The 576,716-nt window shown below is 45.5% G+C and overlaps 1 protein-coding gene and 4 long non-coding RNA genes across 36 annotated transcripts; 3 read left to right on the plus strand and 2 right to left on the minus strand.

Annotated features, from left to right (window-relative positions):
• Window positions 1-9,023: 9,023 nt before the first annotated feature.
• On the plus strand, window positions 9,024-318,093 carry TNS3 (tensin 3). 32 transcript variants are annotated; one of them, XM_005549633.4, is made up of 31 exons: window positions 9,024-9,218; window positions 67,835-67,946; window positions 88,990-89,027; window positions 114,268-114,306; window positions 154,389-154,441; window positions 156,827-156,998; window positions 159,114-159,164; window positions 161,015-161,137; window positions 167,675-167,739; window positions 171,867-171,950; window positions 180,801-180,913; window positions 181,998-182,058; window positions 184,509-184,584; window positions 196,352-196,481; window positions 196,807-196,872; window positions 200,354-200,458; window positions 228,477-229,733; window positions 251,786-251,955; window positions 253,092-253,206; window positions 253,290-253,373; window positions 289,312-289,483; window positions 290,706-291,340; window positions 292,018-292,104; window positions 297,046-297,177; window positions 300,483-300,578; window positions 301,389-301,466; window positions 302,239-302,316; window positions 310,711-310,879; window positions 314,119-314,187; window positions 314,288-314,314; window positions 315,066-318,093. In XM_005549633.4, exons 1-31 carry the CDS (start codon window positions 9,174-9,176, stop codon window positions 315,208-315,210), a joined length of 4,647 nt encoding a protein of 1,548 aa, XP_005549690.3. In that variant the 5' UTR covers window positions 9,024-9,173; the 3' UTR covers window positions 315,211-318,093. The 32 variants fall into 32 exon arrangements, with proteins under 32 accessions (XP_005549690.3, XP_065398054.1, XP_073891142.1 ...); XM_065541982.2 differs by having other exon boundaries at window positions 9,024-9,123; XM_005549638.4 differs by lacking the exon at window positions 9,024-9,218 and adding an exon at window positions 9,540-9,600.
• On the minus strand, window positions 121,716-123,304 carry LOC135970151 (uncharacterized). Its single transcript, XR_010585671.2, has 2 exons — window positions 122,723-123,304; window positions 121,716-122,502 (listed from the first exon to the last, which is right to left on the minus strand). It is a non-coding gene; the product is annotated as an uncharacterized lncRNA (long non-coding RNA).
• LOC141409859 (uncharacterized) lies at window positions 264,633-270,436 on the minus strand. The gene is made up of 2 exons (XR_012432471.1): window positions 270,259-270,436; window positions 264,633-268,743 (listed from the first exon to the last, which is right to left on the minus strand). It is a non-coding gene; the product is annotated as an uncharacterized lncRNA (long non-coding RNA).
• Window positions 318,094-428,452: 110,359 nt separating the features above from the next.
• Window positions 428,453-429,033, plus strand: LOC107129157 (uncharacterized). Its single transcript, XR_001489339.4, has 2 exons — window positions 428,453-428,536; window positions 428,717-429,033. It is a non-coding gene; the product is annotated as an uncharacterized lncRNA (long non-coding RNA).
• Window positions 429,034-437,176: 8,143 nt separating this feature from the next.
• On the plus strand, window positions 437,177-480,609 carry LOC107129196 (uncharacterized). Its single transcript, XR_001489421.4, has 4 exons — window positions 437,177-437,702; window positions 437,815-437,939; window positions 453,738-453,789; window positions 480,477-480,609. It is a non-coding gene; the product is annotated as an uncharacterized lncRNA (long non-coding RNA).
• The last annotated feature ends 96,107 nt before the right edge of the window (window positions 480,610-576,716 follow it).

A 576,716-nucleotide genomic window follows, 5' to 3' on the forward strand; every position in this document is an offset into this window, starting at 1 on the left:
CGAACTCCCGACCTCAGGTGATCTGCTCACCTCAACCTTCCAAAGTGCTGGGATTACAGGCGTGAGCCACCGTGACCAGCCGGGATTATTTTCTTAATATCATGACTGAGGCCTTTGGCTCAGAGGGGAATGGGGTCTCCATCTCACTGCCAGTGACAACTGGGCTCCAACGTGAATCTCTCTCCACCAAGGGCTAGGTGGTGAGAGACACCAGACAAGGGTGGCATCCCTTAAGACCACAGCCTGTAATCCCAGCACTTTGGGAGGCCGAGGCGGGCGGATCACAAGGTCGGGAGATCGAGACCACAGTGAAACCCCGTCTCTACTAAAAATACAAAAAATTAGCCGGGCGCGGTGGCGGGCGCCTGTAGTCCCAGCTACTCAGGAGGCTGAGGCAGGAGAATGGCGGGAACCCGGGAGGCGGAGCTTGCAGTGAGCCGAGATCGCGCCACTGCACTCCAGCCTGGGCAACAGCGTGAGACTCCGTCTCAAAAAAAAAAAAAAAAAAAGACCCCAAACATGATGGCTCACTGTGTCCTCTGAGAAGTAATTCCTTTTTTTTTTTGAGTTGGAGTCTCGCTTTATCCCCCATGCTGCAGTGCAGTGGTGTGACCTTGGGTCACTGCAACCTCTGCCTCCCGGGTTCAAGCGATTCTCCTGCCTCAGCCTCCTAAGTAGCTGGGACAACAGGTGCGCACCACCATGCCTGGCTAATTTTTTTGTTTTTTTAATAGAGATGGGGTTTCACCATGTTGGCCAGGCTGATCTTGAACTCCTGACCTCAGGTGATCCGCCCGCCTTGGCCTCCCAAAGTGCTGGGATTACAGGTATAAGCCACTGTGCCCGGCCCCAAGAAATAATTCTTTTTCTTTTTTTTTTTGAGACAGAGTCTTGCTCTGTTGCCCAGGCCGGAGTGCAGTGGCGTGATCTCTGCTCACTGCAACCTCTGCCTCCCAGGTTCAAGCGATTCTCCTGCCTCAGCCTCCTGAGTAGGTGGGATTACAGGCATGCACCACCAGGCCCAGCTAATGTTTGTGTTTTCAGTAGAGACAGGATTTCACCATGTTGGTCAGGCAGGTCTTGAAATCCTGACCTCGTGATCCACCTGCTTTGGCCTCCCGAAGTGCTAGGATTACAGATGTGAGCCACTGCGCTCAGCCCTGAAAAATAGTTCTTACAATTTTCATCCAGTTTTCATCTGAGTCCTATTGTCCTTTGGATATGTGTCCTAAGAGAGAGAAAGAAGAAGAGGGATTGAGGGAGGGGGAGAGACAGTGAGGGGCAAGGTGAGAGAGGGAGAAAGGAGAGAGAGGAAGAGAGAGAAAGGGGAGAGAGAAAATTATGCCACCGTCGTCTAAAGAGAGAGGAAGAGAGTGAGAGAGAGATGAGAGAGGGAACGGGGGAGAAGAAGGGAAGACAGAGGAAAGATAGAAGTGAGAGAGAGAGAGAACATGAGAGAGAGAGAGAAGAGAAAAGAAAAGGAGAAAAAGAGAAGGAGAGGGAGAAAGGAAGAAAAGGCAGGGTCGGGGAATAAAAGAAGGGGAGAGAAGAGGAGAGAGAGGGGGGAGGAAGGAGGGAGGAAGGGAGGGAGAGGGAGCGTCTGGTCACACAGGTGTCTGGCATCACCTCCACTCTGGCTGTCTTCCTGCTGTCAGATTCCTACCTGCTCATTGCCCCCACACAGGCTGTGCCAGCAATGTCCCAGGCCCACGTATGGGAGTGAGCAGGATGCCCACCTAAGAACATTGCCACAGAGCTTTCTTCTCCAAGTCTAGACACCGCAGAGAAGGTTCTGGAATCCTACCCAGGAAACTAGAAGCGGAGTCTTGAGTCTTGCTAATTTTTTTTTTTTTGAGATGTAGTCTTACTCTGTCACCCAGGCTGGAATGCAGTGTCACCATCTCCGGTCACTGCAACCTCCGTCTCCCAGGTTCAAGTGATTCTTCTGCCTCAATCTCCCAAGTAGCTAGGATTACAGGCATGAGCCACCACGCCAGGCTAATTTTTGTATTTTTAGTAGAGACAGGGTTTTACCATATTGGTCAGGCTGTTCTCAAATTCCTGACCTCGGGCGATCCACCCGCTTTGGCCTCCCAAAGTGCTGGGATTACACGTGTGAGCCACTGTGCCCGGCATGGGTCTTGGTAGTTTCTTTTTTTCCTCTTTTTCTTTTCTTTTCTTTTTTTTTTTTTTTTGAGATGGAGTCTTGCTCTGTCACCCAGGCAGGAGTGCAGTGGCACATTTTGGCTCACTGCAACCGCCACCTCCTGGGTTCAAGCTATTCTCCTCTCTCAGCCTCCTCAGTAGCTGGAACTACAGGTGCGCGCCACCACTCCCAGCTAATTTGTATATTTTTAGTAGAGACGGGGTTTCCCCATACTGGCCAGGCTGGTCTCGAACTCTTGACCTCAGGAGATCGACCTTCTTCAGCCTCCCAAATTGCTGGGATTACAGGCGTGAGCCACCGCACCCAGCCACTAGTTTCTTTTGATGGTACTTGGGGAATAAAATCTGGGTAAATCTAAGTGATAATGCTTACTTTGATTCAAGGAGTGTTTTTTAGTTCCTGGTGAGTATGAGGAAAACTGACACAACGGCAGCACTGAGGGAAGTTTAGTTAATGACTGTGGTGCCTGCGGTGGCATCCGAAGAGGACCTGAGCACATGGGGCTGGGCACTGTGGAGACTTGTGCATGCATGGGGATGGGTGGGCAGTCGCAGCTTTCCGCTCCTAGGGTTCATTTCCTTTTAGAAAATAACATCGTTTTCCAGAAAACTAGACAACTGTAGTCTAATTTTTAGAAACTAGTATGTTGTGCAAAGGACACACAGCATGAAAGGTAGGAAGGGGTGTTGTAGAGATGAAAACCATTCCCAAAAATTTGTGCGGCTCTGAGTCAGAGACGTCTAGACCAGAAGATTACACTCCAATCATGTGATGCGGGGCAGCCTGGCAAGCTCCTAGCAGAAACCTGGTGGATGACCTGGAGGTTTTATTTTCTTTTTTGAGACAGAGTTTCGCTCTTGTTGCCCAGGCTGGAGTGCAATGGCACGATCTCGGCTCACTGCAACCTCCGCCTCCCGGGCTTAAGTGATTTTTCTGTCTCAGCCTCCCGAGTAGCTGGGATTATAGGCGCCTGCCACCATGCCCAGCTAAATTTTTTGAATTTTCAGTAGAGACGGGGTCTCACCATGTTGGCCAGGCTGGTCTTGAATTCCTGACCTCAGGTGATCCACCTGCCTTGGCCTCCCGAAGTGCTGGGATTACAGTCATGAGCCACCACGCCCGGCCAAGTTGAAAGTTTTCTAGAATAAGCGGAAAGAGGCTCTTCCAGGCAAAGCAACAAAGGGAGCCAGCAGAACCCGCTTTTCCCTTCTGTGGGACTCCCAGCCGCCAGTCAGGTAGCTGCAAAGAGCTTTAGGGTTTCCAGGGGATCGCTGCCAAGTGGACATAAAACATTTGAATAGACATTCCCTTCTCTATTTCATAATTGTATGTATGTATGTATGTATGTATGTATGTATGTATTGTTTTATGTGAGGCAGAATCTCACTCCGTTGCCCAGGCTGGAGTGCAGTGGTAAGATCTCAGCTCAATACAACCACTGCCCCCTGGGTTCAAGCGATTCTCATGCCTCAGCCTCCTGAGTAGCTGGAATTACAGGCGTTCACCACCATGCCCAGTTAATTTTTGTGTTTTTAGTAGAGGCAGGGTTTCACCATGTTGGCCAGACTGGTCTCGAACTCCTGACCTCAAGTGATCCTCCTGCCTCAGCCTCCCAAAGTGCTGGGATTACAGGCATGAGCCACCACACCTGGCCCACAAAGCAAAACCACAGAGCCCCAAGCCAATGATCTAGCTGCTTTGGTCTGTATTTCTGTGAGTACCCCTAAGGCACCAGACCCTGTGGGGCCAGTGGTCACTCTCAGGCCAGGGCACTTCTCAAGGCTGGTTGCGCTCATTCCCCTCTCCATCCAATCTCCAAGGCCTGCCCAGGCAGACCGCCCCTCCCAAACAGCTGCTGCGGAGCCGTGGTTTGCCAAGTTCTCCTTGTGCCTCAGGCACTGTGCTAAGAGCTTCAGGAAGGCAATCTCGCCCAGTTCTCATAAAGTCCATGTGGCTTTAGGTTTAATACCTTCATTTTACAGGTTAGAAAACTGAGGCTCGCAGAGGTGTTTGTGATGCAGCTCCAGAATTCCTACTATAATCTACTTGAATTTAAAAGGATCCGAGTTTAGCCCTTCCACCATCTGGCCCCCTCCTGCATGTTTCTCCAGCCTAGGCTCTCGGCAGCCTCCTTTGGGCTCTCTCTCACTGCCTGTCTTCGTCCCCTCTGGCCACCTCCTCGCATTGCCTGGCACAGGCTCGAGCACTGCCCCCTCACACCGACACCAAGCTCTTACAGGGCTTCCTGCTTTGCACCTGCAGCCTGCCCCTCCTCCACTCACATGGTTCCAGAAAGGTCTGCCCGGCAGACTCCTGATTCTCAGGCAGTCCCTGCAGAGAGCCCTCCCCAGCCACCCTCTCCTGTTCCCTTATAGACATTGGGAGATATCTGTCATGATGTCATCAGATTATCACTGCTCTCCAAGAAAAGCCTTCCTACTGGGCAAAGAATGGGCTGATTTCTACCAAGCTGGGTGATCCCCATCACTGGAATCAGTCAAGCACGTGTCAGGGGTAGTGAAGGTTCTTGCAGTCGGAAAAATCTGGAATCTCAGATCCAACCAGGGTAACCAATGTTGACTTCATTCAGGCTCTGATTTTTTACTGCAGTGATTCTAGAAGCAGAGGGTCATGGGGCTGGCACAGGGCAAGAAGTCCCTATAGGTGTGTTAAGAAGAAGAGCCTGTGCTGGGTGTGGTGGCTCATGCCTGTAATCCCAACACTTTGGGAGGTGGAGGCGGGCAGATCATCTGAGGTTGGGAATTCGAGACCAGTCTGACCAACATGGAGAAACCTGTCTCTACTGAAAATACAAAAATTAGCTGGACATGGTGGTGCATGCCTGTAATCCCAGCTACTCAGGAGGCTGAGGCAGGAGAATTGCTTGAACCTGGGAGGTGGAGATTGTGGTGAGCCGAGATTGCGCCATTGCACTCCAGCCTGGGCAACAAGAGAGAAACTCTGTCGAAGAAGAAGCAGCAGCAGAAGAAGGGGAGGAGGAAGGGGAGGAGAAGGAGGAAGAGGAAGAAGAAGAGGAAGAAGAAGAGGAAGAGGAAGAAGAGAAAGAGGAAGAAGAAGAAGAAAACCTGAATCTGCATCCATGCAGTGGGCATCCACGAAGTGGGGTCCCAGGGCCCATGTTTGTAGAAGTTGGTGTGCAGGTGCAGTTTTTGGAAACAAGGTGCTGTATTAGGGTTCTCCAGAGAAACAGAACCAATAGGGCATATGCAGATATAAAGAAGAAATTTATTTATTTTATTTTTGAGATGGAGTCTTGCTCTGTTGCCCAGGCTGGAATGCAGTGGCGCATTCTTGGCTCACTGCAAGCTCTGCCTCCTGGGTTCACGCCATTCTCCTGCCTCAGCTTCCCGAGTAGCTGGGACTACAGGCGCCTGCCACCACGCCCGGCTAATTTTTTATTTTTTAGTAGAGATGGGGTTTCACCATGTTAGCCAGGATTGTCTCGATCTCCTGACCTCGTGATCTGCCCGCCTCTGCCTCCCAAAGTGCTGGGATTACAGGCGTGAGCCACTGCGCCCAGCTTAGAAGAAATTTATTGTAGGAATTGGCTCACACAATTATGGCAGCTAAGTCCTACGTCTGCAAACTGGAGACGCAGGAAAGCTTGTGGTGTAATTGCCAGTTTCAGTCCAAAGGCCTGAAAACCAGGAGCACTGATATTTCAGGGCAAGAGAAAATGAATGTTCCAGCTCAAGGAGGAAGAGGAAGAATTCACCCTTTTTCTGCCTTTTTGTTCTACTTGGGCCCCTGAAGGACTGGATGGTGCCCACCCAAATTGGTGAGGATGGATTTGCTTTAGTCAGTCTACCCATTCAAATGCTAAGCTTTTCCAGAAACGTCCCACCCACACACCCAGAAATCACATTTTACCAGCTATCTGGGCAACCCTTAGCCCAGTCAAGTTGACATCTGACATGAACCATCACAAACACCAAGGTTACATAAATTCCGAAAAGGTTCTAAGACATGGAAAAGCTGAGGTGCCTCTAGCCAGGCCTGCCAAGTGTAAAGCCCACTTTGTTGAGTTGTAGGTGAGGATTCGTGTGTTTGGGAAGAGAAAAAGGAAGAGAGGAAAGGGCCAGGTGTTCCAGTAAGAGTCTCAAGGGACTTAGTATCTTTTTTTTCTTTCTTTTTTCTTTTGAGACAGAGTCTTGCTCTGTCACCTAGGCTGGAGTGCAGTGGTGTGATCTCAGCTCACTGCAACCTCCACCTCCTGGGTTCAAGTGATTCTCCTATCTCCCCACTTCACTCTGCCTCCAGAGTAGCTTGAACTACAGGTGCGTGCCACCACTCCCAGCTAATTTTTGTATTTTTAGTAGAGACGGGGTTTCACCATATTGGCCAGGATGGTCTTGATTTCTTGACCTCATGATCCGCCCTCCTCGGCCTCCCAAAGTGCTGGGATTATAGGTGTGAGCCACCATGCCCAGCTGAGACTCAGTATCTTAAGGCAAAACACAGGCATTTGCTCATGCTTCAACTTCACAGTTCTCTGAACACCCTGTAGAGCTTTGTAACTCCATCCTGTGTAATGTTTCCTGCTTCTCTTTCAGTTGGTCTTTGGGAAATACTAACTTCAGTGACAGAAAATAAGAAATAAGGAAAAATATCCAAGTCCTTGCTCATATACCTCCCTTGATCTAGGGATACAAATTATCAGATTTTTGCGGCAGCAAAGACAATCTTCATTGCAATGACAAGCTTCCAACACATCTTCTAAAACTCCTACAGGGGAGGAGCAAGAATGAGTCTGCAGAGAAGGGCTCAGGGAGGAAGGAGATTGGTGGCGGGAGGTTCTTGCCCAGACTCCCCTGCCCTCTGCTTGGCATACTAGGAGGAAGAGGCCACTCTTGGCATATTACTGCTTTTTTCTTTTCTTTTCTTTTCTTTTTTTCAGCTAAATGTTGGAGACTTTTGCTTTCAAATTTGAGATTTTTTTTGGATGGCTAAGGATGGAAAAAAATGCACATTCCCTTTTTCAGATACTTGTTCATGCCCTGTTTTTGTCTAATTTCTTGGAAACTCGCAGTTGCAGCCTGGGAAGTGGGGAGGCCCTGGGCTGGGGAAGCGAAGCTCTGGAAGGGGCCCAGGTGCTGACTGGGGATCCAGAGAGGCTTCCCTTCATGTGCCTCTGGACGAGGTGTGGGGAACCTGGGGAGCAGCCGCCCCAGCCAAAACACAGTGCATGGGGATACTGGAGCCCGGTTTTTCTTCTCCTTTCTTGAGACACTGCCAGGGAATATAACCACAGACACTGCATGAATGAGCACCCAAATCAATTTTTCCGAAACAAAGGTGTGGCTGGGGCATCCCCTTCCATTGCTACCCCAACAAAGGCAGTGTGGCCGGTGGGGCCATCTGGCTTTGGTGTGAGTAGCAGTTTGGAGAGACTTTAGGAGAGGCTCCCTGACAAAGGGCCAGAGAATCCCAGCACTGCACTGAGTTTTCCTGACTGTGAGCTCTCAGGCAAACAACAGTGTCACCTCCTGTAAATGGGTGCCCTAACACCGCACCCATTTGACGCAAATTCATGTTGTCATTTGGCCAACAGGGTTTTTGGCATTATGATGGACAGAATAGCACGTAATTGGCTCTGGGTGTGAAGGTCACCGAAGTCTAATGTAAGAGAGGGTTGAGCAAAGTGATGATTTGGTCCAGTTGCACAGAGTGGATGGTGTGGTCAGGCAGCTGGGAAGAAGTTAAGAGTAGCCTCAAGGCCAGATAGTCCTGAGTCCCTCCCACGTCCTTTGCCTGACCAGGTGGGTGACCTTGAACAAGTTGCCTAGAATGTCAGATCCTGTTTCCTTAACAGGACAAAGGGGATCGTAACAGTACCAGCCTCACCTCCCATTCCTAACTCAGCTGGCTGTGACCTCCTCCCCACCTTCCCCTATGGCATCTTCCCTGGCACCCCCGACTCATCTCATTGACTCTTGGCTTGGTGTCTCCTATAGGGCAGGAAAAATGCCTGCCTCATCTCTGAGGGTTGGGGCTTGGTGCTCATGAAGTCTTTGCCTGGGAATAAGTACCCAGATCAGTCTGGGGATGAGAAAGGACACTACCTTCCAGAGCACAGCAGGGGTTGTTCAAGTCGTCCAGAAAAGCAGCTCTTGCTTCTCCTTGTGTGGTGGGAGTGGAGTCAGAGCGTGGCTCAGGCCCCACATTCTCAGCTGTTTGGATCTGGAGCCTCGAAGTTTCTGTTGGTTGCTTCTGAGAGTCTTTTCCAGGATAATTATTCTTGCTCAGTTTCTCTGCCATCTCTGATAAGCTGTTTTCCCTGCTTCCCCCTCTGCCCTGAAGGGGCCAGAGGAGCAGGGCAGGACCCCAGGGCTGCGGATGGGTTAGGCAGTTCTGTTCCCGAATCCAAAGCAGTTCTTGGTGACTGTCCTCCAAAACTTGCCCTGGGCCCTGCTCCGAGTGGGATGATGAGACCGCCTGCTCCACGTGGCAGATGAAATCTAGGTCTCTCTTCTGTGGGAGGCTGGCGGGGAAGATGTTTTCCTGCAAAGGACCACAGGACGAACCGCTGATGAAATTTCTCTTGTGACCTCCCTGGAGGAAGAGCACTTCTGAGTTCTCCAGAATTTTTCTATTCCTCCGATCTCACAAATGGGGAAACTGAGGCTAAGAGACTGAATTCAGGGTCATCTGAATCTCAGGGATAGACAGTCAGGATGGACAATCTATAGGCCTTTTCTCCTCTGAGAATCTCTCTGCTCGGGATCGTTTTTCTGGTTTCCGCCTGGCTTGCCTAAATTCTGCTCATTCGTCCCGGCGCATTTTAAGAAGTCATGTGACTTCTAAAGACTTCCCTGACCTCCTCCCTTCATTAGCTGGGTCTTTCAGGGGCTTCTACGGCACCCTAGGCTTTCCGGAGCGGCTGTGCTCCTTTATGTATGCGTGACCCCACTAGACTGTGAGCCACAGGAGGGAGGGTAGGTCTTGCTCCCGGAGAGCACCTTAATTACAAGCGCTGAATTAAAGAATGAACTGGTTGTGCAAGAACCAGGATCCGAACCCACCTCCCCAGGTACTCTGACATAGGCCCGGCGGAACCTGCAAGTCTCCAGACCGCTTGGAGCCTGGGCTGCTCAATGGGTCCGATAATCCCGGGTCCCCTCCGCGGCCAGCGAAGGGAGGTCCCAGGGCACAGCTCGGCAGGGCTGGGGGCCCGGGTGACCCGCGCCTGGAGGCGCGCCGTATTGTTAGGGTGATGAGGCCAGGTGACCCGCCAGGCTCGGGGCGCGGGCGCGGGCGCGGGGGCCGGCCGTGGCGATTGCCCGCGCCGCCTCGAGGGGGCCCTGCCGCTGGCGCCGGCCGCCAGCCAGGAGGACGGGCCCGCCCGCGCGCTACTCGGAGCCCAGCCTCGCTGCGGCCATCGCCCCGCCGGACCGCGCCGCAGGCTCCCCCAGGTACTGGGGCCGGGGAAAGAGGAAACGCGGCCACGCGCCGCCGCCCTCTTTGTTTCGGGCCCGGCGCGGGCTTTCGCTGTACGGGCACAGGAATGACGCTTGGGGAGCGCAGGGATCTGGAGCTGGGGCGCGGGGATGGAGTTCAGTGAACGCGGAGGACGGGAGCTCAGGGCGCGGGGATGGGCTCTCGGGGGAACCCAGGTTAGGGACCGCTGGGACCCGGCTGGGGGCGCACGGGCAAGGGGTTTCGTGCGCGCGGGTACGGGGTTTGGGGCTCGTGGCGGGCGGCGGCTCGGCAGGAGTCCCAGGACAGGGGCTGGGGCGCGCGGGCCAGCTCCGCCGGAGTCCGGGGACGGGGGCACTGACTGCCTGGGTTTGGGGACAGGGCTGGGGCGCAGGACCACTCGAGTGGGACCCGTGGCGCCCGGGCGCCCTGGACTGAGACTGCGGGCAGAGACTGGAGCAGCTCTGTCGCAGTCGCTGTCGGGACCGAGCAGACTTTGTACCCTAGGACTCCGTCTCGAGACTCCGGGTGGAGAGCGCAGCTAGGGGCTTCAATGGGCAGGCTCGAAACCCTTCTACTTTTTCTAGGCAAACTCTCAGTGCGTCTCTTTCCCTTTCCCTTTGATGGGTGGGAGGTAGGGGGTCCTTTCGCGCTTCCTTTTTTTCCCCGAAGGACGGGACCTCGGGGCGGGGTGATGTTCCGGGGTGGGGTGGGGGGCTGTCCTAGGCTGGGGGCCGGCTATGTGGCATGTGCTTCCTGGCACTCGGGAGCTGTCGCTGACAAGCAGCAGGAAGGAGGGTCCCTGACGTCCCAGGGGTCTCTATGTCGGTGCTGCGCAGCTGTCTGACATGTGAGTCCGGGGTCCTTTGCTTGGAGTGATTTGAGTGTCTGTGGCGGGAAGAAACTTAGGCGCTCCTCTGGCATTCTCCAGACAGTGTCAGCAGGTGACCCGGACTCCAGCGTGGTTGAAAAACTCAAAGCGCCATCAGGGTGTGGGGCCAGCAGAGAGCACTATTGAGGGTGGTCACAACGCCCTGGGAAGCCCCCAGGCTTCCTTGGGGCCCATTCACACACTTTGATCTTCCGAGATGGCTTCTCCCCCATTTTTTTCACTACGTGAATGCATGATCATGGAGGACTCTGAAAATATACTGAAAAGTATGAATGCAGAACTCATTGTATTAATAGTGCATAGCCCTTCAGAACTAACCAACCTTTTGATATTTTGGTAGATTTTCTTGAGGCTTTGGTCTGTGCATATTACTTTTTTAAAGTGCTTTCATGCTTTCCCTTTTGAATGAGGTTTGCTTGTTCTGGTGATTCTGGTTCTTCCCTCTTTGGGGCCTGTGAGGTTATATTTGCAAATCAATCAACAAGTATTAAGAAAGGCTTTTCTGTGCTGAGGCCTTGAGGGCCAGGGAGGGGGTGGGGAGTCGCTGCAGCTGGAGGGTGGAGGGGCAAGGCCATTACCCAGAGATGGAGGTGCTCTGGGTCCTGGTGGGGGTGTGGCAGCACAGGGGGTGGGGGTTGTGTACACAGGGAGCTGACAGGAGGAACTGGCAGCAAGCCAGACTCCTGACCTTAGGAATAGTAATGGTGACCCCGAAGACAAAGTAACAGGAATGCTGATTGAGTGTTTGCTTGTGCTAAATGCTTTGCAGGCATTCATTTCGTTTCACCCAAATTACAGTCCTTGGAGGAAGTTGGGATTATGATTACCCCATTTTACAGACGAGTAAACTGAGGCAAAGGAAGGCTAAGTAACTTGGCCGAGATGAAATGAAACATGGCAGTAGCGCAGCCTGGGATTCTGGGACAGGACTGTGGGGTCCCAGAGCCCTGCTCCTGGCTGCTGCTGCATGTCTGACTGTCGCCTGAATTCTAATGCATGTCCAGACAGCAATTCCTCAGCTGAGGCTGCCATAGCTATCAGCAGCTCAGCTGAATTATTTCTTTAAAAATCAGCAAAGATGGAAAAACTAGTAGCCCCGGGGCACTACTTGTTCCTGAATGCAAATTGATTGTTTTGTTTTTTCTTACAAAGTATCTCTTTGGTACCTAGTGGTTTGAAAGCGAGCTGCACTACTTACTCTTGAATGCAAATGGATTTTTTTTTTTTTTTTTTACAAAGTGTCTCTTTGGCACCTAATGTTTTGAAAGCGAGCTGTTTGCAAATGTGACTCTGGAAATAAAAGGCAGGAAAGGGGGTGTCAAAGTATGTTCCTCCACTGCAGGAGGTGTTGCTGAAGGGGCTAGCAGAGACCTGAGGAGGAGGCAGTATGGCAAGAACAGTGAGTGGAAGGGCTGACCTACCATCTGGCAGTCGCAGCTTATATCTGCTTAGCATTCTACACAAGGACCCATTTTACAGATGAGTAAAATACCAGGTAAATTCCTAAAGTCTGGGAACAGTTAGGGATCTGAATGAGCCAGTCCTCTGACTCTTATGTGCCCCACTCCTTTCCTAAGATCAGCCTATTGTAAACCACCCCTGTCCAGGGGAAGCCTCTTATTCCCTCCCTGTGTCCCTGTGTGTGAACTTGCGAGGGGGGAGGAACTTTCCACCTTCCTGAGGGCAGAAAGCGTTGTTTAGATCCCTGCCACTTACTAGGAGGCCAGAGACATTTGCTGAGTGCCTCAGCAGCACACTTAGAATTGAGGCTTCGAGGCTTCCTCACAGCGGCCCCATAGATTTCCCAGGGAGGAGCCTCGTGTCTTGCGGGTGGATCTGGTGGGTTTGCTCCATGCAGCAGGGGCTGCCATGGGAAGGGTGGGTCTGGGCGTCGGAAGCTCTCCAGGAGGTGAGTTGACCCTGGGACCCTCGGGTCCTTCGTGTAGGACTCCAGAAAGCATTGGGGGATCAGCTAACCCCTGCAAGCCGTGCCTGGAATGACCCAGAGCCAGTCCTGTCTATCTAGAATCCTCTGCTGCTATCCTTGTTGATCTAGAATAAGGGATGCTGGTTAGTTGGTTAATTGAGTAGGTGTTTAGTTAACTTAGTTACTCTCTTCCTCACAGTTAGCAAGAGTATTAAAAACCATCATGACACGGAACACAGTTCTTTCGGCTCCACAGTGAAGGGCATGTTGCGTGGCTTCATCTTCACAGGGATTGTGGTTCACAGGTGTGTCATTTCCACACTGCCTCGCTGCTTCTAAGACGCCGAGACAACAAAAATTGCTGCCACCAAAATGCTGCTGAGCAGGGCTAAATTCTCCTAGATTGAGAGGGCGTTTTGAATTTTAGAGTATGTTGAGTCCTGATGCAGGTCCGTGTCCTGCTGCAGGGCTTTTCTGGGGCAGCTCGGGCAGGAACAGTGGTTTCCTTGATGTCTGTCCGTTTCTCGTAAAAGCAGAAAACTAGACTCTCCAAGTTTCTTGAGCTTTCTGTTTGTACTCTGTGACTCAGGAATGTGTTTGGTACACGTCCACCACGGCAATGTGGGATTGTAGTGCTGAGCTTGGGGTCCTTCGGGTGTCTCCATCGTCTGTGTGGCAGCATCTCCTGCCATGCTCAGTGTACTCTAGGAGCACCGTGGCCCTCTAGGCACACCTCTAACCACCCCCCAACCTCCCTGCCCCATGCACCTGGTGCAGCTCCACCTGGTATCCCTCACCTGTTGCCTCCTACCCTCGCTGGGAGCTGCCTCTGCCAAACAGGAGGGAGGAGGCCAGTGAAAATGAGGGTGACTGAGGAGGGGGCCATTAACTTGGGGATGAAGCACTGCACACAATTTAGGGTCTGTCAGAATGCCTCACTGTGTCAGGGAAGGGAGGATTCTTACATGCTGATTTTTTTTTCTTTTTTTTTTTTTTTAAGATGGAGTCTTGCTAGAGTCCAGTCGGGCCATCTCAGCTCACTGCAATCTCTGCCTCCTGGGTTCAAGCAGTTCTGCCTCAGCCTCCCAAGTAGCTGGGATTACAGGCACACACCACCACACCCAGCTAATTTTTGTATTTTTAGTAGAGACGGGGTTTTGCCTTGTTGGCCAGGCTGGTCTCGAACTCCTGACCTCAGGTGATCCACCTGCCTCGGCCTCCCAAAGTGTGGGATTACAGGTGTGAGCCACTGTGCCCGGCTGATTTGATTTTTTTTTTTTTTTTTTTTGGAAGGCAGTAGTCTAGTACTCTTTTGTCTCCTGGGCAAAATGAATGAAAGATTATGGTGAAGGATTCTATGTCTGTGATCTAGAAAATTCCCCCTGGCAGAGGGAGGTGCTCTCAGAGCTAGGGAAGTGCTCCTCAGAGCCACCCCTCAGGGGAGAGACCTCTCTGTCCCTGTCTGTCTCACCCCAGCGCTGGGCAGGAAGCCCTGGGAGCCCTCTGCAAACAGCCCGCCAGCCCTCAGCCTAATAATGCAGCTAACAAGACCCCCTTCCTTTCACTACTCAAGTACCCAAGCTGGCTCTGGCACTTTCTGTTCCTAGTCTGATTGTTGCTAAACCGTGCACGTATGCCATCTTGATGGTCTTCCTTTTCTGGAAGAGAGCGCTGAGACTTAGCGAGCTCAAGTCACTTGTGTGTGTTGTGAGCATACCAAGCCTTGAATCTGAATCCAGGTCCGTCAGCAATGCTTGGAGTTCTTGCCAAGATGAGGGATTTGTGCAGTCTCCATCTGCAGCCCAGCCCCTGCTGAAGTGGCCAGGCCAAGGCTCAGGAGCTGTGGTGGGCCTGCTGTCTACTGCAGCCAGTGCGCCAGTCCCAGCTGCTTCCTCGGCCCCCAAGGCTGGGCCTTTCTTTACTCTTCCTTCCTCCCTCAGCTCTAATTATGGTTCATGTTAGATTGTCTGCCCTTCCTCTTCCTCTTCTCTTTTGGGGAAAGATAATAACACTTAATATGCCCTTTGCAGGCCTGGCTTTGTTTCTAAGATATCAGAAGAATCTTTAGGAATCTTTCTTCCAGTTGCCCAAGTGAGCGGCAACCTGTTGGCACCCAGGAAGGATGAACATGGGTGCCCTGCTAACGATTACAAGTGCCACTCCTAGCCAGGCCATGCTCCTGGGGACACCGGGGGACATCTCCAGGTGGACTCAAGTGTGTCACCTCCTTTCATTGTGTCTTGGCAGCCACAGTGTGACGTGGCATCTCTTGTGTGTAGAGTTTATGAAACTGCTCCTGAAAAGTAGAGACCAATTCGTTGATGCTTTGAATACACTGGGATACACTCGTGGCAATACTGAAAGAAAGAAAGAAAGAAAGAAAGAAAGAAAGTCCTTGGGAAGTGGCCGGCCAAGGCCGTTCAGTGCCGTCTGCAGTTGCTTCTCTTTTTACAGGAGAGCCCGGGCTCTGCTCCAGGCCCTGGGATTATTTCTCGCTGGAGGATTCAGGAATCCGCGCTCTCCTCATCACCCTGGAGCACAGCTGCAGTGTGTAGCATTTCACTCACTTGGAGCCACACAATAAAAGGCACAGGCCCACATCTGGCTGTGCAGGACAGCGGGCAGGAGAGTGGGCCCTGGGGCACACTGGGCCATTAGCAGGGGCATCTGCATCCTGGCCTGTGCACATTCCTCCCTGGAGCGCCGGGCTGGCTCTGCAAACAAAGGGGCCTGGTCCTGGCATTCTTCTCCACCTTGTAATCCATCACCTTTCTTAGAGGTGTCCCTGGGCGCCTTTCATCACTGGCCATTTGGGAGGTAGATCAAAGGTACGCACAGGAGGCTGTGACAGACCAGGCTCTGGCATCCCACGAACCTGGGGTAGAACTGCCCTTTGCCCTGGGAGGTTCTGGGGTTATTGTGACTGTGTGTGTCATTTGTCGCCTGCAGCCTGGGGTTGTCGTTCCTCCACAGGTTCTGGAGCTCAGGGGTGGGAGCCACGTGGGGTTTTGTTTCCTCCTTCTGGTATCCAGGCCCGGTGTACTTTGGTCCTGCTGAATTTCCATGGCCCCAGGGGCCTGAAAAGCACCTTGTGGTCCTTTTGGAGAACCACTTCCTCATTCTTGGAGGTGCTAATCTGATCCCCTGGGAGGGAACTATGTGCTCACTGGTTGACACAGGGGAGGCCAGCGTGATAGAGATGATTTTTTCGCCAAAGATCAGGGACAGATGTTTCCAGTTTGTCTTCTCTGGAAAGATCTGCAGAGCCGGGTGGACAGGGCTGGAGGAGAGGGGGCCTGTGTGCATGTCTTGGGTAGGTGCTAAGGGAGATGGGAGGGCTCTGCGTGGGTGAAGAATGCATTTCTGTCTTGTCCTGCACGCCGGAGGGAAGCACGCTTGTTATCTGTATTACTCTGAGAGTAGCAGAAGACTCTCAAGTAATGAACATATCTTTGCTTCTTAATTTGCTTTTTTTTTTTTTTTTTTTGAGACGGAGTCTCGCTCTGCCGCCCAGGCTGGAGTGCAGTGGCCAGATCTCGGCTCACTGCAAGCTCTGCCTCCCGGGTTCACGCCATTCTCCTGCCTCAACCTCCTGAGTAGCTGGGACTACAGGCGCCCGCCACCTCGCCCGGCTAGTTTTTTTTTTTGTATTTTTTTAGTAGAGATGGGGTTTCACCGTGTCAGCCAGGATGGTCTCGATCTCCTGACCTCGTGATCCGCCCGTCTCGGCCTCCCAAAGTGCTGGGATTACAGGCTTGAGCCACCGCGCCCGGCCCTTAATTTGCTTTTTGACTACTTTTCTACAAAATAGTTTTCTTGTAATGTGTGCTCATTGTCGACTTGGAAAAGATAGAGAAATGCTAAGGAAAAAGGAAAAATTTCCTTCTAATATCACCTCCACAGAGGTTCATATTTTAGCCTGCTTGTGTGCCATATGTTTTCTGTGCTTTTTTAATTTACCAAGCTGAGATCATAGCATATGTATTTTTTTGTATCCTGCATTTTAAAATCAATGTGGCAGTATAAGCATTTCCCAATCCAGAAATAGCTCTGTGTAAATATGACTGCTGATAACAGTATAGTACTTGAGTATGTGGATGTACCACAATATTTCGACTTCACTATTTGTTCGTCGATCATTTACATCCTGTGTTATGCTTGCACATAGGTCTTTGGGCAGATTGTAGCTAGTCATGTTCTTAAAAGGATTTCTAGCAGACTCTTTGACATCAGAGAATACAAACTTTTTTTTTTTAAACTGTGGTAAAACATGCATAACATGAACTTTGTCGTTTTAATCATGTTTAGCTGTGCAGTTATGCGACATTAAGTACCCTCACATTGTTGTGCAGCCATCACCCACCTCGAGCTCCAGAACTCTTTCCATTTTGCAGAACTGAAACTCGGTGTCCCTTAAGCACTAACTCCCCACGTTCCCCTCCCCCCAGTCCCTGGCAACCACCATTCTACTTTCTGTCCCTATGAAACGGACTACATCGGGTGCCTCATACAAGTGGAATCATATAGTATTTGTATTTTTTGTGATTTGTTTATTTCCCTTAGCATACTGTCCTCAAGGTTTCATCCACGTGGTAGTATGTGTCACAATTTCTATCTTTTTAAGGCTGAATAATACCGTGTGTGTGTGTGTGTGTATGTGTGTGTATGAATAGCACATTTTGTTTATCCATTCATCTGTTGATACACTTACAGTTACTTCTACACTTCGGCTGTTGTGAATAATGCTGCTATGGACATGGGTGTGTAAGTCCCTTATTTCCATTTTTTTTGGTGAACACAAGCTTTTTGGAGTTCCTTGGTGTATATGGTCAAATTGCAGTTGAGACATAGGGTGCTGGCTGGATTCTCACGGTGTCCACCCGCTGTCCTTAAACATGGCCAGGTTGTCACCCCCAGGGTAAAAACCAGGCCTGCAGGAAAAGGAAGAGGGAGACTTCTTACCGAGCTATTTTGACAGATTGTGTAAACTCTGTGATTAATGGGATGAGAAAGCAGGAAGAATGTCTTTCATTAAAAAAAAAAAAAAAAAAAGCCTTCGGGGTTGCTTGGTTTTATTTTCAATTAAAAGGGTCTGATTTTGTTTCTGGAGAATGGTTTTAATTTGGATAAATGGTTCAGTCTGGGAACCGCATGCCAGAGCCTATGATCTATGAGTGCAATTACTCAGGGTTTCCTCGGCTGCTTTTCTGAGGGAACAGTCCAGAATTGGGCTCGCTCTGGTTTGGCTCTGTTAAACGTCGATGCAGGCCCCTGGGCACTTGGAGTGAGGTAGTTTTTGTGATCAGTCCTTGAAGTGCAGCCATAATGCCCTCCCCCTAATGCCTTCCCCAACTGACGGTGGTTAATTTTTACCCTCTAAGAATGTGTTCACAATTCCAAGTCAGGAATGTCAACAGCAGGCTGTCGTTTCCCCCTCCTTGGAACATGTTGAACCAGAATTACTGGCATCTTTTCCAACGTGGGCATTTGCAGAATTGGTGAGATTTGGGGGCTCACGGAGGAGGCAGACTCATCCTAATGTTCCTCCTCCGGATTACTTGAGGTCCCTGGCTAGGCGGGACTGCAGGCCCAGAGACAGGGCTGTGGTGGGTTGTTCTATCTGGGGTCAACTGGTGTTTCTTTCCAAGGGGATGCTGGACTGGGGGAGGTGAGGGACTAAATCCTGGGTGGCTTTGAGGAAGGACCTGTCGCGATGGAGGGGCAACGTGGGCAGAGGCCGTGGGCAGGGCCGCCTGCTGTGTTGTGGAGTAGCAAAGGGGATTTGCAGAAGGCAAAGAAGAATACAAAGACACAAGGTAAGGTGTTGCACCCTTTAGGAGAACTGTGGCAAAGCCCTGGGCAACTTTCCATGGTGCTTGCAGATTTGAGACCAATGCCCGACCAACCTAGTGGGCTGGTGGGAGGCAGCGTGGAGGGTGGCAGGGTGTTCCCAGGGTGGGAGGTGGAGACAGTCTGCACTGAAATTTAATTTCCAAGAGCACAGCCCACAAAGGAAGAATAGTCTTGCTCGTGATGTGGGTGAAGGCATTGCCCTGCTGGCTTGTGTCAGGGCATTGGCTCCTGGACCCTCAACAAAGGGCATATTAGCATAATGAATAGTTAAGTCGCCTGGTTGGGCTCCAGTCCTTGGGGCCATGGCCTCTTTCTGAAGGGAGGACTGGTGGGTGGGCCCCACCTCTGGAGATCCAGCCTGCATTGGGACCACACAGTTTGAGAAATGTTTTCCCAAGCCTGGGCCACACGTGCCCCTTGATTTCTGGGGCAGCCCTGGTGGCAATTCCCCATGTATCCTTGTGAGACCTTTCTCATTTTCCACTGACAAGGATACAGGTGTAACCAGATTATTCTGATGAAAAATTTGAGTGAGACAGGTAACCCACAACACAGAGAGTTGGTATGTGTTGCTGTTTTTTTTTTTTGAGACAGAGTCTCATTCTGTCGCCCAGGCTGGAGTGCAGTGGCACGATCTTGGCTTACTGCAACCTCTGCCTCTCGGGTTCAAGTGACTCTTCTGCCTCAGCCTCCATAGCTGGGACTACAGACGTGTGCCACCATAACTCCGCTAATTTTTGTATTTTTAAAAGTAGAGACAGTGTTTCACCATGTTGGCCAGGCTGGTCTCGAACTCCTGACCTCAGGTAATCTGCCTGCCTTGGCTTCCCAAAGTGCTGGGATTACAGGCATGAGCCACTGCGCCTGGTCATGTGTTGGTCTTTAACTCCCCACCCCTACCTCCATTAAATAGGAATAGTCCAAAACATAGGTCATCGAGAGCATACCGTGCATTTTGCTTGTTTTTTTTTTTTTTTAGATGGAGTCTCGCTCTATTGCCCAGGCTGGAGTGCAGTGGCGATATCTCGGCTCACTGCAAGCTCCGCCTCCCAGGTTCACGCCATTTTCCTGCCTCAGCCTCCTGAGTAGCTGGGACTATAGGCTCACACCACCATGCCCAGCTAATTTTTTTGTATTTTTTGTAGAGATGGGGTTTCACCGTGATAGCCAGGAAGGTCTTGATCTCCTGACCTCATGATCTGCCCGCCTTGGCCTCCCAAGGTGCTGGGATTACAGGCGTGAGCCACTGTGCCTGGCCGGCATTTTGCTTGTTATTAGGGATGATGCGACAACTGGAATGGTGTTCATTCACTTTTAAAAGGCTCACTCTTCTCATGGGATAACAGAACACACTATCATTCGTTTTCCTCTTCCCACGAAGGTGTTTGCAGCGGTGGGCATGAGAAGCATAGTGTGTGTGTGACTATCACGCCAATGGTTCTCCCAAACCTGGATCCCAGCGTAGGCATTGCCAGTCTCTGGGTGTCACCCTCCCATTTGTGACTGTAGTGACTTCTCAGAATGCCCTGGAGGGATGGCCTTACTCCAAATGGTCCCTTGGCTGCTGGGCTGGCTATTTGTGAGTAAAAGATGTTTGTCAATGCTGCTGCTTTTAGAACATGCCCACGCCACATCAGCTACAGCTTGTCGGGTGTCTGGTTGTCTGTCTGTGCAGAGCCCATTGGGAGGTCTGTGCAGCCTCACACCTAGCAGTGAGGTGGCCCCTCTGCATGGTCATGCCCTGCGGAGTTGCATTCCTCTCCCTGATGGCTGGCTGCCAGGACCTGTGGGCCCCAGCGAGAGGGGTGGGGGGTGCTGTGACTCCTGCCAAGCTAGCTCTTCACAGGCTGGCTTAGTTCTTCCGAAGCATGGTTTCCTGGGACACCACGCACGGGGCAAGCACAGCTGTGTGGCCAGCGGCATGCTGACAGGGCTAGACACACACTGGGTCACTTAATGCCAACCTTGGCCTGTGAATCTGTGACCAGGACTCTTGGTGAGCGGCCAGCTGGGGGCTGTTGGTGCTGAATTCAGCTCTGTAGCCAAAAACGTTCCAGCTGATTTCCAGACAGACCCGGCTTCCGTTTTCAATGCCAAGATGAGCTGGGCGAATGAGTGGGAGCTGACAGAGACTTTTGGCCGACTGTGATCGCTATTGTCTGGAGTCCCCTTGACCCTCTGGAGGTACTGCCTCTCCTTTCATGTGTGCATACCGGTTTTCTGCATGGTTCCGCCTCTTGTCAGCCAGGCTCTGGGGACACCAGCTTTTCCATTTCCCATACTGCCAGATGGCTTTGAGCAAACAAGAGGAAGGCCCCAGCGTGGGTGCAGCCTGTGGTTGCGTTGTCCTGCCTGTTTACCCTGGGGCTGTAGCGGAAAGGGAGCAGGCTTTGCAGGAACCCAGGTGGCACCCCTTCTCGTCCCTGCCACTTGTTCTCCTTGTGGTCCTGGGATGGTCCCCAAACTTCTCTGAAGTGGTGCTGAAAACTGGGTTGATAGTACGGACCTCACTGAGCTGTTAGGAGTAGCTGTCGACACCCTGTACCCAAGGTTCTCTCCAGTGGAAACCAGGTAACCTTCGATTCCTTTTCTTTCATCTGTGGTTGGTCACCCGGGTGGGACGCTGACCACCAGAGGCCTGGTGCCCTGTCCTGAGGCCCAGTTAGCCATGGCCTTCATCTGCTCACATTCTGTGGATTGGGTTGTGTAATTTTTGTTTGTATCCCTCAGTTCTCCAAGGACAAGAAGGCTGCTGCTAAAAAAAAAAAAAAAAAAAAAAAAAAAAGATAAGAGCTTTGGAGGGGACCGGGCGCGGTGGCTCATGCCTGTAATCCCAGCACTTTGGGAGGCCGAGGCGGGTGGATCACGAGGTCAGGAGATGGAGACCATCCTATCCCGGCTCACACAGTGAAACCCCGTCTCTACTAAAAATACAAAAAACTAGCCGGGTGTGATGGCGGGCGCCTGTAGTCCCAGCTACTCGGGAGGCTGAGGCAGGAGAATGGCGTGAACCCGGGAGGTGGAGCTTGCAGTGAGCCGAGATCCGGACACTGCACTCCAGCCTGGGCGACAGAGCGAGACTCCGTCTCAAAAAAAAAAAAAAAAAAAAAGCTTTGGAAGGAGCTTAGAGTTAGCTACATGTACTTGCCAAGGTGTGACATCACTCAGAGCCTCCATTCCATCCTCTGGACAGCCAGGAAATGGCCTCCCAATCCGCTGCCCACTGGGCACACTTCACAATGGGAGGGAACAGTTACACATCTAGATGGAAACATTCTAGAAGTGATTGCTTACGAGGAGAGAAGGAAATGCTGGCACAGGTTCCCAGGATTTTGTTCATGTTTTTATTAGGGCCACAACTTTTGTTCTTGGAGTTTTGCTTGGTAACTTACTCCTTTAACTTGCAGAAGGGAACCATTTACAACTCATCTTACAGACTTGAGAATCTAGCCTACTGTTATTTCCTTGGAAAATAGCCACATTGCTAGTTGTTTTGTTACTGAAAGTTGATGACAATGCCCCCAGCAGTCCATGCAGGTTCGCTGAGAAGAGTTGCACCTTCAGAGCTGTGACTTCAGAACAAAATAATTTTCTTCTTGGACAGTGTGTTGTGGGGTTTGCTTGCTTCAAATCCGTACTGCCAAATGGCAAGAATCATTTCCTTTTTCTTCCTCTCAAAATGTATTCCAGTCTTGATGCAGACGCATCAGCACTGTGTAATCCCTTGTGTAATATTTATTTATTTGTTTTTTCTTTTTCTTGAGACAGAGTCTTGCTCTTGTCACCCAGGCTGGAGTGCAATGGCGTGATCTTGGCTCACTGCAACCTCTAACTCCTGGGTTCAAGTGATTCTCCTGCCTCAGCCTCCCGAGTAGCTGGGATTATAGGCGCGTGCCACCATGCCCAGCTAATTTTTGTGTTTTTAGTAGAGAGGGGATTTCACCATGTTGGCCAGGCTGGTGGCGAACTCCTGACCTCAGGTGATCTGCCTGCCTCGGCCTCCCAAAGTGCTGGGACTACAGGCGTGAGCCACCGTGCCCAACCTATTTTTTCTTTTTATTGAGATAGAGTCTTGCTCTGTCACCCAGGCTAGAGTACAGTGGCACAATCTCGGCTCACTGTAGCCTCTGCCTCCCGGGTTCAAGTGATTCTCCTGCTTCAGCCTCCCAAGTCGCTGGGATTACAGGCGACCATCACCACGCCCAGCTAATTTTTGTATTTTTAGTAGACGAGGTTTTCCCATGTTGGCCAAGCTGGTCTCGAACTCATGACCTCAGGAGATCCACCCAGCTTGGCCTCCCAAAGTGTTGCGATTATAGACGTGAGCCACCACGCCCGGCCCCTGTGTAGTATGTATGTATGTGTGTATGTATGTATGTACGTATGTATGTTTGTGACTGAATCTCATTCTGTTGCCCAGGCTGGAGTGCAGTGGTGCCATCTTGGCTCACTGGAACCTCCACCTCCCTGGTTCAAGCAATTCTCCTGCCTCAGCCTCCCGAGTAGCTGGGATTACAGGCTCCTATCACCACACCCGGCTAATTTTTTTTGTTTTTAGTAGAGGCGGGATTTCATCATGTTGGCCAGGCTGGTCTGGAACTCCTGACCCCAGGTGATCCACCCTCCTTGGCCTCCCAAAGTGCCGGAATTACAGGTGTGAGCCACTGCGCCTGGACCCTTGTGCAGGTTTTGTTCTTATAAAGATGTTGGGTATCCAGCAGACTGGTCCTGGGAAAATGGCTCCTCTCCCCCTTTCTGCTTTGTGCTGAGACCCCCAGATCATGTTCACAAATTCTGCAGCAGGGACTGAGTGCATGTAAGACATTGGGCAAATTTTGGAGAGATGTTTGGTGGATAATACATAAGCTTCATGTCTGAAGCACATCAATTCTCAGATGAGCAGCTGCTCAGATCCCTGCCCAGAGGAAGACTGGGTGCGGTGATGGTGGCCATGCTGTGAATACTGTGGGCTTTGTTCACAGCCACAGTGAGGAGGAGATAGGGTGTCCCGGTACAAGTTATCGCTCTATCTGCAGATCCATCTGTCCTTCCTCAAAAGGCTGCAGCCCACTTCGGGGCCATTGTGTCAAACAGTTGGCATTTGGCCTTGGCCCTGGGTAAAACACATGGCAGGGTATCACGTGGGTGCTGCTCACGACTCCCCCACATCTGCCGGGGTTTCCATAACGCACTGTTCTGTTTGCAGCTGCGCGAATGCGATATGGCACAGCAGCCGCTCATAGACCTCAGGCTTGTTGCCATGCATAGAAGGTGCACACCACAGAGGGGAGGTGGCGGGCAGGGAAGTGGCTGGCATGAATTATTGACTGTGCGTGAGGCCCTGTGCAGGGAGATTCACTTGTTCCTTCCTTTGTTCATTTATTCATTCACTTACTCATTCCTTTCATGCAGCTAATGTTTAGTGAGTGCCTGCTGTGTCTCAGATACATTTAACCCTCACTCACTCTGTAGAAACTGAGACTCAGAAGGTGAATGCAGGGTGAGGTAGCTTGCCTACCATCTCAGCTTGGACATGGTGGGGCAAGGGGCTTCTGATCACACCCCTCAGACTCACAGTCTGCTTGTCTCCATCCTGCCTGCTCTGGAGCCCCCAGTTCTGCCAGCCACATCTCAAAGGTGAAGGAAGACGACCCCGTGACCCGTTCGGGGCTATGTTCCTGCTGCTATGGCCTGACTGGCCTCTCCCTACCCTCTCCTGCAGGCCCTGGGGCTCTCTGGAGCCCAAGGCTTAGTGTTTTTTTTTTTTTTTTTTTTTTTTTTTTTTTTTGAGACAGAGTCTCGCTGTGTGGCCCAGGCTGGAGTGCAGTGGCCGGATCTCGGCTCACTGCAAGCTCCGCCTCCCGGGTTCACGCCATTCTCCCGCCTCAGACTCCCGAGTAGCTGGGACTACAGGCGCCGCCACCACGCCCGGCTAGTTTTTTGTATTTTTTTTTTTTAGTAGAGACGGGGTTTCACCGTGTTCGCCAGGATGGTCTCGATCTCCTGACCTCGTGATCTGCCCGTCTTGGCCTCCCAAAGTGCTGGGATTACAGGCTTGAGCCACCGCGCCCGGCCAAGGCTTAGTGTTTTGAATCACCGGTCTTTCCTTTGGGGGCTGCCTGTGCCAACTTTTCAAGGGCTTGATTGCAGGGCAGCCTCTCAGAGGGTCTTGGGGGAGCCCCCAGAGTGGAGTTTTGCCAGGGTGCCTGTGGGTACAGACAGCAAGGTGGAGGCAGCTTAGAAATCAGCATGTCACAGCACTGGGCTGGAGAATCAGTTGGATGCCTGAGCCTCTCGTTTTAGGGGGCAGCTGGCAGAGTAAGTCATGTTAGGCCCGGCTTGTTCCTTATCACTGAGTAGTGTTACCTGCGAGGGATGTACCATAGTTTACTTAATCACTCACCTGTTGCAAGACTTCCAGTTTATGAACATGATATATCTTCTCAGTTATTTAGATTATCTTTCATGTCTTTCATTGGCATCTGTGTCGTTTTGGCATACAGGTCCTGTATATGTCTTGTTGAGGTTTACACCCAAGTGTCTCACTTTTTTTTTTTTTTCTTTGAGATGGAGTCTCGCTCTGTCCCCAGGCTGGAGTGCAGTGGCGCCATCTTGGCTCACTGCAAACTCCACCTCCTGGGTTCACTTCATTCTCCTGCCTCAGCCTCCCAAGTAGCTGGGACTACAGGCGCCCCCCCGACCATTCCCGACTAATTTTTTGTATTTTTAGTAGAGACGGGGTTTCACTGTGTTAGCCAGGATGGTCTCAATTTCCTGACCTTGTGATCCGCCTGCCTTGGCCTCCCAAAATGCTGGGATTACAGGTGTGAGCCACCGCGCCGGGCCTCACTTCTTTTTTTTTTTTTTTTTTTTTTTGAGACGGAGTCTTTGTGTTGCCCAGGCTGGAGTGCAGTGGCGCGAACTCGGCTCACTACAAGCTCCGCCTCCTGGGTTTACGCCATTCTCCTGCCTCAGCCTCCCGAGTAGCTGGGACTACAGGCACCCGCCACCTCGCCCGGCTAGTTTTTTGTACTTTTAGTAGAGACGGGGTTTCACCGTGTTAGCCAGGATGGTCTCGATCTCCTGACCTTGTGATCCGCCCGTCTCGGCCTCCCAAAGTGCTGGGATTACAGGCGTGAGCCACCGTGCCCGGCCCGGGCCTCACTTCTTAAAGTGATTGTGGATGGCCTTGTATTTTTAATTTTGTGCCTGTGTGTTCATTACTAGTATATAGAAGTGCAATTAACTTTTGTATGTTTACCTTGTATCCTGCGACCTTGCAAAGTTTTGTTTTGTATATTCCTGGGGATTTCCCATGTAGATAATCATGCCATCTGAAAATAGGGACAATGTTATTTCTTCCTGGACTTTGCCTTTTCAAAGGGCTCAGGCCAGTTTCCTTGTGGATTTTGCGCAGTATGGATTTGTATGGTTCTTCTCTCCTCATTCGATTCAGAATAAGCAGTGTTTGAAAAATGATTACGTATGCGTGAGGTGCCTCTGCTTGCCTCACATTAAGAGATGGAATGTCTCTCTCTCTTTTTTTTTTTTTTTTTTGAGATGGAGTCCCGCTCTGTAGCCCAGGCTGGTGTGCAGTGGTACCATCTCGGCTCACTGTTTCAAGTGATTCTCCTGCCTCCTTGTTTCAAGTGATTCTCCTGCCTCAGCTTCCTGAGTAGCTGGGACTACAGGCACACACCACCACGCCCAGCTGATTTTTTGTATTTTTAGTAGAGATGGGGTTTGACCATGTTGGCCAGGCTGGTCTCGAACTCTTGATCTCAGGTGATCCACCTGCCTTGGTGTCCCTAAGTGCTGGGATTACAGGCATGAGTTACCACGCCCGGCCATGAGATGGAATGTCTTTTTGTCCTGCTGTTGGCCCGCTAAGTCAGATCACTTGGTTGAGACCCTGATTCCCTTCTTACCTTTGAGACTTTAACAACTCCGAACGACTTTCAGGCATTTTAACATCCAAAGATGACCTTTGCCTGAATTAGTTATTCCCTTAGGAGTTGTGCAGTAGTAGTTCTTAACTGTTTTTAAACACTTTAGAAACACTAATTGTCTTGCATATAATCGGACTGTTACTTAGCAATCCCTTTTGCTTGGGGAGCAAGCTCTTCAGAGTAAAAGGGAGAGCAGAACGGAAGAGAATCGTGTTTATTGTGTTGATTCCATAGGCGGTTTGCAAATCAGACAAAACAAAGATGTGTGCCTTTTCTCAAACCCTGACTCTGTATAACAGAGCACCCTGAGTACCTTTGGGCAGCACGCTATATAACTGCAGTGGAGACATCAATGTGGCTGCGATCACTGCCAAATGATAGATGCTTGCCCAGGCTCACCTACCAGGCAGGCGGCTGCTTGGGTGGCTCTGATGAGGAGTCCATGTTTTTGGATGAGTGCTGTCTTAAGTCAGCAGTTCTCACAGTGAGATCCTGACACCAGCATTAGCATCCCCTGGAAACTGTTAGGAATGCCAGTCCTGGGTTCCACCCCAGACAGACCTCCTGCATCAGACACTTTGGGTTGGGGCTTGACAGGGTTTAGAACCACTCATCTGGATTAATCTTTTTTCCAATATGTAGTACTAATCTGAAACCCTAGTGAAGCTGTTAATTGAGATGTCTTTAAAGTTCCACGTGGCTTTGCAGTAATCCACGCATATGCTATCAGACTGTGGCTGGTTGCTCTTCCAAAGCCTCTCAGAGCCTGTGTGAGGAATAAGCTGCATTTACAGTTCTCATACTTAGGATAACTCCTTTCAGCTCCCTAAACCCCCAATGTGAGTTTTTGCCTAAGATTAAGAAATCCAGCAGAGTTCGAAATTGGAAAGTGAGGTTGGTGTTAACTAGTGTAAATTTGTGTGTATTTTCCGCATTTGTTTATATTTAACTTTGTCCCCCACCTACTGGCTTATTACCTTAAGAAATAAAAAGTTGGCCAGACATGGTGACTCATGCCTGTAATCCCAGTAATTTGGGAGGCTGAGGCGGGCTGATCACCCAAGGTCAGAGTTTGAGACCAGCCTGGCCAGCATGGTGAAACCCTGTCTTTACTAAAAATACAAAAAATCAACCGGGCATATGGTGTGCGCCTGTACTCCCAGCTACTCGGGAATCTGAGGCAGGAGAATCACTTGAACCTGAGAGATGGAGGTTGCAGTGAGCTGAGACTGCAGCACTGCACTCTAGCCTGGGAGAAAGAGCGAGCCTCTGTCTCCATGTGGTGGTTCATGCCTGCAATCCCAGCACTTTGGGAGGCCGAGGCGGGCAGATCACGAGGTCGGGAGATTGAGACCATCCTGGCTAACACGGTGAAACCCAGTCTCTACTAAAAATACAAAAAATTATCCAGGCGTGGTGGCGGATGCTTGTAGTCCCAGCTACTCGGGAGGCTGAGGCAGGAGAATGGCGTGAACCTGTGAGGCAGAGCTTGCAGTGAGCTGAGATGGCTCCACTGTACTCCAGCCTAGGAGACACAGCGAGACTCCGTCTCAAAAAAAAAAAAAAAAAAAAATAAATAAATAAAATAAAAAGAAATAAAAAAATCAACATTTCTGGAGGCCAGTGTCTTTATAGCCTGCTCTACTGGTTGAGGATTTTGATTTTTCACCAATGAGATGCAGACTGAGCTGCTTTTGTGTGCAAGTCAGTCTGCTTTTCTTACAACGAGGAGTTGAGTTCCTGTGAACTCAGGAGCAAGTAGGTAGCCAAGCTGTATGTATGCATCTGGACCAAGCTGTGAGAAGGGGACATGTCTGCAGAGGAAAAGAAGGTGCTGTGGAAACTGAGAGGTGAATGGGAATAGGGTAGGGGAGGCAGCCAAGATCTTAGTGGTATTAATCAGTCAGGTTGTCCAGTAAACATAACCAACAGGGCATGTTCATATATATGCATACATATATATGTATATATATATATGAATAAATTTTAGCAGTTCTTGAGCTTGCAGCCTTTTTTTTTTTTTTTTTTTTTGAGACGGAGTCTCGCTCTGTTGCCCAGGCTGGAGTGCAATGGCAGGATCTCGGCTCCTCTGCCTCCTGGGTTTAAGTGATTCTCCTGCCTCAGCTCCTGAATAGCTGGGATTACAGGTGCGCACCACCAGGCCCAGCTAATTTTTGTATTTTTAGTAGAGACGGGGTTTCATCATGTTAGTCAGGCTGGTCTTGAACTCCTGACCTCGTGATCCACCCACCTCGGCCTCCCGAAGTGCTGGGATTATAGGCATGAGCCACCGCGACTGGCAAGGTTGCAGTCTTGAGTCTGAAGGCAGCTTGGAGCAGAATTCAGAATCTCAGTCTTTTAAGGGCTTCAGCTGATTGGATTAGCCCCCACTGACATTATGGACGGTCATTTGCTTTATTCAAAGACCACTGGTTTAAAATTTTTTTTTTTTTTTGAGACAGAATCTCGCTCTGTCACCCAGGCTGGAGTGCAGTGGCTCAGTCTCGGCTCACTGCAAGCTCCGCCTCCCAGGTTCATGCCATTCTCCTGCCTCAGCCTCCCGAGTAGCTAGGACTACAGGCACCCACCACCACACCAGCTAATTTTTTGTATTTTTAGTAGAGACGGGGTTTCACTGTGTAAGCCAGTATGGTCTCGATCTCCTGACCTTGTGATCCGCCCATCTCGGCTTCCCAAAGTGCTGAGATTACAGGCGTGAGCCACTGCGCCCAGCCTTAAATGTTAATCATATGTAAAAAATACTTTCATGCAACATCTAGACTGATATTTGGCTAAATAGTCGGATACCATGGCCTAGCCAAGAGGATGCATAAAATTAATGACCACTGCAAGGAATCAGGACTGTGACAGTGACTGTGGTCTGGGGGAGTGGGAAGATTTACACTGGTTGGCAAGTGGGTGTGGGAAAAGCCACCAAGAGTGTCCTCCTTGCTCAGTGGCCTTAACCCAGGGCTGTCATGAGTAATACACTGCCCATCACTAGGCTTGTGGAACACAAAAGTGAGTCACTTTCTGGAGAACCGGGGCAGGGCTTCTGTAAGTCGGCTTTGAGGACACCCTGGGGGTAAGATTGGATCTCCCCAGGATAGGGTTGGTGTCCTCCAGAGGGAATGAGCATCCTGACATCAGAGGTTGGGCACTCGATCTTGCTAGTGAGTCCTGCCCTATGGTTGACTGGCCCGGGACCCAGGAGGTCATCAGGAGGTCATCACTGGATCCTGAAGCTTTTCTATCGAAACTGGTGAAAAGGCCTTCTTCAAGAGCGCCTTTCAGAGTGAGCACCCAGGAGACGTTTGTGAAAGTGTGAACTCCCCTCAGCTTAGGAGCTGTTCTTACGTATTTATCTCACTGTCCAGCTAGTAGGGCTGTGGACTTTAGATCTTTATCATTGGCCTAGGTTTGAGGGTCCTTGAAGGGGGGCTCCAGGCAGGAGGGGTTCTGTGTTTCTGGCTGGTCCCCATGCAGCTCCTGGCCATGGCCATTCCCATCTGCCTCAGTCACTCTGGGTGATCCTCGTGTGCCCAGGCAGAGGGCCTGGCCTGGGGATGCCCAGGGAGTTTTGCCTAGCTTTGCTGTTAGGGACATGAAGGAGAACGGGCATAGCTAAAGAAGGGTATGGCCAGAGAGGGCTGGGCCTGGAGCTGGAGGTGGGGCCATGTCTTGGCTCCCCACCGGTTGTTGAGTTGAATTATCCCCAGGCACCCATGGAGTTGACTTGTCCTGAAACCCATCTTCTGTGTGCCTCGAATTTATCCATGCTGTTCTTACCCATGTCATCTTCAGAGAGAAAAGTCTTTTTCCCATGCACAGCCAAGAGACTGACTTCACTCGTTTTGTATGTAGTTAAGAATTCCACCAAAAAGAGTTCTGCTGCCATACCATCTCCGAGGATGTCGCATAAACTTGGTTGCAGAGTTTTGTGAAATGTTGCACTCCAGTAGAAGGCAGCAGACTAGGCTGGGCGTGGCGGCTCATGCCTGTAATCCCAGCACTTTGGGAGACCAAGGCGGGCGGATCACCTGAGGTCAGGAGTTTGAGACCAGCCTGACCCATATAATTAAACCCCATCTCTACTAAAATACAAAAATTAGCTGGTGTGGTGGTGGGCACCTGTAATCCCAGCTACTTGGGAGGCTGCGACAGGAGAATTGCTTGAACCTGGGAGGCGGAGGTTGCAGTGAGCCGAGATAGTGCCATTGCACTCCAGCCTGGGCAACAAGAGTGAAACTCCATATTGGGAGGGAAGAAAAACAAGGCAGCGGACGAGACTGAAGGATGTGACCTTTCAAGTGTTTATCCACCTTTGACCAAATAAATCTAATTGCATCTCTTTGAGTCTACTTAAGATAACTATCAATGACAAAGATTTTTTTTTGCAGAACTCTGTTGAGGAAAAATGAGCTGGCTTTTCCATTTCCAAACGATCTCCAGGTCAGAGGCACACACTGGGTCAGTCCCAGGAAGGGAGGCCACTCCTCCCCTGGATGGTCAGGGTGCACAGGGAATTTTTGCCATCATTACTGCAATGGAGAAATGTTTACCTATCAAACTGTATTGCAACTGTGTTTCAATTCCTTGCCACCTTGGACTGTTAGTAAGTATTGACTTCTTGAGATTACCAGTAGACTCAGTGGCTGAACCAGCTATGTACTGTGAAGCAGACCACCCCATAACTTGGTGGTTTAAAGGAAAATAAATTATTTCTTGAGGTCCAGTGGGCTGGCTATGTGGGAGCTGTGCTCAGCAGGTCTTCACAGCCCAGCCTTTCTGTCTTCGTGGTCCTGCTTCTGAGCAGGTTCATCTCAGGTCACCCAAGGGCAAAGGCAGAAGCTGCAGGCAAAACCTCAGGTTCTATTCCATTGACCAAAGCAAGACCAGCTCAGATGCCAGGGATAGGAAATAGATTCCACCTTTTGATGAGTCTTGGGAGAAAAATATTGTGGCCATGTTTTTCATTCTAAAATGTTGCTTGACTCTTCCATTTACTTATTCAGCAAATTTTGTTTTAAAAATTGGCCCCTTGCTGATACCTGCAACCCACCTAAGGAATCACACAGCCTCACACTTCTGAGGTGACTGCATGATTTGGCTATGAGCTTCCTGACAGTCATTGTGATGAGGGAAACAATGGTTTTTGAATTGTTTCTTGGTATCTAAGCAATTAAAAAAAAAAAACCAAACAGTTAAGAAAAACAGACAGTGAACAGAAACATGTTATTCTGGAAAGTAGAGACGTTTCTGAGGCTGAATCCTGAGGTGGGTGGTCCCACAGGGTCCCTGCATAGTCCTCAGTCATACCCTGCACTCACCACAGTAGAGAAGTGGAACACAACAGTTTCTAACACACTCAGTGGTGGCCAAAGGCAGCGTGATAAGATGCAGGCCCCTAAGAATAAGGTTCCAGGAATTTGAGCACCCTGTGCTCCATGTGTCCAACTCTGAGACACAAGGACAAAGCACTAGAATATCGCCCTCAAGCTACAGAAGAATAAACCTAGGTGTGTGGGGCTACAGAGGCATGAGCGTCTGTCCTAGCTTCCCCTCTGAAGGGGATCGCACCACGTCCTAACTATGACCCTGGACAAGGAGGTGACCACACTGTGCCTCAGTTTACTTCTGGTGTTATGGTGATATTTTCGTGAGGTCACACCTGGAAATCCCTGGGGTGAGCAGTCACTGTGACCTGACATCAGAGGCCAGGGGTCTGGCAGTTGTCTATGGGGACACCCCCCTGCCCGACATGGGGTCACATAGAGTTGCTTGGGGATCACAGCCTGTTTTTTTTTTTTAGACGGGGTCTCGCTCAGTTGCCCAGGCTTGAGTGCAGTGGCAGTATCTCAGCTCACTGTGAGCTCCGCCTCCCGGGTTCATGCCATTCTCCTGTCTCAGCCTCCTGAGTAGCTGGGACTACAGGTGCCCGCCACCACGCTTGGCTAATTTTTTTTGTATTTTTAGTAGAGACGGGGTTTCACCATGTTAGCCAGGATGGTCTCGATCTCCCAACCTCGTGATCTGCCCTCCTCAGCCTCCCAAAGTGCTGGGATTACAGACGTGAACCACCGCACCTGGCCGATCACAGCCTGTTTCTATATGGATCTGGTGGTGCATGGGTTCCTCACTGAGGACTTGGAGGCTTCAGGCTCCAGGACAGCCCCAAGTCTCCCAGCCAGGACCTCAGAAAGGACACTGTTCTGAGTGGATTTGGGAGGAGCAAGTTTGGGGTGCTGAGAGGTGGGACTGCCGTTGCCCCTTGAAGAAGGGGGTCAAGTGTGGGCTGATGTCTGTGCTGGGATCCCAGTTCAAGGGTCGCAGGAGCAGCCAGCCAGACCACAGGCAGCGTTGGCCAAGGACTGGGTGCTCCCAACAGTAGCAGAGATGGGGATGAGGGAGTCTGGAGAGAAGGCCACTGGGTGAGAAGTTAGGGCTTTGGTTGGGCAGATTTGTGGAAGACATGAAAACACCAGCATTTCATGGTGAAAACCGGGTTTTGGTTTGGACAGCGTGATATCTTTTTTTTTTTTTTTTTTTGGGACGAAGTCTCGCTCTGTTGCCCAGGCTGGAGTGCAGTGGCCGGATCTCAGCTCACTGCAAGCTCCGCCTCCCAGGTTCATGCCATTCTCCTGCCTCAGCCTCCCGAGTAGCTGGGACTACAGGCGCCCGCCACCTCACCCGGCTAGTTTTTTTGTATTTTTTAGTAGAGACGGGGTTTCACCGTGTTAGCCAGGATGGTCTTGATCTCCTGACCTCGTGATCCGCCCATCTCGGCCTCCCAAAGTGCTGGGACTACAGGCTTGAGCCACCGCGCCGGGCCCAGAGTGATATCTTAATTGGTTTGTGCTGCTGTAACCAGATACTTTAGTTTGGGCAATTTATAGATGTCAGGAATTTATTTCTCACAGTTCTGGAGGCTGGAAGTCCAAGATCAAGGCCCTCGGTGTCTGGTGAGTGCCTGTTTCCTGGTTCACAGACGGTGCCTTTTATGGCCCTAACATGGTAGAGGGGTGAGAGAGCTCCCTGGGGTCATTATTATGAAGCCCTAAGCCCATCCTGAGGCTCCAGCCTCATGACCTAACCACCTTCTTAAGGTCCCAGCTCCTCATACCATCACCTTGGGGTTTAGGGCTTCAACGTAGGAATTGGGGTTAGGGGGCGGGTCACAGACATTCGGACCATGGCAATGATGCATAAAAGCCCAGTTTGGGGTGGGCAGCAAAGGGAGACCGGCAGCCGGCTCTCGCAGTCCCGTGGGGGTGGAGCAGGTGATATAGACCCAGCTTCCTGCCTTGGGGCCCCAGTGACCCTCAGCAGCATCGTGAATCCCTTCAAGCTGGGTGTAGTGTGTGTGGATTGTTCTCAGAGGGTTTGTGGCTTCATCAGATCATCAGGGCTGCTCGACCCCCAGAATGTGAAGGCCAGGGTTTGCGTAAAAGAGCCCATGTCCTATGCTATAGCAGCTCTCTCTGCGTGTCCTGGTCCCCAGGCTGCCCCATCGCCCTGATGAAGATGCACAGTGGAGCTTGTGCCTGGAATGAGGGGAAGTGGAAGGAGGTGAAGTGAGTGCAGAGATGGACAAGGGCCCCAGGGAGACTGGGGCCATAGGATGCTGTGAAGTTTGATGGAGGCCTCAGAGATGTAGAGCAGGAGGGCTGGCGTTTCATAAGATTGGCTCCTGTGGCTCTTGTTTTAGCCCCTTCCAGCCCCTATCCCTGCCTCTTGTTCTCCATTCTCTGCATGGTCCTGGGGTGCGTAAAGATGATGTGACGAGGTCGAGGCACCGCCCTGCACCAGAAAGTTCTTGGAACTCGCCAAGGTCACATTCCTAAGATGGAATGTTGTGAAGCCGCCTCTACTGTTCCTTGGGGAATTCTCCCGCTCCCTTTATTAAAAAGCTGAAAATGTGTCTCGATGTCTGTTTGTTTATTTATTTGTTTTTTTGTGAGATGGAGTTTTGCTTTGTTGCCCAGGTTGGAGTGCAGTGGCGTGATCTTGGCTCACTGCAACCTCCACCTCTCGGGTTCAAGCAATTCTCCTGCCTCAGCCTCCCGAGTAGCTGAGACCACAGGCACACGTCACCATGCCTGGCTAATTTCTGTATTTTTAGTAGAGACGGGATTTCACCATATTGGCCAGACTGGTCTCAAACTCCTGATCTCGTGATCCACCCACCTTGGCTTCCCAAAGCGCTGGGATTACAGGTATGAGCCACCACGCCCTGCCTGTTTGTATATTTAAATATGCATTAAACATGGGATTGGAAGAGTGACATGGGAGGTCCATATATATGGGCGTTGCGAGTTTTGCTTCTGCCTTCCACTGCTTTCCCTTGGACTCCCTCTGGGGAGATTTGGGCTCTGGGAGATTCGCGGCCAGTTTTGCCATTCCCAGGTGAGTGGAAGGGCTCGTGGGGGTCATGCAAAGCTCTCTCCTGCTCACGGTCTTGAGCATAACCAAGGAGGGCTTGGCCTGGGACCCTGAGCAGGATTTTCCTGCAGGTGTACACAGGAATGTCCCATAGGGTGGTTGTGTGGGAGAGTGGGCCCTGGGGAGGCAGAGCTGGGACCCTCTGCTGAGGGGGGAGGCAGTGGAACCTGTCCTTTCCTCATGTGTGGGAAACCTGCCCCGGGAGGCTGCAGTTATTTTGTCTCAGTTTTTCCATCGAGGAAACAGGAGTCGGTGGAAATTTGCAAGTAGGTGATGGGAGAGGTGGACCTGAATCCCAAGTCCTTAGAATGAAAACCTGGGCCTTCCTTGGTCCCTGCAGGTGTGCTCCACTGCCCAGTGGGGAGGTGCTGGGGTCGGCCTCTTTGAAGTCAGGCTGATGGACACATTTGGGGTCGGTGGAGGCACCCACTCTTGCATGGAGGAGGATGTGGGACCCTCTGCCAAGTGTCAAGTTAGCCTGAAATGAGGCACAGACTGGGAGCTTTGCCTTTTGCCCTGGGGTAAGAATAAAAGAAGAAAACAATGCAGGCCAAGGAAGCATTCCTGGGAGGTGGCGCAGCCTCTTTGATCCTCCTCGGCACTGGCTTGCTGTAGCTTGCTCTTATCAGGACGGCAAATTCCCTGTTTCCTTTTATGTTGGGAACCTACAAGAGGCTCTGATGCTAGGAGCAGGCTCCCTCATTGTTGCCTGAAGGAAGCAGTGTCCTGTATACAGGCGTCAGCGCCCACATGGGGGTGGACAGTGGAGGGCCAGCCTGGGCCTGCCTCGGGTGCTCAGGCCTCCTTGGTGGGGGTGGGAGTGGGGGTGGTGCAGAGGTTCTCGTCATTTGCCAGAGGGACAATGGGCAGACAGCAGAGATGTCCCAAGGCCTGCTCACCACGGGCCTTCTACCCAGCCCTCTGGAAAAGAGGCTGTCCTTCCAGTTTGGAGACTTCCTCTGGAGAATTCTATGACACACGTTCTTAAACCGTGAATGTAATCCCGTAAGGTGTGGTTTGTAGCATGTGGGCTGGAATAATTCCTTGTTGGACAGTTTGCTCCAGGAATGGCGTGGACTCCCTGCCTCCTCCCCCTACATGCTAGTGGCCACCCCAGTGGTGGTGATGATTAAAATGTTCTCACATTTCCAAATGTCCCCAGCGCCTCCAATTATTAGTAGGCAGAGAAGTCAGTCGGCACTTAGAAAAACAAACTAGGATGAAAAATCCCAGAGAATATTCTGCCAGTTGCCACGTCATATTCCCGTGAAACCTTCAGTTATTTACCCATATGGGTGCTTTACCTGGTTGTTACTTAAGATAGATTTCTGTATGTGTTGCAAGGAAAGGCATTGCAGAAATGGACAGGGCCATTTTTTTCATTCCACATTGTGACTCTTCCTTTTCTGTATTTGAAAGATTAAAAGATAGCACCCCCTAGATGGGCAAGGGTTGGGTTAAATAGTAGTGTTGGGACAGAAAGGTCCATTTGTGAGCTCGCTGCAGGCAGGGTTGATGGTCCTGGTGGAAGCAGCGTTGGCGGCCGCTGGTTTTCAAAGCCTCTAACAGGCTGTGCATCTCACCTGTGACTGCACCCCTGAGGAAAGAAGAAAAGTCAGCCTCTCCCTTACACAGGACGCTTATGAACTTTCCCAGACACACTGTTGGCCTCAAGGATTGTTCTGACCCTGGACATTTGTAGGACTTTTCCAAGGTGGATCTGAGCCTCCTCCTCATGTGCTCCAGGCAGAGACCAGGATTCGGGTGCATCACCAACTGGTGGAAGATGGGGACTAGGCATCCTGCATGCCCTGCTCAGGTCAGGTTCTATTGCTCCCCACCCTCGCTGCTCCTGGTTATCATTGTCTATGGGGGGCATGGCTTGGTGGCAGGGACTGGAGGACGGAGGGCTGGGAGTAGGGCCTCTTGGCTGCGACCTGCCCTACTGCCCAGCACCCTTGCACTGAGAATCACCAGGTGCTATTCCTTCCTTGCATGCCGTGCTCACTGTACCAAAGATTTGTGGAGTTTTGCCATTTGGCTTTATGGGAGGTTGCACGACCCCCAGACCAGCCAGCGAGAGTAGGCAGGATCTGGCCTGGGGCCCGCACTTTGCAGCCCCTGAAGATCTCAGCCTTCATGCCTCTGCTTTGCTTCCCTCGGTTTGGGAAGCTTCACTCGCCCCTGCCCCCAGAGTGTGACTCAGATGTACCCACTGACCAGAGGAACTTGTGGGGAGGAAGTCACAATTATGGGCTTAGAGAAAGAAAAGTCAAACAACCAACAAAATAGTAATCATGCTCGCCTGTGGATTGGGCCTAAGGGATGTGGGGCCCTCTGTCGTCCTCAGTTCCCTACCTCAGAACTTCAGATGCCTAGACTCAGGCCGGCGGGTCCCTAGAGCCCCAGGACAGGCAGAACACCCACATTCATGGGGGTGCAGAGTTGTCCCCAGACGGCCTGGAGAGACCCTGCTCAGGGGGTCTTGGCTTTTAGTGTGTCTCAGAATGGGGACTCTAAAATCTATCTGGGAGCCTCCTTAGAGTGGCTGAGTTTTGTTTTATTAAAGGTAATTTTTAAAAAATCACATTTTGATTTTAAAATGTCTCCAGGATCTTCTGCAGTTGGTATCATTTTCACTAGAACCTCTTACTGCCCAATCGTCAACAGGGTTATTCTAGAAAAGAGGGCATGTGCGTTCAAGGAGAATCTGAACATTGGATTCACACACTGAACTCCAACTGATTGCCTCCGCCTTTGTGTGTGTTTATATGTGTATGTGTGCATGTAAGCTCACGTTCCTAAATGTATATGTACACACACGTATGTGTGTCCACACGAATACACACGTATACCGTGCATGCATGCATACCTACATGTATGTGTCTGTATGTGCATATAATGTGCATGTGTGTATTATGTGTGTGCAGGCCTACTTTGGAGATACTGCAGTTTGGTGCCAACTGGACCACTGCAATAAAATGAATATGGAGATAAAGCAACTTGTACACATCTTTTAGTTTCCCGGTGCATATAAAAGTTGTTTATACTAAGCTATAGTTTATTAAGTGTGAAAATGGCAGTATGTCTAGAAAAACAACATACATGTCTTCATTTAAAAATGCCTTATTGCTAAAAAATGCTAGCAATCTTTTGAGCCTTCAGCAAGTTAAAATCTTTTTGCTGATGGAAGGTCTTGCCTACAAGTTCATGGCTTTGGACTGATCAGTGGCTGCTGAAGGTTGGAGTGGCTGTGGCAGTTCCTTAAAATAAGACAATCATAGGCCTGGCGTGGTGGCTCACGCCTATAATCCCAGCACTTTGGGAGGCCAAGGCGGACAGATCAGGAGGTCAGGAGATCGAGATCATCCTGGCTAACACAGGGAAACCCCATCTCTACTAAAAATACAAAAAAATTAGCTGGGCGTAGTGGCCGGCGCCTGTAGTTTCAGCTACCCAGGAGGCTGAGGCAGGAGAATGGTGTGAGCCTGGGAGGCAGAGCTTGCAGTGAGCCGAGATGGCGCCACTGCACTCCAGCCTGGGCGACAGAGCGAGACACTGTCTCAAAAAAAAAAAAAAAAAGAAAAGTAATAAAACTGATAAAGTTTGCCACGTCAGTTGACTCTTTTATGAAAGACTTTTCTGTAGCACGTCATGGTGTTTAATAGCATTTGATCCACAGTAGAACTTTTTTCAAAATTGGAATTAACCCTGTTGCTGCTTTATTACATTTACACGATTACATTTTTGTAGCTTTCTTTTTTTTTTTTTTTTTTTTGAGACGAAGTCTCGGCTCTTGTCCCTCAGGCTGGAGTGCCATGGCATGATTTCGGCTCACTGCAACCTCTGCCTCCTGGGTTCAAGCGATTCTCCTGCCTCAGCCCCCCGAATAGCTGGGATTACAGGCGCCTGTCAGCCTGGCTAGTTTTGGTATTTTTAGTAGAGAAGGGGTTTCACCGTGTTGGCCAGGCTGGTCTGGAACCCCCCACCCACCTCAGCCTCCCAAAGTGCTGGGATTACAGGCTTGAGCCACCACACCCGGCCACATTTGTGTAATTTTCTAAATACTTTGTTGTCATTTCAATAATATGTACAGCATCTTCTTTATCAAGGGTAGATTCCATCTTTTTTGTTGTTGTTGTTGTTGAGACGGAGTCTTGCTCTGTTGCCAGGCTGGAGTGCAGTGGCACAATCTCAGCTCACTGCAACCTCCGCCTCCTGGGTTCAAGTGATCCTCCTGCCTCAGCCTCCTGAGTAGCTGGGATTACAGGCACACACTACCATGCCCAGCTACTTTTTGTATTTTTAGTGGAGACGGAGTTTCACCATGTTGGCCAGGATGGTCTCGATCTCTTGACCTTGTGATCCACCTGCCTTGGCCTCCCAAAATGCTGGGATTGCAGGCATGAACCACCATGTCCGGTCCGATTCCATCTTAAGAAACCACTTTCTTTGCTTATGCATAAGAAGCAACTTCTTATCCATTAAAGATTGATCATGAGATTGCAGCAATAGTCACATCTTCAGGCTCCACTTCTAGTTCTAGTGCTCTTGCTGTTCCCAGCACATCTGCGGCTCCTTTTTTCACTGAAGTCTTGAACTTTCAAGATCATTCATAAGGGTTGAAATCAACTTCTTCCAAACTCCTGTTAATATTGACAATTTGACTTCCTCTCATGAATCACAAATGTTCTTAAAGGCATCTGGACTGTTGAATCTTTTCCAGAAGGTTTTCAATAGACTTTGCCCAGATACATCAAAGGAATCACTACTTATCACAGCTATAGCCTTAGAAAATGTTTCTTTCTTTTTTTTCTTTTTTTTTGTGATGGAGCCTTCCTCTGTCACCCAGACTGGAGTGCAGTGGTGCGATCTCAGCTCACTGCAACCTCCGCCTCCTGAGTTAAAGCAGTTCTCCTGTCTCAGCCTCCTAAGTAGCTGGGATTACAGGCACCCGCCATCATGCCAGGCTAATTTTTGTATTTTTAGTAGAGACAGGGTTTCGCCATGTTGGGCAGGCTGGTCTGGAACTCCTGACCTCAGGTGATCCACCTGCCTCGGCCTCCCAAAGTACTGGGATTACAGGCGTGAGCCACAGTGCCCGGCCCAAAATGTATTTCTTTTTTTTTTTTTTTTTTTGAGACGGAGTCTCGCTCTCTCGCCCAGGCTGGAGTGCAGTGGCCAGATCTCAGCTCACTGCAAGCTCCGCCTCCCGGGTTCACGCCATTCTCCTGCCTCAGCCTCCCGAGTAGCTGGGACTACAGGCGCCCACCACCGCGCCCGGCTAATTTTTTGTATTTTTTAGTAGAGACGGGGTTTCACCGTGTTAGCCAGGATGGTCTCGATCTCCTGACCTCGTGATCCGCCCGTCTTGGCCTCCCAAAGTGCTGGGATTACAGGCTTGAGCCACCGCGCCCGGCCCCAAAATGTATTTCTTAAAAAGTAAGACTTGAGGGCCAGGCGCAGTGGCTCACGCTTGTAAACCCAGCACTTTGGGAGGCTGAGGTGGGCGGATCGCCTGAGGTCAGGAGTTCGAGACCAGCCTGGCCAACATGGTGAAAACCCGTCTCTACTAAAAACACAAAAATTAGACGGACTTGGTGGCAGGCGCCTGTAATCCCAGCTACTCGGGAGGCTGAGGCAGGAGAATCACCTGAACCTGGAGGCCGAGGTTGCTGTGAGCTGGAGGCTGCAGTTAGCTGAGATCGCACCATTGCACTCCAGCCTGGGCAACAAGAGCCAGACTTCGTCTCAAAAAGAAAAAAAAAAAAAAAAGAGCTGAAAGTCAAAATTACTCCCTGATCCATGGGCCGTAAAATAGATGTTGTGTTAGTAGGCATGAAAACACCATTTATTTCTTTGTACATCTCTGTCAGAGTTGCTGCATGACCACGTGCATTGTATTTGAAAATAATCTCTTTTTTTCTGAGCAGTAGGTCTCAACAGTGAGCTTAAAGTAGTCACTAAACCATGCTGTATGCAGAAGTTCTGTCATCCAGGCTTTCCTGTTCTATTCACAGAGCACAAGGAGGGTAGATTTAGCATAATTCTTAAGGGCTCTGGAATTTTCGGAACGGTAAATGAGCATTTGCTTCAACTTAGAGTCATTAGTTGCCTTAGTCCCTCACAAGACAGCCTGTGCTTCGAAGTTCTGAAGCCCGACATTGACTTCTCCTCTCTGGCTTTGAAAGTCCTAGATGGCATCTTCTCCCAACAGAAGGCTGATTTTGTCTGCATTGAAATCTGTTGTTTAGTGTAGCCACCTGCATCAATGGTCTTGGCTAGATCTTCTGAATAACTTGCTGCTTCACCTTACTCTGTTATGTTATGGAGATGGCTTTTTTTACTTAAACCTCTTGAGCCAACCTCTGCTAGCTTCAAACTTTTCTCCTGCCACTTCCTCACCTTGCTGAGTCTGCATAGAATTGAAGAGAGAGAGGACCTTGCTCTGGATTAGGCTTTGGCTTAAGGGAATGTGGTGGCTGGTTTGATCTTCTAATCCAGACCACTCAAACTTTCTTTGTATCAGCAAAAAGGCTGTTTTGCTTTCTTATCATTTGTGTGTTTACTGGAGTAACACTTAATTTCCTTCAGGAACTTTTCATTTGCATTTGCACCTTGGCTAACTGTTTGGCACGAGAGGCCTGGCTTTTAGCCTGTCTGAGCACATGCCTTCCCCACTACGCTGACTCATTTCTAGCTTTTAAGAGATGTGACTCTTCCTTTCACTTCAACACTTACTGATTATTAATTGGCCTGATTTCAGTGTTGTTGTGTCTCAGGGAATAGGGAGGTCCGAGGAGAGGGAACAAGCAGTCCAGAGCATCAGAACACACAGAACATTTATCCATTAAGTTCACGGTCTTATATGGATTTGGTTCATGGCACGCCAAAACAATTAAAATAGTAACATCAAATAGCACAGATCATGAATAACCATGAAAGATATAATAATAATGAAAAAGTTTGAAATACGGTGAGAGCTTCCAAAATGTGACACAGAGACCTGAAGTGAGCTCATGTTTTTGGGAGAGAATAGCACTGACGTGGGATCGCCACAAACCTTCAGTTTGTAAAAAAAAAACTCAGTATCTGCAAAGTTCAATAAAGCAAAGCACAACACAATGAGGTGTGTGTCTTTGTGTGTCTTGTTGATATCTGCAACGGAGGCAGAGAGTGATTTTTTGTTGTTATTTTTCTTCTTGTTTCTCCAGGCAAATTGTTTCTCGCCTTCACTCATGTGCCAAGCTCTAGACGACTTCCTGGCTTGGCGAGATTACTGTTAACGCATCCATAAGCATTCCTTTTATTTGTCAAATCCCTGTTATTCTGTCAGAATCCATCTTGCAGCCAAAATAGCCTCAGGAGAAAAATAATGAAAAGAAGAAATGAATTAGGTGTACCAGAAGAATGTGATGGGCGTGGGGAGGTTTATGCAGATAAATATGGTGGGTAACAATGCTGCTCCTTTTCAATGTCTGTTTAAATGTTTCCATTTTCCTTGTAAAAGCACTTTAACACAAGGAGTGCATCTGCAGAGAGGCCAAGGATCCCTCCCCGTGGACATTCGATTTTGTAGCCTCCCTCCATACCCCACCCCTGCCCCGCTCCAGCTGTGCCTTAGCAGACGTCATTCCCTGTTATTTCAGTCTCCGAAAGTGCAAGAATTTAGGGTGATACAGCCATACTTCCATTCCATGAATTTGCACACTTCTTACTCTCCACTCATCTCACACGTGTGCACAGTGTGAACTTTGGTCTGTTGGCTTAACTTTGCCTGTGCTGGGATGATGTTTCTGTCCTGTCTGTGGACACTTCTTGAGTTGAGATTCACAGGTGTGGAATGAGTGGGGTCTGCAGTGCAAAGGTTTTCGTAGTTCTCATTATAGACTGTCTAACGACTTTTCAAAGTGCTCCCCAAGGCATGAATTGTTCCAATGGGGGTCTCCTTCCCTGTAGTTTTGAACCCTGACCCAGCCAAAGGCTCCCCTGCTCCTGGTGGCTATGCTGAACTCTTAACTCCTTCCCTTTGGTCTGAGGTGACCACACCCAGGGCTCCAGCCACATGACGTTTTGTGCCCCCACCCACCTCCTCTGTGGTCTCCTCATTTGCTTTAAGGAAACACCCGGAGCGAGACAGAACCATCCAGTCCATGGCTGGGCCCCACTGGGCCTCCACCTTCAGGACGTGCCCGGGGTCTAGCCACGTGCTCTTACTCGGTTCCCGAGTCCAGCGGCAGGAAGTGGACACCAGACCAGCCTTCTGCCCAGGAGCTCAGGTGCTAAAAGCTTGTCTGTTCTCTGTGCTGCAGGGAGCCCAGTTTGCCCATTTGAGAAAGAAGCAGGGGCACTCTGAGGAGATGCTTCCTGAGGGAACCGGGTGTTTTAGGAAGATCTTCCCGGCGCTTCCGCAGGTCTGGTGAATGGTATTCACCCAAGGCTCCCAAGAGGCTGAGCCCCTCCTCACCCCTTTTCTGAGTGAGCTCATGTTCCTTGGCTGGGTGCAAACTTGGGAGATGTGCTGTCACCCCGCAGTAAAGTTCTGTCTCTTAGGGGTGGCGTGACTCCTCAGGATTGGGGTAAGACTGTTTAGGAATGACCAAAACTTAGGTCCGTTTTGTTTTGTAACTTTCTTTATATCCCATGGGTGTTTTCCATGTCAGTGAATATGGGTGTGATTACTATATTTTAGTGACTTTATAGTATTCAAATTCCATTCTATATTAGTACCATAAAATTACCAGAGCGCAGTTGCTAGCTATTAAAACTGCTTCCAGCTTTTCTTGTTGTGCATAATTCTGTAGCCTGCCTTACCACGTACATCTTTCCAGGCGTGGTCATTGCCTTAGAACACACTCCCTGAAGCAGAATTGACCATTGTGATAAGTGTTTTAAATAAGAACATAGAGATTTTGTTTGCATGTGCCTTGCCCACTGAGACCCTGCTGCAAATGCATCTTTGTGCTTCTCTCTCCTGGTCCTAGCTGTCTTGCTGTGGGACAACTAGGGACAGCATCTTCCTTACATGAGGTTGGTAAGGTGAAGGTCAGAGGGACAGCAAGCCAAGGTTACCGCCTTCCAGGACAGATCCTATGGTGTGGCTGCTCACCCATTTGTTCTACGCGTTTATCTTTTGCAGAGGGCTATGCAGTTCACCAAGCCCTCTCCATACATCAAGGCTTACTGTGGACATTGCTGGCCATGGAACTATGGGGCCGTATTTCTATTACCATTTCCCTTCTTACTTCCTTCATTAATTCAGCAAACAGGCATGGGCCCCTTCTCACATCTGGGCCTTGGATAGGTGAAGGGAAGGGTGAGGGTGCAGGGCTTCTCTGTGATGTAAGAACTTTTGTGGGGCCCTGAGGCCAGGGGCCAGAAGACCTTGCCTGATCCTCCCTGAGAAGGCCTTGCAGGGGAGACCTCAGTGTTGCATTTGGGGACTGGTGCTCAGCTGAGTGGGGATATGGGTGGGAGGGATGGAAGAGGGGAGGGGAGACCAAGGCATGGGGCTGGCACCCCTGTCAAGAACCAAATGAAGTAACTAGGTTGTGGGGATGGAGGTGAGAGGGCAGGGATGTGGGTAGGGTTGATACTGTAGTGTTCTGGTCAGAGCATGAAAAACCTGGAATGGGCCAGTAGGCAGTCTGTGTGCCAGGGCCCATCAGGAGTATCATTCATTCATTCAGCAAATCCTTAGCTGTGTTCTAGGCAGGGGATCTCTGTGAACCGGATAGACAGATGGAGTAGAGTTTATGCCCTCTTAGAGGTGAGTTTTTCATACCTGATGACTATAAGACCGAGATGGATGAACTTTTCCCTAGGGCCTCATGCAGGAGAGGCATAAACTGGGCAGGGATCTGGGGGAAGTGAGTCCCGTGTGCAAGGAACAGCAGGTGCAAATGTCCTGAGGCAGCACCTGGCCGAGGAGGTTGGAGAGCAGGCCAGAGATAGGCAGGGGCTAGATCATGTTGGTCTGTGGGTTCATGAAAAGAACTTTTTTTTTTTTTTTTTTGAGATGGAGTTCAGCTCTGTTGCCAGGCTGGAGTGCAGTGGTGCGAGCTCAGCTCTCTGCAACCTCCGCCTCCTGGGTTCAAGTGATTCTCTTGCCTCAGCCTCCTGAGTAGCTGGGATTATAGGCACCCACCACCACACCCGGCTAAGTTTTTTCTTTTTTTTCTTTTTTGGTATTTTCAGTAGAGACAGGGTTTCACCATGTTGGCCAGGATGGTCTCAATCTCCTGATCTCGTGACCCGACCACCTTGGCCTCCCAAGGTGCTGGGATTACAGGTGTGAACCACCGTGCCTGGCCAAAAGAACTTTTATTTATTTATTTTTTAAGGGTGTAGATTCTAAAAGCTGGAGAGGGTTTTGTGCTACATTGTCATGTCCTGATTCCTGTCTCAAGAAGCTCAATTTGGTTGGCCTGTGGATGCAGAGAGATGGTCAGTGCAGTGGTGGGTGGACCAGGATGGTAGGAGTGGAGACTGGGGAACTGGGCCTTTTTGGGGCTTTATTTTGCAGGGCTTGCTGACAGATTGGCTGTGTACTGTAAGAGAAAGAGAAGGGGCCCCAAGGTTGAGACTAGACGGTGTAGGGAAATGGGTGCTATTTATGCAGACAGGGCAGCAGGGAGGCCATGTTGGGGAGAAAACCAGGAGTCCTCATTTGGAGGGTTGAAGTGAGTGGTGCTTCAGGGATGGCCCAGTGAAGGTGGGAGCAGGTGGTACTCAGGACTCAGCAGGTCAGGGGAGAAGCAGCTTGGAGCGGGTCAGGACCATCAGCCGGCAGACAGGTGGTGGGAAGGGTGACAGTCGGTGTGGGGGTGCATGCACAAAGAGGACTTTCAGGTTGGAGCCCAGGCACCCTGAAACTTAGAAGTACCCAAGGGGATAAGACCCTCCAAAGGAGACAAAGGCAGGACCAGTGAGGTAGGGCATGAGATCACAGTGACCAGGGAAGAAAATGTGTCAGGAGATGGTGTGTTCAAATGCAGCTGGGATTGGAATAAAGTGAGGGGCAAGTGTCCTTTACTGCGTCTGAAAGGCTATGGCTAGGTGGTGACTTATGGAAAGTTCCAGTGAGATGGGTTGAACATGGATTCTGGAGCCCATGAGCCTTGGGGTAAGGGGCGGTGACTATAGTCAGCCCTTTGAGGAAGGTTTCCTATAAAGGGAACAGCAGAGAAATAGGCCAGGTATGGGAAGGCTGGATGGGAATCCAAGGAGGGTTGTGTTTTCAAAGATGGGATGTGTTACAGCAGGCTGTATGCCATGGAAAGTTGGCGCAGGCAAGAAAAACGTGAAGATTAGGAGTTGGGGGGGCGGGGTGGGTGGTGACTCATCCTTATAATCCCAGCACTTTGGGAGGCCAAGGCGGGTAGATCACCTGAGGTCAGGAGTTTGAGACCAGCCTGACCAACATGGTGAAACTTCATCTCTACTAAAAATACAGAATTAGCCAGGTGTGGTGGTGCATGCCTGTAGTCCCAGCTACTTGAGAGACCGAGACAGGAGAATCGCCTGAACCTGGGAGGCAGAGGTTGCAGTGAGCTGAGATTGTGCCACTGCACTCCAGCCTGGGCGACAGTGAGACTCTGTCAGAAGTTGGAGGATGAGAGCCAGGGTGGCTGGGGACAATTCTGGAGCCCACTGTGCATGTGCATCTGGGGTTAGCACCTGGCAGCGCCCGCATGAGCTGGTGAGCCGCAGTTTTCTCCGTGTTCTTCTGGGCTGAGGTTCGTTGGGAGGCTTTGGTTCCTGTGTGTGTTGCTGCACAGAGTAGCTACGCACTGAGGAGTTAGGACTGTGGAGGGGTGGATGGCGGCGTAGACTTGGGGCCATGCTGAGGGCTCCTGGAAGGCGGGGACCTTGGCTTGCTGTCCCTCTGACCTTCACCTTCCCGACCTCATGCAGGGAAGATGCACAAGGTGGACCTGGCCAGCTGATGGAACTGTAGGGTTGTCCCCAGTACCTTGTGCTGGTGACTAGCGGTGGACACCTAGAGGGCTGGGAGGAACAGTTCCTAGAACCCCATTGATAACAAGTGTCTTCGTGTCCAGTGTGTGCCGCTGCCCCCTGCAATTTCAGCAATTTTGACAGAAGCATGCCTGCAAATCTAATGTCCCCAGCGCTCCACTGAGGGCTGATTACTCCTGGAGGTCCCCACCCACGCTTGCCCTCCACTCCCCAACACAGGCCCCTTATCTCTCTTAATTCTTGGTTCAGTTGAAGTCAACACATGTCCAGGAATTGAGGAATCACCCTCAATTCTTTGCTTTGCCCTCCGCCCCACTCCCACCCTTTGCTCCTGAGCCTCTGCCTACCTGTTTTGGGCAACGCCCAGTCTACACTGGAGCCCAACACACACTGCCTGCCTCCCTCTTCACCCTGGAGGGTCCACCGCCTCCTTGGCTTTATCTTCTCTCTGCTGCCTCCTAGGCTATAAGCTTGGGAATGAATGAATGGACAAATGAACCTTGCCGGTATAATTGTAAACCATCTAATCAGAAATTCAAAGGGCAGCAGATAGGAGGCCACAGCCCAGGGTGCTCCAAAGGCCCAGCCCAGGGCGTGACTGAGGGGTGTGGTTGTCAAGAGAGTAACCTTAAAACCTGGCGTCTGTCTTTGTCGATTTAGTCTTTCCATCCGCAGAGCCTGTTGAGCACAGCCGTGTCTTACCAGGCCGGTGCTGAGCGCACACAGTGGGAGACCCACGGTCTTGGCACACGCGTAGTTTATAGTATGAGTGGGGTATACTGCAAGCCTGTGTCTCTTCCCTGCTAGCCTGGGTGGACCGTGATGGCTATCATTGCAGACACAGGATGAGAAGCTCCAGTGGTGAGGTGGGACTTGAACTGCCTTTTTCTTTGCTTGAATAACATTAAATTTTTTTTTTTTTAAATAAGGAGGATAAGAGGATTGTGAGTACTATGTTATAAGTATACTTCAGTGATATTTTAAAAAGTTATAAGAACAATACATTGAATCTTTTAGGAAGCTGAAAACGGATGTGTAGAAATCGCCCACAGGCTCCTAGCCTCACCACCTCAACATCCTGGGCCGCCTGGGGAGGGGTTTTCCTCAGTCTCTTATGCCGTGGATGTGCACAGGGCTGGGATGCAGGAAGACTGTAAGGGAGGAGCTCTCCTCCAGTGACGGCAGGTCCTGGGCGCTCAGTCCAGCTCCGGAACAGCAGTGCTGCTGTGTGGTGACTGCGTGTGAGGCCAGGGGGTGCCGGACGTGGATGCCACGTGAGACAGGTGGCTCAGGTAAGATGCTTAAGGTCTGAGCCTCAGCCCTTGGGCAGTGAAATGAGATCAAGGCTCGGGAGGCTGGGTCCTGGCCAGACACGTGGCTGACAAATAGGGTCTCTGCTCTTCATTTCTGCTCTCTTGAGTGTGGATGGCGATTTTAGTTTTTCCTTTTTTTCTGGATTGGAGCATTGCGGTGTTATCTACTGGAAGCGTGCTTTTCATGTACTGGAAACTTCTTGGGGGTTAAATTTGGGTAAAGTAGGGATTACTTCAAGGCAAGAGCATCACACTCAGTTGGGGACCTGGGAGTACCCTGTGTTTGGAAAGGCAGGGCCACCTCCTACTGAACTTTAAATCAGAGGCATTTAATTATTAGCTCCCTTGGAGCGCTGATGGTGGTGAGACCAGGGCCAGCCTGGAGTTTTTACGAGGGCACATCTTCCACCTGTATGGGAAGATGGAGTGTTGAGGTTAACTCTGTACTAGTGGGGGATGGCCCTCAAGACCCTGCCTTCTGCTGAGCTTCTCTAGAGCAGGCTCTGACTCTCCAGCCCTGCTTGCCTCACTCCACCCAGGGCATAAAAATACCGACTTGTAGTCGCAATAATGACATAAACAACTCTTGCTTTTAAAAAAAACTTCAGTAGTAAGTAGCTAAAATTTGTTAATATTAATAAAAACAGCTCAACTTCTTCAGAAACCATGTATCAGTTTTACACTGTCTGGGAAGAATCTCCCTCCTTACCCTCAAAGCATTAAGGGCTGCAGGAACTCCTCATAGCAGAGGGAAGAGAAGGGATGATTGTGGGTGTGGTACCGGAGCCCCGTCTGTGCACTGTCTGGCATAATCCTCATAAGAAGCTTTTGAAGTCGGTTGCAATTTGATCATCCGCTTTAGCACACGAAGAAACTGTGGCCCAGAATAATTAATAAAAAAACCTCAGGCAGTGAGTAGAGGAGTGGGGTGAGGGTCAGCCGCAGCTCTCTGGCCCACCTCGGTCCAGACCTCTTGGGGGAGGCTCCAGGCTACAGGACAGCAGGGCACCTGCCTCTGTCCCCAAATCCCATGAGTCTGTGCTCCTTAACCCAACTATAGATCAGAACCCCTGGGGAGATGGTGAAGAAATATCACTGCCTAGGGTTCCCCCAAGACTGTGGTGTACTCTGACTGTGATGTAAGTAGTAGGGGTGGAGTTCGTGTGATGTCGGTATGTTTTTAACCAGCTCCTGCAGGGGATTTGAGGAGCAGTGTTGGCTGAGAACTGTCCAGGCTGCTCCCGGGTGGGATCCCCTAGGGCTTCATTACCCACAGTTCCAGATGTGGTCCAGTAGTCATTTTCTGATCTAAGTCAGGGAATGTTGGGGCATTTTCGGTCAGGAAGAAACTGGGGAGGTGTGTCAGGACAGGGCTCAGTTAGAGAGGTTTCCGCAAGGACACTGGTAACTGAGATGGCTATCTGTGGGTGACCTGCCTCCCACTGCCCCAGCCTCTGCGTGGCAGCCCCCCAAGAGAGGGGAGAACCAGGTTGGGTCCTCTTACCCTCAGCACCCTGTTTAAGGGTCTGGCGCAGGTTTTGAAGCTGAGCGGGTTGTTAAACTTCCTAGAGCCTTGGGCGCCTTGTCCACATCAAACAGAGTAACAGAGATTTCTATGGGAGGGGAGTGTAGAAAGCCCTCCCGTTTCGTGGCCAGTGGCATGGGCTACCATCTAGTTCTTCCTCAGTGTTCTAGAAGAGGCCAGGCTGGCCAATATGGTGAAACCCTGTTTCTACTAAAAATACAAAAATTAGCTGGGCATGGTGGCGCACGCCTGTAGTCCCAGCTACTCAGGAGGCTGAGGCAGGAGAATCACTTGAACCTGGGAGGCAGAGGTTGCAGTGAGCCGAGATCGCACCACACTGCACTCCAGGTGACAGAGCGAGACTCCATCTCAAAAAAAAAAAAAAAAAAAGAAAGAAAGAAAATGCCCTCTTACGCATCTCAGTGTATGATCACGGAAGAGTTTAAAAGGCCAGGCACACCACCAACAACTGTGTCCTTTTTCTCCACGCCCCACCCCCGCTGGAGGAAGTGATCATACCTGTTTCTGTTTTTAGTGTTTGAGGTGCTCAAAGTGGCAGAGTACGTCCTGACACTATGGATCTCCAGGCTTTTTGTACAAACTAACTCTGCAGGGTTTCTCCACTTGGAGTCAACTTGATGGTGAAGAAATGCTTGGCTTGGCAAGGAGTGGAAAAGTAAATCGTGATGTCCTCAGCACAGGGCACCTCTTAACTAGACAGTTTCCCGTGTTCTCATTTTCGGTTAGAATAGGTGGAGCAGCTCATTTGACAGGAGGAAACTGACTTGTCGGAAGTGCGGGGATGCTCTGCTCTCCCGTGCTTGGGTTCTGGGACACCCATTGGTAGCAGTAGGTCTGTAAGCTGGACCTGGGGACTTGGGCTTGTGGTTCTTTAGCTCTGCGACCTCAGGCAGTTCTGGAAGCTATCACAGTTGGAGGCTGGAAGTCCAAGATCAAGGCTCTGGCAGATTGTCTGGTGAGGGCTGGCTCCTGGTTCATCAAAGGCACTTTCCATCTGTGTCCTCCCATGGCAGAATGGGCGAAGGGTCTTGTGGGGTCCCTTTTTTAAAGGCCTTACCCCCATTCATGCAGAGTCTCCCCTCATGACCTAAGCACCTCCCAAAGGCCTCACCTCCTAATATCATCACCTCGTGGGTGAGGATTTCAACATATGGATTTTGGAGGCACACAGACAGCCCATAGCTGTGGGGGTTCATTTTACCATGAGAAAGGTGTGCTCCGTGCTTGTTAGGGGTGGAGACAGGTGGGCCCTTATTTATGTCTCAGGCCGGGCACCCCCATCCTCCATCCATGGATAGGTGAAGGAAGGAAGATGCTCCTGTTGGCACCAGCCCCTGATTCTTCCTGTTCCTCTGAAGGGAGGGAAAGGGACGAGATCCTTCCAGGGACTTGGCTGGAGGGGGCTTGGGAGAGCCACCTTAATTTAACACTGTTTTTTTTATTCTCCTGTGCACATTCTGTAATGAAACAGCTACTGTTTTGAGCAGGGAAGAGGGAAGAAGCATCTACTGAAGGGTGATTTTTGTAGGGAAAGCATTTTTTATTTACTTCTCAAAGTCAGGGGGAAGGAACTCCATGACTTCCCACTGTTCCCACTATTCCCCAGAGCAGAGGGAAATGGAGAACAAATGCTGGTTTCTCCAGGGCGGGCAAAAACACCATGCGAAGGATGTCAGAAGTCACCATCTGTTTGTCAGAAGAAGCCCCGAAGTGTGGCAGTTGCAGAATGACACTTCATTGAGAGACTGAGCCTGCATACCCCAGGAGTCTTCCATGGGTGGGGAGAGGCTGTGTGCCCAGAAACTCTGTAGCCAATGGAGACATTTTGGTTAAACTGGTGGAATAAATGCACTCTCCTCTGTGACCAGTGGACTCCCATTCATCACATATCTACTGAGTGTGTGATTTTCGTGAGAAACAGCGTCGTGTAAAGTGCAAAGCAATATTGCTTTTAAGTCCTGCTTCCACCCGACTGGATAACTCCGGCTTTGGACCATCCTGAGGGTCAGGCACTTCACAAATGGCATCTTTGATTATTAACACCACTCTGGGAGGTGGACTCCTTGTTCCCTAGGATGTCACTGGGTCAGTAAGAGCCTGGGTGAATGCCCCCTTACCGCAGGGACTGGAAGCCAGCTCCCCAGCTCTCCAGTCTTTCAGGTGCCCCATGCATATATCCTGAGCCCCAGGACCTCATGTACCCGAAAGTCCTCTGCTGGTCTTCCCCCTCCAGCATGGCCCTGGGGAACAGGTAGGAAGATGTTTGCTGGAAAGGTGAGATGCACGTGTGTCTGAACACTTCCCGAGTGTCCCAGAGGGTGAGTGCCCTGGGAGGCACACTGTCCCTTCTGGATGTGGGATGGAGCACAAGCTAGCTGCACAGGGAAACAGACAGAAGGGAGGTCGTGAGAGGGAGGATTTTCCCAAAGTCTGTGCTTGGGCAGGGCCCAGGTACAAGACTGGACTCTGGAGACAGTGCCTGGGCCTCCCGCTCCCCAGTGACCAGCATTCCTGACTTTGAACAAGGAGGGAGGGCCGGGCTTAATTTCTGCAGATGAGAGCTGGCAACAGCTTGCTGATGTCAGAAATTCCTTAAACTGAAGGCAGTCTTTTTCAGTATCAGAGGCAAAGTGCTTTATTTTTTATTTATTTATTTATTTTTGAGACACCGTCTTGCACTGTTCCCCAGGGTTGGAGTGCAATGGCACGATCTCGGCTCACTGCAACCTCTGCCTCCTGGGTTCATGTGATTCTCCTGCCTCAGCCTCTTGTGTAGATGGGATTACAGGCGCCTACCACCACATCTGGTTAATTTTTTTGTATCTTTAGTAGAGACGGGGTTTCACTATGTTGGCCAGACTCGTCTCGAACTCCTGACCTCGTGATCTGCCTGCCCCTGCCTCCCAAAGTGTTGGGATTACAGGCGTGAGCCACCGCGCTTGGCCGCAAAGTACTTTTAGATGTGCTTTAGGTGGCGCATAGGAACTCCCTCACACTCAAACACCCTCAAGCCATGGAGCAGTGGGACTGGCCACGTCAGATTTCGTGTCGACGGGCATGTAGTGGGTAGAGGAAAGCTGGGAGTCATCTGCTCAGAGTGTCTGGGGGCCCCAGCTGCAGACTAGGAATGGAGAATCAGGGCTGGATCCTGCCAGGGCAGGGGCTCTGTGAGCACACGTCAGAGGGACTAAGGATTTGGACTCTCCACCCCTCCCTTGGGTTGTCTGGCCAAGGTGTGCTGAGGATTTGGTTTAGATGATGCCTCTCTGCAGAAACACCCAGTGGTAATGCGTGTTCTCATCTCTGAATCACAGGTAGTGCCGACCGTGGCTTGTCCCATCCAAGGTCATGGTCATCTTGACTCCTTGATTAGGTGGAGATTGAAACCTTCTCTGTTGTTGACTTACTCTTTTCCCTTTTATAGTAAATAAAGGAAAGTATTTAGAGACTATGCGTTCTCTCTGAAGGTCAACGAGTGACAGCCTGTTAGATTCTGTCTCTCTACCACACGAAACTCCCGAGTCTCCCATCTCACGACGTGTGTAAGCTGAGACCTTTACCCTTCCTAATAACTGGCTCCCAGGCCTCCCATTGCCTCTCTGAGACTGTCTCCTGCTATTCTCCTTCTCCACCAAGTGGGGAGGTACTTTGAGACCACATAGGCTTTCAGCATGTGCGGTCATTTACTTCTATCAGTAGGGACTCAAAGACTCTTGAATTCGTATTGTATTCAAGGGGTCGTAATCCAATATTATCACTATTTTGATGTCCAAGTCATTTATAGTTTGCCTGGTGGGTGGGAGCCTCTACGGGCTGGCCCCTGTGTCTTTTTGTTACATACCCATTGTTCTGTGAGTGCTCTCTTACTTTCTGGCCAAAAAGAAGAGATTTCAGGCTCATTGGGGGTGACTCCAATGACATCTTTGATTATTAACACCACTCTGGGAGGTGGACTCCTTGTCCCCTAGGATGTCGCTGGGTCAGTAAGAGCCTGGGTGAAAGCCCCCTCACCGCAGGGACTGGAAGCCAGCTCCCCCTGCTCCAAGGACAGAGCTGGGAGTATCTCTCTGTGTGTGTGCACTGGTGCGTATATACACATTCACATCTACTTTGATTTCTAGATGTATCTACATCTCTAGATTGGAAACTGTGAGTCACACCAATATCTGATTCCTGTCTTCCAACACAGGGCTTACTATAATGCTCCCCTTTCTAGACTAGCAAGCTCCTCCCCAATGGAAAGGAAGGTGGCTCCCATTTTTCTTCTCACAGATCCTTATGCTCAATCTTCCTGTGCATAACCAATCTTCTGTCACCTCTCCACTGCTATGGCCGTCCTCTCCCCTGTACATTTATCTGTGTTTCTAGGGCTGTTGCCCGAGGCTGAGGTTCTCTTACCTAGAGTTTCCATGGCCACTCCTGCTTTCTCCTGAGTGTCCTCCCAGGGCTGCCAGGGAGTCCTCCAGGATGAACATACACCTGTGATGCTTTTTCCTTTTTGCCAGTTAGAGCCCCCTGTGACCTTGGAGTCCAGCCCAGCTCAGTACCAGGGCCTCCTCCCTTGTCACTGCTTTGTGCAATTCTGCTCACCACCCTGTCTTGCTTCTTGAGCCCTGTCTACCCTCAGCGTCCCAACACAGCTGTGCATTAGCCACCCAGCCTTTGGCCAGTTCACCAACAACACGGTGCCTTACCACCTTTGCCTCTCCTCACCTCTTTTCCTGTTTGGAAAGTGCCTGCTTCTGCTTCAAGTCACAGCCCACTCGTCGAGTTCTTTCCATGATCTGGGGACTCCGTGCCCCCTCTTAATGCTGTGTGTAGATCATCCCTCTGGGAGGGACGGGGTGAGCCAGCTGCTGTATTTCCTCTGACACCAAGCACACACGCTGCTCACATATCTGTGGGTGAATGCATGATCGTGTGTGGGAATGGACGCATAGGAGCAGCCTCCAGTTTCCAATGACAAAACAGGGGCATGAGTGGCCCCTCAGCTCTCTCCCACGGAACCTTGTACTTGGTGTTAAAGTCTGACTCATGGAAGGGCTCATGTCCCCAGTTCCAGCTGGGTTTCCAATCCAGGTTGAGATGTAGCCTCTCTTCCTGATGCCTGGTTTGCTGATGTCTGCCTTAGCTGTCTGGAATCCATCCTCCCAGGGAAGAACCTCGTTTTGTTCCTGGGAACAACCTCGTTTTGTTCCTGGGAACCAGGTGCAGTCAGAAGCTAGGGTGAGACAACCCGGCCAGTAAAAAGCACAGAGGACTGTGGCAAAGCATGAAGAAAATCGGAAGCTGGGTAGCAGCATAGAGCTCACTATGGCCTTAAGATGGAGTGAGGCCAGTCTGCCACCCAAGTTTTGAGGTGAGGGTCTGTGCCTGGAGGAGTTGGCCCCCACCTGCCCTGGCTTCTGAGTCCCTTTGCATCCCCAGACCCTCAGCTACAGCTTACTTCTGGGAGGACTCAGAAGGGTGTGGTCTGAGACAGGCAGTGAACACCAGTGTTGATGCGGTAGAAATACAGCAAAGCAGAATGTTTTCATTCCTGCACCAGTGTTTATTGCTCCTGCTTGGTGCTGTGTGTGGAAAATCCCAGACAAGGTTAGGACTTCCTATTGGAGGCACAAGACTTATGACCACACTAGAGGGTCAGGGCCCCAACCATCCTTGGGTGGCTCAGCCATGGAGGATGATTAACCAGTCTGGGAGGTCAGATGGGAGGCGGATCTTCAACTGAGCCCAGGACAGCGGTTTTCAGCCAGAAAAGAGAATGGGAGAAGCCCCAGGTGAGCCCAAGGGTGCAAAGCAGAAGGACCCTGGAGGGTAAGAGCCTAGATTGCAAGCCTGGCAGGAGGAGGTCAGAGGGGGGCAGGGAGAGGGGCTGGAGAGGTGGCCTGCTGGAGAATTTGGATTGGCCTTAGGATTGAGCAGTTTCTTGCCAGTGAAAAATCAGTTTGTTGTCCTCACTCGGGAGGTTTATCACATGCATGTTATTTGTTACTAGTAATGAAGTATGGGAGTTTTCTGAATGGCTACCCTTTTAAATAAGAGCAGATTCAGGGTATCCCTGTAATAAAAAGCCACCTTCAACTATTTGCCTTCCACTCTGGCTTGCATGGGCAGTGGGCTGGCCTGTGCTCCTGACCATTGTTCCTGGGTGGACCCCAGAGAGTGTGAATCCTGGTACTCAGGTTGGAGGAGTTTTATCCTGCTGGGAGCTATCTGTTCATTGCTGAATTCAGATTTCTTCGGCCGGTTCCCGTGGGCACCGTGGTAAGGGCGGTGGTAGATCCAGCTGACCTCTGGGCGTGTTTGTCTTGGGTAAACCACGACAGCAGCATGTCCTGTTCTTAGCTGTTTGTAGACACTTCTGTGTACCTGGTATTGTGTCAGATGTGAAGGAATCTGGAATGAATATGATACAGATGTGTTCTCAGGGAAAGACATTTGAAAAAACTAAAGTTTGGATACGCTATAGGAAAAAAATGATGAATGAATACAGGAAAATGAAGGAAGGAATGAATATAGAAAAAGGTGAGTAATGATGTCATTTGAAGGACAGGGGGAAATGAGAATGCCTGCTTGTCTGCCAGGTGATGATTTAGTGAGGAATTGGAACCCAGAATGGTGTGTTCTAGGAGGAGGTTTTTTCCTTTGTAGTTGAAAGTTGAAGAGCAGCTTTGCTCTTCTACTGCAGAAACGGAAAGATGGATATTTAGTGCCAGAACTTGAGAGGTTAACGTCGGCCAGTTGAATTGATGGCTGGAATTTGCACATATGTCAGCCATAAAGGCCACGACTTAGCCCACCCATACTGCTCCCCACATCCAAGGCATGTGGAGTTGCACGTGGAGTTGTAGATCCGAAGTTGGAGTGTTGGAGCCACAAAGGCTGAGCTCTGGGACACTACCCCTAGGCTGGGCCTGGAGTGAAGGCCGGTAGTAGGAGTACAGGGTTAGCTGGCCTGAGGCTAGAAGGCCCCCTATCCTACTCTGAGGCAGGGATCTCTTCCCCTGCCCCCCACAGACCACAGGCAGTGGCTTCATCTTGAACATGATCTTTTATTTTCAGTCTTGCCACAAAGCTTCTTGTAGACAGCCAAGATCCACTGCCCCGGGAAGGCTGGTGAAGTCCGACAGGCGTTGAAAGGAGGGATCTGCCTGTGGATCTTGCCCACCTCTCCTCCTGCGTTTCTAAGTGACCCTTCCTTCAGGATCCTGGCTTGTCCATCTTCTTCCATCACCCTGTCATCTTCACCTCCTGAACCTCGGGTTTCTAATTTCCTTCTAAAATCGCAGACCCATAAAGGAAGACGGGACTCGAGATCTGCTGTGAATTTTCCTGATTTGCCAGGAGCAGGACGGCGGGGGGGTTGGGAGGGGCGGTGCGGGGGAGGGATGGGCTGGGAGATAGGGAGGGGGGCAGGGAGGTGCAGCCCAGCCCCCAGGTGTGCAAGGCCCCGGGCGGTCCTGTGCTTTGAGCTTTGCTTGAAATCCTCACCTGGTTAGGCGTGTCCTTTGCAAGGCCAGGCTCCTAGTTTTTCCTAGTTGAAAAGGCAAATTAGAAAAAAAGCCTTTCTGCCTCGGTGTTTCCCTGTTTTCCACTCCAAATGCCCTGTTTGCCAGTGTAGATTACCAGGGTAGTGCAGATTACTGCTCATTACAGATGCAGAGTTGACTGGATAATAGTTAAGATTTAGAAATTCCGAAAGTCGAAGAGCGTGCCCGGTTTTGATTCTTTTAAGCCCCTCGCCAGCGTTCTCGGAGAGGTTTGAAATCCTAGTAAAGCTGAACCCTGCACCAAGCTCCGCGCGTCCGTAATTCCAGTCAGATGGCGGCTGCAATACCCTGCTCCCTCCGCCTGGAAGGCGTTTCTTCACCCACTTTTCCAGTGTTTGGCGGCTCAGCCTGTGCCTCCGCGCTCGCTCGGAGCTGCGGTTGGGGCGGGCGGGGGAGGGAGGGCTAATTCGTGTCAGATGGAGGGACGCCGTGCGGGACCGTGCTCTCGCGCCTGCCTTTTGTTCCCGGCGTCTGACTTCTGACGGACAGGAGTGGCCGTGGAGGCGGCGGCGCGCGGCTGGGACCTGGAGAGCCCTTCGCTCCTCCCGTGTTGGCCATTTGCTGGGACTTGTGTCCGCAGGGAACTCGGGAGGCATCCTCTGCCCCGACCGCCACTGGGGAGGGGTCCTCGCCTGGCCGGGTCGGGCTCCCCGCGGGCGGCAGGGGCGGCCATGCGGCTGCGCGCCCTGACCCCCGGGCCACCGGGAGGGTTCGCGCGCGGAACCCGGGCGCGCCGGCGCCGGCGCCAGGTGAGTGCGGCCCGGAGCTGGGGTGCGGGGCCGGGGGCGCGAGGCACGGGCGCCTTCAGGGCTGCACGCACGTGGGCTGCGCCGGGTGTGCGCTGGTGCCCGTGGACGCTGTGCCGGTGTGTACCCGCCTGTGCTCATGTGTATGCGTGTGCCCTTGTCAGTGCGCGTATGTCGGTGTGTGTTTGTGCACCCCCGTCTGCACGTCCACGCGTGCGTGCTTGTGAGCGCGCGTCTGTGTGTACAGGCATGTGTACGCTGGTCCGTGCCAGAGTCCTGGTGGGTGCGTGTGTACCCTTGTGGGTACGTGTGTACCCTTGTGTGTGTGCGCGCAGGACAAGGAGCGAGAGGGCCAGTGGAGCTTTGCCTAGTGGGAGCGGCTTCTGGTAAGCATGGAAGAGGGTCCAGGCTTAGCTCTTTCCAACCCAACAGCCTCTTGAAAAGGCTTCTTGGTTTCCTTTCCCTGCAATGGAATTGGGATTCTGGCCATTACGCAGACCTGCTGTCTCTCGCGTGTTTCTTGCAAAGGTAAAGGGCATTTTAGCTCTTCAATAATGTGGGGGATGCGCTGGGATGTAGGAATCCTTACAGGTTCCCTGTGGACCGCATGGTTCCAGCGGCGCTCTGCGGTCCACAGGACGGCCCTTCACGGTGTTTGAATTAAACAGACCCGTCCTGGTTGGCTCCCGCTAGGTTCAGCGCCCTTTCCCTAAGTCTAACAATCAGGAATTTATTGCATTTGTTTTTCTGAAACTTTTGTAAGGCTCTGTGGAGTGAAAAACTGTTAAAATTTCAGCTAGTTACTTGAGGTGTACTGCGTTCCCTCTTAAAGTTTAGTGGTCAAACGCTGCTGCCTGGAAGTGTGGGAACAATATGTGCTGGATGTGGAGGGTGTCCCTCTTGCCCCAGATACTGGCTCCCTGTGGGCTGGGAAATATCCCCGAGGCCCGGAAGTGTTCCTGGCTGTTTAATATCAGAGTAAAGTTGGGCTGGGAATGTGTTTTTCATCAGTGCCTGCCTCTCTAGAATGCCTCTGAAGGTTTCCCAGGTGCCTGAATGCCCACCTAAATCCTTTTACTACGGTGGAGCTGAATATTTCCTGAAAGGAAAACATAGCAGGGATTGTGCTGATGCAGCTTTGCACTTTTGCGTGTGTAACCATTTTGCCAGGCGACCTTTAGCCGGGAGAACCTATCCGAGAGGTCCCTGCGGTTTTGCATTTCGGCAGAGTGGAGCATTCATGTGGAGCACCTCCCTGTTCAATTTTGCAGAGATTTTTCTTTCTGAAAAGAGACCTCACAATCAAGACCAGCACTAATTACTGTGTCCCCCTCAGGGAGTCCTTGTGGAACCAGCAGCCTGCTTTCTACCCTTCCAACATTTTGTTCCTAACAATTAAGTGCAATTTAGATTCCTGAACTGAGCCTGCTAAATACTTCAGCATTGCTGCCTCCTCTCCCCCTTTGGGAGAAATGAAAGCACAGTATCAGGTGAAAACAAGGGCAGTCTAATCCCGTCTGGTCTCATTTCACAATAGAGATGTTATGTACAGATGAAGCGTGAGCAGATGTTATTACACTATCTTAAATGAACTCCTCAGGGATCCAGCAATTCAAATGGCTGAGCCCTCGCAGCAGCGCTTCTGCTGTTTCCCTCTTTAAGTTTTCTAGCTGTGGACCAGTGGGCAAGAAAGCTGCAGAAAACAGTGCCTCTTTCTCCCTGGTTGGAATAAAGGTGTTTGTAAGGAATAAAAGGTCACAGTATCTTTCCTTGGCCCACAGACTGTGGCTAATTCATTTGGTCAACAAATATTAATTGAGGGTCCATGGTCCACTGTCTGCCAGGCGCTGGGCAGGGCCCTAAGAGGACAAAGGGGAAAGAGCCTGGTGTCCTGCATCTAGGAAATTGCAATCTAGCACAGGAGAGAAGGCGTATACACAAATAACTGCAGTATGAGTGAAAAGTATGTACCAGCTGCTGCATTGCAATAGAGAGATGTGTTTGTTAAGTGTTTGAATGCTACTCTTGTCTGAGCGTGAGACTGGGGCTTGAGGCATATGGGGCCCGAGTCCCATATGCCACATCCATTGCCTGTGTGGTGCTGCATCTTGGTTTTGCATCTCACCATCGCGGTTTGTAGACTAGTGGTGATTACGGTAATGACACAGAAGCACTTGGCTAGTGTTACCAACTGCATAATTAGCAGCATCATTATCCTTCTTTTGCAGAGCATTGAACACACAACCTCTGTTATCAGAAAGGATGCAATCTCTTTGAAAAAACCAGATACCGACATAGTAACAACTGCATAATAACAGTGCCTTAAATGTATGTAGATACTTATAGAATAGTCTGTCATATACAGTGGTGGTTCTGTCTTGGCCACAAATTGGAATCACGGGATGGAGTTGGGGTTGGGGGGGGTTTGACAGCATTCCAGTGTTCTGATTCAACCTCCAGGTAATCTGATTTAATTGGTCTGGGGTGGAGACTGGGTCAGCTGTTTTAAAAACTGCCCCAGTGATTCCTATGAACTGATAGATGGTATAGCATTTGGTCATTTATAATAGCTGTTCAGAGACAGGAGGGGAGGATATCTTTTCTATTTAAGAGAGGTTGTGACTTGTCCTGGGCCACGGAGCCTGTAGTGTAGGTATCAGAACCTATGTGAAGGTTTCTGCTTTTCAGGTTCAGGACACTGTCCTTTACTTTCCTTTTTTTTTTTTTTTTTTTTTTTTTGAGACAGAGTCTCACTCTGTCAACCCAGGCTGGAATGCAATGGCATAATCTCAGCTCACTGCAGTCCCCGCCTCCCCGGTTCAAGCGATTCTCCTGCCTCAGCCTCCCAAGTAGCTGGGATTACAGGTGCCTGTCACCACGTCTGGCTAATTTTTGTATTTTTAGTAGAGACGGGATTTTGCCGTGTTGGCCAGATTGGTCTTAAACTCCTGAGCTCAGGTGATCCATCCGCCCGCCTCGGCCTCCCAAAGTGCTAGGATTACAGGCATGAGCCACCACACCCGGCCATGAAGTTTTTAATTAGGTGATTGTATTAGTCCATTTTCATGCTGCTAATGAAGACATACCCGAGACTGGGCAATTTATACAGGAAAAAGGGCTTAATGGACTCAGTTCCACGTGCTGGGAAGGCCTCACAATCATTTTGGAAGGTGAAAGGCACATCTCACATGGCAGCAGGCAAAGAGAGAGAGCTTGTGCGGAGAAACTCCCCCTTATAAAACCATCAGATCTCATGAGAATTATTCATTATCAGGAGAACACCACAGGAAAGACCTGCCCCCATGATTCAGTTACCTCCCACTGGGTCCCTCCCACACCACATGGGAATTCAAGATGAGATTTGGGTGGGGACATAGTTAAACCATATCAGTGATTACATGTTTAGGATTGTTAACGTGTTCTTGATGAATCAATCCTTTTATTATTATGAGAGGACTTTCTATATCCTTGGTAATGTTCTTTGATCTGTAGCCTATTTTGTCTAATATAGCCACTCCAACTTCCCTTTGATTAAAGTCAGCAAGGGTACCTCTCTTTTCTAGCCTTGGTCTTAAAAAAAAAAAATGCCCTGGTGTGGGGGCTCACGCCTGTAATCCCAGCACTTTGGGAGGCTGAGGTAGGCGGATCATGAGGTCAGGAGTTTGAGACCAGCCTCACCAACATGGTGAAACCCTGTCTCTACTAAAAATACAAGAATTAGCTGGGCATGGTGGCAGGCACCTGTAATCCCAGCTACTTGGGAGGCTGAGGCGGAGAACTGCTTGAACCTGGGAGGCAGAGGTTGCAGTGAGCCGAGATTGAGCCACTGCACTCCAGCGTGGGCAACAGAGTAAGACTCTGTCTCAAAAAAAAAAAAAAAAAAAAGTGTGTGTATATATATATATATAATCTGACAACTTTTGTTGACTTAAAATTGAGATATTTAGACTATTTACATAAATATGATTACTAATATGGTAATGTTTGAATCTGTCATCCTGCTACTTGTTTTCTGTTTCTCCTACCTATTATTTGTTCTGCTTTTCTTTTATGTCCTTTTGCCATTTGGATTGAATACTTTTTATTATTTCATTTTATCTCTCTTGTTTGCTTATTACCTATAATTCATGATTTTAGTGGTTGCTCTAGGGTTTATACTATACCTCTGTAACATCATAGGCTACCTTCAAGTGATACTATATCCACTTCATGAATACCACGAGAGCCTTATAATAGTGTTATGGGATCTTTGGGGTGTCCATTTTCTGGCTGGAAACCTCTGTGGCCAGTGGCGTCTTTGCCTGAGTTCTTGTCCTGTGTCCAGGAATAATGAGGTATGCAGACAGGGGAAGGGTGAAGAAGATGAAGATAAGTTTTATTAAGTGTTAAACAGCTTAGAGGAGACCCACAGTGTCCTCCTCTCTGTAGGCAGGTCATCCCGGCCTCTGCTGCTCTCAGCAGAGAGGAGGCCCTGGAGAGGGTAGTTCCTCTCTGCAGCTGGAAGTCCCAATATCTCTGCAGATCTCTGAAGCTCTCAGCAGAGAGGTTAGCTTCTCTGTGCAGCTGGTCTCTTGTGGTCTCCCCATTCTCTCTGTCCTCTCTCTTGCTCTGGCTGAACCCGGAAAAGCCCTTGGAGGAGAGGAAGTGCCTGCTGATTGGTCCATGGGTGGCCATGGGCGGGCTGCAAGAGGCACCATGAGTCCCCATTCCAGTCTGTGGGACCTGCAGCCCGTCCCCAGCCTACAGGCCCTCCCTGGCCTGAAGGTGAGGCCTTACTGAGGACCCACCCCCTCTGACCAGGACTTTGCCTCCTGCTGCCATTCAGGGCCCTGGAACTCCTCCCCAATCCCGCTCTGAGATCAGAGGTGGGGGGCCAGGAGAGGAGACAAGCCAGGCAGCCAGAACAGACACTCCTGAGCCAGCAGGGATGGGAGGGGGGCTTCCTATGCCCCCAAGGGTGCAGGCCTTAGAGATGCCTGGGTCCTGTGCCTGGGAGGGTGGCTACAGCTGCCTGCACTCAGGGAGCTCCTGCTTGTCCCTGGTTCCTGCCTGCTTGGTGGAGTGGGAGGCCCAGATCTGCAGCCCTGGATGGCAGCTGCAGCTGTACCCCGGGCGGGGGGCAGATTCTGCCTACTCCTGGCCCCATCCTAGAGCACAGGGAAGCTTGTATCTACAGCTGCAGTTTGGGCTGCTGCAGTGGCACCCAGGGAGTTCCCACGCCAACTCCCATCTCTCTCTCCATGAGAGTGCAGCCCCAGCCACGCCTCCCTGCTGCAGCCAGCGTGATGGTAGCAACCGCTGTCATCAGTAGTATATTTCCTTTTCTTCTTTCCTGAACTTTGTGCCATTTCATCAGAAAATTTACTTTTACGTATGTCATATGTCACATTACACGATTGTTTAAACAGTTAATTATGTTTTGATGAGCTTTAAATAGGAAGAAAAACTCATACATTTACCTGTGTAATTAACATTTCTGGTGCTCTTCATTTGTGGGTGTAAAGCCATAATTCCATCTGCCATGTCCTTTTTGCCCAAGCACTGTCTTTAATATGTCGTATGTGTCAGCTGGCATTTTTTTTTTTTTGGCTTTATTTGTGTATCTTTTTTTTTTTGTTGTTTTTGTTTTTTTTTTACATATTTTAAGAAGTTTTTGGTTCACTTTTATTTTTAAGAGCTATTTTTGTTGGGTACAGAATTCTAGATCGACAGGTTTTCTTTCAGTATTTTGTTTTATTTTATTTTTATTTATTTTTTTAACTTTTAGGTTTAGGGTGCATGTGCGGGTTTATTATATGGGTAAGTTGTGTGTGGGGGTTTGGTGTACAGATTATTTCCTCCCCCAGGTAATAAGCATAGTACTCGATGGAGGTGATTTTTCAGTCTTCACCCTCCTCCCACCCTCCACCCTCAAGTAGGCCTTGGTGTCTATTCTCTTCTTTGTGTCCATCTTTCGGTATTTTCTATTACACTGCTGTCTTCTTACTTACATTTTTTAGAACAAGGAGAAATCTGCTATCCTAATGGTTGGTCCCCTGCATGTAACGTGTCTTTTGGCCCCGTGGTTGTTTTTAAGGTTTTTCTCTTTGTTACTGGGTTTAAGCAATTTGATTATTGTATGCCTTATGCCTTGGGGTAGTTCCTGTCACATTTCTTGTGCTAGACATATATATAGACACACACACATATATATCTATATATATAGACATACATATACATATCTATATATATAGACATACATATATCTCTATATATAGACACACACACATATATATATATTTTTTGAGATACAGTTTTGCTCTTGTTGCCCAGGCTGGAGTGCAGTGGTGCGATCTCGGCTCACTGCAACCTCCACCTCCTGGGTTCAAGCGATTCTCCTGCCTTAGCCTCCCGAGTAGCTGGGATTACAGGTGCCACCACTATGCCCGGCTAACTTTTTGTATTTTTAGTAGACACCATGCCTGGCTGATTTTTTGTATTTTTAGTAGACCGTGTTGGTCAGGCTGGTCTGGAACCCCTGACCTCAGGTGATCCAGCTGCCTCTGCCTCCCAAAGTGCTCGGATTACAGGTGTGAGCCACCGGGCTTGGCCAAGAAATTTCTTGAGTTTCTTGGATCTGTGGGTTTATAATTTTCCTCCTGGTTTGAAAATGTTTCAGCCATTGTTTTTTCAAATATCCCCGCTTCCCTGCCCTTCTCCGTCAAAGTGCCCGTTACACGTATGTTATGTTGTTCAAAGTTCTCTCACAGCTTACTGATGCTTGTTTATTTATTTATTTAGGTTGTCTCATCTCTGTGTGTTTATGTTGGGAGGTTTGTACTGTGATGTCTTCAAGTTCATTCACCTGTGCTTCTGCAGGATCTAATCTGCCAGTAATCTCATCTAGTGTATTTTGCGTCTCATATTCTTACGTTTTCTTTGATTTGGATCTTTTTATGTTTTTCAGGTCTCTACTTAACTTTCTAGCATACAGAATAGTTATAAGAGCCCTTTTAACATCCTTGCCTGCTAATTCCAACATCTCTGTCAGTTCTGGGGCAGTTTCAGTGGATTGATTTTTTTTTTTTTTTTCTTATTGTCAGCCATGTTTTCCTGTCTCTGAGTGCCTGATAATTTTAGACTAGATAGTAGACACTGAGAACCTTCCTTGGGGCTAGGTATTTTTGTGCTGGATATTATTTGTATTCTTGCAGGTATTCTTGAGCTTTGTTCTGGGTTGCAGTTAAATTACTTGGGAAGAGTTTGATTCTTTTTGATAGTAGTTTTCTGATAGGGTGGGTAAGACAGGAGGAGTATTTAGTCTAGAGCTAATTATTTCCCCCAGTCTAGAGTTAATTATTCCTCTCTAGTGGGCAAGATCCTTTGTTTTCTGTGAAATCCTCCGTGAGTTGTGAGGTTTCCTGGTCTATCAAATAGGCACTCTTTCCAGCTCTGTGTGAGCACTGGACACTGTTTCTTCTAATCCTGTCCGGTGGTTCTTTCCCCAGCCTAGTAGCGTACACATACACGCGCACACACACAGACACGTGTGTGTGTTTGGACTCATCAGTACTCAACTGAAGACTTGAAAGGGACCTTCTGCAGGCAGGTGGGTCTTCAGAGCTCCTTGCAGTTCTCTGTTCTGTGGTACTCTGTCTAGCAAACTCTTGCTGCCTGCTTCTCCCTGGACTCTTAGTGCCTTCTCCCCAACCCAGGCAGTACTCTGGGCTCAACCCGGAGTCTCTCCTCCTTAGCCACGTCCTGGAAACTCACTCAGGGCAGCAATCTAGGGGCAGTTGTGGAGTTTGCTTTGTTCTTTCTTGTCTTTGAGGTATCACCATTCTCCATTTTCTGTGTAGTGCCTTAAAGACATCTTTTCATGTATTTTCTACAATTTTTGGTTATTGCAAGTGAGGATAAATCCAGTTCCTGGTGCTACATCAAATCAAAAGAAGAAGTTTGTAGATGGAGTCTCGTTCTATCACCCAGGCTGTAGTGCAGTGGCGCAATCTTGGCTCACTGCAACCTCCGCCTCCCGGAATTCAAGCGATTCTCCTGCCCCAGCCTCCTGAGTAGCTGGGACTACAGGCACGTGCCACCATGACCAGCTAATTTTTGTATTTTTAGTAGAGATGGGGTTTCACCATATTGGCCAGGCTGGTCTCGAACCCCTGACCTCAGGTGATCAACCCGCCTCAGCCTCCCAAAGTGCTGGGGTTACAGGTGTGAGCCACCATGCCCGGCCGTATAGATTTTTTTTTTTTTTTTTTTTTTTAGCTGGAGTCTCACTCTGTCATCCAGGCTGGAGTGCAGTGGTGCGATCTCAGGTCACTACAAGCTCTGCCTCCTGGGTTCACGCCATTCTCCTGCCTCAGCCTCCCAAGTAGCTGGGACTACAGGCGCCCACCACTACACCTGGCTAATTTTTTGTATTTTTAGTAGAGACTGGGTTTGACCGTGTTAGCCAGGATGTTCTAGATCTCCTGACCTCGTGATCTGCCTGCCTCGGCCTCCCAAAGTGCTGGGATTACAGGCCTGAGCCACTGTGCCTGGCTGATATTTTTTTTAAAAAAATAAAAATGCTATCACTAGCTTAACATTATTTTACCATATCTTCAACGCTATATTACTAGCATTTTTCCAGGATTGCGTCTTTATTAACATACATATTTTCAACTTTCTTATAAGTCTTTAGACAGTAAAATGTAAAAATCTTAGGCATGCAGCTTAATGACTTTAAATACGGGTACCCCTGTGTAACCATCACCCAGAGTGGGAATTCAAACACTTTCTCCACCCAGAAAGCCTCCTCATGCCCTTTGTAGACACTACATACACACCTCGAGGTAACCATTATTACTTCTATTAAGGTAGACTCCCTGCTTGTGAACAGTCTGTAAATTGGGTCAATCACTGTGTACTCCTGCACCTGGCGTCTCTCAGTTAGGGTAATGCTTTTGATGTTCATCCATGTTGTTACACTGGTAGTGGTTTGTGCTTGTGTATTCCTGAACAGTATTCCATTGTATGGATATACCATAGTTATTTTTATCTGTTCTTATGATGGGCATTTGGGTTATATAAAGCTGTTATGACCATTCTTTCTCTTGTGGACATAGGCTTTTATTTCTCTTTAGTGTAAATAAGAATGGAATTGCTGAGTCATAGGATAGGTGTATGTTTAAGTTTATAAGAAATTGTCAAACTGTTTTCTAAAGTAGTTGTACCATTTATTCCACATTCTAAATATCATTTTGTCTTTTCAAAGAAATTTAATTATTCCAGTGGGTGAGTAATGGCTTCAGTGAATCCATATGGATATTAGGTTCTGATAGAATACACGGTCACATATCAGCAAATAGGTATGATTGGTGCTTGCCTCTAAAAGCAAATTGAATTCTTATAAGGTTATCATATAGTGGTGAGCCTTGGCTGTATAAACATGAATAGGTAGCTGAGTGGTTAATTTTCCCAAGTGCTAATGCTTGTAATTGTGTTTGAGAAAGAACCACACGTGTGTCACAGGCTGGACTGTCTCTTCTTCTGCAGAAGAGCTCAGAGAGGCTCAACAGCTTCGTAGTGATTCTGGAACACCTTTGAACCAGGAAAGCCAGTTGACTTCCTCATAACATAATTGTGCTGTTTTGCTAATTAATTTTTCCAGAATAAAAAAAAAAGGGTTGAGAGTCTAGAAGTGTGTGTGGATTACTTGGACCCAGAAGTGGGTGGCTCTGTGGCTCAAGTCTGGAAGGGAGTGCATTTTCACGTGGTGATGTTGCTTGATGTACTGTTTCTAGGTACTCCATGTGGGGATGAGTTAGGTGAGAGTGAACATCCGTCTAGGACTCTGGAACTGGGAATGCTAACAGGGTATCCATGGGTCGTCTTGGGACCCGAGACACCGAGATGGTTTCTTGTTCTCTGTTCGCTTGGTGAAGTTCCTGTTTTTGCTCTTTACAAATTCCACTAGATTTATTATCTCCCGAAGGAAAAGAAGAAAGAAACAAACTATGAGATGAAACGTTGACAATGTCTTCCTTTACTTTTTCAGCCAGAAGAATTAACCTCAAGTCTGCACACTTTTAAGAACAAGGCCTTTAAAAAATCCAAAGTTTGTGGAGTTTGCAAACAAATTATTGACGGTCAAGGTATTTCATGCCGAGGTAAGTCTGTGTTTATGATTCTCTTGCTGATTAATCCAAAGCAAAACAAACAAAAAACAAAACCAAAACTTTTTTCCCGGAGTTTCCGAAAGTTAGATCATGGAATTCCCCTTCTTAGCTTATGTATCCCCCTCCCCCCATCCCCTTACTTAGCAGGGGCCAACCGTATTTACACAGATATGTGCTCATGAGGACATTTTTACAAAAAGAGCAGAGTTCCCCGATGGGAGAGGAGGCAGCAGTTTGTAAATTAATAATTTATTCTCGGGTCTGCTCTGAAGTGTCAGTAACTCAGGTTATTTAGTTTGACTTTCAGATCTCTTACTCAAGTTTGCAAATGAAATTTTTCTGTTTTTAGAATTTGGGTTCATTTTGATATGGCCCCTTTCAGATTCTGTCATTAAACTAAGCCACCAGCTTTGGTACTTGATATTTAGACATCAAGTAATGAATGGAACTTGCCAATTCTTTTTTGTGACTGCGCATTCATAAATCTAGTAAGAGACGTGTGACTGTAATGAATGTGAGAATGGTGGGGGGCAGGGACTGCTGGGGGGACCAATGGCGTACACCACACAGAGGGAGTCACTAGGAGGACGAGGCCCTTGGAGAGTGCTGGGGCTGCTCTTTGGGGTCATTTCATCTGCAGGGTTGGAGATTTCCTCTAGAAAATGTGCAGAGTCTCAGCCTGTAGGCTTCTGTGCTGTTGGGACCTCCCCCTCGGTGCCTTCCTCCCTGCAGACCCCCAGCAGGTGGTCCCTGATGACCTTTTTAGAGTAGGGTGCCTTTGGTGGAAAGATGCATGCAGTCAAACTTTAATGGGTTGAGGATGTGACCAGGGGCCTCTAAGGGGCTCTTGGGATTCTTTTACAGTTCAAAGGCCTGAGCCTACGTGAGAAGACTCGGGTGCCCCTCCTATGATTCGGCCCCTTGGAGAAGTCAGTGCTGAAGAATGTGTTGGATGAGTGCTGGGTACCTGCCACCCTGGTATCTAAGTAGAAGCCAAAGACCAGGGAGCCATCTGTGTAATTCATCTAGATCTGCATCCAAGGCAGAGAACAGGAGCTATGGTGTACTCTGAGCTAACTGATATGACATCCTGTGATTCAAAACTTTTTTTTTTTTTTTTTTTTTTTTGAGACAGGGTCTCACTCTGTCATCCAGGTGGGAGTGCAGTGACGTGATCAGGGCTCACTGTAGCCTTGACCTCCTGGGCCCCAGCCATCCTCCCACCTCACCGTCTCCAGTAGCTGGACTGTAGGCGTGCACCACATGCCCAGCTAATTTTCTTACTTTTTTAGAGACAGAGTCTCATTATGTTGTCCAGGCTGGTTTTGAACTCTTGGCCTCGAGTGATTCTCCTGCCTTAGCCTCCCAAAGTGCTGGGATTACAGGTGTGAGCCACTGTGTTTTAAGCCCATATTTGCAAATGGCACTGCACTGGGTGATATCTTGGTCATCTGTGAATGCCATGGCCTGTCACTGGCCATTCCCCTGCGTAACTTGTCCAGTTCAGGAGGGCCATATCAGCTAAATGTGGTGGCCCTTTGTGTTTGGGGCCTGCAGGTGTAAGGGGATGGGAAATTGCACCGGTGCTCTCGGACTAGCGTCCTCCATCAAGCTTGCTCTAAGATGTCTGTGGGCAAATATAGTGGCCTCTCTGTGTCCCACATGTCCTACAGGGTCCAGTAGGGGCTTTGAGCCTTTTCAGGAACACGGCAAAAATAGAAGCCCAAGGAGTCTCTCCATCTTCGAATGTCATTCTCATAGAAATGCTCATATTTTAAAATTTTGGTCTCTAACTTTGACTCCCAAGTGTGAAAAGAAGGAAAAGGAAAGTCGTGGTTGAATTGGAACCATGAAACCAGCAGCCCAGAGAGCCTGGGAATCAGAGCTGTCAGGGCCTGGTGTTGATCCGAGAGCCTTGGTCCTGTGCCCGTGGAGCCACTGGGCGATGTTGGGAAAGCTGTCATGAGCAGCATGGCACCAGCAGGGACACCGTGGGCTTGTTCTCCGCTTCCTCACCCTGTGATGACATCTCTGGCAAAGTTGCACAACCAAAGGTTCCCCATGAACTGACTTCTGCCTGTCAGGTGCTGTGTGGGGACAGGTCTGATTTAGGAGCAAAGGCGGAGGTCAGACAGAGCTGGGTCCTGGTCCTGCCCCTAACAGGGGCAAAGTCTCCTCACTCTGGGTCTAGGACTTAGGGTAAGGGCTGTTGCAAGGGCGGAAGACAGTGCACAGCCAGCGTTGTGGCACTTAGTTTTGTTACTGGTGTTGGGATTGCTCTCAAGGAAACCCACTGTGGGTAGCTTCACGTGGCTGATGCTGCATGTGTGTTTGGTTAGCCTCTGCATCACACATCCTTGAGGTGTAATCCAGTGAGGGAGCTCCTTAGACACAGAGGCCTTTTGCATGACTTACCACAGTGGCTTGGGCTGCATTGCGTTGGTTATACCACTTGAGGAGTAATTTTTCCTTTGTACAAACGAGAACTGAGTTTACTGAGGAGTTATCTCAGACATCCTTTTTAGTACTTCAGTATTCTGTTCCTGCCATTTAAGTAGTATTGACTATTTTCTTTTTTTTTTGAGACGGAGTCTCGCTCTGTCGCCCAGGCTGCAGTGCAGTGGCCGGATCTCAGCTCACTGCAAGCTCCGCCTTCCGGGTTTACGCCATTCTCCTGGCTCAGCCTCCCGAATAGCTGGGACTACAGGCGCCCGCCACCTCGCCCGGCTAGTTTTTTGTACTTTTTTAGTAGAGATGGGGTTTCACCGTGTTAGCCAAGATGGTCTTGATCTCCTTACCTCGTGATCCACCCGTCTCGGCCTCCCAAAGTGCTGGGATTACAGGCTTGAGCCACCGTGCCCGGCCGACTATTTTCAAAGTGAATAGAACCAGTGAAACAGAAGAGCTTGCAGAAAGCACGGCCTCCATCTGTGAAACGCGCAAGTGCGTCTTGGACAGCTGGGAGCCTGTCTTCTTTCTTGATCTTGGAGGATCATCGTCTTGGTGCCTTCCTGGGTTGGGACTTGAGTCTCTTCCTCTGTCCTGCAGTTGCACACGCTCAAAAGGGCCAGGGAAGGACCCCAGATTGATCCTCTGGTTCCAAATGAACTCTGTTTTGTGGCATTTTAAATTTGTGGTGTTTGAAATATTAGGGAGGAGTGAGGAGGCCTGCCAGAAATACTAGGGAGGGGTGAGGAGGCCTGCCAGAGTGGTGTGTATGTGCCTGAGTGTGTGTGAGTATGTGGGTGCAGTGCATGCGTGCATGATTGACTTCATGCATATGAGGACATGCAGTGCACACACCTGTGATCCCACGTGTGTGCATGCGTGCATGCGTTTGCGTGAATGCATTTGCTTGAGCACACAGATAGTCCATGTAGTGAGGGAACATGAGAGCATCCCTCCTGTTCAGACAACTTTGTAGAGTTCAGCTGCTCCATGACGTCCATTATCTTATCTTGAGGGAGATAGAGACAGAGAAAACGTGCATGCGCACAGGAGCTGCTTTTGTTCTTGAAAGAGAAGAGAATAAATAGTGCTCTATCTGGACAAGATGTTCAACAGGCTTATCTTGCTGTGTGTCATCTGGTTGTTAAGGAAGATGCAGTAAGGCATGCTCTCTCCAGATAACGGTTTAAATTTCACAGGCTTTTTGCAACATCCAGGCACGCGTGAGAACAAGGCCCAGTGTGGTGGCCCTGTGACCCATCTATTGGTTTCTGTTGGTATTGATGCTTTCCCACCTCCTCTTGGAACTCTCTGGAGTTCAGCTTCGGTGTAAGGCAGTGAGACACCTAGAGCGTCACCTCCGAGGATTCGAGGCCCACCTTGGCCTGGAGGACCCCGCATGTACTCAACATGGACAAGCAATAGGGCTGCCAGCACCTCGTGCAGCGTTATCTCCTGTCCTGTTTGGCTAATGCTCCTCTACTCCAAGAAACCCAGTGTAGCACTGGTTTTTCTTATTGGTGAAATAGATTCTTGGTCAGTGGAGGTAACAAGGGAAAAAAAAGGCACATACTTTTTTTTATTCCTTGAAGAAAATCACTCATGGACAGCTATGATGTTAGGTGACTTCACCCCTCTTCTCATGCCTGGTTTATCCCTCTCTTCTTCACCTCGTCCTCCCCCACAGCTCACTTTCCACCGCAGGGCCACATTGCTGCTCTCATTGCCTTTTTCAGACTGATTCCTGTCCAGGGGCAGCCAGGATGCAGGCGTTATGGGCACACAGACACCTGCTCTCCCTGTGTCCCTGTCTGTGGCTCTGGGCCCCTCCGCTGGGATGGGATGTCTTGTCTAGAGGCAGTAGAAAGAGATCAGGATGTGGGTTCAGGTTCTGGGTGTGCCACTCACATCCTGGGCAGTTTTGGACATTAGGTTTTTGTGAAGCCCATTTTCTCAACCCTAAAATGGGCATGAAAATGCAGACCCAGTGGTGCAGAGTTGGGAGTCAGGGAGGGTTGTACGTGAAAGAGCCTGGTGTGCCAGGCCAGGGAGGCAGGGCAGGACCACCGCCTCCCCAGCAGACAGCTGCTTCGTGCTGGCAGGTAGCGCTGCACTGCACTGCACCCTGGATGTTCCCCCTTTTCAGAAGGCGCTGGTTCAGCTTCTCCCCAAAGAGTTGCCCTGAGCTTGCTGGCTGTGAGTGCTGGGGGTGGTGTGGTGAGTCGTGCTCACCTTTCCAGCCTGGGTGCATGCAGTGCAGGCATGTGTGTTCTTGTGTGTGTGTGTCTGAATTCCTCCCTCACTCCTTGCTGTCCTCTTATCAGTTCCGTGTGGTGAAACTCTTCTGCCTTGAGCCCTCTGGCCTGGTGGGCTTCAGTAGGGACTGTCCCCATGGTTCCCTGGGTCCTTTCTTTGTGGTTAGTGGTGGCAAGCAGCCATTTGCTTTTTGCAGAGAGAACTGGCAGAAGCTAAGGATGTGGTAGGCTTGGGAAGCTGCATGTCGTGTTGAGTTCATGGCAGGAGGCCCATTATCAGGAGAAGGAACGGGGAGCCGACCCAGATGAAAGAAACCTTCCCCTTCTGGAGGAAGGAAGGCCACCACCCTTCAGGGAGCACTTGCAGGCTCCATCCGCGAGGAGGGACCCCCAGTCAAGGCACTTGATGGAGGCATTGGGAGGAAACAGCAGCCATGGGCACCATTGGAGGCAGAGGCATTCTGACTCAAGGGACGCGCCCATCTCTGGTTTCTGGTGCTGTTGGCTTTAGAACGTGGTGAGTGTTGTGCCCTTGGGCGTGTGTGCACTGAGATGCTGAGGACTTCTCCTGTTAGAGAAGTGTCTGCCTTCGTCTTTCTGTGGGATAGTGTTTTGGAACTGCCCCATGTGTGCCCTGTGTTACGGTCAGGATGTTTGTGTCTCCCCGGAATTCCTATGTTGACATTCTAACCCTCCATGGGATGGTGGCATTAAGAGGTGGGGCCCTGGGGAGGTGATTATGTTATGTGGGTGGAGCCTCATGGGTGGGATTAGGGACCTTATGAAAGGGACCCTAGAAAGCTTCCTCGCCCCTTTGGCTATGTGACGATGCAGTAAGGAGGCGCCATGTACGAACCAGGAAGTGGGTCCTCCCCAGACACCGCATCTGTGGTGCCTTGACCTTAGACTTGCAACCTCTAGAGCTGTGAGAAATAAGCAAGTGTTTATAAGCCACCTAGTTTGGGGTAATTTTTAAATGGTAGCCCAAACTGACAGAGACGTCATGTTTTTGTGCACATAACTCTAGGAATTATATTAATAAACAATAGAAACTCTTTCTAAAAAACATACAGGATTCCATATTTCAGAAGTCTTTTAGACATGATTGTTTTCATTAGCTTTTTCAGTTATGTTAATATGTGTGCTAGAGACCAAGAGGTGTTCGGGGATGCTCCCAAGCCTGAGGTGCCGTGGCCTGTTGAGGCCAAGGTGCCCTGTGGACAGGTGTCATGGTGCAAGCTGAGGCAGCTGAGATAAGCCCCCATCATCAGAGCAGGAGTACTGGGGGATGGAAAGTTACACAGAGGCTGGCCTGGGGGTGTGGGTGGGGCTGACTACCAGTGCAGAGGCTTACGACTCAGAGGCGGGCAGATCTGAAATGTGTTAGGGAGACACACCAGGGAATGTCACCCGTCGAGAGCCCTTGGCCTTCAAAGGCTGCTGATGCACGGAGGGTTTAGTTTTCTAACTTAATCCAAGCAACAAATCTATGATCCTGCTTGCCTCTGAGGAGGCAGGGGGATATGGTGTCCCCATTTTTGGGGGGCAGGCATCCCATCCCTGCTGATACCTGTAACCCAGATCCAATGAATGGGAGAGCCCCTGGCCAGGCTCCGGCTCCCAGCCCTACCTGCTGCTCCGCCCTTGCTGGCCTTCTTCCTGAAGGCTGGGCCCCCATCTCCATTGCCCTGCAAACCTCCCATTCCTCCTTCCTAACCCACCTTCCCTGGATCTGGCCCTTTGTCTGCCAGGCTGGGATGCCTTTGAGATCCACTATCCTGTTTGCCTCTCCGTGCCTTTCCTGTTTGTACTCAGAGAACAGCTCTGGGAAACCGTAAACCATCCAGTGGGAAGAACCTGTGCCTGCATCCTCATGGTGGCCCTTTTGAGGCTGTGCCTTCCTTATTTGGACTCCCCCAGGTGCTTTGAAAGGCCGGCTGCACAGGGCTCATTTTTGACCTTTTGTTGAACGACACTGCTCTGTCTGCTGCCCCTCATCCTTTAGGTTTCAGCTCAAGCGCCAGGTCCTCAGGAAGGTGCCTCCCTGCCCTGTCACTGTGTCCCCTAGCATCTGCCCTTTTCCCTCTGGTACTATCCAAGGCCAGTGACTAGCTAGCCATCCGGATGTTCACTGGGGCAGTGATTCTCTGCCCTCAGCTGGAGCCCAGGAGTCATGAGGGACTGGCTCTGTGTTGTTCACCAGGTGCCCGTGCACAGAGCAGACACCTCCGTCCCAAAGTGGAGTGCTGTCTTGTCTTGCAGGGTGAACCCTCACCAGCACACTTTTACTGAGCAGGTGCGGTGGCTGGTGCATTGCGATGCCCATGGTGATGAAGGCTTCGAAGGCCTCGGAGTCTAGTGGGCTGGAGTTGTGAGCAGCAGCAGGATCCCGTGTGAGGAGTGCTTTATCAGAGATATTTGCAGCCTCCTTGGGGGCACAGAGGAAGGACAGGCAATTCTGGGAAGATCGGTGGGGCAGGGAGTGTGGACATTGTCAGGATCATGGAGGAACTTGCCAAGTCCTGATCATTTGTTTATGAATCTGTATACTCCCCTGGGCTGACTGCCCCTGCTATGATGTGATGCACTGCTGTCTCTTGGGTATCCTGAGTCTCAGCAAAGGGCCTACAACCCAGTAGGTGCACAGGGAATGTAAGCTGCATGACAATCCAGATGAATTTGTGCAGATAAACACCTGGCTCATTGATCAGTTCTTCTGTGGCAAATCCATGTGAAATGGCTGCAGATGTTATTTCCAAAGTTCTTTCCAGAACGATTGGAGGTGGTGAGTCCCTCACCCTGAGGCCAAGCCCAGCCCCACCCTGGGGTTGACCCCCACCCGGGCACTGATCTTAGCCCTCCCATCAGACTTTCCCCATCCGAAGAGGTGGCAACATGATGTAACCTTCCAGAAGCTCCAAAGCGGGAGGAGGCGCCCAGGCCAAATTTCATCTGAATAATTTCTGGTCAATGGTGGTTATCCGATGGGAAGTAGCACTTCCCTGTCTCTAAATTCTGCTCCCCTGTTGCAATGCATCGCCTTTCTCAGCCGCCTCCGCATGGACTTTACTCGTGGATTTTGACTGAAATCCTTCCTGTTTTCTAACTCTGTGGCTGGGAAGACGGCCTGGACCCCTCCCAGATGTTTCTCAATGGTCTGGGTTGTCAGGATTTGAGGTTTCTGCATGCCAGGGATGTCTGGGTTATGTTAGTTGATTGTGCTGGTGGATTTTGATTTTTAAAACTCACTGAGCAGTGTAGTCAAGCTCATAAATCCAAGTATTTGTTTTGCAGTAACTGTGATCTGGAATTTTATGTTAAGTTATGGGGTTGTTTTCTGTTGGTTTATTCAGATGGATGTAATGCTGCTCTCTGGGTGCTCAAGGTCTGCCTGGGCGTGGCAACTTCTGATTCCACGTCATCGAAGCCAGGGACGGGGCAGTGCTGTGCTTCAAGGAGCCAACGCGGGTATCAGCAACCCTGGGACACTGGCAGACCTGAAATGTTAAGAAATGTGAGGAGCTCTGTTCAGAGGATGGGGTCGAAACCTGGCCTCCACGTGACTCAGCCAGGCGGCCCCTAACCTAGGGTGAGCGTGGACAGGCAGGCTCCCATATCACCCTCGCCCCTCCAGCCGGCTCACTGTGGCCAACATGCGTCAGGCGCCTACTGTGTTAGCTGCTGGTCACCCACACACAGGTGGACAACTCCCACCAGGCTGCTGGGCCAGTGAGGGACAAAGAAGTTCTGGACAGTCACAGCCGTGTGTGGGGGGGACCTGGGGTTCTTGGGAGGGTGCTCCTGGTTTACATGGTGATGAGTGGCCCCACTGCTGGGGTCTGCTCACACACCGAGTGAGGTGGGGGACTTGTTTCCTTCCAAACATGTATTTGAAGTAGACAAGTACTTAAGAGGGTTTCCTGAGTTAGACTTCGGATGTTTTTGAGGGATCGGTACTGTCTTCTTTCTTTCCTTTCATTTTGCAGTATTCTATAATATGATCCATTTGAATATCTGATGGAGATGCAGAGACATTTTCCTTTCTACACGTGACTTGTGTTGGGGGGGATATCTTAAATGGCGGGCATATTGACAGCAAGGTAAAGAGACAACAAGGTGTGTCCTTTACACAGATTATGTAAGTAATGTTAGGGATGGGAGCTGCCTCCCCGAGACGAAGCAGCACGACGGGCCCCAGTGGGTCTCGTTGTCTCTGGGCTTGATTCTTCGGACTGTGAAGTGGGCAGTGAGGCCTGGCTGGCCCTGCTCACAGGCTCTTCGGAGGAACGTGTGAGTCAAGGGACGTAAAAGGACTCTGTCAGCTCCTGTATGCTTCATCAACAGTAGTCAGTGCCACAGCCGATTCAGTGTCCTATTCGTGAAGATTAAGGCCACCTTGATTGGTTTCTGAGAGGCTCAGAGGTTAAGCCTGTGATCTCCAGAGCCAGGCTGATGTGAGTTCAGACCTCAGTTCCACTGCCTCCCTGTGCTTCAGTTTGCTGGTCTGCCACATGAGGACAATAACTGAAACTCATCGAGGGGTTGTGTGAGGATCAGATTCATGTCTGAGCATGTGAACCGTGCCCATATGATAAGAATCCCTTGAGGGGGATAACAATGATTGATTGATTGATATTCTTTCTTGTAGAGATGGGGGTCTTACTGTTGCCCAGGCTGTTTTCCAACTCGTAACCTCAAATGAGCCTGCCAACTTCGCCTCCCAAAGTGCTGGGAATTCAGGTGTCGGCCACTGTGCCTGGCCTCAATGATTATTTTTCGAGAAAATAAAATCATATTATGTGGAAAGAATGAGAGAGAAAGAGTAAAACCAATTATCTGGGGATAAAAACTTCAAGAGTTTTAGGGGCTGTTGTCTTGAAGTGTGGTTCAGTGTTCTTGGGCAGATCTGGCGTGGGGAGGTGAGGATCTGTGAAGAGAGTGAGAACAGCAAATAGATAAGAACGTGGAGATGGCCGCCCTGGGACATGGGCGGAGGCACCTTGCGGTGACATCGAATGCTGCCTGTGCCGCGCGGGCACACAGAGAGGGCTGCTCTCGCTCGAATGGGAGCATCTTGAGCCTTATCCCCATTCCTGGGCTGGTGTCCAACAGAGGGTAGTCTGGAGGGTTTGACTTCCCTTTTGGGAGGCACCTGGCTGAGGAAATGGTGCTGTGGGAGGCAGGCTGGGTGCAGCCAAGAGCCTTGGGGTCTCCGCAACCCCAGTCAACCTGCCACAAAGGCCTGTTGTGCAAGTACTGGAGTTTGTGAGAGTGACTATCTTGGTTGACTGATTCTTGATTGATTGATTATTGATTGGTTGATGCCCTCAACAATTAATTTTATAGTGTCTTTTGGGTGCTGGCCTCCCTGAGGCTGTGTGGCCCAGCGCCCTGTCACCTTCTCACCCATCTGCTGCCATTTTTCTTCTTGTCCCTTCAGACTTTTCTTGACCTCCGATACATAAATGAGTGTGGAACCCTCCCTCCACCTTTAGGCTCCCGCTGCACTTTCCTGGAGTTACTTTCCTGTACCTCAGGTCATCCTGATAGAATCCACGGTTCCTGTTGATTTTCCTTTCCTCTTGCACTGCAGTGTACATTCATGAACATTTTCTGTGTTTCCAGTCGTATCCAGGTCCAGATCAGGTTCTGCCCTGTCTTAGGTGTCCAGGACATATTTATAGGCTTACAAAATTTTTCAGTTGTGGGTGTTAATGAATACCAGTGGAATTAAGGAGGGAATAAAAGGTAGAAGTATTTAGTTTGGTGAGTATTAACTTGTGGTTAGCTTTGCAATTTACAAACATCTGGTTTGTCGGAGGTGGTGAAGGTCCCTGTGGGTGAGTTCTTCCCCTTCCCTTTCCCGACGAGACTTATCTGAGGCTTGCCCTGTGGGTAGCCTTCCTGGGTAAAGATTGGTAATGACACCTTTCCTCTAGGTTTCTTTTGTCAAGAGTGGGGCTGCAGGACGCTGTGGCTGGTGGCCCTGGTAAGATGAGTGTGATTTGAAGAGGGGCTTGTGGAGACCATCCAGGAAAACAGCACAGCAGAGTTTCTGTTGCAGGGTTGAGCGCTCTTGTCTTCAGTCAGTGTTGGCCAGGCGCCAGTAGGACCATAGAATTGGCACACCCCATGACACTGTGAAGGAAAAAGAGCCTGTGTAAGTATACCAGGCTGAATTGGGATACAACACATGAGCTAGATTTTTGTTTGTTTGTTTGTTTGTTTTTGAGACGGAGTTTCGCTCTTATTGTCCAGGCTGGAGTGCAATGGTGTGGTCTTGGCTCACTGCAACCTCCGCCTCCTGGATTCAAGTGATTCTCCTGCCTTAGCTTCCCGAGTAGCTGGGATTACAGGCGCACACCACCACGCCCGGCTAATTTTGTATTTTTAGTAGAGATGGGGTTTCACCATGTTGGTCAGGCTGGCCGCGAACTCCTGACCTCAGGTGATCCACCCACCTCAGCCTCCCAAAGTGCTGGGATTGCAGCCGTGAGCCACTGTGCCCGACCCACATGAACTAGATTTTTATTTGTGTGTGTGTGTTTATCTTCACAGGGAATCATTTTAGCCATTGCTCTTGTCAGCGTATTAGGAGGAGTATGGACCTGGCCCAGCTCCTTAACATGCTGCTGCATGTGTAGATGGGGCACTAGCAGGGTAGGGGGTGCTGCTTACTGAGTTGGAGCCGGGAGCTGGTCTGTGGGTGTAACTGGGCCAGAGGCAGGATATGGGGACGCTAAAGCTCATTGAGTTGAGATGGGGTCCTGACAGTCACTGCAGGTGTAGACAGGCAGAGGCAGGATGGGAGGACACTGCTTGAGTTGAGATGGGATCCTGGCAGTCACTGCAAGTGTAGATGGGAGCCCGGCAGAGTCAAGGATGGGCTGCTCCACAGGAAGCTGTGGCCCTGGACAGTTGCACCCTATTTCTGTTCCTCAGTGCTGTGATCTTTACAATTTGTATGTCAGAGTAGTTAATCTCTAGGATTTTCTCTTTCTCAATAGACTATATAGATACCACTCCCCAAATCGACAGTTTCATAGTGTTCTCTACTTATAATTCACGTATGTCATACACATTTGCATTTTGATTCCTTTGTGTACATGTTATCTAGAGACAACAAGGTATGCCCTTTACATAGATTATGTAAGTATCATGCATCACAGTGATGTGGCGTTTTGGTAGAGGTGTTCTTTCTTTGGCTTATTTCTGGGGAAGCAGCAGAGCATGGTGGAGGTGAGGTGGATGGTGGAGACAGCCTGCCCGTGTTCCTGCTCTTCCTCTTTCTGCTTAGAGTCATTGTGAGGAATAGCAGAGTAAATACACATGAAATACAAAGAACACTGGGGAGCTCCAGAAAGTGTTCAATGGTGTTAGTAATGACGATGGTGATGATGATGTTGTTAGTGATGGTGATGAGGGTGACAGTGGTGATGCTGATAATGATGTTGTAATTGATGGTGATGATGGTAACGATGATGGTGATGGTGGATGATGGCGTAATTGATGATGATGGTATATTAGTGACGATGGTGTTGATGGGGATGGTGATGATGATGGTGTGATGTTGGTGAAGATGGTGATGATGATCATGATGGTGATGGTGAGTGGTGATGGTGTAATTGATGGTGATGGTGATGGTGTGGTTGATGGTAACAGTGGCACTGTGATTATGTTGACAGTGGTGATGATGGTGATGGTGACGATGCTGATGAATGGTGACAATGATGGTGATGATGATGGTGATGACAGTAATGATAGTGCTGTGACTGGTGATGGTGATAGTGGTAGGGCAGTTGATGGTGATAGTAACAATGGCAGTGGTGACGACTGTGATGATGATGTTGATCGTGATGATACTGATGGTGATGATAGATGGGGAACAGTTAGGGGCATATTCTGTGATGCAGGCCAGTCTTTTTACCATTCATTTTCTGGCTCATTCTTGGACTTTCAGGTCCTGACTTTCACATTTTAACCTCCTAGTTAAATGCAAATTGCATATGTGGTTAAGTTGGAAGAAAACACTTCATGTTTTAAAAACTGTTATATTAACGTGTAAGGGCCCTATTATCTCTACTCTTGGAACTTTAAGTAAGGGAAAGAAAAGATAGAAATGACATTGAGCAATGGGGTTAAGTGTCCAGTTGTGGTTTTTCTTATACTGCTCAAAACCTGGAACTTTAAGTAAGGGAAAGAAAAGATAGAAATGACATTGAGCAATGGGGTTAAGTGTCCAGTTGTGGTTTTTCTTATACTGCTCAAAACCTTGTTGGTGTGCCCATACCATCAGTTAGGACTCAGAGGCAACCAGTTCTCACTATATGTCACTGAGTTCCCTTGGGTGGCCTAGCATGGTCCAGTTGCCACCAATATCCCAAACTGGTTGTATTTCACAGAGGACAGAGGAAGGTGCTGTTATGGGTGAGTCTTGGCATTCTGGAATTGAGTAGATTGAGCCCCCAAAGTTACAAGTTTTGTGGGACTTGGTCCCTGGAAGAAGGTAGATCCAGGGAGGATCCAAGGTCAGACCATGCGGAAATGCTCCCCATTTGAGAGATGGTTTTCCGGAATCTAATAGTGATCTAATAGAATCAGAGAGACTAGCATGGAATGGGACAGGTTGGCACAGAATAAAGAAGTGCTGCACAAGAGAGACAGCTGTAGGGAAGGCCCAAAGGAGATGAGAGTTGAGAAAGGTAGCAAGGAGAAAGGAGAAAAGAAGCAAGGAGAAAGCTGAGAAAGGAGACCAGAGGGAAAATGGGATGAAGGGAGTTTTGTAAGAAAGGTTTGGTAATGGGTTATTCCACTTGGTTAACCCAACATTATTAAGCACCTGCTAGGAAAGAAAGATGAGAGTTTTGTGTCCTGTTTTTGAGTCCATCACAGTCAGCAATACACTAAGTGATTACAGATAAAAGTTTGGAGATAGACGGGCAGGTTTGTAGGTGTGTGTTTTTTAGCACTTGCTTTGGGCCAGGTGCAGTATTAGGACTCCAGGAGAACACGGTAGTTATTTAAGACTAACAAGGCAACAATGGGGTCACGGGGCCGAGCAGTGAATGTGGGCATTGGGCAGGCCTTGTCTGGCGGTCCCCCGCTGTGGGTCAGTCACTCCCCTCCTGCCTCGTGGAGCCTGTTACTGGGACACAGAGAGGCTGGCAAACTTTTGACAGTTGAAGCGAAGAGAAGGAGAGGGTGACTCACAGGCTTGTTTATAACTTCGTCAATATGTGTGGAGTGTTGTATAAAAGATTCTGACAACCCTGTAAGACAGTGGCCTGGATTCCCAAGGCTCGTGGAGACGTTGTGAAGAATAGCAGTTCCAAGACAACATATAAAAATGTTGGGCGTTTGCAAGCCAGACAGCTCTGGGCTGTAACTGCTGCAGCGGGAGCCAGGATTCTTAAACATGAGTCTGGAAACCTCGTCTGACAAGGGAGCTGATGTGTGATTTGCAGACTGTCAGCTGTGGAGCTGAGTGTTCAGGCAAAGCCATGAGAAGGGGCCTGCCACACACCCGCTCAGATGCCGGAGGGTAAGCTGGGCTGGAGAAGGGACAGGCTCTTCACAGGAAAATGCTTTTGGTGGAGCCTACTTTCATGGCATGTCATCGACTATCTCACTTGAGATTTTTCAGCTTTTCAGTTTTGCAAGTTGATAGATGAAAAGTGATGTCTCCTTTTTATTACGTTTTTCATTCATCTGGTGATTACATGAGATTGAACATCTAAAAAGATACAGAAAAGCTGCCTGCAGCATTTTCTGTTTACTTAGCAAAATAGCCTTTCAAATCCTTTGCTCATTGCTTATTTAAAAATTATATTATTTTAGGGTATGGTGAGGTGGCTTATGCTTATAATCCCCGTATTTTGGGAGGCCGAGGTGGGAGAATCTGTTGAAACTGTGAGTTCGAGACCAGCCTGGGCAACAAAACAAGACCCTATTTCTACAAAAAATTTTAAAGTTGGCCTGCACAGTGGCACGTGCCAGTGGTCCCAGCTACTCTAGAGGCTGAAGCAGGAGGATTGCTTGAGCCTGGGAATTTGAGGCTGCAGTGAGCTATGGTCATGCCACTGTACTCCAGCCTGGGTTACAGAGTGAGACCTCATCTCTAAAAAGAAAAAAAATAAAGAAATAACATTTTGAAAATTAAAAAATTTAAAAATCAGTTTTTTTTTAAATTTCTAAGAATTCACTACATTATGAATACTAAATCTTATATGTGATATTAGGCAGAACTTTGCCAATTTTTAATGACGTTTGTCCTCAGAAAAGGTCAGTTTCTTATCTTTCCGCTTTGTACATTGCAAACATTCCAGTCAGTTGCTTATGTAAGTTTTTTCATGGCCTGTTTGTCACGCAAAAGTTGTAATGTTTGGTTTCTTCCGATCTACTCTTTTCATTTAGTTCATGCTCTTGTTCCTTGTTTTAGAATGCTTGCCCTTCTCCAAGGTCACAAAGATGTTCTCTGATATTTTATTCTAATACTGATTTCAGCTTTTCCAATTCTGAATCAGTTCTATGATTGATGCATCTAAAATTCGTCGTATTTATGTTATTATTTTATGATGTTTTTCATGGAGTAACCAGTTTTCCCAGTTTTATTGTCTGGCTCCTCCTTTCTGTCTGAGTTGTGGTGTCTCTCTCCAGTGTCATGTTCTCTCCTATGGATGAGGCCACCACATATATCTGTCTTTCACAAAGTTTATTTCATGCGTCACAGAGCGCTATATATCTGTTAGCCTTACCTTTTACAAGAACTTTCACATGTGAAATAGTTTGAGATCATAATTTTTCAGTAGCTACCTAATATTTTGTGTGTGTGTGTATATATATATAATTTTATCTTTTTATTGCTTAGGTAAACTTTTTTTTCATGGCAGAGAGGAATCTTGGCTATCACCCTGTTCTACTCCTAATTACAGAAGGGGAAATGGGTGCCAGAGGGGACATGACTGGCGCGGATCCTTGGTGAGGGGCTGGAGTGAGCATCAGACTTTCAGCTCCTGAGGCCCCTGGACATCTGCTCCTGGTCCTGGTGTGTAGCTCATGGTAGATGTTTGCTTTAGTGGGCTCACACATGTGGAGCTCCAGTTCTTGCACCAGGCACAGAAGAGCCTTTGCACACCAGCTCATTGGGTATTCCAGTCCAGCTCTGGGAGGTGGGCTCTGCGCCCGTAGAGCCGGGCTGGCAGCTGGCGTCACTGCTTAACCTGCTCTGCCTCCCAGAGCTGGCAGCCTCTGCTCTGTGCTGCAGTTTGCTGTTCGTACAACGGAGCGAGAATGTGCCTTTCTTCCTGGTCCCTGTGGGGACAGGTGGAACAAGGCGTCTAAAGTACGTGGAGTTTTGTGGAAGGCACGGTGGCAGCCAATAATGGGCTGCGTGGATGGAGCCTCTCCCAGTCAGCAGGGCATGTGTCTTTTGCAGGGGGAGGTGCGGCGGCTAGTGGGCTCCCAGCAGTGTGCCTGGGCTCCAGTTCTGCACCCTGAGTTCTCCAGGTTCCTCCTATGGGTCCAGCTCTGTGCTCAGAGGGTCAAGTTCCAGAGGCTGAGGCATTTTCATTCTCTTGCTTCGTTCATAGGAGTGGGAAGGCCTTCGCCAGAAGCCCGTGGGAGAATTCACTTACCTTTCTATTGGTCAAAATTGGGTCCTTACCCCATTCTGAGAGCCTCAGGCAAGGAGAATGAACGGAGTTGCCCTCGTGCTGCGGGTCTCAGGCACCCACTGTTAGGGTCCCAGAAGACCCTAAAGGGCTCCTGTCGGTGTGGTTTGTATTCATCACGATTTATCCTATTAGAAATAGGAAACTGATGAATATCAAAAATATTTAAGTCATTTAAAAGCAACGGTAATGAACCAATTATATGTTAAAATGAACATAAGCTTAATAAAAAATGACTGTATGTTTCAAAACAACAAAGCGAGAGGAGGAGCATTGTTTTGTGATTCTGTTATGCAGCCTTAATCAAGAGGCTGGTTCCCCTGCATGTAGTCTTTCTGCAATGTTTGGTTTGAAGTGTTGAAGATAATCTAGCCCCATAAACATACCTACTTGGGAAAGGAAGCATTTTAACAGGCTTTTCAGGCCATTGTAGATATTCCATTTTGATTCTACACCAAAACTCAAGTGACAATTGCTTAAAGTTCAGTTTCACTGTGGAATCTGAAAGTGTATTGGTAGAGTTTTTCCTACTCTGTTTTATTAAAATCCACTGGCCTGTCTTGCACACCAAGTGCATCTTTTACCCAGTGTGGAACACCACACACTGGCTATTTGGAAATTATTGGTCTACTGACAGTTACTCAGAACTTTGAAATGTTGACATATTTGTTATACAGTCTCAGGAAAATCCCCACATTTGTTAATATTATTGTTGATTTAACAGAAATGTCCTAGGAGTTGTTAGGCTCTGGTGATGGGTACAAGTCTTTTTTTTCTTTTTTTTGTTTTAGACAGTGTCTCACTCTGTCACCCAGGGCGCGATCTCTGCTCACTGCAACCTCTGCCTTCTGGGTTCAGGCGATTCTTGTGCCTCAGCCTCCCAAGTAGCTGGGATTACAGACATGCATCATCATGCCCAGCTAATTTTTTGTATTTTTAGTAGAGGCGGGGTTTCACTGTATTGGTCAGACTGGTCTCAAACTCCTGACCTCAAGTGATCCGCCCGTCTCGGCTTCCCGAAGTGCTGAGATTACAGGCATGAGCCACCGTGCCTGGCCTGGTACAAGTCTTCTAAAATTCTAATTTTCACTTGAAATCTCAAATTTTGACATGGGTTTATGATGACAGACTCACTTCATTTTTGAGAAAATGACAAGCACTCGAGTCTGAATAACCACATTTTGTCTGCTGGGAGTTCTTTCAAATAAAAATGACATTCCCTGAGAAGGTGGCTAGTTTAGCTGACAGCTCACACAAGTGCTGTTTCAAAAAGGAGATGGGTCCGTGTGGCTGAGGGTCAAAAAGAACACATACATTTTGTCTTCCGGGCCTGTGTGCTTCGGAGATGGATTTTGGTGTGAAATTCTTCCACTGTTTGGAGCCTCCCTTGTGGCCAACACCTTCACAGCCCCGAGTCCCTAAACGGTGATCAGGTAATGAGGTCTCCACAGCGCGTGGACCTACTGGCTATGGGCTTCTGAAAGCAGACCTGGAACAGGTCGGGATTGGGACACAGTTGTCCTGCCCATGAATCCTCAGTCTCATCCACAAACCCCAGTCTCACATTAGTAAACCAGGTGAAGGTAGGTAGCTTCTTTCCAGGGTGTGGTGGAAATTTGCTAATACCATGCAGTTCAAGCTTTTAGGTGCTGAAAGTATCAGCTGCCTGTCACTCCTGTTAGTGCTGCTGTTGTGAGACCCTGGTCATACACAACAGAGACGCTGTCCCTTGATGAGCTTGCAGCCCATTGGGAGAGATGGACACAGGGAAATCATCATGATATGACAAGCCATGATGACCTGCCATGATGGGTCAGTGGCACAGAAGGGTGTGAATTCAGGCACAGAGGCAGCTGAGCTGGGCCCAGGAGGGGAGGTGGGTGCAGGATGGCGTGAATGAGGAGCTGGGGTTGGCACGGGCAAGGTTAGGGCAGACTGGGGTAGGGCAGGCAGGGGGACGTCTCCTGTGGGTGGCAGGATAGGAACCTGGGCCTGGGCACTCTTCTATTCATACTTTGTAATATGTCAGAAAGGCAAGGAGAGTACGGCTGGTGAAAACACTGAACTTGATGTACAGATGGGCTGGAGTCCCATCTTCATGGACCATGGCTGCCGCCTTGACTGAGACATCCTTACAGTTTCTCCCCGAGAGGTGCTTGCGAGGAGCAAGTGCAGTAACATACAGGAAAGTATCTTGTATGCTGCCTGGTGCAGTGCTGACCACAGCTGGGCCACAGATAGATTGACAGTGGACTTGCTACTCTGAGAATTACCCATGCTGCTGGCAATCGAGTATAAAGTCTTAGTCTAAACATTTGTAAAACTTTGAGGGTCATTTGTCTACATACCAGAAACAATGGCCATTCCTCTCAGGATTGCAGTCTTAGCTGATGGGCAGTTTATACGATTTCACTATGATAATTGAATTTAATGATTTTGCCCTACGATGCGGATGGCTGTCTGGTGGCCGAGGTAGGCCACCCACCATGAATGTATCATACCAGTGCCACCCTTGTACTGACCAGGGCCCTTTTTTTGTGTTGAGTTGGCATGTTGCATGACAAATGACCCCCAAAGTTAGTACCTTAGCATAACAGTAAGAATCTGTTATCTCCCACTATGTCAATGATCAGGAATTTGGGACATAGGTGACTGGGCAGTTCTGGTTCAGGGTCTCTGGAGAGGCTGCACCATCTGAAGGCTTGGTTGGGGTTGGAGACCAGCTTCCGAGGTGGCGCACTTCTATGGCTGGGAAGCTGGGGCCAGCTGTTGGTGGGAAGTCTCAGTTCCTCTCCATGGGGGCCTCTCCCGCTTGAGTGTCCTCACAACATGGCACCTGGCTGTCCTCAGAATGAGTGATCCTGGAGACCAGGACAGAAGCCATGATGCCTTTTAGCCACAAAAGTCACACAGCATCCCCTCTGCCAGGTTGCACTGTCACACAGCCCAGCTGATTCACTGTGGGAGGGGGCTACACACCGGCATGGGGGCCATGAGTTGAGGTCACCCGGGCCATCTGGAAGGCTGACTGCTGCGTGATGTCATGGTCCTGTGACATGCTGGTAGACGTGTGTGAGCAGAATTCTTTCCCTGACTCTCAGCCAGAGGCCAGAGGCCTGCCCACCGCCCTTCTCCTTATCTCAGTCCTTCGTGCTGGCCTCTGCCGGGGATGGTTTCTGTCCGGACTTTTACTCTTGTGTGGAAGCCCCTTGTTTCCCAATGGCGAGTCTCTCTTGATTTGAAAATCACTGATCACCTTTGTGTGTTTTGCCCATTAGAAGGTGTAGGATAAATACATGTCTTTGGGAATAATCTCACAAACCTCAGAGGCATAGAAAGACAATTCAGCAATTCAAAAAAATAGATCATACAAAGATAACGACCTAGCTGTAACTACTGGAGTTCTAATAACTGCCAGGCAGTGGGCAAGTGACTTTATCTGTTTCGTCCTCATTCAACCCTACACAAACCTTTTTGACTTTGACACGTCGTAGAAAACAGAGTGCAGGAGGGGGAGTGAGACATTGATTAAATTCACAGGGCTGGGATGTGGGGCCCCTCTCTCTGACTTCCGAGGCCTTGGTCTTCAGGTTCCACGCACTTCTCCCTGTGGACATTACTTTCCAGTTTCAAAGCAAGGTCCCTTGAAGGATTCCATTTGACCCATAATAGCTCCGTGGGAGGAAACAGAGACCCAGCTAGAGGGGCAGAGCCTGAATAGGAGGCTTTGGTCACTGTTCCCCAACCCAAGTGTCTTTCCCTCCTCTCACAGCTATCTCTGTGGGCTGGCAAACGTGAGGGAAGGGAGGTCATGTACCTGACGCTCCTTTGGAGCTGGCACAGGAGGCTGTGCTGGGATTATTCGGTGCTGTTGTTTCTCTTTCCCTGTCTTGCAAGGCCTGCCTGCAGCATGCCTGTGGTGGTCACGGGGAGGTTTATGCCTCATCATCACAGCTGCAGCCCCTGGGCAGGAGGGCCTGTGAAATCTGCATTGGTTCCAGCTCTGCATCGCATTGTTAGGGCCTCCGAAGGGACACAGGACTCGCTTCGTTCACACAATGACCCCTCTGGAAGGATTCTTCTATAGGAATTTAGACATGAATTTATTCTGACAGTCAGTTCTCAGGTTGGCCGGAAGTGGAAGCAGTTCCGAAATCCAGATGCACGACTTTCTCACAAATTTAAAGGCTCTAATCCAGTCTTTCATGGACACTTTAAATTCTGATTCTTAAGGGGCATTTTCCAGTTTCTCTTCTTTTTTCAGGGATCAGCTGTAATTTCTGGGCACACACGAATGCTTTCTGCTGCTGAACTTCACTATTCTTCTTTAGGGATCCAGTTTGGCTGGATGTACATATCCCTTGAAAAACCAATCTGCTCATGACCCTGCTCCCAAGACATTCCCACCTGAGCCACCCGAGCTGTTGCTAACAGACAACAATTGTAACTTGGCTCTTGCACACCATGTCCTCACTGCCTTCTGTCCACACTGCCATGTGTCATATGTAAAAATCTCCCTCATGCCAGAGAGAGGCCACCCGTGGGATCTTCAAGCTAGAGGCTTTGAAGGATTGAGAGGGTTTGGAGATTTAAGAATTCTTGCTAGAGAGACTGCTTGACACACATTCTTTCTCTCTCTCTCTCTTTTTTTTTTTCTTCCAGCCTGCAAGTATTCCTGCCACAAGAAATGTGAAGCCAAGGTAAGCATTCTGTTGCTTTCCCATGGGACTTTTTATAGCTGAGTTGGCCTTCATTGAATGATATGTGTGGGGTGGGGGGGCCTCTTTGGACTGCAGCCACGGGAAGAAAACTCTTTAGGAAAGCCAGGGCTGGGATATGGTATATACCTTTCATCTCAAGAATAAACCAAAGAGCTTTGAAATCCACAGTTTTAATCATAGAAAATAATTCTTAAGAATTTGATTTCAGATAAGAATTCAATAGTTGTCCCCTGGCCACATCAACAGCTCCTTCTCAGTGGTACACGGTACCTGGTTTCTCACTGCCTTGTCATATTGCCTCTCGGAGAGAGGGCAGGAGCAGGGAGGTCCAGGGCATTCCCCTGGCCTGGGGACTTTTCTGCCTCATGATGGAGATAGTTGTGCAAGATGGATTGGGGTTTTCAGCTGCCATGGAAACCTGGGAACCCTGGAGTAAGGTTTAGTGATATTCACTGAGGTTTGTGAGTGCCTGGAGAGGTTAAATTGCCCGATGGCCTCTGTGACCAAAGGAGGCCTGGCTATGTCCTGTAGGGCTTAGGGTTTTGGTGAGTGGGGAAGTGAGGTGGCCTGGAAGAGCCGTGTGGGAAGTGACAGACATCCCAAGGAAGAAGCATGTGGTTTTCTACCTTGTCTTGGTGCCTGAACCTTCAGATCTCCTGGGGATGGTGACTGTACTTACGGAATCCCCAGGTATGATTTGGGTCTGCAGTCGGGGTGGCAGCAGTGTTTTGCCCCATCTACTGTTTGGCCCTGCCTATGGGGGCTCCGTAGGTGTCCTGACAGGTTGTCCTCATGGCTGTAGGTCCAGGGAAGAGGAGTTTTAGAGTCTTGGGATTTTGCTACTGTTACAGACCTCATGGGTCAGCTGTTTTGATCATTTCCAGCCCTGCCTTGGGCTCCAAGTGGAAGGCTATGCTGGAAGCTGACTTCGTGTTACCATGAACTCACTGCACGTGGGTCTATTTTCCATGTGAGGACTAGGGGGGCTGGTTTCCCCGACCCTCCCGATCTCAGGCATACACAAACACACACATGCATAAATATGCACACGTGCACGCACATAAATACACATGCACCCAAACACATTTGTGCTCACACACACACATATGCGTAGGCATGCACACAAATACACGCACACATACACACAAAGTTGGAAGAACTAGACTAGTATAGCCCTATTTCTTTTTCCCCAAGATACTTTTCTTTTTAAAGTCTTTGTTATGGAGAATGCTGAGCACGTGCAGGAGCAGAGAGGATGGCACAGGGGCCTTGCTGCCCACTTCCTGAACCCCAGACCAGCAGCCCCTATGACCTGGCCACACCTCCTTGCTGGCTGCCTCTTCCAGATGTCACGTGGGTGCGCTTCTCGGGCCTCCTGGGGGCTATGTGGAGCCCTTCTGCTCTTGCTTTGCATCCTGCTCTGGAGAGGGCTTCCCCTTTCCCAGAGGAGTAGGCGTTTCTTGTTCACACACTCCTAGGCATAGCTGATTTCCGACCGTGGTTTATTTTGAGGTTTTTTGTCCACAGATAGGCTCCTTTCCCAGGGTACTGTGCACCTTTAGTGGTGTGGGAGCAGTGCTTCTGAATACAGTGGTGGGTGGGGAAGATAGTGCCTTTGGGCAGTCCCCCTAGGAGGACTGGGATGTGTTGTCCCTCACCCCTGTTGTGTGTTGCCTTTGTCCGCATTGCTTGCACCTTGTGTCGACTGCAGAGTAGGATGAGGGGGTGGGCTGCTTGTCCTGACTGTGTTGCGGGCCCAGACACCTCTGAGCCACAGCCGCAGAGATGAGCCTGCCGTTGTTCCTTCCATTTCTTAAATGAGGCCTGTCGCCAGCTGCTTAAGGGATTGAATTCTTTGGTTCAAAGTGTATTCCAAAATCCTTAACTATGACTGAATATGGGATTTCTAACGGCAGCAATTGGCAGTTTGCTGAGGGATGGATAAGCTCTCATTCCTATCAGATCACAGTGCAGGGAAATATATCCGTGTTCATTTTTTTTGATAATACAGCTTTGAACCACAGGGGAGAAAGCCCCTGGCAATAACAAAGCACCTTCTCATTCCAAAAATATAATGCCGTCGTTGTTGGGGATATGAGGGCCATAACTCCTCAGCGGCTCCTGCAGGGCACGCGGCTAAGGGAGCGGCTCAGTCTTCCAGGAACTGAATGTGGCTGTGGCTTCTCCCACATTATTGCACTTGGGTTTTGAGTCCTTGATTACTGTGTTCACGTATATCGCCCGGTGGGCTCCTTAGACGCTGCACTCAGATTCCTCAGGCAAGTATGAAGCCTTGCTTCAGCACATACACTTAGGTCTCGCATCAGACCCGAGACTGGGTGATAGCATGTGCTGTGTTATACCCCCTTGACGGTGTTCCCCTCTCTGTGGGAGCACTTGTGCCTGTGTCCACAGGCTCCACACACACCCTGGAGCATGTGGCTACTGTGTGGTGGTGCTAAAGGCCACAGCTGTTGATCTGCTGCTGTCAGTGACATTGTCACAGGCTCCTCCCGTCCAGGCCCTTGGAGCCTCTTCTGTGGTTCTGACGATGTGGAGGAACCATCCTGCAGAAATGGGGACCAAGACAGCAGCTGGGGGCTCAGGCAGGGAGGCAGAGCCATCGTTGGGACATTTTGAGAAGCCCCAAAAGATTGCTGTCACTCTCTTCTTGAGCCATTGGACAGTAAATCCTCTCAGGTCAGGCCATGCAGCTCAGTGGGTGGATGGAGGCAGAGACCCGGGCTTGGATCCCAGTGGGGCTTTTTGTCTCCCGAAGACTTTCTAGTCCCCCTTGCTGTGGTCTTGATGTTTGTGTCTCCCCCAGATTCCTGTGCTGAAACCTGACCCCCAAGGTGATGGTAGCTGGAAGTGGAGGCCTTTGGGGAGATGATTAGGTCACGAGGGTGGAGTGTCCATGAATGCGATTAGTGCCTTTATAAAAGGGACCTCAGAGAGATCCCTTACCTCTTCTGCCATGTGCATACATGGCAAGAAGGCAACCTCTATGAACCCTGAGAAGGGCCCACACCAGACACTGAATCTGCTGGCACCTTGATCTTGGACTTCCCGGCTCTAGAACCATGAGAAGTATATTTCTGTTGTTTATAAGCCTCCCGGTATTTTGGTATAGCAGCCCACATGGACTTAGATAGGTCCTGAGCCTCACTTTCTTCCTGCAATAAACAGAACAATGACTTTCTCTTAGCTGTTGGTTACAATACTTATTTAAGTTTTAGGGAAGTCAAATAATGTATGTACAATCACTTGAAAGTTTGGGATTTCGGCTGTTTGGCTTCCTGGAATGCAGTGCTTATTCATTTAAGCCACATGAGCCGTGTGGGCATCGTGACTTGCTTTTTTCCTGGCTATCACTTGACTTACTGGCAAGAGTGAAAAAGGAAGTAGGAGAAGTGAAGTAGTTGTAGGAAAGCAGATGTTGGGGAGGGGAGAAGGGGGAGGAAAGGGTGGCAGATGGTGCCCCCGTAAAGGAAATGAAGGGGAGGTTCTGTGGAGCTTAGGCAAGCAGATGGAGGCACCGGCATCCCATCCTTGAAACCTGCAGCCTTGCATCATGGTGAGATGCCTCTTCCGCCTCTGCCCACTTGCAGATGCGTCTGCTCCTTAGAGTTGTGCTTTGTGTAGGGTATTGAGTATCATCTTGAATCATCAGAGGTGAAATGGACCTGCAGATAATTTTTTTGTAAACTTAAGACCCCACGTCGGGACCACACGCAAGAGTTAGCGAGGGGAACATGCACAGGAGTAATGTCGGGGAGACACCCTGCAGGGGGTCCTGATGCGCAGCTACCGCTTTAATCCAGGAAAAACACAGAACCTCCTGCCACCTGGGCTCCAATGCTCTCAGACCCCCTGGCTCATCCTCAGCCTTTGCAGCCTGGCTGCGAAGGTCCAGCTCACCGTTTCTGTCTCTGCACATGCCTTGGTTTGCGCCCTTCTTGGGTATAAAGTACAGGAGTGCTGGTGTTGCTGAGTCTGTAGAAGGAGAATGCAGCAAGAGGAGAGAGGTCCCAGGCTTTGTCCAGCCTCTCAGCTCCTGCAGGTGGCCTTGGCGTCTTCTTCCACTGTCCCGGTGCTCCGTCTGGGCAGTTGCCAAGCCAGGAGCCTTCCTCCGCTCTCCAGCTTGCTGGTTGAGGGAGAGAACTTTGTGATAGACTTGCTGCTCTTTTTAAGCTGAGACTACAGGAGGTCCTGCGGAAGTCAGCGGAACCCCCTGCTGCCCTCATCGCCTGCTGCCCTGGGGGCCTTTGCTGGGCTCTCCCATCAGGGATCCCCATGTCCTGGCTGCGGTTGATGTAGGAGCTTTGTCACTTCCACCAGACAGGCCCAGGGCAAAGACTTGGTCCCCTTCCATGGAAAACACAGGAACTAGAGTTTATGACTTCTTCAGAAACTGTCCCTAGACATTCATGCTGGGCGTCTACAGACACTCAGTGGCCTAACTGATAAGTTTTAACCATTAACTTATGTCTGGCAGTTAACCTTCATCTTCAGATCACTACTCTGCATGCTAAGAGCAGCAGCTGCCGTGCAGTGGGATACGGGACTGCTGGGTCCCAGGGACTGACTTGTCCAGTCCCCTCTCCCCATTGTCTGATGAAAAACCTGGAGACCCCAGGGAGATGAAACAACTTGCCTATTGTCATTTGGCTTCTGAGGCCCAGAATTCATGGGTGTTGCATTTCAAAGCTCTGATTTTTGCTGTTCCATGTGTTCTTTTTGGTGCTTTACCATCTTCACGTATCAGAAATGGAGCTGAGGTTTGTGTGGGTGACTCTAGCCCACCTTGCTCATATGCCTACAGAACCTACTATGCCTCTTGTGAACTCCAGCTCCAGGGCCAACTTCTCTAAAACACGGGTTGAGCGTCTCTCCCGCTTGGCTTGGGGCTCACTTCTCCTGGGCTGCCTCTCTGTTTCTCTCTCACGAAGTGATGCCTGAGAATTCTCTGACTCCCGCATGGCTCAGGCCTCTTCTTCCCCATGAAGGCTCTGCTCATCTTACGTCCGTGGCATCTTGTCCGAGACTCCCAGTCCTCCCACAAGACACTGAGCAGGGACAGTATCTCTCCCCAGTTCCCATAGCTCTTTGCAACCCTGCCGGGGCCTCCGCTGTTGCAGCTGTGTGTGTCTGTTTTGGACCTTCTCACCTGTGCACAAGGAGGGAGGCTGTGGGAGCCGCTGCTTTGCTGATCCTGAGCTCTCGGTTACTGCATTCTCTGAGCCTGTTTCACCTTCCATGTCCAGACCTTACCCTGTCTGTGGCCCCAGAGCCTCCACTCTCCAGCATCCCACCAGCTAGCTCCACTCAGCTCACGGCAGAGGCCTGTTTTTCCTGCCAGCACACAGGCCACAGAGGCTGCAGGCTCTCATCCCCACCTTCAGCAGGGTTGGTGCTCCCTGGGCTCTTGGTGGAGGACTGAATCTGGCGATGCTCATTGCCACAGCTTTTAAGGTTGGGGTGTCAGCTTTGACCTCCCCAAAAGGTGTAAGTAGTGGCCTTTTTTCATATGGTCTTCACTGGGAACGAATGATCTGAATTTGTTAGTAACAAGGACTAATAAATCCTCCCTGCCTCCCTCTCTCCCTCCTTCTTTTCCTTCCTTCCTTCCTTCCCTCCCTCCTTCCCTCCCTCCCTCCTTCCTTCCTTCCTCCCTTTCTTTCCTTCCTCCCTTCCTCCCTTTCTCCTTTTCTCGCTTTCTTTCTCTCTCTCTCTCTTTCTCTTTCTCTCTTTCTCTCTTTCTTTCTTCTTCCCTCCGTCACCCAGACTGGAATGCAGTGGTGTGATCTTTCACTGCAACGTCCACCTCTTGGGTTCAAGGGATTCTTCTGCCTCAGCCTCCCAAGTAGCTGGGGTTATAGGCGTGTGCCACCACGCCTGGCTATTTTTTTTTTTTTTTTTTGTATTTTTAGTAGAGACGGGGTTTCACCATGTTGACCAGGCTGGTCTCAAATGCCTAACATCAAGTGATCCACCCGTCTTGGCCTCCCAGAGTGCTGGGATTACAGTGTGAGCCACTGAGCCTAGCCAGGACCAATACATTTTGCATAACCAAAAGGAAAATCCCTGGCCCTGTGTGTGAAAGCTCTTTTGTTGTTTGTGAGTGTATCTCTTTCCTGCTCCTATTTGTACCCTCTACGATAGCTTCAGGAAGCATGGTTGCTCCCCCTGAACTCAGCTTCTTCATCTGAGCATAGGATTTTTAGGGGTGTCATGAGATACATCTTGCCTTGTTCATCCTGTGCAGAACGAAGACCACTCAGTTAGCGCTGTTGAGGGATCTGCAGGACCCTGCCGAGTGCTTTAGATGTGCTCTGTCATTTACTCGTCACACTTCTCTCTGAGGAGGCTTGTTCTGCTCCCTCTTACAGGTGACAGGGCTGGGACTCAGCAGTTGCACCTCTTGCCAAAGCCTGCGATGGTCCTGCCCCAGCTCACGCGGCCAGCACGGGCTCTGCCTCTCTCTGCCATCTCAGTGAATGTTTACACGGGCATCCCTCCTCCTCCCTCCCCACTTCTTGCTCTAAGGGCGGGGGCAGTTAATTTTTAAGCCAGCCAGCTCAGCAGACATTTCCTGAGTGTAGCTCTCGGCCGTGCACAGAGCTGGACCCAGATGCAGCCTGCTGTCTGCAGGGAGCTTCTGCCTGCAGCCCAACAGGACGAAGTGAGAGTCTGATTCTGCCAGATGATTGCAGGTCTCCACCTGTGTTTGCCGTGTGTGTGTGTGTGTGTGTGTGTGTGTGTGTGTGTGTGTGTGTGTTTGTGTGTGTGTTAATGTTTGACAGCTTTTAAAATGGTTTTTAAAATGAGAAGATGTTATTTTTAGAGCAGTTTCAGATTTGCCGCAAAATTGAGGAGAAAGAACTGAGGGCTCACACACATGTGCTTACGTGTACACACGCATACATATTCACACACACAGACACAGACTCTCCTGCTGTCAGCATCGCCGCACCAGAACAGCGCGTTTGTTAGAATTGGTGAGTCAGTATTGATGAGTCCCCAGTCTACGTTAGGGCTCACTCTGAGTGTTGTGCATTCCATGGGTTTGGACAGGTGCATCATAAGTCACGTCCACCATGACAGTACCGTACGGAGTAGTTTCGCTGCCCTAGAAATCCTCTGTGCTGCGCTTCTCTCCCCTGCACCCCGACAGCCGCTGACCTTTTCACTGTCTTCATAGTGTTGCCTTTTCCAGAATGCCGTAGGGTTGGAATCATACATGTGTAGTCTTTTCAGATGGGCTTCCTTCACTTGATGATATGCATTTAAATTTCTTCCCTGTCATTTCTTGGCTTGATAGCTCATTTCTTTTCAGCTGAACAACACCCCGTCTTCTGGATGTGCCACAGTTTACCCTCCATTCACCTACTGAAGGTGGATGCTGACCGGTGGCTTCCATGTCTGTCTTCTTTTTTGCTAGTTGTCACTACTGTCAGAAGAACCATGAAGCGTCCTTAAATTCTGCTCTTTTTGAGGACACTTTTATTCCTTTTCCTGTAAGATCCCTTTTCTGATAGGCTGTCCTCACCAATCTTCTTTTGAGTCATTTTAATTAGAAAGTCACTTTACACATAACACCTTACTAGAGGCATGTTTATACCTGTGTCTCTTTTTCTACTGGGAACTATTATTCCTGACTCCCAGAGTCTGGGGAGTGGCCCCACTGTGTGGATCCCTCCAGTCAAAGCCACAGCGTGGGCTCTAGGCTCACTCTCAAAGTCAGCAAGCCACATGTGGCTTTTCGTGTCAGCACAGTTACACTTTGTACAAAAGAATTAAGGTTTCTAAATCCCAAATAATCTGAGCCCCAATCGGGGGCATTGATTGTGGACTTCTAGGCCTTTCTTGGACTCGAAGGTGGACAACAGGACCAAGCCACTGTCAACTAAGGAAGTGCGTCAGCCGGGCGACGCCAGCTGCCAGCAGCTCGGGGCCTTGCTCTCTGGGGCTCTGCTGCTTGCACCGTCTCGGCATCTGCGGGGCTTTATGGTGACATTCCACAGGCTGGGAAGTCACTGGGTTCGCCATTTTACACCAGAGGAAGCAGGTCTTTGAAACTGGTGGTGACCTTTGGCCAGGCTGACGGGACCATGTTGGCTGTCTGGTTATGAGTGTAGTTCTTGCCCTGTGATGCCAGGTTTGTTTTTTAGTGCGGCATAAGTGTAAGCTTCTGTTTGTGTAGGAAGTCCTAGCCTTGCCCCAAAAAGAGGCCAAAAGAGGATTATAATCTTTTGAAACAAGATACTTGTTTTAAATAAATAATATAATTTTAAAATGTATCCTGTGTTTTCTCTGAATCACCAGTTTTCATTCCACATTGTGTTGTAACAGATAAAACAACACATACTTGGAATGAATCTGCACCTATTTGCCACATCATTTTAACTATGCGGCCTGTAACCTAATTAGCAGCTTTGCAGCCAGCATCTGTATCTGTCCCCTGGGCAGGAGGCCAGAAGGTGCAGCTGGAGGGAGAATGTGGGTCCCTGCGTCCTGCACGTGGCTCAGGCCAGGCCTGTCTGCCTTGACTCTCGGCATCTGTGAAATGAAGGTAACTTTCCATGGCACTGCAGTTACATGGGAGGGTAGGAGGCTATTGGCAAGGGCACCCCATGGCTGCAAGTGTGTTTTATTGATTAAACTAGGGCTTTTGAGGTGCCCTGGAAATCTTCTTCTGAACCCCACCTCTGTGTCTGTAGACCAGTTCTAACCTGAGAAAGAAGCTCTCCCTACAGACCCTCCATTGCTTGAGAAATAATTTGGGCAAGCGTGCTATTGGTTAAGGTTCATTCCCCACCCCCATCCCGCTGGATGTTGTTGGGTATCTGTTTACTAGGAGTCACAGGGGAGAGAAGGGACCAGCTGACCTCATGCAGCCAGGCTCTGATGACAGAGTGGGACACCCAGAGAAGATGAGGCCCCTGAATTCAAAACAGATGCCACTTTCATGGTGACAATAATGAATGTTTGAGTGACTGCCCTGACTGGGTCAGATAGACCAGGGTGGGGAGCCCAGTCCTGGAGGGAGCCCCATATAGCTCGAGGGGCGGGGGACAGAGCAGCAAGGCCAGGCATCCATGGGCACATGTCACTCCAATGTAAACAAAAACAAAAGAAAAGAGCATGCGGTGAACATTTCCTGCTCTGTGTGCGTGTGCGTGTGTGTGTGTGTGTGTGTGCGTGTGCTCCATACGTGAAGCTCTGTACTAGGCGATTACTTATTTTCTCTTGCCTGGCCTCTTTGGGAGAACAGAAGTACAAAATGGAAATTTGCATGTGTAGCTCTCAGAAGCAGCTTCCGAAACTTTGAGGACTCATAAAAGAGAAGAATGAATAACAGACCTGGGTCTGAATCCTGACTCTGCTTTGTCTTACCCATGTGACCTTAGGCTTCAGTTTCTTCCTCTATAAAACAGGAATTAACCCCAACTAAAAGGACTGTTGAGAACTGAATTCAACAGCTCCGCAAGCACAGGGCCTGGTGGCTTCTGCGGGAGTGCTCTTTTCCCTTTTTAATACCTTAATTTGCATCATTGTGTTAGATGTAGATGTCTACAGTGTCAGTTGCTGGAAACTACTCTTTCTGCAGTTGTGGTACTGACTCTAGCAGATTTATTTCATGAAATGTTGCCTACCGCTAGCATAAATCACTATGCATTTTATTTATTAATTGTTAAATGACAAGAAAGTATATATATTTTCTAAATCTTCTTCTGAGAATGGGATCTGCTCTTTCAAGCAAATGAATTCCATTTAGTGGGCTTAATTAGTGCCTCAGACTTAGCCTGGGCCCACCTGAAAGTGGTTCCATATGGCTAAGGGCAGAGCCGTGGGCTTAATATTTTCTGACACTGGAATCCAAGTGCCTCTTGCTCGATGCTGCCTTGGTTCTGGCCAGCTCTGTGACCTTTCCCCTGACTGGCTGCCCTTATTCCTACTCCCCCCAGCCCCCTGCATTTGCACAGGCTCACCCTGCCTTGGCTCACCCCACGGAGGACTTCCGTAGTCCTGGCCCACATTGCTGCAGCCACGATGTCCGGGCCTAGGGCAGAGCCGGGTGCTGCAGGTGTCTCTGCCTGCTTGGTCTTGGGCTTCTGATGTGATTTCCCACAAGCCCCTGACTAGCAGGTCCAGATGCCTCCCCAGCCCTCCGCCTCCTCTCTCACCTGTGCCTGGCATTCTGTACTGCGTGTGCGTGGACTCTCCCACTCAGCCTCTGTCTGCGGTGGCCACCATCGCTTTTACGCCCGCTTCTCTTGAAACAGGTTCTGGCCGGCGGTGTGCAGATGAGGGTTTATACCCTGCTGGGGGTGCAGTGGGCTGATTGGCAGCCTTTGCTGACTCCCCCGGTGAAAATACCTCCCCTCCCCCCACCTGCTTCCAAGCTACCAGCCTGACATTAATCAGCTTGAAACATTCCTGCAAATGCCCCGTTCAGCTCCAGCACCTCCTGCCCATCAGCTCTGGTCACAGGGGAAATGTCCCTTCTTCTACACATGTGGCCCCAGGCTCTCCTTCTGCTGACTCTGGCTGCCATCTGCAGTAGCCCTTGGCCCCTTTCTAGAAGACCCCAAACTCTGCATTCCCCTGTGTGAGCTCACATCCTGTTCAGTGATTTCCTTTTTCTGACGTGCTTTTCTTACTACCTATTTTTTCAGACAACCATTCAGTTTTTGAACTGCTCAGAGTCTATAATCTATGCTGACCCTGTTATCCCATCACCCCTCCCCCAGGCTCACTGGGGTCCTCCCCGCTCCTCAATCCGGGGCCTCTTCACCTCTGGGCTTCTGGGCTGGACGGCATCGGGGCCTCTCCCCGGCCCTGTGGCACCGTGTGCTCCTTCTGGATCACAGCTCTTCCTCTCTGACGCTGACTCTGGCTCTGCCCAGGCTAGAAATCCGCTTGTTATAATGTGTGTGGTTTCCTCCACTGCTTTTCCGAGTGGTCTCCCCTTACTCTTCCCTCTGCTGAGATGGAGGAGGAAGGTGTGCTGCAGTCGGGGAGCTGTGGAACTGCCTGTTCTCTTTGAATGTTTACACACCATATGCAGTGCATCTTTTTAAAATTTCCACTATGGTCATTCTTCCACATGGATGCCACCTGCCCTGGTATCTAGCAGTGTCATCTCTGCAGAAGCTTATCTCCGGGACTTTCTGGCAGTCCTGGGCCCCGGCTCTGGCTGGGAGACTGCATTCTGGCTCTGAGTGTATGTTCCCAGTGGGATCTTGTTCCTGAGGCATTCTCTCTATGACCCATTCAAACCCAGGTCTTCCAGAGCCTGAGTTCAGGCTGGGAGAGGTGCTGGGAGCCCGCCCCTGCTGGGACATAACCATCGCTGTCAGGCTAGGAGAGACCTCTACAGGCCTTGTCCTCAAGGCGGGGGCCATGGCCCTGTGCCCACCATACTTCCAGACACCCCACTCTGCCTTGTGTAGCCCTTCCCCCAGACACTGCCCCCTCATGTTGTCAGCGTGTGTGTTGGTGAGTCTCAGCCCCCTAGACCACACGACAGGCGCTTAGTTGATGTGCGGCACTGAAGCCTGTGCTCTCTGGCCACCGCACCAGTGTTGCTGTGCGTGTGCCTTCACGCCTCTCATTGAGATGTGGCTTCATGTTCCATGAGGAGAAGAACGTTTTTAATCAAACCGCTGGCTTTATTTTTGTGGGGCTACTTCTGAAGGGTAGATTTCCTAGTAAAGCACCCATTTCTTGTTTTTTTCAACCACATTTTTATCAGCGGAGCCAAAACCCATAACGAAGCATTCAAATCCCCGCCTCCAGATTTTGAATTGTAAAATAAAACTTGTTTTACCATGGATTTCCCCTTCCCCCATTTTGTAAAGCAGTTAATTTTAGGCAGGGATTCAGGAAGTGCCTACTCCCATTTTCCATCAAGCACGGAAATAGCTCGCGGGGCGCCCTCTCTCCGCCTCTTGGGAGCAGCTGGGGGAGTTCATTTTTGTGTGTTTCTAGGCATTTCAACTCCTGCCTTTCTGCGCACTGTGTGTGTCTGTGCACCCTCAACTCCAAATTACCCTGGAACTTTCCGAAGCCCGCAGACTTCACTTCTTTTCTTAATAAAGCTGTGTGCAAAGATCTGGGCTGTTAACCCTCCCTTGTCACTGGATACTGCCCCCTGTTCAGAAGGTCTTTAGAATAATTAACTCACGAGGAGTGGACAGAATGGCTGAATGGTTGCAATACTGTGATGTGAGAAATTCTGCTTTCAGAATCTTCATCTGAAACCTTTTGTTTTTTCAGAAGGTTCTTTACTTATAAAAAGCATTTGGAGGGGAGTCGATTGAACCTTAGGAGGTTGGTTAGAAAACTTAGCTCTGCCCAGCAAGAGCTAGGGTGGCCCAACCTTGAACAGCGGATGGGGTCAGTAGGAAGTAGACTTGTGGGCATTTTAAAGGTAGACCTGTAAGGATTGGCGTACCCACCCGGTGGGTCAGAGGCACGGTTCATGAGTAATTCTTAGGTTTTGAATTGGAGACACTGGGCAGAGAAGAATGCCATTGGCAGGATTTTGTGAACAGGGGTGGAAGTTTAGCTTCAGACCAGCAGGAACCAGTTTAGGTTTCATGGAATATGTTTATGTGGACATTAGAGTTAAATGGAATGCCATTATCAAGATTTTGTGAACAAGGTTAGCAGTTTAGCTTCAGACCAGCAGGAACTAGTTTGGGTTTTGTGGAATATGTTTATGTGGACATTAGACTTAGCCAGTTGGCCATTTGCAGCCCAATGCTTAATTTTAAAAGATTTGATAAGTTGTGAACTCTTAGGGTTTCTCATGTTTTCCTTTCTTGTCAGCTTTCTTTAGATCAAAGGACAGTTGGTAAAACCCAAACTATTCATCATGTTATTCTTAAACACTCTTGTCAAAATGTACTTCAGGGAAAATTTCTTTGGTGCCCCCCTTTGTGGAATTTGCCATTTTCTTCTCTGAATAACTGTTGTGTTTGTACCTTTTCTTCCACTGTAAACTGAATTTCGAAGACAACTACTAATTCTTTCTCATCTCCGAGTGCCCCAAAGTGTGATATTTGACATGCCATTCTGCAATGAATGAATAAGAGGTTGAGACAACTGACCCAAAGTTTGGAGAAGTGACCAGTTCATTTATTTGTGCTATTCCTTTTCTTTATGGATGACCACTGAACATTGACTGTCAGAGCCCTGCGCTTCACTCTGGAGGGCCGTTTTATTTGAGATCCTGCGATCCCCTCCCTAGGGGTGACCACTTCCTCTGCCTTGTCATTAGCAACAGGTCAGTGGAAGCCAGGGCTTGATGTGAAGAGCCTGCTGCTGATTTCATATGGAAACTTCAGATGGCCACAGACCCCCAAGAAGCAGGAGTTAGGGGTGGCATTAGCTGATGTCATCGCCCGAGGCTCTGCTCCCTGTGAGCTCAGTGCCGTCCTGATGACAGAGCCTCGGCTCTCACAGGCAGTGGGACCCCCTCCTGCTCAGGAACCCCGTGACCAGAACCCCGCCTTTCCCAGCAAGAGGCTGGCTTGGTTGAAAATACAGACATCTGCTTGCCTGCTCCCTGGTGGATGTGGCACCCACCCCTCATTTTAAAAGCCTCTGAAAACTGTGCTTTGTTTTAGTGTTTGTTGCTGCCTCCTTGGACCTTTTCCTTTGAAATAAGAAGAGGGTATTACAAAATCACAGGAGCAGAGGGTCATAACATTCCTGTGCTCTTCTCTTGAAGCAGAAATAAAAGCACATCTTGTTTGTATGTCTTCTGAAGAAGGGGCCTTGCCACTGGGCCTTGAAGCACAAGCACCTGCCCAGTAGGAGGTGGGCAGGTGGCTTTCCAGGCAGAGGGAGCAGCCTGGGCTGAGGCTTATGGATGGGAGGTGGGGTTAGGTAAGGGAGTTGAGCCTGGACCACGTTGGCTGCAGATGAGGACAGAGGAGAAGAAGAGATCAGGTGCGAGGAGTCCACAGTGCCAGACCCTGGAATCTACAGTACGGCAGGTGGGGTAGCCTGCCCGCAGGCAGCTGTGTCTTCCATGATGGCCTGCGCATCAGACACATGGGGCCCAAACCCAGCCTTCCTGCCACTGGCCAAACAGAGTGCTGTGGTAAGGGGCTACCTTCACTGTGGGGTTGCCAGAGCCATGACAGAAAGCCAGCGTAGGGTGGATATGAGATGATGACTCCCTGTCATTCATGAGTGGGATTAGGGATCGCTGGCACACAGTTGGAAAGGGGGCCATTTCTGGTGCCAGTAATTAAGGTCCCCATTCAGTAGGCCCATACAGCTTCTTCAGAGTCAAGTATTTTAACTTGTATGTTAAGCATGAATAAATCAAAGCAAAATCAAAAAGCGTTCCTTCATTTGCTTAGACCTCCAGTTCAGTGGTTTCGGATGTTCATGGTGTCAAGCATAGCATTCGGACCCGTCCTTCTAGGAGCCTGTAGGATCGCTCTCAGGAACTGGCTGTGACTGATGGGGCCATGCACACATCAACATGATCCCGGGCCATCTCTGTAGGATGCGACTCTTGGATTTCACTATCCCACTCAGCCCTGTGGTCCCAGGCACTGGTTCTTCCCTGCCTTCCTCCAGGTGAACAGGGCAGGGTGAGGGACATGTCTGTTTTGCCCTGGTTAAGTATTATCACGAATCGGTCTCATTGCTACAGCCTCATCATCAGAAAGTTGTCTCCGGAAATGCCTAGTCTGAACAATATGGAGTTTGTGTGTCAGGAGAGAGGCAAAGTCTGTATGGCTGGCCGAGATGGCCTTTGGTGGCTCTGCTGCTTTGAAAGGCCGTGTGGTCCCCTCTCACCCCATTCCAATCTAATAGTGTATATTTGATATAGTCTCTTTGTCAAGACTTTCCTGTGATCTTGAGGTTCACATCCACCCTGTGATGTAGTATTATCCCCATTTCACAGATGAGGAGGAAAATTGAGTTCACAGAGGACAGTCTCCGTAAATTCATCAGAGCCAGCTGGGAGAAGCAGAGGGCGTGCCCTAATTTCAGTCTCTGGATGCAAAGACAGAGCTTTTTTGGTTCTGTCCAGTCACTCTGGGGCTTGAAACAGTTTATATATGGTTTAAAATATATGTTTGTTTAAAACTGAAGCTCACATTCAACACCACCACATACTGTGCACGTTCAGCCTGATGCGTTTTTCGGTGAATCGCAGCATAGATGGACGAGAGGCTGCCTCTCTGCCTCTCCACCCACTGGCTGGTGTCCTGGGTCATGTCTCCCAGCCTCGTGCTGAAGCTGCAGTTGCTCTCTGCCAGCCTCTTGCCCCCACCATCGGCGGCTGAAATCTCCTCATCTGTGACAGCTCATGGCCTCACTGCTGCTGTTTGCTTTTTCAAGTGCTGATTTCGAGCCCCTTCCCTCCACTTCCCGACACACAGCACTGAAGGATGGCATTCCGGTGCCCGGCACACTCATCTGGGCATGCTGGGGCTGTGTGCATTGCTGGGCACACTATTTCTGTTCCCTGTTGTTGCCTAACAAATCCCCTGTACCCTCAGTGGCTGAAACCAACAAATTGTGATGGATTCGTGAGTTGGCTGGGCAGTGCTTGCTTCATGTGGTGCTATCAGGGGGACAGGGTGGCCAGAAGGTCATAAACGCCCTCATGCCCGTTTCCAACGGTTGGCGCTGGGCACCTTGGTGCCCCCTTGTAGGTGTCTCTGTGCAGCCATTCAGATTTCCCTTCATTATGGGGGCTGGGCCCAAGAATGGGATGCTCCAGGTGAAGGTGGCAACTGCAGCTGCCTAAGGCCAGGCTTCGGAGTTCTGCCATATTCCACTGCTCACAGCAGGCCACAGGGCAAACCCAGGATGAGCCCAGATTCAAGAGGAGCAGGGACAGACTCTACCTCTTGATGGAGGAATGGCAGAATTCCTTTACAGAAGACCTTGTGTGATGCCACCGTCTTTGAAAACACAACCTACTAAACTAATTCAGACTATAGAATGCAGGGATATTATTGTAGAGGTAATCATCAATCTCTTCTAATTAATTAAAATGTAAATTGCTCACAAATGTCAGTGTCAGTACTTTATTACTTTATTATTAATTATAGATGGCTGGTGAGAATTGTAGGCTGATCAGATGTAGCTGGTGAGGAGTGCATGAGTTGGGACCCGGATTTTCCTTGTGGAAATGGATCCAGTAATGTTGATGCAGTGAAATCTTGGCCCTTGATATTATAATGCTCCAATAAAGAGACTGTTCAACAACTCAGTACTACCTTTTAATCTTTCTGCAGTTAAGTTGGATTTATGATTTATGAGTTTTTCTTCCTGTTCTTTTGCAAGCCACTAGCATTTTTTTCAATCACCAGATGTCCTCTTTCTCTTTTTAAAAAGATAAGGCCTAGGACTGTGGTAAGTGTCGGCCTTCGGGGGTCTGTAGACGCTGATTCTGCCTCTGTGGGCCTCTGCTGCACCATGAGATGCTTGGCCTCTCTGCTCAGCCCTGGTCTTGTAAGACAGACTCACTGCAGGAAAGCGTTCAGGCCCCCGAGCGATCCTGTCCTGTGCCCTTTGCTGGGACTTGTGTCTACAGCATGCAAGTGATCCTGAAAGTGTACTTTTCAGCCACTTTGAGAAGCCCCTGGACATTGTTCCAACAATAGGTTCACATTTGATTTCTGATCTGAGACAAATAATGGTGACATAATGGATGCAGGATACTGTGCTTTTGCTTTAAATCTACTATATTCCCTACCAGTGGTAACTTGTTTGCCTGAGGCCAGGGAAGGCCTGGCCCTGCCTTGTGGGCCATGGGCCTCAACTGGGTAAAGGTAGCCAAAGTTAAACAGCTACACGGCCTAAGTAAAGGAATAAAAAACAAGGTTCCGGAAGGTTCAGCTAAGCCCATCTGGGATAGGGGCACAACTCTTTTCTCTAAAAATTATTAGATTCCATAGAGCTGGATTGAAAAGGGAAACTGAGACCCCCAGAGGTGAGGAGAGCCGAGACCAAGCCGAGGCCAAGGACTGGGGAAGACTGGGCCTTTCTTTTTTCTTTTTACTATGCCACAAACATGATCTTCACTAGCTGCCTGTTAACTGTAAGGAAAAATATAATGACCTGATTCCAGGAATTTTCCTTCTCTTTCTCTTCCGCTCCTGTCCGTTCTTAGCCCGCAGGCTGAGAAGGTTTAATTGCGTCTGCTGGGCGGGTGTTTTCTCATGGGGATTAGAGCAGGCCAAATTGGGCTTTAACGCTTAGTGGGATAACAGAGCTTCCTGAGGAATGTGAACCTAATTAGGGATTCCAGGGTCAAGCCTGACAAAGGAGACACAGAAGCAAAGTTAGGGCAAGCTCTTGAAGGAAGGAAAGAAAGTTATTAAAGTCTCGAATGTCCTCATTTTGTACTGCCGTTCTTTGTATAGATACGCTGTTGTTTGCAGGCTTGTGTTGAAAGTCTGACCCTAGGCCTCTCTTCAACCCTCCACGGAGCCCCCTGTCCCCAGGCACCATTGGAAGAGCATCCTTGAATGATGAGTAAGGCCACCTTTGGCTTGTCAGGAGCCCCCGGCCTCACCTGGGGGACCCAGCTCCTGTTGGTGTGCCCAGAACGTTCTGTGTGGACCTGACGTCTCCAGCGGTCCTATCAGACCTTTGATTGTTAGTGCTGGGGGGTTGAATTTTATTCCCCCAAATTCAAATGTTGAAGTCCAAATCCCCAGAACCTCAGAATGTGGCAGGATTTGGAGATAAGGTCTTTAAAGAGGTAATTAGGTTAACATAGGGTCATTAGGGTGGGCCTAATCCAGTATGACTGGTGTCCTTAGAAAGACCAGGACACAGACACACACAAGGAATAGCTATGTGAGGACACGGGAGAAGGTGGCCATCTGCAGGCCCGGGAGAGAGGCCTCAGGAGGAACTACCCTGCCCACATCTTCTCAGCCTCCTAGCCTCCAGGGCTACGGGAGGATAAACGGCTGTGGTGTTAGCTGCGCGTTCTGTGGTATGTTGTTACGGCAGCCGCCCCCCACCCGAGCTAAGACTGTTGGTTATCTAAGCAGATAAAACACTTGGGTCAGTGTCAGCACTGGGAATGAGCAGACTTTCCTTTTGTGATTATTCTCCTCACCCTGCCCTTATAATAGACGATAATAATGGTAATACAAACACATGAACAATGCATCCGTTTTCAATCTTAACTAATGGGTGAATTAAAGATCTTGCTATTTTATTGATCAGTAACATACAATGTAAGAAGTCAAAGCTGTGATATAACAGAAGTACCTCTTCGTAAAAGCTTCACCCTCCTTGCAACCAGGCTGCTACTTGGTGTAGAGATTAGAGAAGAGTCCCAATCCCCAATTATATCATAAGGTCCTGGTGGTCAGCAAATATTTGGCATCCGTATCTGTTTTTCCCTGGCTAGTTCAGGGCCTCAGAGGTAGGTTACCTCTGACTGTTTTTATGACTTAGGAAAGAAAATACTGCCATCTTGGCATCATCATGAAGTGTCTTTAAAAATAGTTGTTTTGGTTAAGATAAAACAAAAGGAAACTTCATTTCTGAGTCTTTGCAACTTAGAGTTAAAATTATTATGATTAAAGTAATTTTATGTGTGATAGAACTTGTGCATAAGGTGATGTCTCTGTATTTGACTTCACTCAGTGTGTTGCTTTCTCCCTTGTCTGCAAGGTTTGGCAAGGTCAGTGGCTGGCCCGTTTGTCTCTACTCAGTTTCCGCTTATTTTGCACCTGGATGCTGGTGGTGTGTGGTGGTGTGCATTTGTGGAACGCGTTTCATTACTGCGTGTTGGTACTGTTGAGCTGATCCTCCCCTCCAGAATCCTGACATGAGCAAGGTTTGCCCAGGCCTGCTTGATACCACAGTAGAGACTTCACCTGTGGACAGAATGACCTAGAGAACAAGCAGGAAGAAACGATTAGAGGAGCCCAAGCCTCCAGGCTTTCCCTGTAGTGGCTGCTTGTGTAAAAGCATACTTGACACTTGAGGGTGCTCGCTTCAGTTCCTTTTTTTTTTTTCGAGACGGAGTCTTGCTCTGTCACTCAGGCTGGATTGCAGTGGCACCATCCCAGCTCACTGCAACCTCCTGGTTCAAGCAATTCTCCTGCCTCGGCCTCCTGAGTAGCTGGGATTACAGGCACGTGCCACCACGCCCTGCTAAGTTTTGTATTTTTAGTAGAGATGGGGTTTCGCCATGTTGGCCAGGCTAGTCTGGAGCTCCTGACCTCAGGTGATCCGCCCACCTCGGCCTCTCAAAGTGCTGGGATTACAGGCTTGAGCCACCGCGCCCGGCGTCTCTTCAGTCCTTACTTCATGTTTCTGTGAGGTTCTGGGAAGCTGATTCACGCGACCCACCATGACTGGAATTTTTGATGATGTGGAACAGATAGAATTAAATTTTACCTTTATTCTCTTTATACAGGATATGTATGTTTATACAGAATATGTAGTGCATCTGTTATACCCACACGGTTTTAGAGAATCTGATGGAAAAATGTCACTTTCTATATGGCTGTTTACAAAATGAAATTTAATAAGAAACAACAATAAAAGCTGAGTTCGGAGTTTTATTGTGTTCATCAAAAGGAAAACAATGTCTATCAAGCACAAGGAGAACTGAGTTGTCCTTCATTTCTCCCAGGACTTAGATCTCCCAGAAGTAAGCAGAGAGGGATTGGTTCAGGTTTGAAGAGTTGATGTCACTCCTTACTGAGGAAAGTCTGCACCTGAGGCCCTGTGTCTGTCAGCACTGAGGGTGATGGTGGTGGGACCGGTGCACCTTGGGTGAAAGCACTTTCTAAGGCAGAATGTGCTTGTTGGCTGAAGTGCTTTCATTCACTTGGGGGATGGAACTGCAGGGCTGAGCTTTGTTGTGTGTGCACACACACAAACACACAGAGATACATACAGATATACACCCACACACAGAGAAACACACAGACACACTCTCACGTCGATACACTCACATGAGGCATAGGTGCACATAGAAACACACAGAGACACACTTACAAAACTCACGGTTTCAAACATGCACATTCATACATTCTCACAAGCACACACGCTCACACCCACCACACTTTTACACTCCCATGCACACAACACTGACTCATCCACTCATACGCAAACTCACAACACTCTCAAACTTACACACAAAATAATACATTTTCAGATATCCACAGTAAAATATGCCTAGTCAAACACAGACACCACCACATGGATACAGTCAGCCACACTCACACACCCACACTCACCCACACTCATACTCACCCACACTCACACATATGCTCACCCACACACTCACATTCCCAAGGACACAGTCATGACGTGGTGGCCAGCCTTTGCCCCTCTGCCCCTCTGTCCTGTGGACCTGCGGGTTTGGAGACAAGGTTATTGATGCCTGTGTACCCAGGCACCCACGTAGCCGGGTGTGGGGCGGGCACAGCAGTGTTTGTTTGTGGTTTCCTTGGGAACAGTTGATTAGGTCCCAGGATAGCCGAAAGCAGGCCATAAAGAGGCTCTCAAACAGGTTTCATAGAGGGGCCCTCGCCACCCACCATGGGAGGGACGGATCCCGGGGATGCCACAGCCCATGGCTTTTGTCCCACAGCCCCACAGCCCATGACCCACTGCCTTCTCTCCAGCCTTCTGTAGCTGCTAACGGGAGCTGCTCTGCCCCCTTCTTTGTCTCACTGTTGTCACCTCTTGTCACCCTAACCCCTGAGGGAGTTGCTCATTATGAGAGGGCGCAGCTCCTATCAGGAGGGGAGTCTGGAGCTGGGGCAGCAGCTGGCGTCGTCTCTGTGAGAGTTCCCGTGGCTGGCACTGGCCATCTCTGAGACGCAGCTTCTCATACACAGAGTGGGGGCTCTCTGGCCTTACTGTGAGGGCTACAGAGAAAGACCTGCAGATGGGGCACTGTTCCATGTTTAGCTGATTTGAGTCCACACATTGGATGAGCCGTGGGCCTCCCCGGGAGTGCGCCTTGACTGCCTGGTTCTTGTCTCATCCTCTCACGCCCCTGCGGCTCACTCAGCATCACGTTACAGAGCAGGCAAAGCGCAAGGCCAGTGGGTGCCCACCTAGACCCTTGGCCATGCCACCGCACACATTCCAGTCATGCTGGCGGTGCACTGATGGGGCCAGGCGCAGCTCAGAGGCTCCTGGTTAACATCTGCAGGACAGTCTCAGGGGATGCAGTGTGCCGGGACCCTCCCAGCCCTGCAGTGTTGGGTGGCTACACTGTCTCTGTATAAGTCAAACTGGCATGTTAAGAACATAAGTGCTAAAGCAGTGTCAGCTTCTTTGTGCCAAGGAAGGCCAAACCCACCTGGAGTTGGCCCCAACCCACAGTGCTTCCCTCTATTCAGTGAAAAGAGTGAAAGAACCCCACAGTGCTGGGGAATGTGTGATCAGAGCTGGAGTTTGAGGTGAGGAGAGCAAGCAGGTGTGCCTCACTCCCTTACCTGGCTCCATCCACAGGAGATACCCTCCTGATGCATGGGAGGCGGGGCAGCCTGTAGATCAGCAGAGCAGGCTCAGTGGAGAGCTGTGTGCGCTCTGGTGGGGATGCAGCTCTGCCCATGGAAGCACTGTGCTTCTGCCTCTGCTAAGGCTGAAGAACAGCAAGTGACACCTGACTGTCCAGCAAAAGCAGCTGATCGCACCGCTGCACAGTCCCCATAGGTTCCTTGGTGCTGAGCAGGCCGGCGTGAGCATCCCCAGCCCGGCCGCCTCGTCCCATGGTTCTGTCTGTGGTCAGCTTACCTGCCTTAGTATAAGAGAGAAAAAGTGTGACGGAAATACAATGTCTCTTCAGGAACTTCCTGTCCTGGAATATGGTTTTAGCCACATTGAAGGAACAAGTGCCCTCCGTGTTCACTTGGTCATGGTTTTTACTAAATTAGATGTTTGCACTTAGAGAAACAATGAGTTTTCTCTTTATTAACAGGTAATTCTTTGCCTCTAGAATGTCCCCCTTCCCTCTGGTTGGTGTTCCATGAGCATTTTTATTTGCAAATCCACTCTCACAAAAGGTCTTTCCTGAGACATTTTTGTCTGTATTTTGTAACAGCACATATGCGAACAGACAGTAGGGCCTGTGACCGATTCTCTTGGAAGAGAGGACTAAGTTCAGTAGGATGCGAATGTGGAGGCTCAGGGCAAGGCTGCCTACCATTTGCTCTGCAGAACCTGGGAGCTGCTCACCCCCCACTGTTCCCCAGCTCACTTTCTTAGAAACGATTCATTTTATGCAGTTTCTATTACGTGAGCCGTAAGCTCTGTGGGGTTGGGGACCAGTCTTCTTCTTTTCCAAGTGAAGTCCTGGCAGGAGAAGACTGTCAGTGAAAATGTGCGGGACAAGTGATGGATGGAGTTCGGGCGTGCCAATTCCAGAGCCCCTTAGCCATGTAAGCCGTGGATGATCTGGGGCGAGATGGGACTCGGGCAGTCCCGCCTTACACAGCTCACCTCTCCTTTTCTGTAGGACATCCTGGGGCCAGGCCAGGTGTTGGGCAGTTATTGCACCCCGTCTGGCCATAGAGGAATGTGGGAACACACAGACCTGGCTTTTGGACGAAATCCTTAAGTTACTGCTGTCTTTAAAACTCAAGTTTCTGACATTGCACAGGGCTTTTCTTTTCATTGTCTCAACAAACGCATGCTTCCATACAATGAATTTTAAAAATGTATTATAGATTCTATTTTTAAGGGAGTTTTAGATTCATACAAAAATTGGACACACTCAGGCCGGGTGCGGTGGCTCACGCCTGTAATCCCAACACTTTGGGAGGCCAAGGCAGGTGGATCACGAGGTCAGGAGATTGAGACCATCCTGGCTAACACAGTGAAACCCCGTCTTTACTAAAAATACAAAAAATTAGCCGGGCATGGTGGCAGGCGCCTGTAGTCCCAGCTACTCGGGAGGCTGAGGCAGGAGAAAGGCGAGAACCTGGGAGGCGGAGCTTGCAGTGAGCTGAGATCACGCCACTGCACTCTAGCCTGGGCAACAGAACAAGACTCCGTCTCAAAAAAAAAAAAAATTGGACACACTCTTCTTCCTCTCCATATGTAAACATCTTCCATTCCTGTGGTACATTTGTTACACTTGATTAGCCAATATTGATACAGTCTTAGTAACCAGAGCCCTTCGTTTACATTAGGATTCTCTCCTCGTGTTGTACATTCTGTGGGTTTAGACAAATGCAGAATGACGTGCATCCATCATTACAGTATCAAGCAGAATAGCTTCATGGCCTTAAAGAGTCTCTGTGCTCTGCCTGTTCCTCTCTCCCTTCTAATCCCTTTCACTGACCTTTTCACTGTCCCACAGTTTTGCCTTTTCCAGAATGTCACAGAGTTGAAATCATACAGTATGTGGCCTTTTCACAGTGGCTTCTTTCACTTAGTAATATGCATTTAAGTTTCCTCTTTGTGTTTTCCTGCCTTCATAGCTCATTTCTTTTTGTCACGCTTGATATGCCATTGCAGGAATGCTGACAGTGAGTTTGAAAGGCAGGGGCCCTGATTCTTTGCACATTTCTTGCCTGCATGTCACATGTGGAGTGAGGCAACAAGATGCATGTGTGCGCTGAGTAGATACCATGCTTGGGGGGAGATAAGTCACACCACTCTGTTAACCATTGGGTCTCCTTGTCTGGCTGTTTCCACCATCCTGTAAGGTTTTGTTTGTGACTCCCTCTGTTTCCAAAGCCGTTTTTGTTTTGTTTTGCTTTACATGTATTTGTTTACTTATTCTCTCATGCATTCATCAAACTTTAATGTACACACATGTAGTTGAGGACACACAAATGGAAAAGGTGTATTCCTGCTGGCCAGCTGCTATGAGTGTGTAGGGGACAGCTAGTTCATGGTGGGGCCAGGGGCCCTGAGAGAGGACCCCTGCCCCAGACATCCGTCTGAGTCAGAGCCCTGGTGGAGTAATCATGTGTCCCAGACACAGGAACGACCATGTGTCACATACTCCCTAAGGACCGGACTGCGTAAGATAAGCAAGAGGCTATAAATAGTTGTCCTGGCAAGAGCCAAGGCCATGCCACCACCCACCCCAAACCACAAGGACAATTAGTCAGATCTCTGAGATTCTCTAAGATTCTCCTTCCATTGCACATTTTCAGAAAACTCTTTGAGAAGGCAGTTGCCGGGGATCTGGAGGGGGCAGTGCCAGGAGAAAGCTAAGGAGTGAGGTCACTCACCAGGAGCCGAATCCTGTTTGCTGGCGCCTGGCTCCTGAGGGGCCCCCCAGAGCAGCATAATGCCAGTCTGGCCCCCTTAGTCCCTGTCCTCAGGGAGAGCTCTGTGCCTGTGAGTGGGGCCCCTGCCCTGTGCCAGCCACTCTTCTGAGCTCCTCACATGCCGTCTCTTAATTCTCACGGTGACCTTGCCCGGAAGGCACTATTGTTACCTGTAGTTTTCAGATGTGGAAACTGAGGCCCGGAGAGATTAAAGGCCAAGGTCCCGTGGCTAGTAAGTGGTGGCGATCCTTCCCAAGGTGGGGTCTTTGCCCTGCAGGACTGGTGGCTCCGTGTGCCTGTAACTAACTGCCTCTCCTGACCTTGTTTGAGCCGCCTCGCCTCCCTTGCTTTCTTTGTCTTTCCCAGGGAGCTCTCGGTCTTCAGAGACTCTGATGGAGTCAAAGTCTCCTCTCCCATCTCTTGTGCCGAATGGAATAACCACGCTGACATTGCCACATTCAGACTCTTTTCAGTTCTACTTGTAGAAATAGTTCTAGAAAAAGTGGCCCCTTGTGTAGAGAATGCATGCCCCTGGGTGAGGATGGGAGGAGTAGGGGCTTGAAGACTGCCAGGGAGAGCCTTCCACCTCCTTCTCTGGGCCCCACTCCCAAGCTCCCCAAACACGGACCGACTCGGAAGTTTCCATCCTCGAGGTCTACCAGTTCTTTGTGCAAGTAGGGGCTAAATTTTGTATCTATGAGTGATTTGCATTTTTCTTGAAGGGGAGGTCCCATGGTTTCCATGACATTAGCAAAAAGGACAGGGACTTTCCAAAAGTGAACAAACCCCTGGACTCTCTTAACTAAATCTTGTCAGTCTTGATCTGCTACAGCTTTGTGGTCGGAGTGAGGTTAGAGACAGTTTCATTCAGCCTTTGGGAGCCTGGCTTGATTATGATGCTAATTTTTTCCCGGAGAATCCGTTTGCTTATCTGTTTCTTCTGTCTTTGAAAGGTGGTGATTCCCTGCGGTGTGCAAGCCGGACTGGAACAGGTAAGCCCTTTGCATTTCTTTGGCTCCATTGTTCTATCCTGTGGGACTAAGTCCTTTCTTGAAGCTGGGCCCTCTTTGGGGATCTTTTGGCTTCCTCTAGGATCCATGCCCTCCCTTTGACCTGTAGCTTTCATTCCCAAGGCTCTCTCTGAGGAGGCTGACCATGCTGCACTGGCCATTTGCATGGTTTTTTAGAGAAGAAGATCCGCTGTGCCTTTGCGGGAGCTGCCTTCTATCAGTAATAGTTACCTTCGGAGCGAATCTCCCCAGGCTGAGTTTCCTTGGCTATAAAGTGAAGACAGCACAAGTCTGTTGTCTTAGTGATAAAAACCTGGAGAGTGAGGGTGCCTGGGTCGCCGGGTGGCAGTGGACAATGTCGTGTAGTGGTTTGTAGACTGACATCCAACTCTGACAAATACTGGGTGTGTGTGTGTGTGTTCAAATCGGATTGATTTGTAAATACAGTAGCCCTTTCTGTTTGGCTTGTGATTAGGCAAATTTAAATTGCTGTCTGCTTTTCAAATGCAGCTCCTTGGAAGGTCGTGGTACCTCCTGGTGTTTTATTTGCCTCCACCCTTTGGAGCTAAGGGGGTGAATCTTTGTTTCTGAGGGCTTATTGCAGGATTCTGAGGGCTTGCAGGATAACTGAAAGGCTCACTGTGCCTAGACAGTAGGACACAGGACCCTCTTCTCTCACTGCAAATCAGAAGCGACTCCCTGGGAGGGAGATGGGAAGCTGCGTCTTGCTGCTGGGGAAGTGTGTGCAGGTTCGGCCTCCCCGGTGGGGTAGGGAAACAGGTGCGCCGTGGTTCCTCGTGGATGTCTGTCAGGTGTGCTGTTGCCCGTACTTCTCAAGCAGGGCAGGGCTTACTGCCCCTGGCTCCCCCTAGCTTCACCATACACAGAATCTGGGGTGTTGTGCTGGAGATTTGGCAGTCTTCTGGGTTGTGAGCCTGGTGACCTCCAGACATGGAAGTGGCTAACTGCCTCTGTCTTGTGGTGCAGTAGGACATCCTTCCCCAGGCTCGGCCAGCGGCGCCTGTGTGGCAGCTTCCCTGCTCTGATGAAGTCGAGATCAGATCCTGGCTGCAGTGACTGGGCTCTGCTCTTGCCCCCTGCCCTCCTGAGCCTTGGTTTCCTCCTTAAGCCATTGGGCATGGGGGCGGCTCTCTAACCTCATCACTTGAGTGGCCGAGCCCTGCCCTCTCCCCCTGCCGACCTGAGCCTCAGTTTTCTCCTTTACGCAGCGGCCATAGGGGTGCTCTCTAACCTAGCTGCGGACGAAAGAAGAGGGACTATGGGCTCAGGCCTGTCACAGAAGCCTGGTCACAGGCAGGGTGCCCTTATTATGCTCCTTTTAATGCTGTCACGTGGTGTGGTCTCTTTGCTTCTGGAAGAGCACAGTATGCATTTGAGGTCATAGGAACATGAAAAAAATCTCACTCAGAAACCTAAAATATTGAGAAACTTTGAAAAACATGTTGCAGCATCAAGAGCTGAGGCCATCCGGGGTGGGCGCCTGCCCGGCCGTCCTTGCTGGCCTCAGCTGTGTCCCCAGGCCTGTGATCCACTCTCACTCCATTCTTCTGTAGCACTCACCGCCGACGGCGGGTAGGGTGGGGCAGCGGGGGGAGTGGGGGGACTTGGGGGAGTGTCTTTGCATTTGGTTTTGACAGGCTGCGGTTTGTGACCGATTTCCTCAGGCTTGTCACAGGCCCCAGGAGCCCGGGGCTGAAGCCCAGGTGGTCCCAGAGCTGTGTGCCTGTCCCAAGGCCCTGGCTGAAGCCTGTTTTCCTGGTGGCAGCTGAGGCTCTCCCACCTTGCAGACAGTTCCTTGCCCTCAGATTTGTTGGAGAGCCCTGGACATCAGAGGCACCAGAGGGCTAAAGCCGTGTGCCGGGTCTAAAGACGCGGGTTGCAGGGCTGTCAACAGCCGGGACAGGCCAGAGCCCCATCCTGGCTGCTTAGATGTTGTCACTGTGCCCCCTGGAGCCCAGGGTCCCAGAGAGGAGTCTTCAGTCTCCTGGAGCACGGCCCTCCCCCTGCATCAGGACACGGCCTCCCTGTTAATCTTTTCACAGGTGTGGTTGCTAAGCGATCTGGCTCTTCTAGCCCAGCCTGGCTCCTGCCCACTCCCCTTGCTGCTCTGTGTGTGTGTGTGTGTGTGTGTGTGTGTGTGTGTGTGTGTGTGTGTATTATGTATGTAATTGTTTTAAGTATATGAATACACACATGCATGCAGTTGTTATATGTATATGAATAGACATGCATGTTATGCATGTAATTATAGGTATACGAACACATGCATGCATGTTATACATGTAATTGTTATATGCACACAAATGAATATGTACGTGTTATACATGTGTCAGCACATGAATACATACATGTGCCATACATACGAGTGTTATGTATGTGAATATATATATATTAGGTATGTAGTCTTTATATGTGAGTGTATATGTGTGTCATGTAATTGTTAATATGAATGTTTCTATGCATATATTATGTATATAAATATTACATATGTGAATGTATGTGTCTTGTATGTAATTGTTATGTGTGTAGGTTTCGAATGTAGTTGTTAATATATCTGAGTGTATATGTATATGTGGATAATGTAATTGTTACCTGTGTGTGAATGTATGGATGTGTGTGTTTATTATGTATGTGAGTTTATGTGTATGTGAATGTGTGTGTGTGTGTGTGTGCATTTCCCTGAGACGAACATGTGTGAGTCCACTCCGTACTAAGCTCTCTGTGGCCTTTTCAAATTGCCTTGACCAGATGGCCTCCAGGTGTGGTCCCTGGACCTGCAGCCTTAGCATTGCCTGGGCACCTATAGAAATGCACATTCTCAGGCCCCAGCCCAGACCTGCTGAATCAGGAACTCGCACTGGAGCCCAGTGATCGGTGCTTTAACAAACCCTCTGGCAAGGTTGATCAGCTCAAGTGTGGGAATCCTGGCTGTGAGCTGAAACTGGGGCAGGGATCAGCCTGTGGGCGTGCAGTCAGGGGTGGCCTTGGCAATGCCTGCCTTTTGGGCTGCTCTCCCCATGTGGTGGTGTGGGGCCATCCGGGGTGGGCGCCTGCCCGGCCATCCTTGCTGGCCTCAGCTGTGTCCCCAGGTCTGTGGTCCACTCTCACTCCATTCTTCTGTGGCACTCACCCCCTACGGGTGGGTGCGGTGGCGGGGGGTGTGGGGGAGCTTGGGGGCGTGTCTTTATGCTTGGTTTTGACAGGCTGCGGTTTGTGACCGATTTCCTCAGGTTTGTCATAGGCCCCGGTGGCCCCAGAGCTGTGTGCCTGTCCCGAGGTCCTAGCTGAAACCTGTTTTCCTGGTGGTAGCTGAGGCTCTCCCACCTCGTAGACAGTCCCTTGCCATCAGATTTGTTGGTGAGCCTTTGATGCCAAGACACCCGGTTCCCTCACATCTTTATTTTGCATGCAGCTTTCTCCCCTGAACAGGGCAGTGCTGTCTTCCTCCTGGCGTGGAGGAGTAAATGGAAGGATGGATGTGGCAGCCCAGCCCGGCCTGAGCACTCTTCTGCCTCCCTGCTGGGTGGCCTTGTAGAAGCAGACCCTCCTATTTAGTGGAGCTCGGGCGGCAGGGTTTCCACCTGCACAGTGTGGCTTCTCAGGGCAGAAAGCACAGAATCTTTTTCTTCTTTCCTGATCCTGTCTGGGCTGAGTCTTCTGGCACTGTGATCCCTGGCATTTTGGATGGGCATGAAATTGCTTTCAGATAATACTGACATCCCTGATGTCACCTGGGGTGTCACTGTGCCCTGTGGGACCTGGCCAGGTCACCTGATAGCTGTTTTTTTTTTTTTTTTTCCTTTGTTACCATTCATTGAGTACCTATTCTGTCTCAGATGCCCTGCCCTCCCTCACCTGCTGGAGCTCAGAAAAGTGAAGAAACTCCCACATCACCCAGACACTAAGTGGCTTCTGTTCTCTGGGGTGTCAGTGCCCCTGCATGGCCCTCTGTGACCTGCCCTCAGACCTGGCTGCCCTTCTGCTCTGTCCTGTGCTGGAGGCCCCTCCCACACCTGGAGTTCACCTGGCACCTGTACCCACCCCCAGCGCCTGCCTTTGCTCTGTAGCTAACCTGAGGGGCGTGACCCCTTTGGAGAGGTTCTAGAATAGCTTCATCCCAGCATGTTTTATCGAGGTGAGCTGCCGGGTCTGTCAAAATTCCTGGAGTTGCACTGGCTGAGGGCATGATTGTTTTGAATCCCTTGGGCCTAATTCCCTGGTGGGGCAGAAAGAAGGCGGTGATGAACCATGCCAGTGGTACTTGCCTGCTGGCTTCCCACGACAGGACTGTAAGGGTGTCTGTCACCTTAATGACATTATACTGTGTGAGGGTCCTTTGTCTGCAGGCATAGGGTGCCTTTGTGGCTCCCCGGGGCATTTAAGACACAACGGAGAAGGAACATTTTCTGTGATGGTGGTGCATTGAACCTGTGGCTATTCACCTGTGATGTTCGTTTTCCTATTCCCGGTAGCAGAATCTTCTGTTTGTTTATTGCAGCAGCTTACAAAAGTGGAATATGAGGTTAGATTAATTCATGGACTCAAAAGCGGCACATAGTGTTGTTGAGAAAGGAGCTGGGAGGCAGACTTCCCTTTGTGAATGTCAACTTAGTGGATGTTACATGGACGGACACAGGGTTGGAGCTTCCTGGGAGCCAGTGTAAAAAGGAAACCACAATGATTGGCATGTGCCTTTCTGGAAGGTGGGAAGAAAATGTGCGATGAGGGAAATTATGAAGGGTGTAGACTGAGGCATCAGGGGCATGCGCCACCTCTCCACGGGTCAAGCGGAATGATTTTGGAGGGATGTCAGAGGCAAGCTATTGGCACTGGCTTTTGGAGGGATGTCGGAGGCAAGCAGAGTCTCATTGGGACCTCTGGCTTTTCGAACTATAAAGGGACAGTTGGTGTCTTACCTTTCCATGGGCTGTGGTCTGCTGGGTCATAGAGAGAATGCTTCACCATTGCTCAGGTAACTGCTGTCCCTAAGGCTGGGAGAGGTGGCCGGGCTCCTTACAGTGGAGTCACAGCCTGTGGTCCAGCTGCTCTGTACGTCTACATGTATGTGTACACGCATGTGCTCACATGCACACACAGGCACAGAATGTAGTAGTAGGTGTGAGCATGGACTAGAGTTGGGCTGAGTCCCATCCCGGCTATGACACTAGTGAGCTGTGTGGCCTTGAATGGAGTTCTTTCAGTTTTCTAGGCTCCACTTTCCTCTTCTGTAAAATGAGGGTGCCACCAGCTCCTCTCGGGGTCACTGCCAGGATCGAATGAAATAGCATGCTTAGATCCTCCGTGCTGGTGTGACACAGGGAAGACACGTGGCGTGTGGGGAAGAGCCTGTTTGGTTGTCCTGTGAAGGTGACTTGGCAGCGCGGTTCTTCTGGTGCCCACAGCCTTTGCTGTGTGCCATTCATTGTTGATCTGGTTCTCCTGACGGAGAGAACCAGTCTGATGAGTTCCAGAGCGTGTCCCCTGCTTCCTGAGGGTGAGGATATCGATGACAGACACTTACAGTAGATGATTCCTGTGATCCCGCATTTGCAGACTTGGAGGCACCACCGTGGTCAGAACAAGGGCACATGAGAGTCTGTCCTTGGTAGGTGCAGGTTTGCAGGATCTTTTCACGATGCTGCAGCCTAACAGTGGTCCAAATGGTGGCCCCACAGCTTTTGATTGAAGTTCAAGGGCAGTGTCCTTGTTTTTTTCCTCCCTGTGTTTACCTTCATACCCTCTGCAAGCAACTGATTCATACCAGCAAATCTTGGTGCCCTCAGGTTCAGGGCAGCCTTCACTAGGACACCCTGAAGCCATGTGTGGGACCCACTCCACGCCTCCCCCCCACCCCACGCCCCGCTCCCCGGCCTCCTGGGCAGCCCACAGCCAGCCTGCTTCCAGGGAGGGCCTGGCCTGCCCCAGGGAAGTGCCGCCTGTTTACAGCGGGGCTACTGTCCTTGAAGGAGGCCGGTGTCCCCGCCTTCTGGTGGCCGCCTCCAGTGTGGGAGGGTTCAGGGCAGTGCCTGATCCAGCTCTGGGCAGGTCCGGAGCCCGCGCCAGCTGCCTGCTCTCACGCTGTGATTGTTCTTGCTTGGCCTTGGCCATTGTGGTCTGTGGCCCCGGAAGAGGGGTTGGGTAAGAATAGTGGCTGAGTCATCAGGGCGGTGCTTCTCTTGGTTCACCTAACCTGAGGCCAGCGGGCTGCTTCCCTCCAAGGTGACCGCAGGGCTCACATTTCAGCCTGAGGCTGGAGCTCACACTCCACCTTTGCACAGCTGTGTGTGCAAGGTGCGTGTGCCTGTGGGCTGTGGCGTGAGGTGTTTTGTGTATGCTGTGTTTGTGTGTTGTGTGATGCAGCGTGTGTGTTGTACGTGAGGTGTGTGTGGTGTGTTTTTTGTGTGTTTGTGAGTTGTCTGTCATGTGTGTTGTGTGAGGTGTGTGTGTTGTGTGTTGAGTGTGAGGTGCTTTGAGTGTTCCAATGTGTGTAGTGTTTTGTGTGTGTTGTGTGTCATGTGTGTTTTGTGTGTGGTATTGTGCGTGAGGTGTTACATGTGTGTGAGGTGTTTTTTGTGTATGTTGCAGTGTGTGTGTGCTGTGTGTGAAGTGTTGTGTGTGAGGTGTTTGTTTTGTGTGTGAGGTGTGTCTGTCGTGTGTTGTGTGTGAGGTGTGTTGTGCTGTGTGTGTTGTGTGTGGTGCTCAGGTGTATTGTGTGTGAGGTGTGTGTGTGTACATGTCTGTGTTGTGTGTGTTGTGTGTATTATGTGTGAGGTGTTTTGTGTGTGTTGCAGTGTGTGTGTTGTGTATGTAGTGTGTGAGATGTGTGTGTTGTGTTTATGTGTTGTGTGAAGTGTTTTGTGTATGTGTTGTGTGTGAAGTGGTTTGTGTGTGTTGTGAGGTGTTTTGTGTGTGTTATGTGTGTTGGGCGAGGTGTGTGTGCTGTGTATGTTCATGTGTTGTGTGTGGTGCTTTGTGTGTTGTGTGTGAAGTGTTTTGTGTATGTGATGTGTGTTGTTTATAAGGTGCTTTGTGTGTGTTGTGTGTAAGGTGTTTTGTGTATGCTGTTTTGTGTGTTGTGTGTGGCATTGTGTGTGTGGTTTTTTGTTTGTGTTGTGTGTGCGTGTGTTGAGACTTTGCTCAGTATGTTTTGCTTGAACTCAGAAAGCCAGACAGAGGAAGTGACCAGAGCAACAAGACCAGCCAACACAAGGACAGGACAGATGTGACTGTCAGGAAGTCTGTGCAGGTCATGTGCTGCCATCCTTGCCTCTGCCCCAGTGGCCGTGATGGAGTCTCATGAAGCTATTGGATTCTTTCAGAAAGAATGCTGACCAAATGGATGAGGAGGAGCTTCAGATAAATGAAATCACTTTAATGATCTCCATTTTATTTTACAGAAAAATTAAGCAAATTTCAAACAAAATACCCACGCTTTCCACATGTAAACTACCGGGTGGGGGGCTTAGTGAGCTGAGCATCCCATGATCTGGGACAGTGGATCCAGGTGACCTATGTGGGTCTGTTCTGCCGGCCCCAGCTTGCAGTGGTCTCTGCATGCATGTTGTCACAGAAGGCTTCCCGCAAGTCTTCTTCTGGTATGTGTTTCTTGTCCTCACGGCCCGTAAGTCCAGGTATTTGATTGGACACTGGTTATTTCCTGCTTATAGATTGTTTCCGCCACTGCGGTAAACTTAAGAAACACAGTCACAGGTCTGTACACCACAGCAGAGTCTCGGCTGAAGATCACCTATGCACGTGGTGTCTGGATCCACCGCTGCCCCTTTCAGATTCTGTGTGTCTCATCAGGAGCCTTCATGCAAACATACTTGACCAGAGTCACAGTGAAATTGAGTTATATTAGGTCAATGGAGATACACAAATGTCCTTGCTCCTTAATCTCTCTGATCTCCAGGAAGCAGAGAGAAAAGTTTCAAGGATCCTGTTGGATCAGCGTCCAGGTGTTCCATTTGGTCAGAAGAGCCAAACTCAACATCTGTGGCTTTGGCAAAGGTCAGGCGAGACCCAGAAATAAAAATACAAACAGGGCCGGGCGCGGTGGCTCACACCTGTAATCCCAGCACTTTGGGAGGCCGAGGCGGGCGGATCATGAGGTCAGGAGATCGAGACCATTCCGGCTATCACGGTGAAACCCCGTCTCTACGAAAAATACAAAAAATTAGCTGGGTGTGTTGGTGGGCGCCTGTAGTCCCAACTGCTTGGGAGGCTGAGGCAGGAGAATGGCGTGAATCCGGGAGGCGGAGGTTGCAGTAAACCGAGATTGCGCCACTGCACTCCAGCCTGGGCAACAGAGCGAGACTCCGTCTCAAATAAACAAACAAACAAACAAAAAACTGATACTGCATTCCCCAGATCTTACCTTGACACTCAGTCATCATAGAGTGGTGTTTAGTTAGCCTGTGCACGCAGCATTCGGGCATTGGCGGGGCACCGTGGAGGACAATGGGTGTGGATGCTGAGCAGTCAAGTGGGAGGAGGGCTGCGTGGGTGATCACACCCAGATTGGGAGGGCTGGATGCGGGTGAGGTCGCTCAGCAGAAGGTGGGGAAGGGGTGGCGCCAGCACTGTGAATCCTTCTCCTTCTCACCCAGTGCCCCTCTGGAGGGTGCATCGTTGTTGGGGGATGAGCCGCAGCCCCATCTCCCAGCTGCTGCGTCCTGAACAGCAATGGCTCAGGGTCCTGCCTCATCACTCCCCATGACCTCAGCCCTGAGAGGGTGTGGATGTGTTGCAGGATGGTTCTCTGTTGCTTTGGAACAAGTGAAGACCAACAGGAGTGTCCGGGATTTACGCTGTGAGAGGGAGTAGGACAGCCTGAAGATGTGCGGAGATGTGGGCTAGGGCTTCCTGTTCCCACGGCACACCTGCGCCTTCTGGTCTAGACGCCTCCAACCTCTAGAGAGTGGCTTAGGCGAATCAACTGTAAGGCCTGTGTAGGGAGCTGCCAGGGAGCAAGTTTAGGGTCACAGTCCTGGACTGCTCTCAGATTTCTGTGCATTTCACCCCTTTGAAAGTGTCTCCCTATTTCCCTGTGCACGTGCCTTTCTCTTGATGGGCACACACAATGGGTACCAGTGAAGAAGGGCAAGCCAGTGGGCTCCTTTCCCAGTGACACTCACACCTAGCCCTGCAGGTAAGGAAAGAGCGTGCAGTGAGAAGAATATTCGACCTGGAACACTAAGCAGGGCATCCCTACTTCTCACAGACCCAGAGAACCATCTGTAGGGGAGATACAGGGGTTGAGTTGTGTTCCCCCGAAATTCATGTCCACCTGAAACCCCTGAATGTGACCTTATTTGGAATGATGACGGAGATGAGGTCATGCTGGGTTAGATTGGGCCTGATTTCCATGACTGGGTTCTTGTAAGAAGAGGAGAGGACGCAGACACGGGGAGAAAGCCAAGTGATGACAGAGGCAGAGGCTGGAGCCACGGGTCTGCAAGCCAAGGAACCCTACCAATTGTGGCAGCCTGAGAAGGTGGAAGAGGCAGGGACAGATCCTCCCCTGGGCTCTCAGAGGGAGAGAGCTCCTGCCGCCTTGGTTTCAGACTTCCAGCCCCTGCATCTGTGAGAGAGAGAACACATGCCTTGTTTGAAGCCTCCCACTTTGTAGTACTTTACAGCAGCCTTAGAAAATTAATACAATGGGATGCATCCCTTCCCTTCTTTCATATTGATTAGTTGTTCCTCAGGCATTTCTGGAACTCCTTTTTGGCCCATGGTGCTCCAGCCTCATCTGGGTGGAGACACGCACTGCGAGGAGCTGGTACCTAGTGGCCACCCGAGAGGGAGGTGGCTCCTGGGAAAGGCTGGCCGAGGCCCCTTCTCCAAACTGCTGCATCCTGCTCAGATGGAACAGACTTTGAGAATGGGCAGAGAAACAGCAGAAGATGTTAGTGGAACTTGTTTAAAAGAGGAGCTTCTGGTGATAAACTGTCATTCGAATTGGGCAGAATTGTGAGGTTTCCATCACCCCAGGACTCTTCCAGGAAAGGCTGACAGGGCCCGCGGGTGCCCTGGAGCTGCCTGCAGGGGTCAGGCCCTAAGTCACTGGGAGCCCAGGTTGGAAGGGAAGACCCCCTTCCACTCCATCCTGAACGACTCCATGGGTGAGTGGGACCCAGGATGGCTGCCCTTCAGAGCTCAGCCCAGTTCCCAGAGACAGAGACGGCGAGATAGTTACCAGGATGGCCCCTGCCCTTGGTCCCGGCCTCTGTTTCCAGCTGCTCCCCACGGCATCTGCACAGTTGCCTGGTGAGGCCTTCATGACCCTGTGGGCACAGACTTCCAGGACTGAGGCCTGTGGGTTGTGGCACCCCCACCCTCACCCTCTCTCCCCACAGGCTAAACTTTGATCCATACTTTTCCTTTGATTTCACCGTCTCCTCCCACACCTAAAATAACATCCAGGCCTTTAGCTATTTCCAAAGGGTTTCTGGGAACTCAGCCCCAGTGAGGAGGCTTCCCGGCAGCCTTGGCCTTCCCTTCAGGCAGACTTCTCATCCACAGCCAGGAGTCCGCAGGTCTCAGTTCACTGACCTGCTGAGAAAGAGGGAAAAACCTTCAACACGTTAAAAAAAACCAAAACCAAAACAACAACAAAAAAACAGCCGTCAATGTGAGCCTCACACAAGCAGGCGCTCTCCCTTTGTAGCTGGAATTTGAAAGTGGTGGGTTGGATACTGTTCCTGAAGCTATTGTCCCGCCTCTGCAGGTGGAGGGAATTGTGAACGGTCAACAGCAGGGAACATATTAACCCCGGTGTCAGCTTACATCCACCCAGGAGCACAAAGCCTTGGCTAATGATTAAAAACCCACCCCGGCTAGGAGGCCTGGGCTGCAGGTGTGTGGCTCACAGGCGCTGGATTCTCACCAGCCCTGACCATTACCTGCATCTGTGGTTCAGGGTTGCTGCATTTCTCTGCGCTGGGGACTCTCCTCCTAAAGTGACAGGTGGGCTGGGTCAGGGGTGGACGCACCAAAGGCACCTTCCGCTGATATACTGTGGTATGGTCCCTGGACGCACCTGTAAGCAATGTTTCGAATGAATGAATGCTGCCAAGTCTGATGGCTGGACGTCTGCTGCGGACAAGAAAAATCAGGTTGAGTGGGATTTCTTTTCTTTTATGGCACAGATTCTAGAGCAGTCACATGTTTTACTTATTCATTTTAAGGTTTTTAAAGTTGTTTAAAAATTTCAGCTTTTATTTTAGATGTAGAGCGTACAAGTGTAGGATTGTTACCCAGGTGTGCTGGACCCAGGTAAGGAGCATAGTACCCAATAGGCGGTTTTTCAACCCACGTCCCTCTCCCACTCTGCTCACTTGGGCACTTCCCAGTGTTTACTGTTCGCATGTTTATGTTCACATGTGGTCAGTGTTGACCTCCCATGTTCTCATGTGAGAACATGTGGTGTTTGGTTTTCTGTTCCTGTGTTAATTTGTCTAGGGTTATGACATCTGTGTCCATCCATGTTGCTGCAAAGGACATGATTTCATTCTTGTTTATGGGTTTGTAGTATTCCATGGTGTATATGCACCACATTTTTTTTGAGACAGAGTTTCACTCTGTTGCCCAGGCTGAAGTGCGGTGGCACGATCTCGGCTCACTGCAACCTCTGCCTCCCGGGTTCAAGCGTTTCTTCTGCCTTAGCCTTCTGAGTAACTGGGATTACATGTGCCTGCCATTATGCCTGGCTAACTTTTATATTTTTGTCAGGGACAGTGTTTCACCATGTTGGTCAGGCTGGTCTCGAACTCCTAACCTCAAGTAATCTGCCATCCCTGGCTGTTCAAAGTGTTGGGATTACAGGCATGAACCACTGCACCCAGCCTGTACCACATTTTCTTTATCCAGCCAACGCTTAATGTCACTTAGATTGATTCTATGTGTTTGCTATTGTGAATAGCATGGTGATGAACATATGAGTGCGTGTGTCTTTTTGCTATAATGATCTATATTTCTTTGGGTATATACCCACAAGGGAATTGCTGGGTTGAATAGTAGTTCTGTTTTAAGTTATTTGAGAAATCTCCACACTGCTTTCCACAGTGGCTGAACTCATTTACTTTTTCACCAGCAGTGTACAAGCATTTCTTTTCTCTGCAACCTAGCCAATGTCTGTTGTTTTTTGACTTTTTAGTAATAGCCATTCTGACTGGTGTGAGATATTCAACCTATGGTGTGGGATATTCAACCTTTGTTGGATGCATAGTTTGTGAATATTTTCATCCATTCTGTAGGATATCTGTTTACTCCGCTGATAGTTTATTTTGTTATGCAGAAGTTCTTTAGTTATTAGCTCCCACTTGTCAATTTTTGTTTTCGTTGCAATTACTTTTGGGGACTTCGCCATAAATTCTTTGCCCAAGGCTGGTGTCGATAAAGGTATTTCTTAAGTTTTTTTCCAGGATTTTTATAGTTTGAGGACTTACATTTAAATCTGTAATCTATCCTGGGTTAGTTTTTATATATGGTGAAAGGTAAGGGTCTAGTTTCATTCTTCTGCATATGGCTAGCCAGTTATCCTAGCACTATTTATTCCATAAGGTGTCCTTTCCCCATTGCTTGTTTTTGTTGGCCTTGTCGAAGATCAGATGGTTGTAAGTGTGCAGCTTTATTTCTGTTTTCTCTTCTGTTCAGTTGGTTTATGTGTCTGTTTCTTTACCAGTACCGTACTGTTTTGCTTACATTAGCGTTGTAGCATAGTTTGAAGTTGAATAATGTGATACCTTTGGCTTTGTTCTTTCTTGCTTAGGATTGCTTTGGCTGTTTTGGCTCTTTTTTGGTTCCGTATGAGTTTTACAATGTATTTTTCTAATTCTGTGAAGAATAATATTGGTAGTTTGATAGGAATAGCATTGAATCTATAAATTGCTTTGGATAGTATGGCCATTTCTTCCAGTTCACGAGCCTGGGATGTTTTCCCATTTGCTTGTGTTTTCTCTGATTTCTTTCAGCAGTAGTCACACATTTTAAATATGGAGGGGCCCTTGAAGGCAGTGGCCATGTGTGATTGGTTCAGGAAATAGCAGTAATTACTGAAGGGGAACATTAAATACTGATTTTTTTTTTTTTTTTTTTGAGACACAGTCTTCCTCTGTCTCCCAGGCTGGAGTACAGTGATGTGATCTCGGTTCACTGCAACCTCCGTCTCCTGGGTTCAAGTGATTCTCATGCCTCAGCCTCCCGAGTAGCTGGCATTATATGCGTGCGCCACCACACCCGGATAATTTTTGTAATTTTAGTAGAGATGGGGTTTCACCATGTTGGCCAGGCTGGTCTTGAACTCCTGACCTCAGGTAATCTGCCTGCCTCAGCCTCCTAAAGTGCTGGGATTACAGGTGTGAGCCACCGTGCCTGGTCTAATTACTGTATTTTTAGTAGAGACGGGGTTTCACTGTGTTGACCGGGCTGGTCTTGAACTCCTGAATCTCAAGTGATCTGCCTGCCTCATCTTACCAAAGTGCTTCTTTTTTTTTTTTTTTTAAATTAATTATTATTTTTTTTGTTTGTTTTTTGAGACAGAGTCTTGCTGTGTCATCCAGGCTGGAGTGCAGTGGCACATCTCCGCTCACTGCAAGCTCTGCCTCCTGGGTTCCCGCCATTCTGCTGCCTCAGCCTCCTGAGTAGCTGGGACTACAGGTGCCCGCCACCATGCCCGGCTAATTTTTTAATACTTTTTTAGTAGAGACAGGGTTTCACCATGTTAACCAGGATGGTCTTGATCTCCTGACTTTGTGATCTGCCTGCCTTGGCCTCCCAAAGTGCTGGGATTACAGGCGTGAGCCACTGTGCCTGGCCTGATTTTTTAAATTTATTTTTATTTTTTTAATGTCTGCAGTTGGAGAGAAGTTGGCATGTGACAAGGAGGCATTACAGATTCCAGGTCAGGGGAGGCATTCGACTGGAGCATTATTTATTTTACCTGAGTGTATTTTACCTGCAAAAGGGATACCTATCTAGAAAACCGCGCACAACAACATCCCCAACCTACATCCACTTGGGGGACAGCCGGCGGGCGCCGTGGGAAGGAGCTGGCTTGGTCCAGGAGCCAGGGCCTAGGCTCAGGCTGCTCCTGTTATACATGGCCTTGTTCTCTAACCTTCTGTTTTCTTATCTTCAAATATGGGGGTTGCAGGGCTATGAATTTGTGGTGTTCTGTGGCTCAATAGTCCTTGTTTAGAGAAGCAGGTGCCATGGCGGTTTCCTCAGGTCTCTGAAGGCATCTTGAGCTTTTTGGGCAGAAACTTCACTCATGCTGTGTGTTGCTGGGGACCCAAGTCTGAGTGTCAGTCTGCCAGCAGCAGGGCAGCTATTGCCCTCAAAATCTGAAACTTCATGGGCTCCTGGTCCTCATAGCTGCTGTGATAATTGTCTCATTCTCCTGGTGCATTTATAACAGGTTTGTTTAAAGTGTGCACTTTCCCGAGGGTATTAGGAAACAATTTTTGTTAAAAATTTAAAAAAAAAAAAAAGTCCTTGCCGGAAACCTTATCCTATTTGGAGGCTCAATTGTAAAGAAAGAATAAGGAGAAACATGTTTAATTGCATGAGTATTTTCTACTTTAGTAGAAAGTTTTCTCTACTTCACTAACACTTCGTTTTCCAGCATGATGACCACCAGCACTCCTCATCCCGTCTTCTCTGGCCCTCAGGCCCTGGGGTAGCCCTGTGGCCTGTCTTTCCAGAAATAATGGAATTTGAAGAGAACCTGGGGTCATGGAAGATGAGGGACTTCACAGGGGCAGGCTGTACTTGCATCCAGGTTGTAATAGCTGTTAGCTTTGTACTTTGGACACAGATGTAATTTTCTAATGTATACAACAGACTTTCAGAAGTACTACTTATACCATCACCACCACCATCATCACCATCACCATTACCACCATCACCACCACAGCAGTCCCTAGGTAAATAAAGAGAAGCAGTCGACCATTTAACCTCTGGGAACTGTTCTTCGGAGTTTCCAAATAAAGGAAGAGGGAAAGTTGTATTGAAAGAGGAATTCCAGCTAATCAACCTTGAAAATGTGATAGGGTTAACACAGTGCCCTTTCCAAACTCCTAATAAATGACTGTCTGGTTCCAGGCTGTGGTCCTCTGTAACCTCCACTATCACAAAAGGGGAGTTAGACCACGGGTCATAGGGTTGTAAGCCTCCTCTCAGGAAGTACACGGCCAAGTCCTAACCCCAGCCGAGTCCTCACCAGAATCAAATCAGAATCAGACCCAGCCTCAACTCCATCTGCAACTGACAGGAAGTCCAGGGGCCAGGACATCTGTGAAGCCACACTGCAGGGCTCAGCGAAATCCAGGGCAGAGGGAATTCTACTGGGTAGAAACAACCCCCGTCTTTTTCAAAAAAATTGCAAAAAGAGGAGAAAGGAAAAGGAACTGGGCTGGGTACTGTGGCTCACGCCTGTAATCTCAGCACTTTGGGAGGCCAAGGCGGGCGGATCATTTGAGGTCAGGAGTTTGAGACCAGCCTGGCCAACAGGGTGAAACCCTGTCTCTCCTAAAAATACAAAAATTAGCCGGTCGTGGTGGTGTGCGCCTGTAATCCCAGCTACTTGGGAGGCTGAGGCAGAAGAATGGCTTGAACCCAGGAGGTGGAGGTTGCAGTGAGCCAAGATTGTATCACTGCACTCCAGCCTGGGCGACAGAGGCTCCCTATCAAAAAAAAAAAAAAAAAAAAAGGAACTGAAGTGACATATTAAATAAACATCGTAAGACTTTATTCAGATCCCAATTCAAACTGTAACTTAGACTGTAAGAAGAAATCCAAACAACCCAAAACACTTATAGCAGAGAAGTTTGAACATGAATTAGATATTTTAAGGAATTATTCTTCACAATACTGGTAATTTGTTCTATGTTTTAAAATGTTCTTGACTTTTAAAGATATATACTGAGATATTTATGAATGAAGTGATGTGATATCTAGGGTTAGCTTTAAATGGCACAGTTGGGGGTGTGTCGGTGTACAGATGCAGTTCATTTGGGGACAGGTTGGTGACTGGAAACCAAGTGGTGGGACCTGGGGCTCCTGATCCATGTGTCTCTACTTCACAGGGGTGTTGTACAGGGCTCAGACGATGTGTTCAGGCACAGAGCTCAGGCTGGCTGGTCACTGTTTTTATTATATGACACACCAGTGTTTCCCAAGCCAGTGTCCTTTCCCCCTCTTGCACAGTTATCTTCCATGACCTAATGGCTTAAGACTTTCCCACAAGTCTACTGTGTGGCATTGAGCCGTTGACATCTGGGTGATATCCCCTCAGCAGTGCTACAATGTGTCTTACCTGATGAAATGTTTCACTGAAAACCCACTGAGTTTGTCAACACATGGCGCAGAGTTCACAGGCTGCTTTGTAAAACAGTAACACTTGCTTCATAAAGCCTTTAAAGAAATCATCCTGAATAAAGGGTTGTTTCACGCTAGCCAGGTATATTTTTACTTTTTTTTCCCCCTGGGAAAATCATACAACTCTCTCACCAGGGAGATCAGCCTTGATAGGTTTTGTGCATGGAAGGAAATAGGGCCGAGGTGCAGGCATTCAGTGAGCACAGATTGTGATTCAAGAGAGCAAAGCACTTTGGAAAATTAGGAGAGTTAAACAGGGGCTTGGACTTGTATGAGGTCCTGAGCTCCCCATCATTGGCACCATTTAAGTGGCTGGAAGTTAATGTTGTAGTGTTCATTGTTAGGGTGATTGGGAGACTGAGTGCAAATGATGGCAGAGGATGCAGTAATGAAGCCCGCGTTGCATGTGGTGATAAGGTTGTTAGTATAAACCACACTGATGCACAAATATTTTAGGTCAGTGGATCTCAGAGTGTTATCTAAGACCAGCAGCATCAGCATAAGTCTGGGAACTTAGAAATACAAACTCTTTGTCCCCCCTCAGACCTGTTGAATCAGAAATTCTGGGATAGGGCCCCTAAATCTCTCTCCTAATACGCCCTCATGGTGGTTCTGATGCAAGCTGAAGTTTGTTCAGCCTATTTTAGGAGATGACTTGCCGGGGTGGGGCTGCCACCCGGGGCCACCTTGAGCAATCCTGGGGGTGTTGAGGGTGCTGGGGGCATAAGGTTACTGAGAACTCGGCAGCCTCTGGGGTTTGGGTGACCTGACATTTATGATTTCTTTCCACCTGAGAAACTCTCATTCTCTGACGCCTTTCTTCTTTCCATCCTGGGCAGATGACTGTTGGCTTCTGTCATACGTGCTGTAGAAAATATTCCGATGCCAGATTCCTCAATGTGTTTGCCTAGAAAATGCTTTAAGCTTCTCAGTGCAAGGCATTGCCAAATCAGTAGAGGTCCTCAGGTAGGGAACATAAATCTGGAAGAGAAGTGCATGTCTTTAGAGGAAGGCGTCCGCAGCATGGACTTGCCACCCTGGAGCTTCCTTGCCAGGAGGAAGGATTCCTCCAAGGCTTTGCTTTCTGTAGCAGCATGAGGCTTCCTAGGAATAAAAAAGTAGAGTCAGGTAGATAAAAATTATGAGTGGACTAGGCCATGATTATGGCCCTTTTAATAATGTTAGAGTGACAGGTGTATTAAGTGGGGACATTAGAATTAGAAACTGGCAAGTTTCTACCAATTTGAAATCTACAAATTTAAAGACTAAATTACAGTTGATTTTCATTATTCGTGGATTCCATACTTGCAAATTAGCCTCCTGGACACAATTTATTTGTAACTCCAAAATCAATACCAAGGACAATTTTGTGATCATTTGAAGACATGAGCAGAAAGACTCAAAATTCGGGTTGCCCACCTGCATGTTCCCATCTAACACTGAACAAAGTAAAGCTCTTCCTTGTTTCAGCTCATACTGCAGACAGGCATCCTTCCCATAGTCTATTTAGTGCTACAATTTCCCCATTTTTGTGCTTCTGTTGTTGATTTTGCTGTTTAAAATGCAAGTGCAGTGCTGATGTGATGTCCAGTGTCCCTCAGCACAAGAAGACTGTGCTGTGCCTGATGGAGAAAGCACATGTGTTAGACAATTCTTCCTTCAGGGGCGAGTTACAGCACCAATGGCTGAGAGTTTCATGTTAATGAATCAACAGTATTTATTAACTTAGGGTCTCTCTTTGTCACCCAGACCGGAGTGCTGTGGCATGATCTTGGTTCACTGCAACCTCTGCCTCCCGGGTTCAGGAGATTCTCATGCCCCAGCCTCCCGAGTAGCCGGGATTACAGGCACCACCACTCCTGACAATTTTTACATTTTTAGTAGAGATGGGGTTTCACCATGTTGGCCAGGCTGGTCTTGAACTCCTGACCTCAGGTGATCCACCCGCCTAGGCCTCTCAAAGTGCTGAGATTACAGGTGTGAGTCACTGCACCCGGGCAAGGTTATGTGATGAATCGGTTGGTGAAAACACTGTAACTAGAGCTCGAAGGACCCTAACCCTGTATTTCTCCTAGAGACAGAAGCTCAGTGTTGGTCAAATCAGTGTTTGCAGCAACTTTATAGAACACGACTACCTCCAATAACGAAAATCAACTGTAATTGATTAGGTATTGATTAGGGTCCATAGTAACACAGCCCCATTGTCAGGTTTTCACTTAATGATTCTTTCCCTGAGCTTACTATCTTGAGAGAACAGATCCCAGCCCACTTTCTGGCTGCCTTCTGTGAACCTATGATGGGCAGTTCTCCTACAAACCGGAGAGGCAGGGAGAAGAGAGGCACACGGGGGAGGAATTGGGGCAGTGGGCTATCTAGTCTTGGCTCTGGAGTTCTAGGGAGGTAGGAAAGTCGATGGTGCCTCATGGTGGAGTGAAAGCTAAGACAGACCTGGCCTGTGTCCTAGCACTCCCCTCACTGCAAATGGGCTCAGGTGGCCAAGCCTGGTCCTGGGTTTGAACTAGATGAAGTGACAAAGTGCGGATGATAAGGGTTCCTTGCTCAGCAGGCTGCTATAAGGATGGAGAGAGAGTACAAGCAAATCATGTTGCATTATGTCAGGAATAGAGCGGATGTGGAATAACTTGCTGTGACAGTGATCGTTACTGGTATTAATGCAGGGGCAACAAGGAGGGTGATTGCTGCTTGCATGTCACTTACTACGCATTTGGCTCCACATCCAGGCAGAACCTGTCATTTAAAGGGATCAGAATTTATAAGTGATTATTGAACTGAAATATCAGTTAACTTGCGGAATCCTGAACCTTTCACTTTAGCATTCCATTGTGTCTGAAAACAGCTAAAAGTAGCCACCTGTCTTTGACGTACCATCCTATCCTGTCTTTGAGTTCTCTCCAGGGTGTGGGGTTCCCTGTCCTGTTTTTACATAATGTACATCTACAATGAGCCATTGAAATTTCGCATTTGGGGTTCCTCATAGTGTACGAAGGCTTAAAGATACTTAGGAATAATCGGAGCATAGAAATCCTCTGGACTCTGCCCCAGCTGCCTTACAGAAACTTAATGAGTTTTACCGTCTGCCTTGTGCAAGGCTCTCAAAGACCTCAGTGTTCACAGCAGTAACAAATCCTTTTTTTGCTCACATTTCATTGATTTCTGCAGTATTTTATTAAACTCTGCAATTATAATAACTGGTACAACCGGCGTTTGGAGGATTGGGAGCAGACACAGTGGCCATTTGGCCAGCTTTTGACAGAAGATTCTACACAGTGCGGGACTGCAGAGCCCAGCCTGCTGGCTCCAGGCATGCGGTGGGCATGCAGTGCCCGGCTCCTCAGTAGTTATAATGATGTTCCTGGATGGGGTGATGAGGAAGGCCCTTGGGCCCCTTCAGTCTTCATCTAGTTCCTACTTTTGCACTGCTAGAGTCTTGGCTGACTAAGCCCCTCAGTGGGAGCAGGGACAGCCAATTCTCCAGTGCTCCTTTGTGGAGCCCAGCCAGCTGGCTCAGGGCATGCATTCCATATTGTCTCACGGAACCAACAGGGAGACAGCGGATCCATGGTTGGTGGGAAGCCTATAGAGGTGGTTTTGGAGTGACCTCATTTATGTGGTTCTTGGAGGGCAAGATGCAGTTTCATTCCAACCAGTAAGCAGAAAAGACTCACACGCGAATGTGGCTTTGCTCAGTCTGGTTCAGCTTCCAGTATACTCATTTCTCGACATACAGCACTTAATGCAGGGCTCACTGTCTTATATTTACGCCTACCCATGTCCCCTCATCTCGCCGTAAGCTTCCCAAAGGCGGGAATATGCTCTTTCCCGTTTTTTTTCAACTCCAGCGTTTTCAGTGAGGCTGGACACATACAAACAGCTGGAAAATAAAATTTGAAGTTAATTGCTCAATAAACTTATTTTCTCATGGTGGGATCTATAGATCTGTAATATTAAGTTATATGATGCACATAAAACCTCTCTGGTTTAGAGCACATCCTCCTTCAGCTTCATTGGAAGTTACTATGTGGAGGAAGAGCTGAAAGTCGTCAGATATTTTGTGTCTCAATGCTCCTGCTGTTTCTCCTCCTTCAGTATTTTGGCATGCCCATCAAATTGTCCAATCTTCCTAGTTACATTAACCAGTTTTACTTACTGGATTGTTTTCCCCGCTGTCCCTCCCTTTTATTTAACATACATTCAGTAGGAGGAGGCAATGTTTCCACGTGTGTCTAGGGGCCATTCCGGCCCCACACCTTATGCCACTCCTTGCTCTGCTGCTGCTGTTCACAGTCAACCTGGCTTCCTGCTGGGAGAGGGTAAAGTGAGGGTAGTGCTGGGCGGCAGGTGAGCATCTCCAGGCCACCTGCCCATCCCAGGAGCTGAAGGTTGCTCCTGGCAGTAACATTTCCCAGACACCCACCAGGCATCTCAGAGCTTTCAGATGGCGTCTTGGTCAGCTCAGGCTGCCAAGACAAAGCACCACCGCTGGGTGGCTGCAGCAATGGGCACTTATCACCCTCGGTCCTGGAGGCTGGAAGGCTGAGATCAGGGTGTCTGCAGGGTTAGATTCACCTGAGGGCTTTCTCATTGGCCTGTAGGCAGCTGTTTTCTCCCTGTGTCCTCACATGGCTGCCCCTCTGTGTGTGTCTGTGTCCTAATCTCCCCTTCTTATAAAGACACCACTTGGCCGGGCGCGGTGGCTCAAGCCTGTAATCCCAGCACTTTGGGAGGCCGAGACGGGCAGATCACGAGGTCAGGAGATCGAGACCATCCTGGCTAATGCGGTGAAACCCCGTCTCTACTAAAAAATACAAAAAACTAGCCGGGCGAGGTGGTGGGTACCTGTAGTCCCAGCTACTCGGGAGGCTGAGGCAGGAGAATGGCATAAACCTGGGAGGCGGAGCTTGCAGTGAGCTGAGATCCGGCCACTGCACCCCAGCCTGGGTGACAGAGCGAGACTCCGTCTCAAAAAAAAAAAAAAAAAAAAAAAAAGACACCACTCATACTGGATTAGGGCCACCCTAATGGTGTCATTTTAACTTAATGACTTCTTTAAAGACACTGTTTCCAAACTGTCACCCTCTGAGGTCCTGAGCACTAGGACTTCAACATATGGATGTTTGTGGGAATGCATTTCAGCCACTAACAGATGGTACCAGGCATTTTGTCAGTCTCCAGTGGGGAGGGGGACGGTGCTGCCTTTGCCAGATATGGTGGGTAATAAATCATAAACTTGAAGTAATGGTCTTGATTATGGAACAGATGAATCCTCTCTTCCACTGCCCTGCCCCTCTTTCGTTAATCATTCAGTTTATAAATATTTATGTCCTGGGCACCTCTGATGCACCAGGCACTGGGCCCTGTGTGGGGATGTGGGGGCCTGCCGTGGTTCTCTTGTGGGGGAATTTACATTCTAGGACACTCTAGTGGCATAGTCCACTTGGTGCCTGAGACTGACCTGGGAGGGGATGAGGGTGCTTTCAGAGACGGTTGGAGGTGCCGTTTCCCCCTCTGCTCTGTTCTCTGGGACATTGGTTTCATAACTATCCAGGCACTTCAAGTCCCTTTACCTTTGACAAGATAGTTTCTTTTTTGGAAAGGGGATAAAATACGCTTAAATAGAAAAAGATGGAATGGGTTTCACGTTTTGTATGTTTCCTCTTCTCTGGGATATGATGCATGTGGTCCTGGAAGTCACAGCACTTTCTAAAGGAAGTCCTAGTGATGTGGACCCCAAAGCATGTGGCATCTCTGAGTGTTTATCCCAAGGCAGCCACTAAGGATGTTCACATTTTAAACTAGAGAATGTTTCTCATAGCATCATTCATAAGAGTGGACAACTGGAGACCAAAAAACATGCCGTTAAAGGGGGATTATGTTCCATCTGGACAATCGGGTACCATGCCACTATTAAAAATTGCGGTGCAGAAGAAACTATAGTGATGTGGACATAAAGCACCATTTGGCTTTTAAATAAGTATGGGTGGAAGAAATTCAGTAGGGGTCCATCCTGTTTGGCTAAAGTTGGTTATCTTGGGGTATGGGAGGGAGGGAGAGGCTGATTCTGTCTGCTTCTTTTTGTGTATGTCTACTTTCTGAATTTTCTATAACAGAGTAACTTTTATCATAAGAATGAAGGTGAGTGGTACTCGTTATTTAAAAAGCTGGGTCTCAGAGCTCGCTTCCCAAGGGCAGTGAGGCCCTGATCTTCACCCACAGGGGTCTACACAGGCTCCTCAGATGGCCTGGGGCCTGCGTGCCTGGGGTCTGACTCCCGAGCTGCACTTGCGGGAGGGGCTGGGGGGACTGCTTGTTCCTCATGCAGAAGCCTTTGTCTGTGGTCGGCTTCTGCTCACGGGAGACGGCTTGAGCAGCCCCGTTTCCCACAGCTCATCCCCGTGCAGACTGATTTGATTTCGTCTTGTTTTATATTACATTTTATTATCATTTTCAGATCCAATTTGTACAGGACATCTAATCTCTCTGAGATAGAAATGAGGGGAAAAAAAGGTTGGGGCATCCAGGAGGTACGGCATTCTAAACTCGAGCCACTGACTCATGAGGCACTTCCAGATGGAAGCCTCAGAGGTTAGAGGACACATCTGTCCCCATGTTTAAAAGGGAAGTGGATGCCCTGTGCTCAGCTAGTGAAGCTGCCCTTTGGCAGAGCCCCAGGTGACTGACGTGTGTGTGGGAGTGGGGAGGAGCTGTGGGCCCTGGCCTAGAGCACTGATCCTGGGCAGATGTGGCCTCAACTGACTAACCAGATGACCTTGGATAGGTCTGTTGGATACCAAGGACATTATTTCCTCATCTGTAAGAAATTGAGTAAGATCGCTCGTGTTTCTGTGTAGTGTAAACGTCATGTATGTGGCATATTGACATTATTTCAGAATGAGACACATTGTCTCAATAGGTTTTAGGATTGACCTGAGCAGACATACTTCCTTTTTTTTGGTGCCTCAGACTATATCCTCTTCCCAGAGTCTCCTGATAGGCTCAGGCTTCTGCTTGTGAGCTGCTAGGAGCAAGTGCGGGGTGCTCCTCAGGACAGCGCTGGGTCCCTGTCATTGTCCCTCTTTTTACACATGAAGACACTGAGGGGACAGGGCTCACTGACTGCCCAGAGTACCCTGTCTGTAGGGCAGAGCTAGGATTTGAGCCGGGCTCCCTGCCTCCAAGTCCTTTCCCATGGTCCTTCAACTGTAATACGCTCTGCCTCTGCAGAAAGGATGAGTGGTGGCGGGTGGGTGGAGGGCACCATAGTGTGTAGTGGTTGGGGGGGACTGATTCGGAGTTCCATAGAAATAGGGAGCATTCTAGGTGCTTGAGTGGCAAGAAACCATGGTGATGATGGGTTTTTGATAGCTTGGGTTTCAGAAGTGGTAACGAAGTTAATTTGGTGGAGAAAGTGGGAAGATGAAATGGAGAGTGATTAGGAGGAGTGGCCTCTTGGAGGCTGTTGATGCTATTTGGAGTGAGAAGGGCCTGTCTCTGAGATAGGTTGCCTATCCATGGCATGTGTGTGGAAGTGGGGAGGAGCTGTGGGCCCTGGCCTACAGCACTGTTCCTGGCCATACGTGGCTTCTGCTGACTAACCAGATGACCTTGGACAGGTCAATTAGATATCAAGGACATCATTTCCACACCTGTAAATAGAGAACATTTCAGTGAGGAATTGAGTAAGATCACTCACACATCCCCACTCCATCTTCAGTGGAATTACCCAGCTAGCTTAGAATGAAGCATGGCAGGAGTATTTACACCACAGGAATGGACAGAGGATACATCGAGGTGGTTGCCTCTCCCCGCCCCTCCCCTATCATCTCCTCTCCTCTACCAGCACACCTCCAGGGAGAATGATATGGGAAGAATTGGGCCCACATTGAATATTTTAAAAGTCTTTTATAAAGGAAGTGAGATTATCATTTTCTTAAAAGAAAGGGGTAAGGTAGGGAGAGAGAAAGTTACTAGGCTACTGAATTGTCCTACACAATGGGAGTCCTTAGAAGACAGTCTCTTTAATGTCATTCACTGATTCTCATAACCTTCGAAAGAACTGAGAAACACCCGAGAAGGAAGAGCTGAAAGCATCCTTGAGGAACCAGGACCCGTTGTTACCCAGCTGGTTCTTACTCTTGGAGCTCCATATGTGGAGGGGGTTGGCTGAGGTGAGCATCAGGCTCTGGGCAGTGAATGTCTGTTGTACGTGTGCTTGCCAGGCCTGGACGTGTACGTGCTGGTCCTTGCACATTCCCTGTTGCTGTCTCAGCATCATTTACTTCCTCATCTTCAGGGTACCTGATTCTGTTGGCTTTGTCTTCCTTCTCCTCACATCCTGAATGGATGCCCTCCTGGCCTCCGTTGACTGCCCCAATAGTAATAATGTAATATACTAGTAAAAGCTGGCACGCGTTGAGCATGTGAGGTATTCCAGGCACGGTATTAAGCATTTTGCATGCTTACCTTACTTGATCTCCCCAGAACTCTGCATTATGTGCCATTTCCACCCCCATTCTCCAGCTGGGGAATCTGAGGCTTCTAGAGGAAGAATATCAGGGGGGATGCTGGTGAATGTTTAACAGAGACTTTCCAGGTAAAAGCTCGGTCAGCAGTGTTTGCTGATTTCTTTGGTATAAATACTTCCCCCACTGCTGATTTCGACCTCCGACCTGATGTCTGGGAAGTGCAGCCTGGGTTCCTGGAGCCCGCTGGAGCCACTCCTGATGCCACTAACAGATGAGGTCCAGGCCAGCAGCTGTCTGCTCTTAGGCCTGACATTTCCACCTATCTCGTTCACTGCCCAGTGTTCCCCTTCCATTAATCTTGCTGCTGCTACCACTAAACCTGGTTAAAAACAATTGGGATTGTGTCACTCCCCTATGCAGAAACTTCTGAAGGACACCTTTCATAGTCATGAATTCATCACCTGGCATTTGGGCTCCATGAGCCCTGGCTTGAGCCTCTTTCTCATGCATCCTGTGAGCATGGCATGTGCCACTCCTGGCTGCCCCACCCACCACACACAGTGTGCCAGATTTCTCTGCCCAGATTCTGTCCCCTGGAGGAATTTGCTCCTTCTACCCCATCTCTGCCACAGGTGCCCACTTCGTATCAGATGCTTTCCAGCCGTCGTGGCCTATCCCAAGAGCTGCCCCGATGGATCCACAAAGTGGCTGGGGTTTCTAGAGCTGGAGATGAGCTCTTCTTCTCCCAGGTGCCCATCACCGCCACCTCTGGCACTGCCTTCTCTCTCCTTTATGGGGTCTTAAATGTGTACTTATCTGGCACCTCCAGGACAGGATTCTCATCCATTCAGTTTTCAGTCCGTGCTGGTCTTTCCCCTCTGTCACACTTGTGTTCTCCCTGCAGTGCCTGAAATGGGCTAGCCCTCCTGCAAATACTTGTTTGCATTCATGGATGTGAAAGGGAAGCAGGGCTGCTCAGAGCCCTCTCTGCTTGTTCTTTCCTGGATTATCCATGTGAATCTGATTACTGCAGGCTAAGCTCCAGGTTAATGCTGCTCTGTTAGTGTTAGTGCAGTTCATCAGCTCTTCATTCTAAAGCAAAAGCCCTACTGTGCCCTTCTGGGTGTGGAGGCCGGTATGGTCCTGGCCTTAGTTGGGGTGATCCTCTCAGCATTCTCTGGGCAGCCCCTTTGCCCATCAGAGCTGGCCAGGCTGGGGTGGGTGAATTAGGCCCTTCCCTCAGCCTTGCAAACATTGAGCTACGGTATGGAACCAGCTGCCTGCAGGACCTATCTCTGTGGCCCATGGTGGCCAGCATCTGTGGGTCTTGCCCCCCTCAGCACCCACGACATCGCATGTGGACAGGACCAGGTGTCTGTATGCTAGGGGTTTGGTGGGACAGTCCGTGGAATGCCTGTGCTGTGCCCTGAGGGGCTGATCTCCAGGCTCTCTGCAGGGGGATCTGTGTGTTTGTGTGGGACATCTAACAGGACAGAACGCAGCGCTGCAGGGCACACTCCAGAGTGAACTCAGCATACATAACCCCTCCCACCTGCCGCAGAGCACTTTCAGACTCCTGAGATGACTGACGTTAACACGAGCTCATTAACAATGTTGTCACCTTCTAGAGAAGGCATTTCCTTCCCAGGCTGCCCTTGCTGACTTGCTGACCTATGACTGGGAGCCCCCTGCCTGGCTCTGCCTGGCTGTCTGCTGCCTGCGGTTGAGGACACTCCCGTTGGGGTGCTTTGGGAGAGCTGGCTCTCTAGGCCTTGGCCTGTTTTCTGTCACCATGAAGTAAGGAATAAACTGGTCTGTCCTCAGGGCGCCACACCCTGCCCAACTGTTGCCCCCCAGAGCAGCCTCTCCCCATGGCCTTTCCTCCATTGTAAAATGCTGGGCGTTGGACTGGAAACAAGCATGCAGCCTCCTCTCTCCCCGAGGGCTGATGATGAGTGCTGATGATGAGTGCTGCTGGCTTGGTCTTGGTGCCTTGTGGCATCTTCTTAGTCCCCACAGAGATCCTGGGAGGCTGGTGATGTTGTCAACTCGTTTCACGGAGGTGGAAACCAATGCTCAGAGGAGTTAAAGTCCTGTTTAGTGTCTCCGGGTCTGATGACTGTGGCCAGTAAAGGGACAGGTGGTCCTATTTTGACCGCTTGCCGTCACTGGTCTGTCTGCCCCTGCCAAATGGTGGGCAGGTGGCAGGAAGCGCAGGCCGCCCTGTGGAGCTGAGCCTGGTCTGAGCAGTGCACCCCTGGCTAGTTATAAACTGGGCCCCCCACTTTGTGTTCAGCCTGGAAGGAGACACCATGTGGTTTCCAGTGGAACGGGTGCCCCCAGAACACCCTGCCCACTGATATGGTTATGCTGGGGGCCCAGTGAGGCCCTCCCCACCTCCCCTCCCTTGGTCCACTTTTCTATGTGAAGAAATGTTTTCATTATGAAATAGCTGATGAAAATAAAAGAATGTAAGTGCACGTAAGATGTTACAAAAAAGCACACACAAATCTCCCTGTCAGTTAAAGGGACTGACCATGTAGTCATGAGATCAGTAAGATCAGTTTAAACAGCTGCCTGGGTGAATCTAACAGCTGAGGACACGATGTGGCCCGGGCTGGCCGCCCTTCCTCTCAGCTCTGAGTGCTAAGTGAGTAATTAAACCCACCTCAGGCAGTTCCGGGGGCCTTTGAAGTCCCTGTGTCACTAAGATCTGCGGTGTATCCAGCCTCCATCTCCCGTTTTGTAACTCAGAACCTGTCTGGGGCCTCATTCCCATAACTGAGGTTTCACTGCATACCTTTCCTTCTCTCTGGCCCGGCCACTCTGTCTTTAACCCTGTTTTTGTGTTGTTTCTTGGTTTGATTTTTATTTTAAAAACTTTATTTAATTATGTCGAATTCATTTGATGAGTCATCTCAAATTCTATTTGGAATGAAGTGGAGCAAAAATGAACTAAGGAAGGAAGTGGTAAAGGAGAGAATGGGGGTGGGGGAGAGGAAGGAAAGAGGGAGGGAGGAAGGCCAGTGGGCATCAGGCATCTGTTATCTGGGATACAGAGGTGAGTAACCCACCCTCCCAGCAACTCGGAAGTAGGTTTTGTTTTCCCTGGGGGAACTTTTGAGAAGCCACTTTTGTGTCCCCCACGTCTAACTCCTAGAGGCGGTTCTCCTTAGTGGCTGGTCCCCAGGAAGGCACAGCCATTCAGCTTCCTGGTCAGAGGGCTCTCCCCGTGAGCGCTGTTTTTGTTCCTGTCCCGCAGGCCCTTGGCAGGCTGGCCCTCAGCCCCAGGCAGACATTGCCCTGTGAGCTCCGTGCCTGCGTGCTCACTCTGGGACCGGGCACACCTGCCCACTGCTCCTGGCTGTGGTCCTGGGGACTCCCACGCTTACCAGGCTTTCCCACCTGGTGGGCTGTTCCAGCTGCCTCCTTTATGCCCAGAGTTGCCGAGACATTAACGTGAAGAGGGGTGTGCTTGACTAAAGCAGGGGAAGGAGCAAAACGTAGGAGGAGCTGTTCCTGGAAGGGAAAAGCAGCCCTGGCCGGTGGCCTCTGCCCAGGCCCAGCAAAGTAAGTTCCCAACTCCCCATGTGCCGCCTCTCAGCCAGGCTGGCACTGGGCACTTTGTCCCTGGCTGCCCTCCTCTGTGGCCTCCGGTACTGGCTACTTTGCAGTGAAGGGGCATTTCCAAGTCATTTTCCCCCTCTCACCTCAATGCTGTAGATGTTCGGTGGGATCTTCTGTCCTGAGGAGCGTCCGCCCCACCTGCCCCTTCTTGGGAAATTTATTTGTGAGAAGAGCAAAGGGGAGCTTCCGACTTCTTTGGAAATGCTCACATCTCTGTGTCTTCCCCGACCGTGGCTTACCTCTCCCTGCTGCCAGTCTTCCTGAGCTGCCTCTTTCCATATGGTTCCAAACCAGCCTGAGCTCCTGGCCAGGGAGGCAGGATCCTGTGACTATTTAGTTACAAATAAATAGAGATCTAATCTTAGCCTGTTGTTTCTCCTAGTTGAACATGAAGGCAAAATGACAAGATGACTTTATTTTAGTTTCCCAGCCTCCATGGGGTGTATTTTCTCCGGCAGTTCCTAACGATTGCTGCTTATGTTTACAAGCATTAAGCAGAAAATCAAGTTGGGCAATCCTGATAATTAATTGGTTTCTGGCATTCTTGTTCTGGAAGGGAAAAAATGTCTTATTAGCGGTGTGGCTTTGGGAAAATCACTTGCCCTCTCTGAGCCTTGTTTCTCCTACTGTCAACTGGGCATTGTGGTCACAGCTGGTTTTGTGATCTAAGGGGGAATCCCAATAACTTGTGGATAAAGTGCATTTCCAGGGCCTCACACAGGCCTGACACAGAAATAAGATGATGGAATAAGTAGCTAATATTTCCTTGGCACTTATTAGTGGCCAGGCACTGTTCTAAGCCCTATGTATATGTTTCCTTATTTAATCATTCCAAGAATGCTGTTTTTATCTCCTTTTTCTAGATGAGGAAACTGAGTCACACAGAGGGCAAGTAAATTCCCAAGGTCAGACAGTTTACTCGAGCAGTGGATCTCGCTGCCTACCCAGGCATTAGTATTCCAAAGGGTGGGTGCTGAACCCCCAACTCATATGTGCTGGGTGGTGGAGGAATCAATGAAGGATGAGCAAATAAATGCCTTGAAATTTGCCAGCTGAATGTTGTTCAGGTTGTTGCTTTTGAAAAAGGTTTTACATTTATTTCTTCTCCATTTGCCTGGAGAAACAAAAACAGAATGTGCAGTGGTGTCTCATCCCAACCTGTTTAATTGTCTCCACCCCGTACATAGCCTGGCAGCTGTGATCTGTGTCTCTCGTCCCCAGGCCCTGCATAGTCCTGCTTCCTTGTGGATTTGTCCATGGCTGTTGTTTCTTTTGATTTATTTATTTGAGATAGAGTCTCACTCTATTGCTTAGGCTGGAGTGCAGTGGCACCATCTCGGCTCACTGCAATCTCTACCTCCTGGGTTGGAGTGATTTTCCTGCCTCAGCCTTCTGAGTAACTGGGACTACAGGCGCGCACCACCATGCCTGGCTAATTTTTTGTATTTTTAGTAGAGACAGGGTTTCTCCATGTTGGCCAGGTTGGTCTCGAACTCCTGGCCTCAAGTGATCCACCTGCCACAACCTCCCAAAGTGCTGGGATTACAGACGTGAGCCACTGCGCCTGGCCTTTTGTTTCTTTTTACAGAGCTGTTTACAGTGCTAGTTTTCAGGCCTGATCAGTCTGCTAGGAGCAGCGCACAGGTCCTGGGGACACCCAGGGGAGCTGATATTCTCACTGCGGGCTTAGGTCTTGCTGGGATTCCTAACATGACATCCATAAAAGGGCTTCTTTTTCTTTTTTTTTTTGTAGACAAAGTCTCAGGCTGGAGTGCAGTGGCACGATCTTAGCTCACTGCAACCTCCGCCTCCCGGGTTCAAACAATCCTCCTGCCTCAGTCTCCCAAGTAGCTGGGATTACAGGCATCTGCCACGACACCCGGCTAATTTTTTTTTTTTTTTTTTTTGAGACAGGGTCTCGCTCTGTCGCCCAGGCTGGAGTGCAGTGGCCGGATCTCAGCTCACTGCAAGCTCTGCCTCCCGGGTTTATACCATTCTCCTGCCTCAGCCTCCCGAGTAGCTGGGACTACAGGTGCCCGCCACCGCGCCAGGCTAATTTTTTGTATTTTTTTGGTAGAGACGGGGTTTCACCATGTTAGCCAGGATGGTCTCGATCTCCTGACCTCGTGATCTGCCCGTCTCGGCCTCCCAAAGTGCTGGGATTACAGGCTTGAGCCACCGCGCCTGGCCGACACCCGGCTAATTTTTGTATTTTTGGTAGAGACGGGGTTTCACCGTGTTGGCCAGGCTCGTCTTGAACTCCTGACCTCGTGATCCCTTGCCTTGGCCTCCCAAAGTGCTGAGATTACAGGTGTGAGCCACCATGCCCTGCCAAGGGCTTCTTTTCTTTCCTGTTCACCAAAAGCCAGTGAGGACAAGGAGAGGCAGGGAGCGGGGTGCCATGTTTAATCTACCCTGGCTCAAGGATCCTGGCACTGCCCTGCCCCCATATTGGCCCCTGGTTAAGCATGAGCAAAGGTCAGTGCTAGTCACTGCTTCTTTGGCCAGCCCGGACTGTAGCTAGAGGCCTGGCAGAGAGTGGAGACCTGCTTTCTGCCAGTGGTCAGAGCCTCCCTGGGAAGAAGGATGCTCACCTCTGCTCCAGGGTCTTGGTCTTAGGGAGGCAGAGATGCTAAGGGGACGGCTTCTTAAAGGGTAGTCTTGGGGAATTACATGCGAAACCACTTAAAAAATGTGTATTACCATTGTCAGTACTTGAGTAGGCACAGGATACTGAGTTCAGCTCAGTGGGTGAGAAAAATCCGTAGTTTATAGACATGTGTATCCTAGCCACACTGTTAGCCTTTACCAAGCTCTCAAGCTGGTACTTGACCACTTTGCTATTCTGTGGGCACTGCCTTCCTAAATAGGCCCCATTTATTCCATGTTATAGCCTTGGGAAGGAGCAGATGTCACTGCTTTTCATCCTACTCTTCTTTTAGATAAGCCTGTTAAAGTCGATGGGTACATTTATTTTTGTTAATCCAAAACTAAAGCTAACTAGCTGTCTGTTACTAAAATCTAACAACAGCATCCTCATGCCTCTTCAGATGGCCGGATGAGTCCGTAGCCACTTTGGGGTTAGTGGTTCATTTCTTCCTTTCCTCATTCTGCAGACTGCTGTGCTGGGCGGCTGCTGTGTGCAGGGTGCGGCCCGAGAGCCTAGACATAGCTCTGGGAGCTGGACTGCCAGAGTCTCTGCTGGATCCACATGGGAGGGGGCTGTAGAGCTCAGACGAGAATTCACAGTTACTTGTTTTTTTGCGGCTGTGGTCAGCACAGTAAAGTAGACCAGTGCTGGGCGTGGTGGCTCACACCTGTAATCCCAACACTTTGGGAGGCCGAGGCGGGCGGATCACCTGAGGTCAGGAGTTCAAGACCAGCCTGGCCAACATGGTGAAATCCTGTCTCTACTAAAAATAGCTGGGTGTGGTGGCGCGTGCCTGTAATCCCAGCTACTAGAGGCTGAGGCAGGAGAATCACTTGAACCCGGGAGGTGGAGGTTGCAGTGAGCCAAGATCACCCCACTGCACTCCAGCCTGGACAACCGAGTGAGACCCCGTCTCAAAATTAAAAAAAAAAAGGAGAGCAAAGTGGAAAGGAACATATTAATGGCATCCTGACTCAGGTCAGGTAGGGAGATCAAATTCTGCTTTGCTGGGAAGTTGCCATCTGAGCCAAGTGCTTGAGAAATCACAGGAGTTAACCAGGTAAAAACTGGGATACATGAATGAGGAGCATTCTAATCTGTCTGTGGTATGTGCAAAGACCCTGGGGCAAGAGGAAGCAGAGTGGGTAAGGTAGGGACAGGAAGTGAGGGAGGCACATGAGGAGGCAGGGACTGGCTCACCCAGGGCTCTGAGGAGCAGGCTGAGCATCTATCTGCCTTTCACCCCATGGCAATGGGACGTCAGTGAAGGATGCTCCATTTGAAATGCCGCACTGGCATTAATTGCACGATATAGTCTTGGTTTGCTGCAGCTGAGCTCTGCTCTTCAGACTGCCTTCCACCTGCAGGATACGCGCTTATGCCAGGCACACAGTATTGAATGTTGAGCAGTGACTTCCCTGGGCAATGGAGATTCTGTACAGTTTAACTGGACGCATTGGCAACATACAGTGCAAGGCTCAGGGACAATCTGCAGTGAGCAAGGCTGGCTTGTTAGTCTCAGGCAGGCATTGGACAGTTTTGTCTTTATTCTATGAACAGCCTCACAAGGGAGACAGCATTGTCCCGTTCCACAGATGGGCCCCCTGAGGCTCATGAGTGCCCTGGCCCAAGATTCTGAAGCTGGCAGGTGGTGGGACTCGCACCCAGGTCTACCTGATGCCAGATTTCATTACTATACTGTGAGGTTTTGGAATCTTTTTTTTTTTTTTTTGAGACGGAGTCTCGCTCTGTTGCCCAGGCTGGAGTGCAGTGGTGTGATCTCAGCTCACTGCAAGCTCCGCCTCCCGGGTTCACACCATTCTCCTGCCTCAGCCTCCCGAGTAGCTGGGACTACAAGCGACTGCCACCACACCAGGCTAACTTTTTTGTGTTTTTAGTAGAGACGGGGTTTCACTGTGATACCGATCTCCTGACCTCTTGATCCACCCACCTCGGCCTCCCAAAGTGCTGGGATTACAGGCGTGAGCCACCGCGCCCGACCCAGGTTTTGGAAACTTTTGATTTGTTCAAACAAGCAGTCAAAGGACATAGGTTAAAAAAAGAACCAAATTCTGGCTGGGCACGGTGGTTCACGCCTGTGATCCCAGCATTGGATGCCGAGGTGGGCGGATCCCCTGGGGTCAGGAGTTCAAGAGCAGCCTGGCCAACATGGTGAAATCCTGTCTCTACTAAAAATACAAAAATTAGCCAGGTGTGATGGTGGGCACTTATAATCCTAGCTACTCGGGAGGCTGAAGCAGGAGAATCGCTTGAACCCAGGAGGCAGAGGTTGCAGTGAGCTGAAATCGTGCCACTCCACTCCAGCCTGGGTGGCAGAGTGAGACTCTGTTTCAAAAAAAAAGAGAATCGAATTCCCACCAGAGTTGGGCTCTTGTCTAGAAGATTACAAGCTTGTCTAGAAATTAACCGGCCTGTCAGATGGGGGGTCCCAGATCCTCACCTGTGGAGAAGAACATCAAACCAGCTGGGATCCCACCCCACCTAAGGAGGATCCCATGTCTCCCTGGGACGTCATGGACTTCCAGGAAGTTTTGTTGCAGAGGGAATGGGGCCTGTGTCCTTCACTCTTCCCTCTTCGCTGTGCTTATCCTCTGCATGCCTCACATGGGTGAGTGCAGAGAAGGCTGTTGGCTGTTCTGGTGGGTATGCTTACTCCTGCCCAGGTGGTGGCCGTAGTGTTGATGTGGCAGCCAATGGAGCGGCTGCAGGGATGGCTGGAAATGTGCTTTGGCATTGACCTTGGGGAATCTCCAGTGGCCCTTTCAGTCCCAGCGGTCCATGGCCTCCCCTCCTTCTGCCAGGGCCCCGGCCTCCTGCTGTCCTCTCTGCCTTCGTTAGATGGATGTGCTTGGCTTTTCCTTGGGTCTTCTCCCAGATGTGCAGAAAGACTCTTTGAAGCTCAGGTCTTCCTTCTGATCAGGCCTGCCCTCCTGAGCAAGAAGCCGCAGGTCATAGTGGAAAGCATGGTTCTCATAGAGGTACTAGAGCGAGCATCACCACGTGTTCTAAAGCTGTCTGCTGGTCTTGGCAAATGGCACGTGGCAGGGTGCGGCGCTGTGGAATGGGATGAGGCTTTAGGGTGGGGTCTTTAGGGTGAAGCCTAGGGTGTGCTAGGATAACGCACTGCAGGATGGAGCCCTGCAGGAGGGCACAGAGGGACTGAGAGCTGTAGGGTCACTGTGGGACCGTGTGCCACAGGGCCACTGTGAAAAGCAGGTTTGCCCTAGTGTGCCATGTGTGGATTGCTAACTCTAAGGTGAGGTCAGGACATGAGCGCACAGTCCTGGAAAGAGGAGGAAGATGAGGCCAAGGCGAGTGGAGGACCTTTCCCAAGGCTGCAGGTGCCAAACTGGGGACCCTGAATTTGGACCCAGAGTGCCTGATGTGGAGCCTACGTGCTTTGCTATAAGGCTAAGCTACTTTCTCCCAAAAGAGGTGTTTTTGCCTTCCTTCCGCTTAGTCTGCTGTCACCCACTGCATGTGACACACTAGGAAGTGCTCTGTCGTGGGCAACAGAGCAAGACTCCTTCTCCAAACAAACAAACAAACATATGTGGTACCAGAGTGACCCTCCAGGCAGTGCATCCAACTCTTTATCTGAGGAATGCCTCGCCTCACTTTTCACTCACTGACTCAGGGAGTCCAGGGCTGGGATGGTCTCCAAGTGTTTGATCCACAGCTGTCATTTTACCAGAAGAGAAAGGGAGGTTCGTGACCTCATTGAGCCCATGGGGCCAGTTTGTCACGTGGCCAGGATGAGCTCCAGGACCTGTAGAAGGCAACGGCTTCTATAGAGCTGTCTGGCCAGGCACAGAAGCACACGCCAGTGATCCCAGCACTCTGGGAGACCGAGGCCAGTGGATTGCTTGAGCGTCAGACCAGCCTGGACAACATGGCGAGACCCCCATCTCTACAAAAACAAAAATAAAAATTAGCGGTATTTGGTGGCACATGCATGTAGTCCCAGCTACTTGGGAGGATGAGGTGGGAGGATCATCTGAGCCTGAGAGGTCACTGAGAGGCTGCAGTCATCCGTGATCACGCCACTGCCTGGGCGACAGTGAGAGCTTGACTCAAAAAAAAAAAAAAAACTGTGATCACGCCACTGCACTCCAGCCTGGGCGACGGTGAGAGCTTGACTTAAAAAAAAAAAAAAAAAAAAAAAGCAGCCTGGAACAGGGCAGTCTTTGCAGGCTTACCTTTTGTAGGTTTAACCTTAACCACAGATTCTACCTGGGCCTCCCTTTTCCCTTTCTCTTATTTGGGTGTTGAAGGCTGTGATAAGTGCATGCCAACAGGGGCACAGGTGAGGGAGGCATGGGCTGGGCAGAGGCTGGGTGGGAGGCTTTGCTGCCTGGATTTTTTCACCCTGGAAAACAAGAGAACAAAAGAAGCAACTTGTGTTTCTATCTCGTGGGAACTCTAATCACGAAGGGCTTGGATTTGATCGCCATCGGCGATGGGACCACAAGGAAAGCACCGGAAGGCTTCTGAGGACGTGAGTGGGCAGTTCTCTTTTCAAAACACCTAGAGAGAGTGAGTTTGCCACACAGATTGGCAGGACTGGTGCCTACAAGTAGAGTTTTCTAAACCTCGTATGAGGTTAGGATTTCTGGTTTCTCAAGAGCCAGGTTTAATAAACCTGTAGCAAGTTAGCTTCTCAGTCATCCTTCAGTCATGAAATGCATTATGGTGCACACAGAGGGTTTAGATGTGTGCAACCCAAGTGTAGGTATATTCTTTACTTTCAGATAAAGACTCATAGGGACATCGTATCCCTGAGTCTCCTGTTGACAAGCACAATATTTCAGAATCTCTTAGCAGCAGTTCCAGTTCAGTATGGGGCTTGGTTCTCCTTTTAGTCTAAGCCAAGGCAGCTGAGGGGGTTCTAGCCCAGTGTGTCAGGGGGACCTGTCATAGGCATGTCCTCTGCTTGGTTCCAGATTTAACCCCTGCATGATTCAGGGGGATTTTAGTGCACATCAGACCTCAGACGCTGACTTGGAAGTGATGGAAGGGCCATAGCTTCTCTCTCCTTTTTGGCACAGGGCTAGAAAAGCTGCCCCAAGCAAGTCTTTTATCCTCACTGACGTTCGTGTGATTCAGGGGGCAGTCTGTGCAGGAGAGGGCATGGACCACCTGAAAGCCAGGAGATGGAAGAAGTGCACACTTTTGGCGTCAGAAAGTGCTACTGCAGCTTAACTGTGGGATTCCAACACATCTGCCCACAAATCCTCGTTTCCTCATCACCATCCCTATGTTACCAACCTGTAACATTTAACATGGAGATGGTGATACCTGCTTACTGGGGTTTCTGCTGGGCTCCATGCAGTGCTTTTCAGGGTTGTGCTATGGAAGCTGCTGAGCACCACATGCCTTGGAGGTGGCCAGGTCTGGCTTTGCACGTCTGGACTGGAGGCATGAGGTGGACAGATGCGGGTCTGGGGCTGGGGATGTGAGTGGGTGTTGAGCTCTCTATGTTCTTGGAGGGTGGCCCTGAGATATGCTGGGTCTCGCCTTGATCTTAAGTGGATGTAGACTTACATAGCAAATTGGGTATGTTGGGGGCGGGCTGAGTTCCTCCTTCCTGCCCCTCTTCCCAATGCAGAGGTTAAGGAAGGAGTGTCTCTGGGCGATGCTGGGGCACTTTACAGGAACCCTGTGTTTCCGAACACTTGATGTAAGCAACTTTGTGCAATTCAACACTCTTTCTGACTTTTCACCAGCTCAGGTGCTGGGGCCTCCCTGTGGTGACAGCACAGATTACAGTTTCCTCCATTGGCCTTGACCTTAGAAATTATGTAACTATTGATTTAAGGCCGGGTGCGGTGGCTCAAGCCTGTAATCCCAGCACTTTGGGAGGCCGAGACGGGCGGATCACGAGTTCAGGAGATCGAGACCATCCTGGCTAACACGGTGAAACCCCGTCTCTACTAAAATACAAAAAAAAAATTAGCCGGGCGAGGTGGCGGGCGCCTGTAGTCCCAGCTACTCGGGAGGCTGAGGCAGGAGAATGGCGTGAACCCGGGAGGCGGGGCTTGCAGTGAGCTGAGATCCAGCCACTGCACTCCAGCCTGGGCGACAGAGCGAGACTCCGTCTCAAAAAAAAAAAAAAAAAAAAAAAGAAATTATGTAACTATTGATTTAAAAGAGTTTCTTTTGGTTTGTTTTTTTGACAGTGGTTACAATTTGTATGGTTTCGGGGTTTGAACACTTAATGCTGAATTGGATTCAGAGATGATTGGATTGAGAAGATCCCGTGGCTCTGTCTGACCTGCCCCTTCTCACTCTGCAGCTGAGGAATAAATGGGCCCTGGGTTCTGTTAGGGACAGCAGAGTCCTCATGCCTTCCGGGACCCCTGTCTCCTTCCCTCCTGCTGTCAGGGCCCCGCCTGAGGGACGGTGACGCTCCTACCCCATCACGTTGGTGCCAGCAGTGAGCAGTTATGTATTTGTGTGGTTGTCATCTTGGAATGATGTGCAATATGAGAGTTAAATAGTTTTGCCAATGAGTTATCATAATGCTGTTTATATGTTAGGTTGCATGCTAGTCTTTTATGGTAAAATGAGTGACATAGGGTCTGAAGTGGCAGCCCACTTGTAGGAACTGGGCCAGTGTACTCCAGCATGGCATTGCGATGGGAGTCACTGTATTTTGGATGTGTGGTCTGGTCAAGATGTGGGACACATATAGTCAGATCCTGGTGGGTTCATGTAAGACCCAGGACCATGGTCGGTCAAACTCCTTACTGTTCTCCCCTGAGATGTTGGCTTATTGAATACTTTTTTGAAGTAGATGGGACCCTGGTTAAGCTGAGTTTCCCCATGATGGGATTGGTTCTATTAGGAGTGCATCTGTTCTGCTTGAATTTGAGTCTTACATGTATAGATTGTATGAATTAACCTAAACGGGTTTTTGATGTATCATTTCCTTACCTTTTCGGAGACTTCATTTTAGTGCATTCGGTTTGACTCTGGGATTGTATTCTATATACTTTTTTTTGGTTTTGTTTATTTGTTTGGGACAGGGTCTTGCTCTGTTGCCCAGGCTGGAGTGCGGTGGCGCAATCTTGGCTCCCTGCAACCTCCACCTCCCGGGTTCAAGTGACTCTTGTGCCTCAGCCTCCCGAGTAGCTAGGATTACAGATGCGTGCCACCACGTCGGCTAATTTTTATATTTTTAGTAGAGATGTGGTTTCATGATGTTGGCCAGGTGGTCTTGAACTCCTGGCCTCAAGTGATCCACCCGCCATGGCCTCCCAAAGGGCTGGGATTACAGGTGTAAGCCACTGTGCCCGGCCTTATTCTAAGTACTCTTTATACACACTGATAAGTTGTCCTCTGAAATCTTGCATCCATTTATATTTCACCAAAACTTTAAAAAATGTTTTCAAAATTTTTATTTTTGCTGCTCTGCTAGGCAAAAGAATGGTCTCCGGTTTTGTAGCTGTCTAGTCTGAGCTATGAAAGGCTTTAGGTTAGGGCTTTGAGAAGATCATAGGAACATGTTTGGAGGCATGTAGGCACAGGGGATGAGCAGGCGGTGCAGCTCAGAAGTCAGGGGTGGGTGGAGTCTGGAGACCACGGGACTTCACTTGACCAGGTCTGTCCAGCATGGGCAGTGGTCATCTGGTGCCCGGCTGGGTTTCAAGCCATTGACAGAATTCCCTCAGTGAATCCCTGGACAGCTCTGTGAGAGTGGCCCTGTCTGTTACTATTCTCACTTCAAAAGGCAGGAGACAAATAAGTGGAGTGGCCAAAGGGCTTGCCCAGGAAAAACAAAGAGGAGGTGGACCCAGGGCAGAGCTCGCTGGCACCTTGGTGTAGAACTGAAGAGCACGCCCCTAGATCCTGCCCCTGTTTTGGGAGGCCGAGATGATGATCTCTGCGGTTTTGGGATTGGCGCTAGGCTTTGCACTGGTGTGATTTCAGGAAAACATCTGTATTGTTGGTCTCCGAAATATCCATAGAATTTGTTTTCTGTTCATTTCTTGCCAAAGGAGTCCAGGTGAGCTGCACCTGCCTGAGTGGGATCCTAGGTGTAATTGGGGGTGTTGATGCCTCTGATGGTGGTGTCTGTGGGCCTGCGTTGATCGGGGAGCAGGAGGAGTGCTGGAGGCTCTGTGTCCCCCCAACTCAGGGGTCTCTGGGCTCCTGTGTGCCGCATTACCTGGCTTGGGGCAGAAAGAACCTTCGAGGGAGCCCTGTAGGGGGTGTCTTGGTTTCCCCACCCACCTCTGCCATCTGACGAGATCGCTTCCCTCTTTAAGCCCCAATTTCCTCACTTCTGAAATATTGGAGAGCCTTCTTACTCATACAGTTGCTGGGCATTTTTCCTGAAATCGTAAATCTCTGTCACCGTAGTATATAACAACCCTTACACGCAAGGAAGGGTTATATAAATGTAAAGTAATTATAACTCGAGTCTTTTATCCCTGTTGAATAGGCTCTTTAAAAAAGAGTAGGTATGACTGAGAATTCCTGAAAGTCACTCATTAATTGGTTCTTTCAAGTAAATAATAGCAGCCATGGTAGTCACGGCGCTGGTGTCCTCGGGCACCTCCCGTATTGGAGGGCAGGGCACTGTTTGCAGGCTGAGAGATGCCTACCTTGCCCTGAGTGGAGGGTGGCCTCGCTGGCTCCTGTGGAAGCCCATCCTGATGCTGGTTAGTGGCATTGCGTCTACACCATGTTGTGTGCTGCAGCTCACCATGGTGTAGACCCTTCCGAGGTGATAAGGTGGGCCAGTAGTTATGATTGACTTGCTGTTGATGATTAAACTGTGGGACAGCTGTCATTGTTCCCTCTCAGTGGTGTCTGTGCCATGTAAACTGGCAAGAAAGGAAACTTCAAAATGATCCTTGTTTTGTTATTTGCAGGCTCCAGGGAGTTCCACGCTGTCCAGTTCTCTGTGCCGTGATAAACCTCTGGGGTGAGTGTCTGTGTGGGTCATGCATTCCTGTGTCTCTGGCCATAGGTCAGCTCTCCACAGAGGAAGCTTGGGCATGGCATCATTTTGTTCTGTAGAAATCATAATTTCTGTTTTGGTTGTAAGCATTGCCAATCAAAGGTGATAACAGGCCAGGTTTTCTATCCGTTTTCTAAATGCTGTGTCAGGGTCAGAAGCCCAGCTGGTAGAAACACCTGTGATTGTCTTTGAATAAATAATTGCACTGCTGAGGCCTGATTGTGGAAGTGTCACTTTTGGGGGAGATTCCAGGGTGTGCTGGCAAGAGCCTCTTTAGAGCAGATGATGGGGGCCCTGAGCCAGCATCTTCTGGAGAGGCCCTCACTGTGGATCCTCGTGACCGCAGGAGGCGCTTTATTTCTGTTCTAACAGTGTTCAAAACATTTGAATTGGAATTAAATCCATGTCTGATAAATAAGGTAGAGAAAACAAAATCCTTGGGAATTGTTTGGATGCTGGTTTGAACAAATCAACCTTAAAAAATAAATGTACGGGCCGGGGTGGGGGTGGGGGGGTGGCTCACGCTTGTAATCCCAGCACTTTGGGAGGCTGAGGCGGGCAGACCACAAGATCCGGAGATCGAGACCATCCTGGCCAACATAGTGAAACCCCGTCTGCTGAAAATACAAAAATTAGTTTGGTGTGGTGGTGTGCGCCTGTAATCCCAGCTACTCGGGAGGCTGAGGCAAGAGAATTGCTTTAACCCAAGAGGCAGAGATTGCAGTAAGCCGAGATTGTGCCACTGCACTCCAGCCTGGCGACAGAGCGAGACTCTGTCTCAAAAAAAATAAAAATAAATGTATGGTATTGGGTGTTTGATGTTATTATTTCTTTTGGAGGTGTGATAATGGCATTGTAGACATTTTAATCAAAAAGTGTCCTTATCTGTTAGAAATCAATACTGTGAGGTTTATAAATGAAATTACATAATATCTGGGATTGCTTTAAAGCCATCAAAGTGGTGGAGGAGATTGCTGGGGGTATTGATGGACAAAGGTTAGCTGTGTGTTGGTGATTTTGAAGTTAGGTGATGGGTACATGGAGGTTTGCAAAACCATCTTATATGGTTTTGAATTTTTCCAAAATTTTACAAAAGAGAGAAACACATAGGAGTAGTAACAATGAAAACCCCAGAGCTGGTGGCAGCGCTTTGGAGGGACTCAAGCAAACGTCCTGTGCGCCCGTGCCTCTGGCTTCACCTTATGTGGGCACTGATTGGGTTCAACCCCATCCCCTCTCCCTGGATCCTTTTCCACCTCCTCCTGGATACCACCCTCAGCCCTAATGTTAGGAGCCCTCCTGGGGAGGGGATCAGGTCTCCCTGGGGCCCACAGGGCTGGTGGAGAAGCTCTGGTCTGTGGGAGGCCCTTGTCTCCAGTCACATTGGGTGCCTGGCTCCCATAATGCCAGTCCTGCCCAAGTCCTCAGCCTGCTGGCCATGACATGGCCATTTCTGCCCTTTTCCCTCTTCCCTCTTCCCTCCTCCACAGTCTTCATCTCACACTTGGGGGTCTGCCCTGGCCACCTGGGTGCCTGCCCTGGCCACCTGGGCACCTGGTTGGGTTGGCCAGCCCCACATTCTACCCTGCATCCACCTGGTCTGTGGTTAGCTGGGTGGGGTCCCAGCGGGGCTGCATGGAGCTCTTAGCTGTCTGATAGGAGTCTGCTGAGCTTCTGCTCAGTAGATGAAAGGCCGCTTTGATTACGCAGCTGCTGAATTCCTCCCCAGCTCGTCCCCTCTCCACATGAGGTCTTGCCTCCTTCTTGGGCCTGCAGGGTCCCCCATGACCATAGCTGGCCACCTCACCAGCCTCATCCTTGGCCGCACCTGCCCCAGGATGCTGCATACAGACACAAGGAGCTGCTTGCTGATATTTGGCTTCTGCTCGCACCATCCCTGCTTCCTCCCGGCCCCCTCCCGGTGCTCCCTCGTGCTGACCTTGACACCTCGGAGTGGGGTTGAGTCTCCCTCTCCAGGAGTCTCGCCTGGGACTCTGTTCTTGCTCTCAGTGAAACCACAAAAAGTCCTTCCCGCCTTCGTGCTTTTGCATCTGAGCCCATGTGTCACTGCTCTGAGTTGCTTTCTCTCTGTGCATTCCCCGACTGCAGCTTGCAATACCCAGTCATGCCCTGCTAGGAAAATTCGATCTTGTGCCCCTCCCCACACCGCCCACCGTTATGGGAACACAGCGCAGAGGCTGTGCACACTGTAAATTCCCGTAGCCGGCCGCCCAGGTGCTGGTGTGAACACCCGGGGGATGAGCGTCCGTCGTCCTCACCTTTTTCCTGGAGGATGAATGTCTGTCGCCTCCTTACTCTGTTTCTGACCTGCCCACTGCTCTCTCACAGGCCTGTCATCCTGAGTCCCATCATGGAGGGGGGCCACGGGCTGGACCTCACCTACATCACGGAGCGCATCATCGCCGTGTCCTTCCCTGCTGGCTGCTCCGAGGAGTCCTACCTGCACAACCTTCAGGAGGTCACACGCATGCTCAAGTCCAAGCATGGGGACAACTACCTGGTGAGTGGTGGGCGGCTCCGGGAGCCTTTGGGCAGGCTCTGCAGCAGGCACTGTGTGGGGACAGGCACCCACAGAACACTGGTTTACACATGAGGGAGAAGCTTAAGGGCCTGGGCTCACACGGCAGTTCATGGCGCCCTCGTCCTCTGTCTCTCTGCTGCCACGCCTGGGGAGGAGCCTTATGTGTCCCTGTAGGTAGCTTTCAGGGACACACGACTGCTGAACACCGGGATGGCTGTTGCCTTGTCCCGCACTCATCAGTGAGGCTGGCTCCCCCAGTGCCTTGGGACACTTCCCTGGCCAGCCACCCCTGCTCTCCCATGCTGCATCCCTGGTATCAAAAGACAAACTTGTGACTCTCCTCCTGAGCCAGAAATTAGGAAGACAGATTAGGTGGGCGCCCAAGAAACCAGGCTGCCCTGGAGACAAGGAGACAGCTTGATTTTCAAAACACACGTGTCGAGTTGATGGTGGAGCCCACATCTGAGGAATAATGTGGAACAGTCTCTCACCATCTCTCACCCTCCGATTGGCCCCTTGTTTTCTGTTCCCATGGTTGCTAACCCAAGTGGAGGCTGACTTCCTTCTGCTGTCAATGGTCACTAATGGGATTGAATGACAGCTCTCTGGAGCCCTTTCTCTACTTGCCTTCTTATCTCTAGTAAGGAGGCCTCCTTATCTGTGGTAAAGCTAATCTGCCCGGCAAGCCTACAGGACGGTCATTTTCTCCCTCGTAGTTCTGCTCCAATGACTAGGGCACCAGTGGCTAGGAGAGGTGGACCCAAGTGGCAGAGTAGGATGTGGCCTCCGTCTGATGCCAAAGCAGCCCTGGCCCAGGTGCTTCCTGTGTCCTGACCCCTCCCCGATCCTTGATTCACTCAGTCTCCTGCCTCTTTCTCCCCTTGAATCCCATCTTGTCTGTGACCTGGCGGTGGGTAGGAAGGGGTGGCCAAGCCCTGTCGGATGGTGGTACCTCTCACCAGGGGCCCTCTCCGCCCCAGGCAGGACCACGGCTCCTTCCTTTGCAAGCCACTCCCAGGCTGGTCAGTGCATCCCGAGTCCCCTCTCTGGCCATCCTTCCCCTTTTCCCCAGTCCACCTTCCCCAAAGAGATCATGCAGAGCGCCTGGAGTCCTGGCCAGCACCTGTCTGTGGGGCTTTATCAGGGCTGGAGCTCCCTGTGCAAAATGGCTATGGCGGGGATCCCTTTCTTGTGCAGGGTTAGAAATGAACTGTGGGTCTCAAAGCAGCGCCCCACCTTGTCATAAACAGGGCTTGCTGGGTGACCTGAACAAGCCCCCACCCTCCACTTTCCTCACATCTCTGACTCTGAAGTGAGAGGAACGTTTAGTTAATTTTTAAGGCTCCTTGCTGCTGGAACATTATTATTAATATTATTTTTCATTTTGTTCTACTTGAGTATTTAGCAAGGTTCCACAAATGGCTGTGATTTTTCAGTGAACTTAGGCCGTGGCTCTTGGCTGGGCATGAACTCGGCCCTTTCCAGGCCTGGGGCCACCAGGCCATAGAGGAGGGACGGCCTTCCCCACCATGTGCTACCCCTCTATTGGGTCAGTTTGTGTTGCCAGGAGCAAGACCCTGGAAGTTATTTTATATATATATGTGTATATATATTTTATAGTATATATTTTATACATATGTGTGTGTGTGCGTATATATATATATCCTGTATGTTGGGATATTTTGTAGCCATGAGAATAAAAAACAATAGTGACACGGTAGATTGCCTGGTTTAATACTAGTTAATGAAGTAGAATATAGACTTTATGTGTAAGGTTCTGTATGCCATCCTTATCTTACTTATTTTATTTGTTTTTTATTCTGTGATCACACACATCTATACTTTTCAATCTTTTCTGATCCTCGGTACCTGGAAGGGAAACATCATGTAAAAATGCAGTATGTTTTCTCCTTAAGTCTCTGACATCAAGGATTTGTCTAAAAACTTTTTTTCCCCCTGATTCTTGAGTGTGAAGATTTTAGGTATTTTTTAAAAAATTGAAGTATTAATTAAAATTAAATAAAAATTAAAGTATTAAATTTTTAAAATATTAAAATCTATTTTATACAAGGCATTTTTTCCTCTCCTTTATAGGTATTAAACCTTTCAGAAAAGAGATATGACCTTACGAAGCTTAACCCAAAGGTATGGAGTTCATCCCTTTATATTCTGCATTTTGTAAAATGTAAACAATGCTTATTTTGTGCAAAAATGATTTGCTACTAGTCTTTATGGAATGTGACTTGATAAGGAGTATTAGGAATTGTTCATAATCAATTTTTTTAATTATTACTTTTTTTTTTTTAGTTTGAAATAGAGATTCATAAGAAGTTGTGAAATAATACAGAGATCTCCTGTACTCCTCACCCAGTCTTTCCAGTGGGAGAATCTGACAACACTAATAGTAAAATATCTAGGTCAGGAAGTTGGTATTGATATAGTCCATGGACCTCACTCGCATATCCTTGGTTTTGCATACATGCGTGTTTCTCAGCATCATGTGTATAGATGATAAATACTACATATATATGTATAGAACAAATCTGTACACATGATGCTTCCTCCTCCCACCTCCTGGGATCTTTCATATATACTGCATATATATATGCATGGAACAAATCTATAACAAAGATATGTATAGAAAAAATAAAAACTGCATCATATGTATAGATTTGTTCAGCCACCACAAACAAGAGACAAAACATTTCCATCAGCATGGGGATCTCTTCTCCTAGTATCTCTTTATGGTCCTAGTACTCCTTTCATGATAATTTTCATTTTTTTTTTTTAATTCTTCTTTTTTTAATTTTACTTTAAGTTCTGGGATACATGTGCAGAACGTGCAGGTTTGTTACACAGATACACATGTGCCATGGTGGTTTGCTGCACCTATCAACCTGTCATCTAGGTTTTAAGCCCCTCATGCTTTAAGTATTTGTCCTAATGCTCTCCTTCCCCTTGCCCATCACCCTCCATGATCATTTTCAATAGCAACATTTGGGAGAATTTTAAGACTGAGTCAACATAAGTTATGGTACATATGGCTGTGTATATTCTATATGTTGAAATATTTTGCAGCCATTAGAGTAACAAAGCAGAAACATGATAAGTTGCTTATTTTAATACTAGTTAATAATAGTATAGAATTTATTTATAATAGTATCTCAATTATGCTAAATGTACATAGAAAAGAGACTAAGGGATTCATGAAAACGTTGTAGTGGTTATCTTTGAGTGGTGGCAGGGATAGTGACTTTTCCTACTTCCTGGCAGTTTTCTGAAATTTCCGACAATTTTACACTATTTCCACGACTTTCATCATAAGATAGAGCTCCTTGTCCTCGCCCACTGACAAAAGGAAATCAAAGGAAAAACAACTCCCCCGTGTGGCCACTGTGGGCCACTGTGGACTTGTGTGAGCCTCGGGAGGCTCAGAGCTGCAGTTCTGCACAGAGTCTCTGTGTCCTTAGCATGGTGGTGATTTTCTTTGTCCAAGCACCAAACTTAATCAGGGTTTTGAAGGTGCTTCCTTCTTAAGTCCTGCCTTTCCAGGAGATTGTCTCTGACGTGTTGTCTGCACAGTGTGTAGGCGATGGCTGGCTGCCGTCTCCAAACTGGGATTTTAACCCCAGTGGGGAGATTTTGGCAGCAGCTTGGGCCTCGGACTCCTGTTTGAGACATCCCTGGACTGCGGCCCTCTTCACACAACCTGCACCATCAGCAACTCAAAGACCTTTCTAGAGTTGTTACCCCAGCTGCGGAAGAGCAGACGAGCCCCTGGAAGAAGCGGCATCACATGGGCAGTATAACGCTTTGTTTTTTCTTCCCAGTGAAGGAAGTGCGGGTCCTCATGCTCACTGAGTTTTAGAAAAGGGTCACCCAGCATGCTCTTTACTCCCAAATGAAATACGTCGATGATGAAAGAAGTCATTGTGAGATGGCCTCAGAAGGTTTCAGGAAATGGAAACTGAGGAAGCTCCCCTCTCTTGTTGCAGATCATGGATGTGGGCTGGCCAGAACTCCACGCACCGCCCCTGGATAAGATGTGCACCATATGCAAGGCGCAGGAGTCTTGGCTGAACAGCGACCCCCAGCATGTGGTCGTCATTCACTGCAGGGTGAGCGCACCCACCTCTCACATTTGGGGGTCTGGCTGGGCTTCAGCCCTTGGAGTTGCGATGGAGAACAGTGCTGCATCGGAGCACATTTCCACTTTGAGCTGGTGTCATGTGCTCCTTATGGGTGTGTTTTTAGGTTTTTCTACTTGCTCTTAGAGAGTGAAACAGAGTTATCACACCTCCCCAAGTTCGGCTTTAGAATTTATAGGATTACGGTCCCTGAATGTGTAGCTGGACATTTGAAACTGTTGACCCCAAATTGACCACGGTTATGAGAGTAAATTGTTTCATTTTTGTTGAATTTTATTTTTCATGGAAAGCTCTCCTTTTTAAAAGAGCTACGCCCTTTTCAGATGGACTGTGTCAGACTTTTCATGCCGTCTGAGTTACGGTAATCAGTTGATGGACTAGATGATGATATGATGCCTTTGCAGTAAACATGTCGACCTTTCCAAGTGGAGCCATTGCAGTGCAGACATGGCCTGTGCATCTTCACAGAGTGGCCAGGACTGTCTGTGTGTCAGCCCCGGCAGGCTTGGTGGGTGCTGGCAGCCTGGGTGCATAACTGACGGGCACTCCTCCTCCTGGCTGCCTCAGGTTCCTTCCATGCTTCCTCCTCCCACCTTCTGGGATCTTTTGTCTTAATTCCCAGTTTTCTCAGCTGCTTTGTACTGCTCCTCAAATGTGATTGGTGTTGAAAGGGGTTGGACTGAAAGCAAACTTACTGAGGGGTAAGTGTGTGAAGCTTAACCCTCCTGCTGGAAACGTACTATTAGAGTAAAGTTCTTATCCCAGTCACACCTTGAGTCAGGGAGGAATTCTCTGGGAAAGGATGTAGCCAGTGGGCTGGGGTAACTGTTCGTTAATGGGCAGCTCCCTATTTTGTGTGTTTGACAAAGCATTCTTAGGACCATCAAAGTATCTAGGAAGGGCTGACGGTTCAAGACAGAAGTGTGTGTGTGTGTGTGTGTGATTTATTCTTCCAGACTCTTTCACACTAAAAAACTGCACAGAAATCCATTGTATTATGGAATTTAGTTTGAAAGAAGCTTCCCTTTGAGTTATATTAGACTCTCATTATATCTTTCCTGCAAAGTCACTAGGTAGGCCGGCTTGTGGGTGATGTTTACAGCTGTAAGGCATTTGATGACCACTCGATGTGCAGGAAACTTCCATCAGGGGAACACAGATGTTATTTGCGTCTCTCTGGTGTTGTCTCTTTCCTCACATCTACCTTGATCATATTTTCCCCCTAAATGGACAGGTACACACTTTAGGACCACCAAATTATCTATGATGACCTGATCTTTTCAAGTATTATGTTAAATTATGGATTCTCCGCCCAAATTGTGTTTTGGTGCAAACTAAGAGAGAGAAGGAGAGAGAGAGAGAGAGACAGACTTTTAAATAAATATAATTCTTGTTAATTAAAACAACCTATGCTTTTCAGGCTTGGTGTGGTGATTTTGACACAGTGAGCCTGATATTGATGGATCATCATTGCCTGGGATCACGTAGTAAGCTGTTCTGAGCAGCATTTCTGACTTACGAGCCTGGGCCCAGCAGCAGCACCTGTGGAAAGTGCAGGTTCTAGGGCGCACCCAGAACGCTGCCAGCTGCATTGTCAGAAGACTCTTGGAGTTGCTGTACTTGAAAAGTGCCACCCTTGGCCATTTATTCCATTTTAATTGTTGTTCACTTCAATTTTTTAATGAAATTGAAAGAAATGATGAGATTATTTAAAACATATAGGTGTCAGTGAGGACTCCCTAGAGCTTTCTAAAATGCATCCTTTCACTAAGCAACTTTGGGCTTTCTGGACAGCTCTTGTTAGTGGAATTCATGGGAACATGTTGAAACTTCTCAGAAGTGATTTGCTAATCACTTGCCCTCTTCTGGTGCCATGTAAACCATTTTTGAAACGCTTAGAAATTGTGCCCTGAGAGATAAGCCCTCTTTTAATTTGAAATTGCTGATGTCGATGTTAACAGAAGTTCATCATCATCACTGCGGGGGTGAAATCGCTGACATGTGCCGAAATCCGCCTGCTTTGCAGAATGCGCGTTTCCTTCCACACATGCCAGGAATTTCTAGCATAGCTGGGCCTGTCTCAGCCTGGGCGGGAACAGAGTAAGGGTCGGTCCTGCTGTGCTTCCCGTTCTGCTGTGTGATGCAGAGGCTTGTGTTTGTGTGGGTGTGTGCAGTCTCCTCCTCACCCCTCCACACCCTGGTTATTGATTGACCAGAAATGGCCTGCAGTTCTTTTGGGAGATTTCATCCATGCCATACCTTTTGTTTCTCAGTCCATGGTGAAGAATACCCACAGAAAATTGTGCAATTAGTGATTCTATGATTTTTACTAAGAATAGTTCCAAGTCCAAAAGAATGGTGCTTGTGCTAAAACATAACAGCCCATGAACCTATCATGCCCTTTTGTGTTTTCTACAACCTGTGAGCTAAGAGCTGTATTTACATGAACATTATATGAAGGTGTTCTACTTCAGTTCCATATGTAAAGTTTGAGTGGAACATGGCCACCTCTTATCTGTTCACGTACATCCATATCTGCTTCCGCCCACACTGCAGGAGTAGATTTCAATAGTGGAAACAAGACCTTGCAGCCTGCAAAGCCTTAAATACTTACTATTGCATTAAGAAAGACCTCATATCAGGGTACTGCTGGCCTTGTAAAATGAGTTTGAAAGTGTTTGCATTTCTTCAGCTTTCTGGCAGAGTTTGCATTAGTCTGTTTTCTGTTACTTATAACAGAATACGTGAAACTGGGTAATTTGTAAAGAAAAGGAATTTATTTCTTAATATTTATAGGGGCTGAGATGTCCGAGCTCAAGGGGTTGCATCTGGTGAGAGCCTTCTTGCTGTTGGGGACTCTGCAGAGTCCTGAGGCTGCATGGGGCATCACATGGCGAGGGCTCCTGTGATAACCCGTTAACCCATTAGTTAATTAATCCACAGCTGTATTAACCCATTCATGAAGGCAAGGTTCCTCATGACCCAGTCATCTCTTAAAGGCCTTACCACTCAATACTGCCGCATTGGAGATTAAATTTTAACATGAGTTTTGGAAGGGGCTGATATTTAAACCATAGCAAAGTTCTCTCTTTTTTTCAGTGATGGAATTCATCAGTTAAGTAACCAGGTCCTGGGCTTTTCTTTGATGGGAAAGTTTATATTACTGATTCAGTCTCCTTACTTGTTACTGTTTTGTTCAGATTTTCTGTTTCTTCATGATTCAGTCTTGGTAGGTTGTATGTGTCTAGGAATTTATGAGGTTATTACAGGTTATCCAATTTATTGCTGCATAATTGTTCATAGTATTTTTGTGTTTCTTGGTGTCTTACATGACATCAGTTATGATGACTGCTCTTTCATTTCTGATTTTGAGTTTTCTCTTTTTATCTTAGTCTAGGTAAAGGTTTGTCAATTTTGTTAGTCTTCAGAAAACGCAACTGTTAGTTTTCTTGATCTTTACTATTGTTTTTCTAGTCTCTCCTTTATTTGTTTCTGCTCCGATCTTTGTTTTATCCTTCCTTTACTAATTTGGGGTTTAGTTTGTTCTTTGCTCCTTTAGGTGCAACATTAGGTTTTTTGTTTTGTTTTGTTTTTTGAGATGGAGTCTCGCTCTGTCACCATGCTGGAGTGCAGTAGTGCAGTGGTGTGATCTCGGCTCACTGCAACCTCTGATTCCCTGGTTCAAGCGATTCTCCTGCCTCAGCCTCCTGAGTAGCTGGGATTACAGGCACATGCCACCACACCCAGCTAATTTTTGTATTTTTAATAGAGACGGGGTTTCACCATGTTGGCCAGGATGGTCTTGATCTTCTGACCTCGTGATCCACCCACCCTGGCCTTCCAAAATGCTGGAATTACAGGTGTGAGCCACCACGCCCAGCCTAACATTAGGTTTTTTTATTTGAGAGTTTTTTCCTCTTTGACATAGGCATTTATTGCCATAAACTTTCCTCTTACAACTGCTTTTGCTGCACCCCATAAGTTTTCGTGTGTTATGTTTCAGTTTTTGTGTTTCTCAAAATATTTCCAAATCTCTCTTTTGATTTTTTTTCTTTAACCCAATAGTTATTTAGGAGTATGTTGTTTAATTTTCATAAACTTGTGAATTTTCCAAGATTCCTCCTGTTATTGATTTCTAGTTTCATGCCACTATGGTCAGAAATGATACTTGAGGCCAGGCGTGGTGGCTCATGCCTATAATCCCAGCACTTTGGGAGGCCAAGGCAGGCAGATCAGTTGAGATCAGGAGTTCGAGACCAGCCTGGCCAACATGACGAAACCCCATCTGTACTAAAAATACAAAAAAATTAGCTGGGTGTGGTGTCAGCACCTGTATTCCCTGCTACTCGGGAAGCTGAGGCACGAGAATCGCTTGAACCCAGGCAGTAGAGATTGCAGTGAGCTGAGATCATGCCACTGTACTCCTGCCTGGATGACAGAGTGAGACTCCATGCCCCCAAAAAATAAAAATTAAAAAAAAAAAGATACTGGATAATTCTTAAATTAAGAATTCTTTTTAAATTCTTTAAGGTTTGTTCTGTGGCCTAATGTGCCATCTATCCTGGAGAACTTTCTGTGTGCACTTGAGAAGAATGGGCATTGTGATGTGATGTTCTGTATATGTCTGTAAGGTCTATTTGGTCTAAAGTACAGGTTGAGTACCCTGTTTTCTTATTGGTTTTCTGTCTAGGTGATCTGTCCATTGTTGAAAATGGGGTACTAAAGTCCCCTATGGTTGTGGTATTTCTATCTGTCCCTTCAGATCTTTTAATATTTGCTCTATAGGCTGGGCGCGGTGGCTCATGCCTGTAATCCCAGCACTTTGGGAGGCCGAGGCGGGCGGATCACCTGATGTCGGGAGTTCGAGATCAGCCTAATCAACGTGGAGCCACCCCGTTTCTATTAAAAATACAAAAAATTAACTGGGCATGGTGATGCATGCCTGTAATTCCAGCTACTCAGGTGGCTGAGGCAGGAGAATTGCTTGAACTCGGGAGGCGAAGGTTGCGGTGAGCCGAGATGGTGCCATTGCACTCCAGCCTGGGCAAGAAGAGTGAAACTCTGTCTCAAAAAAAAAAAACAAAAAAACAAACAAAAAAACCCACTTGCTTTATATATCCATAAATAGTGCCACAAAAGCAATTGATAATGGGGTGAATGTCGCCACCATGTGTGCCTGTTTTGGCTGAGGTGCTGTTTCTTTGTAGGTGAATTGCTGTCAAATATAGTTTTATGCAAGAAGCATACTAGTAGCCATACCGTTAATAACTGCACGTGCCAGGATTCATCTGCAAAGAGTGTGTCAAGTGCCTGCATTGAGTATCTATAAGGCATGCTCTTGACTTTCACTGACAGAGAGAAGGATGCTCCTGGGTGACATTCATGTATGACTGGGCTTATCAGAATTGTGACTTGAATTTGATCAGTAGTTTCTTCTCAAGAAGTTAGGGAGCTACATATTAGAGGCCCTGCCATTTTGGCTTTATGTGATTCCAGATCAGGGATTGGCAAATATTTTTAAAAAGAGCCAGATTGTATTTTACGCTTTGCAGGCCCCATGGTCTTGCTGCAAATACTCAAATCTACCCCTGCAGTGAGGGTGGAAGCAGCCCTGGATGTAGGTAAACAGATGGGAGTGGCCATGTTCTAGTCAGACTTTGTGTGTGGACACTGAAATCTGAACACATTTTCACATGGCATGGAATCTTATCTTTTCAAAATTTTCCCTCAATGGTTTGAAAATGTAAAAATGACTCACAGCTCACAAGTTGTGGGAAAGTAGGTAATGGGCAGAAGTAGCTCCTGGGCTGTGGTTTGCAATCGGCTGTTGTAGGTTGTAAGAGTATGTTCTCGAAGGTGGCGCTCTGTGGCTCTGGATTGGCCTGTCCAGTTTCTGCTTCTCCTGCTGGTGTTGCTGGTTTGTGGGCTGGGCTGTTGGTGTCTGTGGTTATGGTTTGAGTGAGTCCTTTTCAGAACGTCTGCCTGGGACAGTGGTTCCTCTGTGTGTAATGAGGGTGGGCTACAGGGCTATAGCTGGAGCTCAGGTGCTGGCAGTGCTGCCAGTAAGCTGGAATCTATGTTCCACTCATGCTGAGCTGTGTGTGCAGCCCTGATCATTATCAGCCCGTGAGCAGGCAGGCGTTCACTTCTGTCTGACCTGGATAATTAAGTCATGCTAATTGCTGCAGCTCCTGGCACAGTTTCTTCCAGCCTAATTGGGTGAAATGACAGGCAGATGCTATGTTGATCTGCCCTCCTGGGCTTCTACGGCTGCTCCAGTTAGCACCCTCTCTTACTGTTTGCACCCAGCGTGCAGGTTCCCTGTTGCAGAGACTCCAGTTGCCCTGGGTACTGACTCTCCCAGACCGGAAGGCTGCGGGTGATGCTGGCCTAACCTCCAAAGCAAGCTTTCTATTATTTTGTCCACTAGTGAGTCTTTTCCTGTTCTAATTACATCTCTGCTGTGGGATTTCAGAGAAAATCAGCTCATGTTTTTGTCTCCTGCAGGGTGGGAAAGGACGCATAGGAGTGGTCATATCGTCCTACATGCATTTCACCAACGTCTCAGCCAGGTAGGATGAAGATGTCAACTCGCTGTCTTGAGGTGCTAAAAGCGGAGCCTGCATGGGACTGAAGGCTGCTTGGGAGCTGTTCTGGGCACCAAGGGCTCGGCTGACCTGTGTTTCCCATCCCCCAGTGCTGGGGTGGTCAGTGCCTGGAAACCCAGCTTCCAGTTAGGCGTTTACACTTGTGAAAGTGGCATTTTCCAGGTTGGGTGGCTATGTATGATTGATTCTAAGTACTTCCATGGAGGCATTAAAAAAATAAGTGGCCCCACTGTCCCTTATTCTCTAATAGAGAATTCTTTAATAAAGAATAACAGAGGTAAAAGTCACCATTATGAAAATTAAGAACAGAGTGGTCTCACTAAATCAGTTCATACCTTGTATATAATGATGGTGACAGCCACCTCTTTTGCAGGCACTGGGCCTCTGGGAAGTATGCTGAATATTTTCCTTTTCTTCCTGAATTCTCCTAACTAACCCATGAAGCAGTTACTGTCATTCCCATTGCGTGGGTGAGGGAAGCGAGGCTCAGAGGAGCCAGGCAGCTTGCTCATGATCTCACAGCCCAGGAGTGGGGAGCCAGATCTCGGCTGGTTTCCATGAGATGGAACTGTAATCGTGGAGACTTTGGAGGTGCCACCCGGGTCCCCTTAGCCAGGCATGACACAAACATGGTAGGGCCACAAGGACCTCAGTCCTATGCCCATCCTCCTGGCCCTGGGCAGCTGTGGTGTACACTCTGGACCCTTCCCAGAATGCAGATCTTCACTCACGCTGAAATGCAGTGCAGAAAATAACATTATTTGTGGGGTCTGCATTTGCATCTGCCCTGTCTTCTCAATGGCCTCTTTGTAAAGCCTGAGCTTTCCATTCTGAGGAAATAGAAGCTTATTCATATCAGCCAATAAACCTTTTCCTTTCTAGCACCAAGGAGTGAAATTTGACTTTCTGAATGTTTCCTCTGGAAACCAGTTGGGGAGTTGGTGCCTGCCAGGGAGGAAACCAACCCCCAAGTGAAAATCAGCCACCCTCTTGGTGAGAATAATCATCGGTGTGTGTGTGTGCCAGGAAAATCGAGATTCCTGGGCACATCCATCCCTCAGTGATGCCAAAGACATTTGGTAGGTGACCAAACATAGCCTGGCTGGTTCTGGACAGAGACTGCCTCAGCATTTTTTTTTTTTCTTTTTAAGACAGAGTCTTGCTCCATTGCCCAGGTTGGCTCAATCTCGGCTCACTGCAACCTCCGCCTCCCAGGTTCAAGCTATTCTCCTGCCTCAGCCTCCTGAGTAGCTGGGATTATGGGTGCGTCCCACCATGCACAGCTATTTTTTTGTATTTTTAGTAGAGATGGGGTTTCACCATGTTGGCCAGGCTGGTCTTGAACTCCTGACCTCAGGTGGTCATTTACCTCGGCCTGCCAAAGTGCTGGGATTACAGGCGTGAGCCACCGCGCCCAGCCACACCTAAGCATTTCTATCCCCAGCAAAGTCGTATTGCCTGAACCAAAGTTCCATGCACTGTAGATAGTCCTGAATTTTTGGAGAAGGGTAAATGTCTAAGGACTAAAAGCACACCTTTGACACTCTTGCTACAAACTCTGTTTTCTCTTAATAGTCAATATGTATTTCAACTGCATGCATCAGGCAATTTACCTGAATGATCTAAGCCTCAGCATACCTGGAAAATGATGGTAGTCCTACTTCCCAGAATGTTGTGACAGTTCACCATATCATTGCACAAAAAGCACTTAGAACAGCATCGGTACTCGGGTTATTGGCTGTCATTAATGCTGCTGTGATTAGTAGGAGTAATAGTATTAAGTGCCTTTCAACTAAATGCGCTGATACTACATACTTTTTGTGACTTGCTTTTCTACATTAATATCATTTTATACGCATCATTCCCGGACATCATTTCAGTGGCAGCATAGCCCTTTATTCAATGGATATGTTATGTATTTAAGCATTTGCTGATTTTGCCTATCCAAGTTGCTTCCAGTTGTGTGTGTGTGTGTGTGTGTGTGTGTGTGTGTGTGTTTAAGACGGAGTCTCACTCTGTCGCTGGGGCTAGAGTGCAGTGGCGTGATCTTGGCTCACTGTAACCTCCACCTCCCGGGTTCACGTGATTCTCCTGCCTCAGCCTCTCGAGTAGCTGTGATGATAGGTGCCCGCCACTATGCCTAGCTAATTTTTTGTATTTTTAGTAGAGATGTGGTTTCACCATGTTGGCCAGGCTGGTCTTGAACTCCTGACCTTGTGATTCACCTACCTTGGCCTCCCAAGTGTTTTTTTTTTAAATTTAGGTTGCTTCCAGTTGTTTTCTACTGCAAAGCATGCCATGATGAACACATTCTTATACATACATCTGTGATCATCTCTACAATGTTCCCTCTTAGATTATATTCCAGAAGTAGAGTAATCCCAGATAGCACAAGCACACATTTGAGGTCTTTATCAAAAACTGCAAACAGAAGAAAACAGAAACTTCAAGTCACCAGAAAAGAACATTCTTGTATCAACACCATAAAAATAGAGTTACAACGACACAACCAGTACTAATATTATTACTACCAATAATATTACTATGGAAAATAAACCTTGGTCAAAATGTATTCTCAGCATTTAATAAAACAAGGAATTCCAGAAAAAGGAATGCTTAAAAGTCACTGGGAGGCTATGGAGCTGCACTCTCCTGCTCAGTATGTGATGGACTCAGTGCTAAAGTGGGCCCTTCTGTTTGTGACTGCCCTACCAGCACAGTCCCTTGCTAGCAAATGCACATAGCAAGTTGTCCATTTTATAGCATTCTGTGAAAGTCGTATCACACTCAACTTACTTTTGAGTATGTTTCTTTTTCCTCCTGCCTGTCTCTCTAGCTGTATTTTTGTGAAGTCCACAGTGCTTATGTACATCATTTTTCTAGAGGGGCATAGACACATTTTTCTAAGTAAAGGGGCACTTTATCAGGTTTTGTTGTTGTTGTTGTTTTGAGCTGGAGTCTCACTCTGTCACCCAGGCTGGAGTGCAATGGTGCGATCTCTGCTCACTACAATTTCCACCTCCTGGGTTCAAGTGATTCTCCTGCCTCAGCCTCCGGAGTAGCTGGGATTATAAGCACCCACCATCATGCTCGGGTAATTTTTATATTTTTAGTAGAGACTGGATTTCACCCTGTTGGCCAGGCTGGTCTTGAACTCCTGACCTCAGGTGATCCGCACCCCTTGGCCTCCCAAAGTGCTGGCATTACAGGCGTGAGCCACTGCACCTGGCCTATCAGGGTTTTAAGGAAGCATTTGGCCCAAGTGAGTTTGAATTGTTAAGACACCGCACTCATATTCCAGGATTTGTGCTGAAGTCAGATCAGGAAACCCCACGAATGCCCTGCTGTGAGGTTTCTGGAAGTTTCCGTCGGATACTACCTGTCAGCATTGTGGAGCTAGCATTGACGGTCAAATATGTTGTTGGAAGCAGGGTTACTTTCTATGGCAGTCACTTCAAAAACAGTGCTGCAGCCCCGAGGCCCCAGACACTTTTCCAACCCCAGTGCCCTGCGGCCTTCTCAAGCCCAGTCCTGGGAGTGACGTACTGGCGGGGCACAGGCTGGCCCACTTGTGTCCCGAGGGTGCCTCTTGGGACTTCATGGGGGAGTCCATTCCCTCTTGTGCTCTGGGTTGCTCCCTGCATCCTCGTGGTCCTGAGACTTGAGTCTACCTGGTATTCTCTCGCAGAGCCCACTTAAAAAGATCTTTATTTAGGAGGTAGGGTGGCCAAGGGACAGTTTTGGACACCAGCCCTACCACCTGCCTACTGAGAAGCCTCAGTTGGTTCTTCTGTAAGCTGGGTATTCAGCACTTTTAAGTATCCTACCTTTAGATAAGGTGCTGTTATTTCAGATGAGAATTCTGACCCTGCACTATGGCTCCCACTTTGAGCACAGTATATTCCTGAAGAGGAAATGAAATCTAAGAAGAGACAGGTGGATTGGGTATGCACAGGTGCAGCAAAGGGTCAAGCCGCTTGTGGGAGCTGGTCGCTTTGAACAGCCATGAGACACATCCCCCATCACACACCCACGTGGTGTGAGCTCCATTGAGTTGACTCTCTCTTTCTCTCTCTCTCTCTCCCCTCCAGTGCTGACCAGGCCCTTGACAGGTTTGCAATGAAGAAGTTTTATGATGACAAAGTTTCAGCTTTAATGCAGCCTTCCCAGAAACGGTATGTATACATCCCCAAAGCCAGAGTGAAGAGGTGAATGAAATTTTACATATAAAAATGCGAAAGCAGAAGAGGCATCTCCTCTGTCCCAACACCTAAATGGGATTCCTGGGTCCTGCTGAAGACTATGAAGTGGGTGGTGGGGGAGGCTTGTCTCTCCCACAGGTTAAGGACCAAGCCATCCTATGTGTCTGTAGTGAGAGAGCCCCCTATGCTTGCACTGACAGGTAGAGGGAGGACTTGCTCCAGTTGGCATCTTCCTCCCTTGCAGGGAGTGAGTTTTGATTTCCATTATTATGTTGGAACTTGGTTCGTTGGCTAGACCAGGGGTCAGTGAACTCTCTCTGCAACAGACTAGAGAGTGGATATTTTAGGCTTTGCAGGCTGCAGGATCTTTGTCGCAACTGTTCCAACATGAAAGCAGCTCTGGGCAATATGGAAATCAGAGAATGTGTCTACATTCCAGTAAAACTTTACTTACACAAACACATTAGCAGTTGCATTTGGCCAATTCTTGTAGCTGATCAGTTCCCTGAGGCCACGGAGTATTTTTCTGTCATGCTGCCCATCTCTCCCTTCTCTACTCCTGGGCATGGCCCCTGGAAAGTGCTCAGTAAGTGATGGGGAATAGCCATGGGGTGCAGAACTTTCTCCTTTTGCTGCCTGCCCCATCAGGCTGAGGTCAAGAGCCTGAGCAGGGCTGGCTGAGAGGCAGTGAGAAGGACCCACAGCTGGCTCCCCATCCAGGTGCACTTCCTCCACAGATGGTGACACCTAGAGCCATCCAGGTAGCTCCATGGCATATTTCAAAGCCCACAGCAGGAAATTTGTAGGAGAATTGCCAAGGCTATTGCCAAATGGTATTCCTCTTTGGAGACAGGTAGTTGCACACCCGGCCTTGTGTATGCAAGTTTTGATGCCTTGTATCTGTTTTCTCCAGTGCAACTGAGGGCTATGTCAGCGGACATGGGAGTAGACAGGCAGAAAGGGATTTCAAGCATCACCAGAGGCACCTTTTCCTTTGGTCTTGCTATTTCCAATGGCCTGGCTCTGTTTCTCTTGAAACCCGGTGCATGGGCTAGGGTGTGGGACCATGGTCAGCAACAGGCCCACATGCAATGCAAGTTGCGTGCAGAAAACCCAGCATTTTATAAAGTATTTTAGTTAAACAGTCACTTGGGTTTTTTTTTTTTTTAACCATAAAGTGTTATTTCTTTGTTGAACAGTTTCCAAAATCGTGACATTCACGTGACCTCCTGCATGGAAAATGAGGTATAAATAGGGAGTAACCCGTGCAGAATGCTTGGCACACAGGAAGTACAGCTGGCGTCTTTCCTTTTTTTTTTTTTGTTCTTATTTCTTACGGCACCAGCAGCTTCTTTATAACATTAAAAGAATATGGGAAAAGGGGGAAAATATCTCCTCATTTTCTTTTTTTTCTTTTTTCTTTTTTTGAAATAGGGTCTTGCTCTGTCACCTAGGCAGTAGTGCAGTGGTGCAATCTTGGCTCACTGCAGCCTCAATCTCCTGGGCTCAAGCAATTCTCCCACCTCAGCCTCTTGAGTAACTGAGACTATAGGCGCACGTCACCACGCCCAGCTAATTTTAAAATTTTTGTGGAGACAATGTCTCCCAGGTTGTGGTGGGAGGCTGTGTTGCCCAGGCTGGTCTTGAACCCCTGAGTTTGAATCTTCCTTCTGCCGTGGCTTCCCAAAATGCTGGGATTACGGGTGTGAGCCACAGTGCCCTGCTCTTCTCATGTTCCCACGCCCAAGGTTTTCATGAATCCTTCCCATCATTGCACATTTGAAGCCAGAGTATTTGCATTTTTTAATGTTTGCTGGATTTAATTTTACATTCCAAGGTTAATCCCTCTGTTCCTGAGATTAGGGAAATGCCCCTTACTCCTTGCTCTTTTCCTTTTATCTTGACCAGAGCCTGCATGAAAAGATGCTCACCAAATGGTAATCGAGTGTGTAAACAACTGAGTAAATGCATAAGATAAATCTGGAGGAAAGTTTGAGACCAGAAGAACGTGTGATGACAGCTTGTATGGGAATAGGCTCTATGATGGGAGGCTTCTCTGTTGTCCTGAATGGCCTGGGGAGTGGGATGGGTGCTCTGCAGGCTGTTTTAGGACTGAGCTCAAGAAATCATTTTAAAGTCACACTTGTAATAATCACTCTTGAGAATAATTAATTAGCGTGGAATTTGTGGCTGGGGAGCTCAGAAGTCTCAATAGCAACTCCGATGGGAGGTGAATCTTTGTTACCTTGCTTGTTACACTAAAATGCCATGGAGCAGTTGGCCCATGGAGCTGACCCATAAAACTTACATGTGTCCATGTAAGTTTTCTGTTTTTATACCTTCCTTGTCTTCAGCAAACCATGAGAAGCAGCTTGTTGACACCCCGGTGTGGCCTCCTGTTGGTGCTCATTACCACCATTGTGTTACTGAGGCACCCCTGAACTTCCTTACCTAAACTTGGAAGCCTTCCTCTTTGAGAAGTAGTTAAAAAGAAATACTGGGTGCGGCACAGTGACTCTAGCCTGTAATCCCAATTCTTTGGGAGGCTGAGACAGGACAATCCCTGAGTCCAGGAGTTTGACGCCTACCTTAGCAACACGGGAAGACCTCATCTCTATCCAAAAAAAAAAAAAAAAAAAATTAGCTGGATTTGATGGCACACACCTGTAGTCCCAGCTACTCTGGAAGCTGAGATGGGAGGATCCCTTGAACCCATGAGTTGGAGGTTACAGTGAGCTGTAATTGCCCCACTGCATGCCAGCCTGGATGACAGAGCTAGACCCTGTCTCCTCCTACCCCCCAAAAATCCTGGTATAGTTTTGGTTTATCATCAGCATCATGGAAATTAAAATTATTAATGTTTCTGACATCTCTTTTCTTTTCCACCTTTCCTTTCTTTCTGAGAGAGTTGAGACAGCAACACACGTTTCTTGGCCCCATCACTGAGTTAATAGGGAAAGTGACAGGAAGCCAGTTGTTTCTCTCAGGAGCTGAACTCTTCTGAGTGTTGCCTGCCAAGGTGACCCTGGGAGGCCCCAAGTGGGACTCACCTAAGACCATCAGTCATGTTGTCTATGCACATTTGGGTGTCTCTTTGAGGCAAAGGGAAGACAGACTAAACAAATGTCTTGGCATGCAGAAATCAGGATGTCCTAGAAATAATGCTATATAGTGTTACTGGTGGAAGGTATCAGAGTTACCAGCAGTGAATCCGTGAGGGTCTGCAGCAACCTCAGTTCTTGCCTGCTCGGAAGAAAGAATTTGACTGAGAGACATAAGGTAGAAAAAGAGACACAGGCAAGTTTCAGAGCTGGAGTGGAAGTTTATTTTAAAAGGCTTTAGAACAGGAAAGAAAGGAAAGTACGCTTAGAAGAGACTCAAGCGGGCACATGAAGGTCAAGTGCGGTGTTCAACCTTGGTCCTAGACTTTATAGACTGGCCCACTTCCCACGTCTTGTGCCCCTTTCCCATGATTCTTCCCTTAGGGTGGGCTGCCCGCATGCATACTGCCCTCCTTTTGCTTGGGAAGTGAGCACATGCAGTGTGTTTAGGAAGTTGTACGCATCCTATCTAAGGGTTTCTTCCCTTTTCTGGTGATGTGCCCCGAGAAGGTCATACTCTGCCATTTTGTCTGTTAATGCGTGTGCCCGAGAAGTTGTGTTTCCTTGGAGCCTGCGTTCAGTTAACAGTGCAATGGGCGTGAACCATCAGGAAATGACCTCCTCCTGGCACCAGCTGCCAGTGTATCACTTTCAGAGAGGCAATGTGGTAATTGCCGAACCATTACCCAGCATTCCTAGTGGGTGCGGAACGAGCCCTCTCCTGTCCTGCTCGTGCCTGTTTAACTCCCTGTAAAAATGGCACTATTTGGTTTTTGATATTTCTGTCATTTTGGACACAGTACCTCAGGTGCCTGAAGGGATACTTTAAAGATACAAGGGGAGTAGTTTTCCACATTCTCTAGAGGATGCGACTCCTCAGGTAGCCACTGAGAGGCTTCTGTAACCGACAAGTGGGTTCATTATTCAATGCCCAGATAGAGCTGATTTGCCAAGACAGGGGAATTGCAGTAGAAAAAGTTTAATTCATGCAGAGCTGGCTGAACAGGAGAACAGAGTTTTATTACTACCCAAATCAGTCCCCTGGAAAATTTGGAGGCTTGGGCTTTTCAAAGATATTTTGGGGAGAAGGGGATGGCTAGGGAATGGGTGCTGCTGAGTGCTTGGGGGTGCAGTCATAGGGGAAAATGGCCCTCTTGCCTCTGAGTCCGCTTCGGGGTGGGGCCAGAGAACAGTTGGCAGGTCAGGTAGAGCTGTCAGTTGTCAGAAATGCAAAAGCCTGAATAGACACCTCAAAAGGCCAAACTTAGGTTCTACAATGGTGATGTTATCTCTAGGAGTAATTGAGGAAGTTGCAAATCTTGTGATCCTCAGAGTAATCTTTTAAGTCTATACCTTGGCAGAATTCAAGCTGCTTTCATCCTCCCAACGTGGTGGTCTTGCATTAGTTTTACTAAGGTGGTTTAGTTTTGGGCTATTATCATTTAAACTATAAACTTTACTTTCTCCTAAAGTTAGTTTGGTCCAAGTCCAGGAATAGCCAAGGGCAGCTAGGAGGTTAAAGGCAAGATGGAGGTTGGTTACATTAGATCTCCTTCACTGTCATACTTCTCTCACTGTTAAAATTTTTGCAAAGGCCATTTTACTTAATGCCCCTGTGGCTTCACCCTGCACATCCTCCTTGCTGCCCACAGCCTGCGGAAAAAGGGTGACCATTCCTCAGGGAGCTGCACACTTTGCCTGGGCCCAGACATCCCCTCTGAATCACCACCTCTGTGGGCAAAGCCACCTACCCTTTGGAAGCATCCCTCGGGAGAGCAGAGGCTGTGGCAGATATATTGTGGTCTACTCTGAACCTTATGCCCATGCAACTGAGTCATCTTTGCAGCAATTCCAAAGTGTAGGTCTCATTATTCTCCCCATTACACGAGAGGGAAGGGAATGCTCAGCAGAATGTTAAGTAACAGCCCAGGCTTGGCTCACACCAACAGGTGGCCCAGCTCACCTTTCCTGGCCGGTGGGTGCTGCCCCTGCAGGCGTGGCTGCCTCTGTGAGTGCTGGGAATGTAGAATGAGTAAGCTGTTGGGAAAGATGTCCTGTGACGATGGTTCCTGCTGCTCGGAAAATAACATTTGAATGCCGATTTTTATGCACCCACATTTTCAGACAGATTTAAGCTTACGTCTAGTGCAACTCAAATGTTTAGGGAGATTTCTGAAGATTCCAAATGGAAGTTTTTGCTGTTAGAAGTGACTGTGAATAATGCAAGGGGCAACTGAAAATTTCAAGCTACTTTATGTTCGTTTGCTTACAAGTTAAAAGCAATCCTTTAGTTTTTAAAATGTACTGGCTGGTTTGAGAAGAAGCATGGAAAACATCACCTCCAGGGAGTTATTTCCTAAAAAGAAAGAAAATATAGCAATGGGAAAATAATGGAGCTGTTTTTGTAAAGTATCTGGTTTCTAATCTTTCCAGCTCTGAAAACTCTGTTGACTAAGTAGGAACATTTTATTTTGGATAAGGCTGTTGGGATGGTCTTTAGAGGGCATCGGATACCCTACCATTGATTCATTTATATCTACCTTTAATGCCACAGATAAATGCCATGTATACGAAGTTAAAGTTGATCCTTTCCATAGTCGGCTGGATAAACTAATTGTGCAAGTCTGTCTTATTATGTTCGTTTCCCCTTCTTTTCTTTTTTTTCTTCGAGACAGGGTCTTGCTTTGTCACTCAGGCTAGAGTGCAGTGGTGCAATCTAGGCTCACTGCAACCTCTACCTCCTGGGTTCAAGTGATTATCATGCCTCAGCCTCTTGTGTAGCTGGGATTACGGGCGCGTGCCACCATGCCCATCTCATTTTTTAATTAATTAATTAATTTTTTTTTTGTAGAGACAGGATTTCAGCATGTTGGCCAGGCTGGTCTCAAACTCCTGACCTCAGGTGATCCGCCCACCTCAGCCTCCCAAAGTGCTGGGATTATAGGCGTGAGCCACCGCGCCTGGCCTCCCTTATTTTCATCCATACCTGAATGTTCTTTTCTTTGGTACTGATGGTAGTTCTCTAGGAAGTCACTCACAAACTCAGTGCTACTACCTGTGCCTGACTATCTGTCTGCAATCTCACAGCATTCACTACAGCTTATATTTGCAGTGAACTTTGTTGTTTTTATAAGATGTTGCTATTAAAAAAAAAATGTTTTTTAAAGGCTTGCTTTTATTTGGGATTTTGAACAATATATATATATTTTTAATCTTAACTTATTAAGAAAGCATGTGAAGGAATAAAAAGAACTGCATTTACCTTAGCATTTTATGTCTTTAATTTATCTGAGAACATGATGCATAAAAAGTTGATTTCTATAAAGGTCAGATGAGAATTACATTCCAAGAGGTTACTTTTCAATTGGTTAAGCTATCACCTGAGCAGCCCTTTGTAGACGGACCTGGGAAGTGATGACCGTTGAGAGCTGGTTTTGGGGAGAAAACTCTGGAGTCCTGGATCCTAGGCAGTGGCAGCCTCTTCCCTTCCCCCCTGACCACCACTGGGCTTGTGGCCCTGGACTTTGGCCTTCTTTGGGAGCTTGTGGCAAAACAGAGTTCTTCTGCCATCAGCTTGGCCCTCCTCATCTGAAGGAAATACTTCTCGTGCTTCGTCTGGTGGCAGGGGCAACAATTCCAGCCAGGCCACATCAGCAGAAATGAAGCTCTGGGACCACAGTATGGGACAATACCTGTTTCAGGGAGAGGCCGTGGTTTCCCAGAGGACGGCTGTCTGCCTCTCATAGGACCTCGGTGCTAACTCTGGGCTCAGCTACTTGGACGCCTTACGCTGCCGTGACCAGGAGCCCCTCAGGCCCAGCGCTCCAGAGACTTCCATGTTTGCATGAAGTCATAAAACCAACATCGACTTCACCTAGATGCCTGGTCCAGGTGCACATGGGGCACTGAGAACACCCACAGAGAACAGGGTTGTCTCGGCCGCGTGGTCACTGCAGAACCGCCCGAGCACATGGCCAGGCGGTGAGGGACTCAGTGTGCCACTGACAAACCGGACGAGCTGAGGAAGCTGATTTCCCAGTGTCCAGGGCTGCCCCGTGCTGGAGGGAGGGCAGAACTGCCCCAGAGGAGGTGACTCAGGCCCCTCACTTTTACTCAAAACCAGGGAGCCAAAGGACCCATGAAATCCACAATGCGTAAAATGTGCATGATTAAAAATACACGATTCATGCATTCCTCTGCCTACGTACAACTGAGGGTGAGAAGTCTTGTTGCCAGGGTAGAAAGTACCCTGCAGGGGAGGCGTGTGGGAGCCGCCTGGCGGTCTGGTCATCGGCCTCACAGGGTCCCCACGTCTCCAGGCTGATTGTCTGACCTCTGCCAATCTTACGAGGTTTTGCCCTGTTCTGAGAGAGCAGAAGAGAAGTTTGCTGCCAGGAAGATGGAAATACTGACATGCCCTGTTTCTCACTATGAATTGTAACTAAACTGAAGCAAACTCGCTTTTCTGACATTTTCCTAGTGGGTGGACTATAGGTAGGGTTTTCCTTTTTTTGGTAATGTTTAACAGAAATCTTCTCTTGTTTAGTTTGTTTGTATACAAATTTAACCGCTTGAATAAGGGACTGGGTATGGATTGCCAGCGTAAGTGAGAGTTTTTTTTCTTAACACAAATAAGGTCCGTGATGGCCGTTTCTGGCTTAGGGTAGGATGATTGTAGGTGCTGGCAACACAGTCACCTGCCACTTCCTGCCTCAGTCTGCTGTGGCAATAGAGATGCATAGACTGTTAAATATTGTGGGGTTTCTGGTTGGTTGGGTCTTTCTTGCAAAGATTACAGTACTTTGGTGGAGAAAGATGTGGAAACACAGATTCAATGCAAGGTGTTGAGGCTACGGTGGAGGTTGTGTGGGTGCAGTGGCCACGGTGAGGGACCTCAGGGCAGGGGCCACGCCAGGCAGGGCACCAGCAGGCAGGACAGGCCAGGGAAGCGTCAGAGAGCTTGGCAAGCCTCCGACTCATCTTCCTGTCACTGCCGCCACGTCATGCCTCATGAGGACCTCGGCGATCAGATGCTGCTAGTGTAGAAGCTTCCCTCTTGACCACCAAATGCTCATGGAAGTTGTGTGTGGTCAGTGTTGGAAGTATGAAGCTGACGCCTAGAACTCAGGAAGGCTGATGACCCACGTGGCCTTCGCCTTTGGAGCTGGGCCCTGAAGAGAGAGGGACAGCAGGAAGGAGAGCCTCTTATCAGATGTGGCGTGGAAGGCTGTGGGTTAGGAGGGGAGTGTGAACTCCAGCCTTTTCTTAGGGCTCCCGAGTATGAGCAGAAAGCAGCAGGTGCAGTGAGTGGTTCTGGGCCTCGATCACGTGACCCTGCCGTGGATGAGATGCTAGTGACAGAGCACACGCTCACCGGTGTGCCAGGCCTCTGCTTCCTGCTGCTCACCAGTGGGGGTCATGATGATCTGTGGCCTGGCTTTGCCTGGCGATTGGTTCAGTGGACAGGCACAGAGGTCTTTCAGGTGTGGGATGCTCAAGCCGAGAGGCCGGTTGTGCCTCGGTGTCCCTGGTGCCTGCTGCGCGGGTGGGAAGCCATCAGACCTGTCGGCACAGCACCATGCTGAGAACCCCTGGCTGTGAGCAGTGGACCGGTTCTCTCCCAGAGCCCCAGACCCAGCCGGGTTGTATTTCTCCTTGAGTTCCCTTCTCAGCAGGGGCTGAGGACACTTCTGGGAAGTCTAACCCAGCTGTCCTTTCGCAGGTATGTGCAGTTCCTCAGTGGGCTCCTGTCCGGATTGGTGAAAATGAATGCCTCCCCCCTGTTCCTGCATTTTGTCATCCTCCACGGCACCCCCAACTTTGACACAGGTGGAGGTGAGTGTCCTCTATGACGTGGCACCTGCGATTGGCTGGCCCAGTCTTGGGGCTGCTCCTGGGCCTCTCAATTTAGATAAACCTCTGCTTTCTTTCTGAGAGGGTCCCGGATCTGCTCTTCTGCCTCCCTGGCAATTGACTGTGTCCCCCTTCTGTGGTCAGAGCGCCGTGTTTATGTGGTTGGGCCAAGTTATTTAATCAGGGGAGGGACAGGCGGCCAGCAAGGGGGATCAGAAATACCCCTGTGTATATTCAAAGTGACTTGGGCAGACAAGCATTGTTCTGGGCTGCAACCCTGGTGGGTCAGCTGTGTAGTTGGCCTTGAGGTCACAAGCCATGGAAGAAGCCCAGTAAGAGAGGCATGAATGTGACCCTGGTGCATCTCATGAACCCATCTCCTCCTTCTCCTTTAAAATGACCCCACAGGAAAGCACACAGTATGTAGCTGAGAGTGAGGACCCTGAGCCCTCCTCCCTGTCCCACTTAGATAAACACAGCACATGACTGGGGATCAGGGCCCTGTTCCCACATCCCTGGTTACCCAAAGGTGCACAGAGCATATGGCCGAGGATCAGCAGGGCCATATCCCTCCTCCCTAGTCCCATGCAGGAGCACATGGCACATGGCTGAGGGTCAGGTCCCTGTCTTCTCCTTCCCAGTCCCATGCAGGCACACACAGCACATGGTTTGGATTCAAGACCCTGTCCCTCCTCGCCAGTCCCATGTAGGTGCTTGTTCATAGGTTTCTTTTGTCTCTGAAGTACATCTGTGCCTTCAGGTCCCCCTGGTCATCACGACCAGAGTGACCTTGCCAAGCTGCTAGTTGCTTTGGAAGCAGCCTGGCTTCAATTCAGAAGCCTTTGACACCCTTTGGTTAAAGGTCAAACTGTGTTACTCTGCAGGCCTCTAAGACTGGGTCCGGCCTTTTCCTGCAGCAACCCTGTGGCTCCATGCACTGCCTTCCCAAACCTCAAAGGCCACAGGTGCAGTCTCCTGGTCTCCTCGTCCCTTTCTTTCTGTTTACCAAATTCCTGTTCGTTCTGTACCAGTCATGCCTCTACAGACAGTTGTGTCTTTCTTTCAGTGTGCCGGCCCTTTCTGAAGCTCTACCAAGCCATGCAGCCTGTGTACACCTCTGGGATCTAGTGAGTGCTGCTGCTGCTGCTGCTGTGGGATCTGGACGGCTCAGGGAATTGCAGCTGAGCCTCAGCTGCCTGTCCTGCAGGAAGAGGATGGGAGGGTTCAGGTCAGAGAATGCCAAGAAGTCAAAGAAGAGTCCAGAGGGGAAAACACTGGGGTGGCCTGTGCTTCAGCATCATGCCTCTGCCCTCCCTCCTGCCCTGCACTGCTGTCTTTGGGCTGTCACACCAGTTGGCTCCATTAAGGGACATGGGAGCTAGAGGGCCCATTTGCTTTTTGGAGTATGGGGAGAGAGGGCCATTTGCTTTTTGGAGTATGGTGGCCCCTCGGTTTTCAAGGGGAATTGATCCCAGAACCCCTTTTGATTACCCAAATCCGAGGATGTTCAAGTGTGTTTTATAAAACGGCATTGTCTCGAACTCCTGACCTCAAATGATCCACCCGCCTCGGCCTCCCAAAGTGCCAGGATTACAGGTGTGAGCCACTGAGCCCCTGGCCATCATGGTGAAACCCTGTCTCTACTAAAAATAAAAGAATTAGCTAGTCGTGGGGTTGCGCACCTGTAAACCCAACTACTCGAGGTGGAGGCAGGAGAATCACTTGAACCTGGGAGGCGGAGGTTGCAGTGAGCCGAGATCGCACCACTGCAGTCCAGGCTGGGTGACAGAGCAAGAGTCAAAGAAAGAAAGGCCAGGTTTGGTGGCTCATGCCTGTAATTCCAGCACTTGGGGAGGCGGAGGTGGGCAGATCACAAGGTCAAGAGATTGCGGTCATCCTGGCCAACATAGTGAAAGCCTGTCTCTACTAAAAATACAAAAATTAGCCAGGTGTGGTGGCGTGTGCCTGTAGTCCCAGCTGCTTCGGAGGCTGAGGCAGCAGAATTGCTTGAACCTGGGAGGCAGAGGTTGCAGTAAGCTGAGATAGTGCCACTGCTCCCCAGTCTGGTGACAAAGCGAGAATCGGTCTCAAAACAACAACTACAACAATAACAACAAACCCTGGCATTGTATTTTCATATAACCTATGAGTATTCTCCTGTATACTCTAAATCATCTCTAGATTACATACAATACCTAATTCAATGTAAAGGCTGTGAAAATAGTTGTTACAATGTATTGTTTTAAATTTCAATTATTTTTTATGGTTGCATTTTTATTTTTTATTTATTTCCCACAATATTTTCTGTTTTTTTTTTGAAGCGGAGTCTCACTCTGTCGCCCAGGCTGGAGTGCAGTGGCGCGATCTCGGCTCACTGTAAGCTCCACTTCCTGGGTTCACGCCATTCTCCTGCCTCCGCCTCCCGAGTAGCTGGGAGTACAGGTGCCCACCAGCGCACCCGCTAATTTTTTGTATTTTTAGTAGAGACGGGGTTTCACCATGTTAGCCAGGATGGTCTTGATCTCCTGGCCTCGTGATCCGCCCGCCTTGGCCTCCCAAAATGTGGGGATTACAGGCGTGAGCCACCGCACCCAGCCTATTTCCTACAATATTTTCTATCCCGTCAGTTGAGTCTATGAATGTGGAATACAAGAATAGGGAGGGTTAACTGTGAGTGTATTGCAGAGAGTCCTACGATAGGATCTTCACTACTGTGGTTATTCTTTCTCGCTCCTTTCCATTTTGTTTTTTATTTTTATTTATTTATTTTTTTTGAGGCAGCATCTCGCTGTGTTGCCCAGGCTGGAGTGTAATGGCATGATCTCCGCTCACTGCAACCTCCACTTCCCAGGTTCAAGCGATTCTCCCGCCTCAGCCTCCTGAGTAGCTGGGATTACAGGCACCTGCCGTCATGCCTACCTAATTTTTGTATTTTTGTAGAGATGGGGTTTCACTATGTTAGCCAGGCTGGTCTCAAACTCCTGACCTCAAGTGATCCGCCTGCCTTGGATTCCCAAAATGGTGGGATTACAGGCGTGAGCCATGTCTGGCCTCCTTTGCATTTTAAAGAAAAGGTAGCCACACATCCCCCAAATTTGTACACATTTCGGAGCTTTCTTTGTCTTTTTGTATGTGGAGAGGCATTTTATGAAAAGTTAGTAAAGGGAACAAATATTCTGACTACTCACAAAGAGCTGTTGTCACATTTCTGGGTTTGCTCTGGGCCCTGTGTGCAATGATGTCATTCTGGAATTGCACCTGCAGTTTGAAACTGTGGCTGTGCACACCCTGAGCCCCTTCCTCTAAGGCTGCATGGTCATCTCCAAGCTCAGGCCTCTGGGGTTGGACTTTAGTCACTTCAAGTCAGTCACTGACCATGATGATGCTATGAGGACCCTCCACAGCCTGGGAGCGTTCTTTACCTTTTTAGATTCATTTAGATGATCAGGAATTAGATTCTGGGCTGACTGGGCGTTCTGTGTAATTTCTGAGGGTTTGGTTGTGGGGTTACTTTTCTCTACATGTATTCTTCCCACGAAATCATGAAGTTACATAATCTGTCTTCTTCATCCCAAAGCAACGTTGGACCAGAAAATCCCAGCAGGATCTGCATCGTCATCGAGCCGGCCCAGCTTCTGAAGGGAGATGTCATGGTGAGTGCCCGCCGTGGCCGCAGATGTGTCTGTGTCCCCACTCTCCCAGTGGTGATGACTTGAAAACATGATTCTGTGTTAAAACAGTAACCTCACAAAAAAGTACGCTGTAAGAAAAATGAAAAGTAGCTGTTGCCTTAACTCTAGGGTCCCCCACCCCCAGGCTGTGGACCTTATCGGTCCATGGCCTGTCAGGAGCCGGGCCTAGCGAGTGAGCATGACCACCTGAGCTCCGCCTCCCGTCAGATCAGTGGCACCATGAGATTCTCAGAGGAGTGCGAACCCTATTGTGAACTGTGTGTGTGAGCGATCTAGGTTGCACACTCCTTAGAATGATGATCTCAGCTGCAACAGTTTCATCCTGAAACCATCCTCCACCAGTCTGTGGAAAAATTGTCTTCTATGAAACCGGTCCCTGGTGCCGAAAAGATAGGTGACTGCTGCCTTAAGGCATTTAGTTAACTTTCTGAATAAAACTATTTTAATTAAAGGGACAGAACAAATCTTCGTTCTTGATTCTCTTTCATTCTAGAGCCCCTTGAGATATATAACCTGGAAATTAATGTCCTAATTTGGCCACTCACCTCTGAGGATCCCTGTGTTCCTACTATAATTTGCATTCTTCACATGATCACTGGCCTCCCAGAGTGTGGGTGCAGAAATAGAATATTTATGTGTCATTAATAGCCAAAGTGTGAAATACAGCTGGTGCAATTACAGCTTGATTAATGATCAAAACAATGATTTCTCCAGATAATTTTGACTCTTGGGTGTGTTGGTTCTTGGAGGAGATTAGCTATTACATTTTTCCCTTTTATTTTTCTTGAATACAAAAAAATTCATACATTTAAAATAATTTTAGGAAATTTTTTTTTATCTGAAATAAGGTAAGCCTTTAAGGCATATGTATGACTTTTCAGCATGCATAGAATCATAGAATGTAAACATTTCATGGCCTTGGAAGACCCACTTCTATAAGGCAATAGGGTGAATTGAGAATTAGCTTTTCATAGTATTATAAATGCCCTATACAAAGTTTTTGAGGATTTTCATTAATTTCCCCGTAACCCCTAGATTTTAAAATCTTTGCTTAGTGGGTGGTGAACTCCCTACCTTGCTGGTCCTGAATTCTTGGAAAAATCAAATCAGCGAGGCCATCTGGACCCATCCACGCCTGCGGGGTCCCTCTGGGGCCTCCGGGTCTATACTGTTTCACATGCTCACCACCTAATTGAGGGGTTCTATAGGCCTGGAAGGCAGGTCTGGAACAACAGCTGGGCCCAGCCCTTTTCAAGGCATTGAGTAAGCACTTCATAAACATCTTGCCTCCCTTTTCGTAGGCAAGAAAGCTGAGGCTTGGGGTGCGTCATACGTTTTTATAGGCCCGTTTCCTCAGCTGTCTGTTCTACTGAGGAGGAGGACCTGGGCTGGAAGTCTGTCCTCAGGGTGCTGTGCTGCAGTGGTGGTGCGGCATCCCTGTGGTTGGAAGTGAGAGGGAGGACCAGGGGGGAGAGATACATCCACTCTGGTGTTCCCTCACATCCTGTGGTCCAGAAGGCAGCCCTGGGCTTGTTTCCTAGGAGACTTCAACCTGGAGGCTCCTTCTCCCAGGACACTTCCTGGGATCGTTGGACAAACGGCCTGAGCCTTTATTGAGCATGGCCTATGTTCAGTACTTTACTTCTCCAGCCACTCTGGAACTGGGTCCAGTGTTCCAGCTTTAAAGAGGAGGCCAAGCTGGGTGCAGTGGTTCATGCCTGTAATCCCAGCACTTTGGGAGGCTGAGGCGGGCAGATCACGAGGTCAGGAGATTGAGACCATCCTGGCTAACACGGTGAAACCCCGTCTCTACTAAAAATACAAAAAAATTAGCTGAGTGTGGTGGCGGGCACCTGTAGTCCCAGCTACTCAGGAGGCTGAGGCAGGAGAATGGCGTGAACCTGGGAGGTGGAGCTTGCAGTGAGCCGGATGACGCCACTGCACTTCAGCCTGGGCGACAGAGCGAGACTCCGTCTCAAAAACAAACAAACAAACAAAATAATAATAAGAGGAGACCAAGAGGGGCTGGGGGTGATGCTGGTAGGATTTGCATCCGCCCTCATCTTGTTTGCGTAGTGTTCTACCTGCCCTGGGAGGTGACATCTCAAGGGCTGGTGCTCCCTGAACCAGGTCTTCAGTGATGAGTACTTGTGGCCCCATGGCACCATCCCTTTAAGATGACTCATGGGAGGCAGCTGAACAACTCAGTCATGGAGGGTGACCCTCAGGCTAACATGTGGCCTCCCCCCAACACCCACCAAGAGTATGGGACAGCCCTCTCCCCTGGGCTGTTTATGGGCTGGTAGCTGCAGGGTCTTCCTGAGACCAGGCGGGTCCCCGGGGAAGTGCCTGGCTCCTCTCCTCTCTTCCCAGCTACCTTCTCTTCCACCTGCCTCCTCCTGCTTCCTTCTCTTCTCCCCTCTCTTCTCTCCCACCCCGTCTTTACAAACTATTCCCCCTCCTCTTGCCCTTCTTCCTTTTTCTCCTGTCTGCTCCCTCCCTCCTTCCTCCTCATTATTTTCTGTGGCCCCTCCTTCCTACTGTCATTCATCCAGTAGTCTTTTTTTTTTTGTAATGTTTTGTGCTTTTTGAGTCGCTGTGCTTGGCTCTAGGCCCATGAGTGAAGTTTTTGCCCTGGAGGATCCTCGTGGGGACATGGGCTTTCTGGCAGGAGGGAACCTGCTGATACTGTGTGGCCCACAGAGGCCTTGATGAGATGGGGTGGGAGAGGTCACAGAAGGATTCAGATGGACGTGACCTGTGAGTTGGCTCCAGGTTGGAAGGGGTGTTATTATACAAACAGAGACGCAGCATCCCAGGCTTGAGGCACCCACAGAGGCTGATGCTGTTGTTAGGATGTCTGTCTTGCAAGGACAGTCGTCGTCTTGGAAGGTTGAAACCAGATTTTGTAGGGCTTACATATTTGCATATTTTGTTTTGGATGTAGACCTCTGCCCAGTGAAGACCATAGGGTTTGTGAGGATTAAATGTTGAGTCTCCCAGGATGGCGCCTGGCAGAGGATGAAACTGCATCGATGTGACCCTGCGGCATCACCAGGTCACTTTCCTCTATCAGACCAGACTGTGGCTTAGTCTTTGGGGCAGCCAGTGCCTCTTCCCTCTGGAAGAACCCCCAGCACCCTACCTACCCCACAGGCCCTCTCTCCTGGTGCTGCGTCCTATCCTGTCCCACCCTGTAGTGGGCACCACAGCCCAAACGTGTGGTCTGAGTAGACATCACATGCATCCCTGTTGCAGTAGCTGGAATGTGGCTTTGAGCGGGCAGCATGGGTGGGACTTGGAAGGGGTGTGGTGGAGGTGTGGGTTTGGCACTTGATAACTGAGGCAGGCCCAGGAACAGGGTGGGGCAGGGCGGAGAGGGGCCGTGAGTGAGTGAAGGAGGCGGTGGCGTCCTTTCCTCAGCGTCCCACCTGCAGTGTCCCACCTGTAGCCCTTGAAAGTCTTCCCAGTGGCCTCCAGGCCACCCTGAGCTGGCATTCTCCAGCCTGCCATCTCCTCCTGGTCCTCTGTCCCTCACTGGCTCTAACCTGCTTGGCATTCAGACTGTGTGTCCCTTAGGCCACTGGAACCTGCTGGCCGCCTCATGCTGCCCCAGCTGATCCCGCCATTATGTCCCCAAGCCCTGCTGATCCAGCACTGCCCACCCACCCTGGCCCTGACCTTTCAACTCAGGCTTTACCCTGGACAGTGCCCTGCTCCCCATCTCATTGGCTGTGCAGATTTGACACAGAGTCCTGCCTCCAGCCACTGTGATCGTGGCCCCACAAAGGCCCTTCTTTCCCCAGGACACCACTGCCTGTCCTCTGAGCTGCCCACCGCGTGGTGCAGCCTGCAGCTCCTCTCTGGCCATGATTTCTCTCCTGGGGAGGAGGTCCAAGTGCCTGTGCCTGACATATGAGCCCCTCACCCTCCCGCCCCGTGATTCAGCCCCAGGGACCCTGTGCTATTGGTCATACTCGGCATCATTCTCTCGTGTCTCTCTTGTCTTGCTAATGTCACCCACCCATATCAGAGGTTTGGCTCTGAGCTTGTGACTCGTGGGTGTGTGCTGCACTCTCCCTGAAGCTGGGCTCCATGTTCTGGAATCCACACCCCGTCTGCACCTCCAAGGGTGGTGATTCTCTCTAGCCATAGACTCCAGAGTCAGACATCGTGCTCCTCAGAAGGATGCCGATGCTCGGTAGACCTCAGAAACTCACGAGGAGTGGCTGTGGCTCACCACTGCTGAGGGCCCTCAGGGGCCTGCTGCATCATCATCACCACCTTACAGACAGAGGCAGAGAATCAGTGGCTGGCTGAGGCCACATCCCCAGTGAGTCAGCTGAGCCAGAGTCTCTGAAAACCATTAAGACAGCGAGCCTCATACCTGCTGCCGGCTCCTCTGTTGAGTGGGTATGTGGCTGGCTGGAGGAGGCACGTTTCGGGCACGATGCTGTGGTGAAGTGTATCATGCCCTGGTGCACCCACGTCCGAGCAGAAGCCAAACGTCCCTGAAGAATTTGAAAGTGCGAAGGTTTTGGAATTCAGGTATCAGGTTTAGCTGTTGAGTTTCTTGAGGTGAATGTTTTATGCTGTGGGGGCATAAAATATTCCCTGTTTTATGAGTCCATGAGTTAAGAAATGCTGTTAGATAGGAGATTCCAGATTTTTTCACAGGAGATAGTTTGATAAAATAATTTCCTTCCTTCACCTTTGCTCGTTCCTTACATGGAATTTTTCTAGGATTGCATTGTGATTTGATTTATGCTTCCTGTGTTTACGTTTACTTTTTTGTACACTCTGTGCTTATTTTTTGCAGTGTTTTCAGATGGGTGGAAGAAGATGTGGGTGATGGCTGAAAAGTGTACTTTTCCATTGCAGAAGGTTCTTTTTCCTTGCAGTGTTCATAGACGTGATTAGCTAAGAGGTTTTGTTTGGTTATCTATCTCTACGAAGCCTGATATACTTTTCTCCTGTTGTATTTTGCCAGGGCTGCCATCACAAAGCATGGCAGAATGGGCTTTGGTCTCAGCTTAAACAACAGAGGTGATTCCCCCACAGTCCTGGAGGCTGAGAGCCTGAGGTCCAGATATGGGCAGGGTGGTTTCTCCTGAGGCCTCTCTCCTTGACCTGGAGGTAGCCATCTTCTCCCTGTGTCCTCACCTGGGCTTCACTCTGTGTGTCTATGTCCTCATCTCTTCCTCTTCCAAGGGTACCAGTTATCATTCATTTGGTACCAGCCTAGTGACCTCATTTTAATTTATCTTTATGAAGACCCCATCTCCAAATACAGCCCTATGCTGAAGTGCTAAGACCTTCAACCCATGGATTTTGGAGGGACACCATTCGGCCTGTAACAACTCTGTTTATTAAATAAACTCTCTTCTAGAAAGTTTAATAAGATTATTAGTGCAGTCAGGTGCCACTGACTGCCCAGCCCCTGTGGCTGTGGTTTGTCACCAGCCTTTATCCTGGGAACGTTCAGCGTGCGGCCTGCATGAGAGGATGTGGTAGACACACGAGTGGGCAGTGCAGGGCTCCTGCTTCTGGGTGTCTGGGTCCTCCAGGGAGATGAGCATACAGAGAGCTAGGGCAGGTGGAACTGAGTGTGGCAGAAGGGGCACGGAGACAAGAGCTGAAGGTTAGGTGGGAGAGACAATTGCCAGCGTGTCAGAGAAGGAGTGGCTTCGCAGCAGAGCTGACATCTGTGGTCGACCTGGAGAGTAGGAGTCCAGAGTGTCAGTGCCAGCACTCGCATCAGAGTCTGGAGTGGATGTTGTGCCAAAGCCCAGAAATCTCAGTGCTGTTGACTCCCTCTGAAAACGATCTGAGGGAACAACACAGGAAGAAAAAAATGCGGTTGCACATTTCTCATTATTGGCAAAGCATCCTTAGAGAAGAACGGGAGCCATCCCCTCCTCCTGTTCACACTTCTTCTGGGTGTTCTGAGGGTGCGCGGTGCAGGAGTAGCGCCGGATTCCTCCTCTCCAGCCTCTCCCCACCTTCCAGTGACCCACTCTGCTATGCTCAGCACAGGACGCCCACGCCGCCTTTACTTTGCCCTTCCTTCAGTTTTGCCCTGTGACTACTTGACGTGCTCTGCTGCAGGTTCACCGAGCGAACCTTAAGTTGAGAAGGCTCCAGTGGGGGAAGAAGTTACAGGGCCTTTTCTGTGTAAAGTTCAGATACGCAGGTGGTTTTATTTCTTTTGGCAACAGTCATGGCTTGGAGAGGATCCTAAGGAGCAGAAAGCACGTGCATAGATTTACACCCTGAAGACTGCAGATGTCTGGCGCTCTCAGTCTGGGTGTTTTCTGAGGCTGTCTGTGTACTTTTGAAGGCGGAAAGTGGCTTCCCAGGCGGGCTAGCCATCCTTCATCCTTCTCCTTCGAAAGGCCTCTTGTCCTCTTTGAGATTTCCCCTCCGTGGTTCTGGTGTCTCCCTTGCCTGCAGGCACATGTGCCTGGCTTTCCTCATGAGGGCCTCTGCACTGGGACTTACTGGCAAAGATTACAGCGCTCAAGTTCACAGAGAAGGAAGGGCCAGAGTCAAGTCTAACTGCGGGAAGTGACTTGGGAAAACAGAGCCCCACTTGCCACTCCCTGGACTCAGTTTCTAGCAGATGGAGCTGCTGCAGGCAGCAGCACAGCTGACTTTGACCTGCCGTCTGCCTTCGCCTCGACACAGCCAGCCCATCCCTGCTCGGCCCTTCCCAGCTGCACACCTGACCCGTCCCGTCTTTGCAATGTGCCTTTTGCAAAAGGTCAGATTCTTAAGCCTACTCTTTTCAAAAGGGCAGAACCTCAAGAGGTTTAGTAAATATGGCGTTGTCAGGCAGTGCCATGGGGAGGGCAGCCGAGGCATTATGTAACCCTGCTCAGGAATTCACGCGGGCAGCGGGCCCATCAGGAGTCTGGCAGGGCTCCAGGGGCCTGATCCGGCTTGCTGCCTCCCTGGTCTTGTCTGTCAGGTCCGGGGCTTGTAAACACATGCTTTGTCTTGCTGCCCCTGCTCGGGCAAATCCATGGCCACTTGAATTTTGTGTTCATGGTTCCTGGCTCTAGAACCTCGCTCCGGTGACCCGACTTGTAAACAAAGGTGTTGCCTGCTCAAGAAGTTTTCACAAACAAATAGTGCTGTTGCTGGTTGTTTCTTAGCGAGGGCACTTACATAAGGCCAGGGAAAAATGAAAGTGTTCTCCTGAGACTCTGCCCCAGGAGAGGTTTCTACAGATCTCTGCTGGACGCATCACAGCATTATTTTGTGATTGTCTTTTCCCTCTCCCTTTTAGACGGGGCTGTGTCTTAATCCATGCGGTCATCTCAGTGTAGTGGACTTGGTTGTGTTTTCATTTGCAACCAATATTTACCCACCTTTCAATTGCTTTAGGTCATGAATTACAGTATTGTGAACATCTGAAATCATTTTCGGCTCCAAGTGAAGAAATCATGGTTAGTGTTGGCCCTGCCTGACCTAAGTCTTTGACCTATGAGGCTTAGCTATCTAACTTTTTACCCTCCAAATATGTGGTTGTAGCTCATTCTCTGAGCTCACAGATTCCTTGAGGCCTGCGTAGAGAGTTGCCTGGGCCACCAGCAGAGCATTGAGTAAGAATGTTACTTTTTTCTGTTAGGGATGCTTTGAGGGTTTTGCTACTTTGCTTAGTAAATTTAGGGGAAGCAGATCTGAATAGGAGCTGCCTGACAACGGCTGGCATTGTGGGAGGATAGGAACTTGAGGGCTGCCTTCTGAATTGGGGGCTGGCATTCCTGGGGCTGATACCTTAAGCCTTGACTCTCTTGGTCCAAGGTGCTTTTTCTCTTGTTGATGAAGAGTTTGAAATAAAAATACACTTCTGTGGCCTGAAGTTAAGCAAGTCATCAGCTGTCTTTAAACATTGGATTGATGGATAACTTCTTTGAGAATTCCATGTGTCTGCCTTCGACTTGGTGTACTTCAGGAGCAAATGACGTCAAGGCAGGGCTCCGTTCCTGGTCACCAGCAACTTGTGCAGTTCAGTCAAGGTCACAGGCATATTTTTACACCACTATTAGAAAATAAATGTTGGCTGTGGTTTCTGAATTGCCTCATCAAACTAAAAGCAAGGGTGCTTGCAGGCCTTCCCATTGAGATCATCATTCACCCCATGTGTTTTTGCATACCAAGTGCTCTCTCTCTAGAAGCTTATGCCCTTTAAATAATATATTTGTATAAATATAGTATAACATTGTTGGATTTACAAATTATATTAATATGTAGTGCTAATTTAATCTTTATAACAACATAGCCAGGTCAATATCATAATTCTCATTTTGCGGTCAGAGAATGTAAAGTCTAAAGAGGCAGCAACTTTCTCAAGATCTGAGTGCTCCCAGCGATTTGTGATGTCAGCATCACACCCAAGTACTTTTGTGGTTGGCTCTACGATAGCATAGTGACAGGCCATGCGCAGCCTTTGTTGCAGTGCTTGCTATTTCTCATTTCATTTTTCTATACTGCAGAATTGTGACTGCACATCTTTGAATTGTTATTTTAAGTGCAGATACTCTAAAATCTGAAGGCAAAGGATCAACGTATTCTAGAAACACTCTGGGGAGACCCAGGTAAATAAAATTAAAGCCCGAGGGATGAAGGGAAAATTATAGACTTGAATCACTCTAATCTTTACGAAGTGTTTGCATTACTTTTATATCTTAAAGGGAGGCATTTGGGGGCTCTCATACCAAGTGTCATGTTGATTGTTCTTTCTGTTATGTGTTGCAAGCGTAATTCTGATCTCTTGCCATTGGTCTTAAAAAGATTTGTTGATGCATAATTATTGCACACTATGGAGGGCTCCTGGTTGGTGAGTGGATTTTGTCTCGAGATCTGACCTGCTGTGTTGATGGTGGTTGCTGGGAGCTCTGAGGTAGGGAAAATCCTGTAGTTTTCTGTGTCTTTCAGAAGAAGCTGGAGTCAGTTCATGACTTGGTCTGGAGGACTGGAGGGGGTGGTTTTTACCTCCCTTAATCAAGGGGAAAGAGGTTTAATATGAAGCAGGGAGTGTGTATCATGAGGCCGTTAGGATCTCAAGCTAGCAAACAAAGTTAGCCTTAAAATACTCAGAAAAACCTCTGAAGGGAGGACCACGTGATTTCAGGCAGCAGTTGTTCCCTGCCAGTGGGATAGACCACTCTTTCTTTCACTGCGGAGCCTTAGGAGTATTTGAAAGCTTGTGCTATGAAAAATAGGAGAATCATATGGGGCCTGCAGAGGAACCTGTTTGGGACAGGCCGATTCCCATCTCCTGCCCCTCTGTACCTCCTGGGCGCCGTGGCCTGCTTTCTCCTCCCTTCTGGTATGTGGAGGGAGCTGGGAATGCTGCAGGAGGAGCAGTGTGTTTGTGTGTAGCTGCTGTGAGGAGCATTGGGGGAACCTGGGGGAGCATCCTGGATTCCTGGAGAGGGAGGGCGGGACCTGGCCTGGAAGGAGGCCCTGTGCTGGGTGGAGTGGTATTGACGGGAGGGGCACCGTGAGCTGCGGTTGGGGATATTCCACTGTGCCTCTTATGCGGCCCGGCCTGGAGCCCACAGCTCCCTCCGTTTTCACCCGGGACACTCCCCGCCTGCTGGGACTGAGCGCACAGCTGCCTCCTGAGGAGGTTCCTGCCCCCTGCGGGCAGACATTGGCGCCCATGGCAGCACAGGCTGCTTTAACTGCGTGAGCCACCAGCTGACATCGTGTTGTTGTTTTTATTTTTTTAAATCTCTGGTTCCCTTAAATATTTATAAAATTTGAGAGCAAGACTGGCTTGAATTGGGGCTTCTCTTTTCCTTTCCCCTTCCCTAACCACTTTTCACTCCCCATTTGTAAGGCGCCCAGTGGGAAGAAGGCAGATAGGGAGAGATGGGTGCTGTCATCCCTAGCAATGGGTGCGCATGTGTGGATTTACCCCTGGTCAGAAGGACCTCCCTCTGGGGATCTCTATAGTATGCTCCAGGTTGAAGCAGTTGATGGGTGGTCAGCGTAGTGAGTGTGGGGTGTGGGGAGCTCAGAGGAGGGGCCCAGATACTCTCAGAACATCCTGAAAGGATCCCTACAAGGACAGCCTTTGATTGAGTCTTGCTGAGAAATCAGTCTCAGACAGAGGTGGTAGATTTGTGGCCAATGTGCCATTGGCTGTTGGAAAGCAAATTGAGGCAACATTTCTTCACAATTCCAGTTCTCTAGTTACAAATGCCCTGGTTCCTGGGCCCCTGGAGGCGAGGCCTGGGTCTGAGCCCCATGTTTACAGCACCCCTGGCCAGCGCCAGGCCGTGCAAGGGAGACCCAGTCGTGTTTGTCAACAGGGAACATCCTTCCACAGTCTTAATTATATTTTTTGGTTTATTTATCCATCCCTTTCCTTGCAGATAGCACAAAGGTAAATATCTTCTGGTTCTGCCTGGAGTCACAGCTCCCTGCCTCCTGGGCTGGGCTTCTGGGCTTTTTGTTCCTCTGGTGGACGTTTGTCTGCTTAGGGAAGACAGAGCCCTCCCTGCCGCGTTCTCCTGCATGCTGGTCCGGATCATACCTGCTGTGGTGGCTTGTCATTTACTGTTGTGAGGCATGTGATATTGTAAAGCCATCTTTCTCCAAGAAAAATCTCTCTTATGGGAACGTGTCTGTCTCTGGTAGTCACTACCCCACAGCCTGGTGGTGGGGGAGGTGCCCACCTGTGCACGGTTTGGTCTGAGAGCGGAATCCAGCCTGTCCAGGGCCTTCGACCCTCTGGGGATTTGGGAAAGTGCCACTACCTGGTGGTCCTGCCCCTGTTCTGTGAGTGAGGGGTGTCTCTGCCCTGCAGCTCCCCCGTCTGTGGCCTGAGAACCCTCCCAGTGATGCCAGTGCTGTGCACGGTCACAAGAAGCAGGTGGTCCCCAGTTATAAAGGCAGGTCAGGACACGCAGCCTTCTGCTCTGCCCACCGTTCCCCACATGCCAAGCATCTGCAAGGAAGGGCTCTACCCTTTGGCTCATTGGCACAACCATTTAGGATGCTTGAGCTGCACCCTGGGGACCTCGTGAACCCCAGCTTGAGTTCAAATCACATCAGGGTGATTCTGAACACTTGTCTCACACGACCCCCAACGGGACCTCTGGACAGCAGGTGATGGGAAGCTAAATGCCAGCACCGTCTCTGTCTCCCTCTCTCCCTTCCTCTTCCTTTGTGTCTCTGTCTCTAAATTACAGCATGCACATAGTCATTTAGCATAGTACACGCAGTAATGACCGGCTGCTGCTTTTTGGAAAACAAAAAGCTTTAAGTTGCAACATGGAGCGCTGAGATCAAAGAAAAGCTATCACAATCAGTTGTTAAAGTCTAGAAAAAAAGAGACCACGGAATTTCATTTTTCAGATGTGTTCCAAAACAGAGCACATTCTCGTGGTCTGAAAGGGTTTAGGTGTGGCCTCTCTGAGGACTAGCGATGGTGGTGTTCAGGCTGTGGTTCCACAGGAGCAGCACAGGGAACACACTGAAGCCTCCAGGGGAGCCCCGCACCCAGCAGCGGCAGTGTGGTGCCTCTGCCTGCAGCCCAGCTGTCTGCAGGCGCCTGTGCCCAGGGCTGGAGTTGCACTCCAAAGCGTGAACTCCCAGCCAGAGTCCAGAGGGGAGGCCCTGCTGTGCCGGCCTCCGCAGAGTGTGTTCCTTGCTGGGAACGTGTGTCCCCGCTGCAGCTGCTTTGTTTTGTTTTTTCTCTCTAACCCAGGTGAAATGCTACCACAAGAAATACCGCTCGGCCACCCGTGACGTCATTTTCCGCCTGCAGTTTCACACTGGGGCTGTGCAGGGCTACGGGCTGGTGTTTGGGAAGGAGGATCTGGACAATGCCAGCAAAGGTGAGGCACGGAGCTGGCGGCGCTGTGCTTGTGGGCAGCTGTGGTTGAACCTCCTTGGTTGATTCTTTCACTATCCTCTCTACCCCCCTTTCCAAAATTCAGCCTACTGACAAAATTGTTCCCAAATTAGGAGAAAGTGATCATTGATCTCTGGGGGAAAAAATTGTGGATAACCAATGATACTGCCTATACTTTCTGTATCATGGGCCATCTTTATTGCAGATTTGGGAGTGGTGCTGTACTGGTTGGAATAAAGGACAAAGTCAATCCATACTTTTCTGGTTAATCATCTCCACAAATGTGTTAAAATACATTGTTTTTTCAGATGACCGTTTTCCTGACTATGGGAAGGTTGAATTAGTCTTCTCTGCCACGCCTGAGAAGATTCAAGGTGGGTAGCTTGGTGGAACACCGGGAGGTCCTTGTTGACACAGATGGAAGGTGCATGATGGCTATGCTGGGGCTACAGTACTAGTCTCCTGCCTTTGCACATATTTGGAGACTTCTGTAATTAATTTTATTTAAATATAGGATATTGAATAGTGGAACAAGAAGGCCCACTTGTGTCAGTAAGCCCCAGAAGTGGTGTGACTTGCCCACAGCCACTCAGCCAGGAGAGCCTCGGGCGTGACTGGCCATTCTTGCAGGAGTAAGGTGGTATTGCGTTGTGGTTTTAATTTGCATTTCCCTGGTGGTTAGTGATGTTTAGCATTTTTTCATATGTTTGTTGGCTATTTGTATATGTTTTGAAAAATGTCTGTTCATATCATTTGCCCACTTTTTGATGGGATTATTTGTTTTTTTTCCCTTGAGGATTTGTTCGAGTTCCTTGTAGATTTTGGATATTAGTGCTTTGTCAGGTGCATAGTTTGCAAATATTCTCTGTCACTCCGTGGGTTCTGTTTACTCTGATAATTATTTCTTTTGTGGTACAGAAGCTTTTTAGTTTAATTAGGTCCCATTTACTTATTTTTGTTCTATTGCATTTGCTTTTGAGGTCTTAGTCATGAATTATTTGCCTAGGCAAATGTCCAAAAGAGTTTTTCAACTATGTGGTCTTCTAAACTTTTTATGGTTTCAGGTCTTAGATTTAAATCTGGGATCCATCTTGAGTTGATTTTTATAATATAAGGTGAGAAATGGGGATCCAGTCTTACTCTTCTACATGTGGCTAGCCAGTTTTCCCAGCACCATTTGTTAAATAGGGTATTCTTTCCCCAGTTTATGTTTTTGTATGCTTTGTTGAAGATCAATCCGTTGTAGTCAGTTGTGTTTCTGGATTCTCTCTTCTGTTCCATTGATCTGTGTGTCTACTTTTATACCATGATGTTTTGGTAACTATAGCCTTATAGTATAGTTTGAATTCCAATAATGTGATGCCTTCAGATTTTTTTATGTTTTGTTTTTAGGATTGGTTTGGCCATTTGGGCCTCTTTTTGGTTCCATATGAATTTTAGGATTTTTTTTTCTAATTTTGTGAAAAATGATATTAGTATTTTGATAGGAATTGCATTGAATCTGTAGATTGCTTTGGACAGTATGGTCATTTTCAGTATATTGATTCTTCCAATCCATGAGCATGGGGTGTGTTTCCATTTGCTAGTGTCATTTCTGATTTCTTTCAGCAGTGTTTTGTAGTTCTCCTTGAATAGATGTTTCACCTTTTGATTAAGTATATTTCTAGTTTTTTTTTTTTTTTCAGCTGTTGTAAAAAGAATTGAGTTCTTAATTTCATTGTCAGTTTGGTCATTGTTGGTGTATAGCAGTGCTACTGATATGTGTACATTGATTTTGAAACCTCATACTTTACTGAATTTGTTTATCAAATCTAGAAGTCTTTTGGAGGAGTCTTTAGTATTTTCTAGGTATACGATCATATCATTGGCAAATAGCAACAGTTTTAATTCTTCTTTTCCAATTTGGGTACTCTTTATTTCTTTCTCTTAGCTGAGTGCTCTGGCAGTGCTGTTCCAGTACTATGTTGAATAGAAGTGGTGAAAATGGGCATCTTTGTCTTGTTCCACTTCTCAAGGGGAATGCTTTCAACCTTTCCCCATTCAGCATAACATAAGCTGTGGGTTTGTCATACGTGGCTTTTATTATTTCAAGGTAAGTCCCTTCTACGCCTAGTTTGTTGAGTGTTTTTATCATAAAGTGATGCTAGATTTTATCGAATGCCTTTTTTGTATCTACTGAAATGACATATGGTTTTTGTTTTAATTTCTGTTTATGTGGTGCATCACATTTATTGACTTCTATATGTTCTAAATCATCCCTGCTTTCCTGGGATGAAATCCACTTGATCATGGTGTATTATCTTTTTAATGTGCTGTTAGATTCAGTTAGCTAATATTTGTTGAAGATTTTGCATCTATGTTCATCAGGGATGTTGGTCTGTGGTTTTCTTTTTTGTTGTTGTTGTATTATTTCCTGGCTTTGGTATCAGGGTGATACTGGCTTCATAGAATGAGTTAGTTAGGGATGATTCCTCTTTCTCAGTCTTTTGAAATTGTTCAGTAGGATTGGCACCAGTTCTTTGAATGGATGGTAGAATTCAGCTGTGAATCCATCTGGCCCTGGGCTCTTTTTTATTGGCATTAAAAAACATTATTGATTCATTTTCACTGCTTGTTATTAGTCTGTTCAGGGTTTCTATTTCTTCCTGATTTAATCGAGGAGGGTTGTCTGTGTCTAGGAATTGACCACTAGTCTCTCAATTTTCTAGTTTATATACATAAAGGTGCTCATAATAGTCTTGAATGATCTTTCATGCTGGTTGTAATCTTTCCAGTTTCATTTCTAATTGAATTTATTGAATCTTCTCTCTTCTTGGTTAATCTAGCTAATGGTCTATCAGTTTTGTTTATCTTTTCAAAAAACCAGCTTTTTGTTTCATTGATCTTTTGTATTTTGTTTCAATTTCATTTAGTTCTGCACTGATTTTTGTTTTTTTATTTTCTTCTACTAGCTTTGAGTTTCGTTTATTCTTGCTTCTCTAGTTCCTTGAGGCTTGACATTAGGTTGTCAATATGTGATCTTTCAGACTTTTTGATGTAGGCATTTAATGCTATAAACTTTCCTCTTAGCACTGGCTTTGCTGTATCCCGGAGGTTTTGGTAACTTGTGTCACTATTATCATTTGTTTCAAGGAATTTTTAAATTTCCATCATGATTTCATCATTGTCCCCAAAGTAACCAGCATTTTTAAAAGAGAATTAGAAGTACGGTAGGCTGCCAGTATTATATGCAAAACAAATTTATTCCCTAAAAAATATATTTCAAAAGAAACCAGTCCCTTTATCATCAAGGTGAATTGTCCAGATCCATCACCAAGATCCACATGCATGGGAGTTTTGTTTCCCTTTATAATAGCTGTGGAAATATTCATGCTTTTTCTGTGTTCATTGTCATCGATTTAGGCAAAAACCTTTAAATACATGGCTTGTGTGTTAAAAATCCCCTTGGTATTCTTAGAAAGACTTGAAGGGAGGAGTGTGGATCTAGGAGCCTGGAGCCTGGATTCAAATCTGTGGGCTCTGAGGCTCAGAGACAGCTTACCGGGCCTCTGTGTCCTCATCGGTGAGGTGGTCTGAAGACTCCTGTTTTGCAGACGTGTCCAAGCCTGGTACACAGTGGACGAAAGAGCAGTGCTGACTTCCCCCTTCCCCCTAGTGGTTTTAACTACGGTTCTATTTGTGGAAAACCCTCCACATTCTCTGATTAGTGTCGTGGCTCCTGGCGGGAGGGTGGAGAATGGAGAGGCTTCTCTCTCCTGCTCAAGTCAGGCTGCTCACCTGCCCTTGTGGTGGAGTCAGGTGGACGGAGGTGATGGGTTTCACTAGGACTAATGTTACTGCCTGTGCCCTGTGCAGGGTCCGAACACTTGTACAACGACCACGGCGTGATTGTGGACTACAACACGGCAGACCCACTGATACGCTGGGACTCGTACGAGAACCTCAGTGCAGACGGAGAAGGTGCGTGTGGTCATCTTGTGTGCAGTTATGGAGGAGAAGGGCACAGGGAAGACAGCCCATTCAAAGATCTGAAGTATTTTGCAGTCCGCTCAGAAGAGGAAAATCCCTCTCTTTTCTCAGAGATCCAGAATCACACCTTTGTGTGACACAGTTGTGAGTTTTGAGGGTCTTCATGAGAATAAGGCATGGTGAGTTTGGTTCAGGGCTTTTTGTGAAGCTGTAACGGGTGGATGAGCTGTCAGTGAAGTTATATCCAGGAGCTTCTTGGCCTGAACTTGTATGTATGTGTATGTATAATGCCAGGGACCGTTCCCCCTTCTTCCCCTCCCTTCCTGTTTGCATGTGGGGATGCCAAGCGCTGACCACAGCCAAACTAGCTACTGTTGTACGGCCCCACATGCAACAGACATCTTGTTTTAATTTCTGTTTGCTTGTTGGTCTAGTGTTCCTGATTTATGACTGTATCATTTAAATCTCTTTTTCACGAGACAATCTCATCCAAACATGTCCTATGTTCACTTGTGGAATATGCACATTGGGTCACAGCTAGAAGCGTGAAGGAGGAAAGGAAGGAAGAGGCAGCTGTGTGCTGGAATCTCCGCAAGACACAACTGGAGGCTGATTTCAAAGGAGGGGAATTGAGGCTTTTCCTGGCACGTCATGCTGATCTCTTGTCTTTTTCAACCACTGACTGAGAATCAGACTTGCTTTGGGAAAGAAATTAAAACACTTTTTGTCAGATTAGTTACATCCAGATGTGAAATAGCTAAAAGCAAGTGTTGTGGAAAGAACCGCAGTAGCGCCCCATCTTTGTGGGTCGCGGAGCTTCCCATGACTCCAGGAAGGTGGTGTCTGTGGTCAGTGAGAGAGGACACCAATTGTGTGTCCCAGGGCAGCACACGGCTCCTCTCTGTTCTTCTGGGGAGAAGCTTGCTCCTTCATAGGCCTTGTGGGATGGAATTTCAACTCAAGGAATTGTTGCAACCCAAATACACCTGTACCAGAGGTCAAGACCCACAGATGGATTATTGATGGTAAGGGCATTAAAACACAGATGAAATCTGGGGCTAGTGGGCAAGTTGTTGTGGACAGGGAGAGCCTGGCTCTGGCCTCTAAAGTAAACAGAGTGTTCTTTGCTGGTGTGAATTATTCAACACATCAGTCCTTCCAGATAACCAGCACATTAAAAGAAATGTAGCTGAAAACTCTTGGAAAACGATACATTGTCTCTCAAAAGATCACAGTACACACTGCAATCTTAAAGCCATGAGATTTATCAAACAACAGTTATTAAACTTTTGATCACAGAGCTCTTTTTCCAGTTACGTCTCTTCCCATCTGCGTAGCTATATTCTGTCCATCACACGGTGATGTTTTCCACTGGAGGAGAGAAGGGTAAAGCGGTGGTTGGTGAAGTGTGTAAATAATCAGTGCAAGGCAAGATGGGGAAAGGGGCTAATTTGGAGAGCTGGGTGGGGACTCTGAGGACAGCTGACTCAGCATCCTAAATTCCATACTGAGGCGAGTGGATTTGACTAGAGAGGTCCCTTGCTGCATGGGAGCCAGCGAGCAGGGCTCTATTGTGAGGCGATGAATCAGCGGCTGTGCCGAGTCTCCTGGAGACCAGGAAGCAAGTTGTGAAAAGGACATTCTCGTGATGCTGGGAGGTTCCTTGCTTGCCGAGGGAGGGGTGAGCCTGGAGGGTTATTGACCATGAGGGAGGCAGGGGTTCTAAAACACCGGTGGGTGGTCTCTGTGCCGATGCTGCAAGCGGGGAGCAGTGAAGTCTGGTGGACAGTGTGGAGGAGCCCCAGCTCCTGTGAGGAACGTGCTCTGGAGGGCAACTCTGTGCTTAGCCCCTCCATGGGTGCCCCGCTCTTGTCCCCAAACTGGCTCCCAGTTGAGCCTGTGACCTGCCTGCAGGGCAGGCTTTATCCTTCCCATGTCACAACCAGGGAACTGAAAGCTGGGCGCCTGCGGCCACGTCACTCACAGGTGATAAAGGACCCATGTTGATTTTATGTAGAAAACATATAGACAGAAAATCAGTTGCGTGTTCACCACCCTTTAGGGGTTACATGAAACTTTACAGAGAATCTGTGGAAGTATGTATGTGAGCGTGTGTGTATAGATCCTTACATTACGTTGTGGAGGACTTGCCGTTATCACTGGGTGAAATAGACAGAATTCAGTCTTAAACACTCTCAACCACCGCAGTGTCTCCTGAAGATGCAGAGGGAGATACTTCTTTACTTCCAGGCCCTCTCAGCCCATTCACGCTGCCTTAACAGATGACCGTAACCTGGGTGTCTTAAGCAACAAACATGTATTTCTCCTACTTTGAGAAGCTGGGAAGTCCAAGATCAGGCAGCCAGCCTGGCGGATTCTGGTGAGGGCTGTCATCTGGTTGCCGACTCCTGCCCTCTTGTGTCTCCACGTGTTGGTGAGGAGAAGGAGCTCCTTGGGGCCTCCTTTCTGAGAACATCGATCCCACTTATGGGGGCTCCATCCTCATGATCTGAGCACCGTCCAGAGGTCCTGCCTCCTAATACCATCACACTGGGGATTAAGTTTTGTCGTATGAATCTTAGAGGACACAAATATTCAGTCCGTAGCAGATACTCAATGCGTGTTTCTTGAATGAATGATTAGAGAAGCAATTTGAACTTTAAATATCTAAGGCCTTGACATGACAAATCACAACTCCCATTGGTGTATTTTTCATTCAGCATCTTCTGAGCCAGTGGTGTGAGCAGTTGGGAGACTGCTGTGGACTGTGTGGTTGGAGGTGCTGGAGCCATGCAGGTGATGGTCTGGGCATCCACTTGGGATTCTGTCGCCGAGAGTTGGGTCTAGGGGCGAGTAGAGAAGGTCTGGCATTGCCATGCAAAGGTTGGAGCCAATTGGGAGTGGGTGCACAGGAATCCTGGAAAGAAACTGAGAAAGAACAGGGCAGAGTGGGGAGGATACCTGGGAGACCGTGGTTCCCAGACAGGTGGGCGAGGAGTCAGATAGGGCGCCAAGGCAGCCAGGTGCACTTTGCAGCCAGATTCACAGCTTTCCTGTGCAGTAAGTGGAGTGGGTCAGAAAGTTCATGCTTCTACACTTTAAATCTTTGCTTCTCCACGGACTGACCTTGCTCCAAGGAAACAGGGCACTTAAGGGGCTGTTGAAGAATGAAGCATGTTGTATGAAAATCATCCTACCTGGCTGTCTCACGGGTTTTCCTGGGCCAGGGCTAGCCCTGCTCACTTGTTCTGTTGCTGCTGCTACTTCTGTTGCACATTTTTCAGGGTCCCCGGTGCTTGTCCCGAGTATCCAAAAGGTGGGCACTGCTCTGAACCCTTGGAATTGTGTCAGTTTTTTTTTTTCCCACTGATAAATGATCTTTAAATCAACTTCAGGAAATTTGGGGGGAATAAAGGAATTTTTTGGGAGGCCATGGAAGAGCTTATGGAGTCAAAAGCAGAGCCATCCAGCTGGTGGAGGTTTTGAAAGGGACAGTGCCACTGAAAGCTGTTCTGTGGTCTGGGCGGCCACCCCCAGGGACCCTTTGCAGGGACCAGCACTAGGATAACAGGCTCCAGCGCTCAGCCCCGCGTCGCTCTACTTACGTTCATATTCCTGGAAAACAGACACTGCATGGCATTGCTTGGGTCGTGGGCTGAGCTAGGGCTGGGTGGGCAGAGCATCACACCCAGGCTGCACGCATGGAGGGAAGAAGGCCATTTTCCCAGGGGAAAATGCAAGCGTCATCCCCGAGGAAGAGGAGATGGGTACGGAGCCCGGACAGTGACAGGTGCCCACTTCAGGGACACAGACGCTTCTGTTGGCTCCCTAAGGGGTCAGCAGCTGAGAGCTTGGAATCAGTGCTCATTGTCATGAGACAGTGGCTATGTCTGCCCAGCAGACATCAAGAGGATCAGTTACAGAAGAGGAGTGGAAGGGGTTCTGGGGTTCATGTTCTCTGAGGGCTTCCAGGCTTCATAAAACAGCAGAGACCCCCTTTATGGGCAGAGTCATGCTCAGACTCCTCATGGATATAGTGGATGAGAGTGCAGCCTCCTCCCAGCGCCTGGTTCATCCCTTGCAGCCTCAATGATATCTGAAGCCCATGAGCACCCCCAGGGAGGTGGAGGGACAGGGGAGTACTCAGAGTGAGCTCAGGACTGTTACCCGGATGCTTAGCCCAGAACCCACCACACAGAATCTGAGTCCTCTCCCAAAACCGGATCTCAGCAACCTTCTCTTGAACCACTGCCTGAGCATTCCTGAGAATTCCAGCTCCTGAGTTACAGACAAGCACAGAGCCTTTCCTCAGATCTGCATCCTCTCCTCCTGAATCCCCTCCATCCCCACGTGCTGTCTGGCGTGTCTGGGGTACCTGATTCAGTGGAGTGAGTTTAATGCTTCTCTTTCTTTATTATACATACATTTAAGCTTGTATCAATATTTTTTTGAAGATGTAAATTATCAAAAAGAAAGAAGGAATAATTACCCCCATCTTACCATCTAGAGATGAAGCACTCGTCACTGGTGTATTTTCGGCATGATTTCTAAGTACCATGTCATTTCTCTTAATAAGATCAGTCTGTGCATTGTTTTATAGCCTGAGTTTTTCACTTAACCCACCTCCTTGAGCATCTGTGCACATCTTTAAACTTTTCTTCCCGTGTCCTTCTCACTGAGCACGCTGGATTCCCTTAGAGGGGCTTCCCAAGTGCATTTGATCTTATTGCTGCACTCCTGCAGGGTTTCCAAGTTCTCCTGCGAGACACGAGGCTGCCACCACCACCTCTGCCACCAAAGCTCTGCAGAATCCCCAGGCTTGGGTCCTTTTGAGAAGGTGTTCCCCAGAAAGAGTAGTCACCTTTGGATAGAAAACTCATCCTTGCTGAATTTCCCTCCTCTTTTCCACTCTGCAGCCCTCCTCAGCCCCTCTTTGGCGTGGAGGCCGGTCTGCTGCATTGGTGAGCTCTTACTCCAGGCAGGCTTCGCTCTTCCCTGCGGTCAGCAGTGCCTGGCTCAGGTCCCTGGACTGGACACCGCCTGGCGAGTGGAAGGCGGAGTCCCAGCCGCATTCCCACTGGGGCTTTAGTCTTCCAAGCTGTCCAATGCTTTGAGGAGTTAAGGTTTGGCAGCCTCTGAAACATTCTCTTTTAGCTGGGAGAATGATGTATTGCGGCACTCTCTTTTCCACCCCCGCCTCTGCCTTTTCTATCCCCGCCCTTGCCTGGTTAAAAAACCCAAAAAATGTTGACTTAAGCCACATTTTTCTCTAGAAGTGGTTGCTGTCCTGGAATGGAGCCCTCCGCAGCTGCCTTCAGTCTGGGCCTGCATTAGGGGAGTGCCTGCTTTGATGTGTGAGCGCACATTCTGCTTCTATGCTCAGAAAGGAGCCAGCCTTGAATCCTTTCCAGTGTGGGCAAACGATTACAAATGCCCTGTCTTCAGCACAGAGAAGAGCACGTGGTCCTGGTCTCCCCGTGGGTCTGTGGTCCTGGCAGGTGGTGGCCGCGGGGGATGGTGGTCGTGTCAGTGTTCCCTGGAGTGGTTGCTGTCCCCGAGGGGGGGGAAGAATGTCTCGCGGTACACAGTGTGCCAGCCTGCCGGAAGCCTCACTATGGTATCTTAATCCTCGAGAGAGCCTGTGAGCCCATTTTAGAGATAAAGAGAGCAGATCCAATGAGAAATCAAAAGCTAGGAACCGGCCAGGGACCCTGGTAGCCTTCTGGCGTTGTACATTGTCAGCGATGGCAGCTGTGGCTCAGAGTGTGTCCTGTGCTCGAGACCGTGCAGGACAGGGCTCATACCCTTGACTTTCCTCTTTGAGACTCAGTGAGACTGGGCTGAGTCTCACCAAGTGCCCCACCTCTTCGTCACACAAGAGGGCTGTGGGTGGGGGGATTTCTTACCCTAGTAGGATGCACCTGCCCTTTCAGGATCAGACTTGCTCTGATGGTCTAAGGGAATGCCCACAGCAGCATATGTGTCCCTGGATTTGTAATGTCACCACCAATAACGCAGTGTGTAGACAGATCCCATTACTCCCTCCTCTCCATGGCTCAAAGAGATGAAAAATGCCCTCACTTCCTTTTTCTCCCCACCATTGGGCCTCAGCCCTTCCAGACAGGATTCTCCCCACAGCACTCTTCAGGGAGGCTCTGCAAAGCCCTGGACCCCCATGTTACTGAGCCCCATGGAGAACATCTCATTTTCCTCGCTGGACGTCTCTGGAGCATCCGTGTCAGTGGCCACACTCCCCATCGGGACACTTGTTCTCATAAACCACATTCTCTTTCACTTTTCCAGTCTGTAAAGTGGCCTGTTTTAATTGGATGACTCTAAAGATACCTCCCTCCAACTCTGAGATTTTTGTTACTGTTCACACCATTTGTCATATTCATGCATCTCATATTTTCTTGGGAATTCCCATGGTTCTGATGCTGGGGTGGGTGCAGGAAGAAACAGAGCAGACTCTTTAATTGGGAAGACACAGATATACATCAGTTGTTGCCACAGGGTGCACCATGTACCATAATTGGAGTATACCAGGAATTAGGAAAGAATTGAAGAGAATCAACTACTTTGCCTGTGCAATCCAGGGAGATTTCATGAAGAGGACAGCCCTTGCAGCTAGGGAATGCAGACAGAGTATGCCTAGCCCTGGGCATGGGGCATAGGTGAGCAGGACATATTCACGAGGTGGAAGTGTATTCCGCCTGGCTGGTGTGCAGGAGGAAGTAACAGGTGCTATGTGTGATGGATCGTGAGATCGGGGAACCTCAGCTTCCTTTCCTGAGCCTGGCTCCTTTGCTGGGTGACAGTGAGGATCCCAGGAGCCACATGACTAGAGGATACAGAAAGATAACAAAGGGACTGGAGGACGCCCTGGGGGAGGCAGAGTCTGGAGAGGAAGGAGAGTAGAGAATGGGCTTCTGGACTCCCCAGCTAAGAACTGACGGAGGCCTGGACTTGGGTGTGGCTCTGGTGAAGGAGAATAGGGGCTTTCAGGTATTTAGGAGACAGATGAGTAAGACTCTACAACAGATTTAGAGGAAGGGTTGAGCAGCAGGGAAGCTTCAAGAATGGCTGAAGGTTGGACATGAAGGCCGGCTCTGTCACTCTTGTCCTTGGTTTCTTGCCTTGACCTACGACTTTTTGAGTGCAGCTCAAACGATGCTGCGTTTTCATCTGAGTCTTGCAAGAGTGTGCAGGATGAGGGCCATGGCATTGCCAGGCCTGGGCTTTGCCACTTTAAGTGGATACCTTGATGAACATTTCCAGAGTCCAGGCTTTGGGGTTCCCATGGGGCTGCTTGAGGGAGCAGACTGAGGAGATTCACATTTGTCTACAACCTTCGCAATCAGACAGTTCTGAAGTGGCCATACCGTGTTCTCAGAAAGCTGTTCCGAGTTCCAGGAACAGGCTACTGTGAGGACGTGTTGGCTCAGGAAGCGCTGGCCGCAGTGTGCAGAGCTGGCCGAGAAGTGCCAGATCAGGCTGAGACCATTCAAGTGTTGCCACTTTGAAAATGGATTTGAAAACTTTCCTCCCCAGACGCTGTTGGGTTTTAAGATTTGGAAAAGTGAAGTAAGCTTTGACAACTTAGTGGAGGATGGGGCCGATGGCACCTGACAGATCCTTCAGTCCTGGCTCTGCTTTTTGCTGAATGCTTAGGTACACACGGTGCCTTGTGTCTGCAGCCTGGGTTCTTGTTGGCCAGATGGGGTGCTGCCCCCTAACATCCAGAGCTGCTCCAGGGCGCTTTGCATGGTGTTCAGCCACCCTGTGAGATTTGACTCTCCACCAGGCAGAAGAATGTTTCTTTAGGTCTTGCCCCCAAACCAGGCTTTTCTAAGCATTGCTTGTTTAGATAGCTCCAGTGAAAAGCAGCTCTCATCAGGCAACTGAAGTTGTTTGAGACAGAAACAGGCCAGATGGGCCTGTAGTCCTGTTCTGAGCCTGAGATTTCCTCCCTCTGCATCCTTTGATTATGAATTGAGGCTGCAAGCCTCCAACCCACAAACACCAAAGGACCTCCTTGCAGGCGTGATCACAGACCAAACAGCAAGTCCTCCTGAATGTCACCTGAGAGAGTGGCCTGGGGGCGCCGGCTTCCTCCTGTCTAAAGTGTGAGAAGCCTACCCTCTGTTACAACCAGGATCAAGTTGTGTGGGGGTTACTTTCAAAAAATGATGCACTCCATCAGAAGAGTGAGGGTGGCATTGGGGGCAGTGAAAAGAGTTGTTCCAGGCCCTGAGCCACCATCTCATTAAGTGCTCATTACTTTTCGAATCTGACAGGAATCAGAGGAATTGGCTCAAGTTGTATATTGTCCTGTCAAGTTTGCAGAAATCAGCCCACAAGAGTGGCCTTAAGAGTTAAGTAGTGTCACCCCCTGGGACAGTGAAAGAGGTGCTGAGAGTTGGCTGGATTCGTCCTGGGTCCTCAGGGTCCCTCCAACCCCCAGTCGGCACATAAACCTTGGGCTTCCTCTGCTTCCTGGAAGGAAGGGTACACCCAATATCCCACTGGACGAGGTGTCCTGTGCATGCAGACAGGGGTCTAGAAGGTGGACGGTTTGTTTGTATTACTGCAGTTACTGTGTCTTCTTCTTCTTTTTTTTTTTTTTTTTTTCTTTCTTTGAGAGGGAGTCTCACTCTGTCACCCAGTCTGGAGTACAGCGGCCCAATCTTGGCTCACTGCAACCTCCACCTCCCGGGTTCAAGCAGTTCTCCCTGCCTCAGCCTCCCGAGTAGCTGGGACTACAGGTGCCTGCACCATGCCCAGCTAATTTTTCTATTTTTAGTAGAGATGGAGTTTTCACTATGTTGGCCAGGCTGGTCTTGATCTCCTGACCTGAGGTGATCTGCCCACCTGGGCCTCCCAAAGTGTTGGGATTACAGGTGTGAGCCACCGTGCCTGGCCTACTGTGTCTTCTTAGAGTCCAGTGGAGCTGTGCTTCTTAATCTTTTTTCACTTTCCTCTGCTATTTGTGGTCAGTATCTCCACCGCTCTTTGGTGACCCTGCCCACTTAACCAACATGCATGCAATGATTCATGCCCCTGCCCTGCATTCCTTCCCCAAAGCTGCAGATCTTTGGACTCTAATTCCCACCTATGGGGACTACAACCTTGACTGTTCTTCTGCCGGCGGATTCCCTGAGACGTGAATCTGGAAGAGGGCTTCATCCCTACAGTCTCCCTGGGACCCTGAGCACCAAGCTTCCCACACCCAGCGTGAGCAGCAGTGTGTGTGTAGACCCTGGTGTAGTGAGGGTTTGGTCCTTATTCTTCTTACAAGGCCCTTGCTGCCACTCCTTTCCAAGTCACATCTCAGTCAAGCCCCTCTTCCCAGATGTGGTCTTCTGCCCATCTCCTGGTGTGAGCAGGGAGCCTGAATGGCACTCAGTCAAACCTGCTGAGTTTTCATCTGTGTCTTCCTTGGGCAGAACCTTTCTCTCCATTGCCTGAAAGAGGCAGGGCTGCAACTTCATTTTGCCTCTCTGTAAGAGCCTGCAATTGCACTTGTGCCAAGTCAGGGAAAGAGAGCACCTGCTGACTTTAAGTATTTGATAAACAGAACCAAAATGTGAGAGAGAACGAGGCTGGGACTGAAGAAAAGCAGAGTCTCTTCCTCACATGCACACCCTTCTGTGTGCCTGGCCCACAGGGTCATCCTCATCATCTTCCTCAACCCTTGGCTGGAAGAATTGGACTTGTGTGTGCTCTGGCTCTTCTCTTTCAGGCTTAAAGGAATGTCTGGGGAGGCCTTTTAGATTACACATGCAAGACTGTCTCATCTACTCCTTTCTTTGGAAAGTGCTGCAAGACAGCTGCCAGGGCTTCCTAGGGGAGGGAAAGGTTATGGATGACTTGGGAAAGGGAGGTATTCATACAAAAGGGGCAACTGGGACAATCTCTTTGACTTGGGTCCTTTGTCCTTATGGGGACAGGGACCCTTACACGGAGGTGCACCCTCATGGCCTGCGTCTCTGGCCCCATTCAGCCATCTGGGCTAGGAGACCACCATCCACATGCATGCTCCCTTTAAGCAAATGATTCTCCTGCCTTTTATGGCGATGTTCTTGGTACTGGCATTGACCTTAGAGTAACAACACTCTTGGGGTCAGCAACTTTCAAACTCCATGCCTGTGGCCCCAGGATTCCAAGTTGGTTGTTAAGGAGCAGCCCCAGCCTCTCTCCATCCACTTCTGCCAGAACCCTCCACAGCCCCAGTCCCATCTTGATCTTTTTCTGTTTTTCATGTTTGGTTTCTGCATAAAGATTTGTTTGAAGATCAAGTTCTGCTATTGAAAGTTGGGCACCCTGACCCTATACGGTTAATTCTGGGACTTTAGATAGTTAAAATTGTGTTTAAATGTTGACAAACAAGATACTTGATGTTAAACACGCATTCAGTTGCATGTAAATTGTCTCTTATTCTCTCTGTAGGTCCAAGGACAGAGGGGATGCCGTTGTTGTATTCCGTTACTGTTATCGAAGATGCCGTGGGGCGCAGGGCATGTGAGGTAGAAGGTATAGGTGTCAGAGACTAGTGGGTGTGTTCCCCACATAAATTTTTTAACGTAGCACAGATTGCAGAGGATATTTTATGTAAAACATCCACCTATTTCTTGAAAAACAGGGTTGATATAATGGCAGCTTGTGCTTTTATGTAAGAAAAGCAAGCTTTAAGGGATCTTCAGACGTGCTCAGTTTATCTTGCTGATAGGAGCAATCTGACCTACTTTGTGGATGAAAGCTGGTTTCCACAGCACTCCTTTCCCCCTGTGGACACTGTGCTGGACTGGAATGCACGCCAGGCTGAGCAAAGCTGAGACCGCCTGGCTTGTTGCCTCAGCACAGCCATATACCTAGAGCCTTGCTCTCCGCTGGGGAGACCTGGCATGGAGGTCCACGGACCAGGGTAGGAGACGGTGACCACTTTGCTGTGTGAGCCAGGGGTGTGATAAGAGCATGTCACAAAGAGGGGGCCAAAGTCAAGGCCTGTCGAGGGTGGACACCCAGTGACAGTTGCTCTGGCTGGAATTGGGAGCCCAGATTTAAATCCCTAGGACCCAAGAGACTGTTGCGAAGTGCAGGGAAAGTCATGGACCCCAGGAGCTGAGAAAACAGGTTTCTGTGGGCAGGAGGAGGGAGTCCCCAGCAAGTGTCCTGTGTGTGTCCTGCCTGTTGTGGATGTGGGGGGACCCCCTCCAGTTGATAGGGCCCAGGAGGAGTGTACAACTGTCCCCAGGAAGTTTTTTGCCACATACCAAGAGCCAGAGATGTGTTTAGTGTTTCTTTACAAGTGCATAGTGATGATTTCTTAACAAGGAAAATACACCCTCTGGCATCGTGGTCTTTCAGACTTCACCATGGAAAGTTGAATTAATTTAGGATTCATGGTGGTGACAGTCTATGGAAAATTATACTATGAAAATTCAATAGTATTTATTTTTGTCAGTGTGAATGTGAGCTAATTTGTGACCTGGGATATATTCTTACTGAAATTAGGCCAAATGGTTAGAGCAATAGCAAGATTTGGTGTTGATTGATTGTGGGAATTATGCCAAGATCTCAGCAGCTGTCCTTTGGTGGCAGCTGTAGCCGTACATTGCCCCTGAACTCGTAGCAGTGAGTCCGGGATGCTGCTGGGCCCCTGACTAGGATGAGGCAGAAGGAAAAGCAGCAGGGGAGCCACTGAGTGATGGGCATTCTGGGTGCTTTCCCGAGGGTGGGCAGAGGCTGCGAGGAAACCATCTTTCTCGTAGTATTGGGGGTTCATTCTTTATTCCTGTACATGTAAGATATTGCTCTCGGCCGGGCGCGGTGGCTCAAGCCTGTAATCCCAGCACTTTGGGAGGCCGAGACGGGCGAATCACGAGGTCAGGAGATCGAGACCATCCTGGCTAACATGGTGAAACCCCGTCTCTACTAAAAAAATACAAAAAACTAGCCAGGTGAGGTGGCGGGCGCCTGTAGTCCCAGCTACTCGGGAGGCTGAGGCAGGAGAATGGCGTAAACCCGGGAGGCGGAGCTTGCAGTGAGCTGAGATCCGGCCACTGCACTCCCACCTGGATGACAGAGCCAGACTCCGTCTCAAAAAAAAAAAAAAAAAAAAAAAAAAAAAAAAAAAAGATATTGCTCTCTTGTTAATTGCTAAGTCTGAGGATTCGGGTAGGTCACCTGGGGAGTGAAGGCAGAGTGGTCAACCTCTGGGAAGCTCATCAAAGAGAACCAGAGGCCGCGTGTGCTTGCCAGGCAGGCTCTGTAGGACCCAGGATGCAGTCTCCATCCCCTCCCTGCCTCACTGAGCACGGGCAGTGCTGGGTGCTGCAGATACAGAGCTGAATTGGACGGCACAGCTCCGTGCAGAGGCCGGGACAGGGCTGGAATGGCTAATGGTTGTTGTTATCAGAGCTCACCCTTGCTGAGTCCTGCTCACGAGCCGCATAACCTTCCGAGCATGCAGCTTGCATTAACGTATTTAATCCTTACCACACTCGGAGGGGTCAGAGGGCTAGTTGGTGAAGCCAGGAGTGGGGACTTGGTCGCCGGCTGTGAATCTCCTTCTGCCGATGTGCCAAGCTCAGTGCAGGCAGGGATTGGATTCACAGAGGCAGGAGTCTGAGAGCACCATGAGTGTGTCCAAGGCAGGGTGCCCAGTGCAGGAGCCAAGATGCAGAGAAGGGTAGAGAGCCGACTAGGAGTGAGTTCACTGGCTGTGGCATCACTTGACCTGTGCAAGGCAGGCGAGGTTGTCTGCTGGGAGTGGACAACAGTCTGGGGAGTGGAGGTATTGAAAGCTGGGACAGCTTGGAGGAGCTTCCCCTGGAAACAGGTGGTTGCTGGGGTGGGCGGTGCTCAGTAATGTGTGGACGCCACACTGGTAGAGCTGCTTTCAGAGGCATGCACATCAGCAAGGGCATGGACATGGGCCACAGGTGAGGGAGACAGCAGGCCTTGTGGGTCTAGATGGGCTAGGAGAGGAAGTACCGTGGTTCTGTGTTGCCCTTGATGTCTTAAATTTGGTGCTGGAGTTAAACATACATTGGCTTCCGACTCCACTGTGCTGAGGGAAGGACTGGATACATGCAGAGAAGAGCAGGAGCCAGGGAGCTGTAGAGGCTGCTAGAGAAAGGAGAGGCCTGGCTGCCACTCCTGAAAAGTTCAGGGCTTTCGAAGTTTGGAGGAAGTTGAGGGTATGTCATGAGAAATTCTAAAGTGAAACCAAAGAAAGTTCTCTAAAGTCCAAAGAGTCAAGGCGAGGGTCCCAATAAAATGTTGATGGTTTCCCAGGAGAAACCACAGAAATGCTTGTGATGAGAGTGTTTGAGCTGAGACCCAGGGAGGCATGGACGTGTGGGGGATGGGCTGGGAAGTGAGGGGCAGTGGCAGCCCACAGGGCTGGAGAACGCTGTAGCCAGGGGTACCAGTTTCCAGAGAGAAATGAGTTTTGGGTGAAAGTGTTCTGAAGTGGAGTGCAGGAGGCACAGGCTGCCCCTTCCTGGCCTCTGGGCACACAGCTGCCCCTCCATAGAGCACCTGGAACGGGCCTGTCTGCCAAGGTGGACGGGGAGGGGACTGACATTGGAGAAGGGATCGCACAGACTCAGTGTAGTGGACAGGTAGGGATGTCAGCTCAGGAGGACGTGTCCTTGGAAAGAAAGTTCAGAAAGGAGCAAACGGTGGAGACAGTGGGGAGAAAGGGCAGTCAGGGGCTGGAGGGACCTCCATTTGTTGAAAGTTGGTGGTATCATGTTTTCAAATCAGAACTTTCTACCAGGAGCTATGCGAATTTAGATGTCACTTTCATGTGTCTCTCCTCATGAGGAGGAACTTCACGGGAGGCCCTGCACATCAGCTGCTGACCTGCAGTCCAGGTAATGGCCTCCTCAGAAGCCATACCCTGATCTGTGTAGGTGGGCGGCTTTCTTTTGTCCTGGAACCCTGCACTAGAGGATGGTCTGATCACAGCGTTGGTTTCATTCCGGTAACCAGCGCACAGAAGAGAGTGTCTTCTCTCTCCTTGAATGTTGTATGCTGCAGACTCTGTTGCAGAAATCCCCTGTCTACCCGAGGTCAGAGCCTGTCTCTGTCCCCAGATGCTTTGCATTAAACCTGAGTGCACGTGGGAGCCTCGGGCTGGTTGCCCTTGCTAAATATGCCCTTGTTACCATGTGGTTTCTAGCCTGAGAATATTCTTATTTTTTATGTATTGAGATCAGATTCACGGCACATAAATTTACCATTCTAATCATTTTAAAGTATACAAGGCATTGATTTTTAGTACGTTCACAAGGTTGTGGAACTGTTGCCATTATCTAATTCCAGAACATCTTCATCACCCTAAAAGAAGCCCTGTACTCAATGAGCAGTCATTCCCAGTTCCTCCTTTCCTCAGCCCCTGGCAACCGTGAAGCTACTTTCCTTCTCTCTGTGTTTCCCTATTCCAGACGTCTCACTCCTTGGAGTCGTGCAATGAGTGGCCTTCTGTGATTCACTTCTTTCACTCAGCCTAAGTGTTCCAGCTTCATTCTTGTTGCACTCCATCCTTTAATGGCTGTGGTGTGTCACTGTGTGGGCACATCACACTCTGCCTATTCATTTGTTGGCTGGTGTGCATTTGGGCTCTTAACACTTTTTGTCTAGTATGAATAATGCTGCCTGTGAACATTCTTGTCTGTGTTTTGGCCTTAGGAGAGTCTTATACCTCTGATCTTTCCCACTACTTTTTGAAATTTCCACGTCTTTTCTCATCCTTCTAATTGGCTTCCCATTCTGGAATTTTCTTCTGCCTTTAGGGAGTCCCGAATAGGAGTGGCACTAAACATACTGCCAACCTCCTGTCCCACTTGCTATTTTCAGAGATATTCGGGAAACTCAACAAGTCTTTTCTTCATTAGCTACACAGTGGTCCCTTGAACGATAATTGAACTGTGTGAGTCTGCTTATGTGCAGATTTTTTTCAGGCAACACACAGATTGAAAATACAGTCTATTTAGGATGAGAAGCCTGTGTATATGGAAAGCCCACTTTTTCTATACTCAGGTTCCTTGAGGCTGACTGCAGGATTTGAGTATGTACAGATTTGGTATACTCACGGGGGGTGGTGGGGGACTGGGGGGTGCTGGTGTCTTGGAACCAATCCGCCGCATATACTAAGGGTTGACTGGCCAGCCTGCTGCACAAAATTACAACCCTTCAGGGTGAAAAGGCTTGGGGCCTTTCAAAACACTCTGAGCCACAGAACTGCCTCTGGCCAAACATCAGCAAAGCTTCAAAAGACCTCCTTGTTTCAAGAGAAGTTAATACTAACAGCCTGAACAGGCTCCATGTAATCAAGACCCATTAGCAGGGAACGTGTAGAAAATGAGAGCGTTCTGAGCCTGCCTGCTCAGTGGCCGCCAGCTACGTAAACAAGATCTGAAGACCAGTGGGTGCCCGTTGCCATATATTCACAAAGGCTTATGGCAGCCCGTTTACAAAGCTGTTATCCACATGAAGAAAATTCGCCCTCAGCCACCGAAAAACAAAACAACAAAAACCCCAACCCCACCCAAATCAAACCCAACCCAGAACAACATGAAAGGAAACACTCCTTTTGAACATATAACTAATCCTGCTGCCTCTTTCTATTAGAAATGGATAAAGGTACCTTGGCTGTTGCTTTTCTTGCAACGTTTTATGATGCAATGGTCTGATTTTAAAATTTGCATCCTGTAGGAGGTTGGGACCCCCTGGCCATATCTAGACATACAGTTAGCTACAGTTTGGAGACACGGACATTCATTGCATTATATTCACTGCTCCTAATCTCTTTTCTTTTGATGTGTATTCTTTAAAGCAAACTATTTTGTGATAAGTTAGTCACTGCCTTTATTGCAGCGATCATGCCATTTGCAGAATTGTAACAATAATTTCGGTACTCTTGATAGGAAGGTGGGTTAGCCAATACCCTTTAAAGAATACCAAATTTAATAGAACTTCTTGCACAATAAGTGCATTATGTCTCATCCTAAAAGAGATTTTTTCTTTCAAGGGTGCGCTGAGTTTTGTCTTAACCTCCTGTAAGTGACATATGCCAATGTGGCCATCTCGGGTGATTTATTGAAGACTCATTACCCTCTGCCTGTGCTTTCAGCCCAGGTATGTCCTGTCTCCCCTGGATGGCTGACTGGTGATTTTTAAAAGGGTTTCCATTGTGCTTTGGGAACCTGAAGGCATCAGAATGGGCTTTTGCTTGTTTGCTGTGTCATATTCTGTTCAGTTAAAGAGTAAAAAACGTGTGTGGTTGATATTGTGGCCCATGTTGAGCCAAAGCAAAGAGTAAGCCACTGGCTGAAGCCCACCTATGTTGAATGTAATGAAGCCTGAGATGAAAAGGATCTGCTACACTGTACACAGAACGTAGAGCTCTGGGCTAACCACACAAAATATGCTGTGTGCAATGAACACTCACGCTGTACTCTTAGCCACATCCCGCACAAAAGACAGAGAGACAACTCCCAGGAGATGGAGCATGTGTGGCAAAGATTTTCCGCCTGGTTACTTTGAAGAAAGCAAAAGGAGGCTGAAACTGTGCTTTGTAAGCCGCGTGGGTTGGTGCTGGCTCCTGGACGTCAGTTCAGAATGCTCAGGAGTGAACGCAGAAGCCTGGTGAGGGATTCCCAGGAGGAGCTCCTTTCTCCACCTCCTCAGCCTCCGGAGTTCAAATTTCACTCAACCTGAGTGCACCAAACCCCACCCTTGTGTTTACATTGCCCTGGCCTTTTTGGCGGAATCAAAGTCCCTGCATAGCCAAGGAGATCTTTTACCTTCTACACTAGTGGGAGGCCAGGTGCCTGGGAGGGACGTGGCGTGCCTCTGCCCTCCCCTGGCATGCCACTATCCTGCTGTGAAGGCCTGTGTCAAGGAAAACTGGGCTCAGAAGTGCAGACTGAGAGAGCCGCTGGGCTGTTTTGAAGGAAGGTAAGCAGGGAGCATTTGTGTGTGCACGCATATGTGTGTGTGTGTGTGTTCCTGTGCGGTGCGTTTGTGTGTGCATGTGTGCATGTGTGTGACTTCTGTAACGCTACAAAGATGTGAAACTGAGCTGTGTGCCTGCTGAGATTTACCAACTCGCCAAGACTTCCAGAGGGAAAGAGCTGGTGCTAGCCAGGAGGAGAGGGTGTTATGGAGTGGAATAGTCAGCAGAACGGATGCTTTAACCGGGCAAGAAGGAATGTCGCTCAGGACTTGTCCAGGAATGCCTTTATTGGTTTGCAAGCTGGAGGTGTCTTAACTTACCGACTTCTTTTTGGGGAGGAGTTCAGTGATGGTCTGACATGGCGTTTGTAAGCTCTCTGGCCGCCTCCGTGGCCAGGCGGCTTGGGTGACCTCAGATAAGGCCAACAGGACCTCCTCTTTTCCTCTGGGCTTGGGCCCTAGTGTTTTCACAGTTAGGAGTGCCCAAAAGGGAACTGGGCTGCCCGGTCAGAGGCCTGAGATAGGCGCCTGCTGAATGCTGAGCCTGCACCAGCGTGCTGGTGTGAGAGGTCTGCCCGGGGAGCCACCCTGGCCTGCCCTGCTGTCAGTGCGGCTGTGGGGGCACCTTGGCAGCGTCCGGGACTCGCCTGCCACAGCTCCACTTGGAGCTTAGCACTCCTTTATCGCCACATTCCAGAGCCTCACCCAGGAGACCACGGGAGCCCTTGGAATCTGGCCCAACTCCCGAGTCGCTCCTGCTCTGCAGTGGGGTGCCTTCCCTTCCCGGAGAGGCGGTTTGTGGCTGGGCAGGCGTTTCTGTGTGGAAGGTTCTGCTCTGGTTCTGGCTTTTGTTAATTTTTTTTTGCTCTGTATTTCTCTAAGAATTTACAGTCGGCCTCGTTTTTAGAAAGCGTGAGCAAGGAGCTCAGCTTTACTCCAGAGGGAGGGATTTTCCAGCACCCTTGGGCAGTCTCAGTAAGGTGTCCCGGTGCTGCGCTGCAGCCTCTGTCCTGCTGGGCGCCTCCCCTCCTGGCAACTCAGACAGTGATTTGCGGTCTGGGGGCTTGGGAAGGAGTTCACTCTCAAGGTGAGACTGACGTAGCAAGGGAACAATGCCTTAGAATGGAGTTATTCCGCCTAAGGAGAGAAAGAGTTGTCCCTACAGAGTAGAGTTTATTACCGTCTTTTATTTTTTGTAAAAAAAAAAAAAAAAGAAAGAGGAAATATATCAAAGTCATAGGGTCTCTGATTTAGTAGATTAAAAGCAATGTTCTCAAAGACCCAAGTGTAGTCCTCATTTCTTAGCTCTTGATTTTTCTCTGGAGTAGAAAATGATTTAATACAAACTCCAAAAAGTATTAATTAGCAAAGAGTCAGAATTCTATTGTAATAAAATTAAAGCAAACCTTGTTTTAGTGAGAGGTTATACATGCTCTAATTATAAATGTCCATATGGAAAAAACAAGAGTGATTTTTGCATATGCTGTGGATAAGATAACACAACACCCCTTGAGAAGGAACCTCTTGGCTCAGACATCGCTTCCTGACTGGGAAGGTCTTTCTGTGTCTGCAGCTCCTACCAGGCCTCCAGGGAGCAGGTACCCTTGGGACATCGCCAGGGCTACCCGTACCTCTGCTCCTGGCTTCAGATGCGAGAATGCTCCTTGCCTCATTGTTAACCCCATTCAACACTGCCTTGTGCTCTGGGTCACAGCCTAGTTTTCAGCCGTCCTAGCTTGGTGATAGACTCTTCCATACTCCGGAGCCTGAAATCCAAGCAGTCCATCAGCACCTGTCCTCACCAGCACTGAAACCCCCGCTGGCTGTTCCACATTGTGCAGCCTCAGACCCATCAACTGAATAGTCTGCTAGAAAACTCACAAGTCCAGCGCCGGTGCCCATCGCTCATGTGTCAGTTGATTTAGCAAATCCAGGAGAAATGTTCTGTCTCTGCGAGGGGAGGTCATGTGATGCAGTGATGGGAACCATGGATGTGCATGACACGATCTGCCAGATCACCCTTACCCGTCCCCCTGTGAAACCTGGACATGCTCTGGTCCCTTGCAGCCCCCTAACCTCATAGGTTCAACAGAGGAGAACCCATGTCCCTTCTGGGTTTGCTTTGAGCCTCAAATGAGGCAATAGGTGAAGTTCTTGGAAGACAGTAGTTGCCCAGTTAGCTTATCACTGCTGCTTTTGCCATCATTGCTGTCAGTGACTGAGGAAACAAAAAAAGTATGGGATGGGAAAACAGTTTTACAGCTGGTAAGAGCCTGAGCCAGGCAGCTTGGCCATAAAGTCGCACTGGGTGGATGGTTAGCAAAATTGGTGCCTGGGACAATTTGAGTCGTATCAAAAAATGACTTACAGAACTTTTGAATACGTTTTTTAAAACCCATCTCTTATCATAGCTTTATATTAGAGAACAATTCTTCAGGGTAATTCTCGAGGCGGGAGGTCAGTGGACCTGCTTTCTGTGTACTCACTGATTAGATGTTCATGGAGCACTCCTCTGTCCCTCAGGTCTGCACCCAGAGGGTCCACACGTGAATCACATGTGAGTTCCGGGAATTCTTCACTTGACCAGGGAGGGGGAAAGCACAGAAAGGAGGGTTTGCCCAGTGCCTGCTGTGTGCCATGCCTTTCATGTTGCACCCCAGTGGTCCTGGGAGCTGATACCAGCAAACACACCCTTCTCCAGGTTGCTTTGCTACAGACAAGGAAAGTGAGGCACGGAGAGGCTGAGTGATTCATTCATCTGAAGTCACACAGCTATGATGAAGCCAGGACTCAAGCCTGGGTTATGCCAGAACGTCTAGAAGGGGAGGGAAGGTGTGCACATGAATCACTCCATTGGAAATGTCAAAAGATGCTTTATGTGACAGTGAGATGCAAAGGGACTATGATCGCTATCCCAAGGAGAGAGGGTTTCCTTTGTCTCATGGAATTTAGGAAGAGGAGGGAAGGCCTTTGAAGAGGGAGAGGAGGGCAAGGGGGAGAGGGAGAAGGAGGAAGGGGAGGAGGGGGAAGAGGAGGAAAGGGAGGAGGGAGAAGAAGAGGAAGAGGGGAGAAAGGGAGGACATCAAGAGGAGTCACCTCAGGTTGGGGCCTAGTGTGCTGTGAGTCTCTTTTCTGTCTTGATCTCACAACGTTTGTTTTAAACAAGGTGCAATTTACATGCAGTAAAATGTGCTCTATTTAGTATACAGTAGTCTGAGTTTGACAAACCTTATGCCATGACACTCCCACCACTATCAAGACACAGATATTTCTATTGCCCAAACCATCCCTCGCACCCTTTGCGGCCTCCACTCTTCTCCTGGCCCCGACCACACCCATTTGTGTCCAAACACAATGTCTCCACCCCAGAATGTCACCTACGTGGAGTCGTACATAGTCCTTGAGACCCCTCCAGGGGACCGCCTGCAGACGAGTGCTCATTCTTGAAACCAAAGCCTCTCTGTCTTCAGTATTTTCCCTGGGCTGTGCTTGTCAGAGCCTCACCATGGGCACTTGCAGCTGCAGACACAATTCCAATAAACCTCCACTTATTGGGATTGTTTGGATATGGTGAATTGATTCAGCTGGGTGGTCCCAAGTGAGTCATTTGAGGGCGATCTAGGGACAGGACGGTTCCTGGCTGTGTCTGGAGAAGCTACGTGTTCCCTGTGGTGGTCCAGGCGCAGGTGGGACCTCTGGCATATCCATGGCTCCTGACCCCAATGGGGCTGCTGGTACCATGGGCGTGTGGGGGTGCTGAAGAGTCCATGCTAGGAGCAGCACCTGATCCACTGTGAGGATAGAAATGCACTTGCTTGAAGAAACAGAACATAAAACTGACCATCACTACAGCGGCTGTGGCAGCACAGGGGTCTGTCTCCGATAATGAATCATATTAGGAGTTAGAGAGGAAAGCACAAATCGCTTGATAGTCTCTGAGGAGTGAGTGAGGTGTATATGAGTGTGTGTGTGTGTGTGTGTGTGTGTCTTGATCTAGATATCTGTAAAATATAAACGTGATTGACTAAGATTAGAATTTTATCATTTTTAAGGGATGGAAATAATGGGTATTGGAGTTGGCGGGAGGTCGGTTTAAATTTCAGATGTTCTATTCAGTAGGCTTGTAAAAAAATCATTAATGTTAGTGCAGGCTCTCTCAGCCTCTGATTTCTCATCTGTAAAATGAACTTCCCATTTCCTGCTTCACAGAATTGCTTTGGGAATCGAGTGGGATCCCTAGGGCCTAACAGTGTGCTGGGAGCATGGGAGGAGCTTGCACAGTGGCCTTGTCTTTAGGTGGTCAGCTGAGTGGTAGGAGAAGGGTGTTTCCAGAATTCTCGCTGTTCGTCAGGTGATGAGGATGCCAATTCCTGCGGCCTCACCTGGCTCACCTGAGGGTGGCCGCTTCAGCATCAGTGGGTGCTTTTCTTCTCACACGCCACTCGGTCTTTCCCTTGCCTCTGTTGATCTGTCTATTCAGATGCCGTGAAATGTGCCCACCACCCTTTCCATCTCTTGTTCCTCTCTGTTCCCCAAGGGGGCTGGTCCATGCTGCAGCACATCATCAGGACTGGGCTGAATATTGCTTCTAAGTCCCCATTTATGACTAGCAATCATAGCAGTGCTTAGTCAACTCTTACCAACTTTCATGGAGAAGAATTTTCTAGTTTCTCCTTTGAAACTAAAAAGTTTCAGGGAGGATACTGTTAGTTCTTTTGAAATGAAAAGTTACTTTTTAAGCACACCTGTCGCAAAAAGTAGAGTACGGGATTCTTAGCATCAGTACCTAGAAAAAGGAAAGGTTCTACATCGCTTCATAAATCTATCAGATTTGTCCTTCTTTTGCTTCAAATCAACTTTCTGTTGGAAGCAGGGCCAGTGGACAGTTCAGTGGATTACAGATCAGTGATGAGTATTTTTGGTTGCTAAGTGATTGATGATGGAGGGTGCTGAAGTGTGAGGTCACCCGTCCCTTTGGCCAGCTGATTGTTAGCTTGCCGGGGAGCACAGTTGGGCATTGCCTAATCTGTTTTCAGCCGGGATGGAAGGGATATTTTCATACATATATTTTTTTGTCTTGTCCATTTTTGAGTGACTTTTGAAATACTTTCTGAGTGCCTCTTACTCTCTTGCCTCCTTGTGGGAAAGCCACGTTTCAGTACCAGGGTTGGGGTAGAAAGAGAAGGATTCCCTGCAGGGAGGGTGGGTGGGGAAGTCTGTTGCTGCAGGTCCTCCGAGGAGACAAGAATGTCTGTTCTGTATTTTCTTCTTTCTGGTCCTTTTCCAGGCGATAAACTTCACTGGTATGTCATGCAGCGGAAGTCACTCAGGGCCATATTTATGTTTGTTGGATTTTGAACTAAGATCCGGCCACAAGGAAATCGTTGCCAGACAGTGGACAGGCTCCCTTGGGACGGGAGGTCCTTGGTGCTGTTGGCTGCGTCTGGTGGCAACCCAAGGGAAAGGGGACACCGAATGGGATGATTTATCCTGGACTGAGATGTGGAAAGGTTCTCCTCCTGCATCCGCAGCTGAAGAGCTATGGGATCCCTGCGAGTTACTTCCTCCCACTCTGGGATCAGGTTCTAAATTTGCAGAATGAGGGTTGATTCAGACTTCCCCATACTCCCTTTGAGATGGAAGCAAAATGTTAAAATCTGTTATTTAAGGATATAAAAAGGTGGAAGGGGCAGACGAGTGGCAGGACCCCACCTTTGAGAATTCTGTCCTTACCCCACCACCTCCTTACAGCAGTGTCAGCCCTGATAGCACGTCAGGTGCCAGAGACAGAGTGGAGACTTGAAGCCCTGCAGCCTCCCTCACCTGGTAGGGGCTCCTCACCCTCCCTGCCCCTAGGAGTTCATCAGGGCACCAGGAACCCCACCGACAACCCATGTCCAGGAACCACAGATGGGAGTTTTGTTGGCTATGTCATTTCTCTGGTCTGGGTGCAGAAAATTACTTTCTACGTCACTTTTCCAAACCAGAACCATATTATCAGTAGCATTCTGCCATCAGTTAAGGAGGGTATCCTTTAATGACGGATCAGCGCCTTTGGGAGCTGCAAACAACAGGGTGTGGGCTCCTGTTTGGTTTCTCATTGGCAAGACTGGCAGTCAGCCATGCAATGACCCTGCTTCCACATCCCTGTTAGGTTTCATTTCTAGGCAGGATTCTCTTTTTATTGCTCTTGTCCTGCAGCTTTTGCATTGAGTCTTAGAAAGCATAACAGTGGCAGAAAGTGTTTAGGTGAGGCTCTTTCCTGTGCGCCCAGTGTAGAGGCAACAGTTTCATAGGTGAGAAGATAGACGATACAGAGGTCAGAAGACAGATATTTACCCAGCCCTGCCACTTGGAGCTGTGTGGGTTTGAGCAATGAAATGCCAACCTCACAGGTGGCAGGAGGATAAAGGAGACTGGAAATGACAGTTAGCATGGTGCCATTTGCTTGCATCTGCTGTTTGCCAGGGCTCTGTCTCATTAATATTTGTGCCCCTGGTTCCGAGCACATTGTGTCCAGTTAATGTTCAAATGTCCCCTGGATATCCGGTCCATGCTTCCTGCTTCATGGGCAAATGGGCTAACCTTTAGGGTCATGACTTTTGTTTTCTTTGGAATTTAGAACCCTTAAATTGGGTGACTTCATTTACTTTTCCAGTTGTGTTCACTGTCAGTTGGAGACCAGCCAGGTCAGTAGCGATGGCCGCCCTGTTTCCGCCTCTCACGAATGGGTGGACCTGGCTGTGCTGCCTGGGAAAAGGCCCAGAGAGCGGGGACACCTGGGCTGCAGGTGGCCAAGGGCTGCACGGCTCTTCTACCTTCAGATCCTTGTGGGCTGTGTGTGTGTTTGGTTTGGGTTGGTGGTGGTTCTTTGCTTGTTTGTTTTGCCTGCTAAGGCAGCTGATCTTTCCAAAATAGCTCCCCAGATTTTGTCATGTGTGAAAAAGCTCAAACTTTTAGCCTCTCACTCAATACTCACCTGGTGTCAGAAGCTGTTCTCTAATGCTAGAAATGTAAGAGAGAGCAAAATAAAGCAAACCACCTGCCCTCAATGAGCCTGAGTCCCCGTGTGTTGAAGGTGCAGTTCTTCTGAATGCAAGTATGTACTCTGGATAAAAACCCAGTGAGGAAAGCGTGGTCAGGGCAGCACCTGTTGAGGAGGTGAGGGAGATGAGATGCAGAGAGGGACAGGAGCCAAAGCCCCAGGGCAGGTGCATGCTTGCAGTGGACTGCTAGGAACAGGGCAGGCAGTGAAGAGATGAGCCCAGAGAGCGGATGCCAGGCCCTGTTCACTATGGGAAGAGCCTTTAATAGTAGTTATGAGTGCTCTTACTTGGAGCCAAAGATGGAAAGCATCTTTGTGTCTTTCATTCCATTGAAAGATAGGAAGCATTCCCTTTTATAAATGTAAAAACCGGGAAACTGAACAGCCTGAATGTCATGACCAGGAACGCACACAGAGTAAATGGTGGAATGGGGATCCCATCTTTAAGGATAAAGGGAAACAGCCGTCTCCTTTGTCCAACTGAAATTCAAGTTCTTCCTTTTGCAAAGTGATAGCCCTTTATAAGAAAACAGGATAGGAACAGTGTGTTCCAGAGGCCCCTTCTCCTTCCCTCCCCCTGAGGCTGACTCTCCTGCCCCCACTGAAGACCACGGGGGTGTAGGTGCAGGGGGTTGTCTGTGGAGCTCCTGGGATGGCCTACCCAGAGCTCTGCACCTTTAGAAAGATCTGTGTTGCTACCGAGTGATTCAGAAGCTGATAATCTTTCATATTCTTTTCCTGTACATTTAATATTTGTTGGGCATTTTCTGATGTAGAAAACTACATATGTATGTAGCAGGAAGTTTAGCAGGAGTCCAGCCTTGTCTTTGACGCTGGATAGGGCTGGACTGGACCCTCTCTGTCCCATGGCTGTGCTCTCATGTATTAATAGGAAGGTGGTTGAACACCACCTGGGCTGTCAGGATTTGATGAGACCCCGCTTGGAGGGCTCAGAATGGGCCTGACATAGATGGAGTGTATAGTCAATGGTAATGGAAATGTTGTTGTTTTTAATGCATCTATTATTATTTTAAGATTTCTACTACTAATAAAATAGGATTATTCATACCCTCCCACAGGAGAGGGACTATCCTCTGCCTTACCATTTGGTACGGAGCCTTCTAATCACGTACTGTTCTTAGCAGGCAGGGCAGGGAGCTAGCTGAAGGATTCCACCTCAGACTGATTAATAAGCCCTTTTTGACAGCATTTTAATTTAGATTAGAAGAATTGCTTTACAACTCATTCTTGGGCTTTTTTTTTTTATGTCATTGTGCCAATTTATTTTAACTCAGATTTAGGGAGAAGGGTGTGGGAGTCATATAGACTTAGGAGTGTGAAATCTGTGACCGTAGTGGGTAGGCTCATGCCCCAGGCTGAGTGGCCCTGCAGTGTGTGTCCTGGCTGCCAGCCAGGTGTGGGAGGGACTGGGTTGATGGCCATACAGCACCCTCCATCGTGGGGAGGAGGAGTAGTCTTTGTCATTTTCACGGAGCAGAAGCTGTTTATCAGCACCTCCTTCTCACACTCTGAAAACAGCAAGAAGGATTTGCCAGGTCTTACATTTGTTAAATTTTCCTGGTAACAGGAAATCTAAACAGAAACCAAATTAAATTGATGTTTACTCAGGGCCTATAAAGACACTCACCCCTGTGCTATGCCGTTTAATTCTCAGGTCAACCTTTTCATAGAACCATCTACCCACACCCTCATTTTATAGCCAGGAAGCTGAAGGTCAAGGTGAATGCACCAGTTGGTAGAACCCTAAGGGTGGACTCAGGATAGAGCTGGGATTTGAACCAGTGTCCATCTGATGCCAGAGCTTCTTCAAGGGACCACTCTACTTCACAATCGCCTAGTGATTGCATTAACAAATGGATTGCATTTTCCATTTTTGAAATTGTAGAGGTGATATTTGCACGTGCCTTATAATTTAGGCCAGTCTTTCCAGGTGTCTCCTTTGTTTAATTTGCACAGAGCTGGGTGAAGTAGGTGTTTTAGTCTCTGCCAGTTCTGAAGCCTGGTCACTTGGTGATCCCTGGTCAGAGCAATGTGAGTTCAGTACCACCTCTTTGTGGGCAGGGCCACTGACAGAGCTTCCAGGTGTGTGCCCTCCTGGTGCTCTCTGAGCAGGTGGGCAGTGGGCCAGCAGGAGCACACAGGCGTCAGGGCCAGTGCACCTGGGTTCTAGGCCCACCTCCACCTCCTAGCAGCTGCCTGACCTTGGGCAAATTATTTATTCTCTTTGATCCTCAGTTGCTTATAGATAAACAAGAAAATAGGTCATACTGTGAAAATTAGAGAAAATGCACGATGCTCCTGTCCTGTCAATAAAAGGTACTCAGAAAACAGCAGCTGTTACTGAGGCTGTTACCTTGAATGAATCCCATGGCATATGTCCTGTCATCACTTTCCCTGCCTTGAAGACTTGGTTTATTTTCAGCATTTTGTGTAGCATTTCTACTCCCAGACCCTCCCTTCCCTAGGCTTGACTTTAGGATGGGAGTCACGGCCACTGCAGATGGGCCTATACCCCTGTGTCCACTCTCCCCACTCCTTGCTTCTCTGCATGCTTTCCCTTGGGCACGGTTGAAACAAGAAGAAAGCCTTACGTGGGCGTGTTTTCAGCACCACACCCCAGTACCTCTCAGGACTCTGTCCTAACACGTTGTCCCAGTGTTTTCAAAAAAGCCAGCAGCTGCTGACCATGGTGGTGCATCAGCCTGGAGCCCGGGGCTATGAGGCACATGCTTAGGGCAGGTCCCTCCAGAGGGCTCCTGGGCCAGGCTTGGTGACTGCTGTTAGGTAGTGGCTCACGTCTCTCAAATTCCAGGTGCCCACGCAGCGTGGGCTTCCCACCACCAGCAGCTCCCTGGCTGTGGAATGCTTGCAATTTCACAGTTGAGAAAGTAGAAGGTGGGGGAGGCCCATGGGGTGCGGCATGTGCTGACTACAAACTCCAGCTTATTTTAGGAGGCTCTTGGCAAGGACCTGCTGTGTGTGGTCGCGGCAATTGGCCAGTCAGCACATTGAGGCTCGGGAGTCCCAGAATGCCAGAGTCATGGCCATGATTAATAATAGCAGCCGATGCCTCAGCCCTTCCTGCCCACACTTTAGTTCAAAATTTTATTTTCTTGACATTCCATGTATGGAAATCAGCGCGTGAAGGTCAGCCTCAAGTGTCTGTGATCCTGAGACATTGACCAGGCACCTACTTGGCCCAAAGTTGCTGTGCCAAGCAGGAAGACCCAAACCAATTCCTGTACTTTCTCTTTTCATTGAATTTCATATTGACCTTTGAGCAGACATTCAGTTTTTTTTCCTTTTTTTTTTTTTTTTTTGAGACAGAGTCTTGCTCTCTTGCCCAGGCTGGAGTGCAGTGGCACGATCACTGCTTACTACATCCTCTGCCTCGCAGGTTCAAGCAATTCTCCTGCCTCAGCCTCCTGACTAGCTGAGACTACAGGCATGCACCACCACACCTGGCTAATTTCTGTATTTTTAGTAGAGACGGGTTTCACCAAGACATTCAATTTAATAGGAATTTGCTACCCAGCACCTAGCTGATGCTCAACAAATGTTAGACAGGTCTATGAACGGAAGCTCTTCTTTGTCTAAGATGAACAGTCCATTCTTGGGGATTTATGAGCCGAGCTGGCCTCAACGTTCACAGTCATGATGAAATTAACAATGAGCCCCAAAGGCAAGATGATTCAAAAGGTGAAGAATCCCAGAGTTCAGAATGACAATTTGTTCTGCATGGAAAGGTAGAAATGATTCAAGCACCTGAAGATGTTTATTTGAATGCCTTTTCATTGGCATCCTCCAGAGTCTATATAGAACTTTGTGATCTTAGAGGGATCTTTGTCCCTGCTTATTGTAAATCATATTTTGAATCCATTTATTTGTTTAGACAAATGCACACACTCATTCTGAGGGTGTGAGACTTGCTTTCATCCCGGACTGAAAGCCTCTCTCTGGTTTTCTCCCCCGCAGTGCTACACACGCAGGGCCCTGTCGATGGCAGCCTTTACGCGAAGGTGAGGAAGAAAAGCTCCTCAGATCCTGGCATCCCAGGTGGCCCCCAGGCCGTCCCGACCACCAACAGCCCAGACCACAGTGACCACACCTTGTCTGTCAGCAGTGACTCCGGCCACTCTACAGCCTCTGCCAGGACTGATAAGACGGAAGAGCGCCTGGCTCCAGGAACCAGGAGGGGCCTGAGCGCCCAGGAGAAGGCCGAGTTGGACCAGCTGCTCAGTGGCTTTGGCCTGGAGGATCCTGGAAGCTCCCTCAAGGAAATGACTGATGCTCGAAGCAAGTACAGTGGGACTCGCCACGTGGTGCCGGCCCAGGTTCATGTGAATGGAGACGCTGCTCTGAAGGACCGGGAGACGGACATTCTGGATGACGAGATGCCCCACCACGACCTGCACAGTGTGGACAGCCTTGGGACCCTGTCCTCCTCGGAAGGGCCTCAGTCGGCCCACCTGGGTCCCTTCACCTGCCACAAGAGCAGCCAGAACTCACTCCTATCTGACGGTTTTGGCAACAACGTTGGTGAAGATCCGCAGGGCACCCTTGTTCCGGACCTGGGCCTTGGCATGGACGGCCCCTATGAGCGGGAGCGGACTTTCGGAAGTCGAGAACCCAAGCAGCCCCAGCCCCTGCTGAGAAAGCCCTCAGTGTCCTCTCAGATGCAGGCCTACGGGCAGAGCAGCTACTCCACACAGACCTGGGTGCGCCAGCAGCAGATGGTTGTAGCTCACCAGTATAGCTTCGCCCCCGATGGGGAAGCCCGGCTGGTGAGCCGCGGCCCTGCAGACAATCCCGGCCTCGTCCAGGCCCAGCCCAGAGTCCCACTCACCCCCACCCGAGGGACCAGCAGTAGGGTGGCTGTCCAGAGGGGTGTAGGCAGTGGGCCACACCCCTCTGACACACAGCAGCCCTCTCCCAGCAAAGCGTTCAAACCCAGGTTTCCAGGCGACCAGGTTATGAATGGAGCTGGCCCAGAGCTGAGCACAGGCCCCTCCCCGGGCTCACCCACCCTGGACATCGACCAGTCCATCGAACAGCTTAACAGGCTGATCCTGGAGCTGGATCCCACCTTCGAACCCATCCCTACCCACATGAATGCCCTCGGTAGCCAGGCCAATGGCTCTGTGTCTCCGGACAGCGTGGGAGGCGGGCTCCGGGCAAGCAGCAGACTGCCTGACACAGGAGAGGGCCCCAACAGGACCCCTGGGCGGCAAGGTGAGCTGGGGCTCCACGGGAGGTGCTCCACGGGAGGCTAATGGGTGATGAGAAATCAGCCTAGTAGGTTCGCTTTTGGCAAAACCCACAAGGGAGGGACGTTTCCCTTGCAGTTTCAACTCTCGTGAATTTTGGCCTAGGATCCAAATGCTGTCATGCTGGTGTGGTCCCTTGGTGGGAGATTTGGAGGGTGGGAGAACCAGGCAGAAGACCCGCTGTTAACATCAGTGCAGGGGCAGGGAAGGGCCCCTCATGCCTTCATTGCAGAATGGGCTTAACAGTGAAACCGTTCTCCCTTCATGAATGCTGGTGGATTTACGAAGGAAGCATACTTCTGTCCTTGTGGTATAGATCAGGGCTTTGTGGAAAAATGCCAGCTACTTCAGTGGGGCTGAAGGTTGGGGATGAAGAGGACTGCTGAGCCCTCAGACAGCTTTGTCACAAGGAAGTGATTCAGCAGTGGTGGTATAAAATGTTCTGATTACAAATACGTGTCAGAGTTGGCCATGGTGGTGTCGGGGGACTGGTTATGGAAGGCAGTGCCTGGGTGGAGGCTCGGGGTCCACAAGGGGTTCTACCACGGAGAGCAGCTTAGTGATGGGAGGGGCTTGGGGGAGCAGGCTCATGGGTGAGGGGACTGAGAGCTGTGGTGGGACCCAGAGCCATGGGGCCAGGTGCAGGGGCCTCCTGGGGATGCCCCAAAACCAGGTGGGGGTCATGCTAACTGCAGGGAGGCCGAGACTGCATGTGTCCTTTTCCCCTGAGGCTGGTGGTTTAGAAACCAGCACAGGGCCTTTCTGCCTGGCTTTGAGGCCTGGGAAGAACCAGGGCTGGGAGTGGTGGACAAGCAGTGACCTCTGCCTAGGTTACAGCAGCACTGTCTTCAAGCTGCATCGATGTAATGGGGCAAGTTGCATGTTGGGACCAGATTACTATACAGTGTTCTTTCTGTTGGGAAGTCATGAAAGCCGAGGGGACCAGAGAGCTGGAAGTGGTCATGTCGGCCAGGGAGGACACTCAGCAGGCAGAGAAGGGCACTGAAACGGAGCAGGGTTGTCTCAGTAGGGGACTGTGTGGGTGAGATCATGTGGTCTGGAAGCTTCTGCACAGAGGTGCACGCCAGGGGAGGGCAGCCAGGCTGTAGCAGCTATGCCTGGGGGCCACTGGGAGGCTACAGGAGGTGGAGAGACAGAGCTGTGTTCTGGGAGCCCTGGCAGTGATATGCAGGGACCGGGACCCAAGGATAACCTTGGGCCAGAGAGTGTGGCATCCATATGATGCCAGGGCCTCCCACATTGGCACGTTGGGGTGTGTTGGCAAATGGGGGCCGCTGGCTCCTTAGAGGGACTTGCCTCTAAAAGTGAAGACCAGAGAGGTAAAGGACGAGGGAGAATATGTCTATGTGACACTGTGCATGTGATTCCCACCATGGGCTGGTAACACTGATGAGAGATGCTACCATTTATGCCCGCGTGGTTCTTGGTTTAGGTGTGCTGGCCCATGTCATCATCCTAAGCACCTTGGCTGCAGGCACCAGTCCCTGCCTTATAGTCGTGTTGACGGAGATGTCAGTAGGTTACATGGCCCACCCAGGTTCACATGGGACCGGCGTAGTAGAGCAAATGTCTGTGCCCTGCGGTGTGGACTCAGTGTCTCCAGCCTCTTTGGAGTCACACAGGTGAGGACTGCAGTCCCAACTCAGGTCTGGGGTGGCCTGGGGGAAGGAGCACACGCTCTGCAGATGTTGATCCTGGTGTCAGGTCTGAGTGTGCTGTGGGCTGCCTGAGTGACGCACGTGTGTAAAGGGCAGTGTCTCTGTGAATTTCTCTTCACTCCATCTGTGAGAAGGAAACCCTATCCCAGTGCCTGGCCCAGGGAAGGTGTGAAGAAAGGCTCGTCCACATCCACCTCTCACTTACTAGGGGTGTGACTGAGCAAACAGCTGTCATTCCAGCCTGCCTGAGTAACTCCGTCTTTGTATGTCCTGAGCTGGGAGTTTGAAGGAGCCTGGAGAGTCCCCCATGAGTAGATTATTGGACTTTACAATACAGCTGTATAGCAACCACAACAACACAGCAGGGTAGCGGTTCCTGAACAATAGGTCCAGGTTGATGCATTAAACAAATGTATTTGGGAAATTCTGAGTTTACAAAAAGGCTCCAATGAGAACAAAGCTGTCTGCAGTATCACACCTGACTTACTTCACCAAACCTTCTTGAAAGAAGTTACTTGGAAACATTAAAATCAGAAGTCTTTTCTCCTGGATAACAATCTCATGTAGGTTTGGAGGAGGCTGGAGGCATCTGAGTGTATGTGGAGAAGAGGACTCCATGGCTTAGGTTAACATATAGTGGTCTCTTGAGGTTAATATGTCTTCCAATTGATTGAATTCAATCCTTAGTGATTCCCCATTCTTGCTGCAAATAAACAGTTATAAGGCCTGGAGTTTTAGAAAGCCACATCATATTATTCACCCTCAGATTGGCTGTTTTTAAATTACTTGGTAAACTCATTATTTATTTATTTTTATTTTTATTTATTTATTTTTTTGAGACAGAGTCTCACTCTGTCGCCCAGGCTGGAGTGCAGTGATGTGATCTCAGCTCACTGCAAGCTCCGCCTCCCAGGTTCATGCCATTCTCCTGCCTCAACCCAGTAGCTGGGACTACAGGCACCCACTACCGTGCCCAGCTGATTTTTTGTATTTTTAGTAGAGATGGGGATTCACCGTGTTAGCCAGGATGGTCTTGATCTACTGACCTTGTGATGTCTGCCTTGGCCTCCCAAAGTGCTGGGATTACAGGCGTGAGTTACCGCTCCCAGCCAAACTGATTACTTTAATAATAATTTTTTTTTTTTTTGAGTCTTGCTCTGTCGCCCAGGCTGGAGTGCAGTGGCACAATCTCGGCTCACTGCAACCTCTGCCTCCTGGGTTCAAGTGATTCTCCTGCCTCAGCCTGCCGAATAGCTGGGACTACAGGCGCGCACCTCCATGCCTGGCTAATTTGTGTATTTTTAGTAGAGATGGGGTTTCACCATATTGGCCAAGCTGGTCTTGAGCTCCCAACCTCGCGATATGCCCACCTCGGCCTCCCAAAGTGCTGGGATTATAAGCGTGAGCCACTGTGCCCAACCCAGTAACACATTTTGATTTTGATTTTAGATCCTCTTTAATTCATTTTATTATAAAAGTTATTTAGTTATCATTTTGAAGTTGAAGGACTTTCATATCTCAGCAATAGACCAGTAAAATTCAGTGTATATTTGGGTATTGACAATACAAATGTAAAGTATTTATTAATCTATGCATATTTGACAGGCATCTCGGACCATTTGTCCATTTTTTTCTAGTGTCAGAACTAAAAAGATGTCAGAAGATTAGATATAAGCAAAACCGGATACCAGTTTCCCCAGAGCTTTTTAAAATTGGGAAGTGACCTTCTTGTAGGAACCCTGACACACGTGAGCAACTGTCCATGAGCAGTGATGAATGGACACTGAAGGGTTAGCTGCAGCGTTGGAAACAGGGCAGAGGGAGCCGTGCCTTTCCTGGGAGCTCTGCTTCCTCTTCCAGGACGTGCCTCTTGTGCTAGGTAAGCACCAAGCTGGGAGATGCAGCAAGCCTTGAGACTTGGACTTCATTTAGTGTAAAAAGCCTGCACAGTGTAGAGGTGGTCTCTGAACAGCCTGCATGGCAGGCCTTTGGATTTCAGTCCAGGACTTTCTGACCTGATAGAAATCCCTTTAAAAATTGCTCACTGGGCTGAAGGAGGCAGATCACCTGAGGTCAGGAGTTCGAGACCAGCCCGGTCCACATGGCAAAACCCTGTCTCTACTAAAGTTACAAAAATTAGCCTGGCGTGGTAGTTCATGCCTGTAATCCCAGCTACTTGGGAGGCTGAGGCAGGAGAATCACTTGAACCCAGGAGGCAGAGATTGCAGCGAACTGAGATTGTGCCACTGTACTCCAGCTTAGGTGACAGAGCAAACACTCTGGCTCAAAAAAAAAAACAAAACTTACTTCTACAGCTCTCAGGCACTGCAGCTAAGCAGGGAAGGAATCGTTTCTTTCCTCCCTGGCAGGTATAGAAAACACTGGAACTCTTTTTGATTTTAAAATTTAAATTTCAGTATTGACATTTCTCAATAGGAAGTGGCTACTTTGGCAAGCAGCAGAAAACAAAAATCACTAGATCCTAGCAGGGACAAGTGTGGTAGCAAAGCAGCTGGTTCTGAGTCCCTGGGACATCGTCAGAAGGTTGGGGATGCTGCTGGAGTGCCTGCGCTTTGAAGGCATGTTAGATCCCCCAACCCATATCCATCTCCTCAGCCAGCCAAAGGAGACCAGGGCTGCTGAGCTGGAGTCCTCCTCCTTCAGCTTAGCTCCACGTGTGAATAGGAAGGATCCTGGCATGTCCGAAAGGCTCATGACATGCCCAGAATGGTCCCATCACTTACCCTGCAAGGGGAATCATTTCCACATCTGTGTGTGTAAGGGTCAGCCCCATAGATGGTGCGGCATTGCCTGACTGACTGGAGACTCTCTTGAGTCTCACTCACAAGGGGAAACTGTAGACTGGAAGTTCTGAGAGCGCCATGTCTACGTGGGCCCCTTCTTGCTGGGCTGCCTTCCATCTCATCCCTGGACACAGACTGCTACACAGCTTTCTTAATTCTGACGGTAGATGAAGGTTTGTCACAGAGACCTCAGCATCCTGAAGTTACCAGAGCCTTTCACTATTTGCAGATTATGTCCTCATTATGAGAAAGACCACCACTTGTGGTAGAGAGTTGGGAATAGCATTGCCCAGTGCACCTCTGGGGGACTTCTGGGTATCCTGCATTATTTATGAGATGAAAATTATATGTGAAGGCTAAGTATTTCCTGAGAAAGTCTTTCATACCAGCACAATGATAATAATGGTGGTTCTGCTGCTGATGGTAGTGATGATCATGGTGATGATCATGGTGATGATGATGGTGATGGTGATGATGATGGTGATTGTGATGATGACTGTGATGGTGCTGGTGATGGTGATGATGACAATGGTGATGGAGATGATGTTGATGGTGGTGATGCTGATGGTGGTGATGGTGATGGTGATGATGAGTGATGATGGTGATGATGAGTGATGATGGTGATGATGGTGATGGTGGTGATGGTGATGATTGGTGATGGTGCTGATGACAATGATGATGGTGATGATGTTGAAGGTGGTGATGATGTTGATGGTGATGATGGTCATGGTGATGATGGTGATGATCCTGATGTTGGTGATGACCCTGATGATAGTGATGATGGTGATGACTGTGATGATGTTGAGGGTGGTGATGGTGATGATGATAGTGATGTTGGTGATGACCGTGATGATGGTGATGACTGTAATGACGGTGATGATGTTGATGGTGGTGGTGATGTTGATAGTGGTAATGGTGATTATAATGGTGATGGTGATGATCCTGATGATGGTGATGACTGTGATGATGTTGGTGGTGGTGATGGTGATGGTGATGGTAATGACTCTGATGATGGTGGTGATGTTGATGGTGATGATGATGTTAATGGTGGTAATGGTGATGGTGATAATGGTGATAGTGATGATGATGGTGATGACTGTGGTGATGTTGATGGTGATGGTGACAGTGATGATAGTGATGACTGTGATGATGGTGATGATGCTGATGGTGATGATGATGGTTTGGTGATGGTGATGATGACGGTGATGAATGTAATGATAGTGATGATGTTTATGGTGGTGTTAGTGATGGTGATGTTGATGATGTTGGAAATAGTAAGAACTGTTACTCTGAGTGCCTACACTGTTTTAAGTACTTTCATTTTCACTGGGACACATAACAGATCTCTCATCTCTCTGACTGTACCCCATGGCCATGTCCTAATTCCACTAAACTCACCCTCTTACACCAGGCAGCAAAACTCTTGAGGGAAGTGCTCATTATTTTTTTTCCCTGGCATGCAGGAAGAGTTCGACATATGTTTGCAGATATAGGGGTCTGGGACAGGTGGAACTGCAGATGATCGTTTCGAGACCAGAATTGCTCTGCTGAATGGGCACTGAGGGGGATTTATTACTGGACAGTGTAGAGTAGCCCTGCCCACCCACAAGACCAGAGAGAGGCTATCCAGAGGTGGGATATCACAAAGCTCTGGTGGCTGAGACCTGGGCGCTCTCTGTGCCAGTGAGCACAGTTTTATGTCCTTCTTGTAGAATGGGTGAGATTCAGGGAGTTGGTTCGGGGGCATTTTGCTCCCCACAAGTGTCTGCCAGCCATGAGGCCCTGCTCCCTCACTCTGATCTGACTTCTGCCACCATCAGTGTTTTGTGGAAGAGGCCCTGGGTGCTGCTTCCAGGCTGATTGTCCCCGCCCCACTTTGGGTCTCAGCCTGGTTTCAGCCTGCACGTGGTGGGTTTTTTGCATCATACCCTTTTAAGTGGGGGAAGATTTCAACTGATGATATCCCAGTAACAAAAGAAATGACTCAACCTGTGAAATTTATGATTCCATGGGTGGCAGAAAGCCAGTTCTGTGGTTTTTTTTTCATACCTTGAGGGCTCTTTGCTTCATATTGTCAAAATATTTTATTCATGTTACATCAACCTCCACCCTGTGACGACAGGAACCTGGCAGGCCCTGTTCTGCTTGCAGACAGTGCTGTGGCATTCCCACCAGGCATTCAGTGTCCCTCCCAGACTCGGCACCTGCTCTGTTAGTGCTAACCCATGGCTGATAACCTGTGCATCCTAAAGAAAGTTCAGAGCAGTGGAAACTGTCAGCTTTTAATAGTTGACCATGGGGAGCCCGTTGATTTAAATTGTGTGCTAAACTCCAACCAAAGGAACCAAATGTGAAAGCTGGAAGAGCGCTTTAGGGTTCAGAAAGCAGGTCATCTGCAAGCTCTGATTCCGTGGCAGAAGGCTCACAGCCTCACAAAGTGGAGACATGCAGATAGTCCCATCTTATTTCAACTCCAGAGTTGGGGAACGTGCCGGGGGTGCTCAGCCAGAGCCTCTCAGCCAGGCCTTGTGAGGCAGAGGGATCCTTACCAGACAGACGGTCTGGAGGAGAGGCGGACTGCGAGAAAGCATAGTGTGCCAGGGAAGTTCAGTGCCGGGAAGTGAGGCTGGAGATGCAGATAGGCCCCACCATGGAGGGCCAGGATGGGGGCCAAGGGGCATGGCTCTTCCCTGAGGGCAGAGGCGAGCCTCGGAATCTTGGGCTGGGCCCTCACTTGCTTTTTTTTCTTTTCTTTTCTTTTCTTTTTTGCATGATCACTGTCTTACCAGAAGAGAAGGCACTGAGAAGGTGCACTGAGCCCAGGAGCTCCATTAGGGGCCCAGAGACAATGGAGGATAGCATTTAGGCAGGATGGGGGTGCCATGGGGTGGCACTGGCCTCCAATTCTGCAGAGGAAAAATCTCAGGAGAGAAGGAGGGAAGTGAGTAAGTGGGCCCTAGCGCCTGCCCCTGCAGCAGCTGGACATTGGGAGAATGAAGGGGCCTTGGATTTGGCTGTTAGTGATCTGGATATGGGGGTTTCAGAGCCAGGCTGGGGACACAGGGGATCCACGGTACTTTCTAAAGGTCCAGGTGTCGTTATTTCCATACTGTGTTATAACTGAGCAGTCCCCAGTTACGGGCATCACCCTGCCAGTGCCGGACCCTCGGAGCATGGGGGAAGACACCAGCAGGCGCATCTGGGGTGGAGGATGGAGGATTGACTGCAGCACCAAGCATAGACACTCCTGGAGCCCTCCAAGGACTCAGGCATCAGCAAGAGACCAGGTCTCACGCCAGCACCTCCGCCTTTTGGGGGCTGTCTTTGGATGGTCACAGTCAGCCCAGGGTCACCTTTTCTCCGAGAGGTTTCCCTTGGCCACTGCACCCTCCAAGCAGCTGGGTGAGGTCCTAGGACCCAGGTCTTATAAGAGGGACTTCCTGGTACTCACATCAGAGAACCAGGGTAAAGGAGGTCTGGGAGCCGAGGAGCCAGGGCCCCTGGCACTGGACATGTGTCCATGAGGAACTCTTACTCTCTGTTTGCTACCACGGGCAAAACAAGGTTTTTTCTCCATCTGTGAGCGTCAGTCTCTGGAGGTGGCTGAGAGAAATGGGATATTTATGTGCCTTGAGAGACTCGACACAGCTCCTCTCGACTTCAGACCCTGATGCTTTAGGGCCATGGATATGAACAAGCCATGTGTATGTGAGTGCACATTTAATAACCGAGTCAGCCCACTGCACTACAGGGAGCTCTGTGGGTGTCCAATTCGGAAAACATTTTAGAATGAGAAACTCAAGTCTGCTCTGGGAAACTGCCATTGCAGTGACTTTCTTTTATTGCATAAAACCAACTTTGAAATTTTGGAGTTGATGAATCATTTCCATTTGCCCCAGAGACTCTCACTCTGCAAAGCAGGGGGACTTGGTTTCCCACCCCGCCACTTTGGTGGGCGCTCTGAAGACACTGCTGAGAGGCTCGGGCCACGGAGGAGAAGGTGCTATCTGGGCCTTCTGGGACTTTGAGGTATGGATTGCAGACCATCTTCTGCTCAGCCTACACTGCCCGTGATAGCCACAGCAAGGGATCTTCACTGGCTCAGGCCCAAAATGAAGTATTGTTTCCATAACAGATACCTTCTAATGCCATCTTTACTCTCCTGAGATGAAAGTCATAGCTAATATAACCTCCTTAAGCACATACTAAAAACTAAATTTAACATGCTAACATTCATGTCAAAGGAAAAATAAAAATAAAGTAATTCACAATAGTCATTTGCATTTTGAGATGAAAATCTTTGGTCTGGCCCACACTAGAAAACAGAAATCATCCCTCAGTTTTAAAAAATACTCATTAATTTTTTAGTGTGGTGAAATACACATAACATAAAATTTAGCATTTTAATCATTTTTAAGTGTACTGTTCAGTGGTAGTAAAGACATTTGCATTGCTGTGCAACCATCATTAGTATCCAGTTTCAGAAATTTGTCATCATCCCAAAGGGAAACGTTATACCCCTTGAAGTCACTTCCCGTCCACACCTCCTCCCCAAGCCCCTGACACTCACTCATCCCCTCCTGTCTCTGGGGATGTGCCTACTGTGGGCATTTTACATAAATGGCATCACACTATATGTGCCTTTTGTGGCTGACTCCTGTGACGTGTTGTGTGATGTTTTCAAGCCAGATGTGTTATATAGCCCATGTGGGAACTTCAGTACTGTTTATGGCAGAGCAATATTCCACAGCAGGAATAGAGCACAGTTTGTTTATCCATTCCTCTCTCGATGGAGACCTGGGTCGTTTCCACCTTTGGCCTTGGTGAATGGTGATGCTGTGATCATGGGTGTGCCCGTGTTTGTCTGAACACCTGCTTTCAGTTGTTTGGGGCGTTGCTCAGGAGAGGGGTTGCTAGGTCCTGTGGCAGCTCTGTAACTTGTTGGGGAACTGGTGGGTCCTATGGCCGCTCTCTAACTTGTTGGACAACTTCCCCCCGATGCTTGAAAGTCATTTGGCATCACCAGGTCTCTGGCGTGTTTCATTTGTCCCCAGAAGCTCTGCCTGAGCTGTACTGGAAGTGGGCTGGTCTGTGTGATCCTAACAGCCTGAGTGCTGGCTCAGGGGAGCTGCTAATTTATGGAATCCTAGGTAGGTGGTGGTAGAATTCTCTCTCTCTGTCAGGGTGGAGCAGTTTTATAACAACTCCACAGCAACATGGCTTTCTTCCAGTCATGCCACATGTCCACTGCATTGTGGCTTGATGTGGGCCTCATGCCGGGGCCTGGGATGAGGGGTGAGCCCTCTTTGTGCACCCAAGGCTGCCCACACTCCTGAGAGCACTCCCCGCTCCCATGGCCTCTGCCAGAAGTCACCGGCTGCGTCACTCCCCAGAGTTCATCAGCCAGGTGGACCCGTGGCCACACTTACGTTCAGCGCAGCCCATGTGGCCCTGAAGGTGGACAGCCCTTGTATCCGTCCTGAGGCACGGGATAGTAAACACCATGGTGATTAAAAGAGGAAATGTTGGCCGGGCACCGCGGCTTACGCCTGTCATCCCAACACTTTGGGAGGCTGAGGTGGGTGGATCACAAGGTCAGGATTTCAAGACTAGCCTTGCCAATATGGTGAAACCCCGTCTCTACTAAAAAATACGACAATTAGCCGGGGATGGTGGCGCGTGCCTGTAGTCCCAGCTACTCAGGAAGCTGAGGCAGGAGAATCACTGGAACTTGGGAGGCAGAGGTTGCAGTGAGCCGAGATCACACCATTGCACTCCAGCCTGGGTGACAGAGCAAGATTCCGTCAGAAGAAAAAAAAAAAAAAAAAAAAGGCGAAGTGTTTGGGGAAGAGGCCAGTAAGGTCACGTGATGGGGGGTGATCCAAAAAGAAAACCAATCCCTGTGAACAGGCAGGAATTGAAGCCCGTACAGAAGCTCCGTTGATGGGGTCTTCGGGGTCTTTGAGGCAGGGCAGTGTGTGAGGCAGGCAGGGGTCCCCCTTCTGTGGTTTGCAGCTTTTCACATCTGCACGTTAGGTTACAGTTGACTTACAAAACACTGGGTATTGCTGACATTTCTCATGTTGGAGGGCTTCGTTGTTTGGACATATCATTTCCCTTTTAAATATGCCTTCTTAGAAGAAATGCCACCACCTAGCCTTGGATTTCAGTGTTTCCCAGTGGAAAGAATTTTCAATTTTGCAATCTAAAATATGGGATTCTCTCCCTTCACCTTCTGTTGCAGTTTTGCCGGCGCCCACCCGTTCTCTTAGAATCAGGGTTAGGCATGGAGACAGCGCGACTGAGGGAGGGTGGGCCTGGGACGGGAACGCTCTTCCCTGGGTTGATCTTGATATGTCCGTCAGAACCCTGGCTAATGATTTCCTAACACATTACTTTGTGAAAAAATGCAAGTTGCACAGCTCTTTAAGGCTATGCCCTCCAGGTGGAAGGGGCTGGTTAATCAGTCCTGTTTCAGTTTTGGGAGAAGGCTCCTAAAACCATTTCTGGGAGCATTTCAACCGGGAATAGTGTTGGGGCGTCCTTGTCGTGCCACCTTGCCTCCTTTTACGCACTCTCTTGAAAAGATTCGTGGGTGTATGTGAATGAGCTGAAGTCTGGAGGCCTCAAGTTCACCATGAAGCAGTCTTTGCCCGTGATTTGTTTTCACTCCTTGGAATGCAAGGAGTTTCCAGAGCCTATCAGGCACACCTGTGTGATGTCGCACTTCATTCCTAGAGGACCATATCAAGATAAATCAGTAGCTTATGGGGACTTTACGTTCTAATGCCAGATAGAAAATGAAAGAAGGCATGTTTTAAAGTAGGTAATGTTCTAGCATGTCTTGAGTTTTCATCTGTTCTTTTTATTTTTAAAATTAATTAATTAATTTATTATTTGAGATAGGATCTCACTCTGTCACCCAGGCTGGAGTGCAGTTGGTGTGATCACAGCTCACTGCATCCTTGACCTCCTGGGCTCAATTGATCCTCTCGCCTCAGCCTCCAGCGTAGCTAGGACGACAGGCGTGTGCCACCATGCCTGGTTAATTTTTTTTGTATTTTTCTGTAGAGACAGGGTTTCATCATGTTGCCCAGGCTGATCTGGAACTTCTGGACTCAAATGATCCGCCCTCCTCAGCCTCTCAGAGTGCTGGGATTATAAGAATGAGCCACGGTGCCTGGCCCCGTTTTTTCTATGTTTTAATTAACTTATTTATCATTGTATATATTTAAGGTGTTTAACATGATATTTTGTTATACCTATACATAGGGAGAGGACCACTACAGTCAAACAAATGGACATATCCACCACTGTACCTAGTTACTTTTGTGTAAGAGCACTGAAGGTCTACTCTCTTAGTCAATATTGCATCCTGAAGATTTGCTCCAGGAGCAGATTCCATCTCTTAGAACAGGGGTTGGACACCTTGGCTTGCATGTTGGAGTCACCTGGGGAGCTTTAAAAATGCAGATGCTAAAAATGCGGGTACCTGCTTCTACCTCTGGTAGGTGGCAGATTGAGTTGGCCCTGGTGGGGCCTGGATGTCAGACTTGCTTTAAAAACTCTCCCCAAATAATGCAGTGCAAATTCAGGGTTGAGACCTGCTGTGATTCTTGAGCTTGGTTGTGTGTTGGAAACACTAGGGAGTTTTTAAAAAGACTGACACTTAGGTCTAACCGCTGGAGGTTCTGACTTCACGGGTGAGGCCCGAGCTTCAGGATTTTAGTGATAAAAGGTGGACAACGGCCTTTGAGAACCACTGTTGTATATTTGCAGTTCTGTTGTGTATTTGCAGTTCTCAACTTAGGTGCGTGTCCCAGCCTCCAGGAGAGCTGGCCCTTGGCTCATTGAGGCTGGAGCGTGCCGCAGGGTGGTTCTGACGAGAGCAGGATTTGTGACCCTGCTGTGGGATTTAGAGGACAGCCAATAGTCACACATCGGTTATCCGAGGCAGAGGCAGGCGATCCCATGGGCTGCCTTCCACCTGGGTGGTGGCTTTATTTCACCAGCGCAGAGTGGACTGTGTGACCCCACAGTGGAGAGAATGCGGTGACATGAAGTTTATGAGTGGATAGCATGGTGGGTGTCTGCTCCTGGACACTTGACCCATCTTCCTTCCCTTCCCGCCTTGTGCTTCCTGGGAGAGGCTCAGGGCCCGGGATCTGCCGTGCACTGGCAAAGATCAGTCTCCAAGAGCAGTCTGAATCACAGAATCACAGTTCAGGGTCAACATAAGTACTGACTTACCAATCAGGATGTGCTAAATCACACTCTCAATTAGTTTACATAATTGGGAGTTCAGTGTATTTGGACAAAGTGGAAAGTTGTGCAAGAGCTTTGTGGGTGTTTTAAACAAAATTTAAAAAACATTTTCTGGCTAAGTGATCTGAGAAGCCCTCTCCTGCACTTCAGACTGCTCGGGGGTGAATTGATGGCAACAGTGCTAACCCCCAGGCTGGGCTGAGTTCAGTCCCGCATGTGTTTAGTGCAGCACCCGACGTCTTGGCCTGAATCCCTGATTCTCCAGGGCTCTGATAGCGATGCATCCCCTTTTCACAAGGCCCCCGAGTACCCCAGTCAAGGACTGGCTTTTCTGCTCTTCCCTTGGAGCACATGAGGATTACCTGTCAGGACCGTCCTCCACCCTGTCATGGTGGCTTTGGATAAGGCACCTCACAGGATGCACCTGGGGCTGAGGCCCCACCATCCCCAGTTCCCCCTGTGGGGCCGGAATGACTGAGCATCCTCCTGCCTCCCAGGCTCGGTGTCCTTTTGCACCCTGTGGTGAATCCCAGATCCTGGGCGTGGCAGAGTCTCAGGTGACCCTGCGCAGCCTGCTGGCTGGCCAGCCCTTAGCACGTTTCCTTATCTGTCCTTGATGCCAGCTCCACCCGTGAATAACAGTGAGACTGCTAAATGAGGAAACATGCTGGTCTTTGGGAGTGGCAGTGTGGGGGAGTCTGGGGTATGTGTCCCATTTTACACTCGAGGTCAGATGATTCCCGAGGCTCTGGGTGGGTAGCACCCAGTGTCTGGAGGAAAGGAGGCTTGGGTGAAGACAGCTGAATGCCCGGTGTAGGGACTGACCAAGGAGGTGGGCAGCATCCAGTCACTTGACCTTTGGAGACCACGTCACCATGCCATGTTTTGGTGGACAATAAGCGTGTCACCACGACAAGAGGGGCACAAGACTATGTAAAGAAAAAGCCGCTGCCTGTCCCTCCCTCCACAGAGACCCCAGCTGCATGGAGTGGGTGAAGCTGCACATCGCCCGTAGATCACCGGGGTCTAGATTCACCGGGGGTCTCAAGGAGCCTGAGATTCCTGCACTGAGTACTCACGGCCTTTGTAAGGAGAGGATGCAGGATTTTTTTTTTTTTTTTTTCTGGCTGGGAACCAGCAGGGAAGTAAGGGCAGCTCTTCCCCAGCACCTGGGCCTCAGGCTGGGAGCAGGGTGGGCACAGGTGTGAGAGAGCAGAGAGAGCAGGGTGTGGGTGCCATGGGTGCAGGCAGATGCAGGTGCCCCCCCCCCCCCCCAGGGCTTTGGGAGCTGCCCTTTGCCCGTGAACAGCCCTGTGTGGGAGCTTGGGTTTTGTTCCCTTTCTCTTCGCTTTTTCTGAGAAGGGGTACCTTGGGGAGCCAGGGGTGGGAAGGCGGATCGCCCAGAGCTCCGCAGGTGCTCCTCAGTGCTGGCAAGGTCCTTCTTGTCCCCTTATCAGCTCCTCCCAGAGATGACAGCCGTCTGTGTGGTGGCAGCTCTCTCCTGCTCCCATGAGGTCTCCTTTTTCTTCTCTTTTCCTGGATTTGACTTCTTAACAGAAAAACATATAGGCATGGCCAGTTTTGTAGGTAGTGTTTGGAGAATAGGTCTTAACAATATCATTATTCAGTTCATGATTTCATTGTTCAAACTGCCCAGTCTCGTTGCATTACAGCCTGTTCTTTGCCGTACTTTGGAATTTTTTTTTTTTGGTCATCTGTGGTTTTTGTTTGTTTGTTTCCTGTTGATGCACATAATGTAATATTCTCGGTGAAGGCTGTTACCTCTCCTTTCTGCCGGTGTGAGTGGAAAGGGCCGCAGGTTGCGGAGTGAGTCCTGAGGCTACACTGCTGGCCTCTGCAGTTTTACCAGAAGCTCAAGGATAGGATGGGCATAGGAGGGGGCCCCTCGTGGTCCCAAGCAAGACCAGGGCAGCTGAGGAGGGTGGAAGAGGAGGGGTGCTGGGCTGTGGTAGGAGGGAGGCCAGGGGACAGGAGGAGACTCAGGTGCTGGTCATTTCACGTTGATGTGAAGTGTGTAAGAAGTAATTGATGGACTTAAATAATTAAATGATTCCCTTGGGGAGTGCTCAGGAATTAAGCCTCAGTGTGGAAAAAGAAATGTAAAAGTCACGTGTGTCTTCATTGAGATATGTGGCTCTTCACAGGTTCCAGGGAGCTTCCATATGTTTCTATATGTTTTCCTAATCTTCTGCAATGACATGCATTAGCTTTATCATCAGAAAGAACATCGACTAAAGAAAACTATAAATCAGTCACTTTGGAAGAAAGATTTGGGGTAGGGGGAGAGTTTTACTAAGTGCTAGGGTCTCCTTTGGGTATAATTCAGAAGTCAGTGATTCAGGGCCAGGGCTCCTAACCTGTGGCCTGGGCTCACCTGTTCACCCCTCACCTCCTTACCTCTCAGGGCAGGGGCTCCTAACAGGTGGCCCAGGGCTCAGCTATTCACCCCTCACCTCTTCACCCCTTCAGAGCTCACCGACTTAGCAAAGAAGTACGGAACCCTCAGGGTGTCTCAGCATGGACAGACTTTGGAGCTGAATAAGACCTGATCCTTGTCCCCACCTGGGACAGCTGGCTGCTCCTGCCTCTGTCCACAGAAAGGGATCCAAAAGCTCTCTGAGCTGGCAGTGCAGAGGTATGGAGCTTGCTGTTTATGCAGAGCGTCTCTGGAGAGGTGAGCAGTGATCCTGGTAGGCAGCATACCAGAGCTAGCAAATGAACCACCTGAGGAAATGTCCCCAGGGCTGTGGCCTCTCACAGGTCACCCAGACATCAGAGTGTGAGGCAAAAGTGCTTTGCTCCTCCCACCTCTGCCCCACCTGCAGCCACGTGGAAAGAGTGGTTGTGGAAGTCCCTGCTGTAACTTTGGTGTGGCACATGGGCCGTGGGCTCAGTGTGTACACTCGAGACCCAGCCCAAGTCACCACTGCCATGGGGTCACCTGTGGACCCTGGGGTCGGGCTAGTCAGAGCAGTGGATGGGATGAAGAGCTGGGGGCCTTGAGTGGAGGGGCAGCTCTCAGTGAGAAGAGGGTGCCTTTGGCTGCACCCACCCCTGGAAATGAGCGAGGAACCTACTCCCCTACAGTGGAGATCCTGATGGGTGGTCTTGTCCTGGAGAAGGGGCCAGGATGGAAAGGATGGACCTCCAGGAACAGTCAGCGCCCTGGCTTCCTGACAGGCAGCTCTCGGGTGGGAAGAAGGGCTTGTTTGACATAGGTGTGCAGTTTGCAGATACAGGGTGGGGCCAGTATTCAGAATGCAGAACCTGACCTTCCACCATCACGGACCACCCGTTTGTGAGCAGCACGTGCAGTCGTGGGGCCGTGTCGGAGCACAGGGTGGGTGTGAGTGAGGGTGTGAGACTGTGTGAGTGTGAGTACAAAAGACTGTGTGAGAATGAGTGTGAGACTGTGTGAGACTGAGTGAGTGTACAAGACCATGAGACTGAGTGTGAGTGTGATGTGTGTGACATGAGAAACACACTGTGAGAGACTGCACGTGAGTGTGAGTGCCAGTGAGTGTAGTGTAAGTATATGAGAAAGTATGAGAGCATGAGTGTCTGCTTGTGACTGTTGTGTGAGTGTGGGTGAGAATGTTAGTACAAGTGTGTGTGAGTGTAAGACTGTGTAAGAGACTATAGGAGTGTGAAGTGTGCAGGTGCATGTGAGTGACATGGGTGTATGAGTGTGTGTGCAAATACATGAATGTATGGCTGAGTCTGCATGAGTGTTACGAACATGTGAGATTAAGTGTGTTCATACATGTGTCTGCAAGTGTGTGGGTGTGAAAAAGTGCCGGAGATTGGGAGCACATGAGAGTTTGTGCATGTGAGTGTGTGGGTGTGTGCCTGTGAGAGAGGTGCGGGGTGTGTGCCCGCCCCAGCCTCCAGGGCACACTCCTAGCATGGTCCATTCTTATGGACGGGGCCGTTTTGGAATCCCACTCCGAGCTTAGTTCCTGCTCACTGTCGCACCTGTGCCCTAGGGCCTTCCTTGGTTCTTTCTTGTGGTACACAGCAGACATAGGTGCCATGGCCTGGCTGCCATCGCGTCTCTGCCCTAGACCTTGTGCACAGGTTAAAGGGAGGCAGCACCTGGTGGAATGTCCTGGGCCTGGACGTGGCACCAGGGCCTTGATTGGATTCTGTTCCACTGCTGGGCTTCCTGGGTATCTACCTTGGACCCAGTGTGGAGTCTCACGTTCAAGTTGTCTTGCCTAAAGAAGGCAGCTAGAGATCCCCTTTGTCGAATAATTAAAGAAGGGAGAGAGAGACCCCTGCTGCAGGACGCCTTGCATTGTAACCTCTGGGAAGCATAAGCCCTGCTCCCTATAAATGTGAATGTCACTTACACATCTCCTCTGAGCATACTGGTCTGGAAAACCACCTCCCATGTGAATTTTTATATGGCTATCAGACATGGGAGACTTAGCAGAGAGAAGGAAAAGTGTAAGGGTCAAACACATGAGTTTGGGAGAATACAGGAACTAATACTAATGCAAAATTCGAAAGGGATTTGGGGAGATTCAGTACAGCCACACAGAGTACTACAAAATAAAAGAAACTTTGTTCCTCTCGAAGGTAATCTCTGTATTGTTTCCCTAATTTTAAAAAGTAATGCACATTATTAGCGAAAACATTGAAAGATAGAAACATTTACGAAAAAGGATGAATAATGCCTAGAATTACACAACTCAGAGAGAAGCTGTTATGAGCATTTGGGGACATTTTCTTAGTTTTTAAAATAAAAATGAAACCACACTACACACGCATCTTTGCCCGCTGTTTTTTTGTCACTTAATGTTTTAGCGTGTTTGCCCACTTCGAGTTCCATAAAACTTGACTTTTAATGACAACATAAACAGTCCATTTTGAGTGTGGCCCATTATAACACTTACTGCCTGCAACTGTGTGCCAAGCCCCAGCCTTTGCTGTGTTATCTGTAGGATCCCCTAAGCCAGCTTTGTGTCTTTCTCGTTTCATTCTGGAGATGGCTTTGAGGACTCATCTCCTGTGAGCAGAGAGGCAGAGTCCACCCCTGCCAGGTGGCCCCGGGCTGGCCTCTGAGTGAGCATCTACTGCTGGCTGCAGGACGTGGGTTCGATGGCAGCTCCCTCTAGCCCAGTAGCAATGCCGTGAGCAAGCTGCCCTCTCTCTTCTTCTCTGACCTTCCCCGTAGCCAAGGACTCTCAGATGGGAAGAACTTGAAAACTGTCCCTCCTTCCTTTTCTCTAGACTGCTGTGCACTCAGACCCTTTGAAAATGTACACTCACCAGGTTCTCTACCAGGCCCCATGTATTTAACTTAGACACTTGGCAGATTTTCTAAGACTGGGAAGCATAAACCATTGTTAAATCTGAAATTCACACGAGAGACAGAAGAACTTATGAAGCCTTTGTTGGCTGCCCCATCAGGATGTGTCCAGGAGGAAGAGTGCCCCTTCCTTAGCAGGATGAGTGTGGCCATCTTGATCCCAGGGGCCCCTCTGTCACCACAGGCAGTGGAAGTGGGCAGTGCCTCCCAGGGCCCATGGGGCCCCTATCTGCCATTTGTGGGCTTTTTGAGGTGGGCAGGGATGGAAGGGAAGGAAAGGCACCAGTGGGTAAGGAAGAGTGACCACAGAGGAATAGAGTTGACAGTTGTGGGTTTTAAAGTCAGATACATGTGGTGACAAATCATTGCTCTCTGCTGACTTGCTGTGTGGTATAGGATGAGTACTCGGACCTGAGCCTCCATTCTCCTTGTAGGCCACCTTAATGGGGTGATTATGGGCTTTTCTCTATGAGAGCACCTGCCTGGGCTTAGACTGTCACTGTTGCTGGGTAAATGTTGGTTTCCTGTTTTTCTTTCTTTTGTAACTACCTCCTGGGCAGATGTGGGTGCATCCTAGCACACAGGGTTGTTTCAATATCTTAAACCCTGTCTCATTTTGTCCTATTTTTTTGTGCCATTTCAAAGTTCTCATTTCCAAGGTTTGCAGTCCGAGAGGAAGGGTCTCCTCACCCTGCAGAGGCCAGGGCCTTGCTGACTTTGTGTGCCTGTGTCTTTTTCCCTTCGGGAATGGAAAGCAGGACCCTGCAGGGCTGAAGCCACACTTTCTGTGCTGGCCACATCCTGGAATCCGGGGCCTGGTGGCACTTTTGCAGGTTCCTTGATTCCCCCATTCTACCTGCGCTTGCAGAGCCTCTTTCTGGCCTCAGACCCACAGCCGCCGTCCGTCGCTGTCCTGGTGGTCCCAGTGGCAGGATACTGAGAAGTACTGATCCATCCAGAGGGAGAAGCTTGTAGCTCTGCTTCACCAGACATGGTGCCACACAGATTTTAGCACAAGCACTGAAGGTGGGATAGTAAGAACATTTTTTTGAGACTTTTTTTGAATGAAGATTGACTTTTTTTGAGACTTTTTTTTTTGAATGAAGAACATTCTGTTTTTCATTGTAATTCTTTGGGGAGAAGGAGAATTGAGGAGCAGTGTCAAATCCATGTGTTCGGCGGGACATTTCTAGGGCCAGCTCACAGAACGCCTGTGTTCCAGAGCCTCCTCTGGCGGGGGAAGCCCAGGACAGAGCCCACTGTTGGCTCTGTGTCAGCTCACGCACAGATTGTATTCCCTAGCTGCTCTGAAGGAGACGTGTTGAAGGAAACCTCCAAGTTGAAAGGTTAGAAGTGTAAGCCTCCTGCACTGAGACTTATGTTTTAGTCCTGGAAATTCCTTTTCGAACCCTGTTACGACCTGGATGCGCCTTCGAGTGCAGCTGCAAGGCTGTGCTGGCTGTTGTCAGCTAACCCTAATGGGACCTCAGTTTCAGTGAGTTTCCAACCTCAGGCCTGAGGCTGGAGAGTGCATTAACATGTGCTTCCCAGGCGCCATCTCCAGATCAAAGAGAACACTTGACCACACTGTCCATTTTTTCTTTATTATTACTGTTTTTAGTTGAGACGTAATCATTGTACGTATTTATGGGGTACAGTGTGATATTTTGATAAATGTATACAATGTACAATGCTCAAATCAGGGTGATTCGCATAGCCATTTTTTCTGTGTGCTTCATGCAATACTGCATGTTGGGATGATATTGCCATGTCATTTTTGATAAGACACTACATAGTATCTTGCATGTTGAACAGAAGTAGTATTCCCTCCCCTTGGAAAACTACCTCTCTGGAAGTGACCTCTGAAGTTCTAGGCTGTGAGTGGACTGTAATGTCAGTACAGGGCAGCGGAGCTCCCGGCACTCTCCACAGATAGGTCCTCCACTCTGGAATGATTTCCCTTGAGGCCAGTGGCATCGCTCCTTTTTCCAGGGAGGGGACCAGGCTCTCAGTCACTTGCCTGTGGCCATGGCACTTCGTTTCCATCACTAACACCCAGGGCTATCGCCTGCCACCTTGACTGCTTCAGGAACAAACTCCACATCTGAGCTGAGTACCAGGTGGTGCGTGGAGCCAGCCCGACTTTGTGACCTCACACTTCCCCTAGCCCTCTTTAAACTCATTCTTGGAATGGCTGCAAATGCATGTGTGTGTTGAAGAGCACTGAGGTGAGGGTGGTCTCCTCCCTGACCTGCAGCACTTGGATCCTGTTTAAGGTGGTGAGTGCAAGGACAAGGACCACTGCACCATGAGGATGAGGGTGCTGTAGTGAGGGACTCTCAGATATGCTGTTTCATTTCATTTAATCCCCCCCCCCTTGTGGGAGGGAAAAGAGAGCAAGCATTATGCTCATTTTACCCATAAAGAAATGGGGGCTGAGGATGTCCTGCAGCTAGTGAGGGATACACGTGAGACTCCAAATCCCAGGTCCTAATGCACACTTCTTCCTCCTCCTTTCCCTGGATCTGTGGAGGAAGCTGCTGGGAACTGAAGAGAGGATGGAAGGAAGAGGTGGAAGGATGCTTGCAAGGACCTGGGTTTGGATCTCACTTGCTTGGTTGCTGTTGTGTGGTGCTAAGCAGACGTCCCATGGGACAGGGAGGGTGGTATCCAGCCTGGCTCAGCCCAGGAGCCTCCTCAACCCTCACCTGAGTGGCACCTAGTGGCTGGTAGGGTCGGGCAGTGGAGCCCCCCATGCTGCAGACAGAAACAAGAACCCTTACAGCAGTCCTGCTGCTCCTCTCAGGCAGGCATGGTGGGTCGACGTCCTGTCCCTCTCTGTGGGACCTTCTCTTTATCATGCCAACCTTTGCATTCCTGTGAACTTCTGAAGTTTCTGGATGTAGGAGAAGAGAGAGAGAGATGTCAGTGGCATATCATGGGCTCAGCATGACTGTATACCACTATCATGATGTATTTCACTTCGGAGGGCGGCCATCAACCAATTTGGAACAAAGTCGTTCTGAGAGGAGCCTTATGTGGGGCATACATGTTGGTGAATCAAACTCCATCTTTCAGTGAAATGCTACTCTGAACTCTGCACTTACAGGGAGCATGTATTTATAGTTTAAATCTAAACTGCAGGGGACAGTGCTGTTGGGTTTGAATTTTCAGACTACGTCATCAATAGAAACATTCTTCTTTTAATAGCCAGCAGCAGATTTTTTCCTAAGTGGCAAATCATAAGAATCCCTGGGAAGAGGCTTTAGAAAATTAGATCCTAGCCCGACCGCCATTTTTCCCCCAACACAAAGAGAACAGAATTTGGTCAAGAGTGGGGACCCCGGGGATCTGTGTCATTAATAACCGCCTGTGGTGTTTCTGGCAAGGACAGTTAAGATGGCGAATGTTTATTATTGATGCTTGAAATAACAGGATTTTTTCCCCTCCAGAATTTCCCATTGCTAAGATTCAAATTATCATAGTCGGGCCACACTCTGCCCAAGGTCACCGCAGATATGTGGTCCTCAGGGCACTCTGGTCCTGACAGGACACCAGGGGTGGCATGCAGGGGCCTCCTTCCCAGCTGGGTCTTCGTCCGTCCCACCCAGCATTCCATCAGGGCACTGTCTTTTCCCAGCACTGCAAGTGATGAGTCCGAGTGCTTGGTCCTGTCCCCAGGCAGCCTGTTCTGGAAGGAGCATGCTGGACTGGGGAAGCTGCACGTTTCCAAGGCTGTGATCTTGCTCATCCCTGAGAGTCTGAGAATGCCTTAGGTTTCCCATCATCTGCCTGCAGCAACCACAGCATCTTCCTGGAGCAATGGTGACCAGCATACAGCACCTTTGAGAAGCAGCGGACGAGATTTAAGGAAGGGGCGCCTCACTGCGCCTTGAGAAAGTACCCTGCAGCCCGCTTGTCTCTCTTTTAACAGGCTCCTCGCCTGAACAGCCCCTGGGTGGGAGACTCAGGAAGCTGAGCCTGGGGCAGTATGACAACGACACTGGGGGGCAGCTGCCCTTCTCCAAATGTGCATGGGGAAAGGCTGGTGTGGACCATGCCCCGAACCTGCCGCCATTCCCCTCACCAGCAGACGTCAAAGAGGTATGTGCCATGGCCAGGTCCCAGTTTCTGGGCCCATTCCACTCCCTTTCTTGTCCTGGAACCCCGGGTGAATGGGCAATGACCAGGCCTTGTCCCTGAATACAGTCTACATTACCCTCCGCACTCACCTTCCGTCCTGGTTCCACAAATGTAGTCGTGGTTCCTCTGTACCTGGCAGGCGGTGTGGCTGGGAGAACACAGTGTGCAGTCAGCTAGCCTGGGTAATGCACCCCAGAGATAGCTATGCTGGTGGGGCCACCTCACTCAGGGCATCTGAGCCTCTATGTTCTAATCTGTAGAATGGGCACGAGGAGCACAGCCTGTGGGTGGGTTGTGTGGGTTTGAGGTAGGGCTCTTGTAGGTCTGCCCTTAGCTGTTCTCCATAGTCCGACAGCAGCAGCCAGTGGCACACACAGCCTTCCTTCAGGATCATCACACAGGGCCCTCAGTCCTCCCTCCGAGACCTTCCTAGGAGGTGGTCCACAGGTGAGGGCCACAGATGAGAGCTTCATGCTCTTCCAAGAGGCCTAGGTAAGGCTTCTAGTCAGAATGGAAGTAAAGCAGGTCGGTGTATCCAAAACATTTAATCTTTTTAGAGATGGGTAGGATTTCTTTTCAAGTTGGCAGGATTGGAAACTACAGAATAAACTAGAAAAAAAAGTTATACATAGTCTTGACTCACAAACGAAACCATTGTTAATATTTAGAATGTTTCCGCCTGGCCTTTTTTCTATGCTATGTATTTAAAATAATATGTGTTTTTATGCATCTGTGACTATATTATTGCCACGGTTAAGGACTGTTTTATCCAGCTTTTTTGCTTAATATCGAGACACTCATTTACCTGTACCACTACAAACTCTGTCTACTTCACTTATTAGCTGTATATTGTATTAGAAGGATGAGCCATAAGATACCTTCCATTTCCTTTACTGTTGAACATGAAAGTGTTCTCCAGTTTTCCATGGCTAGGAGAGGCGGGCTGGTTTTGTGCCGTGGATTCAGTCCTCTGCCTCCTTGTCCTACTGTCAGAGGAGGGGTTTGCTCAGTGGGTCAGCCTGGGGGAGCCACAACTGTTTGGAGGGGCCTTCACTTGACTCCCTGTTCTCACATTCTGCTCCCTGTGCCAATTTCAGACCATGACCCCTGGCTATCCCCCAGACCTCGATATGATCGATGGCAGAATTTTAAGTAGCAAGGAGTCCATGTGTTCAACTCCAGCATTTCCTGTGTCTCCAGAGACACCATACGGTAAGAACGAAGTAACACCAGCTGCATGCTGCTCCATGCCGAAGGAGGGTGACAACAGCCCCTTGCTCTGCTTTCTTTTCCAGTGAAAACAGCCCCGCGCTATCCTCCATTCAGCCCACCTGAGCCCACACTGAGCAGCCCGGCCAGTCAGCACAAAGGAGGACGTGGTAAGAAATCCACCCGCGAGTCCCAGGAGCGCGGCAGCTCAGGTGCTGCGTCGCAGGGTCACCGTTTTTACAGAGAAGAACTCTTATGCAGAAATATTTCCGTTTGTGTCATATCTCAGAAGCCTTGGGTGAGGACAGATCTTGCTGGGGAAGATGCAGGGATGTGGCCATGAAATCCACTGTGTGGTGGCAACCTGGCCTTGCGTCGCTGCCTGGCATCCTGTGGGGAACCCTCCAGTTCAGCCCCATCATACACAGTTGATGGGACCGTGAGTGGTGCCTGTCAGCAGCTTAGCATTGGTGCTTTTGAAGAAACTAGAATGCCCACCCCACACTTTACGTTCTCTATGGAAATCGTGCCACACGGGTACCCCTAGCTCTGCCACCCCAGCTGCCTTCTCATGCGTGCCTTGTGGCCCCTCCTGTCTGTTATTATTGGATGCCTAATCACTGTCCCTGGATCCCTGCAGGAGCTCAGGGGCTCTGTCCATGGTCTGATCACGTCCATCTGTCTACACAGCTGACTCAGGCGAAGGAGTGTTAGCAGGCGGTGTTTAGGGCAAGTTACTGCACATTTCTGGGTGGTCTTGAGAACTTGCCTGAGAGTCCAGGACAAGGCGGAGCTTGGGCAGGTGGAGAGAGAATGCAAACCAAAAGCTCGTGCACATTTCAAAATCACTCTTCTCTGGGAGTTTCATTCATTACGCTGCTGCTTTTCTGCCCTGGTGAAGGACGCTGCTGATAGTTATTAGGCACGTTATCTGAGAGTGAGAGACTTTCATTAACTTGTGTTTTCATCTGCCCCTTACCCAGGAGTACTATAATAATGACAGCTAGCTCCATTCTCCCTTTCTGTCCCTTTCTCCAGAGTAAACCAAGCCTGTGGACGATATAATAGAAAGACATCCTTCTCCTAAAATTCCCTTTATGGTTACAAGACCATAAATGGCTCTCTTCATATGTAGCATATAGCAGTTAAACTGCCCGTATTTCTCAATAAGTGTGACTGAAATTTAAAATAAGCTGCATTTTAAGGTACACATTATATGAGCATTACATGAGAAGTGTGTATGTTCCAATATGCATTAGCATGATGGACTCGCACATAGGTAGCCATGCGTCTGTTCTATATTTTTTATCACTTCAACAGATGCAGAGAGAGGGATGTCCCTTCCACCCCATGTAGCCCCTTCTCCTCATGGAGGTGCCTGTACTTGGCTCCTAGCTCGAAGGTGTTCAGTGGGTTTGGCGTGGCATCTAGCCCTCTGGCCTGGAATCCTGTCTTCTCCTGCAACACCAAAGCTGAGTTCGTTTGAAATAGGTAGATGACAAGCAGTGGAAGGCGGGTAATAAGCCTGAGGAAAGAAAATACTAGAAACAGCCTGCACACTCATTAACAGCTCCTGAGGGAGGCCTCTAAGATCACTGTATGGAGCATCGAGAATGTTGAGCCCCGTCTAAACTCCAGAAGGGTCTAGGAGGCTGCAGGAAGCCTGGGTGCTCAGCGTGGGATACCCAGCAGCCTTGCTGTCTTATGATGGCCCAGTTGTCCCAGCCTGGAGGTGGGCTCTGTGTCCTATGTGTGAATGAGCACTACACCATGTATGGATGACGATGGGTCTGCACACCAGCATGTGTTAGATTCCGGTGGCTCCAACTTGTCCTGAGTACTATCTGCATATAAATATTCACATGGAAGAAGTCAGGCCTTTGCCTTTAAATATAAAAAGGAGACATGAAAAGAATGTTCATGTGAGCCTTCTAGAGTTTTATTTCAGCAGTCCCTAGGGAGGGTCAGCTTCACATTAACCCACAAGGAGCACAAAGACAACACAATGCTGACTTAGCGGACGCTTTCATCAGACAGCGTGGTGAGCCAGTGCCCTTGCCTGGAGGCCCCACCTGCTCTGCAAAGTCAAGTGGAGTTGTGAGACTCCTCCGAGGGCACAGTAATAACAGAGGTAGCTCGCCCGTACAGAATGTGTCTCCTGATCTTTACAGAATGGTTTCCTTCCATTTCACAGTCGCATTCTATGGGTCACTGTTACTGTTACCCCCATTTTACAGGCAAGGAAATTGACATGAAGAAGTTGAGTAGCTAGTAAGTGGCAAAGTCAGAGTTTCAGCTCTGTCAGCCGATTGCACAGCCATGGGCAGATTATACAGGGCTAATGTTTCACTTTGTCTTGTCTAACCTGGATGTGACCTAGCATCACAACGGAAAAAGCACATGGAAAGTCTCAGAGTTATGGAACAACCATGTAATTCGTACATTTAGGTAACCTCCAGGCACCTCCACCTCCTTATCTAAAAATGCAGACCATAGTACCTGCCATTCACAGCCACTGTGCAGTTTTGAAGTAGTAAGCTTTAGGTACCTGCAGTGATGCTTAACTGTGTATCATTTAGGCCTAGAGACTGATGTGCATATGAATGACAGTATTTGCTTTAAAATACCATTAAGGAGAGGCTTCACTTCCTGGAGGGTGAATTACACATACTTTTCTCTATTTCTCCTGCTAAGTACAACTTAAAACCTTGGAGAGTAAGTATAAGACAAATGTAAGAAAGCTCTGAAAGATGGGGAGAAGGTCAGCTAGCCCTGGACCTCAGGGCCGAGGGACCCGGTAGGCCTTATTTATGGTATTTATGGGCCAGGAAACAACCTTCAGAGGACTGAAAGTAACTGAACCATGCAGAGTATGTTCTCTAACCACAATGGACTCGCTGGAAATCAGTAACAGAAGAACAACAGGAACATCTTCAACACCTGGAAACTAAAAAGCGCACTTACAAATAATCTATGCGTCAAAGAGGAGGTCTCGAGGGAAATCCAAAAACTGAATGAAAATGAGGATAATTATCCACTGCTTTAATACAGCAGCACTGAGAGGAAAACTTATCAGAAATTTTCTTACACATTTTCTTGGGAAAGAAGAAAATTCTGAAATGAATAGTTTATGCTGTTACCTCTATAACCTAGAAAAAGGAGAACAAAGTAAACCCAAGACAAGCAGAAGGAAGGAGATATTAAAAATCTAAGCAGAAATTTAAAAAAAGATACAGATAAGTAATAGAGAAATGAAAGAGCTGGTTCTTTGAAAAGATGAATAAATTTGACAAACCTCTAACAAGACTAACAAAAAAATGTAAGGCATAGATTACTATCATTAGGAAGGAAACAGGCACTGTCACTAAAGACCCTGCAGACACCAAAAGAATAATGAAGGAATACACACACTACTCTACATGCATGCATTTTATAACTTAGGTGAAATTGACCAGTTCCTCAATAAGCACGAACTATCACAACTCACCCAATATGAAATAGACTACTTGAATGCCCTATAACTATAAGGAAATTGAGCTCTAGTAATTTATAATCTCCCAAAAAAGAAATCTTCACTTTTCACTGGATAGTTCTACCAAACATGTAAAGGAGAATTAATGCTAATTTTACACAATACCTTCCAGAAAACAGAAGAGGGGGGCACATGTCCTAATTCACTTTGTGATGCTAGTATTACCCTGATACTAAAACCAGACAAAAAGAGCAAAAAAGGAAAACTACAGACCACTATCCTTCACAGATTCAGACACAAAACTCCTTAACAAAACATAAACAAATAGAACACAATAATATGTAAAAAGAATGACACAGGGTAGCCAAGTGGGACGTATTCTGAGATGCAAGTCTGGTTTAGTGTTTGAAAATTCATTCATGTAATACACTATACTAACAGGCTAAAGAAAAAGCTCACAATTATATCAGTCAATCAAAAAAAAAAAAAACAATAAAAAGAGTTTGGCAAAATTCACATCATTCATGACTCAAAACTTCCAGCAAAATAGAAGACAGGAACTCCTTCAACCTTATAAAAAGCATCTAAAAAGGCCCACAGCTGACAGCACTCTTTTACAACATAGTTCTGGAAGTTCTACAGAGACATAATATAAGAAAAGGAAATTAAAGACAACAGATGAGAGGAAAGAAATAAAACTGTCCCTTTTTGCTGTTGACATGATCATCTACGTAGAAAGCCCCAGGGAATCTTGAGTTTGCTGGTGACATGATTGTCCAAATAGAAAATCCCAGGGAAGAAGCGGAGCTTGCAGTGAGCCGAGATTGCACCACAGCATTCCAGCCTGGGCAACAGTGCAAGACTCTGTCTCAAAAAAAAAGAAAAGAAAATCCTAGGGAACAACAAAACAACAACAAAAAGTGAAACTGCTAGAACAAATTCAGCCAGTTTGCAGGAGTCTAGTTCAGCACACAAAAACCAATTGTATTTCAGTATGCTAGCAATGCACCTGTAGAAGCTGAAATTAAAAATATAAGTCACGACCCGGTGGGGTAGCTCAGACCTGTAATCCCAGCACTTTAGGAGGCAGAGGTGGGCAGATCACGAGGTCAAGAGATCTAGACCATCCTGGCCAACATGGTGAAACTCCGTCTCTACTGAAAATACAAAAATTAGCTGGGCGTGGCAGTGCATGCCTATAATCCCAGCTGTTTGGGAGGCTGAGGCATGAGAATCACTTGAACCCGGGAGGTGGAGGTTGCAGTGAGCCATGATTGCACCACTGCATTCCAGCCTGGCAATGAGCTACGCTCAGTCTTAAAAAAAATATATATACACACACATGTGCACACGTGTATGTATATGTGTATATATGCACATATGTGTGTGTGTATATATGTATATATGCACATATGTATGTGTGTATATATGTATATATGCACATATGTATGTGTGTATATATGTATATATGCACATGCGTATACGTATGTATATGTGTATGTATGCACATGTTTGCATGTCTACATGTGTGCGTGTATATGCATGTGTGTGCTCATATGTATGCGTATATATACGTGTGTATGTGTGCACATATGTATATGTGTGTGTGCATGTGTATACGTATGTATATATACATATATACGTATGTATATATACACATATACAAATGTTTATGAAGAGGACATAGAGGTGGCGTATGAGCGTGTATGTATACATGTGTGTATATATATATATATATATGCCACTTATAATAGCTCAAAAAATTAAATGGTTAGATGTAAACCTAACAAACCATGCACAAGACTTGTGTGCTGAAAACTGCACAGTGCTGATGAAGGAAACCACAGAATATCTAATAAGTGGGGAGACATACTGTTTTTCACGGATGGAAAACGCAACCTAGTACAGCTGTCACTTCTTTCCAGATTGACAGTTTTACCACAATTCTTGTCAAAATCTCAGCAAGATTTTTTGTAGATACAGACAACATAATTCTGAAATGTATGTGGAAAGGCTAAGGAACCAGAATAGCCTAAACAATTTTGAGAAAGAATTAAGTGGAAGGAATAAGGTTACCTAATTTCAAGACTTGGTAGCTACAGTCATCGAGACTGTGGTGTGGATGGAGGAACAGACACTTAGGTTCATGAAACAGAGTAGAGAACTCAGAAACAGGCCTACACAGATAAGCCAAGCTGATTTTTTTGACAAAGGTACAGAAGCGAGTGGGGGAAGGTCAACCTTTCAACAAATGATGCAGGAGCCCCTGGGCACCCACAGGCAAAACAATGAATAGCTACCAAAGGCTCACACTTTATACAAAAGTTAACTTAAAATGGATGATGGACTTAAATATAAATTGTAAAACATAATATTTTTTAAAATGGGAGAAAATCTTTGGCATCACTAGGCAAAGAGTTACGAGGTTACAACAAAAGCATGAACCATAAAAGGAAAAGTTGATAAATTAAACTTTATAAAAAATTAAACATTTTTGCTATGGAAAGAACCTGTGAAGAGGATAAAAAAGACAAACTGCAGAGTAGGAGAAAAGGTTTGCACACCATATGTCCAAAAAAAGGAATGTCATCTAGAATGTATATAATCTCTCAATACTCAGCAGTAAAGAACAAACAATTTATTTGGAAAATGAGCCAAACTATTATTAAAAAGTCAAAAAACAACAGATGCTGGCAAGGCCGCAGAGGGAAGGAACATGTATACACTGTTGGAGGGAATGTGAATTAGTTAAGCCACTGTGGAAAGTAGTTTAAAGATTTCTCAAAGAACTGAAAACAGAACTGCCATTTGACCCAGCTGTCCCGTTACTGGGTATATACCCAAAATAAAACAAATCGTTCTACCAAAAAGACACATGCACTTGTATGTTTATCACAGCACAATTCACAATAGCAAAGACATGAACTCAACCTAGGTGCCCATCAATAGTGGATTGGATAAAGAAAATGTGGGACATATACACCATCGAAATACTCCGCAGCCACAAAAAAGAACCAAATCATGTCCTTTGCAACAACACGGATGCAGCTGTAGGCCATTGTCCTAAGCAAATTCAGTATTCCCTGAATTTAAAATAAAAGTTGAAATAAAAAAAAAAAAAGGTCACTGACTAAGTTACGTAAATTGATTTTTCTTCAGTAGGGGGAAAACAAAAATAGAAAATGGCTCAAAGAAGGGAAGAGACATGTCACTGAAGAGGACATAGAGGTGGCATATGAGCACATGAAAAGTTGCTCAACATCATTAGCCATTAGCAAAATATAAATTTAAATCACACCTATCAGAGTGGCTAAAATAAAAAACAGTGACAACATTCAATACTGGTGAGCATGTGGAAAAACTAGACCCCTTATACATTGTTGGAGGGATTGTTAAAATGGTACAGCTGCTGTGGAAAACAATTTTGGCAGTTTCTTAAAAAAAAAAAAACCGTGCATCTGCCATATGACTCAGTGATTGCGTTCCTGGGCATTTACCGCAGAGAAATAGACTTACGTTCACATAAAACCTGTACAGAAACTTTTTACTTTTAATAGCCCCAAACTGGAAACAATGTAGATGTCCTTCAACAGGCCAGTGGTTAAACAAATTGTAGTACATCAATACCATGGAACACTTCTCAGCAATAAAAATAAGTGAATTGTTCATACACACAACAACCCGGATGGGTCGCTAGAACATTAGGTTGAGTGAGAAAAGTCAAAACCTGAAGTCTATATAGTGTATGATTCCATATATGTCACCCTTTTTACGTGGCAAAATTGTAGATACAGAGAACAGATTCATGGCTGCTAAGGGTTGGGAGGGGCAAGAGTAGAAGGGGAATGGAGTAGTCAAAAAGGCAATAGGAGATTGGCAGAAGAGTGGTGGAGTAAGAGGTTGGGAAGGCGGAGCCAGGCCAGGAGCCCTTCTCTGTAGTTCCCAGAAGGTGGTGGTGTGGCATCCTCATGCAATTTGAAGTCATTACTGAACCTCAAGATGGGGAGGTGACTGCTCAGATTTGCATTTTCACACATCACTGTGGCTACTGCATGAAGAACACGGTGGGATGGACAGTGGGGTGGAACAGACCACATGGTTTCAGAAGAGATAGGAGGAAATCAGAACATTTGTGTAGCATTCAGGTGGTGCAATCAGCTGACCTTAACACAGTGGAATTGGAGCCTGACTGCTCTTTCTGATTTTATTGCTTTTGTCATTATTGTTTAAATTAGGTTCTGGCTTCTTGTTAGTATGCAGTTAGTATAACACTATCTCCATAAAATTCCTCTGTACATCACATTACTGAAATGTAACTTGATTCCTCCTTAGTCAGCATAAGCCGCCGTGTGTTAGGTTCTTTTCCAGACAACCACCAGAGCAGGTGTCCAAGAGAAACAGCCCAGTTAGTTAAAGGCTGTAAGGACAGATTTTATTCAGGACTATTGCAATAGGAGAAAGTGCTGGGCTCAGCCACAAATGCAGCAAAGACAGCTGGAGATTTATGGCCAAGGAATAGAGCAAAAGGATCTGGTGGATGGAAAGTCACTAAGAAGGGACATCAAGGGTTGGGGGAGGGGGCGGTTCTTGCTAAACTAGCCTAACACGGTTTCTGCTATAGGCGGGCCAGGGACGTAGACACAAAAGGCAAGGGATGAGGAGCTTGATGACATATCAAGGGTGATTAGATATCAGACTTGGGGGATGAAAAGCAGGATTCTTGCTGGAACTGAGCTTGCCATGGTTGGACGTGGAAGGCCAATGCTGAGGCCTAGTGGTGAAGAGGGCTTGGAAGAGCCTGGCTAAGGTTTGGTTAAGGAGAGTCTGTCACAAGATAGACCCATCTGTATCCAGATAGGATATCTGTAACATGGTAGGGTAACCAAATGCAGCCTGCACGCTTCTCTGTGTTTCTCTCCAGGTCCTTTGGGCATTTAGTTTATATTTTTTTATTTTTTATTTTTATGGATACATAGTATAGGTGTTTATAGAGCACATGAGATGTTTTGATACAGGCGTGCAATGCGTAATAATCACATCATGGAAAACGGGGTATTAATGGGCACTTAGTTTAGCCGTAAGGCTTCCGTGCCAAGTGACCTGGGAGCCGGCTAGAGCCAGCCTCTGCCACTGGCATCCTTCACCCACCCTTCCCACAAACAAGCGATTCTTCAATAAACAATAAACAGAATACACAAAAAGCAAACCAAAGCATCTCTAGATTTATTAATAGATGCGTGAATTAAAGGAGCCTTTTCTAAATAATGTGACTAACAGGAGCCAAGGGGAATGGACACCCAAAGCCGGGGTTTGCCAGAGCCTGCTGGTGCTGAGAGCTGATTGCTGAAGTGTGAGGAATTTTGTGAGCCAGCTCACAGCACATTGGCAGCTTGGGATCTGCCAGGGCGGGATCGTTTGCATCACAGGATTTAGCAAACGTTATGAATCAACCCCTCCATTGGCCCCAAGCTTGCCTCACACACCACACAGTAGAAATTCGCTGCCTTTTTTTTTCAGTCTGCTTGATGTTAGCTAACTAGTCATGAAGAACAGAGCCTAAAGTGAGCAAAGAGATCTTTCTGCATTTTGACATTCAAATATTTTGAAAGATTTTCAGCATTCAGCATTTGGATTCTAGTCCCATAGCCAGGCTCAAGTAAGCTCTGTGATAACAACACCCATCTGTTGGAAACTGCTGTCTGAAGCACCTCTCGGCAGACAGGGAGGCCTAGAAGGACATGGTAGAGTGGTGTCTGGTGGGTCCTCTGCTGACATTTCTTCTGTCTCTGATCAAATGCTGGATGTACACACATTGTGGCTCCGAGACTTCCTATCTGGGTGAGCTCAGGCAGTTCTAGGGACCTCTCTGAGCCCTAGTTTCATGTCCTATACAACAGTAGTCATTCCTCCTGCACATGGTTCTTGAGAAGATTGGACCAGAACACGTAGCTCTGGCACCCGGCCCAGACCTGAACAACACTCAGCAAATAGTGGACACTGATGTTGTTAGGAGAACAGAACATCCACAAGAAGAGCAGTTTCCTGGACTGCGGAGACCAGTGACAATTGTAAGTCCGGGTTCAGAGCATGAGTCAGGACAGAGAAGTCCTGGTGGCTGAGCCCCAGGAACCCTGCTTTTCCCAGAGATGTGCTTGTGCCCAGTGTGCTCGTGTTTTAAATGGCAGCATCTACTCCAGGAAACTAATGGTTATGTCAGTATCTACTCACATTATGCATACTTAAATATGAATTTAAATACTGTTTAATTCTCCTAGGGATGTGTTGTCATTTAAAAGAGGTTGTGATAGCGTGAAGGACTGGGGACGGGGCGGGAGATGGCAGAGCAGCTGTAGGCACTGATGTAATGCCTCCAGCTTCATGAAGACGGGTCCAACCAGACTTCATCTGGGGCCGTCAAGCAGGAGCATGAGTGGCAGCCCTTGCCATGGTCCGTCTGTTGAATGCATTGCCCACATGGCCACATTATGCCTCAGGAACCATGTGTTGGAGGACAGTATCCTTAGGCTTCTCAGAAATTCCACATGGGAGCCTCAAATGGAAATGCTTTTCTTGAAAACAAAAATATTTGTAAAAGTGTAACAAAAGGAGTCATTTAAGCTCAGTCTCCCATATAAGCAAAAATAGATAAAATTATGAAATGTAAGATGTAAATTATTCTGTTTCTTAGCTGATCCTTAACCTTGATGATATTTTCAAAACAAATGAATAAAAAAGACATGAGAAAAGGTTTCCTTTAAAAAGTTGTGGTTCTGGCCGGGCGCAGTGGCTCTTGCCTATAATCCCAGCACTTTGGGAGGCCAAGGTGGGCAGATCATGAGGTCAAGAGATCGAGACCATCCTGGCCAACATGGTAAAACCCCATCTCTATTAAAAATACAAAAATTAGCTGTGCCTGATGGTCCATGCCTGTAGTCCCAGCTACTCGGGAGGCTGAGGCAGGAGAATCACTTGAACCCGGGAGGCGGAGGTTGCAGTGAGCCAGGATTGCACCACTGTACTCCAGCCTGACGACAGAGCGAGACTCTGTCAAAAAAAAAAAAAAAAAAAAAAAAAAAGCTGTGGTTCGGATACATCTCAGCTTCCAAACTATTTCATGGTCTTTTAAAAATATAAACACATAACGTATAAGCAGCCATTTGAAGGTGAACATCGCACTGGCATTCAGTAGATTCACGGAGTCATGAGACCATCGCCCCTAGGTAGTTCCAGAGCATCCTCATCTTATAACAGCTTTACAGGTGGTACTCAGAGGGGGTTTCAGGACTTTCGGCTTCAATGAAAATGATTAGCAGTTAATGTTAGTTTGCTTCAAGAGGATGGATGCCCTTATATATTTTGCAACTTCTATTTTGTGTTCAGTTCTTCTGGAGAGTAGGGTGTAGGCATTTTAGGGGCCTGGCTTCCAAGCATGCAGCCTCTTCTCTGCTGTCGATTGGAGGCTTTGTAAAGGGCTGGGAGGACTGCCTCCATCCAAGTGCAAGTGCATGAGACTAATCAGGAGTGGGAACATGCCAAATGGTCCTCCTTGGTTAACAAGAGGGGACACTGGGGTTTGGTTGGTGCTATTTGGACTTCCTGGATTTGGTAGGTTTCAAAGGTTGATGATGTTTGCCACAGGGAGGAAGAAAAGGGCAGTACCAGTGGCACTGGTCCTTCCCCTCTGTAGCTCTGTGATCTTGAACAGTTTGCATAACCTCTGGAAGCATCATTTAAATCTAAGCAAAATAAGAATGTGTGTGCCATGTGTGGTATTGGGGGCAGTCTCTTAAAAATGAAGATTTCAGCCTATCAATATGGTAGTATAACAAAAATTTGTCTTAAAACTTAGTTTTTAAATTCAAAAGGCACTGTCTTATTGAAATATTTTCAGAGACCCAGGGTTTGATAGAGAGACACAGCATGAGAAGAGGGCAAGAGGGAGACAGAGACAGAGAGATTATTTTGACACAATGCTTTCTTTTTATTGAAAAAGCTGTCATCCTTCAAAACTTGACAAATGATACAATGCTTCTACCAATCTTCTTCTTTCCTTCCTGTACTCGACTCCCTTTTCTGTTGAATTTTTATGAGCTCTTAATGAGAATGTTTGTAATAGGGACAAAGGCATGTACTGAATGTGAATATGTGTGACATTTATAGAGGCCCTTGTTTACTTTGGATTTTCTAGAGCCTCAAAAGCACATGCATTCCTATATGGATTTCTCCATGGGTTTATATTCAGGTACGTAGGCATATGTAAGTGTGCATAGGAATAGACATGCCTGGTTACATGCCTGTGATGTACTTTGCATTCTGATTTGTGCCAAAGAATGCACACTGGTGCACGGTGACCCCAAATAACTGGCGTGAATTAGCAAACATCGCAGGCTTCTCCAACCCCTGCCCCAGATGAATAACATGAAAAAGAAAAGTTGACTGCTTCTAAATTATATTTAAAAGTAAACATCAATGCTGGGTTCGTGGAGGTCCGCCTAAAGTGCTGGCCTGTGAATGTGGCTTTAGGGGTCTTTTGAGATGAGAACATGAATTCATTTGAGGGTGATGAAGCTTAAAAGAAAAAAAAGGTGTTGGCTTTCTGTGCTGATACCTCATCCATGGAGCAGGCCAGCTTGGAAGCGTCCCCATGTCAGCCTGTAGACTTCTCTACCATGTTGAATGTTCTCTTGTTTGCTCACTTTGGGTTTAGAGGAATCTTTGCTTTTCTAAATTTATCAGCTCATTCCATTACCCCCTCCTCTCCTGGTGGACTGTTCTTGATCCTCAGCGTGTAGAAGTTATTCTGAAGTGCTGCCAACAGGATTTGATGCTGGCCCTGGGGCTTGGTGACAGATGTGGCTCTGGTCCTGCCCCTCTGTAGCTCTGTGATCTGGAACAGTTTGCATAACCTCTGAAAGCATCTTTTAAATCTTAAGTAAAATAAGAATATGTGTGCCATGCATGGTGTTGGGGCAGTCTCTTAAAAATGAAGATTTCAGCCTATGAGTATGGTAGTGTAACAAAAATTTGTCTTAAAATTTCATTTTTTAAATTCAAAATGCACTTCCTTATTGAAGCATTTTCTGAGCCCCATTGTCTATGAGAGTTGTGCTCCATCACAGGATTGAGGAAGGGAGGCGGTCCTGGCCTTGGGGCAACTCTCAGGCTGGGGTGCCTTCCGAAGCAGCCTGTGGCTGGTGTGGAATCCAGAATCCACAACTAGGGCCTGGGCCTGGGCTTGTCTCCTCCTTGCTGCTCGGAACAGGAAAAGGCAGTTCAGCCCAGCAGGATGCCTCTTAGAACTGGGAATGGCTTGGAAGAAAATGCTTATGAAGGCCCAGCATATAAAATATGCAAGGATGTTTCCCCTACCGGAAGCATTTACCTGGTACCCTTTGCATTTTTACTTTCCTCTGAAGGCCCTCACCTTGTAATCCACCTCCCTGCAGCTCCATCCTCTCTAGACAGCAGCCTGCCTCACAGTGGTGTCCCAAGAGCACTGGGCATCAAGAGGTAAAATGCCTGGGCGTTTTCTCTGAAGCACCTGTTGCCACTGTCCCCTCAGGCTGTGATTCTTGGCCAAAATTCACCCTTTGTTCTTGACACACTTGGAAGGGTCTGGGATCGTGAGACTTGCAGAAGAGTCAGATGTCTTGAGTCACTGAGAGGGCCGAAGACGGAATATGCAGTCCGCCTCTGAACATTTGTTACTGGCCGGGCCCTGCCCCATCAGAGCCTTTGAGGGCATTACCAAGGTGCCCCCCAGATTAGTGAACCTCCTCGACATAGAGGCATTGACCAGGCCATCCCATTTAGGCCAGGAACCACCTTGTCATCTGTTTAAATTCTATCACATTTTAGTGACACACATATGTAGACACATTATATGGAATAAATGTGTGTCATGTGTGCAGGTATTTATGGCTATGCCTAGATTGAGACATTTGCCACTTTCTGAGCGCTTCTTACAGGCCATGCACTTATATATGCACACATGTAGAGAAACAGCAAATGAACAAGTTTACAAAAAGTCCTGAGAGCCAGGCAAGTGAGAATTCCATCATTTGGAATGAAAGTAAACTTTTCTGACGCTTCAGGGCCAACCAAGTGTGCGACGGGCATCAGAGGTCAGGTCTCCGTGTGTCACCTGGCAGAGACCGTGTGAACAGCTCGTTGGCATTTGATTTTTCCAGAGGAGCATGAGATTGGGTTACTGTGAAGTCCCAGTGTCGCTGAGGTTGTGGTGGTTTTGTGTTTTGTGTTTGTTTTTAATTCCTTCTCTGCAACGCTGCCCAAGTGAGCACTCTACTTGAGTCTCAAGAACCCCAGAGTAGAGCCCGCCCTGGGGTGCTGGGCAGCACGGAATTCTCAGGAACAAACAAGTACGTTCAAATAAAGCTGAGGATCTTGGTCTGCAGTGCCTGGTCCCTCGGAGGCATTCTAGTATCCCTCTTAGTTTTGTTTTATTGGGTCAGAGCCTGTTGCTGAAAACAGAACCTGTGGGTCACCCTGACTGTCCTTCCCAGGCCTTCCAGAACTGCCTTGCATGTAGTAGAGAGACCCACAGTTTGCAGGAGTGGCACCGTCTTTGAAGCAGCTTTCACATAAAGCATCCGAAGTTCCTTTGCTAGGTCACGTGGCCAGTCCTCAAAGATACCTGCTGATCACCCGATCGCTGGGAGTAGGGCTGGTCCAGGGTTCCGCTTATTGTGTGCACGTGTATGGTTCGCCCCAGAGTCCGGTGGGGCAGAGATGTGAGAGGTGATGGGATGCAGCCCCTGTAGGACCCGTGAGGCTGGTGGACAGGCAGTGGGGGCTGGCGGGAGGGTGTTAAGGGAGAATTCCATCCAGCTGATCAGGTCGTGTCTCAGGAAGGGCGCGCCCCCTCTGGAGGCTGCAAGACCTTTAAACTTGCTCATCCCTTCCCGTGTGTCCTCCCTGGGTGCCCCAGCTCCTCCCTTCTCCTTGGTTTACTGCCCCTTTTCTCACCTCCCTCTGGCAACCAAGTCTGCTTGTGTCCTCCTCCGAAAGGGAAACTCCTGTTGCCTCTTCTCTCCCTCTGTTCCTCCTCTCCCTTCCTCCTTCACCTTCCCTCCATCTTTTTGTTTCTGCTGCCTCGCTCTCACCTGCATTTGAAGGATGTGACTTCCCAGTGGAACCTGGGTTGGGATTTGGTGTCATCCTCCCTCCCTCAGCCTCAGGACGTTTCCAGGACAGAGTCTTCATCACATTCCTGGCATCTAACACAGAGAAGGATCTGGATAAAACTTTGTTTTGTTTTCTGATGGGTACGTGGAAGGAGAGAGACTATCTTTCAGCTCCAGGGAGCTGAATGCATCATGCCTGCAAAGGACCTGAGCCCGCAGAGTGGGAGCCGCATGGGACCAGCACCTGTGTTTCTGAGAGGAGACCGGGCATTGCCGGCTGGTGGGGTGGGCTGTCCTCTCCCGGGTGTCTGATTTGTACCCCTGCTTGATTTTGCTAAGGTGCAGTGGGTGGTCCTGGCTGTAGCAGAGTCAACGTGTGGACACTCCGGGTCCTGTACTGCCCGGGGATCTCTGGGTCTTTGGGTAGGGGCAGCAGAGTGTCAGGGAAGGAGTTTGAAATGTTTTTTCCTCAGCGGACTTGCTGCCACCTGGAGCCCACCTTTGAAATCACTTTAGTCCCTGGCACTGCAGTTGAGAAAGAAGCGAGAGAGGAAGGATAAATAGATCTCCAGACGGTGCTTAGATCTGTAGATTCACACTAAGGATTGTCCCAGTCATGGCTGTGACACAGGCACAGAAGCAGTATGCCCTGCCTCCTCCTCCCTGCTGCCCATCCCTGTGGGTTTGCTCCGAGTCACTGAGCCCACAGTTCCACGGAGGGAACGGGACCCACCCTTGGGAGTGCCATCCTGGTCACAGTCAGCCTTCCTGGGCCTGGCTGCCCATGCTGGTGCCGCCCCGTGCCGCCTTCCTCTCTGCTTAGGGAGTGACAGGCATGGGAAAGGCCAGTCCATCTGCTTCCGCTGAGCCTGCTCAGTCGGTGGTCAGGCATTTCCGACAGCATCGTTTGCAGGAGCTGCTGCCCTGCAACACATAAACAACCCGGGAGGAAATGCCTACTCAGACCTTTGGGAGGAGGGTCCCAGGGATCTTCCTGGCCTGTGTGCGGAGAGGTGGCCCCCAGGGTCCCAGGCAAGCCATGTCCCTCCTGGGGTAGGGCATTGACCTGCCCACTCTTCACCAGGTTGATGAATGTGCCAGGGTCGTGCAGAGGCTGGGCTGGCCAATGACTCGGCTCAGGCTGGGCAGCAACCTGTGCTGGAAGCACAGGCGTGCACAGGAGTTGTAAGAAAGGAGGCAGCCCGGGAGGAACGGGGACCTCCTCTTCCAGGGAGAGCTTTCTAGGGGAAGGGGCGTCATGCTAGCATTTGAAGAAGGAGTGGGATTTTGCCAGACACATGAGACAAGAGAAGCCAGGGGTGAGTGTCTGTTCTGTGCTTCCCTTGTGAAAACCCTGAGTAATGTATTGTGTCTCTAAGGCCCAGAGACATGACAGACCCCTGTGTTCTGCATGTGGACTGAGTTATAGTCAGACTTTAGGTCATGGGAACAGAGCACTTTGATTTGACTGAGGGAGATAGTGTTCCAAATGCTGAAAAAAATGTGGGGTTACTTGAAAAGGGCTTTGTAGAATGTATAGGAGTTTTTCACCAGTTGGCTTAAGAGTTTGGCCTTTTAGATGAGAGAAGAATATGAGCAAAGGAGAATACGGAAGAAAGGGGACACCATGCCAACAGCCTGTAGTAGGTGCCAGTCAGGCGGAACAGGCTGAGAGATCCAGAATCAGGCTCTAGGACAGGGTCTGGGCAGGGTGTTGTAGCCCACTGAGGCCGGGAAGAAAACCTGCAGGGTTTGAGCGGTGCAGTGACAGGGTGTCCCCTGGGCTGCCTTATGGAATGAAGGCCCTCCAGGCTGGTGGCCAGGCAAGATGAGAGGCAGATGGCCCCATCCGGAGGAAAGGGACACGGGTGTAGGCTGCTGCTGGGGTAGGGGGCAGAGGACTGACTAGGGACGTCCTTGTTGTTGGAGACTCTTCAGGCTTCCACTTCCTCTCTGGCTGGTTGCAGGAAGCTTCTCTGCTGTGAGTGTGGGGTCCCAGGGGAATGGGGGTTTGACTTTGGAGGGGCAGGTTTAGGGGCATGGTGGGCGGGTCCTGCCGCTTGTGCCTTGGGTGATGGCTGGCCCGAGGCTGAAACTAAGCCTGGTTGGGTTTCAGCAGGGAGGTTGCAAGAGATTAAAGTTGGGGGAGGAAAAAGCAAAAGAAATGAAAAGGAAGCAAACCGCAGCAGTGAGTAAGGCGGGGCCAGGGCCGTCTGGAGGCACTGACTGGGCAGGCCGCCCGCGACAGCCAGCGGCAGCCCAACAATCCCGGGATTCTTTCCCGGGCCTGAGCTCTCCCGGCCGCCCTCTGAATGGGCCTCTTTGGAGGTGGCTGCCCCGCCCCCTGCACGACTCCCTCGGGACAGGCCGGAACACAGAACCCTGCCTGGGTGGGTGGGGGACGCCACCGCTGGGACAGGGACTCAGGACTCTGCTCACCACATAGGGCTGCTGGGGACACAGCCCAAGGAGTTCCCTCTGTCTGGCCCACATCCTTCCAGGCCCTTCCATGGACTGACCAGAGTCCTGGGTGCCAGGTAAGCTGTACATTGGGACTCGTCGCTTCTTCTTGCTCAGTTCCCGCGCCCCTGGTGTCTTCTGTGCTCCTGGCACCTCTGGCCCGGATCCAGTTGCCCTTGCTGAAACTTGATCTTCTGGGCTCCAGGGGAGGGGAGTGGGGAGGGGGTAGGGAGGGTGATGAGGTGGGATGCAGAGGTCACTGGGCCGGGAATCCTGGGCAGGACTTGGGAGGAGGGCTGATTGTTCCAAGAGTCCCTTGTCACTTGATGACAGTTCTCAAGTCGCCAAGGCTTTGGGACAAAACGCCCCAGCCCTTGAGCCTGGAGGACTAGTCCTTCCAGAAGAAAGTCATGCTTTGTCTTTGCTGAGATTCACTCGGGGCTAACAAAAGCCTGGTTTACAGATGTGCAGCTTTTCTGGAACAGGACTGCTTCCTAGCACAGCACATTCCTTTACTGAAACTGATAAAGCGAGTCTGCCCCATTCCAGGGCTGTCACTGCCCCCACCCCCATTCCAGGGCCCTTGAGGGATCCCGGGCAGCGGGCAGCAGGACCTTCAGAGGCCCAGAAGGCTGCACTTCTGAGCACCCAGCACAGTTGTTTCTACTAAATGCCGAAAGCAAGCGTTAGGATCAGGCGCTGGGTTCTAAAATGAGATTTACTGTTGTCTCTTCTGCAGTTGGAGCAAGCAAAGAGAGTATTTCTAAACGAGTTAGTGTCATTGAAAAAAAGAAAAACCCATGCATTCACTGAAAGAACCTGCTCAGATTATGTTCACAGAGCTTCTGGACCGAGGGGCGTCTGTTTCTTCACTGTCCCTTCCCTCCTAAATGTCTGAGCTGGGGCTGGGGCTCTGTGGGACCCTGGGAGAGTCAGCCAGGCACTGGGGGTGGCACGGGCAGGGCTGGCGCCTGGGCCCAGGGTGGGCCTCCTGGGCATCTGCTCCCTCCTCCGCATGCTGGCCCTGCAGCCGACGCAGCGTGTGTGTGTGTGTGTGTGTGTGTGTGTGTGTGTGTGTGTGTGTGTTCCAGCTGGAAGGATGGGGAAGATTAAGAGGGAGAGAGGGGAAAACCCAGAGCTCTTTATTGTGAAACGAGCACTGCAGCCGCTCTGAGACAAGCCCGGGTGGCTCAGGGTCCAGCTTCTCCTTCCCAGGCTGAAAGTCCTGCCCAGTATCCCTTCCAGGGTTGATGGATTGCTCTCCAGTTGATGGAAGATGCTATCTTTTCAAAGCTTTCCTGTCCTTTTAATGTATTTTATATACATTAGTAATTTTTCACGAATTCCATATGCGTGTCGGTGTATTAGAGATTGTCTGGTTAGGATGGACACAGTTTTCTGACTTTGGAGGTTAGATTAAAAGAATTCTGGTCCACCTATTTCGAGAGGGGTGATTTTCTCCCTTGGCCAGCCTGTAGCCCTGGTGGCCCGTGGGGAGCCTGGTGCTGTCTTCTGCTGGGGCTTCCTGCGCTCTAAGGGGGAACCTCAGTGACAGGGCTCTAAGTTGCTCCCAGAGTACCTGTGCCTTCCTAATCCCCAGGGCAAACCTGTGGGACAGGTTCCGTGTCCTCCTGTAGGGGCGGAGTAATTGTATTACATTCTGCTTCCTGACTCAGACCCTGTTGGTGGGAGGCAGGGATGTCTTGTGGAAAGAAGATAGTTTTCTGAGTCCAAGAGATGAGTTGGCTTCCTTTGAATAAGCTTCTTCACCTCACTTTTCAGAATCTGTTTCCTCATCCATAAGATGATTTGCACGTGGAAATGTTTGTATGAGGATTAAATCAGATAACAGCTATGTGTGGGTTAGCAGAGTGCCTGGTGTATAGTAGGCACTCAGAGAAAAGGAGCTGTGATTCTGATTTCCGTTATTATTTTCTTTATATGAAAAGTTGATATGTGTCATGTAAACAGGATTTTACAACAGTCCTGAGAGCTGTGTGATTTAAAAGCTGTTGACATTCAGATCTGCACCTGTACTGACGGCAATATTTCTCCAAAAGCACAGTGAAAGCTCCTGTGGTTGGAGCTGGGATCTGATGATCTGTATGGTTCTAAAAAAGCAGTTTGTGCAGCCGGGACCATGCATCGACATAGTTCTGACTGCTGCCCACTTTGACCTTGTCTCCTCTACCCTTCTGTTTCCACTTCCCTGTCTTTAAAAAAATTAACATCCAAGGCAATCAAGCTGCCCAGTTGATGTAGGATCAGGACAGGAAGGCTGGTGGGTATGACGTGTGGAAGGTGGTCTTACTGCTGTCAGACACAGGTCTGGGGTAGCTTGAGGTCCTATGGTCTGATGAGTCTACCATGGCCATTTTCTTTACGTTAGGCCCACCTGAGACAGGTGGCCTCTCCCTCCTATCAGGAGGGACTGTAAACAGAATGAGTTTACAGTAAGAGTCAAGGGACCAGAAGGTCCCCGTCACACACACACTCTGCCTTCTTACTCTGTCCAATTGCTCACTGTGATTTTGCCAGGAGATAACCTAAGAACACAGGACTAAGCAATCACTGGAATGTCAACTTCTAGTTCTACCACGAGATAGCAGGGTGGCCTGTGGCCTTCCTTGAGCAGTGTTCTCTGTGGGCATTTGATTCTTGATTAGCCTCAGGTAGAATGGATGGCTGGGTGGAGAAGGCAGGTGGGTACTGGGTCACCCAGGTAAATTAAAGTTAAACAGGATTTTACAAACGTGGGGTGGAAGAGAGAGGAATGAGAGCTCAGCTGGCAGGAGGACCAGGGTCACCAGTGGGATGTCTGGCTTTCTTGAGTGACCAAGTACAGATAGAAAAGCTTCTAGAATGCTGTGGAACTCACTTACTGCTCTGAGGAGGTAAGAAGGAAATGGGACCAAATACAAGGCTTGTTTCTGGAAGATGTGGGTCTTGGGAACTCCTCTTTGTGCATCTGTTAATGGGAGTAATGGATACACAAAACCACCCAGTCCATCATGCTTCCAAGCTGACTCCTCCAAGTCTGGTTTCCCTTGATGGCTTTCCCAGTGGTCCCATCACTTCTGCTGCCTGCTAGACTTTCCATCACACCTTTGTAGCTCATGCTGCACTTGACTGGAGGAAATCAAGTCAAGGATATCATGGTGACAGTTGAAGGGATACAGGAATAATACAGTTAGTGCACAGACTCTTTAAAAAGACACTATTTTTTGCTTAATAGAGAAATTTTTCTAAGTTTTTCAAAATTTTTCAAAGTTTGTTAAGAGACATTTTAAAAATACTTATTTATTTATTTAGATGGAGTCTCACTTTGTCACCCAAGCCAGAGTGCAGTGGCATGATCTTTGCTCACTGCAACCTTCGCCTCCCGGGTTCAGGCGATTCTGTGGCCTCAGCCTCCTGAGTAGCTGGGACTCCAGATGTGCACCACCACACCCAGCTAATTTTTGTATTTTTAGTAGAGATGGGGTTTCACCATGTTGGCCAGGCTGGTCCTGACCTCAAGAGGTCTGCCCGCCTCGGCCTCCCAAAGTACTGGGATTACAGGCGTGCCTCACGGTGCTTAGCCCTGTTAAGAGACATTTAAAAAGATAAAAATAAACGGAGAGAAAGCCATGTTTGTGGATAGGAAGACAATGTCACAAACATGTTGGACTCTCCCAATTTCATCTGTGTACTTAATTTAGTTCCAGTCAAAATGCCAGCAGATTATTTTGTGGAACTTGATAAGCTGATTCAAAGTTTATATAATAAAATAAAAATTCTGAGTAACCAGTATACAACTACCAGAAATGAGGACTTACCACAAAGGTAGAAAATTCAGCAAACTTGAACTGGTACAAGGACAGATAAATTGACCAATGAACAGATGAAAGTGCAGAACAGACCAGCACATGCTTGGAGCTCTGGTGCCAGACAAAACAGCCCAGGTCAGTAAGGGAAAGAGGAGCTGCCTCATAAATAGAACTGAGGTTTGCCAGCTAGAAAAGTTCAATGGATCCCTTTTATAACACATGCCAACATCAGTTCCAGATGGACCAAGGATGTCAATGTCAAATACATTCTTAGTAGAAAACCTGGGTGCATACGTTTTTCTGTTTTTTTTTTCTTCCTGTCTTCTGCTCTTCTGTTTCTCTTTTCCTGCCTTACTGTGGATTTATTTATCATTTAGGGGAAACTCTGTCTTTATTTATTGATAGTATTTTTGAGTATATCCCTTCCTGTAGTTTTTTTAGTCCTTGCCCTTGGTATATACGTAACCTGTCATTATTTATGGCTACTTGTATTGTTTTATCACTTGGAGTATAGCATATAAATCTTACTTCAATTTAAGTTTCTTCACCCTTCCCATTTTTAAAGTACGATTGTTGTAAGTATCTTATCCATTTATGGTGAGTACCACATGTGATGATGTCTGCTTGTTTCTCCAACTATCAAAAGTGACTTAAAAAAACTCATGAGAGGAATGAACTTTAATACTAACCCTTACTTTGACTCATTTGAACATTCTTCTTTCCTTTTGGAAGTTCCGAATCTTATGGTTTTCATTCTGTTTAGAAAATTTCCTTTGGCCATTCCCTGCCAGGACATTTGCAAACAACAAAACTTCTTAGTTTTCCTTCATCTCTGGATTTCTTTATTTTTCCTTCATTCCTGAAGGGTATTTCTGCAGGATCTAGAATTCACAGTTGACAGTTCTTTTCTTTAATTACCGGAAGCATGTGCCCACTTCTTTCTGGCCTCTTTGGTTTGGGTCTCTTTCGAAGAACTGAAGATAGGTGGATTCTCAGAGAAGCTGTCATTTTAAATGACACTAAGATAGAGAAAACAGTGCCAGGTAAATCATGATGCACTGTGGGTGAAGAGAGGTATGCACAGATTTCAGAAATGTAGCTCCGTGAGAAAAGGCAACTGGGGACTGGGCACATGAGGGCCTCGAGGAGCGGTACCTCCAGCCCTAGAATGGCTACATGGTCGGCCCAGGGTGTGCAGAGCTGCAGGTGGGCTGGAGACGGGGTGCATGCAATGAGTCCTCAGCAGGGGACCCCTTCCTGCCGGCCTCCTACGTAGGAAGCCCCGGTAATGTGATAGTGAATGAGACACAGCCTCACCTCTGAGGCACCCAGACACGGTTCCAGCAGAGTGTGCTACTAGCCATGTGCTAGGTAGAGCAGGGTCCGTGGCCACTGAGGGCCGCCATATGAGGGAATCAGGGAGCAGACTGCTCTTGAGTGCTTTAGAGGGCTTCATGCCCTGGGTAGGGCTTTTGTGATTCTGTGGGCTCTCCAGTCCTTTGAGCTTGAGCGTCGCACTCGACTCGTGGTAAATATCATCAGCAACTTAGTTAGAATATTTAGCCACTCCCCTCAGTTTTATGTTTGTCATATACAGGCTTTCACAAACCATTTTCTTTTTTCTTTTTCTAATCATAACATTCCATTCCTAGGATAGGTTTGTTAGTTTTCATTTCACTGGGTTGTGTTTTTGATTTTTGTTTGTTTGTTTGTTTGTATTTTTGAGACAGAGTCTCACTCTGTTGCCCAGGCTGGAGTGCAGTGGCGTGATCTTGGCTCACTGCAACCTCCGCCTCCCAGGTTCAAGCGATTCTCCTTCTTCATCCTCCTGAGTAGCTGAGACTACAGGAGTGCGCCACCATGCCCGGCTAATTTTTGTATTTTTAGTAGAGACGGGGTTTCATCATGTTGTTCATGCTGGTCTCGAACTCCTGACGTCATGATCTGCCTGCCTCAGTCTCCCAAAGTGCTGGGATTACAGGAGTGAGCCACTGCACCCGGCCTTCACTGGGTTGCTTTTTTTTTTTTTTTTTTTCCCTGTTCTATTTCATTCTCACGTGCTTTCCCATTGGTTTGTGGTTTTGCTTTTGCATCAGTTTCCTTCTGTAGGTTGAGGCTATGTAATATACCAAGACCCTGGTCCTGGGACTGAGGGATCAGTTCTGAGGGATGTTTGGTGCTTCTACAGTTCTTTAGCCTTTAATCTTTCTGTAGAATGCCAATGAGACTCCTCCTTCTAGGACAGCTGGGAGGGTGAGGAAGTCCTCAGTGAATGTTGGTCATCAGGAAAACCTTGGTGGATGATGGGCAGGAGGGAAGCTTCAGCAGTAGGTCCCCCTCCCTGAACTGCTGGTTAGAGAGAGGCTTGGGTGCTGTAGAGAAGAAGGTCTTTTATACAGTGCTGTGCATTCTAAGTGGCTGGTCTTTGGGGAAAGAAGACAATGTAGAGTTAAAATCAGGACAATTTGGTGTATTTGAGCGAAGGTCTTTCTGATCTCCCAAGTGTTTGTTCCCTCCTTCCCCTCAGAGCAAAAATGGTTATTTCTTAAGTTTATTTCCTATGAGACAGGAGTAATTGTGGGCAGAGGGTCTGATGAGAGCTTCAAGCATTGCCCAGTTCTGTCCCAGGACAGCCCTCTTGGAGAGAAAACCACCTGTGGCAGAGACTATGGATTGCTGTAAATTATCTTATTAATTGGAACATCACTTGTTATATTGGAGCAATTTTAGCACGTTCAAAGCTTTGCTGGAAGGCCCTCCAAATGCCGATACAACCTGCTGGCATTTCAACAGCGCTGGTGGCCTTTGTATTCGTGAGGTTTGGACTCAGTGGAATGGAGCTGGGCTCAATAGCACCTTCAGGGTCCAGAAGCCAGTGACATGGTGCATGACCGTGGAGATGCTGCCCATGAAGAACATAGAGCCGGCCTGAAGGAGAATGGCACCACCAAAAACCAGCAGGTTGAGAATGAGACCCTTGCATCAGCAAAGTGAGTAGCCTACCCATTGGGCATGGTACGAATCAGAAACCTTAGTGAAACAAAACACAAAGAGGAACGCAGTAAGGATTTGGAAAGCTGAAATGTGCCCCACTCAGAGCCTCGGCAGCTTGCTCCAGAAGCCGCTGGACTGGAAGTGAGGAGAATCGGGACCAAGAAGGAAGGCAGGTGAAGCCGCATCATCCGCCACCTCTGGCTGACTCAGGGCCCCATGAGATGCAGGTTTTCTGGCACAATTGGCTCTCCTGGAGTCCTGCCTCAGGCTGGTCAGAATTCCCATGCTCCAAGAGTTGAAAGGGACACAGTAGAAAGTCTGTGTGGTCTCCTCAAAAGCCACATGCCTCATGTCAGTTTTCATTTCTTTCTTGTCGCGATGGACCTTTGGAGTGCTTGCCAGGGACCAGGCCCTGCTGTGAGCACCTTTCATGCCTTAACTTGGCAGATTCCCTGAGAACTCTGAAGTAGGGCCTGTGTCACTCTCCTGCCATTTACAGAGAGGCTGCATCTCCCCAAACCATACACCTCGTGTGAGGCTGAACTGTGACTCCCTGCACTCCCTGCACGTTCCTATGCTGAATGAAGCCTTAACCAGAACCCCAGGATGTGACTGTGTTTGGAGAAAGGGCCTTTACAGTGGTGACTGGTGAAAGTGGTCCCTTAGGGTGAGCCCTTATCCAACGTGACTGGTGTCCCTGTAGAAGGGGGGCGATCAGGACGCAGACACACAGAGAGAAGACCATGTGAGGACACAGGGAGAAGACGGCCATCTGTGCACCGAGGAGAGAAGCCTCGGGAGAAACCGGCCCTGCCAATGCCTTGATCTTAGACTTCCAGCTGCTAGACTGGGAGGGGATAAATTTCTGTTGGTTCAGCCACTGTGTGGTGTCTGTTATAGCAGCCCAAGCTGACTAATACTCCCAGTTCGTGGAACACCAGGATTCCTCTTAACTTGCAGAGCTGTGGACAGAGTGAAAAGGAATGAAGTTGTGCTAATGAGCTAGAGGTGGGAAACCCAAGAATCGCGTTTGAGTCCTGCGCCAGCTGGGTGATGTGTGTGTTTTCCTCGGCCTCCTCACAGGTGTGGATAGACAAGAGTGCACACCTTTAGGAGTTGTTCCGAGGGTCAAGTAAGCCCCCTGAGCACCACACAGGTAGTCACTATTAGTAAAATAGTGATAATTTGTGAAGATAACTTACGTTTTCTGAACAAAGATAAAATGCATTCTGAGTCTCTGTTTATATTTACTGCAATGAGAATACATCTTCTTGTTAACTGAGTGAAGGGTTTAACTGAAGCTAAGGTTTCGAATTCTTACCTAACACAGGGTTCCCAATGTTGCCTTCCTCATTGCTCACAGGATGCTTTAGAAATACTGGGCACAGCACTACCTGGTTAGGGATCTGGCTAGAGTCTGACCAGTGATATTCTCTCAAAAGCAGTAGTCTTCCAGTTTCAGACACTACATGAGAAACCCCCATTAGCTGCCTGTGCTCCCTGGCACATGGGCTGGGGGGCATGAGCGATGCAGATGCCCCGAGTGCCACAGGGGTTCTTAGAGAGGCTGGTTCTCTAAGGGTATCTTTGATTCTACTCAGGTCCATTGAAATCTGCCACACTGAATAAGGTTTTCAAGTCATGGTAAGAGACTTCTGAGATTACAGGGGAGGTTTTCCCCCCTGGGCCTTATGTGATTTAGACTTCCATGGTGCAGTCATTGATATAGTTTGGATATTTGTCTCCTGCATGGGGGCAGATACTTCATGAAGGTTTGGTGCTGTCCTCATGTTAACGAGTGAGTTCTCACTGTTAGTTCACATGAGAACTGATTGTCAAAAAGAGCCTAGCACCTCCCCTCCTCTCTCTGTCTCTCTCCCACTCTCTCTCTCTCTTGCCTTCCTCTCACCATGTGATGCCAGCTTCCCTTCACAAGTCCAGTGGGAGTGGAAGTAGACAGGAGTGCACCGGCATGGGGTGGTTAGGCCAGGGTGAGGATGTGCAGAGTGCACATCAATGAGAGCTTCCTGAGGCCCTCACCAGGTGCAGATGCTTCTTCTACAGCCTTCAGAACCGTCAGCCCAATAAACTTCTCTTTAAAATAAATTGCCCAACCTCGGGGGTTCCTATATAGTAGTGCACATGTACTCAGACAGTGGTTGTAGGACAGAGTGATGATCCTGGACCAGTACTCCTCGGGGCTTCATCTGTCAAGCCACCAGGCTAAAGTGACCTTTCCTTAGAAGGGCTGTGGCAAAGTTCAGCACGTGTCATCTGTGTCACATGTGCCGTTTCTAGTGGAAAGCCAGATTCTCTGGGAATTCTGCCTGAAAACAGAAAACATCAAGACTTCCTGTCCTGTGGACCAGTCCAGTTATGAGACTGGAATTATTCTGCAGGCTAAAGATTTGGAACCAGGCATCTTAGGTACAGCCTTTTCGTCGGCATAGACCCTGGCCGGTATCATCTTGAGCAGCCTGAACCTTTCTCTGACCACTGTCCACTCCCGTGTGGACGTGGTGTATGCGTTATGGTAACCTCCACTCTCCATCATGATAATCAGCCCAGGGCGCTCAAAGCCACTTATGCGGGTTCTCTCTCTGCTTGTGAAGGGCAAATACTTCCTGTTTGTGGGTTTTTGTTTTTGTTTTGTTTTGGTTCAGCATAAGGAAGGCTTCCCTGAGGAGGGTCAAATGGCTTTTTTTCTTTTCTGATGCTGCTTTGCATACCTTCACCCTGGCCTGACCGCCCTGTGCTGGTGCGTTCCTGTCTATCTCCACTCCCACTGGACTGGAAGCAGCTTTGAGGCAAGGATCTTGTGTCACTGAGTCCGTTTCCTGTTGCAAGTAACCAGTCCCAACTCAAGTTGGCTAAAGGAAAAAGAAAGGAGACAATGTAACTGTTCGCAGAGTCGAAGGGTGAAAGCTATCGAGTGTCCAGGGACAGGTGAATGGATAAACAAAATGTGATCTATGCATGCAGTGGAATATTACTCAACCTTTAAAAGGAAGGACATTCTGACATGCGCTACAACATGGAAGAACTTCAGGGACATTGTGTTTATTGAAGTAAGTCAGTCACAAGAAGACAAAGAGTCATTGAATTCATACATACAGAAAGTGGGATGGTGGGGACTGGGGTGGAGGATAGGAAATTATTTCAATGGGGACAGAGTTTTAGTTTTGTAAGATTATAAAGTTCTGGAGATGGTGGTGGTGGTTGTATGAAAAAGTGAATGTACTTGATGCTACGGCACTGTACACTTAAACATGGTTAAGATGGTAAATTCTGTTATGTATGTCTTATCACAATTTGAAAAACACAATGAAGCTCACTGAGCAGCTGTGAGTGGCTGTGGTCTCAGATTTGGTTTCAGGAGGACTCCTTGGTTACTCGGGGGGTGGGTCTCTCTCTCTCTGTCTCTCTCACACATTTCTTTCCAGCGGCTCCCTAAGCCCTGATTTTCTCAGCTGTGTGTTGGCTCTGTCTGCAGGCTTGCTGTGGTCTCTAGGCAGCCTCAGTAGCTCTACCTCAGTGTCATCTTTCTTTAAAGTCTAGAAGGAAGGAAGTCGTTTGTTTTCTTGAGAGCTCAAACCAAAGCACATTTTTTACAACTCCCATCCCTTGTAGGTTGCTAAGGGACTGTGTGTCCCTGGAGGAACTGGCCTCACTTAGTGCATCCCAAGTGTAAAAACTGCTTTGGAAACACTCACTATGAAGAAAAACCCTGTTTTCACTGTTTCAACATTAGAATTCTCTACACAACACCAACTAAATTGAGAAATGTGTTTTCTTTCCAGTCTGATCAAAACCTTGAATATAAATGGGACATCTTCAAAGAGTAAGAGAAAATAGAGCTCCAATTGTAATGAACTATTGCTTCTACATTTTCTACTTCCTTTTGTGTTGTTGCTTAAAAGGAAGACTGTGGCACAGTCTTTTTTGAAGGGGATAATTCCAATTGTGGATGAGAATGTCATAAAAGGGTCACCCGGCTTTTAGTGGACAGGATTCCCATTTCGGCCCTGGCTGGTGCAATTCTGGCTTCACTGTGGGAAGAAGAACCTTGCTTCCTTTAAAAAGACAGAAAGAGTTTATCCTTTTGAGAGCATTTCTCATATTTGCTGAAATCAGTTGACCTTAAGCTATAGAACAAATTTTGTATTATTTGTATTATGTTGACATCAGGATTTTAAAAAGAAAAGGTTAAACACCAAGAAAGTACATATTTATTCATTTGTGGATTTTTCATCATTTTTGTTTGTAGAGTATCTGTAGGACTTTGATTCTCATCAGAAACCATGAAAATGCTTTTTCAGTGTATTGGGATTGTCACTAATTAATTCTCACATCTGGCTGCCTGCCATCTTCTCTTTGCTTTCAAGAAGGTTGGTTAAATGACCTGATTGTTCATAGACAAAAAACAGAAGAATTATAGGATAAGGACTTTTTTTTTTTTTTTTTTTGAGATGGAGTCTTGCTCTGTTGCCCAGGCTGGAGTGCAATACCATGATCTCGGCTCACTGCAACCTCCATCTCCCGGGTTCAAGTGATTTCTGGCTAAGTTTTGTATTTTTAATAGAGACGGTGTTTCACCATGTTGGCCAGGCTGGTCTCAAACTCCTGACCTCAAGTGATCCACCCGCCTCGGCCTCCGAAAGTAAAGATAAGGACTTAAAAAAAAAAAAACAAAATAAAACAAACAAAAAAAACCCTAATCTCTACTGAGGTAACTCCAACACAAAGTCTTGCTTTTCTAAATTAGAATTTAAAAATTCTTAGCTAAATAAACCCTAGAAATCGTCTTAATTTGATCCCAATTGAAGTGAGTCTGTAAATGAAGATCCTGAGGACCCCAGGGGTTGACAGTGTGCCCGGCACCCCATAGTTTATGGCAGAAGAGCTCAGGCTAGAACTTGGAGATCTGAGATCTGAGCTGTCTTCCGCCAGTTGCCCACCTAGAAATGTAATGGAAGAAGGATACGAGAGATTTGATGTTCCATTTTTTTTAGAACTCTTTCAAATAATGGAAAAAGAAACTTTCTATTTAACTGCATAATAATCCCGGGATGTGACTAGGAGGGAGGAAAGAATGGAGATAGATAAATAGATAGATATTCTCACTCACTTCGGAAAGTTTATTGTGAATATGCCTATGTATTTATGGACCAAAGATTGAGACTGCATTTTTAGGTAGTTAACATAACTCAAGGTTCTTCACTTGGATAGGAGACTATAATATTGACCTCAGCTAAATTTATTTTATTTTTCGTTAAAGGTGACATAAAACATTCAAAGGCAATTTGTAGTTATTAACTAATTGATGTATGAGTGAATAATTTTTATGCCTTATCAGGAACACAGGAAATTAGGAACACAGGAAAATGTTGATTTTGTTTTTAATGTCACATGTCCTGATTTTTTGCTAAGTAAGTTATGGTTCCTGCATCTATGATAAGAGTCACACCCTAAGGATGAAATTTGATGTTTGGATCCCTCATGAAAGTTTAATATGTTTGACAACTCCTTACACATTTAGGTTGCAGGTCTTTGGCCTGACTTTAAGGCTTCGGAAGAGGGAGCCAGTGGCCCTGCCTGAGCCCTGTGGCTTTCTTTTCTTCCTGTTAACTTATATGTCATGTAAATAGTGGCCATTGGAAAATGAGTGGTATCCAGCTTCCCACAGAAGCCTGGATGAGAGCGTAAAAATAGATCGTTTGGAAAAGGGCCCATGACCCTCTGTCACCCTCGTTCTGGGTAAAGGAAATGAAGGAAGTGGAAGCCGAGAGGAGAGGAGCATAGACATTCCTGAGGTCCCAGAAGGATGGGCACGCGCCTCCCAAGTTCTAGCCCAGCCCCCGGGGCTGCCCCACAGCAGCAGCCTTCCTGGCCACCTCACCCCCGCAGGGCACCAGGGACACCAGCTGCTTAGGCGGAATACCAGAAAGTGAGATGAATGTTGTTTCCACACACTAACGGTATTATGCCTCCTGCTCCGGGTCTGAGCAGCAAAGGGAAAATGTGAGAATATTGTGGGAATGAAGGGCAGAAGGAGGCCGAGCCAGCAGCGTGCCTGGAACTAAAAGGAGCATCTGTTCAGGGCCCAAGATGGTTTCTGGTTGGCAGGGGTGTGCTGGCGTGCACACGGTCTAAACAGCATCCCTGTGTGGCCTCTGGAGCCTCCCACACTGTGGAAACACATCTTCGTAAGGGAGGGGTGCATGGCCTCAGTAAGGTGGCTTTTGCCTTAGAAGAAGTTGGCCTGCCCCGGAAAACCCTCCATGTAGTTGCTTTGAAGGACAATTATGCTCACTGTGGTGTCCTTATGTCTCCAACTCTGAAGCAGAGAGACGGGCTACCAGAGGCACAGGGCTGTGGAAGGCCTCCCTGCCACATTCTCGCTCTGCTAGGAACAGCGGGGTTAATGCCTCCACAGATGCCCCTGTGCAAGACGGTGCAAATCCCATCTGCTCCTCACCCTGTCATCCCCACCCTGGGCCACCTCCTGGGCTCTTGTAGGTGCAGAGCTGAGGATACAGGCACCTGATCCCCCCACAACAAGGAGCTCAGCCCACGTCCTGTCCTCGTTTTTAACATTGCTAAAAATGTTCATGGTAGTTTAACCGTGAACATCAAATGTACAAGTTAAACAACAACAACAGTTCTGCCTGTCCTTATGCTGAGCACGTTTCTAGAAATGAAGTGAACTCATGCAAAAGGGTTTGCAGTAGGTAGATCATCCTCACTTGACTGGCGCCTTTGACTAAGGTTTTTGGTGCACTTCCCCCAGTCCTGCCGGCTCCTGTTCTGGGTTTGCTAGATGCCCAGCAGGGATAATGCAGAGGAGCACTTAGAAAGGGACCCAGGCTCCCACTGTCTCACTCTCCTCTCCCGTTAAGCATGGGCACATCTTGAGGAGCTGTGCAGACCTAAGGGAAGTGGAGAGGGTAGGTGCTGAGCACAGCGCCTGCAGGGTGTGCAGACCTAAGGGAAGTGGAGATGGTAGGTGCTGAGCACAGCGCCTGCAGGGTGTAGGTTCTGTGTAAAGTGTAGCTGCTGTCAGCATCTTCTTTACTGTCTGCCATCCCGGTCACTGAAACTAGTAGTGACTCCACTGACCTGAAGATGTGACCCTCACCCAACTTATCTGGGAATGCCAAGGCCCATCTAATAAGTGGATTAATTGCTGTGACATTGAGCTGTGTGGCACTCTGTTAGTTGACTTGCATCTCTGAGCACGGGCAAGGACCAAGGACCTGCAGGAGAAATGGCCCAGGAAGCCCAAGTCTCCCTGTTCTGAAGTCCTTGGGATAAACATGGAATCTGATGCTTTGAGCAGCCGCTTCTCCAAAGAAAGGGTTAAGTCCTGTCACCCGGTCAGGAACTGGTCTGACAGAGGGAACTACACAGCCAGGGTGCCCCAGAGTTGGTGCTAATTGAATGATAAACAAAGCCACTTTCATGGGAAGTGCTGGGCTTGCTGTTTTCTGGGACAAGCACTGTGATAACAGGAACAAAGTGGATTTTATTTTCCTTCAGCCTCTTCTCATTTGGTGAAATTCCCTGGCGCCATAGGAGTGCATTGAGGGCTTCTGAGTCATGGCATGGGGTCTTCTAGAGCCTTGAGGCATGGGGACCGTTAACAGGGATGTGAAGCACCAGATATTGCCCCCGTGGCTTTGTGGGGACCACTAAGAGCAATGTCAGTCATAGAAACAGGTACTGTGTGCTGTGCTGCGTTATGTGCTCCTCTCTTGTATGACTCTTTGAAAGCTCAACCAACCAACCATAAGGTGGGCATATTAAATTTGATTAATTAACATTTTTTTTATTCCAAAGTTCCGTGCTGCTCCTTGGCATGAGACCCTAGGAACTGATCAACCAACCGTCCACCTACTCCTCCCAACCAGACCCCTGAGCAGTATTTCCACGTCATGCTCTGAACTTCCCCCTCTAACCTCTAAGCCTTTACTAGTTCATTCATTAATTCATAATGTGAATGACCTGGAGCTCTTACGGGTGCCGGCCCAGTGCTGGGGATACAGAGGTGAATGGCAGGGGTGGCCCCTGCCCCATAAGCAAAGAACCCATGAGGTGGTTGTGTCAGATGCCACCCATCCTTCCCAAAGGGCATCCATCAAATGCCACTTGCTCCAGGAAGCCTTCAGACGAAGCTCCCTCCAGATTAAGCAAGTCTCCCTGTGGGTCCTCCTGCAGCTCAAAAGCTGTACCTCACATGCTCCTCCATGCAGTAGTAATTTGCACATGGTCTCATCTAGCTGACACAAGCAGGACACGCAGGCACTCCCTGTTTTGCTTTTGTTTCTCTCTTCCGTTCTCCCGCTGGTCTAGGCCATGTTAGTGGAAAACTGGTGCCCAGTAAAGACATTTTATTTTTTTAAATTTTTATTTTTTGAGATGGAGTTTTGCTGTCTCGCCCAGGCTGGAGTGCAGTGGCACGATCTCAGCTCACCACAACCTCTGCCTCCCAGGTTCAAGCGATTCTCCTGCCTTAGCCTCCTGAGTAGCTGGGATTACAGGCATGCACCACCACACCCAGCTAATTTTTGTATTTTTAGAAGAGACGGGGTTTCACCATGTTGGCCAGGATGGTCTTGAACTTCTGACCTCAGTTGATCCCCCTGCCTCGCCTCCCAAAGTGCTGGGATTATAGGCATGACCCACCTCACCCAGCCCCAGTAAAGACATTTTAAATGGAAAAGAAATACAGACAAACATAAATGGAGATAAGTAATCTTAGTACTGGGAATAGAAGTGAGGGTGCAGAGGGATGATTTTAAACCCCATGCATCTTTGTTTTTCTATCCCAGCTTTCATAGAAAGAAATAATAAATTCACCAAACACTTATTTTAGAACATTTCCTGTGGGCCATACTGGGAGGAGGGGCAGTCAGTCACATAACTGCATCTGTTCTACGGATTTACAGGTTAGTCATAGCAGGAGACATGCACATGCATTCATGACACAGACTGAGCATTTGCTAGGCCTGGCCTTGAGATGGTCATGATATTTACAGTTGGGTGCAACAGACACACCATTCCCAAGGATCTTATAGTATGTTCATACAAACAAAACATTAGTACTGGGCTTTTCTGTAATGGAAACATTATTAAATGTTGAACACATCTGTGCAAAAATTGGTGTCCCATCCTTTCCCCCAAAATGGACAAGGCACTGTGTTTCAGACTTTGTATTTGATTTTCAGAAGTTTTACTATTAAGTGCTTGTGTTTAGTTTTCTTTTTATTTATCCTCCTTAAGTTTTTTGTTTGTTTGTTTTGTTTTTTAACTTGTGGTTTGATTTCTTGAGTCTTTTGGGAAATTCTCAGTATGTTTATTTTCCAATATTGCCTCTGCCTCATTCAATTTCTCCACCACTTCTTGGACTTCAATTATACATATGTTAGAATTTTTAAGAATCATATCTCATGTCTCACCGTCTTTTGTGTATTTCTTATTCTTGTTCCTCTTTGTGTTTCAGACTGCATATTTTCTTCCTATTTTTCTCCCAGTTCACTCACAATTTCTTCTGCTGTGTTTAGTCTGCTGATAAAATCATGAACTGAATGCTTAATTTCATTTATTTTGTTTTAGAGTTCTAGATTTTCTGTTTGCATATATACATATATATGTGTGTGTGTGTGTACATATATATGTTCTAGAGTACATGTGCACAATGTGCAAGTTTGTTACATATGTATACATGTGCCATGTTGGTGTGATGCACCCATTAACTCTCCACTTACATTAGGTATTTCTTTTAATGCTATCCCTCCCCACTCCCCGCAGAATGGTGATCATTAAAAAGTCAGGAAACAATAGGTGCTGGAGAGGATGCGGAGAAATAGGAACACTTTTACACTGTTGGTGGGAGTGTAAACTAGTTCAACCATTATTGAAGACAGTCAGGTGATTCCTCAAGGATCTAGAACTAGAAATACCATTTGACCCAGTGATCCCATTACTGCGTATATACCCAAAGGACTATAGATCATGCTACTATAAAGACACATGTACACGTGTGCTTATTGCAGCACTATTCACAACAGCAAAGACTTGGAACCAACCCAAATTTCCATCAATGATAGACTGGATTAAGGAAATGTGGCACATATACACCATGAAATACTATGCAGCCATAAAAAAGGGATGAGCTCATGTCCTTTGTAGGGACATGGATGAAGCTGGAAACCATCATTCTGAGCAAACTATTGCAAGGACAGAAAACCAAATACAGGGCGGGGAACATTATTTGATTATTCTTAATGGACTTCAGTTCTTTGATGAAATTCTCTTTGCTTCTGGTTTTTTAAACATTCTGTTCAGTTATTTTAATATCTGTGGCTTTTAACATCAATTTTTGAACCAGCTGTGGGTGTTTTTTCTGTGTGTGGGGTGGTGACAGTCTCGGTTTTCATTTGTCATGTTTCCTGCCATTGATGATCAGTTTTTTAAAATTAAATATTTGATACTGTATTTTTAAAGTACAAAGTCAGGCTCTGGGTGGGGGAGGCATGTTCTTCAGAGAAGATATAATTTTTCTTACAGGCTACTTAGATCCAGTCATGGTCCTCTTGTTTCTAGTTTGTAGCCCTTCAGGGGTCTTACCTTGAAACCTTGTGGTGTTTGCAAAGCCCCCTCTTCCTAGGTACATCTTGAACTGCTGTTTTTGGTTACTTAGCATCTGCTAAGACACTGCCACAATCCCTGCTGATCTTTTTAGCTTCATAGCAGCTGGCTTTGTCTTGGTTACTGGGCATTGGGCCCTGCACCTCTGCCACTTAGGACTCAGAAATGCCTTGAGGGGAAACGTGCTCAGAGTGTTTGACTCTGTCTCTGCAGTCCTCATTTTTCTGAGACCTTGGCACTTCCAGAACTGGCTGCCTTGGTAGCTCTGAACTCAAAACTTTATCTCCCCAGAACAGTGTGATCACCATTGCTAGTTTGCGAGTGGCCCCTATACCACATGCATCCAAATGGGTCAACGTCTGAGAAGGAAAAATGGCCATGGATGGCCTGCTCCCTTCCCTGGAGGTTTTGGCCCAGTGAGCCCTGGCTGCCTTGGGAGATCTGAATGGGTTCAAACTATTGTTGTTAGTATTTTGTGTAGCTTTCGTAATTGTCCTCAGTGGAAGTGTAATTCCTGCATTGTAGCTGAAAATTAACGTGCTCTTTGTAGTACTGGCTTTGAGCTGTTGCAGCTGATGTGGCAATCTTTGATAGATAAGGGTTTACAGAATGAGTTGTAGGGAAAACAGCATCATTTGGAAATCTCTAAATTTCAATACCCTCTCCAGGAGATGAATAATATGGACTTTTTTTCTACGTTAATGTTCTCTTACAATCCTCACTTGTTTTGAAACAGAAAACAAAATGACCGGTATTTCTAATAATATTATTTTACTGACTGTGGTAGATTTATCCATTTCTTGAAGCCTGGTTTAAAAAAAGAAAAAAAAAGGCAAGGTGTTTTAAATATCCAGAAATAATGCAGCTACTGGGCGAGAGGAATGTGCCTGGGCTCAGGCATGGGACACAAGCAGGTTTGCATTCTGGCCCACCTGCGAGGGCGGCCTCTGCGCCCCATGGTGTGGCCTGTGCAGCAGCGAGGTTGACCTGGAAAGCACCAGCATGGGTTTCTGCCCTCATAGCGCTCAATGTCGATGGCCCAGTTACCAGCTGGGGACCAAAGGAAGGTGGAGGACACCTAGGCCGCCCGGCTGCTGCAGGGCCTGCACTTACGGTCTTTATGGGGAGAAGTCGCCTGCTGGTTTGCAGAGGAAAGGCCATGCTGATTCTAAAGTGAGGTGCAGCCTAGATCATGGGGTGGAGAGGGGGACCCCCCTTTGTGGGGGACGGGGCTGGAAGGACCAGCCCAGGGGGCCCAATGTGTGTCTCCCCACATGACTGAAGGGATGCCAGTGCTGACCAGCTCGTGGTAATGGGCTGGACACTGTGTGGCGGACTGAGTTAGGTCACTTTATTTTTGGGAACAGTGATGGGTGAGAATAAACCCATGCTTGGGGTCACAGGGCTGGCCGCCTCCTCCAGCCTGTTACGGGTAGTGATGTCATGTTCAGTATGGCCATGGATGATAGAAAGTCTCAAAGTCAACACTGTTTCTTGTGGAACATGCAAAAGTGGCAGAGATTATGACTTCTCCAGTCCTACAACTGAGGTCTCTCTGCTTTCTGTGTTCCCGCTACAGAACCACGAGGCTGCCCTGAGACGCTCAGTCACACTGTGGGGATGTCAGAGAGCCCCATCGGACCCAAATCCATGATGCTCCGGGCCGACGCGCCCTCAACGCCCTCCTTTCAGCAGGCTTTTGCTTCTTCCTGCACCGTTTCCAGCAACAGCCCCGGGCAGAGGAGAGAGGGGTAAGAAGATGGATCTTTAAACTTGGCACAACCTCCCCAAAGACACAGAATGCTGAGAGGCGTGTGGGACCAGTGGGGGCTTGCTCTTCAGAGAAGCTGAAGCTAGACCAGGCAGGGATTGGCCTGAAGATGGGGTGGGGCAGGGGACCAGGGCTGTGTGGTGACATATGAAAAAATATAGGGACATACAGGAAATAGAGGAAAAATCAGTCTTAGAAGGATTCTGGTTAACAGAAAGACCGGGGGGTGGGAGGGGGTGGGTATTAACAGGAAAAAATGGCCTATTTCTGCTTCAGAAAGATACTGCCCCTGAGGAAATTCATATGTGAGACCATTCCTCTTGCTCAGAATAGGAATAAGTTTCTGTATGCTTTTTTGTATGGACACATAGCTCCCTATTTAACTTTTTAAATTCTACCTCCATTCTCCTTAAAATAAAAGAGGAGCCCTCATCTAAGGACATTATACATAGACTCTGTACCCATGAGTGTTCCATTGTTAGTGAAATATGTGTGTCACGTGGTGTGGTTTTAGCTGTCTTTCCATACTCATAAGTGGGTGGTAATTTCCAGTAGTCTTTGTCGTATCCGTTAATCAGCTGGTTCATCTAGCAAGCATGGATCGAGGACTGATGGTGTCTGGCAGATAAAGGACATGGGGCAGAAGGATCATGCTGCGAGGAGGAGGGGACCTGCAGTGAACCAGTGGCCCCACTGCAGGGGATGAATGTGGGTGGCATCCCTGCCTAGTGCTGTGGGACAAGACGGGAGGGCATTTCTACTCCCAAGGGCACATGTGTATGTGGCCGTAGGTGCTGGGCAAGGGCTGGGAAAAGGCTTCCCAATGGGTACACAGCTGAGCTGCGTGTTAAAGGAAGAAAGGGCCTTGACCCGGTGAAGATGCAGGAGGGAATGCGCAGGAGGGAAGGCGCAGGGGCCGAGGGAGCAGCATCTGTGCATGTGGAGGCCTTCGTGGGGTGGCTCCCCTGGGTGCCCTCATGCGGGCTGCAGCATCTGGGCATGAAGTGGGGGCTTGAAAGGCAGGCAGCATGAGCTCAGAGAGGGCCTTAGTGTACATAGTTTGGAAAATCCCTCCTGTGCTGCCTGGAGGGCCTCAGCACCCACTTTCCCATCCCTGTCTTCCCATGTGGGTGACGCTTGCTGTTCTTTAGGTGTCTCTTTGTACCTTACATGCTGTCTTGGTCGGCTTGTCTTTTGGACAGCTCCTCTTCTGCAGAACGCCAGTGGGTGGAGAGCAGCCCCAAGCCCACGGTCTCCCTGCTGGGGAGCGGCCGGCCCACCGGAAGTCCCCTCAGTGCTGAGTTATCCGGTACCAGGAAGGACTCCCCAGTGCTGTCCTGCTTCCCGCCGTCAGAGCTCCAGGCTTCTTTCCACAGCCATGAGCTGTCCCTAGCAGAGCCACCGGACTCCCTGGCGCCCCCCAGCAGCCAGACCTTCCTGGGCTTCGGCGCCGCCCCAGTGGGAAGTGGCCTTCCGCCCGAGGAGGACCTGGGGGCCTTGCTGGCCAATTCTCATGGAGCGTCACCGACCCCCGGCATCCCGCTGACAGCTACAGGGGCTGCCGACAATGGCTTCCTGTCCCACAACTTTCTCACGGTGGCGCCTGGACACAGCAGCCACCACAGTCCAGGCCTGCAGGGCCAGGGCGTGACCCTGCCCGGGCAGCCGCCCCTCCCTGAGAAGAAGCGGGCCTCGGAGGGGGATCGTTCTTTGGGCTCAGTCTCCCCTTCCTCCAGTGGCTTCTCCAGCCCGCACAGCGGGAGCACCATCAGTATCCCCTTCCCGAATGTCCTTCCGGACTTTTCCAAGGCTTCAGAGGTGGCCTCACCTCTGCCAGGTAGGTGTGTTTGCAGCGGGTGGGAGGGCCCCTCTGTCCATTCACTCAGGAAGGGAAGGGTTCAGACCTGCAGCTGAGCTGGCACATCTCTAGTGCTGGGCCGGGCACCTGGAGAGAAAATCCAGAGCCGTTGGGGTACTTTTCCATTTTCCTGGTCCAAAGCCAAGCACTGGCCCAGGCTTCTCATTCACTCTTCTTGGCTTCTGTGTTTGGCCACCTTGGATTCCTTCCAGTTGTAGAAAGTGCAGACATCTGCAGTGGTTCTATTTTCCGTTTCACTTGGGAACATGGCTTTTTGTAAATAACAAATTCCTTGTCAAATTAAATGAATTCATCCTAAAGGCAATTATGAAATATTTCAAGTGTATAAGAAGCAATGTGGTCTATGGGTTAAACAACACCAACTTTGCCCTCTGTTTCCTTGCTGCCTTCCTATGTATTCTTAAAAATATATTGGAAAGGCCCAATCCAAGCATCCTGTTGTGTTGTTTTGTGTTATAAAGCTGTCACTGCCTCATCTATCTCAGTCATTTCAAAGGCAGGGTTCCCTTTCCTTAGAACATCCCTCGCTTGCTTGCCCTTGCCATGGGATTTGGACTTCTGGGATCACAGCAGATGAGAGGTTGCAAGAAGAAAAGTGTCCATCATGGTCACTGTTTTTAAATTTTGCTTTACAGATAGTCCAGGTGATAAACTTGTGATTGTGAAATTTGTTCAAGACACTTCCAAGTTCTGGTACAAGGCGGATATTTCAAGAGAACAAGGTACGTGGGGAGGATGAGGGCCTCCCTGGGCATCTGCCATCCTGCCTGCTTCGCTGCCTTGTGTGAGGATGGGCCCCGCGGTGGGAACATCACGCAGCCGTGGCCTTGTTATGGATTGAGTTCGAGCAGGGCCCACACATTATTCCATGCCTCCTGGGGAAATGCTACAAACTTTACGTTTTTATAGGGAAACACTCACTACTAATGAGAGAGTTGGTGAGGAATGGGCCCCAGCCATGAGCATTCCAGCGTGTAGGGTGTAATTTCTGGCTGCTTGCACCAGCCAGTGGCTTACCAGTGATGCCAGCCCACAACTGCTGACTGTAAGGAGGAGACACACTCTCCTGCATCTCCATGAAACCACAGAGGACAGGGTGAGGAAGCAGGAGAGACACCCTGCTCTGAGAAGTCAGGGACTCTGTGTGTTCGTGAACACCTATATAAGCACTTAATAATGAGACCCGGTTGTGGACTTAACCGCATGCCTCACACACAAACCAGGCAGAGCATCTCTCTGCTTGTTATAGTGTCAGGCATTCTTTTTTAAATTTGAAATCGTTAATGTTAATTTTTGAGCAATAAATATTTGAATGTTTTGAGCATTACTTTTTACCGGAGCATGAATAGAAGAGATGTGGGAGAGGAAGGTTAGCAAGCTCTTCTGGGCAGTCTTACTTGGAGGCAGCCCCTGGGCAATGAGCAGAATTCACAGGGTGCTTCCCTTGGCTGTGGAATGGATGCGTGTCTCAGCTGAGTGTACCTTCCTCTGGATACCTCATTTTGGCAGTGCATAGAGTTTGGATATACCTCAGAAGAGATGGTGTGTGACTGGCACGGCAGGGCGGGGCCATGGCTCCAGTGCCTGGAAGACAGAGTCAGGATTCCTAGGGACCAAAGTGAATCCCAGTGGTCTCCTGGTGGTGGCTGGAGTGAGAGAGGGAATGGGTTGGTTTAAGGTGGTGAGAAATGACAAGCTGCCCGCAGTCAGCAGGAGACCCACTTGGCTCCTCTGTGCCTCTTTATCTCAACTTCAGAAGAAAATAAAGCTTTCTCCTTATGAAGATGCCTCAGGAATGCCTAGAGATGAGTAGTTGAGTGGCAGAAAAATAGCACTGTCCAGCTCTCCACTGAAATTCTGCTATTCAGTTATGTAGATGATAGAAATGGTAAGAATGTGCATCTCTTCTGATCTCAAAGAAGCGATTGTCATTTTAAGTGGAAGAGAGAGAAAAAAAGCCCGTGGCCTGGAAAGACCTTCATTTCCCTGAATTGGCCTTTGTGAAATGCTGCCCACCATGGCCGAGGGCCCCTCTGCGGCCGGATGCTGTGTGCCTGTTGCCACCACCAAGGCCCTGCTTGTGTCTCAAGAATCCCGACGACTGTGGCCCCCAGTGCCTCGGCATCTCCTCCAGCTGGCCAGACTCAGAGGTGCCTATCCAGCACCATGGCCTAGGAGATTCTGCACGGACCCTTCCACTCTATTGGCGCCATCTTCTAGAGCAGGGTGATGTGTGGGGCTGGATGCCTCCTCCTCTTATCGTGCAATGTCATTGTAGCAGAGGGATCTGAAACAGACAGATTTGGGTCGGAGCGCACTGCTGGCTTAACTCAGCGGGGTAGCGAGGTTCGAGCCTGCCGTGGGGGGTTGCTGTGAGTGGTGCCATGTGGAAGGTACCTGCCCTTGCTGGCGCCTGGTAGATGCAGGATAAGTGGATGTGGATGTGCAGTACATGTAGGGGCTGCTGTTGGCATGTGCCTGGTCTTCAGCACACATTGTAGAAGGTTTGCTGGGAGGACCGCATCTCAGGATGGCCAACATGTGCATTGAGTGTTAGTTTTTCCAGCTGTGCTCTAAAAGGATAACCTCCATTTTCTACATATTTTATATAGAAGACACCTGTGCAGACGAACCTTCTACTGCCTGTGTCAGAGTCTCCAAACAGCAGAAGGCTGCCCATGGGTGTCATTTATTTGGGTTTTAACTGTCAGATGTGCCTTTTTCTAGAAAAGCTGCAATGACATTTCAGGGTGATGCAGGAGGGAAAAAAACACTCAGATAGCCTCTTTGGGAGTGCAATTTGTCACATACTTAATTCCTTAAGGTTTCCTAAAGCTAACATAAAAATGCCTCAGGAGGATAAGAGGACCTTAATGTAAAATCAAAATTAAGTACTACCGTCCCAGTTGTACTTCTGGGGTGTTGCTTCTCCAGATGCTGTGAAATTACTCGTTGCAGGGTGAGACAGTGTGAGATGGTGAGAGTAGACTCGCTTGCCTCCCCTCTCCCCACCCCCATCTGCCAGTACCAGGGTGGAGCACGCGGCTACCGTGTGCAGTGTGTGGACGCTCATTTTTACAACTTCAGCACACCAGGCTCCTCAGCCCACTTTTGTTTGGAAAAACAACGGATCTAAAATTCTCCTCTTATTCCCATTGCCGGCGCAGGAGAGCACAGCCCCTTCGCACTGTTGCAGCCTGGCAGCTGGGGCTTCCCTCCCGGCCTGAGGAGAACTGGGCGGAGCCAAGCCTGTGTTCCCTCCACTGCCATCCACATGTGCCTAAGGTCTCAGTCCTGTAAGGCTTCTACACTTTATTTACCACAGGGAAGTAAAACCATGACTTACAAAAAGAAAAGCTCTGAGGTATATCACAGTTGAAACAAAATGTAAGCAATTTTTTGTCCTACTTAGGAAAAACAAAAAAAGTAGGCCTGGCACAGTGACTCACTCCTGTAATCCCAGCACTTAGGGAGGCTGAGGTGGGAGGATCACTTGAGCCCTGGAGTTTAAGACCAGCCTGGGCAACATAGTGAGACTGTCTCTACCAAAAATCTAAAAAAATTAGCTGGATGTGGTGGTGCACACTTGTAGTCCCAGCTACTCAGGAAGCTGAGGTGGGAGGATCGCTTGAGCCCAGGAGGTTGAGGCTGCGGTGAGCTATGATTGCGTCACTGCACTTCAGTCTGGGCAACAGAGCGAGAGAGACTGTCTCAAAAAAATAAAAATTAAAAATTGAAAAAAAGTAATGCACGTTTAGCCCTCAAGTTTATAGACTATGCTGTGAGAAAACATGCACCAGAATTCAGGGTTTATTCCCATGACCCTGCTCCAGGAGGTTGCCCCCCTCCCAGCCCTGGGTCCCTTGCGTGGGCGGCTACAGGCCTGGCTGGAGCTACCAGCAGTCTCGGGCATGCACGGTGAGCCTGCCTGTGTTTTCCTGCCCATCCGTCCCCCTGCGTGCAGTTTAGAAGCTCCTGCTTCATCCCCAGGGGCGTGTTGAGCTCCTCCCCCGTGACCTCATCCTGTACACAGGGCCACAGTGCAGAGCATTGACTAATGTGTAAAAGAAACCATTTGTTTCATCCTATGGCCGGACAGATTCCCTGGCTGTGGGTCCGGACAGGCCTGGGGGCACGTGAGGGGCCTCTCTGGGAGAGCGCCATGGAGGTATTTACTGAGGCATGCCGGGGGCATCCCACCACTTATTGGTTCATGTTCTGTGCCCTGATCACTTCCAGACAGAGCCTTTGGCATTCCAGAAAGGCAGCATTTCCATGGCTGTAATTATAATCTTATACTCTAAATCCCCAGTTTTCCCCCTTTTGTAAAATAAACAGTAAATGCCTAGAAAAGAAATTCTGAGATATAGTCTAGTTATCAGGGAACACTCTGGCCTGTCTGAGCAGCATCAAGTTGAGGTTACTATTACCCTAACCTACTCCCTCTTCTTCCCATGTCATGAAGTGGGAAATGCCAGATTTTGGCCATTAAGGGGAGAGATTTTTTGAAGCAATGATTATGATTAGCTGAATGCCTACCAGCCTCACCAGGGAACCTGGGGGACCCACTGTGTGAGGCCCTGGATTGGCGGGCACATGGAGAACGTGTCCTCAGCCCCACCCAGGCTGGGCTCATTGGCCACATCAGCCATGGAGCCATGGGGTAGAGGGCCACTTCAGGCCAGGTTTTTGTTACTTTCTTGGTGAATCTTGGAATTTGTATCAAATTTTCAGTAACATTTTGGGTATGCCCTTTCTATCATCAGAAAGTGTAATTAGAAACTTCTTTCCTGGCCGGGTGCAGTGGCTCACACCTGTAATCCCAGCACTTTGGGAGGCCGAGGCGGGTGGATCACGAGGTCAGGAGATCGAGACCATCCTGACTAACGTGGTGAAACCCCGTCTCTACTAAAAATACAAAAAATTAGCCGGACGTGGCCGGCGCCTGTAGTCCCAGCTACTTGGGAGGCTGAGGCAGGAGAAATCGCTTGAACCCAGGAGGTGGAGGTTGCAGTGAGCCGAGACCACGCCACTGCACTCCAGCCTGGGCAACAGAGCAAGACTCCGTCTGAAAAAAAAAACCAAAAAAACAAAAAAAACCTTCTTTCCTTTTATGCTGTTGGAAGAGTCCATGTTCTAAAACCTTTAAGAAAAATGCCACAGGATGCAATGTCCAAGCAGCGGCAGGTGTGCTGCAACAGCTGCCCTCCCACTGCCTGTCTCTCCCCTTTGTGTATGTTTGGACCTGATCTTGTTACTTACTCAGCGTGAGCCTCGGTTTCCTGGGCTCTCAGGTGGGGACCATCATTTGGACATCACAGGTGTTGTGAGATTAACAAAAATCCTGTGTTTTTCCATGGGCAGCCCACAGGACAGTGCCTGGCACCTCAGTCTTAACTAAAGACGGGGATGTTCCTGTCCCTTCTGCCTCCTCAACAGGCAGGCCCACCCTTGAAACATACATGATACCACAGAGACCTCCCTGAGGGCCCCTCAACTGCATGGACATATTCTTCCAGCCAAGCAGGGGGATCCCGGCCAGGTCCCCACTGACCCAATTTGCAAAAAGAGTAAGGGGAAGAGGACCTGTCCCAAGGTTATGAGTGGGCATAGACCTTTGTCCACCCGGCAGACATTCTTGTCTTTCTCCTCCCTTTCTCCAGCTATCGCCATGTTGAAGGATAAGGAGCCAGGCTCATTCATCGTTCGAGATAGCCATTCCTTCCGAGGGGCCTATGGCCTGGCCATGAAGGTGGCCACACCCCCACCTTCAGTCCTGCAACTGAACAAGAAAGGTAAGGTTACCACTCCCTATTGGTCTGTTCAGCTCATCCACAGAGAAGCTCTGTTGGTTTATTATTAGGCTAATAAGATAGAAGATGACTTTAACAATACTCACAAATTTTATTCTTAGTATTTTTTTTTTCAGGTATATTTTACAAAGTATTCACCTTATTTAAGAAAGAACATTAATTTGTTACTTTTATTTTCTTTTGTTTTGAATAGATAATCCATATCATTGTTCAAAAATTAGAACCATAGGATAAGGCATCCACTAAGCCCGTTTTGCTTCCATTTCGGCTCCATCTGCCTCACTACCCTCTCACCTCCTTTGGGCAACCATCTGGAGTAGATTCATGTGTGTCTTTTCACTGATTACCTGTCCAAATGCAGGCAAATACACATTTTTATGTGAAAACTAGCATACTACGAGAACTATTCTTGTATACAAGAATAGTGTATCTAAAAAAGTGTATCTATACCCAGTAGGGTATTTTTAGATGGATTAAAAGTGATACTAGACTAAGGCTAGACTCATGAGAGATCTCTAATGCAGGTAAAGGAGTATGCCTGCCTGAATCCTTTTTGCATTATAAGTCATGGCAAAAACCATAATGACTTTTGCACCAACCTGTAATAGAAGGATTTCTATTCCTTTGGGTATAATACCCGGTAATGGGATTGCTGGGTCCAATGGTATTACTGCCTCTAGGTCTTTGGGGAATCGCCACACTGTCTTCCACAATGGTTGAACTATTTTACACTCTCACCAACAGTGCAAAAGCATTCCTTTTTCTCCACAACCTCGCCAGCATCCACCGATCATATTTCTAAGGTTGCTTGTAGCTGTTGTTCTCTTTGGAAGTTCGTGGCTTTCCATCTTATGAAAATCCTGCAACCAATTGATCCGTTCTATTGTTGGTGGACACTTGATTTTCAGTTTATTCTTTTTTTTTTTTTTCCTTTTTTCTCCCCCTGCCCGTTTTGCCCCGTTATACTCATCTTTGTGTGCTACCATGCCGCAGACTCTAAGGAAAGGGAAGCTATTCTTTCACTCTGTCTGTCTCCCCAAATGGAAATTGTGGACTGAGGGGACACTGCAAGTTTTTGATTCCCTGTAAGGGGAACTTGACTCACTAGGAGTGGGGAAATCAGAAGCAGCTCGGATTTCAAACTCCCTGTGTTTACAGAAAAGTAAGACACCCACCTGGTTCCCTCATGCTCTGTGCCTAACACCCGAGAAGATTTTTCCAAATCCTCGGATGAAACCTCTGCTTCATGCTTCCTGGAGAAAATCGCCTTGGAGTTACACCCTGTGGAATGCATGATTTGGCTTCCAGGAGGTCCAGCCTCAGGCAGGGCTGTAGCATTTCCAGGGAACATAGATGGGTTCATTTTGGCACAGGTAATGGTGTGAGAGTGGAAGGGGTGGGGAGTGAGACTGGGAAGGACCCGGGGCTCAGTCAAAGCTCAGCCCCGAAGCTTGTGGATACTGACTGTCTTGAAGCGACGTGGAGAGAAGGCGTTGTGTAGGGGAGAAAGAACAGGTAATTCTTGAAAAGTAGGACCTTCTAGCATCCAGAATTCCAGCATAAGAAGCCAAACAAGATGCTACTTCTGAGTGGAAATAGGGGGTTTTGTAACTAGAGAGCTGGATTAGACCTGATTGTTGAGGACTGTTCAAGCCTTATTTGGAAGCAAACTGAATAATGATGGCAGGAAAAAGGGTCGCAGGACCAAGCGCATCTGGCAAGTCTGCAGAGATGACAGATTATTGGGAGAGCAGGAATGATGGATGGTTTTACATGGCTCCTTGATTTCCGTGTGAAGTTTTAAAGCAAGGACAAATAACATTTCTGCATGCATTGTCTTTGGAGTCTAGATGAGAGACTATAACTATTTTTACCTCTGTGTGTGCATCTTGCCTCTCTGACAGATTTTGGACTCAATCTGAAGATGAAGGGAACAAAATAGGGGATATTAGAATAGCAGACTTCAGGAAACCCAGCATTGTTGGTGGCCTCTGGGTGAAATCTTACCTGGCTGCTGCGTCTTCACCCTGCCCCTGGATTTGACATTCAGGTTTCACAATTCAAGGACAGATTTGAGCAAAGAGTTTACCAGCTCTTAAAGAGCCACAGCCGTTCACCATACCTCTTCCAGTAAACTGGAGATGGACAGCTAGGGACGTTCTGGATGCCGTTCTCCAGAGATCCCTGGCTAGAAGGACTTCCCACTAGCCATGTCTCATGAGTGGCACCCAGATCCACGCTTGGTGTCCCCTTCAGTTTGGAAGCCAGGCATCATTTTCCTCCCACAACTGAATGTGATAGTATGTTCTTATCCCGGTTTAATTCAACACAGCCTTTTATGGAATCTGATCATTTCCTTTTCTGCAAACTTTACTGCCCTTGTGAAATGCTGACACAGTGATATTTGTCATGTTTATAAACATCTTTTGGAAGCCTACTGTGGGCAGGGCACTGGGGATCAAGCCCAACTCCAGTGGGTCCTGCCAGGAGGTTTCCAACATCAGAAATATTAGAAGTTTAGGCAGACATGTCCCAGTGGAGGGTGATGAAGGAAGCACTGGAGCACAGAAATACAGCACACTGTGAAGGTCTGTTGGACTCATTAGCATAGGGCAGCGACTTCTTGTTCTTTTGGTTATGCTGTTTGTACTTTTCCACTCTCAGACGGTTTCGCCATTCAGTGGCTTTTTATGATGTGTTTTCTCTTTGGACTCATGGGCTGGCCTGAAGCAGATGTACTGTTTACTATTAATAGCAATGTGGTAGAGTGCTGCTCCTGTGCAGCTGAGTGCTTGCTTTCTGGAAGGTTTTGCAGATCCAGGTTCCTGGTTAAATCCCACTCGGAAGACTGACCTCCTTCCAGCTCTTTTTAGCGATTCATTCTAGGTATCATTTTGTGTCTGAGCCTTTCTCACCTCTCCTCTTTGGGAGGGGATTCAACTGGAGATTCATAATCCTCTTTCTTAGCTGCAAGCTCATCCCCTTCATTGGGGATTCTTGCAAAATGTTTGAGGGCCTTTCCCAAGGTACCTCTCCAGCCCCCACACTGTCATTGCAAGCGTTCCCACCCCGTATCTGGCCTAGCCTGTGCTCATCCAGTCGTCCTGCAGCCCGGCTACCATTCCTAGGATGAAGATGGTTCTTGGCAGCCTCTTCTGCAGTGGCTCGACTCGTATTCAGAGAAGAAACTTCTCACCTATAGCTCCTGGCTTTTATGTTCTGTCTATTGAATTCTCCCATGCTCCCCTTTTCAAAAAATGCTTCTTTCTTTACATTTCTTGTCACAGCTGGAGATTTGGCCAATGAACTCGTCAGGCACTTTTTGATCGAGTGTACCCCGAAGGGAGTGCGGTTGAAAGGGTGCTCGAATGAACCGTATTTCGGTGAGTTGCTTGAGAGGTTGCTGTCAATGTTCTGAACTCATGAGGCCTGGATTCCCTCTGCTCACCGACCTGAGATTTGGTACCATCACTCTTGTGATGGTTTATTCATATTTCATTCCCCAGTTCTGAAATCCCACTAATCTGAATTATTATCTTTAAGATAAACTAGATTTGAAATTGTTCTTAAAAGTTTTGTCAAAACCAAACAAATGAAAAGCAACATATCAGAAGTAGCAATTACAGACATCAATAAGATTCTGTCCTAGTTGGCAAGCAGATAAGTCCTGAGAAGGTTGGAGCTCCAGCGTCACCCTATCCCACAGCACAAGGAACAGCACAGAGCTCCCAACAGAGCACCCTCCCATCCCTGCAAATTGGGAGCCTTCCCTACCTCACGAGCTTGTTGGAAAGATGACTTGAGCCAGCCACACAAAGCACAGTGCAGCCTTAGGCATCATCGTTATTAGAGCTTTGTTAAGAAGCATTGTGCAGGGGCAATATATAAGGTTAAAGTTAGAGTTGGCTTGATTCAAGATCCAGCAAACCATATGCTTTAGTCTTTATAATTTCGTAATGATGTGTCTATGGTAAGAATGATCAGCAGTTCACTTTACTTACCTCTCAACTATCTTGTGGAACTTGTTACTTCTTTGAAGTTTTGCACAAAGCTGCACATTAATCTAACATACCAGCTGCTGAAAAGATAAGGACTCAGCCTTTGCATCAGTTTCATTCCAGCTGATAAACTGGCTGAGCACACAGCACCTACAGTGGTTGTTGACTCTTGTTTGCTCTCTGTCCACTTTGCAGGAAGCCTGACAGCCTTGGTGTGCCAGCATTCCATCACGCCCTTGGCCTTGCCGTGCAAGCTCCTTATCCCAGAGAGAGGTAAGGGGTCCTCAGTGCTAGTCTGGCTCTGTGTAGATTGTCTGCAGTCAAGGCCGCCAGTTTTAGAGATCCATAAAGATCCACTGAGAAAAATAATAAGACTGGAAGTTTTTTTGTATTCTCGTGGTTGAACCCAAGAAAAGGCCAATGAGTTCACCCAAAGCAAGGAGAGAAGAAGAGATTCTGCTTCATTGACAGCTCCCAGATAGCTTTACTTCATGGATTTTGAAGATTCTATAGCTTAAAAATATAAAACCCTCAGACAAAGAAGGCTTCAGGGTCATTGACATTTAATTTTTACATTTCTACAAAATGGGCAAAATGTTGATGTTGTTGAACTTAGACGATGGATGCGCTGTTCTTTTTACTTTTATGTTTGTTGCATAATATCCTTAATAAAATTAAATAGCACCCACAGCATGTCAGGGCGATGTGACTGTATGTCCCACTTTCCTAAGCAGTCACAACTTCACATAAAAATGGTCTCACTTAATATACAGGTAAATGTGATTTACCTTTCAAAGTGTCATTATTCATGTGACTAATTCAGTGATTAGAAAAATATTTTGTTAGGCCTTTTCATCTCTACTTTTGTTCAGAATGTGATCATGGTTTCTGTGGGCCGGATTATTGTCCCAAAGAGACTTTTGACTCTGCAAAACCATTGCATGTCACCATCTGGGAATTCTGTCATCAAATTGTCTAACTTTGTCATGAGGATTCTTGGTCAGGAGCAGGACTCATTTCTATATTTTCTTGCCCCTTCCTACAGATCCATTGGAGGAAATAGCAGAAAATTCTCCCCAAACAGCAGCCAATTCAGCAGCTGAGCTGTTGAAGCAGGGGGCAGGTCAGTAAATGCAGCTCTGTTTCTATATCTGGTGACTGGGGAGAAAAAGGACTCACTGACACAACTTCCTTTTGCACTTTCAGTATTCAGGTTTCCTTTCTTTTCTGTGAGCCTTGAAGGAGGTTTCCTTTTATAGAAGCTTGCACAGAGCTGGGTGGGGTGCAGTTTTTGGGACATCAACAAGGGCTTCATGAGCCGGTCTAACTTGAGCAAGACTAAATTCAGTGGAATAAATGTCAAGCCCTGGATTTAGTTTGGGGGAAAATATAGTAAGACAGGATGTGGGTGACCTGTCTCGGCAGCTGTAAATTTAAAATGTTCCAGAGACATGACTCAACAAGTCACTTGACATGAGTCAACGATTTGACCCACACTGCCAGCAACCCCAGTGAGACATGCAACAACCAAGAACCAGCTCGCCAGAGAGAGCAGGTCACTTTAAAAAAAAATGTGTTCGTAGAGTTTCTTTTTTAGAGCAGTGACAGATTCACAGCAAAATGGAGAAGAAGGTACAGAGATACACCATATACACGCATAGCCTCCCTGCTGTCAACATCCCCCAGCAAAGTGGTGCACATGTTACAGTTGATGAACCTGCATTAACACAGCCTGAGTCCCTAGTTCAGGGACTTGATATTTAGGTTCACCTTGATGTCATGCATTCTGTGGGTCTGGACAAATGCATAATGACAGGTAATCGCTGTTACAGTATCATAGTGAATAGTTTTATTGCCCTAAAAATCCTCTGTGCTCTTTCTGTTCGTCCTCTCTCCCCAGCCAACCCCAGGCAGCCACTCATTTTTTTTGTCTCCATATTTTCAACTTTTCCAGTATTGTCATATAGTTGAAACTATACAGTTCATAGCCTTTTGAGGTTGGCTCCTTTCACATAGTAATATGCATTTAAGTTTCCTCCATGTGTTTTTATGGCTTGATAGCTCATATTTTTTTTATCAGTGAGTATTTCATTGTCTGGGTGTACCAGTTTAGTAACCCATTCACCTACTAAAGGACATTGTGGGTGCTTTCAGGTTTTGGCAGTAATGAATAAAGCTGCTGTAAACACCCATGTGCAGGTTTTTGAGTGGATATACATTTTCAGCTCCTGTGGGTAGATACCAAGGAGCGCGTTCCTGGATTGTATGGTAAGAGTGTGTTTAGTTTTATAAGGTACAGGCAAACTGTCTTCCAAAGTGGCTGTCCCGTTTTGCATTCCCACTAGCAATGAATGTGAGTTCTTGTTGCCCCACATCCTCACCAGAATTTGGTGTTGCCAGTGTTCTGGATTGTGGCCTTTCTAATAGTAGCGTAGTGGTATCTCATTGTTTCTGATGACCTACGATGTGGAGCGCCTTTTCAGATGCTTATTTACCATCTGTATATCTTCTTTGGTGAGGTGTCCATAGAGGCCTTTGGCTTGTTTGTTTAATTGGGTTTTTGTTTTCTTATTGTTAAATTTTAGGAGTTATTTGTGTATTTTAGACACTAGTCCTTTACCTGACAGGCCTTTTGAAAACATTTTCTTCCATTTCATGGCTTGCCTTTTCATTCTTTTTTTTTTTTTTTTTTTTTTTTTTTGAGACGGAGTCTTGCTCTGTCGCCCAGGCTGGAGTACAGTGGCCAGATCTCAGCTCACTGCAAGCTCCGCCTCCCGGGTTCACGCCATTCTTCAGCCTCAGCCTCCCGAGTAGCTGGGACTACAGGCGCCCGCCACCTCGCCCGGCTAGTTTTTTGCATTTTTTTTTAGTAGAGACGGGGTTTCACCGTGTTAGCCAGGATGGTCTCAATCTCCTGACCTCGTGATCCGCCCGTCTCGGCCTCCCAAAGTGCTGGGATTACAGGCTTGAGCCACCGCGCCCGGCCCCTTCATTGAAATTTTTAATTTTAATAAAACCCAGTTTATTGATTTCTTATTTTATGGATTGGGACTTTGGTATTGTATCTTAAAATTCACCACCAAACCCAAGGCCAGCTAGATTTTATAGTTTCAAATTTTACCTTTAAGTCTATGATCCATTTTAAGTTAATTTTTGTGAAGGAGGTAAGGTCTGTGTCTTGATTCATTTTTTATTTTTTTGCCTGCAGATGTCCAGTTGCTTCTGTACCACCAGTTAAAAAAATCGGTCTTTTCGCAGTTGTATTGCCTTCGCTGTTTTGTCTAAGATCAGTTAGCTGTATTCACATGGGTCTACTTTCGAGTTCTTTAATTGACCTATTTGTTCTTTCACCAATATCATATTTTCTTGATTGCTTTAGCTTTATAGTAATCCTGGAAGTCAAATAATGTCAGTCCTCCAACTTTGCTCTTCTCTTTCAATATTGTGTTTGCTATTTTTGGTCTTTTGCCTTTCTGTATTAACTGTAGAATCACTTTGTCAGTATACATAAAATAACTTGCTGGGATTTTTATTGAGATTGTGTTGAATCTATAGATGAAGTTAGGAAGAACTGACATCTTGACAAAAGTTGAGTCCTATCCATGAATATAGAATATCTCTCCATTTATTTAGCTTTTTGTGTCTTTCTTCAAAGTTTTATAGTGTTCCTCATATAAATCTTGTCTGTAGTTTGTTAGATTTAAATGTAAGTAGTTTTTGGGAGGTGCTACTATAAATGGTATTGTGTATTTAATTTCAAATTTTACTTGTTTATTGCTGGTCTGTAGGAAAACAATTGACCATTTGTACATTAAGCTTATATCCAGCAATCTTTCTGTAATTGCTTATTAGTTCCAGGCCAGGTTACTTTTGCAGCATTAGATGCAGTCCTGGTGGCCCCAGTTTAAGAAGGCTGTAAACAAACCACACACCATAGGGCTCTTGTGGTTCTGTGGCCGTGAGGGAGGGACACAGCTAGAGAGGACAGTGGGGCCTGCTGACTTTCAAACCTTGAGTTTCAAAACTGTTGGAAGTTTTTCGCTCAAGGTAGGTGTTCACTGTAAGAAATGTTGGGGATGGGATTTCTGAGTCTGGCAGAAGATTGGACTAGAAATACCTCCATTCTGTACCTCAGAACTGCAGAGTAGTTTACAAGTGTTAACTCCACAATAAAGGTGTATGAAATATATAGGTATTTTCTTATTTCCTCTATAATTTGTATGATTTTTCTATGTAGCTTTTCTCTATAAATTTATACATCACTGTGTCTGTTACCCAGCTAAAGTAAAATTACTTTGTTTTGAATGGAATTATAGTGTTTAAGTCATTTTAGACTCTCCTTATAGAATAAGTTACCTGTGGCCAAAATAAAGGTGAAAATAGCTTGCCCCAAATTGCAAGTGTGCTAAAGCTTGAAGCTCCAAAATGAAGTGTAGCTGTGATCATGGGTTTCCGGCCATGTTCTGCCACTCAGGATTTTGATCTCTGGCAAATCACTTAGCTTCGCAGACCTGAGGTTTGTATCTGGTCAGTGGGGATAATAATATTTTCACACATAGCAGTTGAAAAGATTAAATGAATAGGACATTGAAAATGCCTTGGGAGCATTTTTCTGGCCCAAGAGGAATGGTCTTTCCTGGGAAGCCAGCCTCGCCCTTTCCCTTGTGAGATGTAGATCTCACCTTTGGGCCTGGGCTGGTCCTGGGCCACAGCCCCTAAATCTGTTTAAGTCTATTTCCCTGGAGCCCATCATGATTCTTAGCTTTCTTCTGTTAAAGTAACAGTGGACCCTGTCTGTGGGTCCCAGTGAAGTGCCCAGGAGGATGCAGGAATTTACTATAGACCTCTTTGATGAGCAGCTCACTCACTCTTAACTGAGGAGATAGGGCTACGAAACCAGATCCACTCTGATGGATTTATTTGTTTCAGTTGCACCTTTAAAAAATGTCTTTGAAATTTTGAAAACCTTTAATTAATGGTTTTTAAATCACAACTTATGCATTGTCAGTGTTCAAGAAAGTGCAGAAGAACAGTGATAGCAACAGGCACAGAGCACTTGTCCTGCCCAGCTTATTGGCTCCTCCCCTTCACCCACAAGGCATGTGGGTGTAGTGTCCTGTCATCCTTTGTCATAGACAGAGGACTCAAGGTGGCAGCTCTGGCTCCTGAATGGCAGATCTAGGCCTGACGTTCAGCTCCCACGTCTAGCCATGCCCATATCATCTCAGGGACACAGCCCTGCCCATTCAGCCCAATATGGTAGCACCAGGGGACACGCAATTTCATTTTTCTCCTTTAGCTTCCTAGTTATCCTGCATTCACCCAGTAAGTGTGGAATTAATAAATGAATTGAATGAATTTAGTTGATCATAACAGTGTATCCTGATAGCACTTGTTTTTAGATATTAAAACTTTCTCTTCTATCCTGACTTACCATTTTTAAGTACACTTTTCCATCTTTTAAAATTACATTGAAATGTATCAATAACTCCAATTTTTTTTTAAGGGTGGATCTTCTTAGAGTCAAGACTTCATTCAGAACGTTGAGTTTGTATCTGATCATCTGAGTTGGGCATTTCTATATAAAGCTTGAATTATGACTGCCTTGAGCTTCTTTCCTTTAAAAATCTTATTTCTAAAACACATTGAGAGCTGCAAATGTCTGCTGTCCATTACATTAACCCAGGTTCCAAGTCATGGAACCAGGACAGCAGATGTGTCACCAGAAGAGTGAGGCTGTCACAGTCACCAATCCTCAGCTGGTGTCGTCTTTACCTGGAGGATTGTCTGCAGATGTTTAGAATCAGTGCAGAATAAGCACTGTGGCAAGATAGTAGAACTATTGCAATCTCTGATGACCTTCCAGTAATTTAGTGGGTTTTCTTTCCTAAACTGAACTTCATCTGTTTTCTAATTCACTTAGAGTCCTAGACTCCTGGATGTGCAATGTTCTTTGAAATGATCATGTCCAATTTCCCCATTATAAAGATTCAGGAAGCCGAAACTCAGAAATATTAGCAGTCAGACAGCTCACAAAGATAGGAATAAACTTTTAATTTTTTCCAGTTTAATCCTTTTTTTGATACTAAGGCCATTATGCCTTTGTTCCAATCTCTTAAAACAATTTCTATTTGTGTTTTAAGCCTCGCTTCTTAATTATTTCTTGTTGAAGCAGAGGAATATAATACAATCCTGAAAAGAAAGACTTATTTCTTTTTAGTAGACTTCTAACAGATTTCCCAGAAATGTTGTGGTTGCATTTTTTAGCATATGATAGGTATGCTTTTTAAAATAAAGTCATATACGTTCTTTAAGTTTTAAAAATGTAAAATAAAAGAAAAGGAAAAATGAATTACTCATAGATCTGTTGCCCCTATGCAGCCCCTGAATGTTGGGAGGAAGGGTAGACAGTAGGTACAGTGTTCTCTGGCCCAAAGACCACTCCTGATGTCAACCAGATCCAATCCTGTACTGCCTTTTTTCTTGTACTTGGGATCATGCTGCATGTACAATTCTTTTCTCTTCTCTTAGCATAATAAGTTGGTTCTTAAAACATAATGCAGATCTCATATTTTCATGGCTACACAATGGTCCATCACATAATTCACCTCCTTGTGGATGTTCATTTAGCATGTTTCTAATTTTTAATACCACAGATAATGCTTAGAGGACCATCTTTCTGCATTATTTCTTTTTCTGATTTCTGGAGTGTTGCCTTAGGACAAATTCCCACATGTGGGCCTCAGACTTTTGTTCTGTGTTATCAAGTCCCTTTCTCAGAGTAGCCTAGCAATGGACAGAGCTCCATTTCATGGGTCTGGTGGATGCCTTCCTGGTAACTCTCACTGGGCACTGAATCTTCACCTCTGGCCAAGAGCACTTGTCAAGTGGCACTGGATGGTCTTGGGCCAGGTGCAGTTGGACAATCACAGGCAGGCACAGGCATGCCTGTTCTCTGCTGGAGAGAGGCTTTGGGGCACTTGGTGTCAATTGGCTGCTGTGTGCTCCATAGAACAGGCTCCGTAGTGGCAGCATTTTCTTCTCTGCTTTGAGGAATGATGACATAGCTCCTGCATCTGGGGAGAGAGATTCCCCAAACAGCAGATTCCTCCCAAACTCTCGCCAGCAAGACTACTCCTCATCAGAAAGCCATGTGTGACTCCTTCAAGAGAGCATGGGTCTGGGTTGTGGCAGCTGTGGTTCTGTGTGAACTGATTGAGATTGTGCCAATTTTGTGGAATTTTCCTAGTAGTTAGGTCAAAATGTCCCGTTTTTTCTCTCTTTCGTAACTGCATGATCAGCATGACAGTAATGCTAATAAAATCAAAGGCAGACTGTCCCTTTCATGAATTCTGTTTTTGAATTCTCCAGGCTCTCTCGCAGCTCCTATCTGTTTGCACACATGCTTTTCATTTTCCCGTTCTAATCATAGCAGACGTGGTTTTTATTCTGCTCTCCCCGCTGATTGCTGATGACGTCTTTCCATGCCGCCGTGTGATTTTCCTGGTTACTGCTTGCTGGTTGCTTGGTATTCCACCAAGGGGGCTAATTTTACCCCTCTCTCATTTCTGATGTGTTTCTGGTTTTTCCCACTAAAATGAATATGTGGCACAAATGTCTTTCCCTGCAGGTTAACTATCTCATGTGGTTATAGAATATTTCCTTTCTCAATCTCCTCAGGAGCAGGACCTCTGGGTTACTTCTAGGTATTTGAGATCCACTTGATAAATATCGCCAAGTATACTTGTCTGTTCTCATGATGCTAATACAGACACATCTGAGACTGGGTAATTTATAAAGAAGTTTATATATAATTTATAAAGAGGTTTAATGGACTCACAGTTTCACTTGGCTGAGGAGGCCTCATGATCATGGTAGAAGGTGAAGGAAGAGCAAAGGCACATCTTACATGGTGGCAGGCAAGAGAGTATGTGCAGGGGAGCTGCCCTTTATAAAACCATCAGATCTCGTGAGACTTACTCACTCCCATGAGAACAGCATGGGAAAAACCCACCCCATGATTCAATTACCTCACACCAGGTTGCTCCCACCACACGTGGGTATTATGAGAGCTACAATTCAAGATGAGATTTGGGTGGGGACACAGCCAAACCATATCACCAAGTGATCATCAAAAATAGTGGGCTCAATTCCTCAGAGTGTCTCCAGCTATAAACACTGTGGCCTTTGCTGTGGAGAGAAAGGGTGGTCCAACAACTCATAAGTCGCCCTGCACTGTGACACCCAGGGACATCCTAGCCCATCTGTGGTCTTGTGTGTCAGTGTACCCTGCAGCACACCTGTCAAACCACCTGCCAGCGCACCTTCCAGTGCACCTGCCAACATACCTGCCAGCACGTCTGTCTGTGCACCTGTCAAACACCAGTCAAACCACCTGCCAATAGGCACGACCCTTGCTGGTTCTGAAAAGTCAGACTTAAAGGCAAAGAGAAGATGGAGCTGCTCCCCAGGGCTGCCTCCCCAAGGAGGACATGGCCGAGGGAGACAACACCACCCAGTGCATACTGTGCATCCGAGTGCTGAGATGTGTTGCTGTAGACTATGGGGAAGCACTCTTTTTCTGTTAAGTGAAACTTTAGAGGCCTTTAACCGTGGAATTAAGACACCCACATGGTCACTTACAGGGACTTGTATATAGCAGATAGGGGGCGAGTGAGTGAGGGCAGTTCTGTTCCTCAGGAGGAAGACTACTCAGCCTTTGGGCAGGAGAGGCCCTGGTTTCCTTCAATGAATGAGCTTCAGGCTGAGCCTGGATGTCTTGGAACACCTCAATTTCACCCATGCCTTAAAATCACACGTGCACTTGTGCTTGAACTGCAGGGTCACAGGCTAGAAGGGAGAGAAGAGTTGTTATGGAGCCCAGTTGTTTTTCTTCTCCTAAGAGGAGATGGTCAGGGACAGGATCCACAGCCCTCCCTTGGCAGCATGGGGAGCCAGGACACAGGCAAGGCCGGGCCACTTTTGGCTCTTTCCAGCCTGTTCTCTGAGCTCACTGCAAGCCATTCCTTCTCTCGGCAACCAGGATTCCAGGACACATGCTTCTGTCACAGATGTTTCTCAGGGGCCTCTGGGCTCCTTACTTATAACAGTAGTCGGGTTTCGTGCTAATGTGATTGTTGTCCAGACCCACCCTGAGACCAGAGAAGGTGCCTTGGGCTCCACCTGTGACATGAGGGTTTAATACTGCTGCAAGGCAAATAGAAAGCTCCCTCTGGCTGGTGGGAAGGCAAAGCCACACCAGGCGGGTCTGCTTTGCTCTGGTAACTCACTTATTGTCTGCCTTGACATGGGAGCAAGTGCATCCTTGGAGCACTCACTTTTCATGTTGTCAGAATTAGGCGCAAAGGCCATCTGCCCTACATGCACCCAGCACAGGCCACATGCGCAAGTCGTTCATAAATCCACAGTCTGGCACATCAGCAACTGCCTGTGTGTTAACAGGACACACCTGTCCCAATAGTTGCAACTAACATGTGTCTCCCTTGGTGTCTTCCAGCCTGCAACGTGTGGTACTTGAACTCCGTGGAGATGGAGTCCCTCACCGGCCACCAGGCGATCCAGAAGGCCCTGAGCATCACCCTGGTCCAGGAGCCACCCCCTGTGTCCACGGTTGTGCACTTTAAGGTGTCAGCCCAGGGCATCACCCTGACAGACAATCAGAGGAAGTGAGTGCCTAGAGGGAGGCAGGAGCCGTCCAGCAGGGGCGGGGCTGTCACCTTCCTCTTGCTCTTTCCTAGTGCGGGTAGTCATCCAGGTAAATCGTTAGCCGTCCTTGAGGTCATGAGTCACCCAGGACCTGTCTAGACATTTTTCTCCCATTAAATAGATCCTGGGAACCACATAGAAACTATTAGCATTTGTTCTGAAGGTTATTTTTCTTAGAAATCAGTAAAATAAAATAATAAAAAGACATTTGGCGTTTTAAAACTGCACACATACACACATAATTGCAAATGTAAAAAATCGTTTAATTCAGTTTTTTGAAAACATTCTGATATTATGATCAGAATCCATTGATCTTAGAACCTATTGTTTTAACAGAGGGTCATTTCCTTTCAGGTGAGAGTATGACCTTGATATGTACTATTTCCATTGGCCAATTTCAAATGACTTAGGCCAGAGCTGTTACTGAGCCAGTTACGCTGGAGCTGATGATCTCAATGTGGACCTTTACTGAATGCCCAGCATAGGCATGGAACAGAGCAGCCATAGGGCTGTTCCTCTCTCCCTCCTTCCAGAATGCCATCCCTGAGTGGAGCCTGTGGCCTAAGAACAGAGCAGTCCAGATGCACTTGTTTTGTGTTGTGTGGTTGAGGAGGCACGTTGGCATCAACTGTGGCAGCAGCATGATGGCAGGAGTCATCACAGCCGACAGGCCGGCAGGGGACACTCAGACCAGCCTGGCTTCTTTCTCAGGATGCTCCCTCAGCAGGGCCCCCATGCCTCTCTGTGGTGTCCATGTCCTTAGACTCAGGACATTTTCATCATCTGCCCAAAACACCTGGGAGGTTGAAGGCAGGATCTTCCCCTCCGTAGCATCAGGAATAAGTGAGTTTAGGCAGGTTTTGCTCATCACCCTTCACCTGCTGGAAAAAATGAGCACAAAGCAGAACGTGGGTTTTACTGGTCAGACCCGTTCAGTGCCCCTGACACTGACCACTAGGTAATCCTGGGCAAGGTCCCAATTCTTGATGCTCTCATATTTCAATCTTGCACCAAAATACCTATTTCAAGGTTTAGTGTCTCAAATGAAAAGGGCACTCAGCAAGTGCCCTGTGTGGCACACGCAGGGACAGGGTCAGGTGCGTGGCTCAGCCCCACTGTGTTCTCAGGGTCAGGGTCACAGGCAAGGCTCAGCTGCACGACTGTATGGTGGACTCATGGTCAGGTTCAGGGGGCATAGCTTTGCTGTTTGGTGGACTCAGGGTCAGAGTCAGGGTTGTGCCTTGGCTTTATGGTGGACTCAGCGTCAGGGACATGGCTCAGCTGCATGGCTCACCCAGGGTCCCAGTTGGGCATGGCTTAGCTGCATGGTGGAATCAGGGTCAGTGTCAGGCATAGCTCAGCTACATGGTGAACTCAGGGTCAGGGGCATGGCTCGGCTACATGACTCACTCAGGCTTCCCATTGGGTGTGGCTCAGCTGCACGGTGGACTCAGAGTCAGTGTCAGGGGCATAGCTGAGCTACATGGTGGACTTAGGGTCCGGGATGTGGATCAGCTACCTGGAGGGCTCAGGGTCAGGCTCAGGGCATGGCCAGGCTGCTTGGTGGACTCAGGCTTACAGTCAGGAGTATGGCTAGACTGCCTAGTGGACTGAGGGTCAGCATCAGGGACATGGCTAGGCTGCATGGTGGATTCAGGGTCTGTAGGCATAGCTTGGCGACATGGTAGACACAGGGTCAGGGTTGGGCTCCTTAAGGACCCTCACAATGTTGACTGTTCCCTCCTCCCCACGGCCCTTGGAAGATCTGTTATTTCTTCACAGGATCTGTTCTATGTGCCCTTGTCAGAGGTGTCTTTTTTCTGTGTCTCTTTAGTTTCCCTGTATTTTTTATACTGCCTGGAGATGGGTCATGTCCACGTCAGTTCAGATCTTTCATATTGTAAGAGATAGAGTTTGGGTTCAGACTGGCTAATTCTGGACAAAAGGGGGATCTTCTCACCCACAATGAGCCTTAAAAGGCACCTGTGTGAGAGGTGCTGTAGGTGGCTGCAGGGTCACCTTGAATTGAAGCACGCCCGGGCTCTGCCTCTGCCCTTGCCTGTCTCCTGGCCTCTCTCTTCATCTCCAGATGAGCTTTACCCTGTACCAGTGCAGAGTCATTCCCAGAAGGAGAGGGTTGACCCCAAAGCCAGCTAGACTGGCCCAGCCTGGACACAGCAGTGTTGAGATGGGCATCCTCTGGGGACCATGTGGACTGGGTGGATAGCACTCTTGGAAGGAAGGGCTCGGCAGGTGAGCTGGAGGAGGTTGCCTCAGGTGGTCATGTCAGTGACTAAGGGCTATCAGGTGAGCCGGGAAGGAGGTCTCTATGGGGGTCATATCAGTGACCATGTGGAGTCCTTCCCTAAGGAATGTTCCATGCACAGCACTTTACTGTTCAGTCAGTGCTCTCAGACCTGTGACTGCATCTGATTTGGGTGTCTGTTCTGTGGAAGGAGTGGGCTGGTATCATGATCCACTTTTCACAGGTGAGGAAACTGAGGCTTGGAGGCTGGAGGCTGTTAGTGGTTTCCCCATGATCCTGCAGCCAGCAGTGTCTGGCAGGACCAGAGGTGCTTCCTTGTGTCCATCTTACACCCCACCAGCTTTTCCAGTTCGTTGGGGCTTTTTTTTTTTTTTGAAGTGGAATCTCACTCTGTCACCCAAGCTGGAGAGCAGTAGAGCGGTCTCAGCCCATTGCAACCTCTGCCTCCCGGGTTCAAGCAATTCCCCTGTTTCTGCCTCCCAAGTAGCTGAAATTACAGGCACATGTCACCATGCCCAGCTAATTTTTGTATTTTTAGTAGAGACGGGGTTTCACCATGCTGGCCAGGCTGGTCTCGAACTTCTAACCTCAGGTGATCCACTCGCCTCGGCCTCCCCAGGTGTTGGGATTACAAGCGTGAGCCACTGCGCCCAGCCTGGTAGAGCTTCTTGACCCGATTCCTGTCTTCCACACGGCTGACAGTTTCAGCCTGTGTGGTGCTGCCGTCTACTGGTAACAACTGTTCTGCCCACCTTCAGGGCATCTGTTGACTTTGAATGAGCACACACTTTCTTCTCTCCAAGTGATGAGTAACAATATAAAATGTTTTCTGCTGGAAGAATCTTCATGTATGGGAGAGCCTGCCCAGTGCATCCCCCATCACCCAAAAGCCCTAGTAACAGGAACCATCCTCTCTCCCCTGTGTCCCAACAGGCTCTTCTTCCGGAGGCATTACCCCGTGAACAGTGTGATTTTCTGTGCCTTGGACCCACAAGACAGGAAGTAAGAAATTTGCATTTTTATTGAGCAAGGAGTATACTCAATTCTATCTTTCAATTTAAAACATTAACCTGACTCTCTCTTTTTCTTTTTAATTTGCAAGGTGGATCAAAGATGGCCCTTCCTCAAAGTAAGTTTCTGGGAGGGATTTCTTTACATGCTCTCCTTGTCTACAGTTACACTCCAAAGTTGAATTCCAAATTTTCATAGGGGGTGCCTTATAAGAAAATGACTACACTATGCCAATTTCTTTTGAAAAAGAAGGAAGTAAAAGTGTTCTCATTATGGACAAGGATCTGGATGCTGTTAACTTCTCTGCCGGCTGTTGGCTGAATGTGCAACTGGCACAGCCTTTTGGCCATCTGGGAATGCATGGGCTCAGCAGTGCTGAGGTCTGCAGAGCTAGAAGGAATTGCTCCCTGTGTGCAGGCGTGTGGATGAAGCGGGTGTTCCAAATCTACCGAATACAAGGGAGGAGGGCCCTCATCACACTGTTGCTCCACAGCCAGTCCAGGCAGCTGTTAGAGGTCCCTCTTTTTTTTTTTCTTTTTTTTATCTTTTTTTTTTTTTTTTTTTGAGACAGAGTTTCGCTTTTGTTGCCCAGACTGGAGTGCAGTGGCATGATCTTGGCTCACTGCAACCTCTTCCTGGGTTCAGGCAATTCTCCTACCTCAGCCTCCTAAGTAGCTGGGATTACAGGCGTCTGTGAAGGCTGGAGGTAAAGTGCATGAACAGGTGGCCAGCAGGGTGCTGGGCATTTGGTAGATTTTTGATAGATGCCACTTAAAATTCCTCCTGACCGTGCCGCTGGCAGCTGGAGGAAGTAGAAGCTTGGTACTTTGTGGGACACTGACCACTCTAACTGGACTTTCCTTTGGCAGAGTCTTTGGATTCGTGGCCCGGAAGCAGGGCAGTGCCACGGATAATGTGTGCCACCTGTTTGCAGAGCATGACCCTGAGCAGCCTGCCAGCGCCATCGTCAACTTCGTATCAAAGGTCATGATTGGCTCCCCAAAGAAGGTCTAAGAACCCACCTCCCACCCTGGACCCACCGATGCCTCTCAAAGCCCTGGAGACAGCTGTGGGGTGAGGGTGGGGCCCCCACTTTTTACCAAACTAGTAACCCTGACATTCCAGGCCCATGAGGAGAAAGAGGATCTTCCAGCTCTACAAAAACAAGAACAAACAACATCACCATGAATTGACCTTTCCTGAAACTGACTTACCTGACACATCTCTGTAGCCACATGTTTTTTGGGTAGAAGAAGCTGGGCATGGGTGCACCCCACCCCCTAGGGCCCCCATGGGAAAGGGACATGCAAGGAAACAGCACAGAACACGAGGTGGTCCCCACATCCCTGGCACACCAGCATTCCGGGGGATGAGGAATCCCCAGCCCTTGAGACAGAGGTGACAAGTGACTGCCATGCTTCACCCATTGGCATGGGCGCCCCTGTCCAGCTGCACCTGAGGCCAGGAGTTTCCCTCACCTTGGCCTTCCCAAGATGGAGATGCTAATGAAACTGAGAAGGGGGCGTATGTTTGATGAAGGTTTGTGCAAGTCAAGCCCTTCTGGAACACAGTGGGGCCTAAAACGAGGGGCCTTTGTGATGGGCTGTGAGGATGAGGGTGGTGGGAAGAAATGGCTGCATTAGAGACCCCACCCCACCCCACCATGGTGAGTGCTCTGTGCCTCCTCCTCACCTGTGGCGAGCTGGGCGAGCTGGGCTGGGGAGAGCCTATGAGGACCCTGAGAGGAGAAATGAGAAGAAGGAACAAAAATATCATTTCTATGTAATTTATATTTTATGCCAAATTATTTATGATAATTTGCCATTGCTATACTGTACCAGTGTCGAATGCTGCAGCCTGCCAAGCTGTGATTTTGCGAGGCTTGTCCCCATGTAGGATGTACCATAGGCCCCTGGCCACCGAAAGTGTGCGGTGGACTGTGGGTCTCCCGTGTGCAGTGCCGCCCAAAGGTGGCTTTGCCTCAAGCAGCCTACCCTGATGTTTTACTCATTGGAATGTTTTTCCCCGGTTGTGGATGACTTCCTTTCTGATGGAGAGAGTCCAGGAGGGATGGGAAACACCTGGATTTAAACTCGGCATCCCCGACACGGGCTTTTCAATGATCTTCAGGCCGGACACTGCAGGACCTGAAGTTCCCCTGCATTTATCAGCCTTCTTCGTGCTCCTCCTTGCCACCCTGGGGTTCTTGCTGGGGACCCTGTGTGGTTGTGGCATGTGTGAGCAGAACGGAGGATGAGGAGAAAGAGAAGAAACCCCGGTACTGACAAGCTATTTTTGAGTGCCACTGTTTGCCATCATCTAAGCCACTGAATCAAGTGTATTTCAGGCTTATTTCAACATTCCAGCCCTGGTTTTCTTGCTTAAACCTGTCCGTGGTCAAAAGGTTTGGGGTAATTTGTGACCCTGGAACATCCCCAGAGTGAGAGATGGGGCTGGGCCACATCGGAATAAGTCCTTGGCCCCGTCCTCTCACAGCGCAGGTGCTCTGCAGGCACACTGACTGTCCTGATTGCTTTCCAGCCTGAAATTCCCTCTGCTTTCAAAAGTCAAGTCCCCAGTCTTAGGCCACACTGGTGTCACAGGCTCCTGTCAGGGAGCTGGGGTTTGGGAGTGTGCTTTGTGAACTCTGCTTTAAAGTGAGGGGCCGAGGAAAACTTAGCAACAGGCAGAGCTGGAAGCAGCCAAATCACAGTGGATGTTGTGTGTGCGTGTGTACGTGCGTGTGTGTGTGCGTGTGTGAAAGCAGGTGGACCATTCCACTTTTTAGCTCCTATTGATGCACCAAACCAAGTGCCTCATTTCTGTGCCAAATGTTTGCCTTGGTCATTGTGGACCTCCTTCTCTAACGTGCGGTGGCATGACCGTCAGGAGGTGCTGGCATTTTCAGCAGATCCTCGTGTTGACCCTTATGTCTTTGGCAGAGGCTTCTAGCATCTCGGTTTTTCATCCACTGCAGGAATGTGGCCACTGGGAGCAGAGGTTTGTACTTTCCCCAAGAGGTCCTCATCCTGAGATGGTCCCTAACCATGTTTAACCCAAAGAGTGCAGTCCTTCTGATGAAGGATGAGAGAGCTCATTTAGAAATCAGAGCAAACGAGGGTCTCAGTATTGAGAAACAGCCTGCCAGGGAATCACAGAGATATTGGGGTGCCCGTGATGGCCCCCGTGAAGCCATGCCTCGACGGCATTCAGGAAGCCGTGCAAACATACTTTTTGAACTCATTGGCCAGGTGTGATTTTTACACAAGGTAAACGTGGTCAAGGGCATCAGGGAATTTGCTCCAAGCAGATAGCTCCTTCTGAGGAACCAAAGGCAGCAAGTTTCCACGATTTCTGGAGAGCTGGTGTAGGAAGTTTATTTCTTCCTTTTGTGTTACATGTGCATTAAACAGAACAAGCTGTGTGCCATCACAGATTGTACTGTGGGCTCAGAAACCGTGAGAGAGCCCCCACCGTGGACACCGGCTCTAGGGCCACAGGAAAAGGAACACTTCAGGCATTTTGCCTCCAGGGCTCCCGCTGGACAGGCGCATACTGCCCTGGGGAGCAAATGTGGAGAGTTCACGAACTCATGTGCCCAACGCATGTTATAGCCAGGGTCCTACTAACTACTCAGTAAAAGAACGTATTGTTGTATTCCTCCAGTGTTAAGCTATAGCCATGTTAAAAGTCACCGTGCATTTATCCTCAGCATCAAATACCTTGTAACGTCGTCTTCTCTGCCTTACTTGTTAGTGCATATTTTTACTTTTCTGATACTGTAAAGAATATATCCAGTATGTAAATGAATGTTCTATAAATCCTTTGTATAGTCATTTTCTCTGCTCTTTAAATATCATCTCTATTCAGAGTATAATAAAATTATGAACTTGGTAAGCCTCCGTGAGACGGTATTTGTGTGCCCTGAAGGACATTTGTGTGTGTTTGCACGTGTGTGTGTGCATGTGTGCACTTTTATGTATGTGTCTCTGCACACGTGTGCATGTGCTTGCACAGATGTATCTTTGTGCACATGTGCCTGTGCATCTGCGTGTGTGCTCGTTCATGAATGTGTGTGTGTTTACAATCAGTGGATTCAGTTATAAAGTCGCAAATGTTTTGCCTTCAAGAGTATATTAAGATTTCTGCCCAGAGACCTTTGAAATGTTACATTCAAAGACTTTTGAAGATTAACCACAATGCAGTGTTGATAATGGGTCCTGACATGTTTTCGATGTTGCCGTGAATACCCTTACACACACACTGGCTGCAGGAACACACGCCTAAAGTGGGCCACCTCCTGAGGGACCTCCCAGTGTCTATTCAAGTGGGCACTAAAACTGAATACTGAAACTCTGGTGGATTCACTTACACATCAACAGAGTCTGGAGACAGACAGTGTCACCCACCTCTTCTGTTCCCCCAGCCAAGGCTCCTCCCTGTCCACCTCAAGGGAGTTTGCCCTTTTCTACTGACTCTCTGCCCTCCCTCCTGAGTCAGGTGACGGGACACAGGACCTCATCTAACCTCGTTCCCTGAGATGCAAACCAGAAAAGAAGCAATGCTTTGGGCTCATTTGGTTATGGACAGATAAAGATTGCAGTTAGCTGTCATCCCCTGCCACTGCAGTTTTCTGCTTGCGTGATCAGCCTCCAGAGATTCTAGCTTTCCACTCTGAGGTGACACAGAGGAGATATTTCACCCCAGCTATGTTGGGAGAGTAGACTTGAAATGGTCCCGGTGTTGGCCGGGCGCGGTGGCTCAAGCCTGTAATCCCAGCACTTTGGGAGGCCGAGACGGGCGGATCACGAGGTCAGGAGATCGAGACCATCCTGGCTAACACGGTGAAACCCCGTCTCTACTAAAAAATACAAAAAACTAGCCAGGCGAGGTGGCGGGCGCCTGTAGTCCCAGCTACTCGGGAGGCTGAGGCAGGAGAATGGCGTAAACCCGGGAGGCGGAGCTTGCAGTGAGCTGAGATCCGGCCACTGCTCTCCAGCTCGGGTGACAGAGCGAGACTCCGTCTCAAAAAAAAAAAAAAAAAAAAAAAGAAATGGTCCCGGTGTTACCGCTTTGGAGCAGAAGAGAGGGTGGGTGGTTAAATCTTGTCCAACAAGAAGCTCCCAGTGAGTCTTGGAATCCAGTTGTTTCCCAAACCTTTGACCAATGTCACAAGGTGGAAAGGTGGACAGGGCATTGATTTCACTGTAGCTTAGGGAGTTCACTTTCCAAGAACACCATACTTGTTACAATTACTGTCTCCGTACGGTGTGCACATGTCCCTAGGTCCCCGACCAGAGCCAGCCCTGGGGACTGTTGGAGAGACCCAGTGGCCATGAGACCTCAGCTGGACAGGCCCCTGCCACTTCCTGCAGGAGGAAGTTATGGGACCCCCATTCATCTCCCAGCAATCTGTTACCTAATGCGTACCTGGGCCTGGCCTTACCTACTGGGGTCGTCCTATTATGTGGTGGGCACCTTGGTCCACCCACTTTGGGGGTCATTGATATATTGTGTAATGAACACTTTGGATCTGCCCACTGGGGGACAGTAGGTCCGCAGCTCAGTTGTGCTTCTGTGTCTCATCTTGTCCCCAGGGAGATAGGTTGCCTACCTGATGGCTTTGGGGATCACACTTCACAGGCCGGGGCATTTGGGCTGGTCTCGGAGGATGAATTGGAGTTTTCCAGGTAGACTTAGGGCCTGGACAGGGAAGGGATATTTTGTGATGCAGGGATTGGTGAGATCTGGACACATTTGGACAGCAGGGCTGTTGAATTGACAAGATAAGTGGAAAAACCACAAGTGGCCCTTAAATTCCTGAGAAATCAGTTCACAGTGTGAAGCCTGGCCTGAGGCAACAGATCAAATAGCGGGCGGTAGGGTGAGCAAGAGTCTATTGCCAATCCAGATGACCAGGAAGAGGAAGCAGCAATAGGGACTCCACTGCAATGATTGATCTGGCCAAGGGAGCCTCTCTGTCCCATCTCAGAGTCCAGGGTTGCGGGGCTGGGGAAACCAGAGCAGGATCCCCCTCAGCCCCACCTGGGAAACACACTCGATCTCCCAGAGGCAGGGGACCCACCAGAACACACACCAGGCCAGGAAGGCCTCACAGCTGTGTGCTGGCAGCTTCCCTCTCCCATGAGAGACACCCCTTCTGTCCCTCAGGTAGCATCAGCAGAGACCCCAGAGGCACCCGATAAACCAAGCAGACCAAAATAACACTGAAAGGCTCTGATGATTAAACTGTCAGTGGGACCACAGGCCACAAATCAGGCCAGGACCTGCTCCCTAAACAGAATCAGGGCAATTACCTGCTAAAATTAAATATTTAAGTAAGACCCAGAATTTCCTAATAGGTAAAATGGGATACAATAGGAAATTCCTTTCATACCAAGTACCAAGAAATGTGCAGCATGAATGAGAAAGACAACGAATGCCAGCGTCAAGAGGAACCAAGTGCTGGAGTTATCTGGCAAGGATTTTAAAACTGCCATCATAAAAATGCTTCAAGGGGCAAATAGAAATTCTGTTGAAGAAATGAAAAAATAGAAAGCCACAGTAAAGAAATAGAAGTGATGAAGAAGAACCAAATAGAAATTACAGGGCTAAAAGGTATATAATAACAGAAATGAAAGAATCTTACTAGATGGGTTCAATAGTAGAGTGGAACTGGCAGGATAAAATCAACGACTGTGGCGACATTGTAATTCACTCAATCTGAAAAACAGAAACTAAAAACAAAACAAAACAAAAAGAACACCCACAAGACAGTATAGGACAGTAACAAAAGATCCAACCTTTGTATCACTGATGTGCCCAAAGGAGAAGAGAGAGGCTAAAGAGTATTTGAAGATCAATGGATAAAAATTTTCCAAATATGGCAAAAAGACATGTATGGATCAAGAAGCCAAGTGAACTCCAAACAGGATCAACAACCACAACCAAAATCCACGCCAAGAAATACTGTAATTAAACTTCTGAAAACTAAAGACAACCTGTAGGCAGCCACAGAGAAATGATGGATTCTGAATAGGAATAGGAGCACACCAATTGGAATGACAGTGGATTTTTCCTATGAAACCATAAAGGTCAGAAGGAAGCGATGCAACATTTTCCAAGGACAGAAAGAAAATAAAAATCAACCATGCATTCTGTGTTCAGTGAAACTCTCCTTTAGAAATGAAGAGGAAATAAAGATACTGTCAGATGAAGGAAACTAAAAGGATTAGTTGCTAGCAAGCCTACATTTAAAGATTGACAAAAGAAGTTGTTCAAACACAGAGGAAATGGTAAAAGAAAGCACCTTGGAACATGGGAGCGAAGAAAGAAGAATGAAAAGAGCAGAGCATGAGTCATACAACAGACCCTCCTTCTCATGATAAGTCATCAATCATATCTGATGATTGGAAAAGAGATTACACCACTGTCTGATACTCTGTCTGAGACAATAATGGGAAAAAGTGAGAGATATGAAAGAACCTATATGGAGGTGAGACTTCAACACAAGCAGTAAGAGTTTGATACAAATATACAGTGATAAGTAATGAATATTTTTGTAATAACCAGAGCAACCACTACAAAAACTATACAAAAAGATACATGCAATAGCAATTAAAAAATCAAGATGGAATCTTAAAAGACGGGTCCTAGTAACCCACAAGAACACAAGAAGATAGAAACAGAAAAACAAAGATGAAGCAAAACAAAACAATAATATGGTAGACTTTAGCTTTAATGTACTAATTACCTTAAATGTAAATGGAGCAACTACATCAATTAAAAGACAGAGATTGGCAAAATGGGGGAGAAAATGACCCAATTACATGCTGCTAACAAGAAACTTCAAAGTTAGTGACATAGATAGATTGAAAATAAGAGGATATAAAAACATAGTACATAAATTTTTTAGAAAGGAGGAGTCATTGTATTAATGTAATAAAGTCAGTTTATTTGCTCTACAGTTTTATTTGCTCTACAGTTAACAAAGTCAACTGTAGAGCAAATAAAATTACTAGAGTCAATGAGTGACATCATATGATGATAAAAGGATCAATCTCCCAGAAATGCATAAGGATCTCAAATGTGTACTCATCAAACAACAGAGCCTTAATACAGAAAATCCTCACTTAAAATAATTGATAGGCTCTTGGAAATTGACTTTCATTGAAATGGCCTACGACAGATTCTGGAAATGTTTCTTTCTTCATAGTTCCATTTTAATGCTGATGAGAAAAAAAATGTTGCCTTATATGCCATTTTGTGTTAAGCCACAGTTCCAAGAATCTACGGACAGCATTAAGTGAGGACTTACTGTACGGTAGAGTCGAAGGCAGAAATGGACAAATCCACAATTATAGTTGGAGAATTTAACATTCTCCTGTCACTAACTGGTAGAACTATGCCATGGTTTTAGTATTTGTGTTCTTCCATGAAATCTATATGTTGAAACCTAATCCTAATGTGATGGTACTAAGAGGTGAGGCCTTTGGTAGGTGACTGAGTCATGGGGGTGGAGCATCATGAATGGGATTAGTGCCCTTATTATAGAGGCCCAAGGGAGCTTGTGTGTCTCCTCCACAGTGTGAAGATACAGCTAGAAGGTGCCATCTGTGAGGAATGGACCCTCACCAGACGCCAAATATGCTAGCACCTTAATCTTGGACTTCACAACCTCTGGAATTGAAATTTGTTTTTATAAGCCACCCAGTTTATGACATTTTTGTTATAGCAGCCCAAATGCACTAAGACAGAAATTTGTACCAAGGAGTGGGGATATTGTATAATAAACATCTAAAAATGTGGAAGTGGCTTTGGAATTGGATAATGTGTAGAGGCTGGAGGGGTTTTAAGGTACATGCTAGAAAAAGCCTACATTGCTGTTAACGGTAAACAGGATTCAGCTGGGGGCAGAGAAGGAAAGGAGAGCCATAGAGAAAGACTCACTCTTCTTAGGTAATACCTAAGTGGTCATGAGCATGATGTTAGTAGAAATACGGACGGTAAGGGCCATTCTGATGAGGTTTCAGATGGAAATGAGGACCACATATTGGAAACTGAAGGAAACAAGTGGCAAAGAACTTGGCTGAATTGTGTCCATGTCCTAATGTTTTGAGGAAGGGAGAACTTGTGAGTGATGAAGCTGGATATTTAACTGAGGAAATATCTAAGCAAGATGTTGAAGGAGTAGCATGGCTTCTCTTGACTACCTATAGTAAAATGTGAGAAGAGAAAATGATTTAAAGGCAAAATTTATAATGAAAAGAGAAGCAGAACTTAAAGATTTGGAACATTGTTAGTCTGGTAGTATGGCATTAATACAAAATGAGATAGCATGTTCAGTAGTGAACATCAAGGGTGTGACCAAATGACTATTTGATAAAGATATTAGTATAGGTCAGTAGAAACCAGGCTACTCCTCAGACAGCATATAGGTAGCTAACCTTGGTGGCATCAGCATGACACCATCTCCACAGGTGCACAGAGTGCATGAGCTATGGATGTGCAGCTGCCTCCATCTAGATTTTGAAAGATGACCAGAGAACCTAGGGGCCCAGGCAGAGAACTGCCACAGAGGTAGGACCACTGCAGAGAGCCTCGGCTAGGGCAATGCCTAATGGAGCCATAGGAGCAGGGGCTCTAGTGATGCCAGACAGGTGCAGCCACTGGCTGCAACTCCAGCCTGGGAGAGCCTCAGGCATGTGGCTGCAACCCATAAGAGCTGTCATGTAAGCTGTGTCCAGCAAAGCCATGTGGGCAAGGCTGCTTTGAGACCTTGGCGGTCCAATGCCTGGCCCAGTGTGTGCAGAAGATGGACATCAAGTCAAACAAGATTATTCTCAAGCCTTAAGATTAAGTGCTGTTTGCCCTGTTGGGTTTTGAACTTACTTAGGACCTGTTATTCCTTTCTTTCCTATCTCTCCCCTTCAGAATGGGAAGGTCTATCCTATGCCTATTCCATCACTGCATTTTGGAAGCACATAACTTGTTTGTTTCACAGTTCACAGGTGGAGAGCAATGTGCCTCAGGATAAAATACACCTTGGAGTCTCACCCTTATCTGATGTAGATAATCTTTATAGAGGAGACTCTGGACTTTAGACTTTGTAGTTGATGCTGGAACAAGTTAAGACTTTTGGAGAAATTGAAATGAAATGAATGTATTTTGCATGTGAGAAGGATATTAATTTGGGGGCACCAGAGTTGGAATGCCATGGTTTGAATGTTTGTGTCTCTTTAAAATGTATGTGTTGAAACCTAATACTCAATGTAATGATATTAAAAGATAGGACCTTTGGGAAGTAATTGGGTCATGAGGGCAGAGATTTCATGACTGGGATTAGTGGCCTTATAAAAGAGGCCAAAGGGAACTTGTTTGCCTCTTCCACTATGTGAAGACACAGCTAGAAGGAGCTATCTATGAGGAAAGGGCCCTCACCAGACACTAAATCTGCTGGCACCTTGATCTTGGTCTTCTAACCCTCCACAACTGTGAGAAAAAATGTCTGTATTTTATGATTCTATTAACATTCTTGTTATAGCAGCCCAAACAAAGACAAATGACTAGACAGCAAGTCAGAAAGAATGCAGAAGAACTGAACAACACAAGCAACCAACAGAATCTAATTGGTATGTAGAATGCTCCACAGAATTGCAGAATTATGCATTTTTTAAGCACTCATGGAATGCTCACCAAGATAGATCACGTTCTCAGCCATGAAAAAAATCTCAACAAATTTTAAAAAATGGATATCATCCAGAGCATGTTCTCTGATCATAATGGAATAAAAGTTAAAATTAATAATAATAAGATTAATAATTTCTCATACTTGGAAATTAAACAACACTCTTCTAAATAACCCAACATTCAAAGAAGTCTCAAAAAATTTTTTTAAAAACATAGAACAGAATGGATTCTGTAGAAAATAACACTTATCAAAATCCATGGGATGCAGCCAGTGTAGTGCTGAGAGGGAAATTTATAGCACTAGACGCTTACACTAGAAATGAGGAAAGGTCTCACATCAGTAATAGATGTGGCTTGGCTTGGGTTGGAGCAGTGACTTTCACTGTCTCTCCCTGCCCTCTGCAGCCCAGTTGACTCAGCCCAGAGGACTAGAAGCACTGTGATCTTTTGGTGCTGCATGGTGCTTCAGGCAGACCCATTCTTAAGTACATATAAGGCACCTCTTGAGGAGGCCCCGAAATACCTGGGGCCCACTTTAAAAGGACTGAGTTGAGAACTGGTGGTCTAGATGCTATCAGTGGCTACACTCAACAACACGGATGAAACTTAGACATAACCACAGGCCAAAAAAGCCAGGCCTATCATAGAGTACTTATTATCTAATTTCATTTATATGGGTATCACAATCAGACAAAACTAACCTGTGGCAGTAGAGGGTAGGATGGCAGTTCCTGGGGAGGAAAGAGACAGTGCTGTTCGGGAGGGAACATTAGAGGGGCTTTTGAGGCACTGATGACACTGATGCTGTTCTTTTTTTTTCCATTTGAGTGTGTTCACTGTGAAAATTAATGGAGCTTTTTCCTTATTATTTGTTCACTTTTTCCTCTATGTCTAACTTCCAAGTTTATTATTATTTTTTAAGTTAATGTGGCTTCATTTTTTTCCCTCTAAAGGCTGATGAAGTTGCAGGCATCCAGTTTTCACTGGGAATGTCCTCCAGACGGATGCGTAAGATGGCAAAGTTCAGGCTTCAGGAACACCTAGGCGGGTTCACACTCGACACCTGTCACTCATCACTCACCCGCCAGCCCACTGCCTGGTCAACCTAAGGCTGTCTCCTTGCAGAGACTGGCTCAGCACTGAAATAATGGAGCTGTCTGTCTGTCTGTCTGGCTTGTGGTTGAGAGCAAGAAAGATAGAGTTGAGGAAAATGTCAATCAAACTCTCTTTTGCAAATAACACAGCAAGCCCTGCCACGTGTTTGGGTCAGAGTAGAATGAATATGGGGAAGTGCCTCCTCCTTGGGGAGATTCTGCCAGGTTTCTCAGGCCGTATCAACTCTCCTGGATTCCTGTGCCACATTCAGCCAATTAGGACAGTCCAGCAGACATTGGTTGAGTGCCTACTGTTTGCAGAACGCAGTGTCTGCACTTCCCATGTTAGCTAAGGTTTATGTATTCAAGCTTCCCTCTACTGAAGAAAGCCCAAGGAATGTCCGACCAAGGAACAAACCAGAGTGGTCATGGGTCAAAGCATCTTTCCTGCCATCTGGGCCAGGACGTGGGTCTCAAAGCTTAAGTCACGCGAACCACCCTGTGTGTCATGAGTTGATACGTCTATAAACAGCCTCGCCCTGGCGCCATGGGGGGTGGCTTATGATTAACTTGTTAGTGCTGCAATGCCAGCTCCACACTGAAGGGCCTGAGAAGAGTGAGGTGACCTTAGTTGCCTGGAAATGAACTGTTGGAGGCGGCTGAGGTTCTCCCTGATAGGAGGGGCCCTGCTGACGGGACGTTTCTTCTCCAGGGCTCACATGGCAGCTGGCCCATCCCCATTTTACAGATCATGAAGGTCAGGGTCAGAAAAGTTTAGTGATTTGGCTATGGTCGGGAGACAGGCATAGAAAAATACGAAGCATTTTTTCTTCTATGGTCCCCTTTACCCCCTGCTTTTCTCTTTGCTTTAATTTCTTTGCATAGAGGCATCCAGCCAACGAGCACAGAATGTTTCGAAAATTCGGCCCACAGGATTCCAGAGCCCGTGTCCTCTGCTATAGCACAGAGAGGCCTTCTGTGCACATACGCCCCCAGTGAGCCATTTCCCCTGAGTGGTTCCCTCTTTCTGCCCTTTGCCCTCCATTTTCACAGGAAGATTTGAGCTCAATTTACATCCTCAGTGGACCAGGGACTGTAGTAAATGGAGGGCGTGACTGAGAGCATTGTGGAGCAGTCCTGCCCCCTGGTGGGCAGCATCGCTTACTACAGAAGGCCGTATTTTAAAACGTTATTTGCAAACATCAGAGCTGCATACGTTAGTGGCTTGATTCAAAATGGAAAGCTAGTGAAATGGAAAATTTAGTGGTTAGAAATGTGGATGCTGGAGCCACGTTGCCTGGCTTCAGCTCTTGGCTCTGCCCTGTATACACTCTAGTACAATGACAAGTTATTTAGTTTCTCCCATTTGTCAAATGGGAAAAGCAATCAGGCTTACATGCCAAGATTGTGGTGAGAATCAGATGAGTTAATACACATTAAGTGATTCAAATGTTGTCTGGCAAGGAATCTTCACTTAATAATATCTAGATAGAGTTATCTTTAAAAATTACTGAATAGGATTTTCTATAATCCCCATGAAGTCATTTGACAGGATTTGTGAATGTTCAGCATCTCAAACTGTGAAACATTGAGATTCATTTCTCATATGAGTAGTTTATCCTCTGTAATAGTGAGCACACAGGACAGGGGTTGGTAAGCTTTTCAAAGGGTCAAGATGAACTCGCGCTGCTGGGGCCGAGGCTGTCCCCATCTTCACGTGACTGATGCATTGGTCTGGTGGTCTCCCTGTCTCAGCACACACAGCAGCTCACATCGTCACTATGGTAAGTTCCTTCAGGCAGGACAGTGCAGACCCTTCTCCCTTTCCTATTGTGCAAATTCCTCACTCCCCTTTCTGCTCCACACCCACATTTCAGCCATCTTTACCATCTGACTATAACTATAAAGAAATGCGAGGAGATAAAACAAAAGACATTTCCTTTATGAGGTGATGAAAATCTTCTAAAATAGGCCGGGCGCGGTGACTCAAGCCTGTAATCCCAGCACTTTGGGAGGCCGAGACGGGCGGATCACGAGGTCAGGAGATCGAGACCATCCTCGTTAACCTGGTGAAACACAGTCTCTACTAAAAAATACAAAAAAATTAGCCGGGCGAGGTGGTGGGCGCCTGTAGTCCCAGCTACTTGGGAGGCTGAGGCAGGAGAATGGCGTGAACCCGGGAGGCGGAGCTTGCAGTGAGCTGAGATCTGGCCACTGTACTCCAGCCTGGGCGACAGAGCGAGACTCCGTCTCAAAAAAAAAAAAAAAAAGAAACTCTTCTAAAATTGATTGCGGGTGTGAATTATACAGTATGTGCATTATGTCTCAATAAAGTTATTATAAAAGTAAAAGAATCTAAAAGGAGACTAAAGACAAGCTCAAGAGGCCTAAGCGTATGGACCGTCATCTTTAGATCTCTGCACACAGATTGCTGGGGGAACAGTGGCCTTACAGTGGCAAAGTGGCTATGGTCTTGAGACATGCCATTTTCGAGACCTAGACTTGGGAATCAACGTGAAAATAAACCTTATTGACTGGGCTCAGTGGCTCACGCTTGTAATCCCAGCGCTTTGGGAGGCTGAGGCAGGGGATCACCTGAGGTCTGGAGCTTGAGATCAGCCTGGTCAACATGGTGAAACCTCGTCTCTATTAAAAATACAAAAAAAAAAAAAAAAAAAAAAGAAAATTAGCCGGAGTGGTGGTGTGCGCCTGTAATCCCAGCTACTCGGGAGGCTGAGGCAGGAGAATCGCTTGAATCCAGTGAGGTGGAGGTTGCAGTGAGCAGAGATCGTGCCACTGTACTTCAGCCTGAGAGGCAGAGCAAGACTCTGTCTTAAATAATAATAATAATAATAATAAAAGCAAAAAGAAACTTTATCCGTCAAACACTCTTCTGGCTGGTGCTAATTTCAAGAACTATAAGCACTCTGCAGTGGATGAGTCTGTATGATGGCACCACCTCAATCCCTTAATCTGTGACATGGTATCACTTGGCGGCCTTAGCAGCAAAGTACACAAAAAAAGAACTGAGTGGTGGGGGTAGGAGAACTGAGAGACAGGAGGACAATTTGGAGACAGACAAACCTCCCAGGCATAATGGGGGCCTCTGAGTGAAGTGATCAGTCCTCCGAAAGATCTGGGTTTACCTTTCCAATTTTACTTTAGATAAGAAATGTAACCCAGCAGATAGGAATGCACAGTGGACTTGTAAATGAACATTGCTGCTCCAAGCCAGTCAGGGAGAAGACCAGACTATTTTGGGGTCATCATTCAAGTCATCATCTGGGAACTGGGGAGCAATAGACCTTGATCATAGAAGAGGGGACCGGTGAGAACGTGGCAGAGACTTGGAGCTTGCCAAATGATTAGGTGGGGCTCATTCTTTTGTATGGCTGCGTAGTATTCCATGGTATATATGCATCACATTTTCTTTATGCAGTCTACCATTAATGGGCATTTAGGTTGGTTCCACGACTTTGCTGTTGTGTGAATGGTGCTGTGATGAACATACGTGTGCATGTGTCTTTATGATAGAACAATTTATATTCCTTTATGTATATACCCAATAATGGATTGCTGGGTCAAATGGTACTTCTGTTTTAAGTTTTTTGAGAAATTGCCACACTGGTTCCTACAATGGCTGAAATAATTTACATTCCTACCAGCAGTGTATAAATGTTCCCTTTTCTCCCCAATCTGGCCAGCGTCTGTTATTTTTTGACTCTTTTTGTTTTTTGAGATAGAATCTCCCTCTGTTGCTCAGGCTGGAGTGCAGTGGCACAATCTTGGCTCACTGCAAGCTCCGCCTCCCGGATTCATGCCATTCTCTTGCCTCAGCCTCCCAAGCAGCTGGGACTACAGGCGCCTACCACCACACCCAACTAATTGTTTGTATTTTTAGTAGAGATGGGGTTTCACCTTGTTAGCCAGGATGGTCTCGATCTCCTGACCTCGTGATCCTCCCGCCTTGGCCTCCCAAAGTGTTGGGATTACAGGCGTGAGCCACTGCACCCGGCCTTGACTTTTTACTAATGGCCATTCTGACTAATGTGAGATGGTGTCTCATTGTCATTTTGATTTGCATTTCTCTAATGATTAGTGATGTTGAGCATTTTTTCATATGTTTGTTGGCCACATGTATATCTTTTTTGAAATGTGTTTGTTCATGTTCTTTTCCCACTTTTTTTTAATGGGGTTGTTTTTTAATGGGGTTGTTTGTTTTTGCTGGTTAATTTGTTTAAGGTATTTATAGATTCTGGATATTAGACCTTTGTCAGATGCATAGTTAGCAAATATTTTCTCCCATTCTGTGGATTATCTGTTTGCTCTGTGTTTTTTTTTTTTGTTGTTGTTGTTTGTTTGTTTCTTTTTTGTTTGTTTATTTTTGTTTTTGTTTTTTGAGACAGAATCTTGCTCTGTCGTCCAGGCTGGAGTGCAGTGGCGCAACCTTGGCTCACTGCAAGCTCTGTCTCCCGGGTTCACACCATTCTCCATTCTCCTGCCTCAGTCTCCCGAGTAGCTGGGACTACAGGCCACCATGCCCAGCTAAATTTTTGTATTTTTAGTAGAGCTGGGGTTTCACCGTGTTAGCCAGGATGGTCTCGATCTCCTGACCTCGTGATCCACCCACCTCGGCCTCCCAAAGTGCTGGGATTACAGGCATGAGCCACTGTGCCCGGCCCTGTTTGCTCTGTTGATAGTTTCTTTTACTATGCAGAAGCTCTGTTGTTTAATTAGGGCCCTTTAGTCAGTTTTTGTTTTTGTTACAATTGTTTGGCCCTCTTGGCCAGGGCCTATGTCCAGGATGGAATTTCTTAGATTATCTTCCAGAGTTTTTACAGTTTTAGGTTTTACATTTAAGTCTTTAATCCATCTTTAGTTGATTGTTGCATATGGCATAAGGGAAGTGTTTAAATGTCAGTTTTAAAAGAAATAGCCTTTCTGATTGACAGAGTTGTTCATGACAGTTTTAGAGCTGTGCACTGATGATCCTCCTCTACTTCTCTGCATGTGGGTGAGAGTAAGGCTGGTCAGTTCACACTGTGTGATCGTGCTCCTGGGACTCCATTTTTGCAAAGGGTTGCTATGAACAAGGAATGAAATTATGTGTAAGAAGAACTAGTACAAAGCCAAGGACATAGTGAACTTTCCATAGATTGTGCTATATCTTCATCATCATCATCATCATCACCCTCATCACTATCATCACCATCATCACAATCATCAACACCATCATTATCACCATTACCATCATCATCATCACCATTATCACCATCTCCACCATCATCATTATCACCATTACCATATCCTCATCACTATCATCATCACCATCATCACCATTACCATCATCATCATCATGGTCATCACATCATCACCATCATCATCATCATCATCATAATCACCATTACTGAAACCATCATCACTTTATCATCTCTTCATTACCATCATCATCATCACTATCATCACCATCATTATCACCACCATCCTCAACATCACCATCACTATCATCACCATTATCACTACCATCTTTATCAACTTTTTTTTGTTATCAGGCATCAGATATGATCAGCTTTGACAACCTAAAGCCAGGGAAGGAGTATGAGTTGGGGGAAGCCACTCTGATGGGTGTCAGTTTATGTAAAAACTGTATTTACATGTTTGCGTCTTTGTATGTGCCATGTGTTATTCTCTCTCCCTCTCTCTCATTTCTTTTCTTTTTTTTTTTTTTTTGGCTTCTGAAGAGCTACTGAAAAGTATTATAAGCTCGGCACAGTGGTACATGCCTGTTCTCTCAGCTATTCAGGAGTCCAGCCTGGGTAACAGAGTGAAACTCCATCTCTAAGAAAGAGAGAGACAGAGAAAGAAAGAGGGAGAGAGACAGGAAGAAAGAGGGAGAGAGAGAGAAAGAGAGAGAAGAGAAGAAGGGGGGATGGAAGAGAAAGAAAGAAAGAAGAAAGAAAAGAAAGAGAAAGGAAAAAGAAAGAAGGAAGGAAGGAAGGAAGAAAAGGAAGGGAGAGAAGAGATAAAAGTATGATAGGAACTCAAAACAGGAAACATCTACCTGGATACTACACAAGCTTCCCAGGGGAGTAAGAAGCAAACACCTCCTTGCTTCCTCTCTCCTCTTTGCAGTCTTACACAGAAGTTTCCATTTCTCTCCTTTCTTCAGCGATTCACAGTGATGATCATCCACCGTTTTCTCTAAGTAACCTTTTTGCATGCTGGCTAGCAGAAGTAGCATCTTAGGCGGGAACTCCAGGCTGGCCAGCGTCATTCCTGGCTGCCCAGTGCTGTGGGAGTGTCTCAGAGGAGCTTCCTCACAAGTGTATTCAGAGGAGAGACTTTTCCCTAAGCTCTATAATGCTAACTTCTAGAGTATGACTATTTTACACCAAAACCATGGATTTTCTCTACTAAGTATCCTCCATGTAGCTCCGATAGTGAGAGAGATGCCTGGGAAACCAGGGCCCTGAGGTGGGGGTTTCCTAAATCTTGGAACGACTCTCCTAAGCCCACACAGCCTGAGATTCACTGTGGGCGAAGATGGTCACGAGGAAGAGCTTCAGGAGCAACAGGAACCTGGGGTCTTCTTAGGGCAGCCAAAGCCTGTCTCCAACCCCTCTCCCAAGATTTGGAGTGGGTGGGGGCATGCTGGGAGAACTTAGCCCCTCTATTATGGCCCAGTTGAAAGCAAAGAAGAAGACTCCTGGAATGAAATTACTGACAGCCGCCTGAGATGTGGGCGAAGCTGAAGGATGTCTGCTTGCCACCCTGGGTAAGATGGCAAAGCTACTAGTCCTTCTGGCATATGGCCAAACATGACTGTGTGTGTGTCTTGTGTCTCACACATGCTTAGTGTCTTCAATGGGTTTATTATCCCTCTAGTTACCCAAAGCAAAGCAGGGAAAGACACGTGGCAAGTTCACACAGTTACAAATAAAAGTGAGGGTTGGATAAAAAAGGGAAAAGATTTGAACAGATACTTTCTGGAAGAAGATACACAGATGGTAAGGCAGCACATGAATGTAACGGCACGAGACACTAGGGATATGCCAGTTAAAAGCACAGTGAGCTCTCATTCCACCTCTCTTAGTTCAAAAAACAAGGCAACGCTAAACAAAACCAAAAATGGACATTATCAAGTTCTGGTAGAGGCGGAGAAACTGGAACTCTTACGCTTGCTGGTGGGGATGCAAAATGGGGCAACCGCTTAGAAAACAGTTTGAAGGGGCTGGGCGTGGTGGCTCACGCCTGTAATCCCAGCACTTTGGGAGGCTGAGGCAAGTGGATCATGAGGCCAGGAGTTTGAGACCAGCCTGGCCAACATGGCAAGACCCCGTCTCTACTAAAAATACAAAATTTGCTGGGCCTGGTGGCACATGCCTGTAATCCCAGCTACTAGGGAGGCTGAGGCAGGAGAGTTGCTTGAACCTGGGAGGCGGAGGTTGCAATGAGCTTAGATCGTGCCACTGCGCTCCAGCCGGGGCGACAGAGCAAGACTCTGTCTCAGAAAGGAAAAAAAAAAAAAAAAAAAAGAGAAAGAAAAGAGTTTGAAAATCTCCCTGTAAAGTAAAACTTACATTTACCATGTATGTTGCAGCCATCTCACTCTTAGGTGTTTGCCCAGTGGAAATGAAAGCTTATGGGTCACACAAGAACTTATTACATGAATACTTACAGCAACTTTATAATTGCCAAGAATGAAAACCGAATGTCCTTCAGCTGATGGATGTGCCAACCAACTGGGGTACATCCATCCAATGGAATATTATTCAGCAAAGAAACCCCAAATTATTGATACTCTCAACAGCATGCATGAATCTCAAAATAATTATGCTGAGTGAAAGAAGTCCGACTCAAAAGGCTACACACTATACAATTCCATTCATATGACCTTCTGGAAAAGGGAAAGCCTTAAGGATGGAGATGTCCTGGGTTAGACAGGGGAGAGGGCTGGATTTCAAAGGGTGGTGAGAAAGGCTTTTGAGGTGGGTGGAACTTTTCTGTCCTGATTGTAGTGCTGGTTACATGACTCTATGCATTTGTCAGAACTCATAGAATTGTAGATGAGAGAGAGAGAGAGAGAGGAATTGCATTGTATGTAAATTATGAAAATAACTATAAAATATGAGGGTTGGTTTCTGAACAGACACCCAATAAGTTATCTGAGTAATATGAGCATCAACCTTTAGTGAGCATTTACTTTGTGCCAGGTGTTATCTTGTGAAGTCCTCAAAACTAGCCACTGGGGTAGATATTATGTCGTAGAGCTCCAGAGAGAGATGAAGGAGGCTCAGAGAGGCGATTGTCAGCAGAGCCCAACTCAACCCCAGGTGGGCGAGGCTGCAGGGCCTGTGCAAGGTTCCCCAGGGCTACAGCCTGCCCTCCCCTCCCCTTTTCTTTCCCTCCTGAAGCCTCCCCTTCCTGCTAGCACCTCCCTATCCTGGCCCCTCCCATCCTTCCCAGAAAAGCCTTCTTCACTCACATCCCTTCTTTGATGTAAATTCCAGTGAGTAAGGAGGACGATTTGGTCAAAGGCATGAACATATTTCTGACTTTTGATCAAATTTCTGTTCCTATCCTTAAATCAGTTTACAACTAGACGGTGGCATACAAAAGCATCTTGGGTGCTCGGAGGAAAATGTCCCTTTGACCAGAGTCTCCTGCACAGTGATGTGGCTGCCCCTTCTTCCCCCACACCCTGTACTCTTTCCCATTTCCAGCCCCTCTGCTGCCCTCATACCTGGAGGCCATTCCTCTCTGTGTCTGGAGGCTGTTCTGACCTAAGCTCCTTTATCAGCAAAGTGAGTCCACTGTTCCTTTCCCTCCTCCCTCACCATCTCCATCCCAATTCTTAGCCTTTTCCAATTTTTCCAATTCTTAGCCAATTCCAGCCATCTCCCGGCTGCCCAATTCTTAGCCTTTCCTTCACCCTTACCCTTCTTGTCAGGCCACCGTCTCCCAAGGATATTTCTTGCATGAGGCTGATGCTGCGTCCTTTGAGAGGAAGAGACCTACGGCTGGGAGAGGGGGCTCCTACAAGGAGGAGACAGCAGGTTGCATAACCAGGCTCAGGCACCCACTGGGGTTGACCCAAGAAAATATCCATGAAGCCAGCATGTTAGGGGCACGTTCACCCAGGAAAGTGAGGTACAAGAGAGGGAGTGTGTACTCTGCATAAACAAAAATGTCGGCCGGGCGCAGTGGCTCATGCCTGTAATCCCAGCACTTTGGGAGGCCGAGGTGGGCAGATCATGAGGTCAGGAGATCGAGACCATCCTGGCTAACACGGCGAAACCCCATCTCTACTAAAAAATAGAAAAAATTAGCCAGGCGTGGTGGTAGGCACCTGTAGTCCCAGCTACTTGGGAGGCTGAGGCAGGAGAATGGTGGAGTGAACCTGGGAGGCAGAGCTTGCAGTGAGCCAAGATTGTGCCACTGCACTCTAGCCTGGGCGACAGAGCAAGACTCTGTCTCAAAAAAAAAAAAAAAAAAAAAAAGTCCTAGGGTAAGGGTGTGGAAGGAGAACTAGAGGATTATTCCTGTTTTGTTCTCTGTACTTGGAGAAACCCTTTGTGCTTCCCATGTCACGGGGCCTGTGGGGCTGAAAGGGTGGCTTGAAGACATCCTCTTCTCTCCTCTGCTTCCCCCTCCCTGCTCCTTTCTTGACCTCCCCTCCCCTCTCCTCTTCTCGGTGCTGTGGGTGCCTCTGCTCATGGAGGGAACCGTGTGGCTGAGGCTGTTGTGATTCTCTCTAATTTGGTCTGTGGTCTCTTTCTGCAGAGTTCCTATACACTCTGTTCTGCCTGATGGCCTCAGGGATTTGGTGGTGGATGTGTACAGCACGCCTTTCACAAGATTCTTCTTTATCCTGGCAGGCAGCCTCATGCCTGAGGGTCAGACCTGTGGCCTGGTGTTGCTCTCACAAGAATCTTGTTCATACTGGCAGACTCCCTGTGGCTCCCATCTGACCTCTTTCCAGCTGTTCCCACTAAGACAGCCACTCTTTAGGCAAGCCCTGACCAGGAGAGGAGCTAGGTTCCGGTGCATCCTTCTGGGGAAACAGAGGAGGCGACTCAACAAAGCACATAGAGTCACAGAAGCAGCATATTACTCACAGATCCCTGAGAGAAGAGGTCAGAATACCTCACAAGGCCAGCGGAATGGAGGAAGCTGCCTGGGACAAACACACACACAACCACTGGGTGGGGATCACGAGAGAGACGGGGACCTGTGGACTGAGGCCTTAAGTGGAGTCCAGTTTCCCATGGGGTTCTAACTGATGGGTTTAGAGCAAGCAGGCACCTGTTCCATGTAATCACGCCATGACTGAGAGGTAGTCATTGCAGCATATCTGTGAGGTCCATGTGGGGGTCAGTGGGGTGAGTCATGTAGGTTGTATCCAGCTGTCTCATAGGATGGTTGTCACCAGGAGGTGGTTGTATACGGCAGATATCTGGATTGATAACATTGAGGAACTGGAAGGAGGCGGAGAGCCGGAAACTGTTAAGGGTGACTAAACCCTGCCTCTGGTAGGAAAAAGTTAAACCTCTGTTGGGAATGGTAACATGCAATTATAAGAATCCACTACAAGCTGCATCCTAGGCCTTTTTCCTACTGTCACTGCCACAGAAACCCAGTGGTTCTGGGTTAGGGGGTCTGCATGTTGGTGCATGTTTGTGTGTGTGTGTATGCATGCATGTGTTAGTGCATGCATGTGCACATATGTATGTCTGAGGTCTTTCTTTTCACCCTTAAACCCCAACAGGCTAGTGACAGGTTGTGGGCCCAGAGCAGCAGGGACCACTGATCTTCAGGGGCCTCCTGGCTCCTGAGTGACACAGCAGGGCCAGGCAGGGTTATGGTTGGAGAGACACTTGGGGACACGCCCTGTGGCCCAGGCAGGGGTGTGGCAGGAACAGCTAACAGAGCCTGCACCTGACAAGGACCAGAAGGTAGTAGCCTTGAAGTCACACTTGCCTCGATTTAATGAACAAGTGGGCAATCTGCACAACTGGCCTGATTCCAGTTCGCGTCGGCTCCTAGGGACTGGCACAGGCTCAGTCGGCCTAGCATATTGTCTATGGGCGATTTTCCATCTGGTTCACAAAGTCAGAAACATTTACTATCTGGCCTTTTCCAGAAAAAAGTTTGCGGGTTCCTGGGCCACGCTCTCATTATTGTTGGCGTTATGCGGAAATGCAGATACAGCAGGAGGAAGATCCGAGAAAAGAAGACAACAGGGTCACTGAAGTTGTGTTAAAGCGGTGCAGCACATTTGCCCTCTTTTTTTTTTTTTTTTTTTTTTGTACTTTCAAGACTGGTTACAATGCTGAATTTCAACAAAAGCACCCATAAGGAAGCCCGCCCTGTGATGCTCTCAGTCTGCGAGGGTTGGGAGGAAGAGAAGGGCCCGCCGCCTCGCGCGCTGCCCGCGCCCCATCCGTGGGTGCCGGTGGTCCCGGCGTGGCCAGCAGGGGGCGCGCGCGCCATTCCCGGGCTCGCCGGGCGAGGCGGGGGCGCTTCTGAAACTGAGCCGAGGACGCTGTGTTTCGCGGGTCGGGAGCGCCCCTGCTAGTGATCTGAGCCTGGCTCAGCAGCTCTGCCAGGCGTGCTTCCGCGCAGAGTGGCCAGAAGTTCTGGGGAAGTTGCCCCGGGCCCAGCACAACGCCTGCGGGGGAGGGGGTGAGCGGCTCGGGCAAGGGATCTAGGGGCAGGGCTCCGGGAGACAGAGGGAGAATGGAACAGATAGGAACCGTCGAGATCCCGCAGGGGGGTCCACAAGCCACCCCCCGGGTCGACCCCGCCCCCGCTGACCCGCGGGCTACCGGCTCCAGTGGCGGGGCAGGACAGGGCAGGCCTCTCCGCGGCGTTTACCAGGCGCGCGGGTGCGGGTTTATCGCGTGCACTCGCTTATTTCACATCTCCTCCGCGTCCTGTAAACCTGAGCGGGACCCCAGCGGGAAGACGAAACGGGCCCCGGCCCTGGGCCCCCCTCCCAAGGAAGGGGTCGGGCGGGCTCCGCCCTGCCCTGCTAGTGCGACTGCTGGCTTCTGGGGTCTCAGCTCCCCGACTGTAGAGGAAGAGCTAAAAAAGCGTTTCCCGAGAAGGGGAATCACTGTAAGCAGTTAATGCACTGTAAAGTGGTAGAGGGCTTGCTTGGTAGAGGAGAATCCATCGGGTGACTCTTCCTCACGGGAAGGGCATTTGTAAGTTCCGCGTTGCAGAGGCAGCCGGTGCTGGCCAGTTGCCTGGCACGCGTGTGCTCCCTCACACATTAGCTGCGTGTTGTATGTTGTATGCATGAGGGAGATGATCCTATCTTAGCGTGGCAGGGCCAGGAAGGGGCTGAGAGCTTGGGCCCAGAGGGGCTGAACTGTGCAGGCTTCGCTCTGTTCCCCTTCAGTGATGACTCACTCTCTCCTGAACGAAGACCACACTGCCCCGGAGACGCAGGAGGCCTTCTGACCTGGCCCGGGTGCCATTCCTGGAGATGCCCCTCCTTCCCCAGAAGGCAGGCTCAGCACATGGATGGCGCAGTCTCAGTAAGGGGACCCAGTGCTGCCCAGGTCCCAGTTCACTGTGGACACCTGTGTGATCTGACACTTCCGCGTGAGGACTTTTGCTAAGCCAGATGACTTCTTTGAATTATTCAGTTAAGCTCCTGAGCGCCCTTCGCAAGATCCCACCCAGCAAACTTGGGGTGTTTCCCCTACCCCCCTATTTCTGGTGTTAACACCTTCCCCAAAACACCAGACTATTCCTGTTATGATGAGTAAAGACCTCTTAGTATTGTAACTTAAGGGGGTCACACATGGCAACATTCTATTTTTTTCCTCTTTGTGTACTAGCTAGAATTACCCTATTTGTTTACTTCAGGCATTTACTTGTTGAAATTATGTGATTTTGTGACCCTGAAATATAGTTTTTGCAGAAAAATCAGGATAAATTCTTTTTTTTTTTTTTTTGGAGACGGAGTCTCGCTCTGTCGCCCAGGCTGGAGTGCAGTGGCCGGATCTCAGCTCACTGCAAGCTCCGCCTCCCGGGTCTACGCCATTCTCCTGCCTCAGCCTCCCGAGTAGCTGGGACTACAGGCGCCTGCCACCTCGCCCGGCTAGTTTTTTGTATTTTTTAGTAGAGACGGGGTTTCACCGTGTTAGCCAGGATGGTCTCGATCTCCTGACCTCGTGATCCGCCCGTCTCGGCCTCCCAAAGTGCTGGGATTACAGGCTTGAGCCACCGCGCCCGGCCAGGATAAATTCTTGATTCTGCCCCCCCCCTTTTTTTTTTTTTACAGATTTTAGAATGAGCTTATTTTTTATAATCCTCCAAATGTGCCCAAGTAAGGTTTGTTTGTTGAGAAGTGCCATTCCAAACCCCTCCATTTTTATTTTATTTTATTTTATTTTTAAGGCAGAGTTTTGCTCTGTCTCCCAGGTTGGAGTGCATTGGCACCTTGTATTAGTCTGTTTTCATGCTGCTGATAAAGACATACCCCAGAATGAGAAGAAAAGGTTTAATGGACTTGCAGTTCCACATGGCTGGTGAGGCCTTACGATCTTGGTGGAGGGCAAGGAAGAGCAAGTCAGGTCTTACATGGATGGTGACAGGAAAAGAGAGAGAACTTGTGCAGGGGAACTCCTCTTTATAAAACCATCAGATCTATGTGAGACTTACTCACTATCATGAGAACAGCACGAGAAGGGCCTGCCCCTATGATTCAGTTACCTCCCACTGGGTCCCTCCCACGACATGTGGAATTTTGGGAGTTACAATTCAAGATGAGATTTGGGTGGAGACACAGCCAAACCCTATCATGCCATCTCGGCTCACTGCAACCTCCACCTCCCAAGCTCAAGTCATTCTCCTGCCTTAGCCTGCTGAGTAGCTGGGATTACAGGCATGTGCCACCACACCTGGCTAATTTTTTAATTTTTTGTAGATACAGGGTTTCACCATGTCGGCCAGGCTGGTCTGGAACTCCTGACCTCAAGTAATCCACCTGCCTCAGCCTCCCAAAGTGCTGGGATGACAAGCATGAGCCACTGTGCCTGGCCCTCAATTTTTAACGTGTGTGTTTCCATTCATTGCTGAACTGTTAAACTTTATATAACGTTAAAAAAACAAAACAAAACTGAGGACATGTAGGTAACAAGAGCCCTGTCAATGGGCATCCCCTTCTCCTATGTTCCACTTCTGAGAATCAACCTAAAGAGACCATTAAAAACCAGATTTGCACAAAATCAAACAAACGTATTCATTGAAGCATGAATGAAAGTTTGGAAATAATCTCATTATTCAATAGTTATTCAGTAATTGCTTAATAAAATATGGCATATCCATTTGATGGAATATTATATAACAATTAAAATGATATTTCTTAAAACTATGTATGTCTTCAAGCATCTTTATTGAGGTATAATATACATACCATAAAATTCACCCAATTTGAAATGTACATTCAGTGACTTTTAGTAAACCATCACAATTCAGTTTTAGAACATTATCACCGCCCCCAAAATTTCCTCCTGCCCATTTGCAGTCAATCCCAACTATCATTTTTGACTCCAGTCAACTACCAACCTGCTTTCTATCTCTATAGACAGAAATTCCTACAAATTTCATATAAATAGAATCATACTATACATGGTCATTTGTGTCTGGCTTCTTTCACTTAGTATAATGTTTTTGAAGTTCATCTGGTTGCCTGTATCAGCATTGCCTTCATTCTTATTTCTAAGAGCATTCCATTGGATGAATATACTATATATTGTTTATGCATTCATAAGTTGGTGAACAGTTAGATTGTTTTCACTTTTTGGATATTATGAATAATGCTTTTTTGAAACATTCACATATAAGTCTGTGTGGATATATGTTTTCATTTTTCTGGGGTATATACCTAGAAGTGAAATTGTGCAGGATATGCTGAGTGGATATTTTTAAGAAGCTACCCAACTTTTTGCTAAAGTGGCTGTGGCATTTTTTTCCTACAAGTGATGTATAGGCATTCCAGTTTCTCCACGTCCTTGACAGTGGGTGTTGTTGGTATTTGAATGTTGACTATTCCAAGAGGTTGCTGGTAGTATCTTGTTATGTTTTTAATTTGCATTTCCTTAACAGCTAATGGCATCTTTTATCTCATTATTTATTATAGCATTTTTGTCATTATTTATTTATATATCTTTGGTGTCTATTTAAAACTTTTGCCAGTTTTTCCTTTTATTTTAACTTTTATGCCAATTTTTCAGTGGGTTGCTTATCTTATTATTATTAAACTGTAAGAGTTCTTCATATATTCTGGACACAAGTGCTTTATCAGACAAGATTTGCAAATATTTTCTTCAATTCTGCAGTTTCTCCTTTCATCCAATCAGAAATAATGATATATTTTGTAGAACAAATTTTTGTTAACTTTGATAAAGTCCAACTTATTCATTTTTTTCTCTAGGGATTGTACTTTTGGTGCCATGTCTATGAAACCTTTGCCAAACCCAAGATCACAAACTTTTAAGAATTTTTTTTTTTTTTTTTTTTTTGCAACAGAGTCTCCCTCTGTTGCTCAGGCTGGAGTGCAATGGCACGATCTTGGCTCACTGCAACCTCCACCTCTTGGGTTCAAGCAATTCTCCTGCCTTAGCCTCTTGAGTAGCTGGGATTATACCATGCTCAGCTAATTTTTGTATTTTTTTGTAGAGGCGGGATTTCACCATGTTGGTCATGCTGGTCTTGAACTCCTGACCTCATGATCTGCCTGCCTTGGCCTCCCAAAGTGCTGGGATTACAGGTGTGAGCCACCACGCCCAAGAAGTTTTATAGTTCATTTTCCATTTGGGTCTGTGACCCAGTGTTAGTTAATTTTTGTGTATGATCAGAAAGAAGGGTTAAATTGTTTTTTAAATGTGGAAATTCAATATTTGTTGAAAATACTATTATTTCCCTATTGGATTGTCTTGGCATTTTTGTCAAAAATCAATTGACAAATATATGCTTAGCAATGACATGAAAGCACAAGCAACAAAATAAAAAAACAGACAAGTTGGAATTCATTTAAACTAAAAGCTCTTGTGCATCAAGAGACATTATTAAGAAAGAAGGCAGCCACAAAATGGAAGACAATATTTGCACATCATGTGTCCAATAAGGGACTAGTATCCAAAATATACAAAGAATTACTACAGCTCAACAACAAAACACGCAATGAACTTGAACAGACTTTTCTCGAAAGAATGTATACAAATGGACAATAACTACATGAAAAGTGGTTCAGTGCCATTTAGTCATTAGAGAAATGTAAATCAAAATCACAATTAGAAACTGCTTCAAACCCATTAGGATAACTATTACTAAAAAAAATAATAAAAGAAAAATAAAATAGAGAATAACAAGTGTTGGCAAGGATGTGAAGAAATTAGAACTCTCATACACCACTGGTGGGAGTGTAAAATGGTGCAGCCCCTATGGAAAACATTTTGGTGGCTCCTCAAAAAGTTAAATAGAATGACTAAACGATTCATAAATTTCACTTATAAATACATACCCCCAAATAATTGAAAACAAATGTTCAAATAAAAATGTGTACATAAATGTCCATAGCAGCGCTATTCATAATTGCCAAAAGGTGGAAACAACCCAAAGTTTCATCAGCTGATGAATGAACAGAAAATGTGTTATATCCATATAGTGGAACATCATTTAGCCATAAAAAGGAATAAAGTACTGATACATGGTACAATGTGGATGATCCTCAAAAATATTATGTTAGTAAATGAAGCCAGACACGAAAAGATTACATATTGTATAATCTCACTTATATAAAACATGCAAAATACATAAATCCATAGAGATAGAAAGGAGACTCGTGGCTTCCAAAGGCTGGAAGGAAAGGCTGGAAGGAGTGATTGATGGGTCTGAGTGAAATAGTTCTGAAACTAGAGAGAGAGATGATGATTGAGCAACATTCTGAATGTACTAAATGCCACTGAATTAAAACACTTAAAAATGGTGAACACTTAGTTTTGTGCTGTGTGTATTATACTGCGATCAAACAAAATCATAAATGGGTGGGTTTATTAATAGTCTTTTGAGAGGTACTGCAGTTCATTGAAAACACCATGGATTTCAGATGTGGTAAGATTTGATCTTCTATTTTCTCACTCTGTGACCTTGGGAAAACCTCTTGGAACTGGATTCTGTATCTGGAACGCATGGTCAATTGGTGTTACTTCAACAATTAAATGAGTTGATATAACTGCGGGGTCAGCACAGACACTCAGCACATTCCAAAAGGCCAAGAGTAGTCCTTTGGGTTGGAGAAGAAAGAAAAAAGGGACAAAAATGCAGGACAGTTCTTTAGGTGACCTTGGACTGACTCAGTACTTCCCACCTTCTTGCTTGTGGATTTCAAAAGTAACTTTAGTTTGTGCTGAGAGTGCAACATTCTGAGTTGCTGGGGACTGGCTGGAATAGCCCGGTTTCTGTCCAGTCCCTTCCTAGAACAGGATGTCCTTCAGTGCTTTAGCCCAGCACATCATGCAGCCCCTGGGGTGTAAAACCCTGTGTAGGCTGCTTTCCAGAGTCCCTCAGCTGTAGTGCAAGTGGGGCACAAGCAAAAGAGACTCCATCTGCCCTAGGCGCCTTTCCTGAGTTCTGGGGGATGGCTTGCCATGAATCCTAGGCTTCCATTGTCCTTACTGTCTACCCGTAAGTGATAAACCCATTTGATGTAACTTGTTGTGCATGGATGGGTGTTCTGTGTCATTGGACTCAGGCAAGTTGGAAACCGGTACATTGTGGATCTGCTTCACAATACATGTGGTAGGATAAAAACAGCAAGACAGGAGTTGGGAGTTCTCAGTGATTACAGGACTTGGTGGCCACCTTGGATCTGGTCCAGCTCCACCTCGCTCCATCACCTCCATCTCTAGCTGTGTTACTTTGGACAGGTTGCTTAATTTCTCTGAGCCTCAGTTGTCTTAAGTCTAAAATTGTTGCGATAAACAAGATACTGCCCACAAAGTGCTATCATTATTATGTAAGCCTATGTCAGTCCCTGGCCTGATCTTCTTCAGTAATAAAGAAGAAAGGAAAAGAACATCCTTGTGAAAGTGATAATGGCTTCTGGGACGGTGAGCAAATTTTTTTTTTTTTATTTTGAGATGGAATCTCGCTCTGTTCCCCGGGCTGGAGTGCAGTGGCCGGATCTCAGCTCACTGCAAGCTCCGCCTCCCGGGTTTACGCCGTTCTCCTGCCTCAGCCTCCCGAGTAGCTGGGACTACAGGCGCCCGCCACCTCGCCCGGCTAGTTTTTGTATTTTTTTTTAGTAGAGACGGGGTTTCCCTGTGTCAGCCAGGATGGTCTCGATCTCCTGACCTCGTGATCCGCCCGTCTTGGCCTCCCAAAGTGCTGGGATTACAGGCTTGAGCCACCGCGCCCGGCCTATTTTTTTTTTTTTTAAATAAATCCGGCATTGGATACACTTATTTCATGCTCCCTTCACATTGTTCTGTCACCCACTTCCACAGGTGCGATCTTGCCCAGGTGCCAGGACCTTAGCCTTCCTAATGTGCTGTCTCATACTTGTGTGCAAGTCCATTTCCTGGTGGGCTTCCCTACCAGGTGCGCCTGGCCTTGGTGGTCTCCCTGTGGGGCAGTTTCATGGACTCCTTGATTCGGGTGGTGTGATGCTCACTGGCTCCAAATCAGTTTTTACCTAGTGTTTCTGGTATTCATGCACCATGGCAAAGGTGAGAATCTGGGCCCTGCACCAGGTACCAGCAGGCTATGAGTTCAGTCTTGGGAAGGGTGTCTCCAGGATGGGTGCATCAGTACCTATGCTGGGGCATTCATCACTGCATCATGAATCCTGGCTTGTCCCACTCCCCAAGGGCTGGGAGGCACTGGCTACACTAGCTGTTGGGGTTTTCCCTTGTTTATCTCAGAGTTTGCCCTTTCTTGTTTCTGAACTAAGGTAGTACTTTTAATATCAAAAGATTTTTACTCCCACATTTTTGTGAATTTACAGTTGGGCTCATTTTGAAGGAGGGGATTTGGGAATGTGCACAGTCTTCTTGAAACCTGGAAGCCTGAAGCCAGCAGGGAAGGGGAGCCGTGGGAGGCAGGCAGCCGAGAAGTGACAAGATCGAAGGGGTCACTCAGGAAGAGGACTGCACTGGTGTGGTTCTGCATGCTCAGGGATCAGAGCACCCTCTGGATACCCTCCTGCTGCAGGTCAGCTGTTTCATCCTAAGTCAGGGGCCTCTTCTGTGGCTTCTAAGCAGTTCTAACTTCAGAGCCATGTGGCCTAAATTAGACTTACAGTCTTTCCCTGAATCCGTAAGCCTTCCATACAGATTGGGCTGCACAGCGACCTTTCAAGTGAAATGGTGAAAAACAAAGAATTTAACAGGATCTTTGAGCCACTTTTGCATGACACAGCTGCTTCCTATTTTGGCTGCTCATTGCTCTTGGATCCAATCCATATGTACCTTCTCCTGGCTGGCTCAGGATCACAGGACACTCCAGAGAATGCATTCCCGGAGCTCCTTTGCCAATTCATTTCTGGATATGTAGTTATATACAGTCATGCACTGCATAACAATGTTTCTCTCAACCAATGCATGTCGTGGTCCCATAAGATTATGATACTGTATTTTTACAGTATCTTTTCAGTGTTTAGATACATAAGTACTTGCCATTGGTTACAATTTCCTGCAGTATTAGTACAGTAACATGCTGTGTAAGTTTTTTGTTTGTTTGTTTTTGAGACAGAGTTTCACTCTGTCGCCCAGGCTGGAGAGCAGTGGCGCCATCTTGGCTCACTGCAACCTCCGCCCTCGGAGTTCAAGTGATTCTACTACCTCAGCCTCCCGAGTAGTTGGGATTACAGGCACCTGCCACCGTGCCTGGCTAATTTTTTTTTTTTTTTTTTGTCTCTTGGGTTTATCTCCTGGCTCATGCATAAATGTATGGCTGTTTCCTGGGGTGGAGGCAGGACCATGAATAACAGTTGCACTCAAATCTCTGTGGCAGGGAGCACTGGCCCAGATGAGCAAGTGTCACACACAAGGAAGAAGGCATCAGCCATCTCCGAGACTGGCCACCCATCCAGGAGCATTTCTGGGGCTCAGAGCAATGGTGACAGGGGTCTCATTCACTTGGAAGGACAGTACCCGGGAGACCTGGAGACGCCTAGCAGAGGCTGCTGTGAGGCAAGGCAGGAGCGGCAGACCCAGCACAAGCGGCCGTGGGCTTGCGGCAAGAAGTGGACTGCCAGGACCGTGTGGCCGGGCTTGCTGATGAAAGTATTCAGGGCATGTCAGGGAACTCTGGGAATAATCGTGGAGACTTAGAGAACTGCGATCCCAAACCATTGAGTGAGACAAGTTCCGGGAACCCTGGGTTATACAGAGCGGGGATACATATAGGGAGAAAAGGGCCTGAGTCACTGTCCCTTGCAGCTGAGACCTGGAGAGAGCTGTAGGGAGAGAGCATGGCTCCTACCAGAGAGGGTCCAAAGCCTGGTCCCTGCCTCCTCTTCCCTGTACTTTGGAATTATTACTCTGCAGGGTGGGCTCTGCTGGCAACAGATGCTTGTTGAGCACCCCATCTCTCACACCACCATCCCTCCTCTCCTTGGTAGGCAAACTGGTAGCCCATTAACCCATTGCCTTCCAGGAAGCTCTCTAGACCACAAGCGTCCCCAGGGCAGCTCCGGGATTTTGTGTAAGAAGACACCAAGAAGATGGTTTAGAAGCTGAATTTACGTGGAAGAAATTTTAATCACTATTTGGAGTGTCCTGGGGACTTCAGGCAGTTATGAGGAAGGGGCGTTTCCACATCTTTCAGCTACTCCCCTCCACAGCACGCCCACTCAGCTGGCTGCAGGTAAGACTCAACCTCCTACAGGTCCAACAAGAAGTCCCGGAGGAAACAATGTTTACCAATACACTTACGGGAGAACAATGAGTGGCCGTGTGGTGATGCTGGGGTTTCGCCTCTGCTTTGGCTGTGACTTGATTGTGAGCTTCGACAGCCTCATGCCCTCTTTCCTCGTCTGTAGAAGATGAAGGTTGGGCCAATTACCCCATGAGGGGTGCCCCCACACATTCTGCTTTGCGTGGAGATAAGTGTGGCCACACCAGGGCCATGGGTGACGTGGGACACTCCACAGGAGGCCCCATGAGGTTGGAAGAGCCCTTTGAGCAGAGCAACCATCAGTCTTCCCAGAGCTCCTTGGGGTATGGAATTCCATTTCAGGGCAAATTATTTCTTTTTTTGTACTCACAAGCCATAATTTGCTAATGAACCAAATTCTGTCCCACGTGGTGCTTGGCTCTGTTGACATTAACAGCTCTCCGAAGTCATTAGCCCAGGAGCTGTGAAGAGACTCTTCTACTTTTTCTAAAGCTTCAGTGACAGGCTTTTGTTGTTTCTTGGACTCTTCTCATCTTCAGAAAAGAGCTATTTCTCAAAAGCCACCAGTGTGTGGTATTCTCTTGCGTAAGTACACGTTTTAAGATGGCAGAACTTTCTGTCATGTGATAAAAACAATGAGTTGGAAATAGTGAGGGAAAATGTCTCACTGTTTTCTTTTAATGATCAGTTTCTGCAAAGTGTTGATTGCTAATGCAGCCAGTGAAGTCAATTTTGAAAGTTGCTTCTGCCGAGACAGAGGAGGCATCTGAGTAAAGCTTAGGCCACCTTGCTTTCTAAGTGGCTTCGAGGAGATAGTCAAGTGGACCCATCCTGGGAGGGGCAGGGGCAGGGGCAGGGGCAAGGGCATGTTCTTCTGGTGTCTGGTTGGGTTGTGTATTCATCAGCTGTCATTAGTTGATGCAACAGAAACCAGCCAATGCCACTGCTCACCAGAGGCATATTTCTTAGCTATTAGGTCCTGTCAGTGGCTCATGAGGGCAGCTTTCTTCCTTGTGTCTTGCTCCACACTGCTGCATTCTGAAGCTTGGGGCAAAGGACTCTCTCCAATCTGGAGCATCCTGTGCACACAGCAGAGAGGGAAGAAAGCAGTGGGACATCCCAGCAAATGCCTGACAGCACCTGCCTGAATTGGTCATGGCAGGTCACAGGGCGAGAGCTTTGTCAAGGGCTAGGAAGCATCCTCTGCGCACGCTGTCCAAGAGGTCGTGGGTAAGGGGTCAGAATCTGCTCACACTGGGTTGCACTTCTGGAGGTGTGAGTTATAGGTGCAGTAAGATAAGCTTCCCTGTCCTCTTTCAGGCGCTACAGGCAGAAAAGCCAACCTAAACTGGCTTTAAGAAAGAGGAAAGAATGCAAAAGGAAAGAAAAGAAGAGAAAACAGAGGTGCACCCACCTCAAAAGTCATCCTACTTTTTGTGTGGTTTGACCAGGAACTCATTCCCATCGCTCGTTCAACACTGTTTGCACAGGCCTGCCTCCGCAGATCTTTACTGCGACAATGCCAGCTACAGCCCTGCAGGCCCGGCATCCTCTCAGCTTCTCCAGAATGAGAATGGCTTCCCCAGGAGCCCAAGGTCTCTTTGTGTCTTGCTGATTCTTACCTGGTCGGAGGAATGATTGGATCAACCCGGCTCATCACCACCACTGCAAACCAGAATTGAGAGTAGGGCAGAGGAGGAACGTGGAGGAACGTGGCAGAAGCAGGGAGCATCCCGGGTACCATGATGGAAACCCACAACTAGGCTTCATAGTCCCTGAAGTCACACAACCCTTCTGAGACCAGGCAGGTCACTCCGGAGGGGTTTTATATTTGATTCTATATATACTTGCTTTGGATACTAGGAAGCTCAGAGCCAATAATTTTCTTCCAATTTTATTTTGAATATATTCTTATCATAAAACATCCATGCAATCCACTTAGATCTCAAATTTCACTTGACCACTACCCATTTCCATTTGTTTTCCCAGTAGTTACCATTATTATCAGATTAGTGTGCATCTTTTGGGGACATTTTCTGTTTGGAAGCAAGTATGTAGCCTACTTCATGCAGTGCTCAGAAAGAAAACCAGGAAAAATTATCATGAAAAACTTGGAGATTTCAGGCGATATCCAATTTCCTTACGTGTATTTCACTTTATTTTTATTTCATTTTTTAAAATTTTTATTTATTTATTTTCTTGAGATAGGGTCTCACTTTGTCACCCAGGCTGGAGTGCAGTGGTACAATCTCGGCTCACTGCAGCCTCCACTTCCCCGGTTTAAGTGATCCTCCCGACTCAGCCTCCTGAGTAGCTGGGATTATAGGTGCCCGCCACCACCCCCAATTACTTTTCGTATTTTTAGTAGAGATGGGGTTTCACCATGTTGGCCAGGCTGGTCTCGAACTCCTGACCTCAGGTGATCCACCTACCTCAGCCTTCCAAAGTGCTGGGATTACAGGCATGAGCCACCATGCCTGGCCTGTATTTCACTTTAGTGATTGGACATAAAATGCCTTGAGAGAGAGAGAAGGAGAAAGAGAGAAGAGGGTGGTAGAAGGGAAGGAGGGGAAAGAAAGGATGAGCGATAGAGCCAGCTGGCTCCAAGGTTTTTTTTTAGCCACAGTGGGGCAGGTGGAGTCTGGGAAAATGGCCTTGTCATGAAACCCATCTCTAGGTGAGAGGAATGGGCAGGGCTAAGTCATGTGGCCCCAATAAGACAAAGGAAGGGGGGTGTTTAGGAGCAAGGAGAGGAGGCCATGGAGCCATCTATATTAGGAACTATCACTGTGCCTCACTCAAGGAGCTCCTGCCTCTGATAACCACTTTATGCATATTTATTTGAAAAAAAATTTTTTATTTTGAGACAGGGTCTCGCACTGTCGCCCAGGCTGGAGTGCAGTGTCGTGATCTCAGCTCATTGCAACTTCTGCCTACCATCTTCAAGCGATTCTCCTGCCTCAGCCTCCCAAGTAGCTGGGATTACAGGTGTGTGCCACCACGCCCAGCTAATTTTTTGTATTTTTAGTAGAGATGGGGTTTCACTATGTTGGCCAGGCTGGTCTCAAACTCCTGACCTCGTGATCCTCCCGCCTCAGCCTCCCAAAGTGCTGGGATTACAGGCATGAGCCACCATGCCCAGAAAGTTTTAAAAAAGTCAAAAGGACTGCATATGATGACTTTTTGTGTCCCGCCTAATGTTCACCCAGCGTCTCAGCGAAGTTGTTAGGTCTGGGTGAAGCTTCAAAAGGTTCGTGTGGTCTTGGAAATTAAATAAAGTTTGAAATTAAATACACGTTTGAAATGCTTACTTTTTTCATTCAGTCACAACAAGAAACATTTTCTTGAGTTAGTTCTGAACCCTAAAATTAGGGGAGAGATAGAAATGTCTGCTAGGATATATAGAATTCTTGGTTGGACATCTAATTTCTCTGCTTTTGAAAACTCGTGGGGAAATTGATGTTTCTTCCATGTCTCTGCTTCTCCAGAATATTCCATTATAAATATCTTCAGAGGAGAACAGGGGTATAATAAAGACACTTGATTTAAAATATTTAATTGTGGCCTGGACAAGGTGGCTCACACCTGTAATCCCAGCACTTCGGGAGGCTGAGGTGGGCGGATCATTCGAGGTCGGGAGTTTGAGACCATCCTGGCCAACATGGTGAAACCTTGTCTCTACTAAAAACACAAAAATTAGCCAGGTGTGGTGGCAGGCGCCTGTACTTTCAGCTACTTGAGAGGCTGAGGCAGGAGAATTGCTTAAACCTGAGAGGTAGAGATTGCAGCGAGCCGAAATTGCTCCACTGCACTCCAGCCTGGGCAATAGAGTGAGACTCAGTCTCAAAAAATAATAAATAAATAAATAAATAAATAAAATATTTAATTGTGCAGGAAGAAAGGGGAAAGGAAACATTTTTAAAAATCACATGCAAAAATGTGATCAGTTTAACTAAAGTTTGTGAGTACCAAGAAGAATCTTAGACAGATCTCTGTTTGTGGGCATGTCCAGAATTTCTGGAAAGGAAGATAGATGAACAGGAATTTCCTGGCCAGGCACAGTGACTCATGCCTGCAATTCCTGCACTTTGGAGGCCAAGGCAGGTGGATCACTTGAGGTCAGGAGTTTGAGACCAGTCGGACCAACATGGTGAAACCCCATCTCTACTAAAAATTAGCCAGGGATGATGGTGCATGCCTGTAATCCCAGCTACTTGGAAGGCTGAGGCAGGAGAATCACTTAAACCTGGGAGGCAGAGGTTGCAGTGGGCTGAGATTGCACCTTTGCACTCCAGCCTGGACAACAAGAGCGAAACTCTGTCTCAGAAAACAAACAAAATGAAACAAAACAAAACAGGGATTTCCTATCTCTCCACAGTGATTGCTCTGAGAGAGGCCAGTTCACCTGTTCGTCTTCGTCCACTGCCCTGTGTGATCCCTGGCCCATGGCAGGCATCAGAGGGCTGATGCACACATCATTATAGCTTTTTAGCTTTCATAGCAACCCTGCTCCTTTGTGACCCATCTGTGCCTCTGAAGCCGCTTTCTTTCTCCTGCTACACTGAGTGGAGACTTCCAGGCAATTGCTTGGAGCGTGGGAAGCGAGTCTCAAGAAGCACACTTCTTAACAGAGATAAGAAAGATTTTATTTTTCTGCTTGAAGGCAATAACAAGAAAGATAACAAGTACAGCTGCTGCAGCTGCAACTTTGTCAACACAGCTACTATTGGTGATGCACTTACCGAGGATCCAATGCTAGGAAAGTGACTTGAAATGATGATCTCTTCAGGTTGTCAGGGGAGGCCACTGTGGAGGAGAGGGGCAAGCAGTTACTGCATTAGTTGGCTGGGGCTGCTTGATAAAGTACTGTAGACTGGGAAGCCCAAACAACAGATTCTCACATCCTTGAGGCTGGAAGTTCATCAGCAGGACTGGCTCCTCCTGAGGCCTCTATCCTTGGATTGTAGGTGCCACTTTCTCCCTGTGTCCTCATGTAGTCTTTTTCCTGTGCACACATTCCTGTGTCTTTCTCTCTTCTTATAAGGCCATCAGTCCTACTGGATTAGGCCCTATCCTTATTATCTCATTTAACCATAATTACCTCTTTAAACATTCTATCTGCAGATACAGTAACACTGGGGGTTAGGGTTTCTGCCTGTGAATTTGGGGGAGCACACAGTTCTGTCCCTAACAATTATCAAGCAATGTGGCAGCTGCTGTGTTAGTCGGAGTGCAGGGCTTCCCTGAGCCTAGGGGAGGGTGCCCTATGGAAGGTCAGTGTCCTCCCAGTGGAAAGGAAGGGGCAGCCATTTCAGCAGGGGAACCATGGGTGCTAAAGTCAAATGAAGGAGTCTGGGCTGCAGGGGAGTGGCTGAGATGGGGTGAAAATGGAGAATTGGGAGGGCCTGGAATGCTACCTGTGGAGCATGGGGATGCCCCAGAGTGTAGTAACCAGAGATGAATGGAAATAATCAGTCTGATGGCCGCATGGACGAATCTGAGTTTTCTCTGGGCCGTGCATGTACTTCTGCCAGGCAGTGCTTCAGCGCAAGCCCACCATAAGCCCAGAGCCAGCCCCAAGCTTGGCAAAAAACAAAACAAAACAAAAGAAAACAAAACAACCACCTCAGCTCTGACCCTTTTTGCAGCACCAGGACCCCGATCCTTGGAAACCCTCAATTGAGAGCAAAGGCCTTGGTTCCCTAGCAGCTTTTCAAAGAAGTTGCAAAACACTGAGTATGCTTTTGGGAACACAGGCCTCTCCCACCTTTCCTTTTCTGTAAACAAAGAAATTGCCAAAGTGGAAACTCTTTCCCTTATCCTTTTTTCAAAGGATGATAATGTGGAGTATCCATCATTTTTATTTCATATGGTGAGTGATCACAGAAAGACTCACACTCCTTTCTCCATTGGCCAATGCACTTTTGTCCCCATCAACAATTGAGTCTGGCATCTACTAGTGTTTATTTCAACTTCATAATTAAAGAAGAATGTTAAGTGTGCAACTCAACTTTATTCCAAATGCTGGAAAGATCTGGAACAATGTAGTCCCTTGAGAAAAGCTCAGGGAGGGAAAAAACACATTTACAAATAAAAATTTGGAAATAACAGAGTATCTTAGTTTTGGACACATGCAACTTTCCTAGATTTTCTGTTTTTTTTTTTTTTAATAATAAGGATCCTCTGGAAATCAACAGAAAGAGGTCAATCATAGTAACAATTTCAGAATAACCATTAGAAACTAAACAAAAACATCTGGAGATGATGGATAAGAGGATACAATAATCTGTAGAAGTATCATTTTTTTTAAAAATGAAGGATTAATAAATATAAAAATACAATCACACAATTTTCCCTGTATACTTATGCCAAATTACAACATTAACCTAGTATTTTACAGAGAGAGGAGTATTTGCTGCTATCTATTATTCCTAGCATCTCATGATGCTGCCACTGCCCAGGCAGATTCTGCATCCTGGTCTTGCTGATAAGCAAGCTGAGGAATTCTCCTCAAATCCCAGGGTTGTTGGGTCTGGAGCTCACTTTGGAATGTATCTATCTGGGCTGAAAAGCATGTGTCCCTCCTTGCAGCCAGTTCTGCCGTGGACAGCCTCGTCCTTCGAGGGAGGGAAGCAGGCTCTACGCATGGGTGATGGCAATGGGAGAGTTCCAGGCCTCCCGGTGACCTGGAGAAAGGGGGAGCTTTGGCTTGGGTGCTGCCCATTCCCTGCTCAGGCCCAGGGTTGATTCCACTGTGGTGACATCTGCCACACTCTGATGACCTCTGCCTGGCCCTTGGAGATGGCATACGGGGGGCTACAGCAGAGGCTGTCTGTTGTGATGGGGAATGTCTCAATAAGGTTACAGGCATGCAGAGTGGCGCATGCCTTCTAAAGTTGTTCTCCTTGCTTTCTCTGTGCATGTTCTAGTTGAGAATATTAGCTTCTTATGGGAAATGCGGAATGGTAATTCAGCCTACTTGATGGTATCATAGCACCATTAAGAAGCCAAAACACATCTTCCTCAAGTGAAAGACTGCACAAACACATTCGTATTTGAACAACCACAACGGGGTTCTTGGTCAGTCTGTACATACCTGTAGCGGGGTGGGGGTGGGCGGCTAGAGACCAGAACTCCCACCTACCTCCAATTAACATGAATGGAATAATTCTCACGATGACAAAAGCATAAATACAAATACAAAAAAGTATTAACCCCGCAACTTACCCCGACATGCACTGCTGTTCACAGCCCCTCCTGCTTAGCCTTTTGCTTCAGAGGTTGGAGGCTCTTCAGCTCTCCTTGCTAGTAGGATGACAGGGGACTCAGTTCTGGTCCATAGGATGCAAGAGAAAGCCCACAGAGGGGACCCAGGAGCACTTTCTCGTGAGGCTACCTTGTCTACCCTCCCACTGGCCTTTTGCCTATCTGCCCCATCTCTACCTGTAAGGAGGGTATGATGCCCAGAGGAACTCTGGTCTGAGACAGCTTTTCAGTCTTTTTTTGTTTTGTTTTTCAGATATTGATGGTTTGAGGTATACTGGTCAGGTATTTTGTAGAATGTCCACCAATTTGAATTTGTGTAATGTTTTTCTCATGATTTATCTGGGGGTATGGATTCCATTTTTCTTATAAATAGTGTCATTTATATCATTACACTTAAAATGAGTTCCACCAGCTTTATTGAGATATAATTGATAAAGAAAAATTGTATATATTTAAGATGTAAAACATGTTTTGATTTACATATACATTGTGAAATCAAACTAATTAATATATCTATCAGCTCACAGTTACGTAAAAAGGGTTTCTTGCAGACAGCATAGAATTGAATCTTATAATCTCTGTCCTGTAATTGGTATGTTTCTATAATTTACAGTTAAGAAATTGTTGAGATTTAGATTTATCATTTTATTTTTCTGTGTGTTTCCTCTGTTTTTTGTTTTTGTTGCTTTTCCTTGATTTCTCCTTTCATGACTTCTTTTAGGCTATTTGAATATTTTTAGTATGCTATTTAGATTTATCTATTGGCTCTTGGGCTATCTCTTTTTCCTTTTTTAAACGAGTGATTACTTCAAAGATATAACACATACCTAACTTCTCACTGTCTACTTAGAGTTAATACTTACCGTTTAAAGTAAAATTCAGAAGTCTCACAACCGTATAGGTCCCTTTATCCTCTCCACTTAATGTAATAGTTGTCACATAAAATGTTATAATTCTTTCTGTCAATGATTATGTACATTTTAAAGAGTCTCAGAAGTTATAGGCTGTTATGTTTACACAGATATTTTGATTTGTGTTTTTTTCCTTGAATCCTGAAATTATAAGTTTCCCTCCAGTATCATTTCCATTCAGTATGAAGAGCTTTCTTTAGCATTTCTTTTGAACAGATCTCTGGTAACAAATTCTCTTAGCTCTTCCGTATCAGAGAATATATATTTCCCTTTCCTTCCTGAAGGATATTTTTACTGGATGAGGAATTCTGAATTAGCATTTCTTTTCCTTTCAGTACTTTCCAGATGTTGTTCCACTGCCTTCCAGCCCCTATGGTTTCTGATGAGAAATCTGTAGTCATCTGAATCGCTGTCACCCTACATGTAATGTGCCTATTCTTTCCTCTGATTACTTTCAAGAAATGCTCTTTATCTTTGATTTCTGTCAGTTTGATCTTATGTCTAGGCTAGGCATTGTTTTCTTGGAGTTTATCTTCCTTGGAGCTTTCTGAACATATTGAATCTGTACATTTATATCTTTCATCAAGTTTGTGAAGGTTTCAGTCATCATTTTTTTCACAAACTTTTCTGCCCTAATCTCTGTTCTCTCCTTCAGAGACTCTAATGAGATGAATGCTGTAAGTCTTGATATTTTTTTGTGGGCATTCAAAGACATGGTTTTTTTTTTTTTAATCTTATTTCTCTATGTTCTTAACATGGATTCATTTTTACTGTTCTAGATTCTTTTATTGGCTCTTTTCTCTGCTGTCTTCATTCTGCAATTGAATCCATTCAGTGAAGATTTTATTTTAGATACTGTGTTTTTCATTTCTAAAATTTTCACTTGGTTCTTTTTATGTAGTTTACATTCTCCACTGCAAGTTTGTATTTATCTGATTGTCTCAAGAGTGTTTACCTTTAATCTCATGGTGTGAATACAGTGCTTGATAATTCCAATATCTGGGTCATCTAGGAGTTAGAGCTAGTGATTTTTCTTTCCTTTGGGAGTTGGCCAGATTTTCATAGATTTGGTAAGTCAAGTGATTTTGGATTGTACCCTTAATAAGTTGAATTGCTATTGGACTTTTGTCCTGTTAGATTCCTCTGCAGAATGTAGATGTTTCTGGTTTGAGCAGGAAATCAACTTAATAAGGTCCAGACTGCCACTTCTGTCTCAGCTTCTGTAAGTGGTGGTTCCAATGGCAGTTCATATTTCAGTCTCTTCTGTGTTGTTTGGAACTGTAAGTCTTATGCACCACTCAGTGGTTGGTCTGGAACTTGGGTGGTGGTTTATACCACAGTTCAGCTCCCAAAGCCTTTGCTCTGCTTCTTTGGATATGTTTTCCACATGTGAGAATGAACCTGGTGTTTGTGTTGGTTCATACACAGAATTAGGATTCCTGTTTTCCAGCTCTCTCTTCTTGGGTGTTTCCCTTACGCTGTCTGGTTACCAGGAAGCCCCTTGTCCCATTCCTCTGAAGGAACCCCAGAAAGATGGGTTTCTTTTAGTTTTAGTTTCCACTTTGTTTTCAGTTCTGCCCAACTAGGCTCACACTTGAATGGAGAGATTGAAGAGATAAAAAATGGAGATACCCCACAACTCTTTACGTACCAGGGGTCCTCTTTTCTCTGTCCTCTATCCAGAGAAATGAGCTTTTCTATCAGAGCTTTACATGATTTTGATGTTGCTGCCACTGAGAATGCAAGTCCACAATTTGCTGGTCTTGAGGCACAGCAGAAAGAAAGAGGGAGAGAGGAAAAGAGAGAGAGAGAAATAAGGACTCTCCCCCATACTCCCCAGATTGCATGAATTTAGGAACTTTTTGACTTGGTCCTCTGGTGAGAAAGATGATCTTCTTTTGAAATTTTAATGAACTGCACCTATTACTATAGTTTCCTGCTGAATCTGTCATCAAGTTCAGTGTGGGAGGCACAAAAGGGAAAATATTTAGGAGGAAAACCATCATTGTGTTGATCATTCTTCAAGTTTTGACTTCCCTCTAAAATCCACCTTCTATTATTTACGTTACAGAGTCGTCTTTCAATGCCTTATATACTGTTGGGAATGTGGAATAGCAGAACTTCCATAGATGGCAGAAATAATGTGACTGAGTTGATCTCATCAAAGTCTCTTGCAGGCCAAAGGCACACATGTGCAGTGGGGTAAATATTGGAAGTGACATCTAGCCAATGGGGTGTCCTCTGATCTGTGCTTTTTCCTTTGTCAAATGAAAATTATGACTTTGCCTCATGGGGCTATCATCAATATTGAATTAGATAACATGGTGGATGCAGCTAGCAGTTGCTTGGTACGTTGTATGGGCTAAAAAAAGGTATGTAATGTCATTTTATTCAAGGCATTTGACAGCCTCGATTGTTTCTAGTGAGCAGATTCACTGTTGTAATGAGTACATGCAGTTCTTGTTTTTAGGTCATGGCCTCCTGGATATAAATCCATCTGGAGATATGATCAAAAGCCTTCCAGGAAAATTTCTCTCCACATGTTATGATAGAAATTGCATCAGTATCTGACTGACCACAAAAGAATATTGTACCTAGAATAGTTCTCATTTACTGAAGATAATTCAAACTTTGAATATATTGAAATAGGCTGGGAATCAGTTCAGATTTCTCTCTTTCTGGAGTTCTGGCTCTTATTATTCTGGAGGGAAATACTGCAAATATAGCCTATTATAAAATTTCAACACTTCAGGGTACAGTAATTACTTGGTTTGGGGAAAAATAAACTTCTTCAACTCCCTTGATACCTCTTGCTTTGTTCTTTGGGCTCCCAGATGAGCTTATCCCTCAAGCAGAGAACAAGGTCAGATGACCATACTGATCTGGTCTTGATTTCTCAGTGTTTCCTCTGGTACAGCTGACCTCTGATTTCATTGGATAGATTGAACAGAGTTAGGAGATAGAGTTTCATTACTGCAATTCAATCATCACTCATCCTAGGGCATGATTTTTAGTACGTTCTCATTATCTTGATGGCCTTGCTTTTTGCAATGTCATTGTGTCACTATTTGGAGCTTTCTCAGAATAATAAATGCAATGATTTGATGCATCAACATAAATATTATAAACAAAATAACGCATTTATAAAATACTGGAGCTAAGTGGAGAGGTGAAGTGTCTTACACCAAGTTACACAGTTTGTTGTTCATGAATGTGGTTCAAATTTTTAGATATTTTTTACCTTAAGGTTACTGCCATTGGAGCAATTCCTGCCCACCCCCCAGCCTTCTAGTAATCAGTAGACATTGCAGTAGCAATTGTAATAATATAGGTAAGTGCGAGATTTCTCTGCCTCATGAAAAAATTTGGGAAAATAAATTTGGGAAACTTTATTCGTAGAATAATGTTTACTGGCATGGTTGGAGCAAACTATGTGTATCTTAAGGATAGCTCAAAAGGATGTATCTGACTAAGCCTTTTATAAGAGAAAAATCCCTTCTCCCACTGAAGACTGTACAATGTCTTAGCTCATAACAGGACATGGAGGTATTATAGGAAGTTGCAAGTCTGCCAGTAAGACTATGCTTTAAATTCAGAGTAGTTTTGAACATAGAAGATATTTCTTAGTTTTTTTCCCATGTCAGTTTTAACAGATCAGATAAATGTCAAAATTATGTAATCTACAGGTCATCTAAAAAAAATATTGCCTATTTCATTTATTTAGTCAATGTGCTCATTAATTATCTAGTGCTGTATTTTCTACTAGGCACTAGGGACAAAATGGTGAACAAAAGAAGACAAGACACTATTTATACCCTCATAGACTCTTGGGAACTGAATGTTTGTGTCCCTCCCTGCACACCCCCAATTCATATCTTGAAGCCCTAACCCCCAGCATGGCTGCACAGTTAACCTTCAAACAACATGGGGGTCAGGCGTACTAACCACTACACAGTTGAAAATTTGCATATAACTTTTAACTCTCCCAAAAAACATAACTACTAAAAGCTTACTGTTGACCAGAAGCCTTACTGATAACATGGTTGAGTAAGACACTTTTTGTATGGTTAAATGCATTACATACTGTATTCTTATAATACAGTTAGCTAGAGGAAAGAAAATCTTATATGAAAAGCATAAGGAAGAGAAAATATATTTAGTACTCATTAAATGGAACTGGGTCATTATAAAGTCATCATCCCTGTCATTCTCATACTGAGTAGGCTGAGGAGGAGGGAGAAGAGGAAGAGGAGGGGTTGACCTTGCTGTCTTAGGGACAGAAGAGATGAAAGAAAATCCACGTGTAAGTGGACTCACACATTTCAAACCCATTGTGCTCAAGGATCAACTGTATTTGGATATGGGGTTTCCAAGGAAGTAATCCAGGTTAAATGAGGTCCTAAGGGTGGGGCCCTGATCTGATAAGATTCATATCATTATAAAAAGCAATGCCAGAGAGCTTTTCATCTCTCTTCCTCCACATTAGCATGGAGGAAATGCCATGTGAGGAGCAGGATGAAGGCAGCCATTTAGAAAGAGAGTTCTCACTAGAACCTGACTGCATTGGCCCCCAAATCTTGGACTTCCAGCCTCCAGAACTGTACGAAAAATAAATTTCTGTTGCTCAAGCTGGCCAGTCTGTGGTATTTTGTTATGGTAGCCCAAGCTAACGAACACATGGACTTATAGTCTAGTGAGGAGGGCTGTGAGAATGGGCCAGGAGAGTCGAGAGGCCAATAGAAACTTGAACAGCTTTCACTATTACCTAGATAAGAGGGAATTAGGATGAACGCAGTTGGAGTATTTTTGAGATAGGTCGTCTTTTTCTCTTCAACCTATTGGTGAGGAAACTGAGGACCAAGCCACACACTAAGAAGTAGCGCAGTTCAAAGCCCATTGCCTTTGCACACTGTGGTTCTTAGAGGAAAAAGATTGCATTTCAGTTGACTATAGAAGGTACATCCATCATTTCTTCTCCTTTTTACCCTCCAATTCCATCACATAATTCTCATTATATTTGTCAGGGTACAAATTTCCAAAAATATTCCCAACAATCTTTCCTCCTAATGTGTTTCCTTATTAGTCTTTTTTACTTTATTAGAAATATATGAAATATTTAAACAAGTGAAAATAGTCAACACTTTGATTGTCAGAAACTCCAAGTAACAAAGAGTTCTAAACATCAATGCACCTAATACAGAAAGGAAACTGGACAGAAAAATTGACTGTTAGAAAGCAAACACCATCTAAATTGTTGCTTACTTTGGCACAAAACGAGTTCATGCTGTGATTCCTTTAAATACTTTTCACTTGCAAGGCTCGTTCAGTTTGCTGAACACAACATCCCCTGATCAGAAGCCATTTGAAGCTTACTTACAAGGATAGATAGATGGAAAGGTGGGAATTTTCTGGTCTAATATTATTTGTGTTAATGGGAACTTGAATGTTTTAAATTGTTCACTTCTCATGTAAGCCTATTTTACTCTTCAAATCAAGATGCATTCTTTGCTGTATTGTGAATATTTCTTTGATTTCTGCAATTGGTGTTTTAAATCTACTCAGCTTCCTGTTCCACACTGAAAGTACTTGAAAATGAGCACACAAGAGTATCAACGCAGGTCTTGCTAAGACCTGCATAATCTATATTTCTAGTTGAATTTAAAGTCCTCATAGCCAAACATGTTTAATATGTCTTCTAACTCAGGGATCAGCAACAGGCCCAATCCAGTTCACTGACTATTTTGTTAAACAAAGTTTTCTGGGGCACAGTTATGCCCATTCACTTACATCTTATCTGTGGTTGCTTTTGTACCTCAGTGGCAGAATTATTTTCTGTAGAGACTGTATTGTCCACAAAGCTCTGATCCTTTACAAAAGGGTTTGCTGAACCCTGTTCTAACTAGAAACATTTGAGAAAAAGCAAGAGAATCTGAAAGCCACATAAGAGTGGCAGCTTTTCCAAATGTCTCCATTACTGTGTAGAGTCTTTACGTACTTTAGATCATTTAATTGTTTCTTAGAAGAGTTCTGTTGAGTGGTTTTTATTAGCCCCGTTTTACAGATGAACAGACAGACATAGGGTATGACCCAGCCCAGAGTTATCTAAACAGTGTGTGGCAAAGGCAAAATTCAACTCAGGTTTTTCTGGTTTCAAACTTCAAGTCTGTACACTAGAATACAAGGAGGCCTTCTATGGGTATTGTATGAACACATTTCTGAGTTTACTATGAGAAGAGCCGTGGATGTTTTTCAAACCATTTTCAGTGGGATGACATGCACCAGGAGATGTCACTAGTGTCCCATGAAGGGAAGAGAGTATACAAACATGAGACACTGGTGTGGGCACCACATTTATTAATTAACCTCTAAATTTAGATTATATCATATATTGCATTTCAGAATTTCAACACATACTTGTGTTAGTTTGCTGGCACTGCCTTAACAAAGCGACAGAAATGTATTCTCTCAGGATTCTGGCCAATAAAGTCTGAAATCAACACGGCAGTGTTGTTGATATCTTCTGAGACTGTGAGGGAGAATTGGTTCTGGGCCTCTGCCCTAGCTTCTGTGGTTTGCTGGCAATCTTTGGCATTCCTTGGCTTGTGGTGGCATAACTCTGACCTTCACATGGCATTTTTCTTGTCTCTATCTCTGTTTCCAAATTTCTCCTTTTTATAAGGACATGGTCATATTGAATTCGGGCCCCTTTGGGTGGGCTAAGGACCACCCTAAGGTCCTTATTTGAACTTGATCATCTGCAAAGACCCATTTCCAAATAAAGCCACATCTACAGGTACTAGGGTTAGGACTACAACATCCATTGGGAGAACATAATTCAGACCCTAATGCTTATTACTGTGTATAATCTGAAAATCATACTAAGCAACTACATTTCAATAGTTTCTTGCAGCCATTTGTTCATGGGCCCTTTAGGTGTCTGTTCTGAGCATTTATTTACCTCTTTGCCTGTGGTGAGGGATGGTAACATTTCCTAATACAGGTGGCTCCATGGCCTCCTCTCCTGACTCCTAAACACCACCCCTCCTTTGTCCTGTTCATTCATTCATTATTATGAAATAAGGAATTACCTTGGAATCAATTACTCTGGAAGCACTGCTTTAGGGGAATGAAACCCATCCTCCCCCTTTGGCTCCTCCCCAGCCCTTCCTAGTCATTTTCTGTGTGTTCTCTGGCATTTGGGGGTGGTCCAGGCCCTTCCCCAAGTCCTGGGGTGATTTGGAGCTCATCATGTTGTCCACCTGGGTGAACAGTAGGTCTGCAGGCCCCGTGTGCCTCCCTGTTTCCTTCCAGCCAAGACTGAAGGAGGGTTGATCTGTGATTTCCAGAGAACTGACCACTCCTTGGCCCTCCATTCAGCTCATGCCCGCCATGCCAGTTCCGGGAGTGGGGAGGCGTGAGGATTATGCCACTCCTGTCTCTGCTGATGTTCAAGTCTGTCACCATCCAGCCAGGGTCATATAGATCCTGGCTGGTACTCTTGGGACTATGCCCCTTAACCCATGTTTCTTGCGTGAGATCCTGGAGGGCTGTTTTCTCTATGCCTTTGAGATGCTGAAGCTAAGCCTATCTAGATAAGTTTTCTAAACAGGAAGAAGGTAGACTGCAGTCAAAATAGTGACTTCAAATCTCAGTTCTGAAAGTGCGTTTTCTAACTCTCAGTTTACTCATCTGCAAAATGGGTTTTGCAGGAGTAGTAACTTGTAGACTGAGATTATTATGTGTAAAGCAACTAGCACCATTTTGAGTCCAAGCAGACATTCACCAATGCAAGAGATGCTGCTGCTGCTGCTGCCGTGGACATCACAGCAATCTCTTTATGTCTCAGGAGTCTGCCCAGGCCTCATGGTATGGCCTGTTTCTGGCAACCTGCTGAGAGCTGCTAGATTTTCCTTTGTCCATTTGATGTTGCTGATTCTAGACAATACATTCTGTTACTGAGCTGAAATATACATCTCCGTACCTCACTGTTACTGTGGGTAGAGACAGAAGTAATAAAGTGACTTTATCTTTCTTTATGGTAATGTCTGTCCTTTAAAATCTGTTTTCCAGGTTAAGTGTCTCTAATGTTTCAACTGCTGTGGCCATAAGACTGCAAATATTATCCTTATGTGACTCTCTTTCCTCACACATCATTTGACATTGTTCTTATTCCATGGTGCTCCCAGATCAGTGTGATCTGAAGGGAGTGTGGGAGAATAAGCTCCAGCCATCACCCTCCCCCGATTTATCCACGGCCCCATCATCCCCAGACTTGGTATTTCCAGGGCCACATAGCAATCTCAGGACATACTGATGGCCTCTCCATTCTCCCTTCTTCTTGGCTGTACTGGCAGCCTAAGTGGTCTTCAGTTCCTTGTCACCGCTGAGGGCTGTAATGTATGCTGTCATGGGTGTGTGCAAGGGCTTCTGTGTGATCTATAATCAGGAGCGGGATGGCTGGTTGCGGGGCAGATGCATCTGTAAACTCACCAAGCACAGCTCCACTGTGGTGCAGAGCGGCATGCCACTCCACACTCACACCAGCAGAGCACAGGGACCCTGTCTACTCACGTCTTCTCCATACACCAAGTAGTATGTTGTCATTATTTAAATGTGTGCTTTTGTTATTACTAATGAATCAGGGTCCTCTTCGTATACTTGTTAGCTATTCAGGTTGCTTCTTCTCTCAATTGTCCATTTTTAATCTTTTGTTCACTTTTCTAATATATTTCTTCTCTTTTTTGATTTGTAAGAATTATCTGTGCATTTTAGATACTGTATACATCCAGAACCTAGATACTGTTTGCTGTAAGCATTAAAAATACCCATCTCCCAGGAGACCATTTGATTTTTAACTTTGGTTTTGAAAAGATGTTTTCAACTTTGATGTGGTCGAATACATCAGTAACTACCTTGTGTATTTTTAGGTGGATTCTGAGGTTCTCTGTAGTTTTCATTGGTATTTCTATAGTTTTGGTTGGTATTTTAGTCTTTCAATTTTTAAATTTTTTTTCTTTTTTCTTTTTGTAAAAAAATAGAGATGGGGGTCTCGCTATGTTGCCCAGGGTGGTCTCAAACTCTTAGGCTCAAGCAACCCTATTGCCTTGGCCTCCCAAAGTGCTAGGATTACAGGTGTGAGCCACCACACCTGGCCGTGGTTGGCATTTTAAATGTGTAGTTTATTTTTTATTCTACTTTCTCAGTTAAAAAAAAATAAAGTGTGGAGAAATGCTATTAATTTTGTATATTGCTTTTATTTCCATCAACCTTGCTAAGTTCTTTTGCTATTTTCAATAGTTTATTGATCCTCTTGTGTTTTTCATGTACATGATCATATCGTCTTCAATTATTGACGTTTTTGACTTTTTCTTTTTCCTTTTCATTTTCATAAGGAAGCTGTTTTCACTTCACTTTCTGTTTTCCCTTCTTCCTATTGGCTGGGAAATAGAGATATGTGAACCTAGGGATGGAAGTCACATGCTGAAAACTGCGAAGCTGCCGCCTCAAACCTCACCTGCTCTGGCCATTCACTGACCTGTGTGGCTTCATCTAAGAGCATGGAAAATGTAATAAAGTGTGAAACTGTTTGCCAGAGTGGCTGCACCATTTTGCTTTCCCTTCAGCTATGAATGAGAGATCCTATTTTTATTTTTCTTCCTTTCTTTTTTTTTTTTTTCGGTGGAGTCTCATTCTGTTGCCCAGGCTGGATGGAGTGCAGTGGCACAATCTCAGCTCACTTCAACCTCTGCCTCCTGGGTTCAAGTGATTCTCCTGCCTCAGCCTCCCGAGTAGCTGGGATTGCAGGTGCTGACCACCATGCCAGGCTAATTTTTGTATTTTTAGTAGAGATGGGGTTTCACCATGTTGGCCAGGCTGGTCTCTAACTCCTGACCTCAGGTGATCTGCCCTCCTCGACCTCCTAAAGTGCTGGGATTTCAGGTGTGACTCACTACACCCAGCCAAGCTCCTGTTTTGCTATATTCTCTCTAGCATGCAGTGTTGTCAGCCTTTTTTCCCCCATGCTAACAGATGTGCAGTTATATATCACTGTGGTTTTAGTTTTGATTTTCTTACTGTTTACAGTCTTTTTATGTGCTTATTTGCCATTTGATATCTTGTCTTTGGTGAAATATCTGTTCAAATCCTTTGCCCTTTTTTTAAAAAAAAAAAAATTGGGGCTGTTTTCTTATTGTAGAGCTTTGAGTATTCTTTCTATAGTCTAGATATTTTATATTCTTTTTATATTCTAGATATATCTAGAATATATGACTTGCAAATATTTTCTTTCATTCTCTGGCTTATTTTTATGTTCTTAACAGTGTCTTTTGAAGCATAAAAGGTAAAATGTTGATAAAATCCAATTTATTAATTTTTCTTTTGTGCGTCTTGCTTTTGGAGTCATATCTGATAACTCTTGGCCTAATCTAAGTTCACGAAATATTTTTTTGTGTTTGATTCTAAAGGTTTTACACTTTACGTTTCCATTTAGGCTTAGGATCCATCATGAGTTAATGAGTTGAAGAGAAGGGAGGCGGGCGGGAGGAGGAGAAAGGCAAGGCTGGAGGAGGAGGGAGGCAGGTTTGGAGGGAGGCAGGGTTGGAGGTAGAGGGAAGCAAGATTGGAGGGAGGCGGGGTTAGAGGTAGAGGGAGGCGGGGCTGGAGGAGGAGGGAGGCGTGGCTGAATGAGGCGGGGTTGGAGGGAGGCGGGTTTGGAGGTACAGGGAAGCAAGATTGGAGGGAGGCGGGGTTAGAAGTGGAGGGAGGGGGAGATAGAGGAGGAGGGAGGCGGGGCTGGAGGGAGGCGGGGCTGGAGGGAGGCGGGGCTGGAGGGAGGCGGGGCTGGAGGGAGGCGGGGCTGGAGGGAGGCGGGGCTGGAGGTGGAGGGAGGCGGGTTTGGAAGTGGAGGGAGGCGGGGTTGCGGGAGGAGGGCGGCGCGGTTGCGGGAGGAGGAAGGCGAGGCTACAGGTGGAGACATCTTGGAGCTGGGCAGGGCGGTGAAGGGTAGGGAGCAGGGAAGTATGGCCTGAGGGAACCGTCTCCCAGGCCCCTTTGTTGGTCACTCTGGTAGCCATGGTTGGTGAGAGAGGGCAGTGAGCCCCTCAGACTTGTCTGTGTTCCAACCATTGAACAAGTGATTGACAGGACAAACACACAGGAAGGATTTTTGAAAGTGCTTATTTGAAAAGGCTTATTGTTATAACTGTGATTTCTAATGAACAATTCTTGTAATTGCTCTTATTTCAAAGGTACTACATGCAAACTAAAACACTATCAGAAAATACAGAAAAGTAGAAAGATCCCTTATAAATTACTGGTCAGAGATTTATTTACGAATATTGGTGTATATACATTATATATATAATATTTCTTATATATTATGTATTTTTCTCTCTGAATTCAAATATGTTAAATAATTGTGATAACATATGCATAATGTTTACTATGGTAACCCGTTTTAAGTGTGTAGTTCAGTGGTATTAAGGACGTTCCCACTGTTGTGCAGCCATTACCACCACCCGGCTCCAGGACTCCTTCGTGACCTTACACAGGGCCGAGGGGGCTGCCCTCCATTGCTCTGGATCTCAGGAGACCCAGTTCCAGCTGCAAACAGCCGGCCTCTGGGGCTCTGTGGGTGATGAGTCACTCAGCCCTCAGGAGCCTGGAAACACCCTCCTCAGCAGTCTCTTGGGAGATAGAGCCTCTCAGAGCCTGTGTCCCTGCCAGGAATGAGTATTTCTTGCCAGTAGGCAGGCCAAGGGACAGTTATGGTAGGGTTATTTATTGCCATGACAGTTGAGCAGCGGCTGTGTATTCTCTGGGAGACATCGCCTGACTAGCGAATGCCAGGGGCTCCATGGCCTTGCCAACTTTCTGCCCTTGTTGGTATGGGACTCAGAGTTGCAGTGGGGTGGCAGGGGAGGGCTTCTCAGGATGATGAGGGCAGAGTTCATCTCTTTTCCAGCTCCCTCCATCTCCCCGTAGGAGCGACAACAGTGGGGGACCCTCCCCCACAAGGAAAGAGGAAGCTGGAGGACTGGACTGGTCTGAAGCCAGGGCAATTCTGACCAGAGTATGGTGTCCTCTCTAGAACTGATTCCCCAGCTCAGGTCCTGAGAACATCCGGCAGGATCTTGGGAATGGGAGGGTCATGAGGAGAAACTGAGAACGCTGTGTTCACAAACACTTTGCAAGACATGGGCCACCATGCACCCACGTGCAACCTGGTGTGGAGAAGGAGGGCATTTCCTCTCCCATCTGCAGGGATTAGGGCGTGGGGTGGGGTCCCGCAGCACCGTCTTAGCACAAGCACCAGCTTCAGTGGATCGCTGTGTCCCACAGACACGCCTTAGGAGGTGGGAAGGCCCAGCAGGACAGGGCAGCAGTGGCAGGAGGCATCCCAGCAGCAGCTCTGGACATATCAGGAGGACTCGTTTATGGGCTCCATTACAGGATGTGGGGGACCTACAGTGAATTTCATCCTAAAGTCCCAGCACAAGAAAAGCAGAGAATGGAGATGGTGCTTGGTGGCTGGCGAATTTGTAAGGAAGAATACTGAAACACCCTACTGTGTTTCTATGTGTACTGTGGTGTGTGTGTGCCTGGAGGAGGTGGTGGTTGTTCTGTGGTTTCCCAGGAAGAGTTAGGGACACATAGGTAATACTGCTGGTGTAGCACTGTTTAATATCCCCACGATGGAGGTCTGGGAAACTTACGTTATTCTCCCAGCAAACCAGTGACGTAGGTCTTGCAGTGCCCACTTTGCAAATGGGGAAATGGAATCTAGGGGAAGTGACTTGCCCAGATGTGCATGGCTGGTCAGAGGCAGAGCCAGGGCTTGCCTTCACAGCTGTTCACTCTGAGTTCACATTGTTCTACTCAGCAGAGCCTGCTTGTGTTTATTAGGTGTATTGGCAGGTTCCCGAAAGGAGTGGCCCAATTCTCAGTTAATTGAATATCACAGTTTGATTCCTTGGCTAGAAGTTAGGGATGAGCCTTAATAGGGGACACCTGGATATACCAAACACAAACACCTTACACAGTTCTGTTTTATTGTTTTATGCCACTTGCTAAGCAACATTTTTAAATATATTTGTTGCTGTTACTTACCTTGGGCAGGTTACTTCTTGGGCTGCAGTGGGGAGAAGCCTGGGTCCTGGAGTCAAGTGAATATAGGATTAGAATTTAGTTTTAAATCCAGATCTATGATTTTGAGCATTATTTAAAAGCTATCAATCTCAAGCCAGACATAATGACATGCACCTGTAGTGCCAGCTACTTGGGAGACTGCAGCGGGGTATGGTTTGAGCCCAGGAGTTCCAGGCTGCAGTGAGCTAAGATTGTGCCACTGCACTCCAGCTTGGATGACAGAGCAAGACCCCATCTCTTAAAAAACAAAAACACACACACAAAAATAACTTAGCGATCTCAGTTTCTTTGCCTGTAAAAGGGATATAACTGTGCCTCCCTGATATTAATTAAATGAGAAAAGCTATGAAAAACCAATTTGCCTTGCTCTAAAGAAATATTCAACAATGTTTAGATCCCTCCTCCTTTTCTCTACACTATTCTCCTTGAAATATTTTCTAAACTTTGGAATTTCCCTTTCAACTTCCCCTTTCCTCATGAGATTTACTCTATCTAGTTCTCAGGTGGCTCTAGGAAGTCTGAACTTCCTGTCCTGAGGACATGGCCTAGTGGGACAGGAAGTGGCATAGTGAGGGGGCTTGATTCTTGACATGAGAGTGACTGGGTTAGAGTCCAAGTTCTGCTATGATCTGTGGTGTCTTTGGCCCTGGAAAGTCTGAATGCAGCAACAAACCACCCAGCAGATGCAGGAACAAAGCTGTCCCTCCATGGCCACCCCCACCAGGGGCTGAGATAGGCATCTGCCAAGTTATAAGACAGAGAATGAATTTTAAGTCTTAAACGAGGAGAAGGAAGTCAAGCTGCAGGGCCTGGGATCAGCTTAGAAGACAAATTCTACCAGTGGGCTCAGCTGGAGAAGACTGGAGCTGCAGTGGCTCAAGATTTATACATCTTCATCAGAGATGGGTGAGTATCCGAGGTTGTGACTTGTCCCAACTTCCGTGAAGGGAAATACAGCTTTTACCCAAAGCCCTATAAGTTGCATGTTGTTCTTCTTTCATCATTTAGGAATGAAGAAAGTACCAAGATGAAACTCTACTCATAAGAAATAAAGTAACAAAAGACATCCAGATTGGGAAGGAAGAAGAAAAACTATATTTTCAGATGACATATCTTATATAGAGAAAATATTACCCCCCCACCACACACACACGCGCGAAGGCTATTAGAGCTAATAAATGAGTTCAGCAAAGATGTAGGATTCCAAACCAACACACAAAAGTCAACTGTACTTCTATATATTATGCATGAACAATCTAAAATTGGAATTAAGAAAATAGTTTCATGTACAGTAACACAAAAAGGAATGATACACTTACGAGTAAATATAACAAAAAAGTTCAAGGTTTCTGCCCTGAACACTGCAAAACATCATTGAAAGACATTGAAGAAGACCTAAACGATGGAAAGACACCTTGTGTTTGTGGACTGGAAGACTTAATATTGTTAAGATGGCAAAATTCCACAAATTGATTTGCAGATTTAACACAATACCTATCAAAATCATAGGTGCCTCTTTTCTCTAGAAATTGGCAAGCTGATCCTAAAGTTTATGAGGAAATGCAATGAACCTAGAGTTGCCAAAACATTTTTTTGTTGTTTGTTTTTTTGAGAAGGAGTATCATTCTGTTGCCCAGGCTGGAGTGCAGTGGCGTGATCTTGGCTGACTACAACCTCTGCCTCCTGAGTTCAAGCAATTCTCCTGCCTCAGCCTCCTGAGTAGCTGGAATTACAGGTGCGCACCACCACGCCTGGCTAATTTTTGTGTTTTTAGTAGAGATGGGATTTCGCCATGTTGGCCAGGCTGGTCTCGAACTCCTGACTTCAGGTGATCCACATACCTTGGCCTCCCAAAGTCCTGGCATTACAGGTGTGATCCCAGCAACACAATTTTAAAAAGAAAGAACAAAGTTAGAAGTCTCACACCTCCCAGTTTAAAAACGTACTACAAAGTAATCAAGACTGTTTGGTATTGGCATCAGGATAGACATACAGATCAATGGACTAAACTTGAGATTCCAGATATGAATCCATACAATTGATTTGTCAACAAAGATGTCAGTGTAATTCGACAGAGACAAAAACTGTCTTTTCAACAGACAGTGCTACAACAACTAGATGTAACATACGGAAGAATTACATTGGGCTACTACTACATGCAAAAATTAACTGAAGACCTAAATATAGGAGATAAAACTACAAAACTTTTCGGAGAAAACATGGATGTGTGAATCTTAGTGACCTTGGATTAGGCAATGCTTTCTTAGATATGACCCCAAAGGTACAAGCAACAATAAAAAAAGAGTAGATATATTGGACTTAATCAAAATTAAAAAACTTTTGTGCTTCAAAGGATACTATCAAGAAGGTAACAAGAAAACTCACAAAATGAGAGAAAATATTTACAAATCGTATATCTGATAAGGGTCAAGTATGTAGAATATATAAAAAATTCTTACAACTCAATAATAAAAAGACAAATAACCAGATTTTTAAATGGGCTAAGGATTTGAATACACATTTTTCTAAAGAAAAAATCCATGCCCAATAGGTACATGAAAAGCTGCTCAATATCATTCATCATTAAGGAAATGCAAATCTAAACCACAATGAGATATCCCCTCACACTCCCTGGGATGGCTAGAATACAAAAGACAAACAGTAACTAGTATTGATAAGGATGTGGAAAATCAGAGCCCTCATTCATTGCTGGTAGAAAGATGAAATGCTTCAACTTAGAGAACATTCCGGCAATTCCTTAAAAAGCTAAATATACAGCTACCAAATCACCCAGCAATTCCACTCTAGGTATATGCATAAGACAATTGAAAACAAATGACCACACAAAATCTTATACATGAATGTTCACAGCTGCATTATGTTCACAATATGTGAATGTTCGCAGCCAAAACGGAAAAACAACTTGAATATCTATCTGTTGATAAATGTATTTAAAAAGTGGCATATACACAAGATGGGGTTTGATTCAGCCATTAAATGGAATGAAGTACTTACACATGCTCCCACATGGATGCACCTTGAAAACACTGTGCTAAGTGAAAGAAGCCAGGCAAAAAAGTTGCATCTGTATAATTCCATTTATGCAACAATCAGAATAGGCAAGCCTGTATATAAAGAAGGTAGAGTAGTGGTTTCCAGGGCCGGGAGGGAGACAATGGGACTGACTGTTGGTGGGCAGGAATTTCTTGTCAGAGTGATCTAAATGTTCTGGAGTTAGATAGTGGTGCTGGCTCTACAACTTTGTGAATATCCTAAATTCACTAGATCACAAACTTTAAAGCATGAATTTTGTGGTACATGAATAATTATATCTCAGTTAAATGAAAAAAGTTAAATAAAAAAAGTTCCTAGGAAAGGAAGATGGAAATGTTTCAAGGAAAGACTCAGAAGTTAAACTTGAGCCAGATTCCTTTCTGATTAATCTAGACATCAGATCTGACTAATTTTCAAGTGAAAAAGAATAAATTGAACATGTCCTTTAAAACATCTTTATCAGCACAATGTGCTGCCCATAAAATGTGTACAGGGCAGGCTGTAACCATCTCTTCCATGACTACTTTTAGAAAGAGAGCATGTGTTTCTTTGTCATTCAGGACCGGAACACATAAAACCAAGGCCATTTCTTTGGGTCATTGATTCTGTATTGGATACAAAGCTGTTCTTTGCTTTTTAAATTCTATGCTTATTAATGAAATTCACGCTAAAATATAAAAGGAAGTAGAACAAAAATCATAATATCACTACCCTGAGACAATTATTGTTAACATGATGGCAAATTTCCTTCCAATTTTTTCTATTCTTTTTTTTTCTTTACATAGTTGAGATTATATTGAATATGCAATTAATGTTCTGCTTACTTCGCTTAATAGTATACCATAAGGATTTTCTAGGCATTTAAAAACTTGTTATGATTATTATTTAAGAGGCTGCAGGCAATGCTATCTGGTGGATGAATATTTTCTGATTATTACTGAATAAAATGTGCATAATAAAATACAGCTTCAAAGGAAAAATATACATCTGTTAATTTTGTGGGTGACTGCATTCAGCTGGGTGGGTTCTTACCTGAGATCTCTCATGCAGTTGCTCAGATGGTGGCGTCATAGGAAGGTTGAACTGGGCTGGATGTTCAAGGAGGTTCACTCTCATGTCTGACACCTCAGTGGGAATGGCTTGAATAGCTGAGGGGCAGCCAGGCATCACTCCCTCTCCATTCAGCCTTTCATGTGACTGCTTGGGCTTCCTCACCTCATGGCAGTTTCAGGATAGTCAGATGTTGTATATGGCAGCTGGATTCTACCAGAATCCACATTCTAAGACATGAACTGAGGTGGATACTCCAGTTTTCCTTATGATTGAATCTTGGACATCACAACAACCACTTCAGCCTCACTCTATTGATTGCACAAGACTGGTCAAAATTCACTTGGAAGATGATTGTCCAAGGCTGTAAATACAGTGAGGCACGGTTCATTGGTAAATACAGTGAGGCACTGTTCATTGTCTTTAGAAACTAACTACCATGTAAATTTAGTTTGATACCATTATTTTACTGTTATTAATAGGTTGCAACAAAATCTGTGTAAATCTCGGTTTATATTTCTGCTTAGAAATATACTTATAGCGCAGTGATCTAGCTGTGAATGGATTCATCAGAAATTGGCTATTAGTTCTGTCTCAGGTAGCATATGAGGCATTAGGGATATGAAGGTAAAGATGAATGAGATGTGATTCAGGTCCTCAAAGGATTCACAGACTAGACAGACACACGTGCATTCATTTTAATAAAAAGCATGCTCCATGAAGCTGGGAACGGCATATCTCTGATTTCCTGTTGAATCTCTGTGCCTAAAAAAGTATCAGCGAGTACATTCTCAATAAATCTTTACTAAAAAATGAATATAACAAAGTAATAATAGTTTGTATGAAGCTGTGGGGGCCCAGATGGAAAACTGAGGTATCTCACACAGAAGACAACTTTCATAAAGTTATTGCAGTGGAACATAAGTTAAATGGAGAAAGGAGAGAATAATGTCCCATGAGGAACATAACTTAAATGGAGAAAGGAGAGAATAATGTCCCAGGAGGAGAGAATAATAGCCATGGTACAAATTTCCCCATATTTTTATTACCCTTTATAATTTCTCCTCTGATGACTGTCATTTATGTTTAATCTGTGTGTGTGCACATGTGTGTGTGTTTCTTTTAGATATTACATTGTAATAAATTTTGTTTGAGATTTCTCTGCATAGTACTTTTTCGTGATCTGAGTAGCAAATGTTTTTTTGAAAAATTTTTGGTATTTGATTTGTAATTAAAAGATGTTTAAAATTCTTATGACATCCAATCTATCAATTTGTTCTAAATTTGGTTAATTTTATTACTTTATGTTTAGCATGCCCTTCACCCACCAGAAAATGGTCACTTCTATAGCAAATTCTAGATTGAATTCTTGAACCTATCAGAAATTTATCTTGGAAGATAATATATGAACCTACTTTTGTTTTTGTTGTTACAAGTCATTTTCTTAACATAATTTGTCCTAGGCCCCATTTTTTTTCCTAACAAATCCTTTATCATATAGAATATATCATAATACATGCAATAATATTATATATCTCTCTCTCTATGCCCATTACCCTGTTCTTTCAAAATCTGCTAGAATGAAGGAAGGATCTGAGGCTTCTCTTTCATTTACTTTTTTTTTTTTTTGAGATGGATTTTCACTCTTGTCGCCCAGGCTGGAGTGCAATGGCTTAATCTCGGCTCACTGCAACCTCCTCCGTCTGGGTTCAAGTGATTCTCCTGTCTCCACCTCCCGAGCAGCTGATAGTACAGGCATGCACAACCATGTTCAGCTAATGTTTGTATTTTTAGTAGAGATGGGTTTCACCATTGTTGACCAGGCTAGTCTTGAACTCCTGACCTCAGGTGATCAGCCCACCTCGGCCTCCCAAAATGCTGGGATTGCAAGTGTGAGCCACCGTGCATGGCCTCTTATTTACTTTTAAATCCTTTTCACAAGGAAAGCTGAAACAATGGAACTTGCCCTGTTCTTCTAAGAAAATCCCATGTATGAGACCTGTGTGACAGTCACTCCTTCCCTCCGGTCCTGTGCCAATGACCACAGCACTGGCAGATGCAGTCTCACTTTCCTATCCCTGGACAATCCGTTTTTTCTTAAGGTAGTTTGTAGAAGAAGGGTGAGGCCAGAGGTTTTCAGCTCAGCTCTTGTCCCCAACTCCAGGCTTATGCTGGAGGGAGAGCCAAAATTAGAGAAGGAGTATCTCTCCAGAGACATCTGGCGTTGACGCTCACCCTAAAAATAAGCTACTAAATGTGAGAAGGGGCTGAGTCAAATTAGGGGCAGCATGCAGAGGCCTCAGGGCTGCGCTCTGAGCTGGGAGCCTGTGCTAGGACATGCAACCTCCAGTGATATGGCACTGTCATGCTTCTACCACAAACAGCATTCCTGGAATCAAGACTGAGGTTCCTAGAAATCAGTGGTTTGGGGTAGGCTTCCTTCTTGTTCCAAATAACTGTAATGGGTTCCAGCTGCCTGTGGCCCAGTTGCCTCATGGATGTTAGAGTGGAGAGGCAGGGATGGGGTGAGGGGCACAGAGGAGCAGTGCATGGTAGCTTCACACTGTCACAAAAGGGGATGAAGGGCTAGGACCAAGCCTGGCTGCTCCCTCCAGGTAAGCTGTGGGAGTGAAGGAAGGCTCGGCAAACGGGGGGTTAAGTTTCCTTCGCCCTCCCCCTGGCAGCTTTCATTCCTTAATGCGTTAAGTATGCTGGGACACTGGCAACACCCAAGGAGGAAGGACTGGAACTGGAAGGAGGAAAGAGACTGACCTCTTTGGAGAGTGAGCCCTGGGTGAAGCAAGCCCAGAGCTTAGAGACACACAACAATCTCTCTTTTGAAATTAGGGGTGGGACGAGGGGATTATTGAGCAACTGCAGTGTGCAAGATCCTGAGCAGGACACTGCCCACGCCCTTTACCCCTCTTGATCCACCCATGAAGCACGGATCACGATGTACCGATCATGGTTGAGGAAACTGAGGCCCAGAGAAGTTAGCTACCTAGGCTAACAGGAGGGAGAGAAGTGATGGGTGCTCCTGCTGGGTTCCTGTCACCAGAGCTGGAAAGCTGCCTTATTCAGACCGGGGGCCGCCCCCAGTGGGCTCCTTGGCAGGTGTACCTCTGCTCCAATCCCAGATGCTCCTCCATCTCATCCCCACCCATGCTTACTTTTACTGTTTGATCTTAGCAGGTAACACTTCTCTTTGCCACAGACATCTAAATGCCTTGCAGGCTTATTGTCAGGATGAAATGACTAGCCAAAAGGGTTTGCATCATGAGTGACCCCTAAGTAGGATCCTCTAAGTGGAAGGCATCCTCGTTGCTGCTCTTGCTGTTTTTGATGACACTAATCAAATCTGAAGGGGTCAACCAGGCAGTGCTGCCTGGCTGTAAAACCTGTGGGAAGGTGCACTCTTGATCCTCTTGCTAGGCCAAGCCCTCCTCCTCTCTCTCACTGGCCATTGGGCCCATTGGGGTACCCCATGGCTACACTTGCTCATGAGTTTGGACAAGCATGGAAGATTCTTGAAATCACAGTGGCTTCTTCAGAGCCATAGTGGGATGAGGTCAGAGAGGGACAAGAGTGGAAGACATTGACCTCTCTGTCCAGAAGTGAAAAACTTCTGAAAAGGACCTCTGATACTGAGTTTTTAAAATGGCAACACTATTCTTGGTCTCTTTAGGAAAAGGCTGGAGGAAACAAATGTCCAAATACCGTATGCAAGAATGTCTTAGGATAATGGGCTGAATGGGACACTTCTGGCTACAACTTCTGTTGCCTGGTGTTGGTCTTCGAGATTGCTGCGAATTTCAGTCAACATGTGTTCAAAGTCTTTCCCCAGGACTTTTCCAGAGGCAAAATTAATATGCTCACTTGGGAAAAAGGACTTTGTAATTTTTGTTTTATTTCTGTTCGTGTTCAACTGGTGAGAAACTCAAATTGAGAAGCTTTACTTGACAGACTATCTTTGATGTAATGGTTACTTTATTGTCTGGTGACCATTCAGTGAGTGCCTTTTGGCTAGAGTTCACGGTTTGGAATCATTTTTTCTTAGCTTGGAGTTTTATAACAGAAGACTAAAGGAAACATGAAAACAGAAAACAAACACTTCTAAAAGATAATTCTGAAGGAGCTAAGAAGCGGGGAGGAGGCCAGTACCGCGGGGAAGGCGGCAGTTTGGAACTGGCTAAGGCAGAGACACAGGAGAAGGCAGAGAACCAGGAAGCGCTCATGGGAGGAGAAGACGGGACTGAGTTTCACCTCCCAGAACAGACTGAGTATGGTGACGCTCAGCAGATGTGCTCAATGAGCTTGAGGAATTGGGATCAGATTGAGTTGGCAGAGAATAAATTCTATGACTTTATATTTTGCACTTGTGAGGGCTGAATTGTGTCTCCCTGCCAAGCCAAATTCATATGTTGGAGTCCCAACCCCCCAGGACCTCAGCATGTGACCGTGTGTTTGTAGATGGGGCTTTTAAATGTGTGATTAAGTGAAAATGAGGTCACATGGCAGGCCCTAATCCCACAACGCTGTGCCCTTGTAAGAAGAGATGAGGAGACAGACACACACGAGGGAAGACCACACGAAGACACAGGGAGAAGATGGCATCTACAAACCCAGGAGTGAGGCCTCAGCAGAAAATGCCCTGGCTGCCCCTTGATCTTGGACTTCCGGCCTCCAGAACAGGGAGAGAATAACTATCTGTGGTTTAAGCCCCCAGTCTGTGGTGCTTTGTATGGAAGCCCTGGCTAAGACAGTGATACAAATTCATTCATTATCCTTGAGAGCAATCAACTTTGATTGGGCCTGGGGAATGGTAACCAGGTTATAAAAGATTAATCCTCATCTCATGTTTTTTATTAAGACGAGAAGCTGGGTAAGAGCATTCGCTTCCTGGATATTTTCTTACCTCTTCTCTGCTTTAATCAAATAGTACACTCTTGGCACGTTTTACATTGTTTAGTTTCTTACGAGGCTCCCAATCTAGACCTAATTCCAGCATTGGCTTGGAAGCTCCAGGCACCAGCTGCGGAATTAGCCCAGACGCCTCTGCAGCTGCTGAGGTTCTTGAAACTCCTTAGGACTTGGATCTCCACGGTCTCAGGGAGTTCTGGGGCCTTGTTGACTGCACATCTTCCCTCTCCCACCTTACCCGTTCTGGGTTTGGTACCACGGTGCTGCTCCTGGCCACGGTGCTGCTCTTGGCCACGGTGCTGCTCCTGGGGAGTAACTGGGGACTAAGAATCTCTCTCAGGCTCCCGGCCTGAGACTGCAGTCATCCACCCTGCTCCTGACCAGACTGCAACCCAGACTGCAAGCCAGGGTAGATGGGTGTTTGGGTGCTCTGCCCTTTCCAAGGAGTACAGAGATCACACCCAGGATGTCTTGGTCAGTAACAACATGGTTTCAGTGGCTCAGAACCAGCCCCCTCCACTTGGCAAAGAACTGGAATGTCATGGGAAAGAAGCCCACCTCGAGGAGCTCTGGGAGCCTCTGCCCAGTGGGGTAGGGCTCCCTTGTGGGGATACACAAAGTTGGGGGATGGGAGGCCAGCGAGAGGCAAGAGATGCTTATAACTGGGGGCTATGGACCTTCTGTGCACATGAGCCATCTGGGAACATTTCAAGATCCAGGGCAGGAGGCTGGGAGGTTGCAGGAATAACAGTGTCTAGCAGCCTCCCTAGGGTGCTCCCCTGAGAAGCACCGCCTCAGCCAGTCCACTTTTGAACAATTTCTTCTCCAGGGAGGGGCTTCATAACCACTCTTTGCCTTGTTCCATGAGGATTCATCTCTGTGATTTAAGGAGAGTATCATGTATAAAATAGACACTGAATTTAAATTTAAAAATACAGAAGAGAATAAGAATGCAGTTTATGTTAACACATAAGCCAAAATTCTTATCCTGCTTTGGCTACAGCCACATTCAAGCCCTAGCTTTCACATGAAAGAGACAAACAGACATACAAAAATAAATAATAAAAATAAATTTTGATAAAATAGTAAGAGAAATAATCATGAACAGAAATAATAAAGGAAGTCATCATTAAAGCAAAAGTGATATCAGAATTGAGTAAAAAAAATAGACTAAAATAAATGATGAAAAGGAGGAACAGTTAAAATACAAAAATTAAAAAAAAAATGCACGAAGTAAACATCTCCACAAAAGCAGGGAAAGATGACTCAAGCTAGTGAGACAGAAAATTGGCCTAGAAACAAATCATAAAAGAAATGGAATTCTAGGACAGAGGACAGAGAGAAATACCCGTGGAACTGAGAAAGAGCTAAATGAATATAAGGGTTATAAACAAAGGCTTGTAACTATTCAGACACTGCTTGTCATGAACAGATAGTTTAACAAATGGAAAAATGAAAGCAGTAAACTTGGAGATTAGCAAGATGGATGGAAAGAGGGAAAGCAATTAAAGACAGCATAAGTCAGAACCCCAGAATATACGAAGCATAGCAGCGTTGCAATGGTTTGAGTGTATTTAAAGCAGAATAAATACATCCTCAAAGATCTGGAAACAAAAACAAACAAATTGAAAGAAAAAGCCCCCACGTTGAAAGCCTGCAACTAGAGGGTGTCCTCAGCTGGATCCTCGAGCCAGGACAGTTGGTTGGAGCCAGCGCAGAGTCCGAGCCAGCCTGGACTCCCAGCTCCACCTGGCACCTGCAGACTAGAGGGCTTCCCAGTCATGCCTGTGACTGTCAGAGGGAGCCACCTTAAATAGAAAAACACTTGCAACCTCATTTTTCTCTGTCCTCTTAGCATAGGGACTATGATGGTTAATTTTGAACCAACTTGATCAGGCCATGGTGCCCAGTTGTTTGCTCAAGTACTAGTCTAGATCTTGCTATGCAGATTTTCTTTAGAGGTGATTCAATTTTAATCAGTAGACTCTGAGGAAACAAGATGACCCTTTGTAATGTGGGTGGGCCTCATCCAATCAGATGAAGACCTTGAGAACCAAAATGAGATTTTGCGAAGAAGAAGCAATTCTGCTTCAAGGTTACAAGATAAAACCCCTGCCTGCTGGGTCTCCTCTGCAGATTTCAGACTCAAGGCTTTTACTCGAATTTTTAGCCTGCTGGCCTGCCCTAAGGATTTCAGACTTGCCAGCTGCCAAAACTGTGTGAGCCAATTCCTTAAAGTAAATCAATCTCTCTCTCTCTCTTTCTCTCTCTCTCTCTCTGTCTTCTTATCTGGAAATGTGGCCATAGAGCTTTAGGAGGCGCCAAGGCCCCATCACTCCTGGTGGGTGCAGCTGGTGGTGAGTCTGGGGTCCCAGGCAGTGAGACCCTGTGCTGGCCAGCACTTCCTGACCAGTATGGAAGCCTGGGTATACATCCTGATTCAGGACCTATGAGCTTACGAATCCTCCTTGTCTGAGCTGCCCTTTTCTTATCTATAAAATGGGGAAGCCGGCATTCCTGGCTTCGAGGCAGTTTGTCAAGATTATCAAGACTGTACCTGATAGATGTGCTGGATGCCTAAAAGGCACTCAGTGGAAGGTGCTGTGTCTTGTAGTTGTGGGTTCTCTTCCCGGCACAGCATAATGAGATGAAATCAGGGAAAATTCAAGTAGCAGGGCACACCAACTCAAGGTGTATATTAATTGTGTGTTCCTTGAGAAGAATCCCATTGGCCATTCTTGGTGACATATGAGAACTACTATCGCATTTCTTGCCCTCAGGAGTAATCCCAGTGGGGAGCTCTCCATTTTTCACGGCTATAGGTCCCTTTGTGGAATCAAGAAAATTGACTTAGGGGAAACTTCGGTGGTTTTCAAGTAAGATGTGGTCTAGCCAGACAATTCATAGGAGTTGGGTTCCCCTGGATCGGATAGAAAATGGGGCATTGGGTTCCACATGTTCTGGAAGGTGACCTCACACTCCTGGGCAGGTCCCAGAGAATGCCTGTGGTGTCTATCACAAGCAGAGGGACTCTGGGAGTAGAAGGAATGCATCCAATTTGGAAAGAGATCAGTGGGTCTTCCCTCAGTCTACCTGGGGCAGCAGTATTTGACCTAGGATGGAGGAGGACTCTTGAACAAGGACCCTTGGCCTCTAGAGATGCTGTGGTCACAAGAGAGAGCCCCACACTCATCCAGAAGCATGTGAGCCCTGGGGTTCTCGTGCCACCCATGGAAGTCACAAGAGAGACCTCACAAGTGACGGGGTGATCTTACTAACCTTGAAAAAGAGGAGCACAGAACTGGATTCTTTTCAAATAACAGAGATGAGGCATCCCTGAGTGGACATCTCCTGGCCCTGGATACTGAACTTGGACTTTAAGTTCTCCTACCCCAGTTTCCCAGTAGTAGCGATTGTCAGTATAAACTGCCACACTGACCTCATGCTTGTCGATGGATGTGGGTAGAAGTGGCTTCTAAACACACTTATCATTTTGAAGATCAGGGGACCAGGTTGGGATTAGAATCTTGGGTGACTATCAAGTCCTTAAAATATGTGGGAGAGTAGGGAAGGTTGACCCGAGTCAGATGCCTGGAGAGGCAGCTGTAGACACTGGACTGGACTCTACAGCAGCAGGCTAAACACCCTCTGGCACCAGAAGGGCTGGGCACCAGAAAACTATGAAGACACCTGGAGGAGGAAGGACGCACAGGGGAGATTATAGGTCATCCTTGTGGACAGGTGAGAATGTGGTCAGGACTGTGTCAGGCAGAGTTAAAGGTGAAGGCCGGAGACGCAAATATCGAATTCTCTGTGTTGAAGTTCTCTGTGCCATGTCAACTGGGATTTAGGAGGCTGGAATCTGCAATCCCTAACCACATGGCAAGATCTTTTTCAGAACTTTTTTGTTTCACATTACAGTGCTGCTACTAAATCAATAGAACGACTATTTAAAAATACTCCTTTTCTTGCAAGTGAATATTAAGTGAAGGCCACTCTGTAATCCAAATAATTCAGTTGCAAAGTATGTGAAAAGTAGTATTTGTCCTGAAACCAAAATCACAAATTAAAATGATAAGAAAAGAAGTGTTAGAGAAATGTTTGACATTCAGCATGCTCATGTCAGCAGTGACTGAGCCAAATAAAAATGTAAATCACTCATGTTTGTGGTAGAGCTCCCTGGAACTCACTTGTTCTCTTCCCCACTCCTTGCTGACACATGGAAGAGTCTCCTCCCCAGGCCCCATGCAGGCAAACACTGTCATGTGACTGCCTCCAGCCACCAGATTGTGAGCGAGTTCTCAAGTGTCACTTTTGACTCTTATCTGCTGTGGCAGCCATGGGGCCGTGTGTTGGGATTCAAGCCAAAAGTGAATTCTAAGTCCCCCAACCAACAGAATGGAACCCTTCTCTCAGCCAAGGAGATTTTGAAGATACCTGAAAAACTAGTTCAGGCCATGATGGGAAGGGTGGTCAGGCATGCCTCATTATACTCTCCTCTCTTTGGAATTCGGGCACAACTGACCAACCTAAACACTGAAACAGAGATCTTAAGACTGACAATGGAGATTCTTTGTAGCAATAAGATACCAACATGACAGATAGCAGGACCTGAAAGAAATCAAAATAGTTTACCCCAAAATATGTTTCTTTAACATATTTTAAAATGGCCCTGCAAAGCTGTCTCTTGTGGGGGAAATTTACATTTTATGATCCTGAAGAAATTAGCTGAGAGTCTAGTATCTTTAAGGGTCTGAATAAAAAACATTTGCCATCTATTCTCTCTGAGGGCAGCCACCTATGAGGCTTCATCTGCATAATAAGAACCTTGGTCTCCACAGGCTTTATCTTAACTCAGGAGTTCCCTTCTAATGGTTCCAGATCTTTAGATAATAACTTAACTCTTTCAACCAATTGCCAATCAGAAAAATCTTTGAATCCACCTGTGACTGTAAGCCTCCACTTTGAGCTTTCCTGCCTTCCCAGACAGAACCAATGTATACCTTACATATATTAATTGATGTCTTATGTCTCCCTAAAACATGTAAAACCAAACTATAAACCAGTCACATTGGGCATGCTCTCAAAACCTCTTGAGACTGTGCCTCAGGCCATAGTCACTCCTATTTGGCTCAGAATAAGCCTCTTTAAACTATTTTAGAGAGTTGGACTCTTTCCATGAACAGAACGATAAATGTATACTTTGGAGGTTGCCTGGGTCTTCCAGGAACTGCTTGAACAGTGGCAGCGCTGTGCTGTCAGGACACTCCTCTGCTTTAATTGGAAGTGGATAAGTGAATATCTGTTGTACGAAGCCAAAGGGATATTGGGGCTTCTTTGTTATCAAGCACAAACTAGTGTACCCTGACTAATGCAGTCTGATGAAATGTCAGGGGTGTGTGTCATCATCACCATTAACTACTGAATTGAAAGTCATTCTGTTTGTACTCCTTATGTGCTGCCTCTTCTTTATTAAATAGACTCCTTAGTAAGATATTCAGGGCACTTTGCACTTTGTTCCCAACCTACTTATCTTTTGTCACTCCCAACACTAACACTCCCTAATCGGTTCTGCCATGCACCTCCTCTCTACGTATGAGTTCTACTTGTCATTCTTTGGATACCATCTCTGTTTTTTTTCTTCCCTCCATGCCTTTACTCCATGCCTGGTTCTTAGAATGGTGTCTGTAAATGCTACATTCTCTACTCTGCTTACAGAAAAAATATTTCACCTTCAAGGCCAAGTATAAATATCTGTTCTTCTTTGAAGATCTCCACCGCTCTCAGGATTGGTTTCTCAACTCTCAGTGCTCTCCAAGCTGTTGAGTTACAAGTCCCTCCTGGGACTGATCCTACTCCATGAGAGTTGGTTAATAATCGATTTCTCTTTTTCAGTCTACAGTGTTCATTGCAAATAAAATAGGGATGCTAATAAGTGTAGCCTGTATCTGACCCATGAGGTATTTAATGAGGGTTATGTTTAAAGATTTTCTTTTCTTAAATTTTTGGTAAGCTGTAGAAAAATGATAGTCATTGTTGTTATCATTAGTTTTAGATCTCCTTTCTGCCTTCAAAGATTGCAAGTCAGATCTGGGAGTTAAGGCTGAGTTAATTACAAGGTTTAGTTGAACAACCGTGAGTGAGTTAGTTCCTATGAATTTCAGTATGTTAATCCACAAAATTAGGAAAATAATACCAACCTCAGTGTATCATTGCAAAGGTTAAATGTGCTAATCTGGTACCTGGCACATACATTTATTAAATGGCTGTTGTGATTAATATATTTGACCATGATATTAAATAGGGCTTACTGATTTTTCAGCCCTGAGAAATTCTAGTTCAGGTTTCTCTCCAGCTGGTGAGAGCCTGTCTGGTGTGAACCTAGTCCAGAGGTGTGAAGAAGGGACCTCAAATGCTGAGGGTGAAGGAGCCTTGCTGGGTCAGAGAAGGTGCAGACCTCTCAGAGTGACAAACCCCTAACCCATGATGTCAGCAACTGGGATGACAAATTAAGTATTCCTCTGAGTGCCACTGAAATTCTGGACCGCCAGGTTGTTCCTGGAACAATGTATGGAGTTAAAAAGTCAGAGCTGTCTCCTCTGGCTCTGTCCTCCAGGCTGACAGTACAGCACTGAGTAGAGGCAATGACTGTTCTTCCTTTCCAACAACAGGCTTCCCATCTGGGTGATCTGTCTCTGCATGCATTGGGTGGGAATGGTTGAGAGAGAAGAAGGGCCTTTTCCTTTCCTCCAGCCTTCCAGAATGTAGTTAGACATTAGTCTAATGCTGACATCAGTAGGGAGACTGATTCTCCCTCTCAGATCACTTCCTCATGTAATGAGATGAGAGGTTTGCCAGCCAGGAGCAGCTATCGCCCTGCAGTCAGCAGCTTTACTCTTAAGAGTACATCCTATCTGGAGCTATGGAAAAGCTCTTGCAGGGGAGCCAGGGGGGGCTGCTGCGTTCCACATAGATTTTAGCCTTACCTGGGACTTATTAATAGCCTTACTCAGTCATTTACTAGCCTTATGATCTTAACCTCTCTTCACTCTAGTTTCCTTAATTGTAATGTGAGGATAATGCCACCTATTTTGCACAGTAGACATAAAAGTCCAACCAAATAATTTAGAATATGCTTCATGCATGCCTGGAGTGTTGGAGAGGCTGGAAGCCTCACGGTTATCTGATCATGCTACCGTCTTCTCCTGAGGACCGTGTGGGTGGTCCCACATACAGCCAATGGCTGACATGAAGCTGCTTCTCTCTTCTCCCTCAAGGTGGACAACATGGGATGCAGCACTTCATCCAACTTTTTTCTTATCCTGAAGGCATTCCTTATTCATGATTAAAGGCCACATTGAGTTATAGTCAATTACAAACTCAACTTGTGCCACTGCTCTTCCACTCCCCATTAATGTTCCCAAGCTCAGAAAGAACAATAAAATTTACCATCATCAGGATTTCCAACTCCATCTGTGATGGCTGATTTTATGCACCACCTTGTCTAGGCTATGATCTCCGATTATTTTAACACCTGTCTAGATGTTGCTGTGAAGGCACTTTTTAGAGGAGATTAACAATTGAATCAGTAGACTTTGAGTAAAGCTGATGACCTTCCATAATGTGGTGGACCTCATCCAATCAGTCAAAGGCTATAAGAGAAAATGCTGTGGTACCCCAGGAAGAAGGAATGTTGTCTCCAGACTGCAACATAAAAATCTTGCCTGAGTTTCCAGCCTGTTGCTCTGCAGAATTTAGACTCAAGACTGCAACATCAACTCTTAATGAAGTTCCAGCCTGCTGGCCTGATCTTGACTTGCCAGATCCATATTGTGGAAGCCAGTTCCTCTCTCTCTATACACACACACACACACACACACACACACACACACACACACACACACGCACACACACACACTCTCTCTCTCTCTCTCTCACACACGCACACACATGCACGTACACACATCCTTTTGACTGTCTTCCTCTGGAGAACCCTGCCTAACACACCCTCTCTGCCTTATGCTTTGTCTTGTAGCCACCATTTGCCGCTTCCTTCCCACAATATCTTTTTTCATAAAAAAGCCGTCCTTTCAGAGGCCGGGTGCGGTGGCTCACTCCTGTAATCCCAGCACTTTGGGAGGCCGAGGTTGGTGGATCACGAGGTCAGGAGATCGAGACCATCCTGGCTAACACGGTGAAACCCCGTCTCTACTAAAAATACAAAAAATTGGCCGGGCGCGGTGGCTCAAGCCTGTAATCCCAGCACTTTGGGAGGCCGAGACGGGCGGATCACGAGGTCAGGAGATCGAAACCATCCTGGCTAACACGGTGAAACCCCGTCTCTATTAAGAAATACAAAAAACTAGCCGGGCGAGGTGGCGGGCGCCTGTAGTCCCAGCTACTCGGGAGGCTGAGGCCGGAGAATGGCGTGAACCCGGGAGGCGGAGCTTGCAGTGAGCTGAGATCCGGCCACTGCACTCCAGCCTGGGCGACAGAGCGAGACTCTATCTCAAAAAAAAAAAAAAAAAAAAAAAAATTGGCCTTTCCTCCTAACCCATGTAGCCTGAATATGGTTATTTGCCTGTCCAACAAGTGTATATGTTTTGCCCTTATTAGCAGCACCACAATTTCTTTCAGGTGAACACTAACTCAGGGGAAGCCGAGGTGTTTCCTTGTGGCCATGGTTCCATTGATCTTTATACCCAGCTTGAGACTGGTGTCACACTTTTTTGATTCTTCTACTTTTATACTGTCTTAAAATCGGAGAGTGTGAGTCTTCCAACTATGTCTTTCTTTTAATAAATTTATTTTGTCTATTTCAGGTTTTTTGTATATCCATATATGTTTTAGAATTAGCTTGCTGATTTCTAAAACACTGTGACATTTCTTGGGATTACATTAAATTTATAGATCAATTTGGAAGAATTCACATTAACAATACATAGTCTTCCAATCTCTTGATTTATTTTATTTTATTTTATTTTATTTTCTTGAGACAGGGTCTCACTTTGTCTTCCAGGCTGGAGTACAGTGCCACGATCATGGCTTACTGCAGCCTTGACCTCCCTGGGCTCAGGTGATCCTACCACCTCAGCCTCCCAGTATCAGGTACTACAGGTGTGTGCCATTATACCTGGCTAATTTGTTGTATTTTTTGTACAGACAGGTTTTTGCCATGGTGTGCAGGCTGGTCTCGAACTCTTGGGCTTAAGTGGTCCTTCTGCCTCAGCCTCCCAAAGTGCTGGGATTACAGGTATGAGCCACCATGGTCAGCCTCTTGCTTTATTCAGGACTTCTTTAATTCCATCAATGTTTATAGTTTGCAGTGTACAGATCCTGCACATATTTTATTCCATTTATCTTTAAAGAGTAAATGTTTCTCTGATGTTATTATAAATTATATTGTTTTATAAATTTCGTTTCCAGTGTTTTTGTTAGCATATAGAAATACAATTTTTTTTTGTATATTGACCTTGTATTATTTGACTGATCTTAGTAACTTTCCCCCTTGTGATTCTGGCTAGGTTCTTCTGTGCAATGTTGAATACAAGGTAAAAATAGAAATCTGTGGCTTCTTCCTTATCTTAAGTGGAAGTAGTCTGTTGTCTATTAGTATGGTGTTAACTCTATTTTTTTTTGTACATCCATTTTCTAAATTTAAGGAAATTTCATTTTATTCTTAGTTTACTTGGAGTTTCTATCATGTGTGGGTATTAAATTTTGTCAAATGCTTTTACTGCATTTACTGAAATAGTGATACAGTTTTTTTTTTCTTTAAGTGTGTTGGTACAGTTTACAGTGATTGATTTTCAAATTTTAAACCAAGCTAATATTCCTGGGACAACCCCAATTTGGTTTTGATGTTTCATCCTTTTTATATATTCCTGGGTTTGGCTTACAAGAATTGTGATCTCATTTTTAAAAATCTTCTAATGCCTTTGGTCTGGTATTAGGATATTAGATGCTCTGTATTGTTATCAGGATAATCCTGGCCTCAGAAATGAATAGTAAAATGTTTCCTACTCTACTCTTGTCTGGAAGAATTTGGGTTAATTTGGTATTATTTCTTCCTTAAATATTTGGCAGAATTCACCAATGAAGCGATGTAGATCTGGAGATTTCTATGTAGGAAGGCTTTAAACTAATATTTTAATATCTTTTAAAGATGTAGAACTATTAAATTTATTTGTTTTTCTAGGTTGATCATTCGTAGTTTGTGTCTTTCAAGGTATTTTCCGTTTAATCTAACTTGTCAAATATGTTGTTCTAAAGTCATTCATAATATTCCCTTATCATCTTTTTGATGTCTGTAGGATCTGTAGTGATGTTCACTTTTTAACTTCTTATACTGGTAATTTGAGTCTTCTGTTTTTATTTTTTTCCTAATAAGTCTTGCAAGAGGTTTATCAATTTTATGAATTTTTTTCAGAGAACAAATTTTGGTTTCACTGATTATCTCTATTGCGTGTCCACTGTTCATTTCGTTAGCTACTGACATTTTCTTTGTTATTTCCTTCCTTCTGCTTGTTTTGGACTCAATTTGTTCTTCTTTATTGAGTTACTTAATTTGAAGCCATTTTTCTTTTTGAATACAGTAATTTAATGTTATAAATTTCTCTCTAAGAACTTTTTTAATTCTACATCCCACATTTCAATATATTTTCTTTTCAATATCTTTGAGTTGCAAATGTCTACATTTACTGTATTGCTTCTTGCTTATTTAGAAGTTTGTTGCTGAATTACCCAATATTTTCCAATATTCAAGATTTCTTTCTTTTATTCATTTCTAGTTCAATTCTATGGCAGCCAAAGAAATATTTTATATAATTTCAATCCTTTTAAAAGTGCTGAGTCCTGTTTTAAGGCCCAGGCTGTAGCCTATATTGGTAAATGTTCCATGTACATTTGGGAAAAATGTTCTGCTATTGTTATATGGAGTCTGCTATAAATGGCACTGAACTGAAGCTGGTTGATAATTCTTTTGGTTCCTTTTAGCCACAAACACATAAATTATCTTTGGATCTGCTCAGTCACAAGGCTTACAAGAACAGTTTGTACTGCAGGCTGAACGTGTGACACATGCTTCTCATTTTCTAGTCCTGCTCAAAGCTAACAGCCTTTTGGACAAGTGTGTGGAAAAATCAAAGCATCATATTCAAACATGACTTGTATGACCACTCCAAATCCAAAATGGCCTCCTAAGCAGGTGCTTCTTTTTGTGGTAAGGGGTATAGGGCGGTGACTTGCATTTCATCTTGGAAGTAGACCTGTGTGCTGTTTTGTGGAAAGTCAAGATGATCGAGATCTCTGCAGACCGTGTTACAGCAGAGAGCTATAATACATCTGGGTAGCTGCAACTGGAGCACTACCTGATTAAGTTTATAACACTCAATAGTCATTCCATAAGCCTTCTGCACAGGTCTAATTGGTGAGTTAAATGACAGTGTGATAGGTATCTCTGCCCTTGTTTCTTTGAAGTATTTTATAGTGATATTAATCTTTACAATATCTCCAGAGAGGTGAAATGACTTCTGCTGATATCATTTTTAATTTTTTATCATAGAAGAGACTGGAAATTTCATGCCTATGTATATAACCAAGAAAAATCAGTAAGTATTTCTTGTAAAAGTTTTGTATGAAAATGTTTATAGATGCATTGTTTATAATAATCTCAATTTGGAAACAGCCTAAGCGTCTATCACTAGGAGAATTAATAAGTAAATTGCGGTATACTTGTGGTAAACGCTTTTTATCTATGTAACAATGTGGATGACTGTTACAGTCTTCATGTGGCAAAAAGAAAATAACAGAAAAATGTTCAGACTGTGTGATTCTATTGATATGAAATTCATAAAAGACAAAACAAATTGATGATGATACAGTTCACAATAATGCTTACCCTTAGAAAGGAAGGGATTGGTTATTGACTAGGAAGAGGCATGTGGAAATTTTTTAGGGTGTCATTTTAATTTTCATCTTGTGGATATATACACAATCATATACATATGTAGAAATTTACTGAGTTGTACTAAAATTAGTTTGCTTTATGTACATTGTGCTAAACCTCCATAAAAAGTAACATGAGGGAAAGAAGTAGAGAGAGAGGGAAAAAGTGAGAAGGAAGGGGAAGGTTGGAGGGAGGGAGAGAGAATAGGTAGAGGAAAATGATAAAAGAATAATGAATTTTTCCTTTTCATCATTATCTATTAGGTTATATTTCTCCTATACTAAAAATATTACTAAATGAAAGAAACTAGACAAAGTATCTCATTCCTGCGGCAAATGCCAGACAAAATGAGGAATTGATAAATTCGTGTATGGAAACACCGAGTGAGGTAGAGATGTTCCTCGCCACTGATCACTTTACACTGTGCTCCATAAAGTGTTTATTCTGCATTTTCACAGGGACCCAGGAAGTAACGATCTCAAAACTGTTGTTTGCCATTTCTCCATGTATTGGCATCCCCTCTGTTACATGATGTAACCTATTCAGACCTGGAGCCAGCCTGGGCATGACATAGTGCACTTCCGGGTAGGCAATCCTGTGTCCTCACCAGTCCCCAGACACTGGCCCGAATGCTATGAGCTTGCCAGGGGACTCACACGGATGACCTGCTTGCTGCATAGTTAAGAAAGTGTCAGTCACAAGACAAATCATTTTACTACACAGTGAAAATAATTCAATAATGTTTTCAAGGTAAGTGCAATATTTCAGCTTTGCTTTCTCCCAGTCGCTTTTTGTTTGGCTGAATGAAACGTGAAATATATGTCCCCTCACCAAAACAAAAAGAGTTCATTGAATATGATGAAAAGAGAGAGCAGTTCCATGGGAACAGAAGCCAAATAAGCTGAGTGAAAAGCAGGAAAATGGAAAAACTCACTTAATGGCACTGAGCCCTCACTGAAGCACTTGGACAGAGCTGGGCGATGTGGCAACAGCAGGCTGCTGGCCTGTGAGTGTGCTGTCTGTGTCACAGCCAGCTCCAGGTATGTGGCAGCCACCACTGGAATCTCATCCCGAGCCCTGCCAGATGATGAACTGTTGATCTTACTGATTTGCAACACTCAAAGCCGAAGTCATCCAGATTTTTATGTCATGACTCGAGATGGCTTTGTGTTTTTAATTCCCACCTACTGCCACTCAGCTTTCTAAAGCTGATGCTCACCATGGAGACAAGCTCAGGCATGCACATTCTCTGGCATTACTCAATAGGCTTTGGCCCCAAATCCTTGTACAGTCATCTGGTTTTAACTCTGTGGACCACTGCAGCTGTAGGCACCTCTGAGACCAGGCAACAGTGAAGTCTGCGGCCTCCACGGCTGAAACTAGCCCTTCTGAGCATCCACTCTGCCCCGTGCAACATTAGGACTCCAGATATTAACACTATGACTTTGAGAAAAAGGCAAACTCAAGACAGCAAAGATAAAAATCATGCCTCCCAAAGGTGTGGAAATAACTAGTCCTGCTCTTCTTGTCCAGTGCATCAAAGAAAGTGTGCCATCCTCCTTAGCAAAGGATGTGTGTGCACCTTCTAACAAACCAACAAAAGGGTTGAGAAGAGATTGTGATTGTGAGTATGCCATAGGAACTCAAAGCTTCAGTCCAATCTTGTTTGCATCAAGTCACCACTGCCTAGTAATTAACACTCTAGTCATCCTTCCCTTTGACCTTGCCTCACCGTCTGGAGAGTCTCCTCAGGTAGATAAGTAGCTAGCTAGCTACATAGTATTATTTGATAGGTCACTGCTATGGTTTAAATGTTTTTGTCCTCTCCAATATTGTTGGAAGCGGTGACTGGATCTTCAGCAGATAAGAAACCCGCTGGCACCTTGATCTTGAACTCTCCAGCTTCTAGAACTGTGAGAAATAAATTTTTGTTCTTTATAAATTCCCCACTCTCAGGTATTCTGTTATAGCAGCACGAACTGACTCAAACAAAATTTGGTACCAGGGAATTGGGGTGTTGCTACAACAAAAACCTCAAACTGTCGAAATAGCTTTGGGACTGGATGATGGCTGACTCTGGAACAGTTTTGAAGGGAATGCTGGAAAAAGCCCAGATTACCAAGAATGGTGCATTCACAGTGATTGTGGTGAAGGCTCAGAAGAGGAGAGCTGTAGGAAAACCTCACTCTTCTTAGAGATTACTTAAGTGCTTGGCCAGAATGCTGATAGAAATATGGATAGTGAAGACCATTCTGCTGAGGTCTCAGATGAAAGTGAGAAACAGGTATGAGAAACTGGAGGAAAGGCCATTCTTGCTACAAAGAACTTGACTGACTTCTGTCCTTGTTCTGGGACTTTGTGGGATGCAGAACTTAAGAGTGATAAACTAGGATATTTGGTGGAAGAAATTTCTTCCAGCAAAGTGTTCAGGATACTGTATGGCTTCTCTTAACTGCTTATAGTAAAATGAAAGAAGACAGAAATGATTTAAAGATGGAATTTTTAATTAAAAGCAAAACAGAACCTAAAGATTTTGAAAATTCTAAGCTTGTCTATTTAAAGAATAAATATGTATGCTTAGAAGAGAAAACCAAGGGTATGGCCAAGTGAACATCTGATAAGGAAATTAACAGGAATAGAAGGGACCAGGTGCTATGTATCAAGACAACAGGCAAGGACCCCGAAGTCATTTTGGATATATTTGGGGTTGCCATGCTTATTGCAGGCCCAGAGTTCTAGGGCCTTGAGGGCAGAACAGTTTCTGGGGAGAAACCAGGATACCCACGGGACCTCAGGTTTGTGGCCCAGGGCTGTCCCAAGTCTCTGTTCTCCACATTCTGGTGCAATGCTCCTCGGCCACCCCTGCTGTGGCTTAGAGGGGACCTACATGCAGCTGGAGCTGCTGCTACAGAGGACATAGGGAATGAGATTTAATGTTGTGTACGTGGTGCTAATTTTTCAGGCACGCAGAATGCAAGAGCTGTGGAGGCATAGCTACCTCCACCTAGATTTTCCAGAATGTCTTGAGGCCAAGGCAGATCTGCCACAGGGGTGGGGCTGCCACAGAGAACCCACACTATGGGAATGCTGAGTGAAGTCGTGTGGACAGGGCGATCCCCAGAGATCTCATGGCTATAGAAACACCAGTGTGCAGTGCCAGCCTGAGTGGGCTGTGGGCACCTGGACTCCCACCTGAGAGACTGTGGTGTGAGCAAAACCAAAAATCTCCAGCAGAGCCATGAGGGTGCGGCCGCCAGGAATCTTGAGGGCAACTGCCCCAGTATGTCTGGAAGGTGAGACATGGACTCAAAGAAGATTATTCTCTAGCCTTAAGATTTAATGTTTGCTTTGTTGTGTTTTGGGCTTGTTATTTCTTTCTTCTTATTTCTCTCTTTTGGAATGAAAATGTCCGTTCTAATGTAAGTGTTTCTTGTAAAAGTTTTGTATGAAAATGTTTATAGATGCATTATTTATAATAGCCCCAATCTGGAAACAGCCCAAATGTCTATCACTAGGAGAATGAATAAGTAAATTGCGGTATACTTTTGGTAAACACTTTTTATCTATGTGACAACATGGATGCCTGTCCCACTATTGTATTTTGGAAATACATATCTAATTTGATTTTACAGGTTCACAGCTGGGAGGAAATTAGCTTTAGGATGAATAGATCCTTGGGTCTCATCCACATGATGTTTACAAGAGACTTTGGATTTAAACATTAAAATTAATGCTGAGATAAATTAAGACTTGGGGACTACTGGGGCTATTGAGATAGAATGACTGCATATTCTTTTTATTTGAGAAGGAAGTGAACTTTGGGGGTCAGGAGCAAAATGCTGTTGTTTGAATGTTCATGTCCTTCAAAAATTTATGTTGAAACTTAATCCCCACTGCAACCATATTGGGAAGTGAGGTCTTTGGGAGGTGACTGGGTCATGAGGGCTCTGTCCTCATGACAAAATTAGGTGCCCTTATGAAAAAACTTGATGGAAGGGGTTCATCCCTTTTTGCCCTTCTGAGGTCTCTGTCATGTGAGGACACAGTATTCCTCCGCTCTGGAGGATGCAGCATTCAATGCACCCTCTTGGAAGTAGAGACTCGACCCTCACCAGAAGCCTGAACCTGCTGGCATGTTGATTTTGGCCTTCCCTTTCTCCAGAACTGTGAGAAATACATTTCTGTTCTTTATAAATTACCCGGTTTCAGGTATTTCGTTATAGCAGCACAAAGACAGTCACTATGACAAACTCAAAAAGGCAGCACATAATGATGATGTTATGGACTAAATGTTCCTTCTTGAATTCATACGTTGAAGCCCTAACACCCAATGGGGTGATATTAGGAAGTGGGGTCTTTGGGGGTTGATTGGATTTAGATGAGGTGATGGGTGGGCCCATGATGGGATTAAGTGTCCTTATAAGAAAAGGCAAGAGAGACCAGAGTTCGCTCACTTTTTGTCTTCATCTCTCTTTCTCTTTCTCTCCCTCTCTGCCTTCTCCCTGCTATGTGAGGACACAGAGAGAAGGTGACCATTTGCAAGTCAGGAAGAAGGCCTTCACCAGAACCCAACCATGCTGGCACTCTGATCTCTGACTTTCAGCCTCCAGAACTGTAAGAAAATAAATGTCTGTTATTTTAGATGCTTAGTCTATGGTATTCTGTCACTGCAGCCCAAGTTGAACAAGGTAGATGATTGTAACAATGAAAATGAAAATGAAAATAAAAACATCAGCAGTGAGCATTTATTGAGCATGTGGGTACCAGGCATTAGGAAGAACACTTTGCTGTGGGTTTACCCACATAAGCCACACCAAACCACCACACTACTCTCTCTATAGGGTCGAACAGTATCCCTATCCTACTGATAGTGAGCTGGCCTTAGACAGCTAAAATGGCTTAAGCAACTAGAGAATTAGATGAAATTTCCCAGGAGGGGATTCTTGAAGGACAACATGTGTTGGTTCAATAGAAAGTGGGTCAAGGTGGGGGCCAGTTAGGCAGAAGCACAGAATGTGAGAAGCCATGAGCAGAGGGAGTTTATGCCACACACTGGGAGGTGAGCAATGGGGAATGGTGAGGGATGAGGCTGCAGATGAATCAGGGACAGATCTGAAGGGCCTGGAAGGCAGTTTGGACTTTAACCTGGTGTCTTAAACTGCCCTAAGCAGTGGGGCAGTGTAATCAGAAGAACATTGCAGCTGTCATGTGGGGAATTAACTGAAGCCAAGAATATGACTAGAAAGGATGGCTGCATCACAACGATCCAGTTATCAGGAGAGTAAATTAGGCTGGACCAAAGATGTTAAAGAAACATGATAAACAAAGGCGGGGATGCCCAGGGATTGATCTAGTGCTTTTTGCCTGGTCAAGCAGTGGCATGGAAGTGCTGAGGGCTGAGTGGGCAATCAGTCTAAGGGGACAGAGATGATGTGTTTTGTTTTAGATATGTTGAATTTTCAATTCCTGGGTGACTCTTAGTAAGGAGTTGGAATTGCTATTTGGGAACTGGGGAAAGAAGGCTGTATGTAAGACACAAGGGGTTGGTCATTAACATGTGGTGGTGGCTGACTCTAGGGAGGCGACAAGGCAACTAAGGGAGCATGGGTAGCCTATGTAAAAGGAGACAGGAAGGCCACAGGGGAAGCCTAACATTTCACAGCAGAAGGAGAGTTGCTAACTGGAAGGAAGTGGTCACAGACTTGGGAGAAATCAGAAGGATGTGTGTGATCCTAGCCAACAGGGCTCTCAGTTGCAAAGCAATCTTCTCCGGCGGATATAGGATTTCTTTCTTGACCCCCACTGCAGGTATTCCAAACACTTTACTTACTTCCCACACTCCCCATCTGTCATAGTTGGCTCGGGCTGCCATAACATGGTATCACAGGCTGTGTGGCTTAAGCAACAGAAATTTATCTTTTCACAGTTCTGGAGTTCAGATGCCAAGATAAAGGTGCCATGGTTGGTTTTGGTGAGGGCTCACTTCCTGACTTGTAGACGGCTGCCTTCTTGCTGTGTCCTGACATGGCCTCTTCTCTGTGCATACAAGGGTGGTGGGAAGAGTATCCTAATCTGTTTCTCTCTTCCTATTCTTATAAGGCCACCAGTCCTAGCAGGTTAGGGACCCACTTTTAGGACCCCATTTAACCTTATTTACCTCCATAAAGACCCTACCTCTAAATATAGTCATATTAAGGGTTAGGGTTTCACCATAGGAATTTTGGGCAAAACAGCTTAGTCTAGAATACCACCCAACTCACTCAATTTTTGTAGATGGTCTCACCAAGCGATTTGTCAAATAACTGTCTGAGGGATGTAGGAGGAAATAATATCAACTGCAGAGGTAAGTGGGACTAGCCTAGAACCTGAGGATCCTGAACTCTCCAAGACAAGAGGGAAGAGAAGACGTGAATGAGAGCAGGGACAAAGAATATGAACAGCGAGAAGGGGACGTGAGGGGCTTTCACATGGAGTGACCCTGAGCTGCACACATTGCAAATGACTTCCTCTACTCCAGTGACTTTTTAAAAATTAATTGCCTAAAAATTGAGTTTGTTGTCCCTCCCCAGCTCTATTTTCAGCCATCCATTGCAGTAGATCATTTATGCTGGGAAGGTCTATTCTATGCCAGGTTCTGTGATTGAAGCTTGGGGAGGAACATGTGCCTCAGACATAGATTCTTCCCTTTACAGTTTCACCGATTCTTTGAAAGGGGGCTTAGACATGCAAAATAAATTACAGTATGGTGTAACTGGCCCTGTAAGTTAGGTGTGTTTTAAGAATTATCATAAATAGTTGTTCAAAGTCTAACATTAGTGACATGTGGTCTAATAAAGAAAGAAAGCTTTCCAGGCTGCTTCTCCCTCCTGTTTGTCTGTTTGTGCCTGTGTAGAAACTGAAGTGATGCAGCTTATAGAACTTCCAGGAAAGCTTTTGATTTTGAATTAGACTTATTTCAGGGGCCTCGTTGAACTCTCATAGGCTTTTGGCTGTCATCTGCTGGTGAAATTACTGAAGATCATGAAAGCTTATTTTAAGGTGCCCAGCATACCCAATGATCACAGATTCTGGGCATGGGGGATTGAGTGCTCTGAACACAAGTTGGTAAGCATGGCAGACTGCTATGGAAGGGTGCATTTCAACTGTGTCTTGAAGCATGAGTACCTTATTAAGACTGAGATTTGAAATCAAATGTTCTCTGGCACCTTGACCTTAGCAAAAATGGGACTGTATTTCCTGAGGTCCATTCCTGTGATAAAATTCCTATGAGGCATAATGAAATATTAACAGGATTTCACCTATTCTGGAGTTTCTCTATGGTTGGTGTGCCCAAGGAAAGTGTAGATCAATAAGTATAAACCAACTGGGACCCATTTTTTGAGTTTCTTCTTATTAACAATATCATTTTTTAAAAAATCAGGACTTAAAAAGATAAACAAATGAAGAAACACAATAAATGGATGATTGATGATAATAGAATCGTGTCTATGGAATTAATCATAGAAAGTTCTCTGTCAAGTGGTCTCTATCCCGGAGCTGTTGTTCTCTCATAGTATCCTGTGATTCCTCACCCCTCTTGACTCTGAGCTCTTCAGGTGTAGGTGCCTTGTCTCACTTGTCTTCCCATCCCTGGAAATGACAACAACTATTTGTATAATAAATGAATGAATGAGTGGATAAATCAATGAATGAGTGAAAGCACTGTTTCCTTCTTGCCCATCTCTGTGGTCATCAGAAACCGAGGTGTGGTGTTCTTGGTTCTCTGTGACCAAAGATGCTCATTCCTCATGTCCTACCTCCACTTCAATTCCCAGGACACCCCTGATCAAGGATGTTACTTAACCTTTGAGCCTCTTATTTCTCATCTCTAAAACAAGAACATTAAACACCCTCTCTCAAAGCTGTTGTGAATATGAGAAGTAACACACGTAAAATCTCTAACCCAAGGCTTGATAGGTGGCAGGTGTTCAACCATGGAAGAGTCATAAACCTCTCAGATATCAGGAAAAGTTCAACCTAGAACATGGGGGCATCCTTACTGTAGAAGGCTTACGACTGGAAAAATGTAAAAGAAATTTGGCATCTATAACAGCACATTTCCAAGTGTCCATACATCTCACTTGTTTGCAAGAGGGATGGCCAACTTAGATAGCAGTGGCTAAGTTGAGTTGTTCCCCATGAGTGTACAACATGCAACCCTTTTTCTGAGATCTCATTCCTGCCCACCACCAGAGTTTTGCTTGAGGAAGGTTCCTTTATTGCTAAGGTGAGGGGAACCTCAGGTGCCATTTTAAATAGCTCCTTTCTGGTTTTGTTGCCGTCCAAGGCAGGGTTTTGGTTAGATCTAAATCTCTGCTTTCAGCTCAGTGCAAACCCTTCCTATTGCAAGGAGAATGCGAATTCCTACAGTTGACATTAAGTGGGCTCTTCCATCAGGACCCCTAGACATCACTGACAGCAAGGGGCCTGGGGTCTGGGAATCCTTGGACCTGTGCCAACTCAGAACTGGCCTGAGGCCTTTGGAAGCCATGGCCACTGCCGTTGGGGCTACTCAGCCCAGCGCCTGAAATCCTTCAGACACAATGGAGCATCTGCTTGCACCCATCCCTCCCAGGAAGCTTCCAGGCTCCCCCGGGGTCAAAATGAGGATTACGGGAACACGCTGCATCTGTTCATCCAACAGCTGAGACCCTACCTGCCAACACAGCTCCCACTTTTCTGCGCACATGAGTAAAAAGAAACTACAAGTTGATTGTTAGCTTTTGTGCACAGTAACGCTTATAGGAATGGGATATAGCCCCTCTGGTTTAGCCGGAACCTGCAAAGTCTTCTAGGCTGCTGAGCCACTCTGAATGCAACGTGCCTTGAGAGTCAATTTTGTGACTTCATAAAGTTGGTGAGTTCACCTCTGTTCTGCACAGCACTTTACCACCCTAGCTATAATGTTTTAAATCCGTGGAAAGAAAAGTATCATTTTGATTTAAGAAATGCACATGTGGGGAAGGATACTGATATATCCTGAGAGACTAGCAAACCCTCGTACACACCCTACACCCTGTGCCAATGAGTTTTAGATTTCTTTCTTATTTTGTCCACCGTCATGGAAATGTAATTTTTTCCATGTGTCAGATGATGAAGGCCACATCTTTCTGATTCAAAACCATGAGCTTTTTCCCACATCAGAGCCAGCCAATAGGATAATGGTGTCTAATTCTCTTTTTAAGCCACATTGAGACCAACAGATAGCATCAGTTAGGATTAGATTTGGCTGCATATAAAAGAAACTTGAATGCAGTGGTCTAACCAAATGGAAAGTATTCTCACCCATAAGATAAAGTCCAACCCATAAACTGCTCCAAACCCACAGATAAGTTCCTTTTTGGCTTGAACCGTGTTGTTCTGTGATTTACAATTTTTGAATTTATTACCACATTTTAACAAAAATCATATATCATATAGAAATACACAGTTAGGCTCCTTCCCAAATAGCAACTGTTGGCTGATGCTGCCTAAGCTGTGACTGCCTGTTCAGCCCCTGCATGGCCCTACAGTGATCGTCCATCCCTCCTCTGTCACCCCAGTGCTGAGAATGAGAGTCTTGGCCAAGTACCTCTCAGCTGCTGCCCTCTGAGTCTGCAGCCTCTGGTTTGTGCTCCACCATCTGTATTCATTTCCCAGGATGGCAGGAGCAAAGTACTGCCAAACTGGTTGGTTTGGGACAACAGAAATTTATTGTCTCACAGTTCTGGAGACTGAAGTCTGAGATCAAGGTCTCGACAGGGCCAAGCTCCCTTTGAAATCTGCAGGGGAAGGGGCCATCCTTGCTCTTCCAGCTTCTGGTAGCCCTGGGTGCTTCTTGGCTTGCAGAGAACCACCTTACCGCCATGCTTCACATTATCTTCCTCTGTGTGTGGCTTTGCGTGTAAATGTTCCCTTTTTATAAGGACACCAGGCCTATCAGGTTAGGGCCTCACCCTAATGACCTCCTTTTAACTTGATCATCTGCAAAATCCCTATTTCCAAATAAGGCCCCATTTTGAGGTAGTAAGGGGTTAGGACTTCCATATCTTTTGAGGAGACATGATTAAACCCACAACGCCTTTTGAATCTGCTTTGGTCTTTCATTTCCTAACCATTTCCCCCTATTTTGGTATTTTTTGTGTTTTAACTCCTATCCTTTCTTATGGCTCCAGTTCCTACCTTATTATACCCTTGTGTGTGGCCATTCACTTTTCCATTAAGAAAACTTCAATTCCAGTTAAAATAGCTTCTATCTCTTTATCTTGGTAACTCAAAAACAAGTTTAGCTCCATTAGGATAGACTTTGTTTAATGTATTTTTTTCAACAGAACCATTTGGGTGAGGATGGGAGCCTGACATGGGGGTGACACATTTGTTCTAATCTCATGGGAGTTACTGCCTGGATCCCTCTACTGAGAAAGATGTACGTCTCAACCAGACTCAGTGGTTGGGAGTTCTGTGAGGGATGGGTGGTGTCTCCTTAAGTGCCAAGGAGCAGGGCAGGCAAGGGTATGGTGGGGTGCATGCTAGACAGTGCCCATTTGGCTTGCTCAAAGTTAAGCACTTTTTTGACCACTAGGAACTCAGTGATGAATTATAGAGTGGTGCTTACCTTTGTAAGCGAGGAAAAGACTCTTGATAACAAGTGATTGCAATACAGAGTAGTAAGTACTCTTGTAACATGGAGCAGACCCAGAAAGATGGAGTCTGGCTCAAGTAGCGTTCTCTAAAGTACACTTCTAAGAAATAAAACTCTATTTATAGTGAGATGTATTGGAAAGTCTCAATTCAAACTACACTGAAGGCAAGAATGTGGTCCCAGGTCCCAGGATCGAGCCATCACCGAGGACCTGAAAACGGCCTGTGACCACTGGGCTGGAGAGAGCAGTATTGCAGACCAGAGGCTTCTTTTCCACATGTATCTGCCTTATCTTAGGTTCTTTGGTACTAGAATGTCCATTTCCTGCTTTAAGGCCATTATAATTAAGTCCTGGTGTTTTCTTACCCACTCAAAGCACAGCTTTAGAGTTATAATTGAAAAAATGGCTGTGTATCAGAAATGTTGCATCTGTCCTATTTTCTCTGCAAATTTCAGGTTGTCTTCCTGACCTGTTAACCTGGGAAAGGCTGTGGAGTGCTGGTACTCTCTGCCTGTCATGTGGCTTCTGTGCATTCTTCGTTGACAAGCAGCATGCAGGGCATGGTCTGGAGTGCGGAGAGGGGCTGAGACGTCCAACACAGAGTCAGACCCCAGCATACGAGCTCCTCCTCCTAGAGTTTAAACTTGGGAGAAGTGCTGGGGGGAAGCAAGGTGAGCAGCAGCAGTCAATACCTGTGATAACAAGTCATCCTGCTTCTTTTCTTTCTGATCTATCCCCAGGACCCCTACTACTTATCTTCTATGTACCCTTTCCTCCCCACTATGCTTGCCTGGGGCAGCCTCACACAATCCAGGCACAGGGCTTGGTGTCCAGTCCTCTAGCGATATGCCCTAGAGGTTCCTGTAACTGGCCCACGCTCTTTGATAAGCACGCCCTTCCCCACTGGGGCCCTTTCCTAGGTCCCACTATGGAAAGCCTGAATCCAGGGTTAGGGAGACTGGAGCCTACTCACCTGTCCTGGGTGGGTCAGACCGGGGGTTTCTTCACATTGCTGGAAGCAGCCTCATTACGGCTACTATTGGGACAGCACTGTGTGCCAGGTCTGGGGTCTGAGGGGTCAGATATTGTAGTAAATAGAAAATACATGAAGAGGTCAAGATTGGAGATCCAGGACTGGTCAGAAAGGGGTGCGTAAGGGGACCACCAGCAGGAGATCCTTCTAATGACCTCCATCCTGACAGTCATCAGAAGGAAGTGCCTCTGTGCTCTTCCTCCTAAGGCACAGCAAGGCAGCATGGGAGACTCTCTATGGGAGAGTGGGCCGAGATCTGTGGACCCTGGGCTCCTGACTTCAGCCCCTCTCAGGAGCCCACTGGGAGCCATTACAGATATCTGCATATTTGCAACTACTTTAAGGCTCTCGGCTGGGCATGGAAGCATGGCCCTTTCCTTCATTTCCCACAGAACAGCTCAGGGCAAGCCAGAATAATCACACAACACTTGCCCAAGGCCCAGCAATGCCCCAGCAGGTGACCAGAGGCTCAGCCGGCTTCTCAGACTTGCAGCCCTGCCCCACCCTCACCAGGCAGAGGGACATGATGGCAAAGGGGACTGCCTGCGTTTCAGTTCCTCTGTTCTCCCGCCACCCTTCTGGGGAGGAAGCATGCCTGGTTTGGCCACCATGTGGAGGGAGCCTCGTGGCTAATGGTCCACTCCGAGCTGTCAGAGGATCTACTGGCTGAGGATGTCCCTGGAATGGCCATTGGAGGTGCCGGCCGTGGGACACCATCATGGTGACTTCTTCCTGGTTGCCCGGTTTGCTGCCCCACCTGGTAGTTGTAAAGTCCTGATACTGATGTCTGTGGGGATGAGGCACACATCTGGTGTTCAGAGTTCAGTCTGGCCTAAGCACTGCACATCAGTTGGATTTATGTGAGGCTGGCTGGAGGCTCCTGGAGGTGGGGTTGACCTCTGGCCTGTTTGTTCTCCTAGCCCTTGTACCCTCTGTCCTTTGCTGTCTCTTCCTCCCCCGCTGGCCCCTCTGGCTAAAGTTCCCTGTGCACCCAGTGCTCCATGTGTGGAAGAAGAAAAAATAACAGCATTGTCTGCATTTGGGGCTCTTTTAAATTTAAAAAAACGTATGGAGTTGAAATTCACATTACATACAGTCGGATATTTTAACATGAACAAATTCGGTGGCATTACATGCACTCACAGTGTGAGCTTTTAATCGTATCAGTAACTTAAAATCATTGATCCAGGTCCCTGGCCACTTGCTATGGATTTGACATACGTTGTGTCATTTACTCCTGTCACCAACTCTAAAACAGGAGTCACCATCACCCCTCTTTCACTGATGCGGAAATTAGGCCATAGCCTTTCCCAAAAATATGTGGCTGCAAAATCTTAGAGTATAAACTTAAACCCAATCCACTGACCCTGAAAGTTTGGTTAAATAATTTCTTTTCTACTCTACCATGTTGCTTATTGGAACACGAAATCAAATTCTCTGCAGTTTTCCCACTTAAGAGAGGGCAGCATGCTGGTCGAGGAGAAAAGGACCAAGTAAGTTCTTGTCTCTGACCTGCTGCTGCAACAAACTCCCTGGCTTGAGGATAGGGTCCAGGCAGTGCCTCTGAGGCCTGAGCACCTTTGGGATTTAGTGCACTCACCTGGCCTCAGAATTCTTAACAGCAGAGCATTCAAGGGAGCAAACACCCAACTATCTGAGTCAACCCAAGACAGAGAACTTCTCCCCACACTGATCTTCTAGGCCAGCATCCCTTTATGTAGAAAATGACAAGGATAAGGGCTTTGCTTAGTGCCACGGTGCCTGTTACAGACCTTGGGGCACTGGGCTCTCTGTCCAGCCCTCTGTTGGGTATGATAAGCTGCAGAATAGAGGTCACTGGGTCATAGCTGGCCACTGCTTTGGGGCAGAAACACTATCTCCATCCAGTCCCCAGGAGGCTTTTAATGGGGTGCTTCCTCCTGTGAAATGTCCCCTCAACCAGCGTGCAGCTCACATTTGCTGTGCCACCTCACAGTGACAGCTCACACAGCCAGATCTCCACTATGGCAACAAGCAAAGCTGCTGATGTGGATGGCAGATGGCTGTGGCAGTGGTGGGGGAATTGGCTGCATAGAGGAACAGTGTGATCGGGGTCCCATCAGATAAGAAGAGGAGGCAGGGAGGAAAGGAGAGGGACTTAAGTGTCTGACAATGGAAAGCCAACCCCAGCTGGAACCTGGCAGCCCTGAGAGCAGCATAGAGGTGGGGAATGGGGGGCACCATAATGGGATTAGTGGGACTCACTGTATCATAAAGGAACATTTGAGCACACCTGTCCCAGCAGAGCTGAGGGAGCACTTGGAGTGTCATGCTGGGGCGGTGGGCCAGTTGTTTCTGTCCACCAAAACTCTAGGTCTTTTCTTTCTTCTTTTTCTTTCCACCACCCCCCACCACCCCACTTCTAGGTGGGAAGAGGTTTGGGGAGGCTCTGCTGTACTGGGGCTGGTGGCTTGCACCTGTTAGGGTAATAGCTAATTCCTTCAGCCCATGGCTTTTGTGGCTAATGTAATGCTATATTTCCAATTATTCTGGGGAGAGTGTGAGTGACCCAGGGCCCAGTAACATATGTGTCCACCTGGTTGAGGTTGCGCCAAAACCTCGTGAAGCAGCTGCCAGTGCCTACTGCACTGAGAAGCCAAGCCAAGAGGCTGGAGGGGTTTGGAGGCAATGGGTGAGTGTCTGTTTCAAACCTGGTTAGTCACTAAATTTGCTTCAAGGACCCCTGCAAAAATTGAGGAAACACAAATCTATAAGTAGGAGAATCTTCTGGAAGTCTGCTGATGAATTCTATGCAAAGACGTCGCAGTCTAGTTTAACTTTTTAAAATAATGGTAAGACGATAGTCATATAATCACATAAACACCATTAACAACCCTAGTGAGCTTTTTTTTGGTCAAGGTTTTGCAGCACATGAGGCTAGGATTTATCTGTTTGCTGTCGAGCCCAGACTCGAGCAATACGCAATGCACCAAATTCCATAGAGATTTTGTGGGAGGTTGATATGAAACCTGCTTGCCAAATTTAATAGCAGTGGTATTAAAGTAATGATGATTTAAAGACCAAGTTTAATTTAGTAGTACTAAATTTTTGCTTCCTAGGCTGGGCTTGGTGGCTCACACCTGTAATCCCAGCACTTTGGGAGGCCTAGACAGGTGGATCACCTGATATCAGGAGTTCAAGACCAGCCTGGCCAATATGGTGAAATTCTGTCTGTACTAAAAAATACAAAAAATCATCCGGGCGTGGTGGCGGGTGCCTATAATCCCAGCTACTTGGGAGACTGAGGCAGGAGAATTGCTTGAGCCTGGGAGGCAGAGGTTGCAATGAGCTGAGATCATACTGCACTCTAGCCTGGGCAACAAGAGTGAAACTCCATCTGAAAAATAAATAAATAAATTTCTGCTTCCTCACATCTGTGGTGCATATGATACTCTCTGAACTGAAGATTTAAGACACATGATGTGAAAGACCTTCGTGTTGCTTCTGGGTGCAGGATGTAACATAGAAGATACAATTGAGACCCACAATGTTAAAATTTAGGAGACAACCTTACTGCTGAGCGCAAAACTTGGGACGGTGCCCAGTAGAAAGTGGTGAGTCCTCCCTATGAGTGATGGCTGCACCATTCTGACAGCCAGTGGCCCAGATCATGGGCTGTGCCCATCACCAGGCAGGTCCCCCTAAGGGATTCAGAGATGGGGTGGAGGCCCTGGAATATACACAGGGAGGGAGGGGAGAACAGAAGCCCTAGGGTTTAACAATGAGCTTAGATCCTAGTCAACCATTCAAACCCAATCACTGGGCTGGGGTGGAATTCATAACGATGAGTGCACAAGCACAAAACCACATCTGGTGGGACCATCTGGTCCCTTCTGACCGGTTCCTGGGAGACGCGGGAGGGAGAGTAGAGAACTGTACAGTTCACCCGAGTGGCAACCGCTCTGTCTGTGGAGCATCTCACCTTTTTGATGTGGATTTCTGCTTGAAATCAAAAGAGTGAAATTTGATTGAGTGAACAGACGAATTGGTTCAGATTTTCATTTCATAACGTGATCCCTTTGCCTTGCCGACCTCCTGTGCTCTGCGCCCAACTCTCTCTCTCTCTGTGTCTCTGTCTCTGTCTCTCTCTCTCTCTCTCCTTCTGTTTCTGTTATCTCTATCTCTATTACCACCTTTTCTTCTAACACCATCCCTATCTCTAACTCTAAGCTATGGAGATTTTTACTGGACCATGTGGCTTTTAGAGATTATACCCCAGTCTTAGACCAGGCATCTCTTCCTGCTTCTGGAGAAGAAGGGTTCAGGGGATTTAAAGTATTGGACTTTACAATACCCTCACAGATGTTTTGGCTTAGATTTTCTGCTAGTTCTGCCAATTCCTTTATGAGCTTTTTTATTATTTCTTTTCTGGAGTCAGTAGAGAAACAAATAACAAACCAGTGGCAGATGCTTTCCTAAGAGATAAACCCGTCCACCTGGAATGCTGTACCTGCTGGCACTCTGCCTGCTGGAGGAGGGATGGGGGATGCAGATGGAGAACGAAAGCAAATGCACCCGAAATGGCAGAAAGACTTTGCAGAGTCACAGGCGACACTGCAGGAAGGGACCCTGGCATGTGGCAGACACATCATTTGGTAAGAAAACGGGGGGGCTAAGGCCAGAGAGGGAAACTCGTTCACTCAAAGTCAAATACTTCTGACAGGTGGTTGATCCATAAATTGTGTCTTCTGATTTCTCATCTAGGAATTTTTATCCCACATTATCAGGTTTGTTTTTCAAACCCAGGGTGGACATAGTGTGTGGGAAGAGTAGCTAACGGTTTGTATGGCTTAAGGGATGTTAGGAGAGTTACCATGCCGTATTTATTTATTTATTTGTTTATATTTTGAAACAGAGTTTTGCTCTTGTTGCCCAGGCTGGAGTGAAATGGCATGATCTCAGTTCACCACAACCTCTGCCTCCTGGGTTCAAGCGATTCTTCTGCCTCAGCCTCCTGCATAACTGGGATTACAGGCATGCGCCACCACGCCTGGCTAATTTTGTATTTTTAGTAGAGATGAAGTTTCTCCGTATTGGTCAGGCTGGACTCGAACCTCTGACCTCAGATGATCCACCAGCCTCAGCCTCCCAAAGTGCTGGGATTACAGGCATGAGCCACCGCGCCTGGCCATATCATTTGTTTATTTACTTGTTTATGTATTCATTCATTCACTCAACAAAACCTCACTGTTAACACCCTCTATGTGCTAGATACTGGGGATGCAAAGGTGAATGGGGTGTAATGTCAATCCTTAGGATGGGCTCTGGCTCTGATGGAACAAATAGAGATGTAGTTGGCCAAGGAGAACACAGAGAGAGAGAGAGACGGCCTATGGTAGATGTGGAAGAAATCCTAAGGTTTTATAGAGAAGAGGCAACTCATGCTTTCAATGATTTGGAGGTGATTTTTATAAGAGGTGGTGAGGTTTGCTGGATAGGAAAGCTGTGGGAGAGAAGAGAGAGCCTGGCTGAAAGTTCAAACATTTCTCAAGATGGTTTGTGGAGACAGGAAGAGATTCCTTGGGGCTGGAGCGATGGAAGGTCAGAGGGTTTGACAGCAATAAGGCAGGAAATGCACATAGATGTTGTGATACTTGAAGGTTCACAGTTGGATTTTTATTCTTTTGGCTTGAAGCTGTTTCCTGTGTTAAAATAGATCAAGAATGTGGTACGCACACGTTTACATCTCTGGAATAATGAATCCATGGGATCCTATTTTGAAACAATATTTGATGGGCTTAGGGGTTAAGTGGAGCTGAAGTATTGTGGGTGGTGTCCTCCTGAAAAGCAGACCCAGACACAGAGCTAGGTGTACAGAAGGCATACTGGGGAGGAACCTCAGTGCCCGGAGGAGAGGAGGGAGTGAAACTGGGCAAAAAGAGCCGCCAGTCAGCTCTTTGGACCTCACTGCCAGCCCGTCTCTGCTAGCCCATCTCAGCTGCCTCTGACGGTGGGGAGGGTCAGGCCATGGGCCCCTGACTATGTCAGTGCGAGGCCAGCCGCTGCTCAGGAAGTGTGTGTTTATGGCTTGAATACAGAGGGGAAGCTGAGAAGATCAACAGAGGCTGCCAGGCAGCCAGAGTCCTGTGGCTGGCTGGGCCACAAGTCCTTCTCTTCGTGGGTCTGAGTAGCGCATCTCTGTGGATGACTCCTGTGGGATGCAGCAGGCTGAGGATATTGCAGAAAAGAAGGAGGAAAGTAAACAGGATTCTGCATATCATCACCTCCAGGTCTAGACATTGCCTCTGACGAAATATCTTTCTCATCTCCCCCTCGGAATTCTTTGAGAGTTCTGTGTCCACGACAAGCTCTCAGAGAGCCTAGGCATTTTGTAAGTGATGTCTGTGCTTCAGGGGTACTTTCCAGAAATGAACCATATAGTAGATGCCCAGTGCACACAGGCTGACAAGGAACCTGTCAGGCAAGGCCCTGAGAAGGGAAGGGGATGATGGCAGAAGTCGATCCGTGGCTTTCTGAAACCCAGAGTCATGAGGAGAATCAGACTCGGAGGGAGGAGCTGATGGTGACAGAGAGCAAGGAATAGTGGGTTCCAGCAGAGCACCAGCTTCTGAGTGTCATCCTGCAGGCCCTGAGATGGGCAGTTCTGTCCATAAAAAAGAGGTATTTTATGTGCACCTCGTAATGCAACAGAACAGGAGTACAATGTGCGTTGTTTAAAAGTTGAGATAAGTGTGTCCTGATGGAATTCTCTTAGACTGGAATATCTTTCCACCAGTAAGAGCCCAGGACCTTCCAAAGCCCACTTTCAGTGGAGTCCACTCAGGGAGCCATTTCCCCCACTCCAGGTGCCTGTGGCCCTGCCTCTTGGATCCCCCAGACCCCAGAGCTCCTCTCAGCCAGGCCCGGGGCACTGGCTTTTAATCTGTAGGCTTTGTGTCTTGGGCTTCCTTCCTTTGCTGAAACAAGGGTCCTCCCAGAGCCTGGCCTAGAGAAGCAAATCATTGTCAACAAAATGCACAGTGGCAGGCCATAGGAGCTGACTTCCATAAATCACAGCAGATAATTTTTAAAAATCCTGGCAGTTAACTTTGGTATGTCAACCTCAGGAGACTCTCTGAAAGGTTACCCAAGTTTCCCCAACTTTCACGCCAGAAAACATTCTGAGTGCCAAGAATGTGAACTCGAGTGGAGCAAAACAAATCCTAAGTAAAAATGGCACATGGGGCTAATCTCTGTGTAACAGAGCAAGATTGGGATTAGAGATCTGTATGCAGGTATAACTTCCATCCCTGTCCTTTAGCTTTTACTCTTAATTTCCTCCTTTTAGAAGGGGAAAATTACTCATTGAGTCTTACAGATCTATTTATAGTATGCTATGCTTGTGTGAGGAATGTCATAAGATGAAGGACTCGTTACTTTTGTATTTTTAATTCCCCTAAATTGTGAAATGTCTTCTAAACAGTAAAGACTATATAAACATATTGTACATTTTAAAGAATATTAATAATAATTAGCACAAATAATTCCTGTGGAATTCCCCACACAATACCCTTAAATGTCTCTGCACGTTTTCCCCTAGGTATTCTAGATGCCTCCTCCTCTCCCACCCCAGAGGACCCCTGCTTGGGATTTCATGTTAATCACATTCCTTTGCTTTATGGCCTAATCTCATACATCCGATCTTCAAAACAACGCATTACTTAGTTGCTTAGTGTAGCCTACTGTGAACTTTATGTACATGGAATTACAATGTGTCCACCATTCTGAAACTGACTTTATTCAGGCAATAGTATGTGTTCGAAACATTGTGACTTGTTGATGTAACTGTAGTTTACTAATTTTTCTGGTTTGGTCTTATGATTTTTCTTAAGCCTGTGGATGTGGTGAGTTCATTTACTGGTATTGCTCTATGATATTTCATGTGTGAAGATGATACCACAACCTGTGTTTTCATTGTACTCCCAAGGGTGTGCTGGCTGTTGCCTTCCCTCGTTGGTTTCCAGTGGGCACAGAGCCATTCTGCACCGTTGGCAGTCTCCCAAGCACATGGGCACTTGTCTTTTTTTGGGTGGAATGACTGTGTTGTCGAGTAAGTATACGCTCTGTTCTGTTAGATTTTGTCAAATTGATTTTCCAGGTGCTTGGGCCACATTTCCTTCCAGTTGGAAGTGTAAGGGGACTTCCGCTGCTCCACATCCTCACCAACACTGGGTTTCTTCAGATTTTTATATTTTGCCAGTTTGATGGTTCAAAGAGGCACTGGATTGTGGTTCTTGTTTACATTTCTCTGGTACTGCTGAGCCCCCTGGAGATAACTGGAGAGACGCTGAGTGAGAGTGGTGGTTAGAGCTGGATTCTGTAGGACGGGGTAGGGAGGAGTAGAAGGCTGCAGTGGCGGGGGGTGGGGCAGACATGGGTTTGGTGCACACTCTTTCTGCTTTTTTCTCATTTGTATTGGTTCCAAGTTCAGTCTCAGAAGAATCACATCAATTCTGACTTGCAATTCTAGCGATCTCTATTTTTCAGAAATTTTCTGTGAGAATCTTTGAAGCTTGAGGGCTGTGATTTTTCTCCAGGATGAAGGTTAAAGCCTGAAAATGTGCAGAACATTCTCCTAACAACCCACTCCAGTACATGGTGCATGAGAGGTGTGTAGGGCGCTGTGGGTGAGGCTGAGGCACCACCCCAGATGCAGGGGTACATTCCTTGGAGCACAGACATGTGAACCTGCTTTACCCTCCACATCTGACCCTGGGACTCACCCATTTTTCTCTACTCCCACTGCTCCCCTGGTCAGATGACCCATTAGAGGACTCAGGGAATGGTACTTTATTTTCCTATAAAGCTACCTTTACTGAATTTGCATGTATTAATGATAGTATTCCAGCTTGACTGAAGCTGGCTGTGAGGTTCGCGTCTCATGGAATTGTTTTGGGAACTTCCCAGAAGGCATGTGAGCTCTCTGACAACATGATAGGTACTCAATAAAGAGTAGCTAGTATCAATTAGCCATGTCTAATTGAACAAATACTATGACTAATTAACATCCTAAATGCAGGAGGTATGGTGATAAGTAAAACAGTGCCTTGTTCCCTGAAGCCTACATTCTACTAAGGGAGACAGCTGCACATATGGAACATGTGAAGACATAAGGCAATTACAGATAGTGGCCCTTCCAACAGGGAGAGCCAGGTGGCACAAGCCAGGTGGCACAGTGAAAAAGAGAGGAGACAGAGCATTCCAGACAGAGGCAGGAATACCTGCAAATGCTCCCTGGGTGTGAGCTCTGTGTGTTCTGGCACCAAGAGAAGTCAGGCAGCTGAAGTGATGGTAAAGGTTGAAGGTCATAGAGACGTGAGGCTCCACCAATCACAGGTGTGGGCCAACGCACAGAGAGGAGAATGCTCTCTGTTTGTATCTTATATCAGCATTCCGTGATGGGGTTCAAAGTTATGCTCTCTGAGGGATCCCACTCCCAGATCTATATGGTAGATGCTGGGGAGGCTTAGGGGCTTCCTTGCTCCAACCAAGCCTGGGCAGGAGGAAACTTTTGATGCCTGCCATGGGGTAACATTGACAGCCTCAGCTCACTCCAGCTCTTGTCTTGTGTCTCTACTTGCATCCCATCAGTGGAACCCTAAACAGTTCTGGGGACCCCAGGGTGCAGGCACAGTGCCCATAATCATGCTGGGCACCATGCTGTGCTATGGGGACCCTGTTGTCACAGAAGTAAACCATTGCCCAGTGGAGGAGGCCTACCCCTTGCCTCTTCCTGTACCAGCACTCGGCATCTGTGGTCCCCAGCCCTGGGCTGGGGTGCCCGTGAGTCGTGGGTAACACTGGGCACACATTTACGAGTGTTTCTTACATGTGAATGCCATATGTGCCCTAGTGGAACTAAAATAAGGACTCATTTCAGTTTTTTATTATTTGGATTATTTCCTGATACCTGAATAATGAGCATTGGAATGTTCTCACCAAATTCGTGTTATATAAGGACTATTTCTTGAATGTAAGCTTTCAAAGGATGCTGAATTAGAACTTTGGCAATAGCCAAATACTTTTTTCCAAACCGTTCCAAACTCTCCATGGATGGTGGCTCCCTTCCAATTTAGAATGACTTCGGTTGAAGATTTTTTTTGCATTGGTCTTTGGGTTCACAGTCCCTGGTGAAGGGGCTGATAGGCTTAGAAGCAGCATTTGAGGAGAGAGAGACACGCACAGAGGGAGAGAGGGAGGAGGGAGGAGGGAGAGAGGCAGAGCGAGCAAGAGAGAGCTGTACTGTGTTCTTTCTCAGAAAGTACCTGGCAGGCTGGAAGCAGCTCATGCGCCAATATTTGAAAACTATAAATAGAGTCCTTTGGGATTGGCTCACATGAATCGGTAGGAATGTCAAGCTTGGAAAGCTGCTGGGGCATGGTGGGAGGAGAGCAGGGAACAGTGTGCTATTCCTAGGACAGGTAATGCCTCTCTTTAGTGGAGTGGGGAGGGCCCTAGGAGGACTGCAGACAGGAGGAGCTCAGGTACAGGTACACTGTCAGGTCAGACATGTGAGCAAGTTGGTGAGAAAATTCATACGTTCAACTGCATACCACACTTGGGAAGCAGCTGTAGCATTCAGGTTGGGAATTCTCAGCCTTGCTGCAGCTGCAGTGTTCAGGGAAGGACTCTGGGGCCGGCCTGGGACAGGGCTGAGCAGGGTACTAGATTGAGGGAAGTTTGAAGTCATGGATCTAGGTAACCCTTCTAATCTGATGATGGGGAGACTGAGGCTTGGCTCTTTGTTCTTTTTCCTGTACCTCTGCCAATCTTTCATGGGGTAAAGATCAATTTTAATGCAGTTCACTAAGATTCTTCTGCCCATCCATGGAGGAGGTTGGTCGGGGGCCAGGACACAGGAAGACTGCCATCCTCAGCTCCCCTAAAAGCCACTGCAGCACAGGATGCCTGGACTGGCTCCTCTCCAGCTTCTTCTCAGAAGATAAAATGTCAAACTCAGAGCTATCCCACGCTTGTCAAAATGCGTCACAAAGAAAACTCATGGCGACAAACACCTAGGCATGCTTCCTTCCATTTGCGAGTGTTCAGTACTGTTCATTTGGTGCCAGCCTTAAGTCACATCATCAGAGTGCTCTGGGGACCACATGGCATTCTTTGCTTGCAGTACTTTTCCTGAATGCTCCTAAAATGTAATGTACATTGCAGGGGCATTCTAAGACAGAGCCCTGTAAAATGCATGACTTGCCATGAGGACATTGGTGAGGCTGTCCTTGACTACGTTACACCATGATCTCTGTATAAAGACCTCAGGGAGAAACCTCTGACCTCTGTTTGACTTGCTGTGTTTCTCCTTGGGCAGCCAGCTAACCTTTGCACTGCAGACTCAGGGAATGGTGCCACTGATCCCGTATCCCTTGATGCACTGGTTATACAATCTCACAGCCCAATGTGCCCCCTCTTCTGTGCAAGTGCCTGGTTATATCTACTTGTGGGTCTTCATCCTTTTTTTTTTTTTTCCTTCCTGGCCATTGTGAGTGTGTCCATCTGCGTGAGAGCTCTGGGTTCATCCTGAGCCATCCTGGTGAGGACAGAGATCGTTCAGAGCTCAGGTCCCACCACCAACATCCCTCCCTTTCCTTCTGTCTTTTTCTTCCCCACGACCCCACTTCTAGCATCTCACTTCCTTCCTTGCCTAAGAATCTGCCTGTTCTCATCCTCTAACTGCCTCTGACTCATTCTGGATGATCAAGCATCTTTGGGATCTAACAGTCTAAGGTCCCAGTTCCAACTCTACTGCTTATTACCTGGGCAACTCTGTATTTGTGATTTAGCCTCGCTGAGCCTTAACTTTCTGCCAAATCGGGTAGACATAACCCTACTGAGGGCTAACACAGGGGAACACCATAACCATGGCTGATCCATTATGGCTGCCCCAGAAAAGCCAATTTCCTTGTCAATCAATGCCAAGACCACTCCCTTCTGCATTAATCAGACCCCATCTGCCCTCCAATTTGTTCCTTAGAATTCAGAACAAAACAAAACGAAGCACAGAAGCCTCTGGTCGTCCCCTTCATCCAGCAGATGGCAGTCTCTGACCAGGAATCTCTTGACCTAACTGCCATGGGAAACTGCTGCCCTGTAGAGGATTTGTCCAAGAAAACCCAAATAAAGAAATAGTATATATTATTTTCTATGGAGAACTTGTGTAATGAAGAGGAAACACTTTCTCTCAAGCAACTGATGTGGATTTCTCTTAGGTTTCTGCCAAATGCCGGTGATAACCCTTGAGGTCGCATGCTTTGTTTTCCGGGTGCATTGCCAGGTTACAGGGCACACCTATGCTCTAAGAGATGCACGACAGCTAGGAGATGGCTTCTCCTTGTTCTTCCTGATTTTCATCTTGGTATTTTCTTAGAAAAACAAACAGAAAAAAAGGCGTTGTTGTGTCCTTGGTTACTGTGACAGCTGTGATTGGGGTCGTCAGGTGGGAAATGGGTTGGGTTACTTTCCACAGAAAAAACAGAAAACATCTGGTGCTGACATGCTGATGAATCTTCCTTCAGCTGCTTTGGAAAGTCTGGGACTTGGGTGGGGGTGTGGAGGCATTCTGCTGGCTCATGCAGAGGGAGAGGCTGAGAGGAACTGGGCTCATCTGCAGATAGCAGGGCCTGGCCCCCTCCTCTCCTTGCCTTCCTCCCCTTCTCTTTCTCCTTCTGCACTCACACATGCATATTCTATCTTTCACTTTTTCTATCTGGATGCAGGGGTAGCCAGCCAAGTGGATTCCTTGTCCTGGCAGAGTTTATAACTAATATCATCAGGGAAATAGGATTTTGAGGAGGAGAATGCTCAGTTACATCATCTGTTTCCCCCACAGCTGGAGTGGTCTATGCAGAGTGAGGGACACCCTTCAGACAGTGGCTTGCAGGGTGATGGTGGCACATGCTCAGCAGAAGGAAATGTATACACGCAACTTGCTTACATCCCAAGCTGCAAGGGGCTTGTCCAGCTTCTCACTGAGAGATGGGTTCCTGATGTGTGTGTGTGTGTGTGTGTGTGTGTGTGTGTGTGTAGTAGGGATTCCTCAAACCCCAGGAAGAGGTACAGTAGCTCTGCAACCCTCCACCCGCAACACACACTCAAGAAATAGCAAATATGCTTTGCAGACAGTAAGACACCTCATCTCAGGCCCTAGCCATTCTGGCCAGTTCTACTCCGTTTACTAAAATGGTCTAAATTCAAGCAATGCACTAACTTGCCAGCATTTACTCCTCGCTCACTCACGCATTCTCTGTTTTGTGTGTTTCTTATACAGCGTGTGGGAAACACATTTTGAGGTGGTCTTCAGCCAACAAACCCAAGCATCTCTAGTCCATCTTCAAGACATGCAGATATTTTCTTCCTTGCCTTTTGCTTCTCCCCAAAGGATGCAGCCACTGAGTTACTGCACTGGCCCTGCCCATTACCTTCTTTCCCTTGGGCGAGCCTTGGGGCTTCCTGCCCTTCCAGCCACCATCATCATGCTTCACATCCTCTGTCTTCCCTGTCTCTTACATGCTTGTGCTTTGTTATGTGCTGTTGAAATGACTTTCCTACCAAGATTAAAGTCTTCCTCACTGCAGGAATAAACTATAATCTGTAATCTCAGAGCAGAGAGGCCTGATGCTGGACACACCCAGCCCCCAGCAGGGGAATGGCAGGACTCAGGACCTGTGCTTTGGTTCAACGTTTGCTTTCACCATACCAGGCTGTCCTGCAGAGGGACAACCACGGGGCTGTCCTTCCAGTCAGAGTCTTTCTCATGTTGCTTCTCTGTCACTAGCCGGTAAGTCTAAACTGGCAGAACACATAGGCTTTTCTCCTCCAAAACAAAACCCTGAAGAGAAACGTTCAATTAGAAAAAGGAAATGAGAAGAGAGTCCCTTTTCTCACTTTATCGGGGTCCTGTGGGTTCTGACTTTCCCACTCCCTGAATTCATTAGGGTCCTGTCATTCTGCAGCTTGGCGTGTGCCCCAGACAATTCTAATGGTAAACTGTATGTGTCAATTCCATTACCCATGGTGTGGCCAGTTTACCCTTTGTTTCTGAGTGTGTCTGTGCGGGTGTTTCTGGATGAGATTGGCATGTGAATCGGTGGATTCAGGAGAGTAAATTGCCCTCCCCAATATTGCTGGGTTTCATCTAATCCATTGAGGGCCCGAGGAGAACAAAAGGTGTAAGAAAGAGGAATTCTCCCTCCATTTTTTTCTGCCTCATTGCTGAGCTGGGACATCTCATCTGCTCCTGCGCTTGAACTGGGATTTCCGTCATCAGCTCCCCTGGTTCTCAGGCCTTGCTACTCAGACTGAGTGATTCCATTGGCTTTTCTGGGTCTCTAGCTTGCAGACAGCAGACGTGGGACTTTTCAGCCTTCATGTATTAGTCAGTTTTCATGCTGCTGATAAAGACATACCTGAGACTGGGCAATTTACAAAAGAGAGAGATTTAATAGACTTCCAGTTCCACATGGCTGGGGAGGCCTCACAATCATGATGGAAGGTGAAACGCATGTTTCACATGGCAGCAGACAAGAGAAGAGAGCTTGTGCAGGGAAACTCCCTTTTTTAAAACCATCAGATTTCCTGAGACTTATTCACTATCATAAGAACAGCACAGGAAAGACCCGCTCCCATGATTCAATTACTTCCCACTGGGTCCCTCCCACAACACATGAAGATGAGATTTGGGTGGGGATAAAACCAAACCATATCATTCTGCCCCTGGCTCCTCCCAAATCTCATGTCCTCACATTTCAAAACCAATCATGCCTTCCCAACATCCCCCAAAGTCTTAACTCATTTCAGCATTAACTCAAAAGTCCATAGTCCAAAGTCTCACCTGAGATGAGGCAAATCCCTTCACCCATGAGCCAGTAAAATCAAAAGCAAGTTAGTTACTTCCTAGATACAATGTGGGTACAGACACTGGGTAAATACAGCCATTCCAAATGGGAGAAATTGGCCAAAACAAAGGGGCTACAGGCCCAATGTGAGTCTGAAATCCAGCAGAACAGTCAAATCTTAAAGCTCCAAAATGATCTCCTTTGACTCCATGTCTCATATTCAGGTCATGCTGATGCAAGAGGTGGGCTCCCATGACCTTGGGCAGCTCTGTCCCTGTGGCTTTGTAGGTATAGCCTCCCTCCCGCCTGCTTTCATGGGCTGGCATTGAGTGTCTGCGGCTTTTCTAGGTACACGGTGCAAGCTCTTGGCGAATATACAATTCTGGGATCTGGAGAATTGTGGCCCTCTTCTCACAGCTCCGTTAGGCAGTGCCCCAGTAGGGACTCTGTGTGGAGGCTCTGATCCCACATTTCCCTTCTACACTGCCCTAACAGAGGTTCTCCCTGAGGGTCCCAGCCCTGTGGCAAACTTCTGTCTAGGCAACCAGGCGTTTCCATACATCTTCTGAAATCTAGGAGGAGGTTCCCAAATCTCAATTCTTGACTTCTGTGCAACCACAGGCTCAACACCACATGGAAGCTGCCAAGACCTGGGGCTTCCACCCTCTGAAGCAACAGCCCAACCTGTACCTTGGCCCCTTTTAGTCACAGCTGAAGCGACTGGGATGCAGGGCAACAAATTCCTAGACTGCGCACAGACAAGGAACCCCAGGCCCAGCCCATGAAATCATTTTTTCCTCCTAAACCTCTGGGCCTTTGATGGGAGGGGCTGCTGCAAAGATCTCTGACATGCCCTGGAGACATTTTCCCCATTGTCTTGGTGATTAACATTTGGCTCCTTGTTACTTATGCAAATTTCTGCAGTCAGCTTGAATTTCTCCTCAGAAAATGGGATTTTTCTTTTTTATTGCATTGTCAGGCTGCAAATTTTCCAAACGTGTATGCTCTGTTTCCCTTTTAAAAGTGAATGCCTTAAAAATTCACTCAACACATGACTTCAGTGTTTTGTTGCTTAGAAATTTCTTCCACCAGATACCCTAAATCATCTCTCTCAAGTTCCAAGTTTCACAAATCTCTAGGGCAGGGGCAAAATGCCACCAGTCTCTTTGCTAAAACATAACAAGAGTCACCTTTATTCCAGCTCCCAGCAAGTTCCTCATCTCCATCTGAGACCACCTCATACTGATTTCATTTTCTGTATCATTATCAGCATTTTGGTCAAAGCCATTCAACAAGTCTCTAGGGAGTTCCAAACTTTCCCACATTTTCCTGTCTTCTTCTGAGCCCTCCATACTGTTCCAACCTCTGCCTGTTACCCAGTTTCAAAGTTGCTTCCACATTTCCCAGTATCTTTTCAGCAGCGCCCCACTCTACTGGTACCAATTTACTGTATTAATCAGTTTTCATGCTGCTGATACAACATACCTGAGACTGGGCAACTTACAAAAGAAAGAGGTTTAATGAACTTACAGTTCTGCATGGCTGGAGATGCCTCACAAACATGGAGGAAGGTGTATGGCACATCTCACATGGCAGCAGACAAGAGAAGAGAGCTTGTACAGGGCAACTCCCCTTTTTAAAACCATCAGATCTTGTTAGACTTGCTCACTATCACAAGAACAGCATGGGAAAGACCTACCCCCTGCTGATTCAGTTACCTCCCACTGGGTCCCTCCTATAACACATGGGAATTCAAGATGAGATTGGGGTGGGGACACATATCACTCCGTAACTGCATGAGCTAGTCCCTCATGAGACATTTCTGTATATATGCATTACCTTGGGTCTGCTTCTCTGGAGAACCCCAAATGATACAACAAGAGAGTCAGATTGAGACAAAGGCTGAGGCTGTGTCCTCACAAAGTTCCAGCTGACTAGACCTGACTGTCCATGATCCTTCCCTCCAGGACCTGGAAGTCTGCACAGTTGGCACACAGAGCTGTGCTTCTCACCTGGGCTCCTTGGGATGCTGCTCTGGGAAAGTTCCTTCCTCTGGCCGACCCCAGGTAAAATGAATAGAATGGCTCTTATTTTACAAAGTTGAGAATGGATTAAAATGGTGTGACTGAGCCTGGTACAAAGATGCTCCCATACTAACACATCATGCAGTTTCCTTCTTAGACTTTTTGCAGCACAAACCAGTGGAACATATCACCTGGCGGCAGGATGAGTGAAAGGTGTTGAAGAGGAAGGGACTTTCAGAGACAGAGTCAAAAGTATTGGTTTCTGGATTTTCTGGGACTTGAGAATGTATCGGGGGCTTGTGATTCTGACAATTGCACAGTTTAGGTTAACTTTTCAAGTTTCGTTTTTTGATGTTTTATTTTATGATGCCTACTTTCAATTCTTTGGCCTGTAGGACTTTTTAAAAGTTATTTCTTCCAGGCATTCACTATATGTTACAGGTTGAATTCCCCTGCCAAAGGACCTAATCCACAGTATCTGGGAATGGGACTTCATCTGTAAACAGGATCTTTGAAGATGATGAAGTTAAGATGAGGTTATTTGGATGGGCCCTATTCCAATAGGGTTGCAGCCTTCTAAAAAGAGGAAAAAGATGTGAAGAGACAGGCAGAATACAACCATATGCAGACCAAGGAGAGAGGCCAGGAATGAATCCTTTGCTAGCATCTTAAGAGGGAGTGTGGCCCTGCCTTGATTTCAGACTTGTAGCCTCCAGAACTGTGAGACAATAAATTGTGGTCCTTTGCTATGGCAGCCCTAGCGAATGAATATACCCTATTACTTCTGACTGGCCATCTCTGTGTGGAATGGGAAGCTGGCTTCAGGGAAGGCCTCCCCTCGGAAGGCTTTCCTGAAGGGTGGGGAAGATGACCTGTTGTCTGGCTGGGATGACAGAGCTGCCTCTGGCTCCAGGTATCATAGCTAACCTATCCTCTGCCTTAGTGGGGACATGAATTTCAGTGTGTGTAGGATATGGTTCAGGAAGGAGGCAATTATGTCGTGTATTTTTATAATATGTGTTTGTTTTATAGCTCAGTCTTACTCAAATACTTGAAAGACTGTGAAAACCATTCCTTTTTATTTCTTCTGATCCTTAGGGACACTCCCTTGCTGCTTCCTTCCATCTCTATTGTCTGTCTTCTGTCTCTTTTCCTCTCTCTCTCTCCAACACTGATCACCTATAGGGTGCAAAGATGCTTCCAGTTGATTGCTTTCATCCTTGAGAAGTCCACAGTGTGTGAGGAATACAGATGCATGAACATAAACACGGCTCAAGGTGGTCAGTGCTGGGAGGATGCTTCCTGTAAAGGAGATTTGGGTGCAGAGAGACAGTGTGGCCTAAATCTAGGAACATTTAGGAAGCCTCCAAAACTTGAGCAAGATTTTGGAGTCTGCCAAGAGGGAGCTGTAATGGAGAACATCAAAAAAAGCACTAGAAAAACATTAGCAACATGGTTAAATGCCTGGAACTTGGAAGAGGTTGATGCAGTTTGTGCACCATCAGAGGATGCGAAAGTTTCCCAGGTTATCAAGTATTCCTTTAGAAGATAACTTTAAGTGGCTTTATGAATCCATTTTTATTATCTCACAGTTTTAAACTGTCCTTTTTCATGTACATTTAAGTATTCCTACTTACTTCTATTATAAATACCTTAGATATGTAGGCATAATTACAGCTAAGTTTCCGTGCATATTTGCATTTATGCTCTAAGTGTGATCCCAAAAAGTCAATAAAAATTATTTTATACCTTTTAGGTCATCACACTTAAGGGGGAAGAGATGAACAAAGACACCTTCAGAGAAGAGAAGCCAAAACCAGGTCCGACCATCACACCTGCCAGGGTTTTGTGTCTAGGGTAAGCCTGTGCCCTCCAAGTGCCAACAGGGGAGGGAAATGGACAGGAGGACTCCTCGTGCAGGCAGATAGCCTACCTGTCCAGCATTGGCGCTGAACACTGTTATCACTTCTGGAGTGAAACAAAGCTCTTTGGATTTTTAGCTGTGGGAGACTAGAAGTTTTAAGCAAGGCAAGAGCAAAGCACATTGTCTCACTGCCCTGGATTCTAATGGAGACCCACCTAATCATAAGGGGAAGAATGTCCTTGTTAGCCCAATCTCTGGCATGAGGTCTTCAGTCTCAGAAGCTGGACACAGGCCCCAGACTAGACCTACCCCATGGAGTGGAGGCCTTTCATATAGACACAGAGGTCACTGACAGTTGCTATGCTTGACTTGGGGGTTCTGCGTCAACGGCTAAAAATTAGTTAATTATTACCTACCCACTGGAGTGGAGGCCATTTATATAGACACTGAGGCCACTGACAGTTGCTTTGCTTGACTTGGGGGTTCTGCGTCAATGGCTAAGAATTAGCTAATAATTTATTGAAACAACACCATGATTACTCTCTCGCATCCAGTTCCGACTCCACACCTGTGCCATGCTCACTGGAGCTGCAAAGTGATGCTGCTGGGAGAGAAATGCCGGCTGCTCTTTGCATCATTCTCACAATGCCACAGTTGACATGCTCAGACTACTCCAGAGACTTGGAGTAACACTTTTGGCACAGACATTATGTTCAACCTTTGCACAGCAGGCATTTATAGTCTCTGATGGTCAAAGAGAAAAACACTTGCATTTCAGATTATGCCCTGATTACTTGGCATAGGATGGATACTTAGAGGATGGATAGTTACATAGTTTCCTCTGCAAAATAGCTTTCCATTTCTTATTAGTCATAAGGACTAAAGTTAGGGAAAACATTTAGCCAAATTATCCTCACAAGCTTAGAAGGAAATCTACTTGCCACATACTAATCTTGTTTTATATGTCAATGTATTGAGATGCAATTTGCACACCATACCGTGAATCTGTTTGGAGTGCACTCAGTGTTTTTTAGCACATATGGAAAAATAAGATCCACTTCTAATTTACGTGGTTTGAAATTGAGAGGTGGATAGGTGGGAATCTGGTGTACAGTAACTGTATGTTCAATTGCTTCATAAAGGCCTATGGTGTGCTGGTCATTGTGCTTACATCTGGGCAGGTACAGAAAATCATGCCCATGGGCACTCCCTGAAGACTAGATTTGGTAAGCAGTAAGCAATCATTACAGTTGAGGGAGAACAATGTGCTATGGCAGATGTGGGGCACAGAGGAGGGAGCAACTGATAGGATTTGAATGTTTTATGATGGAAAATTACGAACATACACAAAAGCAGAAGAAAGAGGATGCCAAGCCCCTCTTGTAGCTCTCACCTAATGAAGCCATAATCCACACGACCAATTTTGCCTAGTGTCTACCCCACCCCCATGCACTCACAGCATTGAAGCAAACCCCGGCCCGCATATCATTTTATCCATTCTCAAGAGCATCTCTAACCAATACAGGCTCTTCTTAAAGTGCAATAAGAAATGCTTTGTTATGGCTAAGCTAACTGACAATTACCTAAATTAACAGATGTTCAGTCAGTGTTGAAATATTTCTCGGTATCTCATCAATGCTCTTGTTGGCTTGCTAGGTCTATACCTTGCAGCTGATGGGTATATTTCTTGTATCTTTCTAGTTTTGTCTTTCCTTTTCTTCCCCCTTTTACTTATTCATTGAAGAAAGCAGATTATTTGTCCTACAGTCTTTCCTGAATACAGAATCTTGCTAATTTTATTTCCGTGGTGAAGTTTGATATGCTCCTGTCTCCTGTCTGTTTCCTGTAACCTGTTAGTTCTACCAAGAGGCCTGGTCAAGTTAACATGCTCAGTTGGTAAGAATTCTTGGGAAGAGGCATCATTATGTTCTCCCTTTTGTACCACATGGGGAGGAATGGAATTGTTTGCTGATGTTAAGTTGGATCGGTGGTATAGATGAGGTCAATCTGATCTGCTCATTATAAAATTCCCTGTCAGTTGTTTACCTAAAAGATTTAACAGCCGCTAGCAACTATTGCTCTATCTATATCAGTAGGAATTGCAAGGCAGTTATATTTATAATTATATTCTTCTTTTTGTACATCTTGGTTTGAATTTTTCAACTGAGGTACCGTTCTTAAGAAAGCAAGATTAAAGTGTGATTTTTGTTATTTTTCAACCAGTTTTCAAGACCATGAGCTTGTGTTTCTTTACTTTCTCCAGCTCTGTGGGGTAACAGTGGAGTGTGCAAGTATGTATGTTTGATTATGAATGCATGGATTTTTGTATATTTGCTCTATTTTTGCAGTTACTACTCATCGGATTCTCAAATTGTCCTATCCTTGGCCAGTTGACTTCTTCTGCCTTAGCCCCAGTAGCTGTGATAGTGCTCCCGCTACCTAGAGGAAAAATACATTCAGACCCAGCCTCAGTTATTCCTCCCAGGGGGCCTGGCTGCTGTTAGTGGGCAAAGACACTTGGAGACCTGGTCTAGACATGGTGCAAAAAACTCCGTCTGAGTGAGTTAGAGAAGTCTTCTGACAAATACATGTAAATACAAACAAAGCAGTAAGAAACAGGAGTGTGAATAGGAGAAGAGTAAAACAAAGTCAAAAGGGATATGCGAGCATCTGGGAAAAGAACTGGATTGGGATTTAGGAGCCCTGTATTCTAGGTCTTCCTTCCCAGTGCTGAGCCTCGGCTTCCCCATCAGGGAAATGTGTGAGCCAGTGGGGAATGGACACCTTCTATTCAAAACTTTCTGACCTTTGCCTCCAGCATTTTGAAAATAAACGTTATGTTTTAGAACAATTTTACAGAAACGATGTGAAGATAGTACAGATTGCTCACATGTACGCTACACCTAGTCTTCCTCGTTATGAACACCTTAGTGTGGTCCATCTCTTACAACTAATAAACCAATATTGTTGCATTATTGACTAGAGCCCATACTTTATTCAGATTTCCTTAGTTGTTCTATTCTAGGATATTATCCAGAATACCACATTACATTTAGTTATGACGTTTCCATAGGCTGTGACAGTTCTTAGACATTTTTGTTTTTGATAACATTTTATTTCTTTATGAATTTTTATATCCTTTTCTCATCTAATTTGTGTTAACTAGGGCTTACTAAGTAAGATGTTGAATAGAAGTGGGAACAGGGAATATCCTTGCCTTGCTCCTGATTCTAGAGGGAAATTGTCTACTTTCTCACTGTTAACGTATAATATTAGCTGTAGGGTGTTTTTTTAAAAAATATTTTTAAATCAAGTTGAGAAAGTTCCCTTCTATTCCTTGATGAGAGTTTTTATCATGACTGGGAGTTGAATTTTGTCCATTGCTTTTTCTGCATCAATTGATAGGATCATATCATTTTTATCTATGACCTGATAATGTGGTGGATCGCGCTGACTGATTTTCAAATGTTAAATAGCATTCCACACTTAAAAAAAAATCCCACTTGGTTGTGGGATGTAATTGTTTTTGTACATTATTGGATTCAAGTCACTAATCTTTTGAGGGTAATAGTTTAAAATATATTTGCATCTATGCACATGAAACATATGGGTCCATAGATTCCCTTCCTTAAAATGTCTTAACCTGGTTTTGGCATTAGTGTAATGCTAGCATCATATAATAAGTTAGGAAGAAATTTTTCTGCTTCTACTTTCTAGGTGCGATTGTAGAGAATTAGTAGGATTATTTTTTCTAAACGTTTGGTAATATTTAGCCCTGAAATCATCTGGACCTGATTTACTTTGCTTTCTTTTGGAAGGTTATTAATTATTAATTCAATTTCTTAAATAGATATAAGCCTATTTAAATGAATATTGTCAAATTTTGGTAGCTTGTATCTTTCAAGGAATTGGCCCATTTCATCTACGTTATCAAGTAACAAATAGGGTTGTTTACAACATTCCTTTATTATTCTTTTAATACTCGTGAGATCAATAATGATGACCTCTCATGGATTTCTGATATTGATAATTTGTGTTCCCCCTCTTCCTCTCTTTTGGTTAGGCTGGCTGGAATTTTATAAATTTTAATGATCTTTTCAAAGAACCAGCTTTGGGTTTCATTTATTTTCTCAATTGTTTTTCTGTTTTTAATTTCAGTTACATCCGCTCTAAATGTTATTGTTTTCTTCTATTTGCGTTAGACTTACCTTGTTCTCTCTTTAGTTTCTTAATGTGAAAGTTACTCATTATAGGGTTTTCTTATTTATTTATTTATTTTTATTTTTGAGACGGAGTCTCACTCTTGTTGCCCAGGCTGGAGTGCAGTGGCGCTATCTCAGCTCACCACAACCTCCGCCTCCCGGGTTCAAGCGATTCTCCTGTCTCAGCTTCCCGAGTAGCTGAGATTACAGGCATGCGCCACCGTGCCCGGCTAATTTTGTATTTTTAGTAGAGACGGGGTTTCTCCATGTTGGTCAGGCTGGTCTCGAACTCCCGACCTCAGGTGATCTGCCCGCCTCGGTCTCCCACAGTGCTGGGATTACAGGCATCAGCCACCGCGCCTGGCTGGGTTTTCTTATTTTCTTACATACACATTTAGTGTCATAAATTTCCCTCTAAGCATTACTTTGCTGTTTCCCGAATATTTTGATAAATTATATTTTCATTTGCAACTAGTTCAAAATAGTTTTAATTTCTCTTGAGTTCTTTTGACCCTTGTGTTATTTAAAAGTATGCTGTTTTATATCCAAACATCTGAGTGTTTTGCAGCTATCTTTCTAGCTTAATTCATTGTCCCCTGGAAATATCCTTTGTATGATTTCTGTTCTTTTCAATTACCTAAATTACCTAAATTACATTACCATTATGATCCATTATGTGGTTAATCATGGTAAATGTTCCATAACAACTTAAAAAGAATGTGTTTTCTGTTGTTGGATGGAGTAGTCTAGAATGTCAGTTAGATCAAATTGATGGATAGTTCTTTGCCAGTAAATTGTGTCTTTACTGATATTCTGCCTGCTTGACCTACGAATTACTGTATGAGGGGTGTTAAAGTCCACCACTGTATAGGTAGAGTTGTCCATTTCTCCTTTTGTTTCCATCAGTTGTACCTTATGGATTTTGATGCCTTGTTTCTCAGTGGATAGATGTTTAGGATTTTTATGTCTTCTTGGAGAACTTTATCATCATGTAACACTGTTCTTTACCCATGAAAATTTTCCTTGTCTGAAGTCTGATTTGTCTGAAACTAATATAGCCACTTCAAACTTATTTTGCTTAGAGTAAGCATGATTTATTTTTCCTCTTGCCTTTTGCTTTTCACATTTCTGATTAAATTTAATGTGTGGTTTTTTTTTTTTTTGTAAGCAATATAGAGTTAGGTTTGTTTTCAATCCACTCTGACAGTCTCAGTCTTTTAATTGGTATATTAAAATCATTCTCAATCAAGTGAATATTGATACAGTATAGTTGGATTAATATCTGCCATGTTTGTTACTGTTTTCTATTTATTGTGGTTTTAAAAATCTCTCCTCTTTTTCTGCTTTCTCTGGTTTTAATTGCACCTTTTCTATGACTGTATTTTATCTCCTCTACCAGCATATCAATTACACTGAAATTTTTTGTTTTTGTTGCCCAAAAGTGTATAATACACATTTTTAACTAACTTAAGTCCCCCTTCAAATAACACCATACTGATTCAGGCACAGATGTCTTTTTTTTTTTTAATTATTTTTCTTTTTTTTTTAAAATTTATTTATTATTATTATACTTTAAGTTGTAGGGTACATGTGCATAACGTGCAGGTTTGTTACATATGTATACTTGTGCCATGTTGGTGTGCTGCACCCATCAACTTGTCATTTACATCAGGTATAACTCCCAATGCAATCCCTCCCCCCTCCCCCCCCCATGACAGGCCCCTGTGTGTGATGTTCCCCTTCCTGAGTCCAAGTGATCTCATTGTTCAGTTCCCACCTATGAGTGAGAACATGCGGTGTTTGGTTTTCTGTTCTTGTGATAGATTGCTAAGAATGATGGTTTCCAGCTGCATCCATGTCCCTACAAAGGACACAAACTCATCCTTTTTGATGGCTGCATAGTATTCCATGGTGTATATGAGGCACAGATGTCTTGTAACAGAATTCTTCCAATTCTTCCCTCCTGTTCCTTTTAACATTGTTGTCATGCATTTCATTTTTTCCATATATCATAAGAATAAGAATCCAGTATATTGTTACTATGATTACTTTAAACAAACAGTTATTATTTATTTTATTTTACTTTGAGTTCTGGGACATAGGTGCAGAATGTGCAGGTTTGTTACATAGGTATACATGTGCCTTGGTGGTTTGCTGCACCTATCAACCTGTCATCTAGGTTTTTAGCCATGTGTGCATTAGGTATTCATCCTAATGCTCTCCCTTCTCTTGTCCCCCATACCCCAACAGGCCCCAGTGTGTGATGCTACCCTCCCTGTGTCCATGTGTTCTCATTGTTCAAATCCCACTTATGAGAACATGAGGAAAAACAGTTATTTTTTAGATCAATTAAGAATGAGAAAAATGAAGTATTTTGCTTTACCCTCGTTTATTCCTTCTATGATGAACTTTCTTCCTTAGGCAGATTGTAGTTTCTGGCCTGTATTATTATCTCACTGCCTCAAGAACCAATTTGAACACTTCTTGCAGGGCAGGTCTGCTGGCCGTGAATTATCTCAGTTCTGGTTTGTCTGAGAAAGTCTTTATTTATCCTTCCTTTCTGAAGGATAATTTCACCAACCTAAAATCCTATAGGTTAGTATTTTTTTTTTCTTTTCAACATTTTATTTTATTATATTTTGAGATGGAGTTTCACTCTTGTCACCCAGGCTAGCGTGCAATGGTGTGATCTCGGCTCACTGCAACCTCCACCTCCTAGATTCAAGTGATTCTCCTGCCTCAGCCTCCTGAGTAGCTGGGACTACAAGTGTGACCCACCACACCAGGCTAATTTTTGTATTCTTCGTAGAGATAGGGTTTCACCACATTGGCCAGGCTGGTCTTGAACTCCTGACCTCAGGTGGTCTTCTTGCCTTGGCCTCCCAAAGTGCTGGGATTACAGGCTTGAGCCACTGTGCCCAGCCCTTTTCAACATTTTAAATGTTTCACTTCATCTTTTTTCTTTCATGACTTCTAAAAAGTTCTCCGAAATTCTTACTTGTATTCCTCTATAAGTAAAGTGTTCTGCGCCATCCTCAAGTTTATTTCAAGATTTTCCTCTTTGTCTCTGATTTTCTAAAGTTTGAATACGGGATGCTTAGGTGTAATATTTTGATATTTACCTTGCTTATTGTTCTCTGAACTTCCTAGATCAGTGGTTTGGTCCCTGTCACTAATTTTGGGAAATTCTCAGCTATTATTACTTTAAATTTTCTTCTGATCTGTTTTCTTTTATCTTTCCTTCTGGTATTTCAATTATGCATAAGTTATATCTGTAGAAATTGTCCTACAATTCTTGAATATTCTGTTTTTTAAAATTTTTTTTCTCTTTGCATTTCAGCTTAGGAAGTTTCTATTTGGCTGTCTTTAAAATCACTGATTCTTTTCTTTAAATAAGAAAAGGTTTATTGACACATACTATCTGACATATACTAACTGCTCAATGACTAGCTGCTAAATACTTTAATCATATTTTTAACTGCTATATATAGTATTCTGCCATATTAACTTATAACATTTTACATATCCATTACCAACACAAAAAACATTTTTCCCTTAAAAAATTTCTGCAATAAAAATAGTGATTTAATGAGCATCTTAGCCTCTTCTACAAACAAAGGAGTTTTTCTAGGGCATATGCATAGAAGTAGATTTGTTGAGTTATGCGCCTACAAATTTCAATTAGACTAGATACTATTAAATTCATTCCGGCATGGGATGCCAATTTCCACCCAACCTGTAGGATATCAAGACAGGTCTTGATTTTCTGCAGCCTCAACATTTTAAAAAAATTGTGATTAGAAAAAAAAAAACCACATAATGTAAAATTTCCATTTAGACCATTTTTAAGTGTACAATTCAGTGTTGTTAATGATATTTACATTGTTGTGCCACAGATACCCAGAACTTTTTCATCATTTCAAACTGAAACACTATACCCACTAAACAACTGCATGCCGTTCCCCCTTTCCTCCAGTCCCTGGTGGCCGCCATTTATTTTGTGCTTTATGAATTCGAGTACTTTAGATACATCATATAAATGAAATCATACACTAGTCATCTTTTGGTGGCTAGAAACATTTCCTTCTAGTTATTTCTTTGAGTTTTCATCTCTGCTTCCATTAGTTATCTGTTACATATTGCCTCCTTTTTCTATGAGAGTTCTTAACATATTAATTATAGTTATTTTAAATATGCTGTCTGATAGTTTTTAATTCTGTGTGATGATTAATATAAAGTATCAACTTGATTCGATAGAAGGATGCAAAGTATTGTTCCTGGGTGTGTCTGTGAGGCTGTTGCCAAAGGAGATTAACATTTGAGTCAGTGGACTGGGAGAGGCAGACCCACCCTCAATCTGGGTGGGCGCCGTCTATCAACTGCCAGTGGGGCTAGAATAATGCAGGCAGAAGAAGGTGGAAGGAGTGAACTTGCTGAGTCTTCCAACCTTCATCTCTTTCTTATGCTGGATGCTTCCTGCCCTTGAACATCTGACTTCCAAGTTCCTTGGCTTTTGGACTCTTGGACTTATACGGTGGTTTGCCAGGGGCTCCTGGACCTTCACCCACAGACTGAAGGCTGCACTGTCAGCTTCCTTGCTTTTGAGGTTTTGGGACTCGGACTGTCTTCCTTGCTCCTCAGCTTGCAGACGGCCTATTGCTGGGCTTCACCTTGTGATCATGTGAGCCAATATTCCTTAAACTCCCCTTCATATATACACCTATCCTCTTAGTTTTGTTCCTCTAGGGAACCCTGACAAATACATTGTATGTTACTTAAGTCTAGTTGTAATGTTTGCTTTGTCTCTTAAGAAGTGTATTTTCTTGCCTTTATCATGCTTTGTCATTTCTGTTGTTCTTAGAAGGTAATCAGAAATGAGGTCAACAGGATGAATCCCACTGTTATGTTGCTAGAGCCCTTCTGGTGTGGTGTTAAGATGTGCCCCTGGCATTTTAAATTTGGTAAAACCCTGGAAACTGAAGATAAAAAAGAGAAGACCAGCTCTGCATGGTGGTGTCTAATGGAAAAATGAAGAAGCACCAGACAAGTGTCTGTATGGGGGATTGGGAGCCAAAATCTGCTCAGCACCTCCTGTCCTAATGCTGTGCTCTGCCCTTTGATTTTTCTAAGGCTCATGCTCATGAACTCAAATAATAAAATAATTGTGAGTTGAGAGAACTGTTTCTGTGATACCTGCTGTTTTTAAAAAGTGTCTGTTTATGTTGTATAAATGAACTGACATATTTATGAATTTAGGTGTGCAAGAAATGTAACTTTATTTTTTGGTACCTGAACACAATTTCTATGTTGAGTTCCTTAATTTCTGAAACCTAATGCTTGACAACTCAAGGTGTCCTCATTCTATCCTTTATTTCTCAGAGGATGCCCTAGGTCTAATGATTTATGATTTTTGCAGTGCTTCTCTGGGCTGGTAGCCACTGAGCCGTCTTTAATTCTGCCTATTCTTTAGATGTTGGCATGCATCTTCACAACTATGTTCTTCAGTGATCTCATCCTCAGTTTTATTTTCATTTTTATTTTTATTTATTTATTTATTTTTTGAGAGGGAGGCTCACTCTGTCCCCCAGGCTGGAGTGCAGTGGCGCGATCTCGGCCCACTGCAAGCTCCGCCTCCCATGTTCATGCCACTCTCCAGCCTTAGCCTCCCGAGTAGCTGGAACTACAGGCGCCCGCCACCGTGCCCGGCTAATTTTTTGTATTTTTAATAGAGACGGGGTTTCACCGTGTTAGCCAGGATGGTCTCGATCTCCTGACCTTGTGATCCGCCTGCCTTGGCCTCCCAAAGTGCTGGGATTACAGGCATGAGCCACCGCTCCCGGCCTCATCCTCAGTTTAATTATCTCTTCATCTGACTAATCTTCTTTATAGTTTCATGCTATTTGGGGGAGATGGGAAACATGTTTTTGCAGCAGTCTGGGCTACAGGAAATTGTTGGAGGTTGTCCCAGGCCGTTCTAGCCTGCTGCTCCCTTGCCGGGCTTTAGGTTGCGCTGCTTCCTGGGGCTTCAACAAGAGGGACATGTGAAGCTCTACTATGCCCTCAGGTTCCCCAGGCCTGTCTAGAATGTTCTCTTCTCACACTGGACCTGCCTTACAGTGGCCTTGGAGTGGACCTGGAGCTCAGACCTCAAGTCAGCGATGCTGCTGAATATTCAAGCTTCCTGTCCTTCCACACTTGTTTGTTCCTCTCATGATGTGGGGGATTTTTTCTATTGTGAAAAGTGGGGAAAGTTTTCACATACTTGCTGACTTTTGAGATTTAAAATCCAAGAACTGGCTCTTTTATGTTCAGTATTCTACCATGAAAATCTTTTCTTGGCAATCACCTTCACTTGAATGTCAAAAGGGGGTAATAAGGAAATATCAGGAAGGAAATGTGCTTTGGTCAATATGAAACATATTTTTCCTCCAGATTTGTCAAGTGGATTGCTACAACTCTGAAACAGTCGCTGCTGTTTCGACCTATGGATAATTAGAACATTAAAATGCCCAATGTGACATATAATTATGAGAAGGAAGGACACAGAAAGTTCAGAGAAGCCATGCATGAAGAGTGTGACTTAGATTGAAATGATGCTTTTGAATTTTTTTAATGGATCACTATTTTTATTCCTGAGATGGGGTGAGTGTGTGTGGAAGTTGTAAGTCGAGGGCAACAGAAATTCTGAGAAATGGTGAAGCAGCCATAAAAATGAAGGGGAAAGTTTAGACGAAGGGAAAACCACTTGCTCTGAATTGTAAGTAATGTGGACTAGCAACTGTCAGGAAAACGGTTAAACTAATAGTGGATTCCATTTCCATGTGCCTGCAGAGGCTCAGGTGCTTGAGCTGGCTCTTCATATAATGATTACAAAAATAACACATGCTACCACTTTCCTGTGTGCCAGCCATTTGGCTGAATGCCTCACATGGGTTAATTAATTTATTTTCACAGCCTGAGAGAGGTTAAATAAATAACCAAACAGCACAGGTAGCTGGTGCAGCTGGCTTTGGACCCAGGTCTGCCTGGCTCCAAGGCCTGCAGTAGTGGCCTGTGAGCTGCATTCCTGGCTGTTGTCATGGTGATGCAGATGGTCCCACCTGTATGTGGGACCCATGCGCTACCTCCCATGGGGGGCGTGGTTACCTGTATGTGAGGTTTTAACCTATCTGCAAAGAGCATATCTGGGTTTTCAAGCAGCAGAGACTGTAAAACTATGTTTAGACAGTATAGGGCTGAAGAAAGCATCCTGTGATATGTGTTCTCCAGAGGAGAGCAAATTGGTTGACTGTTATTTTTATACTTTGACCTTGCGAGTTTTAGTTTTAATTAATAATTTGACAAAATCTGAATAAGGATTTCCAAATTTTTAAGGGGAAAATTCTTTCCATTCCTGTTGTAGATTTCACTGACCATTAGTCTTTTAACTGCCATATTTCCTCCTGTTTACAATGAGCCCTTATGTAACAGATCAAAATGGCAGAGTTTCAAGAACAAGAACTTAACTGCTACTCAAATGTGAGTTGGGGTATGTAGTGTTTGAAATATTTTTCACTTGCTGTTAATAGCTGTTACGTGGTTCCTGTGTCCAAATACTAAGTGCATTTGCTCATAGATGTTCGCATATAAAGAATGAGATCTGGGGATGCTGAAGTCAATGCCATACTATCGTTAACAAATTTATGTTTTCATAACTTTGCTACTAAGCTTAAAGATGTGTTCCCTTCTTTTTATTCTCAGAGCATTATGAAGCTTTTTAAAAACGGGTATGTATCATAGCATGTGAAGCAAAATTATCCCTGGAATTTAATAAAATTAAAAGAGAGTTTAGTAAAGTGGGAAAAACAATGGTTTAAAATTGAGGTTCCCGGATTCAAGATCTGTCAATGCCCAGCCATGCGATCTTCATTTTGGACATTTTAATTCCCTTTCCAGTTAAAAAATGAAGAAGTTTACCTAGACAACCTATAATCAAGCTCTTAGTTTTAAGACTTACAATTTTCTATAAAGAAATACACTGGAAGAAAGTAGAAAACACCTGACTCCTGGGTTTGAGAACCAGGCCTCTTATCTCTGGGCTGGGTAGCTTTGGGTGAGGTATATACTTGACTGTCCTCAAAGTTCATTAACGAGTGGCAGAGTAGAGTGGGCAGGGGTTGAGTGCCCTTTAGATGCTAAAATTGTAAAAGTATATCATTCTTCTATGGCTATTCCATTTCTTTTTCTCAGATATGGAATTTCTTATTATGGAATTTTTTGAGATATGGAATTTAATTATAATATTATTGTTTATTATTAATTATTGTTATTATTAATTATTGTTTATTATTTAATATTAAATATGTGTTTATATTTCTGTAAACTGTTCATTTTAAACTCTAGATCAACCATGTGAGTCTCTTACACAGGAATGACCGTATTCCTTTTAGTAGTTCACATAATTTTAAATATTTGAGTTCCTACAATTTCACACATTTTAACTCCACGTTTTAACTCATGCACACTCAAGCGGATGTGTGAGCACATGCATGTGTGCGTGTGTGTGTGTGTGTGTTTTTGGCAATGAAAGAAATTTGGACATTTTTGTGGTGTGGGTCAAAAACAATTTTTACTGCTATACTTAAAACCAGAATCTAGTAAAACTCTCGGCATCTAAAAATGAATCTCTTTTTTTCCCTACATGACCAATAAGTAAGACTGATGAAGAGTTCCTACTCTCTCAGGATTAGTAAGGGTAACGTGATGCTAATTTTTAAGATGGTCTATATGCCATAATAGGGTGTTATTGTGAACAGGAGGAAATATGGCAGTTAAAAGACTAATGGGCAGTGAACTCTAGAACAGGAATGGAAAGAATTTTCCTCTTAAAAATTTAGAAATCCTTACTCAGATTTTGTCAAATGTTTTGACCAAATGTTTATAAGCTTTAAATAAATACGAAGTATAGAAGCATAGTACTGAATACCTGAAATATCTTTCTGATTTTTTTTTTTTAATACATGGGTTCAAGGAACATTTCTTAGTAAATAAAAGTTGGAATAAGTTCATCATTTATTATATAGAGGTAGTAGCTGCTGTATTTTTCATAATCACAGTTAGCATTTGTGGTTGAGCCCCTAAATTCATGTTTTTCTCTCTGAAAGGGGTTTTTAGGAATAAGTCACCCACTTTGTCAGTTCTGCCTGGCCTGATCTCCATGCCTTATCTTCCCTTTTGGGGTGATCCTGTGAGATGCATGGTGCTAGCGGGTCTGGGAATTCAGGAGGGCCTTGGGGTGTGTTCCCTACACACCTCACTATGCTCTTCCACTCTGACCTATATGAGAGAGCAATTTAATGTGAATCTATTTTGAATAAAATAATTAAAGCAAATGTGTTTTTAGAGAAGTTCATTAATGACAGCTGGAAATCTATAATATAAACACAAATATTTACTGTGTGGCTTTCACTGTTCTAGGAGCTGAAGGCGGAAAATAATAAAATTCTTGACCGTATAGAGCTTACATTTTCATAAAAATGATGGCACACTAGACAACTAAATCTAGACTATTTTAGAATCTTAACCTTAGATTATTCATGTTGATTCATGTGTTCTTTCATTTCTTAACTCATTCAACAAATATGACAAAGGATAACACAGCTCAGGGTAGGAACATTTAATTGGTAGGCAAAAGACTTAGAATTCTGCCCTGAATCAATCACTTATTGGGTGTAGTAGTGATTGACACATTCCTCACACGCCTGCTGTGACAATCTGGGCTGGGCTTGTCAGGGAGGTTCTTCCGCTCTTGTGGATCTCTCATGCATGCCTGGTGGCTGGCTGGGTACTGGCTTATTTAATGGGGCCCCATTGTAGACAAATGGCTCTTCCTCCAGCAAGCTAGACCAGGTATTTTTCATGGAGTGGGGGATTCATTGCAAAGTGGGTTCTTTTCTCCAGCCTTTCCTGTTTCCAAATTGTTTGAAATGTGACTGTGGAGTCCCTTTAATCAAGAGATTGAATGAATTTCCCCGTTTCCAAAGTCTGAAAATAGAATGTGAGGAATCGATGCTGTGCAACCCTCGAGCACTAGGCATTAAGAGGCTGTGCACGTGTTTGTGGTATCCCTTGCTTCTCTGCTTTCACCAGCTGTCTTCACTGCGTCCAGACATGTGTGAGAGCCCAGTCCAGATCAGCAAAGCCATGCAACCAATCTCTAGTCAACTCACAACTGATAACAGGGAGATTTGAAAACATGAAAAAGCAGAATATAAAATGGGATATATATTATAATAACTCTTTGTTTTTTATACAAGAGAATACACAAATATGGAAATAATTGCAGAAGGGTGATGGGTTTATGCATCTTTAAAAAATAAATAATATTCTTAATTTTATCATAAACAACAAATGTAAAGTCTTTCCTTATTGCCAAAACATGTGTGCATCAATTTGGAGTAAGTACAATATTTTCCATGAATACAATTTTATTTGGAATTCCATTTTGTTATTTAAAAAGCCTTGCAACACCTAAGTGAACCCCATGATCCCAGTTCAGACCAGTAGAACTGCTCAGTTGAGACCGTAACTGCCCTCCTGGCCCACAGGTGGCTAGTGAAATGAAGTGCTTGTTGTTGTATGCTGCTAGGGTAATTTAGTTGTTTGTTACACATCTGCGTTGCACAATAATTAGCCATTACCTGTGTGGTTTTAGGTAAGTCATCAGCCTCTTGACTGGTGGTGCTTGCCCCTGGACTGCAGACAGCAATGGAAGAGAGGCCCAGGAGAAGGGTCCTATGGCGCTCTCGGGGAAGGTGGTGTGGATGCTCATGTGGGCCCCGTGTGTCCATGGAAGTCTATTTTAGTGATAGAGTGGATGGGAAAACATGGAGGAAATAACATAAACTTGAGTCCAGCCCCCATAGCACCCATATTTGTCAACTGGTCACAGTCTATGTGTTTGAAGTTATTGCCCCTTTAATTTCTCTCTGAATAAGAGTGAGAAAGATGAATGAGAGACAAAAAATAAAAAAGTCAGAGAAAGAGAAAGAAGAGGAAGCTATATATAAGATGTGTAATTTTAAATAACTGAAATAAACATGAACTTCTCAGGTTTGGTTTCTGTCCCCCCAAGTCCACCATACTGCCCACCACACCAGGTGTATGATGGCTGACACGACAGAGAAGCGGTCCCCAAACTTCTTGGCACCAGGGATAGGGGGTTGGTTTCGGGATGAAACTGTTCCACCTCAGATCATCAGGCATTAGTTAGATTCTCATAAGGAGGGCTCAGTCTAGATCCTGCAGTTCACAATAGGGTTTGTGCTCCTATGAGAATCTGATGCCGGTGCTGATCTGACAGGAGGCGGAGCTCTGGCGGTAATGCTCACTCACCTCTGCTCACCTCCTGTTCTGTGGACCAGTTCCTAACAGGCCATGGACCAGTACTGTGGCCTGGGGGTTGGAAACCCCTGCCATAGATCATTGCAGCCTCATTACGCCTAGACTTAAAAGTCATACCCTTAAGACAGATGCTTCATAATGACTCTGATTGAAGTTCTGATTGTACAGTAAGAGGTAGTGTCACACGTACAGAGCTTAATCACATCTTTATGTGGACATTACACAAATAGCCAGGGCAAAAACCTCAACATATGTTTCCCTCTTAACACTCTTCCTTGTAATCTGACCTGCAATAGTAGCACTGGCCTGAATTAAATCCTCTGGGCTTTGTGGATCTGATAAGCAACAGTTTCCTTGTTCTTGTTTATACATCTCTTCTTTCCCAGCCAGAGAGAATTCTCTGTTGCTTTCTTACAAAAAAAATGTGCCCCCCTTCTTAGCCTGGCTAGCCTCATTGCATTTCTGCCCTGTCAGTCTTTCATTTTCATTGGCAAAATGGGAAAAATGATATCTGCCTTTTCCAATATTACAGGGCTATTGCAATGATCAAATGAAGTGGTTAAGGTCCAAATGGAGTTAGTATTAAGCACCAGGAACTCTGCAGGATTCCAAGATGATTTGGTCATGGCTTCTGTCCTAATAAAGAAGAAAAATGTAAATGATTTATAGATTCGTCCTTAGTTTATCTTTATTTCCCCACCCTGTGAAAGTGGATTAATAACAAAAATAGACTGTTTGTGGTGAATTATCTTTGATAATTGCCCCTCATGCTAGAAAATAGAACCAGGATCAGTGACACTGGTGAGCAGCTGTCTTCCTCTAGAAAAACCTTTGCTCTATCATCAAACAAGGCTTACAATTTAAAAAGGGAAGAAATCATTTCATTAAAGAAAGAAGCATGAGTCAAAGGCCTTTCTCGCAGACTTCAAACTGTTAAAGGTAACTAGAGGTGACTGACCAAATTAGGTCAGGCAATAAATGAGAAATATGTTTAATCTTAGCACGATTTTCCACTCTGTTTTCTGTTTTGTTTCATAGGTGGAGGGTAGTTAAATATATGTCTACTTTGAGTTTGAAAATACACTTTAGGAATTGTATCTTATCAGTAAGTGCTTTACAAACACCATTTATTATCTGATTTGAAATATTGCTAATCCATTTGAACAATCCCGTTTATCAAAAGTATGTCAAGGAAATTTTGTGCCATATATGAATATATATACGTAAAAGTTTTCTCAGTGTTGTTAAAAATAGTAATAAGTTGAATTCAGCATAAATATCCAGCAACAGAGGATTTTTAAAATAAAATATGACACATCCAAACAATGAAATGCTGTGTAGCCACTAAATAATTTCTATGGAAATCTTTTTGGTTGGTATTTTTATATCTTTTTCCTATGTATTAATACTGGAACATAATGTTAAAAGTGCTTTTCTCCAATAATGGGATTTTAAGTAATCTTAATGTATTCATTATGCTACAGGTAATATTTTCTGTAGTTTCAAAATTAAAAAAATATGTAACATAAAAATAGAAATACCACTAAAGATAAGGAAAGAATTGTTCTTAATAACTGCAATAAAGAAAAGTCATACAAATGGCATTAATCTTTTCTGCAGCTCTGCTTACTTGCTAATAAAACAACCAAATAAAATAGTTGTTGCATATAGTAGAAGCAGAGAAAGACAAAGCTTTTATTCTAAATGGAGCCAAACTTGGCCTAGCCCAATCTGCACATGCGTACTTGCTTGGCACATAGCCTTGCTTCACAAGTCCTCTTGGCATTGTAAATATCATGGTTCTCTTTTCAAGGACACTCTGTGTGAGAAGCACTTTCTTGGCACTGGACACTAAATAATTATTAACTGACATGTTGCACTTAATAGTTTGTGGTCTCAGCTCTTGTTTATATAAAACGTTTGACCACAGCTCTAAAACACCTCATCGTGTAGGTGGGGAACTTGTCATAGGAACTCAGATGGTAGGACCCGTTGGCTGGTTACTGCTAGCCCTTGCCAGCTTTGTCCTCACTGGCTGCCAACACCCCCCGCCCCCGGGACCCTGCTACAGACACCAGGTACTCCTATTTAGAGCTGGTCATGGATAAGGAAAAGGCAGATTTGGCCACAGGATCTCAAAACATAGAGCCACTTTATGTAGAAAAATCTCTTGAACCTATCAGGAGTACCAGTTGAGCAAAAAGTGACTCATGATTAGATATATCTGAGGATGGCAAAGGGGCAAGTGAGAGAAGCTGGATTAAGTTATCCTCCAGTGAAGAATATTACTTGTGTTAACAAAGTGTAAATTTTCTGACACGTGACTTGCAAAGGAAAATGTGATTGATTAGCTGAAGAACTCCCGAAGATTGTAGCAAATCTTTAATAGTGTAATAACCTTTGAAGATTTTTTGAAGGAACGCATACAGAAGAAGAGGAAGAAAGTTCTCCCAAGTTTGACTCAGGTACATCATGTGGTGCTACCATTCACTCCTTTATATGGTGGCCTCTATATTTGCTTTGGTCTCCCTACATTGAATGCGTTTTGTTGCAATTTGCTTTTATATCAATTTATAGAAAACTTCTGAAAGAATTCCCTACATATGCTGCCTCTGCTGATTTCCTCCTGGATTCTCAACAAAACTGAGGCCGATCTCTATACCTTATCACATAACCATGGGACTGGAAATGCTTCCTCAGAGGTAACTAATGATTTTCTGATTATTCCGCTTCTTTTCATTCTTTCTCGTATTCAACTTTCCCATATCAACTTACAATTCTGATCGTACTTTTCTTCATGAAACTCTCTTTACTTTGGTGTATAAAACTCTGGTTTTGTTTTTTTCAGTTCTTCTCCTCTTCCCTTTTCCCCGTCTTTCCTTTCAACATACCTTTTAAGTGGCACTGTCCTTAGATTTCGGACTCTAGCTTCTTCCCTTTCCACATTGTGTATCTCTCCAGGTTAGCTCAGCCTCTCCCTTGACTTCACATCTTCATCTCATAAGTGACAAGTATACACCTGTGACCCAAGCTTTCTTGTGACACCATGTGAAAACTTTCATCTGCCTGCATGACATTTCTACCAGGACATTCCACCAGAGCTCAGAATAGATCTGTCACCCTCCCTAAAATGTATTGCTTTGCTCGCAGTCAGTATCTCAGCCAGTGGCACCCCCACCCTGAGGCATCCCTTCTGTGGGATGAAAACATCCCACAGCCATCTCTCTTACAATCCCATCTTTTCACTGACTCTGGTTCATTTTAATTCTGATATGGTCCTGGTTTTATCTGCTTCTTTGCTCATTACGAAGCCCGATTTCTAACCATTATCTGTTTTCATCTGGATTACTACTAAAGCCTTTGGTTTCATCTTTCTGCCTACCCTGTACTCCCTCCTCAAACGAGAAGTGCAATTGCTCCAATATATTTCCCACACAAGGCCCAATCATGTCACTCTTCCCACACACTTTTCTGGTTCCCAGTTACCTGTAATATATAGCATAAACTCTAGCTGGGCCCTCCGTCAGAGCTCTTCCTGCTGGTACCCCGCCTCCCCACCCCTCCTGTGTTGCTCCTTCACTTGTGTGCAACTTTGTCACCCCATCCCATTGCTCATGTCCTCCCCTCTACTTAAAATACCATTTCCTTTTTCCTCCTTTTCCTACTTCTTCTAATTCAATTCAACCCTTCTTGACCTAAGGCAGTCAACTGGGGACCAAAAAAAAAAAATACTGGTACTCAGAGAATGTGGTCTGAGTGTATTTAATATGCTGATTCAGACATTTGGTAATTCCTGGAATTGCAAACTACTTTCTTAAGTAAAACTATCTCATGATATTTGTTAGCTGTTCCTGTGGGGGAAAGCAAAGAACATCATTGAGTAACATGAAAACGGAAGGAAAATGACAGAGAATGACAAAACCAATGTTCCTTAATGTGACCATGTGGAATGGAATGTCTTTTGGTATACAATGCATCTTTGAGCACAGCCATGGGGATTGCTCTGGTCAATAGAATTCTCAATAGAAAGTAATCAGAGCCAGTTTTCCTAAGAATTATTTTCCAAGGAATTTCCCTTACTACAATCCAGGTTTAAAAATAACTCACAGAAACAGACAAAGGGGAAAAGGGAGAAGTTTATCATCCATAAACAAATGTAAAAACCAACAAATTTGTAAGAACAAGTCAACTAAACCTAAATGCAAAATAGTATGCTAAGTTTGAGAGAGATGCATATAGAGAGTAAGAGGTAATTGGAAGCAGATATTCTGAGGGTCAGATTTCTTTTGGCCAATTGCTGAAGAAATATACCATTTCAGTCCACTTGGACCCAGTTTTGCTCTCCAAAAACTAGAAGACCTTTAAGTATTATTTCAGCTTTAACATACCATGAATATTAACTTAATTCAATGCAGTGTGTCTCTAGTAACTGATGTGCTCAGGACGAATATCTGCCTGAGATTTAGAGATAAATTAATCTTGGGCCTTTTACCTTTAAGTAACCACTCTGTAGTGAGAGAGAATGACACATACATGTTATATTCCCTCACAGAGGGTAGACTGTGGTTGGGGATATACCAGGCATACACAAACGCAGAAAGGAGCCAGCTGAGATGGCAGAGCAAGGATGAGAAATGAGCCATTTTCAGAGCACATCTCTTTGTGACACCCACATCAGTCTAGTGACTGAGTCTCTAGTGGTGAGATCTGGGGCTCTCCTGGTCCCTGTGGCATGCAGTGTCGTTTAAATCAATGACTTCAATAAATGCATATCAAGATGCTGTAGTAAATGCAATGGAAGTGTATAAGCTTGTCATAAATATGATGGAAATACATTAGCTTGCTAGGTACTTAACAAAGTACCACGGCCTGGGTGACTGCAGCAACAGAAATTTATTCTCTTTCAGTTTTGGAGGCTGAAATCTCCAAGATCAAGGTGCTGGCAGGGCTGGTTCCTTGTAAAGCCTCTGTCCTTGGTTTGTAGATGGCTATCTTCTCGTTCTTTTCACATCTTCTTTCTGTGTATATGTGTCTAAATCTCTTATTTTAATAAACGTGCTAGTCATATTGGATTAAGGTGAAGCCTAATGATCTTATTTAACTTGATTACCTCTTCGAAGACCCTGTATCCAAATAAGAACATAGTCTGAGGTACTGGTGGTTATAAATTTAATGTATGCATTTTTTTGGTGAGGAGCACAATTTAACCCATAGCATCTAGTGTAAGAAAAAATAGACTCGTGTTTTGTTCATAATAAATGGAACCACTACCCTGTGAATAGTGAGGTGGAGTAATTAAGCACACCTGGATACAGATGCCAGCCCTCTATGTATTAGCTATATGTCCCGTGATGCTGCTGAGATTGGAGAGCTTCAGTTTATTATCTGTAATATGGGAGTAATAATTCTAACATCAGACATTTAGGAATTCTAAATCTAACATCTCAGAAATCAGGAGGAACAAAATACTGGGATACACAGAATAACATTTAACTTCATCAGGAGCACAGAGTAACCCCTTATTTGTTATCTTGAAGGCACAAAGTTGAGAACCATTAAGTCAGATATGATAGAGTTAATTAAGAAGAAATGGAATAATAGAAAATTTTTCTTGATTTAATGATTGGTAATTGAAACCTTGTCAGTACTTAATTTTCCTCGATCTTTTATGGATAATTCATGTGAAAGAGTTATTTACCACTGGTAATGACTCAACACATACCAGTGGGAAATAAACACTGAATTCTTTTTACTTGTCTCAGCATTGTGTGTTTGACTCATTCCCAAGGACATAAACAGGATTTAATTTGGAAAAAAAGAAGGATTTTTTAAAACCCTAGGGACTGTGATAACTTGCATTTATTTATTTCATTTGGCTTTGCATTGTCTCCTTAAGTGAGCATTCTACTCCTGTGTGTAATGGGTAGGTGCTTTCAACTCTAATTCTTACCACTGGCTATTTTGACTGAAATTTTCATAAATACATTACGATTCAATTTTTTTGAAATACTTCTTGACAAATTTTTCTGTTCATGTCATTCCAAATTTTATTTGCTTTCTCCACTCCCATTCTGTGGCAAAATACATATACTTCAAAGAACATCTAATTTGAATATGTTCTGAAACAAATCATAAAAGCTAAGATGCACAATGCATATTGCGCATAGAACCCATGCACTAGAGTGAAGTGGATATTTTTCTAACAATCATGGCCAACACTTATCCATTTTTCCCCCTGTGTATCAGGCATTTCTAAAGGATGGATCTTATATCTTAGTTTTATGTGAGAAAACAGGTTATGTGTGCCAGTTCACCAGCTGGGAGATTATGTAAGCAAGGTTCAAACCCAGTTTGCTAAATCTAAAATTGATGCTCTTTAAACTCCATTAAGCTTGACATCCACTTAGTAGATTAGAAGTAACTATGTGAGGGACTTAGAAGTTTCTGGAAGGAAAAAGAAGCTTCAAAATGAGCACAGCTCTGCAGAAAGTAGTGCTGGTCTTTGGAGAGATGATTATGAGTGCAGGACTATCTGCCAGACGAGCTGTATGACATTTGATGACTCTGAGTGCTGTGGAGTGCAGGGTGGAGCAACATGAGAAAAATCTGTAATAAGAACACTTGAATTTAAAAAATGTGTAGTGCATTTGAGGCAAAAAGAATATTTTTGTGACAACACTACCTCAGACAGTGTTTCAGAGGGTGAGGGGAGTCCCCCTTATCATTATCCACCATGCACTTTGGACTCTGAGGGCTCTGCTCCTGTGGCACTGTTGGTTGCCTTTCTAATTTTCTCACTATTCTTTGCTAAAGAACCTTGATTCTGTGAGAGACAGGAACGCGCCCAGCCCCCAGGCAATGCATCATGATTGATTTGGACTCATTATGACTAGTAATGACAGCCTCCTTTCTCTTTGTCAGATTCTTAATTTTAGAGCTTTCCTGATGCTCAACAAGATTTTTGTTTCTTCTCATTCCCAGCACCTCGTTCATGACTGGTATATCTGTGTCATACTTTTATCAAAACAAGATATTGTTCTTCATGCTATTAAGCAATCTTTCCTTAAATTTCTTCCTGTCTTATCATGATCACTGCTTATCATCTCCTTAATTTTCTTTTTCTGCATCTCTGTTATATTTTATGTTTTCCATGTCATTTTGTTTCATACATATATCTTTCTCTTATATTTAGTAATATATATCTTGTGTATATATTTGAAATGGCATCTAGTAGAATATATATCTAATAAAATGTATTCTGCCATGGGATTTGTTCGAATCCAATGAGATTCTTTAACCTTTTACACATAGAACTTAAAGCAATTATTTGACATAGTGGATAGAATCAATCACATTTTTGGGAAATAACTTTCTTTCAAAGGACAACAAACAAAATGCATTAAATACATATTTTAAGTCGTATTAAAAATCCAAGATCAAAAATGTAGTGAGGATGTACTGAATTTTGTTTTGGGGCAGGGGAAAGTAATGGAGTGTATGTTTGCCTCTTGCCTGAAACAAAACAAATTAGCAAAACATATAAAACAATGTGTTTTAAGACACTGAATATCAGGCACTAAATGACCATCATCTCTGAGAGACAGGAATAGAACAAGGTGAGCCCTATAATTTCTCTAGCTTACCGCCTTGAGAGGGTTTCCAGGATCAGGGGCAGGAAGAGGGAACCCAGACAGCCTAGTGGAGTTCTGAGTTGAAGAGATGAAGCTGAGAGTCAGTGGTAACAAAGTGGCTAGAATTTGCTCAACTTGGTGCTTGAGAGAAGAAAGGGCACACAGAAAGAACTCTGGCAACTTGCAGATGGTATACAATGTGTTCACAAAATCCCTGATTGCAGAAAACTACCCAACGCCAAGGAAAGAAGCATCTGGAAGGATGAAAAGCAACAGTACCCAATACTCGCACTTGGCTGCAAAGATATTAATTCCATCAGACAGCCTGGAAAGGCATGAGATTCATTAAGAATTAGGTAGAGTACACAAGAAGGCTGTGCCTCAATAGAGGGAAATATTTAGCCCTAGATTGGGCACTATTCTGGTCACAACTAAAGAATATTAAACCCCAGAGTTTCAAATTGTTTCCACAAGATTTAACTGCTCAAAACTCAAGAATATTTATAGGAATACAGAAATATCCAGCTCCCAACAAAGCAAAATTCACAGTGTATGAAATTTAATAAAAATTACAAGGCATGCAAATAAGTAAGAAAATATGACGGGTAGAGAGGAAATAAACAGAGCCTCAGAGAACTGTGGGACAACTGCAAGTAGCCACATATATGTGTGATTGAAGTGCCTGAGAGGACAGAGGGGAGGAGCTTAAAAATATTGAATAGTCAAAAATTTTCCAAGTTTGATAGAAACTACAAATCCACACATTTAAGAAGCTAAATAAATTTAAGTATAAGAAAAATGAAGAAAACAAAACTAAAGTATATCATAACCAGTTTGCTCAAAACCAGTGGTGAAGGAAAAATAAGACACACTAGCTGCTAATAACAACTAGGAAAAACAGCTTGAAAAAAGGTGCATTATGTTCAGACCAGCAGTGATAAGGATGACAGCAGATTTCTTATTGGAAACCATGTAAGTAAGAAAACAGCATGAGAACATTTTTTAAAGTACAGCAACAACAGAAGTCCAACATGCCAAGTGAGAATTCTATACTTGTTGAAAATATGTCAAAAATGAAGCTAAATAAAGACTTTTTCAGACATACAAAAGCAGAAAGTATCTGTTACCAGCAGACATATAAGAAATGTTAAAGAAAATCCTTCAGGCAGGAAGAATATTCTACCAGATGGAAATATGGATCTATAAAATTAACAAAAAAACTATTGAAATTGGAATTACATGAATAAATACATAAAATTTTCCACTTATTACTTAAGTCTCTTTGAAATATAATTGACAGTTTTCCAGAAGTAAAATTGCTGGATTATGTAGTAATTCTATTTATAGAATTCTATTTTTTTGAGGTACCTTGATACTATTTTCCAAAATGGCTGTACTAATTTGTATTTCCACAAATAGTGTGCAAGGTTCCCTTTTCTCCACATCCTCACCACTGCTTGTTATCTTTCATCTTTTTTATATTAGCCATTCTATGGGGTGATTTTTCACTGTGGTTTTAATTTGCATTTCCCTGGTGATTAGAGATGTTGAGCTTCTTTCATAAGTCTTTTGGCCATTTGTATCTCTTCTTTTGAGAGGAGTCTGTTGCAGTGAGCCGAGATCGCGCCACTGCACTCCAGCTTGGGCAACAGAGCAAGATTCTGTCTTAAAAAAAAAAAAAAAAAGAGAGGAGTCTGTTTAGATCCTTTGTTTTTTAGAAAGGTGTTTTATTTTCTTGCTATTGAGTTGTTTGAGTTTCTCATATATTTTGAATATTAGTCCCTTGTTAGATGTATGATTTACAAATATTTTCTCCTAGTACATGGGTTGTCTCTTCAATCTGTTGTTTCTTTTGCTGTGGAAAAACTTTTTAGTTTTATGCAATCTGATTTCTCTATTTTGGCTTTTGTTGTCTGTCCTTTTTGCAGTCCTTTCCAAGAAATTATTGCCAATACCATTGTTGTGGAGATATCCCCCTATGTTTTCTTCAAGTAGTTTTAGAGTTTCACATCTTATGTTTAAATCTTTTATCCATTTTGAGTTGATTTTTGTATATGGTGTGAGGTAGGAGTCCAATTTTGTTGTTCTACATGTGAATACTCAGTTTTCCCAACACAATTTGTTAAAACACCGTTCTTTCTCCATTGTGTGCTCTTGGTACCCTTGTAAAAAATCAACTGGTTGTAAATACTTCTGGTCTTTCTATTCTATTCTGTTGGTTGATGTGTCTGTTTTTATGCAGTACTATGCTGTTTTGATTACAATAGCTTTATATTTTGAAATCAGGGAGTGTGATGCCTCCAGTTTTATTGTTTTTGTTCAAGATTGCTTTGGCTATTTGAGTTCCACATAAATTTTAGAATAGTTTTTATTTCTGTAAAAATAACATTGAAATTTTGATAGGAATTGTGTTGAATCTGTAGCTTGCTGGGGACAGTATGGACATTTTAACAATATTAATGTTTTCAACCCATGAACATGGAATATGTTTTCATGTATTTGTGTCTTCAATTCTTTCATCAATGTTTTATAATTTTTATTGTACAGTAAAAGCATCTTCTTAAGTTTACTCCTAAATATTTTATGTTATTCTTTGATGCTATCATAAGTGAGATAGGTATCTTAATTTTTTTCAGATAATTTGTTCAGTGTATAAGATATAAGCAAAGGAATTGAAATTGGTGTGTCCAAGAGATACCTGCATGCCCATGTTCATTTCAGCATTACTCACAATAGCCAAGATATAAAAGCGACCTAAGTGTTCATTAATGAATGGATGTACAAAGAAAATGTGACATTTATACCCAATGGAATACTCTATAGTGTTAAAAAAGGAGGAGATTCTGCCGTTCACAGCAACATTGATGAAAGTGAAGAACATTATCCTAAGTGAAATAAGACAGGCACAAAAAGACAAATATGATCTCACTTACATGCGGAATCTAAAAAAGTTTATCTGAGAGAAAGAGAACAGAAGGATGGTTAGCAGACACTAGACGGGGAGGAGGGATGAGGAAAGGGAAGATGTTAATCAAAGGGTACAAGCTCAGTTAAACTGGAAGAATAAGTTTTAGTGATCTATTGTGTTACATGGTGACCCCAATTAATAATAATATATTTTGTATTTCAAAGTAGCTAAAAGAATTAATTTTTAACACTCTCACCCCAAAAAATGACTTTGGTGAGGTGACGAGTATGTCAATTAGCTTGAGTGAATCTTTCTACAGTGTATACATAGATCAAAGTATCACATTGTATTCCATAAATATACATAATTATTATTTGTCAATTAAAAAGAAATAATTAAAAATATAATTGTCTAAACAGAAATAGTAGCAATTTAGTGAGGGATTCATCACATTGTAAAAATAAAATGTTTGACATTAAAAACACACAGGTTGGGAATGGAGAATAGTATATTGCTGGAAGGTTATATACTATACACGAAGTGGTATAATATATGATGATAGACTATAGTAAGTTAAAGATGTATACCATAAACCTTAAAGAAACCACTAAAATATAAAAAAAGATCGTTAGCCAATAATCCAGTAAAGAAGATAAAATAAAATCATAAAAGCATTCAATTAACTCTAAAGAAGGCAAAACAAGAAAGGGGATAAGAAATGACGATAGTGAGACAGTAGACTTAAGCCTAACCATTGGTAATATTACACTGAATGTAAATTGTGCAAGCCTCAATTAAAACATGGAGATTGTTGGGTTAGATGTGAGAAGCAAAACTTATCCATATGTTGCATAGAGAAAACATGCTTGAAATATAAAGATACAAACAAGTTAAAGTAACACTAATTAAGAGAAAACTGAAACAGCTAAATAGATTTCACAGCAAAGAACATTGCCAGGAACGAAGAAGGCCATTTTTAATGATGAAAGAGTGGATTTGTCAAGAGAATACAGCACGTTTAAATTGACAAAAAAATGCTTCAAAACACTCTAGGCAAAATTTATTAAAGTAGAAATAGAAATATCCACAATCATAGTTGAATATTTCAATATACCCTTTCAGTACTGGAAGAAGCAAATAGACAGAAAATAAGTGAGGATACAGAGAATTTAACAATTAACCATCAATCAACTTGACCTGTTTGACATTTATAGAACATTTTACCCTAAAACAATGTAATACACATTTTTCCAAAACACATAACATGTTTTCAAAGATAGGCCATATTCCAGGATGTGACATAAGTCTACATAACTTTGAAATAATTCATCACTTAAAGTATATTTTTCTGACTAAAATAGAATAAATTTGGAAATCTAAAAAGTAAGGATCTCCAGAAAACCTTTAAGTATTTGGGATGAAAAACACATCACTAAATAATACATATGAATGAAATTCAAATGAATTTCAAATGAAATATCAATATATCAAAATTTGGAGAGTGCTGCTAAAGCAGTACTTAATAGAAAATTTGTAACACTAAGCACCTTTATAAGCAAAAATAATATATGTCAAATCATTGCTCTTAATTTTCATTTTAGAAAACTGGAAAAAGAAGAACAAATGGCATTAAAATAAATAGAAGAAAAGAAAAAGTAAAATTTATTTGAGAAGTATTAAAGACTTGAATATTTATATAACTAAATATGAAGCAATCACCTTTCCATAAATCAGACCATATGGCCTGCAAAGCTTTCAAGGTAGAGATCAGTTTTATACAGATTTTTATAACAACTGGAAAAGATGGAAAACTTACGTAATCCTTTGAGGCCAAGGAATCTTAATATCAAAACTAGGCAAAAATATTATGAGAAATGGTCACACAGAATCATTTTTCTCTTGTATTTTATAATTTTGTGTGTGCATATACTTATATAAATCTATATGGATATTTCCACCAATTTTTGTAAAAAGGTAATACTCATGATCAAATTGTATTTTGTCTAATATTCATTGCAAAATTCATTCATAAATGTAATTCATTCCACTTGTAGATTTACGAAGATAAACAATATGATAATTTCAATATATGGAAAAAAGTTTTTTTATATGACTCTCCATGAATTAATAATTAAATGTAGGATTTTCGTCAAAATTAAATCTTAGTAATTTAGAAATATAAGGAAACTTTCTTAACCAGGTAGAGGATATAAAAAAAATAAAGCACACGTATTTCTAAATGGGGAAAATTTAGAAAACTTCCCTTTGAATTTCAGAATGCATTAAGGATGCCTAATATGACAAATTTTATTCAACATTGTGTTGGAACTTCTAGTCAGTGCAACCATATAAGTTTAGAGATTGGAAAGGAGGAACAAGGAATGTTACTTGCATTTTATATACATTTATATAGAAACCTCTAAATTATCTGATTACAAAACATTATCAAACATAATACTTGTATTGAGCAAACTGGCTGCATATAAAACAACTATAAAAGAGATTTTTATATTTGTAGTGAACAATTAAAAACAATGAAGAGAAGTCATCATTCACAATAGGTTCATAAAATATCAAGTCAGGAAAAACCTAATAACATGTGTAAGATAGCTGATGATATATTTAAACTATTTCTAAATTTATATATAGATTAGAAAGCTATTAGAGTTAGTATTCTTCTAACAAATTGATAAGATGATTCTAAAATTTGTACAGAAGAATAAAGGACCAAGGTTACAGTGGCCAATTGTGAAGGAAAACACTACATGAGGACTTGAACTTACAGAAACCAGAACTTATCATGTATTTTGTAGTAATTTAGATGGTTTGGTAAAGGTGTAGGAATAGACAAACCGATGATGGAAAAACAGTCCCAAAATATGATAGATATTGCAAATATTAGTGGAGAAAAGAGTAAGAGCTCAATAAATGAACTTGGAAAATATATTATTCACAAAAAAATTAAAATTGGAGCTCTACCTCACTTATATATCAATACATAAGTTACCTCTAGTAAAATAAGGATTCAGTTGTTGAATCTAAAGTTATAGATTGTACTTCTGGGAAAATGGAGTAGGCACCATTTTTCTATTGAGACTTCACAATTCTAGACATTATATATAAAACAAGCATAAGATGACTCTGAAAGATGGAGAAAAGAGACAGACTGGCTGGCTGGGAACCACAAGCCCCAAAGAACAGCCTGCTGGTGAATTCCCTGGGTGCTCTTTTTGCCCCTTATTTGTCCCAGATTGGGTGTTGAAGAAGCCAGGAACCCAGAATGCCAACCATCACACACAAAAAACCTCAAGAAAATCCTGACCCCTTTAGTCAAAGGATCAGGAAAGGCAATAACTGCTTGACTGCAACTGAACGTCACAGGAAAAACTATGGCACCATCCCCTCCTCCACCAACAAAGGCTGGGAGGCTCCTAGACTTTCACCCTCAAAAGGCTGTGCTGGGGACTTTCAACACCTGCTCCCCATGGATGGTATCTGAGAAGGCCATATAAGGAGCCAGTATTTCACCCTCCCAGCCAGTAGTCACACTCCTCCTTGGTGTTGGTGGAGGCTACGTGGGGCTTGGGCTTCCCCATCAACCCATCAGGATTGAGGGACCCTTCTCTACTCACAGGGTGGTATCGGATGAGGCTGAATAGAGGCTCAGGACTTACACGTTCGCCCACTGGTAAGCAGACCATTCCTACTGTATTTCAGTGAAGACCATATGGGGAGCAGAAACTTCCAACCCTTCCCAGCAATAAGAGGGAGCCCCTTGCTTGGCTCAGGTGTCAATGGAGCTCCACCTGGCCGTAATGAGGTAGCAATTCCCTCTACTTCTGCTGCAGCTGTGTTGCAGAAAGCCAGCCAAAAAGGTTTCAGTAAGATCCAGACTCTTATGCCATAACAAGAAAATGTTTAGATTTCAACAGAAAAATCACTAGTCATATAAAAAACCAGGAACATCTCAAGCTGAAGAATAAAAGACAATTAATATATGGCAAAAATGAAGTGACAAGAATGTTAGAATGATCTGACCAAGATTTTGAAGTAACTGTGATAAATATTCTTCAATATGCTATTACGAACAGTCTTGAAACAAACTTAAAAAGACTCTCCCCAAACAAAAAAGTATTAAAGAAATAGAGACACAAAGATAAACCACATGGGCATACAATTACTTAAGAAAGCTGCTCAGTGAATAAGAAAGTGGATTGCATAATAAAGAAATTATTCAATCTGAACAACAGAGAGAAAAGACACTGAAATCACTGAGCCAACCCCCAGGAACTGGTGAACTCACTCTAATAAAAGACATGGCATTTGTGTCATCAGAGCCCTGGAAAGAGAGAACAAAGAGGATGTTTAGAAAAAGTACTGAAAAAGTAACAGTGAAACATTTCTGAAATTTGGCAAAAGGACATATACTTACAGATTCAATAATCCTAGTGAACCTCAAACAGGATAACCCTAAGGAAATCCTCTCCAAGACCCATCATAACTAAATTTCTGAAAATTAAAGACAAAAAAAATTTTGAAAATCAGTGAGAAATGACAGGCGAAACATAACTCAAATGAAAGCAGATTTTTAAAAAAATCATAAATCAAGGAAGTCAGGAAAAAAATGACAGTATTTTTCAGTTGCTGAAGGAAGAGAATTGTCAATTTATACCCAATGAAAATACTCTTTAGGAATAAAGAGGAAATCAAGACATTCTCTGATGAGAAAATCTAAGAGACTTTGTTGCCAACAGACCTGCCCTAAAGCAATCGCTAAATGAAGTTCTCTAAACAGAAAGAAAATGATTTAATAAAAGGACTCTTGGGACATTAGAGCAGATGAAAGCATGTAAGAAAGAGCAAGAGGGTCAATAATAGACTTTTTCTCTCCTTTTGAGTTTTCAAAATTATTTTTGACAGCTAAAGCAAGCATCTTACCACAGTTTGATGTGGTCCTCAATGCACGTAGAGGAAATGTTTCAGTTAATTATAATTGGGGCAGGGTAAAGGATCATAATGGTAAGTGTTCCAAACCTCACTACAAGTGCTAAAATGTTGATACCAGCAGACTGTTACCAAGCACTGGTGAGGATGTGTTAGAAACTGGGTCCTATAGCATATTTTTGGTGCAAGTTTAAAATCCTACAGCCATTTCTTTAAAACATGTATAGGCCGGGCGCAGTGGCTCATGCCTGTAATCCCAGCACTCTGGAAGGTTGAGGCGGGTGGATCACTAGTTCAGGAGATTGAGACCATCCTGGTCAGCGTGGTGAAACCCATCTCTCCTAAAAATATAAAAATTAGCTGGGTGTAGTGGCGCGTGCCTCTAATCCCAGTTACTTGGGAGGCTGAGGCAGGAGAATCGCTTGGACCAGGGAGTCGGAGGTTGCAGTGAGCCAAGATTGCACCACTGCACTCCAGCCTGGTGACGGAGGGACTCGGTCTCAAAAAAACAAAAACAAAAACAAAACAAAAACCCAACTTGTGTATGCCCTTACCGTTCATTGAACCTAGCATTCAAATTCTAGTGCATTTATCCTAGAGAAATGAAATCTTATGTCCATACAAAAACCTGTCCATGAATGTTCATTGCAGCTGTATTTGTGATAGCTCAAACCTGAAAACAACCAATACATCCTACAACAGATGAATAGTTAAAGAAACTGTGTACATTAGTAGCATAACGTACTATTTTGAAATAAAAAGCAACTAATTATTGATACATACAAGTAGGATGGAACTAAAGGGTACTATGCTGAATAAAAAAGGTTGATCTTAAAATATCATACATTGTATGACTGCATTTATATAACATTCTTAAAGTGACAGGATAAGAAACGTGAAGAATAAATTGACATTTGCCAGAAATTAGGGATGCTTAGGTGGGGAAGGAGATGGGTGAGACATGACGGGTATGGCCATAAAGAGGTGGCACAGAGATCTTGCTGGTGGTGGGCCAGCCTGCACCTTGAATGCTGTGGGGTTATATGAACTTACACATGTCATAAAATGACACAGAACAACATATTTATGCTATACCAATTCCAATTTCCTGGTTTTGATATTGTACCAGAGCTATGGAAGATGTAAACATTGGGAGAAATTGGATGAGGGGTACTGGGTGAGGGGACTTATTTATAAAGTTTGCAATTTCCTGTGAATTTATAGTCATTTCAGAATTAAAAGTTAAGAAAAGAAGTAAAACTGTAAAAGTTTCACAAGAAAATATGGATAAATAGTTTAGTCCTTACATAGCAAAAGTCATTTTAAACAAAATACTTAAATATAGGCTATATAATACTTAATAAAATTGACTGTACTGAAAATGAAAACTTTCATGAACCACTCCCCAAACATGAAGACTGCTGCGCATGGCATTACCTGCCTGTAATCCCAGCTACAGTGGGGACTGAAGTGGGAGGAACGCTTGAGCCCAGGAGTTCCAGGCCAGCCTGGGCAACGTAGTGAGACCCTGCCTCAAAATAAGATTTTTTAAAATTAAAAAACATGAAAAGACACTTTAAAAACTAGGAGAAGATGTTCTCAACAAACACATAACTGATGAAAAGTCAGTATTGAAAACAAATTTAAAAAATTCTGAACATCACTAGAGAAAGTACAAACCACACACAAAAAAACCATTGGTATTCAACACACAGAAGAGAAAGTATTAATTTCTAATAGATGTCTGAAAAAAATCAACATGATTGTTGATAAAGAAAATGCAAATCAAACCCACAATGTGACCCAATTTCACATTCATTTGACTAGCAAAGCTGGAAAGTGTCTCCTTATGAAGGATGGGGAGGACCTATTATTCACTGCTGTTAGGTTTGTATATGATAGAGACTTTCTAGAAAACAGGTTAATGTCACTGTGTAGGGCTGGATATCCACACATCCTACCACATAGGAATTCCGTATCTACCCAAGAGAAAGCCTTGTACACAACACAATGTATGAGAAAAGTCATAGAGAAGTGTTGGGCATAACTCAAATGTTCTTCTAGAAGAATGAATGAATAAACTGTAGTATAGTCACGCAAATGAATCTTAAAAAGGAGAAAGATAAATAAACTAAACTATATGCAATATGGATGAATCATAGAAAGTTAAAAAAGCTAAAATATTAAATATAAATTCTCTTTTGATAAGATTTTAAAACTATGACAAATTAGGAATGTATACTACATAAATAATATGAAAGATATAAATAAAATTAAAATAATATAAAAATGACAAAAATTGATGAACATGGGGGTTGGAGTGATGGTTATGCTGATGGAAGTAGGTGGGGAAAGAGACAGAGACAGAGAAAATATCTCTTTCAGATTGACCGGGGAAAGACTAGGGGATAAATGGGTGACGATTTGTCAACATGAAATCAAACCAAAGCAGGATTTTATTTCTAGCCCAATAGTGTGTGTATGTGTGTGTATGTAAGGTTGTGAAATGCTAAATAAAAATAGACTCTGAAGTCAAATTCAGCATTTTATTTTATTTTGTAACAGAGAGCCCAGAACAAAATAGAGGAGCTGTGCCGTGGAGTTGAACCAGTGCATTTTTCAGTTCTGTTCTAATTCAAGTTCATTAGTTACTTTAGTTTATGCCAGTCTGGATGGAATTCTAGCTTTGGCAACTCACACTGGAACATTTTTTTGACTTTTGATTTTCTGAAAATTGATTAAAATTTTAAAAGTTGAAAACATTTTCAAAGGTTTATAGTTTGATAGTTAAAAATTTAGACTTTCTCAAATATTATTGAGCTCACAGTTGAAAATGTGGTTAGAGCTAGCCAACCTTTATGACCTCAGCACAGATAAAATGGAAAAAAATCTGGTTGTAATAAAATTATAACACTCATATATTTTCGAGTGAAGAAAGAGTTAAAATGACAACAGCAACAGAATGATTGTGTTGGAGTTCAATTAAGACATTCTCATGTATCTCATACTTTCTTTAGCCCTGACTAATGGATGTGAAACTGCTGGCATGGACACTATCCAGGATGTCCAGTAAGTACTGTCATTTCTAACAAGTAAACATAACAACATCGCAAACAAGCAATAAATCAAAGAAGATGGCTCTCTCTATTTATAAGCACTAAAATGTAACATTCCCCTTTGTAGATTTCTGGAAAGAGTTTGCAGACATAAAGCAAGCACTCATCAGTAAAGTTCTTATTTTAACCAAATTATCTGCCCAGATGGAAGTTTTATTTTGTTTGAGTGGGCATGTGACAGTATCACTCTGAAATGATGGTGCTGGTTCTGGCATATTGCATCTGGAAGAGATGTAATGAGTATTATTGTATTTCTTTGAAAATACATCATTATGCAAAAATTATCTCTTGGAATAAAATTTCTTATGTTTGGTAAAAGTCCAAGAGAGAAGATTTTAAATTCCAAGCATGAATATTATCCCAATGTGAGTTATTAATTAGAAGGCAAGTTTTCCTCATGAGCATTCTGAGTTTAAATATGTTATTTACAAGTATAATAGGCAAATGAAACCATTTAAAAATTAACGGAATGTGTCTCTCCAATTCTATCCTAGCTTGATTCTCTCATGCTTATTTCACCCCCATGAGAGTTCACAACAAGACCTTGCTGTTTGACATTTCATTTAGTTTCAAATATTGGCTAAAAGGGAATCAAATCTATGTATTCATACATATGAATGACATGTTTCAGGCCACCCAGTGTAGACTGTTATGGCTTTCTCTCAATATTCATGACTCCAGTCAGGATCATGATGGACATGCCCAAGTTCAGTTTGATTGAAAGTAGCACGAATATAGAAGGACTAGAATTGGGGAGGGGGAGTGTTGAGTCTAGATTTCCTATTACAATTTGAACAATGAAAATTTGATTGTCTTGGATGCTTCTGAAAACTTCCCACCAAAATATATCTAAATAGAACTGGAGTGTGAATTTGTAACATGAAGTGTAGATGTTTAGTCCAAGTGCAAAATATCCTTAAAGACCTTATTTTGAAATTCACCTTTTATCCTCTATAATATATGCTTGGTTGAATGTAAAAACATAGATGTAGCACAAATACCAGTTAAAACCATTGCAGTCTCATTCAAATCATTTAGAACAATCAACACTCAAGACTTGAGCACCAGAACAGGAGAGAGGATGAGCTCCTGAGTTGAACTACGTTTAAGAAAGAGAGTTAGAGACCGGTGAAAGGCAGTCAGAGAGATAAGGGGCACAATTGAGAATGGATTACCAGAAGACAAGAGAAGAGACCAGTCAACAATATCAGATAAGTCGGAGAAAGTGAGAAAGGCATGGACATGAGCTGACACGAGGCCACTGAACTTGATGATGGAGATATCATTAGGGCTTGTAGAGACAGACAGCTGTTTCTGAAGAATGATTTGAGGGAGAGAAATGTCAATGGCTTACAGAAGAGGTGGAGATCAGTTGGCCCCTTTCTAGTGAGGGTTGAAGATGAGAAGGAGGCAAAGAGGAGAGAAAGAAGGAGAGATACAGCCAATTATTTGCATTTTTATATTTGTAGCAAACAACTAGAAAAGATGAAGATAAGTCATTGATAATAGTCTAGTATCATATAAAATACCAGAAAAATGTCTAGCAAAAATATGCAGGATATTTACCAATATATTGATCTCTCCCTAGAGTCAAGTATCAGTATTCTGTGTTCTTTATTTAAACTCATAAGATGATTCTAACATTTATATAGAAGATATACTCAAAAGGAATAATAAAATGATGACAAGAAAGGCAATACATTTTTTGATTACTTTTGGTTTCTCCATAGAGAAAATGGCCATGTCACCTGGTGGGAAGGTGGGAAGGCAACTGCCTGTCTTTTTCCACCTGCAGTAATAACCCAGCTGCCTTACTGATATGTGTCAAGGACATCTTGAGACATCCTCCAATTCCTCAGGCAATTTCTCCATTGAATATAGCCACTATAAGACAGTGCACCAAAATAGATGAGGGTGTAGTCATGGGAGCTTGTTTCCTTGAGAAGGTGAGTCAGGAAGCTCCCAGGACGGAAGACCTTCTGGGGAGATGGCCCAGTACAATCTAGGGTCAATAGTCTCAGCTACTTGGGAATCACCCTCTGATGTGGCCAAGTGAGGCTTTTAGATAAAAGGGTAGTCATAAGCATTGAGAAAAATACTTTAGAGCTCCATGTGAAAAACAAATCCTTTCTCTGGTGTCGTTTGGGTTTGGCAGTATAGTTATTAGAAATTCTGTCTGGGGCTTCTGTTCTTTCCTGCTCTCGGCCCTTCAGCATATGAAACCAGCATACCAGATGACCACGTATGATCCAGTGTTGTCAAAGGAGAAGCTGAGGAGGTGTTAGACTTCTTGGATGCAAGTGGAGGCTGGAGTTGGCTACTATTGGATGTGCTGAGTGTAGTTCAACACCGTCTGATGGTGTCATGATGATACTGGAGGCGGGCAGGGAAGTGCTGGGAGGAGAAGGGTGGGTCCCTGGTGAGGGCTCCAGTCCTGGGCCTGTGCCCAGGGACATAGGTAGGGACAGACACTCCTGCCTTACCGTCCAAATGTTGCATTTCCCAAGACCACCCTGGCCCACCATGCCCCATCCTGTGCCTGTAAAAACCCCGAGACATGAGCACAGACACGAGCAGCTGGACACTGAGAGGAACACACCAGCGGAAGAAAACACAAGCGGCTGGATGTCGAGAGGAATGCATCAGCATAAGAACACACCAACAGTGCCGGAACACTGGCAGGCCATCGACTGGCAGAACGACACTAAGTTTGACCAGGATGGTCGGAGGAGAGCCCGGCCACTGAGCAGCCCGACTCGAGGGGAAAACCACATTCCCACTCCATCTCCCTTCTGGCTCCCCCATGGGCTGAGGGCTCTTTCCACTGAATAACACCTTGCACTCATTCTCCAAGCCCATGTGTGATCTAAGTTTTCTGGTACACCAAGGCAGGAACCCCGGGATACAGAAAACTCTCTGTCCTTGTGATAAGCCAGAGGGTCTAATTGAGCTGGTTTACACAAGCCACCTACAGAAGGCAGAACTAAAAGAGCACCTTGTAACACACACCCACTGGGACTTCAGGAGCTGTAAACATCACGCCTAGACACTGCCATGGGGTTGGAGTCCCACAACCTGCCCGTCTGCATGCTCCCCCTAGAGGTTTGAGCAGCGGGCCACCGAAAAAGGCAGCCACACCCGCCGTCGCTCGCCCTGCGAGGGGCACAAGGGAATTTTTCCTTTCAATGAGGCCAAGATTTATTTTTTTCTTTAGCCAATTAATTTGCTTAATATTAGATAATAATGCTATGTAAACCATATAATGTCAGAATAATCTATTCATACAGTTTTAAATAACACAGGTAGGATTGATCTTTGTTGCTGGTGCATCCATTGTTTTGCTGGTGCATCCATTGTGTTGCTGGTGCATCCATTGTGTTGCTCTGCTTACAGCGCTGACTGTTCCCTCTCAAGCTTTGATCATGCTCAATCTCAGCACATTTGCATCATTCTCATTTTCCGTCTTCTGGCAGATATGTTGATGACGAACCATATTTTAGTCATCCCTTCGCCCCAACAACTAATATAAACCCTGTCCCAGATTGTGCTTAGTAAATCTTGCTGCGTGGCTGAATGAATGAATGAAATCCAAAGCTCAGTACTGAGAAGTAGCGGCTATAATTTAACAAGCTTCTGACTTAAAAAGACTCTCTTCTCTCTGTCCTGTTCAAAGTCACGGTTTTAAAACATCTATATTCTTTATACCTCTGTCCTCCCTCCAAAATCTTGCAGAGAGGAAGGTGGGAGGTCAGATAATGGATATTTTCTTTGCTGTGTGAAATGGGTTAGACTCTCACTGGGCACACAGGCAATCCCAAGACCTTTCAATCACTCCATAACTATCACCGGGCACGGGAAATACGAGTGTGTTCTTGCCACACACTCCATTTAATGCATGCCTTCCATGAACACTTGCCATGAGCCCAGTTTCTTGCTTGGTTCAAGGAATACAAAGCTGAATAGTGGCGGCCTTCTCACTGAGACCTCCTCAAATCTCTCCTACAAAGCACCGGCAGCTTTCTCATAAAGAACAGCAGAAACTGTGTGTATGGGAGGATGAGAGAGGGAGTCATAGGGGGAGAAAAAGTTTCGGATGGAGTTTTGATAGGTGGCAAGAAGAGAAAAAAAAACTCCCTCCCCAAAATGCAGAGGCAAAGAGGAGCCTCATGCTAGGGGGTGGTTAGGGAGTAATTTTATAGTTTTTAAAAATAATTTTAGAAAGACTACTATGGCAAAGAGGCTAGGGCATAAAGCAGTGGGAAGAGAGTAGAGACAACTATACTTCCCCTGCAGGTGTGTGTGTGTTTGTGTGTGTGTGTGTGTGTGTGTCTGTCTGTGTACAAGGGTGGGAGCAATTCTTTGATTCTTTCAGTTCATTCACTTCTCAGCTAACAAGCTAAAAAGTTTCTGTTTCTAGTTTTGTATTTTTGTATCCTCAGGTGAGGTTTCTGCAAGTCAAACCCTTATGGCTGAATTTTATGTTTGAATACATTTTCCCACTTGGCACAGCTTGGCACATCTTGATCTCTACTTTCATTGAGAATCATAACTGTATTAGAAGAAGGAAGACATTTTTATATTTGTAGCAAACAATTAGAAAAGGGGAAGATAATATATATACTTAAAGTGGATGTATTTATATATATTTAAAGTGGATACCATAGGCTCATACACGTAGAAGGCTCTCAATAAACTTGATGGTGGTCCAACCAAGTTTAAAGTTCTTGGTACACATCTGCACAAGTGAGACTCAGAACAGTGAAGTAGGTCCCCTAAACTGACTTAGTTAGCCGGTCCCAGTGCTAGCTAGTGTAAAAATCCAGGACATCCAAGTCCAAGGCTTGCAATACCGCATGGCTTTATATTATTTATTTATTCATAGGTATTTATTAAACACCTTTTATGTGCCAGGCATTATGCTCATTCATAATTTTTTGACATTGATCCAGGCCGCAATCAGAATGAAAGCGCAATAAAAAGCCACAACTTTATTATTCCATTTTTCGGGGGCCTAGTCTTGCATTGATTACATCCCCACATAATCTCCAAGAGAGATTTTTTTGCTGGCATTATTCACCATCATTCAACTGTAGCAGCATGAAGGAAGCTATTAGTGCATAGGTTTCTGTGGTTATTTGACATAAAATAAATGTCAGCTTTGTAATCTTAGCCCTTATGAAACAAGTGTTAACTAAATTGAGTGAGAACAGCTCACATTTAAATTGCTTCTATTGGCCAGTCCTTCAAAGGTAAAATGAACTCCTCCAAGTCATTATCAATGTTCTCATCAATAAGCAGACACTCTAGCTGGGTACGCAGGGAAGATCTCTGGGTCTTTCAAAGACAAAATAACACACACTAATGAGTTAGAGACACATATTGGTTTGTGACTCAAAAATGTGATTTGTTGTCAGAAGAAATAACAACTAAAGGTGAGTTACTACCTATTCTACAAACATGATTACTCCCAGGAGTGACTTTCTAAAGTTCCAAGAATTAGAGGACTGCTTATCAAATTAAATAAAAATTAAGTATGTTTATAATTTGTTTTCATGCATCCCAGAGTCTTTTTACTATTCTGTTGGCCTTTCTTTCTCTTCACATGTCCATATAAGAGTTCGAAAACTCTACTGCCGATTTCAGCTAGCAACTTTATTTTAATCAAGTGTGAGAATGATTCTATTTCCTGCTACAGTTCAGAATCTTTTTCTACCAATCAAATGAAGAATGAGTTTGCTTATGCTGTTTCAGGTCATCATGAATGGTCCCAGGTGATTCAAGGCCCACTTTGAATTGATGTTGGTGTTTGGGCCTCCAGCTTCATCCACTACCATGGGTGACCCTCAACCAATCATTGGTGTGGTCAGGTCCTCAGCGCCCTTGCTTCTGAATGGGAACAGATGCCTCTTGGGTTGTAGGAGAGTCTGTCAACTGTCAGCACTCTGTATGAGCTGGGCCCTGCCATCATGCCTCTCCTCCCCACTGTGCCTGCCCCTGAGGGCCTCCTCAATACTTCCTCTGTTCCTGCAGGGCCATCACTGAACTCAGCAGAGCACAGACACAGAATTTATATTTCATGAGGGGTGCAAGAAGGTCAGTGGCACTGAGGAAAGCTAGGCTCACAAAATGTTTTAAATGGACTGTAGCCACAGCCAAGACCTGACCAGAAGGCTGTGGCCAGGCTTCCTGCTCCTGGTGCAGCCCCTTCAGGTGAGGCAGAGGACGCAGTGGCTCATCACTGGGCCAGAGCCCAGAAAGCACAAGCCTTATTTCAGCTCTACCCCGTTGCAATTTTTTTCTCCTGTCCTCTGGCCCTCACAGCTGGGATCACGAAGGTCCCCAATGGCCATGGCGAGATCAGTCCTGTGTTAATCCCCCATGGCAGGAGTAGAGGGTTTCTTAACCTTAGCACCGTGGACATTTGGGGCAGGATAACTTTGTTGTGGGAGGCTGCCCTGTGCACTGTAGGCTGTTAACAGTATCCCTGGATGCCAGTAGCACTTCCCTAGTTGTGATGACCAAGAATGTCTCTGGTCATTGCCAGGTCTCTGCTGGGATTGACCCTGGGTCAGAATCACATTAGGCATGACGAACAGGACTGGTCTTGTACCGCCTCCTGTGCAAATCTGCTTTGGCACATTTGCCTGCTACTCCAGCCACATTAAACTTCTGCTAGTCTCCAAATGCAGGGGCCACCACACACCACTGGCTCTTTACGCCTGCCCTTTCTTCCATGGGACTTTCTTATCTTTCTGGTCTATTTGGAAAACTCATTCTGATTCGATAAGCTCCTCAAGGTGTCTCCACAAACATTTCCCTGATCAGCTCAAGCAGAATCAGTGGCTTATTCCCTTGTATAATACTCCATCAGCCCACAGTGATCCATCATCCTGCAAGGGAAGCCTGCCATGGAGTTCCTGTCCCAACAGACACAGAGGTCCCATGCCGTTTCACTAGAGTGTGATGGGTCCTATGAGAGGAAGGTTCCAGTGCTCCAGGACCCTAACAGTGAGGGTCTCTGTCTGCCAGGGAGCAATGCAGGCCTCCTAAGGCAATGGCAGACCAGGGAGATGTGAAAGTGAACAGTGGTTGTCCAACCAAAAGAACAGCAAGTGTGGAAACAGTGTGCTCTTGCAGCAGGGACTCATTTAAATCGTTCACATAGAAAATCCGAGTTTATTATAAATCATGCTGCTATAGAGACACATGCACACGTATGTTTATTGCGGCACTATTCACAATAGAAAGACTTGGAATCAACCCAAATGTCCATCAGTGACAGACTGGATAAAGAAAATGTGGCACATATACACCATGGAATACTATGCAGCCATAAAAAAGGATGAGTTCGTGTCATTTGTAGGGACGTGGATGCAGCTGGAAACCATCATTCTCAGCAAACTACCACAAGAACAGAAAACCAAACACCGCATGTTCTCACTCATAGGTGGGAATTGAACAATGAGATCACTTGGACTCTGGAAGGGGAACATCACACACCAGGGCCTATTATGGGGCGGGGGGAGGGGGGAGGGATGGCATTGGGAGTTATACCTGATGTAAATGATGAGTTGATGGGTGCTGACGAGTTGAGGGTGCAGCACACCAACATGGCACAAGTATACATATGTAACAAACCTGCATGTTGTGCACACGTACCCTAGAACTTAAAGTATAATTAAAAAAAAAAAAGAAAAAAAAAAAAGAAAATCCGAGTTTACCGAGCACCAAATATATCCCAAATTCCATGTGCAGTGTGCATAGGAAGCAGGCCCTAACCTTGACCCTGAGGCACTTGAGACCTGCCCATGCCTTGCTGTGTCCTTTGTCTGCCCTGGCTTGTTTCACTGCCTGGGGATGGGGGCTTCGGTCACAGCCATGCTGGCCATATGGAAACTGTGCCAAGGATGGTCTGTGTTTCTGGTTTCACTCACCAGAGGCATGAGGGTCCCTTTAGCATATGATTTTCATCACTGGGAGGGAAATCTGGGCTGGCAAACAATTTAGAAGTCATGGGGTTGAATAATGCTGCCAACAGAGAAGGAAGTAATGTCACGAATAGATTCGCAGGCGTCAGGATTTTTTTTGAGGCTCGTTCTTTCCCACCCACTTTTACTTTCTGGCCACTGCTATGGAGCAAATGTTCGTGTCCTTCCAAAATTCACATTTGGAAGCCGTACCCATCAATACGATGATATGAGGAGGTGAGATTTTTAGGAAGTAATTATTTCCGGAAGGTGGAGTCCTCATGAATGAGATTAGTGCCCTTATAAAAAGAGACACAAGAGACATGATCTCTCTCTCCACTGTGTGAGGGCTCAGTGAAAAGGCGGCCTTCCATAAACTGGGCAGGGAGGCCTCACTAGGAACTGAGTTAACCAGTACCTTGATCTTGATCTTCCAGCCTCCCAAACTGTAAGGAATAAATTTCTGTTGTTGAAGTTACCCAGTCTGTGGTGTTTTGTTATAGCAATCTGAGCTGACTAAGACACCCACTGGATCACAGTTTAATTGAATATGGTAGTTGTATAAAATTTGAATACTATGCAGCCATAAAAAAGGATGAGTTCATGTCCTTTGTAGGGACATGCATGAAGCAAGAAACCATCATTCTGAGCAAACTATCGCAAGGACAGAAAACCAAACACTGCATGTTCTCATTCATAGGTGGGAATTGAACAATGAGAACACTTGGACACAGGAAGGGCAACATCACACACCGGGGTCTGTTGTGGGGGAGGGGGAGGGGGAGGGGTAGCATTAGGAGATACACCTAATGTAAATGACGAGTTAATGGGTGCGGCACAGCAGCATGGCACATGTATACATATGTAACAAACCTGTACGTTGTGCACATGTACCCTAGAACGTAAAGTATAATAATAAAAAAAAGAAAAAAAAATTGTAAATCATAAAAATGTACCACCTACTCGGTGTGTATTTTCACATGCACTTTACAGAAATCCTGTGACGCAGAAAATTTCCCCTTTCAAGTGAAGAAATTGACAGCACAGTGATGAACTTTCTCTAGGAGTTACAGCCAAGAATTGGTGGACTCTGAATTCAAACCTTTTGCTTAGGGCTGCCCCATCCTGCCTGAGTCCCAACAGAGGTCAGAGACACCAGTAGGTGGCCTGAACAGGGGAGCAGGCTGGTCACAAGGGAGCAGCTTTGGGTTCAGCAGTTATGATACAGTTGCTGGGAACTTCTGCCCATCTGGCCCGACTGGTTGGCTGAAATGGCTCTATCCTTGATGAAAACCTGCTGGAAGGAATTAGGAACACAGAAGACATTGCCAAAGGATACATTGTTCAGACCCCTAAATTTGCTGCTCTTCATCCCCTGCCTGGGCATGGATTGAACGTTGATATGTTGCAGTCTCACCACTGGAGAGAAGAAATTCTCAATTCCTGTGTGCCCAGGACTCCCAGGGAGAAGAGCATCTGGGCCTGATGTCCCCCACGGCAGGCAATCGTGTGCGGGTCTGTGGTTACACCCACCCACACTTTCCATGTCACCTGACAAAGGTGCGCTTTCCAGTAACTCATTGCAAAACTTTTGTGAAAGGAAAAACATCTAGTCTGATGTGAGATGAATAAGTTGGTTTAATAAGTATGGGTTATGGAATCATAATAATGGGGAAAGAAAAAAGACAAAAATAAGAGTAGGGCACCTGGAGTTTAACTGCAGGTAAGAATAAAAGCAATTAAAAAGTCATATGTTTTCTCAAAGCTTTGGTCTGTGTCTTGGTGTTTTCAAGGAAGCTGAAGGTACCCTGATCAGTCCGGGGCACACTGGCACAGAGCCAACACATGATGATTCTAGGAGAGACTGCTGTGCCTCAGACTGCTTTCATCACCAGACAGTGGCCCCTTGAGTGTGGGTTGAGTGTGGACTCAGCCTTACTTTCTGCAGGGGTTGGGGGAAAACCAGGCCTAACATCCAGCAATAGAACATTAACTCAGCTAGTGAAAAATGGAAGTGACGTCACAAATGCCGCATTATGAAAGTAGCTATTTTTTAAATAGCTCAACTGCACAATTGCCAAGGCTTGGATCCCTCTCTTAAAGTCTTATAGAGGCCTTGTAACCAACTCCTGGCTAATCTGGGCTGATAGTTGCTGCTTTCCAACTGCCAAGCTGTCAGGGGATTGTTTCCTTTGTTAAAACTCACAGGGTGAGGTGGAGAACAACGTTCATATTTCTGTACTTTGCGCGTGCTCCTTGCTCCCTCTGGAACATTCCCTGTTATTTGCCACGTGGCAAATTCTCATTCTTATACACCACCATCTGCATCTCCAACTGAATCATCTCATCCTCAGTGCACTTGCTCCCTTTTTATTCTATTAATACAATGTTTGGTGCAGCCCCATGGTCATTATCATTTGTGCTCTAATTCTGCATTCATGTACATCTTTACTAATAAAAATAGAGAACATCGATCCAGAACTTGCTATGTACCAAGGGCAGTGCTAAGCATGTTGTTCATATTATTTTACCTAATTCTTGCAACAATATTTTTAGGCAGTGCTATCCACATTATCACCACTTGACAGAGGAGAAATTGACAGCTAGGTATGCACTTGCCAAGGGTCACACATATGGAAAGATCAGAGCCAGAATTTAAACCCAAGGAGTCAATGATCTCACTTATATGTGAATTGGAAATAAATGGAACTCATAGACACAGAGAGTAGAATGGTAGTTTGCCAGGGGCTGGGGCTGGAACTGGGGCTGGGACTGGGGCTGGGAAGATGTTGGTCAAAGGGTATCAAGTTGCAGTTATAAGATGAATAAGTTCTGGGGATCTAATGTACAGCATGGTGACTATGGTTAATAATAATATATTGTGTGCTTGAAATTTGCTAAGAGAGTAGATCTTAAGTGTTCCCACCAACCCTCACCCCACACAAAAGGTAACCGTGTGAGATTATGGATATGTTAAGTGGCTTGATTGTAGTGATCAATTCACAGTATGTACATATATCAAATCATCACATATATGCCTTCCATATATACTGTTTCCTCCTGTCCATTGCATCTCAATTGGGCTGGGAAAAATAAAACAAACCCAAGCAGTCTGGCTCTAGAGGTGCGATGCTTTCCTGCCATCCTGTCTGCTCCCAGGACTCTGTGCTCCCAGAACCCAAGGGGGGTTCAGGCCTTATCCATCTTTGCATTCACACCCCCTCACCTCTCTCATAAAGACCCTGGTCATCCATCCTTGGATTCACTCCTGCACCTCTTTCAAACATGGAGGGGCATAGAGAATTATGTAGTTGAGAAGCACCTGGCCCCTGTGTGCTTTGATGTTCACACAGTGAGGACTTCTCATTTTATGGTGTGGGCCAAGAGAATCAATCCCAATCTCTTTAGAGTGATTCTCCAGCTTCCTGTTTGGAGGACCAGCAAGAGAATGGGCCAGCAGGCCACTTTGTGTATCTTTCTGACAGGCTGTGTGTGAAATAGCTGGTCCTCACTAGCCTGAAAACCTAAGGGAGGAAGAGTGCCACATCCCAGCTGTGCCCCTGGTGCCCAGCTTGTAATGAAGCCTTAGAGAAGCTGCTTCCTGCTGGTGTTGCATGTCCACAGCCCATACTGAGAGAAGAGATTGTAGCAGACTGAAGGTTGCCAACGTGAAATCACAGGATGGGAAAGCAAGACATCCCTCACTGATTAAATGTAAGATAACAATAACAACAGTAATAATAGTAAAAAGTGGCTGGATGCTTCTATGCTTTATGTGCTGTGCCTAGGGCCTGCCATAGATCATTTGCTCTTCATAGCAACTCTGGGCTATCTCATATTGCTCCCATTTATAGATGAGAAAACTGAGGCTTAGAGATTAAGTAACTTGTCATTGCGCAACAGGTTAGTGAATGGTTGGTCTGATCTCAAATCTTATTTTTTAGAATAACTAGAAAATATCTTCCTTCATGCCTTTAGTCCATTTGGGCTGCTATAACAAATTACTGTAAATGGGATGGTTTATAAACAACAGAAATATATTTCTTACAGTTTTGAAGACTGGGAAGTTCAAAATCAAGACACTAGCAGATTTAGCATCTGGCGAGGACTCTTGGTTCATAGACAGTGCCTTCTCGCTGTGTTGTCACATGGTGGAAGGGGTGAGGAAACTCTCTGGGGTCTCTTTTATAAGGATGTTGACCCATTCATGAGGCTCCATCCTCATGCCTTAATCATCCCCAGAGGCCCCACCTCCTAATACCATCATCTTGGGAGTAAGGATGTTAATATATGAATTCTGGGGGACACAGACATTCAGAACACAGTACATTCCTTCTACAAGGCCTAACCCCGGGCCTGGTAGACACTGAGGCACACATATCTGTCCTTGAGAGAACTCCAGCCAAGGAACACAGTGGGGTAAGGCCCCTGGAAGGCTGCTGTCAGTGGACAGGTGCACAGGTTAGGACAGATCTGGGAGAGACAGAGGGCCCAGGAGCTACTGAAGTGATGCCTCCAGGTGTAAGGCCTGGGGGGCCACGTGGAGACAGGTGGCAGAGAGACTGGGAAGGAAGCAGAGCCAAAGCCTCCGTCTGGATGAGGCTCAAGAACGAACAGAGCAACTGGGCAAGAAGGATAGGCAGTGGCCACCCAAGAAGGATGGCAGAGTTCTTAATTTCATGAATGGGGCAGCCCTGAGATGGGAAGAAGCTGAAAGCAGAGGCTGGAAGTTGAGAATCAGGGCCCATCTATTTAGTTTGGACCACAGCACACTTTTGCTACTGTCTAGGTTGTTTTGCCTTTTAATGGAACCAACCTTGAATAAACAGATTTTGTGTACAAAAAAGTCTGGATATCCTCCCCCTTCCTTTTTTTTTTTGAGACAGAGTCTCGTTCTGTCGCCCAGGCTGGAGTGCAGTGGCTGGACCTCAGCTCACGGCAAGCTCCGCCTCCCGGGTTTATGCCATTCTCCTGCCTCAGCCTCCCGAGTAGCTGGGACTACAGACGCCCGCCACCAAGCCCCACTAGTTTTTTTTTTTTTTTTTTTTTTTTGTATTTTTTAGTTGAGACGGGGTTTCACCGTGTTAGCCAGGATGGTCTTGATCTCCTGACCTCGTGATCCGCCGGTCTCGGCCTCCCAAAGTGCTGGGATTACACCCTTGGATATCCCTTCTTTAGTAAGCCAGAAGATCAGTCCTGTTGGGCTCCTTCACATGGGACAGCAGTTGGCAGAAGGGTCCTTGCTCCCAACTCTCCCCTCCCCAGAGGGCAGAGTTTCTGCCTCCTGGGCTATGTTCAACCTGCACTGCGCTCCTCACCCAATGGGAGGGACTAATCAACCTGTTTGGGCTGTAGATACTTTAAATTGTAATTTCTGCCCTGAGGCATGGGGGTTTCTAAAGTCTTAATGGAGGGGAATGAAGATCATTGTAGGTGAGAAAATCCAGGGACATGTTCTGGGGATCTTGGCTGTGTCACCTACACAGATACTGAATTCCCCTAGAATGTGGGCAGGAGCAGAGGAGGTGACCCCAATCCCTCACTTAATGTGGGGTAGGTCATTCAGATTGATGTAGGTGGCAAGGATGGATCCAGGGTGAACCACCACATGCCATGTGCTTCGAGGGACATTTTTTTTTTCACGTAGATGAAAAAGCAAAGCCATTTCACAGTTTACATTCTACTCAAATACAAAAAGAAAAATAAATAGATTTGCTGGCAATCAGGAGTTTAATTGGCTAGTGGGTCACAGTGCGTATAAACACTACAATTGTTTTGTTCCTTTGGATTTTGGGTTAAAAACTGCAGTTTGCATATTTTAGGGACTTTTAGGGATTTTCCAAGGCCAAAGTTGTGTACAAGCCAATCATATTACAATCGTTCTCTCTTTATCACTCTTAAAAATCATTTAATAGAAACTTAGAGAGCAGACTTGGGAATATAATAAAATTTGGCTCCTTTAAATTGAACACATATTTTCTAAACCTCCAATAGATACTTTCCAGAAAAGAACGGCTGTAATATGGCATTTATTGTTACAAAATTAGGCGGACCAAGAGGTCACTTATAATATTTATGAGAAGTAGCTCCAATCACGAATGGTTTCATGCCACCGGTAATATTAGGTAACTTCTTTAGTCCTGACCCAAGTATCAATCACTTCTCTGCTCCATCACCCTAGTCCCCACCAGCTCTGTGAGACAAGTGAGGGAGGGTTCTAGGTATCCCCAGTTTGCAGCAGAGGATACTGAGATCTGATGAGGTGTTTTTCATGTGCACTCTATAAAACTGTGCCACTGCTTGGCATTGTGATGAGCTCCATTCTCTTGAGCTCATTGTATGGTTAGTTAATGAGCTGAGAAGTGGAAAAGTGTGCTGAATCAGGACAGGATGATGCTGGGGAGCAAAGCAGGGTGATGCAGTCCCGTGGCAGGTATGTGGGGTGAGCCAGCCCACACCTGCCATACCCTGATTCTCCACGTCTGAGTCCTTTCTCCAGGGCTACAGCTCACATTTGCGGTTGGCCTAAACAAAGTAAAACAGGTTAGAATGTGTCAGGTCCATAGCTTTACCTGAAGGGAGCTTACAGGAAGTTCCAAGGCAGGGAAGCCTTGTTTCCTTCTCCAAACTCATTCTCACAGTTGTATTGTCATAGGAGTTGATCTCTCAACTGTGCACTTCCTATGTGTGCAGACTCAACATTTCCTAAACTGAACTCTTTTGGAGACGGTGTTCACTTGAGCTTCCAGAATTGTCTCCCAGAAACCCTATGTCCAGAGGCCAGCCAGTTGTCTCCTCTAGACTCCTAGACAGCTGCCCTGGTCTTGCCAGCCCTAGACCATTCTTCATAGATGGATCAAGATGACGCCTTTGCCGTCTCTGCAACCGAAGCTCCTACTTCTCAATTACTTCAGACAAAAGTCCTAGAGTCAGCTGGTGATCCTCAGCCTCTGGAGACATCAGTGGTTCTGACACTTTTCTACACTAGTATCCCCACTGAGAGGTGAGCAGGCATAATGTGCCATTTTGGGTTTTTACCCTTCAGGGCTGGGCCTCAAGCATGATGTTGCTCTGAAGTTCAGTGTTTTATTTTTAAAATCCCATGTTACTGCAAAGCATATGCATGTTTGATTCAAAATGTAAATTTATTTCTATTTGCAATATTGGGAAACTAAGTAATTCAGATGCATTCTCCTTGGCAAAATATAAGAAACACTTGGCTGGGCACGGTGGCTCATGCCTGTAATCCCAGCACTTTGGGAGGCCAAGACAGGTGGATCACAAGGTCAGGAGTTTGAGACCAGCCTGGCCAACACGGTGAAGCCCCATCTCTACTATAAATACAAAAATTAGCTGGGCATGTTGGTGGGCGCCTGTAATCCCAGCTACTTGGAGGCTGAGTCAGGAGAATCATTTGAACCTGGGAGGCAGAGGTTGCAGTGAGCCGAGATCATGCCATTGCACTCCAGCCTGGGCGACACGGCGAGACTCCACCTCAAAAAAAAAAAAAAAAAAAAAAAAAAAAAAGAAACACTTTATGAAAGGTGTTGGAGGACTAACAAATCAGTGGAGAATAGAAAGCCAACACCCGGGGGAAGAAGTAGACAAGGAAGGCAAGCCAGAATTAGGGATGCTTTTCCTCTTCAGTTTCTGTCAATTCCAGAAGGGTTGGAGGGTGGAGGTGGTGAAGAGCCCGATCATGGCTGGGCACTCCTCCCACCCCAAGCTTGAGGTGAGCTCTGAAAGTCTGGGCCTTAGGGGTGAGGGCAAACTCAAAATGGGCCAGTTATTCCTGGGACTGAAACTCATCTTTGAATCATCTCAGTCCACGGTTGAAATAAAACTGTCTGCAGGTTGCTAGTGTGCTGGCCACCTGCCAGAAGTGGAAGCAAATAATAACTGAGAAAGCAGATTATTGTACAGTCTTTCATATACAATTATAGTCAGTCAATCAAAAACAACCAGGTGTACGCAGGCAGAAAACTATGAGATCTAAAAGAAGAAAGACATCACACAAAAGAGCAAGAGTCATACAGGGAACTTATGGAATGTGATCATAATATATTGACTAAAAATAACTATGCTAATATGCCTAAGAAAATAAAAAACAAAACCGAGAACAGAGTGTTTGAAGAAAGTCCCAAGGGGACATTCTGTGATTTAACAAATCCAGAAGAAAAACTAACTCAAAGGATGAGTTTAGCAATAAGTTAGATACAGTTCAAGCAAAAAAGGATTAAAAAATAGAGAAAAGAACATGGGAGACATATTGGTTATTTGAAAAAGATCTAACATACTTGTAATGGGACTCACACAATGAGGGGAGAGAGAGAGAGGAAAGAGAAAGAGGAGAGGGGAAGTGCCAGAGGGAGAGTGGGAGAGAAAGAATGCCTAGAATAAATGTAAGAATCACAAGTGACTACTTTGCTTGCATCTGTGTAAGTACTATTGGAAATTTTGGTGAAATGGATCATTTTTTGGAAAACAGAGTTTACCAAAATCAATTCGAACAGCAATGAAATGTTTAAACAGGCCCATCTCCACAGTAAACTAGATAAAATTATCAAGGAATATTTTGCATAAAAACATCAGGCCCAGATAGTCTTTCAGGGGAATTCAACCAAACTTGTAGAAACCAGAAATGCTCAAAATCTCTATGAAGAAAAATGGGAAATGTTCCTGAAAAATAGAAAATAGATTTGAAAAACAGATATCCTTGTATTTTTCTGTGATGTGTAAATGTCATAAAAATGACACTCCCTGTTTCTTTATGAATTTCATATAATCCCAACAAAAATACCAATAAGCTTTTGCCCTTGGACTTAGGCAAGTTGATACTGACATTTGTACTGGAAAATAAACACACTTGAATAACTAGGCAAGTACTGAAAGGGAAGAATTATAAGGGATTATTACTTCAGCAAACATTACAGCAAAGCCACAGAATGAAAACGCTGTGCCACTGGTGCATGCAGAGTAGCAGATTGGCGGGTCAGGTTGAAAACTGTAGACATTGGTCCAATTACACATGGACATTCAGAATATGATGATGGTGGCATGTCAAATTACTGGACAAAATTGAACCTCTTCATTAATGGTGCTGGGCCAGCAGGACAGTCATTAGGAAACAGATAAAATTATATCCATTCTTCATTCTATACATACGAGATAAACTCCAAAAGGTTCAGAGATAATGAGCGAAAAGATACAATAATAGAAAATAATGTGTGAAAAACTTCAAAACCTCAGCATAGGTTAAGACTTTCTAGCCATAACTTAATCTACAGGCGACAAAACAGTGAGGGATTAATTAATTTGACTTCTTAAAAAGAAAAATATGTTTATGGCAAATGACATCAAGAATACTCTTGAATCAATCTTTATAATATATATCACAGATAAGGAAACTAATATCCCTGATGTATAAAGGACATTTAAAATTGTGAAAAAAAATCTAAAAGTCCTATAAAATGGGCAAGATATATATATATATAAAAATTATAAATTGCTCAAATATATATAACATATATATGATATAAAACTATATATACATATAGTTGATGTAAAACTATATTTTTTAAAACATGAAAAGATGCTCAAACATCATGCATAATAAGAGAAATGTACATTATAACAATATCAATGCACAACTGCACAGATAGGCAAGATTTCAAAAGCTTGACAATAAATTGTTAGCAAGTCTCTAGTGAAGTGGGTACTCATACTTTACCGGTGGAAAAGCTAAGTGAACAACCCTTATGGAGGGGGATTTGGCAATATCTAAAAAAGAAAAAAATACGTATTTATCGTTTGATCCAGCAATCCTATTTCTAGAAATACACTCTAAAAACACACCTTTAACAGTACAAAAGTACATATGCACATATTGTTAAAAGCAGTGCTTATACTTGCAAAATACTGGAAATTACCTAAATGTCCAAATATAGAAGAGTAGCTAAAAAATGACACTTACACAAAAAGAACAGTACACAGTTGGATAAGAGAATAAAAATGATCTCTATGAATGACTTCATAGTGTTTTCTGAGAGATACTGTTAATTAAAATAGGCAAAGTGTCAAAGAGTACATATAGTATGCTACTTTTGTAAAGAAAGAGAGGGAAATTATAAAATATACGATATCTTCCACTTGTAACAAAACACTAGAAGGATAAACCAGAAGACAAGAAAATTGATTATTAAAAGATGTAGGATCAATGGTGTTGAAGGGCCAGAGTAGAGTTAATTTTCTGGGTATGTCATACAGTTTTGAGTTTGGGAAATATGTTAATATTGTGTATATTCCCAAATCACATTAAATTGACAATTTTAAGAAAAACTAAAACTGAATGCAAATAGAAATAAATGAATGTAACTCTCCTTTATAATCTCAGTGAAGGGGAACATCAATTGCAAGTAACTGGATGTAGTTTGATTACAAAACTGTATGCTTCAGAATACAACCTTTAATCAAATCTTGCGCTCTCAGTAGTAGGCTTATGTTTTGTATGACATGTTTATAGCAATTCTGAAACTATTTTAATGTAGATTAGAGCAAATGATTACAAGTGTTAATATTTTTGGAAGTCAGAGTTCTCATTATAAATTGCTCAAAATTGGCCAAGGGCAGATGAATATCAAGCATCTTTGGATCAGGAAACCCTGAGAAGATATGAAATATCTTATCTGTATTGTTCAACTTGTCATCTTATGACAAGAAACTATTCTAGATTAAAGAGGGCCAAAGACAAAAGATAAATGGAATATGGCATTGCAGACTGAATCCTGTGGTGGGGGAAAATATGCTATAAAGGATAATTGACAATATTAAAATATTAAATGTAGACTATTTAAAATTGTATATCTGTGATAAATTTCCTGAATTTTTAAACTTTATTTTAGTTATGTAAGAAAACATCCTCATTGAAAATATATACTGAGGTATTGATAAGTCGTGGGGCATAATGAATGCAAGTACTTTTAAACTGCTCATGAAAAAATACCTACAAAGACAAGGAAAAGAATGATAAAACTAATGTGGCAAAATGTTTAAAGTAAAAGGATACAATATTTCTCTGTACTAGTATGCAACTTTTTAGTATGTTTGAAATTATTTTTAAAGTTAAAAAGTTACAGACAGTAAGTAAATTTCTCTTCAACAATAACATAGAAGTCAGGAGAGGTTGCTGCAAATGTGTTCATTTTTACGGCTGAATAGTATTCCATGGTCACTCATAAGTGGGAACTAAGTTGTGAGGATGAAAAGGCATAGGAATGATACAATGGATTTTGGGGACTTGGGGGGAAGGGTGGCGGGGGGTGGTGATGGATAAAAGGCTACAAATTGGGTACAGTGTATACTGCTCGGGTGATGGGCGCACCAAAATCTCACAAATCACCACTAAAAAACTTACTCATATTACCAAAAACCACCTGTTCCCCAGAAACCTATGGGGAAAAAAAAAGATGTCAGGAGATGGTAAATGTCCTTAAATTGTGCAAAGGTCTCTCGCACTGTCTGGTAAGTGGTGAGGTGCAAATTACTATGAGACTTTTACCAAGTCAGGAATACCTGCTACAATCTCTAGGGTAACCACTAAAAAGATAGAAAAGAATATCTAATTACAAAAATAGTAGAGGTGAAAATGGGATAAAAACCACTCCATCAATTCAAAATAAGGCAAGAAGAAAAACTGAAAGTAAGACAGAGCAGGTGGAAATCGTAATATAAAGCAAATAGTAAGATGGCAGATGTAAAATCAATCATATCAGTAAACACACTAATTATAAAGACTCTAAATCTTTAAAATGTCTGTCTATGCTTAGATGAAACCTAACTATATGCTGCTTTCTTCCAAGATTGCAAATAAGAAGATGAAAAAAGCTGCAGTCTTGTTGAATACTTGGAAATGGATTGTAGATTCAAATTAGGTAATTTGAGGAGATGTTCATAAAGAAAACATTGATAGCTACTGATGTAGTTAATATGCCATACCCATTTGGTTCATTACAATAAAAGACAATTCTATATTAGAAAATCAGTGATTCACCATATTAACGCAAGAAAGGAGGAATTGTATATTATCATTTTTATCACTGGAGAAAAAATTTTGATAAAATTCAATAATTGTTTATGATAAAAATCCTAGAAACTAGAGAAAAAATGAAACTTTATTTGATAAAAGAAGCTTACAAAAATTTTACAGCAACCATCATAGTTACTGGTGAAATGTTCAAAGTTTTCCCTTGGGTACTGGGAGGGAGACAAGGCTGCCTTCTAGCACTAAACTTCTCAACATTTTACTGGGGCCTCTAACAACTGTAGCAAGGCAAGTAAAAGAAACGATAGGTGCATGCACTGAAAAGGAAGAAACAAAGCAATTCTCATTCTGAGATAACACAATTATGGATATAGAAAATCTAGAGGAATCTTCAGGTAAATTATGAGAATTAATAAGTGAATTTAGGAATATTTGCTTCACATCACTGGATAGAAGTCAATATAAGCAAATCAACTACAAAAAGACAAATTAAAATTTAGATAACCTACATAACACCATAAACATACCACTTTCCCAGGAAAAAAATCTAATCGGTGATATGAATGTCTCTACACAGAAAACTATAAAATGTGATTGCTATTAACTAATGCATACTAAACAAAATAGGCATGATTTATATTTATGCATTGGATTATTTTAAAGATTGAAATGTTGGAATATTTTGAAGTTATCCACAAGTTGATATGCAGATTCAATATCTCAGTAGGTCTTTTCGGGGTATAAACTGACAAAACGATTTTATAATTTGAATAGAAATACACAAGGCCTAGAGCTGTCAAGAGAATATTAAAAAGAGCCAGTGCATCAGGAGGACATACTCCATAAACATGCAGATTTATGACATACAGTTGTAGTAGTTTCAGCACTATTGCATTCCTGAAAGTAGAGCAGGAAAGACAAAATGCACACACATAAGAATGTGTGTGTGTGCTTTGCTTTGCAGATGCTTTTTGTTGTATATAACAAAAGTGAGCCTAAAGAACAGTGAAGAAAACCGTGTGTGTGTGTTTTTTTAAAACAAAAAACTAGATTCAATTTTATATCCACATGGAAAATAAAGAAATTCCCTTCTTACCTTAGATGAAAATAAATTCCAGGTGGACTGCAGGTCTATATGAATAGTTAAAACATAAAGGCTTCTAGAAGGCAATATAGCAAAGTATCTTCATGTTCTTTGGGCAAGGAAAAATTTGTTGATAAATACATTTTGCTAAATATAAATGATAAAAAAATTGAGTACATTAAAATTAAGAGTGTCTGTGTACCAAATGACATTTATAAGTAAGTGAAGAGGTACAATAAATGGTTTATATTCAAAATATATGAAGTATATCTGCAAATTAATAAGGAAGACACATAAATAGAAAACTAGAGAATAGACAAGCACACATGTTACATAAAAGGATATTCAAATAAGCACATGATATAAATCCTTTATAATTTATCAAAATATTAATAATTAAAGTACGATGTTGAATCCATTCACAAAACCAGAATACCAAGCTAAAGAACCTGAAATAAAACTAAGCATTGATGGACATGTGGAGCAACTGGAACTCTCCTGCAAGGCTGGTGGGAGTGTAAATTAGCAGGACCACACTGGAAAATTGCTTGGAAGCATCTACTTAAACGGGGTATTTGTATATCCTACGGGCCAGCAGTTCCACTGCAAGGTATATAAGCGCAGAGATGTGTGCATATGTTCAACAAAAGACATGGAGGGAATGTTTACAGTCAAAAATTGGAAACAAGCCATCTTCATATGGAGGATTAATAAGTAACTTCTGGTCTACTTGTAAGGTTGAAGCACATGGTTGAACCTCATATGATGCTGAGAAAAGAAGCCAGACATCAAAGAAAACATATTGATTCATTTTGTAGAAAGCTCAAAAAGCAGTAAGGCAATGTGTGGTGCTGGAAGTCAGGAGGGTGGTTCTCTTTGGGAACATGGAGCTAATGACAGGGAGGGGCTGTGAAGAGGCCTTTTGGGGTGCTGCTGATAGTCTAGAAAGGCTATTGTTTTCTGTTACATGTTATATTGCAGTAAAGAAGAAAAAGATGCCTTTCTTCAAAATATTTAAATAAAATTAATAGGCTAAAAAGAAAGGTCCATATTTAGGGGCCTAAAAGCGGCAAGGGATTTCATGCGGTTTGAAATTTCCCTGGGAACTTTCATATTCCTCTGGCCATTCCTTGGATGACTCAGTCATGCAATGTTCACGCAACACAGTGCAACTTGCTAACGTCTACCACCGGAGTGGTGGAGCCATGGGGCTGCCCATAAGAGCCTGTGTCTGGTTCATGGTTAGTGAAGCATGAAGCGTGATGGGAGATCTACGCCATAGAGTTGTAACAAGCTGAAGTCTACTAGAGAATCACGAGTTCACAGGGCGTTTCTGGAATTAGAATCCTTCTTAGACTCCCTAGAATTCAATAAACCTGAAAGAGTAGCCTCAGCAAAGACATGTTGTGTTATCAGGTGGATTGAGCAGGAAATGGATTAGGGAGCCAAAGAGCGGACAAACTCAGCAGCAGTCACAATACCAGCTGTGTGAGCACCGCTGGTCAGCCACAGGGTGCTAAAACATCCAGGGTTCTTGCAGGAGAGCTGGAGGGAGGGAGTTGATGGTCAGGCCACATCCTCCGTGGGAGATTCATGGCCTTAGAGAGACACCACCTTTCCGCCTCTGCTCCAACTTCAGCCACTCTGCACCCACCCACTATGCAGAAATGACACATTCATTATGTTCTCAGACTAGCAATGCTCGCACATCTTTGTACACAATTGCCGGGAATGCTTCCTCATTCAGTTTATAAGACTCAGCAAATGTCTATTTCAATGCAAGCGTCCCTATTCTTCTCTTCCTGGTAGAATGAGGCTCCTACATTCTCTAGGAAAGGATGAACTAGCTAGTGAATGTTCTGGAGTCTAGAAATAAGCCTTGTTAATTTTTATTTGCTCTCAAAGTAGGAGGTGTTCAATGCATGTGTTTGATAAAAGATTATGAATAAGAAATAAAATAGAAGCATATTCAAAGTTAAGTGTTTCTTGTTAGATTTATAATTTTTAAAGTCACACATCACTATTCATGCATAAACATTACTTATAATTTTAAAATCTCTGCCCGAATCATTAGCTATTTTATCACAACGCAGTTTCTAAAGTAATTAAATGGGGAAATTTTATATTTTTATTTGAAACATTGAACTGAATTCTTCATAAAATAGACATTTCAATTGTTTTCTTTTAGAGAAAAGTAGAAATGAAAGTTTAAGTGCAGGATTTTTAAACAACTGAAAGGTTGGCACAGGCTAAAAATGATGCCAATTTATTTTACTTTAACAACATTAGATTAGGTGACTTAATAACTGCAAGGTTTTGTAACACAGATAGAAATTTAGCACTGTGAAATAAACTGTTCAGGTGAACGTGAACTCCACAGCCTTAATTTGATATTGAAAGAGGATGTGTTCCGTGAGGCTTCAAGACTGTATGCCGCATCTTAGGTCTCTGAGCTGAACTTCACATAAATGAATCTGAGGCCATGAGCAGTGGCTCATGCCTGTAATCCTAGCACTTTGGGAGGCCAAGGTGGGTGGATCACTTGAGGCCAGGAGTTCGAGATCAGTCTGGACAACATAGTGAGACAGTGTGTCTTAAAAAAAAAAAAAAAAGAAAAAATCAGCAGGCCATGGTGGTGTGTGCCTGTAGTTCCAGCTACTCACGAGGCTGAGGTGGGAGAATCACCTGAGCCCAGGAAACAGAGACTGCAGTGAGCCATGATCATGCCACTGCACTCCAGCCTGGGCCATAGAGTGAGAACCCAGATCAAAATAAAAAACAAAAACAAAAGAATCTGAGTCTGTGTGTGCAATTGGAGGTGATATGTGGGAGTAGCCAGTAGATTCCAGAAAAGAAAATACTGATTTTTCTTAAAGATTTGTTTTGGTTTTAATTCAATTTTTAGAACACATTTTAAAGATGCAAAATTTTTGTTCGTTTTAAAAATTACTTATCAATAGTCTTATCTTTCAGGGGAAAGGGGAGGAATTTATCTATTTATAGCAAATTGTGTTAGGTTTTAAAATTCTGTTATTCCAGAGGGTAAATGTGTATCAAAAGCACTGGAGTCATGAGGACCTAGGTTTGATATGCCACGCGCTCAGCATGATTTTTCACTCTGGGTCTCCATTGCTTCATCCTGGCAGTGGAGCTGGCAGTGTTCACAGGGCAGAGTGCTGGGGGAGGGAGCCAGAGCTCCTGACGGCTGCCGGTGGGCTCCCAGGGATCTAGGCTCCCTCCCTCCTCCAACCAGAGGTGTGAGCAAGAGGCAGAGAAAAGTCCTACAGCCCCTTCCCCTGGAAGACCCCTTCAGGGTCTCGACTGTGGGCCCATGTAGGAGAGGCTGGGCTTCCTTCTACTGCCTTCTCCCCTTCTGCGTGGGGAGACAAGAGGGAGACAGCACACCCTGATCCCCCGGGCACGCCGGTTAAGGAGCGGCCTCTGACTGAGGCTGTCCACAGAGGCAACAGTCGTGGCCCGTGGGTGTCATGGGCTCATCAATTTGACTTGCTGCTACACTTCCTCTAGGGGCGTGACCAAGATCAGAAAGATGGATACTCGCTCCACCCACCAAACGCCCCTGCAGGCAGCAGAGCAGAAACTCCTTCCTTTGAGGGCTCTGTGGAGTGGTGTGGCCCATTGGTGAAGCTCGGGGGGCAACCTGCTTGTGTTTAGCCCTGGTCCTGCCTCATCAGAGGCAGGTATGACCCAGGTAAAGACCAGCACTTGGGCGTCTCAGAGATGCTGGCGTCGGAGGTTGCTGGGGTTGTCTGGAGTGTGTATGAGTGAATGCACGCAAGCCCGCAGCCCTGAGCCTTAGTCATGGGCAGCGCGCAGTCCACGGGGAGCATGAAGATGAGGGAATCCCTGCCCTAGCCCTCAGTAAGGGCACAGGTGAGGCCCTCAGTTCACGTCAGTAGCTATTGCTGTTATCAATACCTGTGCATTTTAATGGATGTAAAACGTGTGCTGAATTTTAAAATGGTAGGTGCACAATATTATTTTTATAATTGCTTCAGAATATTTACTAGGGTTAACACCTATTAAATAGTTGGCGAGAATGTATCTCACCAAAATTTGAATTAAATACCTATATTTGGCAGGGCGTGGTGGCTCATGCCTGTAATCCCAGCACTTTGGGAGGCTGAGGCGGGCGGATCACGAAGTCAGGAGATCCAGACCATCCTGGCTAACACAGTGAAATCCTGTCTCTACTAAAAATACAAAAAATTAGCTGGGCGTGGTGGCGGGCGCCTGTAGTCCCAGCTACTTGGGAGGCTGAGGCAGGAGAATGACGTGAACCAGGGAGGCAGAGCTTGCAGTGAGCCAAGATAGTGCCACTGCACTCCAGCCTGGGCGACAGAGTGACATTCCATCTCAAAAAAAAAAAAACACCAAAAAAACCCCACAAAAAAACCAAAAACCAAAACAAAACAAAAAACCACACCCCAAAACCCAATATTTATATGTAGCAGAATTAGGTAATTTTTTTTTTTTTTGAGATGGAGTCTCCCTCTGTTGCCCAGGCTGGAGTGCTATGGAGCAATCTGGGCTCACTGCGACCTCTGCCTCCTGGGTTCAAGCGATTGTCCTTCCTCAGCCTCCCAGTTAGCTGGGTCTACAGGCATGCACCACCACACCCGACTAATTTTTGTATTTTTAGTGGAGATGGGATTTCACCATGTTGGCCAAGCTGATCTCAAACACCTGACCTCAGGTGATCCACCTGCCTCAGCTTCCCAAAGTCCTGGGATTACAGGCATGAGCCACTGTGCCCAGCCAGAAGTAGGTAATTTTATTCATAAGAGACACACTTGTTAGGTCCGGAGGAGGCTCTGAGTTATTGGAGGTAGCACAGTGACTTGTCTAGAGTCTGAGGACTGCAGGGTCCATGCTCAAGGAGTGTCAGGCATGGGGCACAGAGCTGAGCCTGGGCACAGAGACCATGAGCAAAAGAGCAGCCAGTGGCCGCTGAGGTGGGTCTGGCCAGCCCATGGAGCCACAGGAGATGGGATGAGCCAGGTGGGGTTTCTAAAATTTGTGTTTAATGTTGCTTGCTTAATTTCTACCAGGGAAAAGAGGAATTGCAAGCCAGTTATTTATCACTTTCTTCCTCTTTTTAAAAAATATGTAGCTTAAAAATTACTCTAGTAGTAACTCATAAATAACTCATAAATAAGGACCTTTTTGGTGAACCTTCTTCTAGTATCTCTGCTATGAATGTTTTGGAATAGTTATTTATATATCTGCATAGTTTTATTCTACATATATCTACAGATGTGAACCACATAGTTAAAATTGTGTAAAACACATTTATATACGTTTTATCACATATATACTCTATATTCTAATTTTCTACAAATACGTGGTATTATTCATTTTTCATATTATTATAAAATATTTGCTAGAATATATTTTCCCTGCCATGTAACAGCAGCACATTGTTACATGTACTACAATGGGTTGAACCTCTCCTCTTGTGTGGAACATTTATGCTTTTTCAATCATTCTCTATTATGCATGTAAATCTTTTCTTTTTCTTTTCTCAGGAAGTATCCTAGGATAGAAGCTTACCGACGCTGTGATGGGAATCAAGTTGTGAATGTTACGAAGGTTGTCACAGCTTGCAGCTTCAAGCTTCTTCAGAATACAGGTGGGCTTGGCCCTGCTGCTGGCCACTGGCACCACAGGCAAGGATCTGGCCTGGAGGGTTCCCAGCCCAGGCTTCATATAAGGGACAGGTCCAGGGAGGCTGGCGCCCTGCTGTGAATGTCACCACCACAGTCATATTCACTGTGATCAATAACACATGAGCCCATGGCACGCAGCCCCGGCAGCCCTCGAGTGGTATGCCCCAACTCCACCCTGCGCCAGCTCACTACCTGCTTCCATGGGCTCTGCCTCACCTAGCCTGCATCTGTGTGAGCCAGGAGAGCCAGAACTCGTTTGTGCTTCCTCCTCTCCTCAAGGACATGTTCATTGCAGCATTATTCACAATAGCAAAGATATGGAATCAACCTAAATGCCCATCAATGATAGACTGGATAAAGAAAATGTGGTACATATACACCATGGAATACTATGCAGCCGTAAAAAAGGAATGAGATAATGTCCTTTACAGGAACATGGATGGAACTGGAGGCCTTCAAGGGCCTGCTGCCCACAGACCTGGTTCCTGGTGCTGGGGAAGGTCCTTGCTAAGCGCTGCGTGTCCTCCTATGTGCTTGGCAGCCCAGCACTGGCTCTAGGGAGCATCCTTCCCTGGCCTGGGGCCCACCCCAACACTCCTGTACCTGAGAGCTTAGATGCAGCCCCTGAGGTCAGGCCAGTGTTCTCCTCATACCCTCTCTTTTGTCATAGACCTGGACCTGCCTCAGATCTGCCTCCTCCCTGTCCTTAAATCAGGAGGTCCCAGGTGCTCAGGGCACATCTCCGGCTTCCACCGCTGCAGACCCTGCCCCATTCCCATCTCTGATACCTGCTGAACTTCCTCCAAGCAGAGCCAGTTTCCACTGTAACATGAGGCGGCGCCCTGCAGAGGGCGCTCGGAAGTGGAGTACCCTTTAGAGACACGCTGAATTGGCAGAATGACAGGGAGGGAGATCGCTTCCTTGCAAAGTGAAACAAGGATTTTTATTTCGTCTTGGCTATACATAAAGTCAAAGCTGTTCTTGAATAAATAAGTGTTTCCCTGAGGTATATAGTCTTATAATCATCATTCTAAGTAATTTTATATTAGGTTCTTAAGTTGCTTTTACTACAGATTCTTCTACATTAACCATAATGTTGTGCATATACATTTTCCACATTTTGCTTGTCTTAGAATAGAGCCCCAGAAGATGCTTAAATTGTGGCATCCCTCAGAGTTATTGCCCAATTGCTTTCAGGGTGGTTGGTGCCAATTTACCCTGCCATCCACTCTGCAATGTATGAAGTGCCACTTCCACCATAGCCTTGTCAGCTGCGAGTATTCCATTTTTAGAGTGTTTTGTTAATTTAGTCAGTAAACTAAGTATAAATCATTGATTACTAAATTTAAAGAAAGGCTTTTATGAAACGAAAATTTTGAAGTCTAGTTATTGGCCACCTATCAAAGGAACCTGTTATATACTTACATTTTCTACAAATAATCTTGAGATGTTATTTTTATTTTGTACCCTTTAATTACTACATCAAATTATATCGTGGTTGTCAGCATATTTGACACAAAACACGTTTTAAAATTTGGTGATTTGCTTACGAAGTTTTGAGGAAAAAAGCCACTTTAGCTTAAAATATAAATGGAAACGTGGCATGTCGAACTGTGATGAACAATGAATTTCCCATGAACAGCTTGAAATAGTATCAAAAACTTGATCTCATTTTCAAGGCAACTGCATGGGCTTTCTGGAATTGATTTAGCAGTTCTTTGAAATGTTTAGCCCTTACATTGAGAACATACATAAATACCCACGTCAGAAATGTCATGGCTAGAACAAAGAAATCAAGGTGCAAAAATAGTGTTCTTGGAGAAGTCCTTCAATGCAAACATTACCACATTTGCTTCAATATTTATTTTTGCTCAAAAAACCTCTTTTGAGGGAGATGTGGGGAACTCAGACTCCATTGCATTTGGCAGTTGTTTGCTGTGTTTCACAGGGCTATGTTTTAGGAACAATTCTGTGTTGTGCCTTCTCTTGGAAATGAGCATTCCTCTGAAAACAGAGCAAGACTTCCCCTTTAAAGTATTTTATCTGGTACATATTTTTCTTTCCTGAACCCAAGTGCTCCTCTTTTTCAAACATTTATTTTAAGTTCATAAGTGCAAGTGCGGGGTTGTTACATGGGTAAACGTGTGTCATGAGAGTTTGTTGTACAGTTTATTTCTTCACCCTGGTATTAAGCCTAGTACCCATTAGTTATTTTTCCTGATCTTTTCTGTGCTCCCACCCCCTAACCTCCAAAGGGTCTCAGTGTGTGTTGTTCCCCTCTATGTGTCTATGTGTTCTCATCATTTAGCTCCCACTTAAAAGTGAGAACATGTGGTATATGTTTTTCTGTTTCTGTGTTAGTTTGCTAAAGATAACAGCCTCCAGCTCCATTCATGTTCCTATCTCGTTCTTTTTAATGGCTGCATAGTATTCCATGGTGTATATATTACATTTTCTTTATCCAGTCTATCATTGATGGGATTTAGGTTGATTCCATGTCTTTGCTATTGTGAATAGTGCCGCAATGAACATATCCGTGCATGTGTCTTTATAATAGAATGATTTGTATTTCTTTGGGTATATATCTAGTAATGGGATTGCTGGGTCAAATGGTATTTCTCTCTTTAGGTCTTTGTGGAATCGCCACACTGTCTTCCACAATGGTTGAACTAATTTGCACTCCCACCAACAGTGGATAAGTGTTTCTTTTTCTCCATAACCTTGCCAGCATCTGTTATTTTTTGACTCTTTAAATAATAGCCATTCCGACTGGTGTAAGATGTTATCTCACTGTGGTTTGATTTGCATTTCCCTAATTATCAGTAATATTGAGTTTTTCTTCTTGTGATTGTTTGCCACATGTATGTCTTCTTTTGAAAAGTGTCTGTTCATGTCCTTTGCCTACTTTTTTTTAAATGAGATTGTATGTTTTTGCTTGTAAATTTGTTAAGTTCCTTATAGATGTTAAATATTAGACCTTTGTTGGATGCATAGTTTGCAAAAATGTTCTCCCATTTTATAGGTTGTCTGTTTACTTTGTTGATAGTTTATTTTGCTGTGCAGAAGCTTTTTAGTTTAATTAGATCCCGTGTGTCAATTTTCGCTTTGGTTGCAATTGCTTTTGGGGTCTTCATCATGAACTATTTGACTGTGCCTATGTCCTGAATGGTATTACCTAGGTTGTCTTCCAGAGTTTGTTTGTTTGTTTGTGTTTTGAGACAGGGTCTCGCTCTGTTGCCCAAGCTGAGTGCTGTGGCATGATCACAGCTCACTGCAGCCTCAACTTCCTGGGCTCAAGCAATTCTCCTGCCTCAGACTCCTGAGTAACTGGGAATTACAGGCGTGCACCACCACACCAGAATAATTTTTCATTATTTGTAGAGACAAGGTTGCACTCTGTTGCCCAGACTGATCTCAAACTCCTGGGCTCAAGTGATCTTCCTGCCTTGGTCTCCCAAAGTGTTGGTATGACAGCCCGGCCTCTTCCAGAGATTTTATAATCTTAGAGAACTAGTGTTTGACAGAACGTATGTGACAGGGAAAAGCATAACAATGAGCAGTGAGTGACCTTTGCTCCGTGACCTTGGCAGGACTGCCCTCACCTCTCACCTCATGGGCTCTAGGACCATCCCTCGTCCCCTCTGAGGATGGATGCAGGGCTCTCTTCCATCAGTGTCTCCTGTGCAATAAAAGGTGTGAATGCCTCACTCCTAGAACGGAAGGAAGGAGCTGGGCGAGGCTCAGGGGATGGTGCTGACACCTTGTGAGTCACTGCATCTCTCAGACCCTCAGCTTCTGTGTTTGAAAGTGTGGGAACTGGCCAGGCGTGGTGGCTCATGCCTGTAATCTCAGGACTTTGGGAGGCTGAGGCGGGTGGATCATCTGAAATCGGGAGTTCGAGACCAGCCTGACCAACATGGAGAAACCATCTCTACTAAAAATACAAAATTAGCAGGGTGTGGTGGTGCATGCCTGTAATCCCCGCTACCTGGGAGGCCGAGGAAGGAGAATCCCTTGAACCCGGCAGGTGGAGGTTTTAATTTATTCATTTATTCCACAAGCAATGACAAATCTTCTGTTTTGTAAAAGGCATTCTGATATATATGTTGGCACATGACTTACTAAGATGTAGTTCTTTTTCCAAAAAGCTTATGGTCCTATGTGGGGAGGAGCCAAACACATTTTGGCAGAACATGGCAAGTTCTATAAGAAATGCATAAATATATTCGAGCAGTGTTGGGAGGAAAAGCATCTGATTCTGCCACAAATGTTTCAGAGCTTCCACCCTGAAGTGTTTGCATCCGAGGTGAGTTGCAAAACATGGATAGAATGGTCAACAAGTTGGAAATATTATAATAGGCTAGTGTGTCCTCTTTTTGGACATTTAGGCTTTGTGTAGATTTTTGTTATTATAAATGATGCATATTATATCTATCTATATCTATATAATCTATATTTATATTTATATCTATAAGTAGGGAATGGTATAGACAGAAACAGAAACCTTGAAAATATGGAATATTCTGGCTACTGCCAGAGTTGGAGGTGTGGAATATGAGGCTGAGTAGCAGGCAGGCAGATGGTAAAGAACTTAGAATACTGGAGACCTGGGGTCCTCCCACTTTGCTGCACATTAGAATAACCTGGGTCGATTTTATACCCACACCCCCAGCTGCCAGGTCACACCCATAATTAGGGATTTTGATCTGGTGAGTGGACTCTCTAGTGTTTATTTTACAAGGATCTCTTTGCAGCAGAGAAAGGAACTAAATTAAAGAGATTCTAGAAGCAAGAATGATGGACGCAGGAGTCAGTGAAAAGGTATGGCCATATGGGTTTCAAGTGATGGAAACTAAGAAGGTGCCATTAACAGAAATTGATGAGGAATTTCATGAAGGTGAGAGGGAAGCCAAAGGGTCACAAGGTGGGTTCCAACCTTGTGGTTAGACATACTTTGAAATTTCCCTCTTTTTTTTTTGAGACAGAGTCTCACTCTGTCACCCAGTCTGGAGTACAGTGGCATGATCTTGGCTCACTGCAGCCTCCACCTCCTGGGTTCACATGATTCTCCTGCCTCAGCCTGCCAAGTAGTTGGGATTAGAGGCACGTGCCACCACATCCACCTAATTTTGTGTTTTTAGTAGAGACGGGGTTTCACCATGTTGGCCAGGCTGGTCTCAACCTCCTGACCTCAAGTGATCCACCCACCTCGGCTTCCCAAAGTGCTGGGATTACAGGCATGAGGCACCATGCCTGACCAAAATTTCTCCTTTTGAGCCCTTTTGGAGAGAGAGAGAGAGAGAGAGAGAGAGAGAGAGAGCGAGCGAGCATGTGTGTGTGTGCCTAATATGGAAGCCTGCTGGTGAGAGCCATATCCATTTTAAACTGAGTTCTCTATTTAGCTGTTAAATTCCATATGCCTGCCAAGATCCATACGATAACCAGCCCCTCCAGCATCTGCTTTTCTTTTTTATTAAGGCCCTGAGGAGCATACACAATTCCTGGCGTAAGTCAGCATTTTGCCAGAGTGCCAGAAAGGATTCTCGCATTCCACAGAGACTCCACCAGAAATCTGCTCATTTCCCCTTTGTCCCCCGCTCACAGACCCCAACCTTCCATGTTTCCTGCCTCTTGCACTACCATGTGGTCCTCACCACCCCACAGGGCTCTGGGCAACAGAGATGGGCCACATAAATCATGTTTTTACTGTGACTCCCCATAGGACTCTTTGGCTTTTACTTCCTGCAAACTCTCTTTCCTGATCACTTAATTGACATTCTTAGAAAATTGTGGTGATGATCTAAATGCAGAAATGTTGTAAAAATTTCAGATTTTGTTCGTAGTTACTTTAATTTTCCTTTGCAGAATGTCTCCTCTTCCTAACATAGTGTAAATATAGGAATTATTGCAATTCCTATTTACTTGCGTAATCCTGAACATTATATCCCTGAAGGACCTCAGGTATTATTGACTCCTTTATCTTAGAGATGAAGAGACCTGGGCCTGGAGCAGTTGTGGCTTGCCCAGGTGCTCACATTTTTACTAGGTGAAAGAGGTTCTTAACACCCAGGTCTTCTCACCACCATCTCGTGCTTTCCACAATCCCAGCAGCTCTGTGTTCAATTTGAGGGTACACACCTTCTATGTTCTGTAAAGCAGTTTGCTCACTGGAAGATCCAACATTTGGCCACTGAATTCCTGGGTAGCCAAGAATTTCCCTTTATACTTGCTGGAGATGGTGGCAAGGCCATGTCACCTAGTGTGAATATAGGAAGGGCTTAGGTGCCCTCACCAATGTTTGTGCCTTATAAACCCATGCAATTGACTTCTTCAGGCTTCAGGCTTCTGAGGCTCCATGGTTACCTTTGGGGGTGTCTTGAAGTAAAGGGGGCAGATCTGTGACTGCTTCAAAAGGAATCATGGTTTTTCTCTGAGAAAATGAGGCCTACTTGGTTACCAAAGAAAGAACTGGAGGCAGCAGAAACCAGAGAAGAGAGGTAGTCAACATTGTTCACAATGGAAAGCGGTTATCAATGCTTAGCACCCAGGATTTGACCAGCAAGCCATGTGTGCATGTGTGCTTGTGCCTGTGTGCCTGGTTTAAGAGAAATTCTAAAGCCCTAAGGGAGAAATAACTTTTGCTATTCTGATGAATTAAGTAATTCACTAATTAGTTAATTCAGGATGCTTTGAAATGAAACTGCCCCAGGTAATTTTTCACATATGTCTGAATCTATTTTATACTTTCTTTGAAGAGTGCTAGTTTGTGGTGCCTCACGGCCACCAGGCATAGTGACATTTTCTTTCATAGACTTAAAAGGTAGAGGGTGCATGATGAAATAATGAGCAAAAAAGTGCTCAAGTTAGTTGTTTCTTATGTAGATACACTGGATAAATGGCAGGAAGACTCCTAATTGTAAGTATCATTTGCCTGATGCTACCCAGGTGTGCAAATGTGTATATATCACACAGTTCACACAAACACACAGAGACACTCACACAAATATACATACTGTTTTGCATATACTTACACATTCACACATGCACACTCATTCACACACATTCACATTCACAAATTTGCCCTCTCACACATATACATATACAAATCTAACACACACTTACTTATACACTCACATTCACAGGTATAAACTCAGTCTCACACACACACAAACTCAAACACATACACATACCAACACACACATTTGCTCAGAACATACATATGCACACAATGCACTCACAAAAATACATGTATACATATTGCACATTTAGGCACACTCACACATATGTGCATGACATGCACACATACACACACACTCAGTACACTCCTATATACTCACACAACACAAATAATCATAAAAACATACTCATACACATTCTCGCACATTCTCTCTCTCGCTCTCATACACACACACACACACACACACACACACACACACACACACGACACAGTGACTGTCAAAAGTCAGGCTGAGACCAGGCATCCTATTTCCACCATTATGAGTTTTTCAACTACATGTGTTTTTTTTTTTTTGTATTTTGTCAGCTCAGCTCTTTTAGAAGTAATTATCAAGTGACAGTTTTCATCAGATGTTTCTATTTCAAACTCTATCTTTCCAAGGACCTTGCAGTCATATGTTTGCAATAAAACAGAAAATTGATTTCATGGGGAAAGCAAACACTGAAAATTCAAAATGAACCAAAGTTGAATGTATCATGGACATCACTGAGTGACGGTTGGGCAGAAATTTTCAGAGTCTATCTTGGGGAGAGGAGCCAGAGCCCTGTTCTTTGAATTCCTAAGCCAAGATCCGTGAACCTTTACCAGCTGAGTGACTGGGAGCAAGTCCCTTAATTTCACCAAATCTCCACTTACTCATTTGTAATATGGATTTCGTAGTACTTGCCATCATCAGTTTTAGGAATGTTGTAGGAGTCAAGGATATAATGCATGTTCAGGGAGTTTGTCAATAGCAAAGTGCTACTGTTGAGAGGAGAGAGATCTCAAGCTGAATTATTCAAGAGCAAATCTCCATGCCTACTGTTAAAAATCTGTAGTCTCTCATCATTCAATTTATCATCACATATTTAATGTACTTACAGTTCTGAAATTGTTACATAAAACAGTCTTCTGAGCAGTGCCTTAAGTGTGCTCACTGTAAAGCTCAGAACACTCCAGAATCCCCAGTGAGTGTCCACTTGTGTTTTTAAAATTTTATCTTTTAATTGACAAATAATAATTGTCCATGTTCATGGGCTACAGTGAGGTTTTGATACATACATTGTATAGTGATCAGGTCAGAGTACTTAGTATATCCATCATCTGAAACATTTATTATTTCTTTGTTTTGGAAACTTTCCATAGCCTCCTTTTAGCTATTTGTAACACTGTAAAATACTATTGCTAACCATAGTCATCCTACAGGGCTACAGAGCACTAGCACTTATTCCACCTACCTAGTTGCAATTTTGTATCCATCACCAAATCTCTCCCTATCCCTCCTTTCCTTGTACCCTTCCCAGCTTCTAGTATCCTGTGTTCTTTCTTTATTTCCATAAGATCATTTTTTTTTAGCTTCCACATAAGAGTGAGAGCACATGGTGTTTAAATTTCTGTTCCTGGCTTATTTCACTTAACATAATGGCTTCCAGTTCCATCCAGGTTGCTGTGAATAACAATAATTCTTTCTTTTTTTTATAGCTGAATAGTATTCCCTTGTGATATATACCATATTTTAAAAATCAATTTATCTGTTGTTGGACACAAAAGTTGATTCAATATCTTGGCTATTGCAAATAGTGCTGCAATAAATGCAGGGGTGCAGATGTCTTTTTCATACCATGATTTTCTTTCCTTTGGATAAAAAATTACCAGTGGTGGGATTGCTGGATTAGATGGTATTTCTATCTGTAGTTTTTTGAGGACTCTCCATGTGGTTCTCTATTATGGCTGCACTACTTTACATTGCCACCAATAGTGTGTAAGAGTTCTGTTTTGTCTGCATCCTTACCAGCATTTGCTAGTTTTTGTATTTTTGATAATGTTCATGCTAACTGGAGTGAGATGATACCTCATTGTGGTTTTGATTTGCGTTTCTCTAGTGATTAGTAATGTTAAGCCTCTTTTCATATATTTGTTGGCCATCCATTTGTATGTCTTCTTTTGATAAACACCTCTTCAAGATCACTTTCCCAGTTTAAAATTAGATTTTTTTTTTTTTTTTGCCATTGAGATGTTTGAGTTCCTTGTATACCTTGGCTATTAATCCTCAGTTGAATGAGTAGTTTGCAAATGTTTTCTCCCATTCTGTAGGTTGTATTTTCACTCTGTTGATTGTTTCCTTTGCTGGGCAGAAGCTTTTTAGTTTGAAATAAACTCATTTGTTTATTTTTGTTTTTGTTGCTTGTGCCTTTGAGGTCTTATTCCTATCATTTCCTAGACCAATGTCCTGAAGTATTTTCCTATGTTTTCTTCTAGTAGTTTTATTATTGCAGTTCTTACATTTATATAAGTCTTCCATTTTCAGTTGATTTTTGTATATGGAGAGAGGTGGGGGTCTAATGTCATTCTGCATTTGAATATCCAGTTTTCCCAGCACAGACTCATTCATAGAGGTCATGAGCCATGTAAGACATTCATCAGTGTGCTCTTGGCTGAGTGTGGATGTCCAGGGGGTCAGCCAAATGGATTGTTTAGAAACAGGTGGCTCATGGTGAACCTGCTGTGATGCTGTATTCACTCCTCAGTTGCCTCTCGGAGAAGTGGGTGCATCAGGAGCTCTGGCGAACTCCCCCCAACCCAACAATGCGGAATGTAGGAGGTGACTTGGGCCCCGCCAGTGACATTCTAGGCGCCATCCTAAGAAGATCAGAGCTGCAGCCCCTAATTGCAGCTCTAAGATCAAAATGGGAGTGAGGAGCCTTTGGAGTTTTTATAAACCCCTATTTGCCTATAGACATTAGTAGCAAACCTTGGAAGTGAAAAAGGACTGGTGTCTCCTCCCGGGGCTGTGGAGGGACAGGTCAGGGCTGAGGCTACCTTTCAGCCAAGCCTGGAAGGAGAAGACACCACCGAGGGGTTCGTGGTGCTGTGTTTGATGCCCAGACCCCTCCTATCACAGGCCCAGTGCAGAAGTCACTACCCACAGCGCTCTGTGCCACGGAGCACCAAGTCATGCAGTCAGAGGAGAGGCAAAGTGTGAATATTTGTCAAATGAATGCATGGGTGTTGAAATGCTTGCTGTGTTGAGAGACAGGGCCAGGGAAGAAAGAATTTAAAGTATGGTAGACGTTTGATGCTGGGGTGAGGAGTTCAGACGAAGAAGAATTGGAAATTAGAATAACATACATGGTCTGGGGGGTTTCTCCCAGGAACAATTCAGAGACATTTACGTGTAGCATTAGGTTTAATCCACACCACCCTCGAGTGAGGCAGGTGCTGAGGTGATCACTTCACAGATGGGAAAACTGAGGCCTGAAGGTTTCAGCCCTTGTTCTGGGTTACAAAGAGAATAAACAGAGGTGAGCTGATGCCTAGACCTCTTTTCTAGGGAAGTCTCCCATTCATTCCACACTGTGGGTTTGCTCTCCCACAATGTCTTTCATTGGAACCACGGCTCTGTGAGATTGTCTCCATTTTACAGATGAGAAACAGGTTAGAGAAATGTCATGTCAGAGCTGGGATTTTGGCTCCAGCTCCTGTGACCTTCCTGGCATGATTGTTCTCCAAGGAAGATGAAGGTGGCAGTGGGTGTCAACTCCAGGAGAATCCACAGCAAGTGCGCGCAGCTGGGTGGATCTGGAGGAAGTGGGGCTCCAGGGCCCATTTCTCAGGAGAGAATCTCCTGGGTTTGGGACCTATTGATGAAAGAGAACAATGGGGCAGCCTGAGCTGAGGGAGTCACTGCCACGGAGAACTCAGGAACAGTGTTTATTGCAAATGTGAGATGTCACGCCTGGCCACCAAGGAGGGCCAGCCGTGGGTGACTACAGTTCAAAATATAGGTTTGGTCAGTGGGCCGTGGAGAAGAGAAGGGAAGGAGAGAAAAGATTATAGAGCCCTGGGGAACCGTCGTGGTTTGGGACAGGAGGAGGAAAAACAACAGTAAGGGGAGTGAGCAGTTTGTGGCCAGAGGTGCAGGAACATCCAGAACCGTTGCATGTCTGGGGAACCAAGAGAGATCCATTACATGAAGGGAACAGGTATGGGGCCCCAGCCAGGGGATGGGTAAGGAGGGGCTGGGAGAAGATGTGGGGCTGGGGTAAGCCTGCTGAAGGCATCTCCGCTTTGCCTTTTGCTCTTGGCCTGCAGCTATCCTGTGGGATGTCTCTGCCCCGCCTCAGTGCGTGCCTGTGAGTGAGGTTCAGCCTTACTCTTCTCAGTCTCCTGCACCTGACTCACACCTCCTTTCGGGAAATGACAATGAGGACATGGAGATGCTTGTTATGATTTCATTTCAAGTCGAACCATAACCCAAAGGGGCAGCACTCTCACAGAATGATCAACTTCAGCCAAGGGACAAAAGGATGCTTGCTCATAGTGGAAAGGGAGAGACAGAAACTAAAAATTAGGAGCAGGAAAGTGCAAAATGCCTGAGAGATTCTAGGGGAGCTGGCCATCGATTTAGGAAGAGATGGGCTGTAAGAGTAGAGACTCGTCACTGAGGAAGGTGCCTGGGTAGGTAGTGCGGGAGAAGAGTATCCCGGACCTTAACCAATCAGCGCTTTGAAATCACAAAATTCAGAACTCCCTGAGTTGCCAGTACTGGATCCTTCCATAGGTTGAAGGGCTCATTCTAGTCACTGGAGCTTACGGAAAACTAAAGAGTATTTTTATCATGAATATTCCATTTTTGACATCTGTTAAGTATTTGGAATATCTTAGACATTGCGCAGAACATGAACTGAACACTCTTGGCAGGGGCTGCTGCTAAGTGTGCTCTTAGGTAAGGTAAGTGGAGACAGACCCCCTGTTCAAGAGAGGAAACCATGGCTGTGTCATCAAATGGGCTGCCCTGGGAGACATGTCTGAGCAATCAGGACACACCCAAGGCTGTGCCTTCAGGGTTCTATCCTCTTTTCACATCACTCTGTCCTATTATCGTGTCATGCTGTTCCCATTTTGCCAGTGAAGAGTATGAGCCTCAGAGAATTTACGTGCCATTTACCTGGTAAGTAACCATGTCGGAATCAGAATGAGGAAATGCAGGGAATTGTTTTATTTCATTCCTTCATACAACAAATATCTCTTGGCATGTGATTAATTAAAACAATGAACTAAGAGTAACTCCATGGGGAAACTACAGTCTCAAGAAAGGCACCTGGGCATCTCCTTGACTTCTGGTAGTTTACATTCTTGATGTGATGTTTGTATATATTTAGGAGGCTAAAGAGGCCAAAACCAAAAATGCAATCTTTCCTATGTATTGTTTAAAAGTGAATAAAAAGTATTCCTTAATTTGCTTTATTAGAGAAGTATTTCTTTTAAAATTCCTAATCCTTTATGCCTTAGGGCAAAGGGTGAGATTTGCACCTTGTTGCCACTAGATGGCAACATCTGAGCGTAGAGTCCGGGCTCGGCGCGATGGGCACCAACATTCCACAGGGCGCCTGACATGCGGCCTGGGATGGCGCCTCAGAAGGTTGGGCTAGCCAGCCAGCCAGCACCTGTTCCCCAATCCTAAAATAAACCATGGTGGGTCAAAACCCCTAATTGGTTCCATACACCTCTGAAGCCCAGCTCTCCTCACATTCCACCCTGCTTGAAAAACTAGCAATGGCTCCCTCCAAAGGCTAATGTCACCTATCATTCCCAGATATGGATTTGACTTTTTCTGTGCCCTGTATTGGGGGTGTGGTGTGCCCAGGCCCATCAGAGCTGGCCAGCCAGCCTGGTAAAGGGGTATTGCCTGTGGCCATAGAACCACTGAGCAAGACAGCTGGCCAGAACCCTGGACTACTGAAGATTGTGTTCACAGACACAGACTCATCCACAGAACTTGTGAGCCATGTAGGACATTTGTCAGTGTGCTCTTGGCTGAGTGCAGACATCCAGGGGGTCAACCAAATGGATTGCTTCAAGCAGGTGGCAGTGTGCCTTCCCTGGCACGCTGAGCCACTGGTCTTCTCCCCGCCCCAATTCATTCCTTGCCTGCCCACTACCAGACACATCTAACCTACACCTCTTTGCCACTGTTTCCTCACAGTCGGGCACATTTGGCACAGCTGCTGGAGGAGCCTCACTGGACTTTCTGCCCTGAAGAAATTGCTCCTGAGCTGTGTGGCTGGGCTCAGGGCCTTGGACTCTGCAGCTGGGGTCTCTAGGTGGGATTCAGGCACATGCCCGGAGGCACCCAAGCCCAGGTTAGCAGCGGTCTTTGAAGTGTTTGTTAGTCTATGAACCTTTCCAATACCCACTTGCTCAGTGGCTCACTGTTCCAGAGACTGCACCACATCCTGGCTATGTGATGTGAATGTCTGATTCATGCCTTCCAGGGCAAACAATCAAGTCAGAGGAAGAGGCAGAGAGATTCTAACATGAATATAAAGGTCGAAGTCCACAGGAGGTGGGGAGGCAGAGGGAGGATGATCACTCCATCTAGGACTTGGGGAAAGGTGCAATTTGGTAGATGGAAGGACCGACAGGCATCTACCAGGCTTGAGAGAAGGTCCACTCATCCTCTCTTTCTCCTTCTTCAGAATTTCCTCTGGCTTGTGGGGCCTACCTCCTTCTACGGAGGTTGGGTTGAGAAGGATGGGGCTGTGCTCCTCCTGAGTGCGAGGAGGTCCAGAAACCTGGTCCTTAGGCAAATGTCTAGCTCTTTCTTCCCTTACATGAGGCCTGAGCTGCTTCCCCTTGGGAGGAGGTGTGGCATTGCTCCCTCTCTTTGGCCTGGAGCAGGTAGCCTCATCTGGCTGTTCCCTGGGAATCTGGTACATTTGCTTCCCACAGTGCCCTTCCCAAACTGGCCTTGGTTCACATACGGGTAATCCAGGATCTAGCTATGGGTTGGGAAGGGGTCAGGCTGTGTAGCCATTGGCTGCTTTAGTTCTAAGTTTCAGGTTTTTCAGCTAGATAGAGTTCTCTCCACTGGCTCCAACGAGGGCTGGGAAGACAAAATCTAACAAAATAAAGCCTGTCTCTTTGCACAGCCTTCTGTCTATGAATATCAGCATGCTGTGAGTCTTATAGCCTACTTAGCAAACCATTCTTTCTTCTTTTCTATAGTATGCCATTTCAAAGAAAATGTGTGTTTGTTTGTAGTGTTTAATGCAAATTTTAAAATTTTTAGACAGCCAGAAAATTGATTAGATAGGCATGAACTTCAGTGCTTTATTGGATGGCTAATGGTTATGAAGCTGTTAAAGGATCTTCAAATGCTTTCGTTTTCTGTTCTGACTCTGTATCAATTCTTTTGAATAGCAATTAGATGACAATTAAAGAATCCTAATGAGAAGAGATCTCTCAAATGTCCGGTTCTGTTTTGCTTTGTTTTGTTTTCCCTGCACTCTTGTCTCTAGTGTCTTAGTTTGTTTAGGCTGCTATAAAATACCATAGACTGGGGGGCTTCTAAACAATAGAAATATATTTCTTACAGATCTAGGGGCTGGAAAATTCACGATCAAAGCCCTGACAGATTTGGTGTCTGGTGGGAGCCCACTTCCTGATTCACAGAGGGTGCCTTCCCATGGTGTCTCCACCTGGTGGAAGAGATGAGCGAGTTCCTCCTGGGACTTCTTGGTAAAGGCGCTGATCCCATATGAGGCCTCTCCTGTCCCCTACCCTGACCTAATTACCTCCCAAAGGCCCCACCTCTAATACCGTCACTTTGGGGGTTAGCATTTCAACATATGAATTTTGGGGATACGAACATTCAGACCACGGCACATACCAAATATAATGTGAGGTAGCATCAAAGTACTGTGCTCATCATTGCAAGTTTCCTGCTCAAAAGTGGGACATTTCTAATTACCAGAAGAGCTTGGACCATCCTCAGAATGGGCATCACTCCCTGGGTAGGTGGAAAGACGCAGAGGGTCTTGCCCACAGCTGATGGATGAGTTCTCCGAGGGATTCCAGTGGACTGTTTCAAGGCAGTGTTTTAAATCTTTTCTCAAGAAAGGAAATTGTGGGACCCTGGGGAAACCTCATTACACATTTCTTTTGCCCGATTTGAAATATGAAGTGATGAGTTTTTCTGTAATCTTTCTATGGAGACACCTATATCCAAAAGGGCAAACAAGCAAGACTTCTAAATAAAGAAAGTTCAAGCAGCAGGTTTGCATTGTTACTCCTTTTTGTTCAATGAAAATACGCAGCCAGTCTGGCAGGAACAGGTGCTAGAACCTCTACAGGCCTTGTTAATATCTAATCCCTTCATTCTACCTTCTCCCCTGAGACGGAAAAATCTCTACGTGGTCATGCCCAGGATTTCAGGTTCTACTTTACATAGTTTTAATTTTAATAGACTTAGTAAAAATGACTGTAAGCTTGTGCTATGTACAAACACAGTTTATTTAAGAGGAGTTTCTGCAGGCAAGCAGAATTCACAGGGCACATGACAATCAGGAAGTCCTGAGGAGGCTCTTCACGGAGTGGAGGAATTTGGGATTAAGGCTGTGAAGTCCAGTTTCACTCTACCCTTACTATGTAAGTACTCTTGGAAAACGTACTGAGCATCAGTTTGTTATCCGCACAGAGCAGGTAATTCTAACAAAAATATCAATGTAAACAACCACAGCTTTTGTGCACTGACTACTTCTCAACACTCACTAACTTATTTATTGTAACACAAGAGGTAGATGAGTCAGTGGGGAGGAAATGGGGCTTGAACTCATTACTCTTGCCTCTATCTCAAAGAGTAATTTGATTATTTTCCATGTTCATGAAAGCAGCTATAGGGAGGTGTGAAAATCTATCTGTGAAGAGCAAACACTTCTCGAGAAGAATGGAATCCACATGAAGAAAAAGACACTCATGGTGTTCATGAAATTGAACAAAGACCATGTTATACACAGAAGGACTAGATTGTAAATCAAACAACCAGAGAATCTCTTGTAAAGAAACATACTGAAAAGTGAAATCACGTTGCATGATGAACAACAAACCATCACTTGTACTAAATGCCAGTGTTCAGGATATGGGGAAACTTCAGGACATGGGAAAAGTAAAGTCCTGTTAGCCAAAAAGGCAGTATAGGCCAAAGGAAAAAGGAAGACCTATAAAAATGAGTTCAGAAAACTAACTTTGAATAAAGGCCCAGAAGAAACTGGAATTCCACTGTAGGTATGCCAAAGGGAGGGATTGACATTTACAGTCTAAGGTATGTGAAAATGTTTAATCTTTCATGAATCTTGTAATTTTCTCGAACTCTACACTCTTCCCACAAGTTTCCAACATAGAAGACGGCAGTTGGTTATGTTTTTTAACTTCTGAATTTTACATGTAAAATATATTCTAACTCGGGAGTCTTTTTCTTAGTAGGGCATATAAATATTTTCATTCTTTTTAGAGAGAGTATGTGTGGACATACCTACCTTACTGATGGATGCTAAAGTTTCTTATAGTTTGACTTCCATAATGTAACAACAAACTTCCTTGTGCATATCTCTAACAAGGAATGTATGTTTGTGTTGGACAAATGCCTGGAAGCTCAATTATTGACTTACTGATAATGTATATTTTGATAGGTTTTGCCAATTTGCTCTTCTAGTAATTTTTGATAATTTCTACTTTAATTAAAATATATAAATATACGTTCCCACCATGGATGAATATTATCAGTCACTTAAATTTTAGTGCTGTGGCTCATGCCCGTAATCCCGTAATCCCAGCACTTTTAGAGGCCAAGGTGGGCAGATTGCGAGGTCAAGAGATCGAAATCATCCTGGCCAACATGGTGAAACCCCGTCTTTACTAAAAATACAAAAATTAGCTGGGCGTGGTGGCATGTGCCTGCAGTCTCAGCTACTCGGGAGGCTGAGGCAGGAGAATTGCTTGAACCCGGGAAGCGGAGGTTACAGTGAGCTGAGATTGCACTACTGCACTCTAGCCTGGCTACAGAGCGAGACTCCACCTCAAAAAAAAAAAAAAAAATTTGTTTTGCATATCTGAGGGAAAAAATTTGGGTTTTATTTTAATCTACATATTTCTAATTATAAACAAGGCAGAGATTATGTTTTCTGCTTATTTACCATTTATGTATTTTCTTCTATAAATTGTTTATATCTTTTTCCCACACATTGTACTGTATTTTTTCTTAGTGATTTATATTAACTCTTAACTATTTCATCTTAACTCTGAATATCTAGGATGAATTATGTTTTGTGGTCTTTGAAGCTTATAAAATTTGAGGGGTCATCTGCAGGAGAAATAATGCAAAACTAAATAAGAATGTGACCATTCCTTGCTAGGCCTTTGCCACAACCCTAGGATGAACCACACAAGTGGGTGGCCCAGAGCTTAAGTGTCATTAAATGTTTCACGGTGAATCAGGCTCTTCTAAAGCTTACTCCTTTGTCACGTTTGCAGCAAATACTTTCCCTTTAATTTTTATGTTTGTGTATCTGCCAATAATTTCCATGATAACTTGTCCTCTAGGAAGAGGGACTGTGCTCTTGTCCCTTTTGAGTTTTGCAAGTTACCTGGGGCGTGGCTATGCCTAGCTGGCTTCTGTGCCCACTTTGCTGGTTTAGCGTGGGAATGAATGTGGTTGGGCTTAAGTGGTAGGGAGAATGAAATGATAACATATCTGTCCTAAACACTTATTCCCAATCCCTACCCATTAAAACTGCCCCCACAACCCCACTGCCAGTGTCTGTTGAGCCTGAGTTTTGAGTGTGTAGAATACGCAGCACCACTACGTGGACTGGCTGTTGGCCTGTGATTGCTCTGGACTTATTTCTCCGTAGATCTGTTTGTTGTTGACTTCCGGGAGTGCTGTAAATGTTCTGCTTGGCTAAAGGCTTTTAACTTTTATTTCCCAGTGCTAGTAGAGCTTTAAAAATATTTTCCTTTCATAATGAGCTTTTTAGGTGGGAAGGAAGTTGGCTGCCGTAGGTCCGTTCTGTGCTGCTATAAGAGAATACCTGAGACTAGGTAATTTATAAAGCATATACACTTGTTTTTCACAGTTCTGGAGGCTGGAAAGTCCAAGATTAGGCACTGGCAGGTTTGGTGTCTGGCGAGAGCTGCTCTCTGCTTCCAGGATGGCACCTTGAATATGACATCCTCTGGAGGGGAGGAACACTCTTTGCTGCATGGCAGAAGAGCTGAAGAAAGCTAACCACTCCTGCCAGCCCTGTTATGATGCCACAGGCCCATGCCTGAGTGGAGCCCTCACCACCTACACACCTCCAGTCAGGCCCCACCTCCCAACCACTGTTGCACTGGGGAGTAAGTTTCAACCTGAGTTTTGGAGGGGACAAAACATTCAGTCCACAGTAGTGACCGCACACGTTCAGACTGTCATGCTCAGTCTTCTCTGGAGCTGACATTCTGTGAGAGAGGATAAACATGTTGCACTTTCTGAGAGAAATACCCAGTCTGCAATACGTGTGCTAAACCAGCAACTTCAAAACTCCTCTTTGCCATAAAACACAGTGTATATTTTTACAGGAAATATATTTTATACCACAACCCAGTGCTTCTTTTGCCACACATACAATAGAAGTAAAATCATCATGGAAGAGGAATTACCTTTGCTCCATACAATGCACTCGGATGTTTTCCCATCACTTCCCCACCACATCCTATCCCAACTTGACCTCTACTCTTCTGTTTATTTTATTTCAAAATATGAGTTACAACCCATTATACTGAATTTACAACTCACGAATGAGTCAGGCTCTGCAAGAGGAAAAAAAGACATAACTCTCTGAGAATATAACCCCCCACTGAAGAGAGAAAAGTGGTTTGTCTAAGGCCCCACGCCTTAGCTTAGAGACCCCTTGAAGCCCTCGCTCCCTGTCTCCTATCTGCTTTCTCTCCCTGCAGCCTCCTTGCTTTCTCAAATGTGCATCCCCTTTGCCACCCGGCCCCACTGCCCAAGCTCTGTAGATCAAATGAGGGTCTCTTCTTTTGTAGGTCAATAACAAGTTTCAAAAAGAGCCTGGATGTTTTTTCTCCCTAACGTTGATTTTTTAGAATGAGGAGGTTGAATTTCATTTAGGGGCGGCAGGACCCAGGAAAACCACCTCTGAGCCCAAGGCTAATTGATATTAGTTGATGTGGATCTGTAGAAAATAACACTCATGATGATAACAGAAAGTAGTAACCAAAGCTCATGACGTGTCCGGTAGGGCATCTTCATGACAATTATTTCAGTAATAAACCCACTTAGACTAGAAAGCCTGAGACACAGGGGAACTAATGGGGTTGAGAATGCAAGAACACTGTAAGGTCCTTAAAGCCAGGTGAGGTAAACTCAAGCTCAGCTTCATTTTCTAAAACATAAGATGTTAACATAGAGCATTTTAATGTTTTATTCTTCCTGCCTTCCTCAGAAGGGAACACACAGTGAATATCTGAGAGCCATTTGAAGTTTGCATAGTGCTCCTGCTATTTCTTGGCCTTCCTCACTTCTTGACCCACCTCACCACTGGCCCCTGACCCCTGAGTCTTCCCGTCATGTTCCAGACTACCTTCCTAACCCCTCTGCACGCTCTTCATTCCCTCCAATGTGTGTGTGTGTGTGTGTGCGCGCGTGCGGGGGGGCATGCACAGAGGATTAGAGTGAGGAGTAGTTACATGTTTTGGAAAATTTAAACTGGAATTTCAATGTTTGTAAATCCAGGGCCGGTTTTATCCTTAAGATTAGATGAAGTAACGACGGGAGGGAAATGCCACACTGCCATGCAGCTCTGCCTCTCCCTGGCCTGTGATTTGAGCAAGTCATTCTCACATTCTAAGCCTTCCATGGTTTCTTCCTGTACCAATATGGGCCATAATCACAGTTCTCAAATAAATTAGGTAGGTGGGAGCATCTAGCTCAGGGTCTGATATATAGTGAATATGAAATTTAAATAATTAACCCCTTGGTCCTGCAGCCCACAGGCATCAGAGGTGCCTGTCACCCTGGCAGTGTGGTACCGTGCTATTTCTCTAGAGGACCATCTTCTGCGTTACTGTCACCTGACTGCCCCGGTGCAGTCCTCCACTGAGGAGGGCCCACATCAGCAGCAGAGGTGCGGCAGGGGCACTTTGCCCCCACAGTGTAATACACCAACCCTTTAGTAGTGATTTTTGCATTTTAACATTCTTTTTTTCAGGCCCTATATCATGGAGCACCTTGAGTTTTGGGCTCCGAAGTCAAATAGGGAAGCTATGCTTCATGGACTGAAAACAAAGATGGCTAGGATGCTGCCTGGGAGCACAGCTTCAGGCTGAGCCACGCCAGAGCTGTCCTGTCCCCTCTGCAAGAGCCCAAGCTCATGTGTCATCATGATCCTCTGGAGTCAGGAGTCATCCAGCTCCAGCCTCAGACCAAACAGATGGAGATAGATATAAGCAAGACTGCAGGGTAAGATGCTGAGGTTCAGGAGAGGTCAAACCTCGCTAGACGAATGCTCGGCTCCTCCAGTGTTTATTTACTTTTACAGCATTGGCGGCACTTGATGAGGGGACCAAGACAGGCAACAGCTGGTTGGGGCTTTTCCTGCCTTTTCCTCTGCCCTCACCAGGACACTCGGCCCTATTTCCAATTCCTCATAAGGAGAAGGATATTTTCTGGCCCAAAATCCTTTCATGCCAGAATAAAATAGAGTCATGTCTTTAAACAGAAGGAAAAATCATGTTGCAACTAAGATTAAATACGTTTTTAAGATTTCTTACATAGATGGGCAGCGTAAACTTATTTGATAATTTTACTTTCTTTACCTTCAAGATTTAGATTTTAAAAAGCCCTTTTATACGAATAATCAGTCCTCTGACTTAGCCCACTCTTCTTGTGTATCTCCTATGTGCCGGACCCCAGGCTGCGGACAGGAGATTCAGTGCCTCTCTCCTCAAGTAGCTCCAACGATGGTGCGTAAGACAGATGTAGCAGATAGTACTGCATTGGAGAGGGGTGGTGTGTCTAAAACACAAAACTACCAACTGAGCATGGTTTGGGGAAGCTCCCAAATAGAACTCAAAGACTGAGTTTCAAAGAACAGTAGGCATTAGATAAGTGAGGAAAGAGGAAGAGATGAGGATATTAGAAGGGCAGGTGCAAATGCACAGGGATTTGAGACCATGAAGTAAGGCAAGTTTCAGGATGTTTGGGACTCTGGTATCCAAGGAACACAGTGCATTTGGAGAGGATTTCCTTGCTAAGAAGCATCATAAAATATTGACTATCATGCCGAAGAACTTGAAGTTTATCCTGAGGGTGATGGAAGATCTAGCTGTAGAATTTGTAAAATTTCAAATAGGCCAATGCATTTTAGGACATACGTTTTATGAAGGAAGAGCATTTGTATTGCAGTATCAACCAAAAAACGAGGCATGCTTGAACTAGGGTGCTGGTAGAAAGAAAATGGGGAGAGGGCAAATTTGAGAGATCCCGAGAGTGCTATGTCGACTCAACTCAGTGGAGGGCTGATTGGGTCAGATGGTGATCCTGTCTAGATCCCTGGTTCATGGTCTGTTGCACAGTGAACAACTGTGCTTGGAGAATAAGGACAGTTTTGTCAACTCTTGGGGCCCTTGTTCCATCCTAATGATTGGCTCACAGTTGGAGCTTAGAATTTTTTGCAGGGATCAAGGAATATCAGCTGCAGAAAATATAGGAAGATCAGGTATGCTGGGAAATAAAATAATGTGAGAAAACAGAGTTGAAAGTGCAGCTGGTGTAGGACTTATTGATCTCTGTTTTGGAGATCAGAAATGAGGAACTGCTAGCATGGGGTGGTATTTGTAAGTAAACCCAGAGAGGAAAAAATGAAAGAAAAGAGCTCAGACTAAGAAGTGGGCGGAAGTTGCAGACTTAGGAGTAAGCAGGAAAATTGGAGCATCACTAAAAATCTGTCAAGAAAGAGTCTAGGAAATAAGAGAAAAACAAGGAAGACACTTTCAAAAGGCCGATGGAATAACGGGTCAGTTTGGTTTTCTTGATTCCCCTAAGTTACAAGCATCAGTGGAATTGGAAGCAAAATCTCAGGTGGCTCAGAGGTGGAAGGGGTAGCTGGGAAACCAGACCCAGAAAGGGCAAGAGTCATGTTTCACCAAGTAAGGATCATTTCACTGGAGAAGTGGAGAAAGAGATGCAGTAGGTGGAGAGCTGGGTGAGGAGTGAAGTCATGAAGAGTTAATGTAAAGCTTTTCTATGAAGGAAAAGAAGTTGAACCACTAGACAACAACTAAGGTTAATAGAAGTGTTTAACAGTTTTATTTATTTTATTTTTTTAAGGTGGCCATTTTGAACATTTTCATGTCTTCAGGGGATGCACCAGAAGCAAGGAAGTAACTGTTGACAAAGTGGAAGACGTGTAGGTGGTTGGGTAGGGTCAAAATCCCAAGGACACAGAAACTGTGTAAGGAATAGCCTGGGGCAGGAAGACATTGACCTCTGAGATGAGACATGCCAGGACAGAAGCACAAGATGTAGGGGACATACATGGAAGGATGTTTCTACTTAATAACCTCTGTTTTTTATGATCTGATATTCTCTCCGCAAATGCACAACTCTTATCTTCATTTTACAGTAAGATTGAGGAACATTTCCAAGCCCCTGCAGCTGGTAATCATAGAAGGAGAAGATTCAACTGTATGTCCTTTGGCTTCAAATCCAATAATTCAGTGAACTTTCAGAAATTAAAAAATGTGTTAGGGTAGTGAATGTGTGTGTGTGTGCATGTGTCTGTGTGTGCTGTGTGTGTGCTTGTGTGCATATTATATGCATTGTCAATAATTCATAATAAACCATTTTTTATGGGGTTTACATTTCTAAACTTCTCTTTGAATCCAACCTTCGTGTTTATGTTTATGCTTAAATTAGTTTTTTAAATCAATGCTCTCATCAGGCTCATCCTTGGCCTAAAAACCACGAGTTGCATCCCACAGCCTGAAGAACCAAGCCCATATGATACAGTGTGGCCAACAGGGCCCTTTGTGATCTGGTTCTTAACTGACTCTTTCAACCTCACATGCTGATGATTCATCCAGCCCTTTGAGAATTAGAAAAGGCACTTTTTCCTCAAGATATTGTACTACCTTTTGACAGAAAACTGTAATAATAAGAAGATTTAAAAAATATATTTTTGAGACATACTTCACTTGCCAAAAAATTCACCCATTTTGTACAATGTGTACAATGTGATGACTTTAGTGAATTTATAGAGTTGTGCAGTCATCAGAACAATCTAAACACAAGTGTTTTATAATACTTGTGATACATTATAAATAAGCCTTGTGCTTGTGGCAGTATATTTCTATTCGCCTTTTCTTGTCATTTATTGTAAAAAGAATTATATAACATGTAGTTTTGTGTTTGACATCTAGCAAAATGTTTTAGAGGATCATCCGTGTTGTAATATGGATCAGTAACTCATTTCTACTTTGTTGTTAAATTGTATTCCATTACATTTCATTGAATGGATATACCTTATTTTGTTTATCTATTCACCAGTTAATGTACATTCGGATTGTTTCCCTTTTTAGCTATTATGACTAATGCTACTCTGATTGTTTGCATACAAGTTTTGTGTGTTTGTGTTTTCATTTCTTTTTGGTGTGGAGTACAATTGCTAAATCATAAATTTATGTTTAATATTTAAAAAAAATTGTAAACTCTTTTTCCTTGTGGTTGCACCGTTTTTTATTCCCACCAGCAACGTTTAAGAGCTTCAGTTTCTCTACATCCTCATCAATACTTGTTATAATGCATCTTTTTAATTATAGACATCCTAATGGATGTGTAGGTTGTGATTTTGATTTGCATTTTCCTAACGGGTGTATATCATTGTGATTTTGATTTGCATTTTCCAAAAGCTAATGATATTGAGCATCATGTTCTGTTGATCTGTGTTAATCCTGCTACCAGTACCACACTGTCTTGATTATGTAACTGTATAATAAGCCTTAATATCAGAAAGAAAGTTTCCTTCACTTTATTATTCTTTGCCAAGATTGTTTTAACTTTCAGGGTCTGTACCTGTTCACCTGTTCATATACAGTGTTTTTTTTTTTTTTTTTTTTTTTTTAGATGGACTCTCACTCTGTCACCAGGTTGGAGTGCAGTGGCACGATCTCGGCTCACTGCAACCTCTACCTCCCTGGTTAAAGCAAATCTCCTGCCTCAGCCTCCCAAGTAACTGGAACTACAGGAGTGCACCACCACGCCCAGCTAATTTTTCTATTTTTAGTAGAGATGGGGTTTCACCATGTTGGCCAGGATGGTCTTGATCTCTTGAAATTATGATCCACCCTCCTTGGACTCCCAAAGTGCTGGGATTACAGGTGTGAGCCACTGTACCCGGCCCATATACATTTTAGAATAAACTTGTCTATGTGTATAAAACACCTTGCAAATATTTTAATAGAAATTGCATTAAGACTATAATTTGATTTTGGGGGAATTTTCATCTTTATTATACTGAATTTTCCAATCCATGAACATGGTATGGTCTTCATTCATTTAGGTTTTTCTTGATTTATTTCATCAGCATTTTGTGGTTTTCAACGTACTGGTCCTGTACATGTTTGCTAGGTTTACACATAAGTATTTCCTTTTTCTTAGCAATTATAATTGCATTTTCATTTCTGTTTCTATGTATTTCGCGGATTTGCACCTTTATTCATTCTGTTTTTTGTACACTCAGAGATGGACATCTTAGTGGGGAAGAGTAGCTGTAAGGAGGCCTGTGCTAGGAGTGGGAATATGTGGACTCAGGTCTTGCCTTTCCCCCTTCCTGGTTCTGAATCCTGGGCAAGGCACTGAGTCTCAGGTGGGGATTAATATTTACCTCAGTGGAACAAGAACAACTCAAATTCTATTTGATATGTAATTAATTATTGCTGCTTCCATCTTCCTTGGCAGACTTCCTTCCACTTTGAAATAGAGATCCATGTGTTCATCATAATGCTTTGATATGCCATTTTATAAATGAAAGACAAAGCCCATTGGGCCTGGCTTAAAAGGAGAAAGCAAAATAAATGATCTATATCCTGACCTGCATAATAAATAAATATACATTTGGAGGTAGACAGCAATGAAATGAGGGACAGAAGAGGATTAAGCAACATAGTAGCCCATGAGACATTCCGTTCTGGATGTGAGGAAAGGAACAAAAAGCAGAGGGATATCTAGTATTCGGGTTTAAGTGTGTGTGTTCTCTCTCTCTCTCTCTCTCTTTCTGTATCTCTCTCCCTCTCTTTCTGTCTTTCCGTCTCCCTTTCTCTCTCTCTCTCTCTCTCTCTTTTTTTTTTTTGGTGGGCAAAAGAGAAGAGCCACTACTTGTGAGACAAAAGTAGTTAAAACTCCAGCTTTTTAAAAGAAGTAATTGGAATTAAATAATGTAAACAACTAGCAAGTGACAAAAATCTTAGAAAATGCACAGAAATTATACCAACTTACTGGAACTCATCTAGGACAGATGACATGACGTTAATTGGCATCTATGTTTTCTAAGAAATACATGAGAAGTATAGATGGAAGTGCTCACCTCCGCACTTACTGTTGTGGTGTGGACATTCAAGGCAGCCTAAAAGTATAACCCAATCATGAGCTGGGTGATGAGGGCCAGGAGACAAACACTCTGTGACTCAGTTTCCTTATCAGTAATGTAGAAAAACATATACATTAATTTCACAGGAATGGGTTGAGAAATAAATTAGCACAGTGCCTCACACATATTACACACTTAAAAACTTTTGGCTACAGCTTATATTAAAATTAGATTCAAGTATCAGGGACATAGATTATTCTGTTGGGCATCTTCCAATTCCTAGAGGAATCCCTGGCACATAGCAGGAGCGAGGAAGTGTTCAGAGAATGGCTTGAATGAATTAATGCGGTCAATTCCTGCAGTACATTAAACCCTCATTATCTTTGTGGAATGACTACATTCTATCATTCTAAGCAGGCAATTAAGCTGAATTCTATAAATATTCATTTAAAATTTCAATAGCTGTTTAAATGAGGCAGCCAAAACCCTCTGAAAATACAGACCTGAGTGACAAAGATGGAAAACATGCTCAAGACTATCTCAAATTACCTGCAGAATATTGTCCTTAAAATAGGCTTCTCTCACACTGAACTGCCCTTTCCTTAACACAACCTACTCTGTATAAAGGTTCCAGTAGAAGACTCATTTAAAACGTTGCAGTTAATTTTAGCCGGACATCAATTCTATTTAAGGGAGACTTTCATATGCATCTTATTATTGTCTCTTTACTGACCAAATCTTGTTGTCAAAGATTCCTATAATCACTTATAAACAGACTAAAAAAGTGAAGCAAAGTAGCCTGCAAACCCTGAGATAAGTGAAGTTGCCTAACACATGCCCTGCCTTTGACATTTGTTATTTAGAGGTTCTTTTAATGGTCAAAATATTTGCTTTTCCTTCAGACGCCTTCCAGGAGAGTTTATCTCAACACACAGAGACTAGCTGGGATTTTTAAGTGGAGCAAAGATTAGAGTCACACAAAGTTGCCTCTGTCTTTTCTCAAATAATTTTTTTTTTGTGTGTGGTGGGGGGAGGGCATACAAAGCAGCTGTAATATCATTGCAAGAGGCCTGATCACAGAGCTTAGGAGATAAAGTGTGGGCTTCAGGTGTCTGTTAGCAAGCCCTTCACCCATGCTGGGTCTTGGTGACTCCCCAGGAGAACGAGAGCCTCTGACTTCCCTGTGTCTTTAAGTGCCAGGGGTGTAGAGAGGGGAGAATGAGGACTGAAGTTTGGCAACTGCCTATGGTGTGCAGGCCCTCAGCAAATGTTCATCATGTAGTTCTTTAATTTAATTTTTAGAGCACCCTTGCGAAGTAGGTTCTAATAGCATGCCCACTTTACAGATGAGGAGAGAGATCAGAGGTGCATTGGTGGTCAACGGGCCTGGAATCAGCCACATTAGCACAGAGCCAGTGATTGGGAAGCCAACACCAGATAAAAAAAAATATCCAAGGAAAATTGTTTTGTCCTCTCAGATGCAGTTTCTAACTAAGGTAAAATGATCATAAAATGCAGGAGCTGCAATCTGAATCTCTAAGCGGCTAAGCATTATGCTGTTGACAAATTAACTGGGTTTTTCATGTTTGAAAATGAACTTGATTGATGCCTTTTTACTTTCCTACAATATGATGCCGATTATTACTCTGCCCAAATAATAGAATCTACTAGTTTCTATTAAAATGCACTAATTCAGACTGTTTATTTTTTTTAAGTCTTAATTGAAGAAATAGCTCACCCACCGTCAAATCTTTCTCTTTTCAAGAAGACTAGTTGAAGAAGCTGCCTTTGGGTGAATCCATCACATCTGGCAATATTCATTCTTCAGGCAGAAGAAAGGACATCGCATGCTTACCTTATTCTTCAGAGCCTGAAGTCCTCTAGTACTTTCCCCAAAGCTGCCCAGGTCAGCCTCCTAGACCACTGAGTACGGAGTCAGGAAGTTAGGGGCTCCACAGAGCCCAGAGTCAAGGTTCTGAGATCCTGCCCATGCTCCAAGCCCAGTATCCTGCCAACATCCAACATTTGCATGTAGTAAGGCAGCCCTCCGTGGGGATCAAAGCCAGCTTCTCATCTGCCGCAAGCCCACTGCAGGTGGTTTCCCGATCAGCAAGGCAAGTTAACTCTCTCAGGACATGAGAGCACTTTTGGTCCATGGCAGTCATAGAACTAAAAAGAAAATCTAAACTTTTAATTTACCAATTAAAAACAGGAGAAAATATTTATGAGACTTTGTCTATGTCTTCAGATAAGTTTTAAAATTGTGTGACCTCTCAAATCAAAATCTCAGTTTAAATGTGAAAGGAAAGACAAGTGCTGGCCTGAGAGTAGAAACATTATGGTCTGCCACTTGACTTATAGATCCACGTGCGTTACCCATGCTGGGCCTCGGTGACCCCCGAGGGGGACCAGGGAACCTGTGACTTCCCTGTGTCTTCAAATGTCAGAGGTGGTGGAGAAGAGAGGATGAGGCAGCCCTTGACACAGCAGCCCCTCCCCAGCATTGAGCGTCAGGAACAGCCAGTGTGCCATACCACAGAATATGCTTCTCACGAGCTATCAAGGAAAACACTGGGGGGAGCATAAAACTACCAAACTAGACTTTAGTATCATTTTTATTGGATTTTAAGTGAAACAGAACCAAAAGAATAAAATAAAAAAACTGCCAAAGTTTTACAAGTCTTTCAATGAAGATATGTCCACTTCATGTACTTTATGATGCCTGGCATCATAACGAAACTAAAAATAGGGACCCAGAGCGAGGCCCAGGATCTCCCTGGAAAGATCAGGCTCTTTACCGGGGAGATCTTGGACCTCGTTATGGGTCCCTACATGGCCCAGGTAAAGGTCAGGCTCTTGGCCAGGTGCAGTGGCTCATTCCTGGAATCCCAGCACTTTGGGAGGTCCAAGTGGGCAGATCACCTGAGATCCAGGAGTCGGAGAGCAGCTTGACCAACATGGCAAAACCCCATCTCTGCTAAAAATACAAAAAATTAGCTGGGCGTGGTGGGGCATGTCTGTAATCCCAGCTACTCAGGAGGCTGAGGCAGAATTGCTTGAACCGAGGAGGCGGAGGTTGCAGTGAGCCGAGATCACACCATTGCACTGCAGACTGGATGACAAGAGCGAAACTCTGTATTTTTTTTTTTTCCATAAAAAGAGATCAGGCTGTTTCTGGACTTAAGATTTAAGGCATCACAAAGCAACTTTTGAGCCCACATGTCTGCCCATAACCACATTTGGAAGAAGGTTTAACTTAAGACTTAATGAAGACAAGAAAAATAAAGAAAGAAAGAAAGAAAGAAAGAAAAGAATGACCTCAATGGAACCCCATGATCTTGAGTCTTGAATGTTTATCTGCACAGTATGGTCAGCCCAGGTTGAATCAATGAATATCTCATGATGGGAAGAGGACCTTGATACCCTGGCCCTCCTTGGGGCCCTGTGGGAGCCCTTTTCCTGTGTGAACCAGAGATCAGCTTCTGCTGTGGTCCAGGTATGTGCCTGACAGCCACAAGCTTGTGCAATCATTCTGAGATGCTATAAGGTTCTTATATCTGGGAAACATCCACCGTTGCTATAGTAACTCTAAATTCAAATGTGGACCAATTGTCAATAATAAGAGGGTGGTACCCGCTCTCAGTCACTTCTCATTTAATGCCTGCCATATGTTTTTGGCTAAAAGGAAAAGCTTTCCAATCATGGGAGATCTCTACTTGCCTCTTGGGGCTCAGAGGCACTGGCTTGGCTTCTGTTCTTGCTGCTGCTCTTGTTGGCGTACTGATGCTAGGGCAGTGACAACTGCTACTGCTACCTTCTGCCGTGTGCGGCTGTGAGCGTCTACATCTGATGTGCTCTATGCTGAATGAGGATGCTCAGTGCATTCCATTTCCTTCCCCTCAATGCTCTATTATAGTGATAGATGCATATATAAAACACCTACGTGTTATAAACCCAACAATACCATGTAAGATCATTATTATTTTAAGCAATCTTATGCTTTCTATGAAGAGAAAAAAAATCTATACATTTATTCAGTCTGTTGGATGTACCTGCATACCTCCTGATGGTGCTCTTCTTCTCTTTGTGGTTTGGACTGCTATCTTTCTGGTGTCCTTCTCTTTTCACTTGAAGGACTTCATTTAGTGTTTCTTCTAGGTGGGTCTGCTAGCTCTGAGCTCTCTCTGTCAGTTTGTCTGGGGATGGCTCTAATTTTCTACTATGAACAGTGTTGAAAATAACTAGTGCTTCTACCTCCTCGCATCTTGGCTCCCTTCCTTTTATTCTCAGCGAATGCCACAAGGCATCTGAGAGCCAGTTCAACCTTCCAAGAGCCCTCCCATGAGCCCCCCGTTTTATGAGAGTTGCTAGAGCTCAGAGCACTCTGCACTCTCCTCTCCATTTTCACGATCATTCAGTACTAGTCAATTTTGTTTTAATCTAGACTTTCTTGTCCGCTGCTTTCCCTGCTGGGCTGCACTGGGCTCCTACTTCCAGAGGCCTTGGCTCAGTGTCTTCTGGCATTGTCCTGAGGGCCATTGACTTGTGAGTTTGCAGGATTTACAGGCAAGGACTGCAGTAGCCCATCTAAATGGTATGGAAGTCCCTCATTTCACCCACATATCCAAGCAGGGAGCCTCATTCCTTTGGACTGCTCTTGGCAGGCCTGCTCCTTGTTTCTCCAGAGAGAAACTGATAGATGGTGGGTTCTCTACTTCCCAGGCCCTTCAAGAACCCCCTCTCCTCTCTTGTTCCCCTGGCTCAGGGCTCTGCTATGTTGGGCAGTGTCCTCTCCTGCTTCTGTGTCAGGGCTCACCTGTTTTGTTGGTCACATAGTCTGTGGGTTTTTAGGTTTACTGTCGAGTCCTACTGGATGTGTTCTTAGGGGGCCTCCAGGAAATTCAAGAACTTGTCATTGCTGCTGTCTCCTCTCATTCTGATCTGTCCCCAAAATGTTTTCAGTTCTTATTTTTGTATTTTTTATCTATATAATCAAATATACAGATAAATTAAGTTTTATTTTTTTCCAGTCAAACATTGATATTTAATGTCCCACTATATGACAATAACTTCCTCAACAGTGTTGAATCATCATGATGGCATTCGGCATGTCTCTCTTTCCCTCACATTCTTCACATTAGTGAGACTCATCTAATGTTTCCAAGTTAAGAGCAATGACTTTGCAATGAGTATGCTTCTTTGTGTTAGGCAAAATTTCATTTTGTTCCTAGTCTTGACATTTGCATTATATTTACTATTAATTTAGCATCTCAATGACTATTTTGTGAGACTGGTTGTACAGTTTTTCTTTTCTGATCTATATTGATTATAGTTTGATGTCAGGGTTAAGTTTGCTTGGAAAGATAAGTGTTTTTTTATGTTGTATTATGTTCTGGAAGAGTTTTAATGTTTTTAAAAAGTATAGGTGAATTTAATGTTTTGAATTTCTAGTGATTATAATCACTTCAGAGACTAGAAATTTCTTCTTGGTCTCCCTTCTTAGTTTTGGTTGTTGTTTCTTCTAGGTCTTTAAGAATCACATAATTACAAATTATAAAACTATTTAGAATAATGAGGAAGCACAAGTATTATTTCTATACCCATAGGGAATTTAAGCTTATTCATAGCCCTGCAATGCAAGTGTCTGCTTATGTTACAGATGAGAAAACTGAGGCTCAGAGAGCTTTAATGACTTGTTCATTAATGACTTGTTCATAGAGAACAGTTGAGGAAAACTGGTCCACGAAGCTGAATTTTTTGACTACAAAACCTGCCCTCGTTTCTCCTGCATCCAGCCCAGTCCAGGGACTACTGTTTATATTAATTATTATTTCTTCCAAGTTGTTAAAGGAAATAGCTCAAAGAACAGTACATTCTTGATCGTAGTGAAGTTTCCTTCCAAGCCTTTCTGAATCGTGCAGAATGTTTCCCTGATGTTGCCACAAGTGAGCACAGCTCCCAGCAGCGGTGGCCGCAGACTTGTTCCCGTGTGAACGATCTGGTCCTGTTTCACGGGGTTGGTCTAAGTTCTCCCAGGCATTTGTTGTGTCTGAGGCTTCAAACTAAGTGGCCCATTTCCCAGATATGTTGTTGGCAATTCCCAACATTTTTCCCCTAAGTCAGAAGTTCTGTCTGCAGCTTTTTCTGGATTTCTTCTCTTGGCATTTTCCACAGCATTCTAGTTTTTACTTGCCATAGAAAACCATTGTGGTCAAACAGCTTTTCACAACTCTCCCAAAGGGTCATGACCAGAACTTTCCTGGGCAAGGCCATTGTTTTCTCATGGCGCATCATCGCTGACCATGGGCCGAGGTCGGGCAAAGGCAGGAGGAGCTTTGCGGATTGGAAATGCAGTAATGGAAAGCAGTGCCTATGCATATTGGTCAGCAGAGACTCCGGCAAGGGGGTCATCCCTCCCAGAAAGCCTTGTCTTCTTGAATGGCTTCCTGGGCTGCTTAATCCTACATGCCAGAGAGACCTTTGTACTAGAGTCTTTCACAGCTTCTTGATCAGCTTTTCCTAATACCGTGATCAATGCCTTCTATCACACATGCACTCATTTAAAGTTGACATTGCTTAACGGTTCTCTGTAGTTGCCTAAAGAGCACATAATTTGAAGTCAGATGATCTCAACCAGTTCAGGCTGTTGTAATAAAGTAATCTAGACAGGGTAGCTTATAAACCACAGATGTGGTGTTTCTCACAGTTCTAGAGGCTGGAAATCCGAGATTAGGGAGTCCAAGGGTCGATTTCTAGTGAGGGCTTTCTTCTACTTTGCAGACTGCCATCTTCTGGCTGTGTCCTCACATGGTGGAAAGAAGGTGAGAGGGCTCTGTGGGGCCCCTTTTATAAAGGTGCTAATACCATTAGGTGGGCTCCATCCTAATGACCTAATCACCTCCCAAAAGCCTCACCTCCTAATGCCATCATCTTGGGGGTTAGGATTTCTGCATATGAAACTGAAGAGAGGGACACAGTCAGTCAATTACCATCTGAGATCAGTTTCTTGTTGCTCCACTAGCTGTGTGACCTTGAGAAGATCATACAAGGTCTTTGAATACCAGCTTATTTACAAGTGCACTGTGCACAACACCTGGTAGGTACTCAACATGAGTTGATGAGTGATAAAAAGTCTGCCTTATGGAGTGCTTGTTAAAAATCACACATAACAAAAATTCCAGCAGTCCTGGCACAAATGCTTACCATGCTAAAGAAGGGGGAGAAAGACAGGATGCTTTAGGGAGTGCCTAATCCCCAGATCTCACGATCTCTGCCTTCTTGTTCATATTGACATTAATGCAAATAGTACAACTGATACATTTCATTTGACTTACTCATGTGGGGACCAGTTTTCAACGGTTGGCCTGTAGTAAGCACCCAGCACCTATGAGCTCCATGCACTCTCTCTCCCCGTTTTCACTGTGGTTCACACAGGTACAGCATAGGCAGCCTTATGCAGAACCTCTTCATTAAAAATTTTTCAACTCAGTCACACTTAGGATTTGAGCCAGCGTCTTCAGAATTAAAATATCACCACGTTAATGCACCAAACAAAACAACTCTAAGAGCAACTTTTAGTGATGTTTTACAAAGCATAATATTTTTGTTTCTTTCTTAGGAAGTTCCTGTAATTCTTAAACATTTCAAGAGCTCTATGGTTTACTTCTTGTTATTTTGTTAATTGTGTCCTGGATACGGTTTATATGTGGAGTGTAAACTCAATTGTACACTTCAGTTTATTGATATGTGAACAAAGACTTGATTGCTGATATGAGGGTTTGTCGGGAATTTATTTACACATTGAGATCCTTACACAGTGTGAGCTGTGAAGTACCCAAGGGTTCTTTCCTTCCATCTAACTCAGTTGCAGGGGGGTTAACCAATTTCAGAAGAGTTATATGTAATTTAATTTTCTTGTTTCATAGACAATCTAGGAAAAAGAGAAAAAAATTTTCAAATATGTTTTTTAAAGTTTCTGATAGATCAGCCATTTTTGCATATTATTTTTTCCAGATTAACTTATTCTATAAACAAAAGTTAAAATAGTTTTGCTTCTAGGTGAACATCCTAATATTTTAAAGATATTTCACTTACTTATTTATTACTATTTATTAATCCTACTCTGATTTACTCTCATAACCTTCTCTGGACAAAGAAAGTGTGACGTGTACAGCAAGGGGCATGAGATGGGAAATGACCTCAGGCTGGCCCTTGTCTTATAGAATGGGTCAGCTGGTAATAATAGTGCAGTCGTTCCATCTGTAAGCCTCTCTTGAAAGGCAAGTAACAGAAGAGTTAATTAAGTGCCTGGATCAGTTAAGATCTTGATCTCCTTGCTCAGCAGTGCCGAGGTGAGTGAGGCCAAGGGAGCTTGCAGCTCCACTCCTGGGGCTGTGAGTTGGTGGATTTATGACACCCTCTAGGATAGTGGTTAACTGTATAGTTACAGGAGCCAGATGGCCAGAGCTTGAATTTGTGATCAACCCCTTACTAGCTGTGTGATTGCGACATATTTCTCATCCTCTTTCTCAGTTTCTTCCTTTGTGCAAGGAGTCTTATGGGGCCCCTGAGCAGCTTCCATGAGTTGTTAAGTATAAGTCCCCTTCATATAACGAGTACTCTATGAGTGTTAAATGCCACAGCCACTGGGCCCTGCAAGTGGTTCGAGGCACAGGCAGGGAGGGTCCCCATTCATGCAGGGGCTGGACCACGGAAGGGTAAGCTGGGCTCTGTGTGCAGCCCTGTGGTTCACATGCTCAGAAGACTGCTCTTCTTCTCTAATCTGGCACAGCGTCGTGAGCTTGACTTTGTGCCTGGCAGTATTTTTAATCTTGCAGAAATCCTTCAATTTTGTTAAGGCATCGTTTTCAAGTGAACAAAAAATCCTTAAGCACATGTTGTGGTGCTGATCATCAAGGTCTGGACTCAATGCTGAAGCCTGAGGACAACTGGTTGATCGAGGCACATTTCTAACCCTCCCTTGCCTCCTAGTGTAATGCAAGGGTAGGCAAGGGAAGCATTATTTCCATGTAGGAATGTTATAGAAGGGGATAGCAGTCAGGAAGTGTAATGGGGGTAAAACATAGGAAGACAAAAGAGGAGAGGAGAACAGGTGCAGAAAAGCATCTTTCCTCCTCTTCCTTTACCTTCAATTACAAGGTCCCTGTATCTGTGAGGTCCATGTGTCAGACTTCAAAGTATCCAGGACTTGAATCCTAGGGGAGAATACTTCATGCACAAGTCCCCTGTTGCTTCTGGAAGTACTGAAACTCATGCTCACTTTCGAGGTTGGCGGGTCCACGACCAAGACGAACCCATCCCCATCACCAAGAGTGCTGATCAAGAACATCTTCAGCCCAGGAATTTGGTGTAATGGGGAAATTAAATTTCTAAGAAGTCTATCACTGAAAACAGATAAGGAGGAGACAAAGATAGAGGCAAAGTCAAAAGACAGAAGGAAGAGAGATAAAAGTTCACAATGTTGGGACTCTGGATTTGAACATGATGTCAGGATAGAAGATTTGGACCAACTTTCTCTTGGAGGACACTAGAAAGGCTGCACAAAATCCTTAACCAGGTCACTCCAGCTGCTGAGTGAAGAATATGCTGTAGTGAAAGAAGAATGGAAGCAAAGTGGTAATGTATGGGCTTATTTACTAGGCCAGGCAAGAAATAACAGTGACTTGAACAATTATGGTAGCTATGAAAATAAATATTTGAGAAAAAATTGTCAGGGTTTGCTAACACTGAATGGAGAGTAAGCAGAGTAAGAATTATTCCTGATTTTTAATTTTGGTCATGTAATTGAATGGTGGGAACATTTAATAGGGAGAGGATCTTTTTTTACTTATAATTTATCATATATTTTTGAGGTTCACAACATGATGTTTTAAAATACCTATACGTACTGAAATGATTACTACAGTTAAGCAAATTGACTCCTCCATCTTCTCACAGAGTTACCCTTTGTATGTGATTGTGGTAAGAGTGCCAGTATACAATACAGTATTATGAACTATTGTCCTCCTGTACATCAGATTCCTAGACTTATTCCTCCTATACAGCTGCAACTCTATGCCCTTTGAACTACATCTCACCTTCTTCTACCTTCCTACCTATGGTAACCGCTATTCTACTCTCTGTCTCTGAGATCAATTCTTTTAGATGCCACAGGTAAGTGTAATCACGCGGTATTTTTCTTTCTGTGTCTGGCTTATTTCACTTAGCATAATGTCCTCCAGGACCGTCCATGCTGTCTCAAATGGTAGGACATACCTTTTTTTAAAAGGCTGAATAATATCACTCTTCCATTATCTACTTCTCTGTTAAAGATTGAGAAAGAACAGGTTTGGGAGAAGCTCAGTTTGAGGCAAGTTTGTTTTGAGATGCCGGAGGGATCTCCAATGTAGATGTCAAATAGACAGTTGGACCTTGTGTTAGTCAGTTCAGGCTGCCATAACAAAATAGCACAGACTATGTGGCTTAAACAACATAAATTTATTTTCACATAGTTCTGGAGGCTGGAATTCTGAGATCAAGGTGTGGGCAGTGTTGGCTCCTTCTGAGGCCTCTGGATATGGAATGCACATGGTTGTCTTTTTTCTGTGTCTTCACATGGTCATTCCTGTGTGCATGCCCATTTCTGTGTCTCTGTGTGTGCCCAAATCTCTTCTTGTTATAAGGATACCAGTGATATTAGACAACTTCATTTTAACTTAGTCTCATCCATAAAGGCCCTATCTCCAAAGCCATGAGAAGGAATATAATCATTCAAGAATGGCTGGGAGGAGGGAGAGAGAGAGAGAGAGAGAGAGAGAGAGAGAGAGAGAGAGAGAAAAGAAGAAGAAGAAGAAGAAGAAGAAGAAGAAGAAGAAGAAGAAGAAGAAGAAGAAGAAGAAGAAGAAGAAGAAGGAGGAGGAGGAGGAGGAGGAGGAGGAGGAGAAGGAGAAGAGGGAGAAGGAGAAGAGGAGGAGGAAGAGGAGAGGAGGAGGAAGAGGAATAAGGAGAGGAGGAATAGAGGAGGAGGAGGAGGTGGAAGGAGAGGAGGAGTAGAGGAGGAGGTGGTTGAGAGAGAGGAGGAGTAAAGGAGGAGGAGGAGGAGAGCTCCAGGAGTTTACTTATGCCCTTATAAATATTGATCTTATAAATATGCCCTTATAAATTATGATCTTTATGAGCATTATTTATCATTATGAACTTTACCATCAGGTAAAGAAAGAGCGTCTCCACTCACAGACAAAAGAGGAACAGCCACAGATATAGAAGGAAGACAAGTGGAAATGTTGTGCCATGAAGTGTAAGAGAAGACTCAGAGAAATTCAAGAGAATGTTCTGAGAAAGTGCTATTGGACAACTGCGTTCAATTCTGCCAGGAAGTCTAGAAAAGTTTCATGGATTTAGTAGCATGGAAGTAATTGCTGCTTTGGCAATAACACTTCCTAAAGGACAATGGACACAAAAACTAGATCACCAAGTTTAAAAGGATGAACATTGTGCAAAAGTATGGTAGACTGGACGTGTGAAAACACTGCCAGTACAGAATACCTAAAATACTTGTGAAATACACATACTTATTTTAAAATAATGTCTGAATAGGTGAGAATGTTAAGTAAATCCTCAGATGCTAAAGGCGATGAGAAAAATACGATCTAGGGTGGTGAAATGTGAACAGTGCTGGAGTTTACTTTAATAAGAATTCTTGATTCTGGGTTAGCATGCTATACACATGGGGTAGGGGAGGAAAGAAAAACCCAAGGCTTGCCTGAGCAGAATGAGACACCAGATACTCTGTACAGGCCAGGCTGCCAGAAGAGTAACAGTTGCAGGGGTCAAGTTATAGAAATGGTCCACTCTTCAGAGGGAGACTATGGGATACATGCTTGATTTGGTTTTGACTTTCAAACCGGATGGGGAAAAAATAAGTCATCAAGAGATTCCATTCTGATTTTGTCTAGGCTAGTGCCTACATTCATTCTCTGTGCATCCTGAAAACTAAGCTAAAATTCAATTTAAGATTGTCCTGTGCTAGTAGTTTCTTGGTAAAAAACATATTCTCTTTGAAGGAAGACATTGGCCTTACAAGATTCACAGGATTTTTACACATAGAATTCTAAAGAATATGGTTTTACAATTAAAAAAATTATAAGGAGGAAGAAACAAATCACCATAAGTAAGTGTCAAGAGAAACATCAATTTATAGAATGAGAGAGCTATGGAAAAGTCAGATTTTGTCATTTTAAAATACAGAATATGAAATAAATGTGTGTGGTTAAACAAATAATGGATATTGAAAATATGATGATGACTAGAGACACACATGTCAAGGTAGATTTTAAAAAGATCAACATAGAATATTTAGAAATAAGCTATTTCTCATGACCTCTATCTCCATTAATTCATATTTATTTTATTTCATCCTATTGGTACTCACTTTGGAGAGTCAAAAGAAAACTAGAAATACAAAATTTCAAAATCTACAACACATAATTTAAGTATAGATAGCCTTCTTCTCAACATAATAGCACATATGGGTGCATTTAAAATCTTTTAGGATTCATTATTTTCGGGATTTGTAAGTGTTACACTAATCGATATGCCTGATTTCATTCCTTCCCTGAAATTTTAAAGAAATGTGACATAAAGCAAAACTTTAGTTGTGCTTTTCTTATTTATTTGCACTTGAATGAGCTTACTAATATAAGGAAAACTTTAACTTTTTTGAGCTTTTTAATGTTTCTTTAAATATTCTATTTTAAATAGAAGTTATGTTTTGCCAAAAAGAAATAACTAAACATGAAAAGGTCCAGATTTTATTCAAGATTTCAGAAGCAAAAATTGATTGGGGGAATTTTTTTTGTCAAATTTTATTCCAAATTAAAGAGGGTTACACTGAAAAGAAAGAATGTGTGTTTGGATGACAGTCTGGATGACAAATATTGAGCAAATTCCTCCTTGTCTTCCTAAAACTCTTTCTTTTAGAAGCTACATTCTTCCCTTTAAGACTTGCTGCTATTTGCTCCATTCTTAATATTTGGTTCTTTTCTTGTTGAAAAAAACTGTTATTTTAAAAATTATTTTTTATTTATTTTATCATGACTTTTAAATGTTTCCCTTCTTCACAAATATATCTGCCTTAGTCCATTTGGGTGTCTTTAAGAAATTACCATAAACTAAGTGGCTTATAAACAACAGAAATTTACTTCTCAGAGTTCTGGAGGCTGGGAAGTCCAAGACCAAGACACCAGCAGTTTGGTTTGGGTGTCTGGTGAGGGTTCATTTCTGGTTCATAGATAGCACCTTCTCGTGGTGTACTCACATGGAGGGGAACGGGCAAGTCAGCTCTCTGGGGCTCCTTTTATAAGCGTGCTAATTCATCTTCTATTCCTGAGGGCTCTGCCTTCATGACCTAATTATTTCCCAAAGGCCCCAACTTCTAATATCTCACATTGGTGATTAGGTTTCAACACATAATTTTTTAGGGGATACAAATAGTCAAATCATAGCATTCCATCCCTGGCTCCCCAGTATGCATGTTCTTTTTATATGCAAAACGCATTTATTTCATCCTGATAACCCCCAATATCGTAACTCATTCCAGCATCAACTTTAAAGTCTAAGTCCAAATTCTCATCTAAGCATCATCTAAATTGGATATGGTGAGACTCCAGGAACTATTCTTCCTGAGTCAAATTGCTCTCCAGCTGTGAATCTGTGAAATCAAACAAGTCGTGTGCTTCCAAAATACAATGGTGGGGTAGACATTGGATAGGCATTCCCATTCCAAAAGAGAGAAAAAATAAGGGAATAACAAGTCCCAAGTCCAAAATCCAATAGGGCAAACAACATGAAATCATAAAACTCAAGAATAACCTTCTTTGACTCAATATCCCATCTTCTGGATGCACTGGGGTAGGCGTTGGCCCTGAAGGCTCCCAGCATCCCCACCCTCAGACCTCTGCTGGTGCAGCCCAAGCCACAACTCTCATTGGTTGCAGCTGGGTGCCTGTGACTGTTCCAGGCTGGAAACACACTCTGGTGGGTGAAAGAGTGAGATCCTGTCTCTAAAACATTAAAAGTAAAATAACTAAATTAATTAAAATTTCTTTTTAAGTCATTTCTGACTTCTCACATTTTATTGGAAAACCTTAAGAGCCATACCTTGAACACTTTGTTTAGACATTTCTTCAACCAAATATCCTATATCATTGCTTCAAAGTTCTACCTTCTACAAAACACAAGGACACAAACACAAGTAAGCCCAATTATCTGTGACTTCACAGTAAGGATCACCTTTCCTCCAGTTCCCAATATTATATTTCTGTTTTCCGTCAGAGGCCTCATCAGAATGATCTTTACTGACCATATTTCTATTAACACTCCATTCATAACCACTTCAGTAATTCTAAGAAGACTGGAGCTTTCTCTACAGCACTCCTCTTCTGCGCTCTCCCCAAAATTTCCCTTTACAGTTCATTAACAGCAATACAGGCTTTTCTAGCATATGCTTCAAAACTCTTACAGCCTCTACCTATTACCCAGTACCGAAACTGCTTCCACGTTTTAGGTATTTGTTGCAGCGGCATGCCTACTTCCTGGCACCAATTTTCTTTTTAATTTGTTTGGGCTACTATAAGAAAATATCATAGACTGGGTGGCTTACAAACGGCAGAGTCTTATTTCCCACAGTTCTGGAGCCTGGGAAGTCCTAGATGAAGACATGGACAGATTTGATGTCTAATGAGGGCCTGCTTCCTGGTTCGTAGACTGAGTATTCTCCCTGTGTCCTCACATGGTGGAAAAGGCAAGGCAGCTCTCTGGAGTCTCTTTTAGAAGGGGACTAATCCCACTGTGGGGTTGGTCCTGCCCCTATAGCCCCATTGAGCATTGCTTTAGTGGGGGCTCTCTGTGGTAACCCCATCCTTATGGTGTCCCTCTGCCTGGATCATCCACCTAAAGCTCCGAGAAGTTCCATCTTCAAAATCTGGGTGGAGGCCACTGTGATCTTCTGACTCATGCACTATGTGTACTGGTTGATATGGCCCCACATAATACCACCTATGTTTACCACTTGTGCTCTCTGGTCGGATGAGACCATGGCCTGTGCTGTGTCTGTTACAGCAATACAGACTTTTCTAGCATACACTTCAAAAGGCTTCCAGCCTCTGCCAATTACTCCCTTTCAAAACTGCTTCCACTTTTTAGATATTTACATGTCTAGGCAGAGCCCTTACGAACTAGTCACCTCTAAAACACCCCATCACCTAATATCAGCTAGGCCGTTAGAATTTTAATATATGAATTTTGGAAGTGCACAAACATTTAGGCCAGGCAATATCCATTTTACGTTTAAGTACAAATGTGATTTTTGTTATTGTGGTATTGAATTACCTTACTTGTCGATACTTGTTCATTTCTTTTCGTGCACCTCTTTCTCTGCATGTGTTCATTTAACTGCTCAAAACATTCACTAGTGGGGAAAATTTCCAGTAGACTCCACTACATTGTTTGCAGTACCGCTGCATCATTAGATGTACTGTTGGATAGTTCTAGCATTTAACTGATTCTTACTTATTTCTAATTTTTAGTAAAGACTGGTTCTGCCAAGATGTCCTGGCCCTTTATCACTGCAGTGTTCAGCCCTTACTGCTCCCTTACAAACCTGAAAATCAAGCCTCCTGAACGTTCTCACTAACCATTTACAACAGCTTCAGAACTCATCCCCATGTACAATCACACCTATCTGCCAAAGCATTTTCCTTTGGTTTCTCCAGTGAAATGTTTTCAGTTCTCACTAAAATCCAAGTGCTTCCTTTCACCTTCCTGGCCCTGCTGGCTGAGTGTGTTCTTAGCTCTACATTACAACTTTTGTCAAATAAAAATTAAAACCAGTGTTAGATAACAAACAACTGTATTCAAGAGGATTGTTGCAACAGAAAGGGGATTATTAAAATAGGTGGAGGGGCTATTGTAATGGGAGGAGGAAACTGTTACAATAGGGGGAGTTAGCAGTTGTGGTAGGAGGAGGGAGTCATTTGAATAGGAAAGATTTGGATTATAAGGTCTGCAAGAGTCTTAAAGGTCAGGCAGAAGGGAACTTTCTTTTACAGGGAGGATTAATAAGGCTTGAAAGAACCTGACATGGGTACATAGGATGAGCAAGTGATTGAACAGTTGATCGGGGAATGTATTTCCCTGAGATCAGCCAGTTCTTAGGAGAGGTTATTAATGAGGGTCTGTTTCTCATTCCAATGTTCAAAACTGAGTGGGCCAAAGTTTAGGGACCTGGGGGAGGAGGTCCTGACTAAAGTTGGTTAAGTCACTTTAGCAGGCATTCTGTCCAGGTTGGTTAGTGGGGTCACAGAAGAATTTTCATTTCCAGGAACACAGTGAGCCACTTTCTGGAACCAAAAGGGTGGATGGAGGAATTCCTTTTCATGGTGAAAATTTTATTTATTTATTTATTTATATTTATTTATTTATTTATTTATTTAACTTTTAAGTTCAGGGGTGCATGTGCAGGTTTGTTGCATAGGTAAACATGTGTCATGGGGGATTGCTGTGCAGGTTATTTCATTACCTGGGTATTAAGCCTATTACCTATTAGTTATTTTTCCCAATTCTCTCCCTTCTCCCACCCTCCACTCTCTGGTAGGCCCCAGTGTGTGGTGTTCCCCTCTACATGTTCATGTGTTCTCATCATTTAGCTCCCACTTATTAATGAGAACATGCGGTATTTGGTTTTCTGATCCTGCGTTACTTTGCTAAGGATAATGGCCTCTGACGTCATCCATATCCCTGCAGCGGACATGACCTCATTCTTCTTTTTATGACTGCCTAGTATTCTATGGTGTATATGTACCACATTTGCAGTTTTCCAGGAGCAGACTCAGGTAAAGTGTAATAGCATCACTTTCTTATGCCACCGACCACTACATCTTACATTATTGTTACTGATAGAGATAGTTTTGCTTGTTTTCTCTCTTCTATTGAGTTGCAAAGAGAAAGAATACAGTTCTTGGCTTCTGGCAGACATGCATTTGAATTTCATCCTTTCTGTTTCCCATTTGCGTATCCCCAGATGAGACATTTGACACTGGTCAAGCTATGGTAATGCAGCCTGTGTTGGCAGTAGTCTCTTTGTTTACTCCTACCTTACCTTTCCACCTTGGGCTCCCTGAGGCCAGTCTTTTTTCCTGAACCCTAACTTAAGGAATATGAATTACCCTTTTTTTCCCCTTCTTTGAGGGAGGCATTAAGCCTCACTCATTCTTATATTCGCACCAAGCGAGCATGTGTTCTGCACATAGGATGTTTGAGACCCTGCTCTTCCCATAGTTTTCTTCTTGACATTATTAATCCTATATGTGTAATTTGTCTGTCTTTAATGAAGGGTTCAAAATAATACAGATTTGATTATTTTATTGAAGTAAACTGGCTCTTGTTTTTTTGTTTTGATAACTGTACCCTTTGGCCTTAGGGTAATGTATAGGATTCCTGTGGGGTATAATGGCTGAAATATTGGATGATATTTAATTAGAACAAATCACAGAGTATTGAATTAAATGTTTCCTATCCAATACCAATATGATCTTTTACCAGTTTGCTTCAAATGAATATAATCCATATCTCATGCTTTAGAAATTATGGAAATATTCGCATCATGTTTCATGATTACACTCATATTACAGAGAAAACTGTAGTTGAGGAAATGATTTGCCTAAGCTGCATAGTTGTTAAATAGCAAGGCCAAGATTAGATACCCAAACCTTTGCTACCTTAGGATTTACTATTTCTGTCATAGTACAGTTCCCAAGGATATCACATTTCCTGAAGCATGGTGAGACACTGAGATGTGTCCATGGGCCTCATCAGTAAGAAATGGCTGAATATAAAATTTGTACCCACTTGCTCACCCCTTGCCCCTGCCTTATACCAGCTTCTGAAATTGCTTTATTTTCATAATGACATTCATTATGACCCAAAATTCATCTTTTACATATATTTTCTGCTTGCTTATTGGCTGGCTTGTCCACTAAAGTGTTAGCTCCAGAGGGCACACTGTCTGTCTTGTTTATAGCTGCACACACAGAGCCTAGACCTGTTATTGGCACACATTAGGTACTCAGAAAATAAGTACCGAAGAAAATGGGGCAAACAGATCCCACTGTCTGAACATGTTATTGGTTATTTCATTAAATTATAACCAGGTTTCTCATTTTTGTATTGCATGGTAAAACATTATAAAGTCAAAAGTGTGTTCTGGAGGCTTTCAATGGAGAAGTTGCTAGACTTGTTTCTCCCTGCTCCCTCCACCCCACCCAAGTACAACAATAAACACTGAAAATCATAGCAAAGATATCCAAAAGAGGACTCTGAAAGGTACTAAGAAGAAGGCAAATAGGTTTGGGGCCTGACTAAAGACATAGTGAAAGGGCACCTTATGTCTCCTCAGCCAACAGATCCAGGTCTGGTGTTTCATAAAACACAGCCTAGCAGTGGACGGGGGCCAGGGAAGCCCACTCTTATTTCTGACTAAATGGGAACCCTGTAGACTACATCAAACAAATAACAAGGGACAGGGAAGATCTCCCCACTCCTGCCCACAGACTCCTGCCCAAATCTCCCAAAAAAGAATCTTCCTGGCTCAGAAATGTGCACATGAGAATTTTATGAAATATTTAAGGAAGAATGACTAACGATTTAATACATTATTTTCCAAAAATAGAAGAGGCACAAACACAAGTCACTTTATGAAGTGAAAACCTGACAAAGACAGCACACACACACACAAACACACGCAAACTCCACAACAGTATCTTTCATGAACTTAGGCACAAAACTTATCAGTGAAATATTAGCAAACTCAGTTTAATAGTGTGTGAAGAGAATTATGCACTGTGATCAAGTGAGATTTATTCGAAGTATTCAAGAAGGTCCAACATAAAAAAAATATAATTCAGGAAAATCACTCAAAAATGTCCAACATCCATCATGATAAAAACTCTCAGCAAGCTAGGAATGCAGGGAACCCCCTCAACTTGATAGAGAGCATCTATAGAACACTTACAACTAACATCATACTTGTTAATGAAAACAATGATTTATCTTTAAGATCTGGAATGAGACAAAGATATCTGCTCTCACAACTCTTACTAAATAAAGTATTGGAAGTTTTTGTAATAAGGTAATACGTCAATAAGAGAAGGAGAAGAAATAAAAGACATATGTGTTGGAAAGAAAATAACAAAAGTGACTCTATTTACAGATGACATGGTTGTCAACAGAAAATCCCAAAGGGTCTACTAAAAAATTTTTAGAAGTAATAAATGAGTTCAACAAGGTTGTGAGATGCAAGATCAACACACGCACAAAAATTAAATCACACTTTAATCTACTGACAATAACTGGCAATGGAAATTTAAAACAAAATATAATCTGTAATCTCTCCAAATGGAATGAAATACTTAGCTATACACTTGACAAAATATGTAATGTATAGCATATGTGTGGTGAAAATTATTAAATGTTGATGAAAGAAATCAACCTGTAATCTCAGCAGTTTGGAAGCCCGAGGTGGGAGGATCACTTGAAGCCAGGAAGTCCAGCCTGGGCAACATAGCAAGACTCTGCCTCCATCAAAAAAGTAAATAAATAAGTTAGCTGGACACAGTGGTATGTGCCTGTAGTCTCAGCTACTCAGGAGGCTGAGGCAGGAAGTTCCGTTGAGCTCAAGGATTTGAGGCAGCCACAGTGACTCATGATTGCACCATTGCACTCCAGCCTGGGTGGCAGAGGGAGACCTGGTCTTGTAAAAAGAAGATGAAGATAAAGGAGTAGGAGAAGGGGAAGGAGAAAGAGGAGGAGGAGAGCAAGAGAGAGGAGTAGAAGAAGAAAGAGAGAAATAAATCAAAGAAGACCTAACTATAATAAATAAAGAGACATACCATGTTCATGAATCAAAACCTCAACTTACTATAAATGTCAGTTCACTTCAAATTAATCTATAAGTTGAATGCAGTTCCTGCCAATATCCTAGCAAATTTTTTATAGACATAGATAAGATTATTCTAAAATGTATGTGGAAAGGCACAGGTCCTAAAATTGCTAAAACATTCGTGATAAGGAAGTGTAAAGATGAAAAAATAAATTTATACATTACTAAGGCTTACTATATAACTACAGTAGTCAAGATAGTTTTATACTGGTGGAGAAACAGACATACAGTTTACTTGGACAGAATTCAGGACACAAAAATAAACCCACACAAATAGGCTCAACAGATTTTTGACAAAGGTGCAAAACCAATTCAATGAGGAAGGGACTTTTCAGCAAGTGGTTCTTGAGTTACTGAACATTCACTGACAAAGAGAATGAGCTTTGATGTAAACTTCGTAATTTATTTTTAAAAACCCTCAAATTGGATCATGTACTTAGCTTGAAAATGAAAATTTATATTTTGGACCTCATTAAAACCTAAAACTTTTGCTCTGCAGAAGCTGATAAAAAGAGGATAAAGATACAAGATACAGACTGGGAAAAATATTCACAAATCACGTGTTCAATGTAGGACTTATATCTAGAATATGTTAAAAATCTCAAAACTCAACGGTAAAATACACCAAACAGTTCAATTAGAAAATGGGCAAAATGCACAGAGATATTTCACCAAAGAGGATATACAGATGACAAGTGAAAAGTGTTCAACATCATTAACTATTAAAAATGCAAATTAAAACCACAATGGGATATCACTGCACATCTATTAGAATTATTAAAATAAAAGATAGTGATAGCACCAAGTGCTGATGAGACTGTATCATTCATTTATTACTAGTGGTAATGTATAATGGTGTAGGAACCCTAGAAAACAGTTTGATACTTGCTTATAAAAGTGAACATTTGACTATCATATAACCCAGCTATTGTACCCTTGGGCATTTATTCCAGGGTGAGAAAAACTTATGTTCACATAAAAACTTGTGTACAAATCTTTATAGCACCTTTATTCTTAATAGTGCAGAACTGAATACAATCTAGATGTACTTCAGTGGGTGAATAATTGAACAAACTTTAGTATATTCACATCATAGAACGCCACTCGGCGGTACAAGGAGTGAATACAACTTCAGTAAATCTCCAGGAAAGTATACTGAGTGATAAGAGCCGATCTTAAAAGATTACACACTGTATTATTGCATTTATATAATGTTTTCAAAATGGCAGTTTTAGAAATGAGAATGTATTAGCTGTTGCCATCAATAAGGGTTGAACGAGGGGGAGAGTGATTATGAGTGTGGGTATTAAATGGCAAAATGAGGGATCTTTGTGGGATGGAGCTGTTCTGTATCTTGACTGTGGTGGCAGCACACAAATGTATACATGTGATAGAATTGCATAGAACTAAACACATACACACACAAATGAGTGCAAATAAGACTGGGGAATTCTGATTGGTGGATCATGTCAATGTCAGTATTCTGGCTGTGATATTGTGTTATAGTTTTGCAAATGTTATGTAAGGGAGAAACTAAGTAAAAGCTACTAGGTATCTCTCTGTATTGTTCCTTATAACTTCATTTAAATCTACAATTATATAATAATAATTTGAATTAAAATGTGTTTGACCCTTGAATAATTTTTTTTAGCAGTTAACATTAGGTGCACTCAAAGTTGAGTTGTCATTTAAATGTTTTAAAGTTAAAGTAACTTTGCAGAAACCCATAATTTTTTTTATTGCCAAATATAAGGCACACATTTAAAAATGTGAATATTCTGTAAGAGGTGATGAAGAGCAACGACTTAAAAGCCAAGCTGTTTGGGTTTCAGTTTAGATTCTATGACTTACTACTAGCTTTGTGACCTTGGGAAAACTCCTTAACCTACCTAGCTTTCTTCTTCTGTAATATGGTTCCGTGTAGTGGTGCCTATGTGCAGAATTATTTTGAAGATTAAATGAGTTAATATATTTAAAATACTTAGAAGGCACCTGACATTGACTAAGCATTAAGCATTAAGATAACCCATATTTTTTCAAGATTTCCTCAGAATTTTAATCTGCTAGTACTTGGTTTTAGATACTTTAAGAAGCTGTGTTATCTTTTGTATGAACATAATTCCTATTGCTGTCATTCAACCCTGTGGAATCCTAGTAGAAGAAGCAAATGAATGTCCTGGGCTGCGAGCTCTTGAGGTTTGTGTTAGGCTGGCACTGGGTTGGGTGACAATCCTCAGGAATTGTGGAGCCTGACTCTTCTCCCTTGGAAGTTCTCTGCCAGCTCGCCGACCCCAATCCTTGTAAACACAGTTCTTTGTCAAGCCCTTTCCTTGCTCCACTGCCCACTGTGATAGGAGTCCCAGTCCAAACCCCAGACTCCTGAACTGATCTGATGTAAACTTCAGGACCGTCCTTTTGGGGTCCTGCTCTTGCAGTTGGGTAAGTGCTCATTCGGCTTGTCTTTGCATGACTTTAGATGATGATGTTGTTTTTGCCTATGACAGACAGCCTAAGAGAAGAACTTCTGGAGCCATCAGCATGGCTTTTTGGGTCCTGGGAAATCTGGAAGTTAGAATTAACAGGTTCAGATCAGCATAGTAGAGGTTTGTGGTGTTCAGGGTGTCCCTGCCAGGAGAAGTGGCTCACTCCTACTTGAAAAGCCACTTTCCTGGAAAGGTGAATAAGAAGAACAAAGGAATTAGTCAAATTTCTGTGCTTACTACATGCCAGAGTCTTTTCATGCATAATCGTCTTTTTCTGAACCCAGCTCTGTGAGGTCAGCTTATTACATTTTACAGAAGAGGACAGGGAGGACCAGATGCTCAGAGGTTCTGACTAGCACAGATGGTGTCAGAGCCAGGATTCAAACCTATGCAGCTTTTATTGTACCCCACTGCAGTTAATAAAACTTTTTTTTCATACATTGTGTTACATATAGGCAGTTAGTGCTAAGATGTGTCTGAAAGATTCTGTAACACGCAAGAGCCCAAAGGTAGAAATAAATTTGAGAGTCAGGCATGAGTACGGTATCCTGGTAGGAGCAACTCTGAGAGTCAGGGAAGGAAACCGTGGGGAGGACCAAGGAAGGCACTGGATGTCTGGGACAGGAGGGAGGGCATGGACCCTGGCCAGGAAGCCAACGGGAGTTTGAGCATATTTCTACAGATGCACAATTGCCATGTCTTTGGGCTCCCATGGCTCCAGCAAGTGTGTCAGCGGGGCACTTGAGAGGGTCTTCAGCCTCCAATGGCCCAGCCCATGCATTCCCTGTGATGAAGAAGGCCTCATCTTTCGTCCTGTGGTCACATGAATTTGGGACCTTGCCCTCACATGGGCTTCTGAATGGTTTCATGGTACTCCTAACTTCAACCAGACATGGGGGAGCTGTTATCATTGCTTCTGTCCTCGCTATGTCTTGTTTCCTAACACAACTTTATCCTGCTCTTCCATCCTTCATCCTGTGGGGTGTTTCAGTCTGTAAAACAAACAGAAAGAAACTGATATGAGGCTTACACACAAGAGAAAGGTTACACACAAGAAAGAGATGGGCCAGGCGCAGTGGCTCACGCCTGAAGTCCCAGCACTTTGGGAGTCCGAGGCGGGTGGATCATGAGGTCAGGAGTTTGAGACCAGACTGGCCAACATGATGAAACCCCGTCTCTACTAATGATACAAAAATTATCTGGAAGTGGAGGCACATGACTGTAATCCCAGCTACTTGGGAGGCTGAGGCAGGAAAATCCCTCGAGCCTGGGAGGCAGAGGTCGCAGTGTTCCAAGATCCCACCATTGAACTCCAGCCTGAGCGACAGGCCGAGACTCTGTCTCAACCAAAAAAAAAAAAAAAAAAAAAAAAAAAAGAAAAAAAACAGAGAGAGAGAGAGAGAGAGAGAGAGAGATGAACTAAGTTAGCCTAGAAAAGCCAGGTATTGAGGGGATGGGGAATGGATGCTGAGGAAAGACTTAGTGCGTGCAATGTATGTTGTTCAGGTGATGGATGCCCTAAAAGCCCAGACTTGACCACTACACAATATTTGCCTGTAACAATATTACACTTGTACCATAAATGTATACAATGATGAGGCACCAAGAGTGCCTCTGGGTCCTTTTTAAAAAGAAGGGTCATTTTCTGCCTCTGATGGTTTAGAGCTGAGTCTTGCCTAAGCAGGGTGATACCTTCCTGGTTTCTCAAGAACTTGTTATGTTCTCTCAGCTTCTAATTAGCATTTTTATGTGCTTTCCTGGGGCTCAGTCCAGAAAGCCAAATAAATCATTTGCCTAACCTTCCTTGTTGAGGTTCCCCTGTGGGATGAGTGTAAGTATTTTATTAATCTTTTGGCAGCAAGCTCCTATCAGTTCAGTCTTAGCTCAGCCAAGACTCTATAGCTATTTCTGGAGGCACACAGGCTGAGACAGGAGAAACAGTAAGAAATTATTTAGCTGTGCAGCGGAGATAATCTTACTGAGGGTCTCTGAGTATATTTTGAAACCCTGGTTCTTTGTTTTTTTTTTTTTCATTTTTTGCAAATTGCCTTTGTGGGAGATTAGCCCCTTCTGATGTTTTTTGTAAAGGACACTTGAGTGTTTCTGCTGGGGGTGGCCCCTCTGGGACAAGTCCTGGTGCTGGGCGTGAAGCAGGTGAGCTAGCTGCAGCGGCTCTTCTTCCGCCCAGCCCACAGCTCCTGCCCATGTTCCCACTCAGCCTCTGACGCCGAGTTCATACTTTGTGCTTCTCAAGGATTCTGGCTGCAGAGCCTCCTTCCCTGACAGGGCCTGGCTCTTTTTGAGACTCCAGAAAGGTCACACGAACTGTGAGCCTCAGCTCCTCATTTTTTTCATGTCTGGAGAATCACCTTTCTTACAGAATTATTGTAAGAATATTCAACATTTAGTTTATTGATATTTAAAAATAAAATATTACAAGCACATATGTGTACCATTCTGCAAACGGCCAAAGCACCCAGTAGCCGTGTATTCCTTGACTAGGATGACTGATTTCACAAGACCTGAGACCCTGCTTTCTTTTTCTTTTCTTTTCTTTTTTTTAACAAGAGCATAAAAGTCAAGCAAAAAATCATGTTTTCCTGACCCGTAATCAGCCTGCCCTGCCTCAGCAACTTGCACCCTTTGCTACAGCTTCCACATCTGAACTTAATATTTTATCTGTCTGAAAATACATTTTAAAATGGATTTGATACTTTTCTTGATGCCTGGAAGGACTTGAGGTGTCCGTCTCATTATTATGCCTATTTTTGCCCAAAATTCTTGACTCTGATTGGCCTTCCCCTTTGTCAGCTAAGTGTGCAAAACTTGTCAGACACAAGCCCTGTGAGAAATCAGCACAAAACAAAATGGGAGCACAAAACAAAGGCACAGAACCCATCTCGTGCTCTTTGATGTGCTGCAGTCAAGGACTGAGGCTCTTTCAACAGCAAGAGCGTTTGGTTCCCTGTGTCTTTCATTGCTACTTTCTCCTTCCCCACTCCAAATTAGCTGAAACTTTACCAGTTAGCAGGGTAGGGTGTCATCTACCCCAAGTTTTGGTATATAGTTTTCTTTCTGATTGATTATAAGCATGTTAACAACCATTTTCTGTAATGAGATTACTTTCAATGATCAAGTACGATTGAAAATGGGTTAAAGGTAAGGAGGATTTTCCTCTAGCCCCAGAAACTTATGTGTTCTCAAATGCATGCAAAATTCTCTCTCTCTGTTCATGACTTCCTCAGTCTAACCCTCTGTTTCTATGACTCCTGAACTCAACCTTGCACTGGCCTCTGTGTTTAGAAATTGCATTTAGTTTCTCTGATAATCGGTGTTTTCCAGTCAGCTCTGCATTTTTCCTAGGCAGACAGCATGGAGTCACAAGAGCGACAGCTCATACACTGAGTGCTACAGGGGTTAAGGCGTTTTCCTGTATTATCTTATTTAATCCCCAGGGCACTGCGATTACCGTCCTCATTTTGCAAGTGAAGAAGCAGGTTTGAGAAGGTGAAGCAATCTCAGGCGCCCAGTACGAGGTGGAATTCAGAATCCAAACTTGGGTGCAGAAGTCAGAGCTGTGCTTGGAAGCTGTGTCTGCCTGGATTCCATTTTCTATCCTACTAACAATCAGCAAGCATTTCGAGGGCTCCGGCATGTCAGGGCCCTGTGTCATGGTGCATGGATAAACAGAAGCCCTAGTAAATGCTGCACCATTGCATCCACTTAGATAATACGATGCCCTACTTGTAATATATAATTGAGGTTTATTCCTCACAGGAATTGGAGGAAAAGGGACAGAGATGATATGATTTTACGCAGTCTACTCTCCTCCTTCCCCCTGCCCTTCAAAATTAATCCCTTGGAGTCAAGAAGGCTGCACGTCCGGCTGCCAGGGCCTGGCAGAGAATCTCGCGTGTTTACGTTCTCATATGTTCTTCTGTGACCTTCTGTATCTGCCTCTGCCTCCCAGGGTTGTTTCTGGGAAGCGTAAAGCTGGAGAGGCGCTCAAGAGAGCACTGGCCCCTGTGTCAAAGGGCAGGGGCTCTGGAACTTGGGCCGAGCACTAATTATACATGTGACATCCCGCCCTGGCTGCAGGATTTCTGTCTCTCATTTTCCCAAGAAATTGGACATTTGATGATAAAGCAGACTTTATCCTAGCCCATATTTTGTTCTAGATGTTTATTTTGTATCATGATATTTCATTCCAGAAGTTTTCTTTTGTGATTATTCATTTAAAAATAAGTGACACAGCACTTTACACATACCTGGCCAGCGCACGTTGATGCATCAAATATGCATACATTGTTCAAAATGATTGTTCAGCATCATGACGTTTTATTGGACCATTTTGTGGATGATCTTACCTGGTGTTCACGACAGCCAAGTGAAAAAAGCAAAACGAATTCCACATAACGAGTGAACGTTTGCACAGAAACATGGCTGGTGGTCTAAGGTCTAAGCAGCGGTGCCGTCCTCTGCATCAGAAGCCCTTGTTAAGTCACAGCCACCACTAGTACTGACCTGGGAGTTAAACCGCAGACCACAGTGAAAGGCTTGAAGTGCAAATCCATTAACATGATCATCCCTGGTTTATTGCTAAGTAACAACATTTATCTTGACCCTTTTCATAGAAGAGGACATCTGCAGGCCTGACTGTGAGTGAAGCAGCTCACCTGGTCTTCCCCGTCAGGGAAACAGTGAACTTTTCCTAGTTTTCATTTGGTGCCCCAAACTAGGGCCCTTTTTCTTCATAACATCTCTAAGTGTTTTAACTTAAATTAAATTAAATTAGCATTTGTTGTTTACCCTTTGTTTTTCTTAAACAACAATAAAAAATTAGCTGAAAAGAACAGAAGGCAAACAGTAGGATAAACCATATATTTGTATATGTATGTATGCATGCACGTGCGTGTGTTTACAGATATGTGCATATGTGAATGTGTATGTGTATGCTTGTGTTTTTGAATGTCTGTATATTTTTATGCATGTTTGTGGGTATGTCTTTATGCGTGTTTGTGTGCATGTATGTTTGTGAGTACGTGTGTGTGCATACACGTGTACCTACAAGAGGAACAGATATATTTGCTTTGGTGTTTCTTTGCAGATTCTCTGTTATTATTTCTTTCTTTTGTATTGCACTGGGTCTGCTTGTATGGAGCATTCCAGGCAGGAGTATAGTGGTTCCCACTGGACAGATTAATTTCTTACCTATAACATAATCTCAACTTCTCCATCCTTACTCATAGAAGAGTCTATATCTTTAGCTCTCTTCCTTCTCTGATTTGCTAAAGGCTAGATCCTTGTGTCTCGCAGACACCCACCTCTTCTCTCATACAGTCTATGAGACATACAGTACATTTCCCCTTTCCTCCTTGACTTGCTAACTTTTCTGTGTAGCAGAGAAAGAGGCTCAAGACGTATTGCCAAGCTATCTGTTTGCTCCTCCTAACAAAGACTCATGGGAGCCGTCTTTGGAGGAGTGCAGGGTGCATGGCCTGGAGGGCACATCAGTGGACAAGCACAGCCTTTCTACCATAGGTCCGGTGCAGAAGAAAGTGCATAGGTGACATCAGCGTAATGCACCTTAGGTCCAGGCGGGCACCCACCAGAGGATGGGGCACATCTGACAGGATTTGCATAGGAAGAAAACTTGCCCTGTCCTGGGAATAACTCAAAATGACTCCTTTACCATTCGCAGATATTTTACATTGCTGTGACTCCTCCTACAACTGTATTCATATTCTCTCGCCAATAATGCATGGTCTCCAGTTTCCTTGTTGCAATTAGGGAGTGACTCCATTGAACTCTTCTACTCACTCAGATGTAGATTGCAGCAGCCTCTCCCGCCATCCCTCTGGTGTCTCCAACAAGCTCTTTGAGAATCCCAGTGGCCAATGGGTCACACACTTGACAGTCTCAAAAAACATGGTGCTTATGGCAACCTTGTTGCAATTTGAATATGCAAGAGATTTTTAGGTGGTTGGGATAAAATCAACTTCCTAAGCAGAAATAGGAGAATTGCTCAGGAAAGAAGTAACTGAAATCATTTTATTTATCCACTCTTGACCTCTTTTCTTCAGTCACATTTAATTTTTCTTCCCAGACAGGGTGGGAAAAAAGATGCTTTTATTCCTTGCTGCTATGACTAAAATAACAACAGATTCCTGTGAAAGATAAAGAAAGGAATGGACTTCCATTTAGCTCCACTCTGAACCACTTCAAACCTTCTATGCTTTAATGCTCACCATAACCCTGTATAGTAAGTCCCATAGTCCCTTTACCTAGATGAGCAACTCAGGATGCAGCCACCTCATCCTGGTAATGGTGCTCAGGACATGTCAGTCCCCCAGTCCTCCACACCAGGGACCTGCTCGTTCTGGACAAACAGGGTTGGCCTGTAGGGTGGCTTGCAATGCAGTGACTAAAGAGGCTAAGGCTAATTTTCTGGGTTGGGGACTGCTGTTCTGCATCACCCAGATGTGATTCTGACCAAACAGGTTCATGAGCCCAATGATTCAGGGCTCAGCTGGTAACAGGGAAGCAGGAGGCCAAGAATTTCTGCGAGTTCTTAAATACCCTGTAGTTAAGTCTGTGAGGGAAAACGACTTCAAGGAAACTCACCAGATCATCTGCTGGTGGACTGTGTTCGGACACGTCCATGTTGGGACCCATGCTGGGACGCCTCCTCATGCTGGGGCCCAGGGAAGCTCAACTCCCTTGTGCTCTACACTTTGCCTCTCCAGGCTTCTCTTTCCTCCTGTCCTGGATGTGTCACTCACCACACTGGTTCCTTCCTCCACGTTCTTAACTGGGGACTTGTGGACTATGGCCAGTGGTGCTCTTTGAGCTAAAGCCTGTTCTGCATCTCCTGCTCTGACAGTCCCCTGACGTCACAGCCCCACAGTTCTCAGGCTCCCAGTCCCCTCAGGAAGCCCCTCAAGATGCTGCTCTCCATCCTTCCCTGCAGCCCAAATGACAGAGTCTACACCCTCCCCTGGGTGTGCTGATCCATCGGCCACCTGTCCTCATCCATTGCTGCTTAAACCTTCCTGCCAATCCTCAGCTCATGAGATCACTGCTCTCCACAAACTTCTGTAGGCAATTTTTCTTGCCACATTCTCCAGTCTTTGAAAACCCATTTGGATTTGGGGTCTTTCAGGGAATATTCTCTGACTCTGAAAACTTGAAGAGCCTGTGACGCTGGTAAGTCCTGTGAATGCCCTTCCCTTATGGGGTATGGCCATGTGGCACACTTCTTGCAAGACTGTAATCTTGAGTGGAAGAGGTATGGCTACAACACTTCCTTGAATTCTTTCTTAAGGTGCAAAGCAGCTCGCATGACATAGATCATCAGTAAATCTTTCTCAACTGCTTGACTCTACTTTAATGCATTTAAACCCTACTGAATATATATTAATATTGTAAATACAAAAGCATTCTCATTTGAAAATTATAGAAATTGCATTTGGGAGAATACAGGAAATGAAGTGTCAATGTACTGACGAGTATAGTCAAACAATAATAGAAACAATGAAATCAACAATTAATCAGTGTTTATTGCGATATATCTAGGATCCCCCAAAGTGCCTATGTTCTTTCATCCAGCAATTTAGGTACTAAAGAGGAAACAGTTTATAAACCTTTGTGCAAGAGATGTTATTTCTGCACTTTAAAGAAATATTGGCCAGAAAAAAACTTCAGGTTCCAATTGTAGAAAAAGGAGTCATTGGAATTGTGATTTTTCCAATCTATGAAATATTATTATTTTGGGTATTGCGTTTATTATAGCAGATGTTGAAATGATAATTGTGAAAAGCATTATAATATATAAAATAATGCTTTTGCTAGAATTTTAGGTTTAAAAAAATAGGTTCATAAGGTAATTCAACATATCTAGCTCTACATCTCTATCTCCAAACATCCAGTCATTTACATTATTTATATTTGTGTGTGTGTGCATGTTAGCAATTGCAAATCTGTATGAGTCTGCAGCAATCTCAATTCTTCCTTCTCAGAAAAAAGAATTCAACTTAAGGGGCATAAGGCAGAGTCAGAGACCCAGGCAAGTTTTAGAGCAAGAGTGAAAGTTTACTAAAAAGTTTTAGAGCAGGAACGAAAGGAATTACCCTTGGAAGAGGGCCAAGTGGATGACTTGAGAGATTCAAAGGCATGGTTTGACCTTTGACTTGGGGTCTTTTATGTTAGCAATTCTTCTGGGGTTGCATTGCTTCTCCCCTGATTCTTCCCTTGGGTGGACTGTCTGCACGTGCAGTGGCCTGCCAGCACTTGGGAGGGGGTGCATGTGCAGTGTGTTTACTGAAGTTGTGCACATGCTCACTCGAGGCATCTTTCCCTCACCAGTCAAGAGTTTCCAGAGGAAGGTCTTATTCCAGTTAAAGTCTGCCATTCTGCCTCTCAGTGCATGTGCTTGAGCACACTTGCCCAACTCCTGAGATCTTATCAGGAAGCTGCTGATCACAAGTTTCAGGTGTTTTCTATATATTAGCAGACTGCCTTTCCCTGGCCTTGGCTTTCCCTGGCATTGGCTTCGACTAGTTGTTATTTTAGAGAAACAGTTTAACAACCACAGAGCACTAGCTTCGACCAATTATGATTTTAGAGAGAGAGTTTAACAACTGCCTGACTATCACCTGACATTCCTGGTGGGTGGTGGTGGGGCCTCTCCTGCCCTTCTCATGCCTAACTACCTTCTGTAAGAAGCACATGTACACAGATGGCACTAACAACACATGTATATGCATATCTCCAGTTATGCATAGCAAGTAATTTATAGCTGACTAGCTACCCAGAGATATATTGTCATTTATATGCATATACCCATGTACATATATATATATCTAATCTATTTGCATATCAGTTGTCTATCTATGTATCTGTCTATACAACTGCATTAAAAAACTCACCAAAAAGTTAATAGTGGTTGTGTTTAGAAAAAGGCCTATATGGAACTAATTTTTTTGTTTTATACTATGTGTCTCCTAAGTTTGCTCTTATGAGCATGCATTACTTTTTGTTTTAAATAAAAACAGTGTATTTTTTTTCAAAAGCACTTTGTCCACCGTTTCACATTTATGACCCTCAAGACTTTCTAAAAGTTGGACTGCAATTTAAATAAAAATAGCCACAGCCAAGACAATGGGCATTTTTCCTCTCTGGCAGCCACACAATGAGAATGCATTTGATACACAGCCCAGAACATTCCGAGTGAACTAACAGCAGGAAACACACTCAAGCTGAGATCATTATAAGTTACTAGATGACAATTTGTTCTAAGTTTTGAAAATTAACCCAGCAAATATGATTTGGCCACAAGAGGAAAATATCAAAAAATCACCTAAACCCAACTCTTCCAGTGTTAAACAGTCTTTTGCTGTTGTTTGAATACAGCCCAGATGTCTGCATTTTGTGCTTATGTGACTTTACAGAGGGCCCCAGTAATAGCAAAGAAGTTCCTACAGCTCGCTGGGAGCTGGGTGCACCCCAGGTGCCCTGCTGGGTATTTTAAATACGGTGTTTCTTATTATCATAGCAATCTTGCAACAGAATACAGGTGTTGTTTTGTTCTTTTATAAAAGAGAAAGCTGAGGTAGACTGATGCTAAGTAACTTCTGAGAGGGTTGTGGTGACAAATGAAAGAATGCAGGTAAAATGCCTGTTTCAATGCCTGGGGCATAGTAAGCATTTAACAATGTTAACTGTTGTAATTAACAAGGGCAACATTCCTGGTGGGTCGTGCCTGAGAGGGACCTTTCCACAACAGAGCGGTGAGATGTGAGATGTGTGGTCAGCAGGGCTCCTGAGCAGGGATTCCCACAGATATAATTTACTTCTTTGAGGCTAGGGGCCATGTGAATGGGAGCCGAGTTCCTACCTGTTCTCCATGGTGGCTGCTTTAAGACAAAAGCCAGAGAGAATCTGATATTGGGGAAAGAGCTTTCACATCAGGAAAGGAGTTAGCAGGCAGAAGGGCAGAATGATTTCTCACTTAGAAAAAGCAAACAAGAGCTACAGGACACCATGAGTTCCTGGGAGGGAAAAGGGTTGGAACTATAGATGTGCAATAAAGACGCAAACACCCACTGAGTGCGACTTCTACCCTTCCAGAAAGCTTCATGTTCATGACGATGTCCCACGGAGCCACCCGTGGCTGGCTCAACCTCTGTTCCTGATTTCCTCTTCATTGCTCTCAGGTTCTCTGTCCTCAACACAAATCCACATCTCACCCACTCTGTGCTCAGGTAGGAAAGCACCAAAGGAGATTGAAATAGTCTATTTAAATCTAGTGTCTGTTGCCAATGTTCTTTCCAGAATATTTTCCCATTCTGATCTACACAGCAAGTCATAATGAAAAGGTGGCATGTGTCCATCTTCCTCAACTTGACCTGGCGTTTGGAGAACAGTAGCCCAGGGAGTTACGTAACCTGTAGGCGGCTCACAGCTAATCCATGCTGCTTCTTTGTGCAGATTACAACAACCACCGCCTTGGGGAAGCACAGCACTGCTGGCAGGTGCTTCCTCCTCAAGGCAGACCTACCCCGCCCCAGCAAAGAAGCTTGAATTTTAGTTCTGTCTCCCCTCTTTGGCCAGACACCTTGAACAATAGCAGAGCACAGCCTATGCAACTGTACATACTGACCTTAGGTGGTAGAAGGCTGAATTTATAAAAGAAGCAAGATAAATTTATTTGAATAATAACAAACATTTTTAAGAGACTAAGAGAAAGTATTCCTGGATGTTTCAAGAAACTTGAAGCAAATTAACCTTTTCCACCTGAATATGTTGCTGACCAAGGAACACAACATATGATCTTAAAGATAAATGGACCCCCACTGGCCGTCCTGATTAATTCACATATTCATTCAACATTCACCTGCTGTCTGCCTGGCCCTGTGCTGGCATTGAGGATTCAGGGACCAATGTGGCAGCTGTGGTACTTGTGAAGCATCTCACTTAACCTGGGGCCCATGGACATGGCATCTAAGGACATGCATGTGAGTAAGAGTGAGTGTGTGTATGTGTGTGTGTGCGTTTTCCAAGAATGGAAAGATTTCAGGAGATTTTAAAGAGATAAGAGGGACAGGGGAAGGTAATTAACCCCATGACTTAACAACAACAAAACTGACATCCAGACGAGCCCACAGAGTAAAAACAGAGCAGGAAAACAATTGGGCGCACAATGTTATCTTTCTTGTTCCCATCCCTTGTGGTAACTTTTCTTTTTCCTATAGAATAGAAGAAAAAGATGGGAAGAGTCAGAAAGAACAGAAATATTGATATTCAACCATTTGAAACAAGAAAGAAGCCAAAGCAAAGAGGTGAGGGTGGGAGAAATGTTATAAAGGAAACAGCATGGAGTATAGCACACATGCCCATACACGCACCCACATGCCTGCACAGTACGAAAAAGGCGTGTAATACCTACTTCCCATGGCTTAGCACATGTATACATGTGCATGCACATGTACAGAAAGAAAACATGTGGCACACCCTCAGTATGTCTTAGTACATAATTACATGCATGCACACACTGAGAAGAAAGGCATGTAGCACCCCACACATATGTCTACATAGAAAGGGGAGAGCATGCACACAGCCCTTCCTGTTGCATATTACACACATGCATACATGTACACAAACACGGGGAAAGGTTCAGAGTCAGTTTAGGAAATCGTTGATGATAACGGCTATTTGATTTATTTTAGTTAAATAGATTAACTAGTTAAATATATTCCTTTACTGTGGGATTTCTCCAGTCCTCTAACATGCTAAAAGGAATTAACATATCTCAAAGGAAAGATATAATATATAGTTCATATTATGTCCAAAGGTTATTTTTTTAAAATTTTTACAGCGTCTCATAAGACTAGTATTTTGTAGGAGATTTAGAGGAGAGTGAGCTAGATGTGATGAGCCCAACCACTTATCCTAATTTGAAGGAATGGTGTCATAAATTGTGGTGCGGAGTGGTCAGGATTCTTCAACTTGTGCTTATCATGGCTGAAGGGGCCAAGGCTGCATTCTCTGGGGCCTACCACATGTTACCAAAGTGTAGTAATGAGGTGAGGAATGAAGATGAGAAGACTGAGGAGTCACGGCAAATGTGTGATGATGAGGATGTTGATGTTGATGATGACAATGATGATGAAGATGATGGCAATGGTGATCATGATGCTGCTGCTGATGACAGTGACAATGATGATTAGGAAAAGGATAATGATGACAATGATGGTGATGACAGCAGAATTGGTGCTACTAAGAGTAAGCATTCCTGAGCACAGACTGAAGTGAGAATGCATGGAGCAGCTCCTATGCTGATAAGCACAGTGCATATTGCGGCTGCTATTATTGTTGCACGTTAGCTTCCACTCAAAGTATCTCATAAGTGCTATGTGTCTAATATGCATAATCCCAAGGAAAATGCAACCACCTCACTCCTATTTAATAGATGGGGAAACTGAGGCTTAAATGGTTTACTTTGACAAGTTTATCCAGTCCCTAAGCAGTAGGGCCTCCAGTTTGTTCAACTGTGCTCTAATCCCAGGGCCACACCCTTTGACCACTCACTTATGGAAGAGTTTCTTTATGACAGACAGTGCTAAGTATTTACAAATATCAATCCTCACTACAGTCCTTTGCCAGGTGTGTTATTGTTCCTGGTTCATAGAGGAGAACATGAAGGCAGATATTGTTAGGCAACTAGCCTAAAGCTCGTCCAGCTGATACAAGACAGAGCCCATCATCGGAATCAAAGCTGTCCCATTCACAAAGAGGAGCACATTTCAATATATGTGTTTGATTAAAGATTGGTGGCCCTTCTGTACTTTAGGGTACAGCAGGGATGGATGACACAGCAAGTCAGGGGAAGTAGCACATAGTGTGTGAGGTCTGCAGAATGATGCATGGTTGACCTCCAATGAGCACACGTAGAAAGCCTGGAGCCAACCATTGGAAAAGCTCTCAGAGACCCTGTGCTCTGACTCATTCTTTCGTGCATTTTGTTATTTCTTTGGCACAATATAAGGGGAAGGACAATCTAGGCAGAGAAAAGAGCACATGTAAGGACTTAGGCACATGTAAAATGACACAGCACTTGGTGAAGGGCAAGAAGTTAGAACCAAAAATTTTGAGGCCAGGAGGAAAGCAGGGGTGTGTAAGGTAGCAAAACTGGGGTTATATGTCAAGGGCTTGTGAACCAGGCTGGAAATGACCAGCCCTGTACCATGCAGGAGTTACCAGGGACTTCGTTTTGTCTTGTTTTAATTGCCTTGGGGTGTTGAAGGCTTAGAAATGGCTTGGGCCAGTTTGTTTCCTAGGAAGACATTCCTGGAGGTGTGTAGCAGTATATCCTGGGATATGAACAAATGCAGAGACAACACAACTGTCAAATGGAGATGTAAATGATGAAGACCAGCGAGAAGTGAGAGAGGCAGTGGGACATCTTCATGGTTTCCGCCAGCTTTAGCCTTCTGCAAACTCTGAAATCCAGGGACAGGGTCAAGGATGCAGAAAATTTTCCAACAGGAAGTTTCCTGTTTCATCTCATTTAGAGAATGGACATGTTGTAATGACTTGGCTATAAAGTAGAATGGAAAACACATTTTTCTAAAGCCTACATTTCAAGGTCTCATATTGTAGATGGAATACTGCTGCAAGTCATGGCTTTTTCAGGTTGAAGAAGACAGGATTTTGTTCTGTCTTTTTTTTTTCTCCTGAGAGTGCAGATTATAGAACAAAAGCATTCTGTTGCATAAACCCAACACAAGGCATCAGAGTTTGGGCAGTTCACTTTCCCGTGCATTGGTGCTTAGCTAGAGATCACCAAGGGTCACACATCTAAAGGAATTCTCCTTATTCATGGGGAACCTCCGACTCTCGGGAAGACACGTTTTCGAATGAAGAAAGAATTCAGTTCTCCAGAGCCATATAGAAAAGCCTATCTTTCCGAAGTGTCTCTTCTTAGATGTCATCTGATGTGGTAGAATAAACTTGAGATTAGAATAATCTGGAATTAAAGTCCGATCCTCCAAGGAAGCGACTCTGGGACTCTGGCCATTTTCCTTAGTTTCTCTGAGGCTCTCTTTTCTTACCAGTAAAACTATGAATAGTAATAAGAATCTAGTGAATAAAGTTGTTGTGAGATGAAATAAATTAATGCGGGTGAAAACTGGGTTCAGTTATGTTCATTTATCAAACAACATAGAGGTTGTTTGATAAATGGTTGGACCTGGTGGCTCATGACTGTAATCCCAGCACTTTGGAAGGCCGAAGTGGGCAGATCACCTGAGGTCAGGAGTTTGAGACCAGCCTGGCCAACATGGTGAAAACCCATCTCTACTAAAATTACCAAAATTAGCTGGGTGTGGTGGCGGGCACCTGTAATCCCAGCTACTCAGGAGGCTAAGGCAGAAGAATCGCTTGAACCTGGGAGGCAGAGGTTGCAGGGAGCCGAGGTTGTGCCATTGCACTCCAGCCTGGGTGACAGAGCGAGACTCTGCTTCAAAACTTAAAATAAAAATAAATAAATAAATGCTGATTTGCTGCATCCCTCCAGCACTTTCCTGAGGTGCTCCCACACGAGGGTATACGTGTTTGGGGGCTGCAGATGGTACTCATGGCGAAGTGTGAGCTTTATCTTATAGGAGCTACACTTGCTGGAAGTCATCTGAAAATGGTTCAAACCCGCTAAGGAGGTATTCACAGCAACATCACCTAAAGTCAAGGTGGAGCCTTGGTTGGGAGTACCCTGGAACCAGGTGTGCAGGGAGAACTAAGGCCCCCTGACATGGGGGTGGCGTTTCTTCCATCCCCGTTTCCCAGTGTCCATGTCCTACCAGCCCAGGATACAGTAGTGAGCGATTCATCCTTGTGGCAGTGAATGTCTGGGGCTGGGTGTGATGGAGGCAAGATGAGGGTGAGAAAGCCCCAGGAAAAGCCCGCACGTGAGGATTCAGTGTGGCCCAGTGTAGCTCCCTCAGCTTTGGGCTTGGACAGTTGCTGAACCCTGGGACTTTATGCAAGTTATTGGGCATCCTAATCTGAGAAATGGCATCTGCCACAGCGACGCTTTTTGAGGTTCTTTTATAATCATTTGAGGTTGTACATGGCACAAAGACTTGAGAGTCTCACATATCAAAAAATGTTAAAAAACCTGGTTTTGGTTTGCTTTCTGTGCCGTATTTTAGAAATTTGTCAAGGTAATACATATTTATGATTTTAAAGATAGTAATGAAGAGCTAGTAATAAAAAGCAAAATTTCTGCCTCATTCTTTCCACTTACAGTTTCACTCTGCAGAGGGAAGCAAGTTTTATTCTCTTAACAATCTGGTTTAGTTTTTCAGCAACTCCATAGCTCAAAGTAATTTGCTCATTCATCTATTCTTTTATTAATCCAGCTGAGATACTGTCTAAGATTTCTGGTTCTGATTCTTGGGACTTAGAACACAAATTCTATGATTCAGAATCTACACTTCAGCCCAAGTGTGTCCTCTTCAAGTTCCTTCTCTCTCCTGCACTCTGGGCCTTCAAGGTCAGGTTTCAAAGTGCCTTAACAACCAGGCTAAGGGCTTTGAACCTTGCCCAAGGTCAAGAGGAAGTCATAAGGGAATTGTTACATAGGGGAATTATATTGTTAACCATTATCATGCCATAGTTTGAGTCCAATCTTCCCAGCAGATAAGCAAATAGAACAATTTGTGATCTTTAGTAAACATCTGGTTGGGTGTGATGGCTCACGTCTGTAACCCCAGTGCTTTGGGAAGCCAATGCAGGAGGATCCCTCAAAGTCAGGAGTTCGAGACCAGCCTGAGCAACACAGCAAAACCCTGACGGTACAAAAAATAAAAATAAAAATTAGCCAGGTGTGGTGGCAGCGTATGCCTATAATCTCAGCTGCTTGGGAGGCTGGAGTGGTAGGATTGCTTGAGGCCAGGAGTTCCAGGCTGCAGTGAGCTATGATCCTGCCACTGCACTGTAGCCTGGGTGACAGAGCAACACTCTGTTTCGAAAAGAAAAAAAAAAAAATCTTAGTTGGAATAAGATACAGATCAAAGTTACTTTTCAAAAGCCAGTTATGCTTTGTTGAGGGAGAGGGGAGATGTGGCTGATGCTTAGTGGTAGCTCTCATCATTATTTTCATAATCTTTGTTGTAGCTTGGCTTGGTAGGTTTTTTGGTTTTGGTCTTCACCACCAACCTCTTTCTGTAGAACTGATGGATCTGGATAAAGCACATGTGACGGCTGCTGTGCTCTGAGCGTTAGGATCTCATGCTTGTAGGCCAACCCTCTAACCTCCATCAGTCAAACACGCTGTGTTTTTTTGTCCCAAACATCGTCCTAGATTTTATGGAATGGGAATCCAGTGCCTCATAATCTATCTAACACCCTCTCTTTAAGTGTGTGGCCGAACTAAAGAGAGTTTTTATCTCCATGATTTGTACCTTCTTAAGTTTTTATGGTTAATATTTTATTGTTTTAATGTGAATCACTCTCCAGAAGTGCTTCAGAGATGGTTCCCATGTGTTTCCTTCCAAAAATATCCATATTCCTCTACTGTGTAAACCTTACAGCTGTTTGTCTGGCAGATTCTTTTTGTTGTTGTTGTTGTTGTTGCTGTTTTTTTTCTTTTTTTTTGGTTTTAAGGAGTGGAGAGTTTAATAGGCAAGAAGTGAAGGGAGAAGACAGAAGGAAGAAGCTCCCCCGTACAGAGACAGAGGGAGGGGGCTCCAAAGCCGAAAGAGGAGGTCCCCCGGCAGATTCTGTTTCAGTGCTTCGTTCTGAAAAGATTCCAGGGAAGAACTTTTGCCATAGAACATCTTATAAAAGTTATTCCTTTCACTCCAAATGAAACATATTAGAGTGAAAGTCAGTAAATAGAGGAATTATACTGTATTACTCCAATCTTATGTACACTTTCAGATTTTTATTTTGCTTTGTCATAAGAAGGGTGTGTGTTAAAGAATAGCTTCATAATGGTGCAAAAATACAAACTTGTAATCCTGATACTGTACCACTGGTGGGTTCCCGAGGGTACAGCAAGGGTCAGGTCCCCTGGATGTACATCAGTTTTCACATCTGTACGTTTTATGAAGTAATGAGGAACTTAACTGTTTTACTCCCCTAGCTCCTTATCCCCTGTGTACTCCTTTCTCAACAATGAGTAAGCCTAAGATGATAACAGAATATGGAATATTCTACTTAGGTAAAACCTATTTATGCAGTCTCAAATATTTTGATGAATATTTGGCAATAGACGAAAAATCACTTGAATTTTTGTTTTGTGTGGCTATATAAACACTGTCATGCTTGATTAACATCATAATGCTTTAATTGAAGGCTATGAAATCTAACCTGTTTGCTCACTATACATTTAGAAACATTTTTTTCTCATAGGACAAATTTGTCTCCTACTATGCTGTGCCCCACCAATCACACTTCATAGCTTTGGGTGAGGTACAGTATAAGTGAGCAGTGGATGTAAAAGAGTGCTTCGTATGTTGGATATATGTTTGTGTCCACTTGCTAGGGCTGCTGTGACAAGGAACCAGAAACTGGGTGGCATAAGCCATAGGAACTGATTGCTTCACTGTCCTGGAGGCCCGGAATTTGAGAGCAAGGTGTTGTCAGGGCTGGCTTTTTCTGAGGCCTCTCTCCTTGGCTTGTGGATGGCCGTCTTCTCCCTGTGTCTTCCCTCTGTCTTCCCTCCACTGTCTTCTCATTGTCTTTCCTCTGTGTGTGTCTCTGCATCCCACAGTTCCAAGCCCCTCCACTATGGGGTTATCACCCTCAGGGCCAGATATCAGACAATTAGACCATCCTTCTGCCCCAGAGCCTGGAAATTATTCAGACAAGCCAATCCTAAGCCTGCCTACTCGGCCTCTCCCATGCATTTCTGCAGAAGTGATGGTAAAGGCTCTTGCCCACATTTCCTGTTCTCACTCTGCCTCCTGGTGACCCTGGTGCTGCCTTGGGTGGCTTCCCATGGCCTGAGGATCCCCACTCCTCTCAAGCTGTCTTTTCAAAGGCAATCATTTCCTGATCTGTTGGCCTCACCACGCATCACATTTTCTATCAATACGCTGCATTTTTAAACACACTCACCCTAGACACAGCAGCAGAGCCCCGCGGTGCATGGTCCTGAAGCAATACCACCCTCACAGTTTTGCTTTGCCACCATCTCTGATGTTTCCAAGCTCTTTCACCTTTTCCTCCAGGGATCTTTACCAGGTCCTTGGAAGGATTTTACTTCTCTCTCTTCTGCCTCTCCACGATGACTATTACAAAACCAGCTGTGCTGTGCAGTGCTTGGGTATGCTTATGTGTACCCTACTGATTGAAGGTAGGAACTATGTCTTTCCAGATGTGAGGGCCCCAGAGCTAGCAAATGTCCCTGGGATGTAGGAAAGCTATCCACCCCTATCATACAGCCATTCCTCTTAAGGGCAGAGGCACACAGATCAAGAATTAAAAGATGACAAGGAAAAGGTTTTATCATTAAATCTTTGTGAAGTTAGCCCTGACATGAAATTTTATTTTCCCAAGTCCCTGTTTCCATTGGAATATATCTTAGTATTTTCAAATAAATGCAAGAAGCTTTAAGTAACTAGAGAAGACTGTGGTGTGATCTTACTGTCTCCTAGCTCCACGTCAGTTCAAACTCTCTCACCTTGTGCTTACTTGGGATTAGTCGTCACATATGTAGGGTATGAAATACCATGTATTATATTCCTGGAAGTTTAAATAAGAAAGAAGGAAGTGCATATTTGTATTCTGTGCCTACTTTTCAACAGAGAAAGGCAATGTTTAAATCTCCTGCTTGCAGTTACCCATTTAAAGGCTGATTCTGAGAGTCATTTAACCTTAGAGTGAGAAGATCTGTCAGGGTCCTGTGGCCCAAGTGTGGGCAACAGCCAGGGCCTGGAGAGAAAGATCAGATAACTTTTTAAATTTATGAGAAATGTGAGTGTGTGTGTATAGAGATAAAACCTCTGAGTAAATATTAAAAATAAAAATAAACCAGTGAATTATTTTGCCTATAAAAATGCCAAAGTTTTAGATGCTTACAGATATCCAGATGTTTTGAGATTTGCAGGATCTGATTTTCAGTGGATAAAAACTGAATTTATTTGCACATGATTTAGTTGGTTAACTGTCATCTAATTATTCTAGATCTCCTTGGTGATGATAATTGGCTGATAATTGGTTGATAAACATGACATTAATAGTTATAATTTAGTTAATGAAATGTACGCATATGCAAATTGAAGTGTAATAATGTAATATTTTACAAGTTATCTTCCTAAAGAGATGTCCCCTGTAGTGAATTATCATTCATTTCAGTTCTAAGTTATATAATTATAAATTACTTTATAATAGTCTGTGATTCTGATATAGCAGGGGTGCTCTTTTTTAAAAATAGAAAATGGACCAGATGCCGTGGCTCATGCCCTGCAATCCCAGGACTTTGGGAGGTTGAGGCAGGTGGATAACCTGAGGTCAGGAGTTTGAGACCAGCCTGGAATGGTATAACCCTGTCTCTACTAAATTATTAAAATTAGCGGGGCATGGTGGCAGATGCCTGTAATCTCAGCTACTCGGGAGGCCAAGGTAGGAGAACTGCTTGAACCCAGGAGGGGAGGTTGCAGTGAGCCGAGATCATGCCATTGCACTCCAGCCTGGGCAACAAGAGCAAAACTCCATCTCCAAAAAAAAAAAATAAATAAATAAAAGATAAAATAAAATAATTAAAAATAAAAATAGAAAATGATCAGAAAAATACTGATTTCTTCCTTCTTCTTCTACTTTCTTTTAAGTCTTTCTTTCCTCCTTCCTTCATTCCCACTCTCCCCTCCTGCTCTCCCTCCTTCTTTATCCTCTTGCATCCTTTCCCATTTCTTCTCATAGGACTGAAATAAAAGGCTAGGCATCAATGTCCCAAACATCCTGCCAAATATCCGTTAATTTTTTTTTTTTTTTTTTTTTTTTGAGACAGTCTTGCTCTGTCGTCCAGGCTGGAGAGCAGTGGAGCGATCTCGGCTCACTGCAAGCTCCCCCTTCCAGGTTCACGCCATTCGCTTCCTTCCTCAGCCTCCCGAGCAGCTGGGACCACAGGCGCCCACCACCATGCCCGGCTAAGTTTTTGCAAATATACCTTAATTTTAATGAAAATTGAATTGGGATCTACACCAATAAAAGAACAGATAGTCAATATTTGGTTCTTATGAAGAGAAATCGCCTACTGTTCCAGATTTAGCAAATAAAATTATAGAAAGCCCACTTCAATCAAAATTTCAGATTAATTTTTCAGTACATCTAAGTTCCATGCAATATCTAGGACATACTTACATGGAAACATTACTCTTGGTTACCTGAAATTTAAATAGAACTCAGCATTCAGTATTTTATCTGGCAACCCCACATGGCAAAATAATTGATTCGGGAAAGAGGCAGATCCCATTTGGATTGCACAATGCACTGGATTTGCACTTTATTAGTGTGTGATGGCCGCACCTCTCTAAATGTCTCCTCAGCAGTACAGGGATGCTCGCTCATGTATCAAGACGCTGCCCTGAGGTCTGAGGGAGATCAAGCTTATGCATCCTGGGCATATAGGAGGTGCCTAACCAGGCAGTTCTCCTCTTTTGCATAGAAGCCCTTGGGGATCCTTATGCCCTTCTTTCAGAGAGAAATTTCTCCTCTCTCAAAAGTTGAACAGAGCCTGGCAATTGTGCAGGACAGCTAGGCACTGGGACAATTCTGCAGACATTATTTTCAGTTATTTTTCCTTCCATCTTCTGATGGGAGTAAAAACTGTAAATTAAAAACAGGCTGCAGACTCTTGCAGTTAACTGGGCAAAGTTTCATGAACAGAAGATTTAAGGTTTAAAGATGTGCTCTAAATTCTAGCGGGAATTAGTTTTTATTAAACTCTAGTTTGGTCTCATTTCATTGCTCAGCTTTAAGAGCAAAAAAAAAAAAAAAAGACAATAAAGGATTTAAACTTAAGTAATTTTCTGCAATTAAAATCTTCTAGAATTTAAAAAAGCCCAATTATATTGGGATTTGCCAAATATAAATGCATTTTCCATCAACCCATCCAAGAGGAACTGAATCAACCATCAGATTCTCAAGGAGCTGGTGGTGACTCTAGAGTCAACTGCTTGGGAATCAGGGGTTCTAGGTCTGGTCATTTGACTGATGGTGGCACAAAAGACTACCTTCTCCCAGGGGTGCTGCATGCTCACAAATCCTCATGGCCCCTTGGTGTCATGCATGTTGGAAAACAAAGAACTCAAAAACAGGGAAAGAGGCAGAGGAATGTGTAGCTCTTTGCAGAGCAGAAGTGATGACTTTCAGAAAAGGATAGCTATTTTGGTGGCATCCTTATGCATTGCTGTAGTCGACAGATGCCCATAGCTGGCTGCATATCCGATGGGCTCAGGCCACATCTACAGGGTCTCAGACTCTAGGAAGGGTCTGCAAAGGGGCAGACTCAAGATTGGAAATTCCTGCCTCATCCAAATTTGACTGCATTTACTTCCAGGTGTAGAGAAACTTTGCAACACCCTAAATAATTTTTTCAAATGTTCATTGTAATGTTAATAATAATAATAGTCACAACAGGACCAGTAGCTCCAGGATTTGAGAATGTACCGTGCGCTAACCTCACATGCATTACATCACTTGCTGATGAGCAAAAAGAGCCCAGCTGCATGAAATGACATCTCAGGCCATGTGGTTAGTCACTGGAAGGGTTGGGGTTTCAGGTCCCTTGTCCATAACCTGGTGCAGCTGGGAAGCCCTAAGATGTGTCCAAATGATGGGCTCTTCCTACTTCAAGTTCAGTTCCCACAACATCCATCCAACAATCCCCTGAAAGTATCAAATTGTTGAATGATGTCACTCAGTTTGATGAATGTTTTATAAATGTAAAATTTTAAATTTCTATGAAAACAGGAAATGTTCTAATACCAGGTGGTCCTCCTCAAGCAAACTCATGCTCCGAAATTAGATGGCTAACAAATGAGGCCAGGGCCATTGGCTTGCCTTCTCCCCAAAGGACTAATTCTCTTCACTCACAAAATGTAGCCTCAGTGTTTACCTCTAATCCCGGGAAGACAGCCAGACATCTCTTGTGTCTGATATTATTACGATGCTGGAATGGCACAACAAACAAACAAAACACCCCAACAACAGCAGAACCTTGGAACCTGCTCAAGGCAGGGACAGCAGGTGCCCTTGTTAAGAGCCTGGCTCTGGAGCAGAAGCTGCAGCTTTTGCTCCACTCTACCATAACCTGTTCTGTGACCTTGCTCATGCCATTGGACCTCTCTGTGCCTGTTTTCACAGGCATGAAACAGCGGTTATAAAAGTATGTACTTGATAGGGTTTTGTGAAGATTTAGGGGTGATATGCATCAGCACATAGAACATTATCCGACACACATTAACTTCTGTGTGTCAGTGATCAGCAGCAGTAAAACGAGTGATAGTAAACTATCTTGAAACATGTATTTCCAATCCAAAAGGAGATTGCAATAGTGGAAAAGGGGAGAAAACTTAGATGCCAATCAAAAGGGATAGATAAATTATGATGGAGCTTTGTATTATGTTTGTTATAAATGTATGTATTCTTCACTGTTAGGCAACAAAGTAGAGCTTTTCTTGATGTCCGATGGCAGCACAATAGTAAGCTGCACCACTTCTGTGGACATTGCAGATGAACACATAAAACCTCTCCCTCAACCAGATCCTGTACATGACAATGAAGAAACACATACTCAAGTGCTGAAAAATAGATTAGCAAAAAAAGATCAGTACCTTAAGCAAGGACCATGATAGAACAATTTAGCACAATGTTCTTTATCTCTCAGTATTGGTATCCTTGTGGGCAGTATCATAGTCTCACAGTCATGGTAAGAATGTAGATGGTCTGAAAGACAAATAAAATTGAGGATCTCAGGAATCAAAGAGAAATATTATCATGGAATTAACGGGCCATTTGAGAAAATGTGGTCTGATGTATTCACTAATATGTTATATACTGAAATAATAATAAAATGTATTTTCATATATTTTAAAAAAAGAAGATGCAAATTCCAGATGCAAAATTCTGGTAAGCAGCAGAGCTGAGATTTGAAACCCATTTGGGTGCTTCTAAAGAGCTTATTCTCTGTATTATGGAGCACACATTTTGCCTCTGCTCTTCACAGGCTGAGACCAGGGAGATGCTGGCCCAGGATGCAAAGGCAGGAGAGGTGTCTTCCCCGTACTGGGAAAACTTTCAGTAGTGTTAGCTGACTGACACGCGTAGAAAGCGTGACTCCACAGATACCCGCTGTGGCTGAAATATCTTCCCTTACCTCTTAGTTACCTCTTAAGGGTAATATAAGATTAAGCCATTTAGGGTTCTAAAGTTGATATTTTCTGATTATCTTCATTAGCCTTATCAGAGTCAATACCTTGAACTGTAATTTTCATAAAATTTTAATTTCCAGTAGAACATCAATATAAACAAAAACAGCTCCCCATGACCCTCCAAATGAAGTGTGGTCTGGATATGAGTAGGAAGTATGGGTATGGTCTAACCCAGCCTTGTTATCCTTGTGTTTTGTTTTGTTTTTAGATTCTAGGTTTCTTTACTTGAAAACTGTAGAAAATAGGAGATGATAGTCCCATAGTTCTAATTATTGAGAAAGCTTCAGACTGAAGCCAACTTCCTTCTGCTGGTAGAAAAAAAGAGTCTGTGACTCTATCTTTCAGCCTCTAGTATAAATTCAATTTATATAAAAACTCAAATTCTTAGCTAGACTGTGGGAATTTTGGCGGTGTTTACTTACAAAGTTAAAGTGACCTAGCCAGCAAAATGCTTTGAAACTGAATATTGTGAAGTACTGTCAGTTGAAGATGAATATTGTTACCATCCATAGTGCAGTGTTGAATTCACTGGATTGACAACAGGAAGTAGTGCCTGAACTCAGTGCCAGGAGCAAGCCATGTGCAACCCATTTTTATGTTTTAAGTGTTTCCATAATCAGACACAGCTTCAATTAGGAAAGTTGGTATAGGTTTTTCATTTTCATGTAGTGTTTAGTCAAACCAGAAAGCCCTAGGGGAATCAAAGATTTTATTTATCCTGGAGCCCACTGGGCATCCAAGACCAACTGGACCTTTGAGCTGTTTCTAAATACGGAAGACAGTTCCTGAATCTCTTCTCAGGAGATTGTATATGTGCAAAAACTGGGGACTGTTTTTCAGCTGAATCAAGCCTTTGCTCTCCATCAGTAGTGTACAGACAAATGTTCTTTCTTCAGTGAAATAAAGTATACATAACCGGTAAATAAAACCACCGTGCACAGGACAAAATAATTAAAAAAAAAAAGTATTTGAAACCTCTGCCCCAATCTTCCAAATGCTCCCCCATGAACTCTTTGCAACCTGCCATTCATTAGCACTTGGATAAACCTAAATCTATCCACTTGAAAGCCAATCTCAGTCAACTAGAGGACCATGATCCACCTCATGTTCAGGATACCAAGGGGATAGGGTCTGGACTCATATTTAAATGGGGAAAAAGCTACACATAAAAAGTAACATTGTGGCCAGTGCCTACAACAGAGATATGTGCTGACCATCATGAGGGAATCATAGGTGGGTCCGTATATTTTGCTGGTGAGAGGGTCAGTGAGCAGTAAGTGTTCTAGTAGGACCTTGTTGGGTAAGAGGGGTTTTCCTGGCAGACACAGGGGAAGGATGCTCTGTAGGGGAAATAAGCAGATGGTTGAACTATCTGTTCAGAGACGATTGCGTAGTTCTCTGTGGCTGGAATACAGGTAGTGATGAGGGAAATGACAGAAAATGGAGTGGATAGGTCAACTGAGTCAGCCTCTAGTGGATTCCACTTGGTGTGCCAAACCCAGTAACTGGGCAGCAGCCCCTGGGGGTGAGTTGCCAGTGCTTCCAGAGGCAGCTGGTTGAGGGTGGCTCAGAAACAGAGTGCCTCTGGCCTGTTTTCGTCTCATAAGGTGGGCGTTTGTTTTTCCAGGGCAAGTTCCCTGAGAAAAGATACAATGACAGTACAAAATATAGTTTTTTCTATTCCATGGCTCCAACAAGACTAATTTGTTAAAAATTTTAAATAAAAATAAGTAATTTACTTAATAATAAATAATAAATTTTAAATAAAATAATCATTGCTGATGTACTGCCTGTAGTTCAAAAACTTTGAGAGAAATTCACCTTTTTATTCTTTTTAGCAATGAAATTTATACATGATTGTCGTTTATTTCTAATGTATGTGATTCATTTGGTGCATGAATAAATACCATTTAATTTCATTCAGTGAAAATTAAATAAAATGTATATGCTATCATGTGGTATGTATTTTTAAGTATAAAAGGAATAAATAATATTTCTAAAATGCTTATTAATTAAAAACAGCTTTAACATGGTTTGGTGGTTAGGAATGCTTTTAGCGGCAAGTAATTAAAAATTTACTTTATAGTGACTTAAACAAACATGGATTCATTTTTAATCCACAACAGGAAATCTGAAGAATAGCAGTGACTACTGTTGCTGGAGCTGCTCAGCAATGCCATCTGGAAGCCAGACTTTCTAAACCATTCTTATCACATTGGTCAATTGTGCTCTCACACTGATGCCTCACAGTTGTAATGTGATTGCTTTGGATTTTGACATAATTACTGGGCACAAGATGGGTAAAAGAGAGAAAAGGATCAGTTTAAAGCCTATCAGAAGCACCCATGCACTTTTGCTCCATATTTCTTTGGCCACTCTCAACTGCGAAGTGAATATGGGCTTTAATATTCTAAAGAGTGGACAGTGACAAAATGATGACAGTAGGAAGTGCTTCATCAGAGAATGAGCCAATAAACCATGTCTGCCAAGAAGGGACCATCATCATTTTTTTTTCTGTTTTACAGATGGAGAAACTGAGGTTTGAATGACCTAAGAGAATTGTACAAACTTACAAAGCTTGTCAGTGATAGAAACAGGACACAAACTCTTATACTTTCTGACAGTATATTTCAGACCTCACAGCTTTTTCTGAAATATTTGCTCCTAATCAGGATCTTTTGCTTCAAGAATATTCTTGACCTTTCCCTTTCTTGGGGAAGCTTGAAAAGAGCATAAACCGAGTTCACCAGATGAGCTCTCCTGGGGACATAAAGGCCAAGACTGCAGGGCCACTGGCTGTTTGGGAAGGAATTCCTCTCTCCTGCAATGTTCTCAGATCTAAGTCTGGCCATAGTGGATAAAGAAATGTAAAAGCATCTGTATCTGAGAACAGTGCAGGAGAGAGGAATTCCTTCCCAACGAGCCAGTGACCCTGCAGTCTTGCCCTATATTATTTCAAAACTATTTCAGAAATAGTAAAAAAAAAATTGCTTTTTGGAAACTACCAGGTATTACAAGATCATCTTAGACTTAGTCTTATTTCAGTAAATAGTGAAAAGTAGTACCCCATGGAGCTCTTATCCATTTTGGTGGAAATGTTAACACCTCACCCCAGCATTATCTTTTATCTTTCACATATCTGTGCTTATAACACAAGAGGTGTTCTGTATTTCCTTGTTTCTTAGAAAATAATTTGTTTTCCTTTTATGTCCTTTCTCGTAATTGCCATGTGAGATTTGTTTAATTCTGTGTTTCCTTTTATTAATTGATGACAAACATTATGGATATTGAATTAATTCAGGAAGGATTATTGTTGAAGATAAGTCCAACTGCCCTAACTCCTATGATAGGTTCCAGATGCGATTGTTTCAAGGTGCGTAACCACAACTTATCAAGAACCTGGAAATTCAGAATGCTGCTGTTGATGACAATGTTGCTTAATACTTTATGGTGCTCAGTATTTTACACTGGAAAAAACTTTTAGGATCATTATAATGGAAATAACTTTTATTAAGTCATAACTCATTGCCAAGAATTATATGTGGGCATTGGCTTTTCAGATGGGCATAAAGGTCAAATAAACTTTCTATTGTTTATATGACTAACCTATTTAGAGTTCCGAACAACCTAGTGGCCAATTACCTGATCTTACCAATTCAGGCTCATCTCAGATACAACAGAGATTTCTTCAAAAATTTAGAATTGCCCTCTCTCTCTCCTCTGAAAGGTGTCATCAGGGCTGCTGGTGGAGTATTAAGGCATTGGAGATACTTTTGTGGGCACCCTCTGTCTTCTACTATTACCAGCTGAGGTGTAACTCATCTGTGCTGGCCTTGGTTGGGAGTCTGTTTTGGTGTTTTTGGTGTCTTCTTTGTCGCTATCATCAGGTCTTCCCAGGGGTCTTGCCATCTCTTCCAATGTCAGAGCTGCTTAGTTCTAACAGTATCAGCAACTTGTTTGTCTCTTTCAAAACAAGAATATTCTCAAATGCTCTTGTATACTGCCCTAAGGCTACTGGAAACCTCGAGGATGGTTCAACTCCCTTTCTTTCTAGACATACATGGACACCACGACTGCTGTTTCTGTTGCTCATGAAGATGCTTCACAGGTCTCTTTATCATGTTTGCAACCTCCTTGATTCACAAGTCTCTTTTGCCTGCTGTCCCCCTGTCTTCTCCTTACACACCTGTGCCTCTCCACCATCTCAGTGATCTTCCTCCCGCTCTCACGTTTCTCCTCCCTCAGCTTCTTCTTTCTCAAACTTCTCTTCTCTCAAGCTTGTCTTCCCTACAGCTTCTTCTCTCTTAGGCTTCTTCCTCCTGTCCTCCCTCTCTAGGCTCTTCCTTATGTCAATTGAGTGTCAGTCAGGGTGGGGAGGCTGTTTACAGATGAGACTGTTTGTAGGTATGAGTTTTAAATAATATCCAGTTTATTAGCTAGTCTGCAGTTTTAGAAGCAGCATTTCTTATTTTTTAGGGCATATTTTACTTTACATATGAATCTAGTCAATTTTGCATTCTTTATTTAATATTCAATTACAGATTGAACCCCTAAAAATGCACCTTCATCTGCAAGCATATGTACTTCTTCAACTTTATCAAACTGAAATTAAAACAATGTTTCTGGTCAACTCACCGCACATCCCGAACATGGAAGCCTTAACAGTCAAAACAGAAAAATGCTCTCTAGGTTGCAGTGCTACTGAGGCAGGAGAACAGGGCCTGGAGGCAGGGAACATAAGGCCGATGCACGTTGACTTCCTAGAACTAAATCAAGTGAAAGCCCCTCAGCTGTGACAGGAATGTGAATGGCTTTGTAACGTCACTTCATTCTCTCCATTGACAAAGACCACACACACCAAGTAACATCCTCTCCATTTACAATAGGGTGCATTCTGAGTAAATGACTCTGTGACTTCACTTCATTCTCTTTATTTACATAGAATATACTCCAAGTAACCAATAGGAAACCTCTAGAGTATTGAAACCCCAGAAAATTCTAAAAGTGGGGTCCTTGAGCCCTTATGCTCAGGCCGGCCCCCACACTGTGGAGTATGCTTTTGTTCTCAATAAATCCCTGCATTTGCTTTCCTTGCTTTTTTTGTGCGTTTTGTCCAATTCTTTGTTCGAGATGCCAAGAACCTGGACACCTTCTACCAGTAACACTGCTACCAGCCTAGTGCACCTGAGCTTACAGTTATAGCAAACAATACTGGAGTAAGCATTTAAATACTGTTTATAAACAATTGTATTCAGTCACATTTTTAAATTGCAGTACCATTATGTCAGTTTCTATTAAACATTTCAAATTATAACCATGAATTTAAATAACAGGTTTTCTATTATGTCAGTGTTACGGCCACCTTCAGAGGCAGATGGACTCCATCCAAAGTTTGGTTTGGATGTTGAGACTATTGGTACTACAGACACACACACACACACACGCACACACACACACACACACACACACACACACACCAAGGGAGTATGAAAAAGTCATAATCCAGATCTCTGGGGAGAGCAGAGCAGGTTTCTCAAGCAGGTCCTACATGGCTCCAGAGATCCAGGAAAGGAGACTGGCTTAGGTTTTATTGTGGCCAGGGCTGGGGCTGGGATGAAAGTTCTCCCAAGCAGACAGGCACTTGCATGGTTTTAATCTTGCACTGGTGCCAAAGGAAGGAGGGCCCAGGCATCTTATCTTGACCAGATGTGGGGCACAAGGAGAAGAAGAAAGGTTGGGGCTTAACAGATGTCAGCAGCAGCCCAACTTCAAAAAATGGAGTGAGACCCAGTAACATGGTTAGATTCTCATAAACACTTCACTCACCTTGAATAAGAGAAAAACCACACACGAATGGTAGTATTGATTGTGAATTTACCTGTTAATCAATGCAACTCAAAAGCATTAATTCTATGGGTTTAATCTGAGTTAGCATCCTATTCTGTCCTATTTCTATACCTTCCCTGGACACACAGACTCTGACACAGTAGAGAGTATTTTACTCTTTTCAGATGGCTGAATCTAAGATTCAGAGTGGGGGTGGGATTGGCTCAATTAACTATTCACCTGCTTTTAATGTAAAATTGTCAAGCTTGAAAATGTAGGTCCCATATTATTTCAAAACTATTTCAGAAATAGTAAAAAAAATTTGCTTTTTGGAAACTACCAGATATTATAATATCATCTTAGACTTAGTCTTATTTCAATAAATAGTGAAAAGTAGTACCCCATGGAGCTCTTATCCCTTTTGGTGGAAATGTTAACACCTCACCCCAGCACTATTCATGTTCCATTATCTTTTACCTTTCACGTATCTGTGCTTATAACGCATTTATGTGTTTTTTAGTATCAATTTGGGTATCAGTATTTTTGAGTACTTTTTAAAAGGACATTAAAAACAATTTCAAATGATAAAACCATGGACCTCTTAGTTATTTAAGCTTTTGTATAAAAATCCAAATTTTTGTATTAATTGAAATAAAACCAGTTTGTATTTTGAAGACAAGAATAATCTTGACAAAGACAATGCAAGAAACATATAAAAAACATGAAAGAAAATATTACCAAGGCAAATATACACAAAGAATAAAATATAACCGAATTGAAGTCATTCTAGGAATTGAAGTTTGGAATTGACATTCAAAAATCAATCAATCTGATTCAAACATTAAGAGAAAAAGCAGAAAAAATTTGATCCTAAAAAAGGAAAAAAAGGCATTTGATAAAAATCAATATTCATTATGTATTGATATGGTTTGGCTGTGTCCCCACCCAAATCTCACCTTGAATTGTAGCTCCCATAATTCCCATGTGTCATGGGAGGGAGCTGGTGGAAGGCAGTTGAATCATGGGGGCAGGTCTTTCCCATGCTGTTCTCATGATAATGAATAAGTCTCACGATATCTGATGGTTTTATAACGGGAAGTTGCCTGCACATGCTCTCTCTTACCTGTCACCATGTAAGACATGACTTTGCTCCTCATTTGCCTTCTGCCATGATTGTGAGGCCTCCCCAGCCATGTGGAACTGTGAGTCAGTTAAACCTCTTTTCTTTATAAATTATGCAGTCTCAGGTATGTTTTTATTAGCAGCATGAGAATAGACTAATACATGTGGTAAGCATAAAAACTTGTGGCAAATTAAAAAATAAAAAAACGGGATATTTTTAACATAAAAAATTTATTCACAAAAATTCTACAGCACACTTCATCATTAAAGGTATAAAAATTTTCCTAAAATTAGGAAACTAAAAATGATACCTAAAATTATCTCTTCTATCCAACATTGTGTTGAGGTCCATGGCCCAGACAATGAAGCACATCTTTCATGACAGCAGATAATTCCGAAGACTTTTCAATGTGGCTACACCATGTCACACTTCCTTAAAGATTGTAATAAAACTCCTATTGTTCCAAGTCCTTGTCAACATTTATATTTTCTATCTTTAGATTTAACCACTGTTCTGGCTGTATCTGTATCCCATACAATTTTAATTTGCGTTTCCTAATGATGAATGAATTTGGGTTTGTGCTAGGAAGTTCATTTTTGAGCTGATCATCTTCTTCATTTGACATGTTAGTTCAGGTCTCCTGTTCATTTTTCTTTTGCTCTCTTTTATTATTGATTCATAGGAGTTTGCTTTATGTTTTAGAAAATTGTTATCATTGCTGGTCATATGGCTTAACAAGAAGAAATTATCCCAGTTGTGGTTTCCTTTTCCATACTCTTTTTGGTGTCTTTTGATGAACAGAAGCTCTTAATTTAATATGGTCAAAATTATTTCTCTTTTCCTATGTATTGATCTTTTTCCCCTGCTTAGCATGTTTTCACCTCACCAAGGTCATGAAGCTAGTCTCCTACGTATTATCTGCAAGTTTATGATTTCATCTTTCATATTTATATCTATAATACTTCTATAATATCTTTTTTTGATGTCATAAGTTACATTTTTAAAAATACAGATATTTACTTGACCACTATCATGTTTCATTTTATTCTTGGGTCTTTGTTTTCTTGTCTGAAAGAATAAGGCAACTCTTGGTAGTATAAACCAAAAATAAAATTTTAAGCCTCCAACCACCTGAATGGATCAGACCCCTCCTCTTGGCCAAGGGCATTCCAAAGTTAACCAGAAAAACTTGTTCAGGCCATGATGGAAAGGGGAAGTTGGGCATGTCTCATTATATCATCCTTCCTTTTGTTACTCATGCACAGCTGACCAGCATTAAAATCAACACAAAGCTGAAGAGTGACAGAACAGACTCTTTAAGTCTGATAAGAAACATGTACAATCTATTCTCTCTGAAGCCTGCTATCTGCTTATTGTATTAATTCCAGGTCTTATTTTATTTTATTTTATTTTATTTTATTTTATTTTATTTTATTTTTGACAGAGTCTCACTCATCACCCAGGCTGGAGTGCAGTGGTGCAATCTTGGTTCACTACCACCCCTGCATCCTGAGTTTAAGCAATTCTCTTGCCTCAGCCTTCCAAGTAGGTAGGACTACAGGTGTGCACCACCACGCCCAGCTAATTTTGATATTTTTAGTAGAGATGGGATTACATTATATTAGCCAGGCAGGTCTTGAACTCCTGACCTCAAGTGATCCTCCTGCCTTGGCCTCCCAAGCTGTTGGGATTACAGGCATGAGCCACTACGCCTGGCCTGATTCCACGTCTTTAGATAATAACTCTTTCAACCAATTGTCAATAAGAAAATCTTTGAATCCATCTATGACGAGGAAGCCCCCGTTTCCAGTTTTCCCACGTTTCTGGACCAAACAAATGTACATCTTCCATGTATTGATTAATGTCTTCTGTCTCCCCGAAATGTATAAAACCTAGTTGTAACCCAGTCACCTTAGGCACACGTTGTCAGGACCTCCTGAAGCTGTGTCACAGGCATTTCCTTATGTTTGGCAAAATAAGCTTTCAAACTGATTGAGACTTGTCTCAGGTACTTTTTAGTTTACAGTAGGATATATAGGCTTTCCTTGCATTGTCATCTAATTGATTATTTCCTCCTAGACATTTCTAAGGTTTTTGCACTGATATCTGCTTTTAGGTATAAGTTGATTAACTGAGCTTTTAGGTCAATCTTCTAGATACGAGGAGAGTGTGAGAAGGCTGAGTGTTCGCCGAAAGAAAGAAAGTTATCTTGTGAATTGAGGCTATTTTGTGTACTATCAAGCCCACATGTGTAGTTAACATGGATAGAGAAGGGGAGAAAGTGAGAGCTTGGATGAGTAACCCATAGATCATTCCATGAGACGAAGCTTTATCTATTTTTTTCTATCTTGATCAAAACTTTTGCTTTAAATACTATTTCAGAATAACTAGGATGCATCTTACATTACACAAGACAAACAGTTGGTTTTATGCATGGTGAAGCTTCATTCTCCCTCCTGCTTCCAACAAATCCACTTATAGTTATTCTCTAGGTTGTTGCCTGATTACTGTTGTGAGATTGAAAACTACATATGGTTGTGTGGGAAGACCTCATCTCCCATGTTGTATCCATGATTTACATTGTGAAGGCAAAGTCAGCCTCACTCAGAATGAGAAATGTGCCCCCTACTTGATGGCCTTTCTCTTACACTATAAAGTTAGGGGAGAAAAGATTCACACTCTTTTTTTTTTTGAAACAGAGTCTCACTCTGTTGCCCAGGTTGGAGTGCAGTGGTGTGATCTCAGCTCACTGCAACCTCCATCTCCTGGGTTCAAAAGATTCTCCGGCCTTGGCATCTTGAGTAGCTGGGACTACAGGGGCCACCATGCCCAGTTAATTTTTTTTTTTTTTTTTCTGGAGACAAGGTTTTGCCATGTTAGCCAGGCTGGTTTCGAACTTTTGACCTCAAGCAATCCGCCCACCTCACCCTCTCAAAGTGTTAGGATTACAGTCATAAGCCACCATGCCTGGCAGATTCACACTCTTCATAAGATTACAGATGTCATCCTATTGTGCTTAGTCTGTATGTAAATGTGTGAATGACTTATTACAGCGTCTTTCTCATTCTGGGTTACTGTGTTTTTACTTGACTTTAAAAATAAAAACTCACTTTAGGATGCCAAATCTTTTTAAAGGAGACTCTATGTATGTTGGTGACACCTCAAGAGACAAAGTAAGAAGGAAAAGATGAGCCTGGAAGCTTTTGTGTGAGAACCCGGAAGCTTCATGCCATCCAGCTAATTATTGTTCTTGTGCACATGGTTACTGACTTCCTCTCCTAAACATTTCTTATAACCCAACTACTAGAACTTCTCGAAGTATAGTTTTTATTACACATTTAGGGTTCATTCGACCAAGCAATACTTTGGGAAATAGACTGAGGGAGGGGCTAGAATAAACTGTCTACTCTAAAGGTAATGCCTTGAAAATTCATATTAAACAGAATAATCATTGTTTGAAACTTTTGTAGGAGATGATTCTCTTAATGGCAGATCTTTAGAGACCCAAATAAAACCAAAAATGTGTTCTTTTGCTTTATGGTCAATAGCAGCACATCACAGCTTCAAAAAAACAACACATATGATCTAGAAAATCCATCCCAAAAAAATGTCCCTAAACAGGTAAAGACTTATTTATTGTCAGATACAAGAAATAGCATTACAGGTCCTGAGAGAAGTTCTGGGTCACTGAAGAATGGGTTATATAATGTATCTAAAAGAAACATTCAGAAACCCTACTATAGTGTACCGCTGCCTCCCTTGTGTTACAGCCTTGAAGGCGGCTACCAGGAGCCCTGCCCACACCTGTTTCACCCTCACCCCAGCCCTCAGGGAGCCTTCTTCCTCATGCTCCCCTCCTATTTTACTGGATCATCCTGTGGCCTCTTTCACAATCCTGGTTCTTTTTCTCAGAGTGTGCCCCTCATTTTTGTCACTGTGCAGGGGTTTAGCTTTCCTCAGTTTCTTGAGTCGGGTTACCTGCACAGTTAAATAAGTGTTGGGCAGCCCAACAAACACCAAAGAGAAGGATCGTGAAAAGAAAAAAGAGGAGGAATAGATACAAATACCTGGACCTTAACTTTATTTTCATTGCAGTGCATTGAATCACACTGCATTATGTTAACTGATAGGATGCTAGCTTTCACATGTCAAGCTATACTGATATCCTGCCAATTCAAAGAAGAGGTAGATAATAGCCTTCTCTACAGAACCAAGAAAACCTTGCCTTTTAAGTAATAATCACACTGTTACTGAAAAATTACTCAAATCAGATAGGAATTTTACTGTAGACTCTTGTTATTTGCTACAAATTTCTTTTAGTCTCAACTTCACTTGTATTTCTTTTTCCTAAAAATACTCACTTTCATTTAAGGTATTCATTTTAAGTTTTTACTTTTTGAAAAATGTGTGTTCAAATTTCTAACCTGTATTGAGTTACATTCTTTTTCAAGATTAATCCAATTCTTGTAAAATTGCTACTTAGTGCCTTTGTGTATCCTTCCAGACCTTTTGAAACAGGTAAGAGTGGGAGATCCTAGATTAGTCTTACATGTTTAAATTTTGCCTTTGGTGAAGATAAAAAAAGAAGGCTTTAGAGTCAGACAGACATGAGATAGAGTCCTGGCTTTAAGTATCTGCTATCTGACCTAGGGTGATATTTAAATTGTCTAGGTTTCAGTCTCTTCTATAAAATGGAGGCATGATGCTCATTTTGAGTAGTTCTGCTAAGAATATGAAATAATTTAATGTTCATCAAAGGACACCGCTCATAACTAAACACAATCAACATTCAGTGAATGTTGAATGAATAAATAAGTGCGTGAAAATAGAGAAGAATGAATAAAGATTTATATTGCCTTTTTTTTTTTTTTAAAGAAAACATGCCATTTTGATACTTTTAGTCTTTCTATATCTTGATCATAAAAAGGTTTGAATGGACTTTATGGGGTTCTAACTCTGGTCAACAGCCAAACCCTCCCATACTCAATAGCTATTGATTTGGGTTGATTACAGCTCAGTAATCAACAAAGGCAACACAGTCCTTCATTGAAAATTTTGAGACAAATCTATATTTCAGAATTTAAAAATTTTCAGAACCTTATAAGATATGTATAAAATGTATGCCTATTATGTGGAATAAAGACTATAAATATCCTCTCTTCAGTTCAGTGTTCACAGCTAAATGTATTCAAATCAAGTCAAACCTTAAGACTGAATAAATTATAATTTTTTTGTTCATTTTTTAAAATTTCTGGATTCTAGAATTGTGAAGAAGAAAAGAAAGAATTGTGAATAAGTATAACATGATCAATTATTAAATTGGGATAATTATAGATTCACAGGCAATTGTAAGAATTAATAGAGACATCTATCATACAACATGGTTACTAGAGTTTATAATAAATTATATCCTTGAAAAATGCTGGGTGGTTATAAAGCATTCTCAGAAAAATGATAACTATGTGAGGTATTGCATATCTTAATTGGGTAGATTTAGTCATTCTACAATGTATACCACTACAAAACATCATGTTGTACATGGGAAATACATATAATTTTATCTGTCAATTAAAAAAATAAAAAATGTGAAACATTTAAAAAAGAATTCATATGGAGAGATCCATTGCACTCATTGCCCTGTTCCCCACAATAGTAGCATTTTTGCAAAAGTCTAATATCACAGCCAGGATATTGGTATTGATATAATCCACTAATCTTATTAAGATTTCCCCAGTTTTACCTGTATTCATTCTGTGTGTATTAAGTTCTATACATTTTATCACTTGTATAGGCTCATGTATTCACAATAGTCAATATCTGAATAGTTCCAACACCAAAAGGATCCCTTTGTTATCCTTTTACAACCACACCTGCACACCTCCTTCCCTTCACCCAATGCCCCGCTCTGGCAATCACTAATCTGTTCTCTATTCTTAAAATTTTGTCAACTTGAAAATGTTATATCAATGAAATCATACAGTGTGTAGCCCTTGGTTAAATTTCCATTTCTACATGTTCATTATTAGTAGATAGAGATGAGATAATTGATTCTGTATCCTGTGACCTTACTCAATTCATTTATTATTACTGGGAGGTTTTTGGATTTTTTATTTTAAGTAAATTCCTTGGGAATTTCTACGTGGACAATTCTCTTCTGCAAATAGAGATAATTTTGTTTCTTCCTTTCCAATCTGTATGTCTTTATTTTTCTTGCCTTCATGCAATGGTGAGAACTTCCAGCACTGTGTTGAATATAAGTAGTGAGAGTGGATATCTCTGCCTGTTCCCTTCTTAGGGAGAAGGCATTCAGTCTTTCATTATTAACTATGATGTTAGAGGTAAGTTTTTTTTTTTTTTTTTTTTTTTTGTTGTTGTTGTTTGTTTGTTTTTGTAGATACTCTTATAAAGTTGAAGTAATTCCCTTCTATTTTTATCTTGTTGAGAGTTTTTATTATGAATGGGTGTTATATTTTCTTGAAATGCTTTTCCTGCATCAGTTGATAAGATCATATGACTTGTCTTCCTCTTGTTTATATAGTAAATTATATGGATTGATTTTCAGATGTTGAACCAGGTTTGTGTACTTGGAATAAATGCTACTGGGTTATGGTGGTTTGACTGGACACTGCAGAGTTTAGTTTGCTAATATGTTGTAGATAGCTTTTGTGCCTAAGTCCATAAGAAATATTGACCTGTAACACTATTTCTAGCACTGACTGTGTGTGGTGTTGATAGAAAGGTAATATTGGTCTCATAAAATGAGTTGGCAAGAATTCCCTGTTTCCTATTTTCTGCAAGACACTGTAAAATGGCTATCATGTTTTTAAAAAATGTTTTGAAGAGCTCTTCAGGTCAACCTTCTGGGCCTGGACATTTCCTTTAGGGAGCTTTTAAATTATGAATTTGGTGGTTATAGGTTTATTAAGATTATCATTTCATCTTAGGTGAGTTTTGGTAGTTTAGAGTTTTGAGGAGTTGGTCTATATTTTCTAAGTTATAAAAATTACCAGCATATCTTTCTCCATCCTTTTATTTTCAACTAACCTATGTTGTAGAATTTGAAGTGAGTTTCTTGTAAGTAGCACATAATTGGGCTATTTGTATTTGTTTTTACCACCTTGCCAATATTTTAATTGGTATATTTAAGGTAATTATTGATATGTTAGCACTTGCATCTGGACTCTTAGTTTATAAGTGTTGCATCTTTTGTTGTTGTCCCTGAGGTTCCTTAGGCTCTGTTCACTCTTATCTTTTCTTTCCAGACTATTTTCTTTTGGTTGTTCAGATTGGGTAAATTAAATTGTTCTGTCTTCAAATTCACTCATTGTATCCATTGTCTTTACTAGTAGGACCATGATGTCAACTGAAAAGAAAAAATATTATTGTATTTTTTACTTCTGTAATTCCCACTTGGTTCTTTATTTTTTAAACCCTGTATTTATTTGCAGTTTTTTTTCCCATTTGTTTCAAGAGAACTTGTAATTGATTGTTGCAGCATTTTTGTGTCGATCTTTATGATTTGCCCATGGATTTGGCCAAAAAATATCTAACATAGATGCTGGTTAGAAGTGCATTTGTTTCATTACTCCCAAGGCTTTCTTTGGTCTCTTGGTTTTCCTAATGATGTAATTGGTAATTTCCAATAAAACAGTTTGTCTTTGATGTTCACGTAGCTGTTCATTTCAATGAGCCTCAGAGCAATTTGTATGGCAGGGAAAGTTATGAAAAATGTATTGTGAAGTTAAATTGAACTTTTAAAAAAAATATACAAAAGAAAGCATTGGCTTAGAGCTAGTTAGACTTTTACATGAATTTTGAATTGTATGATCTTCTCAATCTATTCTTTGTTGAGGGACATTTTCCTGGAGCTAGTACAATAAGGGAAGGCAAGAAAATAAAGGTAAAAAGATTATAAAAGAAAAGTAAAAGTGTAATTATTCTAATTCAACATAATTGTAACAACAATTCAGCATTACAGATAAGCTGTTAGATAAGTGAATTTAGCAAGACCATTGGGATCAACACCATCATTTAAAAATCAATTGTATTTGATACATCAGTGGCAAACAAACAGAAAATGAAAATTTTAAAATATTTAAATTAGCATAAAAAAATCAAATAACTAGGAATGAATCTATAAAAAAGATGTAAAATATTTACACCAAAAAGTATAAAAGATAGTTGAGAATATACATGTTTTATAAATATATGTATTAATTTCTTTAAAACAAATTTTTAAAATTTTTTATTATTATACTTTAAATTCTAGGGTACATGTGCACAACATGCAGGTTTGTTACATATGTATACATGTGCCATGTTGGTGTGCTGCACACATTAACTCGTCATTTACATCAGGTATATTTCCTAATGCTATCCCTCCCCTCTACCCCCATCCCACAACAGGCCCCGGTGTGTGATGTTCCCCTTCCTGTGTCCACTTGATGTCATTGACATTGTCCACAATGTCATTGTTCAATTCCCACCTATGAGTGAGAACATGCAGTGTTTGGTTTTCTGTTCTTGCCATAGTTTGCTGAGAATGATGGTTTCCAGCTGCATCCATGTCCCTACAAAGGACACTAACTCATCATTTTTTATGGCTGCATAGTATTCCATGGTGTATATGTGCCACATTTTCTTAATCCAGTCTGTCACTGATGGACATTTGGGTTGATTCCAAGTCTTTGCTATTGTGAATAGTGCTGCAATACACATACATGTGCATGCATCTTTACAGCAGCATGATTTATAATCCTTTGGGTATATATACCCAGTAATGGGATGGCGGGGTCAAATGATATTTCTAGTTCTAGATCCTTGAGGAATCGTCACACTGTTTTCCACAATGGTTGAACTAGTTTACAGTCCCACCAACAGTGTAAAAGTGTTCCTATTTTCCACATCCTCTCCAGCACCTGTTGTTTCCTGATTTTTTAATGATTGCCATTCTAACTGGTGTGAGATGGTATCTCATTGTGGTTTTGATTTGCATTTCTCTGATGGCCAGTGATGATGAGCATTTTTTCATGTATCTGTTGGCTGTATGAATGTCTTCTTTTGAGAAGTGTCTGTTCATATCCTTTGCCCACTTTTTGATGGGGTTGTTTGTTTTTTTCTTGTAAATATGTTTGAGTTCTTTGTAGGTTCTGGATATTAGCCCTTTGTCAGATGTGTAGACTGCAAAAATTTTCTCCCATTCTGTAGGTTGCCTGTTCACTCTGATGGTAGTTTCTTTTGCTGTGCAGAAGCTCCTTAGTTTAATTAGATCCCATTTGTCAATTTTGGCTTTTGTTGCCATTGCTTTTGGTGTTTTAGACATGAAGTCCTTGCCCATGCCTATGTCCTGAATGGTATTACCTAGGTTGTCTTCTAGGGTTTTTATGGTATTAGGTCTAACATTTAAGTCTCTAATCCATTTTGAATTAATTTTCATATAAGGAGTAAGGAAAGGATCCAGTTTCAGCTTTCTACTTATGGCTAGCCAATTTTCCCAGCACCATGTATTAAATAGGGAATCCTTTCCCCATTTCTTGTTTTTCTCGGGTTTGTCAAAGATCAGATGGCTGTAGATGTGTGGTATTATTTCTGAGGACTCTGTTCTGTTCCATTGGTCTATATCTCTGTTTTGGTACCAATACCATGCTGTTTTGGTTATTGTAGCCTTGTAGTATAGTTTGAAGTCAGGTAGCGTGATGTCTCCAGCTTTGTTCTTTTGGCTTAGGATTGTCTTGGCAATGCGGGGTCTTTTTTGGTTCCATATGAACTTTAAAGCAGTTTTTTCCAAGTCTGTGAAGAAAGTCATTGGTAGCTTAATGGGGATGGCATTGAATCTATACATTACCTTGGGCAGTAGGGCTATTTTCACAATACTGATTCTTCCTATCCATGAGCATGGTATGTTCTTCCATTTGTTTGTGTCCTCTCTTATTTCACTGAGGAGTGGTTTGTAGTTCTCCTTGAAGAGGTCCTTTACATCCCTTGTAAGTTGGATTCCTAGGTATTTTATTCTCTTTGAAGCAATTGTGAATGGAAGTTCATTCATGATTTGGCTCTGTGTTTGTCTGTTACTGGTATGTAAGAATGCTTGTGATTTTTGCACATTGATTTTGTATCCTGAGACTTCGCTGAAGTTGCTTATCAGCTTAAGGAGATTTTGGGCTGAGACAATGGGGTTTTCTAAATATACAATCATGTCATCTGCAAAGAGGGACAATTTGACTTCTTCTTTTCCTAACTGAATACCCTTTATTTCTTTCTCTTGCCTGATTGCCCTAGCCAGAACTTCCATCACTACGTTGAAGAGGAGTGGTGAAAGAGGGCATCCCTGTCTTGTGCCAGTGTTCAAAGGGAATGCTTCCAGTTTTTGCCCATTCAGTATGATATTGGCTGTGGGTTTGTCATAAATAGCTCTTATTATTTTGAGATACGTTCCATCAATACCGAATTTATTGAGAGTTTTTAGTATGAAGGGCTGCCGAATTTTGTCAAGGCCTTTTCTGTGTCTATTGAGATAATCATGTGGTTTTTGTCTTTGGTTCGGTTTATATGCTGGATTACGTTTATTGATTGGCATATGTTGAACCAGCCTTGCCTCCCAGGGATGAAGCCCACTTGATCATGGTGGATAAGCTTTTTGATGTGCTGCTGGATTCGGTTTGCCAGTATTTTATTGAGGATTTTTGCATTGATGTTCATCAGGGATATTGGTCTAAAATCCTCTTTTTTTGTTGTGTCTCTGCCAAGCTTTGGTATCAGGCTGATGTCGGCCTCATAAAATGATTTAGGGAGGATTCCCTCTTTTTCTAATGATTTGAATAGTTTCAGAAGGAATGGTACCAGCTCCTCCTTGTACCTCCGGTAGAATTCGGCTGTGAATCCATCTAGTCCTGAACTTTTTTTGATTGGTAGGCTATTAATTATTGCCTCAATTTCAGTGCCTGCTATTGGTCTATTCAGGGATTCAACTTCTTCCTGGTTTAGTCTTGGGAGAGTGTATGTGTCCAGGAATTTATCCATTTCTTCTAGCTTTTCTAGTTTATATGTGTAGAAGTGTTTATAGTATTCTCTGATGGTAGTCTGTATTTCTGTGGGGTCGGTGGTGATATCCCCTTTATCATTTTTTATTGTATCTATTTGATTCTTCTCTCTTTTTTTCTTTATTAGTCTTGCTAGCGGTCTATCAATTTTGTTAATCATTTCAAAAAACCAGCTCCTGGATTCATTGATTGTTTGAAGGGTTTTTTGTGTCTCTATCTCCTTCAGTTCTGCTCTGATCTTAGTTATTTCTTGCCTTCTGCTAGCTTTTGAATGTGTTTGCTCTTGCTTCTCTAGTTCTTTTAATTGTGATGTTAGGGTGTCAATTTTAGATCTTTCTTGCTTTCTCCTGTGGGCATTTAGTGCTATAAATGTCCCTCTACACACTGCTTTAAATGTGTCCCAGAGATTCTGGTATGTTGTGTCTTTGTTCTCATTGGTTTCGAAGAACATCTTTATTTCTGCCTTCATTTTGTTATGTACCCAGCAGTCATTCAGGAGCAGGTTGTTCAGTTTCCATGTAGTTGAGCGGTTTTGATTGAGTTTCTTAGTCCTGAGCTCTAGTTTGATTGCACTATGGTCTGAGAGACAGTTTGTTATAATTTCTGTATTTTTACATTTGCTGAGGAGTGCTTTTCTTCCAACTATGTGGTCAATTTTGGAATAAGTGCGATGTGGTGCTGAGAAGAATGTATATTCTGTTGATTTGGGGTGGAGAGTTCTGTAGATGTCTATTAGGTCTTCTTGGTACAGAGTTGAGTTCAATTTCTGGATATCCTTGTTAACTTTCTGTCTCATTGATCTGTCTAATGTTGACAGTGGAGTGTTAAAATCTCCCATTATTATTGTATGGGAGTCTAAGTCTCTTTGTAAGTCTCTAATGACTTGCTTTATGAATCTGGGTGCTCCTGTATTAGGTGCATATATATTTAGGATAGTTAGCTCTTCCTGATGAATTGATCCCTTTACCATTATGTAATGGCCTTCTTTGTCTCTTTTGATCTTTGATGTTTTAAAGTCTGTTTTATCAGAGACTAGGATTGCAACCCCTGCTTTTATTTTGTTTTCCATTTGCTTGGTAGATCTTCCTCCATCCCTTTATTTTGAGCCTATGTATGTCTCTGCATGTGAGATGGGTCTCCTGAATACAGCAAACTGATAGGTCTTGACTCTTTATCCAATTTGCCAATCTGTGTTTTTTTATTGGACCATTTAGTCCATTTACATTTAAGGTTAATATGTTATGTGTGAACTTGATCCTGTCATTAGGATATTAGCTGGTTATTTTACTCGTTAGTTGATGCAGTTTCTTCCTAGCATCGATTAACTTTACATTTTGGCATGTTTTTGCAATGTGTGGTACCTGTTGTTCCTTTCCACATTTAGTGCTTCCTTCAGGGTCTCTTGTAGGGCAGGCCTGGTGGTGACAAAATCTGTAAGCATTTGCTTGTCTGTAAAGGATTTTATTTCTCCTTCACTTATGAAACTTAGTTTGGCTGGATATGAAATTCTGGGTTGAAAATTCTTTTCTTTAATAATGTTGAATGTTGTCTCCCACTCTCTTCTGTCTTGGAGAATTTCTGCCGAGAGATCTGCTGTTAGTCTGATGGGCTTCCCTTTCTGTGTAACCCGACCTTTCTGTGTGGCTGCCTTTAACGTTTTTTCCTTCATTTCAACTTTGGTGAATCTGACAATTATGTGTCTTGGAGTTGCTCTTCTCGAGGAGTATCTTGGAGTTGCTCTTCTCGAGGAGCTCTTCTCGAGGAATAATCAGACCATGAGTGTTGCTGTCTGATTCTTGCTCTGGAAGCTTCATCTCAGGTGTGTACCCAGCCATGTGAGGTGTGAGGTATCAGTCTGCACCTCGTGGGGGATGTCTCCCAGTTAGGCTACTCAGGGGTCAGGGACCCACTTGAGCAGGCAGTCTGTCCGTTCTCAGATCTCAACCTCCATGCTGGGAGAACCACTGCTCTCTTCAAAGCTGTCAAGACAGGGACATTTACATCACAGAAGTTTCTGCTGCTTTTTGTTTAGCTATGCCCTGTCCCCAGAGGTGGAGTCTACAGAGGCAGGCAGGCCTCCTTGAGCTGTGGTGGGCTCCACCCAATTCGAGCTTCCCGGTGGCTTTGTTTACCTACTTAAGCCTCAGCTATGGCAGGCACCCCTCCCCCAGCCTCGCTGTCGCCTTGCAGTTAGACTTCTGACTGCTGTGCTAGCAATGAGGGAGGCTCCGTGGGCGTGGGACCCTCCGGGCCAGGTGTGGGATATAATCTCCTGGTGTGCCATTTGCTAAGACCTTTGGTAAAGCGTAGTATTAAGGTGAGAGTTACCCAATTTTCCAGGTGTTATGTTTTCTTTGTCTAGGAAAGACAATTTCCTTTGTCTAGCAAAAGGAATTCCCTTCCCCCCTGTGCTTCCCAGGTGAAGCGATGCCTCACCCTGCTTCAGCTCTCGCTGGTCAGGCTGCACCTGCAGACCAGCACCGACTGTCTGACATTCCCTAGTGAGATGTAGCCGGTACCTCAGTTGAAAATGCAGAAATCACCTGTCTTCTGTTTCGCTCACGCTGGGAGCTGGAGGCTGGAGCTGTTTCTATTCGGCCATCTTGGGTGCCGCCTGCATATGTATTAATTACTCTTTGAGACAAACTCTTGCTGTGCTGCCCAGGCTAGATTGCAGTGGCACAATCATGACTCACTGCAGCCTTGACCTCCTGGGCTCAAGCAAACCTCCCACCTCAGCCTCCCAAGTAGTGGTGTTCCCGGACCAAACCGAGGGTCAGGCTGCTATTTCTCATGGCCCCAAAACAAGATGCAGATGAGTTGGCGAGGAAGATAGTTTTTACTTCTGTAACTGGTTATAGGGAGAAGACCTGGAGATTATCACCAGACCAACTCAAAATTACAAAGTTTTCCAGAACTTGTATACCTTCTCAGCTGTATATCTACATGTAAGTGTGCATTCATCTAAAGACATAAGTGATTAACTTCTTTTAATCTGTAACTAAGGTCTGAGTCCTGAAGACCTTCCTCTGGAGCCTCAGTAAATTTACTTAATCTAAATGGGTCCAGGTGCTGGGATGATTACCTTTATCTTGTCTCCTGCTAAATCACAGAAGATTGGGGAGTTCCCTCAGACCGTCAATAAACTTGTTTGTGGAGGCCTGGGGACTTTCTTCAGACCCACAATAAAGCTTGTTTAATTCTACATAGGTCCTTTTAAGAATTCCTTCGTTATTTTGTCATCCTTTAAGGCCCAGGAAAGGCCTAGGCAAAACTCTTGGTGGGCTTTTGTTACATCCCAGTCTTTGTATAAGGGGACTGGCTTTTAATGTTTAACTTAACCGCTTGGTCAGTACTGAAACCGTTGTTATGGAGGCCTGTGTCAGTGAGACCTGGCCTGCCACAGTGGGGCCTACAGGCATGTGCCACCATGCCTGGCTAATTTTTTGTATTTTATGTAGAGACAGGGTTTTGCCATGTTGCCAAGCTGTTCTCAAATTCCTGGGCCAACCTGATCCACCCATCTCAACCTTCCAAAGTGCTGGGATTATAGGTGTGAGCCAGTGTGCTCCACCTTGAGAAAAAAAAAATTTTTAAAAGACCAAAATAAATGAAAGAACATACTATGTTCATGAAATGGGAGACACGTTATTGTAAAGAACTCAATTCTCTTAAAATTATCATAGTTTAAAGCAATATTGATCGAACTCTAAACAAGTTTTGTTGTGTGTGCGCATGTGCAGAAATGGACACAATATTTCTAAAATTTGTGTGTAAATGCAAATAAACAAATATTTCTTCCAATTTACTTCAGGCAATAGTTTTACTAAATATTTCACAGCTACATAACACCATTTTTGAGCCTCCTATAATAGTTTTCTCACTACCCATTTTCTGGTTCTCAAACCAAACTTATATCTTCGAGGTTTTATTATGGTAGCATCCCACTTCCATGTACCTATTTATCTTTATTAAATATTGCTACATAATGAAAAATGAGAATATTGCAGTGGTATACAACAAAATTAACTTATTTAGTTCACATATCTGTGGGTTAGCTGAGTGCCAGTGGGTCTAGACTGGGTCACCTAGGTGGTTCTGTGGATCTTGGGCTTATTCACACATCTGCAGGTCAGATGTGAGTGGTCAGTCTCAGCTGGACTGACTTGGCCAGGGCAACTCTGTTTCATGCTCATCCCCTCCTGAGAAAAGTCAGGGCGTATTTTTCTCATGGCAATGGCAGAAGTGCAAGAGTAAAAGCCCAATCATATGAGCACTTTTTAAGCTTTAAAAAGCAGTGCCTGATAACATTCCATGGGCCAAAGCAAGTAATTCGTCCAAGTCCAAAGTCAGGTAAATGAGGGCAAATTATTCTCTACCCATGCAGGAAAGACAAACATTTTTGAAAAATAATCTAATATATCACAATTTGTAATGAACTATTTTATTTTTTTAAATATGATTTTTTTTAGAGCACTTTTAGGTTCACAGCAAAATGGTGCAAAATTGCAAAGAGTTCTCATGCACCAACCTCTCCCACCTGACACAGTTTTCCTCTTGAATTAGTAGGGAGCATTTGTTACATTTGATGAATCAACATTGACACATTACTATTATTAACTGAAGTATATAGTTTACATTAGGGTTTACACTTTGTGCAGTACAGTCCTACGGGTTTTAACAAAGGCATAATGTCTAGTATCCACCATTGCAGTATCCTACAGAGTAGTTTCACTGGCCTAAAAATCCCCTGTGCTCAACCTATTTTTTGTCCTCTATATCCAACCACCTGGCAACCTGATCTTTTTACTGTGTCCATAGATTTTCCTTTTCCGGAAAGTATATAGCTAAAATCATACAGTATATACGGTTTTCAGATAGGCTTCCCTCTCATACACATTTAATTTTTCTCTACGTCTTCCTATGGCTTGATGGCTCATTTCTTTTTAGCACTAAGTAATATTCCATTATCTAGATGTTACAGATCATTTACCCACTCTCCTATGGAAAGACATCTAAGTTGCTCACAAATTCTAGTAGTTATGAATAAAGCTGTTACAGATATCTGTGTACAGGTTATTATGTGGATGTACATTTTCAACTCATTTCAGTAAATAGCAAGGGGTGCAATTTCTGGATCATATGACAACATATGTTTAGTTTTGTAAGAAATAGCTTAACGGTTTTTAAAAATGCTGCACCACTTTGCATTCCCACCAGCATTTGCTCGTTTCCCATTCTCAACAACTTTTGATGGTGTTAGGGTTTTTTTTTATTTTAACCACATGCGCGCCTGTCATTGTTTTAATTTGCAATTGTCAAATGACATGATGTTGAGCATCTTGAGCTTCTTTTCACATTCTTATTTGTCATGTATATATCTACTTTGATGAGATGTCTTTTCAAATTGATTCCATGTTTTGTTCCTTGTTGAATTTTAAGAGTTTTTAAAAATGTATTTTGGATTATATGGGTTATTTATGAGATACAAGGTATGTATTTGCAAATATATTCTCCCAGTCTGTGGCTTATCTTTTTATTCTCTTGATACTGTCGTTTAGAGAAAAAATTTTGTAATTTTAGTGAAGTCCAGTTTATAAATTATTTATTTCATGGATCATGTTTTTGGTGTATAGTTGAAAATCATGATCAAGCCTAAGGTCATCTAATTTTTTTCTATGTTATCTTCTATAGGTTTCATAATTTTGCATTTTGCATTTAGGCCTATGACTCATTTTGAATTAAGGATGTAAAGTCAGTGTCTAGGTTCACTTTTCTATATGTGGGTGTCTAGTTGTTCTAGCATCATTTATTGTAAAAATAATTCTTTCCCCACTGTATTGTCTTTTCTCCTTCATCAAAGATCAGTTCACTTCAAGTTTGTGGTTCTATCTCTGGTTTCTATTCTGTTCCATTAATCTATTTGTCTTTTGCCACACTGTCTTGATTACTGTAGTTTCAGTGTTGTGTTGGCTGTTCTTGGTCTTTTTCCTCTTCAAATAAACTTTAGAACAAGTTTGCCTATATCCTCAAAATAAATTTCTGAGAGTTTGATTGGGATGGCATTGAATCTATAGGTCGAGTTGGGAAGAACTGACATCTTACTAATGCTGAGTCTTTCCAGAAACTGATCATATCTCCACTTATTTAGTTCTTTGATTTCTTTCATCAGAGTTTAATAGTTTTCCTCAGATAGATCTTATACTTTGTTAAATTTATAACTATTTTATTTCTGGGGTGCTAATGTAAATGATACTTTGTTTTTTTTCTCAAAATCTAATTATTCTTTGCTAAAATTGATTTGATTAAATATATATATATATATATATATATATATACACACACACACACATACACACACACACACACACACACACACACACACACACACCCCATTCAGATTGTCTATTCTTGTGTGAGTTTTGGCAGATTGTGTCTTTCAAAAATTGTTCAATTTCATCTAGGTTTTTGACTTTGGGAGTATAAGATTGTTCTCTCTCTATATATATTTATATATATATTTATTTATTTTTTTGAGACAGAGTCTTACTCTGTCGCC

This window comes from Macaca fascicularis, chromosome 3 (genome assembly GCF_037993035.2).
Source record: "Macaca fascicularis isolate 582-1 chromosome 3, T2T-MFA8v1.1".
Classification (NCBI taxonomy): Eukaryota; Metazoa; Chordata; class Mammalia; order Primates; family Cercopithecidae; genus Macaca; species Macaca fascicularis.

Coding starts and splice junctions, on each gene's coding strand:
- TNS3 (XM_065541978.2), top strand. CDS start 57,730: ATGCGGCTGCGCGCCCTGACCCCCGGGCCACCGGGAGGGTTCGCGCGC. Junction 156,999..159,113: donor AGCATGGGGACAACTACCTG/GTGAGTGGTGGG, acceptor TCTCCTTTATAG/GTATTAAACCTTTCAGAAAA. Junction 253,374..289,311: donor TCAGCACAAAGGAGGACGTG/GTAAGAAATCCA, acceptor TTCCCGCTACAG/AACCACGAGGCTGCCCTGAG.